Source organism: Lepidochelys kempii, chromosome 18, assembly GCF_965140285.1.
Source record: "Lepidochelys kempii isolate rLepKem1 chromosome 18, rLepKem1.hap1, whole genome shotgun sequence".
Taxonomy (NCBI): domain Eukaryota; kingdom Metazoa; phylum Chordata; order Testudines; family Cheloniidae; genus Lepidochelys; species Lepidochelys kempii.
Window position 1 is genome coordinate 7378291 of NC_136397.1, and position 570314 is coordinate 7948604.

General features: G+C 49.7%; 11 protein-coding genes and 1 long non-coding RNA gene across 30 annotated transcripts; 5 read left to right on the forward strand and 7 right to left on the reverse strand.

Annotated features, from left to right (window-relative positions):
• Nucleotides 1-1247: 1247 nt before the first annotated feature.
• Nucleotides 1248-32658, reverse strand: LOC140900101 (anoctamin-7). Its single transcript, XM_078849322.1, has 23 exons — nucleotides 31507-32658; nucleotides 28809-28908; nucleotides 26653-26801; nucleotides 23873-23980; nucleotides 23467-23603; nucleotides 20964-21021; nucleotides 20184-20294; nucleotides 19736-19901; nucleotides 18980-19070; nucleotides 18528-18624; nucleotides 17893-18036; nucleotides 16493-16630; nucleotides 15367-15465; nucleotides 14728-14830; nucleotides 13484-13595; nucleotides 11333-11387; nucleotides 10614-10711; nucleotides 9955-10091; nucleotides 9329-9534; nucleotides 7115-7260; nucleotides 6479-6569; nucleotides 4877-5010; nucleotides 1248-2654 (listed from the first exon to the last, which is right to left on the reverse strand). The coding sequence occupies exons 1-23, from the start codon at nucleotides 31636-31638 to the stop codon at nucleotides 2168-2170; spliced, it is 3099 nt and encodes a 1032-aa protein (XP_078705448.1). The 5' UTR covers nucleotides 31639-32658; the 3' UTR covers nucleotides 1248-2167.
• Nucleotides 32659-39182: 6524 nt separating this feature from the next.
• CPLANE2 (ciliogenesis and planar polarity effector complex subunit 2) lies at nucleotides 39183-54941 on the reverse strand. 4 transcript variants are annotated; one of them, XM_073317007.1, is made up of 7 exons: nucleotides 54857-54941; nucleotides 50495-50656; nucleotides 46382-46534; nucleotides 44508-44632; nucleotides 43621-43757; nucleotides 41223-41544; nucleotides 39183-39426 (listed from the first exon to the last, which is right to left on the reverse strand). In XM_073317007.1, exons 2-6 carry the CDS (start codon nucleotides 50598-50600, stop codon nucleotides 41283-41285), a joined length of 783 nt encoding a protein of 260 aa, XP_073173108.1. In that variant the 5' UTR covers nucleotides 50601-50656; nucleotides 54857-54941; the 3' UTR covers nucleotides 39183-39426; nucleotides 41223-41282. The 4 variants fall into 4 exon arrangements, with proteins under 4 accessions (XP_073173108.1, XP_073173109.1, XP_073173111.1 ...); XM_073317008.2 differs by lacking the exon at nucleotides 54857-54941 and adding an exon at nucleotides 54063-54778; XM_073317010.1 differs by lacking the exon at nucleotides 54857-54941 and adding an exon at nucleotides 49771-49819 and having other exon boundaries at nucleotides 50495-50573.
• Nucleotides 54942-58914: 3973 nt separating this feature from the next.
• On the reverse strand, nucleotides 58915-163883 carry FBXO42 (F-box protein 42). Of its 6 annotated transcripts, none has more exons than XM_078849352.1 (12): nucleotides 163691-163883; nucleotides 124835-124892; nucleotides 123820-124086; nucleotides 113556-113672; nucleotides 102864-102998; nucleotides 69647-69700; nucleotides 68924-69077; nucleotides 66790-66900; nucleotides 65634-65730; nucleotides 64353-64409; nucleotides 63711-63827; nucleotides 58915-63443 (listed from the first exon to the last, which is right to left on the reverse strand). In XM_078849352.1, exons 3-12 carry the CDS (start codon nucleotides 124067-124069, stop codon nucleotides 62328-62330), a joined length of 2208 nt encoding a protein of 735 aa, XP_078705478.1. In that variant the 5' UTR covers nucleotides 124070-124086; nucleotides 124835-124892; nucleotides 163691-163883; the 3' UTR covers nucleotides 58915-62327. The 6 variants fall into 6 exon arrangements, with proteins under 6 accessions (XP_078705478.1, XP_078705477.1, XP_078705479.1 ...); XM_078849351.1 differs by lacking the exon at nucleotides 124835-124892 and adding an exon at nucleotides 158528-158613; XM_078849353.1 differs by lacking the exon at nucleotides 124835-124892 and having other exon boundaries at nucleotides 69647-69697.
• Nucleotides 163884-175131: 11248 nt separating this feature from the next.
• On the forward strand, nucleotides 175132-197245 carry SZRD1 (SUZ RNA binding domain containing 1). The gene is made up of 4 exons (XM_073316299.2): nucleotides 175132-175245; nucleotides 190156-190205; nucleotides 192730-192984; nucleotides 194193-197245. The coding sequence occupies exons 1-4, from the start codon at nucleotides 175150-175152 to the stop codon at nucleotides 194293-194295; spliced, it is 504 nt and encodes a 167-aa protein (XP_073172400.1). The 5' UTR covers nucleotides 175132-175149; the 3' UTR covers nucleotides 194296-197245.
• An 8854-nt stretch (nucleotides 197246-206099) lies between these two features.
• On the forward strand, nucleotides 206100-222036 carry NECAP2 (NECAP endocytosis associated 2). Of its 2 annotated transcripts, none has more exons than XM_073316702.1 (8): nucleotides 206100-206243; nucleotides 209806-209906; nucleotides 211297-211401; nucleotides 213634-213715; nucleotides 216205-216313; nucleotides 217204-217381; nucleotides 220024-220135; nucleotides 221340-222036. In XM_073316702.1, exons 1-7 carry the CDS (start codon nucleotides 206152-206154, stop codon nucleotides 220110-220112), a joined length of 756 nt encoding a protein of 251 aa, XP_073172803.1. In that variant the 5' UTR covers nucleotides 206100-206151; the 3' UTR covers nucleotides 220113-220135; nucleotides 221340-222036. The 2 variants fall into 2 exon arrangements, with proteins under 2 accessions (XP_073172803.1, XP_073172802.1); XM_073316701.1 differs by having other exon boundaries at nucleotides 220024-220108.
• A 935-nt stretch (nucleotides 222037-222971) lies between these two features.
• CROCC (ciliary rootlet coiled-coil, rootletin) lies at nucleotides 222972-301635 on the forward strand. Of its 8 annotated transcripts, XM_073316697.1 has the most exons (39): nucleotides 236786-236858; nucleotides 238715-238917; nucleotides 239853-239994; nucleotides 241089-241240; nucleotides 253231-253416; nucleotides 254717-254800; nucleotides 255399-255496; nucleotides 256443-256608; nucleotides 257246-257352; nucleotides 257864-258091; nucleotides 259228-259324; nucleotides 259568-259672; nucleotides 260733-260981; nucleotides 261475-261674; nucleotides 261911-262093; nucleotides 263486-263630; nucleotides 264698-264844; nucleotides 265916-266146; nucleotides 266708-266901; nucleotides 268331-268458; nucleotides 268848-269017; nucleotides 274080-274259; nucleotides 274632-274766; nucleotides 277833-277976; nucleotides 278298-278536; nucleotides 278620-278779; nucleotides 279563-279730; nucleotides 280256-280640; nucleotides 281288-281499; nucleotides 281624-281744; nucleotides 285327-285490; nucleotides 289790-290005; nucleotides 290907-291131; nucleotides 291607-291756; nucleotides 292484-292684; nucleotides 293665-293796; nucleotides 295302-295391; nucleotides 297572-297751; nucleotides 298037-301635. In XM_073316697.1, exons 4-39 carry the CDS (start codon nucleotides 241106-241108, stop codon nucleotides 298109-298111), a joined length of 6030 nt encoding a protein of 2009 aa, XP_073172798.1. In that variant the 5' UTR covers nucleotides 236786-236858; nucleotides 238715-238917; nucleotides 239853-239994; nucleotides 241089-241105; the 3' UTR covers nucleotides 298112-301635. The 8 variants fall into 8 exon arrangements, with proteins under 8 accessions (XP_073172797.1, XP_073172800.1, XP_073172801.1 ...); XM_073316696.2 differs by lacking the exons at nucleotides 236786-236858; nucleotides 238715-238917 and adding an exon at nucleotides 222972-225459; XM_073316691.2 differs by lacking the exon at nucleotides 238715-238917 and having other exon boundaries at nucleotides 236503-236858.
• Nucleotides 301636-303281: 1646 nt separating this feature from the next.
• On the reverse strand, nucleotides 303282-334585 carry MFAP2 (microfibril associated protein 2). Of its 3 annotated transcripts, none has more exons than XM_073316706.1 (9): nucleotides 334478-334585; nucleotides 321441-321547; nucleotides 312253-312336; nucleotides 310370-310396; nucleotides 309846-309932; nucleotides 309278-309316; nucleotides 306042-306129; nucleotides 305339-305412; nucleotides 303282-304820 (listed from the first exon to the last, which is right to left on the reverse strand). In XM_073316706.1, the coding sequence occupies exons 2-9, from the start codon at nucleotides 321475-321477 to the stop codon at nucleotides 304717-304719; spliced, it is 540 nt and encodes a 179-aa protein (XP_073172807.1). In that variant the 5' UTR covers nucleotides 321478-321547; nucleotides 334478-334585; the 3' UTR covers nucleotides 303282-304716. The 3 variants fall into 3 exon arrangements, with proteins under 3 accessions (XP_073172807.1, XP_073172805.1, XP_073172806.1); XM_073316704.1 differs by having other exon boundaries at nucleotides 312253-312339; XM_073316705.1 differs by lacking the exon at nucleotides 334478-334585 and adding an exon at nucleotides 334357-334467 and having other exon boundaries at nucleotides 312253-312339.
• LOC140900093 (uncharacterized) lies at nucleotides 325308-343784 on the forward strand. Its single transcript, XR_012155555.2, has 4 exons — nucleotides 325308-325567; nucleotides 327644-327906; nucleotides 339867-340246; nucleotides 340786-343784. It is a non-coding gene; the product is annotated as an uncharacterized LOC140900093 (long non-coding RNA).
• A 4333-nt stretch (nucleotides 343785-348117) lies between these two features.
• ATP13A2 (ATPase cation transporting 13A2) lies at nucleotides 348118-418869 on the reverse strand. The gene is made up of 29 exons (XM_073316703.2): nucleotides 418767-418869; nucleotides 396962-397035; nucleotides 394064-394231; nucleotides 393525-393583; nucleotides 391798-391909; nucleotides 391616-391695; nucleotides 385027-385104; nucleotides 383301-383370; nucleotides 381947-382081; nucleotides 380769-380835; nucleotides 377798-377929; nucleotides 376555-376722; nucleotides 375162-375272; nucleotides 375012-375058; nucleotides 373804-373992; nucleotides 373504-373710; nucleotides 360609-360722; nucleotides 359191-359347; nucleotides 358523-358643; nucleotides 357734-357858; nucleotides 357147-357307; nucleotides 356268-356378; nucleotides 355307-355386; nucleotides 353686-353838; nucleotides 352797-352893; nucleotides 351473-351696; nucleotides 350917-351068; nucleotides 350618-350790; nucleotides 348118-349726 (listed from the first exon to the last, which is right to left on the reverse strand). The coding sequence occupies exons 1-29, from the start codon at nucleotides 418795-418797 to the stop codon at nucleotides 349556-349558; spliced, it is 3567 nt and encodes a 1188-aa protein (XP_073172804.1). The 5' UTR covers nucleotides 418798-418869; the 3' UTR covers nucleotides 348118-349555.
• A 4086-nt stretch (nucleotides 418870-422955) lies between these two features.
• Nucleotides 422956-446217, reverse strand: SDHB (succinate dehydrogenase complex iron sulfur subunit B). Its single transcript, XM_073316327.2, has 8 exons — nucleotides 446091-446217; nucleotides 445111-445259; nucleotides 443353-443438; nucleotides 439842-439978; nucleotides 439348-439464; nucleotides 435651-435752; nucleotides 433451-433573; nucleotides 422956-423173 (listed from the first exon to the last, which is right to left on the reverse strand). Exons 1-8 carry the CDS (start codon nucleotides 446163-446165, stop codon nucleotides 423096-423098), a joined length of 867 nt encoding a protein of 288 aa, XP_073172428.1. The 5' UTR covers nucleotides 446166-446217; the 3' UTR covers nucleotides 422956-423095.
• LOC144929536 (uncharacterized) lies at nucleotides 428220-430038 on the forward strand. The gene is made up of 2 exons (XM_078849303.1): nucleotides 428220-428860; nucleotides 429452-430038. The coding sequence occupies exons 1-2, from the start codon at nucleotides 428278-428280 to the stop codon at nucleotides 429970-429972; spliced, it is 1104 nt and encodes a 367-aa protein (XP_078705429.1). The 5' UTR covers nucleotides 428220-428277; the 3' UTR covers nucleotides 429973-430038.
• Nucleotides 446218-465729: 19512 nt separating the features above from the next.
• Nucleotides 465730-543099, reverse strand: PADI2 (peptidyl arginine deiminase 2). Its single transcript, XM_073316344.2, has 16 exons — nucleotides 542898-543099; nucleotides 517299-517482; nucleotides 516206-516278; nucleotides 505383-505444; nucleotides 502330-502447; nucleotides 499864-499989; nucleotides 494506-494684; nucleotides 491471-491574; nucleotides 489144-489255; nucleotides 487268-487375; nucleotides 476036-476187; nucleotides 475014-475158; nucleotides 472479-472572; nucleotides 469733-469818; nucleotides 467684-467812; nucleotides 465730-466358 (listed from the first exon to the last, which is right to left on the reverse strand). The coding sequence occupies exons 1-16, from the start codon at nucleotides 542987-542989 to the stop codon at nucleotides 466125-466127; spliced, it is 1998 nt and encodes a 665-aa protein (XP_073172445.2). The 5' UTR covers nucleotides 542990-543099; the 3' UTR covers nucleotides 465730-466124.
• Nucleotides 543100-570314: the final 27215 nt, after the last annotated feature.

The following is a 570314-nucleotide window of genomic DNA, read 5'->3' on the forward strand; positions in this document are numbered from 1 at the left end:
GGACTTGGAAAAGGCCACAAAGCTTGGCACACCAGGATCGCATCGTCTGACTTGACCCTGCAGCACCTCCCTTTGGTGCTTAGGGGGACTGCAGGTGAGCTGGGCAGGGAACGTCCTCATTCAGTGGCTCCCCTTGGGAATGAGCATGCACATGGAGGAAATTCAACCAATGGTGGAAGCTTTTGTATAGCCTTGAAATTATCCCCTCCCTGCCCCGCTTCGGTCTGGCCTGGAACAGCTGCACGTCATTGGTGGCTGCAGCTTTGCAGCTGCAATTGGCTTGACAGGCAGCAGAGTAAGTGGCCCTGGCTCCCACCAGCCCAGCCCTGCGTTGACCTATCGCCCTGTCCCATGCACAAACTTAACTTGCTATAAGTGTCAAGACCCGTGTGGTACAAGGGTGGTAGCTTTGTAAGGCTATTAGACTGAAACATGGTTGGTGACCACGAATAATTGGGGGCTCTAGGCTTTGCCTGTCTCCATGGAAAAGGCTACATTTTTGTCATGCAAAAGCCGGGATTTTAGCTAATGTGCTTCCAGCCTGAGAACATAACCCCAGGTCGCGAGTTCTGGTTTCTGCAAGACCTGCTTTTGCAATCAGGGGGTCTTGGAGTCTGGCAGTTTGGTAACCTGGTGGTACCGAGATAGTTTGACTGTACAGCTATATAGGGATTGTTAAGAAATGATCCGTGCAAATTATTAATGTTAACGACCGGCAGTTTGGTTGTGGACACCGGGAATGCCACGCATGGATAATGGACAGGGACAAACCTTAGCTGGTCACAGAGAGGGACTGAATATGGATATGTAGCCCAGCAGTTACAGAAAGGTGGGTCTAAAAAATCTACTTGAAGTCATGACATTTCAGAAAAAGAAAAGGAGGACTTGTGGCACCTTAGAGACTAACCAATTTATTTGAGCATGAGCTTTCGTGAGCTACAGCTCACTTCATCGGATGCATACTTTGGAAACTGCAGAAGACATTATATACACAGAGACCATGAAACAATACCTCCTCCCACCCCACTCTCCTGCTGGTAATAGCTTATCTAAAGTGATCACTCTCCTTACAATGTGACACTTTAGATAAGCTATTACCAGCAGGAGAGTGGGGTGGGAGGAGGTATTGTTTCATGGTCTCTGTGTATATAATGTCTGCTGCAGTTTCCACAGTATGCATCCGATGAAGTGAGCTGTAGCTCACGAAAGCTCATGCTCAAATAAATTGGTTAGTCTCTAAGGTGCCACGAGTCCTCCTTTTCTTTTTGCGAATACAGACTAACACGGCTGTTACTCTGAAACATGACATTTCAGGTTCTTTGGGCTCCTGATTCAGGGCTTCTGAGGTGCTTCCATTTCCCATTCATCTCGTTATTGCATCCGAGTTGTTAGGTGTAAGTGTGCTACCTTAGGGCTTGAAAGCCTTGGGTCTTTATGGAGCTTTGTGCTCTTTAGTTATAACAAGGTGCGTGCTCCTTGGGGGGGTCTAATTTATTGTGTCCTCTGTTGTGAACTGAGTCAGAACCCTAGCCCAGTTTGGTAAGGAACTGTGCTCATCACTACATCCCTGGCGCGGGGTCAATCCACAAACATTCTAAGTGTGAGAAATTGACAGCCCGGTTCTGACATGGGGACAGGACGTGACAGTCAGAGGCCTGGGTGTATCACTGGCTGCTGGCATCTATTGGCTGCCCCCAGCCTCTCCTGCCCTCCTCACAGCCCTTGCAGCCACGGCCCGGAGAAGGCCAGCCCAGCCCGCAGGAGCTGCTACCAAACTTCTCTGGACGATCTTGGCCCAGAAGGTAAGTGAGCTGGGGCTGGCAGACTAACTCCACCAAGAGCCTTGGGAGGAAGGGAAAAGTTGGCACAGTGTCTCTGTCTCTACTGGTACCTCCGTGCAGCCGTGAAAGGAGCCGTAAATTGCACCAGCAACTTGGGCTATGGGCCCACTAGGGCTCAGAGCCACTGTGTGCATTGGGGGGATGAACAACAGGGCAGAGCGGGGGGATGTCTCACTGCTCCTTCCTGGGGCATTTGCACTGAAGCATTTGCACCCTTCCAGCTGCTGCTCTGTGTCCCGGAGCGGCTCGCCTCTGAATGGGGTGACCTTGGCCTTACAGCCAGCCCCACTCACAGCGATTCGGAGGGTCCGCGGCATGGGTCAGAGTCAGCCGGACGCATGGGGCCCCTGCTGCTGATTGCCTTGCAGCGTGACCAGCTTTGGACCCATCACCACCCGTCTTGGAGGCAGCAAAGCGTTCGCAGGCTGGGGGCGAGCGAGCGGCCCACTGGGCCAACTCAGCCAGGAGCACACCGGCAGCCAGCTCCAGGTTCCTCCTCCGGACTTGGGATACTCCACACAGGCCAGCTGCCTCATTAGTGACACCCAGGCCAGGCACATGTCTCCGAGTTCGTCGAGCCTCGTCCTGGCACTCTGGAGGTCGAAGGTCATCCGTGGGGCATTGATGGGCCACTGCTGCTTTGCTGGCCCCTCTGCACAGCTCCGTGGACCCTGCCAGTGGCAAGTCACCTGATCAAGTGTGGAGGGTCCCTGGTCCAGGCCAGCTCTGCCTTCCCATCTGTCAAGCCCCCGGGAGCTGCTCCCCGCCGGCGCGGCTAGCTCATGCTGCTGGATGAAAGGCTGCTTGCTGCATTGGGTGGAGAGGGAACGGCATGGTTAGAATTCAACCAATGGTCTTGGCTCTGGGCCCGATCCTGCAAGCGAGGGGTGGGGAGGCCCCTTGCGTTGCAGGATTGGATCCACACAGTAGCACTGTAACTATAGGGGGTGGCTAGATTGGGGGTAAGGGGGCAATAAAATAAAAAGGGTAAAACGCGGTGCTGATGCCTCATTCCAGCTCTGGGGGGGACACAGACCAGGGAAGTCTGAAGGAGCTAACCGGGGCTGTGTCTGGGTGGGGGTGGCATTTCCCCCCTGCAGAACTGCACTCTTCCTCCAGCTGATGTAAACCCACGAGTGCTGCAGTGATACACCCAAGTGCCCGTTCCTCTCTGGCCTCCAGCTCCCCTGTGGCAATGAGTTCCACAGCTCACACATGAAGAACTCAGCTCTATGAAAGTGTCTCATACATCGCGGGGCCTTGCAGCTAAAACCCAGAGCCTGAGCCCCAGCACCTCCTGCAGGGCTGAAGCCAGGAGCTGCGGGGTTGAAGCTCTGATCCCCGGTGCCCCCTGAGGGGCTGAAGCCAGGTGCAGCAGGGCTGAATTCTGGAGCCCCGAGCCCCGGTGCTCCCCATGGGGCAGAAGCCCTGAGCCAATGGGCAGAGTTGAGGGGACACGGGGGTGTTGCCCCCCCAAAAAAACTACAGTGCAATGCGAAGCGTTCTGGAAACTCCCACCCCATGTATCTCAATCGGCCCCCCCAGGGTCGGACCCCGCTTCTCCGTGTTTCTCACGCACCATCCTGTTCATTCGGGGGCAGCAACACCACCCTAATAATCAGACCAAAATGGGAATGAAAAGAGAGGAGCAACCCCTGCGGGGGGGCCCTGGGAGCGGGGGGGGGGCAGTTCCCCACCCTGGCACACAGCCCCCTTTAACATTCAGATGGCAACATTGCCAAACCCACTCTGCCCACAGTGACCCAGCAGGTGAATGCTGCTGATGGGGCCCACCAGGAGGGTGTGGGGATGGGCCAGGGAACATTTGGGCTGTCAGGAGTGAGCCAGGGAAAGGTGAGCACCATGGGTGTGTATTGCACAAACACAAACACACACCACAGCAAGCAACAACAATCGAGAAACAGCAGCAGGAGCTGTTCCCAGAGTCTGTCTTATGGGGTGCTGGATCCTAGCCCAGACTGCCCCCAGAGCCCATTCCAGGTGAGCAGAGAGATCCAGTCCGGGTTAGTCACCTGGCCTGCCCTAACTGCAGATCCCACTGGCTAAGCCCCCCACCCCCGCGCCGTTACAGGTGCAGGGAAATCCAGGATCGGAGTCTGTGTTGCCCGAAGAGGATTCTGGAGTTGAGGGGAAGTGATGGAAATGAGCCAGCTGGCAGAACCAAATCTGCCTCCTAGTGGCAGAGTGGGGCAGACACACATCAGGAGGTGGTGTAACCCATGAATTGAAGTTCACTGGTAGGTATCTGGCCCACAGACCTTGAGGTACCAGCAGGCCTAGCGCACAGCCCCAGCAGATACCCGCTTTGCAGGATCTGGCACCGAGGCCAACTGTTCCTGACTGCCGAGTCCTGAAGCGACCAATCAGCTCCACCCGCTTTGTGACAGGAAGTGGCAAGCTCTATCCCAGGGATCAGCTGGTGCCCGGAGGGAGGAGCCCACTGCACTCAGAAATCTGGGGTCCCAAAGGTGATACGAGCTTGGCAGCTTCTGCTTGACCCTGGCAGACGTTTGTCCGTATCACAAAACCCCTGCAAGAGTGCGGAGCAGACCCTGGTGCTCACGAGGCCCGGGCTGGAAGAGCTGGGGAGCTGATGCAGATGAGGGTTCTGGGGTAACAGCGGAGTTGGGCGGGACCGGACTGGACAGATGGGCACTGAAGTGCACCGGCAGAGCTGTGCGTGCGGAATCTCACACTTGTCCATGCTGCGCCCGGCAGGAGCCAGAGCTCCGAGTTCCTCACTTCGCTAAGTTAGCGCAGAAGAAAACTCAGCCTCTCCTGATGCGCCATCGCAGAGAGCTGGTGGCAAAGAGCTGGCAGAGGGCAATGAGGTAGCGAGAAGCAGAGCGATTCCACGCGTGGGCCCAGACCTCAACTGTCCCCGCTCCCTCCCACTCCGCGGGTCTCCTGTTAGTCACTCGCTAGCCCGCGTCTGTTTCACAGAGGGACAAGGACAGACACGCGCCCGCCGGCTCCTCGCACACTGACCTGGCGAAGCTGACTCGCGACTCACCGTCAGCAGCACCTCCTGGTTATCGGCCAGCGCCTGCTTGGCTAAGTAGCGCTCTCGCTTGATCGTCAGCTCCAGCGACCCCGGGACGTCGGGCACCAGCCAGTCGATGAGGCGCAGGAAGAAAAAGACAACGTGCTGGTGGGGTGGGGGGAGGGGAGGGGAGGCGAGGCGAGGACAAACAGACAGAAAATGAGAAGCAGGGACAGATGGACAAAGAGAGAGGCAGGGAGGATAAAGCCACATGGAAAACAAGAAGAAAGGACAAGGTTCAGAGAGGCTCTATTCGCAATGGCCCTCTACTGTTAGTCCTGGCCAGAGGAGAAGGCTGGCCCAGTGGTTAGGGCCTGAACTTGGCACTTAGCCTTGTGGGGCATCAGGGAGTCATGAGGACAGACACATTGACAACCGTGTGGGGCTCAGGTACTAGAGTCCAGGGGCCCTGACAGCTATGCAGATCACAGCCCTACAGCAAAGGAGGGCCGTCCACCCAGCCCCACAGAGAGCAGCCGCTCGCCTCCAGCCCACAGGCTGCAAGCCACTGGCCTATTCACTGAGACTGTTTTATGGTAACACCCGTTGTTTCATGTTCTGTGTGTATATAAATCTCCCCACTGTATTTTCCACTGAATGCATCCGATGAAGTGAGCTGTAGCTCACGAAAGCTTATGCTCAAATAAATTTGTTAGTCTCTAAGGTGCCACAAGTCCTCCTGTTCTTTTTGTGAATACAGACTAACACGGCTGCTACTCTGAAACCTGTTTTAAGCAGCAGGCAGGGTGCTGAATGTGGCCTGGTCCCAGCCCTGCCTTTCAGGCCACACTGGGCACCGTCCAGCCTCTCCCTTTGATTCCCTAGCTCCTGGCCCAGCCCAGGTCAGAATCACCCCCAGTCGACGTCTGGGCACCTTCAACACCTCCAGGTTTACCCTCAAACCAAAACTCTGCATTCCCAGACCTGGGAGCTTCATACCAAACCGCCAGGGGCAGGGAGCGTCTGTCGGATCCTAATGCTATGGTCACACACATAACAATAACGAGGCCTCTCGCCAGAGTCCGAGAGCCTCTGCTCCAGCTGGCCTTGGATACGCAGCACCGATTCGTCGTCCAAGTGTGTCATGGACAGTCATGAAAGTCCTTCAGATGGGGGCGCTGTACAGCCGGCCTCACTGGCATGTTCCCGGCGCCTCTGGAGTGAGCCAGGGAGGGTAGAAAGTCAGGTGAAAATGCCAAATAGTTGGAATGGGGCAGGAAAGACCTTTTCTGGTCCTTGGAAAGGATCCACAGCTCAGGTCTGGTTCAAGCTGGGGTCTCGGGGTGAGGTTTGTGTGCCCAGACTGGTTCCTCTGCCCTTCAGTGCAACCCCCACCCTCGCCCCCCGGAGGTTTCTGATCCACTTGGAAAGAAATAAGCCAAGGTGATGGGCATGGTCCAGGACCCTAAAGCGACCCAGCAGAGAAGAAGGGGCAGCCCTGCCTCTCCCCGCCTTGCTCTCAGCTGCCCGGCCTGGCCTGGGTCCAGCAGGGCTGGCAGGGGCTCTGAGCAGCACAGGGGGCCGGTGGGAGGACCGCCGAGCCCACGCCTGCACGGTGCTGGCTGAGGCTCACCTCGAAAACGATGATGAAGCCCAGGCGGATGGCCAGCAGCTTCCAGTAGAAGAGGGTGTAGTTCCCATTGGCATCCCGGAAGGCTTTGTACCTGGACGGAGGGGCAGCAGCTTAGGGGGGGCTGGCTCAGTCCCCCGCTCGTGAGCCTCACCTTGGTGGGTGGGGCGAGGAAAGGTTACTTGACTGATAGCCCTGGCAGCTCCCACATTCCAACCCCCCCAAACTAGAGCCCCCCCAGGGAACAAGCTGGGAGGTCAGGCCCCACGGCCCAGTCAGCCCAGGGTCCCTGCTGACCTGCCAGTGAGTGGCCAGCCGGTGCCAAGGGCGGGCGGAGCCTTCCTGGCAGCTGCCCTTTGGCAACTGGACGGAGACCCACCAACCTCATCTACACAAGCCCCTGAACCACTGCCCCTGCTACCAGCCCCAGTTTCATTGCACCCAGTGACCCGGTGGTGAACGGCTCCAGGCCCAGCCCCAGGGAAGCCTCTGAAAATGGCCTTGGTTCTGCTCAGCTGGGGAGAGAAGGGTCTTAACTGCAGCTCCCCATCACCCTCCCCCCTCACCCACTCCCCAACCCCCTGTGCTGTCCCTCCCCTTTCCCCATTGCCCCTCCCACCACCTCCCCATGCCGGGCACCTGCACAGGGTGTGGTTGCCGGTGGCCACGTAGCACGGGGGGGAGTAGGCCAAGGTGAAGTTGACGTAGCCCTGCAACTGGCTCTCGTGCTCGTACTGGTAGAGGAGCCGGGGCAGGAAGTCCGAGGTGAAGGCGATGAGGAAGGCCTGAGTGCGCGAAGGACGGGGGTCAATGGCGAGTCATCCGGGACGTCCCCCGGTTCCCCCTCCCCAGGAGTGAGAACAGCTGAGCCAGGGTTCCCCACCGTGGGGCACATGGGGCTGCCACAGGGCGGGTTGAAGGCTCGGGCCACAGGCTGTCCTGCTGGGAGCAGTGAAGGAGAGGAACGGGGCTGGCAGGGGGAGGAGAGCAGCCAAGTCAGTGCAGGGTTTCAGGGACCATATAGAGATGGCGACCTGGAAGGGACCTCGAGAGACCATCTAGCCCAGTCTCCTGGCCTGAGGCAGGACTAAGTATCGTCTAGACCAGTCCTGGCAGGTTTTTGTCTAACCTGCTCTTTAAAACCACCACTGACCGAGATTCCACACCGTCCTGCGGTAACTCGTTCCAGTGCGTAACTGCCCTGACACTGCGGGAGTTTTTCCTAACGTCTGATCTGAACCTCCCTTGCTGCAATTTAAGCCCGTTGCCTCTTGTCCTGTCCTCAGAGGTTAACGAGAACAATTTATCACCCTCCTCATTGTAACAACCTTTTATGTGCTTGAAAACTGTTCTCATGTCCCCTCTCAGTCTTCTCTTCTCCAGACTAAACAAACCAAGTTTTTTCAATCTTCCCTCATTGGTCATGTTTTCTAGACCTTTAATCATTTATGTAGTTCTTCTCTGGACTTTCTCCAATCTGTCCACATCTTTTCTGAAATGTGGCACCCAGAATTGGACACAATACTCCAGTTGAGGCCATATAAACACGGAGTAGAGTGGAAGAATGACTTCTCGTATCTCACTTACAGTATTCCGGCTTATACATCCCAGAATGACATTTGCTTTTTTTGCAACAGCGTTACACTGTTGACTCATATTAAGCTTGTGATCCACTCTGACCCCCAGATCCCTTTCCGCAGCACTCCCTCCTAGGCCGTCATTTCCCATTGTGTGTGTGCAACTGATTGTTCCTTCCTAAGTGGAGTACTTTGCGTTTGTCCTCATTGAATTTCATCCTATTTACTTCAGACCATTTGTCCAGATCATTTTGAATTTTAATCCTATCCTCCAAAGCACTCGCAACTCCTCCCAGCTTGGTATTGTCCACAAACTTTGTAAGTGCACTCTCTGTGCCATTATCTAAATCATTGATGAAGATATTGAACAGAACGAGACCCAGAACCGATCCCTGAGGGATCCCACTCGTTATGCCCTTCCAGCATGATTGTGAACCACTGATAACTACTCTCTGGGAACAGTTTTGCAACCAGTTATGCGCCCACTTTATAGTAGCTTCACGTAGGCAATATTACTCTAGTTTGTTTATGAGACGGTCACATGAGACAGTATCAAAAGCCGAACTAAAGTCGACCTACACCACATCTACCGCTTCCCCCCACCAACAAAGCTTGTTACCCTGTCAAAGAACATTGTCTCTCAAGTCACCTAAGACCAGCTGGAGGGTGTCAGGTGGCAGAGATCAGAGAAGGGGATTGGGAGCCGCAGGGAGACATGTGGGAGCCTGGATGGGTGCCACAGGGCACACCTCCAACCCCAGGCCCCTAGAGAAGCACCAAGGGCAGGGAAAGCTGGGGCGCATGGTACCCTGCTCTGGTAGACTTCTGTCTTCAGATCCCATCCCCAAGGCAGACAAGGCACAATCCACCCTCACCTTCACCGGGGGCACCGCTCCTTTAGCAGCTGGGCTTTGTCCAGTGCTCTGGGGCCCCTGCAGAGTCCTTGTGCTGTGTCAGTAACACTTGCGGGTGATTAGTGTACGAAGGGCCCTGTGTGGGTGGCGCCCACCCCACACAGCTCCTGCCAGGGACAGGCCAGGGGCAGGCAGCCAGCAGAGGCAGCTGGGCAAGATGGAGGAAGGAGGGTGCCAGGGAAGCAGCAGGAGGCTGCTCCAAGCAGGGGGGCAGTGGGAATGTAGGCAGGGAGCCAGCAGGGCATGGAACGGGCAGGGTGAGTCGGGAGAGGACAGGGCATTGGATTGTTCCAGGCGTGCTCAGTGCCTGGCCTGGGGATGCTGTGGCTGGGAACGGCCTCCAAGGAGCCGACTGCACTCACGTTGACGACGACGGAGATCTGAGCCAGGACCTCCAGGATGAGGAACCAGACCCCGATGTCCTGGGTGCGGTAGGCCACCGGGCGCCGGTACTCGCACACAAACTTCTGGGCGTCCAGACGGATCTCCACCCAGTTATTAAGCAGGGCAAAGAGCGGGGCCAGCGGGAAGGCAGCCACGAAGATCGTGATGAACCCGAACTGCAGCACTGCAAGCCCAAGGGAGCAAGGAGTGAGGTGGCTGCTCAGCCAGGGTCTGCTCCCCCATCGCCAGAAGGATCCCATGAAGCGCCTCCTGCTGGGAGAGGCTGGGACTGGAGTACCTGGGCGCACCTCTCCACAGCCACCACTTCTGCCCCACTCCCTACAGCGCCCCCTGCTGCAAATGGCTGGGAGCTCCCCCAGCCAGCGCTCTCTATAGAATGAATAGCTTTTAGTTATAAATCAAACATCTTTCAGGCCTGACCCTGGCTCTCCCTCCAGCCGCGGGGCTGGGTATACAGCTCCCCGCATTAAGGCTGAAGCTCCAGCGACCTGCGGTCTGGGATTTCCACGCAGGCCGAGCCAGAGTCGCTGGGCACCAGCGGCCAGCGCGTCTCCTAACCCGGCCGGCTGCGCCCCTCGCTCACCCATCTCCAGGTACTCGTCAAAGAGCCCCTCGCACTCGATCAGCTCGTAGTCCTCTTCCCATCGCGGGGGCTCCTGGCTGATCTGCGTGCCCCGCACCCTGGCCAGCTTGCGCTTCTGCTGCCAGGCCTTCAGCTTGCTGTGGAGGGGGGAAGAGGGACAGGGGAGAATCCATGGGCTGGCTCTAGGCGTGTGTGTGTGGAGGGTGGAGGCTGCTTTTACACCAGCCAGAGGGGGTGAGGCACATGGCCACGTGCTGCGTCCTAATCTGTATCACACAGGTGTTGTCCAGGACTTCCCTGCAACCATCACAGGTGGAAACTGCCATCTGCTAGAGCCATGGGTCAGTGCCAAGAGCCCCCCAGCCTGGCCAGAGGAGAAACCCGCACTGGATTTCTGAGCCATCCAGACTAGGCCTCCTTTTCCAGTCACTGAACGGACAGATGCACGCAGGCTCCTGACTGTCACCGAATGCTCTGGCCACTTACAAGCATGCCCCCCCGCCCCCCGCCTTCTGGCTCCTGTCTGTGCTGCCCTGAAGGTTCCCAGCCCTATGGGATGGGGTGTAGACCAACACAACCCCAACAACTCCCGGCCGCCTAACACCAAGCCAGCTGGTTTCCTTCTGCTGCCCCATCACCAGGCTCCGCCGGGCACTCACGGGATGACGAACTCCTGGATGTTGCCGATGATCTGCTTCCCCACCATGATGATGAACAGCTGCTGCGCCAATTCGATCAGGCACCCCCCGGGGCCGCACTGCAGGAGCCAGGAGAGACACACAGTCACTCAGGCCATGAACAAAGGGCAAGCTCAGCTGGGCTGGGTTAGCTCAGCAGCTGGCTCGGCCTGCACGTCCCCAGTGCAGAACAACCCAGCCAGACCCAGCCCTGTGGGAGAGAGATCTGAGCCTCCAGAGGTCCAGCCCCCACATGCTCCCAGCACAGGCGAGAGCAGGTCCGCGCTGGGATTGCACGGCGTCTCCAAGGGCAGCCCCAGCAGACTCACAACACGGGAGCCCCCACGCCCTGGGGTCCGTCTTGGCCTGGATCCCATCTCAGAGAGCGGCCACTGCCAAGTGCAGTGATCTGCCCCGGGCAGAATTGTCTGCCTGGCAGCATCAGAGAAGCCCAGCAGGGTCCCTAAGGCCGTTGCGGTGGGACATAAAAGGGTCTCCTAAGAGCTGGGCATGCTGAGGACGGGGTGGAGGGACCCCAAGGGAGCAGGAAGTCTGGTTGGTAAAGGATAAACCATCAAAGCTCTTTGGAGCGGGGACAGGCTCTTTGTTCTGGGTTTGTACAGCACCTAGCGCCCTGGGGTCCTGGCCGTAGCTGGGGCTCCAAGAGGCTCCCTGTGGTGTCCCCCGCCCCCAAGACTCACCTCCTCGTTCCTCAGGCCGAGCAGCGTACCGTACTGCCCAGGGTACCCCACAAACCTGCAGGGACAGGAGAGGCCTGGTCGGTTGTTTCTCTGATCTATGGCAGGGCAGGCATTGACTGGCACATTTCTCACCATGCCTAACCACTGGGGCAGACTGCTGAGGGGTCGGGCTCTCCGTCTCCTCAGGGCTTCGGAGCCAGCCCGGCTGCCTTCCTGCCTTAGCCAAGCACAACTGCATGGGCCCAGCCCAGGGGGACCTCCTCTGGCCTGTGCCACGCAGGGTGGAGCAGGCGGCCCAACGGCCCTTTCTGGCTCCACATCGCCTTGCTCTCGCCCAGGCTGTCCCAGAGACAGAGCCCCCTCAGCACCAGCTGCCCCACCCAGGAAAGAAGAGGCAGGGGAGGGACAGGGGCTGGGTGTGCTGGGGGCAGGGATGCGACCCTGCAAGGCAGTGAGATAGCTGCAGGCAGGGATTCTTCGGGGAGTCTGCTGGACGTGAGCCAGACCCGGCGGTTCTCTCTGACCCTCAGGCTGGCCCCCACGGCCTGCGCTGACCCCTGTCGCCACAGGGGGCCTCCCTCAGCCCTAGCCTGGATCCACCCGGCAAGGAATGGGCCCGCCGGTGCTACAGCCCTGCAGGACCGAAGGGCTCGAGAAAGGGGTCATTCAGCAGCATGTCACTTCCAGCACAGACTCCCCCCGCCCCCCGTACACCAACAAGCGTCACAGAGGCTGTGGGTGCCCGTCCCCGTCTCCTCTCTGAAGCAGCAGCTGCAGCCCAGACTCAGCCCAACCCCTGCTCTGCAGGACAGTCCTGCCAGGGACTGGAGAAGGGACCTAACCCGCAGCCTCTGACATGCCACATGTGCTTTGGGGGGGGGGGGGGGTCATTCATGACTGGGGCTCTAAGGGCTCCCCCTGGTGGTAGATTTAATCCCTGCAATCCTCCTGCCAGCTGCCTAGATTTCGCATCAGTCCCTGTTTGGGGGGGCCAGGCTCAAGATCGGGGGTTTGAATTCGGGGTAGGTCAGATTTCTGGTTTGTCAGTTCCCAGCTCCAAAACCAATGTCACCTGCACTCCAGCGATGGGAGACGGAAATCAGAACATGTGGGAGGTTTGGGATTTTTTACACATAAATTCGGCATTAAGTCACCTGCTCCGAAGACTTTCATCTGCGGCTAGGAGAGCAGGGCAGCAGCGTCTCTGAGCCAGCCAGCCGGCTGGTTGTGCAAAGCCCCTCGGGGATCTGACCCTCTTTCAGATGGGGGGGAGGGGGCTTCCCATGAAATCTATGATGTGTTAATAATTATAGAGGATTCTGGCAACGCGGGCAAGGACCCACAGGAAGAGGGCAGAGCAGTTTCATGCAGGGCGAGAGGGGGTGATAAATTCAATGGCATATTCATAAACCTCGCCCGCATGTGGTTTTGGGGAGGAATCTCCAAGCCCACAGCTGAACAGTGCATCCATTGTGCAGGGGCATCGGCAGACACATGGCACGGGGATCCCGGGCATGACTGAAGCAGCCAGATGTTCCACAGATGAGTCACAGCTGCCGTTTTGGTCCTTCCAGAGTAACCACATCATTCCTCCCTGGCTGATCACTGCGCACCTTGGATCCAGCCCCTCCCTTCACAGGATGTGATTGAACTGGGGGTTGGCAGGCGGCTCCAAGGGAGGGGGTTCCCCTCCCTAGGAAGGGGTGTCAAGAGCCAGCCACCCCTCCCCAGAACTTATCTCCATGGCCAGGGTCAGAACGGTGTTTGGAAGACACAGAATTAGGGGTAGCGCAACATACCATACGGCCACCCAGCATGCTAACGTGTGCCACGCACAGCACACGCTGCCATATAGGTCAGGCATGCCGACATGCATGTGCCACCATGTAACACGCTTATGGCTCATGGGAGTGTGCCTGCACCGTTTACTGGCGTCATTCGTGTCACTGCAGTGGAACGTGGCGCGGCTCAGGGACAGAACATCTCTCAAGTGGCCGCAGCCTCCAGCTCTGCCCACGGAGCCCGGTTCCCCGCTTCACCGGTCCCCTCTCTCCCTGCCTCAGGGAGGCCCCGGACCAGCCTGCCTCACACGTGATCCCTGTCACCCGGGCCCCTTGCCCACAAAGCCGGGAGCAGCACACCGTCTCACACCTGCCTTTGAAGAAGGCCACGTAGAAGGGGGAGGAGTAGAAGTTGACGAACTGGAAGATGAAGACTTTGAAGGTGAAGGCGTCCTCATGCAGGGTCTGGGTCCGGTGCATCTCTGCGGAGGGGACACAAGGGGGCAGTGTCAGGAAGTCACACATGGGCACTGCCCAGCGGCCACGGTAGCCAGTCAGCTCCCCGGGCCAGCGGGCAGGAGACTACGGGAGGGAGCGTCACTTCCTCTGCCACTGAGGATGCCCCCTTCCCTGCACTCGACATCTGAGACAACCCCAGCTCACGCCGGCACCTCCTGCTGACAGACCAGGGCTCAGACCCTTACAGGATTCCTGCAACAGTTTCTAGTCACAGCTCTGCCATCAGGGCTGAGCCGGGCACAGGAGCAATACACGTCCACATGGAACCCACAGTACAGGAGTCAGGGTGTTTGTCCCGCTCTAGTGACTGGTCCATGTAAGAGGGTAAGAGTCTACTACTACTGCCAGCTTATGGAGTTGCTCCTTTAGCTCAAGTGGGAAAGGCGCTTTTGGCGCTGAATGTCTCCGTTTCAATCCCCCTTGACGACCGATGGTGGGAGGGCTGTTACACAAGTCGGTGGCTGCGGGACTCGAACGCCTATTGCATGAGGTTCTCTCTCCAGCAGGGCCCCTAATGATGCGGGCTCTCAGCTGGCCTGGCTGTAAAGAGGATACAGGCACTCACAGGACCTTCGGTCCCAAGCAACGCCCTGCACAGACCAGTGGAAAGGGCATCAGCCAATCAAAAATTCCATACGCCCACTGGTGACCTTGGTGCGGGGCTTATCCCGGTGGGAGTGACCAGCTGGGTCCCAAAGAGCCTGTCCCTTCCTCCCACACAGGGGACGGGCCGAGGTCTCTGTAGCTGAATTGGCCTGGCATGGAGGAACCATATTTATTTCAGCAGAGCTTGGATCTGCGATACAGCCTTTCCCCGAGCCCTGACGCTGCCCCCACCGCGTTCACACAGCACGGCTGGCACCCAGAAGGTGGCCAAGGCCAGGACGTGTCAGACCTTTGCAAAGGTGCAGGGTGCCCCCCAGAGCTCGCCTGAGGTGGCACCATCCAGCCCTTGAAGCCCCAGAAGCCAGAGTAGCCATGCTCCCCCGCACACAGCTCCGGGGCTGGGCCTAGGCTGAGGTCTCTGCAGGACAGTGGGAGCAGCCCGGGGGGAGCCCCAGCCGGGCAGCACTGCCAATGGCTTCTCCTACTCACCCCACCGGGTGAGCTTCTCCGCCAGGGAGGTGTAGACCTGGCTCATGAGGAGGATCAGCACCAGGTTCACCAGGGTGCTGCTGATGTTCGCTATGTTCCCAGCCTGTAAAACAGCGAGACAAGCAATGCGCTTCCCTCCCGGGAGCCTCGCCAGCCCTGGGAGCTTCCCACATCACGACTCACCCCTGGCTCCTAGCCAGCACCAGCTCCCAAGCTCTTCACAAAGGAGGTCAGTGTCACGAGCCCCATTTTACAGATGGGGAAACTGAAGTGCAGAGCAGGGCAGTGGCCTGCCCCAAGGCAGAGCTGGGAATAGAGCCAGGTCTCCTGAGTCCCAGTGCAGAGCACTCACCCCACAGCCCTGCCCCAGGTCCGGCTGAGCCCTGGCATAGACTTTCCGGGTGGGCTCCTCTCCAGCAGCTGCACAGTGCTGGCTGGGGCTCCGCTATTCGCGGCCTTAGGAGCTGCCGTCAGCCAACGTGCCCTCCACAGCTAGGTGGCCAGCAGCCGACTGACAGCGCTGGGTCCAAGCAGGGTCCGTCAGAGCTCCCTGGGAGCTCACAGCACCCCAAGCACAGCCGGACCACAGGGCTGTCCGGGAGGGGGTGGCTCCGAGTCCCCGCAAGGCACAGGACTCACCTGGGTCATGAGAATGGCGTTGCCCGTGTGATACATCATCACGCTGACGATGCCCCGGTACATGATCACGGAGACCAGGAAGATAATCACCACGCACAGCTGGGAGGGGGCAAGGGGAAGCCCAGGCGTAAGCAGCAGGAGGTGGGCGGCCCGGCGCTGGACTCGGGGAGTGGACGGCACGCGGAGCAGCGAGTGCCCCCTGCTGGACTGCTCCACTTTGCCAGCGAGGCGCAGGCTCTGAGCCTTCTGACCTGCCAACACCCGGCCCGGGCCTGCCCTGGGCTTGATTCTCTTGTGGGGGTGGGTGAAGTGAGGGGTCTCTGGGGCCCGGGGCTGGTGTCGAACACTCTGGGGGGGAGTGTTAGCACCCCCATGCAGGTCTCGGCGCAGCTTTGGGGGACACTCTGTCACTCTGCCAGGCCACTTCGACACGTTCCTGGTGGAAGGAGCCCACCCCAGGCGGCCGAAGGAGGACAGATGTCCCGTGGAGACGGGCAGTCCATCCTTCCCACCCGCGCCAGGGGCTCCTTTAACGGGGGGCTTCAGGAGAGTGACCCCTGCTGGGGGAAGCTGGAAGTGACACCCGATCCAGGCGCTGTCTGCTCTAATCGTCTCCATTCTCTTTGCCATGCCCGTTAACGATCAAAGCTGTCAGCACCCAGCCCAAGTCATGGGGCCTCTCTCGCAACCCGCCCATGCTTCCCAGCTCCGCCGGGGTCCCTGCATGCTGCGCTGGGGGGAATCTGGGGTGGGAGGATAGGGAGCCCTTTGGGCCTAAGCTTCCCCAGGTCAGCGGGGTTTAAATTCACTACGACCATGGCTGGCATGAGATGAGTTTTCCGGGTCTCAGTCCCGGGTGGAGAGGAAGGCTGGCTTGGGGACAGGGCCCGAGCTAGGAGGCAGCGGAGCGGTGTTCGGTGCCAGAAGCCTGTGCTCCTGCTAGCAGGAGAGGAGGGAAAAGGGCTGGAGACAGGAATCGCCGTCAGCACTCTCCTCGCCCTGCTCCGTGGCAGATGAGTTTGAGCCCCAGCCAGCCAGTTCAAAGAACAGGGCAGTGTCCCGCGCGGGCACGTCTCCACCTCACTGAGGCAGGGGATGTCAGTCCGGGCCCTGTCCTCCTCCTTACCATGATGACAATGGCCACGGAGCCCGTCAGGACACGGGAGAGACGGTCCCGCCTGGGGAAGTATGGCTCCTTCACCCCCGTGATGGGGTTCTGCTCCATCCATGGGGCCATGGCAGCGAACTCAGGCCTGGGCCGCTCCTGCAGGAGGGGAAACGGAGCCAGAGGGGGATTTAGCCCCCATTCACCTGGCATGACTGGTGTGGTTCCCCCTCCCAGGGCATCCCCGCTGGGGAGAGAACAGGCTCTGCTGGACTCTTCTGGACAGCTGGGCATCCGCAGGCATGCCCAGCCCCTGCAATCTCCTTGCTGAGTTAAATGGGAGTTCCCAGCGTTACAACCGCTGGTGTTTGTGCCCTATTGTGGGAGGGCAAGTGACTTCTTTTCGGGGGAAATGGGGCTGATGCAAACTCTGGGAAGGTTCCGTGCTTCAGAGGACACTGTTAAAACAAGGGGCCAGACACGCTGAAGTAGCTTCCCTAGGAAATCTCTAGGAGGAGGCTCCTACCCACAGATCTCCTTTTGGCGCATCACCCTGCGGGGGCCTTTTGTCCACTTAGGCCCTATTCAGGGGCTCTCCAGAGAGGCTAAAGGGGTGACTCTCACACTCACGGGGGTGCTAGTTCTGAGCATAAGCGGCGCAGAAATTGGGAGCCCAGAAGAACCTCCTAGGGGGGTTGAAGAACTAACCACCAGCCACAGCCCTGGTTCGAGTGGGGCGATCTCTGCTCAGCTGTTTAGCACGTGTGCAGGTTCCTTTATTGTTTAATCGATTTCCCCTGTAATGCTTTTACCATACGAAGCAATGTACTTGCTGAGGAAGAGCTGGGTGGTGCCGTATAACTTCAGGCAACGCACCATTTGCAGCCTCTGGAGAGAAAGCAAAGTGCCAACGCTGGCCACCTGCCAGCCTGCTTTGCTGGGCAATAGCACTGTGTAAGCAGGGGGCTGCACAGCCTGGAAATACCCCAGGCAGCAGCGAGAGAGACGCAGGTCTCCACCCAAGGGAGGGGACAGCTGGGGAGCAGAAGGGTGGGGGCTCCTGGTGGGCTATTGAGGGGGATACAGGAACGGTGCCACCCGCCAACTCAGTGCCACTGCTGGGGGAGTCGGTGCATCACCGTGCTCGGCCGTGCTCCCGTGTCTGGGACGGGTGCCAGTTAGTGGTTGGAGGCCTGAAGAGAGAGTCTCCTTAAACGTCACTGGTCTGTGCCTGAGCTTTGGGGCAGGAGGTCTCGTTCCCTGCAGGGGGAGGTGTGTATCCAGCCATAGCCCCCTCTGGCCTCAGGGAGGAGACAGAAGGATCCCCGATGCACACACTTGCACCCATCCTGGCCAGCAAGGTGGCCTGGCGGCAGACGGACAGAGCCAGCCGCGGTGGATGGATGGTCGTGGGAACCCACCTCCTCCTCTTGGAAGTCCATGCAGTCCCAGTGGTGAGCCAGCATGGCGCTTTTCCTCTTCCAGTACTCCAGGAAGGTCACGGCCCAGAAGGACATGAAGACGCTGAAGAAAACCGTCCCGGGGTGATCAAACAGGTACCCGACCTGCAGGGGCACAGAATAGAGGGGCCACACGGCCTCTTCACCAGACGCAAAAGCCCTTTCCCCCTGCACATGCATTTACATCTTCACCGCCTCCATCTCACACCTCTAGCCTTGCTCCCTATAGCGCCTCCTGCTGGTATGGGGGTAGCTGGATGCTCTCCTTGAGCCGGTGCCCCTAGACCTTTCCCACCTCGAGTGGGACAGGCCGGCGCTAGTTCCTGGGGCCGACACTACTGTGCCATTTCCTACAGCGCCTCCTGCTGGGAGATGCTGGGACTGGAGCAGCCAGGGGCTCCCCTGCAGTCAGAGCTCCAGTCCCCTCCCCACAGCTCCGAGCAGCGCCAGCGAAGGGAGCTCCAACACATGGCTTTGTGGGCGTCTGTGCAGGGAAAACCCCAAAGGTAGGGATTTCTCACTGCATCGAGCTGGGCCCCCTTGGGCAGCAGGGTCTGGGCCCTGTCTGCATTAACCCCCAAGCAGCCTTCCCTTACCTTAGCCATGGGGCAGATCTCCGAGATGTTCCAGGTCTCACACGTTTCGCAGAGCGGACACATGAGGAACTGGCCTCCGCTCTCACAGATCTCCTGCCTGGGGGGAGTGAGCACAGGGCTGGGTTAGCATCCATATCAAAGCACCTCGCTGTTTCGCCCCCACCCCCTTTCTTCTCACAGCAGTGACCCGATGGCTTTTGCTAGGCCTGGGAGCGGAGAGTGACGGGAGCTGCTGGAGTAGCCCCTATAGCCCCCCTCCCCCTCCCCCGCAACTGCCCTGCCCCACCACAGTAACGGAGGCTGGAGGCGGCCTGTGAATTCCTGGGTCTGAGGGCTGGATGGCAGGGGGGGGCGGCTGGGGGAGGGGGGAAGGGTAGCATGGCAGCTGTCTTCCTCACACACACCACGTCCCATTCCCCCCCCCGCTCCCCACCCCAGCCCCACAGACTCACGCTGGCGTGTTGGTTCCCATGGCAAACAGGCCTGCGAGGAAGATCATGGTGCCCACGGCCGCAGCAGGGAGCAGCCAGGCTGTGTAGAAGCCTGCAGAGGGGACGGGCACGTGAGACCAGCCCCTGGAGGAGGGCGACACCGGGCACAGGAGACCCCCTCCCTCCCCTCTCCATCAAGGGTGGGGCACCAAGACCCCTGGGGCTGATGCTCTGTGTGGCTTGGGGCAAGTCCCTCCCTCGTCTGTGCCTCGGTTTCCCCAGCTGTAAAATGCGGACAACAATCCCGCCCCACCTGGCAGGCTGGAGGCAGGACTAAGGCACTCACAGAGCTCCCCATGGCACCTCGCTCGCCCTCTTCCACCCCACGCCTGCCCACGCCCCTGTGGAGCAGGAGCACGGGGCACCAGGGCAGCATCCACATGGCACTGCTGGCACTTAGCAGCAGCACCAAGGGAAAGAACCAGGAGAACTGCCCATGTGGTCCTGCCCCACGGCCCCTTCCGTATCAGTCAGGGTGCTGGGAGTCTGCCTCTGCTGGCCAGGACCCCGAGAGCCCTGGGCGGTGCCACCAGGCAGCACAGCCTGGGTGAGCCCGGCTGGGGGCAGAGAGAAGCCCCAGGGCTCTGTGTGTCCAGCAGGCTCCAGGAAGAATCCCCGTGATCCCCATCCCAGCCCCAAGCTGGCCCCTGGGATGCTCTAGGGGGCGGGGGCGGTGGGGCAGAGGCGGACAGAAGGGAGGAGGAGGTGGGCTCTCACCTAGCCAGGCGAAGTAGATGGCAATCTTCTCCCCGAAGTACTCGCGGATGTGATCCAGTGGCTGGTACCGGTACCAGCAACCCCACTGGGCCCAGAAGCGGTAGAGGACTTGGCGAGGGTTCAGGGCGTCATCGGGGACCTCAGACTCAGGCGTCTCGAAGGGGCCCTGGGTCAAGGCAACAGAGAGGGAGGTGGGTCGGCCACCTGCACAGCAAGGATGGGACAGGGTCTCTGCGGTGCCCAGGACCCCCGCCTAGTGCCAGCTGAATGGCTGCAGTGACCAGCCAGGACCTGCGGAGCCAGCAGCTGCCCCCCCGGACCTCCGATCCCAGCTCCAGAGGGACGGCTCCCTCCCAGGCCCCCCCATCCCAGCTCCAGAGGGACGGCTCCCTCCCAGGCCCCCCCATCCCAGATCCGGAGGGAAGGCAGCCCACCCGGCAGCCCCTACCTCGTGCAGTGGGAAGGCAGCAGCGTACACCCGCTCGTTCAGCAGCCGGTTGATCCCGATCTCGGCGCGTTTCCGCTTCCCGTAGACGGTGCGAGCCAGGATCTCATAGACCTGCCGACCCGAGGTGCGCGGCACCATCAGCAATGCCTGCCCTCGCCAGGGCTCACACAGAGCAGGAACCCAGCAAGCCCCGGCTAGGCACAGCCTTGTGGAGCTCACAACCTGGGCCTTGGGACGCTAACGGGAGCCTTTGCATTGACCTTTCTGGCCCAGCCCCCAGGGCAGGAGCTGCCCGCGGCTCTGATGCCCCCACACTCCCCTTGGCCTGTGCTAGATGCAGGGCAGAGGGAGCCTTCCTGACCCTTCCCCAGGCAATCAGCCATGCCCTAGAGCCTGAGATTGGATTCGAACACACGTCGCTGGTTCTAGCATTTCCCACCAGCTGTGGGGCCCACAGAAGCTAAAGCACAGAGCTGGGCCTGAAGCCATGAAGGGGGAATCTGGGTGGGGGTTTCCACACAGAGCTGGTGGGCTGGATCTGAGGGGTGGTTAAATCAGCCCATTAGAGAGCGAGGGGATTTCGATCTGGCCTCCCACCACATGACGGGTCCGCGGAGCTGTCTCTAGTGCGATGGGCAAGAGGGTTAATTCTGGACCCAAGCCTGAACCTTCAGCAGAGCCGCCCCTAGCAGAGCAGCCGCAGAGCTCAGGCTGCCTGGCATGGCTGGCGCAGAGGGGGGCAGGCCCCTGAGGTCCCCAGGCTCCCCCCACCCCACTTACGATGCAATGTCGCTGGGTGTTGCTGAAGTAGGAGTCCCGGGAGTCGCTGCCCAGGAACCTGGGGGGATAAACAACAAACAGCCTCGCTGCAGTGGGGCCAGGGGAAGAGAGAGCCAGGACGGTGCTGCCTGGCGGGCTTGGTCCCTGGGCCTGGGGTCCCCTAGGGTTGCCAGGTGTCCGGTTTTCGACGGGACCGTCCAGCTGAAAAGGGAACCTGGCAGTGTCCGGTCAGCACAGCTGACTGGGCGCTAAAAGTCCAGTTACCTGCAGTAACCGGCCTCTGCCACTGGGGGGTGGGAAGAGCAGCAGCTGCTGCTGGAGCCTGGGGGCGCAGCTCTGCCTAGCAGCTGCTGCTCTTCCCACCCCCCAGCCCCATGGCGAGAACTGGGTGGCTCCTGGACCAGGCTCCAAAGTAGGTCCCAGCGCCATCCAGGGTGGGGTGGGGGTGTTACCTGTCTGCCCCCCACACCTCCCACTGTGCCCCGATTTCCCCAGCCCCTCACTCAGGGACCCCCCTCCCTTCTCCGCTGTGCCGCGATTTCCCCACCCCAGCCCCTTGCCCCGGGGGCTGACCCCTGCCGTGCCACGCTGTGCCCCGAATGGACAGACTCGGCCTCAGCTCCTCCCAGCCCGGTTCTGCTGGCACCAGCTGAGTCCCAGGGGAGGGGGAGTGAGCAACGGGGGCGGGGGGGAGAGCAAGCGACAGAGGGGGTAAGGGGAGCACACTACAGGTGGGGCCGGGGGGCCTCAAAGGAAGAGGTGGGGCAGAGGGCGGGGCCTCGGGGAAGGGGCAGAGCAGGGGTGTTCGGTTTTCAGGGATTAGAAAGTTAGCAACCCTACCGCTGCCTCCAGCCAAGCCTCAGGGGGACCCTGCGAGGTGTTGGCTTTGCTCCAGCGCCCTCGAGAGGGTCACGCGGGCAACACATGGTCTCCTCCGCCCAGGGATTTATTCCAGGCCCGTCACCGGGGTATCTGAGCGCCTTCCAGAGTGCAGGACGTGCCATGAGTAGCAGGAAGGGTGGCCCAGTGGTCAGGGAAGCAGCCTGGACTTGGGAGGCCTGGGTTTGAATCCCTGCTCTGCCACAGACTCCCTGTGTGACCCTGGGCATGTCACTCAGTGTCTCTGGGCTCTCGGCCCAGCAGGGCCCAACCCCGGCCAGACTCCCGGGAAGTGGGGGAGGATAAACCCAGTCAAGACAGGGAACTGCTCAGATACTGCGGTGATGGGCCGGGGGCCAAGAACCTGTGAGTCACCCAGCCCCCAAAGGGATGGGAGGGTCCATTCCTGACCCTCCCAGATATCCTGACACGCAGCAAGGGAAAGGGCCCGATCCAGCCCCGCTGCCTTGGTGGGAGCAGGCTGGGCATGAGCCTGCAAGACGCAGCACCGAGCCAGCACGTGCTGCATGGCGGGAAGTGGCTGCTCTCAAGCACCCAGGCAGCCGCTGCCTCTGAAAGCCCTTCCAGTCACCTGCCTTCACCGTCTGCTGGCCTCTCTGGGAACATCCCACTGGCAGGGTGTGACGAAGTGGGACTGTTCTTAATGTTTCCTCTGAATAGTCTGGGGGTGCCTCAGTTTCCCCTATGTAGTTCTTAAGTATCTAGGTGGTGGGGTAATGGTGTATGATCATTGCAGAGCCCTAGAGGGCAGGTGTGTGTAGGGGTCTGGACACAGGGAATGGCCGACACCCTGTTTCCTGGCACGGAGGGGCAGAGGATGCTGAATGCTCCGAGGTCAGACCCAGGAAGGTGGAAGCTGTGTGAGCTGTGTGCCCTGCAGACAGGCTGCTCACAGGAAGGCGACTGCCCCAGAGTCCTGCCTGGCTTCATGGGGAGCAGTTCCAGAGCATCGCCCGGGGACTCCGTGACACAGGGCCAGGCCCTCAGCAGGGGGCTTCCCTGCACAAACAGCCCAGGAGGTGAGGGCTGGGAGTTACTTTCCTGGCAATGCTTCCACTCGCCCCCCTGCCTTGAAATTCAGACTAGGATCTGCCCCCGGTTGCTTGACTACAAACTCATCTGTGTCAAGGGCTGGAAAATCTCTTCCCCTGAGATGGGCACCAGGGGCTCTGATCAATTGCTCTCACAGAGCCTGGCAAACCAGGTCCCACAACAGCCAGTGGTCAGTCAGGGCTCGGAGAAGGCCCGTGGGCTAGGGGTCGTGGCTCAGGAGCATTAGCAGAGCTGGGGGGGGGCAGCACAGGTGGGCATCAGGTGTGTTTGGCTGGCTCGGTACATAACTATACAAAGCCAAAGGGCTGGGATGTCAGGGGGGCTGCGGGTCAGGATTGAGGGGCACCGGCAGAGCTGGGCCAGGGAAGCTATCGATTTTATGAACATCACGTTCAGCCCCAAGCAGCTGCCTGGCGAGTTACCCACACGGCATCGCTGGACAGGAACTCGCGGGCACCAGGGGAGGGTTTCCCTCAGCCCCAGCCCACGGGGAGCGGCTGCCCCCTCCTCTCCCCTCCCCTCCCCGGCCCGCTCGCCCGCCCAGACTCACTTGTCCAGCTTGGACCGTCGGAAGGCGCAGGTGTAATAGTCCACGGGCTGGTTGGGAATGTGCCGGTGCAGCAGGTTGGGGATGCACAGACTCCCCAGGACCCCGGCAGAGCTGTTCCAGTCCGGGTTGGGCTGGGCCTGCGGTCAGGATTGAGCGTCAGGGCTGGGGGCGGCCAGGGGAACCTCCCCGACAGACAGTCGCCTCCGGGCGGAGACGGGGCCCGTCCCCCCACTACTTCCTACCCCCAGGGGGGCCGAGCGGAGCTGGGGACGTGGGGGCTGGGATAGTAGGGGGCTACGGGTCGGGATTGAGGGGTGCCGGCAGAGTTGGGTAGGAGGCACCCTCCCCCAGCAAAGGGCAATGGGGGGCCGGTGGGAGAGACCCCGCCCCGCCGGGGCGCACGGACCTGCAGGGGGGCTCGCATGCACAGCTCCTCGGCATAGTACACCAGCACGTCCCACGGGGCGCTCAGCTTCAGGTAGTGGATGGTCTTCCGCTCGCTCCGCATCTCCTCCTGGGGGGGAAGCAGGAGGGGGCTGAACACGGAGCCCCCAGAGGGGCAGAGCTGCCATGTGCCAGCGTCCAGGGGCAGCTCCAGGCCAGGGCCTATAGGGCAGGGATGGGACACACAGCCCTGGGGTCAGGCAGGAGACAGCCGCCTTCCCCCCCACTGCCTTCACCTGGGGCCAGCAAGGCCTCGAGATCCCCCCAATGCACAGTCACCCCAATCAGCAGCAGCCAGGCCTGGCTGGAGCAGGGAGGAACGTGGGACGGGGGCAAGGCCTTGGGAAGGAGGGACATGGTGAGGGCCTGGGGGGCATGGGATGCAGCAGGGGCCTGGACCCTGTGGGGAGCTGGGGCTCGGAGGAGGGGACACTGCAGGGGGTCAGGCCTGGAGCGGGGAGGGACATGCCAGGGGCCTTGGTTGCCAGGCATCCAGTTTTTGACCGAAACACCCAGTCAAAAAGGGACTCTGGGGGCTCCGGTCAGCGGGGCAGTGGGGGCTGGGGGCTAAGGCAGGCTCCCTGCCTGCCCAGAATTCACATGGCCGCCAGCTCCCTGTGGCTCCTAGGCGCGAGGGCGGCTCCGGGCGCTGCCCCCACCCCTAGTGCTGGCTCCGCAGCTCCCATTGGCCAGGAACTGCAACCAATGGAAGCTGGGGGGCAGCACCTGCGGGCACAAGGGCAGCACACGACACCTCCCTGGCCGCCCATGCGGCTCGGAGCCTCAGGGACCTGGCGGCCGCTTCCTGGGAGCTGCGGTGAGCCCCACCAGGACCCCACACCCCGAACCCCCTCCCACAGCCCGCAGTCCTCTCCTGCACTCAAACTCCCTCCTGGAGCCCGCACCCCGTCCACACCCTGCCCTAGCCCCCTACTGCGCCCCAAACCCTTCATCCCCGGCCCCACCCCGGAGCCCGCACCCCCAGCCAGAGCCCTCACCCCCCTCCCACACTCCAACCCTCTGCCCCAGCCCAGCTAAAGTGAATGAGGGTGGGAGAGAGCGAGCAGTGGAGGAAGGGAGGATGGAGCGAGTGGGAGCGGGGCCTCGGAGAAGGGGCAGGGCATGGGGGGGCCTCGGAGAAGGGGCTGGGATGTTCGGTTTTGTGCAATTAGAAAGTTGGCAACCCTACGGGGGCTTGGGGCCCAGGGGGAGAGGGACCGGGGGAGGGGTCTGGGGGGGGTGGGACACAGCAGGGGTTCAGGGCCCAGGAGAGAGGAAGGATGCGGCCGTGACCGAGGGGGGAGGCACATGGCAGGGGCCAGGGGGCCAGGTGGTGGAGGGACATGGTGGGGACTGGAGCGGGGAGGCACATGGCAGGGGCCCTAGGCCCAGAGGGGAGGAGAGACATGGCAGGGGCCCGGGAGCAGGGATGCGGCGGGTACCTGGGTGGGAGGGTCACACCAGGGGCCCAGAGGGGAGGAAGGAGGAACACGTTGGGGACCCAGGGTGGGGCAGGCACACGGCAGGGGCCTGGGGCCCAAGGGGGAGAAAGGAGGAACGCGATTGGGACCCAGGGGGGGTGAAGCACGTGGCAGGGGCCCGGGACCCAGGGGGAGAAGGGACGCGACAGGGACCTGGGGGAGGCACGTGGCAGGGGCCCGGGGCCCAGGGGGAGGAGGGACACGACAGGGACCTGGGGGGAGGCACGTGGCAGGGGCCCGGAGCCCAGGGGGAGGAGGGACGTGACAGGGCCTGGGGGGAGGCATGTGGCAGGGGCCCGGGGCCCAGGGGGAGGAGGGACGTGACAGGACCTGGGGGGAGGCACGTGGCAGGGGCCCGGAGCCCAGGGGGAGGAGGGACGCGACAGGGACCTGGGGGGAGGCATGTGGCAGGGGCCCAGAGCCCAGGGGGAGGAGGGACGCGACAGGTCCTGGGGGGAGGCACGTGGCAGGGGCCCGGGGCCCAGGGGGAGGAGGGACATGACAGGGACCTGGGGGAGGCACGTGGCAGGGGCCCGGGGCCCAGGGGGAGGAGGGACGTGACAGGACCTGGGGGGAGGCACATGGCAGGGGCCCGGGGGGAGGAGGGACGTGACAGGACCTGGGGGGAGGCACGTGGCAGGGGCCCGGGGCCCAGGGGGAGGAGGGACGCGACAGGGACCTGGGAGGAGGCACGTGGCAGGGGCCCGGGGCCCAGGGGGAGGAGGGACGCGACAGGGACCTGGGGGGAGGTACGTGGCAGGGGCCCGGAGCCCAGGGGGAGGAGGGACGCGACAGGGCCTGGGGGGAGGCACGTGGCAGGGGCCCGGGGCCCAGGGGGAGGAGGGACGTGACAGGGACCTGGGAGAGGCACGTGGCAGGGGCCCGGGGCCCAGGGGGAGGAGGGACATGACAGGGACCTGGGGGAGGCACGTGGCAGGGGCCCGGCGCCCAGGGGGAGGAGGGACGTGACAGGGACCTGGGAGAGGCACGTGGCAGGGGCCCGGGGCCCGGGGGGAGGAGGGACGCGACAGGGACCTGGGAGAGGCACGTGGCAGGGGCCCGGGGCCCAGGGGGAGGAGGGACGTGACAGGGACCTGGGAGAGGCACGTGGCAGGGGCCCGGGGCCCAGGGGGAGGAGGGACGTGACAGGGACCTGGGAGAGGCACGTGGCAGGGGCCCGGGGCCCAGGGGGAGGAGGGACGTGACAGGGACCTGGGGGAGGCACGTGGCAGGGGCCCACGGGATAAGTCTCTCCTCTCACCTTCTCCATCAGCAGCCCGGCATTTCTCAGGTTGTTGAGGAACTTCCTCTTCCAGTGCTCGCGGTGCCCGTCTGTCCGGTCGTCTCTGGCCAGCTTCCCCCTCCTTTTCTTCAGGGGGCGCACCTTCTCCTCCCAGACCAGCACAAAGTCTGCGGGGGCAAAGGGGAGGGGGCTGCAGTCCAGCCCTGCAGCGGGCCAGGGGGTGGGAGCCTCCCGCAGGGCTGGACTCACGGTGATAATAAAGTACCAAGACCAGGATGGGAGGGGGGGGGAGGGCAGCAGCCCTAGGGCCCCTAGGGTCGGGTGGGGGCCCACACATGCCACCACTGCCCCCTGCTGGAGGGAACATCAGCCTCCCTCTGGCACATGAAGCCCTCGTTCTCCACCAGCGGGGGCTCCTCACCGCTAGCCTTAGTGGAGATTCCCCTGGCACTGCAGCGGGCGTGGCCTCGGGCTCTGCGGCAGGACTGTCTAGCTGGCGAACAGGAAGCCCCTGCAGCCGCAGCCCACAGGTGTGAGCAGGGCACTGGGGAGGGAGGGAGCATAGAATCATAGAATATCAGGGTTGGAAGGAACCTCAGTAGGTCATCTAGTCCAACCCCCTGCTCAAAAGCAGGACCCATCCCCAATTAAATCATCCCAGCCAGGGCTTTGTCAAGCCTGACCTTAAAAACTTCTAAGGAAGGAGATTCTACCACCTCCCTAGGCAACGCATTCCAGTGTTTCACCACCCTCCTAGTGAAAAAGTTTTTCCTAATATCCAACCTAAACCTCCCCCCACTGCAACTTGAGACCATTACTCCTTGTCCTGTCCTCTTCCACCACTGAGAATAGTCTAGAACCATCCTCTCTGGAACCACCTCTCAGGTAGTTGAAAGCAGCTATCAAATCCCCCCTCATTCTTCTCTTCCGCAGACTCAACAATCCCAGCTCCCTCAGCCTCTCCTCATAAGTCATGTGTTCCAGTCCCCTAATCATTTTTGTTGCCCTTCGCTGGACTCTCTCCAATTTATACACATCCTTCTTGTAGTGTGGGGCCCAAAACTGGACACAGTACTCCAGATGAGGCCTCACCAATGTCGAATAGAGGGGAACGATCACGTCCCTCGATCTGCTCGCTATGCCCCTACTTATACATCCCAAAATGCCATTGGCCTTGGCAACAAGGGCACACTGCTGACTCATATCCAGCTTCTCGTCCACTGTCACCCCTAGGTCCTTTTCCGCAGAACTGCTGCCGAGCCATTCGGTCCCTAGTCTGTAGCTGTGCATTGGGTTCTTCCATCCTAAGTGCAGGACCCTGCACTTATCCTTATTGAACCTCATCAGATTTCTTTTGACCCAATCCTCGAATTTGTCTAGGGCCCTCTGTATCCTATCCCTGCCCTCCAGCGTATCTACCACTCCTCCCAGTTTAGTGTCATCCGCAAATTTGCTGAGAGTGCAATCCACACCATCCTCCAGATCATTTATGAAGATATTGAACAAAAGCGGCCCCAGGACCGACCCCTGGGGCACTCCACTTGACACCGGCTGCCAACTAGACATGGACCCATTGATCACTAATGTAGCCAAGCAAAGGGCTTTGGATCGTTTCGTTACTGCTCAGGACAATGTACGTTAGCCGGTAGAACCCTATGCCACATGATGTTGCCAAGGGAAAGAGATGTGGGGAGCACACGTTCGCAGAGCAAGCAGGGTCATGGGGCTGGGACGCAAGAGATGGAGGGTCACTTCTTGGCTCTGCTGCTGACCCCCTGGGTGTCCTTTAAAAAGTCACTTGCTCTTTGTGCCTCTGCCTGGGGCAACGAGCATCTCTGTGCCCAGCCCCCAGAACAGCCCGGGAGGCCCATTGGCAGTTGGCACAAGGCAAAAGATCTCCGGGGCTGCTCTACGGCAGATTGCAGAGGGCAGAGACATAGGGTGGCATAGAGACACCTGGGTCCCCCTCCTGGGCTGCACTGGACCCAGCTCACACAGCCAGAGAGGGCCCTGCGCGGGCACATGTCCCTCTCTGGGCTCCTCTGGCTGGAGCCCACTGGGCTCTTCGGAGAGCCTGGGCTGGCAGCCACCCACTCCCAGCTGGTTCCCCCGTGGCACGAGCACTGCTCCCAGACAGGGGGCCCAGGGGGCTGCCAGGGCAAAGGGGCGCTCACCAATCTGGGTTTGCCCATCTCGGAAGTAGTTGCCCCTGACGTTGGGGCTGTAGCCTTCGTCAGCGTGCACGTAGATGGGATCGTCCTTGTCCTCTTCCTCCTGTGGCCAGGAAACAAGAGGGGCAGGGGAGGCATGTTGGGGGCAGAGGAGGTGCGTTGGGGGCAGGGGAGGCATGTTGGGGGCAGGGGAGGTGTGATGGGATCAGAGAGAAACCGTGCAGCTCCCGCGCCCTGGGCCAGCCTCGTCCCCACGCCCAAGGTCGGATTCGTTGTTTCTGTGGGGGGGAGCAGGGAAATGTTTCCGTGCTCAAGAAACCTAGAGGAGGAACCTAGAGCCAGATGGGCTGCTTCACCCCACAGCCCTGCTGATGCCTCTCAGTCCAGACCCGCAGCCCCCCTGATATCCCAGCCCTCAGCTCACCCCACACCAGCTCTGCCAGTGCCCCTCACGCCCGACCCGCAGCCCCCTGCCAGACCAGCCCTGGGCTCACCCCCTCACACACACACACAACCCTGCCGGTGCCCCTCAGTCCTGACCTGCAGCCCCCGGCTATCCCAGCCCCAGGCTCCCTCCCCATGGTTCTGCAGATGCGCTACAGAACGCCAGCTATCCTGAAGGCCAAACCTTCACCTCGCTTACCGCCCTGGGTCTGTGCGGAGGCCCCCACCCCCTGGACACCGTCTCTGTTAGCTCAAGGAGAAGTCAGCACACGGAAGAGCGAGAAACCAGGCTCTACTGGGGATTCTCACACCGGGTCGGGCTCAAATCGGGCAGCCCCTGAACTGCAATGACCCCCCCCACCCAGTCTGCGTTCGGCATCCTCTGCTCTCTCCTCCTCTAACTCCCACTCCTCACCATTAAGCCAGGGCAGGGGCTGAAATGCCCCCCAGTAAGTGACCGAGGGAGCTTTGCAGAGGCCTAGCCGAGAGCAGTGGCGGTTCTCTGCCGGCTAACCATTGTGGGCTGCAGCCGCACGAGACGTATACTCCCTGTGTGGCCCTGAGCATGGGACACGGGCTGCAGCATGCTGACTGGGCTGCAAGCGGCCCGCGGGCTGAAAGCCGCTGGCCTAGGGAGAGGGCCCCGAGCTAGCTGGGACTATAAACCCACCTGAACCAGGGCAGGGGCTGGGCTGGGACTCTGGAATTACTGAGGGGAAGGGGAGGGTTGGATTATGGGGGGGGGGCTGGGCAGCTATGGCTCCCCTCCCCCAAACTCCTGCAGGGATTCTATCACAAAGGCAGTTCCCAGAGATCGGGGACATGGGAAGAGCTGCAGTTTGTGAAATTGACAAACTCCCCCCACCCCACCCCCCAGGACTCAGCACCACCAAGGGCATCGCCCCTGGAAAGAGGGGCTTGCTGGGGGGGGAGGGAACACGAGGGTTGGAATAGAAACCGCCGGGAAAGCAGCCTTTCCAGCTGTGGCAAAGCAGAGAGGATGGGGCCGATGCCAGGGTGGCAGATGCCCCTGGGGAAGCCCGTCTGGTTGCCTCAGGGCTGCCACCCACAGCTGGCTCAGCTGCTGCACTGCAGTGTGGGGGAGGCAGGCGGCGTGGGAGTACCGGCCGGTCTAGGGTGGATCACGGGCAGGGGCGTTTGCTGCCCTCCAGATGGGTGTTGCGTGGTGCGAGCTGTTTCTGTTGGAGCTCCCAGTCTTTAGCTGGAGCAGAGGCTCCTTGGGGCCAGGGGTGCCCTGAGCCAGGGAGGACAGAGGGATCCCTGCTCCAGCCCCACACATGCCTGTCTGTCTGTCCATCCGCTATGAAAAGAGTAGAATCTGCAAACTGAACGTGCACTGGGGAGCTCACCGCTCCCAGCTCAGACCCCGGGCCTACAGAGGCCTTTGGGGACGAGGGGGGAACTGGCAACGCCCCCCACAGCCTGCGCTGGGGGCACTCGTGGGAATCGGAGCTGCTGGCTCCCCAGCAGTGATCTAGGGGGTCTCTTGTCTATTGCCAGCATGCACGGCTCAGGGTGAACCACCAGCCCTAGTGACTGCAAGGCAGCAATTCTGCAAGGGCCACAAGCGAAACGAGTTTGTCGGTCTCAGCTTAGTCTTTCGCTGGCATTGGTCTCCGGCCCCAAAACGATACACGGTTTGGCCAGTGGCGCCGGGCCCTGGGAGAGCTGGGGCTGCAGACTGGGACTGCGGGGTGACGGCAGAGCGGTGGGTTGGGGGCACAGAGCCGGAGTAGCTGGGGATTTTCACAAAACCAATCCACCCAGTTTTCCACACACCTGTCCGTGTTCCGCCCGGGGGCGTGGGGGCTGGGCTGCGTGCGCGTTGGACACTATGGAAACCGCCAGGTGTTTTTCTCACCAGTGCAGGCAAGATTTATGAAAACAAGGATGAAACCAACTGCACCCCCCAACCCCCTGCCATGGAACACCTGAGAATACCCCCCCACACACACACACACACTCTATCACAACAGCCCCCTAGCCAGGTAGCACCGGCAAACACCCACAATCACCACCGCCAGCCGTGCCGCCAGGACAAGGCTGGGGTTGCTGAGCTCCAGGAACGCCTGGGCCCGATTCTGTTCTCCCTCCCTTGCAGTCTGCAGTGTTGCACTGGGCCTCAGGAAGAGCAGACCCCGGACCCCTCTCTGTGCAGCAGCCCTGCCGGCCCGGAGCAGCCGGCCACCTGAAGGGCTCTGTCAGCCGCTCTCCCCGCGTGCCCCCTCGTACTCACGAAGCCGCCGTAGGGCACCCCATTGTAGATGGTGCCAGAGGAGTCGCTGGACAGGCGGGAGCGGCTTTTGTCCAGGGCGATGAGCAGGCTGGCGTCCTGAGCGCCTGCCTCCGACCCCTTCTTCCGGATCATGGCGCTGGATCTGCGATGCCAACCTCAGGACCTTGCTGCCATGGCCCCCCGGGGGACCAGAGCGAGAGTACCCAGGAGCAATTGCTACCCCAAAAGGGGAGCCGTTGGGGGCCTGGGCTCCAGCCCCAGGGCTGCACTGAGCACCATGTGGGGGCGTGCGGTCTGTACTCCAGGAGCCCCCGTTCAAAGCATCCCTGCGCCTGGAGGTGGGTGAGAGGTGATGGCAGAGGGAGAAGGAAGCATCGTAATTCCTAGTGAACCAGCAGCTGCGATGGGACCCCCCTTCCTGCCCTCTGTGCACGCCCCCGCGACGGAGCTGCCAGGGGAACGGGGTCCAGCAGCAGCAGCAGCTGCCTGGCAGTGGCTGGTAATTATGGAGCTCCGATCAGTGCAGGATGTAGGCGCTGCTGGAGGAGGAGACTGGAGTCCTGAGGGGGGGTGTGCAGGAGGGGGGTAGATGGATGCAGCCTTTCCATGCCAGGCAGACAGCCGCAGATGCAGACCTGCTCCGGGGTGGGGCTGAGGTGTCTCTGGGCCCCACATGGCACAAGGGGTCAACAGCAGTGAATTGCACAGCAGGGCGGAACGGGCTGATGCAAGATAGAGTCACACAGCCAAAGGATTAAGGGCTTGTCCCCCTTCTACGTGTAGGAGGCAGCATCACCTAGTGGTTACAGCCACGCTCAGCTAACTGGTGCCAAAACAGCACCAGTTTGGAACAGCGTCCCCCCAGCCCACACAGGATCCCAAAGCGCTGCACACACTCGATGAATTAAGCTGCACAACCCCTCTCCTGCTTCACAGATGGGGAAACTGAGGCACAGAGCGGGCACCCACATTCATGGCAGGAATTGAACTCTGACCTTCTGATTCCCAGGCCAGCGCTCTAACTGCACATCTACCTGTCTCTCGCTCTAGCTAGGGGCTGGTTACTAGCCTAAAGAGCCACTAAGCTACAAGCTCAGGGGAAGCCAACAATAAGATCCCCCCTCCCCCGCAGAAAGGGAATGAATTTTAAAAGCCCAGTTCACTTTGCTGCGTTTCTGCCGTTTCTTTACGGTTTTGGCCATTTTGTGCAAGGAAAAGAGACACTTCGGTTTCGGTTTTGGCCATAGCCACGTCAATTGCGCTTCCAGGCTCTCCTGCAGCAGGTCAGAGCTGCAGTCTGTGAGCTGGTGTTTTAGAAAACAGCCTTGACTGGAATCCCGACCCATGTGCATCGGGTCTCAGCATCCATAATCCTCTGGCCCTTACAAAGCTTGGGCCCAGCCCGGTCTGATGGCAGCTTCCTCTGGGCTGCCTGAAATGGGGCTCTCTGCAGAGGATGCTATTAGAGGAATGACGTCAGTTACAGTTCTTGCAAGCATCTCTCTCAGTCTCTCCGCCTCTCAAGTTTGCGCAAAGTCCTGGTCCCCAGTGGAAAGAGACATTAAATATTAAAGATGCCTCCATGAAAAACGGAGAGAGAGAAGCCACTGAAAACAAGAGCCGAAGCAGCCACTTTAGACCCAGGGAGGGAGGAGCAGAGGAATTTTAGCCTCCCAATGGCGGATGAATTAATCTATTCCCCTTCCCGCCCTCCCTCTGCGCTCTTGCTCCCTTGTGCCAATGTACTGCTGCACCTTGAGGAGAAGACACTTGTTGCCTGTCATTTCCCATGAACCAGGGTTCTCTGCTGGGCCCTGGCACCATGCACGCGGCTTTGCACCCAGCCCGGGCTCTGCTTGACAGCAAATGACCTGACGTCTCCACGTGACGGGGAGGCAACGGAAGGCTCTGGTGTGGTGCATGGCTGGGAGACGCAGATATCTGGAGCGACCCGCTGGCTGCGAGCGGCCCATGCGATGATCTCAGTTTGATAGCCAGGCTGAGCTGGCTTTGGGCCCAACTGAAGAGTGAGCTGGCTGAGCTCAGGCCACACCCTGCTGTGTCTGTATAAAAGGCACCTCCCTATGTTCTGGCTTGGCCCCAGGAGCAGGTCAAGATTGAGGGGCACCGGCAGAGCTGTGCATGGGGATCCCAGCTTGGACCAGCTGCTGGAGCTATGGGTTATGATCCAGGTGCATTGGCACAGCTGCGAGGGGTCCAGGACTGGAATAGCAGGGGGGCTGCAGATCGGCAGAGCTGTGGGGGTGGGAGTCAGGACTGGCCCAGCAGTGGGGGCGGGCTGCAGGTTGGGTGCATTGACAGTCTGTGCTCTGTCATCCAAAGGCGATGGGCGAGTCTCTGATTTTGATCGCTGTGACTGTCTGGGAGGAGATGACAGCCAGAGCAAAAAGGTTCCATTAAAAGCAAAGCCACACCCCTGCCATGGCAGCTCCGAGCCAGCTGCTCCTCTGCACGTCGCGTCTCCAGGGCTGTGGGCCTCTGTGGGATCGCACACAGCGGGCTAACTGGCCACAGTGGGAACACGTCCTGCATCTCTCTGCAGGTGGCTCCAGCCACTTGCTGTCCAACACCCAGCAGATCTGTCACCCACATTCATTGCTGCTGCTTCCCTAGGGGCAGAGCCCCTTGGATAGGGGACCAGTGAACCACCTACCCCACGAGCTGCCACCTCCTGCTACTCTGCTCTCCGCCAGCAAGTGAATCATAGAATCATAGAATATCAGGGTTGGAAGGGACCCCAGAAGGTCATCTAGTCCAACCCCCTGCTCAAAGCAGGACCAATTCCCAGTTAAATCATCCCAGCCAGGGCTTTGTCAAGCCTGACCTTAAAAACCTCTAAGGAAGGAGATTCTACCACCTCCCTAGGTAACGCATTCCAGTGTTTCACCACCCTCTTAGTGAAAAAGTTTTTCCTAATATCCAATCTAAACCTCCCCCACTGCAACTTGATGAACCAGTGCCACTGATGCCACGCAGCAAGCAAAGCACCTATGATACATGCCCAGATCCTTCCCCTAGGAATGATCCCTGGGATGCCCCAGCAGCTGGGAAGGGTCAGCAGGAGTGGTGGGCAGGCCACGCTGGCAGGCAGGTAGGTGCCAGCACATGAGCAGGATCCAAGTTCAGCTCTGGAGCGTCCCAGCCTGGAAGAGGCCACCAAGGCTGGAGGAAAGGCTCCTGGGCTGGAGGGAGGGTGGAGGGGCACTTTGTATTGCCAGACCAGCTTCCCCTCTAATTGAGGCTGGGGGCAGAGGAAGCATGGCTGCAAGGACAAGTGCTGCAGAGCCAGGCTTGACTAGGGAGGGACAGAGTAATGGGGAGGGATGTAGGGGGTCCCAGATCCCCCCTCCCCATCATGGCGGATCTGGAGCGTGGGTTCAGTTCAGATCCTGCTGCCCATGGATCAGCCCTTCCATTGCTCAGAGAAAGCCCTTTACACACATGATCAGAAAGAGCTGCCTGCCCCCCATGGGAAACACAGAACATCAGTCCCCGTTTACAGATGGGGAAACTGAGGCACGGAGAGGGGATATGGCTTGCCCACATTCAGACAGCAAGTCAGCAGCAGAGCTGGGAACAGAACTAGGAGCCCCTAGCTCCCTGTCTCACTACAAAGCCAGCCCTGCCCCACATGACTTGTCCAAATCTCTCCAGTGTGCTCCGTGGGCTGGAAATCCTGCTCCAAGAGTCTCTCTTGAGGAATGGGGGCCCAGGGGGCTGCTATGACCAGCGCTGGCCACAAACTGGCAGGACAGAGGCGCCTGAGAAAACAGGAGTCTGGGGATGGAGGCTGTTGCTGCTTTTGCATTGAGCAGGTAGTGAACATCCAGGGCCTTGCTGTTTCCGTTAGCAGAAGAAATGGATGATATGGGTCAGGTATTGCTTTGGTGAAATCCTGTTTATTTACACAGAACGTCCAGCTGGTCCTTCTCCCTTGGACACAGGCAGGACATTTGCTCCGAAAGCCCCAAGTCTGCCCCCTCAATCAGTTCTGTGCTCAAGGAGCGCTGTCTCTCTGCTCCCTCTCCAGGGCACACTCAGGACTGCTTCTCTTACTGTCTGCCAGATTTCTCACCTTACTCATGCACACAGCTTGCCAAGCAATGCCCCAGCAACTGTGTTCACACCAGGCCCAGGGAAGCCCCTCAGACCCCATGGCTTAACCCTGCTCAGGCTTTGCCATGCAGTCCAGTGCCTTGGGCAGTAGCCTCCTATTACTTCTAACTATCACTCCATAACAGGGCATTTAATTGCTCCTCCTATTTTGCCTGAGAGAAGGGGTTATTTAGTGCACACAACAACTTTAACCAGGCCTGTGATGGTCTTTGGATCAAAGACCTGCTTGATGGTGGCCACTTACACCCCCCAGCATTTGAGCGTTCCCAACCTTTAGAGAGGTTGGCTTGAGCTTGGCTCCAACTCTCAGCAAAGACTCCGGGGTGGAAGAATCTTCCTTGTCTGCATCTCATCATGGTCCCAGAAAACCAGGACACAATGAAGGTCTCGGCCTCCATCCTCAGCTCTCCACACTGTGACAGGCCCCAGCCCGTCTCTGGTACAGGACAGCATAGATCTCCAGGCCGGTGGAGACATGCAGAGAAAGATGCTCATGTTTCTCTCACAGGAAGAGGCCCTGGGTCTGCACTGATTCTCTCCTGCCAGCTGCTGTGGGGAATGGAGGGTGTGGCGGAGATAGTGGCGGGATGGGGGCATTACTGCCAGTGCAGTTTCCATACAGTGCATCTGTCTCTGGATCCTAGTGCAGTGCTGCACGCCAAGGGGCGGTGGCTGCGACCCCAGAGTAGAAGTGGGGCTGAGGGGCAGACATCAGAGCAAAACCTCCCCAGCAAGGTCATTCTGGGGCTTTCCTCTCCCCTCAAACTGGCCTGTCTGACCTGCCTCCCCAACCCTCTGTTCTGCATCATCCCCCGTAGGTGGAGCTCCCCCTTCCCCCAACAGCCAAGCTGAAGGAACAAGAGGGGGAATCAAACCCGCTAGTCCAAGGAGAGGGAAGATGGCCTAGTGGTTAGTGCTCAATTCCCTGTGAGACGTAATCTCTCTGGGCCCATCTGTACAATAAGGACCTTTCTGTAGGTCCTTAGCAGCCCCTCAGCACCAGAGCATCCGCTCCCCCACAACCTTAACTGGATCTCAAACACACACACACCCATACGGCAGGGCAGGGCTGTTATCCCCACTGTACAGATGGGGAGCTGAGGCCCAGGGAAGCTAAGGGCAGAACACCAAAGGGATTCCAAAGGGAGTTAGGCACCTAAATGCCTTTGAGGGGCAGGGCAGAAGTGACTTGCCCGAAGTCCTACAGAACAGGGAATTGAACCCTTGGCCACATCACTTCACTGCTCCATGCCTCAGTTTCCCCTCCCACTCTTTGTCTGTCTTGTCTATTTAAACTGTAAGCTCCTTGGGGCACGGACTGTCTCGCCATGTGTCCGTGAAGCACCCAGCACACAGGAGACCTGATTTCAATGGGGCCCTCCAGGGGATATTAGAATAAAAATCCCAGGGAGCCATGCAGTAGATTCAGTAGATCTAAGCGAAGTGGCTTTCCCCCTCACTCCCTATAGACGAGACCATCTAGACATGACTCCGATGGGTTTGTTGTCAATCTCACTTCACTTCCTAAAATCTTTTTTGCTGAATAAGGCACCCCAGGAAGTGCACCCTGACTGTTGGAACCCTCTGCTGGTAGCTAGGAAGCCTGCACCCAGAAAAGGGACGTGATCAGAGGGGCGAGGTGGGGGCAGGCGCACCCGAGACACCGCCATAGGTGCTGGAACTAGGGGAGCTGCCGCACCCCCTGGCTTGAAGTGGTCTCCATCCTAGGCAGGGTTTACAGTTTGGTTCAGTGGCTCTCAGCCCCCCCACGATACACATGGTTCCAGTGCCCCTAGGCACTGCCGTTGGCCAGGAGCTGAAATGAGCCGTGCATGTTACCTGGCACGAGCCAGCCGCGGATCTGCGAGTTTGGGCGACAGTCAGCATAACGTGATCCCCAACACGTTCGGTGAAAGCCGCCCCTGCTTCTCGGGCCATCTGGTGTCTGTCTGTATATGGAGCAATCCTGGAAGGGAACTCTGGGTCCGACTCAAGTGATCATTTACACCCAATTCCACACCACGCTCATCCCCTCCCCCACAGGCAGCTCACACACACATTAGCAATTCCACAGGTAAAGTTGTAACTTGCTTTCCATTCCCAGCCCCTACAATAATTCTTCCCTGAAGAGCCACTTGCGTGATCGTTAGCCGCGGGGGTGGGTGAATATTTTGAGGTTAATCACATGAGGCTTCTAAGATCTGGGACTGGAAACCAGTGTGCATTTCCCTCTCTGAAAAGCCCTCTCTCTTCTGCTGGGAAGCTGTCTCTCTAAAGTAACTTGGGGTAGAGGCACCGTCTGTTTTATTCCCTCGCCTCAGGTGACGTTGAGGGCTTTGAACGATTTCTGATAACTTCCAAATGCTTCCCCCAGTCTCATCTGCTATTCCCGAGCCCTCGCTCAGAGCCTGGGGTCTTTACCACCTTTGCCCCAGGGCTCATGGTGTTGGTGAACTCTACAGCCAAACTGGGTGGTTGTAAGAGCAGCAGATGCCACCTTAACTCTGCCCCCTTAATGTCACCTCTCCTCCCTCACAGGCCTCTCCTCACCAATGGGAGGAACCCTTGGCTGGCCGTGGTGTGCACCGTCCGACTGCACAGCCACGTGAGATGTGTAGAAGGTGCCCTGTAAACTGAAGCGTGGGTGTTATGCTTATAAGAAGCGCACGGGATCTTTTTCAGGGGAAAAGGCAATACGCCGCGTTTACGGAAGATACAACAATTAGCATATGCATTCAATCACACACACACACACACACACACTCTCTCTCTCTGTCCTGCCATTCGATGTTACAGTTACCAGTCCAGATTGCGGATCAATCTAGTGGTCAGCTAGGTTGATCACGGATAGGGAGGAGCCGGGTTCTGTCAGTTGCGACACGATGCTCCAGGGAAGTCTTGGCAGGATGAACCCAAAGTTTCATGGCAAGGCCCCTGTTTATACAGTGATTTTTCTTCATTGGGACCCATGAGTTTTGCACTGTCATGCTGTAATCAGTTTTTGTTTGACAAGTGCTTGTTTTCTTAAATTGTCCTCCTCATCCTTTTTCTTGTTCTTTCATCAAGTCTCTCAGGGAGTTACCCCAGGCTGGTTTGATCACAGCTATCTTGCCCCCATTGATAGGTCCCACTTTAAAGTCGTCAATCTGCCTTCCTCTGACATTTCAATAGGGGCATGTTGCAACCTCTTCAGTTCCTCCCTAGAACATCTGGTCCAGCGATGGCCTTCACACTTACCTCTTAACACACACATTCCTCATTCACACACAACACCAAATTGATTTACACAGAGCATTTGAACAGGAACATCAAACTGCAATGAAAGAGAAAACAATCATTGCATTCTTATACTTATTTTAAAACTAAACCTACAACAAAGTGGTGACCCTAAAAGGTCTGTTACTGCTTTGAAATCATCTCAGATACAGATTCTGGCTGATGCATCTTTACCAATGGCCCAGCAGGCCATTCCTTTCTGCTTTCAGAAAGGGTGGCTGGCAGCATATGGTGAAATCATACATAATACATTTAATACATGCTACGTTATTACTCTTGATCCTTTATTTAAAATTATACAAAATACAAACATAAAATCCTATTACTACATCATCCCAGGGACGGGGGGTCGCAGGCCGGAGGGGTCAGTGCAACAAGGAAAGAGTCGATCTTGAGCGGCTACTCCTGAAGTGCCACCTTTAGGATACGATCGTTGATCCATAGAACCCAACCTGCGCTCCTTGTCGCAGGGCGGAGAGGTGCAGCTGGGGACAGGGTGAGAGATTCCTGCAAGACAACACAATGAGCACTGGCTTTGCTGGGAGCTGGGTTCCTGGCTAGCGCATGGGCCCATGTTGTCAAACCCAGCCACTAATTTTGTGAGCCTCAGGTTTCAGGGCCTGACAGTTACTCACAGGTCCACTGAGGGCAGGGCTCCATTTTGCCCCCTAAAGCAGAGTGTCTTGTGTTACAGCTGGCCCCCTCCAGGGCTGCCAGCCCAACTTCCCGCCTGGCCACGGCACCCGATGATGCCAGCTCTCCTGTGATCAGCACAAACAGGGGCAGAGTCTCACCTCAAGTCCCACACGGGACTGCAACCTGACACCTCCATGCCGCAGGCAGAGCCAGCGCAGGCTAACCCCCCCCCCGAGGATAAAATTCAATTCAATCCACAGACAGGCCCGGCTTAACAAAGCCCTGGCTGGGATGATTTAGTTGGGGTTGGTCCTGCTTTGAGCAGGGGTGGGAAGAGATGACCTCCTGAGGTCTCTTCCAACCCTGAGATTCTATGATTCTATGACAGGCGCTATCAATGTTTAATAACCTTGAAAGTGACCGTACGAGCTCCTCTGAGCCCTGAGACAGCCCAGATACTAAGGTGATGGGAGCTTCAGAAGTGTGTGTGCAGCCAAACGATACGTTTAGCAATGCCACGTCCAAATGCACAGTGGGCTACGATCCACCCAGCTCGTCTTGTTGCCTTAGAGACTAACCAATTTATTTGAGCATAAGCTTTCATGAGCTACAGCCCACTTCATCGGATGCATACTGTGGAAAGGGTAGAAGATCTTTTTATATACACACAAAGCATGAAAAAATACCTCCTCCCACCCCACTCTCCTGCTGGTAATAGCTTATCTAAAGTGACCACTCTCCTTACAATGTGTATGATAATCAACCTCGAGTATCATACACATTGTAAGGAGAGTGATCACTTTAGATAAGCTATTACCAGCAGGAGAGTGGGTTTGTGTGGGGGGGGGGGTGAGAAAACCTGGATTTGTGCTGGAAATGGCCCAACTTGCTTATCATACACATTGTAAGGAGAGTGGTCACTTTAGATAAGCTATTACTAGCAGGAGAGTGGGGTGGGAGGAGGTATTTTTTCATGCTTTGTGTGTATAAAAAGATCTTCTACACTTTCCACAGTACGCATCCGATGAAGTGAGCTGTAGCTCACGAAAGCTCATGCTCAAATAAATTGGTTAGTCTCTAAGGTGCCACAAGTCCTCCTTTTCTTTTTGTGAATACAGCCTAACACGGCTGTTACTCTGAAACTTGTTGCCTTGGCACTCCAGTGCTGGGGCACGCCCTACCCCAGAGCTGCAAAACTCCCCAGCCCCAAACAGCGCTGCAGAAAGTGCTTCCTCTAGTGCCAGCCTCCAGTGGCTCCTGTGGCCTGTCGCCCGGGATGCTGCTGCCATTCTGGTTAGCTACAGGGATGGAGGAAGGAGCATGCAGGCTGGAGCTCTTCTGGACTGGCTCAGATCAAAGCTAAAGCCGGGAGTGGTCAGTGATTTTGGGTACTCGCCGTGAGAGGCTTGGGGCTGCGGTGCTCTGATCCCAAGCCATGTCAGTGTCAGCTGGGGGCGTTTAGCTCCTCTGGAAATCGGGCCCGTCCTGTCTCAGGGCAGGGCTCCCAGAAACAAAGGTCCCCAGATCAAGTTGGCCACAGGTTTGCGTGATGGCAGTGCCGAGCAGGGCACCTCTGTGATGCCAGAGCCAGTGGGGGCCGGGGGCTCCCAGATCTGGAGGCTAGAGCTGGTCCTTACGAGGCTGCAGCAGAGTCCCACCAAACCAACCTTTGAAAGGCCTCTGGCTCCACCTGCCGGCTGCATCCTGAGTTTTTGGGGAGCTGATTTTCAGCACAGGGACGTCTCCTCTGTGCCAGGCTGCGGTGCTGGGACGATCCCAGCCATCACTTGGTCCTGGTACCAGAGGTGCTCCGCCAGCCCGTTCAGCACGTGCGCCACATGTGCCAGCCCAGCGCGGCCGTCCAGGGTCTGCCCGTCGGCCAGCCGGGGCCCGTTCACGCTCTTCATCCGCAGCACGGGCAGGCGCCAGGCTCGCCGGAACTCGGCCAGGTCCCGCTCTGTGACGTCGGTGTGCATGAACTGGTCGAACCTGGGCGGGCGCCGTCAAGGAGCCAGCACTCATCATGGCACAGGGCGCCCGCACGGTGCGCCACCGGGTCATCACACCACAACCACTGCATGGCTCCACCCAACATGATGGGCCACGTTCCGGCCTGGGGTCACCAGCAAGTCTAGACCGGGCCCAATAGCCCCCTTCCTGACGGGAGGAGGGGGCACACGAGTCCTTCCTCTCTCGCCATCCTCCCCGCTGGCTGCTTGGACAAGGGGAAGGGCTCCTGGCAGCACGGGCCCATTTGCCCAGCTCCCTGCTTGCCCCGAGTGCCACCCACACCCAGGCAGTGCACGAGAGCGGCATGTGGCTCTACAGGTCCGCGATTGGCGTGATGGGTGCTAGAGGAAACCTGAGACAGAACCAGGGACTCTGCCCCACGGGACCCCAGTCACACCCACCCCCGTCATCCTCCAACAGCCTGATTGCGGGGTCCCATCGAGGGGGGAAAAGATGGAGGTGCTCTTCCAAGCTCCGCCTACAAAATGAGTCTTGCCCATGTGAGTGGCTCTGATGAGACGCCACCCACAGAAGACGGGGCAGTTGCTCCACCCAGGATCGTGCGTGTTCCCCAGCGCCGCTGGGCTCCTGGAGCTTGGCTCCCGCTTGGGAGGTCTGACTACGCCCATGGGCTATGCATAGGGTTGCCAACTTTCTAATTGCAGAAAACTGAACATCCTTGTCCTGCCCCTGCCCAGAGGCCCTGCCCCTTCTTCAAGGCCCCGTCCCCCACTCATTCCATCCCCCCTCCCTCCATCGCTTACTCTCCCCCACCCTTGCTCACTTGCTCATTTTCACTGGGCTGGGGCAGGGGGTTGGAGTGCAGGAAGGGGTGAGGGCGCTGGCTGGGCGTGCAGGCTCTGGGCTTGGGCCAGAAATGGGGGGTTCAGAGTGTGGAAGGGGGCTTTGGGCTGGGGCAGGGGGATGGAGTACGGAGGGGTAAGTGCTCCAGCTGGGGGTGTGGGTTCTGGGGTGCAGCAGGGGGCTCCGGCCAAGGGGTATGGAGTGCGGAAGGGGGCTCAGGGCTTAGACAGGGGTGTGGGCTCCGGGTAACGCTTACCTCAGGCAGCTCCCGGGAAGGGGACGTGTTGAGCCCCAACCCCTGGAGAGCACAGGGAGAGGTATGGGCATGCAGCGCCGCAGGCCCCAGCCTCCCCGCTCCCACAGAAATGGCCAGCACCTGGGCTGCAGCCTCCTGCTCCCTACAGCTGCCCCACCCCCAGGCAGGCGCTGCAGTCAGAGCAGGCCTCCCAGTTCTTCCTTCCCTGGCTGCTGCCTCGCAAACCTGCCTTCCACGTATCAGCACTGCTGGACAATTCTCACCGGCAACCAAGGGGTTGCCAAGAAGCAGAATCGACCCCAGTTCGCACTGATGAGATGTACAGTTCACACCTCTTTAGAGCCACTCCCCAGGCGCTCTGCAGATTCAGACCTACATCGGTGACGCCCCGCTCATGTTTTCGAGGCTTTAATCACAACCTACTGATGTCACTTCCCCCCCCACCCTGCTTCTAATGGAAGTGGAGATTCTGCAGAACAAGACAGCAGCTTCAGAGAGGTGCAGGTACCCTCACGGTGTGGGTACGTACTGCCTGTTTCTGAGCCCTGGCCTGACTAGTGCAGTAAGAATGAAGGAGATACGTCAGTGAGTGCCCTCCGACCAATCTCTGATACAGAGGGAACCAGGAACTCCTGGGTTCTACTCCCAGATCTGCCACTGGCTCCCTGTGTAGCTTTGGGCCAGTCCCTGCCCTGCTCCAAGCCTCAGTTTTCCCATCTGTGAAGCAGAGCTAATGATACTGACCCTCCTGACAGGTGCCTGTTAAGACCAGTTCCTGCCTGCACAGGGATTTGAAGGCGTAACTACTGTGTACGTGCTAAAAATTCCCAGCTTCCTCTGCAGCATCACAGGAAGCAAACAGCCCTACCTGTGTCTCACTAACCCCCACCCCAAGCAGGCCAGAAGCTTCCACTGCTAGTGTGAGGCGCATCCCAGCGGTCACTAGAGCTAGGAGCAATCGACAGGGTGGAGTGGAGCCAGCGAGTCAAGGATACTTCGAGCCAATCACTATTTTGACGAAGTTTTCGGATCCCTCCGTGACGCGGGAGATCTGGCTGGGGAGGTCGTCGAAGGATGAGCGGTCGGTGAAAGAAAAGAGGAAGAGGATGCCATCTGCCTTCTCCTTGCAGGCCTAGAAGGGAGCGACACTGTGGATGTCAGCCAGGGTGCACACAGCTAGTCCCAGCCAGTGCAGGGAGGGACTGGTTAGCAGCCTTAACCCTGGATTGGCAGACGCATCTGTGCTCCATTCCTGACTGCCACTGACACCTGTGTGATCTGAAACAAATCATTTCCTCCTGCCGTGCCTCAGCTCCCCCAAGTGTGAAAGGCCAACCAGCATCAGTCCTGGCTAGCACTGGCCCAGCAAGGTGTGCCTGACATGAGCAGGCCTGACTCTCATTTGCACCAAGGCCAGAGGGGCATAAAATGTAAATGAGAATCAGGCCCAATGAGTTTCAGAGGCATTTCCTTCTGGAGCCAAGCTGGCAGGCTTTGTGCCATACAGGCCCACCCCTCCAGTGAGACAAAGGAGAGGGGAGGGGGTATCTGGTCCTGCTGTGAACCCTCAGCTTTACCCCTTACCATGCAGGCTGTGCCGACAGCCCATGCTCTCTCTCCTGACACGGGCTGTTTATTCCTTTAAGAGACCCATTCCTCCCCAGTGGTTTTGCTGCGATGTACATGGGGTGCAGTTTATAGGACCCAGAAGGGTGTTTAACACCTGCTGATAGAGACAGGCTTAACCCTCCAGCCCAGTTCTGAACATCCCCCGAGCTTTGGGAGGCTGAAATCCGGACCTAAGTTCTGTGCTTTGAAGCAGTCTCAGCTTCCAGGGAGACAGCAGGTCATGACAGCTTCCCCAACCCCGGGGCTGACTCACAGGTAGGATGTGATCAAATTTCTTTAGAGCTGCTTCTCCGCAGTCCCAGAAGTGGAATCTGAAGATGAGCGCCCTGCCGCTGTCCCTCAGCTTGGCCGGCCAATATACCGTCGTCGTCTGGATCCCTGAAATGAGATCGCCCCCGTTTAGCTTCCAAGTTCCCTAAGGGCACCCAGAGCCCTTTCTCGGGGCTTGGAGGGAATCACGTATTCAGTGGCCAGCGTACAAGAGACGTGGCATCTAATCCTGACTCTGCCAATGATCCCTTGTGACCTTGGGCTTCATAATCTCTGGGCCTGTCTCCCCATCTGTGAAACAGATTGACACATACCAACCTCACAGGGACATTTTGAGGTTTTATCAATTGATACCTGCTACACTCTTCAAATAGTGGGCATGGCAGCCATGCTAAGGCAGCAGCGAAGGCCATGGACAGTTCTCTGATCTGGGAGTCACAAGACCTGGGTTCTATTCCTCTCCGTGCCATTAGTTTGCTGCATGTCCTTGAGCAAGTCTCAGCCTCGTCCTGTGCCTCAATTTCCCCACTTGTAACACAGGGAACATCCCATCATTGGCCAAACTCACCAGCCTTTAAAAGATGTTTAAGAACAAACAGTTTTCAGGGAGAGAGTCTATGGCTGACCCAGGAGAATGACACAGTGCAACGAATAACGACACTGCTCCCATAGATGCCCAAAGAATAACAATGCTGCATGTACACACCCAGCAACCAGCTGCTGTTCTACTCACCTCATCACGGCCCTCACGTTCCCGCCAGGAAAGGGTTAGGATTTCTGTTTCACAGAAGGGGAAATGAAGGCCCAGGACAAATAAGGCGATTTGTCCAATGTCACATGGTGGCAGAGTCCTGAGCAGAAGCCAGAGTCTTGAGGCCCCAGGTCTCCTCTAGCCACAAAATACCATCCCACGGCTTTGGCTTGTTGTGTTATTCTACAGAAGTTGCCCTGTCCACAAAATACTTGTGTGCTGTGAGCCTCTGGGGGAAACCTCTGCACACAGGGCTGGATGCTTAACAGAAAGCATCGTGTCTGTATTGGGGAGTAGGAGGAAGAGGAAATGAGGCAAAGGGCATCTGGAATCCGGCTGACCCCTGAAGTTGGCCCTATTACCACCTGCAGCCAGTTCCAGGCTTCCTGCAGTGCGACTGCCCCGACTTCTCACTTGCAGTGGGTCTATCCCACGGGCCGGTCGCTTGCACTGGGAAGAACTCCTTCCTGCTCCCTTGCTTTAAGGTCTTCTTCCCTTAGCTCCAAGCCGCTGTTCTGTTCCAGCCGCCTGCTGAGATGGAGGGAGACCTGTCCTCCTCCCCCATCCCCGTTGTGCCTGTGCTCTCGACACAACAGCAGAAGCAGGAGGAAATGACCCAAACCCAGCTGGGTTTCAAATAACCATGTTAACGAGCTAGATACACACAAGGCCTAGCTCCATAGACACATCAGTGCTCTGTAAGGTTCTGGTGGCTTCTGCAAAAGAAGACGGAGGGCTCCCAAGCAAGTTAAAGGGACACCACCCAATTCCGATACACTGCAATCCAAACCAAGGAGCTGGAAAGCAGTAGATAGGCAGGTCACTGACAGCAGGGACATGGCCCATAGCAGAGACCAGCATGGGGCTGACCCAGGATGGGTAAGGAAATCCCTTCTGGCTCCCTATCCTCTATGGCTGCCTCTAAGTCGTCTCTTGGCTTAGAGCAAGATGTCCTGCTGCTAGTGATCTCACCAGCAGTTCCCAGGAAAGCGCTGCCTCCCAGAGAAACCATCCCCCATCCTGTCTTGCTTCTCCCCCGTGCTGGGAAGGTTGAGGGACAGTCTCACTCCCTGTCAGTGGCCCTTTGCCACCCTCCAATCAATCACCTGTTGTTTCATGATGTGCACTGGGCACCTCCAGGCCAGCCAGCTTGGCCACCATTGCGGTTTTACCCACGCCGCTTTTCCCAGAGACAAAAATCTTATAGCTGGCAGTGTCAGCGGCCATCTGCGGGGGGAGCACTGGCCTTTCAATCAGCCCTGGAATGAAACAACAGCACTTGTCAATGTCTCTCAACCCTACATTCCCCACCCAACTTCCACAAGAAGCAGTTTTGTTTTGAGATCACAGCTCTCCCAGCCCCCAGTTAAAGGATCAATCTCTCCACGCACCCCAAGTTGGCCGGGTTTTAATTTATCCCAGAATGACCCATTTTCTATCCTTTATAGATCCACAGAAGTAAAGTCCAGAAGGCCCCATTATGATCATCTCGTCTGAGCTCCTGTATGATGCAGGCCAGAGAATTGCAACCAGTGAGCCCTGCATCAAGCCCAGAACTTCTGCTTGAGCTGGAGCGTATCTTTCCGAAAGACATCCAGGTTGAATTTACAGGCCTACCAAGGATGGAGACTGCACCACATCCCTATGTACGTTCTGTCAATGGTTAGTGACCCTCCTCCCTGTTACAAAACTGCACTGTATTTCTAGTTTGCGATTGTCTGGCTTTAGCTTCCAGCCCCTGGATATACCATGTCCCGTCTCGTATCTAACTACGTAAAGCTTCGGGGGAACACAACATGCATGGAGGCAACAAGGTCTAGTAGCAGGAGCTGGAAACTGTGAGACCGAACAGTGGGCTCTATCCCTGGCTCTGCTATTGACCTACTGACTGGGCTTCAACACGTCACTTCCTCTCCCTGGGCCTCACTTTCGCTATCTGTTAAGTGGGGATAAGGATAATGACGTCCTCACACATAAGAACACAACATAAGAATGGCCAGACTCGGTCAGACCCAAGGTCCATCTAGCCCAGCACCCTGTCTTCCAACAGTGGCCAGTGCCAGATGCCCCAGAGGGAATGAACAGAACAGATAATCATCAAATGATCCACCTCCTGTTGCCCATTCCCAGCTTCTGGCAAACAGAGGCTAGGGACACCAGCCCAGCCCATCCTGGCTACTAGCCACCGATGGACCTGTCCTCCATGAACTTATCTAGTTCTTTTTTGAACCCTGTTATAGTTTTGGCCTTCACAACATCCCCAGGCAACGATTTCCAAAGGTTGACTGTGCATTATGTGAAGAAGTACTTTCTTTAGTTTCTTTTAAATGTGCTACCTACTAACTTCAATGAGTGATCTTTGGTTCTTGTGTTATGTGAAGGAGGAAATAACATTTCATAATTCAGTTTCTCCACACCAGTCAAGATTTTATAAAACTCTTATCATATCCTTCCTGAGTCGTCGCTCTTCCAAGCTGAAAAGTCCCAGTCTTATTCATCTCTCCTCATATGGAAGCTGTTCCATACCCCTAATCATTTTTGTTGCCTTTCTCTGTACCTTTTCCAATTCTAATATATTTTTCTGAGATGGGGTGACCAGTTATGCATGCAGCATTCAAGGTGTGGGTGTACCATGGATTTATATAGTGCATTATGATATTTACTGTTTTATTACCTATCCCAGGGATGGGTAAACTTTTTGGCCCGAGGGCCACATCTGGGAGGGGAAATTGCATGCAGGGCCATGAATGTAGGGCTGGGGCAGGGGTGCGGGTGTGGTGTGCAGGAAGGGGCAAAGTGCAAGGGCTTGGGGTGGAGGAGGGGTTGTGAGGTGTATGAGGGGGCTCAGGGCAGGGGGTTGGGGTGCAGGAGGGGGTGCGGAGTGTGGGGGGGGCTCAAGGGAGGGGTGCAGGGAGGAGTGCAGGAGGGGGCTCAGGGCAGGGGGTTGAGGTGCAGGAGGAGTGTGGGGTGCGGCAGGGGGCTCAGGGCAGAGGGTTGGGGTGCAGGGTCCAGGAGGGGTTCAGGGTGCGGGCTCTAGCCCGGCACCACTTACCTGGAGTGGCTCCGGGGGGGGCAGCAGCGCGCAGCGGGGCTCAGGCAGGCTGCCTACCTGCCCTGGTCTTGCTCCGCGCCACTCCCAGAAGTGGCTGGCTCCATGTCCTTGCAGCCCCTGGGAGAGGCAGGGGGGCAGAGGGCTCCGTGCGCTGCCCTCGCCTGCAGGTACCTCCCCCAAAGCTCCCACTGGTCGCAGTTCCCTGTTCCCAGCCAATGTGGGGGGTGGTGCCTGAAGGCAAGGGCAGCGTGCGGAGTCCTCTGCCTCCCTCTCCCCCAGGGGCTACAGTGACGTGGTGCCAGCTGCTTCCGGGAGTGACGCAGGGCCTGCAGCGCCACAGGGGTGGCAATCCCGCGGGCCGGATCCAAAGCCCTGACGGGCTGGATCCAGCCCATGGGCCGTAGTTTGCCCATCCCTGAGCAATCCCTTTCTTAATGATTCACAATATTCTGTTTGCTTTTCTAACTGCCGCTGCACATTGAGTGGACGTTTTCAGAGAACTATCCACGATGACTCCAAGATCTCTTTCTTGAGTGGGAACAGCTAATTTAGACCCCAGCATTCTGTATGTACAGTTGGGATGATGTTTTCCAATGTGCATTACGTTGCATTTATCAACATTGAATTTAATCTGCCATTTTGTTGCCCAGTCACCCAGTTTTGTGAGATCCCTTTGTAACTCTTCGCTGTCTGTAACTATCTTAAGTAATTTGTATCATCTGCAAATGTTGCTGCCTCACTGTTTACCCCTTTTCCCAGATCATTTGTGGATATGTTGAACATCAGTGGTCCCAGTACAGACCCCTGGGGGACCCCACTATTTACCTCTCTCCATTCTGAAAACTGACCATTTTTTCCTACCCTTTGTTTCCTATCTTCTAACCAGTTACTGATCCATGAGAGGACCTTCCCTCTTATCCCATGACGTCTTATGACACAGATGCCATGGGTCTGAATGGGCATGCGGCAAGTAACGCTTTGCCCTTCCATTTAAAGATCTCAAAGCACACTGCAAACAGTACTGAATTAACCCTTATTATCCCCTGTCAAGGTTCCTTCCCCACGCTGAACTCTAGGATACAGATGTGGGGACCTGCATGAAAAACTCCCTAAGCTTATTCTTACCAGCTTAGATTCAAAACTTCCCCAAGGTACAAACTTTGCCTTGTCCTTGAACAGTATGCTGCCACCACCAAGCGTGTTAAACAAAGAACAGGGAAAGAGCCCACTTGGAGACGTCTTCCCCCAAAATATCCCCCCAAGCCCTACACCCCCTTTCCTGGGGAAGGCTTGATAAGAATCCTCACCAATTGGTACAGGTAAACACAGACCCAAACCCTTGGATCTTAAGAACAGTGAAAAAGCAATCAGGTTCTGAAAAAAAGAATTTTAATTAAAGAAAAGGTAAAAGAATCACCTCTGTAAAATCAGGATGGTACATACCTTACAGGGTAATCAGATTCAAAACATAGAGAATCCCTCTAGGCAAAACCTTAAGTTACAAAAAGACACAAAAACAGGAATATACATTCCCTCCAGCACAACTTATTTTACCAGCCATTAAACAAAAGAAAATCTAATGCATTTTCTAGCTAGATTACTTACTAACTTAACAGGAGTTGGAAGGCTTGCATTTCTGATCTGTTCCCGGCAAAAGCATCACACAGACAGACAGACAGACAGAACCCTTTGTTCCCCACTCCCCCCCTCTAGATTTGAAAGTATCTTATCCCCTCATTTGTCATTTTGGGTCAGGTGCCAGTGAGGTTACCTAAGCTTCTTAACCCTTTACAGGTGAAAAAGTTTTGCCTCTGGCCAGGAGGGATTTTATAGCACTGTATACAGAAAGGTGGTTACCCTTCCCTTTATATTTATGACATCCTTAGTTAACCGAGGAGGAAACTGAAGGTCAGAGCCTAGAACTCTTGCTCCCCAGGCCCATTCAATAACATCTATAAATGATCCGTTGTTGAATTCACAGTTTATTTCCCCAGTGGTACCAAAAATAGGTGGCCAATAAAAGCCTCAATGGGGGGCAAAGGCACTTAGCAGCCTGATTCCCACCACTTTCCTCCTTTACTGTGGCTTAATCTTATCCCATAGAGTCGTCTCTTCTCACCAGCTGCCTCTAGGGCCTGCAGCGGTGATGGGTGCAGAGAGGACTCACCGAAGAATTTCCGCTTGTTTTTCCGCAGGATGGTGGCCAGGTACTCTTTGCCCTCTGGGGACTTGTGCCAGTCTGGAACAATCACAGATCCAGTGGAAACTGCCATCTCTGGACAGGTGGCTGCGAGAGTCAGTGTCTGCTACTGGACCATTGTCAAAAAATCTGTGTAAAGAGAGAGAAGGGAAGGGAATTAAATCTGTGGATAATAAATTTACTAAAAATCAAAAATACAATAGGTTTACTCTGATTTATGACTGCGGGCAAATTATTTCCTTCTATGTGCCTCAGTTTCCCCTCCCACCCTTTGTCTAGGCTGTAAGCTCTTTGGAGGCAGGGACTGTCTCTCACTATGTGTCTGTGCGGCAAAAAGGGACCCTGATCTCAATAGGGACCTTTAGAGGCTACTGGAATATCGACAATTAATAATAATAATGGGGTTAATTTAAGAGAGAACCAGCAGCTACCAGATACTCTAAGGGAGTTAGAGTAGCCTGGTGGACAGACCACTGGACTGGCACTCAGGAGAACTGGATTGTATTCCCATCTCTCCCACCAGACAACATTGGGTGAGTCCTTTGCCCTTCTGTGCCTCAGTTTCCCCTTCCATAAAATTGGGATAATGATCCTGATCTCCTTTGTGACATGCATTGACCTCTACTGATAACACATGCTATGTAAGAGCTTGGGATAATTATTATTACTCCAGACCCCAGGCTTCCAAAGCAGAGATGATACCTGGCTTTTGTTATAGATCTATGACTGATGGCAAGGCGGTCTAGGTCATTCTTTTGTTTGTGTTCATTTAAATATGGATACATAAAAACACGGGCTCTGTCATAAACAGGACTCACGGTCTGGGAAACCCTGGAATCACCCAGTTTTACAGATGCTATTTCTTTTGGGGCATTTAGCATTGGGTGTCGGGTGCTAGACTGACCGCTGGGAAGAGATGAGTTCTCTAGCTAGCCCCTGACTCTTTAGCAGCACTCAGCTCAGGAGAGCAGCTTCTGACAAGAAATGAAGACAAATGCCATGCCCATGTGAAAGCTGCGGGAGTTCAGATGAGCAGAACGTAGTTACTTTTAGCCTAGCTGGAATCTGGCCAGGACAATGGGCGTAACTCCTGGAAAGTGCCAGGGGACCCTTCCAGGTGGCAAGTGCTCAGGACAGCGCTGTGACACTGCTAGTCCAGGAGCAGAATGCTATGCCAAAGCCCTGATGCCATACCGATTCCGAGAGACTAATGCCACCAGTGAATCCCTAGCACCGCCGCCTACTGCTCCTGAGTGTTCCTGGAAGCTCTCCCATCCCGACACTGCCTTGGCCTGACGTGGAGAGGGAATTCCACAACACAAGGTGGTATTGCTGAAGGCCATAACAATGAATAGATGCGATTGTTAGTTGGGGGCCCTGCCTAGGGTTTTGCAAGCGCTCGCGGGACTAGCACAGGCTGTATATCCAACCTCACATGCACCTCTCAAAAGGAGGGAGATGTCTGAAGGCTTTGATCCCCTTTTTAGGGGAAAAGGCAACTGATCAAAGCAAAGAAACTAACAAGCTGGGAACAGATGTGTTAGCTGCATAAATTATTCCTCTGCCAGCTGCTGGACTGATTTTCTAGACATTCAACAGAGTCAATGGAAAACAGTCAGGCCTAGACCTGCTGATGTGTGGGGTGTATTCTTCTTCGTGCACAGACTGAATGCTGGCCTCCCGCTCACACCACACATTAGCGCCCCCCACCACCACCAACGGGTAATCTTTCCTTCATTTCCTAAAAATAGTTAGTACATTTTAATGATAGCTCAGTAGCTGAGATTACGTGTCAGTACTTAGCCAGTGCCCTACAAAGGTACTAGGGGAGGCCCTGTGTGGTTTTTCATTGAGCTACTGACCCTTTGGGTTTCAGAGTAACAGCTGTGTTAGTCTGTATTCGCAAAAAGAAAAGGAGTACTTGTGGCACCTTAGAGACTAACCAATTTATTTGAGCATAAGCTTTATTGAGCTACAGCTCATTTCATCAGATGCATTCCCTTTGGGGTTACTAAAGAACACTCTGCAATTCTCATTAGTAAGCATTGGACTGTTCTCATAGACTTTAATGCCAGAAGGGACCATCGTGACCATCTAGTCTGACCTCCTGCACATCACAGGCCACAGAAACTCACCCACCTACTCCTGTAATAGACCCAGAACCTCTGACTGAGTTACTGGAGTCCTCAAATCATGATTTAAAGATTTCAAATTACAGAAAATCCACCATTTACATTAGTTTAAACCTACAAGCGACCTGTGCCCCATGCTGCTGAGGAAGGCATAAACCCCCAGGGTTTCTGCCGATCTGAACTGGGGGGAAATTCCTTCCCGACCCCAAATATGATGATCAGTTAGACCCTGAGCACATGGGCAAGACCCACCAGCCAAAAACATGGGAAATTCTCTTTATAACTCCGAGCCCTCCCCATCTAGTGTCCCACCTCCAGCTGTTGGAGATATTTACTACTAGCAGTTGCAGATCGGCTACATGCCATCAAAGGCAGTCTCATCCTACCATCCCCTCCATAAACTTATCAAGCTCAGTCTTGAAGCCAGTTAGGTTTTTTTGCCCCCACTGCTCCCCTTAGAAGGTTATTCCAGAACTTCACTCCTCTGATGGTTAGAAACCTTCATTTAATTTCAAGCCTAAACTTGTTGATGGCCAGTTTATAGCCATTTGTTCTTGTGTCCATATTAGCACTTAATTTAAATAACAACTCTCCCTCCCTGGTATTTATCCCTCTGATGTATTTATAGACAGCAATCATAGCTCCCCTCAGCCTTTGTTCGGTTAGGCTAAACAAGCCAAGGTCTTTGAATCGCCCCTCATAAGGTAGGTTTCCATTCCTCGGATCATCCTAGCAGCCCTTCTCTGCACCTGTTCCGGTTTGAATTCATGGTTCTTAAACATGGGAGACCAGAATTGTACACAGTATTCCAGATGAGGTCTCATCAGTGACTTGTATGATGGTACTAACACTTCCCTTTCTCTACTGGAAATACCTCGCCTGATGCAACATAGGACTGCATTAGCCTTTTTCACAGCCGCATCACATTGGTGGCTCATAGTCATCCTGTGATCAACCAATACACCCAGGTCTTTCTCCTCCTTTGTTGCTTCTAACTGATACGTCCCCAGCTCATAGCAAAAATTCTGGTTAGTCCCTAAGCGCATGACCTTGCACTTTGCACTATTAAATTTCATCCCATTTCTATTACTCCAGTTTTCAAGGTTGTCCAGATCTTCTTGTATGATATTCCAGTCCTCCTCCATATTGGCAATACCTCTTAATTTGTGTCATATGCAAATTTTATTAGCACACTCCCACATTTTGTGCCAAGGTCATGAATGAAAAGGTTAAATAAGGTTGGTCCCAAGACTGATCCCTGAGGAACTCTACTAGTAACTTCTCTCCAGCTTGGGTGTTCCCCTTTCAGTACGACCCGCTGTAGTCTCTCCTTTAACCAGTTCCTTATCCACCTCTCAGTTCTCATATTAATCCCCATCTTCTCCAAGTTAACTAATAATTACCCATTAACTTGCGTCCTGGCCAAACTCCAGGTCAGGTAATTATAATCTGCCTCCTTAAATCCCTCCTGTAGGTTTGTCTCGATACAGGATTCCTCCTTACATTCCATCCTATACTACTGTGCAGCATTACTGTGCACTGTTAAACAGCTGCCATGTTGCACCCCAGAAGTGGATGCATTTCAGTGGTAGGGGAAGTGTTTCTCCGATTCATGTAAAGTGCCTTGGACACAGCAGGCTGAAACACAAGACCTGTTATTAACCCACTGATGTGATGATCAGTTTCCCGCAGGTAACGTCTCTGGCTCATGCTGTATAAAAGTTCTTACTACCCCAATGTTATTCATCCCTTCTCCCTCTGGGAGGAAACTCCACACAGCTGCTGTGGGTGCTTCTCGGGCTCTGTTCGCCTTCCCCGCCGGTCTCCGTCTCGGGGCAGAGGACAGCTCAGGGCCCCTTGTTAAGGTATCAGTGCCACCCCCGCACAATTACACAGCAGCCATCTGCTGGGGAGCGGGTGGCGGTTTGCAAAGGGGAGAGGGATGGTCGGCGTTGCCAGGCCCCATGGTGCAGATGGGGAAACTGAGTCACGGAGCAGGGAAAGGAGGGGCCCAGGGTCACACAGCAAGTCAGTGGCAGAGAACCCGGGGCAGGTCTTGGGGTGGGGGAGGGGAACAACTATGACGTGTGACAAGGGGCCCCGCCCCACCCGGCCATGGTGGCTCCTCGTTCCCCTCGCGAGCACCGCCGAGCGCGCGCACCCGGCGCCTGCCGCTTTGAGGGGACCCCGCTCTCACCTGCAGCCACTTCCGCCTCGCCGGCGTGTGACCTCAGCGCGCACGATCTCGCCCCGCCCCCTGAGCGCGCTCCCACGCCCTGCCCCAGCTCGGTAGCGGCGCATGCGCGAGGGCTGCGCCGGGTCTCGCTGTGGCTGGGTGCACGTGGGGTCGGACAGCGCGAGGAGCCCGCGTGTGCAGGGCAGCCCCGCCCCCGCCCCCGCCCCGGGCGCTGCCTGGGTCTGCACCGGCCTGCACCCCGCGGGCCCCGACGGCTCGCAGCTTGCCCCAGCGGGGGCCGTTTCTCCAGCGCCAGGGGCAGCTGACATCCCTGCAAAGAAACTCCCCCCCACCCCCCATGCACTGGCTGTGGGCCCTCCCGGGAGGCCAGAGCTTTGCACTTTCGCTGGTCTCAGACCCTGGGACGAGAAGGGTACACACGAGGGATCAATCACCCCATAGCCACGCAATGCAGCTGTCCCCTGCCTTGACACACTCAGCACGTTTTCCTGGCGGTTGTGTTACAGCAGGGCCTAGGGCCCCCACTCTGGCCTGGGAGCCCCCTGTGGAGGGTGCTGTACAAAAGAGAGTCCATCAGCCCAGAGCTGAGATTCAGGTCACCGCGGCTGCCCTCCTGCACACTGCAAGCCCCAGAACCTCCCCCCAGAGACAAACAAAAGCTCTGCAGGCACTAGCAGTGCTGATATGACAACATGCGTTTTAATCTCAGTTTTTGCATCTTTAAAAGTAGGGTTGCCAGGTGTTGTGTTTTCAATCAGCACTCCCCAGTCGAAAAGGGACCCTGGTGGCTCCCATCAGCACTGCTGACTGGGCCATTAAAAGCCCAGTCACTGGTGCAGCAGGGCTAAGGCAGGGGCCATGGCTCGGCGCAGCTCCGGGAAGCAGCAGCATAATCCCTGTCAGGGTCCTGTGGGAAAGGGCAGTCAGGGGCTCCACACACTGCCCCCGCCCCAGGCACCAGCTCCCATTGGCCGGGAACCTGCAGACAGGGCAGCGCAGCCTAGCTGCACCTCTTTGTAGGAGCTGCTGCTTCCGGGAACAGCTTGAGGTAAGCGCCCGCCACCCAGAGGGTGCACCTCAACCCCCCACCCTGATCCGAACCCCTCACCCCAAGCACCCTCCTGCACCCCGAATCCCTCATCCCCAGCCCCTATAGCCCCAGCCAGAGCCCACCCACACCCCCATGCCCCAACCCCCTGCTCCAGCCCTGATCCCCTTCCCACATTCCAAACCCCTCAGCCCCAGCCTGGAACCTCTCCTGTGCCCCAAACCCCGCACCCCTCAACCCTCCCACACATCAATCCCCTACCCCAGCCCAGAGCCCCCTCCCACACCCTGAACCCCTCATTTTTGGCCCCACCCCAGAGCCCCCACCCCATACTCCAAACCCCCACGGCCCCAGTCCAGAGCCCCCTCCTGCACCCCAAGTCTGTCTTCCCCGGCCCCACCCCAGAGCCTACACCTCCAGCCAGAGCCCTCATCCCCTCCCACACCCCAATCCCAAACCAGCCCTGTGAAAATGAGTGAGCGAGTGAGGGTGGGGGAAGCGAGTGACAGAGGGAGGAGGGGATACGGTGAGCAGGGCCTCAGATGTGGGCGGGGCTACAAGGGCCTCAGAGAGGGGTGGGGCAAAGGTGTTCGGTTTTGTGCGAGTACAGTAGAACATTGGCAATTCTGTTGAAAAGCCTGCATGCAGCCCCAGCCACTCCCCCCTGAACCCCTAGAGTGACACTCCAATAAGAACAAGGATCATTATAAAAGGTACACAAACAACGGGAGTTTCAAAGGCAGGGTTGTGATAACAATTCCTTTTTTTCCCCTCTTACGTAAAGGGGTTTCCATTACCAACTTCAAACAGTAACATTTCCCACGGGCACTCCATAGAAAAACAATGGCTCAACGCTTATACATCACAGCCAAGTTTCGTGAACATTTCCCTTACCCTAGAGCAGAAGAAAAGCCTGTACTAGTGACTATCATTCAGACAGTTGCTCCTCTTAGCACCACACATGACCCACATCAACATGGATCTTAGTTTAATTAAGCCCTTGCCCTTTAGATGGGTAAAAACCAAAGACCCATGGGGAAATTTTCAGAGGCAAAACCAAACCAAAAAGTAGACACCTGCCATCATCTATGCCTTTGAAAAATCTTCCCCCATTGTAGAGGAATGCGGTGCATGTTTTTGCCGCATCACTTTATTGTTGGACATTTAATTGTATATTGGGGGTATAATTCCCCTTTCCTTCAGATCCCAATCTTGGATGTACCACAAAATCTTCCATGGTGCCTTCTGAAAGGTCTGAATTGGTTAGTAAATGGTCCTGAAAAGGGAGAAAAAAATTGCACTCAAGCCCTGATTTAGAGACGCAGTGAAGGGGGCTCAGCGCATTACTGTGGAGGCTTAGGACCTCTGAAAGTTAGTCACCCAGCACCCCATGAGACAAAGGGTTGCCTGATAAACTAGATCAAGTTTTTACTGTATTTGGACACGGTGCCCCTGTGCAAGAATGTAGGTGAGATTTGAGAGAGGCTAAGCAAGTTGGGTCCTGATCTTGCACCAATGAAGTCAATGGGAGCTTCACCATAGAGTTCACTGGGTGGGGGATTAAGGTCTTGGGCCCCAACTCCCACTGAATTGCAATGGGAACTGAGTGCCCAAATCCCTTTGGCTCCTTTGAAAATAGCCAACCTCTGTCATTTTAGTTATTTCAAAGTTGTGTTAAGCCCTTTAAGGGGCAGCTGAGAAATTGGAAAAAGACAACTCATGATGTGAGGTCATAGCCCCTCCAGTGGCCTCACAAGGCATAGGATCAGAGATATCAAGGTACAGAGCCAACCAAAGGGCGCTGAGGATCTTATAGTAGGAATTGCCTGACTCCGGCCCACTTACTCAAAAGGAATCGTATAGTCCTCTTGTAAGGGAAGGCAGTGCAACGAAACAGATCCATTTAACTGAAACAATAAAACTCCTCCCCATCTCAATTTAAATCTCAAAACTTAACCCTTAAGGCTTGTCTGCTGTCTATCATAGCAACAAGCCCTTAGGACAAGGGGGGGAGGGGGTGGAGAAAAAACGGCACAGAGGGAGCGAGATGTGGGAAGAAAGCCAATAGATGCCACTGGAACAATATACAGAGTTTACATGAAGGCTAGATTTAAAACCCAGTCATTTAAAAACAACTGCCAGCCATCTTTTTATTATTATTTATTTGTTAAATTGCTAAAAATTCATTGGGGGAAAACATTAACAAAAATGAAATTTACACATTTAAATATCAATGAATCCACTTTTCATTCCTACACTTGGATGAGCCTAAAATGACGAGTAGGGCAAAGTCATCCTGTACACCTGAGTCACAGCACCAGCGACATTGGATCACACTTTGTGCGTATTACACAAAACCTGTTTGTCTGGGGACAGGATGGGGGAGGAAATAAAGACCCACATTTCTGTCATTCATAGAGACCACTTTGGGAGCCATGTTGAAACCATGCAGAACATGCCTTCTGCAACACACAGGGCAGAGGAGGGAAAGGCAAAGGGACTGTTTTTTGTGTTCCTGGGTCCTTCCACTCCAGTCTGCTGACCTAGCAGAACATGAATGTGTTGGTAAAGAGGCCACAAATGAAGCAAAGCAATGAAACATCATCATGCCAGGATCACCACACGGACTAGAACAGATGGAAATATGAATTGGGAAATGCCACAAGCAAGACCGGGAAGACTCCTTACAGTTTCCATGTGGCTTGCAACCTGGTATGAAGCTATTATAATTGCCCAGACCACTTCCTATGTCACTTTGTACAGTTTTATCTTCTGCAGTGAACTTCGAGCACTTGAGGGCTGGGGTATGATGTGTGTGTCTGTGGGGAAGGGTATAAATCCTATAGTGACAGATAGTGTAAATTCACTAGCAGTTGGCTTTTTAAAACTTTCAGTTTTTGCTTTCAAAAAACCCTGGGTGAAAGACAGACATGCAAATGAAGCATGTTAATGTCATCCTGTATAGAGAAATCACAATGGAGTTCTGATCAAGCTGGGGCAGATGAGGGAAAAAAAAAAACAAAAAAAAAAACCCCAAACACTGGCTACCCACCTCTGCTACGTTAAGCAACAGCAGTCAACCCAATGTCATCATCATGAAAAGCCCCTCTGCAGCCATGGAAGGGGTTAAAGCTTCGAGAAGAACATTTTAAATATTGATAAAGATACTGTAAGGCGGGATGTCTCATTTAATTGAGACAAAACTGGCTTACATGTTAAATATAATCAGAGCTGGACTTAATAAAGATTCTATATAACAGCATTAAACGTGCATTCAAATATAGCTCACACCCTCAAATCAATTTTTCAAGGCTCAAGTGACACTGGAGGATCTGGGAGATAGACCAGGTTTGCATTAAACCCAGTCCAGCATTAACAAACCAACAGTGACTGAATTTGTTTTGTCCCGTAAAAGGGTTTCAAACCACCCTACCACAACCTTTGCATTTTACAAAACTGATTCTTGCACTCAAGATGAACACAGAAATTGAAGCAGGCTTGTGTGCTGAAAATGCAGTTCACAAAGAGGTACCTTCAATGCCTTTCAGTCTAACAGAGACAGGTTTTACTGGAGGCCTGGAGATAAATATAAAGCCATGGTTGGGTTTCTTTCATTTTTAAACCATCAGGTTCAAAGAAACCATTTGGGGCTTGTTGAACAAACAAATACCTTCTCAGCGGGGGCAGAATGGGAAAGAACACTCGAGTTAGAGAAGGGTTTTTTTCCTTTAAAAAGGCTTGTGATTCTAGATTTAGAAAACTGTTTTGAGTGACCACCAAAGGTCCAGCAAAACTCAGTGGCCCAGTGGAGACAGTTAAAAGTCCAACCAAAATCATATTGGAAATCTTAAAGGAGCCACTTTGTGGTACATCCAATGCAATGACAACTATCACAGATCTGCCCAGTGTGCAGGTTTCACTGTGATTAGGAAAGGATTTCCTACTTTTATGCCACGTATGTATTAAGATTTATTTTGTGATTAGTCTGCTCAAGGAATACAGGCCGTTTCTGAACATTTTCTCAGCACTCAACCACCACTTCAGGACTACGCGTGCTCAGTAGTTAACTAAATGCTCCTCTCTCTGAACAGCCCTACAATGCACCTGGAACAGTTCTCAACATCTCTGGCCAAGGCAAAGCTGGAGACCATCGTGATATAATGAGATGAGGGAAAGTGAGCTTTGTGCTTCAGTATTAACACCACAATGTGGTGTACCGCAGGGGCAGATAACTTTCAGGCAGGTCTGAGTATTGGCTTCAAAGTGTATTTTCTAGTTCGTTATTGTCTAATGAGACATTGTGCAGCCTAGCTTGTCAGTCCCTCCCCCTGCTTTTTTTAAACCAGCATTGCCAACTTTCTGAACCTGCTGGTGTGAGCAACAAGTAGTTTTTGCTTTAGAAAGAGTCGTAAAAATAATAAACCTTGAATCCTGCAATGTGTGGAGCCCCAGCAACTACAACAGGGCCCTGTGTGGGTGGAGACTATTGTAGAACAGGGGCCAACAGATTTAACAATCCACAATGTCCGATGAAAACTGTAGGCTTCAGAAGTAGCCAGGATCACAGGCTAGTGAAAGAAACCTATGGCAAACTGGTGCCCCTCTGTGGATCAGCCGGTCTCTATTGCAATTCTTCCAAGCTGCAGAGGGAAGGAAAGAGAATTCATCCAAAAGTGTACATTAAAAGGAATCAGAATTGATTTGAACTAAAGTCTTTGTTGATTTAGGTAACTGAATTCTCAGCATCAGTGATTACCCCGGAGGCTGTTAATGCTGGGCCAGCATTCCACTTCAACCCTTACTTTGCAGGTATTTGTAACTTGGATGAAAAATCCCTTCCAGACTAAAATTTGCCAGTTCAATGATTGCCAAAATGTCTTGTACACTCAAAGAAAGCTATAAAAAGTTCCAAGTAATTGAAAAGAAAGCACTCTGGAGTAAGACTGAAGGAGTAGCAAACTGATAAAATGTAATCTATAGTAAAGGATGGAGCAGCAGCTTTACGTCTGAATTTCCCTTGCTTTGGTTGGTTGATATAATTGTAATGTTACTTTGGATTAATGTTATTTTCCGATGCATTATCCATCAGGATAACTTTAATGTAAGCATGAACCAGGGAATTTGAACTGTAGTAACCGCATAAATTACTAGCTCAAACAAGCTATGAAAAAGAATTGAATATGGTCTGTGTGGCTACAGTTTAGCAAAGCACTTAAGTACATGCTTAATGTCAACAGGACTTCAACATTTGCTTAAGTACTTTGAGCAATCTGAACCTGTACACACGTTCTGTTTGATAAGCAAAGATGACCTAAGACATCCCAGTGTCTGCAGGACAGTTGTCTGCACAGGTACAAGTATGGAGTGGAGCACTCTCAAGATAACAAAAGGATCCAGAACAAAATCTTATGGGGGAAAAAAAGTAGAAGTCAAGCTTTAAGGATGCACATAGCTACTGATTCTTATAAAACATCCTAACCACGCATGTACAAATCATTCTAAAATTTGTAATTTCCATTATTTACTGTTTTCAGACGTCAATGATGTATTTGTATGCACTATTTCGGCAGCTTGCAACTCAAGACCATCAGGGGTTCCAAAGTCATCAATCTAAGCTGTTGGTTTGATCTAGTGCAGGACTTTACCCGGTGGAATACTAAGGTGGGCTGTATAAATTTAATTCTGGATGATCCTGGCATTTCAATGTCAAACTGTCCTTTCTCCCTTCTAACTCTCTCATTGTATCGGACAAGAATAGTTCTATCAGGCCAAAGCATTTAGGAAAAAAGGCATCTGTGTCATTTTGCAGATTAAGGATTACAGTAATGGCTGCAATACTGGTAGATTTAAAAAAAGCGCTATTTTCATTATGCAGCCACATTCAACAGATAAGCATGAGTATTTGTCAGTGCATACAAGCACACAGCCTCCTGCCTGCAGCTATTCAGTATGTTCTTCAAAGACCATTCTTACCAGCATCCCTATAGGAACTGCAATTGTAGAGATAGAGAGGAGGGCCCGTCTATACTCCTGAAAAATTCTGAAGAAATTATTGGATCCTAGAAGTTTTTCCACCCACTCACCCCAAATTCTTGGTCTAGTTACCAGCAAAGGATAAGGCGCAGTGAAGCTCCTGCTAGAACACAGCAACAATTCATCCCACTGGAATGGAGATTTCTCCCCATTTGTAAACAGAATATTCTCTTTTTTTTTTTTTAAAAATAGGACTTTCTGAACCAAGCCCAGAGCCAGGATCATAGACTGGAAACTGGAGGGCAGCGCTGAAACTGTGTTTGGATTTTATTGGTTTGTCGTTCCCTAGTTCACAGTTTAAATGCCTGCGTGACAGAGAAAGGGTTAAAAAAGAAAGCCATGGTAAGGGGATGGGGCAGGAAGGGAAAGGGTTGAACAGCTTTTGCCACATTATCTTTTTGCTCGCACAAAGTACAAGGCATTTGTTTTGGGATAGTACTTCACGTTTTGTTTCTTGTCCATTAGGCCACCGAATATGATCAGTTCCCCCCTGCCTTGCACTACAGTGTGCAGGCTGGTCTCTGGTGGCCCCACCACAGAACTGCTATTAAACACTTTCCATTTGACTTGCCCTTTCTCCTTGGTGTCTTTAATGTCTAGCACATACATCTGCATGGGTTTGCAGTTCATGCTTTGATACAAAGGCTTGCCGACATTCAGAGACTGCGGTGGATGGTGGCCCAAGCGACGAGCGATCGGAGGTAAGGAATGGCCATCCCCTTGGGCGGAGCCCGGGCGTGGTGCTGGCACCATCTCGGCACTGCTCCCACTCTGGCCACCAGGGGATCCTGGTGAAGACACCAAAGGAGGACTTAATGCTGCTGAACCAGATGCACCTTTGGAAGACAGGGCCTTGACAGCCTCCAGGCTTCTTCGGAGTGCACCTGGTGACACCGCCCCTGGTAGGGAACTAGTGACATGAGGTGGGGTATGGATTCCATTTGTCTGCTCTGGGGGATTTCTCATGCTTCCACCAACTGTCCTATTGTCCACAGCATCCATTTGACAGCTAACAGAACCTGGTTTCTGATCCCAATTCAAATCTACAGACCCTAAGCGTAGATCTTTCTGATCTGGTAGCGATCCTCGTCGCGGCGCCAGGGAAAGTCCAACTTTCAGGTCATATCCTTCAGCAGCAGAAGGTGTGCTGGGCGATATGGCCTGTACAGGACTGTCCAATGAGGCACCCCCCACTGCTGCGGCTCCAGGGGATAAACTCCCACCGTTCAGTACAGGTGACCCATCCCCTCTGGATGGGGACAGGCTCCCTTCCCGGGAGCCTGATGGTGTCTGTCTTTGTGCTCTAGGTCTCAGGGTGCCCCAGCGGCCATTCACACAAGGAGCTTCGTCGGTGTTCCTGACTGGAGACTGAGAGCGGTATTCCCGTGTTTCAGGAACCAGGGCTGGCGGCGTGGCACTGATAGGAGACGGGCGAGAGTTCAAGCTGGGGCTAAGTGGAGCTCTCCCGCTGGGAGCCTGGCTGAAGACCACAACACACTGTCCCACCTAACAGACAAAAAATGAGTGCACTATTACAAACTGCTGCAGAGATGATCCTAAACCCCTATGGGTGTGTTAGTGCATTGGTGAAAAACGTATGCTGGAAACCAAACATCCAATGAACCAGCAGTCACAGGATATTCCACATGAGAACACCCTTGCAGAGACCATATCATGTTAACGAGCCAGGAGATCTGAATCAAATAAATAAGCTTTCCTTCATGACAAATTCCTCTTCGTAATACCACCCTGCCCCATTTCTGACCCCCTTACCCTGCATGCGGGATGACACCATAGTTCAGGGGCTCCATGGTCTTCATTTTCCACTTTCAATGGCTGCCATGTCCAGGGATTTGTGCGCATGTGCAGTAGCCAAGCATCCTTAAATAGCTGCAAAGAAAAGTGTGACAAAACCAGAAACTTAGGCTTAGTGCAGAGAGATCTTCCCAGAAACAAAGATTTCCAGAAGCCATCTTCCTACAGATGGCAAGGAATCCTGGCCTGGAAGTGAAAGCACAGGATGGGTATTCCGGGTTCTATCCCTGACTACCACTGTGGGATTTTAAGGGCAAGTTACCTCTTTGTGCCTTAAGTTTCTCATCCAATTTCTAATTCTGGCCTATCGCAGAGGGCATGTTTGTAAACTGCTCTGAGATGCCTGCATGGGTGCTAGAGACCTGCAATGCATTTTATTAGGAGTTATTTATGGGCAACTATAGCATGGGTGACAACTACATGAAGTCTACAATTCAGCTGCCACGCCCACCAGTCAAGATTGCTCTGCAGCACACCAAGAAGTTGACCTATGGAGCTGCTATTGTGATAACGTGCAACTATGGCCGTATACAGAAGCTTGTGTCATACAAGGAAGGGGCACACATTTGGTGTTCGTGCTTGCACACTTTATATACTTACTGCATTTGGACCGCCACAACCACCAAGGATTAAAATGGTTTCATCATCTATAATGATCTAAAGGGGCAAAGAAAAGTATTACAGATTTGGGAGAATACAACAATATTTTAAGCAAGACCATCACTGCTTTATCATGAAGCTGTGTGGTTTTGCAGGACCCTAGGCAAAGCAACATCCTCATCCAGCTCCCTCAATGTACCCATCACATCCTTCCTGCCCCAGCCTACTCACAGAACCTCCTTTAAGGGCTGGCGCAACCTTTCCTCTCTCACCAGCCTGTCTGAAACTCTGACACCTTTGTGACTCCACCTAATATACATGGACAATGAATCCAGGAGGTGGAGTCAAAATGCAACTTGCTAAGTGGAGGGAACTAGTTAGGGAACTTAACTCTGTTCATTTAGCACTCAAATGCCCATGGTCTGTATTTATATGGCCCCCATCACCATGCTATCTGAGTGGTATGGTGAGGAGAGCAGTATCAATGCCCTGCTGGTACCAAAGTCAGACAGAATCATAGAATATCAGGGTTGGAAGGGACGTCAGGAGGTCATCTAGTCCAACCCCCTGCTCAAAGCAGGACCAATCCCCAATTTTTGCCTCAGATCCCAAACAGCCCCCTCAAGGATTCAACTCACATCCCTGGGTTTAGCAGGCCAATGCTCAAAACCACTGAGCTATCCCTCCCCCTGTCATTCCCAGGACAGGAGATGGGGAATCTGGGGCAACGCTCTGGCATGCATGTTGTAGGGCTTATGCAGGGTGTCAAGATGGGCTCCAGAGAACTAATGATCTTACTGGGCACTGTCCATGTCAGCTGAAATCTGAAGGGTCTGGTAATCCATGGGGTCCCTCACAGGGCAAGCACAAATGGATCCTTTATATGTTGAGACAGACTGCAGTATTTTGCTTAAAATGTTAAAATGGGAAGGTTTGTTTTTTAGACATGTTAATCACAAGTCTTGGCACATGCACAAAACACGGAGATATTTACAAACTGGCTCAACATCAAGAAGTTTTAAAAATGCATCCTCTCAAAGCAGTGAAATAGGTGGAAAGGGGGCAAAGGCCTGGCATGCTGAGACTGCAAAGATGGCTTAGAAAGGGGGAATTACTTTTTAGAAGCCCCTCGGGTGAGGATTGGAAGCTGATCACAAAATGCGTGATGGGATTTTGCTTCTCTAATTTATCCTTGACACTTCGTGCAGGCAGCTAGAGCTCCTTGTAGAGCTCACCGCAAGGTACTGCAATGTTTGCTGAATAACTGCAGGAGACAGTCACCTGAGATTGGCCGCCACGTGGATGAGGGGTAGGCCCAGAGATGTTTGGCTTCGACCAAGCCCACTGCTCGAGATCCAGAACCCAGACGTCATTACTCCTGCAAGGACAAGATGACAAACGTGGAACCAGAGGTACAGAGACCCAGTCCCCTGGGATCTCAAATAAGCAACAGTTAGGAAGACTGCAGCACTGTTCTCATTAGACAGTAGTGCTCAAACCTCGGGACACATTAGTAGAGTTAAACTGATTCCTCCCACGAGCAGGGGATGTGTGTGTATTGGTGTGTCACACAGGTTACCACAGAGAAGGGAACCAGTAATGGGACAGCAGCCAATCAGGAGCATGCATCAAGTACTTATTAAGCTTTGTTCCAAGACAGGGCAGCAATGAATCATAGAATATCAGGGTTGGAAGGGACCTCAGGAGGTCATCTAGTCCAACCCCCCTGCTCAAAGCAGGACCAATCCCCAATTTTTGCCCCAGATCCCTAAATGGCCCCCTCAAGGATTGAACTCACAACCCTGGGTTTAGCAGGCCAATGCTCAAACCACTGAGCTATCCACCTCCCCCACAATGGGGAGGTGGGGAGCAGCAGGCCCAAGGCTTCACAGACACACCGCAATTTAGTATTTTCATAATACAAGCTTTCCCACCCAGAGCTGAAACCATGCGCCAGGAACCTGACTTCCCCTCCCTTATTCCAGTCCAGGGCACTTTCTTCAACGGAGCTTGCTGACGCAGCACACTGTGAAGTGGATAAACTGCCCTTAGCGGAGACCGCTAAATTCACTTTCATTTTAAGAGCCATTCTGACCTCGAATCCTCCCAGGTGGAAGTCTAGGCCTCAATGTGGGTGGACCATGGCACACAGCCTCACTGACTTCACTGGAGCTCCATGTGGGCTCAGTGGTTTCACTAAACAATGCTTATCAACTTCACAACGTGGTATGAATCAGCAAAATGAACCAGCTCAGCTCTAGAGACTGGCACAGCTGAGGGGGAGGGTAGGATCATGATGCACTGTCACAGCCCCGGGTGAAAAGCTTGCATCAATTCTGCCCCACACCGTACTTGACCCTACCCAATGTTTGTTCCTCATTTTTCATGTTCACAGGTTCCCAGTAATACCTCTGAGGGAAAAAAGTTATAAACTTACATTTGCCGAGATCCTAGGGAACCTCCAAAGACAATCATTTTGTCGTCTATTACACAAGAGGAGTGGCCTGCCATGGGAGGGGGTCCGTGTGTTGTCACTATGCAGTTCCACCTAAGGAAACAGGTGAGGATACATTAAAATCTGTGAATTATGTTACAAATTCCCCTCAGATTTCTCCTCCAGAGATGAAAAAGGCAAATGGCCAATTTTTTTTTTTAGAAACAAACAGTCTTACACCCTTAAATGGAAAACTGCCTCCTGAGAAAGTGCACTGGCTCATGACTTTCTGGTGTTGCAATTTCTAGCCCCCGAGATCTAAACGCTGCCTTATTGAAAAGGGGGGCACTGTATCATTTGTTATGTATCAAATACCACAGAGGCCACCAAGAGTGTGGAGAGCAGGGATTTATAAAATGTAAATGAACATGAAATAAAACAAGGTGATGACGCAAACAACGAAGAGACAGAAAAAGGATAAACCTGAGATAGAGCATTTTGACTAAATGCTCTGGTATGGTATCAGAACCAGCAACATTATTTGAATGGAGGGCAGACGAAGTTTAGTCTGGAACCAAAACAGGTCTGAAGTTAATGATAATACGTAGTACTGTTTTCAAACTAAAGTACAGCCAAGGCACTTCAGCTCATACTGGAGTGTAGTTGTGCTGGGAAAGTCAGTTGTCAGAGAACACGCTAGCAACATGGAAAAGAAAATACATTTACTTTGTTGGCTCTAGATCTGTACCAAATAAATCCCTTTGGGGACGAAACATGTTTCTAGCTCCTTAAGTGGGCATAGCACTTTACAGGCAAATACGAAGGAAAGGCCCTCTATGCAATCTGAAGAGCAGAGAGATCAGCAATTCAAAAGAATTAGCTCAAGTCTAAATAATGTCACAAGAAACAGCAGGTTCATAAAAGACATTTTATTACAGAGAAGAAAACCTCAAGGAAAAACGTCTACAAAGACCAAATATGACTAAAAGCTAGTATTTGAAAATGTTAGCTTGCTGTAAACTGTTTAACATGACAAGGAACGAGGATCTTAAATTGGTAGTACTGGTATTTTCAATGAAATTTGTCCTCAACTATTATCATTAACTATTTACCTACAGCACACTAAAGACACTGCCCACAACTGCAATAGATGACTGAGCCTTTTGGTGATTAAATGCCCATATGAAACAGACGTAGGATTCATCGCTACTTTAGTAAGGCATTAGCTCACATACATCAGTTCTGAAGGGAAGTATGTTGTAAGTGAGCACTTATTCTGGGAAGGGGGGGGGGGACACTAGAAAAAGAGTTTTGCTACCATCTTTAATATATTTTTCTGATGTTCCTAGCTAATCTTAAAGGCTGACAGAGCAGGCAGCAATTCAGAAATAGGAGGTCTGCCTGCCTGGACTGGCTACTGGAGAAAGCTTCGCCACCATCTCCTGTGACCCCAGACCTCCTCCATCCTAATCCTGAGATATGTCCTGACCAGACGGGGTCATACAAGGGAGATACAGATGACACTCCCACCTCCGCCAGCTAAATCCGAAATACCACCTGGGATGTGAGACTTCGTCTGTTCCTCCTCTTCCATTCCACGTGTCCCTTTTCTTCCTCATCTTATTCCTCTCAAATTTTTTACTTTAAGTAAAATCCCTAGGTGTTAAAAAAAAGCTAAATAGAGAGACTTTTTAACACATAATAAAGAATCAAAATGTATGACCAAATGAACTACGTGTTCCAAATACCTACTTCTACTCTCGAACTGTGCACCTATATAGCCTCAGCAGGAAGGAGTTAAGAAAAAAAATGGATTAGTTTCATTTTAGTTCCTACTCTAAGAAAATAAGGAAGCTATGGCCATCGGGGAGCTCAGACAGTAGGACTCTTGGCTCTTCACGTCTCGGGACGTTACTTCGCTAGATATTTTACCCAGGGTCACAACAGCTTCAGGACATTTAACCCAAGATCAGGGAATGTTCATTTCTCCTTCCTCCTAAGTCTCCACAAGCAAAGTCAGTCAGAGGGATTCAGCCAAGCTTTTAAGAGCAGCTCCGTATGTATACACAGAGTGTATGGATACATTTTCAAGGCAAAAGGCATATTTCCAATCCAGCCTCTCAGGATGTTCTCTTACCAATTTTTGGAAGGCGAGTAGGTATGTATTTCATCAAAGAACCTCTCCGGCTGGTGCAGAGGGTAGGGGCTTGGCCGCGTCCACCCACCAAACAGCACAAGCAAGTCCTTATACACCACTAAAGTGGCCCCAGCCTTAGGTGACGGATAAGAACCTGGAGGGGAGCAGAGAAAGGAAAAAAGTTAGCAAACGGCATTTCAAACCAGCAGCCAAGCTGTGCACAGATCTTATGTGACAAAATGGAACCTCCCCTCTAAAAGGCAGAGAGGAAAAGATGACAAAATTAGAGTAGGGAGCATGGAAAGAAAGCTACTGCCAATTTGTGTCATCGTAATTAGTACAAGCCTGAAAGCACATCTCACGTATGGCAAAACATCTGTCAGTCAGTGACAGGAAATTACTAGCTTTCTAACATATCACTTTAAATTATTGCTTTGGTGCTGAATAAAAGCAATAATTATCTCCAAATAACTAGTAACTTTTCCCCAAGGAAAATCTCCTGGTACTTACAAGCCACAGCATATTATGAATCTCATTTTACAGAGCTAGGAAGTTGCAAAATTAACCCTACATATTCCCAGCAGGGATTAACAGTCACATCTCAGAATCTGGAGCAACGGTAGACTGCAGGTTACAGATGGCAGGAGAGAATTCTTACAATACGAAGCACTTTAACAAGTAAGTTATCTTAGATTTACTCCATTTAAAATTCTAAACGCTTACTGGTCCCAGTCTTGGTTATGTAGCTCAGATGAGGCATTCTGGGCTGCACTGCTGCTGCATGTAAACAGAGGGAAAAGTGGCTGTATCCCAGGGCTTGAAATCTGTTGCAACATATTACCCAAGATCAGATGGCTTTTATTTTCTATTTTACTAAACCAGACAAAGAACATTGATCTCGCCTCACACTCCATGCCGCCAGTACATTACTGAACTGACTGGTTATCGTAGAATTATAGAATATCAGGGTTGGAAGGGACTTCAGGAGGTCATCTAGTCCAACCCCCTGCTCAAAGTAGGACCAATCCCCAATTTTTGCCCCAGATCCCTAAATGGCCCCTTCAAGGATTGAACTCACAACCCTGGGTTTAGCAGTACAATGCTCAAACCACTGAGCTATCCCGCCCCCCAATAAATTATAAAAGTTATAATCTTGACTTTTTTTTTCTTTTTTTTTTACATCTTGTCTTTGTAATTAGTCATACTACTCAGAATTGGTTCTTAACATGACTATTTTTGAACTGGCCAGAGATAGTCTTCTCCAAGGCAGAGAGAGTCCTCTCCCAAGAACAGTTAGAAAAGGATCACATCCCTTTGAACTATCAGGGAACCTGCCACAATTCACTGAGAAAATACAAACTTTCCTTGTGCTAACAGGCCAAGGTGCTGCACCATGCGTGACCTTGCTGAACAAACAATCTGAGGTATAAAACATTCTGTATTACTTCCCAGTCAAATATTAAAATTGTCCCAGGCAGAATAGACACAGTGACACTTCCCCCCAAATACTCCCATGTCAATCAGCAGATCTGAAGTGATTCCCTGTACTTTGCAGAGAAGCTTTCTAGCACCTTCTCACAACAGTACCCTGTAGCAAGGTCATAATAACATAATCTGTAAGGAGACACACCACACAAAGCAAGGATAAAAACCTAACTGTGCCCACAATTAGAAAGAGAAATTAGAAATGCACACTTAAGCAAGCCTGACTGCAGAAACTGATGTGCAATTCTAGGCAAGGCCCATGCATTTGGCCAAAAATGTTCTATTACCATCTAAAATGCTGAGCTAACGGACCCAAGCTAATTAGTTTACGGTCCTAATAGAGCAGTTTATACAGAGGCATATTTCAGTAGGTAATGAGACAGAACCAAGACACTCTTTTTGAGAAGTGAAAACAGCTATTTAAACATTCCTGCCTTACAGGGGACTTGTGAAACTTCTCTCAATGTTTGTAAAATGCTTTGAGAGCTTTGGATATAAGGTGCTACAGCTGTGCAAAGTCATTAGTCCAAGCCTGAATCTCAAGTGACAGGAAGTTCGAAGCCTACATGAAAGCATCCCCCACACAAAACAAGACGACAGACTGTCCCCTGCGCCCCAGGATCCCTTTTTTCCAGGCATGAGCACATTTTGCTGTTGCTGTCAGATGGAGGACAAAGGGGGAAAAACATGGAGCCCAAATGGTAATTCACACACTAAAATATATTGACAGTAGTTCCAAAAATATTTAGTTTCCTTAATGACTAAAATGAAGTGGTTCAAATCTGATTGCTCTATGCCACTGATCAAATTCTTAACAATATCCACTTTTCATCGCTAATTACTTGGCCATACAAAATTAAATTTTCCCAACGCAACTGTTTTGCGTTAAGAGCTCCGAGAACCCACCAGTCTTAAGGAACTAGCCAAGGAGATTGTCTTCTTACACCACCGGTCCCAGGTGAATGTACAATTAATGGATTCCTATCACAGAAAGATTTCATAGAATCATAGAATATCAGGGTTGGAAGGGACCCCTGAAGGTCATCTAGTCCAACCCCCTGCTCGAAGCAGGACCAATTCCCAGTTAAATCATCCCAGCCAGGGTTTTGTCAAGCCTGACCTTAAAAACCTCTAAGGAAGGAGATTCTACCACCTCCCTAGGTAACGCATTCCAGTGTTTCACAACCCTCTTAGTGAAAAAGTTTTTCCTAATATCCAATCTAAACCTCCCCCACTGCAACTTGATTTAAAATATAGTGTATGCTTAATCCCCTAGCTTGGTGATGACAATAGATATTTAGCAAAAGTTTATCTCCCACTAGAAAGGCAAATACATCTTTCTTTTCTATTGAAGAATAATATAAAAATAGAACATTACTCCGTATTAAATAAAGGCTGATCAGTTTCTAAGTATGCAATTAATATGCTGGTACCAACTCCAAAGCTAAAGATGCATTCTGATCAGTTCTTAAAATGGGTCAGAAATTAGTTTGAAACAAAAAAAAGCATGCTAAGAGCTGGGAACCTGGGAAGAAATCACTACAAAAATATAACAGACTGACTTGATTCCTCTATAATGTATAGTCAGGTAAAGTGACAAATCTTGTCACTGCTATGACCTGAAGATCAAATTCCTGACTTAGATACACACATAACCCCCAACCACGTCAACAGGAGTTGTCCACCTGTCCATGGGGGCAGAATCTGGCCCTGACTGAGACATTTGGTCTACTAACAGATGGTGAACAGGTGCATTACTGGAGTGGGGTTTTATTCTGACACGAAGGAGAAATCACAATTTGGTAAGCCAGGAAAGTACTTTCAGAAGAGTTAATCTAGAAATCAGATAAATGTGAGACAGTTCTACATGGTTTCATGTGAAGATGGAATCATCAACCAGAGAATAGCTGTGAAAAATAAAGTACATAAGAATACACATCCACCACACTGATCAAGCTGTGACCGAGCAAGGGAGTGACAGAAGGCTGTTTCTGCTCTGAGCAATAGAATAACCACATTGCACCTTGTCGTGGCAGCAGCAGATTCTTTATCTAAAAGTCCCCAGTAGAGAAAAGGCTAACAAATGCAACTGAGAAACCACCGTGATAGACGCTAATCTGAAAATGACTTCATCACAATATGCTAAACCCACCATAAACTAAGCACAGTCTCCTTGGCTGGCTGTCTACTGACTCCCCATGTCACTTTGCAAGTTCAGGCATTTGAAAAGATCAGGAGCTTCTTGGAGAAGAATATGAAACAAGAGTTCTGACTGTGCACTCCAAAGAAGGGAACTGACAGGCAGCCTTTCTGACTTCCCAAGTCTCAAGCGTGCAGAATGCAAAGATGAAGTATGCCATCAAAAACGTCACAGGGACAGGCTCAACTACTTGGAGCTGCAAAATGACTCCTTCAAACAACTTTATAAAATTTGCTTAACAGCATTTCAAAGGCAAAAATAAAGTTCTTCAACACAGGTGGGCTTATTTTTCTTTATGACTTTAATTGTCTGTTAGAAGCAGAGTGACACACAGCAGTTCTCAAACTTTAGCAACCCAAGGACCCCCATTTTGATTTCAAATCTTTCATGGACCCCAAACCCCCCACTCAGCCCCAGGCCCTGTCCCCACTCCACCCCTTCCCCCAAGGCCCTGCCCCTCCTCTTGCCGCCCCTGCTCCACCCCTGCCCCTCCTCTTTCCGCTCACTCCCCCGAACGCACCCCATCCCCACTCCTCTCCCTCTCTCCCAGCACCTCCTGCATGCTGGGGAACAGCTGTTCCGAGGTGTGCAGGAGGCACGGGGAGGAGTTGAGCAGTGGGGCCAGTGGCCCCAGACAGGATTCCTCCCCGACCCCCGAGTGCGCCCTGAATAGCTGTTCCCCAGAGTGCAGGAGGTGCTGGCAGAGAGGGGGAAGAGTTCATCTGTGGGGCTTGCAGACCCCCTGGAGTACCCTCATGGACCCCCAGGGATCCATGGACCCCAGTTTAAGAAATCCTGCACTATAAGGTGAGTTGTCAACCACAGACGGATCTAGTGGGCTCTGTTTTAGAATAAATTACTAGCTACATTCATCAGCTGACTGTGCTGACTTCTGGATACTTCCCGCTTCAACCCTGCTCACCACTGATACTGATGTAAAGAGTCTTTATGGGAAGCACAATTCTTGGATCCTTTTCCTTGAGGGTAAGGATTTCAGCATGCAGAGGACCTAGCAATGACTAAACATTTCAAGGACACACGGCATTGCACCTTTTTGCTTGGCGAGATGCTTCTGCCAGGTTTCTGGTTACTTAATTTTCAACTGATGAATCTGCCAACTCACGAAGCAGACATGAATCTTTCAAAGAGGCACTCTCCAGCCTCCAGGGATGCTTTGAAAAGTATTCCCGCCCCCGGCCAGGTCTAGCTGAAAATTTAGGTCGACCCAGTTACGTTGCTCAGGGATGTAACAAATCCTCACCCCATGGAGACAGTCAAACCAACCTAACCCCCAGTATAGACAGCGTTAGGTTGACGGAAGAATTCTTTTGCCAACCTAGCTACCACTTCTTGAGGTGGATTAACTACAGCGATGGGAGAACTGCTTCTGTGACTCTAGTGAGCAACTACACTCAACTGCTACAGCAGTACAGCTGTAGCGATTCTAGTCAAGACAGAGTCCCACCAGAAACTATCTAAGACAGAAGCTTATATTGTAAGTATTTTCAATGTTTAAAATACATGTATCATAGTACATTTGGGGTATGGACAGTCTAGTAGTCTCAGAGCTACATCGTGGTAGCATGTGATGTGCAAAGTTCAAAACCAGCTCTGTCCTTTTACCAGCATAACTCCAGAAGGACCAGCAGAGAAGCTCCTCAGGCCACAGAATAATCACCATGAAGTGAGGCCTTCATGATGACAAATTAAATAAGAGAAAATAAGAATGTTCTAAGGGGAAACTTCGTGGACTTTATCTAGGGAGGTTCCAAGTCTAGATTACGATTTCATATTCGGAAAGAGCTTTATTTAATGGTTGGAGGAGCATGCATGGCAACTGGGTCTCTAGCAACACCCCTCTCCAGCGCTATTGGTCATGTCACCTGTTTGAGAACAGCAACTTACAGCAGAGGGTGAGAATTTTCTGGAAAAACAGCAGGACCTCACAGGTTCCCACTTTCCCAAATCCCGACAGTTCATTTAACAGCTTTAGAGACATCCAGGCATGTCCCAATATGTCTACACAGTGTGTGGAAGTGAGCCTCTCAGCCTAGGTCACAGACTCACACTAGTGCGCTAAAAGTAACTGTGTAGATGTGGCTGTTTGGCTGGAGCGCAGGCTCTGAAGCCAGGCGGTGGTGGCCTTCCAAGCCCAAGCTGCAACATCAAAGCACTATCTATTCAGTTGTATTTAGTGTGCTGGTACATTACCACACGTCAGCGGACGCACACTGGCAGGCTTGCTCCCAAATGCAACATAGGCGCCCACTCTCTCCTTCCCGGAAAAGGAAAGTTCTTGGTGCCAACAGCCTTTAAAAAAGAACACTGAAAACAAAACTAGACAAGACACTAGAAAAGCAACAATCCTGCCTTGGCAGAGAAAGGGGCTTTATTTTACCTCTAACTTTTATTAAGCGAATTGTAAAGGGGGAGAAGCATTTGCAGAGAAGCCACCAACATGCTGCTGGGCTTTAGAAAGACAGCAAAATAACCCCCTAAAATTCAGGGATACTGGAAGTGTCAGAGATTGAAGGATCAGGGGAGTGGTGACTTTTCAACACATGCTGACACTACCATTTGGTAAAAGCAGAGCAGTACTGGTAAACCTTGGAGCATAAGATAAAGACAGTACAATCAGAGCAATGAAATTGCAGAAAATAAGACCAATTTCTTGTCCTGAAGCCAGATTTTCCATGGGAGAAACTCTGAACAGGCGTGGGTATCCACATGGATTTCACCCTTCAGGATAATCCTGCACTTAACCCTGCATGCACTTAATCTTATCAGACACAAAGTCATTGGAACAAATTTAACTAAAACTTCCTTGCCCTCTACCCCAAAGAAAGGATATAAACCAATGAGATCTGATGATGAAATCTGGATAATCAGATACATGAAGCAACATTCTGTGCCATTGTTAATCAGTGTAGATGTTTCCCAAGCTTTTTGGCCTTCCGCGAAATCAGCCAATGGCAATATATGAGCAACTGCAATGGAATGTAATTAATCAAAATTCTCCTGTGTTTTTACAGTAAGTTTGCTACAACTGTGCAACAATTCTGAAAAGCTCATGTCTTAAGACTGATTCTGTGCAATTCATCTCATAACTAACATCCACACCCGATAGCAACTCCTCCCAGGAAAACCTGCAAATTGAGTGGCTGTCAATCAATTTTATAACAGATATGAGATTTAACAAGCTGTGCACATTGATGGAGAGTGTTGTACTTGCATGGCTGAAATTACTGCCTTCAACCTCTTAAAACACCACCCCAAATAATTCCCCAAAGAAAGCATCAACTGTCAAGTTACTGCTTAAATAATGCACATACCCTAGAAAACAAAGAATTCAGAACTTCTGTTCTCCAGTACTACTTGTCAAACAATGAAATCCACTGCACTAATTCTGAATGATCTGTAACAGCTGGTCTGATGTTCAAGTCCATGTTTATTACACTGGCTGCTGGGTTCACAGTAACAATACTTAATAAGCCAGATCTTAGACCCTAGCACATGGAACTTCATTCATCTTTGCCATATGGGGCATAGCTTGGTCCCAAGGACAGGTGTGCTGCATTCAACATCATTCACTACATCATGAGGACTTCAGCACAGTTTGATATCCATAAGTCCTTGCCTTCATGATCCAGCCCACATTTTGCTCTTCAAAAGCCTTTCCCAAGCAGTTTGCTGAGTGGAGCTCTAACAACTGACAACATGAGGTGTCTGAGCCTGGGAGAGCAGCAGTTCAGAGGTCAGAAAGCAAAGTGACAGGCAGAGAATGACATTTCCTGGTGATCACAACATAAGCATCAGAATTAGGTAATACTACAGGGGAAGTGCTAGGAGAAGGAAAGTCAAGAGGAAATCTCCATAATGTTCCTTGAGAGTACTGATAAACTATAGTTCCAACTCAGCCTTAAACCACAAGGTCTGAGAAATACTGTAATTCAAAATATTCAGCTCCCTTGTACCAGTGCCTGATAATCACCCTTCCGATTTCTGTCCTGAGACATTAAAAACTAGGCAAACATTGAGATTCTGAGTGGTCCCAACAGACATGAATTTACTACTAGCCTAGATTGGGACTTCTCAACACAAAGACCCTAAAGGAAGAGTCAAGAAAGCATTGTTCAGTTTGCTCCTCCTGCTCCCAGGCTTCACGGTGTAGAGAAAAGGAGAGAGGTGTGCTCTCTGGAGCATCTCACATGGAATTTAGTTTAATATAGAAAGAATTAAACAAGTTCTGAATTGCAACTTCACAAATATAGTCAAAATCCATTTCAACCATAAGCTTTTCAGGGCAGGAACCCTGTCTAATGTGTCTAAGGCACCTGCACACAACTAGCAGTGTATGAAATCCCAAGTATCTTTATAATACACCTCTACCCCCATATAACGCTGTCCTCGGGAGCCAAAATTTTTTATTGCGTTACAGGTGAAACCGCATTATATTGAACTTGCTTTGATCCACCAGAGGGCGCAGCCCTGCCCCTCTGGAGCACTGCCCCTCTGGAGCACTGCTTTACCCCGTTATATCCGAATGCATGTTCTATCGGGTCGCGTTATATCGGGGTAGAGGTATATAAGAGCAAAGGATAAAACTTTTCCCAAACTCCTAACTGGTCATTTGCTATAGAGCAAACTGAGGCACCCAAGAAGATCTTACTAAATAAATATGCAGCACACCTCTCAACATTAAAACACAGCTACTTATTCAGAGAAAGGTTTCCCCTCTCTCTCTCACACACAAGTGTGGCACTCCCATCCCTCCCTGCAGAAAGAGTTATACTGGCCCAAGGCCAGGAATATTCAGACTTTCTTCAGTGAAGGATTTAAGGTCTGATATCTTGCCATCCTACGTGCAGAACTAGAAACATGGGTTCTATCCCACTGGAAAGGGGAGATTCCCAAGCTTTCCAATGAGAATGACAGCACTTGCTTCTATCCCAGAAGATCTCAAGAGTCACAATTTTACTGTCCCATGGGAACAGAAAACTACTGATAGTCATTACTAGAGGTTCTGACTCCCTCTCTGAGCCTTGTATAATTGGATTCATGAGGCTTGTTACACTAACATTTGTCAAGAATGTTCCCACTGCTGCAATATCATTTGGGGTAGTGACAGCAAGGCTAGTGTAAACAGGTCCCCAGATGTCCCCCCCTCCGCCCAATTTGTCATCTAAGGCAGTTGTAAACTAGTTGTTCTGTAACACACAGCATACACAGATGGTGTGGGGAAAAGGTTTTTTGGGCTGTAGTCTGGGATGAGCACTGTAATGTAACTTGCTCGTCTCTTTGCCCCTTGTCAGTAATATCATTCCAACAGAGCGCTGAATAAACCTTGGTAAGCGGTCAAAGTATTCCATATAAACACAATCAACTTGACAGCTAATAGCAAAGCATGAATTAAATTTCCTAAGATCAGTACTGTTTTAAGCTTTCTTTCAACTCACGTGTAGAAGCAGAAAGCCAGTCAGAAAAACACCCTTTACTGCAATGCTCTGCTTAATTGCCATGTTTTTTCTGCCTGATATTGTACTCTGCAGAATTCAAGTGATTTGAGTAATAGTGAAAATGCTACACAAAGCAATGCTGGGGCTAATTAAAGGCTTTCTGATCTGAAGTGGGGGTGGAGGGCTGATCAGCTCCTGCTGCTCATCTTCCCTTAAGGATGCACATGGAGAAAATGGAAATTACTTTATTAACTACAAAGTGCTAATACAAAAATAATTGGTGGGAAGGGGGTTGGGTGTGTGTGCGGCTGAGCAGATGGGTACACTCAATTGGTTCTCTGCTCCACAGCCATCCCACTGAACAGCACTGCTAGTTCGCGGCTCTGTTTTATTCACCATGTCAAAAGGAACATTTCCTCTTGGGAGGAAGAGAAATATTGCACACAAAATACCCATCAACAAGACAGTGTGGTTTACATTTTTACACCGTCAAAGTGAAGCTCCTTTCCACAGCACATGTAACTCTACCCCTTTGTACATATACTGAAACCAAACCCTGAGCAGGGGAGAGCAATGGCTCTGCATGCACAGCCCGACTACACAGGCTGCAGGAGCTACACAATCCCTGGCAGCATGCAGCACACTTCAATCCCTCTGTACAGGGATTGCTGACTTGAGCGCATTTACAGCAATGAGCGAAATCTCTTGGCTCTTTCAGTCCATGTCAATAAAATCAGAGAAGTTACAGGGAATCATTTATGTACAATGTTGCTGAGTTATAGCTGCAGTGGGAACCAATGAAATTAAATTTCATGGGTTTGTACCGAGTGGGCATCTCAACCATCACCTTGTATTTCCTTAAGAACATCCTGTTTGACTGCATATTCAAATAAGCTTGTTCACTAATTACCTATAGCATGATGCCAAAGAAGAAGAGGACACTATGGTTCTTTCCACTTCTTGTCACTGAAACAAACAGCTGTTTATTTGAACCTGGAGGACGCTAAATATACAGATGCTCACGTGCTTTTGGATCTGGTGCTCTGCACTTTCATTAGAATGGATGAAAATAAGTGTTGGGGGGAAGGATGCAAGAAAGTGGGAATCACAGCATGTACAGGTCAGATGTACCTGGAGACAGACCCTAGCAAAAAGCTCCAGAAACACACACTACATGCTGGAGTGTGGGAATTTCAGAATCCAAGCCTGGATACAATTTTTGCATTTGGTTCACATCTATAAATCTTACCATTAAAACCAATTACCGCGCCCCCTAAAAACACGTTGTGGGTGGCCACACATCTTTTAGCAAAAAAAAATTGCCTAAAGCTTTTTTTTTTTTTTTGCTTTCAGTTCTCTTAGATCATGAAATGCACTTTTTTCCCTATTCTGGTAAACTGCTGAAGATAAAGCTCTTTGAATTTTTCCATATGCAAAAATCACCTTTGGGCTGCAAACAGGCCTGATTTAGGCTAGTGCTTTTTCGTTCTGGATGCATGTATCAGATCTAATGAGGCTCTTTTTCTAAGATTGATGATGGACAAGTAAAAAACAAATGCTTTTAAAGTATCTAAAATAACTAAGGATGAAAAAATTCAAACAATTTAAACAGACCCCTTCTAATGACCAAAAGTACAGAAGAGTCTATTGTATTTCTTTAAAGATATAATACTGATCGGTAAATATATTTTTAGTTTGAAAACACTACTACATATTAGCATTTAATTTTTTGCACTGGTTAAAGGCATACTAGTATAATTAATCTTAATTATATAATTAATTATAATTAATCTTAATTAATCTTTATTGAAAAAGGGTATTTTTCTTTGCATGTGACCCATGAGCATTTGTTATTTTGCCAATTTCATCGTGATCATAATGTGACTTTTCTATTATATGCTGGGACAATAGTCTTTGGAATGAGAAATTTCATTCCAAAGGGCACTCCCCTCAAAAAAAAAAATTAATACACACATGAAAATAGAGTTAGAACAAATGTAAAAAGAAAAGGAGTACTTGTGGCACCTTAGAGACAACCAATTTATTTGAGCATAAGCTTTCGTGAGCTACAGCTCACTTCATCAGATGCATACTGTGGAAAATACAGAAGATGTTTGTTTTTATACACACAAATCATGAAAAAATGGGTGTTTATCACTACAAAAGGTTTTCTCTCCTCCCACAACGTATAATGTACATTGAACAAATGTATATATTCAACCAACATTAGGGAGCATCACTAATACAGAGACATAATAAGGGCTTTAACTTCATGGAGCAAAACCAGACAATACTAAAGCACATTTTAGCAGTATGATTATTTCAAATGATCTATTCTACTCCTACCAATAGGTGTCTCTGCAGTCCACAGTAAACATCATGCCATAGAATTTTAGAAGGGCCTCACTGTGTGGCATACAACATTAAACATTCTTTAATTCATTTCACCTGACGATCTCCATATGCTTTACAAATATTGGCAAATTAATTCTCAACAAAACATCTGTACTATAGGCATGATACATATTGGTACCACTTCATTCCACCACTGAAGCAGAGCCATCTCTGGGGTGGGATACAGGTATCTAAAAGTAACACTATGTAACAGTTTAGGAGAGGAAATGAACTCAGTATGCAAATAAAATTGCATGGGGAATTTAGTCAGTTTATCAGGGTGAGAATCTGGCCAAGAATCCAGGGATAAATGTTTCTACTCCAGTTAAAAGTGCCACACTGCTCACGGCCTGGGCTTCATTTTTCACCTGAAAGACAGCTTCCTTGAGTACACTGATCCTAACACCATGCTGGGACACTGGTCTGATCTGCCAGGCTGATCTGCTTTCTTCCCAGGGCAATCCATTATAGATATAATAAATAGTAGCACTATTAGTATAAATTTAAATATTTATGGGTTGTATGTAGGACTTTTTTGTACTTTATTTTTCTAAATCTAGGAGGATTAAGGCAACTGACTTTGAGACCAACTAAAAGCAAAGTGTTCCAAGTGGAGCCTCTTAGAAAGCTGCATAAGTAGCAGTTTAATAGAGACCTCGGCCATGATTTCCAAAAACAGGTGCCCAAAGGTATGCTCCCAAGTGGCTGATTTTCAGAAGCGCTAAGTACTCAGAAGCTCCCAGTGAAGTCAATGGCAGAGACTGGGTGCTCAGCACTGTTAAAAATAAGGCCATATCTTTAGGTGTCTAAATAAGGACTTAGGAACCTAACTTTAGGTACCTATTTTTGAAAAGCTTGGTCCCATTATTTACTAACATGAACACAAATAGTTTTCCCCAATTTTGGTATAAAATGCTTGTCGGCAATATATTCCATGTTTTCATGTAACCTGAGGTCATGTTTTAAATGAATGTGCATTACACAAAGCTCCCAAAACCCTGAATAGTCACCCTCCTTCCACTACATGCGTCCGATGAAGTGAGCTGTAGCTCATGAAAGCTTATGCTCAAATAAATGTGTTAGTCTCTAAGGTGCCCACGTACTTCTTTTCTTTTTCCTGTTCACAGCTATCTTTACATGCTAACTTGGAGAAAACTGGGGAGAAGAGTAGCAGCAAAAAATTCCTTACACCATTCTTTGACAAGAAGGCCTGTGAAGGGAATAGTGGGAAAAATCCTTATATTACTCTCTGGAGGGATTCATGCCCATGGACCTTGTCTGTCAGAATCTAAATATGAGAAGGTTAAAGTAACAAGTTATTTTTCATTCCTTCCTACTACAACCACATTGATAAAGTCTTATGGAGGGGCTGTCTGGTTGTTTGTATACGTTTCTAAGAAAATAAAAGCAAAAACTCTCAGAAATAAAGATAAGATGCTGAATATAAGAAGAGATTTCCAAAATTACTTTTGCTGCACTAAATGAATGCTGGGGAAGGGAATCAGCAGCTCTTCAGGGTCAGCTGTCTTGCAAATTCACACTGAGTGTTTCTGGTAATGTAAATGACCTCCCAGAAACATGAATAATTCTGGCAGTCAACGTAATAAAGGAGTTTGAGTGTTTCTTTGCATCTACAATTTCATTAGCTGAGAACATGCAGGTAGGTGAATGCAGTTTCTCATGACAATTGGCCTCTGCCCCGCACAGGATGAACTGAAAGGACTCTTACACAAAGGGCACAAGATTGCTAGTTTCCACAGGGATAAGCAGTGTAGGTGTATTTTGCTGAACACTTTTTGAAATAATTCTCATTAACAACACTTATCCATGCGATTGTAACCCAGAATCCTTCCCCTTATCAAAACTGCCTTTCCCCATGGAATGTGCATGCTTGTTTGATACTGAAGGGGTGCTGGCACTGATTTGAGCATTGAAGTATTTCTTTTGAAAAAAGTTAGTTTTTAATCAGTGTTTGTAATTTAACTGTTAAGTGTTGTCTCTAATCAGGAAAGTATTCTTTGGAATGTCAAAGCCACCCCAGTCCCATACATACACATTTGCTGGTCTTTACAATTGTTGCCATCAGGTAGGAAGCTTCTTCCAGCTTCTAACGTTTTCCTTTGTTAAAATCCAATCAGTTACAGGTACCTATGTGCACTCAGCACCCTTTCCGTAAGGGAAGAGATATGAGGGGAGAGCAGCTAAGAGTAAAGGGTGATCTGATGTGAGGGGCACAAGTGGAAAGACCCTATGGAAAAATACAGAATCTGTATGCTAACACAGGGACCGAGACTAATTACATAAAAGCACTAAGGTGTTCAGGTTGAAGTCTCCCAACATATATTATACAATGTTTACACAGGAATTTTCATCCTAAAGGAAAATCAGCACCTTACATTCTATGTATATACAGCCTCCTCTGGGGAGCAAAGTGCAAATCAGTGCAAACCACACTGTACAACAGAGGGAAGGAGAATTTCTCCCACCCACCTTAAGAGCACTGGGGCAAGTCCCTCTTCTTATAAAAAGTGTCCTGGAATCCAATGTCCACAGGGTAGACAGGTTCCCCATTTCTGAGATCTCATCTGAAAGACCTACCCACTACATTGCATGGAACTCAACGTATCTACTCTCAGATGAAGGGCTAAATCAACTCTCCCAGGAATTGAACCTGTTCCAATGCATCGACCACTTTGATTTCCTCTCTGAATCCTGGTGATTTGGAGAAAAGGCCTTGAGATCCCCCAACACAACCAGGAAAAACAGAAGACTGCTTAAAACCTTTGATTCCTTTTGAACAATTTCCCTCCTCGTTTCCTCTGGCTGCGGTTACATTTTCTTTTCATCTGGGCAAGTCGTGCTAAACAAAGCAACAAACATTCCTACCACATACGGCTATACTGCCAGTGGCAAGGAGCTCCAATAACTAGCACAAATCATAACTGTGAAGTGAACACTATTTCCCTAACACCACAGTCCACACTATATAAAGCACGTTTTGTTGCATGCCCTTACAGCGTGCTTGTTGGTAAAAACAGGTAGTGATCTGTATGAAGGTCTAAGCTGCTTAAAGCAGAGACAGTTGTATACTGTTGGAGTTCGCACATTATGGAATCGATGCACCATGTTGAGGAATAAAAGATGGAGTGCCCATTCCATTTGCCAACACCCCTTACTGGTGGTCACAGAAAAGCATACACTAAAGACACCATCTCCTCAAAAGCAGCACAGAGGCGCAATGAGAGCAGAAATGGATCTGTTTCTCTATGGATGCCATGCAGCCAGTGCAGAGCGGGAAGCTGATGGAGATGCACCAGATGAATGAAAATTTGGCACTGTGGCAAAACAGGAATGAGGGATCAGAGCTCATCCCAATCAGCTTCACCCTGTCTTCACCAGTAATGAGGGAGCTCAACTCCCAGCTAAAGAGCTGGATGAGGGAGCCCTCTGCATGCAGCAAGGTCACTCCAGCTGTAAAGACAGTTAGCCATTAACTGTTCTGTCCTGTTCTTATCTGCATAGACTAACCTATTCAGAGAAGGGATTTCTTCCTTCATCTTGCACTTCAGGCATGAAGTACCATGTGCACTTCAGCACAATGGATGGAGCAGTTGGTATCTCAACCTTCCTGTAGAAGAAAGTAGTGAGGACCAGAGGTGCATTTTCTTTTTTAAGGCTGACAGCATTATAAACACTCTCCCAACCTTGAAGTCATACTGGTTAAGGGGAGAACAAAATGAAAATCATAGGGTGACTTCATGTACTCTATGACAAGCTCACCCGGGGCCTACAAATGTCATTTCTGTTACTCCTGTAGCTGAAATGATTTGGAGTGCTCTGGAAACCTGCTCAGAGGCACTGATAAGGAGAATTCAAACAATGCCGGCTGGGTCAAAGGGCACACTGCAGCCAGGAACTGTGGCTCCCAGGCATGAGCAGAGTGGGAGGATTGGGTGGGTGGGGAGAAGCTGGCACTGTGACAGAAGCGGAGAAGTCATTTCTCTCTGAAAGATATCAGTGTTTTTAAGGTCCCCCAAAAGAGAGGAAGCAACTTCAAGAGCCACAGTCCTTTTCATATGGGAAAGTCATTTCAGGGCATGAAATAAAGCTTCTGTCAGGAAGAAACAATTATATCAGACTAAAAATTAACAGAGTTAAGATTATGTCTTCACTACAAAAGCAGCGGATTTTCACATCGAGATAGATCTCTGTATGTAAAGTCCCAGTACAGACAAGGCACAGATAGTTTTTACCTTAATGTAGCTTGTCAATGTCACCCCTATGTCCCCAGTATTGGGGATACCTTGACTAGCTCCACTGAGATAAAAACTATCCCCCATACTGGGGACATGGGGGTGACACTGACAAGCTACATTAAGGTAGAATCATAGAATCATAGAATATCAGGGTTGGAAGGGACCTCAGAAGGTCATCTAGTCCAACCCCCTGCTCAAAAGCAGGACCCATCCCCAATTAAATCATCCCAGCCAGGGCTTTGTCAAGCCTGACCTTAAAAACTTCTAAGGAAGGAGATTCCACCACCTCCCTAGGCAACGCATTCCAGTGTTTCACCACCCTCCTAGTGAAAAAGTTTTTCCTAATATCCAACCTAAACCTCCCACACTGCAACTTGAAAAGTACCTCTGCCTGGCTTGTCTCCATTAGGACATTACATTGAGATACACAGAGTGAGCATACACCTGGTTTTGAGTGAAGGTATAGTCATAACTGGCCGGACAGCTCAACAGCACAGGAAGCCTGAGAGCTGCCACAGGTCTCTGGATCCCTAAACAGATGGTTATAGAACTCATGCTGCGTTTATGCCTGCAAACTGTAAGCCTACGGGGGCAGGGAACACATTCCCTACTTTGGCACAACTTTTCCATCGTTCATCCCTTTATTACCATAACCATTCACACAAGAATATTCGGGACTGCAACACATTTGACCTCTGTTGGCCTCAGAGGAGCTGTTCACCTCCCAACATGGCCTTATGGAATGCCATATTCATTGCCTTCCAAAAGGGAATGGTATTCTATCATAATATAGGTATTCCCAGGAGCTTGTCTGGATAGGCACAATGGGGAATCCATCCTCAGAAGAAGTAGTTAGCTCTGCTTTCATCTGAGTTGAAAAGCAGCGCTAATTGCTCTCTTGTCATTCATGAGACAGAGGAAAACTAAATCTGCAAACAAAGAAAAGGCCAGAGTAGGGAAATGGAGAAGGATTTGCAAGTCAAGAGAGGACAGATCTGTGTTGTGAAACAAAACACACTGGTTACATCTACACTACCGTGGTAAGTCGACCTATGCTATGCAACACTAGGTACATGAATAACGTAGCTGGAATTGATGTACCTTAGGTCGAATTACCGTGGGGTCTACACCGCGGGAGGTCGATGGGAGAAAGTCTCCTGTCAATTTACCTTACTCTTCTTGTCGGTGGTAGAGTAAGGGGTCGACTGGAGAACAACCTGCAGTCGATTTGATGGGTCTTTACTAGACCCACCATCAGTCTATTTAGCGGATCGATCTCAGAGCATAGATCCCCGCTGTAGTGTAGACCTGCCCTTAGATTGTCTAATCTCCAATATGGCTCACCCCTTCTGAACACAAATAGCGATTGATTAACCTCCCAGGGGCTCTCCCTCTGCTCCTGCACACACAGGCACTGCATGGATGAATTCACTTGGAACATGAGAAGTAGTAGCTCTAGCAAACTTGAGAGTGCTGATTTCCCATCCCTCAGCCTTGAAATTTTCCATAATTTAATCAAAAAAATTCCACTAAAGACATTTTCCACAACTGCACAAATAGAGAGCAAACTAACATCCAGCCTTTCAAGGATGGACTAGTCAAGGGGCTCTATGTGCATCCGGTTCAGAATACCTGAATTTCATGGAACCACAGACCTGAGTCTTGCAGGGTCAATCCAGGCCTTTATTCAACTGAAGCACATCAATTAAGGGTTAACTTTTCAAAAGCAAAGTGGTTTAGGAATTCAAGTCAAATATAAAAGTGACTTAGGCTCCTATGTCCCAGTGACTTTCAATGAGATTTAGGCTCTTAAGTGCCTTTTGAAAATGGGACTCAGGGTACAATTTTCAAAAATGTCCAAGTACCCTGCAGTTTGCTACGTTTGGAGGCTATGATCAAGCTTTTGTCTGTTCTATGTGGACATCAAAGATCTCATTCCTTGACCAAACTCTTCATCCCCATTACTGCTGGACAGTCAGTTGCTGTCCTGTACCAGAGATGTGGCTGTATTTCAGTGATGCGGTTATTTATAAAATTGCTTTGGGATTCTCTCAGGATGAAATGCTATAATAAATGTAAAATTTAACCATATTTCTCTAGTCACCAGAAATCCTCTTCAGAGATGCTTTCGCTCATACCCATTCCCATGGTTTTCCCAATGCAGCCTATCATTTTTAAAGGTCTTTTTTCCTCCACAGCACACTATGGCACAGAAGAGGACCACTGCAGTGCCACTGAAGAGTTTTACAATCCCGTTTGAGTTTGTTGAAAGTGTAGACAATGAGACGTGTCCAATGCATTTAATTACAAGGGCAAAACTCATGTCAGAAATACTGTGTATTAAAGGCTATCATGTGGTGACGTGTCAGAAGGGAGGCATCATGAAAGATCAACCTTTCCAGACTACTGTATCCCTTTTCCGGAGTCTGATTGGTCTTACGTACCCCCACATTTCAGCTCACTTAAATATGCTTACAAAATCAGGCATAAAAATACAGAAGTGTCACAGCACACTATTACTGGAAAATGGCTGACACTCATTTTACCATATAATTCTAAAATAAATCAAATGGAATATAAATGTACTTACATTTCAGTGAACAGTCTATAGAGCATTATAAACAAGTCATTGTAGGACACTTAGTTTGTGCTGACTTCACAAGTGCTTTTTATGTAGCCTGTTGTAAAACTAGGCAAGTATCTAGAGGAGTTGATGTACCCCCTGGAAGATCTCTGTGTACCCTGGTTGAGAACCACTGAACTATAGCACTTGTACATACATATGCAGTAGCTGATTTTCCAAGACACTGGTACAAGCCTTTGTGCAGCCAATAGCAAAGAAGGATTGAGTCAATTTGTACTTCTACAGCATCCTTCATTTGAAGCTCTCTTTAGAAACATTTAATTAAGCCTCACAACAAATATGTGAAGGAGGTAGTATCCACATTTTGCAGAGGCAGTAGCTGAGACAGAAAGAAGCCAAGTGGCTGAGTCAAGGTAGAAACTCATTAACTACTATGGGAAGAAAAAGCCAGACCTAGACATGAGAAAGAATTATTCTAAAAGACTGGATTTGCCTCGGGCATACAATAATCAGATACATGTAGTAATTCAGCCATAGTGACACAGTTGGTAGTATATCAGTCTACTAAGAACAGATATGGGTTCAAATGAGATCTAGTAACCCAAAGTAACCTAGTAACTAGTAACCTGGTTGAGAACCACTGCCTTAGACAACTGAGTACTGGTGTGCTCAGATCAGGACCTATTCTGTTCAGTGCAGGTGCACATATTACAGTGTTCCCTGTTTTAGGGCATAAAAGTCTTTCATAATAGGAACACAGGAATTGCAATACAGGATCAGTCAAGTGTCTGTCTAGTTCAGTGTCTCCTCCACAGGAGTTCAGTGTCCATTAGTTTAGTGTCTCCTCCAAACGCTTCAGTGCAAGACACTTCAATAGATAATTATGGAACAACTTTATTTTATTTTTTTTAAACACTAACCTCAGGCAGATGGCATCTGGTTTATACTCTGAAACATGGGGGGGAGCAGGGGTTATTCCTAATGCAACTGTAAATATTTCCATTATCAATATACATTTTCTCTTTTTGTATCCTATTAAATTATTGGACTTCTGGTAACTAGTCCCACAAGGTTAGGGCTAGTCTACACTGCAAAGGCTTTGCTATATTGGCAAAAGGAACTCTTCTGCCAGTATAGTTAAACCACCTCCACAAATGACCGAAGACTTATTAGCAAAAGAACTCTTGCTAGTATAAGTTATGCCCACACAGGGAGCCATAGCTCGGTCAGAGATGTGATTTTTTTCCATACCGCTAACGAACATAGCTATGTCAGGAAAACTTTGTAGATTTGGCCTTACACATTGTGTAAAACAGAATCTCCTTTAATCTGTCATCTTTGTGAATGCCCCCTTGTTCTATATCAGGAGAAAGTAGATAGAGAGAAAGTAAACTGTGCCTAAGAAGCATTATTTTACATACTTCTATCATATCCCCTACCCTATCCTTACTAAATTAAACTCTGACGTTTTTAGTTTCTTCTCATACGGAAACTTTTCCATTCCTCCACTCACTTTCATTGTTCTTCTCTGGATCCCTTCTGTCTCTGATTTTTTTTTTTTTTGAGATAAGGTGACCAGAACTGAACACGGTAGTCCAAGCACAGGGTATACTAACAATTTAATGACAGTTTCAGTATTTTCTATTCCATTCTTTATGCATTCTAACACTGTTGGCTTTTTAAAAATGCTGTTGAGTATCTAGTAGATATTTTCATTGAGCTGTCCGCAATGATCTCCCCTGCTTTTTTCCTGTGTGATTATAGTTAATTTAGAACCCAACAATGTAAATCAAATAGCTTCTTGTATCAACTCCTCTGTGCTACTTACGAGTAGGGGAAGGGACAGTCCTGTTTTTTGGGACTTTTTCTTATATAGGCGCCTATTACCCCCACCCCCGTCCCGTTTATTCACAGTTACGATCTGGTAACCCTACTTACGAGGTTAAAGTAGCCTCTTACATACACTAGAACTAGCTACTCCAAGAAACAAACAAGTAACAAAAATTGCTTCTCTAAGTCCTTGACATGACAACATGACCAGTCTGAGGTACCTGGAGCCACATGAACACCAACAATGATTAGAGCCCCACAAATCTGTGGATATCCACTCTATATCCGTGGACATGTGCATTCATGGATAGCCGTGGACCATGTTTGTGGCTCAAATGTGGATACAAATTTTGTATCCACACAGGGCTCTAACAATGATTAAACTTCAGGCTTATATATGAGCAGTTACAGCACTTTATAGGCAGGCAAAGTCACTTGGCCTTGATGTATGCAATAATCACCTGGAAAATAAGTGTCTTGGAATATTTTCTAGCCACAGAAACACCAAGGATAGAGTAATTATTCAACTGGAGAGAGCACTAGAGCAACAGGAACGGAATTTAGATTAGAAATTAGACGAAGGTTTCTAACCATCAGAGGAGTGAAGTTTTGGAATAGCCTTCCGAGGGAAGTAGTGGGGGCAAAAGATCTATCTTGCTTTAAGATTAAACTCGATAAGTTTATGGAGGAGATGGTATGATGGGATAACATGGTTTTGGTAATTAAATATTCATGGTAAATAGGCCCAATGGCCTGTGATGGGTTTTTAGATGGGGTAAGATCCAAGTTACCCGGGAAAGAATTTTCTGTAGTATCTGGCTGATGAATCTTGCCCATATGCTCAGGGTTTAGCTGATCGCCATATTTGGGGTCGGGAAGGAATTTTCCTCCAGGGCAGATTGGAAGGCCCTGGAGGTTTTTCGCCTTCCTCTGTAGCATGGGGCACGGGTCACTTGCTGGAGGATTCTCTGCTCCTTGAGGTCTTCAAACTACAATTTGAGGACTTCAATAGCACAGATATAGGTGTGAGGTCTTTTTTAGGAGTGGTGGGTGAAATTCTGTGGCCTGCATTGTGCAGGAGGTCAGACTAGATGATCATAATGGTCCCTTCTGACCTAAATATCTATGAATCTATGAATCTATGAATCATTTCCTGAATACCAAATACACGTGTTGTTATAGATGTTGCATTAATGCCCACAAAGTGCTTGATGCTGTATGTAAACAGAGTTCCTCTCCCATAGGGCTCAGAAAGTGTGCTGAAGCTGTACGTTAAGGTGATCTGAAAATGAGGACTTATAATTATTTGACTGCCCCTTCCACCCTATCATCACATGTTAGGGTCTCAAATCAAACCAGCCAACTACCATCATCATTGTAACTGCCCAACACAGGCCATGCTATAACGTTACAGCTACCTCAGAGACCTTCTGAAGCCAAGAGTGGGCCCATAGCGGTCAGGTAAGTGGTGCTCATGTATATCATGATTTGAGGAAGGTATTGTTGTCCATTACTTTACATCCATAATTGGATACAAGTTAATAGATTCTAGGTGTCCACTTTGAATGCCTGCAGTCTCTAATGCAGCAGTTCAGGCCCATGACTGATTTTTGTTAGTACCCAAAGGTTTCAGGAATAAGGCCATTTCTTTCAATTGGATTATGCCTCATCCCCAGCTACAGAAGGCACAACCATCTGTGACAGAACTATGAACAAGGAAGCTCACGTTCGAATCTTGCCAGATTTAATCAGGTGTTGCTGCTACAAAAACTCACTACCATCTCTTAGCAACATCTCTCACTGTTTCATGAGAGCTACAAAAGCTCAGCCTCAGTCTTTTGGATTGCTTTGTCAAGGTTACACCACTGAATTCAAAGGCCAATGACAACACAAAAATGACCAAAGGCCAACTTTCTTGCTCTATCATGCCGCAGCCAATGCAGCCTTCCAACACCAGAAAGGGTGCATCTAACATCAGAATGATGGACAGACGACAAGAGCATCTATCCTAGCTCATTCAGAGAGTCTTTTAGCTTTACTGAATCAACATCAAGTGCATCTTCCCATTTCAGTTAAAGAGGGGAACTGTGATCCTAAAACTCCAGTGGCTAAGGTTTGGTGAACCTTGCGCTTGACACTGGGCGAGAATGCTCAGCATCCTACTGATCAGTGGAACATTCACCTAAATAAGGGCATTCAGCATTAATTGTGACAACATCTATGCTCTTATAACCACCCCCAGACACACACACACAGGACCAGACAATGTGTAGAGGCTGGGGAGGGGAAACATGCATCAAGTACTCCTGAGGGAATTCTGTGCCAAAAAATTAAACATTCTGAGCATAATATTTTAAAATTCTGCATATTTTATTTGTTAAAATAATGCAATATAATCACACTAGTTTTAATTATTTTGGTAATTTATTTAAACGGCAATATAATGGATGAAGAATGGGGGTGGGGAGCATTGAAGGAAATCCCCAACTCCCTCGGTCTGATAGTAACGTACCTGGTACTGACCCTTTACTTCTGGTTATTAGTCAAAAAATATATGCAGCCATATGCTCAGTGTTACATCATAGACAACTGAAGAGCAAGCGAGGGCTGGGGACTCAAACTCACAATTTATACTGGCTACTGAGCATCTCCAGGAAGGTCAGTAGCAAACAGTTCATAAAGCACATTTTGACAGGAAATTTTTTCAGTCCAAAAATTTAGACCAGTTCTAATCACTAGAGCACAATAAGCATTTATAAGGTCATAATGTCCTTTAAAATAAGACTCCTTTACACCATTCTGGCAATGTAAAGGAGCCTTAACATTTTTACACCTGTTTTATATTCCTGGAAGAATTCATTAAGAACAATGGGAATAATTCACTAAGCAAGCAAGCGGCTACATTCTGCTCTGCCTGAGGGGACAGAGCCTGCCCCACACTACCTCTCTAGAAACATCACAAAAAGCTGCCCCTCCCCACACAGCATGCCGCAATAGCAAGCGAGAGGGTCAGTGTGTGTCTCTCTCTCACGCATGAATGCCCAGCCTCCCGTCCCAGCGGTGATTTGTCTCTCTACTGGCTACTCCAGGTGCCCAAACTGACCTGCCTACACTGCCGGGGAGGGGCACATGACCGCTCTTGCAGCTTCCCTTTGCTTCCCCATCAGAAGTTATTTTCTGCGGGGAAGCAAAGAAATCTATGGTGGCCATGAATTCTGTGCATGCACAGTGACAAAATTCCCCCAAGAGTAATCAAAGGAAGGAGAGAGTCACAGACATAAGGAATAAGATTAATAAAGCCAGCTGCTGGAGCAACTATCCGATACAAGCACTGCGTTACTTAAGAAAAATATATACCACCAAGAATATTCTAGATAAAGCTTTAAGTGAAATTTTTCTTCTCATTTTTGGCTAAAGTATTACAACTGGGGTAGGAATGTTCTTTCCCAAAGGAGTTAGACCTATAAAAAGGGCCCTGTGACAAGACAAGCTGTCTCTGGAGAATAAGGAATGGGTCAGTGCTTTTAGACAGCTAGAATTAGTTTTCTCTGTTTATGTTTTGTTAGGGCCCCGAGAGTGAATCTGTGAGCCAAGGAAGAGAAGGCTCCCACTTCCCCAGTGACAGAAGGCTGGGATGGCCTGGTTTTAGGGACAGGAAAGCACCAGGAAGCAGGTTCTGGAAAGTTTTACCCTCTGCTCTGAATGGAAGGGGCTTAGTATGCATGTTCACAGCTAACAGGAAGACGTAAGCCATGAGTCTACTGACCCTTCTGATATCAGAGGGGGAAGGGAAGGCCATTGCCCGGTGGGCACTTTTCATGGCAAAGCATGCTGAGGAAAGGGAGAAGTTTGGGAGCTGTAAAATATAGACAGCTTTCCTCCCCAGGTAGCTGAAGGGAAGGCAGCACCAAGAAAGAAGGTGGTGGCTGCTTAGTTAATGATCTGATGAGGCAGAACCAATGGGGAATGCAGGCAGGCTCTGAAGAGGCTCATCTACTTGAACAGCATTTGGATTTCAACTACTCTTGTGTCATGGTTATTCCTGGGATTTTATCACTTTGGGAAACCAGTTATGTTGTCATGGTTGTGATGCTAAGATAAACACCCGGGTTCTAAAATCCCCTCCGTCAAACCCCCCTTTCTCTCACTAGGGAACAGGGGCATCCTGATAATCTACTGTGGTCTGTGCTGTAGGCCTTCCTCTACTCAGTCAGAAAGAGTATTTTCAGGTTTGACACAAGGCCTAAGCACACAGGAACCAAGTGCAGGGCTCCAGAGGAATATAAACATATGAACAACAGAATGGGAAAAGAGATTAGCGAAAAATGTAGATGATCAAGGAGTTCCTTTGGCAAAGACTAACCAGAATGACAACTCTTTGGGGATACACTCTTATACCTATTTATCCAACAATGATCTATTGCGACACCTGGGTGTACTGATTAATGTAAACCAGGGGTGCCCAACCGACAGCCCACCAGAGCATTTCACAAGGCCTGCAGCCTGCTTCAACCCAATGTACTAACAGACGATTCGTTAGCCTTCTGTCGTCATGTTTACATCATTTTAATTTATACAAGTGTGTAAATAGACACTATTATACATAGAAACAACCTATCTAAATACATACAAAACAAGCTGAACGTAAAATATATTAAAATATGCAGAATCTGTTTGGCCCACACAAGGTTGTGCTTAGGTGTATGTGGCCCTCCTATGTAATAAGGTTGGGCACCACTGATGTAAACTATTTCCACAACTCCCTTTCCCATGTCTTGATGGGACACAGTTCACTCTTCGGCTATGGTGGGCTCCCAGGACCTGTGTCCTGTCGTGGTTTCTAGGCACCCAGAAGGAAAGAATCCTATTTAGTGCATGTCACACTGGCCAGGCACATTCTACATATTCCAGAGATCCCACATACAACATTAATGCCTACAGCCTCAACTAGGGAACCCAGCCTGACCTCAGCCCTGAATACTGGTAAATCCTCCAAGCCTGGCTGACCTATTTTCCTCCTTAAACCAAACCTCCGGGTGTCCTTTCTGAACTCCCTTCCCCTGCAGCTGTTGCATGCCACCCCATATATTTGTCTCCCTCTCTGGCCCTGGCTCTCTCCCCTCCAGCTGGTGGTGAGCTTGCATGCAAGCTTCCCAGTGACCCTGCCCATTAATCACCTCTATACGCACACCCTTCTGCCCACCACAGATTTGCATGGAGTGGAAACTGCACATTGTTGGGATAGGGATGCGGCCAGAAGAGTGAAAGGGAGTAAAGGTTAGAGAGGTTCCCCTTTGCTCTGTCTCAAAACCTGCTACAGGGTATTAATATTTTAGCTCTATTAATGTTAACTACATTGTTAATATAAAAAGAAAGCCACTGCCTTGGTTACAGATATAAACAGAGTATTTTGAAATCTCAACAATGGGGGGGTTTCCTTTAAACCAGAAGGCATTATTTCACTCCTCCCTATGTCTTTGAGAGAAAGCAAGCGTTAGCCATTTTTTTTTTTGAAAGCTAAATATTTATTGCTAGCTTAAGCACAATATCTCCCTTGGGAGATGCTGTACCCAACCTCATTGTCCTTTAGTCTAATTCCCCCATAGGACAAAAACAAAATGAAGACAACAGATATGAACTGAAACAAAGTAAGCCCTTCACCTGCAGACAGTGTGATCCATTTATGGAACTCTGGCAGTAGGAATGTGACTGGCATTAAGACCTTTCTCAGCTCATTTTAAAATCATTAGACTGGGCAGATGCCAAAGCATGCAGCCTGGCCCTCAGTCAACACACTTCAGCTTGCTTTAAGGAGCAATAGCCAGGTCTTCCTCACTCTCTCAACAAAACAGCTGTCCAAGAGGCAGAGATAAGATGGAATATGGGAAGCATCAAAGAACTGATTCCTGAGCCTATGGAATGGAATCAAGATAGCTCCTTGTTCTTCCTCCAAATGGAAAAACAGATTCCATAGACCCTAAACTAAATATCTTTCATGCTTCTTCCTTAAGGATCAGCTGGATCTTAATATATGATCATAAAAGGTGTACTTTGAACTACCTCTGGAAGCAATTCCATTGTCCACTTAGCCATCAAGTACAGTACCAAAATTTCTTCAAGACTTAAGCAGTTTCTCACTACTTGAGAGACTCATTCTAAATAAGCACACGAATTTGTCATATCAGATCAAAGCCTTTGCCAAATCTAGTATCTGGCCTCCTGCAGAGGCCCTGCCTCTAGATTAAATCTCAACCCATAATGTGTTGTGAGTTAAATGTGTAATACTGGATCTGAAAGACAGGTAGTTGGGATTCCTCCCTATCCCCTACAGGCTGTTAGCTTACACTGAAGGGTAAGATTTAATTTAATTTCCCTGTGCAGCACCAAGTGTTAATAAAATTAGCTCTCCTTTTAAAGCCCACCTGCTTCATTTACCTCTGCCTCAAGATGCAGTGAATTCCACATGTGCCTTAAATGTCATTTCTTTTTACTTGTTCAAGGACTCATTTGAATTTAATGTCCTTACTCTGTTTTTCTGCTTTTGCCCCTCTAATTTCCTACTCTTTTTCCAGGCAGTAGAGAATAATGTGGCAAGGACACCAAAAGGCAGCTAGCTATGGGCAAGAAACCACCAGAAGCACTAGCATGGGTGAGTCATCTCATCTGAAGACAGATGGAGAAATGTGCTCTGTTCAGCTAGACTCCTTGTCTGAAGTTTCAGTTGCGATCTGATCTGGGCACGTGTGCTGATGACAGCATGCAGAAATATTTCCCCAGGGGATCTTCCCATAGGACTTAACTGACATATTCCCACAGGACTTGCTCTTTAAGAGCGCTATTTGTTAAGACAGTGGGAATTTTTCTGTACATATTATTGACAGAGGAATCTAGATGCAGATCAGGGTGGTAGTATCCGGATTCATTAAACACAGAACATTTTTTAAATAAAAACAACCTGCAGGCCATATACTACATTCAGCCTCAATGAAGAACCACTGCCAGTTACATCACCTTCCCCACTCCTCACCAGATTAAATGTATTCAGGGTGGGACAGCATTATAACAGGAGAGGAAGAAGAGAATAAGTCAAAGTTTGATCATACAGATGTTAAGTTATTGCATTGTAAGAAGATTTAAAAAATCCTGAGTTTTGATTAGGTTGTCCATCACCATCTGAGCGCCTGCAAGGTTAGTTATCAGAAACAGATCAGATCTCCCAGATCTTCAAATACAAGAACTACTTAAACCAACAATTCGAGCCTCAAACAATCTTGACATCTTCATCAGCTCCTCCTTTTTAATTGTGCAAATTGTCTTATAACAGAACTGCAAATCATTCCCATAAAAACCCTCATGACTCTGATCTTGGAACATCCATGTCTTCTCCTCACCAAGGCTATGTCTACTCTACAAATCTACGTTGCCAACTGTGCCCACATATCTATTCAGGGGACACCATCACAGGGCCTAATAACATCAGCCACACTATCAGAGGCTCGTTCATCTGCACATCCACCAATGTGTTATATGCCATCATGTGCCAGCAATGCCCCTCTGCTATGTACATTGGTCAAACTGGACAGTCTCTACGTAAAAGAGTAAATGGACACAAATCAGATGTCAAGAATTATAACATTCATAAACCAGTCAGAGAACACTTCAATCTCTCTGGTCACACGATTACAGACATGAAAGTCGCTATTTTACAACAAAAAAACTTCAAATCCAGACTCCAGCGAGAAACTGCTGAATTGGAATTCATTTGCAAATTGGATTCAATTAACTTAGGCTTGAATAGAGACTGGGAGTGGCTTAGTCATTATGCAAGGTAGCCTATTTCCCCTTGTTTTTTTCCTACCCCCCCCCCCCAGACGTTCTTGTTAAACCCTGGATTTGTGCTGGAAATGGCCCACCTTGATTATCATACACATTGTAAGGAGAGTGGTCACTTTGGATAAGCTATTACCAGCAGGAGAGTGAGGGGGGGGGGGGGGGGGGGGAAGAAAACCTGGATTTGTGCTGGAAATGGCCCAACTTGATTATCATACACATTGTAAGGAGAGTGATCACTTTAGATAAGCTATTACCAGCAGGAGAGTGGGGTGGGAGGAGGTATTTTTTTATGCTTTGTGTGTATATAATAAGATCTTCTACACTTTCCACAGTATGCATCCGATAAAGTGAGCTGTAGCTCACGAAAGCTTATGCTCAAATAAATTGGTTAGTCTCTAAGGTGCCACAAGAACTCCTTTTCTTTTTGCGAATACAGACTAACACGGCCCTTACTCTGAAATCTACAAACCTGTAGATTTCTCCTGTGTAGCTGCTCTTCTGTCGGCATAATTAAACCACCCCAAATGAATGGCGGTAGCTATGTTGGTGGGAGAGCATCTCCCGCCAACATAGTGCTACCCACACCAGTGCTTTCGTCAGTGAAACTTATGTTGATCAGGGTATGGTTGTTTTTCTCCCCCCCCCCCCCCCCCCGCACCCTGACTGACAAAAGCACCAGTATAGACACAGCCTAAGTCAAACCTTTATACACTTTGAGCTCAAGTCTAAGCACTCACTACCTGCTTATTTTTAACCCTTAGATACAAGACATTGGATTTTCTGATTAAAAACATTGTTAAGGTCATCGGCACCCAACTCTCTAGGATGAGCATGAAAGATACTAAGGGCAGGGGCCATCTTTCCTCAGTGTCTGTACAGAGCCTAGCAAAATGGAGTTCTGATCCATGACAAGGACAGTTCTAGGCACTAAGATAACACAAATAAGTAGTGATAACACTGTTTTCCCATTGGCTTCCTTTGTGACAGGAGGGCACCTCACATTGAAGTGAATTCTATTTCATGTGCTTGCCACCTCATTCCATTCCAAAGAGCTGCCTCTACTTCCGCAGTTGTTCAATTTAAGTTGCAAAAGCATGAGTTATATGGAAAAAAAACATGTTTAAACACAGATTTTTAATGTTTAAAACCACTGTGGGAAATAACTTTTAGCTCTAGCTCACAATATGGGGATTGCATGAATACCTGTTTCCCACGCTCCCTGGTTGCTGTGGGTAACCAGCTGAGACATGTTTTATCCACTCCTCCAAATACCTGAACTGGCAACCTCCAAAGTTATTCAAAGCTCTCAGCACTGGGACAATGACTTCTATCAACCCAGGCTCTCAACTTCACTTAAGTGTCACTAATTATACATAGCACAAAGTAGCATAAAACAGTTTGCTAGACCATAGAAAAGGCATTCTGTCTGAGAGGAGGTACGCTAAGGGCTGCATTGGGGGGCTGTGTTGGTGAGTATCTGAGTGTCTGTTGTGTGGACAGTTTGTCAGTTTGACCGTGTGCTTGATTGTTTGAAAAGTGTGAATTGGGAGTGCTTTGTTCCAGGTGAGCCTTGAGTGGGCCTGACTGTTATAAAAAGCCAGTCAGCTGCGAACCAGCTGAGCCACCAATGGAGAGGCTAACAGAAGGAGTTTGCCTGGAGAGAGCCCACTGAGGCTTACATCTTGCAGGTTCTCTGAGTAGTTACTACAACTCCTGAGGAAGCTTGTAGAAGGAAGGTAATATGGATGGGGAGCGTTCAGCTGTTACCTGCACAGGATGTGCCATGTTTGTCTTTCTTCCACAGGACAGAAGTGACTTTGTCTGTACAGAAGTGCAAGCTGGTCTCCACATTGGAAGAGAAGGTTCAAGGTCTGGAGAAACAAGTATCGACCCTGCGTTGCATAGGAGAAACTGAAGATTTCCTAGACAGACTTCAGGATATGCTTCTACGGACACAACATTCTGAAGTTTCAGAGCAGGCTGCACAGTGGGACAGAAGGACTGTGAAGAAATCTGGCAGCATGTGACCTCCAGAAGAAGAAAGGGGAATGTCCAAGTAAGCAACCGTTTTCAGGTTCTCTCCACAAGTACTACTGCGGAGAGTGGACTAGATGATACATCTGAGGGAAGGGAACAGAAGGAGACTCCGCCAACTGGAAGGCATGAGATGCCCTATCCTAGGGATGGGGGTTCCACGACCACCGCTCCCAAGAGAAGGAGGTGAGTGGTGATGGCTGGGGACTCCCTCCTCAGGGGGACTGAGTCATCTATCTGCCACCCCAACCGGGAAAACCAAGTAGTCTGCTGCTTGCCAGGAGAGACTGCAGAGATTCATCAAGCCCTTGGATCGCTACCCCTTTCTGCTTCTCCACGGGGGCACCAAAGATACTGCCAAGAATGACCTTGAGTGGATCACTGCAGACTAGGTGGCTCTGGGAAGAAAAATAAAGGAGTTTGAGGCGCAAGTGGTGTTCTCGTCCATCCTCCCTGTGGAAGGAAAAGGCCCGGGTAGAGACCGTCAAATCGTGGAAGTCAACGAATGGCTACGCAGGTGGTGTCTGAGAGAAGGCTTTGGATTCTTCGACCAAGGGATGGTGTTCCAAGAAGGAGGACTGCTAGGCAGAGACGGGCTCCACCTAACAGAGAGGGAAGAGCATCTTCGCAAACAGGCTGGCTAACCTAGTGAGGAGGGCTTTAAACTAGGTTCACCTGGGGAAGGAGACCAAAGCCCTGAGGTAAGTGTGGAAGTGGGATACCGGTAGGAAGCACCAGCAGGAGAGTGCGAGAGGGGAGGGCTCCTGCCTCACACTGAGAAAGAGGGACAATCAGCAAGTTATCTTAAGTACCTATACACAAATGCAAGAAGCCTGGGAAACAAGCAAAGAGAACTGGAAGTCCTGGCACAGTCAAGGAATTATGAGGTGATTGGAATAACAGAAACTTGGTGAGATAACTCACATGACTGGAACACTGTCATAGATGGATATAAACTGTTCAGGAAGGACAGGCAGGACAGAAAAGGTGGGGGAGTTGCACTGTATGTAAGAGAGCAATAGGATTGCTCAGAGCTCTGGTATGAAACGACAGAAAAACTTGAGAGTCTCTGGATTAAGTTTAGAAGTGTGAACAACAACAGTGATGTCATGGTGGGAGTCTGCTATAGATCACCGGACCAGGGGGATGAGGTGGACAAGGCTTTCTTCCGGCAACTCACGGAAGTTACTAGACCGCAGGCCCTGGTTCTCATGGGAGACTTCAATCACCCTGATATCTGCTGGGAGAGCAATACAGCAGTGCACAGACAATCCAGAAAGTTTTTGGAAAGTGTAGGGGGCAATATCCTAGTGCAAGTGCTGGAGGAACCAATTAGGGACAGAGCTCTTCTTGACCTGCTGCTCACAAACTGGGAAGAATTAGTAGGGGAAGCAAAAGTGGATGGGAACCTGGGAAGCAGTGACCATGGAGATGGTAGAGTTCAGGATCCTGACACAACGAAGAAAGGAGAGCAGCAGAATACGGACCTGGACTTCAGAAAAGCAGACTTTGACAACCTCAGGGAACTGATGAGCAGGATCCCCTGGGAGAATAACATGAGGGGGAAAGGAGTCTAGGAGAGCTGGCTATATTTTAAAGAATTCTTATTGAGGTTACAGGGACAAACCATCCCGATGTGCTGAAAGAATAGTAAATATGGCAGGCGACTGGCTTGGCTTAACAGTGAAATCCTTGCTGATCTTAAACAAAAAAGAAGCTTACAAGAAGTGGAAGATTGGACAAATGACCAGGGAAAAGTATAAAAATATTGCTTGGGCATGCAGGAGTGAAATCAGGAAGGCCAAATCACACTTAGAGTTGCAGCTACCAAGAGCTGTTAAGAGTAACAAGAAGGGTTTCTTCTGGTATGTTAGCAACAAGAAGTCAGTCAAGGAAAGTGTGGGCCCCTTACTGAATGAGGGAGGCAACCTAGTGACAGAGGATGTGGAAAAAGCTAATGTACTCAATGCTTTATTTGCCTCTGTCTTCACGAACAAGCTCAGCTCCCAGACTACTGCACTGGGCAGCACAGCATGGGGAGGAGGTGACCAGCCCTCTGTGGAGAAAGAAGTGGTTTGGGACTATTTAGAAAAGCTGAACGAGCACAAGTCCATGGGGCCGGATGCGCTGCATCCGAAAGTGCTAAAGGAGTTGGCGGATGTGATTGCAGAGCCATTGGCCATTATCTTTGAAAACTCATGGCTATCGGAGGAGGTCCCGGACGACTGGAAAAAGGCTAATGTAGAGCCCATGTTTAAAAAAGGGAAGGAGGAGGATCTGGGGAACTACAGGCCAGTCAGCCTCACCTCAGTCCCTGGAAAAATCATGGAGCAGGTCCTCAAGGAATCAATTCTGAAACACTTAGAGGAGAGGAAAGTGATCAGGAACAGTCAGCATGGATTCACCAAGGGCAAGTCATGCCTGCCTAATCCAACTGCCTTCTATGACGAGATAACTGGCTCTGTGGATGATGGAGAAAGCAGTGGACATGTTATTCCTTCACTTTAGCAAAGCTTTTGACACGGTCTCCCACAGTATTCTTGCCAGCAAGTTAAAGAAGTATGGGCTGGTGAATGGACTATAAGGTGGATAGAAAGCTGGCTAGATCGTCAGGCTCAACGGGTAGTGATCAATGGCTCCATATCTAGTTGGCAGCCGGTATCAAGCGGAGTGCCCCAAGGGTCGGTCCTGGGGCCGGTTTTGTTCAATATCTTCATTAATGATCTGGAGGATGGCATGGATTGCACCCTCAGCAAGTTTGCAGAGGACACGAAACTAGGAGGAGTTGTAGATACGCTGGAAAGTAGGGATAGGATACAGAAGGACCTAGACAAAATAAGAGGATTGCGCCAAAAGAAATCTGATGAGATTCAACAAGGACAAGTGCAGAGTCCTGCACTTAGGACGGAACAATCCCATGCACCACTACAGACTAGGGACCGAATGGCTAGGCAGCAGTTCTGCGGAAAAGGACTTAGGGGTTACAGTGGACGAGAAGTTGGATATGAGTCAACAGCGTGCTCTTGTTGTCAAGAAGGCTAACGGCATTTTGGACTGTATAAGTAGGGGCACTGCCAGCAGATGGAGGGATGTGATCGTTCCCCTCTATTCGACATTGGTGAGGCCTCATCTGGAGTAGTGTCTAGTTTTGGGCCCCACACTACAAGAAGGATGTGAAAAAAATGGAAAGCGTCCACCAGAGGGCAACAAAAATGATTAGGGGACTGGAACACATGACTTATGAGGAGAGGCTGAGGGAACTGGGATTGTTTAGTCTGTGGAAGAGAAGAATGAGGGGGAATTTGATAGCTGCCTTCAACTACCTGAAAGGGGGTTCCAAAGAGGATGGATCTAGACTGTTCTCAGCAGTAGCAGATGACAGAACAAGGAGTAATGGTCTCAAGTTGTAGTAGGGGACGTTTAGGTTGGATATTAGGAAAAACTTTTTCTCTAGGAGGGTGGTGAAGCACTGGAATGTGTTACCTAGGGAGGTGGTGGAATCTCCTTCCTTAGAAGTTTTTAAGGTCAGGCTTGACAAAGCCCTGGCTGGGATGATTTAGTTGGTGTTGGTCCTGCTTTGAGCAGGGGGTTGGACTAGATGATCTCCTGAGGCCCCTTCCAACCCTGATATTCTATGATTCAACTTGCCCCAGAGTACAGTTCTCTGGATGGAAGGACAACAAAAAACTCTGCATTTACCAACAGATACAACCTAAAAATCATTCAGCTAAAGAAGCTAACGATGATAGGAATGGGCAAGCTAAGTATCAAGCTGTGGGGCCCTATAAGGAAGACACTTAGGGTCAGCTTTGGGTAGTTTACTGTAAGGAATAAGAATAAGAGCAATCAAAGATCTTTAACATCTCACCTGATGCCAGAGGACGGATCCACTCTTTGCTATTGAGGTCAAGTCTCCAGAGGTCATTGAACGCAGCATTGCAACTGCTCTGGGTGCAGCCACCAAAAACATACATTGACTGATTAGCATCATAGTAACATGCACCTAAAAAAGGAGGAGACAAAAACAAAAACAATCAGTTAAAATTATCTCCCCCATATTTTTTATAAAATTAGGGAATTTGCTCACAACAGAGAAAATACATGTTAGAGTCCTTTAAATAAACACTGAATAGTCTAGAAGTGTCACAGACCAAAGTAAACCTACAGCAACTTTGCTGTAAAATGATTATCCAGTCAACTGGACCTGTTCCTGAAAGTATAAAAAAAACCTGTCACCTCAAAGCTCAGTTAGATTATCTGAGAATCGCACATTCAAAATGCTCACTTCTTCTAAGCTAGTCCATATGATTTGTATTGCTGTCAAACTTTAGTAAGAGACAAGGTGAATGAGGTAATAACTTTAATTGGACCAGGTGAGAGAGACATGCTTTCAAGGTACACAGAACCCTTCTTCAGGTCTGGGAAAGGTACTCAGTGTCACAGCTAAATACAAAGTGGAACAGATTGTTTAGAATAAGTAGTTAACACACATTTCAAAGCCCTCCAGTTATAGGGGGGAAAAGAAGGGAGTGGGGGTTGCTAGTAGGCTACAGATTGTGGTAATAAGCCAGGGGTAGCCAAATTTACTCACCCTCTGAGCTGCATACAACAAAATCTTCAGAAATTTGAGAGCCAGGGTGTGCCTGCCAGGGCTTCAGCCATGCGGGAGCCACCTGACAGGGCTTGGAGCGTCAGCCTCTCTCCAGCTGAAGTCCTGAGTCCCAGCAGGCATGGCTGAAGTCCAAAGAACCCCTCCACGCTGACGGAAATGGGCCACGTCCACCCTAACTGAATTGGTCTCGTTAGCACTGACTCGCCCACTTGGTAAGGCGACTCCCATCTTTTCACATGCTGTGTATTTATACCTGCCTACTGTATTTTCCACTCCAGGCATCTGATGAAGTGGGTTTTAGCCCATGAAAGCTTATGCCCAAATAAATTTGTTAGTGTCTAAGGTGCCACAAAGACTACAGGTGTACAGCACGTAGCCCAAGTATATGCAGATAGAGGGAGATATTAAGTAACATAATATTTTATATCTACAAAGAACTTTTTGCCCTGAAGAAGCACAGAACACTTCACAAGCAGCCAAAAGGCAGATCACTTTCAGGTGGAGCTAGCAGTAGCTGATGCACAGCAAGCTGCATAAAAGTGACAAGAGGGTAAAAAGGGGAAATCTTGGCTAAGACTGAAGAAAACCCAGATTCTTACACTAAGACATAGATCTATAATGCCTGCATTTACCCATCCAGGTTTTTATCCCATGGTACCATCACTATGGGATGGGAGCACCTTTCACAAGAGTAAACAAGAACATACTGAACAGAAACTATAAATAGGTCCTATCTGCCCTAAAAGAATGACAAAAAGAAAAGGAGTACTTGTGGCACCTTAGAGACTAACCAATTTATTTGAGCATAAGCTTTCGTGAGCTACAGCTCACTTGATCCTGCCAGGGTTTGCATGGGGCTACAGAAATTCCGGATATATGATCTCTGAACTTCAGACTACTAAACTATCCTGACTAGTGCAAGAGGCCAATATGATACCGATGAACTTCCTTCATAGAATATCAGGGTTGGAAGGGACCCCAGAAGGTCATCTAGTCCAACCCCCTGCTCAAAGCAGGACCAATTCCCAGTTAAATCATCCCAGCCAGGGCTTTGTCAAGCCTGACCTTAAAAACCTCTAAGGAAGGAGATTCTACCACCTCCCTAGGTAACGCATTCCAGTGTTTCACCACCCTCTTAGTGAAAAAGTTTTTCCTAATATCCAATCTAAACCTCCCCCACTGCAACTTGAGACCATTACTCCTCGTTCTGTCATCTGCTACCATTGAGAACAGTCTAGAGCCATCCTCTTTGGAACCCCCTTTCAGGTAGTTGAAGGCAGCTATCAAATCCCCCCTCATTCTTCTCTTCTGCAGGCTAAACAATCCCAGCTCCCTCAGCCTCTCCTCATAAGTCATGTGTTCTAGACCCCTAATCATTTTTGTTGCCCTTCGCTGGACTCTCTCCAATTTATCCACATCCTTCTTGTAGTGTGGGGCCCCAAACTGGACACAGTACTCCAGATGAGGCCTCACCAATGTCGAATAGAGGGGAACGATCACGTCCCTCGATCTGCTGGCTATGTCCCTACTTATACATCCCAAAATGCCATTGGCCTTCTTGGCAACAAGGGCACACTGCTGACTCATATCCAGCTTCTCGTCCACTGTCACCCCAGGTCCTTTTCCGCAGAACTGCTGCCTAGCCATTCGGTCCCTAGTCTGTAGCGATGCATTGGATTCTTCCATCCTAAGTGCAGGACCCTGCACTTATCCTTATTGAACCTCATCAGATTTCTTTTGGCCCAATCCTCCAATTTGTCTAGGTCCTTCTGTATCCTATCCCTCCCCTCCAGCGTATCTACCACTCCTCCCAGTTTACTCCTTATTTGAGTATTTCTCCTCAAAGTCTTGGGTTCTCTTGTTATCTCTTACTATAATGACCACTTTCCCTCTTATGTTCGTGAGTCCTGTACGGTTACTTCATCTTCAGTCCTGTATAGTTCAGTGTGGCAAGGATACCCTTTTTCATGTCTCTCATCTAACCCAGTGTCAGCAACAGGGACATGAATGACAGACAGCTAGCTGGCACAGGATCACCCAGACACGACAAAGGTCAGGAAGAGGCAGGCTGGGGAAAGCAACTGGAAGAATTAGCTAAACTTTAATAAGCTTCCTTGACTGAGGCTGAGCATTTGCTGTTTGTAACTTGAGCTTGCAAACTGGTGAAAGGAAAGAGTGGGGAGAGAGATTTTAAATTCACAACAGCTATTCCAGATGACCAGGTAACAAATTGCAAGACTGTTTCCAGTCTGCTTGGTGAGGTTTTTCTTCTCTGGGATGCAGACTTCGCTAATTATCCGTGCCTTTGTCTCCTAAAAATAAGTCTACTGTAATACACTCAACATGGGGCTATACCAAAAGACTGAATCTCACTCTGAACAATTCTGACAACTGCAATCAAGCTGTCAGTCTCCTGGTCTGAAAGGGAGGGATGTCCTCCATGAATGGTCCTCCACCCAGGAATTCAATTAATCCTTGATCTGAAATTGCTCCAAAATTTTAACCTTCAAGGCATGCTGCAAAGTTCATTTATTTTCTCAGAGCTTTGGCAAGAGGCACGTAGCATGGCTGGAGGTGAGGAAGAAGTTTATTTCCTGATATTTAATTTATATTGCTGTTGAGGGCCTGGCTAGACAGATTATTGCATTTGATTGTGTATTTTTAATATTGTACAAGTACTTGGAGTTCTGCAATAGGCATAATCTAAATTGCTGATAAATTGGAGAAGGTTCAGAGAAGAGCCACGAGAATTATTAAAGGATTAGTAAACATGCCACATCCCCTGGCTTGAAGTGGTTTCCATCATATACTGGGTTTACAGTTTGGTTCAATGGCTCTGAGCACCCGAACTATACAAATTGTTCCAGCACCCCTGAAAGATACCTTGTAGGGATAGACTCAAGGAGTGCCATCTGTTTAGCTTAACAATCAGAAGATTAAGGGGTGACTTGATTACAGTCTATATGTATCTACATTGGGAACAAATATTTAATGAAGGGGTCTTCAATCTAGCAGCGAAAGGCATAACACGATCCCATGGCCAAAAGTTGAAGTTAGATAATTCAGACTGGAAACAAGGTGTAAATTTTTAACAGTGAAGGTAATTACTTATTGATACAACTTACCAAGGGTCATGGTGGATTCTCCATCATTAGCAATTTTTAACTCAAGACTGGATGTTTTTTTAAGAGATCTGCTCTAGGACTTCATTTGTGGATGTTCTATGGCCTATGTTATACAGGTGGTCGGACTAGATGATCACAATGGTCCCTTCTGGCCCTGGAATCTTTGGCTCTGTTCTCTGCTGAAACAGCCCACGAAGATGGGCTGTAATGTCAGTAAAGACTTGGAGTGCCCACCTGCTGTTCCAAAGCTTGATTACATTTTGGACACACCACTTCAAAAAGCAAAACCACCCCTCTCCAAAACAGATGGCACCGAGAACTGGCACTTAAGTCTCAATGAGGATTCACGGATTGAATACATATCAGTAAGGATACTTCCAACCATTAAGAAAATCCAAAGTTCTACAGAACTGCATTGAACAAAGTGATAGCAATGCCAATACTAAAGCAAGATATAACCCTCCACCCCCCCCCCCCAAAAAAAAAAAGATGTCTGTACAGCAAGAGTGAAGTGTTCTAAGCTTTGGGAAAACTAAAGGGCGTCAGCTGGGGTTTGCAGAGAGCACTGATAGTTGTCCTTGCAAGGGACAGGGATAGGACAGGAGAAGAACAGATGAGAATGTCAAAGTTCAGCCAATGGTGTAGACCAGCATGTGGTTAATGATCTAACACAGAAGTGAAGGAGTAGCTCTAATTATGCAAACAAAACCACAGCAACAGATGCGGAAGTTCAAGACCAAGCACCATCATAAATAACCTACAAGACAAGTGAAGCAAAGCTATACGAGTAACAGCAGATAGGAAGGTGGTAATCCCACCAGGAAGGGACGAAGGCTGGAAAGGAAAGGAAATTCGAGGTTGTCAGAGTGCACTGGAGCTGCACCTTTTACAATATTAGAGCTCGGTTTTTGCAGCTTTGATGAACCCTGATATTTGCTGTCCTTTGATGTAAAACTCAAGGAGGACACAATGTATTTGGAAACTGCGCCAGCCCTTCCCTTCCTCTAAATCACAAGTTATGGAATTAACCAACATTTTGGTGGAGGTAACTGGAGTCAAAATATCCGTGACAGAAAACAAAGGGAAATGTGGAATAACAGGAGCAAGTGGAGTGATGCTCAAACTCTGGTGGCCAGGGGAAATATGTTAGGGTAGGTCGCTGTTACCAAAGGTCACTGTTCACAGGATTTATTCTGAACTCAGAGTCAGTTTATTCAGTACTAGTAAAAGGTCCCTGGATTTTACTGATCAAATGCCCCTGCCATAATTCTTTAACTCAGTAATATATTCATAGTGTCAATGACCCTTTTTTAAACACAGCCCACCCATAGGCACACCAGTCATATTCATCCCACCAAAGAGAGCCACTAGGTCTGAATGAATTAGATGTAATAAAACAGTACATTCAACCACTGACAACTCCACTCAGCAGGGGAAGCAATGAAACCCATCTCCTTTCAGAAATGGCTCATTGTCTGACCTGTGACTTGTCATTCAGATCACCTGCTTCCTCTATTCAAAGCCCACAGAAAGGCCAATAGCTCTAATGCCCTTGGCTTTTACAGAAAAGTCCAGTGCATGAGCTGACCACACAGCAGGAACTGGGGATTTGCAGATACAGAGCACGCAAGGACAATGGTCCCAGTCAACATCTTACGCAGAGCATGATCATTTGGCATATACATGCTTACAGCGTGTTCAAAGACAGGGAGTATTATCAAATATTTTTTCCTATTTCTCCTACTCAGAATACCATTGCCACATAATGGAAGGGCTTAACATCTACCACACCCACTCAAACCTAAATTACCAATAGCAGAACTAGTATTGGGATAGATTTTAGGGTGGATGATATGGTGCACCATCCTTGCATTATATTGTGTCTGTGTTATTTTCCAAGCTCTGGCAGCTCACCATGATGCTGACTTGCAGCACTGCTTGCTATCGTCCTGGGCCTCTCCCTAAGCAGAGACTGCCAGGTTTTGCAGTGGTTTTGTGATGTAGGCACATGTCTGATAAGGACTAGGCTAACACCACATTTCATTTTCACATAGTGACTCAATGTATATTCGAACCCCAGTCTCTACAGGTGAAAGGGCAGGGTATTAGTCCACTAGATCTATTTCTAGCCTCCCATATCTTGTGGAATTTAAATCAATAGACGCGAATACAAGTATAACTTCACCTTGTTCATATACAAAGAGATAATGGGAAAATACAAAAGCATTAGAGGCTGCCTGATGGATTCCCTGCCAAACTGCAAACCAATCATTTGCTAATAGTGGCAGGTTAAGAGTTATTGAAACTCTTTCCTCCACCCCAATCCAAACTCTTGGCAACTGCTACTTTCAAGCAGCATCATAATGCAGCCAATTTATTATTTTTTGAAGGGAGGTGGCAGCATTCTTCTCCTCTATTTGGTTTTAAAAACAAGCCAGCCAGACAGGCACCATGACGTCCACACAGTATGTATTTTAATCATAGACCAAAATAATTTAAACTGTGCTTTCCTGCCCCTCTTTAGCAAACCATTTAAAGCTTCTGGAAAAGGAAGGCAGCTCCATTTATGTAAAAATGACAGTACAACTGAAAATTCCAGTTGTACATATTTAAAGGGCCAGCATCAATCTACGAAGTAGGGTGGAAAATGTGGTCCACTAGAAGTAGTTGTACTTAGAGCTTTTTGCTGGGCGGATGGCATGAGAATTTGAGAACTAAGGGTAGATTTTTCAAAAGCAACTAAGATTTAGGAGCATAAGTCCCACTGAAAGTCAAGAGGATTTGTGCTCCTAAAATCCACCATCACCACTATCATCATAAATAAAACAAAAACATTGTAAAACACTCCTTTATATTTGAATACCTACCCTAGAGAGATGATCAACAGTACTGATTTCAAATTTATCTTATTTTAAACATTTGTGTTTTCTCTAAATTCTGTCTATTACTTCTATGCTATATCACAGCTTCTTATACAGTAGTTTAAGAGATCCAGCGTAAGATCAGCCAACTATTACAGAGAAGGCTGGATTCAGTACATAAAACCCTTCAGATCAAAGGAAGTGCTCAACTTGTTAACTTTACTAAATACAACAAAGAGCATCAAAACTGAGTATGCGTACAGCAATTACCTTAAAGGTCAGAAATAAAAGAAGTTTATCTGTCTCACCCTAAGAGGAAGGAAAAGAAATGTGCTCTATTTAGATCCAACTTGCATTTCCTCACCACCTTCCCAATGAAAATATTGTAAATTCTTTGTGAAGTCTCCTTAGTGGACCTGACTGTTGGAGTGTAAGGACAGCCCTTTATATACAATGGCTTCCTCAGTGAAGGGTCCCAAAGCACTATAACAAACTGGTACCGGTTCTCTATACAGATCCCTTCACGCACCCTCAAAGTGCTGCAATTGCTGAGGAGCAATACAGCAGCTATTTAATAGTACACAGACATGGCATTGCAGTTTAGGACAGGAAATGAATACCACCACCACCACTTTAGGGAAGCAAAACACAGTTACTAGAGTTAGAATTTAGTGAAGTCACCAAGCTAAACCCCTACTCTTATGAAAACCATCCCTGGGTTTTTCATGACCCTAAGTCATCAAAATCAGTTTCCATCTCTCATGAAAGGCTGCCTTCCCAATAGTACACTGAGCTCCTAACGCACTGCAGCAGTGGTTCAGTACTGACTCAGAGGAAATAATGCTATCCACTAAATAACCAGCACTACTCCCTCCAACACCTGGGGGTTTCTTAGAGCTCTCTTATCCATGCCTGACCTTGCTTAGCTTAAGAGAGTTGACAGCACCACAGCAATGGGTGGTAAGACTGCAAATTAACAGCACCACCGGCCCTACAATAACTGTTTACACTACCTACATCAAAAGCAGGAATAGATTTAAACTGATATGTCAGTGCCAGTATAGACTATTCCAGACCTCAAGAAACTAAATCCTGCATTCCTCTGCTTTGCCCCCCAACCCCAATGTTTTCAGTGAAAAAATTCCCATGGTTTTACTTTATATATTAAAATTGTATTTGCCTGCTACCTTCAGTCCAAGCTTTCAACCCAACTGAAAGCCAACAGGCAGAAACATATTTAACAATGTTACGTACAAAGAAAAAGACACAGCTGGTCTTGTTCCTATTATAGTAAGCCACCATATGGCTGAAAGCCAATTTGACCACTCTTGAAGCAACCACCACTATGGGTATGTTTTTCTGAGTTTTTCTCTCCCCATGCCCTGGTACAGGTGTGAACAAACCATCTGGACTGCTGACAGTTATTCAGAATTTTCCCAATTAAAATAACTTGATTAGCCAGTATTCTGGTAACATGCTTCACTACTGAGAAAAAAGATTCGGGATTTAGACGTCACTGCAGAACTAAATATTCCATTGAAGGATCAATTTTTCTGGCGTAACGTATTCCATTCCTTTGCTGTTTGCCACGACCTTTCGATGTAGCTATGAGACCGCATCAGTCACTTGTGTTTTACTAGATGAGTCACTGTTCTATTGTAATTGTATATTTTTAGATTGTACTACATTTGTATAATAGGTTCTTATTTATTCTGATCAAGACAAAAACAGTATGACTAAAGATTGCTTGAGTTTTATAATACACTTGGCAAAAATCAGACCTACACAATGCATTTTTTCCTTCCAGGCTTTAATGTAGGAATCTTCAAAAATATGGAACAATTGATTACATGGAAGTCAAGAACCAAAGGTCTCTTCACCCACACTGAGACATTGTCCAAAAATCTGACTAAGGACAGCACCAAACAACTTAATTCGAACCAGCTTTTCTGAATACAAAGCATCATTTAAAAAACTCTCTGAACTCGCTGAGGGTTAGACTGGTGTGTGGGATGTGAGTTTTAACAGATACTACTGTGACACTTCTCGGGGCACCCAGGGTTGAAAGTCACATTATTACTACCCGCCTCCAACATGAGGGACTCTTGCCTAATCAGCTAGGCACAACCAGCATGTCAGCCACCCACATTCTCCTCTGGGCTACACCAGCCATCTTTGCCTGTCACGTTGACAACAGATGCACCCCAGTCCCCAAGTCCCTTTCAGGTGTCCCCCTGGGGTATCCAGATCCTGATGACTGGATACACAGAGATCCTCTGCTCCCAAAGGAACAGTGTACCACAGTTTACCACTTCTACCTTAGACCATCACTCCTGTATTATGTACAGCACTTGAGCTCAGTTACAAAACAAAGGAATTTAAGAATAGAGATTCAAATAAAAAGCAGAGAGAGAGATGGGAACAAATGATTATGTATAAAATGGCACAACCATGCATTCTAAAGCCTAAACTTAACTACCAAGTTATCCTCCTAACAGCTTCTCTCACCCAAAGTTCTCTCCAGCATTTTCAACCAAGCCTGGCTGAGATCCCTTTTCATGAAGCAAACTTGCTATCCGTTTACTTCCTAGGTGAAGGATGCCACAGTGCGTGTCTACACCCCGAAATATACCAGAACAGACCCATCTACAATTTTCAACACTGAAAAAGAGGAAATTTAAGGGATTTTCCACAGCTTATTTTTAGTAAAGAGTCTCAAAATTTTGCTCTGGCAGGGGGTTTTATTAGGTTTGGCGAGTTTCACCCTAAACCTAGAAATCTGTATCCAATTCCCTGGCTGCCCCCTGAGCCTGGCTACTAAAGGCAATTAGTAAAAATAGTGCCAGACGGGTGAGGGAAAGACATAAGAACAATGTGCAAGTCATCTTCAGGTGGTTTTCTAGCACTGGTACTTAAACCTGAGGGGTGTAGGTGTGTGCAGGCGCTGTGCATCACTCACTGAATAAATTACTACTTGGGAATATGAAAATGTTATGACTGATGATGCTCAGAATCCTACCACTCACTTTATATTTGTTTACCTTTTTACAATGAAATCCTGCTCCCTCGAGAGCCATCTTCCAGCAGAGCCAGAGCCAGAGATGTATATAGACAGGGACTGAATTTGTGTTATAATTGCCTCGCACAATACGACTAGAACCTCTAGGAGCTACTGGAATACAAATGAATTGTCATTTGATTTATGTCCCCGCATGAGAACATTTTTCAATTTTGTTACAGAACTTCAGAAGCAGAAAGCAAAGATTCACTCCTAAATTAAGCAGCATCAGTTGAGTCATTGGCTTCTATGAACAGGTCAGATCCATATCAAAATGTGATTGCTTCAGTACCTCTAATCTGCAATCCTGCATGCTTTATATGAAGAAAAATATAGCTTAGCTCCTCCAAATAATGCAGAAATATGTAATTATCATCTACTACAGAAACCCGCATATGCCAATCCAGCAGCCATGTATAGGCTCCAATTCATTAGCTCTACCAATGTCACTGCACTCAAGTCATTAGAGTGAAGGTTCTGTCATTTTGACTGCAGAAAGCTAAGAGGGACTGAATATTAAAGAGGAAAATTAGTTAAGTCTAAGGGTGGGGTTTTCAAAAGTTCCCAAATGCCTTAGGAGCACATGTCCCACTGACTTTCAATAGGAGTTGTGCTCCTAAGTCACTCAGTCACTTTTCCTCTTAACATCAGAGTGTTAACAACAACAAATGGTTTATACATATCTATACTCGTATACTGTTTGTGTTGTCAGAACAGCATATTGCACACATACATTTAACTTTTACCCAATTACAGGGATGTGCACTACTGCTACATCTTGGCTCAAAGTACAAACACCTTGCATTATAAATGCTCTGCAAACATGACAGCAGCTGCTAGGGGTGGAACACGCTAAATTACTGGGTGAGCAGAGTTCATATTTCCTTTCTAAATGGGTACTTACTGTGTGAGAAGCGCTGTGTGATTGGGGTTCCAGGATAGGGATACGTGCGACTCTCCCATTGAATATTTCCCTCTTGGACTGCCTTGATAAAGCCATGATAACACTGATGTGCCACACCTAGAAAAGGGAGAAAACAATACTTGAGTATGCTTCTGGCATAAACTTATCGTCACAAGTCTAGGAAGGAGTTGTTCCTCCATGATCAGCATTGCACAATTTCCGGAGGAAAACAAACAACCCATAGTACGCCTAAATTAGGCCTGGGTTAAGTCACTGGTCTTGATGAACAAATAGTCCAACTCAGTATGGCAAATGCTAAGGCTACGGGAGCCACAGAAATAAATGACAGTATATCCATTTCTCCTAGAAGCCATGCAGACTTGACTGCTGTTCCTTTTTGCAATACCAGGTCGGAAAAGAAAATGATAAAAGGTTAATAATTACAGTTTAATTAATGGATGTCATAAGGCTAGTAATGGAGGAGCAGCCTGGAAGGTGTAAGAAGGTGGTTAGTGATCAGAAGGTAAGTCCTTGCAGTTTGACAAAAGGACTATAACTGCTCTAGTGCAGGCCCACAGAGGATTCAAGAGGGGAGAGGACAAAACTCAAAGCCAGTGAGTGTGCCCAAAGGTGGTAACTAATTATAAGTGATCTGCACAATATCTGTTTTTAAGCACTCTCAACTTCAACAGGTTGATGACAGAATAAACCCTTTGTGCAATCTAATCACGTACACATATTGTCTGCATCAGTTATCCTCTCCTGATCAAAACCTGCAGCTAGCTAGGGTAAATTACCAGCACTGTAAGATTACCATGTTCTAAATGAGTCTGATTCAGAGGCAAGTGCTTAAATTAGAGTCAGAAATAGGTCAGAGGGCTCAACAGCTGAAGACCGTGAGAATTTGGAAGTTTGGGGTCAGTGTGTTAAACGCCTAGACTACAGTTAAGGAGGGTGTCTGCAGAGGAAAAACATGGAGGATATACAGGCTGGTAAGAGACAAATGTATTGATAAAGAAGCAAAGTCTAACAGTGGCAGGTCCAATGAACCTCCCTCAAACCACAATGCAATACCATTTCATCTGCCAGCTGGAGCCAGACGCTGGAGAGACCAGGTGAGAGATGGATGCCAGAGATGTCTGATGTATATAAATATCTTTTTGCGTTAGTGGTGAATAGGAGCTTAGTACACTTTTGGGCATTAGAAAATAGGTGTTTTAAGATAAACAATGCCGGTGTTCTACGCTGCCATGCAAGCCTGTTGTGTCCTAATCACCACATATCATCTGTGCACAACTGCTTCTTTGCCAGATGAGCATCTGCCTGTTCGTTGAAATGAACCTTTGGAGGAGTCACAATACCTTATAAGGTCTCTGAGCATGTTGGCTGCTATTGGCAACATTAAAAATAAATTTACAATTAAACATTCCTATTAGAACATACCATAATTAAAATCTGTTCATTTCTCACATTACTAAGGGGGAGATTTAGCCTCTTTGCCTGTGGCCACAAAGGCCCCCATGCAGAGCAGGACCAGAACCAGAGCTGCAGGTTCTGTATGTGGGGTACGGATTTATGCTGAGGGATTTGGGATGGGGCTCTGGGGATCCACCAGACATTGCCCCCAATGGAAGGAGAAATGTCTACTGAAGCCACAGGGCTACAGTAGCTGTCACAGAGCATCCTGGCAGATATTCTAAGGCCTGGAAACATTCGCTCCTGCCAGCATTCACAAAACCTCCTGTACCAAGCCACGATACTTAAGCCAGATACAAGAGGAGAGGATACAGCTCTTAGAGAATCTTAACATTAGCAAACAAATACCAGATTTACCTACCAAGAGAATAGTTCATTGAGAGCTGGATTCTAGTTTCAGTTATGCACCACTGTCATGGAGTCTCTCTATGCCCCAGACTGTAGTCAGTCTTCTGGGAGTGACCCCTTCAGTGTGCCAGGCCTCAAGGACCCACACGGTTCAACAGGGGCAGGCCTTTGGCCTCCAAGACTGGGCTGGCAGCATCAGCATTCCCAGTCTCTCACCATGGCGCCATGCACCAAATCCAGCCAAGCCAGACTCCTGTTGGAGGCTTGTACTGTGACCTTTCATGGCACAATGTCTACACTGCAATCAGACACCCACTGAACATTCCCCCCATAAACTCCCCAACCCAGGTCCGATGTATCAGACACCAGCTCCAGCGACTGGGCCCTGTCCCTGAACGGGACCCCTTGGATCACGTTGCTCGGGGCAGACCACCACTGTAGGGAGGAGATAACCAAGTCTAGCATGATGAGGACCTTGTCCATCCTGTCCCTGGCCTGGGAGAACTCCAAGGTCAGCCAGAGCTGGAGGGGCCTCATTTGCAGTCTGGCGTGGCGGACCGCGTACGTGCACGCCGATATGTGACCCAAGAGCTGGGGGCACACTCTGGCTGTTGTCACTGGGAACCTTGTGACAGTGTTGATGAGCCCCTTCACGGTCTCGAACCTGTCCGGTGGGAGAAAAGCTGTGGCCGACAAGGCGTCCAGGATAAACTCCATGCATTGAACCGGGACAAACATATGATCCCTCACCCGCGACCAGGAGCTGCCCTTGACCAGCCAATCATCCAGATAGGGAAAAATCTGGACCCCCTGGCACCTGAGGTAGGCCACTACCACTGACATACATTTTGTAAATACCCTGGGGGCAGTGGATAGGCCACACGGAAGAACCGTAAATTGGTAGTGATTCTGCCCCACCACAAAACGGAGGAGGCGTCTGTGCCCCTCGAATATGTGAACGTGGAAGTACGTGTCCTGCAGATCGAAGGCAGCGTACCAGTCCCCGGGATCCAGGTAGGGGATGATGGAAGCCAGGGAGACCATGCGGAACTTGAGCTTCACCATGAACTGGTTCAGATCTCACAGGTCCAGGATAGGCCTGAGCCCCTCTTTGGCCTTCAGAGTAAGGAAATAGCGGGAGTAGAACCCCTTGTCTTTGAACTGGAGCTTTATTGAGGGTGGATCCCTGAGGAGGACTGGCAGGGCACCCCCAAGCGTCCCATCAAAATCGCCTTTTCCCCGCCTGTTTGCCCTTGGCGGACCTGGGTTGTGGGGCCAGCCTCGACTGCCTCTGAGGGAGCCTTTTATAGTCCCATGCCTTCTTATAGGCGGCCTTGTATTTTGGGTGGAGGCCTGAGCGGGAGTCTGCTGCGGCTTAAATTTAAATTTAGCCAGAGCCGGGACATAGAGACCCGGAGTCTGGAGGGTCATGAGGGAGTTCTTTATACCATGCAGCTTTGTATCCATTTGTTCCGCAAACAGAGCTTTGCCATCAAACGGTAGATCCTGCATGGCAGCCTGCGCCGCACTGGACAGCCCGGACAGCAGGGGCCACGACGCCCTTCTTATGGAAACCACGTGTCCGCCGCATCCAAAGCCACTTGCAGGATTGCCCTGGCAGCCACTGTACCTTCCTCCACCAGCGCCTTGAACTCCTTCCTATCATGCTCCTTGAGGGAGTCCTCGAACTTGAGAAGGGAGCCCCACAGATTCAATTCATACCAGCCCAGGAGAGCCTAGTGGTTTGCCACTTGTGACTGGGAGCTCGAAGATGAATAAACTTTTCTTCCGAAAGAGTCCAGCCTTCGTGAATCTTTATTTTTCGGGGTAGGGGTTGGCTGGCCCTGCTGTTCCCTGTGGTTGACCGACTCGACCACCAGGGAGTTGGGCGCCGGGTGTGTGTATAAGCACTCATGTCCCTTGGTGGGCACAAAGTACTTGTGTTCCGCCCTCCTGGAGGTGGGGGCCAAAGAGGCCGGCATTTGCCACAGAACATTTGAAATTTTTGCCACCCCTTCATGGAGAGGCAAGGCTACCCTGCCCAATGCCGAAGAGAACAGCACATTAAACAGGGAGTCCGAGGGCTCCTCCATCGCCTCTACCTGGAGGTGGAGGCTTGATGTCACCCTTTTTAGGAGTTCCTGATGGGCCCTTCCTGCGTGACTGAATGGAGCGAGGCCACAATCGCCTCATCCGGGGAGGCCGCGGAGACCAGTGCCGTTCCTTGGGTGTCCGCCGGCACCGGAGGGTCCACCACTTGGTTGGTCTCTGGGTATGGTACCGAAGGTGTACATCCCACCGACTCCTTCCTTGGAGGTCTGGAGATGGAGGCCGATGATGCCTCTGAAGCTCCAGCTACCGAGCGAACCCCCACCAGGGCTGTGTCAGGGGCCACGGTGCCCACTGGTACCACTGGGCCGGCCACAGGGCCCAGAGCCCTGCACTTGCTGCGGCACCAGTGGGCCCAGTTGCTCGGCCTGGCTGGCCTAGCCCATGGAGGGACGTCTATTAGTGGAGGCCAGGCTGATGAACGGCCTGCTGCTGTCCTGGGACCAGGAGGAGCAGTGGTGCTAGGAGCAACGCCGACCACGGGACCACGATCTCAACGTGGAGGACTGGTACCGTCGATAGCAGCTCCTCTGTGATCGGCTCCAACGGACGGACCCACGACAGCGAGATGCTGGTGATCGATGCCTTGGCAGAGTCTTGGAGTGGGATTCTGAGCGGGAACGGGGTTGACGTCCATGCCATGACCAGCTGCGGTAACCCCTCCAAGATAAGGGCCTCTGGCGACATCTGCCTCGGTCCCATCGGTACTCACTCCTTGAAGTGGAGCGGTGCCAAGAGTCTCGGTTGGATGGCACCCAACCAGACAGTCTGGTGGGAGTTGAGGGCGATCCACGTGGACTTTGCCCTGAACGGTCGCTGGGCAGCATTTCCTCGACCGAGATCGGTACTGAGCCAGGGGCGACTGCAGAGATCCCAGTGGTGGCTTGTCCCTGCAGTGTGGGACCGACATCAGTGATGCTCCTGGTACCGGCATGGACATGACGTCCCGGTCTGCCTGTAGGGCCTCTGGCATGGAGGGCACCCAGACATCTGGGGAGACCTGGTCCAAAGTGGCCGGGCTACTCCACTCTACGCGAGTCGGAGGCCTGGAAGCCTGAGGGGATCGAGGACTGCCTGACATGGGTCTAGCCTCTGCCCCAGGTTTTCCTCAATATTGCTGCGAAGAAGGAGTCTTTGCCTTCTTGTGCCCCGTGGATGGTGAGCGGTGCCGACCGGTCGAAGGCTCGCGGTGCCCGGTGCTGGCTCGGAGTGGCGCACTGGAGTCAGGATCAGTGCCAGCTCCATCAGAATGGTCCAGAGCCTAATGTCTCCTTCCCTCTTGGTCCGACGTTTGAACGACTTGAAAATCTTGCAACGATTGCTGATATGGGTTTCTCCCAAAAAGCGTAAACAGTCTGCATGTGAGTCACTCCTTGGCATAGATCGCCTACAAGTGTCACATGACTTAAAATCCAGGGCACGGGACATGCCCCGGTCTGGACGCTCTAACTAACTGAACTAACCGAGCAGCTAACTACAGGTACTAACACTGAACGAAAAGGCAGTTCTGGGGCCGAGCTACAGCAAAGCTGGAGCAGAGTAGTTCCGATGCACCTTCACTGGCGGCAAGAAGGAATGGGGGGGGGGGGGGGGGTTTGGGTTCAGATCCCCTTACACCGCACCATGGAGGCACCACTCCAGGGGTCGCTGGGGCACTCCCCCTACGGGTACTGCTAGGGGAAAAAACTTCCGGCACCAGCACACGTGGCGAGCATGCACATCTACTGGGGAATACACATGAGCAATCACTCGAAGAAGAAACAAAATCGCTGATACAGTTTGAGGATGACAAAAATTGGGGGAAAATGATAAATGATACAATGTGATCTGGATCATAAGCAAACCATTTAAGTATTAACACAGCTAAAAGTAAATGTATACATCTAGGAACAAAGAATGTAGGCCATATTTACAGGATGGGGGACTCTATTCTGGGAAGCAGTGAGTCTGAAAAAGATTTGATGGACATGGTGGATAATCAGCTGAACATCAGCTCCCAGTGCAATACTGTGGTCTAAAGGGTTAATGAGATCCTTGGATGCATAAACAGGGGAATTTTGAGTAGGAGGAGAGAGGTTATTTTAACCTCTGTATTTGACACTTGTGCAACCATTGCTGGAACACTGAGTCCTGCTCTGGTGTCCAGAAGGATATTGATAAATTGGAGAATTCAGAGAAGAGTCACAAGAATGATTAAAGGATAGGAAAACATGCCCTCTAATGATAGACAGACTCAAAGAGCTCAATCTATCTTGAAGAGAAGGTTAAGGGGTGGCTTACTTACAATTTACTATCCCCTAAATGGGGGAAACAATATTGGATAATGGGCTCTTCAATCCAGCAGAAAAATATATAACAACAATCCAATGGCTGGAAATTGAAGTTAGACAAATTCAGACTGGAAATAAGGTATAATTTTTTAACAGTGAGGGTAATTAACCACTGGAACAATTTACCAAGGGTTGCAGTGGATTCTCCATCACAGAATTTTTTAAATCAAGACTGGATATTCTTCTAAAAGATCTGCTCTAGACATTTTTGGAGGTCAGACTAGACAATGGTCCCTTCCAGCCTTGAAATCTATGACAGTGGAGATGCTAGAACTTGACAAGAGATTTTCCCAAAAATTCTTACTGAAAGCCCTGTGCTGGGAAAAAAACCCAAAAAACAAAAAAATCCTAAGTATCATACTTCATGACTTGTGGCAGGAAAATTTCAAACTAAAGCACTACATCCCTGGGCAGTTGGTCCCCAGGAGGCCACATTGGAAATGTAACCTGAATTATATGATTTCAAAGCAGAGAAAAATTAAGCATTAGAAAACAAACAGCATTTACCTCAAGTGACCCTCTCTGGACTGTAGGGTACAGGTGAGCAACTACGTTTGCTTTAGTCAATAGTAGCTGCTAAAATGACATACCTGCTAAACAACAACTCCCCCACCACACTCCCAGCATTAAAGACTAACTAGTCACGCATATGTATGCTGCCTAAAGCCACTCATCCCTGCTGTACACAGTGTGCCTCTCCCACATTCTTTTTTCGGGTGAATCACTCATTTCTACTTCATTTCAGTCTTCTCCTTTATACCTTGAAGCCATGGTAACTGCAAGAACAAGCAAGCAGGTGACTGCACATCACATAGCAGCAGAGGGTGAGTTTCAGATGAGGGGCTGAACGCTGTGCTGCTTTAGGAGTGCTGGAGAAGTGTTTGTTACCTCCCATAACTTGATGAGCTGAAAGAATTTTGCATTGCTCAATTTCAGAAGTGCTCCATCTGAACTATGACCTGTCAAACTCAGAGCAGGGGAGAGAATACTTAGACGTGATATAGAGCTTTACATGTTCAAAGAACTCAGCAAACATCCATTCTCGACCTTCCAATGAGGTAGACAAGTACCAATTCCATTTTACAAAAGAAGACTGCACAAAGTGACTTCCAGGCTCCCCACAGAGCCAAGACGAGAAACTCAGGTATTTCTGTCTCAACACCTACCTACTTCATTTTTCCAGCCAGCAAAGAGCCAGCAGTAAGTTTTGCACATTATTATTAAACTCCAATCTGCATACTACAGCGGCCAGCACACAGAGCTCCAGAGACCGAAAACCCCTGCCCCAAAGGGCTTAATCTTATGGTATGTCTACACTGCCCATGTGACAGCACACTGCCTTGACAACGCTGTGACGTGGGCAGTGTAGTCACGCTTTATCACCGGGGGAGAGCTCTCCGGATGATGAAAAATAACCACCCCAAGCGAGGGGTGGCAGCTTTAACACCGGGAGCATGTCTCAGCGATAAAGTGCTGTCTATACTGACTGACGCTTTTCAGCGCTAAAACTTTTGTCGCTCGTGGGGGGTGTTTTTTCACACCCCGAACAACTAAAGTGTTAGCGCTGAAAGCGGCAGTGTAGACAGCCTAAAAAAAATAAATTAAAAAAAAAAAAAGACACAGATGAAGAGTTTGGGACAGCAATAAAACAAACTAATGAGAATCGGGATGACCAGTGCAGTTATTTTTGTTGTGATTGTTTTAAAGGGGGTAAAAGTAAGCTGAGGGAGAATCGCAGCAATGTGTCCTCCCCATCCACTCAAAATCTTTTAAACTGAGATGGGGATTTGTGCTTTACCTGCAAGTTAGATATTTTCCAGAAATACCAGGTGGTGACACACAGCTTCCAGGCAGAGAGAGAGAGAAAACCTCTGCATTTCAATGGCCCTCACCTCCAGGAGACCAAGCAGGCAACATTCTCAAACTGCCAGATAACGTGGGAGAAGGTGCAGAACTCCCTGCTCAGAGAATACAGCACAGGTCATTTAACAAACGGACACTGATGGCAACTGCAGGCTTAAGACACATCCCACAAGTGTGACCAGGGAAAAAATGCAATGAAAGTAAAAATACCCTGTGTCCTATAAGACAAGTTTGCCTTTTATAATTCAGGCCTCTCTCCCCTGTCAGCATTCAGCCCTAATCAAATCCAATACCATCAATACAGTATTTACTGCTTGATATTAATTCCCATTTATCTTGCACTGCCCTCAACTTACTGTGCTGCATATTTTTGTTTTGAAAACATAACGGCATTGTAGGATTCTGTGCATGTATCCAGTCCAGCCTGGGGCAAATCAAGGCAATTTAAATATCAAGCAGGAAACCTTGATCGAAATCATTAATTTTCATCTTGTTTTGTACTTGTACTTTTTAGTTATTTTCTTAAAGAAAGGATGATTCTCATTAATGACAGGTTTCAGAGTAACAGCCATGTTAGTCTGTATTCGCAAAAAGAAAAGGAGTACTTGTGGCACCTTAGAGACTAACCAATTTATTTGAGCATAAGCTTTCGTGAGCTACAGCTCACTTCATTGGATGCGTACTGTGGAAAGTGTAGAAGATCTTTTTATACACATAAAGCATGAAAAAATACCTCCTCCCACCCCACTCCCACAGCAGGAGAGTGGGGTGGGAGGAGGTATTTTAAATTTGGGGGAGGGTCTACCTAATTCATTGTACTTTATAGGGCACCTATTGCTGCAGCATCTGAATGCCTCAGGGTTGGAAGGGACCTCAGGAGGTCATCTAGTCCAACCCCTTGCTCAAAGCAGGGCCAATCCCCAATTTTTGCCCCAGATCCCTAGATGGCCCCCTCAAGGATTGAACTCACAACCCTAGGTTTAGCAGGCCAATGCTCAAACCACTGAGCTATCCCTTCCCCGAAAGAAGCATTCATCAAAGTATTTCTCCTCCCAACACCCTTGTCAGCCAGGGCAGTGCTATTATCCACATTTTACAGAGTGGGAGCTAAGGCCCCGAGAGACTAAATGCCTTGCATAAGGTCACACACGAAGCATGTGGCAGAGCAGGGGACTTGTCCAGTATCTGCCTGTACGTCCAAGAATGATAAAGCACCTTTGATGAATGCTTCTTTCGGGGAAGGGATAGCTCAGTGGTTTGAGCATTGGCCTGCTAAACCTAGGGCTGTGAGTTCAATCCTTGAGGGGGCCATCTAGGGATCTGGGGCAAAAATTGGGGATTGGCCCTGCTTTGAGCAGGGGGTGGGACTAGATGACCTCCTGAGGTCCCTTCCAACCCTGAGATTCTATTCTGATTCTTCTACAATGAGCACCGCTGAAAGAATGCTGATATTTCAAACATCCCTATTATGCTTTGAAACTAGTATTACATTGAGGTAAATAGGAGTAGCTCATACCATAGGGCTAATGTTCCAGGCGATCTGCAGACACAGGCAGATATTACTACATCAGTTTACATGCAGTTCATATTATGAAGTTTATCTTCAAAACCACAAAAGCCAATGATTTAATTCTCTTTTCACGCAAAGGCTGAGATTCTGGACCACAGTTATGCAGCAATATGTGCAGCCACATTAGACAGGGAGCCCAGGAACGAATAAAGTGCTACAGTGAATGGAAGAGAGGGATCTGAATGCAAGGTGGGCAACAATGCATACACCAATACCTGCGAGTACTACAGAAGTAGTCAGCTGACTAGTTTTATCTTGACAGAGTCTGCCACATTGGTGTGGGGCCAATAAGCAAACACCCCACTTTTTTTAGTAGATGAGACTTCACTATGTGGTGCTTTCCTGCGAGCCCTATCTGCACAGAATGAAGCAAACAGCTTTAGTTATTCTTCTAGCATTAATTCTGTAAGCACAACAAGACGCTGCAGCATCCAGATTAACGTGTGGAGGGAAGGGCAAGCAACAGTGAGAGATGAATTTTAAAAACAAGGCAAAAAGACTAGACAGGAAAACTAATAGATCTTTCCTCAAATGAAAGGATAAAAGATCTCACTGCTGCTGTTTGTACCTTTGATGAGGCGATACCACTGTTTGCAGACAAGGGCAGCGGTTTTGTGCTCCTGGTATGGTGAAAGGAAGGACAGGATATATTCTAAAACCTCTTCTGGCAGCTCCAACATTGATCGGTTATGCCTGGTCTCCTCAACCTCCAGCTCAGCATGCGGCTCATCGTCTTGCTCCATTGTCCCTTCCACCACTGCTTCTTCTGGGTCCACAGCCATGAAACTGTCATCTTCGCTGTCCGAGGAACTGGCCATGGCATTCCACTCCACAGCTTCAAGAAGGAAAAAAAAAACCACATTAAAGTTATATAGAAATAGTGTGCTTAGAAAAGCCTCACATGTTGGATTTAGACATCAGATCTACACCAAGTTCTGCTTCAATAAACTGCGAGGCAAAATATTTTGATATTTCAGTCCTCTTGCTAAGTGTGGCAGTGATAATGCATGACAATGGCACAAACGACCTACTTTAAGTGAGCAAGATGCACAAAGTAATCAGTGGAACCAGCCTTAGCCACCACCACCAACAATGGTCACCAGCTACAGACTGATTGTTTAGGGGGTAGGGGGATTTTAATAAAACCAGGGTGAAAAACTGTTTCAGAGTTTCTTCTTATGGGTAATTTTAAGCGTATTTAATTTATGCACAACATTACAAAGTCTATTACCATGATCGTGGGATCAATTTCTAATGTGGATCTCATCCAATATGTCACTTGTAGTGACAATGTTCCATCTTATCTGGGGTTGTGACCCCAGGCTTAAGTTTTATTGATAAAGGGAAAAAACAGAAAATTGGTGATTTCAGACTATAGAGGCTCATTAATGTTTACAAGCCTTTAAATGAAATTTGCTGCTACTAAAAGTTAAGCTTTTAAGGCTGACAAGATGTTGCACGTTCATTTTAATGGTTCTTTCCAGGTATAGATCTAGAGGTTACCACAATGAAGAAATTCAGTCCCATATCATCTGTTAATGTAATCAAGAATGAGTTTGCAATTCGCCAAGCAAGAAACTCACCACAGGGCCCCAACAATGGCAGGGTCTTCTCCTCTAGGCCCCCCTGTGGGACAGGGGTCTAGGAGGAGAAAAAGGGGAAATTAAAACTTGAACTGGGAGTTGCCCTGCTGCTGAAAGCAAAGGAGGAGACTAGATCATGAAGCAATTGCCTCAACCTCCATTGCTTGTGTTTATGGCCAAGGGAAGGGTTTAATAAGCTGTGCATGTCAATGAGAGACAGTCAGTTAATCTAAAGGTTTCAGAGTAACAGCCGTCTTAGTCTGTATTCGCAAAAAGAAAAGGAGTACTTGTGGCACCTTAGAGACTAACCAATTTATTTGAGCATCCGATGAAGTGAGCTGTAGCTCACGAAAGCTTATGCTCAAATAAATTGGTTAGTCTCTAAGGTGCCACAAGTACTCCTTTTCTTTTAGTCAATCTAAAGTATTCAGAGGTCATGGCTGCTTAAAAATAATAGTTAAAATGACAAATGGTTACCTGTGCCACCACAGATTAGTGAAGTTGAAAGCACAAAAAGACTAGTTTACTGTCACCTACTCATTTTCTTCATTTCACTCAGTTTGAACAATAAAAACAGTAATAGTCGGAGTCACTTTTCTTATCCCTGCGCTCTAATGTTTGCGTTTCAAACTGGGAAATAATTAAACCCAAACAAATACATTATTTCTATTTATAAAAGTTTGAAAGCTTTTTATTAAATAAAAACAAGAAATAGAACCGAAATTTGGAGCCAAAACTCCAAACTTTTTAACGAAATAGTCCCCTTTACCTATATAATCAGACACACTCGCACATTGCGTCCTTATAAACTATTTGATTTTCATGACAGAAGATACCACTCAGCTTGCCCAAATAGTGCCAGAAATTAAAAGAAAAAGCTTTCTATTAGTGAAGGTCTTTCAGCCTGTCACTATTTCCATTATTGTCCATCATTATTTGTACAGTTCCTAACTCCCATCAAATACAATTCAAAAGCTTCATTTAGAGATCAGTTGTGTAAATAAAGATTGACTTTAAAATATGTTTAGAAGTAGGAGGCGTTTGCTCCTGATACAGTTAGAGCTATATTCAAATTAATGTTAATTCTACTGCAGGATAAGCTAATAAAATGTTTCAGAAATCTGTGTTAGCTTTAAAAATATTAAAGTTATGTTTAAAACCAAATTTACACAAGTTAAGAGGGAAGGTACTGTACACCTGGGGTCGGGCTTGGGTTATGGGGGATTGCAAGTATCGGTTACAAGGTTCCCAAGGTACATACATATCACAACCAGCACCGATCCAGATTGAGATGTGGGAGTTTTTAAAGCATCAGTGGATAAGTGGGCTCAGGTATGCCACCCATGGAATGTATTAAGAGTCCAAGTAAGTAGAGAATAAGTACATGGGTGGGGTGCATCCCTTGTTTCGTCAGGGAAGGAAGTGGGTTATTTCCCTGGTCGGCATTCTCAGTTACTCGACCTGGTACTGGCGGTGTCCCATGACACCAACAGCCTCTCACTTTTATCTCAGCCACACGAACAATTCTCTCTTGCGTACGCTAGAACAATGGAGTCTCATATTTGAAAAAATAGAGCTCCGGTTTGTAGAATACGAGGCAAGTCATCACTTAATCTACTTGTTACATTTACTGCAGAGCTTCAGATAGAAAAGTACTGACTTGATAATTTACTTAGATGGCTTACAAGTCACTAGAGTTTAAACAAATAAACAACTAAAAGGTTATTTCAATACCACCTGTGTCCAGCTGTCTATCCACAGCAGGTATGGAGAAGAAAACAGCAGGCAAAGTAGGGGTTTATGGCCCTTCAGGCCTCTTTGTCAGTATCTCCAGCTATTTAGATATGACTAAAAGTAATAGGATAATACAGTGACAATAATGCTAGACTAGGCAGCGCTCGAAGCCTTAAACCAATTGCTGCAGGCAATCTGCCAACCAATGTGGTACACAAGCTTCTGTCTTCATTAAGACCATCCTAGTCATTTTAAAAACATCAAACCCCATTTCCCAGGAGAATGACTAATCCCATTTTAGTGGAAGAGTTGTGGTAATTTGAGTTTACACATACACAGCTGCCAGGTTAAGGCATCAGTGGGATGGGTTGTGCTGCAGCTGCTCCATAATTACATGCTCATTGCTAGTTCAAACCAGCTTTTAAAGTTCATTCCAATCATACCATAATGAAGAGCAATATCTCTCCATGCTCCCAGGGTAGGGGTTTTTTATTTAAGTAACAAATTTCCCTTTATGTATAGATATATTTTAAACAATATGCTAAATTATAAACATTGACTTGCAAGTGATACAAAGTTCATCAATCTTTTTCAGCTCTTCCAACAAACTGATCAACCTAAGACAACTTTGCTGGATTATCAAGGAACATCTGAAGGCTCCTAGAGCCAGGAACTAGACACTCATTCAGAACACTGCTACCACGTTGCACAGATTCAAGAAAGATTGGGATGGGACGATAATCTGAAGGGAAACTAGCAGTTCATTTTCTCCCCAGACCTGACCTTTACATCAGACCTTAACATAGCAAGCAGTAAGTTAGGAGACTATTATCTCAAATAAATTTGTTAGTCTCTAAGGTGCCACAAGTACTCCTTTTCTTATTATCTTTATGTAGCCACTCGAGTGAGTAGTCTGCCAATAATATGACTAGAGCATGAAGGAGTCCAATTTACAACATGAGATGGACTTGGGAGCATCCCACTTGGTAGCTGGCTCCTAACAAGCCTCTCCAAGCCTCCTACTCCACCAATGAAGGAGAAACTCCAAAGTCAAGTGGTCTTGACTAGCTCAAGAAGCTAACAACCTAGAATAGCATTTAACAAAGGCACCCAATGAGAAGAGAAACTTTGAACAACTTTTTGTTCTGTTGAGGGCTAAGGAAACATTTTCCAGTTGCCAGAACATAGTTACTCTTCTCAAATAAAGACTCTTGATCTAATATCTGATTAATAGAGAATGTAATATGGAAGCGGAGAGATCACTGGCTGGAAGAGTAGCAGGTAAAATCTAGGTAAAATCAACAAGTAAAGAGTTTTCTAAACAATGAGCTTAAGGATTAAAACTTTAGCTGACAGGATATTTAACTCTGTGGGTAATATATACTTCAGAGGTATAATATTTAGTTAATTTAATGTGATTTATATTATAAACAAAGTTAACAACAAAATATCAAGAGACTCAGATCTCCCCTACTGAAGAGAGTTTGAAGTCAGAATTATCACAAACATTCCAACATTTATGTTAATTGGAGAAGGGTCATCTATGGTGGAAAATTTTAAGAATAAGTGAACTCAGCGATGGTATAAATAATCTCATGAGCCGCAATATTATAAAGATGTTTGATAAGATTACGTACAGATTAGTTCTCAAGAGAAACCCCCCTCCAGCAGGGAACTAAAATGCCAATAAAGGAAGTATAACCCAGACACTCACTACCAGAGGGGACCAGGCAACAATGGGAAATGCACAGATACAGAAACAGGATAAGAAACAAGCAGGTGTTAAATATTGTTATGTTTTAATAGAAAGATTAATAAAAATGTCGGCTCAATTAAAAAATTTACAGTAAATCAGACTCCAGATCAGGTACAGCAATATAGATGCTTAAAAAAGGAAAAGCAGTATTTGTTGGAGTTTTAAAATTGCTATATGATAGGAACTATCTAAAATGTCATGTTTAAAGAGGCACAAATGTAATGGAGGCCTGGCTAAGAGGGCTCACTGCTTTTAACCAATGGTAATATAATAGACAAGAACAGACCTGAATTCATGGGCGAGTTTATTAATGTCATGACTGTTACTGTTAAAGGGGTGAACAATCCAACAAAAAGGAAAAGGGTATTCTGCTCACTGAAAAAGGATTTCCCCAGTATCTTCAGGAAACACATTTGAAGAAAAATGATAATACCTAAATACTTCTTGGACGCAGTCATTGTCTCTCTCCAGGGTAATCTAACAGAAGAGAGGTGGCAATACTCTTCGCTAAACACTTCCCTTTTGTTGTTTCTGCACAACTCAGAGACAGAGGGCAGATATATTTTAATTAAGGGGTCCTTGAAAGGTAAACTTCTCACATTAGCCAATGTGTATATTCTCAATCAGGGAGAGCTTTGTTTTGGGTTTTTGTTTTTTTTTAGGGTTTTAAGAAGTTTTAGGGAAAGGGACTTTATTCTAGGGGAGATTTTAATGAGATGCTTAACCCCACTCTGGATCAATCAAATGGACACAGCAGGTGATCAGGAGGAGGAAGAGCAAATTTGTTGCATCACAAACAAAAAGAGGATCTCATGGGCATCTGGTGGTAAATGAATCCAGATGTCAGGGTCTACACATTCTTCTACTCATGGATCTTATTCCAGGATAGATGTGATTTTTATTTCTAGGACCTTGGCTAATTTGGTCAAAAAAGCTGATCTGGAAGTTATTACTTGGTCTGACAAGTCCCTGCATAATATATTAGATTAAAAGACTGAGACCTGCTCTGCACTACACAGTTAAATCAATGTAAGGCAGCTTACGTCGACCTAATTGTGGATGTGTCTACACTAAAATTTTGCTCCTACGGATATAACTGCCCTGCTAGGCTGACTTATAACTCCATCTCCACGAGCAGGAAAAAGTCAAGGTTGATGTAATTCGGTCTACAGTGTGTCAGTGTAGACGCTGTTGCTTATGTTGATGATTACTGGCTTTCAGGGGCTGTCCCACAATGCCCCCACACTGACAGTACAATTGATACAAGCACTCCTGGTGAGTACGCACACCTCTGACGCAAGCAGCAAAATGTAGACACATGTAAGTGGCTGTATGCTGATGAAAGTTAGGTCGACTTAATTTTGTAGTGTAGATATGGCCTGAGACAGTGAAAAAACAAAGGGCCTGGTGGTTGAATATAGCTTTGTGATAGGACTCCCTCAGAATTCAAAAGCTGAAGGAAATTTTTCAGATATATAGAACAAAATTATATGGAAGAGATCAAAAATGTTCTCTGGGGTGCTGAAAAGGCAGTAATGAGGAGGATCCTTATAATTGAAGCATTATATCTCAAAAGGATAAGAGCTCTTGAAAGAGTTTGGTTAAAGAACTTTCTGTTTTGCAAGGTAGACATGAATCTACAGGTACTAAAGGAGTGTATAGAAAAAAATATGATAAGAGGGAAGATTCACCTGTTACAAACATGTAAGACTAAGCAAACAGATATATCAAATTATGAAAAGGACAATAAAGATATGTTTTTAGCCAGAAAAATTAACAAATAATCAGCCATCCATCCTGGTTAGAAATAAAAAGGCATTAAACAGATCACTAAAACGTTTTCCAATCTTTGTACCCTTCAGAACATCCAAAGCCTAAATTTATAGACATTTGAGAAGAGTGAAACTACTTTCACTGCCAGAGGAAGGTCTTGATAGGTAAATTACTGCTAAGGAAGTTGAAGTTGTAATTGAGAATTTAAAATCCAATAAAGCACCAGGTCCTGATGGGTTTTCTGGGGAGTATTACAGAGCGCTAAAGCAAGTGCTGGTCCCTGTTATAACTGAATTGTTCAGTGGTCTATTGCAAGGAAACAAGATTCCAGATTCCTAAAAAGAGGCAAAAATTGTGGTCGCTCCTGAAGGAAGAGATCTTACCAACTGCACAACATACAGACCTATTCCTAATTAACATGGATGTTAAAACTTATGCCAAGAACTTAGCAAGCAAACTGAAAATCATATTGTCCAAATGTGTTCACCCTGACCAATCTGAGTTTGCTGCTGGCAGGCATTTATCTGGTAATAGCAGATGAACTCTGAATTTGATCTGTAATGTTAATTCTAGTAATCTTCTTGAGTGATGCTTCCTTTGGATGCTGAGAAAGCCTTTGAATGACTGGAATGGGAGTACCTCAGGCAGAATTTGGTATGGTTTGGTTTTGGAAATAAGTTTTATAGGGACATATCAGCTCTTTATACTCAACCCTGAGTTTCTGCTGTGGTTAGTGGTCATTAATCCCCTTTTAATTTATGTAACAGTAAGGGACAGGGTTGCCCATTATGCCCCCGTTTGTTTTGGCAATAGAGCCATTTGCAATAAATGTGAAAAACTGCCCCTTGGTAAAGGGTATCAAATCACTTTCTGAATTAGAACACAAAATAGCTCTGTATGCTGATGATGACTTCTTATATTTTCAGGATCCAGAAGACTCAATTAAAAATTACAGAACAATTGACTTTGAAATTTAGGCAGGTATCAGGTTTCAAAATAAATGATAAATCTGAAATTTTAGAAATTAATATTCCCAAAAAGATCAAAAACGGTGCTCAGCTCCATGAATTTAAATGGGAAAAGGAATCTTTAAAATATTTAGAAATACTCACTGTGGAGAAAACATTTTTAAGGCAAATTACCCTCCACTGTGGAATAAATAAAAAAAGACCTGGAGAAATTGACCAAATATAACATTTCTTGGTTAGGTAGAGTAGCCTTGGTTAAGGTTGAGTGTCCTCTCAAAGTTATTATTTTTGTTTCAGTGCACCCCCGACATGACATTAAGAACATGGCAGGATGTGCTATTAAAATTTGTCCTGAAACATAAAAGAAACAGGGTGAACCTGAAAGTTCTGTATAACCTAAAAAGTAAGCTTTCCCTAATTTGATTTATTATGCATCACGATTAAAATGTGATCAACGGGGTTAATGACAGACCACTCAAACAGAACAGGAGCCTAAATATAACTATTTTTAATAATTATTGGGTTAAAAAGAAATTTAGATCAAAAATAAAAAAAATCACCCACTCACACACCTGGCAGCTTTGGACAGTTTTTTTTTTTTTTTTAAATTCTTGTCGATCAAGGCCCTTTCACTGATATTGCCTAAAAATAAATTCCTGGTTATTAAAGTACCTATTTGTTACAGGTAAAAGCTGAAATTACACAATGCAGACGGCTGTTCGTGGGTCCTGATTTGAAATCATACCAAGAGATATGTAATATAAACTATATAAAGATCTTGTATTTTCAGTATTTACAAGTCAAACATTTTATTGTGAACTCTGGCTACAAGTCAGCTCTATCTAGACCTTTAACCACATTTGAGGAGTTGACCCAGGAACAAGTTGGAACAAAAGGTTTAATTTCTAAAATATATACAATTCTGATTGAAAAATGTTGAGAAGAAAAGCAGATGAAAAGATGAGAGAGGGATTTGGACAAATTATATGGAAAAGTGGGTCTCTATATGGGAAAGGAGATATACATCCTCAATTTGGGTAGCTCAAGGAAATGTATAAATTACTGCGTACGTGGCTTGAACTCCACTTAAGAGCCATAATATTTTTGCTACTATGGAGGCTCTCCACTGGAGGGTTTGCGGGGATATAGGAACATGTGGTGGTTGCATCCAGGAGTTAAGACAGTTTTTGGAGGAAATTATTAAAGAGAGACATCTTCTGACAAAATACTGGATTGCTAGCATTCCCCAGTTTGCTTACTTAATGCTCCAGTGAAGGATCTGCATTTTAAACAATGTGAGAAGGTTTATTTTATCTTTAACAATTAGACTTTATATTGCACATTATTGGAAATATGTGATTCCTCCTCCTATGGATTGTGGTATTATAAAATATGGACTGTCCTTGTCATGGAAAAGCTTTCACACCAAGTACGTACACAAGAAGAGTGCCAAAAGAGGATAGCTGTTTTGAAATTTGGTCATCCTTTTTAGTGCACTCAGAAGAGGAGAGCTCCCCCACCAGTAAGCAGGAATCCTTAGCCAAGTTCTTTGAGTATTCACCTGATCCTGAATAAGTTAGTTACATACCACGTATGATAACATTTCATTGTAATTTGTCACTTTAGATAAGCTATTACCAGCAGGAGAGTGGGTTTGTGGCGAGGGGGGGGAGGGGAGGTTGAGAAAACCTGGATTTGTGCTGGAAATGGCCCAACTTGATTATCATACACATTGTAAGGAGAGTGATCACTTTAGATAAAGTTTTTTCAGAGTAACAGCCGTGTTAGTCTGTATTCGCAAAAAGAAAAGGAGTACTTGTGGCACCTTAGAGACTAACCAATTTATTTGAGCATGAGCTTTCGTGAGCTACAGCTCACTTCATCGGATGCATACCGTGGAAACTGCAGCAGACTTTATATATACACAGAGAATATGAAACAATACCTCTTCCCACCCCACTGTCCTGCTGGTAATAGCTTATCTAAAGTGATCATCAGGTGGGCCATTTCCAGCACAAATCCAGGTTTTCTCACCCTCCACCCCCCCACACAAATTCACTCTCCTGCTGGTGATAGCCCATCCAAAGAGACAACTCTTTACACAATGTGCATGACAATCAAGTTGGGCTATTTCCTGCACAAATCCAGGTTCTCTCACATCCCCCCCACCCCCATACACACACAAACTCACTCTCCTGCTGGTAATAGCTCATCCAAACTGACCACTCTCCAAGTCCAGCAGGAGAGTGAGTTTGTGTGTGTATGGGGGTGGGGGGATGTGAGAAAACCTGGATTTGTGCAGGAAATAGCCCAACTTGTTTATCATGCACATTGTGTAAAGAGTTGTCACTTTGGATGGGCTATCACCAGGAGAGTGAATTTGTGTGGGGGGGTGGAGGGTGAGAAAACCTGGATTTGTGCTGGAAATGGCCCACCTGATGATCACTTTAGATAAGCTATTACCAGCAGGACAGTGGGGTGGGAAGAGGTATTGTTTCATATTCTCTGTGTATATATAAAGTCTGCTGCAGCTTCCACAGTATGCATGCGATGAAGTGAGCTGTAGCTCACGAAAGCTCATGCTCAAATAAATTGGTTAGTCTCTAAGGTGCCACAAGTACTCCTTTTCTTTTTGCGAATACAGACTAACACGGCTGTTGCTCTGAAATTGTAATTTAACTTACTGTAACTTAAGTGGGTTTTTTTTGTTTTTTTGTTTTTTTTAAAGATAGATAACTTTCCTACAGCTGGAAACTGGGGAATACATTAATCCTGTTATTTAGAACAAGTCCAGATTGAGAATTACAGGAGTATGGAAGGTATCTTTACTTAAAGACACAAATACATCAGCATAAGTGGAAATCATAATGTACACACACAAGAAGACTAAATTAAGAATGCATGGGCAACTTCAATTTGGGCGTTACCTGACCGCTCAGCTTTGCAACCTTTATGTTCTTTTCACATATATTTAGATTACATTAAAAACTAAGTTACAGCTATTTTGATGTCTGTTGTCTATATAAAATATTAATGTCATTTAGAGTTAGTGACTTGCAATAATACTGACTGATAATTTTGGATGAATATTGATGTTCCTGGATTTCACAGGAGGGAAAGTACAGCCATTTTGTAAGAGTGAGAGAAACGACTGGGGATGGGAATCAGAAATAGGGTATTTTTCACCTATTGAATTCAGCAAAAAGAAAAGGAGTACTTGTGGCACCTTAGAGACTAACCAAATTTATTTGAGCATGAGCTTTCGTGAGCTACAGCTCACTTCATCGGATGCATACTGTGGAAAGTATAGAAGATCTTTTTATACACACAAAGCATGAAAAAATGGGTGTTTACCACTACAAAAGGTTTTCTCTCCCCCCACCCCACTCTCCTGCTGGTAATAGCTTATCTAAAGTGATCACTCTCCTTACAACGTGTATGATAATCAAGTTGGGCCATTTCCAGCACAAATCCAGGGTTTAACAAGAACGTCGGGGGGGGGGGGGACGACAAGGGGAAATAGGTTACCTTGCATAATGACTTAGCCACTCCCAATCTCTATTCAAGCCTAAGTTAATTGTATCCAATTTGCAAATGAATTCCAATTCAGTCTCTCGCTGGAGTCTGGTTTTGAAGTTTTTTTGATGTAATATCGCAACTTTCATGTCTGTAATCGCATGACCAGAGAGATTGAAGTGTTCTCCGACTGGTTTATGTATGTTATAATTCTTGACATCTGATTTGTGTCCATTTATTCTTTTACGTAGAGACTGTCCAGTTTGACCCAATGTACATGGCAGAGGGGCATTGCTGGCACATGATGGCATATATCACATTGGTGGATGTGCAGGTGAACGAGCCTCATAGTGTGGCTGATGTTATTAGGCCCTGTGATGGTGTCCCCTGAATAGATATGTGGGCACAGTTGGCAACGGGCTTTGTTGCAAGGATAGGTTTCTGGGTTAGTGGTTCTGTTGTGTGGTATGTGGTTGCTGGGGAGTATTTGCTTCAGGTTGGGGGGCTGTCTGTAGGCAAGGACTGGCCTGTCTCCCAAGATTTGTGAGAGTGTTGGGTCATCCTTCAGGATAGGTTGTAGATCCTTGATAATGCGTTGGAGGGGTTTTAGTTGGAGGCTGAAGGTGACAGCTAGTGGCGTTCTGTTATTTTCTTTGTTAGGCCTGTCCTGTAGTAGGTGACTTCTGGGAACTCTTCTGGCTCTATCAATCTGTTTCTTCACTTCCGCAGGTGGGTATCGTAGTTGTAAGAATGCTTGATAGAGATCTTATAGTTGTTTGTCTCTGTCTGAGGGATTGGAGCAAATGCGGTTGTATCACAGAGCTTGGCTGTAGACAATGGATCGTGTGGTGTGGTCAGGGTGAAAGCTGGAGGCATGTAGGTAGGAATAGCGGTCAGTAGGTTTCCGGTATAGGGTGGTGTTTACGTGACCATCGTTTATTAGCACTGTAGTGTCCAGGAAGTGGATCTCTTGTGTGGACTGGACCAGGCTGAGGTTGATGGTGGGATGGAAATTGTTGAAATCATGGTGGAATTCCTCAAGGGCTTCTTTTCCATGGGTCCAGATGATGAAGAGGTCATCAATATAGCGCGAGTAGGGGCGTTAGGGGACGAGAGCTGAGGAAGCGTTGTTCTAAGTCAGATATAAAAATGTGGCATACTGTGGGGCCACGCGGGTACCCATAGGAGTGCCGCTGATTTGAAGGTATACATTGTCCCCAAATGTAAAATAGTTATGAGTAAGGACAAAGTCACAAAGTTCAGCCACCAGGTTAGCCATGACATTATCGGGGATAGTGTTCTTGACTGCTTGTAGTCCATCTTTGTGTGGAATGTTGGTGTAGAGGGCTTCTACATCCATAGTGGCCAGGATGGTGTTATCAGGAAGATCACCGATGGATTGTAGTTTCCTCAGGAAGGAGGAGAGTGATCACTTTAGATAAGCTATTACCAACAGGAGAGTAGGTTTGCGGGGGTGGGTGGGGGGGAAACCTGGATTTGTGCTGGAAATGGCCCAACTTGATCATCATACACATTGTAAGGAGAGTGATCACTTTAGATAAGCTATTACCAGCAGGAGAGTGGGGTGGGGGGAGAGAAAACCTTTTGTAGTGGTATACACCCATTTTTTCATGCTTTGTGTGTATAAAAAGATCTTCTATACTTTCATCGGATGCATACTGTGGAAGTGAGCTGTAGCTCACAAAAGCTTATGCTCAAATAAATCGGTTAGTCGCTAAGGTGCCACAAGTACTCCTTTTCTTTTTGCAAATACAGACTAACACGGCTGTTACTCTGAAACCTATTGAATTCAGATTGACTGTACTCAAGTAGATCAACATTTAAAAAACCACCCCCGTTGCTGAAACAAAGCATGGAAGAATTCAACCTCCACCGAATTCTCTCCTGGGATCAATTAAGTGAAAAATGGGATAGCTGGACCACTATGGAATTAACCAATACAATCCTTGCAGGTGACCAATGCGTGTGTCTAGTTTACATTATTTGTATATATGCATGTCATCTTTCAAAGGTCAGAAATTTCACACAGCACATTCTCCTACACATGCATGATGAGTGTTGCCAGGTGACCAAATAAGAGTAATTTTCACGATTAGTCCTGAAACACAGCAGCTTATTTTTACCAACAAACTGGTATAGAAACAGAATCAACAAACAAAGAAGCCATGGAACTTGCCGGGTGAATAGAAGTAGACAAGAAAAGTTCTGTATAGCTTTTAGGAACACGCATGGATTGTACATTTTAAACAGAACTGCTCTGCTTTTATTAGGCAGAGCCATGCAAAATTCTAGGAGAGCTAGTCTAAATTATATGGGCTGTCAAAATCTTTGAAATAAAGTTTAAAATATATAATCAAATTTACAGACTGCTAAAAGCTACAGTTATTATATCATCTGATGCTCTCAAATCTTCTAGCGTCTTTACTCCCTAATATAGCAAATGTTATGACAAAGAATGCCTGGAACCAGAATGATTTGACATAACTGCTGTTACTATCAGCAAACTGCATGCTACTTAGACAAGAACAGATAAAAACATACACCTGCCTCCAAAATTTAACAAATGCAAACCTAGAAATCAACAGTAATGGAGTACACAAGGGTATTCATGTCTCTCAGATATCTACCTTTGTCCTTCATGTCTATTTCTGGCTAGTAGATGTATGGTAAAACATTTTTAGTTGTTGAGAGGACCGTGCCAAATGAAGGTTCACTTCTCCTTCCAGGACCCACTGCAACAGTTACCCAGTGCACTATGGCTAACGGAACCCAAGTCTAAACGCAAGGGGAAGAGACTCAATAGCTAGACCAAGACTATGGAATAACCTGCCCAAGGGGATCAGGAAGAGTCCTTGCCATCTTCCCATCAAGCTGCATAATTTACCTCTTTCATAAAGCATTACCCCAAAATACAAAGATATAAAACATGCAACATTTTGTTCTAAAAAAGCAATCAATGATCCAGTGGGAGAGCAGAACAGAGAAATGCCTGTCCTGTTTGGAGGGATCCCTGTTTTCTATTATTTATATACAGTGCCTAGATACCATGAAGGGTGCTTCAGAAACAGATTAAAAGTGGTGTGTGTTTACACAAACTACTCCTAGGAGAAGTGGAAAAGGCCCTGGAGCCCATATACCATTAGCTAATACCAGTCTTCATGTTTTATCACAATATTTGTCGTAACAGATCAGATATCTGGTCCATTTAAAACCCTTCCATGCTAGTTTAAGTTATCCAAACTGCTGTTTTGTGACCAAGATCCCTAACACTGTTTGAAGCAAAACCCTATCAGAGAGAGTAGCAAAGTCGGAGCACTTCTGACACTCTAGTTAGGGACACTGCACCTCTGAGATGTAGTTTATCCTGCTCTCAGCTTCTTGCATTATCGTCCTAGCCAGGGGGTACAGAGCTCTTGGTGTCACATTTATAAAGTTCTACACAAATCTGCTTCTCTATTTAAGGATACCACCCACATTGCAATTAGTTCTTAAACTCTACCATACACATTTTCAGCACAGGTTCTATTCAGAGAATCTTTCTTTACATTGGGCATGGTTATAGAGTATCCATTTCAGATTACCAGGTTTCCAGCAATTAACCCAACGTATTCACAATTTTTATATGTATAATTTTAAAATTCTCCTGGCTTGCAAAAGGGGATAAAATTCATGAACCAAAAGTGACGTAATATATTTCACTATTTAGGTCTTCTCTACACTGCGAAGTTGTTGACAAAACTTTTGTCTTTCATGGGGACTTAAGAAAGCCGCCTGCCCTCCCCCAAAGACAAACCTTTTGCTGACGCAAGTGGCAGTGTGAAAGCAGCTTTGTCAGCAGGAGCGCTCTCCTGCCCACAAAGCTAAAACCGCTCGTGGGGCTGGAAGTATTTTTTTGGCTAAAGTGCAGAGAAAGTACTGAAAAAGAGCGTTTACACACGCTGACTTTTAGCGACAAGGCTGTGTCAACACAGCCTTGTCACTAAAACTGCGTGGTGTAGACAAGCCCTTAGTCCACTTTCAGTATGTATGTCACTTTATCCTTCTCTCTCCCTTTCAGCTGTTATATGAAACACACCTGATGCCCAATCTGACTTCCTGTGCACCCACAACCAGCTACTCTAGTCCTCTGTATAACAATGATGCTCTCCCCCACTCCATCTCATGTCTGCCTACAACATCTATCAGGCTGCAGTGAGGCACTCCATTTCCCCTAAACAGGTGTTCTGGTGCCCTCTCTATATAGGCTAAAAACTCAGGAAGTATAATCCTAGCAAATCTTTCCAAACAGGGAGCAAGCGCAGTCAGCAAGTTCAGTCTTTGGCACAGGCCAGAAAAATAGCTGCAAATAGCAGCGTGGAGAAACTAAAAGCAAGTTGTCCAGACACTTTAGAGCATGCAGCACTGCAGAGTTAGCCTGAGTGATCAGCATCTGGGTTAGCCTAGTTCAAGTGTCAACAGCTCCACTTGTTCCGTTCTCATTTCCTGCACCCTTTTTCCCCAAATGAACCAGTTAATCTGTTCTAATACTAAAATTTTCACAATTTAGTTTACACTTGACTACATAAAGAGTGTCCTCATACCATGTATGAAGAAAGTGTATATAAAGATGAACTGTATGATATTGACTAGCACAGGAGAAAGTGCTTCTAACTAGTCTGGCTACTAAGCACCAAGTTCCAGTGAATGCATTCCTTGAACATTTATATTTAACATTAATTGTCATCTGTGTAATCTTGAAATTCTCTATGGAAAAAATCACAGGAAGTGGACTAAAAGGAAGTTGAAACTGGTGGTGCGCTGGTATTACAGGATTCAACATGGAAACAATGGAAGTCCTATTTACTCTCCAAGCAGAAATCAAAGAAACCAACCTAACAACCCCAGCCAGGGATGTATTAGAGCCTGCTGTGTAAAATCATGTCACATTAGAAATAGTTGGATTCATTCCACTTTGCTAGTTTATGGTTTTCTAAACATTTTAGTTTCACAGATAATATTCCTCTAAGCCTTTCCACTGTTATTTTTCTCACACACATGCACACACACACCCCCAAATTAGTAATACACTCCTTCAACTCCACAAACACAAAAATCTGCGGACAAATAATTCTACACAACTTGATTTGTTACTATCAGAAAAATCTGTGTACCCGAGCAGTGTTTTACACTGGGTAGGGAGTGGCTACCATAAGACTGTTGTAGGATTACAGTCCATTCCACCTACCTTGGGGTGGGACGGGGGACGGAGAAACGCTTTTGCTATGATCCACTCCAGAAGATTTATTACAGAGAAACAAAACTGAAAATAAGAACCTGTTATTCAGGGAAAAAGGATTCTAGAAAACAGCACCAGCGTCCCAGGCCAGTGACTCTGCCACTAAATTGCTTGATGACTTTGTCCAAGTCAGATCACCTATCTGTGCATCAGCGTCCCCATCTCTAACATGCAACAGTGATGCCTACCTTCATAAAGCACTTGACATTTGCAGATGAGAGTACTATCTAGGTAAGGAAGTATTTATTTCTACTTCTGAGTTAAGAAAGAACAGATCATCTTCCCCTTATGAATTATTCCATATGATTCTTGTTTTATTTTGAACTTAAGTTTTCCAACAGTTCAAAGCAGGGCTTCCTGGATAATAGAGGACTTGCTCCCAGACATCACTGATCAGCAAATCTAGCACTTTGAGTGTCCACTATTTACATTATAAAGTAGGCTTCAGTTTAGCTAAGCTGTAAATATTAATTTGTGCAGCATTAATACTCAAGATCAAGAGCTCATCTATACTGAAGTCAAATGATGGCACCACATCAAAAATATACAGTCAAGTCTTCATTTACCCACAACATGTAGACAGACTGGAGCCCAGTTTTACTCTAACAACTTATCACATAATAGGACTGCTCTGAAGCATCCTTTAATTTTTCACCGGATGTATATTCTCCTATTTCATTTTCTGAGAGAAGTGTTTTTATTCCAAAGCAGCATGAACATTTCAAAACATTTACCAACTAGCTCCAAAACCCCACCAAAAAGAAAATCCAAACACTTAAAATAACAGATAAATAAATGAACAAATTCATGTAATAAAATTCAAGTCAGGCTAGTGATAATCAAATTTGTTTGATTGTCCCCAAAAGCTGTGTCACTGCAACTGTCAATATATTTTATAACTGCTTTTGGCATTTTATAGGGTTTCATTTTTTCCTGCCCTCCCTTCCCAGATACATTTGAAATAGAACTTGCTTGTTTTAGGAATCTGCTGAAGTGACCATTCACTGCTGTGTAACAAAAACAGTGGGGAAGCTAGATGTAAGCAAAAAAAATTACTGTTTTGATCTTAGACTTGTCTTGAAATCTGATGAGAACCACCACAGATTGTTAAATTGCTTATATATAAATATTAAAACATTCCTGACACAGTTGCCTGGTATCCCTAGCTAATCTCTCTGGCGAGCACCCACCTCCAGGTCTTCGGCCTCAAGCCTTTACCTCACTAGGGTGGCATCCTGCAATTCTTCCAATCAGACTGGATCCTGGGCTACAGCACCCATTTACTAACTCTGCTGCCTTAGCAGGCCCAGCTGGGTTTGGTACCTGCAGCAGACTTCCCTTCAGGAGCTGCGACCAGTGGGTGAATATACAGTGACTCAGTCCAGCAGTGTTTCTAAGCAGATCTTGCCCGCACCCCCCCGCACTCTCACATCCCCTGGGCAGCAGGCTAAGGGAGAGGGATCTGGGCAGCAGCAGCATGGAGGAACTGCCCAGGACTGGTGCAAGGATGTTTTGCGCCTTAGGCAAAACTTCCCCCTTGCACCCCCCCCCCGCAGCAGCTCCCCACCGCCCCCCTCCGCCCTGAAGCACACACCCCCCCCCCCCCCGCAGCAGCTCCCCGCCACCCTGAGGCACACACACACACACACACCCCCCTCGGCCCAGGAAGTCATGCAGCAACTCCCCACCCCAGCTCACCTCTGCTCCACCTCCTCTCCGAGCACGCGGCAGGCAGCACCAATCAGCCATTTGGCATGCAAGCCTGGGAGGGAGAAAAGCAGAGCGGGGCGGCACGCTCAGAGGAGGCAGCGAAGCAGAGGTGAGCTGGGGCTGGGAGTGGTTCCCCTGTGCGCCACCTCCCCGCGCCCCCCCCCCCCGTTACTTGCTGCTGGCGGCCCTCCCCGCGACCCCCTGCCCCAGCTCACCTCCACTCCACCACCTCCCTGGAGCGCACTTTTGGCTGCCCCCAACCACTTGGCACCCTAGGCGACCGCCTAGTTCGCCTAGTGGTTGCACTGGCCCTGGAAGTGCCTCCAAGCCACACACCGGCTGCTGACTGTCCACTCCCTGGCCCTTGCTGCTTCCTTCACACTGCTGCTGCCAGCTGGAGCACACTCCCCAAGCAATGGGAACTGAGAGCAGGAGACGGGTAGCTGTAGCAATGCAGAGGAAATGGCCAGAGCCAGCAAGCAGACAGTCAGCAGTCTTGTAGCAATCACAACCCATCCATGGGGAGAGAGGAGCCAGCTGGGGCTGCAGGAGGGGGTAGGGCTGAGAGAGCAAAAGCAATGGGGCTGGGAAGAGCGAAGCAGGGAGCTGGGGTGGGGGAGCGGATGGGTACCCAAAAAGGACAAAATGGAGTAGGTGGGTCACCTTAGCAAAAAGTTTGGGAACCACTACAGTACAGCTTCTTCAAAACAATGTATCTACAGGAATGCAGCATTCAGAGAGAGGATTAAGACAAAAGGCCTACATGTCTTACCTAAAGCTTAGCATTTCCCTCAAAGCGAAGGCAGGCCTAATGTATCCCCAGGTAAGTCTACACTAGAAAATTAAATCAACTTAATTATGCTGACATACAGCCACCACAGTCATTGAATCTTTTTTTTCATGTCCACACTATGCTCCCTCTGTGGGCAGTGCACGTCCTCACCAGGAGCATTTCCATCATGTAACTGACAGCGTGGAGCAGTGCGGGGCTCTGGGCTGTGAGCCCTGGGTGGCTCAATCTACACTGACACAGTGGATTTATTAGGTTGGTGTAGTGAGTGACTCATATCAGCGGGCGCAAAATTGTAGCATAGACACTTATAGAGTTAAGTTGACGTAAGCTCCCCCACCTCAACCTAACTCTGTAGTGTAGGCCAGGCTTTAGGCCTGGTCTACATTTAAAATTTACAAAAAGAAAAGGAGTACTTGTGGCACCTTAGAGACTAACCAATTTATTTGAGCATGAGCTTTCGTGAGCTACAGCTCACTTCATCGGATGCATACTGTGGAAACTGCAGCAGAAGTCACGGTATGCATCCGATGAAGTGAGCTGTAGCTCACGAAAGCTCATGCTCAAATAAATTGGTTAGTCTCTAAGGTGCCACAAGTACTCCTTTTCTTTTTGCGAATACAGACTAACACGGCTGTTACTCTGAAACCTGTCATTTAAAATTTAGGTCAGCATAGCTGTATCACTCAGGGATGTAAAACAAATCCACACCACAGAGCAACCCGTAGCTATGCCAACCTACTCACTAGCGACAAAGCTAGAGCCACAGAAGAATGTTTCCATCAACCTAGCCGCAACCACTCAGAGAGATGGTGTTCCTACAGCAGTGGTCACCAACCCGTCGATCCTAGAGGATCTCCCAGTCAATCACAATCTCCAGCAGCGCAGTGTGGCTGTGGCTAAGGCAGACTCCCTGCCTACCCTGGCCCCACACTCCTCCCGTGGCCAGTGCAGCCCTGTCGCCCCAGGGGTCTCCCTCTGCACACTGCTCCTGCCTGCGAGCACTGCCCACTGCAGCTCCCATTGGGCAGGAGAGCTGTAGCGGGCAGTGCTTGCAGAGAGGGGTAGCACGCAGAGCCACATGCCCCTTCTCTCCCCCCGGGGCTGCAGGGGCGCTATGGCCCCTTCTGGGAGTGGTGTGGGGCCGGGGTATGCAGGGAGCCTGCCTCAGCCTCGCTGCGCCCACCGGGAGCCGCTGGAGGTAAGTGCTGCCGGCAGGAGGCCGCATCCTAACCCCTATCCCTGAAGCCCCTCCTGAAGCCAGCACCCCACACCCCCTTCTGCACCCCAAGCCCCACCCTGAACCTCCTCCCAGAGTCAGCACCCCAAACCCCCTCCTGCATCCCAAACCCCAAGCCTGACCCCCCCCTTCCAGAGCCACTCTGTACCCCCTCCTGCACCCCAACACACTGCACCCCAACCCACCCTAAGGCCCCTCCCAGAGCTAGCACCACTTACCCCCTCCTACACCCCAACCCCTTGCCCCAGCCCTGACCCCCTCCCAGAGCCTGCACTCCCTCCCATACCCCAACACTCTGCCCCAGCCCAGAGCCCCCTCCTGCTCCCAAACTCCCTGCCCCAGGCTCAGCCCAGAGCCTCTTCCCACACTGCAGACCCCTTGGCCGCAGCCCAAACTCCTGCCCCAGCCTGATGAAAGTGAGTGAGGGTGGGGGAGAAGAGTGAGTGGGGCAGGGCTTTGGGGAAGGGGGCGGGGGTAGATCTTGGGTTGCCCTTCGATTCAAAAAGTGATCTTGGGCGTAAAAAGGTTGGAGACCACTGTCCTACAGTGAAGGGAAAAATGTCCATCACTTCAGACTGCATCAACACCATGGGGCTGTGGCTCCATAGCTGTACTGCTGCCGTCCCAGTAGTGTAGACATGGCCTTAGTCAGCATTTACTGAGACACTCCAGTAGTTTAGACAATTGTTAACCTACCTTAAAAACACTTATCCAACGGGAGGGGTTCTTCAGATTCTAAGTCTTGGGGGTTGATTTTGTTATTTTTTTCCCCCTTAAAGAAATCACCTCTAACAGAAAAGAAAATTCTCAAGTGACATTTTTTGTTGGATTTGCAGATTGTTTCATGCTCTCGCTAACAGCTAATGCTATCTGCCCACAGCTGCACTACCAAGGATACTGGTGGAAACAAGAACCACGGGAGTCATTTCAGTTCCAGTAAGAGACAAGAGTGGAAAATGAACGTTTGCCAAATGGAAAAAAACGCAATGGGTAGGTAAATAAAAATGGCTGGCTTCTATGCACTTAGCCATGTCCTTCCAAAGATCACCATGTCAGAGGGGGAACGTTCAAGCTGTGGTATTGGGGCAATGCATGTGCTGACGACCAGTCACCGGACAGGTCCCATATTCAGAGCTTCTGACCTGCGCTACAAGTACTGTTTTTTCTTTGAACCAGCCCCCTGGAAGATCACACCATCGTCTCATACAAAATAGGAAACAAAGTGTGGCAGCACGGAACTGAAGAAAAATGCTAAGGCATAAAACAAAGCAAGATAATCAAGCCTCGCCAAGCCTATCCCAGTGCCACTAGCACCACCAATACCCCAAAAACCAAAGGAGGTATCCAAGCTTCACTTGTTTTTCTTACTGCTAAAATGGGCAAATCCTATTTCCTCAGTAAAAATTATGGTAGAAAAGCTATTTACAAAAACAGATTGTACAGAATGTCAAGTCCATGCAGTCAGGTGAAGAGCACTGAACGTACATGACAGAACTCAAGGAATAAGTTAGCAATTCTAAGACACTACTTGTTTTAAGCACTAAGTGACAGGTGGAGAATAGCAGGGAGAGAACAGATATTTAAGAGTGTCAGGGATCTTGGGGTGGATGGAGAGGCAGGGAAGAGATCCTGTAATGTGTGTGTAAATATTTAAATCAATTCTTGAATTGCTGGTGCTCAATGATAAAGGAAAACCACTTCCCTTGGGGAGATTCTAGAATTCTTTTGCAAAATCCAGTTAATTCGCAAGGGAAGAGTAGCGCTAAAATTGTAATTAAAGTAAATGTCAGTAACAGGTTAAGAAACACCTGACATAACTTGTGCTGGAAACAAAATCCTACTCTTTTCCTGACCTTAGTCCAGCAGCAGAGTAGGAAAAAGGAAGAGGGATTTGGTCATTACACTGCTGTACCTAGCAAATCGGATGAATTATCTTTGCAGAAAAATGTTTCTATAAAGCACTGGAACATCCAGACTAAAAAAAAATGTGCATCTGGGCAATGAGCTTTGGGGACCAGAATGATGTGCAACATCCCTTGTCTGCAGAGACATAAAATGGCTGCATAGGATTGAGTCAGACTGAGGCACTGGAAGATGTTTTCAGTAAGCTTTTTCTCAACACCACTAGCTCTGAGAGGACAGTCAGGAGTCCTTGGAAGTGAGGTTTGAAGTTGAGCTTTTCCCCCTAACTGCTTTTCAAAAGGATACCCAAAGAAAGAAATCTAAAACCTTGAGAATGAAATAAACATTTGCATAGATTCCTGCTGTTTCACATGTGTAAAACTCAAATGTATGCAATAGCAATGATTTTCCATAAGTAGTTCTTTCCTGTTGAACATGTTAAAACCCGTACAGTATTACTATACATAAAGGACACCAGATACAAGCCTGTAAAAACCTATTTCAATTACACAGAGTCCAGTACTATGTGTTGTTATAAATGAAAGAATCATAGGACTGGAAGGGACCTCGAGAGGTCATCTAGTCCAGTCCCCTGCATCCACGGCAGGACTGAATATTATCAATTCTAGGCCATCCTTGACAGGTGTTTGTCTGACCTGCTATTAAAAATCTCCAATCATGGAGATTCCACAACCTTCCTAGGCAATTTATTCCCATGCTTAACCACCCTGAGAGTTAGGAAGTTTTTCCTAATGTCCAACCTAAACCACCCTTACTGCAATTAAACCCATTGCTACTTGTCCTGTCCTCAGAGGTTAACAAGAACAATTTTTCTCATGCCTTTTTGTAAAAATCTTTTATGTACTTGAAAACTGTTATATTACCCACTCAGTCTTCTCTTCTCCAGACTAAACAAACCCAATTTTTTCAAATCTTCCGTCATAGGTCATGTTTTCCAGACCTTTAATCATTTTTGCTGCTCTTCTCCAGACTTTATCCAGTTTGTCCACATCTTTCCTGAAATGTGGCATCCAGAACTGGATACAATACTCCAGTTGAGGCCTAATCATAGAATCATAGAATATCAGGGTTGGAAGGGACCCCTGAAGGTCATCTAGTCCAACCCCCTGCTCGAAGCAGGACCAATTCCCAGTTAAATCATCCCAGCCAGGGCTTTGTCAAGCCTGACCTTAAAAACCTCTAAGGAAGGAGATTCTACCACCTCCCTAGGTAACGCATTCCAGTGTTTCACCACCCTCTTAGTGAAAAAGTTTTTCCTAATATCCAATCTAAACCTCCCCCACTGCAACTTGAGAAGGTTACTCCTCGTTCTGTCATCTGCTACCATTGAGAACAGTCTAGAGCCATCCTCTCTGGAACCCCCTTTCAGGTAGTTGAAAGCAGCTATCAAATCCCCCCTCATTCTTCTCTTCTGCAGGCTAAACAATCCCAGCTCCCTCAGCCTCTCCTCATAACTCATGTGTTCCAGACCCCTAATCATTTTTGTTGCCCTTTGCTGGACTCTCTCCAATTTATCCACATCCTTCTTGTAGTGTGGGGCCCAAAACTGGACACAGTACTCCAGATGAGGCCTCACCAATGTCGAATAGAGGGGAACGATCACGTCCCTCGATCTGCTCGCTATGCCCCTACTTATACATCCCAAAATGCCATTGGCCTTCTTGGCAACAAGGGCACACTGCTGACTCATATCCAGCTTCTCGTCCACTGTCACCCCTAGGTCCTTTTCCGCAGAACTGCTGCCTAGCCATTCGGTCCCTAGTCTGTAGCTGTGCATTGGGTTCTTCCGTCCTAAGTGCAGGACCCTGCACTTATCCTTATTGAACCTCATCAGATTTCTTTTGGCCCAATCCTCCAATTTGTCTAGGTCCTTCTGTATCCTATCCCTCCCCTCCAGCGTATCTACCACTCCTCCCAGTTTAGTATCATCCACAAATTTGCTGAGAGTGCAATCCACACCATCCTCCAGATCATTTATGAAGATATTGAACAAAACCGGCCCCAGGACCGACCCTTGGGGCACTCCACTTGATACCGGCTGCCAACTAGACATGGAGCCATTGATCACTACCCGTTGAGTCCGACAATCTAGCCAGCTTTCTACCCACCTTATAGTGCATTCATCCAGCCCATAATTCCTTAACTTGCTGACAAGAATACTGTGGGAGACCGTGTCAAAAGCTTTGCTAAAGTCAAGAAACAATACATCTACTGCTTTCCCTTCATCCACAGAACCAGTAATCTCATCATAAAAGGCGATTAGATTAGTCAGGCATGACCTTTCCTTGGTGAATCCATGCTGGCTGTTCCTGATCACTTTCCTCTCATGCAAGTGCTTCAGGATTGATTCTTTGAGGACCTGCTCCATGATTTTTCCAGGGACTGAGGTGAGGCTGACTGGCCTGTAGTTCCCAGGATCCTCCTTCTTCCCTTTTTTAAAGATTGGCACTACATTAGCCTTTTTCCAGTCATCCGGGACATCCCCGGTTTGCCGCGAGTTTTCAAAGATAATGGCCAATGGCTCAGCAATCACAGCCGCCAATTCCTTCAGCACTCTCGGATGCAACTCGTCCGGCCCCATGGACTTGTGCTCGTCCAGCTTTTCTAAATAGTCCCTAACCACCTCTATCTCCACAGAGGGCTGGCCATCTCTTCCCCATTTTGTGATGCCCAGCACAGCAGTCTGGGAGCTGACCTTGTTAGTGAAAACAGAGGCAAAAAAAGCATTGAGTACATTAGCTTTTTCCACATCCTCTGTCACTAGGTTGCCTCCCTCATTCAGTAAGGGGCCCACACTTTCCTTGGCTTTCTTCTTGTTGCCAACATACCTGAAGAAACCCTTCTTGTTACTCTTAACATCTCTGGCTAGCTGCAGCTCCAGGTGCGATTTGGCCCTCCTGATTTCATTCCTACATGCCCGAGCAATATTTTTATACTCTTCCCTGGTCATATATCCAACCTTACACTTCTTGTAAGCTTCTTTTTTATGTTTAAGATCCGCTAGGATTTCACCATTAAGCCAAGCTGGTCGCCTGCCATATTTACTATTCTTTCGACTCATTGGGATGGTTTGTCCCTGCAACCTCAACAGGGATTCCTTGAAATACAGTCAGCTCTCCTGGACTCCTTTCCCCTTCAAGTTAGTCCCCCAGGGGATCCTGGCCATCCGTTCCCTGAGGGAGTCGAAGTCTGCTTTCCTGAAGTCCAGGGTCCGTATCCTGCTGCTTACTTTTCTTCCCTGCGTCAGGATCCTGAACTCAACCGACTCATGGTCACTGCCTCCCAGATTCCCATCCACTTTTGCTTCCCCCACTAATTCTACCCGGTTTGTGAGCAGCAGGTCAAGAAAAGCGCCCCCCCTAGTTGGCTCCTCTAGCACTTGCGCCAGGAAATTGTCCCCTACGCTCTCCAAAAACTTCCTGGATTGTCTATGTGCCGCTGTATTGCTCTCCCAGCAGATATCAGGAAAATTAAAGTCACCCATGAGAATCAGGGCATGCGATCTAGTAGCTTCCGTGAGCTGCCGGAAGAAAGCCTCATCTACCTCATCCCCCTGGTCTGGTGGTCTATAGCAGACTCCCACCACTACATCACTCTTGTTGCACACACTTCTAAACTTAATCCAGAGACACTCAGGTTTTTCTGCAGTTTCGTACCGGAGCTCTGAGCAGTCATACTGCTCCCTTACATACAGTGCTACTCCCCCACCTTTTCTGCCCTGCCTGTCCTTCCTGAACAGTTTATAACCATCCATGACAGTACTCCAGTCATGTGAGTTATCCCACCAAGTCTCTGTTATTCCGATCACGTCATAGTTCCTTGACATCACCAGGACCTCCAGTTCTCCCTGCTTGTTTCCAAGGCTTTGTGCATTTGTATATAAGCACTTGAGATAACCTGTTGATCGCCCCTCATTCCCAGTATGAGGCAGGAGCCCTCCCCTCACAGACATTCCTGCCTGTGCTTCCTCCCGGTATCCCGCTTTCCCACTTACCTCAGGGCTTTGGTCTCCTTCCCCCGGTGAACCTAGATATTCTATCCAGACTGACTGAGCCAAATATAAATTAAGCTTGGAATTGGCACAAACTGTGTAATCTGGATTAATTAAAAAAAGGACATTCAAGTAATTTAGACACAAATTTGACCCTATTTTGAAACGGTTCTAATCTAGTGGACTAATTCTCTGGAGTCTTGTGGGCACATGCTGCAGATTAACTCCATATGTGAACAATTTATTCTGGAATAAGTGCTCCTGTTTAACTTCAACACCTTGAAAGTTAATCAGGAACAACTCCATGTGCAGACAAGACTTAAGTATCTCAATTTGTTTTTTAAATGTGTTGCTCTTGATGAGACTGAGAAGACACTTTTCAGAGTAGCAGCCATGTTAGTCTGTATCTGCAAAAAGAAAAGGAGGACTTGTGGCACCTTAGAGACTAACCAATTTAATTGAGCATAAGCTTTCGTGAGCTACAGCTCACTTCATCGGATGCATGCACTGTACTGGCTACTCCACTGCACGCATCCGATGAAGTGAGCTGTAGCTCACAAAACCTTATGCTGAAATAAATTGGTTAGTCTCTATGGTGCCACAAGTACTCCTTTTCTTTTTGAGAAGAACACTGTTATTCTAGTGGAAAGTACACAGGAAACGTTTTTGCTCCTGTGCTCCCTCTGCTGGCTCTGAATCAGCTGTTAACTACTTTTAGAGCTGTGCTTTCCTAGGGGGAAAAGAAAATTGGTTGATTTCAGCTCCATCCGAAGTAAAAAGGCAAGTGCATGCTTGTCAAATGAAAAAAGGGGGAAAGGACACAAATTAACAAAGAGATGGCTTTCAGGCTTCAGAATGTATTGGAAGATTTAAGATAAGTAGACTTTTTTCCAATCCTAATGTAAGTTGAGCACAAAGTACAATGCTTTTATCTTGACGGTGGTACAGAGTCTGTACAGAACAAATTTTGGAATGTCAGCAAGAATTTGGGTGTCTTTCCAAAAGTGCCTAAAATGAATCATTACCAAGAACCCAGTTTGCATTTGATAAAGGCTACAAGACATGTCACAGTTAGATATTTCAAATAAATACAGCCCAACTCCTTTCTCAGGATATTGGATTGCAGAGCATGTGAAGTTGTACTAGTAAATTAAAATTAAATCCACTGTTTAGAGGACAACTCTCAAGGTTACTATGCAGGACTGTTCCTCTTTGTGGTGTCTGAAATTATTTTTTAACCTACAAAGACCACTAAACCTAATCAACTTGTTTATAGGTTTAGGTGCATAAAATCAAGCCTACAGTTATGTCATGAGGGAGACATGCTATACTTCTAGAACCAGTAGAGCTGTGTGTGTACTACTAATACGAGTCATAAAACAGAGGCCATGTTCGCAGATTTTTATTAGACTAAATGATTCAGTGTAGTCTTAAAAGACAATATCTCTATATTTGACCAATTAATATACTTTTTGCAGGGATAATTACATTGAAAATTTGTTTTTGCTGAAGAAAAACAAGAACTGTGGAGTTGATTTAAAGCAACCAAGGTATATTCGCTGGTAGATACGCTGGAGGGCAGGGATAGGATACAGAAGGACCTAGACAAATTGGAGGATTGGGCCAAAAGAAATCTGATGAGGTTCAATAAGGATAAGTGCAGGGTCCTGCACTTAGGACGGAAGAACCCAATGCACAGCTACAGACTAGGGACCGAATGGCTAGGCAGCAGTTCTGTGGAAAAGGACCTAGGGGTGACAGTGGACGAGAAGCTGGATATGAGTCAGCAGTGTGCCCTTGTTGCCAAGAAGGCCAATGGCATTTTGGGATGTATAAGTAGGGGCATAGCCAGCAGATCGAGGGACGTGATCGTTCCCCTCTATTCGACATTGGTGAGGCCTCATCTGGAGTACTGTGTCCAGTTTTGGGCCCCACACTACAAGAAGGATGTGGATAAATTGGAGAGAGTCCAGCGAAGGGCAACAAAAATGATTAGGGGTCTGGAACACATGAGTTATGAGGAGAGGCTGAGGGAGCTGGGATTGTTTAGTCTGCAGAAGAGAAGAATGAGGGGGGATTTGATAGCTGCTTTCAACTACCTGAAAGGGGGTACCAGAGAGGATGGCTCTAGACTGTTCTCAATGGTAGCAGATGACAGAACGAGGAGTAATGGTCTCAAGTTGCAGTGGGCGAGGTTTAGATTGGATATTAGGAAAAACTTTTTCACTAAGAGGGTGGTGAAACACTGGAATGCGTTACCTAGGGAGGTGGTAGAATCTCCTTCCTTAGAGGTTTTTAAGGTCAGGCTTGACAAAGCCCTGGCTGGGATGATTTAACTGGGAATTGGTCCTGCTTCGAGCAGGGGGTTGGACTAGATGACCTTCTGGGGTCCCTTCCAACCCTCATATTCTATGATTCTATTCAAGGCTGCTTTTTCCAGCTACGCTGCAGTAGACATCACTTGTAGCATATTAATCTTATTTTTTTACTATAATAAAGGATTATTTTCCTGTACTACTTCTACCACTTGATCAATATGAACCATTGGTTTCAGAGTAGCAGCCGTGTTAGTCTGTATTCGCAAAAAGAAAAGGAGTACTTGTGGCACCTTAGAGACTAACCAATTTGAGCATAAGCTTTCATAAGCTACAGCTCACTTCATCCGATTAAGTGAGCTAAGCTTATGCTCAAATAAATATGAACCATTGTTTCCAATACAAACTATGAAACAGGTACTCACATGACTGAGACCTAGGTTTGAGAGACTCCTCTGTCCTACCCCTTGTAGCCATTATATTACTCTTCAGTGACCCTCCCAGCCCCAGATGCACAAAGCCAAATTGTGCATCAGAGAGAGCATCGACTAAGTGACAATGATCAGCAGCAAGGGATGGGAGATGAAGGTGAAAATTCTCCACAATAAGCAAAGACATGCATTTTCAAAGTTTACTTTTTGGAATTCAGGTTTAACAATCAGGTGAACTAACGCATTTGGGGATTTTATGCAAAAGGTGCTAGTTTCTTCAAGGAGCTAAACACACACACACGCTAATTGAGAGATATCATGCAGGAGTAACAATACCTGAGCCATACTGTTAATTTAGGATCTTCCCTAATTTTTTAAACATGTGCAAATGCTGTCTGATCCTCAAATGGCCATCTGAAGACTATTTATATTTAAGCTAGCCAACAACTAACACATAGCACAGGTAAAATGGCAACTGACCACATGGGAATTTTTATTTATTTTGAGAAATGTTTTTGGATTTAATCCTAATTTTGAAAACTACATTAGTGTATAAATCAGATTTTTTTTTAAAGGACTGACTATAAATTTAATTCCTAACAAACTCACCAGCAAACACAGGAAATAAGTAGACCTGGAAAATGGAGGGCAAACACAATTTCTTCTTTTTTAAACTGCCAAAAGAATATTTATGAGTGGTGTAAAAATGAGCCTGTGTAGTCCAAATGGACAGGTGGTAAATCTGAGTGACTGTGTACTTGAATAGATCAAAGTGAAAAACCAGACTAACAATGAGCGTCAGATGGCATTAACCAAACAGAATTGATCGTGCACATGGGACAGATGAAAGGGAACCAAGAAAACAAGAGTCACAGGAATTGCCAATAATGGGGTCAAGTTAACCAAGCACTGCAATAATCATGAAGCATATAATGGGGCAGGACAAAAAGATTATTGAAGGTAAGATTTGAGAGCCACATGCAAGGACAAAATGTGGGCAGAAGCAAAGGAGAAGAATGGTCTGAGAAAATATACAACTGGTATAATATGTCCGGTCACAGCAGTAACACAAGAATTTCCAAGTTGAAAAAGACTAGTTATTTGCATGACAGCATTAATTCAGCAGCAGGACATCCATGTTTAAATTAATGACAATGAAAGAAAGGGGTTAATGCTGCAAAACACCAAGTGAAAAGAGTGCAAGAAGACTGCATTGTCACATAAGGTCAGCGAGATAACCATGTGTCAATTACACTTGTTCTGACAGTAAAGCAGCACCCCAACCCGAGTGACAATTCCATACAGTTTGCAGCATTCTTGGATTGGAAAGATCCTGCTAGATTGCACCTGCTTCATGAAATTTCAGCAGGCCACAAGGAAACAAAACAAACACAAAAGGAAAACACTGACCATCTGGGTACTGCACCCCTAACACCAAAAACAGCTTTTATAGTTGGGAACATTAAGTCAGGAAGCATACACAAGAAAAAGTTACAGGGATACTTTAAAAAAAAAATAACTGTTTCCTTTTGTATACTGGAGATTTGCCCCCAGTTGAAGGCCTGTGCCTCAAAACCTTAATTTCAGAAAGATAAATACCGGCCTAATGCTGAGTTCCAGGAGCAGCTGAGACAGCCTGAGTTGCACAAAGTAACCTTATGGACACTGTCATTCAATGAAAAATGAAATGAGAGAGAAATTAAGACAAACTGTCATCTGACTTTGTATATTAAATGGAGTACGGAGGCAGATATAGCTTTGTCTAGAAGGATGATGGAGGTTTGAGGGAAGAAAAGTAATTAGTAATTAATATTTGTACACTTTGTTTAATGCTTAAAGTCAAGCAATCAACTGCAGCTTCCAGTACGTGTACTGGTATGACTGAGACTTCAATAAAGTTCAGATTTCTGACAAGTATCCACCAGATTTATGCTTAGCCAGTTCAAATTCTCAATAAAAGTAGTTTTCAGCACAAACTCCAGGTCAAAGTTAGGATTACTGGCAGAGCAGTATATGCTGCTTCACTCTACACCCAAATCTTAAATGTCTAGTTCTACTAGTCTCTGAATAAGCATGCATACACTTAATGAAGTATCTTTGCAGAGAAGCAAATTCTGTATTTACAACAGAGCAAAATTATACTGCATCCTAATTTTAAGAACCATGATGCTCCATTCCCCACCATGTCATGTTGCTTAACAAATTCACATAACAAGCAGCCTTGAGATATTTAATTTGAAGGTAGGAAGAGTGCCTGGAATGCCATGTAATTTACGATCAAAAAGCAACAGATGCTGCAAAAGCAAAGGACAGGTTCAGCATTCAGGATTTAATCAATCTCTAAAACTGTCCGAATGCACTGCTTTGAAGAATTGGCTATTGCAATGATCTTTCTGCTTAGCAGCTATGGCATGAGAATCTAGGTAATGCTAGTTTGTCATGGACATTACCGTCTTAGCACCTGCACCAGAGAGTCTCCTCCGTATCAGATTCATATCCACTCAGATTAACGGTGTATTCTAGACTATATATCCCATGAAGAACTGTGACCCACTAACCAAGCCTGTCCTAAAAAGATGCTTCATGGCATCCACTTGGTTAATCATAACCACACAGATCCCATGAATCACATTCTATGAACTAGGGCAGTGGTTCTCAACCATGAGTACCTGCACGCCTGGGGGTTCGCAGAGGTCTTCCCAGGGGACATCAACTCATTTAGAGATTTGCCTAGTTTTACAACAGACTACATAAAAAGCACTAGAGAAGTCAGTACAAACTAAAACTTCATATGACTTGCTTACATTGTTCAATGTAAGTACAATATTTATATTCCAATTGATCTATAATTATATGGTAAAAATGAGACAGCCATTTTTCAGTAATAGTGTGCTGTGACACTTATGTCTGATTTTGTAAGCAAGTGGCTTTTAAGTGAGGTGAAACTTGGGGGTACGCAAGACAAATCAGACTTCTGAAAGGGGTACAGTGGGTCTGGAAAGGATGAGAGCCACATTCAGCTTTCATGCTACAAAGGAAAGGACAACAAAAATCAGTTAGTACAATGTTAACCACCTACAAACTTTTGATTTCATATTGACCAGGATAAAGGAGGAGGGAAACATCACCTATACACAAGGCTTTTTTTTTTTTTTTTCTTTAAAGCACTACTTTTTAGCTGACAAAACTAATGCAACAAACCACTAGCATGTATAATTTTCAGTTTCTAATTAGAAAAAAATTTACATGACACCAAAAGTGTGTTATTAAAAAAAACACACTTCAAAGACAGCACTTCATATGTATAAACCTGCTGTTCAATTACAAAAAAGTTAACCTAAATTCGTTCATAAATAATATTTTTATTATGAATTCCAACAGCATTCAGACAGTGGGTGCTTCACTGCCTAACTCTGTACATTACACTGCGGTAATTAACTCTATTTTATAGATAAGGAACTTGAGGAAGCAGAGTCTCACAGCAAGTTGCTGACAGAGTTGGGATTAGAATTTGAGATTTCTGGCTCCCTAACCCGCGCTTAATAAACTAGGACACTGCCTCTCTAGATATTAAAATGAATACTCGACTATTTGTGAGAGAGCTCATTTGATATTTGACAGTTAACTGAACAGTTAGGACTAAACTAAAAACACAATAAGCAAAAACTGAAAGGTTGTTGGATACCAATATGAGAAAGGTAAGTACAGAACTCTGCAGAAAACACAAATGCTTACCTTCACATTGAGCAAAGGGGTTTAACATGTAAATTCAAATGTGTCAGCATTTGTCACTGGCATTCTCACTCACGATATGACCAGGGAGAGCAAAGAAGCAATAAATACTTTGATCGCTATCTATACATAAAAAAATTACATATATTTCGTATACTGCAATTCAGAATGGAAGATATTTTGCATCTCTTCACTGGGTTCTATATGCACTAGGCAAGTACATTATTACAGGGACAATGGATGCATGTAATTATGACTGCACCATGTGTCCCTACAACAGTCAAACTACAATTTGACAAATATTAGACTGATTTGTAAGGCAACATTTCTACCTACATATCAAAATCCTGCCAAGCTACCACTAACTCTGTAGCTGGCAGTCTGGAATCCCTTATGCTAATCATCAATAAGCTCTGCACTACCAATAGAAGTTGGAAGAGCTAAAACTTCCAGTGCTAGAGGTTTAAGACTATTAAAAATGATGTTTCTTACATGACTAGCAATAGTATTTCTACACATGCATGCAAGAGGAAAAGCAGCTCTGTAACAGGATTCAGAAGGAACACTAATCTCATTTGGAGTGTTGATATATTTCAGGCAAGTCAGAAGTGATTCATTTGGATTCTTAAGGAGGTAATGCAGATGGGGAAGAGAAGGATAAGTACCTCCCCCGTTAGCCAGCCAAACATTATACAAAGATGAAGAGTACAACAAATTGGCTCTAAGGGTGGCAAGTTATTGGGGATACAATGGCTATTCTGCATTATGAGGTGGTAATTTTTTCTGGATTCCCCTGGTGATCAGCCACATGCATGGACAGATCTGACATTAAGGTTTATACTAAATCTTGACACACCTAAGAGAGAAGAGGACAGGACAGTGAGAAAACTACGAGCAGCCCAGTGACTAAGAAAGATCAAGAGATGACTGGCCCATGAATAGAAAAACACAATGCAAATCTACAAAAATGTGAAATTAAAGTTAAGTACAAACATCCAGCTTCACTACAATACTAGAGACAATTCACAGATTACATTTCTAGTTAGATTGTTGAGAAAGACAGGGGGCTGAGCTATCTTTTATTGGATCCACATCTGATGGTGGGAGAAAAACTTTTGAGCAACACAGAGCTATTCTTCAGGTCATTAGCTCATTAGTAATTTAAGGATTCTGAATTTTATAATAGCTCGTTTTCTCTCATTAGATTTGTCAGAAGAGGAAAGATGTAAAACACAAGTTGGACAAGTATATATTTGCTTTGCTCTCTCCTGTCTTTCAACTATTTTCAGAATTGGTTTTTGTTTAGATTTTTATAACATTTTACCAAAATGTCCTATAAAGGCAACACACCAAGAAACTTTTTTTTAAGGATACTACAAATAAATTATACAGGCCACTGGCAAATTCAATAATTAACTTTTGATCTTCTATTGCATTTATTTAGCACCTTTCATCCAAAGATCTTACAAGAGTTCACAAAGTATCCCCATTTTACAGAGTGGTCAACTGAAGCAAACCAGGGTGCACTGAGAACTAGATCTCTTGACTCCTAGCTCCCCATTGTCAGAAAGGCAGAGTGATCAGGTGGCTACAATCAAAATGAACTATATATGTGGGCTCATTTCATCAACTACTGGGACAAAACATGACGACATCTAATAGCACACAACAGCACATGATCTAAAAAGTTTGTAGTCCAAGAGTCAAAGATGTTCTCTGAAACAGTGACAGGAGACAGCATGCACACCTGCTACATAATTTATAGGTCTCAGAGTTACACTTTCTGGTACGCCTGGAACAGGCTAATGCTTGGCCCAGAATCATCATACTCAAGTGGGCTTCTGACATTAGAAATTCATAATGGTTTGTTACTCTTGTCAACGGCTGGAAATGACCCACCCTTATCATCACTACGAAAGGTTCCCCTCTACCCCCCTGCTGGTAATAGCTCACCTTATCTGATCACTCTTGTTACAGTGTGTATGGTAACACCCCTTGTTTCATGTTCTCTGTGTGTATAAAATCTCCCCACTATATTTTCCACAGCACTCATCCGATGAAGTGAGCTGTAGCTCATGAAAGCTTATGCTCAAATAAATTTGTTAGTCTCTAAGGTGCCACAAGTACTCCTTTTCTTTTTGCGGATACAGACTAACACGTCTGCTACTCTGAAACCTACAATCACCTAGCTACCCCAGAGTGAAGGAGACCTAGGAGTGGGAAAGGGGTACAGTACAAATTCAGCAAGACAGGAAAAGTTAACTTCCCACTTATCCCTTGAACTGCTACCTTTAATCTAAATAATTTTAGCTCATATACTTGATTCCATAGAATAGAATATGTAAAAAGGGTAAAAAAAGCCACTGACACTTGTCTGTAAATGTATTTACTCAAATGTAACACAGACACCTTCCTTTTCTAACAAAAGAAATTTAACTCACAAAGCAACCAAGAAACACTTAAAGACGAGTGATTTTCCAACCACTTGTGTCTAAAAAAAAAAAAAAAAAAATCTTACCACCATAATGCACACAAGCAAAAGCCTCGTTAGAACTGGAATCAGATCATGCATAACATCAGTCAGAGCAGTAAACCAATGGCCTTCTGAAAAATATAGATTTGTAAAGATTTCAGTCTTTCAGAAGGGTTCATCTCCCAAATACAAACAGCCCCCTTCTTTGTGACTGGGAGTTCACAGAGAAGTACAAGGAGATTCACAACAATTTATAAAAACGAATGAAGCCTCTATTATTATAGCTCCCCCTATACACTAGAAGTATGTCCGAATTTGTTATGATTTAAACAGAAGCAGTCTGGGGACTTTGGACACATTATAACACCTCTTTCATGGTTCCCAGTCTCAATTCCAGTGTGATAAAAGTTTATAAATGGACAGTACCAGGTTCCCCGTCAAACAAATGCCACAAGAAAATATCACTGTTTAAGCACTTACAAAATTTGGCACCTGAATCCAGTACATGGATGGATTTACTGCTTTTTCAGGTTCAGACATATTTCGTAAAGGGAGTCTACCTTTCAGAGAGAAACTTTATGCTTATGCAGTGGCTTTCATCCTGAAGGATCCTAAATCAGTTTGAATACTACATATATTCACTCACCTACTAATGAAATGCACCCACCTCTAGGACAGTATATCCCCTCTGTGCCAGCAAAATTAATATTTCATCAACCCACAGAAGGCATTTTAATTAGGCAGAATGTACACCTACCAAATTTGAATTCTGCCAAGACATCAGGGTTTATATCCTTACCACTGTGAAAAATGACACTCTCTTCCAGTACATAATCAGCATAGTACTTCCATACACTGGTTCAGTACTGACTCAGGGAGTAACAACTTCCTGAGTCCAACACCATTTCCTGGATAGCCCAGAGTTCTGCAATTAACACTACTGATCTTATTAGCTCTGACGAAATCATGGCCAGAGAGGGTACAGTTTCAGACATAGTGCAATGATGTTCATGTAACAAGCAAGCAAAAACTAAATTCAGGTAACACTAAGAACCTACCTAAAACCAATGAATGCCCGGTCCAGTATGGAACTCGGGAACTTCACAGGACAAAATAAACCAGACAAACATTTTAAAATGCATTCAAGTCAAAGGAAGCAATACAGACTATTGGAGTGTAAATGATGCTTCAATTCACATTAGATGGGAGGTAAATTCCCATTTTTATTTGTTTGTATTTCCAGGCATTTGGGTGGTGTCCATCTCCAGGCTAAAGGAGCACACATGTATCAATGGTTTCTAGTAAACTAGGGAAGAGGACAAACCACAGAACAATCTAATGGGAATGAACTAAAGCTCTAGGACATTCATGGCACTTGAGATTGTAAACTCCCATGGGTAACAACAATATTTTCTGCATCTTGCACAATACCAGGCCTAGTATTGCCACTTTAATAATGATACAGATGTCTCACTGGGCTATATGCAAGCATTCTGGAAAGGAAATTTTAATCCAGCTATTTGAGACTATATGCCAAACTTTGTTTTCTTACGCCCATGTCCAATATCAGAAAGATGTTGTCTTTTAAAAGCCAATGAGACTATGAAATTCATCAGTGTTTACCAGTGTCATAAATTTGTTAGAGACATGAATCAATATCTTTGACAACTTTCTCTGATAACCAAATACAGGGGGAAAAGCTTCACACTGTCACAAAGGTGTGTTTATATAAACTGGTAACCTTGTTAAGCAACCCTCAGCAGCATAAATTATGCTGTGGAAGCAACATAAATTGGCAACTACCTCAGCTGACTACAGTGCAATTTAAGTTTAGTGAAGTTTTGAACACACATTTAAAAAAACATTCATATTCTGGGAATGAGCTGATAATAATCCTCCTCTCTGCACACGAAATGTGTACCTTGTCCCCTGCCAACAGTTCACGTCACTCTTTCCACTAAACATATGAAAAGAAAATGTAAAACTAAATACAGTACAGAGCCAGACTGTTTTAATATTTTAATATTCTAACGAAAGGATTTCCAAATGCACCTCACCAGCAAAAAGCCAGAAACAAAAATAGCAGAAGTAGTATCCTCTAATACCGATTACCTAAAATCCTCCATCAAGTAAAATTTAATTCAGGCTCCTTCCTACCAATGAACAATTGAGATATTGTATTTTAACCACAGCTACAATGTTTGTGTCCACTTTGCGCATGAGCCTCATTCTTTAAAAAGGTTCTTTTACAACTTTCTTGAATTTTGAGAATAGAAAAATCCATTATTGGAGTTGACAATTTGTGGGCTAGCAAGAGAGTTTATTTATCGAGAGACAGTAAAGGCTGATGATAAAAAGCTCAGTTTTACTATTATACCTGCTGCCGTTAGAGTGTATGAGAGAGAAATGTCACACAGCACTGAAAACTGAATGCATCCGACGAAGTGAGCTATAGCTCACGAGAGCTTATGCTCAAATAAATTTGTTAGTCTCTAAGGTGCCACAAGTACTCCTTTTCTTTTTGCGTATACCTATTGTATGCAACAATGTAATCTCTTATTAAGAAAGAGGTCCCTACCCTTCCCCAAGCAAGGTCCAGGGACAAAACCCTACTAAGAATTCCAGCATCCCTTCCTCCCAAGAAGCTGGATTAGCATAACACTTCTCATCAAATACTGCCCCGAACCATGATGGTAAGCCTCCCCTAATATTTCAAGTCAGCATCTAGCTAACAGGTTTAATCTTCTGATTAGCACATCAAATAAGTTTTTCATTCCCTGATTATAACCATTGTATTGTGATGTTGCATCAATTTGTCATGACAATGTAATGTCATCATGTAGATGTGACTTCATAATGCACACAATACTGGGGCATCGTACACGGATTCTTTCCAGCTCTGCGGTGCCATTAGGTGGCAAGATGGCTCTTAAAGGCTGAATACTGCTACTCTTAAGTTTAGAATTTAGGTTAGTAGTGGTATCTCAAGTGCAATCAACCACTCCTCTAGAAAGGACCATGATTTCTGCCCAGATCAAATCTGTTTTTCTCTGCCCAAATAAACAGTGTTTCTTTTGCAAAGTTCCACCATTTATTAGCCTGCAGTGTAAACAGTTCTCACTATGATAACTGAAGCCATTTTAATGCAAACGATGTGCCCATCAATAGGCATTAAGCAAGCCTCACAACAGAAGTCCCACAACTGAGTTAGTTTATAAGCAGGAAATAGTTACAGGTAACAAACTGATGCCATACACTACAGACATACATTTCAATATACCTTCATATACCTTTCGTTCTTTCCCCAACACCTCCAACAGCAGAGTTTGGGTCACAAAATCAGGAATGCTATGTGCCAATGTTCCACCCTCGGCCTCAGAGGCCACGAAAAAATAAACACCTGTTCTCAGATGGAATATGTTAGGATTTCAAATTTGAATTCATCTATGCAAAATACTTCAGCCAGAGAGGCTTGGTTTCATCTTGCTTACAGCAATACAATGTAATCCTCGTAAGAGCTATGCATTTTGAGGCAATCCCACCGAAGTAATACTATTCAGTTCATAGTTTAACAAAAAGCCCTTTTTCACTCATACCACCAGTGAAACAGACTACCAGAAGAAAGCCAGAGAAGGTGGATAATGTAAAGTAATACCCATGCTACCATCTCTTGCTGTTTATGTTATGTTCACCACTAGCATGAATACAATGTAAGCTTCCTAAATCCAACATATCTCTCTCACAGACACCCAAGGCACAACATGCAGAGCCTCGTTTAGATTCTGAACTCACAACAAGTTCTCCATGGATCTGAAATATTTTCTTTGGACTCATCTTTATTTTTATACATATAAAATGCTATTTCTACTGGCAACTTCATTATAACACCAGCCTTGTTATGAAAAACACAAGTGAACGCAAGTTCTCTCAGTCCTGATTGTCTGGATCTGCGTTATCTGAAATTCACGCTTTGTGCTGCATTGCTGAAGTTTGTGTTTTTTAATGAAATCCCAATTTTATGACAGCTTTGGCTGTCCCAAGACATTAGTACAGAGTTTAATGCCCTTCACAAAACCAGAACATATTGAAAGAAATCCCTTTTCTCAGAATGTGCTCTTACTAACAATATCCCAGACAATGAAAATACTGAGAAGAGAAACAAGCTTTTTCCTTATTCCTAAAATGGTGAAGTTGTAACATCCTCTCAGAAGTTAGTATTTAGTGAGTAATAAAAAGAAAGCAAATGGGAATCTTAGTGCAACTGTTCCCCACACAAGCACTATGCACACACTATGCACTATGCTATGATGGAGCAGAACCATCCTCCCCTTCAGCATAGCAATCAGAATGGAAACTTAAAGAATCATGCCTTATATGTAGACTACTCTTGACTGACCAGAGTTTGGCAGGAGCTGTGGTGTGTAATCTGGAGCGTAACTCCCTCATCAGCATTATATCAAAGACAGCAAAAATACACAGCTTTCGTTAGACACAGAGAACTCAAGCGCTTCTCTAACGAACAGGATGGTCAGAGTCTCCAACTCTTGTCCCTGGATTTGCTGTTTAATCCCCCCTTCCAGACCTCCCTCCCTAAAAGCAGCCACCTTCACACCAGAACAGGTCTTTCCTGAGCACACTCCAGGGTTACTCACTCTTCCCTCCCAGGAAAGGGCAGAGAACGCTGCAGGTGCTCCCACAACCACCTCCTCTCTCGGAGTCCTGCTGAGAGGCTGCACGCCCCACTGCCCCCAAGTCTGGCGGCCGCGGGGGGGGGGGGCGGCACAGAAAGCCGTAGCCCCTCCTCACCTCCCAGACAGGGAGCGGACATGTCTGCTCGGGTTTCCACTTCCCTGAATCAGAGCCGGGGTCGCGGGCAGGGAGCTGAGGGGTTCTCCCCACACCCCAGCGCCCCCAAGCAGAGCTCCTCACCCTTCCCTTCCCCCCACCCCAAGCTGAGGAACTAGCTCCCTTCTCATGGCCCCAGAGGCAGCTTCCCAGGCCCCCGTTCACATGGGGCGTCCCCCACTACAGGGAGACCCGATCCCCTGGCCGACCCCACCGTCGTTCGTGGGGGATCCCACCCGCAGCCCCGGGGGCTCCTCCCGCACTGGCTGTCGGGCCCCGCCATGCCCCGGCTCGCCTCACGCTCCCGGCCGAGCCCCCTCCCCCACGTCCCGGGGCGCCGCTCCACCCCCCGGCGGGACTCACCTCCGCGCCGCCGCCTCGCTCTCTCCAGGGCCCGGGGTAAAGGCAGGAGCCGGGGCCCTTCCCCCTGCTCCGCGGCCGCGCTGCCCAACCCCCTCAGAGCAGCGGGCACCGGGAGCCCGAGCCGCCCTCGGCCGCCGCCATCTTCGCTCCGCTCGGCAGCATCGCAACCACCAGCGCTCCAGTCCAGCCAGGAGGGGGAGAGCAGCGCGCAGGCGCGCGCCGGCCCGGTCACGTGACCTGGGAGCGGCGGAAATCGTGTTCAGAAGGTCACGTGAGAAGAAGGACGGGAAATGCGCCATATTGAGAAGGTCACGCAAAGGGTAGCAGTCTGGGGGTCATACTGGGGAGGCTACACAGCTGCGAAACAGGCCAGTAGGAAGGTTTAACCAAACCGGGAGCCATATTGGGAAGGGAGAAAACGAATAACCATAAAGGACAGTCGCAGCACGGACACAAATGAGACAGGACAGACGCCATTATTGGAAGGTCAACGAAGAAGGACAGGCTGAGCGCCATATTTGGAAGGGCAGTTTTCGCACAGGAAGGGGAGTTGTTGTTATGTTGCAAAAGGCAAATGTAGGTAGTTAGAGTATGAGGGCAAGGAAAGGCGGCATATTGGAAAGGTCACTGAAGAGGGCGAATGCTGCCACCATATTGGGAAGGGCAATCTAAGCGGGGCGTGAAAGGGGTGGGCGCCATGTTGAGAAGGGCAGTCATGGAGGGAGAGTGCCGATGCTGGGCACCATGTTTAGGAGGTCATTTGCAGACTAGAGAACGTGCCATTGCAGGCCCTGTCGCCCAGCCCTTTGCACCCTACGCTGGGTGCATCCTTTAGCCAGGCCCTTGACCAGCTCAGCAACATCCTGCATACACTTCAGAAACCCCTTCGCCTCAGCCAGGCTGTTTCCCCCAAGTCTCCCCTTCCCAACCCTCCCGCGTGCAGAGCAGGTAAAAGGTGTGAGGCTTGCTCCAGCCACCTCTTAGCCACAAGCGCCCCAGGGACCATTGCTAACAAGGAGTCTGCTTCAGGCGGAGACCATGCCTGGGAAACCGCCCAAAGGGCCAGAGACTGGACAGGATCTTGAGCAAGTGAAAATAGGTGAGAACAGAAACATTCGGGCCACCTAAATTACAGCAGTCACTGCCATGGGAGGGAGGGAAAGTGTTAAGATTTTTCTTGAAAAGTTGAATGTGGATCTTCATACATTTTTTCCTCATGCCAATATATTTCCTGTAAGGTTAAAAACAGCATTTATCATTTCTATACTTTAACCCTTAGATTTTATTAATGGCAACTTTCATGGTACGTAGCATTTGTAATGTAGCATCCTTAACCTATTGTTCACAAAGTTTTTGGTGTGTGAATTTCTTTTTCTTTAAAATTAGAATTATTATACAGAATTATCAAGGGCCAAAACCACTCCACAGCACCCAGGCCAAGTGTCATGGATTCACAGGCTCTCGTCTATGCCCCAGTCGGTAACCAGTCCCTTACGAATGACCCCTTTAGTGTGTCGGATCTCAAGGACCCACATGTTTCTACAGGGACAGGCCCATGGCCACCAAGACTGGGCCTTCGGGCCCCAGCAATCCCTGTTTCTCCCCCTGGCTCCCTGCAGTGAATTCAGCTGAACCAGATGCCTGGAGCAGGCTTGTCCTGGGCCCCTTCAGGGCACAATGCTCTCAGTGAGTGTTGGCGGTGGCAGCCTTTCCAAAACAAGGTAACAATGTATTAGTGACCTGGCTACAGAAGCTTACAGTCCTTAGGTTATCACAGAGAGACAAAGGTTAAATACAGTTCATCCTGGCCAAGCCAGTGCAATGAAGGCTGTTATCAGCTCCATCTGACTCTGTGGCCTTAGTTCCAAATGTGAATGCTGGGTGCCTCCAAAGGACAGCCCTTACTCCAGCTGTTTGACACTTTTTCCATCTGTTCTCCAGCTGAGGTCACATGTCCCTTCTCCTAGGGTTTCTTGTGTTGATTGTTCAGTCATTGGGGGGTCTCGTTATCGCTGGATCCTCTATTGATCTGTGTTGTTCTCAACCAGCTCTGGAATGACCCAGTCATTCCACCTAGACAGCTAGGACGGACAGACGCACGCACGCACGCGCACACTCACACTCACTTCCAGCACTGGTGTTCATCCTTTCACATCCATTGGGTAGCAATGCACAGTACAGTGGGGAACTGAGGCATGCAAAGGATTCATACAAATATTACAGAAAATGTAACCACTCCTCAGCACCCAGGCCAAGTATCACAGCTGGGCAGTGACGAGATCCGTAGTGGGGAAAGAATTGTGCTCCCAAGCCCTTAACATAGCAGTGATACCCCTCCACTGAGACTGTTCCAGCCATTAGAGTGGTGGAAGGACTGAACAACATGTACAGCAGCAGATCACCTGAACCTGTCCGTGAGCCACCTAAATAGGCCTTATGGACGGTTGCTCAGAGAAACCCTGTGGACCTGGGCTCCGCAACACTGAAGCACAGAAGTAGCAGAATGGGACTGTGGGGAGTGTGAGCTAGTGCCCTGCAATGGAAATATAGTGGGGCTGATCTGTGTTTCCACCCCATGTGTCATTCCCTGTCAACTGTGTGCAAGTGGGGGGGGAGAGGCAGTGGTGGAAGCAGGACCCGGGAGGGGCTGGAGCATCCACCACGGCGCACAGGATCAGGCTGGAGCACAGGTAGGAACCCTCCCGCTCTGCCAAGTCTCAATAGTTCCCCTTGCTCCCCATGCAGAGCACCCATCCCACTCCTCCTCCTCTCTGTGATACCCCAACGCTCCTCTGCCCCAGACTCCCCATGCAGAGCACCACCACTCTGCCCCCTCATTCAAAGCAAGTTTCCACTCACTGCCTCTACTGAGGCACATGCCTGCAGAGGTGAGGGCCAGGACTTGCTTCAGGGCATAAATACACTTTATTCCCCAATATTGATGTGCATATACTTCAGCATATAAAGTACTATGGGGACGAGTCTTAGAGTAAAATATTTCAAAGCATCTAAGTGACTTGGGAGCCTGGGTCCCATTTTCCCAGTACCTAAGTCACTTAGGTGCTTTTGAACATTTTACCCTCGTCATTAGAATAAGTTTTACTGTATGTGCTGAACATAGGCATTACATAGGGACGCTCCCCTCCTCCATCACTCCTAAGGGATCAGGGGGGATGCAAGGGCAAAAAAGAGGGCTGGGGCCCCCTCCAAGATAACACTGGTGGAAGCCGCTGAGGTCCTAAATCTGAGCCTGTAAGCAAGCAAACAGAGCAGCTCCCAAGGACATTCTCAGCTGTTTTATTGCCCAGGACACACACATCTGTTCTGGATTCTTTTTTTAAAACATGCCTGAGGACATTTCAGTTCCTTCTGGAAAGGCACAGAAGCAGCCTAATGTTGCCCTTGGAGATCAGCACCTCCACCAATGCTGCATCCCTCCTCCCCCGCAACGGCATGCAATGCATTGCACATGCTTTCTGTCCGAGAGGCAACTGAGTCAGGCTGACCTTTATGCACAAATAGCCGTGTGGACAGCTGGAAGGTATTCACAGCCTCTCTCAGTCCTGCTGCGGCTTGCAGAAGCTTTTGCTTCAACGCATGGCATCATACTGCTGAATTAGGTTCTGCCCAAAAGATGCAGAGGCTTTGCACTGCAATATTTTTTCCTCCCACAGGCTGGATGTTTTGTTGGTATAACCTTCCAGAGGAGAGGATGACTGTACTGGCCACCCCTGAGAGCACGCAGAGAGAGAGAGAGACTGCAGATTCAGCTGCGTGGGGTGGGGGCTGCTGAAAGGGGGTGTCAGACAAGGGATCTAAGGAGGAGTGTAGAACCTAACCATGTTCAGGAGGCTTTTAGGTGGAGTTTGTAGGATGCTAGTCGCCATCTGCTAGTACATTGGCATAATTGCATTCAGCTGCCTTTCATCAGGTTTTGGGGAGAGTTGAGGAGATGGTCCCAGGATGATGGAGATGAAAAGGAGCTTTTTGTAGGTGGCCAGGTTGAGGTATTGTTCCAGTAAGAATGTTTGCTTTCTAATGCTGCTGGGGGCAGTATAATGTTGTACATTTAAGTGTTGGGGGCCCTAGGGTCCTTGCATAGGAGTCTTTTTATGATGTAAATCTAAATAAATAAAATAAACCTACTGAGTTGCTCTACAGTCACAAGCCACAGTAACAAATACAGCTTGAAAAGCGCCTGGCATTTACCTTTGGGAGCTCCTGCGAAAGGGAATGGGCCAAGTTCATCCCTAGTGTAACTTGACTGATTTAAGGGGAGTTGCACTAGAGAGTTTTTCAGCCCATTATGTCTAATCTGCATACCAGAAGTTCAGGTGAGTCCGGTGAAACAACAGCAGGAGGCACAGAAGTGCCTTCAAATTGGGTTCTATCCCCTGCACTTACAGCAGATGAACTCCACTCCCCCAGTTGTATGTAACACTACACCAGCCTTCCTAGAGCCCAGTGCTGGGAGGGGCTGAGTGACCAATTCCCTTTGGCTTCAGCTCCCAGTGAAGTCATTCAGCACCTTGGCACGATGAGGGCAGGCCCTAAACGCCTTCCCTCCCCACACCCCTAACCTGGATCCCAAGCGCTGGTAGAATTCAGGTTTGTTACCACTATTTGAATTAGTTAATTTTAAACCACTCTTCAAAGGGCTCATTTGAAACCTTGCCACCACTATACCATTGTCAGAGGGAAGTGGAGTAAATATAAGCTCCCTGGCTTTTATAGGTTATCTGTCCAGGAAACTGAAGGATTAGTGGTTTGTAGAATGTTACAGTGTGACAATTGCCCTCTTGGCTGACACAGTGGGACTGAACCACAGACCAACCTCTGGAGTTTAAATCCAGCTACTGTAGCTCGCGCTTCGCAGCTCTATAGCGGAGGACTGTGACAATTCATATTGTGTGTGTGGACCAGCACAGAGGAGGACCAAGAACATCAGACTAAAATGGACCTCCTGGGTCATCACAAGCAACTTCACCATATAATCCCTGTGGCACATACTCACCAGTGGCTTACACCACTATTTTCAAGATACTGCATAACTGTGTGGCACTGGGGTAATGTAATCTGTATTCTCCGACCAAAGGTGAGCAGTAGCTGCCACTGAAATCAATGAGAATTAAGCCTATCCTACAGCAGGGGGAGAGAATCAGGCCCTTTGTGACTTAAAAAGTGGTGTCTCAACAAGTGATATTGGCATCTTTCCCCCCATATTTTTGCTCCAAAATTTTGACTGTTGTTCAAACTCAAAGGAGAGTGGATCCTCAGAACTCCAGTCAAGTTGCACCTTCCAAGCAAAAGCCTCAAAGTATTGTACATACGTAATTAAGCTTCACAACACCCCTGCAAGGCAGATAAGCAGTAAAGAACCTGATCCAAAGCCTGTTTAAGTCCATGAGAGCTTTGGGAGTCTCTCAATTTGCTTCAATCATGCTCCTGTAGAGAGAGTACCATGTGCTTGATTATCACCAGATGTTTGAAGAGTGCGTACAGATATAGATGCAGCCTGGCAACACTAGGTCACCAGGTCTTTGATCTGTACTGACTGGCTATTTATCCCTGAGGATAGGGAACATATTGCCCTAGGAACACCATCTGGCCTGAGACCTGGCTATTTGAGATTAAAGGGGGTGACATCTCTCCCCATCTCATACTGCTGCAGTTGGGATCAGCAAAGGTGCAGCCTCTTGGATATAAGAGAGCAGGGCATTTTTCAAGAGGAGTCTTCACCCTTTGGCTACACTACAAAATTAAGTCAAATTTATAGAAGTTGATTTTTTAGAAATCAATTTTATACAGTCAATTGTGTGTGTCCCCACTTAAGACCATTAAGAAAGAAAGAAGTAGCCAGACTATGTTAACCTTCAGGGAAGGTTGCAAGGCCCTTCTTTATCCAGCCTTTTGGAGAAGGGATAGAAACTAGCAGTTTGTGGTAAGAGAGGTTTGGTAGTACTCACTCACCCTGGGTGACCCTCCCAGATGGGTCAGGGCAGGGTGTTGCAACTATCTTCAGCTCCAGCACTTCCCGCAGGCTACCAGCCTCCAGCCAGGTTCAGGCAAAACTGAATAATTCTTCTGCCCTGTCTTTTATCTGCTTACAAAGCATATCTCAGGGCTCCCTCCCACAGGGGCCTGCTCTGCCCCCTATGAGCCTCCCTCTATAGGAAAGTTATGCCCTCTCTGCAGTCTCCCCTAGATCTCACCCATTTTTGGAATAGCCAGTCCTGTCCCTATAGCTTTGCTTAGTCTACCTGGCCCAGACCTTCCTCAAAGGAGAGGAACAAACTCCCTCACCTGAGCTCCCTCAGGCTACTTATCAGGCCTAGCTCTGTCTCTTCTGGTTAGGAGGCCATTAGTTAATCAGGTACAGCACCTCACTAACTGGGGTTTTATCTCTTACCTTGCCCATGATGGGGGATAAGCTCCATCACGGCAGGACTGATTGGGTTGATTTAATCTACAGTTAATAATTTTTTGGGTTTGAGGTGAGGAGCAGCTGCCAATTCAATCTTTTTGATGTGGCTAATTAACTAATGACCAAGGCAGATAGGCCCAGATTTTTTATATGCCTAAAACTATTCAAATTCTGGGTTTTAGAGACTAGGGCAGGGTCCTTGTGTGGACACTAAAAGGAATTAGATAACTAGCAGGGATTACTGTTTTATGCAGTGTAGTTGAAGCGAGTCAGTCCCCAGGATATGAGAGAGATAAGGTGGGGGAGGTCACATCTTTTAACGCTGGTCCAATAAAAGACACGACCCCCCCACACCTTGTCTCTCTAAGGGTTACTACTAGCAAACAAATGCTAGGATTAGTAGAAGTCAAGGTTGCAGCAGGACACACTTCATCCACTCAAAACTTTCTGAATCAGAATCCTTTCCATGCCATCAATGTCACTTAGGCCACGAACAAGGCTCCACATGAGTACTGACCTTGCTGTGTTTCTATAAATTCCCTGTTTTCTGAGGATATGTTGTTAGCCCATCACTGAAATCCAATCTGGGCTGCTTTTCGTCTGTTTGCTGCCCTTTGACCTCTCTGGCATAGGGAGTCCTCCCAGGAATTCAAACGCCCGCTGGCATAGTCTGAGCGTCATTGGAACACAGAAGCCTGCCCATCGCATCAAGGGGTACTCCCCAGGGATTGGCCCAAAATCTTGAAAGAATGGAAGTGAGTGAAGAGGAAAGACTTGTGCCTTCGTGCCCACTTTCACTTTGGGTACAATGCTATCAATAGCATACTCCAGCACTCCATCAGGCTTTCCTGTCCGTCACCAACAGATACCCAAAAGCAACACATCCGCCAGCTCCCTTGTAACGATGCTGGTTCTGGTGGGACCCAACCGAGAGTGCCAATTCAGGACAAACAGCTAAAAGCAGGGTAGTTACAGCCCAAGGCTGGGGTTTTTCCACCCTAAGGCAAACCAAACCAGACAGACAGAGCAGACTTTGGTCTTACCCCACTGGCTAACCACAAGTCACACAAGCAATTCTCTTAGACATTCCAGTTTCTCAGTATCCCCACCAGTGCCACTCGTTATGGGGACAAATGGTTATGAAAACCGATACCCCAGTAAAAGAAAAAAAGGTTCTCTCGATCCCAAAGGACCAAGCACAGACCCAGGTCAATATACAAATCAGATCTTACCCACAAATCATGCTGTTGCCAATCCTTTAGAATCTAAAATCTAAAGGTTTATTCATACAAGGAAAAAGATACAGATGAGAGCTAAAATTGGTTAAATGGAATCAATTATATACAGGAATGGCAAAGTTCTTAGTTCAGGCTTGCAGAAGTGATGGAATAAACTGCAGGTTCAAATCCAGTCTCTGGAGAACACCCACAGCTGGGATGGGTCTTTCAGACCTTGGTTCAAAGCTTAGGTCCCTCCAGAGGTAAGAAGCAGGATTGAAGACCAGATGGAGGAGCTGCAGCAGCTTTTTATAGTCTCTTGCCATGTGGTCTCTCTTTCTTTGTCCCAAGGACAAGCTGCCCATCCCATGGCCTGGAAACACCTCAGAGTTCTGTCCATAGGCAGGTCTCTGCATGCCTTGCTGAGTCCCAAGGCCTGTCTGCCTTCTCTCAATGGGTCAGCTGTGTAGCTCATGGTCCTTCAAGCTAGCTAGGCTGAGCTGACACCAGCTTGTCTGGGGTGTCACCCAGAAGCATAGCACAAGTTTGAACTACAGACAGTATAGAGCCAATATTCATAACTTCAACTACAAAAATGATACACACATATAGACAGGATAATCAACAAACCATAACCTTGTCTTAGACACCTCATTTGGCCCCCTTTATATGATTTGGTGCCACTACAGGACGTTGGTTGCAACGATGATCTATACGGTCCCAGATTATGTCAATAACGTCACATCCCTGTAACACAAAACTTTAACAGTGACATCATATGCTTTTATATCCCTTCTATCAACCAATCAGCCCAGCTGATGCACTTAGGAAGCTATTGTGCTTTACCATTGCTGAAGTTTTGCCTGAGAGTGCAAACCAGGGAATTTAGGGAGGCAGATGGGAGTTTGGCCACCTCTGCTCCTACAAAATGCCTTGGCAACTTCAACAGCCCCAAGGAGCCAGAACTTTGGAGTTACATCTCACCAATCGCACCACCGCAACTCTTAGGACTATCCTGGGGCATTAGTTCAACATTAACATACAGGAAAGGCGCCCGCCATCTATTAAATTGTCAGTCCCATTTTGCAGCACCAAGGTGCTTCTTGGATGCCTCTTATGCAAGTATTGGCCGAGCCCAAACCTGCCTACGTTGTGAGAGCTGATGGGTACCACAGGATAGGGTGGTGCGACTACTGGCAAACCAAAGGTTTCTGTCATTCCCAGCGCTGGTAATACCTATATTAGAGAGTGAGACAAAGGAGGTCTTTGCAATATGTTGCTGTGCTCTCAAGAAAGCAGCAGCTGCTGGAGGCAGTATTCATATAAGAGCAATTTGTTGGCTAAGGTGTTAACCATCAACAGAGCTCTGGAGATAATCTGCTTCTGTGGACTTTACAATGGTCTCTGTGGGCTCCGTCCAAGTTTGTTCTTCTTGATTTCTACAGCAGGCAAGGTCACTGCACACTCCTTTGCCCCTTGAGCTAATGGCGTAACTGTTAGCAGAAGTAGGTTGTCATCCTCTATGGGGACCGGCACTAGAGGGAGATGGAACAATTTGCCAGTGAGTCTCACAGGAAGTTGCTGACAGCAGAGGAATGGTGAGACTCCAGCATCTTGGATTTCATTCTCGGCTCTAGAGAGGAGTGCACTCTGGTGGGCACAGACTCTTCTGCCCATTCCCCACAAGCTTGACCCCTTCTGCCACATCCCCTTCAACCTGTCCCTGTCCCAGTCCTGTCTCCTCCCGACCCCTAACTCCTGGTCCAGCCCCATTCTCTTCACCAAGCCAGTCCCAGTCTCCACTCCTCAGGCTTTTCATCCTATTCCCAGACCTCTTGCCTGGAAAGTCCTAGTCTTACACCCCATCCTCATCTCCCTCACACTGTTACGAATTACACCTGAGAGGACATGCACACAACTGCTGCGAACTATACCTTGTAGGACACGCACACAAATGCTACAAATTACACCTGGTAGGACACGCACACCAATGCTGCGAATTATACCTGATAGGTCAAGCACAGTTCAAATCTAGGCTGAGGCACAGAAACAAAGTCCACAACTGCAGAGTTCCCAAAAGACACTAAGTTTATTACTCTCGAGCGTGGTGCCCCCCTGCTAGCCAGGAGGGGACCCTGAATACAGATTATACAAAGGTTATATACTTTTTAGCAAAGCATGTTGCCCTCGTGCATCAGAAACCTTAGCCAATAAACAAACCCTTGTCTTATCTACCACCTATCCCTGCTTGGTGCATTCCTCCTGCTATACCAGTATGTTAATTACACAGCATGGTCCTAAAGCCATGCATCAGTAACCTTTTTTATCAGGATGGGAGGCCTCACATCAAGGCCAAGAGACAGGGAGTTAGAGACTGACAAAAACCAGATCCTGGGAGTCGAGGCAGGCTGGAGAAAAGGAGGAGGATTTTCAAAGGGATTCAGTATCTAAGGATCGCTCCTCCTGGTGTATGATGTGCTGGCATTTAAACTATGGTGGGCCCCAAACCAAAATGGAGTCACATGTGCTAACTTTTCCTTAACAACACCCAGCCCCCCACTATGCCCAGCTCCCAGCCCAGTCTCCTTCCCGAGCCATTACCAGTTGTTCACATCCTAAATTCCCTGTCTCCACTCTCCTTGCCCATCCTATCCCAGTTTCCCTGTGCCTGGCTCATTGTCCGATCTATCTCCCTCCCCTCACAGCCTGCTTTTCACCCACCACCCCCATCACCAAAGTCTCCATCCCCACTGGCTCCTTGGTCCATCTCTTTGCCCAGCCAGTCCCAGTTCTCCTCCTACTCCCCGGGTCCTTGTCAGATTTATCTCCCCTCCCGACATGGTGACAGGTGTGTTCATGGGGCTGGCTGCCTGTTGTTACTTTGGGGACAGGTGTGTTCAGGGGCCTGCTGCCTGTGGCTTGGGGGGGAAGGACAGGTGTGTTCAGGGGCTGGGGGGATGACGACAGGTGTGTTCATGGGCTGGGGGGATGACGACAGGTGTGTTCAGGGGCTGGGGGGATGACGACAGGTGTGTTCATGGGCCGGTTGCCTGTGGATGCGGGAGTTGGGGGGACAGGTGTGTTCATGGGCCAGGGGGTGTGTGACTGGGGACAGGTGTGTTCATGGGCCAAGGGGTGTGTGACTGGGGACAGGTGTGTTCATGGGCCAAGGGGTGTGTGACTGGGGACAGGTGTGTTCATGGGCCAGGGGGTGTGTGACTGGGGACAGGTGTGTTCATGGGCCAAGGGGTGTGTGACTGGGGACAGGTGTGTTCATGGGCCAAGGGGTGTGTGACTGGGGACAGGTGTGTTCATGGGCTGGGGGGATGACGACAGGTGTGTTCAGGGGCTGGGGGGATGACGACAGGTGTGTTCATGGGCCGGTTGCCTGTGGATGCGGGAGTTGGGGGGACAGGTGTGTTCATGGGCCGGGGGGTGTGTGACTGGGGACAGGTGTGTTCATGGGCCAGGGGGTGTGTGACTGGGGACAGGTGTGTTCATGGGCCAGGGGGTGTGTGACTGGGGACAGGTGTGTTCATGGGCTAGGGGGTGTGTGACTGGGGACAGGTGTGTTCATCGCCCGGCTGCCCGTGGATGGGGAGTCGGGGGGGGGGGGGGGGGCAGGTGTGTCCACGGGTTGGGGGCCGGGGGGACAGGTGTGTCCACGCCTCAACTCACTCAGCCAGGCGGCGGGCTGTGCAGTGCGCATGTCCGTGGGGCTGCAGGAGCGCGCACGTGCAGAAAGGGGGCCGAGGTCGGCTCACGGCGCGCATGTGCTGAGGCTGCGGCCGCGCCGATCGCTGGCGCGGGCAGGGCGCATGCGCGGGGGCGGGCTGGCCTGGCGGCGGCGGCGGAGACTTAAAATGGAAGATGAGGAGGTCGCTGAGAGCTGGGAGGAGGCGGCCGACAGCGGGGTGAGGAAGGGCCCCGGCTCGGGCCCAGCCGCGCGCGCGGGGGAGCGCGGGCGAGGCCGCGCGGCTTGGCCAGGGGGCCCCGCCTGGGTGGTCTCCGCCGGGCGGCAGCGAAGAGCCCGGGTCCCTGAGCGCCTGCTAGGCCTCTTAAAGGGACCGTGTCCCCATTCCTGCTGGGGCCTGTCTGCCCCGCCCTCATCGCCCCCGCCCGGCCCGGCGGGACAGGCAGCTGCTGGCCCGCGTGGGTCCACGGGGGCAGGATTGTGTCTCCGGCTGGCCGGGCCCCAGCTCTCCTTGGGGGGCTGGGTCGGGTCTGGGGCTTGGGGCTGGACTCGCACGTGCCTCTCACTGCGTTTAAACTCCATCGCTCCCCCCCAAGAAATGTGTCTGGATTATGTGGCGATGAATGGGGGCCTCTGGGCGAGATCTTCATCGCCGGCTGAATAATAGAGTTCTGGCTGTGGCTTAGAGTCAGGATTTCCTACCTCCAAAGGTAGCTTGAAACAAAGCAACCACAGGGAAGGTGCTGAAAGTTTTGCAGCTCACTCGCCCGCTCTCGTGAAAGATTCAAATGAAATCTCGCTTTAGAGAGACGCAGTGAGACTTGCAAAGTGTCGTGATGTTGGGTGGGCTCTGGCTCATCACCTGCTGCGGGTGATGTGGCTGGTAAGGTAATTGGTACTTGATTCTGTCAAACGTGCAACATTAAATTCACTAACTAAAGAGCTGGTATCTCTAACCAGAGGCTGACAAGAAGCATGATTCCTCTCTATACTTTTTTTTTTAAGACAAGAATGTGCCTGCTTTTAGTATTACCAAGTATTCCCTTTGTTTCACTTCAAATATCAATCACCCATTTTTGATCTTCAATAGCCAGATCAATAACTTACATATCTATTGTGTTTTTCATTCTGAAGAATCCCAAAGTTGTGTTACGTACAGCACCACTGAAATGCGGTCATCATTTGAGTGGTAGTGTAGGTGGGTAACCTGTATGGTGCACACAGCTGCATGGTGAGGGAAGGGGAATTAGTATTCTTGTGAGATGTGCCCTAGCATCTTCCCTTTTCAGAGAGTGGACAAGCTAAATAACAGTAAGCTTTTAAAGTGTGAGAAGATAGAATTTGGTCTTGGACAATGTCTCTCTACTTGTTTACACTTATTAATTCATTTCTCACTATCATTATTTGGGTAAAACTGTTTTTTTCTCTGTTAAAGGATGTTGGGTTACAATTTGTTTGAAAGCCATTAAGCTAAATAAGCCAGGAGTGGAGTGATAGTGTTTGCCAGTGAAACAATTATGCAGTCTGTCAATGCTGTGATCATCATTGCTATTAGAATTTGTCTAGAACATTGGTGTTAATTCCCCATCTCGTTAAAATGTTCCATGAAGGTACATAACTTGTCTGGAGGGCTGTTGATAATTCTGGCCAAGACCAATGACTTGAAGGAATGTAGGAATTCTAGGCTTCCACCCACTTTCCCTCTGTGTCGTCCCCCCCAGTCTATACCCTTAGTAGTTGTTTCTAAACTTCTTTTACAGGAAAATCTCATCTCAAGTGGTGGTCCTCCTTAAAGTGTTTTCCCAGTGGGCCCAACAGGGGGAAACTGCTGTAATCCTCAGTGCAGTAGTATTCATACTGCTCAATGGAGAGCAGACTGACCACATGGTGCTAACTCCTCCATACTTGCAGCTGCTTCTACAGTTGTCCAGTCTCTTGATGCCTGTAACAGCAGTTGGAAGAAGGAGCAAACCTAGCTACCTCCTATAGAGGCTGCTGCTACATAGGAGAGGAAACAGGAGCTACCCTCAGATTGGAGATGCCAGCCACCAGTTGGAGACTCTAGGAGCTGACAGTGAGACCAGGGCCACCAGTGGTGGAGAGAGATCCCACAGGAAAAGAGGAACAGGATACATACAGGGAGTGGTGGGGGAGATGAGATGAGATGGTAAAAGCAGACAGTGTGACTCTTCACAAAGGATAAAACACTTGCCATTCTAAAGGCAGCTATAGGTAGACATGCTTACTCTTCATGTAAACTGTTGTAACTGCTATAAGGCTGTAAAATTTGAGAGCTGCCTTAGTGGAATCACTCTGCTACTAGAACCATGAGGGAACAGCTATGTGCAAGAGCCCATGAACTGACCTGATCATCTGTTGCTGATAGGTCATTGTTTCTCCTCTCTCTCTCCTTCACCGAAACTTTGTTCGGCGTAGAGCAACCCCAATGACTATGATATGTAGAGCTTACCCAGTGGAGCACAACTGCTTGTCAATTTCCATCTGGAGAAGCACTATGGGCAGGTGAAGCAAAACAGGTTAAGTACTTAACTGTAGGTAGTTCATATTCTACCATGGCATGTAAGACAGGAGTGGGTTTGGAAAAATGTGTAAGCCATTCTGTATATGGTATTCCTTTAAAAATGTATGCGTAAATATTAAAATATCTCAGTTGTTTAAATAGGAACTCCTGAGTAGTGTAGGCCTGAAATTTGGGCGCTTTTTTTTAAAAAACAAACCCTCTTTTTTTATTTAAAAAAAAAAACAACAACCCTGAAAAATAATAGAAATCTTTCTTTGTGGGTTTTAAGACTTCATATGAAAAGTTTCACTTGAATTTATACATGCCTCTACAGTATACTTAGTGCAACATTGCAGCATTGCTCTTAGTGCAGGAGAGCTAGATAGTTACACTGATTATTCTAGTCATTTGTGAAGATGAATATGGTGCAAAAAATAAACTGTGAAAAGTAAATGTCTTTTTAAACATATGATCAGTGTAAGGTATTAGTAACCAGCAAAAAAAAAAAAAAAACAAACATGACTTTTAATAGTGTCCCTATGGACAATTTAATGAATACCTACCTGTTAATTATACCTTTACAAAAGATTGACTCATTAGTTGGTACTCTGTCAGTTGGGCAATATAGAACTTGTAGACTTATTTGCATATATATTTTATTTTTATCTCCAAAGTAATAATAAATGTGTGTGGGGAAAATGATGTATGAAGGATTTTTAAAGAATTGGGCTTTTGTATTCCCTTTTGCTGCAGCTTGTCCCGAAAGTTGTGTCTTGGCTGATACTCTTAAAATATCAGGAATATCTAGTCTGGTATTCCCTGGTTTTGCTGGAGGAATTCCTAGATGTCTGAAAACATGTACTGTGTGCTCTCACAGCTGAACTGAAAGAATGAGTTGGTGAAACTTCAAAAAGTTGTTTGTTGCCCAGGAGTCAGAGTTTCAAACACGCTGTCTGGAAATGGCCTTTCCCTCTCAATTCTTGTGACATCTTGTCATCAGAAGGTATGTCTGCACCGCAGTGTGTAGACCTACCCAAAGTAGCTTTAATCTTGGGCACCAACAGCAATGCAGCTGTAGCAGCGTCAGGCTAGCTGCCCTAATACAAGCCTGCCAGGGAGTCTGGGCACGTGCTCATGCTGCTATGGCTTCACTGGTATTGGTACCTTAGCTAGGTAGATTAAAGGTAGCTTGGGTGTGTCTACATGTGCTGCAATCATACTGCCAATGGCAGTGTAAATATACCCAGAGTTTTCCCGGGCAGACAAGACTTTAATTTCTTACGTCAAGGAAAACAGAAAAAAAACTTTTAGGCAAATCAGGCATAAATCCAACTCTTTTCTTTGCTGGTCACCTTTAAACTAATAAAAATCAAGAATTTGAAAATTAAAAGAGAGATCAATTTAAATCTCTATTCTGAATCTTGTTGCAAGTAACACCTAAGATGACTATAACAGAGCGACTAGAGTAAACACATGTTTTTCAGTTGGTTTACTTTGTGCATTTCTGTCTAAAGCCCCCATTCCTGTAGTATCTGAACAATCACAATGTTTAATGTAGTTATCCTCATAACACACCCAGGAGGTAGGGAAAATACTGCTTGTTCCCATCTTACAGATGAGGAAACTGAGCCATGGAAAGATGTAGTGACTTGTCCATGGTCTGTGGCAGAGCAGGGAATCAAATGCACATCTTCCCCCAAGTCCAAGCCTAGCATCCTAACCACTAACATAACTTAAGTGTCCTGTTTGTGAGAGTTCCTCTGTACAGCTATAGGGAGTAACATTTTTCAAAAGTAATTGTAAAATAACAAAAATTAGCTGAGGGCCTAAAGGTAGGTGTAGCACCTGGAACCATTTTAAATCTGTTTTTTGAATCTGAATAGACTTCAAGCTGGAGACTACTTCAAGGCTAGAATGTCCGCCTTATAAGTGTATGGGGAGTATGGAGAAAAGGGGTCATTTGGAGCCAATGGTATATCAGCCTGAGCTCTAATTTGCCTGCTTTATGTTGGTTTGATCAACTGTTCATCAATGGTATTTTGCAAATTATGCACTATATCAGTACCTCAAGACAGAAATAGGTTTGTATTGATACAGCGTTAGCTTGTTTTCACCCAGCCAGAAGTCTCCCAGAGTATACTGTTCGTTTACTAATCTGAGTGAAGGTAACTGCAGCTGTAAGTTGGGCCTGACTAATGGTTATTTATAAAATCCTGATGATCTCTTTGGCCGTCGTCTTTGAAGACCAGTACAGCAACAAATATGTTCCTCCAGCTTCAGAGTTCATGAGCCAAATACTCTGACAGATGCTGTATGGAATTTAACCTTTCATTTTTTACTCTTCAGTACAATGTTGGTGTTTAAAAGTACAGGGCAGAAGGAAAGCCTGCGTGTCTATAAAAATAATCCATGCATAACATTTAGTTAGGATACATGGTATACCAGACGTACAATTTAGCATCTTTTACTAGAACTCACCACTATTACTTGAACTTGGTAGGAAGGAAAAGCTGCCATTGCTTACAGGCTAGAAGGAGTTGGCGCGCCTGTGTTTCTGTTCATAAACAGAGATGTTAGTGACAATAGTATTCTTCACCACTTTCGCCGTTGATGTAATTCTGATCTTTATGTAAAACTGACTCTGTACTGAAAGCCAAATTCCAATTACTTGGTACAGACCTGCAGTGAAGCGACTGATTCCAATTTGTCCTTTTAAAAATAGCTGTTGAATCTTCATATAAAAGACAGAAACGTTGATGTAACCCTTTCGGTGCGTCTTACTACAGCCATTTCCAGTACGGCTGTGCTGCTCTTTCCCCAAGGTGTTACGTCACTGTTACCTGCAAAGAAACTGATAGTAACCTAAGGATAGTTTTTTGTTCTTTGGAAACTTGTTTCCATTCTCAAACTGTGGCTTCAAATTTAACAACTTAATAAGCCAACTTATTGGTAACATCTCTTATGGAAGCAGTGGGAGGGATAAATTCAGATTTGCTCAACCATCTCGTATCATAGTAGTACTGTTCAGCTGATGGTGCTGTGGCTTCTTCTTCCAAGGAGTAGTGCTAAAATATTAATTCTAATGGCTCTTTGTGGAAGCTTAAAACTGAGCCTGGTGTAGTTCAAAGTCTAAGTTTAAATTGACTTTGAACCCTGGCCACTTGGCTAGGATGCATCTTGCACCCTGGTGTGCTATGGGGAGCAGACAGTTTAGTTTTTCTAAATTCTTAGCAGCCAGGTGATATATAAGAGCGATTGAGCAGAGTAGTGATTGTACTTCTGATCTGCACTTTTATTGTCTGTGCATTTGCTGTGTATTCTACCTTTCACTCGTGGGTCTCATAGCACTGTGAAATGGGTTAGCAGAGGCATGTAAGTAGCAGTCAGAGCTCAAGTCTTCTGACTCCCAATTCCTTGCTTCAGCCACTAAATCACGCTGCCTCCCTATATTAATATGGAATTTACTTTAGGATCTTTCCCAGCCTGTTGCAGTAAACTCTAATTGACCTGAAATGTGATCAAAGCACAACAGCTAAGGGGAAATGTTATTTCAGAGTTATGGAGTCTGACCCTGTGACTGCTAATCAGCATTGTCCTCTTGTCATAAAAGAACTATCCATTGAATTCAGTGGAACACAATGGGATTTTAATGTGTGAACAAAGAATCATATAAATATGGCTTCAGGGTAAAGTTGAAGGCTGAGGATGTTGACGAGGTTTAAAATGTATGAGGTACAAGGATGAGTTTTGATTTCAAGGATTACAAAGGAATTTGTGAAATACTATTTAAAGGCTTTTATATCTCATCAAAATATTTAGCTGTTCTGAAGCCGCAGAACACAAGTTTGTAAGTCACTGCTTAGGATTTAATGTAGTCTTGCAGAACAACTGTGGTACTTGCTGTTTCCCAGTTGTCTAACTGCACAGGCTGCTGCTAAGAATTGGCTACCTTCAGAAAACCTAAGCCCCAGTGAAGCTGAAAATAGTCTTGACTGAGAACCTTGCACTGACTACAAACTACAGCCAGGATTTAATGGGAGTACCCTAGAAAATTGTTCCATTAATTAATGAAACATTTCTGAGAAGAGAAATTAATGGGGAAACAAACTAGACATATCTTAGAATTAGTTGTATCTAATGCCTTTTGTACTCAAGCATATCCCAAAGCACCTTATGAAGCAATGAGTTGGATATTAGTGGTTGAATGGCTGCATTATGCACTCGGCAATGGCTCATGCAACCTTGAACATTTTAAAACCTGTTCTCACTAAGTAAGGGAATTCTAGCCAGGTCCTCAGAGTTATCCCCCTACGCTTCATAAAATGCCGTAGGAGCTTTAACTGCATCCTTACAAATAAGTAGAAAGGACCTTGTTTAACATCACTGCTGAAGGATTCAACTCCTAAAGCCCAATCCCACTCAGTTTATTCACTCTCAAATGGGATTGCTCAAGTGAGTAAAGTGAGCAGGATTTAGGGGGGTTTTTTTGTGTTCAGTGGTAATTTGTACAAAGTACAGAAAGGGGCATGGCTGCTGTTCAGAATTATAACTTCCAAACATAACTTCTCTCCTTGGTGGCCATTACAGCCTGCTCCACCACACATTTTCTCTTGATTTTCCACAAAATAACTCCAATCTTGTGTTTTCAGTTCACTAGACTTCTTCCCTTACTGTTCCTTAAAGTGACAGAAAATGCTGTTCAAGCTTATTCTTAAAGAGCAACTTAAAAAAAAATTCTCTTTCAGAAAGTGAATCGTTTTATGAGAATATTGCCTGGATTTTTTCTGTTCCCTTGTTCATTCTCATCAAGGAAGAAATTGACTATGCAGGAGAAATAGTAGGACAGTAATACGCAATTCACAAAGTAAACTAACTGGAAAAAAAAAATAGATAACTGTTTACTTTCAGTTCCAGTAACCTTGGGCATTAACTTTGTTTTTTCAGACATAAATGAGACTCCTCTATTTGATGAAGCACTAATTTTAACATTAAAAAAAATTATAGCCTATGCAGGAGACATAGGAGAAATACCAGTACATCTGAAGTGTAAACATTGTCCATATATAGAAAAATCTTGAGAAATAAGGCAAATTATCACTATTTGCACATTTCCAGAAATTCTGCCACTGGGGAACTTCAGGGAATTTCCTTCACTCACTATTTTAGTCTCTTGGGAACAGGAGAACTAGGTGGGGACTCCACCTCAAATTTGGCTATTCGTGATACGCTAATTCTTGCTCTTCTCCCTTTCCACCACTTCCCCACAAATTGGAGAACCATGCCTACCTGGTGTGGCGTCTAGCTCTGTACTGAACTGTGGATGCAGACTCCAACCAAAAGATGTCTGGAATGTGCATCTCTGGGTTGCCTTGGAGATGGATGCCCTTCATCTACATGTTCTAATGCATGCTGCAGAACACTAGTCCTCTATTAATGGAATTCTCAATCAGGATAAGTGACTATAGACAGTGATTGTGGTAGGTTTGCCTTTTGTTCTTGGTGGATGCGACAGATTACTTTTCGTTAGGTCTTGATATTTATAGCATTTGTCTCTAATGCAGATGGATGGAGATTTTGATATTAAAGACCTACTTCATGATAAATATATAGCTTCTGTTAGCCCCCGTCCACAACAGGCTTTTAATATCAAAGGATAAGCAAAACACTGTGCTTTCTGTTGGATTCTCTTGAGTCTTAAAAAATGACTGAGATAAAAACAGCATATAGGAATTCTTTTACTAAATTTAGTAATCTATTCATAGATCCCTTTGCAGGGGAAAAAGGGGAATGTAAAATGGACTTTCTTAGCTATTGTTAATGTAAACCTGGTATATAGGGAATTGTGAAGAGGAGGTATCCTCCCATAACAGAATCCAATAATCTCAAAAGATAAACATAGCTCTCATGCAGTGTGACCAACCCAATTAATGAGTGTGTGCGCTGCATGATATTTTCTAATAGTAAGTCTGATTGTCTCTCCTGTAAGCTCGTGCCTTTCAGTTGCTGTAGTGCTTCTGGCACTCAAGAGTCATAAATCAGACCCTAATTTTAACATGTTATCTGCATAGCTCAGTGACACAGTGCAGCATGTGAGGATAGTAGCTGAAGTTGGTTGAGAATCAACTGACAAAAACAGGACTGCTGGGAGCCCCTAAAGTGATCTTGTTTCAGTTTCAAAGTGTTGAGACCAAAGTTTGTGAGGTGCATCAACTTTTCAAGCCCTAAATGCATGCAATGTTATGGACTGCTAGACGTGTGGAAGAGAGGTCACTAATATCCCACATTTTTTTGCTGACCCGTTAAGGGACACTGTCCAGTAAGGTGGCAACATAATTTGAATAGGTAACATTCTGCAAACTGTAACTTGACTTTTCTTACCATGAGTGCAAAATATAGCAACACCTAATAAAAAAACAATCTCAAATAGAGCTCAAGAGTGTGAGGTAACAATGTTTGTTTCAAGAGAAAATATATGATTAATACAGTATCTCTGCATAAATACACATGAATTACGAAATGTCTTGGTAAACCCCTTGGTGGGCGCTAGCCACGGGAGTTTTAAACATAATTGGAAGCTCTCAATTGTCTGTTGCTGTTCATAGTGGGTGTCTGACTGGCGTTAGAACCCCAACATGGGTGGCGGTCGGGATTATTTGGATCATGGGTGTAACAAGGAAACCTTCTTTGGGAGAGGGTGTGAGGGTGGTAACAGTAGGGAAAAGCTGATTCTGTGCTGCCATATCATGCTTTAGAAGTGGACCAGTGAGGAGTCCTGAAATTGACCAAGGAATTACACTGCAAGGAGTCATGAGAAGGAAAGAAATAGAACACAGTAATAGGAGGGATGGTGGGAGAGAGCAGCTCTATATAGGTTCTTCTACTGTGTTCAGTTCTGTTGTACTAAATCTTGATGTAATGAAAATATATGGTAGAACCACTTAAGCTGAGTACAACTGTATATAGTCCACTGACTATGACTTTTGGTAGGCTACAATGCCAGCTATTTGTGAGGACACTTTGGAATCTTATAGTCTATTTTGTTAAGACATTTGGCATATGATTTCTGTGACCAACCATTTCAAATCTGAGTTAGAGCAACTGCTATGCCTCCAAATCATAGGGGTTTGTTAAATGACTATACATGCCATGTTGACTAAACAAGACTAATCAGTTGCTGAAGATCCAGAGTACTCAGCTGGACCATAGATGTGTGTGCACCTTTCCTCCAATACACTCATTCCCTTTGCAGTGTCATCCTTCGTGGATTACCCCAGGCATTCTTAGTCTAAAAGGGCACCCTGACAAAACTGATAGATTATTTTGAAACGAAAAAATGGGGGTCTTGCCTGTCCAATGGGAAGATTGTTGAGATGTAGTATTGTTTCCTATTTCTCATGTGGTATCTTCCCCACACACAAAAATTGCTCCCACTTGGATTCATGTGACCAACTGACTGAGGACTTGGGTGGCACAAGAAGGATAAGATGGTGTGGGGTCGCTGCTGACATGGGCTATTAGGAAGAACTGCGTGGGCTGGATCTAGTATGTGACAGCAATATTGGATCATAGAATATCAGGGTTGGAAGGGACCCCAGGAGGTCATCTAGTCCAACCTCCTGCTCAAAGCAGGACCAATCCCCAATTTTTGCCCCCGATCCCTCAATGGCCCCCTCAGGGATTGAACTCTCAACCCTGGGTTTAGCATGCCAATGCTCAAACCACTGAGCTATCCCTCCCCCCATGTGTGATCACAAAGTGTTTGTGTAATTGGAATAGGGTGAAGATGGGAAGTATCTCCTCTTGGAAGAGTACCCAGTCGTTCTAATTACAATGATTTGTGGCATGACCAGGATATTCTTTCATCTCAACTCTGCTCTGATTGTGAGGCTGTTCTAGCCAAGGAAATGAGAGAAATTGTTAGGAGCAACTTACAGTTGTTAGTATGATTGTAATTAGGGGTTTGATCGGAAGAAAGTTAAGAGGGATTGTGATGTTAGGTTTGCCTACCTAGCAAGTTAGTATAGTGCAAGCCACATTGTGAACCTAGAGCACACTAGTTTAACATACGTTAATGTCCCATGCGGATGCTGCTACAGCTCACTAAAAGTTCCTTACTGAGCTTTGATGTACTCTGTTTCATAGCACACTAAGGAACTGCTAGTGCACTGTAGACGTGCACACAAGCAATGTTAGTGTGTGTGAAACTCATGTGCTCTAAGTTCACATTCTGGCTTGTGGTCCATTCACTCACCATGTAGACAAGCCCCTTGACTCTCATTCCAAGTGCATCCAAGGAAGCAAGGAAGTGATCTTTACATGTGCAGAAAAGAATCTGATGTGAAAACCATAATAATTTTACAAGAGAGGTGGCTTTTAACTCTTGAATTGACTTGACTGAAAGGGGAAGTTTCTGGCACTAGCTCTCTGAGGATGGTGATAGAGAAAGTAAAGGGTGGGGAGGGAGGGAATGAGAGTTTATGGAGGTGGGAGCCCTCCAGCATCACCAAAATGAGATTTCAGAATACTCTGAATGCTCTGCTATGAAAAATAAAATTTAATATGTGTGCCATGAAAACCGCCTGTGAGGTTCTAAAACGTGGCCCATAGCCCCCTCTTTGTGTGACTGCAGGGTACTGACAGCTGAACAGTCCCAGACTTTTATTACTGATTGATTTGGAAAAGCAATTTCTGCTCCATTATCTTTGGCCATTATCTTTGAAAACTCGTGGCGAACGGGGGAAGTCCCGGATGACTGGAAAAAGGCTAATGTAGTGCCAAACTTTAAAAAAGGGAAGAAGGAGGATCCTGGGAACTACAGGCCAATAAGCCTCACTTCAGTCCCCGGAAAAATCATGGAGCAGGTCCTCAAAGAATCAATCCTGAAGCACTTACATGAGAGGAAAGTGATCAGGAACAGTCAGCATGGATTCACCAAGGGAAGGTCATGCCTGACTAATCTAATCGCCTTCTATGATGAGATTACTGGTTCTGTGGATGAAGGGAAAGCAGTGGATGTATTGTTTCTTGACTTTAGCAAAGCTTTTGACACGGTCTCCCACAGTATTCTTGCCAGCAAGTTAAGGAAGTATGGGTTGGATGCATGCACTATAAGGTGGGTAGAAAGTTGGCTAGATTGTCGGACTCAGCGGGTAGTGATCAATGGCTCCATGTCTAGTTGGCAGCCGGTATCAAGTGGAGTGCCCCAAGGGTCGGTCCTGGGGCCGGTTTTGTTGAATATCTTCATAAATGATCTAGAGGATGGTGTGGATTGCACTCTCAGCAAATTTGCGGATGATACTAAACAGGGAGGAGTGGTAGATACGCTGGAGGGCAGGGATAGGATACAGAGGGACCTAGACAAATTGGAGGATTGGGCCAAAAGAAATCTGATGAGGTTCAATAAGGATAAGTGCAGGGTCCTGCACTTAGGACGGAAGAACCCAATGCACAGCTACAGACTAGGGACCGAATGGCTAGGCAGCAGTTCTGCGGAAAAGGACCTAGGGGTGACAGTGGACGAGAAGCTGGATATGAGCCAGCAGTGTGCCCTTGTTGCCAAGAAGGCCAATGGCATTTTGGGATGTATAAGTAGGGGCATAGCGAGCAGATCGAGGGATGTGATCGTCCCCCTCTATTCGACATTGGTGAGGCCTCATCTGGAGTACTGTGTCCAGTTTTGGGCCCCACACTACAAGAAGGATGTGTATAAATTGGAGAGAGTCCAGCGAAGGGCAACAAAAATGATTAGGGGTCTGGAACACATGAGTTATGAGGAGAGGCTGAGGGAACTGGGATTGTTTAGTCTGCAGAAGAGAAGAATGAGGGGGGATTTGATAGCTGCTTTCAACTACCTGAGAGGTAGTTCCAGAGAGGATGGTTCTAGACTATTCTCAGTGGTGGAAGAGGACAGGACAAGGAGTAATGGTCTCAAGTTGCCGTGGGAGAGGTTTAGGTTGGATATTAGGAAAAACTTTTTCACTAGGAGGGTGGTGAAACACTGGAATGTGTTACCTAGGGAGGTGGTAGAATCTCCTTCCTTGGAAGTTTTTAAGGTCAGGCTTGACAAAGCCCTGGCTGGGATGATTTAATTGGGGATGGGTCCTGCTTTTGAGCAGGGGGTTGGACTAGATGACCTCCTGAGGTCCCTTCCAACCCTGATATTCTATGATTCCTGTCAAGGAAGCAAAACCCTCAAGCAAATAGTATGGCTTTGTTGTATTTTTTTAATCTCTCCCTGGAACATGTGCAAATTGGTTGAAGCCTTTAGACACCTGGCAAAATGCCAATGAATCTCTGCTGGTGCAAAGCAAAGGTGCCTCTATCTTAAGTTTTTGATATCTAGAGAGTGATCTTATTGGAGAATGGGACTCGTTTCTAAGATGTGATGTGATGCAGCTTAAAGACAGTACTTGTGTGAGAAAACACGGGTTAGTTTTTCTCTTATTTAAGATTGTGAAATGGTACTGGCTACTGTAAGTTGCCACTAGGTATAAATGCATCAGGCAAATATTTGATGTGTCATTTGGCAAGTAGAGATTTAGGAGCTGTAATGAGTGATGTTCCCCAAAACACAGGTGTTTTTGCCCCCCTCCTCCCCCCCAAGAGTCAGTACTCTGTAAAGGGTTCAGCCCAGTCATGCTCTCATGTCAGACATGTAAGAGAAACCAAAGTAGGCTTTCCAGCTCGACTCCTTGTAAAGCTTCATGTGCTTACAGTAAGCCCTTCGCTTTTTTTGTAGCTTCCAATTGTATTTCCATAGGGCTACTTTGAAACCTGTAACACCCTTTCTCTATGCTATCCTGCCAGGTATCTGTTCCCTATTGCTGGCTGCATGTTGAGTGTAACAAGGAGTCTAGTCTTCCATGTTCCCCAGAAGGGGATTATCAAATTCAGCTCCTGTTTAAAGGAGTTGTGGGACACGATTGGCTTGGATGTTTTGGACACAAGACTGATTTTGAAGCTTGGTCACTGTGTAGTGTTCAAAGTAACTGAAATAGCACTGTAAATTAAAAGCATGGAACTCTTAAGCTGGTTGAGATGCTGCTCTTTCCCCATCCTACTCCCAAATAACAGAGTTGTTAATGAGATGTTTGAGGAAGCATCCTTCCAGTTGTCTACTACCTGGGGTGAGGGTAGTTAAGCACTTGGCTTTCACAACGCTTTTTTTTTTTTAAATGCGCTTTTCTATAGCAGGAAATTAACCTCTTTTGGGCTTGTGCAGACATATAAGGCAGCTCCTTCACCTTGATTTGATCCTCAGATTCAGCACCAGCCAGTACAGGAGACTTCTAGCTCCCAGCCAAGATGGCTGCATCTCCACTTCCAGTTCCCAGCCAGTCTTTCTGTTCTTGCAGGTGGTCAGAAGTAGGCAGCTTCTGATATGCTTTATTTATGCATACACCCTCAACCGTCTGTGTAGCATTGCAACTTGATGCTAACTTTTCTGACAATATTGGGAGTCTTTATGACGTCGAAAGAGGCTGTAGGTGCCTAGAACTATGTCATTGTCATAGTCAAATGGCTTAACTTTGGTTTGGTTTTGCAATTGAAAAACCTACCAAACCATTCATTGCCCTTTTCCAGTTAAAATCAAAGTTTGCTCCACCCAGACCGCTGTGGCTTCTTGAACACACAACTCAGTGGAACATTATGAAGCTGCCATCTGGTAGTACTTTTACCAATTTCAGCATAGTCACTTGAGCTTTTGGCTACAGGTTTCTCAGGCTGGTGGCCCTAGAACCACACAACCAATAGTAAAACCATACTTGTATAGAACCAAGTAGGGTTGTCAGTGACTTAGCATTTGCATCCCTTCCCTGTTCTTAGTATAGTGGGGAATTGCTACGCAAACCACATGTAGCTGAATGGATGGCTGTAGGCCACATAGCTTCCAACCTGATAATGGCTCGTGATGGCAATGCAGACAGCCTCTCTCCTTAGGAGCAAGCTTTCACTATGGTTCTGGTTATGAGTTGAGTTCATATAATAGCTTTGTAAGCTAGCAAATGGGCGGAGGACAGCAAGCTGAGCCAGCGGTATACACTTCCTTGAGCCCTGCTAGTTACCACCTGCATGACTGAATCAAGGAGCAGCAGCTACCCCAGTGGTCTGTTCCAGTGTAACTGTACCAGAGACACTCAGGTATATTTTCCTTTTCCTCAATGGAGTGTATAATATGTGAAACTGTTTAATGTTACTCTGATTGTTAAACAGTCACATTTCACCCCAGAGGAAGCTTCAGTGGTCGCTTAAGTGCTTGGGGAATCCTTGGGATCAAAGGTGCTGTTCCGATGAGATGAACTGCCACTCTATCACCATGAAACTTTTTAAAAAGCCATTAGTATGGGTCCCAAACTATCTTTAATGCTTTGCTGTTCTCCTACTGCTAATACCAACGAATACAGGAAAATGTACATGACCCTTTCATATAAGGGTTTGGATTTTTTTTTTCAGATTGGTATCTTTCTGTGTGTGATTTGCAAGCAAGTAAGAGTATTGTTGTAATGGAAAAAGTGAGACTAAAGAAATTACAAGTGTCCTCAAGTAGAATCTGTAAATTCTCTATAAAAGGGGAGAGGTTTCACACTGTGTTTCTCATATCCCTTACAGGAAATAGATAGACGGTTGGAAAAGAAACTGAAGATTACACAAAAGGAAAGGTAATGGTGATCTGTTGGTCTGAAACACCCTTGTTCTAGGCTCCCCTGCCTGGAGTTGGACACTTGCAGGTTCAGAGAGTTGGCAAAGGAGGGTAAATTGCATTAGATACCCACTAAATTTGATGTAACTAACCTCCAATTTGAGCTAAGAAATGGGGAGCTTGTATTAAGTAATATGTCACTTTGTGGCACCTCTAATCCATAGCAGTGTAGCTGAAAGATCATTGGGGATAATTTGATCCCTGAAGTAGCGTATTCAAGAGCAGATATAGCCACGCCTATAGGGAAGCCATTTAAAAAACAAACAAAAAACCAAAACTGAAATAGAATGAAGAAATTGGTGAAAGCCAAGTAACCCCTTCATGTACCAACTCTTTTTTGACCTGCTGTGCTCTGTCAGTGAGACTTTTGTGCCTGTATTCTGGCTTGGGTGGGTTACATCATCCTGTGCTGCCACAAACCTATCACTACTGGTTCTGTGGATGAAGGGAAAGCAGTGGACGTATTGTTTCTTGACTTTAGCAAAGCTTTTGACACTGTCTCCCACAGTATTCTTGCCAGCAAGTTAAGGAAGTATGGGCTGGATGAATGCACTATAAGGTGGGTAGAAAGTTGGCTAGATTGTCGAGTTCAACAGGTTGTGATCAATGGCTCCATGTCTAGATGGCAGCCGGTATCAAGTGGAGTGCCCCAAGGTTCAGTCCTGGGGCTGGTTTTGTTCAATATCTTCATAAATGATCTGGAGGGTGGTGTGGATTGCACTCTCAGCAAATTTGCGGATGATACTAAACTAGGAGGAGTGGTAGATACGCTGGAGGGCAGGATACAGAGGGACCTAGACAAATTGGAGGATTGGGCCAAAAGAAATCTGAGGTTCAACAAGGATAAGTGCAGGGTCCTGCACTTAGGACGGAAGAATCCAATGCACCGCTACAGACTAGGGACCGAATGGCTAGGCAGCAGTTCTGCGGAAAAGGACCTAGGGGTGACAGTGGACGAGAAGCTGGATATGAGTCAACATATTGTTGCCAAGAAGGCCAATGGCATTTTGGGATGTATAAGTAGGGGCATAGCGAGCAGATCGGGGGATATGATCGTTCCCCTCTATTTGACATTGGTGAGGCCTCATCTGGAGTACTGTGTCCAGTTTTGGGCCCCACACTACAAGAAGGATGTGGAAAAATTGGAGAGAGTCCAGCAAAGGGCAACAAAAATTATTAGAGGTCTGGAACACATGAGTTATGAGGAGAGGCTGAGGGAACTGGGATTGTTTAGTCTGCAGAAGAGAAGAATGAGGGGGGATTTGATAGCTGCTTTCAACTACCTGAGAGGTGGTTCCAAAGAGGATGGTTCTAGACTATTCTCAGTGGTAGAAGATGACAGGACAAGGAGTAATGGTCTCAAGTTGCAGTGGGAGAGGTTTAGGTTGGATATTAGGAAAAACTTTTTCACTAGGAGGGTGGTGAAACACTGGAATGTGTTACCTAGGGAGGTGGTAGAATCTCCTTCCTTGGAAGTTTTTAAGGTCAGGCTTGACAAAGCCCTGGCTGGGATGATTTAATTGGGGATTGGTCCTGCTTTGAGCAGGGGGTTGGACTAGATGGCCTCCTGAGGTCCCTTCCAACCCTGATATTCTGTGATTCTATGACTTGTCACTGTTCTCAGTGATGTGAATTGGGTTTCTATCTTCCTGCTTGCTCTACCTCCCCTTCCCACCTCTCTTTCTCCCCCACAAACCAAAAAAAAAAAAAAAATCTAAACTTCTGATGAGTGTCAGTCTTTCGTTCAGTTTTCTGGTGGCTCAATAAGGGCAAATGCCTAAGCTAACAGAATTGTTTTGTTGTGATTTTAGGTGGGAGAGGGACTGTACCAAAAATCTGAAGTGGGGTTGTGGGGACATAATTCCAGAAAGGAAGGTGGGTGGAGCTGGAGAGAGAATATCAAATGCTGATGCATGCTGTAGGAAATCCTGAGATAACTTAAGTATATTTTCCTTCCTACATGTTCAAATGTAGGTGCTATGGGTTTTTTAGCACTCAGGAATGGGCCAGATGCCTCACAAAACTATAGAATACTTCCTGCCTCAAAGAATTTACAAGCTAACTTGGGACACCCCAACTCAGAAACTTTGGGCTTTTAATTTTTAAGATTGAAACTGGTAACAAAAAACTCTAATTCATCATCCCACCCAGTTGAAAGTGAGATTCTCTGGTCTGTGTCCTAGCACCCCTCCTTTTCTTCTTCCCCCCATCCCCCCTTTTCTTTTTTTTAAAGGAGAGGAACCAAAGCACCAGGTCTATCTTCTGCCCTTCCACACGTTTGACTTGAGTGGGCAAATCTCAAATAAGGATGCTCTCTACTACAGTATCTGAGTTGCAATTATAACAAGGTCTTTAATTGTTGCAAGACACCTCCTAGTCATGAAGACGGTATCCGTCTGGCAGGGCTCCCGCTCCCAGCAGTTAACGCTTTCTGTCAGTGGGATATAGATACTAATTAAATGTTTGTGTCTTTTCTTCAACAGCAGAAAATCAAAATCTCCTCCTAAAGTGCCGATTGTCATTCAGGACGACAGCCTTCCCTCAGGTCCTCCTCCACAGATCAGGATCTTAAAGAGGCCCACAACTAACGGTGTGCTTAGTAACCCCAACTCTGTGAGCAGACCAGCTTTTCCAGTAAAGTCTCTGGCACAGAGAGAAGCAGAATACGCAGAAGCCAGAAAACGAATTCTGGGCAGCGCAAGCCCAGAAGAGGAACAGGAGAAACCCATTCTAGACAGGTGAGAATGGCTGGGGCTTAATGGCAATTCTAGCCGCATCCCTGAACTAACCCCTGTAGGAAGTCCTTCAGCAAATGCCATCCTACAGATGATAGTCCTCCAGAGGGAAGAGGAGCCAGGCTGATACCTAATATGTTACATACCTAAAGCCCACGGAGAGGTGGGGGCATGCTGTTAGCAAATGTGACACGGTATAGCTCAAATGCATAGAAATGAAAGCAAATGCTTATTGGAAGCAAAGGTGTTTAGATACAGATTGTGGGCTTTTAAACACCTTCATCGAGGACAAAACCTTCTCTGACATAACCAGGGGACTAGGCAGCAGGAGCAGGTTGACTCTGCAAGGAAGGACTTGCCATGTTTCATACAAATGTCTTTAATAGTAAAACAAAAGGATTAGAAATAATTCTGCACAGATCAGTGTCTGTCTGTCTACACAGGGAGCATAACCTTTCAACAAAATGTGACTGTTTCCCCAAGCAAGGGGGCTACCGAGTTGAGAGTCTTGTCTGTGACTATCAAGCTGAGCTGGCTAGCCTCACTCAAATGGTGTGGAACAAGCTGAATTTACACACACACCCCCCACAGCCATGCTGCTTTATCACTGATTGGAGATTAGAAAGAGACAGACCAGTTGCTCCAGAGGCACTTTCCCACCCCATATTGCATGTTCTGCCCTGCCTTCTGATTGACATCTAATTGGCTCTGTAGTCCTTTCCCAGTGTATTCTCCAACTAAACATAACCTTGGAGGGGGGGATCAACTTAAACTGGAGTCCTGTTTGAACAGACCAGCAGCCACTCTTTCCAAAGACCAAAGGACTTCAGTTTAAAAAAAGAAAAGGTGTGCGTGGGGTGGGAAAAGGTGCATCACTGGAATGGCTTTCTGACAAAAGACAGAAATGATAAATGTTCCTAAAGAACATCAGTGAACAAAGGGGTTGGTAATAAAACCAGAGCAGGATGATTCCGCTCGGGTAGGGTAGGAACTTGGACTTTGAAGTTACCTGAGTTTTGGCTGCCGAAGAGCAGGGCTTGGGGAAATGGAGCACTAGTCAATTCTCAATTGCCTGTGAGATCCTGCAGAGTACAGCAGCACTTTCACCATGGCGGTGACTTTCCACTGATGGACTCTTCCCCGTCTTAGTTGGAATTGCATGGGGGAGGTAGACGTATTTCTTCTTTTTAAGACTGATTTCTTTCCTGCAGGCCAACAAGGATCTCCCAGCCAGAAGATTCCAGGCAGCCCAATAATGTGATACGGCAACCACTGGGTCCTGATGGTTCACAAGGTTTCAAACAACGCAGATAGATATGGGCAAGAGATCACGCTGTCAAAAGCAGGGTCAGCTGCCACGGGTTGCACTGCCGTGGTGGACAAATGGACTTGAGCAGAGGGAACTACCTGGTTTACTTGCACTGTGATCCCTTTGCTCTGCCCACTGTGACCTTGAACCCCATGCACTGTGACCCCCTGCTCCACCCACTGTGATTGGCACACCGACGAGGGCTGTCCCAAGTCACTGTAAAAGGAAGGGGGGTACGTTAAGGACTCTGAACAGGTGCAGAGTCGTGTGTGCCACTTCAGTTGAAGCTAGCGCCAGCAATAATGTTTATCATACTCATTAGCCTGGGATTTAAAAGAGGAATGGGAAGCCTCCCCACATGTGCATGTTGTCTCTCTCACTTCTGAGCGAGTTCTGTTTCAAAGAATCTTTGTTTTTTGTTTGTAAATCAGATCAACTTTAAACCAAGTGCATGGGAAGGGTTTTAACTGTTTAGTTTGTTTTAATTGAGAGAGGTAGTTGATAGTGTTCTAAAAAAGGAGTTTCTAGGAATTTCCACAATATAATGGCTAGGATTTGGCAAGCTTAGCTTCTCGTTCTGTATCTCCACTGCTGCCAAGCAAATGGAAGGGGACTTCCAGGTACCTGGGCTTTCTAATTGCCTTGGCCCCAGAAGCCAGTGGAGTCCAGTGGCCTAGTTCGCTTACTGCACCTGTCATAAGCTTGGCTAGTTTTCTGCTGGCTTGAGGAAAAACTTAGTAATACATTTCTTGTATTTGGGGAGAAGGGAATGTCGACAGATCCCATGGAGACACCTGCTGCTTCCAGCAGAGAAAGCAGGGTGAAGGAACAGGGCTCTGTTGCATCTAGGTTTACAAGCTAGGAATAGACTAGTTCAATACTGTACTGGTCCACTCCGGTTAGTGCATGGTAACGAGCCTGGCTCTGTGCAGCATGTGCTTGTTGGAAGGCTGACGTATGGCAGGAGGCTGGGCAACCACTGCTCCAGAGGTTTGAACCCTAAGTGGCTTGTGATGGACCGATGGCTTATGGTACAATTCCAGTGCTGTACTTGATGCATTTACTTCTAGAAATCATAGACATCGGGAACAAACCATGTTCAATAAAGTTTGGAAAAAAAATCCCTGTTTTCATGCATTGGTGGTAACAAATGGCTTTCTGCTAAGCTCTGTCCTCCAGCCCCCAAAAAAGAAAGGGGTCTGAGGAAGGGGTCCTGGCCATGGAAGAGAATTTTAAGGTACCACCAAATCAGCTGTTGCAAGCTGTCAAATATAGCTACTCCATTGCTTCTCCTGTGCCCTATACTATTGTGTTGCATTGTCTAACTGTATATTAGACAACAAGGAAGCTGATCAACTCTTAATATTAATTGTCTCAAGGGATTAGATGAACACTAAAGCTTCCTTCTGCTGGGGCAACAAGAATGTATCTTGTATGCTGGAAAGACTCCAGTAGTAGAGATGTCTCAGCATGTTGATAGGACCTGTTACTGTAGACAGCATGTGTGGCATAGAAACAGACTATCTTTCTGTGACAGCAGCCAGAGGCCAAGAAGGATTTAGATCATCCCTTCACCTAAAAGGACCGTGGGCTAGTCTGCTTCACTGTGTTTCCAGAAGCTGCCTTTCCACACAGTTGGTTTTTTGGAGGATGTATTCTGTACAGGTGCAATATGACATGGGCCACTGTTTGTGCTTAATAGGTTGAATATTGGGCACCTGAACCCATCTTCTTTTGCCTGAAAGGAAGCAGCTGTACAGAACCTCTGCCTAAAGTGAGTTGTATGGGAGATTCCCATACAGTAAACCAAGATGTGTACAGAAATACAGCAAACAACTGGTAAAATAAACTACCTGTGTACAAAAGATGAAATCTACTAGAACGTTGATCTTTTAACTGAATTTCTTTTCTGTCCTGCCCTCCTGCGATTCCCTAAATCAAGTGAGCCCTTGGAATGCTTGTTAAAGGATTATAATTTTTTTTTTTACGCTGCTGTAATCAGAGAGGTGGGCACAGGTGTACAGATGTCCCATTAGGCCTGCAGTTGGGCTCAAGTCCTTGTGGTTTTATAAGACTGTAATCTGATGTTTACCTAACTTCCTCTCAGGTAGGGCTTGGAATGTGCTGCATGAGCACCTGTACAAGTCGCCAGCAGCTGCTTCACAGGAAACATCTTTCCCTCATGGCAGCAAGGAGAAACTGATGGGAAGAGTAGCTGGATGGGGGAGGGTAGAAGAGAAGAGGATGGGGAAAGACATTTGCGATAACTGTGTAGTCACCACGCCTTTCCTTAATCAATAATTAAAATAGCTATTACTTTGGCTGGCCAGCTGCTGGCAAAAGCCTCCTGATGTAGCTTCTGATATCTTGCCAATGTTAGGACAACAGTATCCCTTTTCTACCACCTGGTACCTGTATATCAGGGGTCTGACATCCTTGCTAGCTGCTCATAGGACAAAATCAGGTCCTCCAGCATCAACCTCACATAACTAATATAAGATTATGTGGGGGGAGCTAACCAGAGCACCCCTCTCCAGCTTATTCATCCTTATAGCGTGGTCAGTCAGGATGCTTCCAACCTGCGGGCGGGGGGGGGGCAACGTTCCTGGAGAAACCTGCCACTAGGCCCCCTCTTCCAGGTGGACAGTAGGTCAGTGATCCTGTCCAGAAATCAGTGTTGGGATAAGTCAAAGGCCCTGTTTACAGAGGGGCTAGAGCTCTTGTTCTAATACATGTTTATAGGGTTTTTTGTGTGTGTTCTTAGGGGCACTTTATGGTTATCTGTGTGTGTGTATGCGTGTGCACGCATGTGTGTGTATTCAGGTGGTAAGTGCAAAGCTGTGTGCATCTGCTACAGGACACACAGCTGTCTGTCTCCCCATGGAAGTGCTCCTAAGTATGCAGAAAAACATTTTATAAATTGTATTTTAAATAAATGTGTTAAACTTTTTAAAATGCCGTTTTATTTTTTCAAACTGTGTGTGCCCTCTTCCTGGAGCGCCCCAGGGCTAAATTGGGCTCTAGAAGCTGCCCCAGGAGTTTACAGTCTAAACTGGAGTGAGAACACATGCAAGAGGCACAACACCGGAAGGGGAGGACAAGGGGTTGTGAATAACTGTTGGCCAAGGGGAGTTTATTCCTGCTGAGAGTGGATTGAAACTACTTGACTCCTATATAGTCTCCTTGTTGGGGTTTCTATAATATGCTTTTAATGTACTGGGCAGGTCATTGAAACAGGGTCTCCTCCCATGTATGTGAAAACTACTTGAATTAAAAGGGGTGCTTTCTGAGGGCAGGGGTGGAGGGATGGTTCAGAGAGCTGTCTGCTCTAGGATGCTGGCTCTCCTACTAAGGAGGGGGAAGTAAGCAAGCACTAGAAACTAGCTACTGCTACCTTGCTTACCTAGACACTAATCCCAGCAAAGTAACTGGTAGCAATTGCCCCTGGGATGGTAAGTAACCATGGATGGTAGGCAGGATGGTTCATGCAGTTGTCATGGATCCTAGTCAGGCTCTCTTCCATAGTCTAGATCACATGAAAAGTCTGAGAGCCTTTGTAATGGGTTAAGCAGTCAAAAGTCCTAAGGCACCTTGTACTAAACAGAAACATATCTGTAGGATCCTGAACCCTCAAGTCACCTACACAACAAGCAGAGTGGCCTTCAATGGGTCCTTTACAATGTGTGATTTAGACAGCAGCATGGGTGGAAAGCTGCCTCTGTTCTGCAAAACACACTTCCCTTTTCTTTTGAGGTTCTCCTAAATCACAGAAACTAACAGTCTCTGTGTAAGTCCCAGGCTCTGGGGATGGTAGCGCAAACAGTCTTATGTGAGACTTAAGTGAACTGAACACTAGAAAGCATTATGTGCATATCCCTGAGTGGAGGGAGATGAGTTTTCCTCATATCACCGGACCTGGACCTCAGGCAGGAATGGTCAGTCACCATATATTCAGATATCCTACTACATCACATCCTCCAGCTTCACTGGTGCACTCAAGCTTAGGAACAGCATCAGCTCTTTTACAGCTTCGTGCCCTGTCTGTATACAGCGTGGCACAATTTAGATTTCTCCAGAGCCAAATTCACTTTACAATTCCATCTCGTTATCTTTGGAGAGAAGGCAAAAGATGTGATTTCTATAGAGAGCATTAAGGCTGGAACGACAAGGAAATTGGGCGCAGTTTGAGATTAGATTCAGGTTTATACCAGTTTCTTCAGTAGCTGGGGATTAGTTGGTTGGTGTCACAGCACCATAGGCTAGACTGTCTGCTAGGTACCGAACTCCTAGGAGCAACCATACAACAGAACTAAGCTCTCCTTTGTGGAGCTTTCAGTTTTCACTTCCTCTACTGCTTGTAGTGCTGTTTGGAGAACATAAAGGACATAACAGCCATACTGGGTCAGACTAAAGGTCCATCAAGCCCAGTATCTTGTCCTCTGACAGTGGCCAATGGCAGGTGCCCCAAAGGGAATGAACAGACAGGTTATCATCAAGTGATCTATGCCCTGTCACCCAATTCCAGCTTTAGGCAAACAGAGGCGAGGGACACCATCTCTGCCCATCCTGGCTATCTTCCATGAATCTATCTAGCTCCCATTTGAACCCCGTTATAGTATTGGCCACAATTGGGACATAATTGCTACCCCTCATCTGATACGCTGAAGTCGCGGTAACCCATGTTCTGTTCGCAGTCCAACTATTGATCTGGGGTCCAGGGGCAAGAGAAGTGCAGCAAGTAGGATATTTTATTTCCTGTTGTGAGAACTCTCAGTGGAAGCTTTAGAACAGGATTTCATGGGGCTCTCAGGAGTTCAGACTTGCCTTTCCTGCTGCAAACCTACTGTTCTTGCATCTGTCTATGAAGCCAAGGTGCCAGCCAGTGGCCTTCTGCATTGATCTTAGTTACAGGAACAGTAAATAGCTCATGAATAGACTACAGCTACACTATCTTATGCGACCTTGTATGTGGGCATCTCAAAGTACTTGAGACGTAACAGCAGGACATGGAATACTGTGTATTACAGTAATGCCTAGATGCAGAATGTAGGGGGGCAAATGTTCTGGAGTTGGGCAATGGGGTTACTGCGAAGTAGAGGGGAAATGGCTCTATCGTGGGATAAGGACAAACCATGCAGCTCAGGATGGCACAGGAGACATCCAAGAAATAATACACAACCGTGTTCATAGCCATTCATGTGAAGAACTATTAATGTTCCTCCATTATAAAGCTGGGAAATTCTCAGACAAAACTTTAACCTAATAAGATGCTTCCCTGCACCTCCCACCAATGCAAATCACATGCAGCTAGGAAAGAAGCAGTTGAGTCATTCAACATCACCCCGCATAAGCTCTAGTCAGTTCCCCTTTGCAATCTCAGCTCCTTTCCACAATCCACATCCCATGTAGCTTTACCTTCATCCTGAACAACCACCAGCCAGCCTTAAGTCTGACCTTAAATATTAAGGTCCCATATAAGGCTTCTTCTGATGCATGGATGAGGTGATCATAGCACAGTAACGCATGTTCTGTCATGTCCTATTTATTAAACATTCATCCAAGCAAACCTACCAGTTATCCCTGCTGGTCCCTTTGCCAGTTTAATTACTGGGCTTGCTTCTAGCATCACCGTCTTCTGATCTGCATGGTCCTTGGAATTGTTCACCATTGCTCATGATGTCCTCCCTTCCTTGATGACTCAGCGCTCGCAGGGACTTGGGAATGCTTTGATGGAGCCTTGGCAGCTTCCATTAGCTCACCACCTCTGCTTGCAACGGGGAGCTGGCTCCCTGCTCTGGGAATGTTTCACAGAGGGACTGAGTTCAGGGGAAAACTTGGATGACACAGCAACAACCCAAAAAAGAAAGTCCCTTGGAACTAGCTAGGTTGATCTCAAAGCCTGGGGAGGGCTGGTATACAGTGGTGGGGTGCCTGGCAAACTACATTGACCCCCTTGACTCCGCAGTGCAAGGATTCCTTGATGCTCTAATGGATTGAACTGCTGTTGGAGTAAATTAAGACCCTGATCCTGTTCCCAGGGAAATCAGTGTTAAAACTCCCACCGACTTCAACCTGAGTGGTTGTGAGGCCAGATCCTCGGAGCTGATGAACACTCGGCTCCTACTGATATCAACAGGAGTTGAGGGATTCAGCACCTTTCACTGCCTGGCCCTACAAATCACATCTCCTGTGGAGAGTGTATTAACAACTGATGATTGGGATGCACCTGAAAAAGAGAATTACTAATATTGGGCCTGCTCCCACTAAGGTCAGTGGAAGTTTGTTTTAAATGTTTTGTTTATTGCTTTAAAAAAAATCAGAAACAACAGAATAGTTTCCCCCAATATGGCCATCAACAACCAAAAGGGAAACTACACTACAAAATGTAGCCATTACAATGCCAGACAAGCAGGACCCAGGCATGGCGCTGCTGATAAAATACTTACTGTCTTAGGGACTTATCTGGCTCCCATTGCCACAGTACCTGAGCTCCTCACAAGCTTTAATGTATTTGCCCTGTGAGGCAGGGTAGGGCTATTAGACCCATTTACAGATCGGAACTGAGGCCCAGAGTGGGAAGTGCCTTGCCCAAGGTCATGCAGGAAGACTGTGGTGGAACAAGAAATTGAACATGGGTCTTCTAAGTGAGCACCCTAATACCTATGCCATCTTTCCTCTGCTTTAAGCACACCTGAACTGAAGGTGGGAGCTGGTGGCTGTTCACTTCTAGGTCACTGGTTCCAATCCAGCCAAGGGCCGTTTAGAGGTGGAGGGGGAAAATAGGGAACGAGAAGTAGACAGTGGGAGATGGAACCTCTTGGCAACTCCAGCTACTTCCTTTAGCTTTTCTTGAGCCTAAATGTACAATGTGTTTTCAAAACAATGAAGGGCCGTTCCACCACCACCCTGCCGACACAGGCTCACGTGAGATAAATGGGTAGTCTTTAGCAGGTTCTATGGGCTCAACTAACACCCAAAGTAAATTATACATCCATGGCTACCATTTCCCTCCACCACGTCTCCAGCAAATATAGCGTAAAGTTTTAAGGCCCTTTATTTGGACAACAGCTGAAGGCAACAACCAGAGAGAATATAGAGACAACCCTTTTGTAAAATGGACACATTTATTTGTGTGAAGGGAGGCAAGGAAAAGAAGAAAGTGTCTACATAATTTGTACAGCAAGAAGTGTGTCCAAAATGAATGGTGGGCACAAACCTTAATGCCAGGCCTAACTGCTTGATCTGTGTCATTGCATCCATCCTAGGTATTTGTGATGGAATGCACCCCTCTGTTCACACCCTGCACCTTACTGTAACAATCTTTGTACAAAATATGCCTTATGAGGTATCATCTGAAAACTAATAACTCACTGGTCAATAATATGATGAAAAGTGTGTAATACAGTTATGGACTTGAGCTGAAATCATGGCTGAAGTGCGTCTGCTAGACAATTCTGGGGAGGGAGTGAACCTGTTTCTTAAAGACAAAGGACAAGCTGATGCATCTAGCCAAGTGGTCATCAAAACTGATGGACAATCACCAGTCAAGTGGCCAATTCTTTGGCAAAGAGTGAGGGCAGGAACAAACAGATCAGCATCTTAGCAAACAATAGCATGGACCCTCTTTCACCACCAAATTGCTTGTCTCCATCCACACAAGAGGAATGAACTTTATCTAGGCACAGCCCTCAGGAAAATGCATTTCAAAGGGTGACTGAACTATAAAAGGGACAGACAAAAACATCCCAAGTTCTCTCTCCCTATCCATCTCTCGTTCTTTCACCTAGGACCTCAAAAGAAACAAGCCCATTTGACTTTGGGAGAGATCCTGACCTGAAATTTAGTCAGCCCTGTTGCTGGGAGCATGTGGTGAGAATTTTATCTTGACCCAAGTCTAGCTCGTTATGTTTTAGTCCTAGGAAGGATTTTATCTTTATTTCTCTTGTAACCATTTCTGACTTTAATGCCTTATGTTTGTAATGACTTAACATCTCCCTCTTTGCAGTTAAATAAACCTGTTTTATTCTTTAATTAAGAACAGACCAGTGTTGTCTTTAAACTGAACTATGTGGGTAACTCCATTTTTGGTAGCAAACTGTTTTATATTGATCCCCTTAGAGGGCAACGGACCTAATATATCTGGACTGTCCACGAGAAGGCTGGACAGTGCAGAACACACATTTTTGGGGGAAATCCAGAAGTGGGAATGTGTTGGAGTCACCCTGCAAGTGGTAACCAAGGCTTGATGGAAGCCAGAGTGTGACTGATGTGTGACTTGTGAGCTGCAGCTATATACAGACACTCAGGGTGTGACCTGCAGGATGTTTGACTGAGTTGCCCAGGTAGGAGCTACAGCAGCAAAGCATAGTGAGGGACCCACGTTTGCAGGGCAGGGGTGACACAGCCTCTCACTGGTCTGGATTGCATGCCAGAATGTCACAGTATTTCTAAGGTGTGAGCTGTAGCTCACGAAAGCTTATGCTCAAATAAATTGGTTAGTCTCTAAGGTGCCACAGGTACTCCTTTTCTTTTTTCTAAGGTGTACGTTATCTTGGTATCAGGTAGGAGATGCAGCTACTGATGGGAAAGATAGTCCAGTGGCTCAGTCCTTTGTTCAAGTTCCTGGTCTGCCACAGACTTCCTAGGTGACCTTGAGCAAGTTATGTAGTCTCTCTCTGCCTTGGTTTACCATCAGTACAACGGGAAAGATAGCTCTGAAATGCCTCACACACGGGGGAGTGGGGGGAAAGAGAGGAAAAATAAATTAAAGATAGTGAGATGCTCAGATACTACAGTGATGGGAAGCCATGCACGTGCCACAGATAGAGATTTATATCTGCAGACATGAACAACACGAGCATATTTTTGAGGGTACAAATTGATCCTGCAAAAAAGTGTCTGAGCTACTGAAACTCAGTGTGGTATTTATTGGATCTTAAAACAAATGACTCTGTACAACAATGGGAAGAATTTAGAAAGGGGAAATTGCAGCTTTTACCCTGGTCTAGCCCGTGTTTGCTTTATGTCTCCTTTAACTGTGAACACTTAAGAGCATGGAACGCTCTGTGTCTTTGGCTGGCACCCAGCATGATGTGGGCACTGTCACAATCAGTGCTGGTCTTTGCGCTATTTCAGGCTGTGGTGGCACTGGATGGTATGAACTTTCCTGGAGACTCCTTCCTGGAAAAGAGAACAGTTATTCCAAGACTCTGGTAGAAAACTATCACCTATGCCACTGAGCTCTTGCATCATCTGATGACTGATGGGCAACAGCAACGCTTCTAGCCTGCCATGGCCCTTCACATCAGCATGTCCTGGCCCTGAAGGGCCAGGATGAACTCCTCACAGAGCTCCTGGAATGTGGGTTTTCTCATGCAGAAGTTCTGAGCCCATTGCTGGTCATCTCAGATCTGCTCAGTGATGGTTTCCCACCACTCAGTGCTTGTGGTCATGGTCCAGAACTGCTGGTTAGCATAAGATGTATCAGCCATTACAAGCAGCATCAGCTGTCTCCACCTCTCCGTTTCTACATGTGCTGATCTACTTTCCCTTCTCATAGAATCACAGAACTGGAAGGGACCTCAAGAGGTCATCTAGTCCAGTCCCCTGCACTCAAGGCAGAACTAAGTATTATCTAGACCATCCGTGACAGGTGTTTGTCCAACCTTCTCTTAAAAATCCCCAATGATGGAGATTCCACAACCTCCCTAGGCAATTTATTCCAGTACTTAACCACTCTGACAGTTAGGAAGTTTTTCTTAATGTCCAACCTAAACCACCCTTGCTGCAATTTAAGCCCATTGCTTCTTGTCCTATCCTCAGAGGTTAAGAAGAACAATTTTTCTCCCTCCTCCTTGTACCAGCCTTTAATTTACTTTAAAACTGTTATCATGTCCTCTCAGCCTTCTCTTCTCCAGACTAAATAAACCCAATGTTTTCAATCTTCCCTCATAGGTCATATCTTCTAGACCTTTCATAATTTTTGTTGCTCTTCTCTGGACTTTCTCCAATTTGTCCACATCCTTCCTGAAATGTGGCACCCAGAATTGGACACAATACTCCACTTGAGGCCATATAAATGCAGAGTAGAGTGGAAGAATGACTTCTCATGTCTTACAGTATTCCTGCTAATACATCCTAGAATTATGTTTGCTTTTTTTGCACCCATGTTACACTGTTGACTCATATTTAGCTTGTGATCCACTATGACCCCCAGATCTCTTTCTGCAGTACTCCTTCCTAGGCAGTCATTTCCCATTTTGTGTGCGTGATTGTTCCTTCCTAAGTGGAGTACTTTGCATATTGAATTTCGTCCTGTTTACTTCAGACCATTTCTCCAGTTTGTCCAGATCATTTTGAATTTTAATCCTATCCTCCAAAGCACTTGCAACTCCTCTCAGCTTGGTATTGTCCACAAACTTTATAAGTGTACTGTCTATGCCATTACCTAAATCATTCATGAAGATACTGAACAGAACCTAACCCAGGACCAGTCCCCGTAGGACTTGACTCGATATGCACTTCCAGCTTGACTGTGAAGCACTGATAACTACTCTCTGGGAACGGTTTTCCAACCAGTTATGTACCCACCTTATAGTAGCTCCATCTGTATTTCCATAGTTTGTTTATGAGAAGGTCATGCGACACAGTATCAAAAGTCTTACTAAAGTCCAGATATACCACATCTACCGCTTCCCCCCATCCACAAGGTTTGTTACCCTGTCAAAGAAAGCTATTAGGTTGCTTTGACACAGTTTGTTCTTGACAAATCCATGCTGTTATTTATCACCTTATTATCATCTATGCGTCTCCAAACTGATTGCTTAATTATGTGCTACACGATCTGTCCGGGTACCGAAGCGAAGCTGACTGGTCTGTAATTCCCCGGCACCAAGCTGCGGCTGAAATGTTCTCCACCATGTCTCACGCCCTGCACCTGCCTCCCGTTCCCCAGTGGGAGCAGCACGGGTGCCCGCGTGTGGCGCAAGCCACTGTTCAGGGGAGGATCCAGGCCTTGCCCCCCACACACCACGAAGGCCACAGCTGCCAATCGGGGGGTGCCGGGCTGGAACTGGTTCACTTCGACCACCGCCCCTGCGGCCACACGGGACAGACAAGTTCTCCCACCATTCACTGGGAAAGAGCTGACTGAGCACCACGGGATACGCGCCCAGGGCCCCCAGGCCTCCCCCCATCACTGTGCGCCGCCCTCTCTGGAACCGCCCAAGTCTATGGGCCAAGGCCTGGCAGCACCCCCAGAGCTTCAGACCTCCAAGGGGGCGGGGCTTAGGGAGGGAGACACTCTAGCTTCAAGAAAAGGAGGACTTGTGGCACCTTAGAGACTAACCAATTTATTTGAGCATGAGCTTTCGTGAGCTACAGCTCACTTCATCAGATGTTTACCGTGGAAACTGCAGCAGACTTTATATACACACAGAAATCATGAAACAATACCTCCTCCCACCCCACTGTCCTTTTGCGAATACAGACTAACACGGCTGTTCCTCTGAAACTCTAGCTTCAATCCGTCCGCCACAGGAGGAGGGGGAGGAGAAGAAACCTTTTTTCTGGATAGGCTACACTAGCCCGCAGCTTCTGCCATAGAGTCCAAGTGGGAAGAGCCCCGCCCCCTGCGGGACGGTCTAGCCTGCAGCCTCTGCCATAGAGTCTATAGGGGGAAGAGCTCCCGTGAGGCGCTCTAGCCTGCAGGTTCTGCCATAGAGCCCAAGGGGGAAGAGCCCCCCCCCTGCGGGACACTCTAGCCTGCAGCCTCTGCCATAGAGTTCCCGCGCGCGCGCCCCCTCCCCCCGGGTGGGCGGGGCAGCGAAGGCCCCGGATGTCCGGGTCCCTTCCCGCCGAAGATGGCGGACAGCGATTACGAGTCGGTGCTGTGCGTGAAGCCGGAGGTGCACGTGTACCGGGTACCGCCGCGGGCCTCCAACCGCGGGTACAGGTGAGACGGGCCCCGGCCCGAGCCACTCCCCCCGCGGCCGGCCCGGCGCCTCTGGGCTCCCACCGGGGGCGACTGTCTGGGCCCCAGGCCGCGGTGGCAGCGGCGCGGGCGGGGCCGGGGATCCACGGAGCCTCGCGCGCCCGTGGGGCTCCAGCGCCGCCTCCGGGCAGCCCTGGGCTGGGCCTGACCCCCCCCCTCCCCCGGGGACTCTCCGTGGGGCCTGGCTGGCGCCTCCCCCCAGCCCCGTTTCCAGCCGCCCGCTCTCCGTGATCAGTGTCTGAGCCTGCCCCGTTTCTCCTGCCCCCCCCGGCCCCCCGCATTTCTCTCCCTGCTCGCGTCCGAAGTGTGGGGCTGCTGTTACAGCCGCACCTCGCGGCCTCCGTCGCGCTAGGCGCCGCCCGTAGCGGGACGGTCTCTGCCCCAGAGGGCTGGCGGTGTGAGTCGACAAAGGGGAGAGTGAAAACTGAGGCTCGAGGAGGGGAATGGCCGCCGCCCCCCCGCCCCGCCCCATCTTCACACCGGAGATGTGCGTTACACTGGCTCCCACGTAACGCCCCTGAACCTGGTGCTGTGACCAAGGGGGAAAGCTTGTGGCCTACCTTTCCTGGGAAAGCAGAGGCAGAGCTGAGCCCTGTGGTCGCTGAGACCCTGGCTGAGTGTGGGGGGATACAGGGAGGGGTAATAGCCAAACACGTTTGCCCTGGACTTGTCCAAGATTAGCCAGCAGGGCAGTGGCAGAATCAGGGGTACAAGCTGGATCTTGCTAGTCCTAGCCTAGTGGTTTATCCATTAGACACGCTGCCGCTCAGTTAGGCATTGAGTATTAAAGTCATTCTACAAACTAACTTAATTTTTCTAGGGATCTCCTTTTCCTCCATGTTGTAGGCTACATTTCCGCCATTAGTGTGGTGGTACTGCAGTGTTCTGCATCAGACACCTACAGCCGTCGTTACCCAAGACCGCATCTTAGCATTTTTTAATATGATTTTTTTTTTAAATAGGTAATGAGGTAGGGAGAAAATAGTAGATTCAAAGAGGAAACATGGAGAGTGCGGAAACCATAAGTTAATACGACTGACTGTCACACTATGTAGAACTGCATTTGAAATACAGATCAAAGAAAAGTGAAGTGAAAACTTGTTGCATTATAGCAGTGGCTCTCAACCTTTCCAGCCGACTGTACCCTTTTCTGGAGTCTGATTTGTCTTGTGTATCCCCAAGTTTCACCTCACTTAAAAATGATGTGCTTACAAAATCAGATGTAAAAATACGAAGTGTCATAGCACACTATGACTGAACAATTGCTGACTTTCTCATTTTTTACCATATAATTATCAAATAAATCAATTACGGTATAAATATTGTTTTTACAGTTCAGTGTATCCTGTATAGAGCAGTATAACCAAGTCATTGTCTATATGAAAATTTAGTTAGTATTGACTTCGCTAGAGCTTTTTATGTAGCCGGTTGTAAAACTAGACAAATGGCTAGAGGAATTGATGTACCCCTTGGAAGAACTCTATGTACCCCTGGTTGAGAACCACTGCATTATAAGATGTTGACCCCTCGGCCTGTTTCCTTGCAGCCTTTCTGGGATTCTTGGGACTGACTTGCTTTATAGAAGGTTATCACGTTCTCAGCTTGTGGCATGAGCGGTCTTTTAATCCAATGGTTAGAGATGGAAAAAGAGATAGTAATGAGTTCCTTAAAGTGATCATTTTAGATCCAGTCTCAACTTGGTTTATAGAATGCAACAGCAATTGCAAACCACAAAAATGAATTAAAAAACGTATGGGCTCTTTCGCTCTATTGTAGTATGTCAGTGTACTGTGTTTAACAGGGCACAACAATGGCACTTAAAATAGCATCAAACTGGCTGTGTTCACTCCCTGTATCAGGGATTCACCTACCACATGTGGTGGTCATGTAAAACCTGCATTGGGGTCATGAGATGTATTTCAGTAGCATCTTTTATACAATGCAACAATCTCAAACCTCCTTAGGGGCAAGCCTCACAACACTCCTGTGAAAAATGATCCCCATTTACAGATGGGGAAGTTGAGGTACAGCAAAGAAGGGAAATGCACCAACTTTCACAGTGTGTCAGGTAAAAAGCCAAGAGAAGAGCTCGAATCCTGCCTGCCAATCTTGGCTCTAACTGCAAAACAGAGCTTCCTTCCCCAAAACAGTCTCCTGATGTGCAGCTGCTTCTTTCAAAGGACTAAAAAGAAAAGGAGGACTTGTGGCACCTTAGAGACAAACAAATTTATTTGAGCATAAGCTTTCGTGAGCTACAGCTCGCTTCATCGGATGCATGCAGTGGAAAGTACAGTGGGGAGATTTCAAAGGACTGTGTTTTCAATTGTGTTAACACCTGCTTTGGAGGACAGGCCTGCAATTCTTTGCCATGGCACGCTGAGGGAACTGTCTGAGCTGAGGACGGCGGCATTAGGTGGCGATGAATACCGCCTCTGTCTTCCGAAGCAAAAATCGGTTCAAATGGGATTTCAGCTGATAGAGAGAGAATTGGGTGGAAAATCCAAGGAGGGAGGTTAAGCAAGCAGAAAGATCTTTCCAAAACAAACCTACATATTAACCTGTGCCTGGCCTGGATTATGTAATGTAATTTGCTTGAGTCATAGTTATATCCTGCTCCTCAGCTCTACTCCCCATTTGTTTGTCTCATTCGCCTGTTATGTCCTGCTATAACCATGTCACTGATCCTCCAAGCTGCTCCATTTAGGCAAAGCCCCATGGTCTTCTGGACTGGTGAAGGGGCCTGCCTAGGCAGAGCAGCTTGCAAGATCAGGGCCTTATATTATAAGCTTTTTTGGGCAGGGTCTTTTCTCTTCTTGTAGGTCTGTAGAGTACCTACTGCTCTAGGGCAGAGACTTTTTTTATTCTGTGTGTGTACAGCACCTAGCACAAGGGAACAGTGATCCCTGATTTAGGCTACTACGCAGTAGTACAGTACAATTAATAATAGCATAGTCAATTTCTTTATGGTGCCCTAGACACTACTGCAATACAAAGAGGGAAAATAGAGGGACTTTTGAAGCCTAAGATTTGAGTTTCAGAGTAACAGCCGTGTTAGTCTGTATTACCAGCAGGAGAGTGAGTTTGTGTGTGTGGTTTTTGGAGGGGGGTGAGGGAGTGAGAGAACCTAGATTTATGCAGGAAATGGCCCACCTTGATTATCATACACATTGTGAAGAGAGTGGTCACTTTGGATGGGCTATTACCAGCAGGAGAGTGAGTTTGTGGGGGGGGCGGCGGAGGGTGAGAAAACCTGGATTTGTGCTGGAAATGACCCAACTTGATGATCACTTTAGATAAGCTATTACCAGCAGGACAGTGGGGTGGGAGGAGGTATTGTTTCATGGTCTCGGTGTGTATATAATGTCTTCTGCAGTTTCCACGGTATGCATCTGATGAAGTGAGCTGTAGCTCACGAAAGCTCATGCTCAAATAAATTGGTTAGTCTCTAAGGTGCCACAAGTACTCCTTTTCTTTTTAAGATTTGAGTGGCTTTTCTGATGTTAACAGTAGTTTTCTTCCACAGAGCTGCAGAGTGGCAGCTGGATCAGCCCTCATGGAGTGGCAGGCTACGGATAACATCCAAGGGGAAGATGGCCTTCATTAAACTGGAGGATAAGAATTCAGGTAAAGAGAAAGCCATACAGCATTCATGTGCTTTAGACTTAGGGTTTCTCCCCTCCGTTTCCTTCAGGAAAGGGCTCCCACCTCAGGCAGGCCTGTCCAGCCTTGTTAGCTATTGTCAGGAATGATCTTAAAGAGAAATGCTCAGTGCTGGAACCTGAAAGATCCCGGATGTATAGTCATGTTCATTTGAAACTGTGTACTGGGGTGTTTTTACAAGCGGGAGTGGTGCTAAAGCCAAAGAGGCTGCCTGCTCAGTAGGCTTCTTCCTTTCTCTGTACTGTAATTCTTTGGAGAGGGTTGCCACTTGCCATGCGCTTTGCTGTGGGCTTTTATGCTCCTTAATCTTGTGCAGTGCTTGGATGCCCCGACAATAGGTGCCTTGGAGAAAAACTCACTTCAGTAACAGGATTGGAGCTGCCATCTTCCCCATGTGGCAGAGTGACTTCATGTGAGTGCTGAAAAGTGCCTTGGAAGCTAACCAAGAGGCTGGTGAGAAGGAAGCCATACAAGTATCTGCGGTGTGAAATGAGCCAGGTCTGTGCTCTTGGTAAAAAGCTGCAGGTCAACAACTGGGAAAACCCGTCTGGCTCCAGCCTGTGAAATCCACAGAAAAGCACTTTCCATCTATAGCCCATGCCCAATAATTCTCTTCCTCCTTCCCAGAGGGAGGCTGCTAGCCCTTCCAGGGTAGTGGATGTTACAGCAGAACTTTAGATGTAGCTACGGTGGCTTACGAGGTGGTGCTTTTGTGTTCATAAGCAGATGTACAGACAACTGCATGAGTGGTGCATTCTGGGAAACACTTCTGCTAGACTGGGGTGTTCATTATAATTCTCCCATCTCCCCATGCAGGGACCTTCATCACTGCAGTTCTCACTCTGGGTGATGGGAACTCCATGTGGCTGCCTCTAGAGCCCCATTATTCTCCCCACGCCAAGCTCAGGTCAGAAAGAGGTTGGTCACTGAAGAGAAACAGAGTTCTCTCTCTCCCCTCCCCACCCCCGATTGCCTGGGCTCTCTGTGACTGCAGTGTCCTTGGCCCCTCTTTCTCCCAGGCTTTCTTGTGTGGCAGTGCCTTGCTCTTACGTTCCTTGGGATCAGCCGAGTAGCCCAGTAAGTGCATTCGTTCTGGGTCGGTAGCTGTGCTAGAAGAGACTTATTATCTAAGGCTGGAAGAGTTAAGGGGTCTCAGTCTAGGAAATGTGGTCGAATTGTTAGAACCCAGAATGAGAATCCCTTAGATCCTGGGGCTAAAACCTATCCTCCAGGAGAACTGTCACGCTTAATTCATTGTGCGTAAAGTGCTGTTTTTGTATGTATTGTATCCCAATGAAGAATAGGAGAACACTGAGTTATTGAACTATTGTGTGTTTCCTACTCTTGTTTCTAGGAGAACTTTTTGCCCAGGCACCTGTGGACCAGTTTCCTAGCATCGCTGTAGAGGGTGTGACAGATTCCAGCAGATATTTTGTCATCCGGGTTGAAGATGAAAGTGGTATGGGCGGTGTTCAGATAGATCACTTTTCTTCTGCATACTGAGGCATACAAGTCTTGGGGAATAAGTTTCTTTAGCAGGTTTCCATTATTATTATTCTGATGATACAGGTTCTTGATTTGAAAGGGATAAATGTACATTACATCTAAAGTCCAGCCTAGAAGTGTAGGGCAATTGATTGCAAAGGAGATAGGTAATGGGATCAGGAGCCTTTCAGTCCAGATCCATCTTGAAGTCAATAATGATCAGAAATTGTTACCGCCAGACTATGGTTCAGCCTCCTGCATGAAACGAATTCTTTGTTACACTAGAGCTGATGGGAAAAACTTTCCCAGGACTGTGTTATGTCAGAAATTGCAGTTCCATCAAAATTGGAACACTTTGCGAAATCATGTCAATTTTTCCAAAATTTAGTTTTGGAGAAAAAACAAAATAAAAGTTCTGACTGTGTCAAAATGTCTCATTTCCACATTCAATTTTTTGTTAGAAATTACTTTTCATTTGGAATTTTTTAAAATTTTGTATTCTGTGTAATCTATAATACAAATCTAAATTGAAATAGTTTTGATCAATCCAAAACAATTTTTTCTCAGAACTTTCCTTTTCAAAGAATTTATGAATTTTGGGGTTTTGTTCCAATTCAAAACAAAGCCAGATTTCAAAATGCTTTGTGAAATGGGATTTCCATCCTCCACACAATTCTAGTCTACACACTGAATCAGTTTAAAAAAAAACAATTTTCTTAAACTGTGCAAGCACCTGTGTGGATACATTTATATTCGTTTAAAACTGGTTATGTCCATTTAGCTTATTCCTGTAAATTTACCAATAGAAGCTAAACTGATATAAGACCAATGTAAGAGAGTTCACACTCAGTTATGCTGGTTTAATGAAATCTGTTTAAAATTGCACCTTTAACTAAATTGGGACAACTTTGTGTGTGGACCAGGCAGTAGTCCAGTTTCTAGTAGGAAGTGACACCACGGTACAAAAAGCATTCTTGATTGGCAGTCTCAGCAGAGAGGCCAAGGCTAAAATAGGCTACAGGTCATGGGTGAGAAACAAGTGGGAGAATATAGGGGAACATGTACTGGTGCTGGCTATACTTGTCATTTCTGTGGATAAACAAAATCTGTCTCCAGTGCTGTCAACTTAACAACTTTCACCAGTATTAAATCCACTTCATTTGTTTTAAATGAGTTTCACGGAACCATCTCAAGGCTGGAAGATTCCAGGCCTAGATTTTTTTTATAACCTGAATAAAGGCTGGCTGTGGTGCAGGGTGGAGAGCTGGCTATTGCAGTGGGAGGAGAGCCTGCTTTCTCTTAAGTGTGCGAGTGAGAGAGAATATAGGGGAAAAGGGTGTCAAACAGGGGAAGGTTCTGAAAGGTAAATTTCAACTGCTGAACAATATTCTCAGGGCTGAGGGGATAGGCTTCACTTTAACCGTAAAGGAACCAAATTCTGATCCATACCTATTGGAGAGATTGTTCAAACCTGGAGTTAGGGTAAATGCCGCAGGGGCTGAGCAGCTCTTAAATGGGGCCACAAACTGCAGGTGGCTGTGGGTGCCACAGGGCACCCAAAGAAAATCAGAGGCCCTAGTAAATGCCTTATTTGTATTGCCAAAGCACCTAGAAACACTAGTTATAGACCACGGCCCCCATTGTGTGAGGGGCTGTACAAACACAAAACACATCCAATGGCAAAGGCCAGGGAGGATGCTGAGGTGCAGCTAGATGTCACTGAACAGTATCTTCTTCTGGTGGAGAGTGTTCATGTCAGATATCTAATACTGCCTCCACTTCCTTTCTCCAACCTCCTTAACCCTTGGAGGTTGGAGAAAGGAAAGGAAGGGGAAAGCTAGCCTTTAGCCCACGTGATCTTGGGACACTCCTGACACTGGAAAGGTCCATCCTGAAAGCCAGCTTTTGCATCTTCATTTAATGTAAATTGGAAATGTTGGTTAGCGTTGTTGGGTAGATGGGCCCTTTGATCCAACTACCCTGTAGAGGAGAAACAAACACCCCCAGCTGGTAGGCTGAGCAAAGGCAGAGGCTGGGATAAGAAATAGAATTCAGCTATTAAATATGCTTTCCTGAGTCCTAAGAGAATGGCAGGGCTATGAAATGTGTGAAAGCACAATGCAGGGAGAGCGAGTGTCTCCTTTTCACTTGTGGAGGGTTGTTAATTTGTTGTTGAATCCAGCATTCGCTCTCCGTTGTTTCCCAGGGCGCCGTGCATTTATTGGAGTTGGATTTGTAGACCGAGGGGATGCTTTTGACTTCAATGTAGCCATTCAAGACCACTTTAAGTGAGTTTTCTTCTCTTCCTTTGCTCTCTGGGCTGGGTTGTTTTTGTGGCATTCGCACAGTTTGGTAGGTGTTTGCCAAAATTGCTGCAGTTGGAAGCTGTTAGCTCTTGACTCACTAGGGAGGGGAAACATGGTCAGGGGAGTGTTTCAGGGCAGACAGGTCCTGTTTGTACAGAAAACAAATGTGGAACATTTTTGTCTTGCCAAAATTTCCCAAGCCCCCCACAGAGGGAGTAAGACTTATCTCTGCTGGGCCCTCACATGCCAGTCCACACGGGTTCCTCCCTGGCTGCTGTTTCCCCTTTATCTCCTTCCTCCAAGCCGCTGGTTGCCATTTTTGTTCTCGTCCCATGGCCAGACCGGGTGAGCGACCACCTCTGAGAGGCGTGGCTGTGGTTCTAACCGCTAGCAGAAAGCGAGGCTGTGCACTAGCCCAGGGAGGTTATTTGCTGCTTCCCGCACTGTGGGCCTGTCGGGATGAGCAGAGCAGTGAGACAGTGACTGAGCAACTGTTCCTTGCTGGCATCGCACATGCTGGGCTGCTGTCACTGTGAATAGCAGGAGTAGCTTTGTCTGCGCTGCTTCACTGCAGTTACTACAGCTGGCTGGTCCTCAGGAGACACATGCATATTGAAAGAGTCACTACTGCACCCAGGCAGGCTTTAAAAATAAACTTGGTACATTTCCTTAAAACAGCCTGCTGGTTTTTGCACACTTTCTTTACTGCCCGCTACCAGGGGTATCCACTGAGCTGCTTTCAGAAATCCACGCAAGTCAGATTTGTTTAAAGGGACAACTCAAAATGGCCCCATCACGCTGTCTGGAGTGGTTCATGGCTGAGAGTGCCAACCTCAGGGCAGACTGTCAAAACACAAGGCAGAGACCCCAAGCTGGTGGTATGTTCTGTCATTAGATTTCACCAAGCCAGTAACAAATGTGAACTCCTAACGCACAATAACAGTCTTCCCATGGAGTCACAGACAGTCCCCTTGGGCATTCCAGTCTATCTTGCCACCCAGGCAAGCTGGACTTAGTGATAGCTGATTGCCATACACCGAAGCTCACAAAAGATTCAGGTTGCTTCCAGTGCCAAGAGACAAGTCACTTACCCCAGGTCAGTTTGTACCTGAGATCTCTCACCCAAACCAACACCTGTAGCCAATCTTATAGTAAGCTAAGGATTTATTAACTAGGAAAAAGAAATGAGTTATGTACAAGATATTTTACACAAAGGAGTTAGTCTATGGTTCCGAAAGGTGACAGAGTTGTAATAATCTATTAGCACTGAATGTCTTTTAGGGCTCACCCAGGTTGATCCTGGGAATCTCTGCGTCTGGTTCCTAGCTCCAGCCCTGTGAGAGTCAGAATATTTTCTTGTGTCCCTGTTTTATCCCCTTCTTCCAACTTTCAAGCTGATGGGCTGGGTTTCTTGCAAGTAGCATCTTCATGGGCGTGAGAGGGGCCATTTACCGAGTCTTTGTATCATGATGTTCCACAGTGGCCCATTTAGTTTTGATAGCCCTTCTTGATGGGCGGTGGACCATTCCTCTGGGTTGGGTTCAGAGCAGTCATTTTTAGTTATAAAGCAAAACATACATAATCTTCTTATTGCATGGGATATAGACATGGCAAGTTAAATTAATGCATGCAGCAACTCACAAGCATTCCATAGAGACTAAACACATTCTTACAAGTCTAACACCTATCTTGAACAATATTAACATACAGGTGAGCTGGTCTGGTTTCCAGCTATGACCTACAGTTTTGGCAAGAGCTGACAGCTGGTTTGCCTGCATCACAGCCCCAACAGAGAATTTGTTATAAAACCTGGTGATTTAGCTGAAAAATACACAAGTAGGTTGGTTTTGAGCAAATAAGTTTTCCACTGTAGAGTGTGCTTTCCAACCAATGCGGTGTTAACAGCAGAGCTGACTGAATAATTGAATTTTTTTTTTCTTTGGTGACCAAACCAGGGGGTTGGAGTGAAGTTAATTTCAAACCGAAAATGATTTTTTGTGGTTTCTCACTGAAACAGAAAACTGGAGAAAGTTTCGGTCAAGCAGAAACAATCCTGTTCGAATGTCTATTCACAGCAACAATTTTGAAACCACCTGTTCTGATTTTTTTCAAAACAAACTGTTCTGACGTTTGTTGGCAGAAACTCTTTGCTGAATTTGATGAGGAGCTCTGGTGCCCCCAAAATGCGTTATTTGGCAAATAGTAAAAATTTTGCCCAGCTCTAATTGACGGCCCAAAAGTGAAACTGGTTTCATTGATTTTAACTGTCAGGGCCCAGAGACATGCAAAAAAACCCAAATTGGATTTTTAAAATTCATTGTTAAGACTGTGCTGGTAATGAAAGAAACGCAACTTGTTTCCAATGTGGATTTTAAATGGCCTACATTCCTTGTACCAGCACTGCACTTAGCCATGAGCAGCTCTCATATGTGCTCTGTCCTCATTTTACACCTTTCTTTTTCCCCGTACAGATGGGTTAAACAGCAGAGCGAGCTTGCAAAACAAGCCCAGAACCCAGATCAGGGACCCAAACTAGACCTGGGCTTCAAGGAGGGACAGACCATCAAACTGAACATTGCGGTGAGATGCTTTTCTTGGTTAGTCTGCTGCTTCCACCAAGTAAAACTTCCCCAGCACACTCCGTAGAGGCGCTCCCAGCGCTCCTCTTGCCACATGTAGTTTGACTGTAGAGTCTATTGTTTGAGACACATGGAAGCTCACCTTTACAGGTGCGTAAGGCTGACTTACCGGGTACCAGCCCTCTAAGAATGATCAGCCTGGCTCTGCCAAAGCCAGATAGTTATTGGTTGCAATAGTGATGAGGTCTTAGCAGTGTGGTGGGGCTTTGCTACAATTCCAATAACCCTGTCCCCGGTCACACCAACATGTTAGATGGGTTGAAAAAAGGAGCCATGTGGGGAATATTTCAGACCATCTCCCTGTTCTCTTTTGCTAAATTCAGTTTTTGTAATTGGCAAAATACGACCTGCTTTAGCTAGTGGAAGTAGCCAAAGCCTGCCACGCTCCCTCCCCACTCTCTGGCTGGGCTGCAGTGGGGAAGCCCTGGAAATCCCTTGCAGGAGGAATGGTTGTGTAATGCATCTGTCGGGGGGGGGGGGGGTTGTGTCCCCCTCTGCCCGATCCACAGGGGATGGGAGTCTGTGACCCCTCCCAACTACAGAACTGGGCTCTAGCTCAAGCTGTATATAGTCATGCATTTGGCACTGGAGGTCGCTGGTTCAGTCCCTGGTGAAGGCCAAGATGGCAGTGGAACTTCAAAGGGAAGCAGCCTCTCTTGCCCTGCCCCCAGACTCTCTGCTGTGCTCAGCCGCATAAAAGAATCAGCAGACATAAGAGGCTTCCCATGTGCAATAACCACTGGAGACAATTGTGCCAAAGCATTGACTGATGTTCGCAACAGCTGCATTTAAGCTGATGTTACGAGTTGTGTCTTTTTCATTTCCCTTTAGAACATGAAGAAAAAAGAAGGAGCAGCAGGGAACAGCAAACTGCGCCCAGCAGGGCCTGGGGGCCTCAGCCTGCTCCCACCCCCTCCTGCAGGGAGATCTCCTGCTCTGATCCCTCCTCCAGGGGAGCAGCTTCCATCATGCCCTGCGGACTCCCAGCCAACAAGCACTGCTAACATAGGTCTGTGTTCATGGGCAAGCTTAATTTTCTTTAGGTCTATTTATACCTGCCAGTGCCCATTGCCATGGTATCTGGGAGCTTCTGTAGGCATTTCTATGGCACTTCTCAGCACGGTGTGAGACATATCAAAATTACCTCTAGGAAAGACAGATCTTTTCCTTTTAAGGCAGTTCCCTTTCCTTGGTGGGCTGATTCCTTCTGATTTGGATATTGTTTCTACACTGTTTAGGAAGATGCTTGTTTAGCTATTGGGGAGGGATAGCTCTGTGGTTTGAGCATCGGCCTGCTAAACCCAGGGTTGTGAGTTCAATCCTTGAGGGGGCCATTTAGGGATCTGGGGCAAAAATTGGGGATTGGTCCTGCTTTGAGCAGGGGGTTGGACTAGATGACCTCCTGAGGTCCCTTCCAACCCTGAGATTCTATGATTTTAGACAGGTGCCTTGTGGTGTGCTGTGAACGTGGCAAGATTCAGGATCAGGCTGGCAAGTTTGTTCCATGATTGTAAAACTCACTGGATCCTACAGCTTTCCCCAGCCTCACAGGATTCAACCCGGCCTCTGTCAGCTGCAGCATCCCAACTGAGTGTAGCACGTGGTGGGGAACATAGGGAGAAGACTGCCCCTCGGGTAATTCAGCCCTGAGCCATCCAGGGCTTTGAAGATGAGAAGAAAGGTCTTGAACTAATCCTAGAATTCAACCCACAGCCAATGCAAGGGGCTGGTGTGGTGTGTTCACAAGTTTGTGATTCTGTTTAAATGGTGAGCTACTCACCTGCTGCAGCATCCAGATACCTCCCTGCACCAACCCCACGTCATGTGCATTGCAGTAGTATAGTGCTGATGTGACAAATGCCTTGATCACTTTAGTGTTGTAAGGAGCAGGGGGCTGAAAACCCTTTTGAGGAATCTTTAGTGGGGCTCAGCAGCACCTGAGAAGCTGGTCAGATGTGCAGCTAGATCTAAGCAGGCTCGAGAGGCTGCTTGAAGGGAGCTGACATGGCTAACTAGATCAGGTAGTAGATCTGATACGATCAGACTAGTTGAATCGTCATCACCCAGCAATCACACTGGTTAACTGTGGAATGGAAACCACATAGACTAGTCAGGCCCAGTCCCATCATGGCGGAAGTTAACATAAAACTTCCTCTTTCCCTCAGACGTTGCAGCCTTCATTTAGCACAGTGACAAAAGGGAGGCTAAAGCATCAGCATAGGAGCTAACAGAGGTTTCTATACTCGCCAGTCATAGTATAACAATGTGTGGCATTATCATGTGGTTTCTGATTGTTACCACCTCCTCCTGGCTTGCATCTGCATGGATTATAAACATCACTTCCCTCGGGAACTCCCGCACATACCTTGAGATGGCAGGTGTCTCTGGTCTCCTAAGAGACCACCTGTTTATGCCCACATGGTACCTTCTGCCGTCCAGCTAAGGAACCAGTTAAATCTTACTTCCAAGGGAATTGTTCAGGTAGGATCAATATGGTCACTTGGGTTTATGCAGCTGTGTTTCCAGAGCAGGCGTGTGAGACAAAGTTCAAGGAAGCTGAGCAACATGTGAATTTCACTTCCCCTGTATCTTCTGTGGAGCACTAAATCTGTGCTGGACCCTGGGATTATTTTTGTGCCTGTGCCAAGACCTTGTGATCACTTTTTTTAACGGTAGAAAACCTTTTATTAATAATCCCTAGCTCCTAACTGGTGCTTTTTTATCAGTAGATCTTTGTGAAGCACTTTGAGATCAGTATCATCCCCACTTTACAGAAGGGGAAACTGAGGCACAGAGCGGTAACTTGCCCAAGGTCTCCCAGCAGGCTAGTAGCAGAAATGGGAGTAGAACCCAGGTGTCTGTCTGGGTGCTCAGAATTCTGGTTCGTTCTGGCAGCACTTTGAGTCTGTGATTGTAAGAATTCAGCCTGGCAGATGCATTGTGTGAGGTCTCAGAGTAGCAGCCGTGTTAGTCTGTATTCGCAAAAAGAAAAGGAGGACTTGTGGCACCTTAGAGACTAACCAATTTATCTGAGCATAAGCTTTCGTGGGCTACAGCTCACTTCATCAGATGCATCCGATGAAGTGAGCTGTAGCTCACGAAAGCTTATGCTCAAATAAATTGGTTAGTCTCTAAGGTGCCACAAGTCCTCCTTTTCTTTTTGTGTGAGGTCTGTGAGGCTAGGAATGTCTATTATATCTCTAGACAGAGGCAAAAATTGTGGCCTCCTCTCCCTCATCGGTACCATTTGTAGAGTCACTTTTCAGCATGGAATCATGCTGTAAATATAACCTGTCATGTTATGTTTGGCTTTGTCTAATGCCATCAGTCTCCACCTTCCAAGGCCACCAGTGCTGCTGCTTGGTCTGCTGTAGAGATCTCAAAGAAGCAGCTCAAGGCATTCCTCTCTCAAGCCAGAAGCTGACCCGTTCAACTAATTGGCTTAAAAAACAATTTAGCTAAGCCCGTGAGAAGAGCTAGGTGGACATGGCTAGCCAGGTTTCCATCTGGCTTGTATTAGTTTTATTGGTAAAGATGTGGTGCCTTCCTGGGGCCATAAGGAACTCGGGTTGGTGGGAAATAACTGATGGGGGGTGAAATCTGATCTTTCTTTTTTCTTTTCCTTCCTTTGAATTTCCTGGTTTCCGGCAGATGCTGCTTGGTCTTGGCCACAGCCCGGTGGTACCGCCACAGCCTCCAGCGCCGATATCTGGGGAGAGTTTGCCAAAGCGTCAGGGTGAGGCCATTCCTGCTGTTCAGTGTGGTGTGTAGCTGAGTGAGCAGGGGTGGCTTTCTGGGTGGGAACAGTTACGTTGGGTTGGCAGCCCTGGAGAGCAAATCCCCGTCACCACTGGACAGTTCAGCTCAGCCAGTGGCAACGCAGGCATCCTCCAGGGTGCTCCCAATGCACGCCTCCCCTGAACTAGAAGAGCACCGTTCTCTGGGCGAGAAGGGATAGCTGTCCTTGACTCCTCTGTTTAAATTGCCAGCCAGGTGAGGGGTGAGTTAACGTGGACGTTCATCCATTAGAAAGAGGACTGAGTGCGACAGTATTTGTTGGCGCTCTGTATTGTCCCCTAACATCCCTGTTGTCTGTGACTGCAGCCTGTTTACTATGGGATAACTATCCCACACAGCCATCCTGCTGGGAGAATGGGGGGGAGACAGGGCACTGTAGGTCTACTACAAGGTAAGCTAGGTGAGGTCAACACTGGATGTGGGGTACAGTGCCGACCTTGCCTAGCTACCTCCGGGAAGCACAAAAAGTGCCTTGTCTCCATAATTACCGCATCTTTCTCTCACTGTAGAGCCCCCCTTCAAAGCAGTGAGGATAAAGCCCGAGTGTGAACTAAGGGTCTGTCATCACTGCAATTAGCCTGGCTGACTGGCAGCTGGGTTAGCAGAGCCTGGGTGTGAGCAGCCCGTCGAGTTACTGTGTCCTCACTGGTATTGTGCTCCCCTGTGTGTGTTGCTAAGACTTCTGGGGGAACATTCCATCATTTTTTGCTGAGCTTCTCTAGGATTCTTTCTCAGTGAATTGTGGGCAAATTTGTCTGTCCTTGTGGGCACCCAGGAGAATCATGGGAAGGCACTGGAGGACTATCCGCCTGATTTTGCCTGCATCCTTACTGTAAAGTGGGAGGGTTCCCAGCCCAAGAGAAAGCAGCACCCAAGCTCTAACTCTCTCCCGCAGCCAGGCCAGCCCGCCCAGGTTTAAAGCCCCAACAAACTTGGGTGAGAGGGTTTTGTGGGTGGGTGGGAGGCCGATAGGGGCAGCTCCTTAGGAAGAATCCAAGTTAACTCTGCATTGAAGACAGACTCTATGAGGGGTTTTGATCTCTGCAATATATGGCAGCTTGGCCAACACTCACAGTCCGGGTCAGCGCGACCAGCCCTTCAAGAGGCAACCTGCAGCCTTAGCCCAAACCACCTTCAGCATCTCAAAGCACGGTTTTGTTTTCTTCCAGGTCTGCATCTACCCAAAATCAGCAGAGCCCGGGCTGGGTTCAGTTCTAAACCAGACACCCTGTCTGCTTTCCTGTGTGGATGCTGGGGAAGGAACCTCTTCACTTCACTGTGGACCAAAGCCTGGGGGAAGCCCCCCTACATGCGGAGCTAACAGGCCATTTCAAGAGATCCCAGTCCGTGACTGGTTGTAGCCTTTTGTAGCTTTCTTGGGCATTACAAGAAAGGGGCGAGAGCTATGCAAAAACCAAAAAGTGCCCTGTGACTGCAGTGTGGAAATAAGTTCCCCAGTGCTGGGGAGAGTGATGCCTTAAACTCTGAACTCTCAACAGATACCAGCAGCCCCAGCAGCTGGGGCTCTTAATTCTGCTCTGAGATCACAGCAAACTGTAGAGGACTATAAACCTGGAGGGGGGGGGAACGATTGTTCCCCTCCCCCGCCTTCTCCAAACCAGCACACTGTGGTGTTTACATATTTCCAACAAAGATGCTTTGCGTATCGCTTCTTCCTCCCTCTCCTTATTTGCAGCCTGTGGACTAATGTAACTGAGGATAGCCAAAGACAGTAACTTGACCTGGTACCCTTCGACAGACAGATGCTTTATTAAAGAGCTTGCGGTGAGGGGGGAGTGAAGAGCAGTATTCGAAGACTCCAATTTGGATTAAATCTTGTTAGCGTTTGCTGTCTGATGTGCTAATGGGCTATGCAATAGATGTGGAATGACACCTGCAATGCAAGCATGTGCGGCAAGGGATCGGCAGGGTTAACAACTGGCTACCCCTTCCACGGCAGCTGAGTGCTGCCATGAGATGCCTCAGCTGTATGCCGGGGCACTTCTCACCTTGAATAGTTTGTTGTTGGGGTGGTGGCGGAAGAAATACTCCCCATCTGGCAGTAGGAAGGACAGTGGGATTGATATAGAGACAGCGTGACCTTTTAATGCTGCCAAGAACTGTTTGTGTCATCCTTGCCAAGACTTTTCTACAGCAAATTGGTGCATGTCTTCTGAAGTGCTGCCTTGTCACTGAGACGTGCCTTTTTGAAAGGTGCTAACAAATGGCCTGAGAGCTTCTGAGCACTTAGATTAACTACAATAGGTAACTGATGGGGAAAAGCTGTTAATTGGACTACTCTGGTTAATTAGCTGTAACTGAGCAAAACTCTGAAATTCCTTAAGTTTTCATGGTTTGATATTAAGTCTCTGACATAGTTAGATGCAATGAAGGACAGAGCTATGGTTGCCTTTTTTATGGAGCTGGGCTTAAGATTTCTCTTTTAAAAAAAAAATATTTTCTTATCTATTTATTTCGAGGTGAAGGCCTTTACCAGTATGAAGTCCTGCTATTTTTTTAAGTGTTCCAACTTTGTCTGTCTGTCTTTTTTTTTTTAATTTCAAACTGGATGATGAGGATTTGATTTTCTGGTATTTAAAAAAAAAAATCCCGAGAATGTGCTTAATTTTGCCTCTTTGAGCCACTGGAAGAGCACGTAGGAAAAACAGGTGGGAAATGTAACATTAAATTAACAATAAAATGTTTTGAGGGTAAGTATGATTCCTGTTTGTTTTTCAGAGTTATCCGACATGAATTAGACAGGCTCTGCTGTGATTGTAGGGAATTATTCCCTGATTTATCTTCTTTCTTCTTCCTGATATAGAGAGGGGCGCAGCTGGGTACCAGAAGTATATGCACTGAAATACCAAGGCAGCTGCCAATGGTCTGAGGGCATGTGGGGAAGGCACAGTAGAAATGTGCTGAATAACAATGACCTTAACATCTAGCACAACCACACAGGACCCAAGTGGAATGAAGGGTACGAATAACCTGACAAGGTGATGGGGTCTGTTGAACAGTTGGCGTTATGGCTGGCAAGGTGGTCTCCTGTGGTGGTGAGAAGAATGAATTAGGTGGAATGTTCAGAGTGTAGCGTTCATGAGGCAGCACATGACCACCAGTAGCGTTGATCTGGCATATACCCTACCCTGCTTCCATTGTCTTCAAGTATCAAACCCCCTCACCCCCCCAAGAGTGAGGGCAGTGCCATCTGTCTCTTGCCAAGGAGCTGAGAGCAGAAGTGAGAATCCTGCACAGATGGGAACTTCGGGGAAAAATGTGTCATTTGGCTGGCTGGCGCCTCCTGCTGGGGAGAGATCAGAGCCTCCTCAGGGCCTGAGCTGAAGCCGGTGGAAACTCTTCCTTTGTGTTCAGTGGGCTTTGAAAGAACTAGTGTGAGAGGAACACTGGTCTGGACTGATTGGACAAGCAAATCCTCTGCCCCATCTGCTAATGCTGAGCAAGGGAGAAGGGTTGGGAGAATCCTGGAGCCCTGGGATATCCTGCTGGATTATTTAGAGACCCGTGAGTCCTGCTGGATTATTTAGAGACCAGTGAGTCTCAGACCACATGCAGTGTCTCTAGGCTTGACCCTCTTTTGCACCAGAAGTGAAAGCAATTTTTTACTTAGTGCCCAAAACTGCTGAGGTCTCCGCAGTACAAATAGACACGGTCTCTGCCCTGAAGACCTTACAGTCCAAGGCCTTGATCCTGGAGACTCTTACCTGTGAACTGTGAGTGGGCCAGGTGACAGGGTAATCTGCCCTTTAAGGGCAGTACTTCCCACTGGTCATCCCTCCCCATCACATGGTGTGGCCCTTTAAGGGTTTGGGGCTCCACAAGCTGTCACCTCTCTTGGGCAGAGACCCGTCTCTCCCTCCTGACAGAGGTCCTTCTGGGCTCTGCAGTTCCCTGCCTATACTGTGATACCCAGCAGGACAGAGTGCTTAGAGCCCAGTGTCTCTGCTCTGCTTACTCTTTGAAGGTTATGAACAGGGTAATTGCCAATGTCTGTATGTTACAACACAGCTTTTTCTAAGCAAGCACCTTTATTAAGGTAAAAGCATGACAGAGAAAACATTAAAAACAATAAAAGAACCTACGTGCATGCTAATAAGCTTACCAGAGATCACCCCCTATCTCCAAAAAGATTCTGGTCCATGTCAGTCCTTCCACCTCTCCTCTGAGGAGTGGGGCCCTCCCCTCGGAGAGAAGGTCCTGTCTGTTGGCTGGATCAGAAAAAAGGCCCCGAGTCAGTTTAAACCCCGGCTATTTATCCCCAAGGCGCCTCTCTGTCTGCTGGACTTGGGAGAATCCAGTTTGCCTGAGTACAAGTGAGCCTCCCCAGGAGGTGGTGCCTCTCTGGAGGTGTTACAAACCTGACAATCGCCCCCCCAACCCCCACACTGTTCCTAGTCCCTGTGGAGCCATGGTTCCTGTCACCCATGGAATTCCTGACAACTCCTGGACCATAGTGATGCATAAACATTATACAGTGAGATCTCCCAAATATGTTGCAGGAAATTGCCATCTCTGTCACGGATCACTGGGAGGAGGGTGGAGAATTATCTTGTAGCCCTTGACCCTAAGCAGTCATACTTGGCAGATGTCATTTCCCTCCCCACCCCCAACTAGAAGTTTGGGATTTAAAGAATTGTCACTTGTGAGTCTTAAGGTTGGATTTGAATCCTTCCTCGGCACAGGGAAAGGGTCTGGGTGGGCCAGGGCCAAAGAACAGTGATTGAGGAATGGAGGTAGGGCAAGTGTCCTGAATTGAAATCCATGACGGCAGCTAGCATCCTGCACTGTTACTGACATGTTCACAATCACAGTTGTGATTAATCTATACCACTGGCCAGTTCACTGAAGCCATCTGGGGAGAGAGAACCCTTCGCGCCCAGTCAAAATTTATGAACAAAAACTGGCAAGTCCTGGAAAAACCTGACTGCTATAGCAATGTGTCACTGATTGGGCAGGCAGGTTTTGTTTACCAGCACCCTGTGGAGTCATAACCCCTACCAGCTAATGAGCTTAAGGAGGGCAGTACGTACGACAACAGGCTGAGTTATGATGTGGGCGGCTGGGCTCCTGGTACCTGGTTACCAGCAGGAATTCAAGGGGTTAGTGTGGCCATGCTGGAGCCGGCAGTGACCTTGTCCAACAAAAGAGACCTCACCTGAATGTCACGTAGTACTGGCAGCATGTGCCCAGCTCTATAGTAACCAGCCCTGGGAGAGTAACCAACACGCCAGCAAGCCCCAGAGCAACCTAACAGAGCGATCACTACAGGTGAGTACGGGCGTGAAGGTGGAAGGGGAGCGTGAGGTTTAACACTAATTGTGCTCCCTGGCTGTGGTGGGAGCAGGGGCCACCTGGTGCTTGGTGAACGAGGGGTTAAATCCAGCTCAGCTTCCCTCCACCTCCTGGGAAGGTGCTCAGGGAAAGGGCTCTGAAAGTGGTTGCTTTGCAGACAGTGGAGGGATTCTTAGGGTGTTTAACTTCCCATCGCCCTTCCTGCTGCAGCCGTTTGATGTCTTGTTATTAACGCTTCTCAGACCTTGCTAACTGCAACTGGCCTGTTGTCTGCTGGGTCACCCCACCAGCTAAACATAACGCTGGGAAGGAGAGTGGATCCAACCCCTCTCTGCAGAAGGAAACCTGGTCAGGGTGTCAATCTCCCTTTGTGAAATCCAAAGGCGACAATGTGTGAACGGTGCGTACAAACGTCCCGGAGTTGTACCACGTGACGGTTCGGACTCTTGGAAGGTCAGGTGTAGCCCGGGCATAGACGGAGGCCTTTTCAGCAAGAGCAAGGATTTTATCGGTGCATGATTTTTTGGCTGCTGCACAGAAATGTCTCCCTGGCCAAACACCTCCAGCAATTTCTAAAATAAAATCAAAATACAGTTTTATCCCGAGCCAAAATCCATCTTTGTTCGGTACACAGAGGGTGCGTTTACACTACAGCATTTCATGCGGCTGAACCTGTATTCCACCAGCAATGGTGTAAGCAGCAGTGGAGATGGGGATGAGTTTCATGCTATCAGGTTGAAGACCCCTGTGTGCGCTTGGTCTACGCACCCTCGTTTTCACAGTCACTAGCACTTGTTGGTCGCACTGCTGTTGGCCAACGGTCATGCCGTCTGCTAGCCAAGGCAAAGCAAGCTGAGGTTCTCCCTGGGTAGAGCTCTCCCAGTCTGAAGCCATACCACCTGGTGCTGGGGTACTGTGCGATCACTCAAACTAAGCAGAGCCAGGCTTGGGTCAGCAGTTGGCTGAGAGACCTTCAAGGCACAACCCTGGCGATTCTCTAGGTGGTGCTCTTCCCTTTGAGTTACTGCTGGCCCAGTCGTAGGGGGCTTTACACATGAGATGCTGCTATTAAAAAGCCCAAACAACGAGGAGTCCTTGTGGCACCTTAGAGACGAGCTTTTGTGGGCTAGAGCCCACTTCTCTTCTGCCCAAATAAATGTGTTCGTCTCTAAGGTGCCACAAGGGCTCCTCGTGGTTTTTGCTGATACAGGCTAACACGGCTGCCCCTCTGAAACCTGTCATTAAAAAGCCAGAGACGCTATTTTCTTTCTTTCTTTCTTTTTTTTGGCGGGAGTTATGCTCATTAGCGCTTGTGTCCTGGCCAAATTCTAACATGGTTAACCTGGGCCCCGTTTTGTCTGAGAATGGGTCGTGTATTGTTCTCAGGTATCACCTGATGGCTAGAAGTGAACAAGCTTCGAGCCAACGCTTCAAGATTTCTCTCTCTTTGGAGGCAGTGCTTCATGCCTAGCCGGTTTCACTGGTTGATTAATCGTTAATTTCGCTTCCTGTCTCATGCATGGAGCATTTTTATGTCACTTTTGGTTTCTGTTGCCACATCCTGGGATTGTGTCCACTAGCACAGGTCTGGGATTGTGGGATCAGGGCTTAAATTAGAACAAATTTATGTAGACTGTAAACTGTTTGGGGCAGGGAAACGGGGTCACCGGCATGCTCTTCCCCAGCTGGGTGTTGGCCAAGAAATATAGCACCAGAGCTGCTGCAGTTTGAGTTTGGGGGCAGGACAGTTCCTTCTCCATCGAGTCAGGGCAATGGCTAAGAGAAGCTCCTTCTTTACTTTCCAAGCTCCATGCAGGGGGCTAGGAACAGTGGCAGCGAGAACTTGTGGCGGAGCTAGGGGACTCTTTTGCAGATCCCATGTTAATGCTGGGCTCTGCATTTCTTCCATGCTGATGCTGAAGAGGCCACCAGACGGTTTTGGGGAAGTGGGGAGAGGATAGGAGTGGGGCCTGAGCATCTTTAATAGTGTTATTCTCAGGCCTTGGCGCTCTCCCTTCCTGGACAGAGAATCAGCTGAGGAGTAGAAAAAGGCACTGATGCACTTTTTGAAAACAGATTAAAACCTTCCAGTTTTTCTTTATAAGGATCCTGCTTAAAAAAAAAGCTAGTGAATTTCAAAGAAATTCAAGCGGGTGTCCCTTTAAGTACATTCCATCTCTTTAAATCTTCCAGGGAAGAAACCATTATAAATTTCCTTTCCTATACTGTTTTATAGTGTTAATGTGGACTGTCGAACATCTGCCACATTCCACCCCAAAGGTGGCTGCATTTTTGCCCCATGTAAAATGATTCCTGTATATCATTTAAGTTCTCTCAAATCCTTTAGGGCGAATACTGACCGTTTACATTTTTATAACAACCTTGCAACTGACTGGCTATATAACCATGGTCATGTTTCTACACCTCTCTGTGCTCTAGTTACCCCCTATGTATAATATAGATAACACTTACATTGACCCTGCTTTGTAAAGTGCTTTGAGATCTACAAATGAAAAGCATTGTTTGTATGCAAAATCTTAATACCTTGCTGGAGAGTTTTATTGCTGTAAAATGTTTCAGAGCTCTGAATTCAGGGCATGTCATTGAGATGCCTTTAATCAAGAAACTAAACTTGTTTGGAGTGGAAGGGAAATGTAGATGATAAATGAAAGCTGTTATCCAATCAGAGGGACAGAAATTACCATGTGCCTTTGCTGACCAATCATACAGCTCAAATAGCTGAATATCAAATGAGCAGCCGAACAGTTCCTCCAAAGCTTCTGTAGCTTCTAGGTGTTTGTAAAAGCTATTAGTTAAATAGCTTTCATGGCAAACACATTTGTAAAGCGATGCAAACAGAAAAGTAACAAGCAGAAAAAATGGTTGCATTCCTCAAACACATTGTTTGTAACGAACAGTTCCACGAGCTGTAGTGATCTCACCAAACGGGGGGAAATGCCCGGAAGTCTGGCAGGTCTCCTGGGCTCCTTCGAGGGGAAGGATACAGTTAAGTAGGAATGGCCCAGTGCTTTGTCAAACCCAGCTGCTAATATCTGCCTTGTGTGTGATGCTCGGAGCAGTTTGCCAAGCACGGGAGACAAGACTTACGTGGCGACACAAGCTCAGGAGGATTTAACAGCTTTAAAACGGCAAAGTAACGGGCACGGCCAACCTCCAGCCCTAGTGTAGTCCGGTTACTGAGGCCTTTCAAGCTATGGTGATCAAGTTATCTGGTGAGAAGGTATTGAATTTCATGGATACGTGTAAGCTTTGTTTAATGCTGAGGAAAGTAAGTACATAGAAAGTTCCATGGAGTACTAGATGGAGCTACTATAAGGTGGGTGCATAACTGGTTGGGAAACTGTTCCCGGAGAGTGGTTCACAGTCATGCTGGAAGGGCATATTGAGTGGCGTCCCATAAGGATCAGTTCTGGGTCTGGTTCTGTTCTAGATCGTCATCAATGATTTAGATCAGTGGTTCTCCACCAGAGGTCTGGGGCCCCCGGGGACTGCAAGTGGGTTTCAGGGGGGTCTGCCAAGCAGGGCTGGCATTAGACTTGCTGGGGCCCAGGGCAGAAAGCTGCCGCCCCACCGCCTGGGGCTGAAGCCCAGGGCTCCAAGCTCCACCATTCTGAGCTGAAGCCAAAGCCTGAGCAATTTAGCTTTGCAGGGCCCCCTGTGGCGTGGTTGTGTCCCCCCCCCCACAAGCAACTGCCCTGCTTCCTGCCCCCTAACGCTGGCCCTGACAGTAGTTGAGGCACAGGTGGGCCATGGAGTTTTTATAGCACCCTGGGGGGGCCTCGAAAAGAAAACGTTGAGAACCCCTGCTCTGAGTAACAGCTATCACACTGGTTCCTTGTACTTCCCCAGTCTGTCTGTATCCAGCTGTTTGTCTCTTGACTTATGCTTAGATTGTCAGCTCTCTGAGGCAGAAACTTTGTACAGATCCTCCACCCTGAGGTTCTGGTCTGTGACTTGGGTTCCTAGGCATTGGGATAATACAAATAATATATAATAATCTGAAGCATGTGCGGGCCAAACACAACAGAAGATATTGAGGGACTGGTAGCCAAATTAGTGAAACTGACTAGTGCAGATGGGGGGGGCTAAGCAGGCTACTAAAGGAAGCCAACAGTAGCCCTGGTGAAATCTATGCTAGATGGCAACAGTTTCATAATAGCATGTGCACTTCTGCTGTTCAACCCAGGCACGGATTGGGCTTTCGGTGCACTCTGGATGAGCCTGGAGCTGGTGCGGAACCAGGGTGCTGGTGGATGCAGGGTGGCCCCGATCCCTGTGCATGTAAATTGGACCCGGTTGAAGATTCCAGTACACAGCCTGGCCTCATTCTACTGTAGGTTTTTTTACGGGACATGCATCGCTGTGGTACCAAAGGGCCAAACTGGCTTAGAGGAGTCAAGTCCTCCATGCATGTGTAGGGGCCATTGGTGCACAGAGCCAGGAGGATGGGTATATGGGGCAGGACCCCATGAAAACAAGAGTGGCCTGGACTGGGAGCATTCTGGGGTGGTGGGGAGACCCTGAGGGCTTCACCCCCTTAGTTTTGGGAAGGGAGAATGTGGAGTGCATTCGGGGACAGATGCAGGGGTGGGATGGGGCCAAGGCATCCCAGTGAGGTGGGACATGGAAGGAGGGAGATCTCACTAATGGAGCATGTGTGGAGACCCTGCCCCAGGGGTATTGTGGGGGCAGCAGGGCAGAGCACCCCTATTTGTGTGGGGTGTCCAGGGGCAGGTCTCCCCCCTCTCTGGGGGTTGTGGTGGGAGGAGGCCCCCTGGCTCTATCTGTGAAGGGGGAAGGGCAGGACCAGACCCCTGCAGGGGGCAGCTGTGTTTGGCCCTGCCACTGGTAACCCTGTAACCCTCCTTCTTCTTCTCTGCTCTGCTGGCTCCTCCCTAGCTTGCTCCCCCCATGCCACGTAAATACAACACTCTGCAACTGCGGGGGGGCTCTGGTGCTGAACACAAGGTTCCTCGTGACCAACAGGGCGCTAATGGTCTTGCCGCCCGTCTCAGTGGCACGCCTGGCATCTCGCACATCCAGGCAGAAATGCTCCTCAAGAGCTCCGTGTGGCTCACACGCTTGTCTCTTTCACCAACAGAAGCTGGTCCAATAAAAGATATTGACTTCCCCGCCTCCCCCTCCCATCACAGCTAAGGCTCCCATCGCAGGGTCGGGAGAATCGATTTATTGATGGACTCTTGCAGCCGAAAGGTTAAATCATAGAATTAGCAACACGCACCTGGCATTGTTGTTATCTGTGACATCTTCTGGCAGCCTGGTGGGATCCCAAGCCACTGGGCTAGGTGCTGTTCCTCAGCAGATCTCTAAGCATTTTGCAAAGATTCAGTATCATTAGCCCCATGTCACAGAAGGGGAATCTGAGGCACAGAGCAGGGACATGACTTGCTCAAGATCACTCAGCGGACCAGTGGCAGAACTGGGACCAGAACCAAAGTCTCCTAGGCCCCATGCCACTGCTCTAGCCCCCAGGCTACACTGCTGGAGAGCACACATGCAGGACAAAAAAACAGTCCCCCAAAAGCTTGCTGCTATCCCAAATTACGGCCCTTTACACCTGAGGCCTGTGAGCATCCAGCTTAATGCTGCTTCTTCGGGCGCGTTACTGCAGTCGTGAACTATTCTGGTACCGGAAGGCGGGGAGGCCTGCACAGAGGGAGTATATTTGCACAGACTGAGCAGTAATCACCCGGCCAGAGCACGGCTGGGGTCTGGATCAAAACTACAAAGGGTCCAGATTTACCAAACCCAGTCTCCTTCCCCATCAATCTTTCAGCTCCCATGACCTTGCCCCCACCCTCCCCAGTTCCAGTCAGATACTCTTGGCTGCCTCGATCCCAAGCCTCCTGCCTTAATCCCCCTGCTCCCTCCTTTCATGATGTCTGTTCTGCGTAAACCCATCTCACTGCTGAGCCATCTGCTGCTGGTGCTTTTGTTTATTTGGGTGACGCTCAATTGTTGCACTGCTTCTTACCAGCAGAGGGGACTTGCAAAGAGTAACTCAGAGCAGGCAGGGATGGGGGGGGGCCTTGGGGGTTCCCTAACCTACCTTGGACAGCACGGGAAGGATCCAGATCCAGAATCACCCTGGTTCAGGCCTGCACGGCTGCCCTGCAGGGTCAGCTCACAATATCATGAGCATCCCCGCCTCAGGTCAGCAGGGCTGGTTTTACGTGGTCGAGAGTCAGCCGTGCTGCCTGTAAACCCAAGGGACGTCCGCAAAGCCCCCTGTGGGAAGAGGCGCTGAGGTCAAGCCAGCAGAAGGGTTGGGGTAGGGATAGGTCTGTGACACCTGTACTTGATCTATGTGGGGCTTTAAGTCGCTGGCTTCTGGTTTGGTTACCTTGAGAGCACAACCCTTGTTTGCAATGTGGGTCTCCTCTAAAAAGTGAATCTGGGCAAGTGGCCCCCATTCAATTGGCCCCAGGGGCATCTCAGCATCACTGCGCCACTTGTTAGACCCTCACATAAGTTTTTACTCCCGTTTCCCTGTAGGAGCCAACGCGGCTGGCAGAGGGGGGAGTTGGACTCTATTATTCCTTGTGTGTTGTTTGCTAAGTTCCGGTCAGTTACACTTGCACAACCCCACTGAAAGCAGTGGGCCTGGCACAGCTGTCGGGGAAGGCAGAACGTGACCTGGTGGAGCTCTATGCCTGGTGATGTCTGAGAAGGAGAGGCAAGCTTGACTGTGAGTCTGGGGTGATTCTGCAGGGGTGGCAGTTAGGGGAAAATATTGTTTTCCCTTTGTAAACTGAGCACCCCTCTCTCTGCCTTAGGCACTTACTGCATCTTGTCTGAAATTGAGCCCTGACCTTGCAATTTGCTCACCCGGGTGCCTCAGAGTGGTTCTGCGTGACCACCAGGGCTCACTTGCCTGATTTTTAGGGCAGGATCAGGGCATTACGCTGCAAGCTCATTGGTTTAGGGACTTGATGTTGTTTGTACAGTACACTGTACTATATGGCCCTGATCCTGATCTGGGCACCACTGTAATATAATAATAAGGGTGGTCGAGCTGAGGCCACATTTCATCGTCATGTCACACGGGTCATGTTACTGAGGCCTGGTCTACATCTTAAAACAGATCGACCAAGCTACGTTGCTCAGGGCTGGAAAAAATTTTGCGCCATAGTGAAGTCGACCTAACTCCCACTAAAGATGCAGGTAGGTCAATGGAAGGATTCCTCAGTCAGCTGAATTACCACCTCTTGGAGAGGTGGATTAACTGCATCCACAGAAACCCCCCTTCCACGGATGTGGGAAGCATCGAGGCTACAGTGGCCTGGCTCTGCCCAGTTTGTCTGGCTGGTTGTGTCTGCTCATGCAGAGTTCTAGCCCTGCTGCCCTTATTGACTTTCAGTGGGACTCAGCCGGAGGCTCACCTGAGCCTTTCATTGTGTAAGGATGGGACTCTGGGGGAGAAAATCCTGTGGCTTTGAAGAGCCCATCATCCACATCCCTCAAATGGCAGAAGTTTTGCTGGCTCGTGAGCTTTCCACCCTCTTGGACTGGGAGCCAATTGGACCTAGAAATCAGGGTTCTTCTGCCCTGAGATCTGATTTAGGATCAAAGTACCTGGCGGGACAGCCTTTGGGGGGTTTGAATCCAGTGTCTGCCATTTCTCCCATGAAATCTGGGGTGTTTGAGATCTGAGCAGTCAGCTCCAGAACCAGTCTGTCTGTCGTAGGAGTTTCTAAAGGAACACCTACGTATAGAGCATGGCAACATAGGTAGTGCTAACAACAGTGTCCGAAAAGGGTGTTTCTAGTGTAGACATGCTGACAAGCAGAGACAGCAGGATTTCTGGGCTTAGCTGCAGCTGTTAATTTCTACCTCATTCATTCTCAGTTTATTTGTATGAGATTCTCTTAGTTTACAGGCTGATTTTAAGATGAAAATACTTTTATGTTTGGGAAGGATTCTTACCAACCTAACCTCTCTACAGATGGCCTGGTGGGGAACACTGGGCTCTTCCAACCTTTGCTTCTACTTAGGGCCTTTCATTTTCAGTTACTCTTTTTTTATGGAAACATTTCCAGGTTTCACAAAAGCGGTTGTTCCATTTTTACTGATTTACAGCCAAATTTGGGACCACTTGGGTACATGAAAATACTGATTATGGTAAGGAAATCTAATCACTCCATTAGGTGGGAGCATTTATGTTAATAAGAAGTCAGTCGAAGTGTTAGAAACGAGGCTGTCTGTTAAAATAAGGCAATGTAGTGGAAGATGCACGCATGGGTGTGCATGTGTGTAAATACGGTTCATGTCCAATTTGTGAAGTAAACCACAATATTAAACTGCTTTGACTTTCAATACTTTTACTTTTTTCTATTAGTTGCTTTTTTACTGTCCTCCCCTCTCCTGATAGTAAATCTGATCTTTATCCTGAAAATTGTTAATTTTTTGCACTGATTTTCACCCGCTGTTTAATTTTTGTAATAGAATCATAGGAGGTCATCTAGTCCAACCCCCAAAGCAGGACCAAACCCCAATTTTTGCCCCAGATTCCTAAATGGCCCCCTCAAGGATTGAACTCACAACCCTGGGTTTAGCAGGCCAGTGCTCAAACGAATGAGCTATCCCTCCCCCCTACTAATAAATACTGATAAGTTACCAGGAAAGTTTAGCAAAGTAAAAACTGAAATCAAAGGGCCTCTCTTCTGCTTTAGCCGGATCAAGGTCTGAAAAGGCGGGATTCTTCAGCATTGGAGTTTGCCCACATTTGTATTACCACAGGAATGGAGGTTTGAAGTTGTCATAGTGATGGTTGCTTAGGGGTTGGGTGAAGCACCATCCCTCTCCCCCATTGGCTTGATCCCCCCCTTCCCCCCCTCCAAAGCCAGGCTACTCTTGGGTCCTAGTGCGCCCTGGTTTGCCTGCGGAGGATGATGCTGGTGACACCAGAGATGTCCCCTTGGAGGGCAGGTGAGCTGAGGCAGTGGTGGTAACACCAGTGACAGGCCCCTGCTGGGGTTTGCACGATCGCTAGCACCAGCAGAGCTGCCCCAGCACTAGTGCAGCAGTGGGAAATTCTTCTAAAAATGCTTGTGCCAGAGACAGCTGAGAAGTGTAAAATCGGGGTCCCAGCTGCGAGCCCAGAAAGACCGTGTGAATCCTGTGTCTTTGGGTACGCCTACCCTGCAGTCGGAGGTGGGAGTGCAGCTCGGGGAGGCATGCCCATTAGGAATACGGCTAAAGAAATCAGTGAAGATGTGGTGGCCCGGGCTTCAGCTCGGCCTGGGCAAGCCCAGCGGGAGCCCCAGGTACAGCGGGTCCGTGCTGCTGCGTCTCCCCTGCTATTCTCCGTTGTGCTAGCAGGATTAGCGCTGGCATGCCTGTCTGAGCTGCAGTTACACTGCCCGGTGCAGTGTAGACATACCCTTAGATGCACTGTGCCTCGGTAGGCAAGAGGACGCAGTCTAACCTGATTGGGTCAGGATAATGGCCTTTTTGGGCCAGTTGCTTCGGTTGTTGTAAATCCTGCTGCCCATCCCTCTGGCTTCTCAGGAGACCAGGTTGCTAGGTTGAAGCTGCCTTTATTCAAGACAGTGTTGCTTAGTGGGTAGAACAGGAGACAGGGAGATGGACTCACTGAGTTCCATTTCCAGCTTCTCCCACCAACCACGTTTGTTTTTCTGTGCCTCGGTTTCCCTATTTGTAAAATGGGTCTAATACAATCCACCTGCCAGGGGTGCTGTGCAGCTTTATTACCATCTGTAAAGCGCCTTGGGCTTTTCCTGGGCAAAAGGCTCCAGAGAAGGGCAAAGTATTCGTCTGATTCTCCCCACCCCTTAGTGGCAGGGGGCACAGAAAGGGGAGGAGTTAATGAACACATTTGAGAGTACTGTACTTTTTTAAGCATAGTGTGATTTACAGCAAAATTCTCAGGCCTGGGAGAGGAGCTGGGTTTTCTAGCAGGGTGATTTCTCTTCTGGACCCTTCTTGGGGGCTGAATCTGTCACATCAGCCTTTGACTAGTAAGAGTCTGATAATTTGAATCTGTGTTTCCTGCTAGCTACTGAAAGGAAGGTGCTTTCAGACCCAAGCTGTCTGTGAGATTCCAGGATGCTGAGGGATAGCAGGTGCTGGACTGGATCAGTCTGTCTGTCCCCATATCCTGCCTCTGATAGTGGACAGCATCAGATGCCTCAGAAGAAGGTTCAAGACCAGAGGCAGATTACAGTTTTGTGGGGCCCTGGGCCAGAGCAAGTGGGGGCCCCTTTCCACCCCTTCCACTTGCAGTCCCCCTGCCCCCTCCCCCATGCTCCTGCTGGGGAAACGGGGATGGGCTTCCCCCACACCCTGGCAGGAGTGCCGGGCGGGCGGAGTGGGGCAAGCCCCTGTGCCCTGACCCGGCTCCCTGGCAGAAGTGCCGGGTGGGTGTGCAGAGTGGGTTGGGATCCCATTTTTACGCCCCCCCCAGTTGTCTGGGGCCCCTGGGCATGGGCCCCGTTGGCCCAGTGGCTAATCCGCCACTGTTCAAGACCCCCCACTTCAGGGGGCAGATGTGGGGTAAACTGCCCTCCACACGGGGTCTTATCCTGCTCTTTAATAGTTAGAGATTGCCTTAAGCCCTGAAGCACGAGGCTGAATACCCCTTCCAAAGTTTTCCTTGTCAGTAATAGCAACTGCAGATTCTCCATCTGGATAGAAATGTCCACTCCCTGTTTGAATCTTGAATTCTTGGCCTCAGTATAACCCTTCACCCTATGCACACTCCGCTTTAAAACGTGTCGCTTAGCACGTTTTAACACCCTTTTATCCTCGTCTCCCCAAAGTTCTTGGGGGGCCACCAGTAAACGTCGACTCCACTTCCCCGCTCTCTCCCCCAGCGCTCGGGGCTCCTGCGGTGGCGACAGCCGGCCCGCTACGCCCCGGCCCCGGGCGCCGGCCGGCCCAGGAGCCCGCCCCGGTGTGCGCGGCGCGGGCCCCGCCTCGCCGCTCTCTGCCGGCAGGCGGCCGGGGAGCGTTAGGACCCCGAGCCGGGGGAGGACGTCCCGGAGCGAGAGCTGCAGGAAGGGGCGGGATTCCCAGGCCGCCTGCCCTCCGCCCGGGGGGCTCCCTGCCCGTGGGTCACATGCGGGAGCGGGACTTAATCCTAAGCCCCAATTCCCGGTTGTGGCGCCGTGGGCGCGGAGCAGCCGCTGTCCCCGGGGCAGAGCCCGCGGGTGGCCGCCGGCGATGGGACGCTCCTGAGCCGCTAGCAGCCGGGGAGAGGGGCTGGGCCGGCTGGTGGGGGGCTCGCGGATCTCTCGGGGGGACCCCCCCGCCCCATGAGCGCCCCCGAGCGCGCAGCGGACGCCGAGCTGAAGCTGGAGGCGGTGATCCAGGTTGGTGGGATGGTTTCGCTTTTACGAGGGACTGGTCCAGACGCGGAGCTGAAAGGATCCGGGGCAGTGACTAGCGGGGAGGGGGGAGCGCCCGGTTCTGGTCTCACTCCGGATCAGAAACTCGGCCTGCGGGACCCCAGGGCTGTCCTGGATTAACGCGGTTCCTCGTCTTGCAAGCGGAGCCTGTAAGTGAGGCGCCGACTCCCCCTCTCTGCCCAGGGCTCCGGCTCTCCCTGCTGTGGCTATTTAGCTGTTTTACACCTCCCAGTGCCAGTGAAAATTGCTGGGGGACCCAGTGCCTGATTCGGGTTTCACACCGGTTTCACACTGCTTGCAGTGGGGCTGCTCCCGATTTATACTAATACAGCTGTTATTCTGAAACCCGATTTATACTGGGGCCAACGAGAGGTGAATCAGGGCCCTGGTATATTCCAAATACTTGACTGTTTGGGTAGCAACAGTGTATGTGCCAGTCCTGAAGGGCCTCCTTGAAAATCCTGGTTGCTTTAAGGGTGACCTGCCAAGCTGATGCAGCTTTTAGGATGTATAGGTGAAGTTTGAAAGGTTGTTTTCTCCCCCCCTCCCTTTTTTTAACCATACAATATCTGGAATATTATATCTTGCCTTCCCACTTGTTGCTTGGACACCTAGAGACTCAGGGTGGGAGATGTATGAGCCAGCTATTAAAGGAGCGGTGGTGTATTTTGATCCATCCTGGAGTGTTTGTCTTCCAAACATGTGCCAAGCATTGGAGTTATATGAGTGTTTTTTTAAAAAAACATCCGTTGCTCCGGTTTCAAGCTTGTAATCGCATCATCCTCAAAGTTCTCCTGCTGGCTGCAGAGTCCTCCAGTGGGAACGGGGTGGACAAGAACTCCGACGTCTGTTACAAAAACAGCCGGGGAGGGCCCCCTTAGAGGCCTCTATCTATCTGTCTATCTATCGTAGAATGGGAAAGAAGCAGAAAAGGGCATGAGCCCAACTTTTCTACCCCCTGTGCAGGTCACCACAATGTATTAGGGCACTATTTTTATCCCCTGAAATGAAAGCTGCCAAGGAACCAGGTTCGGAGGCAGGGCTGGGTCCGACTCCAAGTGCAAGCCATTCCAGGCCAGGGGGAGAGTCTCTCTGGAAGATACCGTAGAGCTCTCAGGTGTGAGATGAGCCAACGGGTAAAGGATGCCTGTCCGTATTGCCCTGGCGGGGACGGGCGTGGTGGGGCAGGGAGAGATTAGGATCGTGTTTGTAAGGGATTCTTGGGGAGTTTGCACCTCAAAAGTGTTTGCAAAGTGCTTTGCCCATTCCTGGGTTCTGGGGGTGTCACAGCTCTGAGCTGCACCCCGAGTAGCTTGGGTCCAAATCCAGGCTCCTCATGGGGTAAGTGGAGGGGCTGGGGCTTGGTAATGGAACCGGGAGCCTTTTGCCTCCAAGCTCTCGGTTTGGGTTCTGAACTGCCAGGAGCGATGGAAGTTGCTTCCATCCTGGTGACTGTTCAGTGGCCTGTGTAAAGCGAGTGGGTTGGTCTCTGACCAGGTCCCTAGTGCTCAGATTTCCACGCCCCACGAAAACCTTTCTCACCTCCAGCCCCCTTTGCCTCTGTGGTGAGGCCGAGGATTGAATGGATGGTGTCCCGGTGGGAGCTTGCCCTGCCTGCGAAGGACCCACCATCAACCTCTGCGGGCTTTAGATCAGGCCCTACTTGAGGACTTCAGCCTCCTGGGTTGTCAGCCCAGCACTAGAGAGCGAGCGATGGGATGTGAGGATTGTTCTCCCCAGGGCCAGGAGCTGGAGGCTAGGATCTGGCGCCCACTTGATTGGGGCTGACTGTAAAAATCCTCTTGTCCTCTCATTCTCAGCCTGACCCCAGTGACTATCAGGTCTGGCCTGGCCCCGTGAATCTCCCTCAGGGAAGGGTGGGGTTGGTCCCGTTGCATCTGAAACAACCATCCATCGGCCTTGGTGGTGACAAGTGAAGGGGAAATGACCCAGGAGCCTGATGTGGACTTTCTCCCGTGTGATCTGAACCCAGGACAGGCAGGATGTGACCAGGACCCCAGAGGTGCTCTCATCCTCCCTGGGAAAAATGCTGCCACGTTTAAGCAAATGAGGATGAAATGAGGCAAATGAGGGTGTTGCCAGGGATTTTTGTGGGATGTCATAAAGTCCAGTGGATTCGGTTTATTTATTTGTCCCTGGCTGAGTCCCATCATGGGGGTGCTGGGGCACTGATCTCTTACACTAGCATCTGGGGGTTAGGGGCTGCTAAATCTCTCCCTCCCCCCAATATTTCCTTTTCCCAGCTCCTGCTGACATTTCTTTCCTCTCCTGTTTGGGGTGAATTTTGTTCTTAGCAAAGCAAAGGACGTGTAGAGTAGCCGGGGGCTGTGTAAACTCCCCCATGCCCACCACTGTTCTTGCTGCTCCTCCCTCATCTCTGCCCCAATCCTCCGTCCTGGGCCACTTGCAGGCTTGGCCCTCTCCTGAGCAGGTGCGTGCAGTGAGTTTGCAGCAGGGCTGGATATGGGATAGGGTGAAACCCGCCAGACTTGCAGGATTTGAACCCAGGTCAGCAGGGTGGATGCTAATCCCCTGGTTCCATGCTGGCTTTGCCTGTGACGTTTCTGTGGACCTCGGTCCAATCCAGCTAGACGAAGTCTTGAGCATCCCACGCTCCTGTCTTTGGCCTCTCCACAGTGAGTCACCTGTATCCCAGTCACAGCTGGTTAGGAGGGGTGGACGGCCGGGCATTGTGTCTTGATTGACTGACTGGTGTCTGAGCAGCGCAAGGCTGCCTTCCAGTATGACCATCTGGGGAGCAAGAGTTGCAGTCCCAGGAAGGTTCAGGGTGAGTTCAAGGGATTTGCCAAGGTGCACAGGGCCACGAAGGGCCAGGAGGAGGCTGTATGGGCTATGGAGGTCTCCTGGGGTAGCTCCTGTCCGTAGGGAGAACTAGCCTGGCTCCCGCGCTCAGCCTGCTGTGTTCACTCCCAACAGAAGCTGGAGAGCAGCGTGCTGACCTCAGGGGAGGGGAAGAGTTTTACCATTCGGAGCAGCTCTGAGGACAAGCCACCCACCCGCCTGCTCGCCCGGATCCGAGAGATCGTCGCTGAGAACCTGTCGGAGCAGGACAGCCCAGGTAGGGTTGTGGCAGTCCTGCCCCCCTGCCGCTCTCCGGGTCCATCAGGCTAACCTGCTCACCGCCATAGCCTACTGGGCTGAGCCTCGTGCTGCGGCAGCACGTGGGTTCTGCCCGGCCACACTAAACCACAGCCACCAAGGAGCAGCTTCTCGGTGGGTTCTCGGCTCCTGGCCCTTGCCGGGCTGTGCCCACCTGATGGCTGCACTGGTAGCTTGCCAGGAGCCTCAGGACCAAGGCTGGATGGTGTAGAATGTAGCCGCCTTTGCAGAGACTAGACCCGAGCCTGCAGTGATCCCTCTGGATCCAAGCAGGGCAGCTGCATTGCTAAATCCCCCATCCCCAATGCAGAGGTGAATGTCGCATGGGCAAAACTGGTGCTTTGTGGCCCCCCGCACAAAACCTCCCTTGCTGTGGGGCCCACCAAGCCAGGGGAGAGCTGGGCCACCCATGACAGCCAGATTAACCCTTTCAATGCCCGGGATTGTGCGCTGGTGGCCCACTGCCAAAGGTGGTCGCTGATTTAGGCAGCAAAGCGATGCAGCCCAGGGAGGGGCTAGGAGCTACGGCTGCCTTGTACCTCAGTTGATATCCGCCCCCCAATGCCCCCGACCCCACTTTCTTCTCCACCTCTTGGACCCTGCCTCTATCCATCAGCCTCTGTAAAGTATCTCCTCTGTATTCAGTCCTGCCTCTGTCTTACCACAAAGGCCTCTACATCTCGTGCCGCCACTGGCCACTGCCTTGGGAGTCTTGTGTTTGAGGGCTCCTTGGAACTCCCTGCTGCAACGCTGCCCTGGGCTCGGCAGGAAGGGGACAGGGCTGGGCTAGCCCCACCTCACTCTGTGGCACCGATGGGTGCGTCACATGGAATGTGCGTGATCACCCATGCGGCCGCGTCACTCGTATTGTTGATGTCATGCCTGTTACCAAGACCTTAAACCGGGGCGATCTGAACCCCTGCTAGGAGAACCACAGGGCCAGCTTCTTCTCCAGGCAGCTGCCTCCCTGTGGCTCTGGGGTGGGCCCCCCCAGCTGAGCGCTGATGCCCATCCTGCCCTGCTCTGCTACGGTTCTTGCTCTTCTCCCCACAGCAGCCTGCCCTGGGGAGATGTCGTCACTGCTCTCCCTCCAGGAGGAGAACCGCATCCTGCAGCAGGAGCTGTCCCGTGTTGAGGACCTGCTGGCGCAGAGCCGGGCTGAGCGCGATGAGTTGGCCATCAAATACAACGCCATCAGCGAGAGGGTAGGTGTGGGAAGCCATGCCTGTCCGGATGGGAGTGGATCCTCCCCCGCCCCCCAGGTCTGTGTTCAGGCAGGTGCTGTGTGCTCAGGGAGAAGTCCTTTGTGCCAGAAATGGGGCTTTGTAATGCGTGGGGAGGGGAGGTTGTCACTGGAGCTGGGCAAAACTTTTCATTTAAAACATTTTTTGCCCCCCAAAAGAGTTACGAGTGAGGTTGACTGAAACATTCCGCCGATTCCAGTCGATTTCACCAAAGTGTTTTGAAGTGTGGGCGGGGGAGGAACACACTGAAAAAAATTCTAAAAATGTCAGAACATTTCCTTTTGACGTTTTCCAAACAAAACATTTCAACTTTTCGCTTTGAAATGCCCTTGAATTTTATGACAAAAACATTAAAGGGAAAATAAGAACATAAGAACGGCCATACTGAGTCAGACCAACGGTCCATCTAGCCCAGTATCCTGTCTGCTGACAGTGGCCAATGCCAGGTGCCCCAGAGAGAATGAACAGAACAGGTCATCATCAAGGGATCCATCCCTTGTCTCTCATTCCCAGCTCGGGGCAAACAGAGGCTAGGGACACCATCCCTGCTCATCCTGGCTAATAGCCATTAATGGACCTATCCTCCAGGAACTTATCTAGTTCTTTTTTTTGAACCCTGTTATAGTCTTGGCCTTCACAACATCCTCTGGCAAGGAGTTCCACAGGTTGCCTGTGAGTCGTGTGAAGAAATACTTCCTTTTGTTTGTTTTAAACCTGCTGCCTAGTAATTTCATTTGGTGACCCCTAGTTCTTGTGTTATGAGAAAGAGTAAATAACACTTCCTTATCTACTTTCTCCACACCAGTCGTGATTTTATAGACCTCTATCATATCCCCCCTTAATGCTCAACGTTGAGCTGCCATGTTTCTTTGATCGACCCACAATCGTTTTTTCCCAACTTTTTGATTGGCTGAAAATTTAGAAAAATCTTGTTTTTTCAGGTGACTCGAAATAACTCAAATCCCCCCATTTTTTGGCATTACTTGCAGTGAACTGAACGATCAGTTAATTGCCCAGCTCTAGTCATTAGGCCTTAGTGAGATGCAGCAGGGCAGCTGAGTCTGAAGAAACATCCGCCCTTCCCACCTCCAGGGGTCTGCTTGGAGCCTCCTCCTCTGTGCTGGGAGGGTGTGTGTGGAGGAGGCCCATACACTGGGGATGGGGCCCTGTGTGTTCTGGCTTGGAAGCAAATCTTCCAGGTTCAATTTGGTTTGGCTCTGGTCTCTTGGGGTTGGCGACCTGGTGTGGGGACCCGCATCGCTTCGAGACTCTTCCCCAGCCGACGTGCTCAGAACAGCTCGCTTGGTGTTAAACCCAACTCTTCCCCTTCATAAACACATTGAAACCAGCTGAGAGCTGGTTAGGAACCAGGGAACTGCTGTCCTCAGGCAATGATGCTCCTTTGCCACCACATTAAGAACTGCAGCAGGGCTGGGAAGCATGTTCTGATAGTTGGATCGCAGGGCATACAGCAGCTGAGTTTCTAGCTTGTAGAGCGTCTGTGCAGCATTTCAACTCAGCCCTGGCCTGTAAGTGCTGGGGGGAGAGAGGGCTCCTGGTTGTTGCTTCTCTACCATTGTACATTGTTGCAGCGGCCTTGGCTGCTCCTGCCTCGCTAGGGGGGCCCGTGCAGTTGCATGCCTGGCTGATCTCGACCTCCTGCTGGGCGGAAAGTCCCAGCTCTCTTGCATTGATGTGCCAAGGTGGGAACATGCTTGCGGGGGCTGAGCGGTGACACGTCTCTCCTGGGCTTTAGCCCGGAATGTGTGTAGAGTTGCCACCCCTCCAGGATTGCCCTGGAGTCTCCAGGCATTAGAGATAATTCTTTCATTAAAGATTAATGTCATGTGATGAAACCTCCAGGAACATGTCCAACCAAAACTGGCAGCGCACAATGCAATGTGTTTCCCTGCCGGGGGACCCTGTGCACAGCGGCCCGTCTGGGGCAGTGACCTGGTGGGATACGCAGGTTGGCTGATCCCGAGGGAAGTTGTGTGTGTTCTTGTCCACGCCGGGATCACGGGCCTGTCTGGGCATGTTCTTGCAGGGAATGTGACCGGGGCTTGCTGGGACTTGTCCCAGAGGAAATAAACAGCCTGGTGGTTAATGATTGGGATAGCAGCCGGTCGGTGTCCTTGGCACTCACCTTGGGGATGGGATACTGACCTGCGCCCGACACAGCCAGGTGGGCTGCGGTGGTTAAACCACAGAAAAGGCCCTTCCAGTGACACCGAGCATCTGATTTGAAACCAGCAGCTATAACGGAGGCTCGGAGTCGCGTCCTTTGTGCGACTCCGGCTGCAGCGAAGGCCCCGCGGGGGAAGTTGGGCCAGAGGGACCCTCCCACTCCCAACTCCCACCCGTCGGGCTGCTTGAATGGAGGTTTTGTGCAGGGATTTCTCCAAGTGCAGTAACAAATCTCCGTGAAAAGCACTTAGGTCAGAGCCCCTTGGTGGGCTCTGGACCCCAGGGGTGGGAGGGTGGTGGGTGGTGGTTGCATCTGTTCTTGGGTGTGTAGATAGCATCTGTAGTGCTGTATGGCAGCTGAACTGCACCCAGCTAATAACATGCGGTGCAGAGGAGTTTGCATGAGTAGGTCACAGTATAGACCCCAACCCAGGGGCGGTTGCGGGAGCCGAAGGTTGGGAGTTGTTTGAAGGAGTGGACAGGGGTGGCATTAGGCTGTTCCCAAGTGTGGGGCAGTGGGAGAAGGGAGAAAGTTTGGAGTGGGGAAGGGGACTTAGGCTCACCGCCTCAAGAATGATCCTGTCTGCGGCCATCGGTATGGACTTGGGGCAGCTAGCCCCTCGTGCCGCTGAGGCTACATGTCTATATTTAGCATGCTAAATGGAAATAATAATAATTAATAAACCACAGCTCTGGGATAGTGCTTGTCATCAGTAGATCTCAAACCATGAAGTCAGGATCATTATCCCCTTTGTGCAGGTGGGGAAACTGAGGCACGGAGGGGGGACATGACTTGTCCAAGATTACCCAGCAGGCCGGTGGCTGAGCCGGGAACAGAATGCAGGTCTTCTGAGTCCCAGTCCTGTGCCTGATCTGCGAGGCAACCTTCCTCTTTGCTAGCCCAGCCCATCCCTGGAGGAACATGTTGCCTTTCTCAGTCACTGTTTCAAGTGTCGTCCTGGTTGGTGGTGACTGGCAGGTGCTCCCAGCTGGTGCTGCTGCCGTGGCCCGTGTTACAGCAGTTGCGGACGGTGATGGGTCTCTGTCCATTTCCTGGTGGATTAGTGTCCCCGTTGTGAAATCACCGGCACAGCTGGCACCAACTGGCCCCTGCTGTCAGCCCCGGGGCCAAGGGCAGAGTGGCGAGGGGGCACTGACTGGTAGAGCGGAGTGCCGCAGGGCCGGGGCAGCACGCCAGTTGGGAATTGTGCAGCCTAACCCGGCACCGTTATATTCCAGACCCCCAAATTATGGGGGCTGGCGGCATCTCCGCACTTGTAGCCCAGAAACTGGGGGAGCAGGGGCTGTGGCAGGGCGGCGCGAGCCCCCTCAGGGTTTCTCATCTTCTTTGGAGGGAGCATTTTGGGCTAGCGACATTCCTGGTGTCCGTGGCAACGGGGCAGAAGAATGGAAGGAATCCCTGGTTGCTAAGGCAGCAGTTGCTAGGGGAGATGGTAAACTTTGTTCATTCCAGGGCCTGAGCCTTTGGAAAAGGCCCCTTTTACAGAATACTTAATAATACTAATAATGAGATGAGCAGAGAGGTGGGGCGGGGTCACCCCTTGAGTTTATTCCAGGCTCCACCAAGCTGGGACGATATAAACACTGGAGAGACTTGAAAACAATTGAGAATAGCTTCGAAATACCAGCGGACCAGATCTTGGTGCCACTGACGGAAATCTCTTTGGGAGCAGGTTGGCCCCTGCAGTTGGGAATCTTTTTCCCCCCATGTGAATGGGAGGCACCCGAAAATGAAGGTTACATGTCTGAGGCTTGGTAACTCTGGCTTCTTGGTCTCGGGAACCTTGCTTGGCTTCTCTGGGGCCACAGAGGTGGTTTTGATGCATGTAACCGCCGTCGCAAATGCAGCAACAAAATCCAGGGGATGGGGCACCACACTGGGAGTCGGAAGTCCTGGTGGTAATTCCCAGCTGTGCTACTGACCTGCAGCCTCAGTTTCCCCAGCTGTAAAACAGGCACAAAGATATTGACTCTTCTTTGTAAAGTGCTTTGAGATGTAGGGATGGCAGACTGCCCAATAAGCATTACGTATTGTTGTTGGGTTTTTATTTTATTGCACAATTTAATTTTTTTTTTTAAGAGAAAAAATGATTTTCCTTCTAGCTCCCGTTTTGTAGCCGGAGGACCCAAGGTGATCTGGCTCATCTGTTCGCTTGCCTGATAATTTATTTTTTTCTTCTTTTCCCCATGATTCCTGCCCCTGTTCAAAATAATGGCTTAACTGGATTTTCAGCAACAGGTAGGACGTCTGTAAGCAAACAGGTGCAGAGTGCGGGAGCCGAGCAAACGGGACACCCAGCAAATCTGTATGTTTCAGGCTCGTATGTGGCTCGACGTAAGAGAGAGCGCGTGTGACTAGGAGAAGAGGGACAGATTAGAAACAAAAATATGAATCAGTTCTAATATTACCTCTTGTACTGTGCTCCTAACATGCCTTGCAAATATGGACCGATAATATTAACCCCGTTGTACTGATGGGGAAACTGAGGCCCAGAGAGGGGGAGGGACAACCCCTAGGTCACCACTGGGAGATCTGGGAATAGAACCCAGCTCTGCTTGATTCACCCGATCTGACTGGAGAAGAAGCGGACCTGATCTCCTGGGGCTGCTGCATGGCTAAAATCCGTTGCATTTTCTAAGCATAGAAACAAGTCTGTCTTTTAAAGAAGGTGAAGTCAGGGCGTTAAACTTCCAGACAGGCACAGCCGCTAATGGGCCCTTTTCTCTGTGGGGAGGCTCGGATTGGCCCTGCGGCCCCTTCACCGGGTATTGAGCGGCCTGTCTCTCAAACCTGTAGAGTTTCTGAAGTGCCAGTTACCATTGTCTCTTGGGGTCGTGTGCTGTAAGGGTCCAGAAGTGGACATGGGAAGAGCGGTGCCACCGGCTGTTGAGGTGTTGCCCCTTCTCTGCTGCGTTAGCAAGCTGCCCCCCGAGCGCCGTCGCTGGGGAAATGAGCCAGCGTCTCTTGGTTTGAAACACCTCCGCCTGGAGTAGACGTAAGAGCCCTTCCCCCTTCTCTACACATCAAGCACCTCGAAGCACGTCATTCACGAAAGCGCCGTATGGGGTGGGTGCATGTTGTCGTGCTCACTTTACAGATGGGGAAACCGAGGCACAGCTGATGAGCATGTCAGGGAGTGATGAGCCTTGATATGTTCCTTGTGTCCTGAGCCCTCCTGCAGAGGCAACATGCCCTGGGGCACGGTGTGTGTGGAGGGGGAGCACCCTGCTCATGAACCACCCCCTCAGGCTCACACTGATTAGTTTGGGGGCGGGGTGGGGAGGGGCAGTGTCCTAGATCAAGACCCTCGAGGATGGAGAACCGGGGGGGAATATCACTGGAGCTCTCCAATACCAAACGAAACTGAACTCCTCTGAATCTCCGTAGTGACGCTGCTTGGGGGAGTTCTGCACGGCGCTCTCTGGCTGCCTGGCGGGTCTGCCGACGTGCCGAGGACGGGGGCTAGCGTCTGTCTGTCCATGTCTGGTGCAGACACCTGGCCAGCAGTCTCCAGCTGAGCATGAACTGGCTGCTCCGCAGACCCCCCTGGCACCGGGTTGGTCACGCGACCCCCTCTGGGCCTGTGCAGGCAGGCTGGAGCGGTGGCCAGGCCACGGATTACAGTCGCTCTGTGTCTCGTTTCCGAGCTGCCCATTAGAATGTGAATGCGTCTCCAGGCGGCTTAGGGGAGACAATGCACAAACTGGGCCCCGCCGGCAGCTGGATTTCTTAGCCTGTGTCTCGAAGGCGCCGGGGCTTTGTGCCTCGCTGGAGCAGGGAGAGGGAGGGCTGTGCCAGGATCTGGGCACGCATATGTCTGGCGACGCTGCCTGCAGGATGGAGCCTGAGGATCCGGCCCCCTCCGTGCCCCCCGAGGACCCCCCCGGGCTTTACGTGAAGAAGCGAGTGGAGCGGGCAAGTGGCTACAGCCTGGGCTGAGCTGGGCTCGCTGGTGGATGCCTGGGGTGGGGGGTGCTGGGGAGGGAGTGGGGGCTGCCGTGTCCCCTTGCAGAGCGATGCCAGGAAGGAACCTGGGGGTGGGGGTGGGGGGCAGGGAGGTTATTGCCTGGGGAGCTGTATGCCATTGCCAGCCATGGCTGACCATCACTGGGTGCAAGAACTGACTTGCAGAGCCCCTCCCAGGGATTGTGGCACACAGGCTGGCTTCTTACATGCCTTGCCCTAGGGAGCAGAGCTGTGCCAGGCTGTGCCCTATGGGGGCAGGGGCAGTGAGGGAGCTCTTCCTTCGAAAACGGGAGTAGAAAAGAGAGAATTTGGGAGGTTCTTCAACCTGTGCATTTCCCTCCCTTCCTAGAGCCCGGCAGAGGGGGCCCTGCTCTGCCTTGATGCCCTCCAGGCTAGAGAGGGTCTGTGATCTCCCTGCTCTTCCTTCTGGCCTGGAAGAGCCCCCTACAGTAGCTGGATACACCAAGGGTCCAGATCCCTGGGCCCCCTACCTTATGGTGACCCATTGGGTCAGCCTGGGGGACAGGACTGGAGTGTGCTGGCCAGGAGAGCCAGTCCATTCCTCTCTCTGTGGGACAGGCTGGCCCCCACTGGCTATAGGCCTGTCCGGCTGGCATTTGCTGGGGAAGGCAGAGTGGGTAGTGGGACCCGGCTGAGCAGGTGGTGGGAGCTGGTTGCTGGGCAGTGGGGTGGGCTCTCCGGGGAGGATTTTGTTCTGTGCACAGTCGTCCGTCCGTCTGTCCCCCCCTCCGAAGGCAGCTGCTGGCTTGCTGATCTGGACGCCGACCACCACCGCGGGGGTTGCAATAAGCTTTGGCTTTTCGCCGCCGGGTCTCTGGCTTGAAACCTGCTTCCAGCCCCGGAGGGATGATTTTGGGAGCCCTCTTTGTGCTGGCTGAGTTGACACCTTAACCCTAGTGGGCAGTTTGGCTGCCACAATTGGCTGTTTTCGCTCTAGAAGCCCCAAGAATTCAGTAGGGGCTGGGGGGTGGGGTGGGGGGGATCCCAGGGCTGGGATACTTGGGGGGGTATCAGAGCATGGTTGCGGGGCACTGGCTGAGCTGTGTGTCGGGGGGATCCCAGGGCTGGGATAGCAGGCGGGGGAGGGCATCAGAGCAGGGTTGCGGGGCACCGGCTGAGCGGCGTTGGGGGGGATCCCAGGGCTGGGATAGCTGGGGGGGCATCAGAGCAGGGTTGTGGGGCACCGGCTGAGCTGTGTTGGGGGGGATCCCAGGGCTGGGATAGCGGGGTGGGGGCATCAGCAGGGTTGCGGGGCACCGGCTGAGCGGTGTTGGGGGGGGGGAATCCAGGGCTGGGATAGCGGGGGGGGGCATCAGAGCAGGGTGGCGGGGCACTGGCTGAGCTGTGCTGGGGGGGATCCCAGGGCTGGGATGCTGGGGGGGGCATCAGACCAGGGTGGCGGGGCACCGGCTGAGCTGTGTTGTGGGGATCCCAAGGCTGGGATAGCGGGCGGGGGGGGCATCAGAGCAGGGTTGCGGGGCACCGGCTGAGCGGTCTTGGGGGGGAATCCAGGGCTGGGATAGCGGGTGGGGGGACATCAGAGGAGGGTTGCGGGGCACCGGCTGAGCTGTGTTGGGGGGATCCCAAGGCTGGGATAGCGGGTGGGGGGGGGCATCAGAGCAGGGTTGCGGGGCACTGGCTGAGCGGTGTTGCGGGGGAATCCAGGGCTGGGATAGCGGGGGGGACACATCAGAGGAGGGTTGCGGGGCACTGGCTGAGCGGTGTTGGGGGGGAATCCAGGGCTGGGATGCTGGGGGGGGGCATCAGAGCAGGGTTGTGGGGCACCGGCTGAGCGGTGTGTGGAAAGGGTAGGACTGGAAATATCATCAGAAGATGGTGCAGGTGACGACTGAAGCATCTTGCCAAAGCTGTACGGGGGGGATCCCAGGACTGGTGTCTTGCAGATCAGGACGGAAACGCCCTGGCAGAGCTGCATGTGCGAAGCTTGTGCTGGCCCTGGCGAATCAGCTGTTGGTACCTGACTTAAATGAACCCTAAAAATGCACCAAATGAGTCGGCGGCCCATTTAAAAACAAATCCAGCTGGATTCCCCGGGTGACGAAAAGCCAGTGGACGAGCTCTTTGCGTCTGGCCTGATGCTCTGGTGGAGATGGCAGCTCTCTGCGCTTGGCTCACCCAGGGCTGCAGGGGATGGGCTGGGGATGATTAAATTCTGCTGCGCAAGCAAATAAGTCAAACTCCTTCCCCCGCTTTTCTTAAGGCCGCCCCCCATCTCTTCCTTCTCCCCCCCTCTTTCTTTGAGTTTTCCATCGCTCCTTCTCCCTGCAGCTCAGCTGTACCGTTCCTGGGGAGATCTGGTGCTTCCCCTCCCTGCTTTGTGTCCAGTTGTGGGCACGGGGCTGGTGTCTGTGCTCGGGGCGGGGCTGGTTCCTCCCGGGTGTCTGTGCTCATGCTGTCTGTTTTCTGTCTCTCCACCTGCTTCCCCGCCACAGCTAGAGGAGAGCTTGCGCCTGAAGGGGACGGACCCGGTGACCAATGCTGACGTGGGTATCCTGCAGCGGAAGGCTGTTGCTGACTGGAAAGGCATGAACCCCGTACAGCACATGGGTAGCGAGTACAGCCCTGTGACCCCGGGTGCCTCAAAATACTCAAGACCTCCGCACTGCCCCGGCTAGTTGGGTACATGGCTCACCACGCTGCCGAACCTGTCTCTGATTAGAATAGCTGATGAGGGGCTTGGACCAGCCCCCTCCTGGCTGAATGTCCCACTCAACATCCCCGCAAAGGTCCCTGCAGGATTCTCCTCCCCATGACGGAGCAGGAGCCAAACCCGTAACCCACAAAGTTCTACAGAACGGGATGACTTGTGCCAAGTTAACACCCACTCAGGCCCTGGGATGGGCCTGATCCAAACCCTGCTGAACTCGGTGGAAAGGCTTCCATTGATTTCAGCGTGGATCAGGCCCTGAGTTCCTACAGATGCTGCTCATAGATGGTCCGTCTTCTGACTGACTGGACAGGAGCTAGACCCCTCGCCCCCATCTCCCGGGCCCTTGTGTCCCTCGTGAGACACAGCTGAGCCTCGAGCATGGTAGCTCATAAATCACACGTTAGGGTTCCCAGTCCCTCTGCCTTGTCAGATCAGCCTGGCCCCGTTTTTACGTTCATGGAAGGAACCAAACCCCGACCTAGCATGTGCTTGTGTGTAACATTCCCAGGGAAAGCTCTGTGGCTTGTGTGTCCTGTCACCGTTGCTTTGTACTAGGAATCCCCATTGGAGGTTGGATGGCTCCTGGGTGGTTGTACAGGAGAGACTTTTATCTTGGTCAGCAAATAAATTAACAAATCCCGCCCCCCCCCCCCCCCCCAGTACATGATCTATTTTTTCTGCCCTTGTTAGAATATGTGCCAGGTATTTTTAATGCTTGTTAATGTGGCATAAAGTCCCCAGGAGTTACGTTTCCCCTCGGTCGGCCAGGCCCACGTCATCTTGTGCTTATGCAGCTCCCCAAGGGTCTGTGCCCAGCAGTGGGAACTGGTGTTACAGGTGTGTCCTCTCTCCGTTCGCTGGGTAACCTTCCCCCCCAGCCCAGTGCAGACAGGTGGAGTCCTGTTCACTCCAGCCTGGTTTCTGACTCTGGGGTCATGTGATAACGCAGATGATATTCGATCAGGAGTCTGCCTGCCCATATCATGCAAGATGTGATGTTGCCCTGATGTGAATTGCCCTGTGTCCCCCATGGCTCTTGGAAGGGGTCTCACTATTATGTATTCTGAGGCTAGCAACCCAGCAGTCTGCAGCCACTTGCTACAGATTCCAGACCCCTTTCCTAGCCTTTACAACGGCTGCCCCTGCAGGGCCACCCCCCCCAGCTAAGCAGTATGGTTGCTGTATATTCTTTCAGGCTTTGGTAGCCCAGGAGGCTAGCTATGTATATGTGATCTTTTTTGCAGTCGTCTTTGCAAGCAAAACATTTCATCGCCAAGTCCCTTGGGATCTTAACTTTGCATGCAGATGTCTGTCTACACAGAGTTGCTGTCTTTGCTCTCAGAACTCTGGGGAGCACCGTGCAGTGACGTTTTTCTCACCCAGGCAGGGGTTCGGTGCATGGTTTGGGTTGCTGTGTTCTGACGCATGGGAAGGTTTGCTTTGCATGCCGCGGGGCTCTCTTTCTGTTGACAGTCAGGGAAGAGCATGCACGGTTAGCAGCATGCAGCCCCTGTGTCACCCGGGCGCTATGCTGTGTATGTGGAGTGGTTCCAAGCACTGATCTCGCAATGTTTTTTGCTGTGGAAGCTGGAGCAAGCCATCAGCTGGAGTTGTCGGGGGTTGGGCACCAACCGCTTGGAAGAGATGGAGCTGAGGAGGAGGAACCAAATGGTAAGGAGCTCGGGATGGCCTCTGTTCTGTTGGCCGCAGTGGAGCAGAAGTGGACCCGGTCTGTAATACATTGAGTCTCTTCTCTTAGATAAGATGAATGGCATTCAAGGATTTAGAGAGGCTGTGTGGCCTAGTGGATAGGGCATTTGTCTGGGTGTCAGGAGACCTGGGTTCTGCCACTGATGCTGATCTGTCTGTGACACCTTTGGGCAAATCATTTTGCCTCTCTGTGCCTCTGTTTCCCCTCCCACCATTTCTGTCTGATGTATTGAGGCTCAAGAGGGCAGAGACTGTACTGAACGTGTGATTAGTGCTTAGCATGATGGGGCTCTGATCTTGGCTGGGTTCTCTGTTACAGTAGCATCTACAGATGAAAAGCCACTGGTATCTCTGACTCCGGCAAAAGGTGAATACCTAGCAGCATGGAGGGGACTGCTTTGCAGGCATGTGGGAGGCTGGAAGTGGTGGAGACCCGACAGTCAGGGTGGCTAATCAAAGCAGCAGCAACAAGCTGTTCAAAGTGTCTTTGCCCCTTGCTGAGGAGGGGGCAGGGTGGCGTGAGGTTCAGCTGGGTTCGGTGCAAAGAAACCAACCCCGACCAGGGAGGCTGGCACCAACGGTGCCATCAGAATGTGATGTGACTCAGAGAGGCCTCTGCTGCAGAGAAATAATATTTATACCTGACCCCAGTGGGAACCCCAAAGCTCTGGCCCGTGGCGGAGGATAAATACTCTGGTCCTATTAGCACTGTCAGCTGTTGAGTGGCTGCTTTGATCTTTTGCCCATAGCTGGGGAAGGTGAGGCTAGACTGGTCAGTTTCACTTTCCAGGCCTTCTGCTCTAGCTTGAAGGCTGTTGAGGGCGAGATTCCTTCCCGGGTGCGAACAGCTCAGTAACGCTCTGCTCCTTCAGCAGCAGGAGGATCTGCGGAGGCCACCGAAAAGGAAGGGTCCAGAGGCCTTTCTGTGCAAATGTAGCATGTTCTCACTGAAACATAGTGATGACCCTTTCTGTTCATATTAGTTTTTTGTAGCTCTGTCTTTCTCTGCCTCCGCTGCTGGATATTTACTTCGACTGCAAGCTCTTCAGGGCAGGGGCTGCGTGTGTGGTCTGGGTTTGTGCAGCGCCTGGCACAAGGGGGTGCTGATCCGTGACAGGCCCATAGGTGCTATTGCCATGTAAAAAGTACTAAGAATGTCCCTTTAACCCTGTCCTGGTAGCAGGTTTCTACAGAGCATGAATTCAAAGAAGCTGGGCACTGTGGCTCCCGGGGGAAGCCCTGGATTCTGCTGGGGGCTAATCCTCCGAAATGGGACAGGGGAAAGGGGTGGCTCAAGGGGCCAGATCGAGTGCGCAGGAGGCCGGTTGGCAGGCGCGTCTGCAGTGACCCTGTCCCCCATCTCTCCGGGCCCAGCTGGAGCAGGCCCTGCGTCTGGAGACCGGGGAGCGGGAGTCGCTGGAGAACAAGAGCCTGGCCCAGCAGAACGTCGAGCTGCGGCGCCACCTGGAGGAGGAGCAGGCCGCCTACAAACGCAAGCTCCAGGCCTACCAGGAGGGCCAGCAGCGGCAGGCGCAGCTCGTTCAGAAGCTGCAGGCAAAGGTGGGTATCCGGCACTGGACGGGCCGGGGTCTGCTCGGGGGGGGGGTCTGTCTGCGGGAGGTGCGGCTGCAGCTGGAGCAGGCCCACCTGAGCTGGCTTTGCTCTCCCTGGGACTAGCCTGGCTACCTGAGCTAGCGGCGATCTCGCGCACTGGTTCTCCGCCCGCCAGCCAGCGCACGGCTGCGGCCCCCTGTGACAGCCTCAGGGCCATACAGGGAGTATGTCGACCGAACCCACAGAGAGCTGCATATGCCACCTACAGTGGTAAATAGGTTGAGAGCCACTGATCTAGTGGAGTCCAAGCCAGCTTGGGCACGTCTACCCAGGCTGCCCTCACCCCTCCTGATGGCCGTGTAGGTGTGCCCAGGGCGGCACGGGCTCTGAGACGAGCGGCGAGGGGATGTAGCCTTGCAGTGACTTCTTAGAGTGGCTTGAAGGAAAGGAAGAAGCTGCCTGACCCAGGCAAGGAACCCTGAGGCTGCTGCAGAGAAGGCCCCATCTGCTTTCTCCAAGCTCGTCTGCCCACTCAGCTCTGGCTTGTTTCAGTCATTCTGATCATCGCGGTTTGGACACTCTGGGATCTGCATAGCTGGGGTTTGGAGGCTGCGGATTTAGCTGTGTATATACGGCACCCATGTGCAGCCACCTCTTGGGGGGAGTGTGGAGTGGCAGCCAACCCAGCACCCTGCACTGTACAGAATATTTTGGCTAAGGATGTCTGAGCAAAACTGGCAAAGTGCTCCGGGATCTGTAATGTCCATGCAGAGTGGGCAGGGCCTGGGCTGGAAGGAAAGGTGCCCCCGGCCCCCAAAATGGCCGGGGGCTCAGTGCAGCGGCCTCGAGGTGACAGTCCTCGTGGACTAGTCTCTCCTCAAAGAGCTGCTCCATCGCCGAGGGCTCTCCGTCAGCTGGAGGGTGGTGGGGCATTGCGGGAGGGGGAAGGGGTTAGCTGTGGGAGAGCTAGAGCCCTGCTGGAGATAGCTGAAGATTCTCAGCTTATGGGGTGTGGAGACCAGTCTGTCCCCCTCCCCTCACTTGGAGGGACTGTGCATAATGCCTTAGTGCTTAATTCTAGGTAGCTGAACCTACCGAACTAGTGACTTAGGTGGGGTGGAAGGGGCCTGCCATGGGGGTCGGCTGATGATGGTTAGGATTTCAGGAGTGAGTGGCCTTGCAGGGCACTGTGGGTGTGGCAGGGAGGGTGGGGGGCCGGCCAGCTCTGTGGCTGTTTTTTCCTTGTCCTGCCGAGCATCCGCGGAGCCAGGCTGGCAGCGGGCTCTGAGCTGCTGTGTTCCTGCAGGTTCTCCAGTACAAGAAGAAGTGTGGGGAGGTAGAACAGCAGCTGCTGGAGAAATCAACTGAGCTGGAGCAGCAGAGACTCACGGTGAGTGTCGCCCTCCTCCCAGTGCCAGCGAAAAGCCCGAAGGACCCCACGCCCACTAGTGAAACGATGTCCCTGGCTGGGTCCCTGTCAGTGGGATTGAACCAGCGACTTCTTGATCGAACAGTAAGAGCAGCGGCTGTTTGAGCGGAAAGGCCCAGCTCTGAGCCAAGTCTGTGACTAGCGGGGATGGCTCCAGGCGGCGTGGGGGTGGGTTACACCCGCCGTTGTTTTCTGCCCACGTGCCAGGGGCCGGCTGGCTCAGGGACTCGGTCACGGCAGGCAGCCCTCTTGTGTTCCTGCTTGATTGGACCTGCTGGAATGAGCCTGTCCCCCCCGGCCAGTTCCTGCTCAGGTAGATGGGAGCCCAGGCTGCACCAGCCAGCTCCGCAGCTGCTCTAACTGGCCCCCTTGCCCCAGCCTCGGCTGCCAGGCCAAGGCCTGACCGACTCGTGGTGGTGGGTCCAGGCAGGCCTGGGGTGGTGTTTGGGGGGCGCTTGCCCCACGCTGCTCTTCTCCATCCCATGGCCGAAAGGGACAGCCTGGTTATCCAGAGCCCCTAGCCCCCTGCTAACCAGCCGCTGCCCATGCCCTCCCCCAGAGCCGGCTGGACATGACGGACTCGCGCCTGCGCCAGGATGAAGAGCACAGCAATGACCTGGAGAATGCGCTCATCCGGCTGGAGGAGGAGCAGCAAAGGTGTGTCGGGGGAGGTGGTTGGAGGGGTCCTGTCCACGGGGCTCCACCTGGGGCTCAGGTGGGTCTGGGCTGCTGCATCCTTGGAGCCCCATTCTTCGGGGCCTCTATTGCACCTGCTGCCTGGCTGGGCTTCATGCTGGGCTGGGAGAGCAGCTTCCTTGGAGTCTGGGCTATGCCAGGAATCTACCATTGGAGTCCGTGCTCCTGGTATCGCCTGCACGTAGGCCCAACATTTCCCTGCAGCTGAGCCACCAGGGGTTGTGATTCTCCAGCTAAGCAGGGTCCGGCTGGGTTCATATTTGGACAGGTGACCTCCAAGGATGCCTGGTTACTGTAGGCAGTGGTGTTGCCGGGTTTTACCCGCCCCTCCCCAGGAGTACTGCAGTACTAATCCCTAGCACAGGCCTAGGGGTGCTGCGCGACTGGAAGTGACGTGTACTTTGCGGTGTGAAACTGTCCTGAGCACTTTTGCTCACTATTGGTCCCCTGGTGCTTTAGCTGAGTCAGGGTGTTAACTCCAGCCTCACGGCCAAATTCCCTCGCGGGTTATTACATTGGGTTTCCCCAAATCTCCTCTTCAAATTCAATTGGACAGGCTCTTTTCTTGCTTCTTGTTGTGTGCAGCTGCCACGCTGTGCCTCAGAGGTGGCTGCCTGGCAGTGGTGGGTGAACTGATCCCTGTAGCTCCCTTATTGACAATGGGCTCAGTTAATGCCTGGAAAGGGTCATGAGGCGCTCGGCTGGAAGGCGCTTGAATTGGGCAGTGATTGTCTTATTCTGAATGAAGTGTTTGGATCTGTGTTGTTCGGTGTCTCAGAGCTGCGATGTCAGGGCCCATCCTCCACGTTGGGCCCTTTGCCCCATGCCAGAGTCAGTCCCTTGCCGACTCTGCACGGGCCCCTCATTTCCTTCTCAGCCCTTGCTCTCGCTGTGTCCCTGTCTCCAGGAGCGCCAGCCTGGCCCAGGTCAATGCCATGCTGCGGGAGCAGCTGGACCAGGCCAACGCCGCCAACCAGGCCCTCAGCGAGGACATCCGGAAGCTGACGACCGACTGGACCAAAGCACGCAACGAGCTGGAGCAGCGGGAGGTGGAGTGGAGGCGAGAGGAGGAGGTTAGGGCCAGAGAGATTCAGTGCGGCCTTGGTTGGCATGTGTCATTCTCCCTTGTGCATGCCCAACGTGTGTGCACCGTCCTGCTGGGCAGAGACGGATCCGCACGCATGCTACCAGTCCCTGGAGAGGTGATTCGTCCCCTCCCCTGCAACTTCCTTTTACCATCAGTGGGAGCCAAGTCTCTCTGCTCCGGGCCTTTCTGTGCCAACGGTCACTGCGTTGCCCCAGAGGTGGCTGCATTTCAGTGGGGCTGTCTGTGCATAGCTGGTTCAAGCCCTTTGTGTGGGGGAAGGGGTCCTGCAGCATCAAAAACTCTGTATAAACTTAGCTCTTGCTAAGAGTCCTGCCTGGAGCTGCCACTGAGGTCAGCGGTGACTGCGCCTTCGGGATACCGAGAGCAATGCAGGGCGCCCCATGGAGCAGGGCTCACTCACTTGTGGGGCGTTATGGACAGTCAGGGCCAGGTGCTCTGTATCCAGCCAGGCAGCGAGTGCCTTGCTGTGCCCTGTGCTTCCCCCGGGGTGCGCTGGCCGTTCCCGTTAGCGCGTTGCTCTGAACGGGGGCGTGGAAGCGTGGGGGGGTGCCTGGGGAGGGGGATCTGGCTGTCACTGCTTCTCCTCTTCTCTCCCTTCCCAGTCATTCAACACCTACTTCAGCAACGAGCACAGCCGGCTGCTGACCCTCTGGAGACAGGTGGTGGGCTTCCGGCGCCACTTCAGTGAGATGAAGACCATGACCGAGAGGTCAGGAGGAGTGTGGGGGCAGGGTGTGTGCGTGGGGCGGGAGGTTGCTGGGCTCTTTTTCTTTGAAAAGCACAAGGAGCTTGGCTTGGGAAAGCTACCTGAGCGGCCCAGAACCCCGTGGCTTACAGTGCCTCCTCCAGGATCCCTGTGAGAACAACCTGAGTGCAGAACAGCCCTCCCGATCTCCCCCGCACCCCCCAGACAAACCCGTTAGCCCATTCTGGGAGCCATGTTTGGCTGCCCGGCCTGATTTCCGCTTCTCTGCGTGTCCTGCCTGGGGGCCTTTAATGACCTTCTCCCTGGCAGGGGCGGTTCTGTAAGTTCTGCAGGCAGGGGAGGCCGTGTCGGTTCTGAACACTCGGGCTCATGTGGGTTTAGATCCCAGCCAGGCCCCCTCGGAGGGAGATGCCCTGCAGGTCATGGGGCATGGGGTTCTGTAGATCCCGCAGCGTGGGCTCCTTGGGGTGCCCGGGCCTCCGGAAACGCCCCTCTCTTTGGGACTCGGGTGCAGGGACCTGTCGGAGCTGAGCAACGAGCTGTCCCGGTCCGGCCGCACCATCCACGCCGCCTGTCTGAACCTGAGCAGCAACTTGCGCCTGTCGGAGAGCAGCGCCAGCGTGGCCCTGGAGAAGCAGGCCCTGCTGCTGGCCCAGCTGGAGGAGCAGCTGAAGGACAAGGTGCGCGACATGATCCAGCTGCAGGTCAGGTGTGACATGGAGAAAGCGGAGCTCGGCACCAGGTACGGATGCCCCCGATCAGGGCCAGTGTCCCAGGCCCTGAAGCTTGGAGCTCGCCGGTCTGGGAGATGCACCGTGCATCCACGGGGAATCAGGGAGCGCTGCCCCTCCTTGGAGATCCTTGGCTTGGTGGATGGGGCTAGTGGGCTGAGCATATCCTGCTCACGGGAGAAGGAAGGGCAGAGGTGGGCCCGTCTGTCCCATGTTATAACCATCCTGGAGCCTTAACTTCCCACCGGCCCTGCAGAGCGGCGATACTCAGACCTCAGTGGTTCAAGAGGCCTGGGGCCTGGCTCTCTAGCTCAGGGGGTTAGCGCGGTGGTCTCAGAACGAGGAGGTTGCCTGTTCAAATCTCATGCGGGCCTGGGTAGCGGTGTTGGCCTCGGATTCTCCAGGAGCCAAATTAGCAATTGGCATTACCCAAAAGAGCCCCAGCCATGGGGGTTCAGTGTTTCATTTACTATTTATATATTCTTGGTTATTCTGACCCAGTGTTGTTATTTTATCAACTACAATTGGTTAATAACACTGGAAAAGCCTCCTGATTGGTTAATAACTTAGATCAGTAATTACATCCCGTGGTGTTTAATATCGTGTGCAGCAAAGAGCCGCAGGAGACACATTAACGAGCTGCTCGTGGCTCCGGAGCTGCAGTCTGAGCATCACTGCTGGAGAGTAACATGGTTCCTGGTTCCAGACGATCAGGGGCTCCCCGCAGAGCCATTCCTTTGGGTCCACAGGTGCCAGGCCCAGGACATGGGGTGTGGCCTGGTCTCCCCCCGCCTCTTACTAGACATCAGCTGGGCAAGCTCAGCGCTGTGGGGAAAGGGCTGGGGGAGGGGACATGGTGTACTTGGAGGATGTTACTGGGACATGGAGAGGAGAGGAAGCTGCCATGTGCTCCAGCCAGGGCTGAGATACTGGGGTGGGGGTTTTCCCAGGGCACTGTTGGCATGAAGCAGCTCGGTCCCTGGACCAAACGTGGAGTGGTAGACCTCTCTCTAGGATGGCTGGGGGTCCAGGGATCTCCAAATGCTTGACCTGGCCCATGGCCGTTGAGTTCTGGCCCTGTGCCGTGAAGTATGGGTCCCTGGCCATTCCTCTGCTCGCCCTGACCAGCCCCCCTCCCTTGCTCCAGAGTTGCTGAGATGACGGCCACTGTGGAACGCTTGAAAGCCCAGAACTCGGAGAAGGAGAAGACGGTCGAGACGCTGACCCAGAAGCTGGAAAATCTGGTGAGAGGCTCAGCATGACTTGGCTGGTTCCCGGAGGAGATGGGAGCATCTGAAACAGCAATCCATCTTGGTGTCTGTGCTCCAGCGAAAGGCCCACCAGCAGTCCGCCTGCCACTCCCTGGCTGATCACAGCACAGTGTTGGGCCTTCTGGGGAGAGCTGCGAGCTGGAGCCAGAAACGAGCCGTGGAGCGGACGTGGGGGTCTCGAGCGCCGCCTGGCTGATGCTGTGTCTCTGCTTGCAGGAGGCTGCACGGGCGCAGGAGCAGGCAGTGCTGGAGGCCGAGGAGATCGAGGCTTTGCGGACAGAGTCGGAGATGCTCCAGCAGACGCTGCGAGACCTTGCTCAGGTACAGGGCGCGCGGGTCCCGTGAGCGAGGCGGGGTACCCCAGAGAGCAGGGTTCTCCGACTTGTGAGCCGTTACCGAGGCGTAGAATTGACAGTCAGAAGGAACCACCCGATCATCTAGTCTGATCTCCTGTATAGCTCAGCCGCCAGCACCCATACAATAAACCCAAGAGCCGAAATGAGACCAACGTTTTACAGCCCACAGGAGACTAGACTGTTCTGTGCCACAGGCAGAGAACGGGAGGGACCCCGGGGCACCAGTGCCCGAGGCTCCTGCAATGGCAGGAAATTGATCAAGTGAGATGTACCCAGGTAATCCCAGCAAGTGACCTGCACCCACATGCTGCAGAGAAAAGTGAACCCCCCCAGCTCTCTGCCAGTCTGACCTGTGGGGAAAGATCAGGGAGAGGCGTGGGCCTGTCACCCAGCTGATGGGCAGGGCAGCAAATGGATCACCTGGAGGGAGGAGCTGCCCCTCTCAAGAGCAAGCTGTTTTCTCAGAGTCATCAGGGGCTGAACTGAAAAATCCAGAGGAAAAATCAGGTTCAAGTCAAACCAAAAGAAAAAGGTCTTCACGTTTTGTTTTGTCCACTCGAAAAACTAAAAAAAAAAAAAAAAAAGTTTTGAATGGACCCAGAACGTTTTGAGTCGACTCAAAATGATTTTTTTTTTAAATTCAGTTTTGGGGTGGGGGGTTCCCCTTTTTAACCTGGCAAAACTTTGAAGTTGAAACAAAAAAAAGTCGCAACCAAACTTTTCGAAATGGTCGGAATGAAACGTTTTGACTCTTACTACATTTTCTTTTTCCCCTAAAGCTAGTGGTTGAATTCACCCCGATGCCCGTGGGGAGTTCCGGGCCCCAAAAGCTGTTGATGAAAAAACTAATTTTCCGGGAAAACGTTGCCCTGCTCCAGTCGGGCTTTGAGCGGTGGCGGTGTCGCGCTCTGGAGGCTGGTGGCCTAGGCCCCCGGCTAGCGGCCTCTGTGGCGACAGGAGCCTAGAGACTGGTTTGGCATCTTGGTGCCTGTACCCAGTGGCTCGCCATTGTCTCTCCCGCTCAGGCTGTCCTGTCCGATGCCGACAGCGCCATCCACCTCACAGGCACGGAGCGAACGACGGACGTTTCGGACAGCGACGCCACGGGATTCAGCCTGCGGGGCCTCTCCTCCAGCCTCCGCACCCCGTCCCCGCTCCGGCGCTCCTCCCCCCGGCGCAGCTCCTCCCCCCGGCGCAGCCTCTCGCCGGCCTTCTCCGACTCCACGCTGGCCGTGGTGCACTCCGCCTTGCAGAAGAGGCAGCTGCAGGTGCAGGTGAGGGGACGGGACCTCCCAGAGCACGTGGCCATGGGATTCCTTCATGGCGGTGGGCCAGCCCTCGACTGGGCACCCAGACGTACTCCTGCTCCCCAGCTCTGCGAGACTGCGTGGAGTGGGGCCGCTGAGCCACGAGAGCCATCTGTGGGGTTATAGCTGTTCAGGCTGCATTTCTGTGGGGCTGTTTGGTGCCCACCAGGGGAGTGGGAAGCGAACAGGATTGCAAGCGTTGCTCTTTTGATAAAGCAGCCTGACAGGGTAGTTCCTGGCTGGAAACATCTGGGGGATTTTCGTGCCTTGCAGGGAATAGGATTCTGGGGAGGGGGGTTTGGAATGGGTGGGATTCCCATGGGAGATTGTCGTCCAAAGGGCATGGAGTGTGATCAGCCATGCAGGAAGCCCCGGTGGCAGGCGGTGCGGATGGCGGGGTGCACAGGGGGTGGGCAGTGCTTCAGAGGGAGAGGAGCTGACTTGCTGGGGTTTCTGCTAGGACATCCGCGGCAAGTACGAAGCCATCCAGGAGCTGGTGGGCTCCCTGAAGAAGCAGCTGGTGGAAAGAGATCACGAGCGACGCTCCCTGGAGCAGAAGATCCTGCAGCTGAAGGACGATGTCGACTGCTCCTTGCGGGCCAAGGATGATGCCGTGCGGGATGCCAGCCGCTTCCGCTCCTTGGCTGACCTGCTGGGCAGGTACTTCCATGGGCGCTCCCCCCTGCCCATCCCCCTGTGCTCCAGCATATCCCGGCTGATGGGACGGGTGTCACATGGGCATTTCTGCCCTGCTGACATCCTGGGAGCGGAGCCTGCTCTAGGGGCGACTTTCTGCACCACAGAACAAGGGCCCTGGAACGTGGGGAGGGTTGATTTTTGTTCCTTAAAGGGCTGTTCAGCCCCCAGAAATCTGTCTGTCTGTGCCCGTCTGTCAGTGAGAAGAGCAACCTGGAGCGAAGCCTGCAGGCCCTGCAGCAGCATGTGGAGGCCCTGCGGCAGGAGAGCGAGAGGCTGCAGCTGGCCAACAGCGACCTGCAGCGGCAGCGAGAATGCCTGGAGGACGAGAAGGAGGACATCGCCAAGGACAAGGAGCGGGCGCAGAAGGAGATTGAGCGCGGGTTGGTATGGGGAGAGTGGCCAGCGTGTGGGGGTGGAGGGGTGTGGAGGAAATACCAAGCCAGAGACAGAAGCTCCTCAGTAGCTACCCCGCTCCAGTGAGCAGCACCCTAGCTCGGTGCTCCAAAGTGCCAGGCCTTCCTCCCCTGAGCACCCCAAGGCAAGCCCCGCTGGTGCCCATGCCCAGCATCCCAGCCCTGATCCTGGGGCCCAACTCTCCCTGCCAGCTGAGGTCTTGCAGACCCAGGCTGCCTGGCTTCCAGGCGAGGTGAGATTTCTCCATGGGTCATTTGAGCTGAGCTGCTATAAAAACAACCCCTGTTAGTGGTGTTTTCCCTTCTCTTACTGCGGACACCTAGGCCAAACCCTCTGCCTGGCTTGTTTAAGCTTAATCTCCTGTTGGCGTGGTGGTTCAAAGGGAGGGCGCTGAGTGATGGGCAGGGCTGGTAAAAGCAGACGTTCTTGTATGAGGCACCACAAGAGGGCAAACCACTCCTCAATCATATCCAGAGAGAGACAAGGCGGGTGAGGTCATATCTCTTACTGGACCAACTTCTGGTGGCGAAAGAGACAAGCATGAGCCACACAGAGCTTTTCTTCAGTTCTGGGAAAGGGACTTGGTGTGTCCCAGGTAAATACAAGGTGAGACAGATTGTTTGGCATAAGGAGTGAAGAAGAGCTCTGTGGAGTTCGAAAGCTTGTCTCTCTCACCAACAGAAGTTGGTCCAATAAAAGATATCACCCACCTTGTCTTTTTCATATCCTGGGCTCAACACGGCTATAACGCTGCAAATAATCGCACATATATATAGTTTGTGTGTGTGTTCTGGCTATACCTAGAAAAATGATCGTTTTTTTCAGAGCCATAAAGATTCAGAAATGACCCTGTTGATTTCCTTCAGAATTTCCAAAAACCTCATTTCTGTCCTGAATGTTTTCAGGCAAAAAGGAAGCTTTTGGAGAAAGCGAAGGCAGGACTCCAGAAGAGGCTTGGGGAGGGAAAATTTGCAGTGGGGACAAAATAGAGCCATAGAGTCAGTGCTTAATTTGTAATGGAAGAGATGCCAGGGCTCAAGCAATTTTTTTTGTTTCATAACTGACATGCCAGGCCCCGAGGTGCCCGGGGCTCTGAACTGCCAGGCCCCGAGGTGCCCGGGGCTCTGAACTGCCAGGCCCCAGCACAAATTAAGCCCTGCATAGATTCCAAGGCTGGATCATGTAGTCTGACCTCGTGGATAACACAGGCTGGAGAGTTCCACCCTTTGGACTAATTAGCTCTTTGAAGTCCCTTTGCTGTGCTCCCTTGCAAGGATAGCCAGTGACAAAGGGTGTTAAAGGTCCCCTGCTGCCAGAGCACAGGGGGTTGTGTGTGAGTCCCTCTCTGTGCCCTGCAGCCACAAACAGCTGGAGCAGCTGGAAGTGAAGAAATCCAGTCTGAAAAAGGAGCTGATGCTTGTTAAGGAGGCTCTGAACAAAGCCACCCTGGAGAAGGAGGTGTCTGAGAATGAGAAGGTGGAGATGGCAGAGGCGCTTTCCAAGGTAGGGCTTTGCGCCCCGAGAGGCAGTCGGGGATTGGGAGGGAGGGGGCAGGTATTACAGTGGGGCTCGGGAGTAGCTGTTGGGCTGGCTGGTATGGGTGCGTCTGATGGATAATGCTATGGTAGCATCACTCGTTCTGCCACTTCCAAACTACAGGTCTGTTTTAAAGGCAGCTCCCTGAGGAGATCTTGACGAAGGATGCTCCCCTCTCTAGCACCTCTCCTCTTAGGCCTGCAAACAAAACTGCCCTTCACAACGCCCTGATCCGATGGGCAGATGCTGCCCCCATTCTAGAGGGGGCACACTTCCTAGTGGTTAGAGCACAAGACCAGGAGGCAGGATTCCTGCGTTCTGTTGCCTGTCACGCTGACCGCTGTTGGCTCATTGTTTCATGATACTCCTCTGTCTGTCTGTATCCACCTGTTCTCTCTTGTCTTGCACTTAGATTGTCAGCAATCTGGGGGAGGGACCATCTTGGTCTGGGTTTGCAAAGAGCCAAGCATGGTGGGGTCCCGGGCCATGGGGTTCCTAGAGCCAATGGTAATACAAATAATTAGCTAACAATGGATCTGCTGTGGGCTCTTGGGCAGGCCACTGGCCTTCTCTGCTTCCTCCATCAAAGCGGGAGAAGGATCGTCCCGGCCTCACGCAGGTGTCGTAGCCTTGATTAATATTTAGACAGTGTTCGGAGGTCCTTTGAGACGCAGAGGGGCAAAGAGAAGTTGCCTGAGGTCACCGAGCGAGTCAGTGTGAGAGCTGGGAATAGACCCCAGAACGCCGTCCCCAGCTGTAACCATGGGAGGGCGCTGCGTTTCTTGCAGCCGTTTGCTTTATTTTATGCATGCCACATTGGGACAGTAGGGGGGCTGCGCCAGGGCTGGGGGAGGGGTCCTAGCCCTCAGCTTGGCTAGTGGGATTCACACCGCTGGCTTATCCAGGCTTCGATCCGCGTCCTCCCCTGCTGGGCGGCTCTCCGCTCCCTGCCGTGCTCCGTGGGGACTCCTGTGCCCAAGTTGCTGCAGTGACCCCGGCTGTTTGATCTCTCTCCCCCTGCCCCATGTTCACAGGCGGAGGCGAGCCGGGCCGAGCTGGAGCTGACCGCCAGCAAGCTGAAGGCGGAGGAGGCCTCGCTGCGCGACTCGCTGTCCAAGATGAGCTCCCTGAACGAGGGGCTGGCCCAGGATAAAATTGAACTCAACAGGATCATAAGCCAGGTCGGTGCCGCCATGGGCTTGGCAGTGCGGCCCAGCGCCTCCTGGGGGCTCTGGTCTGGGGACATTGACCTTGGCAGGCAGCCTGCAGGGAGAAGGGGCATTGACTTGAATCTCTGCTTTTCCAGGGGAATCATAGAGTCTCAGGGTTGGAAAGGACCTCAGGAGGTCATCTAGTCCAACCCCCTGCTCAAAGCAGGACCAATCTCCAACTAAATCATCCCAGCCAGGGCTTTGTCAAGCCTGACCTTAAAAACCTCAAAAGAAGGAGATTCCACCACCTCCCTAGGTAACCCATTCCAGTGCTTCACCACCCTCCTAGTGAAAAAGTTTTTCCTAATGTCCAACCTAAACCTCCCCCGCTGCAACTTGAGACCATTACTCCTTGTTCTGTCATCTGCTACCACTGAGAACAGTCTAGAGCCATCCTCTCTGGAACCCCCTTTCAGGTAGTTGAAAGCAGCTATCAAATCCCCCCTCATTCTTCTCTTCTGCAGGCTAAACAATCCCAGTTCCCTCAGCCTCTCCTCATAACTCATGTGTTCCAGTCCCCTAATCATTTTTGTTGCCCTCCATTGGATGTTTTCCAATTTATCCACATCCTTTTTGTAGTGTGGGGCCCAAAACTGGACACAGTACTCCAGATGAGGCCTCACCAGTGTTGAATAGAGGGGAACGATCACGTCCCTCGATCTGCTGGCCGTGCCCCTACTTATACATCCCAAAATGCCATTGGCCTTCTTGGCAACAAGGGCACACTGCTGACTCATATCCAGCTTCTCGTCCACTGTCACCCCTAGGTCCTTTTCCGCAGAACTGCTGCCGAGCCATTCGGTCCCTAGTCAAATGGGGGAGCCTCAATGGGGGACGAGCACCCTAGCCCAGTCTGTCCTAGATCGATGGAGGGTTGGCCTGGCCCATGGCTCCTTCCCATGGGGAGGGATAGAGGGGTTATGGCTGAGGCCCCTGGAGGAAGCGATGGGCAGGGGGTGAACAAGGAGCTGCCCCAGGTACCTGGGGTGGGGGCTTTGTTTCCCAGGCAGGTGACGGTCTCTCCTGTCCTGCCCCTGACAGCTGGAGGAGGAGAGGGGGGCCGTGTTGGGGCAGAAGCGGGAGGTGGAGCAGGAGAAGGCCTCAATCCGCGATGAGCTGGTTCGGCTGGAGCAGGAGAAGCTGGAGCTGGACACGGAGAGGCAGGGACTGGAGCACTCCCTGCAGGATGTGGAGCGGAGCCGGGAGAGGCTGGAGAGGGAGCTGCTGGCCCTGCAGAAGGAGAGGGTGCAGCTGCAGGAGCAGCTGGGGCAGGTAGTGGGGTGGAGCGCAGGAGCCACATGGAGGGCATGCACTTGGGAGGTGCATGTGGGGGTCTGATTGCTAGATGCTGGGAGCTGCAGGGGTGCTGGGATTTGGGGGTCAAGTTGGGGGTGCTGGGGGAGCAGGCTGGGGGGTGGTGAGGGCCTGGGTGGGGAGCAGGCAGGGGGGTGTTGGGAGCTGGGGGAACAGGAGGGGGGTGGTGGGGGCCTGGGTGGGGAGCAGGCTGGGGGGCGCTGGGAGCTGGGGGAACAGGAGGGGGGTGGTGGGGGCCTGGGTGGGGAGCAGGCTGGGGGGCGCTGGGAGCTGGGGGAGCAGGCGGGGGGAGGGCCTGGGTGGGGAGCAGGCTGGGGCTGCTGGGAGACGGCCGGCACGGGGCAGAGGAGCAGGCTGGGGGTGCTGGGAGCCGGGGAGGCAGGCGGGTACCACAGATGAGATGGGTCCCTCCGAGAGTGGCTGGAGCCTGGCTCTCTCGCTGCTAGGGGCCTGGGTGCCCAGGGCATGGCCTCCCCTCCAGGCTCAGCTCTGCCTGTTGTCCCCTCCCCTCCCCGCCAGCTGTCCCGCCAGAGGAACGCAGCCAGCGAGGAGCTGGGGCAGGCCCGCCGGGAGCAGGAGCGGCTCAGCGAGGCCCTGCTGCGAGCCGCCAGGGAGAAGGAGGGGCTGATGAAGGAGAAGGCCAGCCTGCTGGTGCAGCTGGCGGCGTCGGAGCGGGAGAACAGGGGGTTGGCGGAGGAGATCGCTGGGCTCCGGTAAGGTTTGGGCAGGCCAGGAACAACGGGGTCCCTCCTGCGGCTGGACACATACAGCCCCGGCCTCTCCCTCCCCATGGGTGCTGTGAATGGGGATCCCTCGATGGGCACCCTGCCTTTGAGACCATCTACAGGGGTACTGCCATCCTGGAGCGACTTGGCGCTCGGGGGGGAGGAGGCTTCCCCGGCACCTCCCCTCCATGGTGGGGCCAGCCTGAGTTTCCCCTCCCCTTCCCATGGGGGCTCGTCCCCTTGCCATGGCCAGGCTGTCCCCACGGCCCGGGCCGCCCCTGCCTTCCCCCCTCACTGCTGGCTCGCCCGGGCCTCTGTTGCGTGGCCTGCGCTGGGAAGGTGCTGTTCGCCCACGAGTACGGCCGGGTGAGGCTTAGCGGCACGTGGAGACGAGGCCCGAGTGCTTGGCACCAGTCCAGAAACCCTGGCAACCCCCCTGGGATAGGTGGGCCCGGAACAAGGACGAGGGGCCTGAGCTGAGGTGCAGGGAGGCTGCACATGCCTCCTTGCTGCTCCAGCTGTGAGGTTCGAGAGAGGCTCCTGGGGCCGCTGGATCCAGGCGTGGCGAGCTATGGGCGCACGCTGCAGGGGCCAGGTGCCCAGCGAGCTCTCCCTGAAGTGTGTGTGTGTGTGTGTGATGGTTACCAGGGAGCAGTGTTTGCAAACAGGTGTGTCAGGTCAGGGAGCCCTGCCAAACGGCAGCCCTGGGTCTGTAGGAGCGGGTGGAATCTCTCATGTCGCAATCCCCAGGCAGGTCAGTGTCTCCCCCCGCCCAGCTCCGGCCTTTCCTGTCCCGTCTCCTTGTTGCCCTCTCTATGCCCCATGCACGTCCCAGCCCTGGGGTCAGATCTGTGCCGGGGCAGTCGCTCTGGCTGGGACGGAACTGGCCCTTCACCCGCCCCCCTGCGCTGTCAGGAGGTGTGAGATTGCGTGGGCACCTTCACCGCTGCCCTGCAGACGACCCCACACCTGTGCCTCTGCAGGGAGTGCCCAGTGGTGCGGTCCTCTCCAGGGGTCCCTGAGGCCCCGCTGCCGGGAGCTTCCTGACCTCGGGGCAGAGGTTTGCAGAGGGAGCGACTTCCTGGCACTCTGAAATGCACCACTGTGCCCGTGGCAGGAGGGTGCATTGGGGTGGCTTTCCACGCCTCCTTGGAGGGGCCCAATGGGGATTTTAAGGGCTGGTTGCCCCCCCACTCAGAGGCCAGGGCATGCCTGTTCAGTCGTCAAAGCAACGTGCTTCTCGTCGTGGATCGTCTGCTCAGGGGCTGTTTTGTTCCGGCTTTGTCCAGCGCCTAGCACACTGGGGGCCTGCTCATCACTTCCTCGGCGGTTTTCTCTCTCTCTCTCCGCTTGAGACCTGGGGCAGGTGGGCAGGGGCTGGTGATTGGGAGGACTCACTCTGCTCGCGCTTTCCCAGGTCGGAGAAGGATGCCTTGGAGACCACCCTCTTTGACATCCAGCAGCAGCGTGCTCAGCTGGACGCCCGGAAGGAGCAGCTGGAGGCCGACAGCCAGAACCTGCTCCTGGCCAAGGAGATGCTGCAGGGTAACCTGGGCCTGGCTGCCCTACCGTTTCCTTCAGTTTCCACCTTCACCCCTTTCCAGTGTCTGTCCCCCATTCGCCCAGCTGCTGCTGGCGTCCTGAGGCCCACCAGGCTCTGGTGGCTGGATTGAGAGGGAGGAGGAGGCTGGTTCAGTGGGTAGGAGACAGGACTGGGAGCCCTGAGTTCTAGTCCTGCTTCTGCTGGGGAGAATGATCCCCTCCCCTTTGTAATGAGCTGTGTGGCTGAAAGTCCCTAGTTAAGTGTTGTGAGAGAGTCAGGGTCCCTGTCTCCTCCATGCTGCCAAGACTCCCAGACCTCGGGAAGGGCTGTAGTTAGCAGATCTCCCTTCACGCTGTGGATGTTGATCGGATCCTCATTGCTCTATCCCCAGTGGAGCTGGCCAGCATCCGCAAGCAGAGGGAGCTGGACGTGACCCGGCTGGAGAGGGATAAGGAGCTGCTGGCTCAGAAATTGGCTCAGACGGAGCAGGAGGCCCAGGTCACGCTGAGAAACAAGGAGGTGGCTCATGAGGAGGACATGGATCGGCTCCAGAAGGAGAAGGTACGGCACAGGGCAGGCCCTGATTCTGACTCAGACCAGTGCCATGTTACGTACCCCAGCGGCTCAGCCGGGCTGGCTCAGGCAGTTGTGGGAAGGGATCCCAGTGAGTCAATGGCAACATCTCCTTGCCTTCTATGGTGCCGGCAGAGACCCTGCAGTGGGAGTGCACGAATCTTTCCTGTGGGTTTCAGGGGGAGAGGCAGTAAGCTGCACCCCCACCCCACTCACTGCATCCCTCCCTGTCCCACCCCTCGCACCCCATCATTGCATCCCTCCCCAACCCCCCCGCACCTCCATCCCCCAGTCATTGCATTCCTCCCCAGTCCCATCCCATCCTGCCCCCCACACCTACCCATCCCAGCCTTGTACCCCTTACAGCGCTCTCCCACCCATTCTCTCCACCTCCCAGAGCGGCCACCCCCCACAGCCCTGCACCCCATTCACGTCCATACACTGCTGCACTCCCATTATGTCCCCATACACCCCTGTGCCCCCCCACATCCTCATGCACCTGTAGCCTTCTGGGGAAGGAGACCAAAGCCCTGAGGTAAGTGGGAAAGCGGGATACCGGGAGGAAGCACAGGCAGGAATGTCTGTGAGGGGAGGGCTCCTGCCTCATACTGGGAATGAGGGGCGATCAACAGGTTATCTCAAGTGCTTATATACGAATGCACAAAGCCTTGGAAACAAGCAGGGAGAACTGGAGGTCCTGGTGATGTCAAGGAACTATGACGTGATCGGAATAACAGAGACTTGGTGGGATAACTCACATGACTGGAGTACTGTCATGGATGGTTATAAACTGTTCAGGAAGGACAGGCAGGGCAGAAAAGATGGGGGAGTAGCCCTGTATGTAAGGGAGCAGTATGACTGCTCAGAGCTCCGGTACGAAACTGCAGAAAAACCTGAGTGTCTCTGGATTAAGTTTAGAAGTGTGTGCAACAAGAGTGATGTAGTGGTGGGAGTCTGCTATAGACCACCGGACCAGGGGGATGAGGTAGATGAGGCTTTCTTCCGGCAACTCACGGAAGCTACTAGATCGCATGCCCTGATTCTCATGGGTGACTTTAATTTTCCTGATATCTGCTGGGAGAGCAATACAGCGGTGCATAGACAATCCAGGAAGTTTTTGGAGAGCGTAGAGGACAATTTCCTGGCGCAAGTGCTAGAGGAGCCAACTAGGGGGGGCGCTTTTCTTGACCTGCTGCTCACAAACCGGGTAGAATTAGTGGGGGAAGCAAAAGTGGATGGGAATCTGGGAGGCAGTGACCATGAGTCGGTTGAGTTCAGGATCCTGACGCAGGGAAGAAAGGTAAGCAGCAGGATACGGACCCTGGACTTCAGGAAAGCAGACTTCGACTCCCTCAGGGAACGGATGGCCAGGATCCCCTGGGGGACTAACTTGAAGGGGAAAGGAGTCCAGGAGAGCTGGCTGTATTTCAAGGAATCCCTGTTGAGGTTACAGGGACAAACCATCCCGATGAGTCGAAAGAATAGTAAATATGGCAGGCGACCAGCTTGGCTTAATAGTGAAATCCTCGCGGATCTTAAACATAAAAAAGAAGCTTACAAGAAGTGTAAGGTTGGACATATGACCAGGGAAGAGTATAAAAATATTGCTCGGGCATGTAGGAATGATATCAGGAGGGCCAGATCGCACCTGGAGCTGCAGCTAGCGAGAGATGTCAAGAGTAACAAGAAGAGTTTCTTCAGGTATGTTGGCAACAAGAAGAAAGCCAAGGAAAGTGTGGGCCCCTTACTGGATGAGGGAGGCAACCTAGTGACAGAGGATGTGGAAAAAGCTAATGTACTCAATGCTTTTTTTGCCTCTGTCTTCACTAACAAGGTCAGCTCCCAGACTGCTGCGCTGGGCATCACAAAATGGGGAAGAGATGGCCAGCCCTCTGTGGAGATAGAGGTGGTTAGGGACTATTTAGAAAAGCTGGACGTGCACAAGTCCATGGGGCCGGACGAGTTGCATCCGAGAGTGCTGAAGGAATTGGCGGCTGTGATTGCAGAGCCATTGGCCATTATCTTTGAAAACTCGTGGCGAACCGGGGAAGTCCCGGATGACTGGAAAAAGGCTAATGTAGTGCCAATCTTTAAAAAAGGGAAGAAGGAGGATCCTGGGAACTACAGGCCAGTCAGCCTCACCTCAGTCCCCGGAAAAATCATGGAGCAGGTCCTCAAAGAATCAATCCTGAAGCACTTGCATGAGAGGAAAGTGATCAGGAACAGCCAGCATGGATTCACCAAGGGAAGGTCATGCCTGACTAATCTAATCGCCTTTTATGATGAGATTACTGGTTCTGTGGATGAAGGGAAAGCAGTGGATGTATTGTTTCTTGACTTTAGCAAAGCTTTTGACACAGTCTCCCACAGTATTCTTGTCAGCAAGTTAAGGAAGTATGGGCTGGATGAATGCACTATAAGGTGGGTAGAAAGCTGGCTAGATTGTCGGGCTCAACGGGTAGTGATCAATGGCTCCATGTCTAGTTGGCAGCCGGTATCAAGTGGAGTGCCCCAAGGGTCGGTCCTGGGGCCGGTTTTGTTCAATATCTTCATAAATGATCTGGAGGATGGTGTGGATTGCACTCTCAGCAAATTTGCGGATGATACTAAACTGGGAGGAGTAGTAGATACGCTGGAGGGGAGGGATAGGATACAGAAGGACCTAGACAAATTGTAGGATTGGGCCAAAAGAAATCTGATGAGGATCAACAAGGACAAGTGCAGAGTCCTGCACTTAGGATGGAAGAATCCAATGCACCGTTACAGACTAGGGACCGAATGGCTAGGCAGCAGTTCTGCGGAAAAGGACCTAGGGGTGACAGTGGACGAGAAGCTGGATATGAGTCAGCAGTGTGCCCTTGTTGCCAAGAAGGCCAATGGCATTTTGGGATGTATAAGTAGGGGCATAGCGAGCAGATCGAGGGACGTGATCGTTCCCCTCTATTCGACATTGGTGAGGCCTCATCTGGAGTACTGTGTCCAGTTTGGGGCCCCACACTACAAGAAGGATGTGGATAAATTGGAGAGAGTCCAGCGAAGGGCAACAAAAATGATTAGGGGTCTAGAACACATGACTTATGAGGAGAGGCTGAGGGAGCTGGGATTGTTTAGCCTGCAGAAGAGAAGAATGAGGGGGGATTTGATAGCTGCCTTCAACTACCTGAAAGGGGGTTCCAAAGAGGATGGCTCTAGACTGTTCTCAATGGTAGCAGAGGACAGAACGAGGAGTAATGGTCTCAAGTTGCAGTGGGAGAGGTTTAGATTGGATATTAGGAAAAACTTTTTCACTAAGAGGGTGGTGAAACACTGGAATGCGTTACCTAGGGAGGTGGTAGAATCTCCTTCCTTAGAGGTTTTTAAGGTCAGGCTTGACAAAGCCCTGGCTGGGATGATTTAACTGGGAACTGGTCCTGCTTCGAGCAGGGGGTTGGACTAGATGACCTTCAGGGGTCCCTTCCAACCCTGATATTCTATGATTCTATGATTCCCCCTGCATCCCCATCCCCCCACATCCCCCCCACTCCTACCTCTCTCCTTCACTGCCCCCTCTCACCCCCACCCTGCTCTTGTCCTTGGCCTCTTTCTCTCGCCATCCTCTCTCCTCCACCCCGTTCCCACCCCATCTTTTCCCCTCCAGCCCACCCTCCTCCCTTCCCAGCTGGGTGACTTAGGCAGCCCCTGGAAAAGTGTATGAAAAAGTGACTCTGTGTAGGCAAGTGTGTGCGTGCATTGTATGTGCGTAAGAGACTGTGTGTCATTGTGTAGGGAGGTGCATGTATTGTCGCCTGTGTGTATACCTGTGTGAATACAATTTTCAGCCTAACTCTTTGACTTTTATTCCTTTTACTGGCTTGCCCACAAAAAGAGTGTATGGCCTAAAATGTGTGGGTATTCATTTCGTAACAAGTTTTTAAGAGGGAAGGGAACTCTAAAAGAAACGTATTCTTTCTTAAAGAGTGAATGTTGTAGACTAGGCATTGCAGAAGAGCCGATGTATCACACACATCTCCCCACCTTTGTCTTGCGACATTATAAACGCTTTGTTGCAGACTCTCTCTTTTTATGTGTATGTCCAGCACCGACCACCCTGGAGCCCTGATCTTAGATGGGGTCTCTAGGCACTAAACAACAATTGTAATAATAAATAATGTGGAAGTACATGTGTTAGTGCGTGCTAGACATGTACACATGAGTACACGTGTGGTTCTGCATGTGGGTGTGGGAGTCAGTTTCTACAGATTTATTTACATAGGTTTCTGGACAGGGGCATTTCTGCGGTTGTGCTCTCTGGATTTGTATTTGGGCTTCAGGAGTGGGCCTTTAATGGACCCAGAGCAGCTGTGATAATGTGTGTCCTAATTCCACACACAAAATTACAATAACTTTAGTGAACAAAAACCATGGAGCTGGTTACGACAAATGGGAAGAGGGGAGGGAAAGAATCAGAAAATCTTTTTTGTGAAATTTCATTTTTTTTAAAAAATGACCCTTTTTGACTATTTTGCTGCCAGTTGTAGTGTCCTGTAACAAGTAACAACTGAACTTAGCATAACACGTCGGTCAAAACAAGAAATACGCCTGACTGGGTCGTGCAGTGAAAATGAGCATGTGACAGAGAGTGGGGGAGAGCAAGCGACGGAGGGAGGGGGGATGGAGTGAGTGGGAGGCGGGGCCTTGGGGCAGGGGCGGGCCAAGGGTGTTCGGTTTTCTGGAATTAGAAAGTTGGCAACCCTGGTGGGGAAAGGGCCACGGAGCCTGCCAGGCCTATGGAGGAGTTAGCATGGGTTTGGGCAATTTGGTTTGCTGGTTACTTTCCTTGGGACCCACAGCTCTGAAAGCAAAGGCCTCCAGCCCTGGAACTCTCCATCAGCTGCGTCAGTATTAGGGCTCACGTGCACCTCCCTGGACTCCCGCCACCAGCGGGCCCTGTGAACCTTTAGCCCATGTGCAGCTCTGCTATCCCCTCCGGTAACGGGGAGGGGCTCGTGCCCGAGCCGTAGCTTTGGAGCCTTCACCTAGAGCTCTGGCGTCTGCTGCTTGGTCCGTGCAGGAGACGGTGCGCCTGGAGTTGGAGTCGGAGCGGGAGGAGCTGCTGCACCGGCTGAGCCACGAGCGGGAGGAGCTGCTGGCCCGCTGCGAGGCGGAGAAGGAGGAGCTGAGCGAGGAGATCACCGCGCTGCAGCAGGAGCGGGACGAGAGCCTCCTGCAGGCGGAGAATGAGAAGCAGCAGGTAGGGGAGGGTGCGCGGGGGATTGGCACTGCTGCCAGCCCCGGCCTGGGGGAGGCTCCCATTAACTCCAGCCGAGAGCTGGGGCCGGTCCTGGCAGGCGCTCAGCACTCTGAGCAGCAGCAGCAGACGGCGTGAGGTGGAACGGGGCAGAGAGCAGGGCCTGCCCGGCCCCACACCAGCCCCAGCATGTGCCGGCTCCCAGCTGGCAGAACAGCCGCTGCGGCTCCCACCCACACCCCAGAATCCCGGAGCTCCAGCCCCTCTGCTCCTTTATCGCCATCCCTGCCCCCCGGAGTTCACCCCCTGGATCTCACCCCTGTCGCACGCCCTCTGAATTTCTCTCCCTCGCTGGGATCTCTCCCGGCCACACAGGCCCTGTCCCTCAAGGAGTCGGAGAAGACCCTCCTGTCGGAGAAGCTGGCCTGCGCCCAGCACAGCCTCGCCGGCGTGACCTTGGAGATGGAGCGGCAGAAGCGAGAGGCCATCAGCCGGCAGGAGCAGGATCGGGTTGGTGTGGGTGCTATGCGGGCATCAGGAGGGTGGGAGATGGACACACGCACATGAGACGGTCGCTGCTGGTGGTGAGCACATTCACCGCAGTGTTTGTGGAGGGGGGGTGCTGATTGCTGCCGCCGAACCGAAGCAGAACTCGGGAAGCAAATACCACCACCAGCTCGCTCCTAGGTAGCGCTTTCCATCAGTTGATCTCCAAGCACTTTACAAACCAGCATTAGCTCCATTTTACACCTGGGGAAACTGAGGCACAGAGAGAGGTGACTTGCCCAAGGTCACCGGGCAGGCCAGTGGTAGAGCTGAGAATAGAACCCAGGTCTCCTGAGTCATAGAATCATAGAATATCAGGGTTGGAAGGGACCCCAGAAGGTCATCTAGTCCAACCCCCTGCTCAAAGCAGGACCAATTCCCAGTTAAATCATCCCAGCCAGGGCTTTGTCAAGCCTGACCTTAAAAACCTCTAAGGAAGGAGATTCTACCACCTCCCTAGGTAACGCATTCCAGTGTTTCACCACCCTCTTAGTGAAAAAGTTTTTCCTAATATCCAATCTAAACCTCCCCCACTGCAACTTGAGACCATTACTCCTCGTTCTGTCATCTGCTACCATTGAGAACAGTCTAGAGCCATCCTCTTTGGAACCCCCTTTCAGGTAGTTGAAAGCAGCTATCAAATCCCCCCTCATTCTTCTCTTCTGCAGGCTAAACAATCCCAGCTCCCTCAGCCTCTCCTCATAACTCATGTGTTCCAGTCCCCTAATCATTTTTGTTGCCCTTCGCTGGACTCTCTCCAATTTATCCACATCCTTCTTGAAGTGTGGGGCCCAAAACTGGACACAGTACTCCAGATGAGGCCTCACCAATGTCGAATAGAGGGGAACGATCACGTCCCTCGATCTGCTCGCTATGCCCCTACTTAAAGATCCCAAAATGCCATTGGCCTTCTTGGCAACAAGGGCACACTGCTGACTCATATCCAGCTTCTCGTCCACTGTCACCCCTAGGTCCTTTTCCGCAGAACTGCTGCCTAGCCATTCGGTCCCTAGTCTGTAGCTGTGCATTGGGTTCTTCCGTCCTAAGTGCAGGACCCTGCACTTATCCTTATTGAACCTCATCAGATTCCTTTTGGCCCAATCTTCCAATTGGTCTAGGTCCTTCTGTATCTTATCCCTCCCCTCCAGCGTATCTACCACTCCTCCCAGTTTAGTATCATCCGCAAATTTGCTGAGAGTGCAATCCACACCATCCTCCAGATCATTTATGAAGATATTGAATAAAACCGGCCCCAGGACCGACCCTTGGGGCACTCCACTTGATACCGGCTGCCAACTAGACATGGAGCCATTGATCATTACCCGTTGAGCCCGACAATTTAGCCAGCTTTCTACCCACCTTATAGTGCATTCATCCAGCCCATACTTCCTTAACTTGCTGACAAGAATACTATGGGAGACCGTGTCAAAAGCTTTGCTAAAGTCAAGAAACAATACATCCACTGCTTTCCCTTCATCCACAGAACCAGTAATCTCATCATAAAAGGCGATTAGATTAGTCAGGCATGACCTTCCCTTGGTGAATCCATGCTGGCTGTTCCTGATCACTTTCCTCTCATGCAAGTGCTTCAGGATTGATTCTTTGAGGACCTGCTCCATGATTTTTCCAGGGACTGAGGTGAGGCTGACTGGCCTGTAGTTCCCAGGATCTTCCTTCTTCCCTTTTTTAAAGATTGGCACTACATTAGCCTTTTTCCAGTCATCCGGGACTTCCCCGGTTCGCCACGAGTTTTCAAAGATAATGGCCAGTGGCTCTGCAATCACAGCCGCCAATTCCTTCAGCACTCTCGGATGCAACTCGTCCGGCCCCATGGACTTGTGCACGTCCAGCTTTTCTAAATAGTCCCTAACCGCCTCTATCTCCACAGAGGGCTGGCCATCTCTTCCCCATTTTGTGATGCCCAGCGCAGCAGTCTGGGAGCTGACCTTGTTAGTGAAAACAGAGGCAAAAAAAGCATTGAGTACATTAGCTTTTTCCACATCCTCTGTCACTAGGTTGCCTCCCTCATTCAGTAAGGGGCCCACACATTCCTTGGCTTTCTTCTTGTTGCCAACATACCTGAAGAAACACTTCTTGTTACTCTTGACATCTCTGGCTAGCTGCAGCTCCAGGTGCGATTTGGCCCTCCTGATAACATTCCTACATGCCCGAGCAATATTTTTATACTCTTCCCTGGTCATATGTCCAACCTTACACTTCTTGTAAGCTTCTTTTTTATGTTTAAGATCCGCTAGGATTTCACCATTAAGCCAAGCTGGTCGCCTGCCATATTTACTATTCTTTCGACTCATCGGGATGGTTTGTCCCTGTAACCTCAACAGGGATTCCTTGAAATACAGCCAGCTCTCCTGGACTCCTTTCCCCTTCAAGTTAGTCCCCCAGGGGATCCTGGCCATCCGTTCCCTGAGGGAGTCGAAGTCTGCTTTCCTGAAGTCCAGAGTCCCGGGACAGTGCCCTATCCACTAGGCCACACTGCCTCTTATTGCCCCACACACCTCCATAGATGCTTAATCTGTATCTGCAGAGCCAGTTTCAGGTCCTCTGCTGAGACATTTCAAACCTGAATTGCAGCAATGCCACTGCACCTAACTCCTGGCCCGCAGCCACCCCCCATGCAGCAGTGCCTGTGCACCTTGCTCCTGGCCTGCAGCCCCTTCTTTTGCTCCCCTCCTGTCTCCCCAGTGTCCCCTCCCACCTGGCTTCTGATCTGCAGGTCACTTCCCAGCCTAGCCCTGGGCGGAGACTGGCTGCTGCGCTGGGTCACGCCTCGCCTTGAGCTCCATGACGCAGGAGGGGGAGGAAGCCAGATGCCGTCTCCCCTCCTGGAGCACCAAGGAGAAGCTGATTCCTGTTCACGGCGAATGCCCCCTGCCTGTACCTGGTGGCTGTGCAGTGCATGTCGTGGGCAACTGCTGATTGGCAGCTGGCTGGGTGAACCTGGTAAATGTGACCCCAGCGAGGGGGGAGCCGGTGCAGGTCAGTAAGGGCTGGGCCGTTCTTTGTTCGCAGAGCACCATCAACGCCCTGACCTCGGAGCTGAAGAGCTTGCGGGTGCAGTTGGAAGAAACAGTCGCGGCCCGCGAGCGGGAGGCCCGGGGGCTGCAGGAGCAGGTCAAGGAGCTGGCCAGGCAGCGGGAATGCACCCTCCGCGAGGTGAGTGCGGGCATGGGGAGGGGGATAGTGGGCTGGGCCCCACTGCCAACCTCCCCCTTCCAGAAGGGGATGGAAGCGGGGGGCAGGAGAGAGTCACCAGGGGACAGAAGTGGAGCCATGAACCACGGTGGATCTCCTTCAGCAGGGCTTGACAGTGTTGCACTGGAGATGGCAGGTGGGACTCCTGAAGAGGAGGGTGCCGGGGGGGGGGGCAGGTGCTTGGAGATCATGCCAGGGCCGCCTCCTGCCGAGTACACGGTCCCCATGTGTGCTGGGGCAGCAGGGATCTGAGGGCGGCCGCACCCGTCTTCTGCCACGAAGGTGGAGGAGCTAAAGACCCAGCTGCGCATGGTGGAGGATGCCCGGGACAGCATCCGGCGGGACGTGATCGAGGCCCACCGGAAAGTACGGGAGAGCCAGGAGGGCCATGAGGTCCAGAGGAAGGACATCCTGGACCTGCGGCGCAGCCTGAGCGACGAGGCCAAGGAAAAGGAGGCACTGCAGAGCTCCAACCAGGAGCTGCGGGCTGCCATCAAGCGAGCTGAGAGCGACCGCATCAGGTGAGGGGGGGAGCCGCCGTGGGGGGTGGGAGCGGGGTACGTCGCTGCGTCCTGCTGGGATCTGACGCTGCCTTGGTCCCCAGCCTGAAGTGGGCCAACGAGGAGAAGGAGCAGAAGCTGGCCACCCTGGAGGAGGCGCGGGCAGCCGTGGGCAAGGAAGCTGCCGACCTGAGGAGCAGCCTGCAGGAGGTGGAGCGATCGCGGCTGGAGGCCCGCAGGGAGCTGCAGGAGCTGAGGCGACAGGTGTGTGAGTGTGTGTGTGCACGGGGTTGGGGGGGGCACAGGGGGAGGTGGCTGGAAGGAGCAGGCTCCCCCGCACTAGGAAACTGGGCCTGCACCTTCCCCAAGTGCTCAGGACCTGGCCTCTGTGCGGGCGAAGCTGCCTGGGGGCAGGGCCCTGCTCCTCGGATGAGCCTGTTTTCCCTGACGCGGTGCCCGAGTTACCCCCTGCGTGTGACCCCTGTCCGGACTGTGGGGCTGCTGCCCCCGCGTTTGGGGGCTCGACCTCCCATGGCTGGGAGCTTCGGGCAGGGAATCAAACCCCAGAGGAAATGTGCCCTGCAGGCCCCTCCTCGCCGGAGCTGATGGGAGGTGGATGCTCCTCTGTCCTCCTGGTGAGGGCTGGGACTGGGCAGGCCCATGGTGCCAGATCCCCAGGGTTGTCTGAGGTTGAACGGCTCCGAGGGACCGTGGGGGAAGGCGAAGCAGGGCTTTGAGTGAGGGGCTCGCGAGGCGTCGGGGAAGAGGAGGCTCTGCCCAGCTGCCCCCGAGCCCACGCTGACGACTCTCTGTCGGGAGGACAGGAAGGTGTGGGCACAGTTGGCATAGCAGAGTCTGGGCCACCGGGCCAAGCATCTGTAGTTCAGGAGGGGCCGTGAGTGTGTAGGATCCCGCCCTTCCGGCCCTGGGGCGAGCTACAGTTCCCCTCGCTGGCCTGGAACAGCTTTGGTGCCTCTCCGTTGCGCTGCGCCACTCCCGTCCGCGGGGCAGTCATGTACTTCCCTGCCCCCCTTCCGGTGCCCCCAGATCAAGATGCTGGACAGTGAGAACGCCAAGAAGAACAAGGAGGTGGCAGAGCTGCAGGCCCGGGTGGCACTGGATGAGCAGCGGGAGGAGGAGAGCCGGCGGGAATCCTTCGGCCTCAAGCAGAAGATTGTGGAGAGCGAAGCCAGCAGGGAGTTTGCCAGGAAGGAGGTGAGCATGGGGCTCCTTTGGTCTTGCATGCTCCTCCTGCCTCCGCCCAGGAATTCTCTCCTGGTCGTGCCTGTCGGCCACCCAGCTCTGGCTCATCGCGTTGCCGCTGCCAGGGACCGGTCATGCTGTGTACTGCCCATGTGGCCCGGGTGTGGGGAGCAGATGCGTCCCTCCAGGCAACTTGAAGGAGGCTCATGGAGGTTAAGGCCAGAAAGGACCATTACAGCGCTGTAGTCTGACGCCTGGTGTAACCCAGGCCAGAGAACCTCCTGAGTAATTCCTGCCTCCAGAACTTGCCGACCATGCTTCCTCCTTGGTCTTCTTTGCCTGTGCCACTTGGCATGATAAAATGGAGGAGAGTGGCCCAAAGTGGTGGAGACCACGTCCTTCTGGAGTAGCCATGTGGCCAGGAGGACATGTGGCTTTTGCGCGGAGGCGGCTGTGCCACGCTTGACCCCGTGTGCTCTCACTGGGCTGGCTCTCCCTACCCAGAATGCCTTTCAGCCCTCTCTCTTGCCTCCCCAGCTCCACAACCTGCAGCGGAAGCTGTCAGAACAGGAGGGCGAGTTCCGGGTGAGGGAGAAGGACCTCCTGGGCAGCCTGGAGGAGGCCCGCGGCAATGAGAAGAAGCTGCTGGACAACGCCCGCAACCTGGAGATCAAGCTGGAGAACGCGCAGGCTGAGGCGGCGGAGCTGAGCCTCCGGCTGAGCGCCGCCGAGGGCCGCGCCCTCGGCCTGGAGGCTGAGCTGGCTCGAGTGGAGGGGTTGAAGCGGGACGTGGAGTTCAAGCTGGGGAGCCTGCATTCCGCCCTGAGGCGCACCCTGGGCATCAGCCGGGGAGGCCGGGCCCCCAGCCCAGCCATCAGGGGGCGTAGCAGCTCCCCCAAAAGACTCTTCTCTCCTACCAAAGGTAACGGGTCAGGAGAGCCCTCGGACGCAGCCCTGAGGAGGCCCCTTTCTCTCCTCCCCAAACCTTGAGGGCTTGGTTGTCTTCAGTGCCCTGCTGTGTGGGAGTGGCATCTGGTGGAATGGAGCCAGGACTCCTGGGTCCTATTCCTGACCGTGCCACTGGCTTGCCATGGGGCCTTGGTCAAGTCACTTCCCTTGCCTGTACCCCATCTTTGCAATGGGGATAGTAAGACCCTGGCGTCCTGGCAGGGTTGGGAGGCTCAATCACTGACGCTTGCAAAGCACTTGGGGATGCCCAGGTGGAAGGGCCTGGAGGAGGGCGGGGTAGAACTATTGGCCTGAATGGCTGGCTGGGATTCACTCCAGACCCTGCACTGCTCTTCACGCCTGTCCAGTGGCTTCTCCCTCAGGTCCTCCCTGTTTGCTGCCTTGAGCCCTTCGGGGTGGGGTGAAGGGCCCTTTGCGGCCCTGCTGTACAGGAGAGGCTCTTCTCTGGCTGGGCTGCAGCTCCTCTTCCTGCCAGTAGGTGTCCCCCTTCTCCTTGTGGGATCAGAGCCAGGGGCTAGGAAAACCCTGACGGGTTTAGTGCTGGATTCCCGGAGCCCAGCCGGGGCCCACCATCTCTCCCCTGTGCCCGTCTCCCCCTAGGTGACAACGCGTACAGCACCACGGACGGGCGCGGCAGCCCCACCCCACAGGCGGGCAGCCCCGAGCGCAGCCCCAGCTCGCGCCCTCTGTCTCCGGAGCGCGCCCTCTCGCCCGGCCGCAGCGAGCAGCTGGTGGCAGATATCGACCCTGAAGTGGTGCGGGCCGCCCTCCGGGACTTCCTGCAGGAGCTGCGGGAGACGCAGCGCGAGCGGGTACCGGTGTGGGGAGGAAGGGGTCAACATCTGCCCACGCTGCTCTGCCCGAAGGGCGAGCAGCCTGGCGGGTCTCCCGACTGCTGATCGCCCCCTCCTGTCTCGCCCTCCTCTCCGAATCCAGGATGACCTGCGGGCCCAGCTGGGCAGCCTGACCCGCCAGCTGGCTGAGATGGAGTCGGAGCGGGACAGTGCCAGAACCCGAGTGCAGCAGCTGCAGAAGCTAGTGACCGAAAGCCAGGAAGGTAAGGGCTGTGGTGGGGGCGTGCAGAGGGGCCTGTGCCCATCGTAATAATGAGTGCTCTTGGCAATGCTTGGCCCATCTCTAGGGCCTTTCAAAGCACTCGGGGTGCAGATGGATGCATTTTGCCTCACGACCCCTTACCCTAGGTTAGTCTTAATAGCCCCGTATTCCAGAGGGGTAAACTGAGGCACAGAGAGGGGAAATGACTTGCCCCAGCCAGTGGCAGGGTCAGGGTCCCCACTCTTCTAAGCCCCTACTTGCACTGTCTCTTCATAGTAATTTGCATGCTGTTACCCATGGTGCTCCTGGATTTTTACTTTTTGCAGTGGTACCTTTTGTTTGTAAACTTGGTGCTTTAATGCCCTTATGCCGGTGGGCTGGGCTACCATGCAGAGGTTATACCTAGCTGGTAGGCACGCAGGCTTGGTCCATTGCAACATGCAGCAGGCCCTAGCTCATCTCTCTTGTTGGAAATGCAAGGACAGACCCAGAGAACAAGAGCAGGACCGTAGGAGGCAGTTAGTGAGTCTCCAGGCCAGGGCTTGTGAGATTTTCCAGAGTCCCCTCCCATTCAAGCCTGTGTGTGCCATCTCTCCCATGCACCTGCATCTTGTCCCTGTGGCATCTGCATCAAGCACTAGATAGTTGTGTATCGCTGCTCTGTGCTCTTTTAAACAGCTTGTTACCACCCACGCCCCAGAGGTGGCTGCATTTCGGTGGGTGAAAGGATCCCTGTATACAGTTTATGGGATCACTTGGAATGAGAGGAACACTAGGAAATACCAGCCCTCGTTTTGAACCACTAGCCCCCAGCAGAGCCTGGGCATCGCTTGGTATGGCTGCCGCCTGCCAACACTTGCAACTGGAGGTTTAATCCTGAACTGGGGATTTCCAGACACTTGGGGTTTTGTGTCTCGGCTCTGATGTTCTGTATTTGGCTGCCCTCTTGCTGGGCTGCTCCCCTCCCCGCTCAAGGAACAATCCATTTTCCTCCTTTCTCTAAGTTGCCACAGCTAGGAAAGCTCAGAAGACAGCGATATCTTCCCAGGCTCCCAGAGCCCTGTTCCTACATGCGGTGTTGGGAACTCAGCATTTCGGGGATGCTTGGTTATTCCCTGCCCTCTCTCCTTTTGTGGGTGTCAAGTTTTTCCCCTTGCCCGGGTCTGTGCCCCTTAAACGTTTCCTCTGAGGTTCACTGGGAAGGGGGCCATTTTGAAATCCAGCTGTATAGATGGATTCATTCTCAAGCATTATTTTAGCATCGAAATTAATTCCCTGGTTGAGGGGGAACCACAAGGAGAGGCTAAAACTTTTTTACCTGGGGCTTCAAAACCACTTGATCCTTCTTATTGTTACGTGTAGCGACCAGAGGCCTCGACTGAGATCAGGGCCCCATTGCGCTAGGAGCTGTGCAGAGGTAGTGAGCGTCGGCCCCTTCCCCAAAGGGCTTCCAGTCTAAATAACCAAGGCAAAGAGCAGGGGGCAGACGGTCAGTATTATTATCCCCCCAGGGATGAGAGGAGCAAGACACAGTGTGTCTTCTTGTCACAAATCTGCAGGATCTGTGCTACATCCCAGCTTTTGTCTCTTGGAAGAACCCCTTCAGTGTGCCAGAGCCCCGCACCGCTTCCTAGACTGAGCTACGGGGCTCCAGCCTTCCTGCTTCACGCCGTGAGCTGTGCTCAGCGAGTGGGACTGAGAGAGACTCCTGAGAGAGATGCGTGCATTCTTTGGGGACGAATGCACCCCAGCCAGTATTTGCAGTGATCCCCTGGGTGGATTAGTCGGCTGGAGCACAGCAGAGGAAGCCCTTAGCTTAGCACAGAGGATAAAGGTTAAAGCATCATCCATTCTGGTCAAGCCGCAGCTCACCAGCCAAGCTGTAGTGGGCTTCCATGTTCAGGCTCTGTCTCTCTCTGACTTTGTCGCTTCCCTGGTCCGAGAGCTCCAGCCTCTTCCAGAGGTCAACACTTTATTCTCTCCCGGTCACGGCTCGGTCCTTTACTCTCCAGGCAGGCCCCTGCTGGCTGGAGTGTCCAGCCCACTGAGTGTTGATCCATGAGTCATCGGCGCTTGCATTGTCTCTCTGGACCCATTGTTGATCTGGGTCAGTTTCAGGCAGTTCCTTAACAGCTGTATTCATCCCACCCAGACAGGGAGGTGAAACACACTGCTATGTCTGTCTCTTAGGGCTGGTTTACAAGTGGGAACTTAGACTGGCATAGCTACATCTCTCGGGGTGTGAAAAGTCCACACCCCTAAGAGACATAGCTAAGAACATAAGAACGGTCATACTGGGTCAGACCAAGGGTCCCTCTAGCCCAGTGTCCTGTCTTCCAGTGGCCCGTGCCAGGTGCCCCAGGGAATCATCAAGTGATCTGTCCCCTGTCGCCCACTCCTAGCCTTTGGCAAACAGAGGCTAGGGGCTCTATCCCTGCCCATCCTGGCTAATAGCCATTGATGGATCTATTCTCCATGAACTTATCTAATTCTTTTTTGAACCCTGTTAGAGTCTTGGCCTTCACAACATCCTGTGGCAAAGAGTTCCACTGGTTGACTGTGTGTTGTCAGCCTAAGCCTTGGTGTAGACAGTGGTAGGTGGACAGAAGAATTTTTCCGTCAACCTAGCTACTGTCTCTCAGGGCAGTGGATTACCTGTGCCAAAGGGAGAACCCCTCCCATCCATGTACATAGTGTCTAAGTGTCTACACTTAAAAGGCTGCATCGGTGCAGTTGCGCCAGTCGCACTTTAATGAAGACGCTCTACGCCCATGGGAGAGAGCTCTTCCGTCGGCTTCATTAATCCACCTCTGTGAGAGGCGGTGAAGCTCTCCCGCAGCTGCCTGCCCCAGCACACGGGTCGGAGTAACTACGTCACTCAAGGGTGTGGATTTTTCACTGCCCTGAGCAACATACCAAAGTAATTCTGCAGTGCAGGCCTGCCCAAAACGGAAGCGATACAGTGGTGCAGCGGCAGTGGTTTAAGTATAGACATACCCTTAGTCCGCCCTGAGAGCAGACATAGCCCTTCCCCCTCACTTGGTAACAATGCAAAGTATAGGGAGAAACTGAGGCACACGTCGGCTTCATAAAAACATTACCAAAAATTCCCACTTTGTCCCACGTCATGCAGCTGGGAACTGAACTCACTTCTCCTGGATCCCAGCCCAGTGCTGTGAAACGTGGCCCGTGCTGTGTGAAGAAGTTGGCTGTCACCGGGTTTATACGTTGAGACTCCAAAAGGCAGCCCCCACTCAGGTGCTGAAGATGTCCCCTTCAGGGACAAGTGTTTATTCAAGCTGCATAGTAAAACTTAGCTCTGAGAGTGAGTGCTTCACATCTTCATTGGTAATGGATTTTCTCTCCCTCGCCCTCTGGGGTAGGCAAGCATTAGCCTCATTTTACAGATGGGGAAACTGAGTCATGGAGGGTTTAAAGAACTCACCCCGAGGTCTCGCAGTGCATCAGTGTCAAAGCCAGGATTAGAACCCAAGTGCTCTGTGCCTCCTATTTGCCGCTGGCTTCTGGTGCAAAGTGCCCGCATGCCCCCTCACTGGCTCTGCGCCTGCATTCTCTGCTTCAGGGAGGCGCAGCGCGGACGGCAAACTGAGCAGCGCCCAGACCGCCCTCCTGCTGCAGGAGGAGACCCTCCGCCGCAACGACCGGGAGCGCAAGGCATTGATGGACAAGGTGACGGCGCTGGAGCGGAGCCTGCAGTCGGCAGACAGCGACCGGCGAACCACCCAGGTGCACAGGGCCGGGGGCAGGTTGCTGGCCGGGGAGGTTCTAATGGATCAGGGATAGGAGCAGAACCTGAAGGCAAATACATAAAGAGAGGGTGAATGAGGACACCAGGGGAACAAGGCATTTCAGATGGGTTGAAGTGAGCCCTGTGTGCGCTCGTTGGTCGGAATTGGGGTGGGGGGATCAAGGCCATTTGGGGCACCAGGGGGTTAAAATGAGTGTTTAGGGCCTCTCTTCTGGCTGCAGTGGGCACTGAATACCAGCTTGATGCACCCGCCTCTGGATTGGGTGCTTAGAGATTCACCATCGTTCACCCTGGGTGGGCAAGGATCTGGTTTTCCCAGCTCGATCTCCCTGGCTGGTGGTGAACGGCCTGGGCTGACTGCAGTGGGGATGCCCGATGCCTGCAGCTCCTGGCAGGGACTGAGATCATTACTGCAGATCTCCTTGCCTCCGGTGGGAGATCCAGGCGTGGAGTCCAGTCCACTGCCGTGCTCCCGGCGGGGAGCCAAGAGCTGGGGGGGTGGGGGCAGCAGGGTGTAGGGATTGGGGAGGCCGGGCAGCAGCCCAAGCTGGGAGTCTGGCAGCCTGGCTTGGAGCAGAGGCTGGGCAGCAGCCTGGCTGGGGAGCCGGGAGCTGGGCCAATAGCCGATGTAAGTCTACACAGACACTGCGTCGCCCTAACTACGCCTCTTGTGGAGGTGGATTTACGATGTCGGTGCAGTAGGGCACTTACATGGGCGGGAGCACAGCTGTAGTGTGGACACTGGCATAATTAGGTCGACGTAGGCTGCTTCATGTCGACCTAACTGTGGAGCGTAGACCAGGCCTTAGACTTGGGGGCGCCCCAGCCCCATCATCTCTGCGAGGTTTCTGTGGGATAGAATGTGGATCGAGGTCTAGATCCACTCGGAAGTGGCTTCATTTTGCATGCTAATGTGACCGGGATCTGCTTGCCTGACCTCTGATTTACTTACACCCATGGAGATCAGGGCCCCATTGCACTGTGCGTTGTGTGTGTATGTACATAGGCACTCACACACGTGGACATGGACACGGACACACACCTGTGTACACTCAGACATGGACACACTCACACATGTGGACACTCGCACACACACACATTCACACACACTCCTTGTCCCCAAATCACTTACAGGCTGAACAGACCAGACGGACATAGTGGGAGAAGGGAAGTGACTTGACCAAGATCCCCCGGCAGGCTTGTGGCAGAGCTGGGACCCATGTTTTCTGAGACTCAGTCCGGTACCCTGTCCCCTAGACAAAGCTGCCTGCCCCTGATCTGTCAGGCTATGGGGCTCTGTGCCATCGCAGGCCTCCCAGAGGCGTTGGGAAAGAGATCCAGCGGGGTATTGGATCTGCTGAGCTGCACTGGGCAACAGACAGGGCATGAGAGGTGAGACTCCTCCAGTAACTCCCTGCCCCCCAGGCTGGCACTGGGGCTAAATCCAGGGGGCTGGAGGGGGGTCTGCTCCATCCTCCGCCTGCAGCGGGCGTGCACCCTTGCTGTGCCTTGTGGGGCTGGCTTTTGGCAGCGAGGGGGCCTCTCTGCCTGGCGGAACTCTTTGCTCACGGTCCCAGGGGCGCCCCGTGTCTGGGCTGTGTGTGTTATGTCTGCCGGGCTTGGAGGCCAGCCATGCCTTTGGGTTAAGGAACAACGCTGGGAGGCTGCCAGTCTGGCAGGGCCTGGGTCTGTCGGCTCAGATGGAGGCCAAAGAAGGCGTTCTGCTGAGCGTGCAGCTTGGGAGCGGTCTGGGAAGGGGAGGAACTGTCTTTCTTGCAGGGGTCTCTGCCACTAGCCGCGCTCGAAGCCCCGGGAAGGGCCAGGTCCCGGGACGGGGGAGGGTGTAGCCGCATCGGCTCTCCCTGCATTCTGCCCTTGCAAAGCAGGAGGAAACTTGCTGCATCTTTGTCTCTTAGGAGAACTTCCTGGGGCTGTGGACTCAAAGGGGAGGGGGCTGTGGGCACCCCTCGAGGCGAAGGCCAGGCAGATGGGCGCCCCTGAGAGCCTGGCTGTCCAGGGTAGGGCTGGCAGGGCCCTGCTCAGCACAGACGGACGCTTAGGGCTACACCTTATAACAGAGCCAATTGCCGCCACACTGGCTCTCGGCTGGACGTGTGGCCTGGGGAGACTACAGTGCCCAGCATGCAATGTGGCTTGCTCTGGCCGGCCTTGTCGCAGTGCATGCTGGATCCTGTGTGGTCTACTACCCCCTCCTGCACCCTGCGCTGGAGCATGGAATTAACCCCTGCCCGACCAGCCTTTGTCCCGGATCCCAGGGATAATTCACCTCCCCCGTTCTCGCAAAGATCTTCCAGCTCCGGGGATCTCTGAGCTGACTCTGGGGAGGAGGCCGGCAGATTGGTGGCCAACACGCACGCTGGTCACTGATGCACTGCGCTCCTGGGGACAGAGAGGAGTCTGTCCCCCATCATGGTCGCTGGGTGCAACTGGGACTGTCACTTGGCGAGTAGGCTGGGCAGCAGAGCACAGGGTTCTCCCAGGGTTGGGGCTGCCTATTACTGTTTAATATTTGTATTGTGGTGGAACCTAGGAGCCCCAGTCCCGGACCAGGACCCCCTTGTGCAAGGTGCTGTACAAACACAGAACAACATGATAACATCCCTGCCCCAAAGAGCTTAGTTCATAGGGCCCCCCCATCTCTTGATAGCCCTTCGGCTCTAGGGGTGGTGCATCTTTCAGGCTTTTGGCTCACAAAGGCCAGGGCTGAGCCCTGGCCACTCTTTGCAGATTCCTGCTGGCACCTGCAATGCCGAGAGCTGACCTGCCAGGGCTGTGGCTGCCAGCCCCCCCTCAGCCCTGGCTTGTAGCACATGCTGTCTCCTATCCCCTCCACGATAGCAGGGGAAGCCAGCCCCACTGCTGTGTGTCAGCCCCTGCTCCCCACCATCCGTCGGGATGCGGGGTGACGGCTGGACGTGGGAGCCCACAGTCTCTCTGGCCGAGCGTTGAGCAGCAGCTGAGCCAAGCCATGGCTTCCTGTGTGGCGCTGGAGCTGTATTGAATTCCTGCCTTATTGTAACCAGCCTCCTGCATGCCTGGAATGGGAGCGAAGGGGGGAAGGGCCTGGAGGTGGAATGGGGCCCAGCTGGGCTCGCAATGGGGCCCTGTAGTCTCTGCAGATGGAGACTTAGGGCTGGGTGCTGCTCTCCCACTCGCCCCCCAGGCTGCTTCGCGCACCCTTGTGAGCGGCCGCACGGTTCAGTTTCACATTGGCCCCCCTGTCACGCTGCAGCGGACCTGCTCTTGCTATGCAATGCTCAGGGCTGATGTGCATGGGCAGAGTCGCAGGGGGAGAAGGGGTGTAGGGCTGGGATAACGGAGGAGGCTGCGGGTCAGGCTTGAGGGGCACCAGCAAACCTGGGGGCTGGGCCCAAGTGCCGGAAGGGGGAGGCGGGACACCATGGGTTGAGCATTGAGGCTCCTCAGCAGAGTTGTAGGGGGATGTAAGATTGGAATAGCAGCAGGGGGCTGCAGGGTGGGATTGAGGGGCATCAGCTGGGCTGGGGCAGGAGCCCAGGCTGGTATAGCAGGGGATGCTGCAGGGTGGCACTGAAGGGCATCAGGTGAGCTGGAGCTGGGGGGAGCCCAGGCTGGTATAGCAGGGGATGCTGCAGGGTGGCACTGAGGGTCATCAGCTGGGCTGGGGCAGGAGCCCAGGCTGGTATAGCAGGGGATGCTGCAGGGTGGCACTGAGGGGCATCAGGTGAGCTGGGGGGGAGCCCAGGCTGGTATAGCAGGGGATGCTGCAGGGTGGCACTGAGGGGCATCAGGTGAGCTGGGGGGGAGCCCAGGCTGGTATAGCAGGGGATGCTGCAGGGTGGCACTGAGGGGCATCAGGTGAGCTGGGGGGGAGCCCAGGCTGGTATAGCAGGGGATGCTGCAGGGTGGCACTGAGGGGCATCAGGTGAGCTGGGGGGGAGCCCAGGCTGGTATAGCAGGGGATGCTGCAGGGTGGCACCGAGCGACATCAGCCGAGCTGGGACTGGACTCACTGGGGTGGTGCAGGCGAGAATGCAGGCACGTCAGTATTGCTGTATAGGGACCCTAGGGCTGGACTAGCAAGGGGGCTGCAGATCTTTACAGCCGGACGTCAGCAGGGCTGGGTGTGGAAGTTGAGGCAGAGACTGCTCAGGACTGGCCATGCCATTCATCTTCCGTGAGCCCTGAGCTTACCCTGTAAGGCCCCAGAGCCAGATGAGCCCTTAGCCTGGGGAGAGGGGAGGCGGCTGGTGACTCTTCTCCCCGCTGTCCCCCAGGAGAAGATCAGCAAGATGAAAGCCAACGAGGCCAAGCTGGAGAACGACAAGCGGCGCCTGAAGGAGGTCCTGGACGCCTCGGAGAGCCGCTGCACCAAGCTGGAGCTGCTGCGGCGCTCGCTGGAGGGGGAGCTGCAGAGGGTGAAGCTGGTGCTGAGTGACCGCGAGGTGGAGATCCAGGTGCTGCAGGACCGCGGTGACACGCTGCAGAGACAGGTAGCGCTGCCGTGGCTTCTGGGCCGGGCCTGTGCCCCGTGGCAGACCGAGGCCGTGGCAGCCTCTTGGCACCGGCTGCGCCCTCTCCTCCTGCAGGCTCTCTCTGCGTTTGAGGGGAAGGAGCCGTGATGAGGCACAAAGGCCCACGCTGCTGACGGGCTGCCCCTGCGTGTCATAGAGCGGTGCTCTGGGCCAACTCTGCCTCAGCGTGGGGGGCAGGGAGTGACGTGGCTAGTGGGTCTGTGATTAGAATCATAGAATCATAGAATATCAGGGTTGGAAGGGACCCCAGAAGGTCATCTAGTCCAACCCCCTGCTCGAAGCAGGACCAATTCCCAGTTAAATCATCCCAGCCAGGGCTTTGTCAAGCCTGACCTTAAAAACCTCTAAGGAAGGAGATTCCACCACCTCCCTAGGTAACGCATTCCAGTGTTTCACCACCCTCCTAGAGAAAAAGTTTTTCCTTATATCCAACCTAAACCTCCCCCCACTGCAACTTGATTATGTTGCCTTGGGGTCATCATCCTGGTGCGGTGGGTGCGTGAGCACCATGGTCCAGCCCCTAGGCAGCAGCTCCCTACCCATGAGCTGGGGTGTGGATTTGATCTCCCCGGGAGTCCACTACATTGCTGTCCCGAGTGGGTGTGGCCTACTGGCTAGGGGGCGTGGCCTAGCACACTGGACTCGCCGGCTCCGCCCACTGCTCCTCTTTGAAGGATCCCTAACGGCAGCCGGTTTGGGTAACGCCAGCAGGGCTGGCAGCGCTCCAGCCATCCCAGTGCGGCCCCTGCCACTAAGGGCAGGGCTCTGACCGCAGAGCCTTCGTGGACATCGGATAGCGACTCGGGAGATGCAGCCGGGGGCCCTGGCTCATTGCCGGACTGTGCCGATTCCGCTGCAGGTCACCGACAGCGAGATGAAGGCCAACGCCCTGCAGCTGTCTGTGGAGCGACTGCACCTGACCCTGGCCAGGGCCGAGGAGGGCGAGAGCGCCCTGAAGGACAAGGTGCAGGGCCTGGCCCTGTCTCTGTCAGAGAGCAGTGCCAATGCCGGTGCCACCCAGGAGAAAGCGCTCCAGCTGCAGAAGGCGCTGACCGCCAGCGAGCATGACCGCCGAGTGCTGCAGGTGGGAGTCGCCCGGGGCTGCCAGGTGCAGAGAGGCGCTGTGTGTGTGTGTGTGGGGGTCTGGACAGAGATTTCCAACAGGATTGAGGGACACTGGCAAAGGTGGGCGGGGAATCGGGCCAGGACTGGAGTTCCCCAAGGCTTCCAGCAGGTCGGGGTTGGGCGCATTGGTAGATCTAACTTGGATGGGCCGGGACTGGCCGAGCCAGGAGGAGCTGCACGGGCATCAGGAGCTGTAGGGGAAACTGCTGGCGCTGAGCCTGACGGTAGACACCTCCTTCAGTCCCACACCATCCTCCCCGTGCCAGCCACCCCTCCATACAACATGGGGACCGGTTTCCCTCCCCATTGTCTTTGCTGCGAGCGGGTGGCTCCGTCCTGCTAGCGCTGGGTTAATCGGTCCAAGCTCGTGAAGCGGGGAGCTCTGCCGGGACCTCTGTGCCCTTGGGGTGTCACCGTCTCCCCTCCTGCCACAGGAGCGGCTGGACGCTGCCCGCCAGGCGGTCTCAGAAGCCAAGAAGCAGAACAGCGGGCTGGCCGACCGGGTCCAGGTGCTGAAAACTGAGCAGCTGGAACTGGAGGTGCAGAAGGAGGAGCTCGAAGGGCAGGTCCGGCAGCAGCAGGAGGTGAGGACACGGCACCAGGTCGGGATTGGGGGTGACTGTCCCATGAATGTAGTCCGAGCTGGCCAGAGCTCGGATCAGCTGGGCTGGTATCGGGGCAGGGAGGCAGTAGGGGAGCTGACTCCGTAGAGACGTAGGAGTGCTGCAGTGGGTCACTGGGTCATGTCTGGCTTTCCATGGTGATCCCAGCGAGAGCATCACTTGGGTGCCACCGGCACAGAGAACGGGACGCGTATGTGGGGCAGGGAGAGCGGTTTCCCCAGAGCACCCTGTGCCACTCATGTCCTGTGCTGGGATGGTGACCCCAGTGCTACATAGTCATGGGGGGCTGGAGGGAGGTTTTCCTTGGAGCATCCCCTGTGGGGTCACTTGTAGCTCCCCCCAGAGAGCATTTGTACACAGGGCTCCCTGTGGATCTGTGACCTCTGCCTGTCCAAGCCAGGGCATTGGGAGTTGAAGCTGCCTTTCCTCGGTGTTTGGGCCCTTCCTGCCCCGCAATCCAGCATTCCCAGGGGGCTGAGCCCCTCGGTTGTTAAACCCCTGCTGTCTCTCACGCTGCTCTGTGCCGACAGCCGCGTGCTGGGCACAGGCACTGACCTCGGGTCTCCCCCATGGAAGAGCTGATCTCTAACCACTAGGCTACCGGGCCGATCCCACGTGCCTATCACTGGAGTGGCTCCCTGCCCTGCGATGTTGCACTCAGCCACGTCTCTCTTCCCCTGCTGCCCAGCTGGTGCGCCAGTGCCAGGAGAGCGAGAGCGCGGCCCTGCGGAGCCTGCAGAAGCTGCAGGAGGACAAGCACCTGCTGCAGGAGCGGCTGGGCAGCCTGCAGCGGGCACTGGCCCAGCTGGAGAGTGAGAAGCGGGAGGCGGAGCGCTCCTCCCTGCGGCTGGAGAAGGACAAGATGGCCCTGAAGAAGACCCTGGACAAGGTGAGCGGCAGGAGCAGGGGTTGGGGCTTGTGCCTCTTTCCTTCTGCTCGTATGCATGGCTCCCGGTGCTCTCCCCCCGGCACACACAGCTGGAATGGTACAGGCCTGTTTGTAGGCTTCTTATCCAATGTCCCTCCACGAAATGGCACCAGGATTAGCCATGGGGAGATTGTTTTGGGAATTCGCTAGTTCCATGCCATCTTCCCTGCTGGCAGGGGGCTGCCTGATCTTGGACAGAGTATGGGGGTGACAAGCAGGGGTTGCAAAATTCCACAGGATCCTGGGTCTGGCACTAGGTTCGAATCCCGAGCTGGCATTTGTACTGAGAGCGAATGGGGGTGAATGCTCAGCTTGGCTTCCAATCAGCTGTGACTGCTGGGGCGTGAGGGAGATTATCCCTGGCATCGCAGGGCGTTACACTCGGGAACGGCCTGAAATCTTCTCTGTCCGTTCAGTGGCGCTTCGGTCATTGCATTTGTGCTCCTGTGCCTGCGATTTCAACTGGCAACCCGTGGAATTAGACTGGCCGTAGCTGACAGCCCCTTCCTGAGCGACCCCCCCACCCGTCTGCCATGGGGAAAACCCACCCAACAGTGATCCACGTTCAGTTACTTCCCCATAAAGCTGTGCCTGGCAATGTGCTCTGAGCCAGCACTCAGGGCAGAGAGAAACATAGCCAGACTCCCATGATCCTCAGCTGCTGCCTGCAATCCTCCGGAGAGCACGGCTTGGGGACCCAATCCTGTTGGAGGAGTCGTTTCCCCCTCCCGAGAGCTGTGGTGTAAGGGCTCTAGTGAAGAGTGGGGGCCTTATTGCTCCCCAGAAGTGAAGGTTTACAATGCAGTGTGGACGCTCAAGTGCAGGCTTGGAATCTCCAAGTCCACCAGCCCGACTGCCACGGGCCAGGGCGTAGTGTGGAGTGTAGCCATAACCAGTGTGGCCTGACCCACCCTCTCTCCCTGGGCTTGCGTGGCCGGTAGGTGGAGCGCGAGAAGCTGAAGACGCACGAGGATTCGGTGCGGCTGTCGGCAGAGAAGGGCCGGCTGGACCGCTCCCTCAACACGGTGGAGCAGGAGTTGGCGGAGGCTCAGCGGCAGATCCAGCTGCTCGAGGTCAGCCATCAAACCTTCCTCACTGAGTGCTTTGTCCTGAGCAGACAGGGTGGGGGGGCATCTTTCCAAAGCCCTAGACACAGTCCTGGTTCCTGCTGACCCCTGGGGGTGGAAACACCCCGCGGTTCTGCTCGCAGCTTCAATCACGCGCTGCCATGGCTGTTAGGACGTAGCCAAGATTCAGGGTGTGCCGCACCCTACCCAGATTATGCTGCAGGGTCAGGGCGCTGTCGACGGGGCCTCTTCATAGGCTCCCTTGCCTGACCTTAACCAGGATCTTTGTGGCCTCAGGCAGGACATATTTTCATGGTTCTGCACAAAAAACCACTGGGGGTGCGGGGAAGGAGGGGCCAGAATGGTGGGTGGGGACAGGTGAGGGATGAAAGGACAGGGTGGAAGTGGGGGGAAGGGACACAGATGGTGAAGACGTGGGTCTGAGAAGGGTCAAATACAGTTTAATCTACAAGGCAGGTGTGCTAGGAAGGGCTAGTGCTGCCTGTTTTCTTGGCCCTCTCCCTGCAAACAGACTAACGGCGGAAACCCCGAGCTCCCATTGCAGGCTGTTTCCTAGCTGCTCCGGCCCGGTGAATGAGCCCCAGAGCCGAGCGGGGTGGACATGACATCATCTCTGCCAGTGGGTATAACACGAGGGGGAAGGTGGTTTGGGAGTTAAAGCCCAGGCCGGAGTGTAGGTCAGGAGATCCGGGCTCGCTCTCTCCGCTTGGCCACTGGGATGCCATGTGAGCTGGGGCCTGGCGCTTCCCCGCTCTGTGCCTCCGCAGGGATGGGGACGGAGCCCTGGGGTGTGCGACGCTGAGCTGTGGAGGCAAGGTGCTGTGGAAGTGCGACTCGTCAGAAGTTTAGGGGGGACCCAGCCTCGACTTTGCCCTGGCATTGAAGGGTTAATACTTCCTCTAGGGAGACGGATAGCGGGGAGCAGAGGAGGGGGAAGAGCATTGGGTGAGCAGCACCCATAGCTGTGCTGATTAATAGCCAGTGACCTGCCCCTGCTGCCAAACTCCTCCCTAGCGCCTCCCAGCTACCCTCCTCCCCATTCCTTAAGCTCTAGCGAGGCGCGTCCCAAGGCCGCCCTCCCTTCCAGCTGCCCGAGCCGGGGCACAGCCTCTCCCTACACGGGCTGAGACCCATCACCTCGTTACACACCTGCACCCTCCTCCCAGCACCAGCCTGGGGTGCTGAATGTGTCCAGACTCCCAGAATGCCCTGCTGCCACCAGAGGCGAGGGGCACGGCTGCACTGAGCAGATACAGGAAGCGGCAAAGCCCCCAGGACTGAGGCAGGCAGGGGCCCTGCAGCTGTATCCCTGCCCAGGGCCTGATCCAAAGCTCATTGTGGTCGATTGAAAGACGCTCATTGATCAGACTCATGTGCAACTCCCTCACCCCCTTGTCACCTGGAATCCTTTGCTCTCCTGGGAGCGGGGAGCCTCGCTTACCTGGCCCCCTCCCCTAGCTCAGATAACCTTTGAACCCTGGCTCTCACAGGTGTGCTTACTGACTTCTCTCTTTTGGTTGGGCTGCTGGTCCCTGCAGGAGAACCTAAGCATGGTTAGAAGGACGATAACGTGTTCCTGGGTGAGTTACGCCACTGGCTCAGTGCTTATAGCTAGTCCTGTGTGCGGGAGCCTCTCACCCAGCCCCTCCCGTACGACGCTCCCCCTCTTAACAGAGAGCCAGTCTAAAGCAGACCAGGGCTTGCTGCGCATTATTGTTACTCATATTACAGCCAGCATAACTGCCATCAGGATCCTATCATGGGAGGCCCCATACAGGCCTGGAGTAGGAGAGCACCTTGCCAGGTTACCATCTGTATGGGCAGGGGGTGGGAGGGGAAACTGAGGCACAGAGCAGAGAAGTATCTCGCCCAAGGTTACACAGCATTTCAGTGGCAGAGCCGAGAATAGGGTAGAAGCTGCCACGGTTTGAATACGCTGCAGTTGAGTGCAAACAACTCACTGGGGATTGAACTGGGGCCCTTCATGAGCTGCTACGGCTTGTACGAAAGCCCCCAGACTCCTGAGCTGGGGCCTCCAACGGTTTCGTAGCCCCTGTGGCGTGAGGACATCCAGGGACCTGTAACACGCACTCTGAGTGTGTTACACAGGCAGTGACTGAGGTGAGAAGCTGCCGTGGGTGTTTCTGAGAAACCAGCAGCCAGGGTGCCGCGTGACATGCTGGGGACTTTGGCTCCTGAGCCTGCTCTGGGGCTCCCACTCTGGTCCGGCTGAGCCCTAAGGGAGTTTTGTCCCACGTTCTTGGGTGTGCAGGAGCAGGTGGTTATGAACCGGAGCCTGCGGGAGCCCCCTGCGGTCGCTGGCCTGTGTGAGCGCATAAAGTCCTGGGGCCTCGTCTACACTACATCACTTACTCCATCGCCACTCAGCTGTGTTGCAAACAAAACTGGTCAGCAAATGTCTTCCAGTTGGGAGCCAGTTAAGGGTTTTCCCTTCCCACAAACTCAGTTTTCTAACTTTTTTCCACTTGGGGAGGCGGGGGAGATCTTTTCAAAAAAAGGAGGGAAGGAGGCAAGAGGGCCTCAAAATCCCAACAGAAAATGGCACCGTCTTGGTTTCCAAAACCCGAAACGAAGTGACGCTGGGTCAGTTTTGAAACCATTAGTTTTATTGTCCTGCTTGGAGCATTGAATCAAGGCTGCCATTGTCCCCTGGAGAATTTTGTTCTCTGCCAGGAAAATTTGTTTGGTCAAAATATGTCCCCCAGCTTGCATTAAAACCTTCAGCAGGCTGGAAGGGGAACGATGCTTGTGCGTGGGCATGGGTAATCATGGTTGAACCCTGGGCGGGGCCTAGGGCCCTTAAAATAGCCGCCTTATCGCACAGCAGCCACGCAACCAGCTTTGAAGGTGGGGTTAAATTTGAAGCCAGTGCGGTGCTGAGGTCCACCAGACCTAGTGTGGTGACGAATGGTCACATCCAAGGCAGCAGAGAAGCCGAGGGACTGTGCAGCGGACTTCAGCCAGTACTTGGAAGAACCCAGGCTGCAGACAGAGACAAACCCAGCGCGGGTAACCGATCAGATGCTGCTGCAGTGGCAGGGCACTTAGAGCTGTAAACAGGGCGCTAGCCTATGAGGGCGTGTGGGAGGAGGTGACTCCTCGCCAAGGTGGATGGTGGCCCTTCCACATGAACCGAGGTCTGAGGCTGGCTCCTTCCTGTGTCAGACACAGTGGCATGGTAGGATGGCGCCTCTGTTTCCTTTTAAAGTCCCTGGTGTCTCCAAGCCAGGGAGGACGCATGTGGGGGGGCTGTTGCGGCCCTGGCTGTGAGACTGCGCGGGCTGTGTCAGTAGGGAGCGGGGAGGGGGGGCGGGAAACGAGGCCAGTGGTGGCTAATGAGGGCAGAGTGATGTGATCACAAGGGGGGTTGTTTGGGCCTGGACTAGAGCAGAAGCCAGAAGGGAGCAGGTGTGTCTCTGCAAGAGAGAGAAGAGCCGTTCCCCCCCCCCCCCCCCCCGCCAAGGGATACTTAACCAGCTTAAGCCGTGGAGCCAAGGCTCTCCCAGCCCCGAGAGAGCCGACTGGCTCAGAGCCTGGATTGCAGGCTGGTGGCCCTCAGCAGTAACTCACAGACAGAAGGGGTGCAGGGGACTTTTTTTTGCATGCGGGAGGGGGAGGGGGGAGAAATCCCAAGCTGGAATAAATCAACCCTCAGAGGAGGGCCTGTGTGGTCACTAGATCAGAGTGGCCCCTTGCCTGTGGAAGCCTGGATGTATGGCCCCTCCTCTCCCTTGTTCAGGCTCAGGTAGCGGAGATGGAGCAGACCCAGTCCCAGAGCCTGGTGGAGACGGCCATGCGCCACCGGCAGGAGCTGCAGCTGGAGATCGAGCGGCTGCGTGGCTCCCAGCTGCAGGCAGAGCGCACGCTGGAGGCCAGGGAGCGAGCACACAGGCAGCGTGTCAAGGGGCTGGAGGAGCAGGTGAGCGGCTGGAAATTGACTAGCCGGGAGCTCCCCAGCAGCCAGGGTCCCTACAGTGCCCGCTGCTGGGAGAGGCTGAGACTGGAGCAGTAAGTTCCCCCCCAGCCACTGCCCTCCCACCGCTCCCTTCCAGCTCCCATCCTCCCGGATTCCTTTGCCTATTCGGGGAAATAGCCCTGAAATCCTGCTGCACCGTCTGGCTCTGCCATGGCTTTGGGGGACCCCCATGCAGCCAAAGCGCTGACTGGATCCCCCCCCTTTTTTTTTAAACCCTCTCCTTCGCAGATCTCGACGCTGAAGGATCAGCTGCAGCGGTGCCAGTCCCATTACTCTCACTCCTCCCTCCTCTCAGGGAACTAGGCTCCCTGCCACTCACTAGCGACACTGTGACCAAGGAGCCTTCAGCGCTAAGCCCCCTCCAGCTTTATGCTCCAGCCCTGCGGTGGGGAAATTGGGTTTGTATAGAGGGGGGATGCCCCTGCCATGGGGACCACCCTCCCCATACAGCCCTGTGGATTCCTTGGGTGCTCAGCCCTATACAAAAGACAAGCACGCACACACGTTCCCCTGAGCGTGCAGCGAGTCAGGGCCCCAGTGGGTTGACGTGGAATCGGGGAGCGTCTCAGAGCTGCTAAGTTGCCTTCTCCATGAACGTATCGTTACTGATACGCTATGAATGAAAAGTAGCTTGGTAATCAGTGACAACCGTCAGCCTGGGTCTGATTTTCAGCAGCGCTGAGCACCCCCAGCTCAAAAGTACAGTCCATTGGAGCTAGGGATGCTCCGCGCCGGGAAATCAGGGCCCCGGTGGCCTTGCTTAGAAGCCACCTTCAATCCTTTTGTAGCATCTTTCCAATGGCGGGTGAATTGTTACACTGAATAGCAGCCCCCTTCCTTCTGAAGCGGGGATAGAAGGTAACGTTGGCTAGTATTCAGAGCAGGGGAGTGAGGACTCCTGGGTTCTTTTCCTGACGCTGACACATCGTATGATTGCCTCACTCTGTGCCTCAGTTTCCCCATCTCATGCAAGGCTAATAATACTGACCTCATAGAGGAATTCTGAGGCTTAACTAATTACCTGTGATGTGCTTTGAGATCCTCTGCTAGAAGGTGCTCTGCAATGGGTTTATTCGTAAGCAATATTATTAAGTTTAACAGAAACAGTGGCTTCTTTGTCCAGAGGGTCATGTTGGGGGCTAACATTTAAAATGCACCTCTGAAGAGGAGAGTGCATTTGCAGGCCGACGATTGAATGCCCCTGGGTGACTGGAGACCAAACATGGGCTCAGTCACCAGTGAAATGGGTTTGCTGATCTGTGTCGTCCCGCTATTTCATTAACCTAAAAGGCCCCTTTAAGCAAAAATATATTTTGGGGGTGGGTGGGGACCAAAAAAAAAAATCTACAACCAAGCTGAACTAGGTCTTGCAAAACCAGCATTTACCTTCTCAGCAAGGACATTTCTGCCATTCCATTTTTTAAAAAAACAGGACTTTCCTAAGGGTAATACGCTCATGGAGGAGAATGTATATTTGATACATGTCATTTTCTACTGCAGTTTTTACCAGAGGTTTGGAAACTTTTCAATACTTTGTCCTAACCTGCTTCTGCAGCTCTGGTTCATCCAATGTGGTGTTGCCCAGAAGCCCCATAACCCTTTCTATAAAATGGAAGGTGGAAGATTTTGTTGTATCAAGGATGTGAGTGTTTGAGTTGGGTGCTCTGCTCTATGCTGGCCTTCCCCGTTTTTTTCCCTTAGAGCAGAGAAGGGTCAGTTTCACAGAACCCAAGTCTAAACAGCTGTTGAATGTTTGCTCCTCCTTTCCAGATGTTTTCTCCTTTCCAGGAGCATCATGCTCTGCTTGAGCATGTTGTCTGAGAATGTACCCATAGCGTGACTGTGTGTCCATTACCATCTCAGGGCCCCGCTTCTCCCAGCACCCTTCTCACATCCAGCGCCTGCACTGGGACGGCTTATTGTAGTAAGCAATATGTGCTCTAAGTACACCCTGAGCTTGTAGCTGCTTCCTAAAACCAGTAGGTGAATAAACTCCACCATCAGAGCTATAGTGATTATTTGTGCCAGCCAAATCCTAGTTTACTGCAGTGCTAGTGATCAAGGCGTGGAAAGTTGAATGACCCTGAAACCCAGAAGAGCTGAGATAACTGGGTTAGGAGACAAATTGACCCTGAAGAAGTTCTTTTTCCACAATAGTAACAAGTTGATCATTAGTGTCCCTTAGAGTGAGTAGCCTTGTCCTCAGTGTCTATTTAAAGAGACCCTGCCAGCTTGGGTACTGATGTCTGAAAAGTTTTAACTTATTCCAGGTAACACCAAGATCATGAACATTTATTTTTCTCAAAGATTAGTTTGTGAAGTTGACAGCACTGTGTGTTTAGTCAGTTTCACTGTGTCCCTTGTTTTATGGGGGGGTGGGTTAAGATCGGAAAGTGTGATTGTTAACGCCACGCCTTTGAGCCAGCAGTGGCCCCGTCACTCAGTTTGATGAGCAGAGCTGTCTAGGCTAATTACAGGAGCATCTCTTCAGACTTTTCTCCTGCCATATTGGCTGCTCTGGTTGTGTGTCAAATGAAAGAATCCGCTGAAGCAGAGCAGCTGTTAAATTAGAGCAGGAGAAGGAACTGCACCTAGTGGAGGTGGCATTTGCAGGGAACTTTTCTCTAATAACCACTGTCCCGGCTTTCTTGGTAAGGTGACTAGAACAGCACCCAGAGGGCTCTGACCTTAGCCCCCAGCACTAGTGTAATGTAACCCCCACTAGCACAGAGTTCTGCCCCCCCGGCCCGTGCAGCTGGAAAGGAGGAAGTCAAATTAAGTCCATGGAGGCAGCCCAGGGCAGAAGTGAGCCTGGCTCACTCAGCCATAGCATAAGCTGTTTACTTAGAACACCTGGCCAAGCTCTAGCTTATCTGGGGCCCAGGCAAGCACCTTCTCAGCTTAGCTGTGCTCCATTCACAAGTCAGACGACCTAACTTTTGCTCTAGGCTCCGAGTCAACCTAGGCCCTTTCCCTCGCCTGCATCAGCACTAACGCTTCTGCAGGAACCGCCCTCGGTCTGTCCGTGCTCAGTGACGCAGGTGTAACTGATTGATTGGAATCCAGCAAACAGCTCTGAGGCTGCCCAAGGAAGCTAGAATGCATGTGTCCCTTTCAGACGGTATTAGCCCTGCAGAAGCCAAGACTTAATTACAAAAAAACAAAACAAACACTAAAAAACAGCACCCTTTCAGGCTGTAGTTTTTTTAGTCCTTTCACGCCTGGAAAAATTCCTCTCCCGGCCAGTCTGTGACACTAAATTGACAAGGCTCAGGCTGAGCACCCATGGCAGCAGCGTGCTAGGAGGGTGTTACTGAAATCCTGGTTCTCTAGCACAAAAGTTTTCTTACAGATGGGTGGATGGTTTTCTTTTTAAAGTGACCAAGTTTTCTACTAGAAATTCCTACTTTTTGTTGTTGTTTTTCACTTACGTAACAATCATGCCAGGAAGAGGTTTTTTTTTTATAGATTACATTGGTACTTTCTTGATGAATTTGGACATTGGGGGAGGAAAAAGGAGAGCTTGCCCCACACGGGGTTGGTGCTGTGGGGAATGTCAGACTGTCAACTAGCTCACCTGGCATTTGAAGTCCCTAGTGGTCAGTTCCCTGGAAGCTTAGGCAATGGAAAGACCAACCAGGGAACTCTGTGTCTCTGCGTCAGAGTTTTAAACATGTCCAAAGTTTGTATAAATGTTTTACAGGGGGATTTAAAAAAAAAAAAACACAACACACCACAGACAGGACAGTGCTCAGCCTGTCTCCCCGCTTTTGCTGTCAGGGAGCGGCACCCGGTCCAAAGTCACATTAAACAGGAAGAAAAATGTGTGCCAAGTGAGTGTGTGTGATTTCATTCTCTCCTGCAGTAAGTTGCTGCCATTGGACTAGAATTATAGGGCTGGAGGGTAACGCAAGAGCCAATCCTGGGCCTTACCCCGTAGCAGATTGCTATTTGATTCATGTTTATAGATTATAAAGCCAGGAAGGACCTCCTGACTTAATTCGTGTTTGAGTTAACATGAGTATATAGTTTTACCGCTGTCATACAGATCCCCTCAGGCTAGCGGGGAAACTGACAAGGATGGTCACTTTCAGGTTGTCACCAGGTGGAGCTGGACTATCTGACTCCTGGAGCCATACCTGCACTAGCTCCGATCAAGCTAGCATGCTAAAAATAGCAGCGTGCCCACAGTGGCGGGATGGGATAGCTGCCCTGAGTACAATTGAGTCGGGACCATCGATACATAGGTGGGCAGCTAGTCCAGCCCACTGCTCCACTTTCATTTTTAGCATGCTCCCATGTAGACCTAAATCATCCTGCTCCTGCTGGGGAAAGCTAGAGGCGAACTCGTGGAAGCTAATGCTTCATCCAGCGCTGTCTTGGTACGGATTGAGGTCCTCTAGGCTGGCAAGGAGGGAATGTGGTCTGAGCCCAGGGACAAGTTACTGCTGCTTAATCAGCTCCTGCTTGGCCGCCAAGGGGTTGAAGTGTACAGTAGAACCTCAGAGCTATGGCCACCTTGGGCCTGGGGGTGGTCCGTAACTCTGGAATGCTCAGAACGCTGAACAAAGCAGAGTTCAGGCTCCACATCCAGCAGCTGACAGGCCAGGCCAGGTTTCCACAGCAGCTGAGCCCCTCCCGGGGCTGCCCCCTGCGTGAGGGTGAAGGGGTGGAGACAGGCTGCCCCGATGTGCCGACCTTTGAGATGCAATACAGCCATAGTACAGTATTTGCTTTTCTTTTTTTGGTCTCTGCTGCCGCCGCCTGATTGGTTACTTCCAGTTTCACGTGGTGTCTGGTGGACTGGCCAGTCTGTAACTCTGGTGTTCATATCGTGGAGGTTCTACTGGAGTGAAAATGAGGGGCTGGAAGAGGAAAGGGGGGAGCTGCAGCAGAAAGCACTAGGCTACTCCCTTCAGCCTAACCAGGACTCTGGCATTTGGCTCTGTTACAATGTTTGCAGGATGCTCTTTGTTGTCGGGATTTTGCTGAAGCCGCAGTGGCGTAATGCAAACTATTTTCATAGTAGAGCGTGTGGCAAGTCACTGACCAGCCCTAGCTGTTCCTCCCCCAGCTGAAGCTGTGAGCAAGCTCAGTGCCGCCAGCCGTGACCTTTTCGGGTTGTTTATTTTTTTAAAACATTCATTTTGTACAAAAAAAAAAAAAAAAAGGAATTATCCGTACAACGCTACAGCGAAAGCAAGAAAACCAGAACAGTACAGGAGAATGCAACGCTGCGGGGCCCCTCTAAGCCCTGGGAGCAAGTGAGCCTGGGCCAGTTCACCGCCCGCAGTCAGGGCCACATCTGCATCAATGGCCCAGCTCCTTTTTTACAAAAGCTATTTTGCAGTTGCTGTACTCAGCATTGCCATTTAGGAGCCTAAATCTCATTGACTGCCAATGGGATTTAGGTTCCTAAATCATTTACGCACAGAAATGCTGAGCACGGTAACCCTAAATACCTGGCTGGAAGGGAAGGAGGGGAGGGGTCCCCCGGTTGGATCAGGTCTGGAGCTGCAAGAAAGACAGATTCCTGGCTCATTGAGGCAGAGACGGCCAATGATTTTTAAGTGAACAGTGGACCACAAGGCTCCCCTGCAGGTGGACACAGCCGGGAGTGGTATGGGGGGGCTGGAACCCGTCCGAGGAAGCAGATGAGATGAAGGAGCAAGAGCATGGGGAAAGAGTTAAAGTCCACACCTGAAAAGGGCTGACTTTGGTAAAGCACAGAGGGAGATGGTACGAGTGGCCTCCATCCACCCGTCTGTGCGGTGTCTACCTCAAAAGAGTCATTTTCTCTTCAAGTAAGGACCAAGTGGGAGCAGGCACCAGCATCATCCGAGCTCTGAGTTTCTGAAGGGCCGAGCTCCTACAGTTGCGGTTGGCTGCAATGGGCGTAAGTAATTTGCTCTAGCAGCTGACCTCTCTAGCCCGTCATCTCCCCCATGGGATCCAAAGTCCCTGCACGGAGAGAATGGGCTTCTCCCATCTCTGCAGCAGCACCCAACGATGAAACTGCCAGCTGTCAAAATACGCCCCGGGCTGCCTCTCGGGCAGTAAAATGTACCTGCTGCAGCCCAGCTCAGACATCTTCAGCTGAGCCACTGTTTCCCTCACGGCAGTCGCCGCGGGTCAGGTAACAATCGGTGCTATCCTGACACTTGAGCAGAGGCGAATGGGGGCATGTGCCAAGCTGCCACTCAGCCAGCTGGCGCGTTCACAAGGAGACCGGGGCGTGAGGCAGAGTGGGGGTGGGACGCAGCGGGCAGAGCCCAGCTACAGCAGCGTTGTGGCAGCTATAGAGTTGACCAAGCCCGGCACAATTTTGGGGCCAGATGGGCCCCAAACAATAGACCCTTGGGCCAGCATCCAGGATGAGCTTCAAACTGCACCCTGGTCCAAACCAATGAATAAAGCAGCAGCCATCAAATCCACTGGAAAGGAGGAGGAGGAGGAAGGAAAGACGGGGGCAACGGTCTAAGAAAGCAGCAAAAGGGTGGGGTGGGGTGGGGGGAACAGATCAGAAATTCAGACAACCCCTTACACTTGTTCTCTTGGATACTCTACGTATAAATTGAGCCAGCAGCCCGGCTGGGCTGGCGTGCGCCAGCTGAGTCCAATCAGACTGCACTGGCTCAGCCCAGCCCCTGCCGGTGACTCTTCCAATATCATAAAAAGTAATAAAAAAAACATAAAAATCCCTATATTATGTGCACAAAATGGACTTCTATGCTGTTTCATGCACCATGTTTCCTTAGCACCATTGATTTCATGAGCACAATGACAATGTTATTCTACCGGGGCAGACGGAAGGTAGCTCGGGGAGAGAGCTTTCCTCTGGGTCGGCTTGGCCTGGCCTTGAGCAGAGTTGTGGCCTGTGCGTCTGCTGGGGCATCCGCCGTCCAGCCTTAGCAGCCGCCGCAGCTTCTGGCGCAGGAGGTAGCCACGGTCTGGCAGAGGCCGCTGGTTGCCAGCACGCCGCATTTGGAGAACTTGTCACGGCACAGGTCAGCTGTGGAGGGGAGGTGAGGAACCATGAAGGAACAGAGCAGAGCTCAGGGGAACAGAACACGAAGTTTCAGGGTTTTGTCAAAACTGAAAACCAGAACTCCAGAAAGTTTCTACAGCTGAAGATTTGTTTTTATCCCTGTCTCCCCCGGGGGATAAAAGAAATCAGTTCCTGAGCAGCTGTGTCCTGGAGTTTAGCATCTTAGGGGCAGAGGGGCCAGCCTGTCCTAGGAGGGCAGAGCGAGGACTTAGTGGCTGGATCCTCTGCCAGCTTACACACCTGCCTCACCAGCCTCTCTGTACTGATTGAGGAGTGATTTGCACTCACTGCACAAGTTTAGGGTCCCCACAGGGTGTGAGCCAAGTCTCCCTGCTTTTTGGAGAGCTGCCATTCAGCCAGCCTCCAGCTGAAATGTCCCCGCCCGGGGTCCTCCAGAGACCAGGACCTGTCCCGTCTTATGGGCCAATTCACACTGCGGCAGCAGCTCAGCCCCGGGGGCTCCTGGTGCGTCACTTCCTTACCTCGGAGCAGCTCTTCGTGGGCGCAGACAGTGCGGACACAGATTTCCTTGTTAATAACGTACACCCGTCGAAGGCTGAAAGGGAGACCAGAACACACGGCCTGAGACACCAGGGTGGAGGGAGTCCTGGACGTTGAGAGTGGGGGAAGGGCTCTTTGGCACAAGCACGGGCAGAGAGCAAAGTGACCTGTATTTTCACGGCCAGCAGCTGAGTCAGCAGCAGAATGGGGGAGAACTCTTCCCCTCTAACACAAGCCACAGGGCAAAGGCTCTGGGGGCCCGTGAGAAGGTGCTGGAGCACCAGGGGCTCTCTGGTACCTATGTCCATACACTAGCTCGTGGCTGTCAAGGGAGGCTCACTCAAGGTCTGCCCTATCTCCCCCCCCCCCCCCCGCGTTACCACGAGTGGGTTGTGCACGTGGACACGGGGCGAGTGAACGGGGCCGCTCACGCTACAAGCTCCGGTTCACTGGCTAGTGAGGACAAGCGTTACAAGCCCCTGCCCGTGTGTAGCTCAGATTCACTCCGGGCAAAGGGGCAGCCCCAGCCACGGTTCGTCACACCGCGAACTCCGAGCAGCCCAGACGGAACTGTTTGTTTTCCTTTATTAAATGCAGAACTGGGCCATCTTGGGGGATGCTCCTGGGACGGCCTATGAAAACTCGGGGCCTGGCCATGCGGGTGCAGCCCTGCCTGCCGCTTACCTGTAGAAGCAGATCTCATTCAGGCACTGCTTGCAGGGCTTGTGGACGGAGTAGAGCCTGGTGCAGGGATACTGCTCCTCCCGGCAATCTGCCCAACGAGAGAACACAGGCACTGGGGACCGAGCACTAGCACCATATTGAACAGTCCGCTGACTTCCGCAAACTCAAGAGCAGCTGCTGTTGCTCTGACATGGGCGTGCATGGGCGGTGCTTGGCTCGGGGGGGAAGCTGAGAGGTGGGGATGAGTGTTTAACAGGGACCCACAATTTCATTTCAGATCCCTTGGTCAGCAAGCCACCCATCTCCCTTAACCCTTCCCTGAAGGGCAGCCTCTCCTGTTTCTTCTGCACTGGCTGCTGGTTCTGCAGCATGAGCCCAGCTGGAGTTCGGACCAGTCTGGGGCAGCGCAGGGCTGGGGGAGATCTTCAGTGGGCCCAGTCACCAACTCAATGGGAGTGCCATGCCAGGCATTGACTCGGATGTTCCTCAGCCTCAGCCTAGTCCTGCTTCCCTGAGTTAATGAAGTGCCACACAAGCAGAGTGGAGATGGAGTAGGAATGTCCTCTCTCTGTTATACTTTTCATCCCGTAGGATCCCAAACGACTGTACCCACGTGCACGGGAATTGCTTTCAGGAGCAGTGAAATGCGGCCACTTCTAGGGTGGAACAGCACAACTGGTTAAATAGCCCCACAGCTTAGGGCAGAAAGTGAAGAACTTTATCTCCAATGAAAACTGGATGGGGGGGCAGGGCGGAGGGACTTCAGGAAAGGAGATTTTAGTTACTGGAGCCGGACAGCCGAGTTAACGCCTTTCCTCTTGTGGCGAGGGCCACGGATCTTTAAAGAGCACAGTGGCCAGAACCTCAGCTTTCGAGGACATCTCCAAAGCACAATAGCGCCCCCTGCAGAATGCTGGGGCATTGACCCAGCTGCCAGAGGGGGACGCCCCTCAACTGCATGAACGCCGGAGCCTTGCTTAGCTTGCAAACCCTGCTACTGGCACAGCTGTAGGGACCAGGAGGCAAAGTGCCCCCCCCCCGGAGGGGGGCAGGAATGCCTACAGCTAGTATCTCAATGGGTGAAAGGGCAGGTGCTGATCTCGTGCTGCTACCGTGGGGGGGGGGGAGCTTCACAGATAAATACCCTGCTGCAAAGAATGAACAAGCTAAAAGCCACATCTTGCAAGGGCCTTGAATTGCATGGGGCTGGAGGGTAACCAGCACTTGGCAGAAGCCAGAGCCACAGTGGGGCCATCCAGCAGCTCCTGGAAAGCTGGCCTCCCTAGGCAGGGCTCAGGAGTTCTCCGCCTCCTTTAGTTTGGCCCGGTTCAATCTGGAAGGTGATCTCGATTTTCCCTTTTTTGGGGGCGGGAGAGAAAGCAGGAAAAATGTGATTTCGCGACACGTGCCAGAGTGGGACCATTGTGCTGCAAGCAGCCGATCTGTGTTTAGCTTGGAGCGGAGCGGAGCAGAGCACCCTGGCCTCTGTGCACGCTCGGCAGAATCACTCGCGCTGGCCTGGAGCATGGCTTCGGCTGGCCTGCGCTGTCCCTCCGCCCCCACCCTGCAACCACGGCCGGTCAGCCAGCTGCACGTGTAGCAGCCCTGCAACACGTCACCAGGAGACGGCCGACTTCTAACCCTCTCAACTGCTCTCAGCAACGTGTCCACCCCCGACATCGCAATGCTCCCAGTGGCGGAGCCAGATGGCACAACCCGAGTGATGGGTCATTGGTGGCGGGCCGCAGGGTGAGCCTGCCCCCGCACCCACCTAGCAGAGTGGGCTCCTGTCCTGTGCCCGGCTCCCCATTCTGGGCGGTACAAGCTGGCGCGTGGGATTGCAGTGCCATATGGGTGTCATGATGGACAGGCGGCTGGGCCAAATTGGAGCGAGTGGCGCTGCAATGTAGCACGTGAGGTCACAGCGCCATGGGCACCGTGTTGCAATGCTCGGAGTGAGGAACTGGGTACAGCCCTGCAGGACAGGAGTGGCCACTGCTGGGTGACTGCAGGGTCCCCAAAAGGCATCCCTCATACACCTGGAGGCCACTGGGGGGGCGGTTGCTCCCCACCCTTATTAGCTCTACCACTGAATGTTCCTCCTACACGCACAGGTCCGATTCCTAACCCAAAGGCAGAGCGGTAACCAGTGGGCAAGAGAAGGAAACTCCATGGGGCTTTCAGCTGGTTCGTGTCTAACTCTTGGGTAGTGATGGCAGATGGTGTTGCAGGCAGAGTTTAGGGAGAAGGCGGAGGAGACCACCCCCCACTGCTCCTGAAGCTGTGAGTGAGAGGGAGAGAGAGGAAGAGGGATTGAGGAACAAATAAAGTGAAAGTCAAACAAGTGCATTGGAGTGAAAGAGCCAGAGAAATGCTGCTAAATGTAACAAGGTTCATTCGTAGCCTCCAGGGCTCCACGGCTTGGAAATCTATCCACGCGGGAGGAAATCAAGGGGGACTTTGTGCTTTCTCTGGGGTTTGGACATTTTCTCCCCACAGAGGAGGGGCTGCGCAGTGCAGGGTCTTTAAGCTACTCTCCAACATCAGTTAAAAAACCAAGGGTCACCGAGAGCATCAGCTGGAAGGGCCCGATCCTGCAATACCGGGAGAAGCGCTGCTGGATTCAGCAGGGCTGCTCCCAGAAGGGAGGGCTGCAGGATCTGGTCCAAGGAGAGAACGCTCTGTCCCCATCTACTATCTTGCTTGTTAATCGCAGGTTCTCTCTCAGACTCAAGGCAGCCCCGGATCAAAGGCAGATTGGCTGACATGTGGGGCAGCCATGTCGGAGGAGATACAGGTTTCTTGCGCTTCTGGCAGACCTCAGATGATATGCTCACAATTGATCAATGGTGGTTTGAAGGATTAGAAGGTACAAGGGCGGCCTCATTAACTCCCTGCTCAATTTAAAGCGTTTCCTGTAAGCGAAACGTCATCAAAGCTAGAAATCCACCAGGTAGCCCCTGCCAGCTGGAGAGAGTCCCCAGCCCCACCTCCCAGCTGTGGTGTCTCCTGCACGTTCCACTCCAGGTTGTCCTGCCTGCATGCTTGGGGGCGGAGGAGGGAAACCAGTGCCCTGGCTCCTCTTTCAGAGCTTGAGTGAGCAGCTTTTTCCACCTCCTTTATACTTTCCAGCCTTGCCTCCTGCAGGCCCTTCCTCCCACTCAGAGCTGACTTCAGGCATCTGCAGCTCCCAGAGTCACCCTACGGTTCGGAGAACAACAGGCTGCGGGTCTTACCAAGAGGTCCAGGTTCTGTGGGTTCGGTCTCGGGAAGAGCTGGAGGGGAAAGACAATAGGTGGAGCTGAGAACACAGCACCAGGCTGGGAGTGGGCTGCAAACTGGTATAACTCATGCTCCTGTCTATCTACGGTACATACAGGGCCCCTGTTTTTCCCAGCATCTGAGCGCTTCACAATCTCGGATGTATTGATCCTCACCACGCCCTGCCAGGCAGGGCGGGCCATTATCCCCATTGTGCAGATAGGGAACCGAGGCCCTGAGAAACCAAGTGACTTGCCCAGGGATCACACAGGGAGGCTATGGCAGAGCACACAGGTCTGCACAGTCCCAGGCCAGTGCACTAACCACTGTGCCATCCTCCCTCTCTGGGATAAGTGCTACTGCCCAGGAAAGCTACACACACACTGGACACTGTTTATACTCTGCTCCACATTTAAACAGCGGATCTGCTCCTCGGCTAGTGTACGGCAGCGGACATACTGACTACAATAGGACTACACCGGCAGCAGACACGGCTGCCCACAGCCCCTCTCCGCCAGGAGTGGCGAAGGCTCCACAACGCACCGGGGGTTGGCGCTGGGATGATCTCCTGCTGGGTCTGTTGCTGGGACTGATACTGGAACTGCTCTTCGGGAGTGCGCTGGGTGACATCTGCCATGGAGAACGGACATGTTCAGTTCAGGTTAATCAGGCACCACACACACCCTCTGCCAAACGGGGCCAGAGACCCCAGCACTCTCCCTCCCCAGGAGCTTTGTTTTATTGGTCATTTTTCCAGTTTTCCCCGGGAGCCTCGTTTTGCAGTTTGGATCCTCCTCCATTTCTTCCTGGATCCAGCAGTGACATATCAATGCCACATAGTAACTGGGGCAACAGATTGCATCATAAAACCCCAGAGGACTAGACCTTCCCTGCAAGATCAAGGCAAAACAGAAGCCAGGCTGGGAACGGCAGAATTAATATTCCCAACAAAGCACAATTATGCCGACTCCACGGCACGTTAGTTACACTCCAGCCAGTGCTGGCCAGCTGGAGCAAACAGGGCAGCTCAGAAGAGCAGATGAGTGCTCAACAGAGAAAGTGCTTACCTTGATAGTCATAGTAATCTTGATTGTCTAAAAAACAAAACAAAAACAAAGCACAGAGAAAGGTCTCATTTTAGGAACAGCAAAGACCTAACACAGCATGTGGAAGAAGGAAACAAACTGCTCTTGTTCTCCCTGCACAAAACCTGTCTCGCCCAGCCCTGGAAGAGCCCAGTCATCTCGGTGGTGGCTGCATCTCGCCTGGGATACGGACAGATTTCCTAACCCCAAGGGCAATGGAATCCCAGGTGGTTGCATTGTACAGGGAATCCACTCTATGGTTTACAAGTCTGCTCTGAGTTGCTGATCGCCCAAGTCAACGGGAGGGAGAAGTGATCAGCATCTCTGGGGGAAAAATCAAGGCATAAACTTTCACCCACTGCAGTAGGGGAAGACATGGTTTGAGCGAGGACACAGTAGGTCAAAACTTTCTAAAGCGACTAGTGGAGTGATAAAGACACCGTACGGGGCCTAGTTTTCAGAGATCAGGTGTCCAGCACTTTCTGAAAGATGTTTCAAGTTGGGCCCCCCAAATTACTTGTCGCTTTTGAAAATCTTGGCCATTGGTCTCTTCAGCCCATTTCCAGCGACTCTCCAGGGGGAATGTAAAATCCCAATAATTGTTTTTTTTCCAGATCAGATTAAATGACAATCCCAGCAGCCTGGACAACACTCACTCACTGTAACGTCTGAAAGACCCTGGCTGAGAGAAAGAAGGTACTGAAGGCATAGCAGCTGCTACCTTTGCCTGGTACCACCCCCAACCAGTGTGTTGCAAAGAGCATTGGGCTATAAAGCACGTTCAGTTTAATTCAGTGACAGTTACCGTACTGGAACGCAACACGTCTGTATCTTTAACAAATCTTAGACTGATCAAGGTTCATGGGCAGTGAATACACTTCTTGGAAGCAGCCTAGCACAACAGAATACCAGGAACCATCGGAGTTTAGTTGCTATATTGCAATAATCATTTCCCTGAAATCTCATGAGCCACTCTGAACAGGGGAAGTAGAAACCTGAGTTAGCCAAACTTCTGTTAACGGACTAAATTAGCTTTGCCAGATGGGAAAAGGCATTTTACTTGGGAGGACCCTAAATTGCCCAACCTTCTCTATCAGCTAGGGATGATCGTGGGCAGCATATCAGTTGTGAGTTTGTTGGGCGATGTGACAGTGAGAAACATTTCATGCAGTTTAAAGGCAACAACATCCTGGAATGTAGAATTGGGAGTGCTTCTGTTTGTCTCCGGGCACCTTGTTACCAGGGAGATAGCAACAAATCCTGCCCAGTCCAGTCCCCTGCACTGAGATGACCCAGGGAGGTCCCTTCCAGTCCTACAATCCTATAAATCAGAAGAGTTCAGTGAAGCGCATCAGACATTTGGGGGGGGGGCGGGGAGCGATAGCTCAGTGGTTTGAGCATTGGCCTGCTAAACCCAGGGTTGTGAGTTCAATCCTTGAGGGGGCCATTTAGGGATCTGGGGTAAAAATTGGTCCTGCTTTGAGCAGGGGGTTGGACTAGATGACCTCCTGAGGTCCCGTCCAACCCGGAGATTCTTTGATTACCAGGGAATGGTTTAGGGGGAAGTTTAATGGAGCGACATCTGTGGACTGGGATTGGAGCATGGGTTGGGAGGAGATCTCGCCAAGGACCCGAAAGGTGTAAATACCAGGGAGGGAGAGGAAAGGGTTGGCGTGGGACAAACTGGAATGAAATTCAAAAAGGGGACATTCAGACTGAACATCAGGAAAAAACCCTCCTAGATGGCGAGATCTGTTACGCAATGAAGCTGTCTCACCGAGACACACAAAGAGCAGGTGTGTATGTTGAGGGATGGAGCAGGCGGAGGGGGGAGATATATACGTGAAGCCACCAGGACCACTCACCTAACTGAGGGTCGTACTGGGAATACTGCAGCTGGTCAAGATAAGGGGGTCCTTCGAGATCGTATTGTCCCTGGGCCAGGAGTGCTGCTGGGAACACGCACACACACACACAGGAGAGAGAAATCATTGTGGTTTACTGAGTGCTCAAAGTATTTGACCCTTTCAAAACGGCCCCCCACGCCCCTCCCGCTGCTTGTCCCTTGAGTGCGGGCAGACACCGTGTAAGAAAGCTGCCCCCACTGCCCGTGGGATGGACACGTAGAAGGGGAGTCAGCATCCTAGGCACAAGCCAACATCCAGGTGTCTGTGAGTTCAATCCCCCCTCCCACACCACACCCTCAGCAGCCCTGGAAGAGCCCCAATCTGCTGGCCTAGCAAAGCTCTTGGAAATCAACAACTGGACTCCACCGCCATGTTCACACGAGGGTGGTCGTGGTCTGAACTGGTTCACCAGCCCGCCCCCGCCCCCCCCCGGGACAGCCCATCGGGGGAATGCTAGACCAGTAGCAATGGCTCCTTTGAGTGGGTGAAGGGCTCAGTGCCTGGAAGTCGGCAGCCAGTGGCCTCTCTGTGCTGCTTTCACAACAGGCCCTTCACTGCCTCAGTTTCCCTGAGCGTTTCATCATCAGGGCTTGTCTGCATGAAGAGAGCTGACCTGACGCTCAGCCCCAGGATCGCCAGCGTGTCTCCATGCAGCGTGGCCAGCCACCGTTCCTGGCAGCTGGGAAGGTTGGCTCAGGCCCGCAGGGGCTCAGTCGCTGTGATTGCCCCTTGTCAGGGTTTGGACAGGGCCGCCTGCAGAGCAGGAATTCCCAGGAGAGGACTCCAGGTCGACCCGAACAGCACCAGCACCGTACAACCAGGAGGGACAGCGCAAGCCAGACGGGAGTCTGAGACAGTTACTTGTCCCACAATGGCTCTACCAAAGCAGCCTCAACTAGCGGGAGCTGAACTCACATAGCAGCGACCCCGAAGGCCGCACAGTGCATTGAACTGAGCTACATGGGCCAGTGCTCTCCGTCTCCGCTGATCAGATGCACAGACTGTGGATTGCCTCCCCCCCACCCCGGGCAGGGACTCGCAGGTGTCCTGGGAGAGTGTGCTTGGCATTGTCCTGCCTCAAACATCCTCCTCCTCACTGCAGGTGGGAACTTCATGAGGCCTCAAATTAGCCAAGCGCGTGAACATTTAGACCCAGCTGTGAGCCACCACCTCTCGGATGATGCGTCCAGCCGTGTACTCAAGCACTAGGATTAGGGTTGCCAGTTTTGGGTGTGTTCCTGGAGATTTCATCACATGACATAATCTTTAATTAAAGATTAATCTTTAATTCCAGGCCAATTGTAGGGTGAGTCATGCTACACAGAGACAGCACAAATGAGGGCCACAATCTCAGAGAGCACGAACAGTGCTAGGTCCCAAAATCAGCAAATGAATGATCTCAAGTGTGGGGCAGGCCTGCAAACTGAGGGAGTCCGTCTGCTCCTGATCCTTGTCCCTCATCCTTTCCTACACCGACAGCAAGGTCTGGTGCCTGGAACTGGCTGGCTGGCAGCTTGGTAAATCTGTCTTATCAAGCACAAGTTCAGGGAGTGTATTAAAAATGGGCGTCCCCGCCGAGGTGCACAGACAGACAATCACCTGACTGACAGCCCAACGGATTTACGTGTGGCTGGATCCAAGTTAAAACCACCCTGGGGTCCAATCTGGGCTGAGCTACCGACAATGCCGGACGCAGAGCAAAGTGGACATTTAAGGCCCTCTCCTCTGGATGTGCAGAGCACGTGTCACACCCACGGCCCCCTGAGTGCCGATGGGGTACCCACGTCCAGATGGAAACATACCCCCAACCCTGCTGTGCTTATGGGACGCGTGCACGCTAGCCTCTTCAGCCATTGCATTCAAATGCAGCTAGGAAAGCCGATGCACTGGAAGTCGAGGGCTTTGCAAATGACGCAGGAAACTGAGACAAGTCTCCCTCCGTCTGGAAGTCATTGAGTGAACAAGAGCTCCTCCACTCCTCCACAAAGCAGCAGATGGCAGAGGAGGAAGGGGAAGAGCTGGCTTAGGCCCAGAAAGAACAACAGCCTAACATGACTCAAGACCAGGTAAAAACCCCAACCCTTGCAAGAAGCTGTAAGAGCCGAATCACTGCTCAGTACCCATTGTTTTTCCCTGTCCATCTTCAGGCCCCTCAGTGGGGTTGGAAAACGCACTTCCCCTCGGGACGCACATGGAAGTCTGGAAATTCCCACAGGGTCTCTCCTCCCTGCCACACACACTTCATGTATAAAACAAACACAGGCCGAACGTCCAGTGGAGATCACTACCCACTGCCCCTTCCCTATCTGCACCGCTGAAAAAATACACCCAACTAGTCCCGCCCCTTCTGACTGAGGACCCGCCCCCTCGCCCACCAGAGCCCCGAGCCCACCCCTTCCCACCCGCCAAACCACCTCAACCCCCAGGCCGCCTTCCAGCCCCTGAGCGCCAGCCCGACTCCCGAAGCAACCGACTAGCTGAACCCCAGCCCAAGCTGAGCCCCTGCCGGCCTATGAAATCTGCCGCCGTACTCACCTGGCTGCCACCCTTCTGAACCCCAACCCTACGCTGCTAGCCACAGCTGCCACTGGTCATCTGAGTCAAACTTCAGCCTTCTCGAAATCAGCCATTTTGGGGAAGTCTCTCCCCCGCCAACCCTCGATCGTAGGCACAGCTCTGCCAGTGGAGCGAGAGCCCAAGTGTAGACAGGCCTCAGGGACCACAGGTATTTTATAGACCTGCCAAGTTCAGATGACACGATGGTGAAAATGCCCGAGCGCCGTCTACACTCGTGCTCCTGCTGGCACGGGGGAGATGTCCCAAGAAGCTTTGCCGGAAAAAGCACACACTAGAGCTGGTCAAAACAATTTTGTCGAAAGATTCCTAGGGCATGTACGGTTCTGACGAAACTTTCACGGAGATTTTGCCGGTCCAGGATGGAATTTCTGGTCTCAACCAGAGAGAGAAAGATGCAGCCGAGCCAATGGCGTGGAAGAGGACTCACCTGGGATATGACTCCCTCAAAAGTTGTCATGGGATGGTAAAACTGGTTGCTCTCTAGCTCCCATGTACACACAGTCTTAAAGTGACACCGCGTTAAAAAGCACGTTCTTTCACAAACGCGACTCTTCACATTTGGCGCATATTTCTCACTGTTAACGCCACTTTGCTTCTTTCAGTTCCACTCAAGGATCAGATAGGCTGGCTGGTTTCACTTGCTGGATCTCATGTAATAGCAGGAGGCTGCAACATTAGGGCTGCAAATGCTGCTAGGGACTGGGGTCCCTCCCAGCCCAAAACGTAATGACGCAATCAGAATATTTGAAGAAATTCAGAGAAATGTTTCTAGTGACCTTTGATTTTGCAGAAGGTTTGAACAGCAACTCTGTGCACTGAGAGCAATCCACAAGCATACAGGGGGACTCAGGGAATCTGCGTTCTATCCCTGACTCTACCAGGGCTGGGTGAGCACGTCATGTCCCCACTCTGTGCCTCTGTTTCCCCAGCTGTAAAGTGATGGTAACACTCCTGGCCTCCCTTGTAAAACACTTTGAGAGCTACTGATGGAAAGCGCCAGATATGCGCCAGGGTTCATTATTAACACATTTTAAAACCGTGGTGTAGGCAAGACGAGATGTGCAAGCTGGTTCATCGAATCATAGAAATGTACGGCTGGATGAGGTCACCAAGTTCAGCCCCCTGTGCTGAGGCAGGATCAAGTAAACCCAGATCATCCCTGGCAGGTGTTTGTCCAACCTGTTCTTAGAAACCTCCAGCAACTCTGCAGCCTCCCTAGGTAACCTCTTCCAGTGCCTATCTGTCCTTATAAGTTGGAAAGCTTTTCCACAGCAGGGGAGCCCTGACTACACTAGGGTTTAAAGCCATGTTTGCTAAAAGGTTTTAGTTCATATGTTTAAACCGCCTTTCCCCTCTCCAACACACCTCTATCCTAGTCTAGACATACTGTCTGTACATGACAGATTCTTCCTGAGAGCAGAGATTGTGCCTTTGTTGCTTGGACAGCACTTATGCATCGGATTTAACTGCTGAGACGTTTTGCACGTTTAATGATTCACAGCTGTTATTTGTTGTCAACAGCAAATTCAGGTCTACAGAAGCCTGAGGACACAGCTGTAGTGTTGCCAGCTCTTGTGATACTGGATTTAAAAGTCCCCAGCTCCTGGAGTCATGTGAATGTACGAGAATCTCAACTTTCATTTAAAAAAAAGTTTCTAGCATTCATGAGTATGGAGAAAAGCTTGCAAATACCAGCCAAGTGCATCCAAAAGGCTCACAAACCAGAAGGGAAGGGAAGGGAAAAAACACCCCCAACATATATTTTCTTAAATCTCACAATTTTAAAGCAAATCTCATGATTTTGGGGGCTGGACTCGTGATTTTTTTAACGCTTGGGATTGGGGATACTGAAGCTATGCTCTGCATTGTAGAAGCTGCTTCTAGCACAGAGCGGGGGCTGGCGTTGGTACCAGTATTCCCTTGCACAACAGACATGCTCATCACCACTGTCCTTGATCAATACTCTAAGAGATGAGCCATATTCATAGTAAATAGACCTAATGGCCTGTGATGGGATGTTAGATGGGGTGGCATCTGAGTTACCTAGGAAAGAATTTTCTGTAGTATCTGGCAGGTGAATCTTGCCCATATGCTCAGGGTTTAGCTGATCGCCATATTTGGGGTCGGGAAGGAATTTTCCTCCAGGGCAGATTGGAAGAGGCCCTGGAGGTTTTTCGCCTTCCTCTGTAGCATGGGGCACGGGTCACTTGCTGGAGGATTCTCTGCTCCTTGAAGTCTTTAAACCACGATTTGAGGACTTTAATAGCTCAGACATAGGTGAGAGGTTTTTCGCAGGAGTGGGTGGGTGAGTGAGATTCTGTGGCCTGCATTGTGCAGGAGGTCGGTCTAGCTGATCATAATGGTCCCTTCTGACCTTAGTATCTATGAATCTATGAATCAGACACTTCTGAAAGATGGGTCTTTGCAAGGGGTCGGACTCCATGAATGCCTAAGGCACCCCTGCCCTAGTCAGCCTAGGATTTATCTAAAACTCACAAAGGGAATCTGCTCTCTACTGGTTAAAACCTTACACGGAGAAGAGTCTAGACTCAGCTGTACCCAGAAACTCATTCTCACCCGAGAGGCCAGTTTTCCATCTTTCAGCTGTAGTAGCCCACAGACTATCACGTGAGCTCTGTCACCTCCTGGGACAAGGTGAGGAGGAGTATTAGAGGTTAACTATAGACTGTATTTGGGAATGACTCACGGTTAACAACAGGTGTGCAACACAAGAGCCCCCCCTCCCATTTCTCCCAGACTCCTTAACTGGGGTCAAGAGTGAGTTGGTCATTAGTGTAGACAGGAGCAAACTGGTTTCAACCCCATCTGGGGAGATGGGTAGGGGGCTTGTGCATGAAATCACCTGTCACCCCTGGCTAATGTAGCCAGGGTCTGACTATTTGATTCATCCCACGCAACTCCTCTCACCCCGGGACGGCGTTCCAGGATCAGTCCATGGAAATGTTGCCAGGAACACATCGTTTTATAAACAACAAAAATTAAATGAACGGGAAGAGCTTGTGGAAAATCATTAAGAAGTGGGGGCAAATTCAGCCCTGGTGGAAGCAGCTGTTGCTGCACTGAAGTCAATGGATTTGCACTGGGTCTAGTTTGGACTTTAGTCTCAAAGTTTTCCTCACATCCACATAAGCCATCAAAACCACGCGACCTGAAATGTGTTTTCAAGGCCCAATCTTGAGATTCATCACAGGGTCTGAGACCTTTCATAGTGGAGACAGGAGCCCACAGAAATCAGTGAACAAGCTAGTGAAAGGCACGTGCCCGAGGGTACGTCTACACTGTAAAGAAAAACCCAGGGCACCGAGTCTCGGAGCCTGGGTCAATTGATTCAAGTACATGGGGCTCAGAGGATGCGGGGCTAAAAATAGCAGTGTAGATATTCAGGCTCGGGCTGGAGCCTGGGCTCTGAAACTGGGCGAGGGGGGAGGGTCTCAAAGCTGGGGCTCCAGCCCGAATGAGAATGTCTACACGGCTAGTCTAGAGCTAGGCTATGAGACTTGCTGCCACGGGTTTTTCCTCTGCAGTGGAGACTTACCCTGAGAGAAAGGACGGCCCTGTGCTTATGGCACTGGATGGAGATGCAGGAGACTGGGGTTCATTTCCAAGCTCTGTCATAGGTCTTGTGTGCGACACTGAGCAAACCATGATCTTTCCATGCCTCAGTTTCCCCGATCTGTAGAATGAGGGTAGCAAAACTTCCTTTTTTCTGAGCTAGTTGGATTGCAAGCTCCAGAGGCATGAACTGCCTTACTGAGTGTCTGTGCAGCTCCTAATGCAACGGGGCCCTGATTTCAGGGCGCTCCTGTCATATAACCACCACCCACCTCCCCGCTCTTCAGTGGCTCTGGGACACCTGCTGTGTCTGCAAATTCTTCCCCTTCCCCATTTTCAAGGTGACACTGTCAACCCTCCCCCCTCTGGAGAGCACAGAGCATCTCGGTCCCAGAGGGGTCCCTCAGAGGAACGCCGGCCATGGAGCCACCCCCTGGCTGCCAGCTGGAGCCGACTGCAGAAACTCCAGCAGTGCAAGGCGGTTTGCAAGGAGGATCCCAAACAGGGCAGGCTGAAGAGAGACAGAGGGAAATCCCCAGCACAGTCCAATTACTCTGAACAAGGGCACAGAGGCGCCTCAGCTCAGTTAGCCCCCGACCCACCTCGGCGTTGGTGGTTATGTCCCACTCTCGGTTTCCTCAACAAAGTTCTCTCCTGGCTCCATCTCCTCCTAGATTGTCTGCCCACCCGCTCACACCCCTCCCACCTCTACCTGCCTGGCCCGGGTTCCTGCCACCAGTTCTGTATTGCGGGATGTGTGGCAGGATGGGCCAGCTCTGAGCAGCACCTTCTCCCTCCCTCCCCACCTGACAGTGGCCATCAGGCAGCCGGGCAAAGATGGGTTGGCTCCTTCTCCCCACCGGCGTTGCCTCTGCGTGGGCTGGTTGGGCCTGCCCTCAGGGGTACCAGCTGGGCGTGGCATGGCAGCAGGCAGCCTGATGACAATCTCAGGGGAGCGCCCGGAGTTGGAGGGGAAGACCCATCTCCGACTGCTTGACCAAGGCACAGCCCAAGCGCCCGGCTGCCGCATGGTTCTTATGCCACCTGCTACGGGCCTGCTCTGCACATCAGGTCTCCACCTGCTAGGTGCTGAGCACCCTCTCCCCTGTGGCTGTTGAATGGCGGGTGCGCGGGGTGCTCAGTGCCTTGTTGGATTGGGTCCTAATTGCACAATTGCTGCGTTGTGAGTAGCTGGGCCTGGGGCATCCTGCGGGTTCATCAGCCTTCCACTGAGATCTCTTGTTGCAACCCTTGTCACGTAAGGAAAGCTCTAACAGATGGAACCACATGGGTCACCAGCTGTTCTATGCACTGCCTGGTCCCTTCCCCTACCCCCCACACCCCTCACCTCTCCTCTAGTCTTTTGCTCCCCACTCCCTGTCCAGCGCCAATGCACATATGCTCTGGTCTCTCTCGGCCCCGTCTGGGAACGTTTCCCACGTTTGTTACCCTCTGTGCAGGCGCTGGTCGAAAAGGGACCCTGGTGGCTCTGGTAGCACCACTGACTGGGCCATTAAAAGTCCAGTTGGCTCTCGAGAAGCTGCCGGCATGTCCCTCTGGGTCCTAGCTGCATGGATGGCCATGGGGGCTCCGTGCACTGCCCCTGCCCCAAGCACCGGCTCTGCAGCTCTCATTGGCCAGGAATCACAGCCAATGGGAGCTGCGGGGGCAGCATCTGCGGGTGAGGGCAGTGTGCAGAGCCCCCGGGGCCACTTAGGAGGCAGAGGGACATGTCACCGCTTCCGGGAGCCACCTAAGGTAAGCGCTGCCCAGAGCCTGCACCTCAAACCCCCTCCTGGAGCCCACACCCCGTACCCCCTCCCACACCCCAACCCCTTGCTCCAGCCCAGAGCCCCCTCCTGCACTCCAAACCCCTTGGCCTCAGCCTGGTGAAAATAAATGAGTGAGCGAGACTGGGGGAGAGCAAGTGATGGAAGGAGGGGGGAAGGAGTTAGTGGGGGCGGGGCATTGGAGAAGGGGCGAGGCCTTAGGGAAGGGGTGGGGCACAGTTATTCGGTTTTCTGCAAATAGAAAGTTGGCAACCCTAACTAGGACCAGCAGCCTCTTCGCTGCCCAGGCTGGAGACATGCAGTCTAACCTCACAGAGCCACCGCCATCCTCCTGCCCTGCTCCGGGGACAGACACCCTACAGCCTCGTTAATTATCCACATAAACCAACAATCAACAGTGATGCCATCTCCCTGGCGCCCCCCCATTCCTCCACACGCCAACAGGGAGAAGTGCATAAAATGTCATTAATGATGCAATAATCTGCTGTTACATAGGCCCTTGTGTCCCTGGATCTCAAAGCAGCGGCCAGCCCCCCAGCACTGCCGGAGGGTAGGGAAGGGATGTCGTCACATTTCACAGGTGAGGAAACCGAGGCCCAGAGAGTCTAAGTGACAAACAGGGAATCTGCGACAGAGAAGGGAATTGAACCCAGGCCCATTAAGGCCAAACCACTGCTGTAGCCACTAGGCGGTCCTGTCCTCGGTTCCCTTTTTTTCTATTCACTCCTGAAGCCCTGTGGATGGAGACTGCTTCGCCCCTTCCTCTGGACCCTCCCCCTGCTCTTGACTTTCTACCTTCTGCCACATTGCCCCATAGAGTTCAAACTCCCTCTCCCCTTCAAATCGCTTCGGATCACTCCTCCCCCTCCATGCCCCTCTTCCGGGAGGCCGAGCAGTGACTGCCAGTCCCGGGAGAGGCATTTGAGTCCGAGCTTCAGGAGATGAAAACTCTGCCACACTTGGAGAGCCGGTCGGTCAGTGCATCGTACACCTGAATGGTGTGATTCTTCTGCTTAGATCAGAGGCTCTGTGGGAGAGGGACTGTGCCTCCCCCCACCCTCTGGGTTTGGTCCATCACTGACCAGGTGGGTGGATCTCTCACAGTGACTCTACCAGGTGCACCAGGTCACTTTTCTCCAAGGTACATGCATGCCATGCTGGCCTGCCCATGCCAGCGGGCTCGGGGCTGGGATGCCTTGCACTCACCTGGCAGACACAGCAGGATGAGACAGACTGCTCTCATGGTCACGGGGGGCAGCGGGGAGAAGCGGAGCAGTGCAGTGCAGGAGGTAGCTGGAGGAGCTTTGGGAAGTCTGGAAAAGAAGATGGGAGAAGGGATTAGCAGGAGGCTTTGGACGTCGTCCCAACCATGTCATTACAGGGACAATCCCTAGGTGTCTCCTAGGGATACTGCCGAGATACCAAAGGGGCATTCTACACCCTCCTCTTCTTGATGCTTCGTCGTCGTCTCCCAGGCCAATGGGGGTGGAATTACTGTGGGCCGCTGGCTGGACAAGTCTGACCCATTAACGGCTCCTGCACATCTAACTCTAAGCTCTCCTCCAAAGAAACACTGAGAATTAACACTTCCGAACTCCTGCCATTTCTGTGCCATCTCCCAGCCACGGGTTTCAAAGCTACTTGACAAAACATTAATGAAGCCTGAACTGCACCCCCCACTTTGAGGATCATCCTCCCATCACAGACAGAGGCACTGAGGCTTGGAGAATTTAAGTGACTTAACTAAGGCCCCACAGTATGTCAGTGGCAGAAAAGAGACTGGACCCCGTGCCCTGACTCCCCCGCCCCTTAACCACAAGACCATCCCTTCCTCCCCATCAGGAAACCATCTGCAGCCCCTCCATGTGCATGCTCCCTGCCAAGACCAGCCTGTTTTTTAAAGGCGTGTTCCATGCTGTCTACTATAATGGGCCCAAGCCCCCAGATGCTGGTGAATCGCTGGAACATGCAGCATTCCTTCCCTTCCTGATGGAAGCAGAGCGTGGCCTCTGTGCACATGGCAGAAAGCCTCGTTGGAAAGCTCTTCTCCAAGCTCTAACAAGAGAGGTCCAGCGCCGATAGAATTGCACTGACTACCGTTCTACCAGGAGCATGCCCAGTGCCTGTTGCTAGATCTATAGGGCACCGGGCTGGGAGCCGGAAGAGACAGGTTCGGCTTCCAGCTCTGATGCAGATGTATGACCTCGGACAACTGCCATGCCTCAGTTTCCCCATCAGCAAAGTGAGGATAATGTTACCGACCTTCCTTTGTAAAGCATTAAAGATCAGGTGCACCGTAAGAGCGAACTGACGATATTTCACCATTTCTTTTTCAGAAGGATTGTCGGGGAACATGACGAATTTCATTGCTCTGAGACAACACAGCAGACAGCATCTAACCCTGACCAGCCAGTGCACCTTAATTCTGGTTTCCGTCGCACCATCTGCTAGCAGGCTGGGACCCTGCCCCCGCACAAACGCACACTTCTACCACCGCACCTTTCCTCATCCCTCCCAACATTTCCAATGGCTAAAGCACCCCGCCCCGCCACTCAGGTTCGGCCTTTCTGCCCTGCTGCAGATGGAGACAGAGGGTTGGACGGGCCAAACCGGAGTGGCACTGCGATCCTCTGCACTAGGTCTGTATACCTCTCGGTTTGGGGGCCCTTCAACCAGGACAGGGGTTTTAGTGGGGGTCAAAGCAGGGCAGGCCCATGAAACCCAGGCCTAGGGTTGCCAACTGTCTAATCATACAAACCCAAACACCCTTGGCATGCCCCTGCCCCACCCCTCCCCCTCCTCTGAGGCCCCGCCCCTTCTCCTAGGCCCCGCCCCACTCACTCCATTCCCCCCTCCCTCCATCGCTTGCTCTCCCCCACCCTCACTGGGATGGAGCAGGGGGTTGGGGGGGGGCGCAGCCTCTGGGCTGGGCCGAGGGGTTTTCAGTGTGGGAGGGGGCTCTGGGCTGAGCCTGGGGCAGGGGGTTGGGGTGCAGGAAGGGGTGCAAACTCTGGGAGGGAGTTTGGGTGCAGGACGAGTTGAGGGCTGTGGGCTCCAGGTGACGCTTACCTCAGGCGGGTCCCAGGAAGCGGCCAGCATGTCCCTCCGGCTCCTAGAGGGAGGGGCGGCCATGGGTGCTCGGCACGCTGTCCCCGCCTGCAGGTGCCGCCCCCTGCAGCTCCTGGCCAATGGAGAGCTTCCGGGAGCTGCGTGGAGCCAGGGGGAGGGAGCCTGCAGTCGGGGGCAGCGTGCAGAGCCCCGCTGCACTGCCAGACTTTTAGCAGCCTCAAATCTCCCAGTTTGGCTTCAGTATCCTCTGCGAGATGGGCCTGATTCCGGGAGACTCCTGGTGAAACCGGGAGGGTTGGCAACTCTACCTTACCCAGTCCTGGGTCCTATGCGTATTTCTGCCACTGCCCCACACTCTTGTCTTGCAACATCCCATAGTAATCCAGTTCCAAGCTCCCCATCCAACAAAGCACTCAGCCCTGGCCTGCAAAACCCTTGCTTCTCCTACACTGAGCCTCAAGAACAGAGCAATGCTGTATCCAAAGGGTGCCAAGAAGTGATGCTGCCAAACTCCTTGCACAAGTGACCAGGGCTGGATTTGAACCCGAGCTCCCCAACAAGAAACAGGCAATGCCATCGGCCACTTTCCTTGGAGCTCTCAACAGCCTGTGCACACTGGTAACCCCAGTGCAGAAGGCAGGCTGTTCCCAATTAAAATCCACACAGTCCGCCTCTTTCCACTGGGGTGATGGAAGTTTCTGGAGGGCAAGCCCAGCCCGGCTAAGTGAGAACACATGCTGGGCTCATTTTCCAAAGGTCACTTGACATAAGCACGTACTCTCCTTGTTCTTACTGTATCCACACAGGGTGAACAGCTGGCTGACACCGAGCCAAGTGGCTGGCGGATCTTAACATCTCCCCAAGCATGTCCTGATGGTGGGAGGTGAGCGAGAGCATCCTTCTTCCCAAAACAAGATGCCTATCTGAGTCACAGCGCTCTGGGGGGAGCAGGCTAATCATCTCCTGGCAATAGCCCATCACAGATGCTGGATTGCAGAGAGGAGGATCTGTGATCTCTGATACCGTTTGTTGTGCGCAGCATCAGAGTCACCAGCTCATCCTCACCTCAGCGCAGGATTTGGGGGGGAATCTCAGTCCAGCTCCTAGCGGGACTGGTGTCTATATCCCAAAGCCACCACTGTGGAGACAGGCACTTACTTCTCCAGCAAGGTGAAGGACCATTTTTGACTGAATTCTCCTCCGGCCCCTAGGGAGGGTCCCTCTGGGGATGGATGGAGGCACGCTGGGAGAGCAGGGAGGGAAGGGCAGCAACCTGGAGAATGCCTGTACTGTCGCCAACGTGTGATCTCTATCCTGCGGCTAAACAGAGGCCTTCAGTGCTGTCAATCCAGCACCGTTCACTTCCTGCTACTCCTAACAGGCCCCAGCTAAGATCAGAGTCCCATTATGCTAGGGGTAGTACATACACCCTGCAAGAGCGAGTCCTTGCCTAGTGAACTTTGCATCCAAGCCAGAAAGGGTAGGAGAATTATGATCTCCATGGTGGAGACGGGGCGCTGAAGCACAGAGAGATGAGGTGACTTACCCAAGGCCACACAGGGAGGCACTGGACCCAGATCTCCCGAGTCCCAATCCAGTGCATTATCTTCCAGCCTTTCACACCGCCTCCCCCTCCCCCCACATTCACGTGAATCTGAAAGTCTTCCAATGTCTCAATAGAGAAATGGCTTTCAATCCAAGCCAACACAGGCGAACTTGCTCCATCTTCCTCCTCCGCATCCCTGGGGGACGCAAGGAGTGGGATGGCGACCTGATCTTGGAGTGGAACAGACTCATCTGCAAGGACCTCATCTCAGCCACTCTGGTTCAGGAGAACGTTGCACAAGTGGCGAGAATGTGATTTCTCTTGGTCTACATCAATCCCCATCCCATCCCATGGGGAAAACATGACCAGGGTTGTCAATGCTTAGCCTGACTTTACTCAGCTGTTTGTTTTTTCGCTGTTTTTAACACCAGGATCATCTGAAGCCAGGAGACATACAAAGGGGAATTAGTGGAGGCATCACGGATGGTGCCCTACGTGGAGGGCAGAGAAGTGACTCCAGGTAGCATCAGCCTCAAAGGAAGGCAGAACAAGGCAGTACCCCTGGGTGTGTCTTGGGTCACCTCCAAAGATGGCCTCTGACTCAATCCAAAACCTCAGTACTGACACACATCTATGCTGCATCGCTGCCCTGCCTTCCCGACCTTCACCTGAACCCCCTGTTCTCCTCTCTCAACACACAGGGTATTGCTTAAAGATGGTAACTATATCAGCATGGTCCTCACATGTTCATCAGTAGTCCTTGACTAATCACATGCTTCAGCATTCTCTTCTCCTCCCACTGAACTGCAGCCACCTCTGGGGTGGAATGTCATGGCTGTGCGATAGAGTGCAGCAACACAAGGCCCGGTGGAAACTGTTTATTTGATGGAAAATTGGAGCATAGACTAAAGAAGTTTTTTCGTGGAAAGTGTCCGAGTCCCACTGCAAATCTCAACTTTTAGTTGAAAAACGGAATACCTGAAAAAATTTGATTCAGGAATGCTGCTGCGGTGCCTTCTGGGAGCTGGTGTTTAGCTCGTGGTCCCATTCTCCTCTGCAGGCAGGTTCCGACTACATCTGCTGTGATACGCCATGGTGGCTCAACAAGAAGGGTGACAGTGGTGTATTGTGGGAGATGTAGTCTGACCAGGGAGCTGGCCCATAGAGGAAAATGGAGGCATGAGACCACCAAACTAAAATTCCCATTAAGCAGTGGGGCAGCATTTCAAATCAAAATTTTGAGGTTTTGGGGTGGAAGTTTTCTTTTTTTTCAGCAAAAATTCAATGTTTTCCATTAAAAAAAAAATTCAGGTCTAAGTATAAACACCGTAGCTTGGCACAAGAAGTGAAGAAAACCAACCCCACTGAAACTCAAGGGGAACATCATGGGGCAGAAAGCATGGTCATTGCTCCCAGAGGAGTTTGAGTGGCTAAGCAGTGCTTGCTATGGGGTCATTCCCAATGCCCAAGGGGGCGAGAGAAATATGCAAACCCTGATATAAGAAAAATAACGTAGTTGGATATTTCACTTTTGCCAGAAAGTTTTTTGGAAAAATTTCTTGAAGGGTCCCCAGTTCTGCAGCATGTTAAACTACCTACCAGTATTACAATATCTGTACAAAACGCTCTAGCAAGGAAGTAAACGCTTCCCACAACTAACAAGCTCTCCAGTAAAATCTGAGAAGCCAGGCCCAACTATGGATGCTCTGTATCCCTTGCAGAACTAACAAATACACCAAAACAACTTCAGATTTGGGCATGAAACCAAAGACGTAGCCTGGTTTTGCCCATGGAGAACTGAAAGCCAAGGTGCGTTAGGATACATCTGCACAGCAAAAGACGACATAGCAGTGAGTCTTAGATCCTCTGTCTACAGACTTGGGTTGGCAGCCATGTGGACATTCCGGCTTGGGATGGGGCTCTGAAACTGATCTCCCTTTCCAGGCTTCAGAGCCCGAGCACCAGCTGGAGCCAGAACGTCTACATGGCTATTTTTAGAATTGTAGTGCGAGTCTGCTGATCCAAAGTCTGTAGACCTGGGCTCTGAAACTGGAAGCCACTGTGTTGTTTTGCTGTGTAGACGTACCCTTAGTTACTAAGTAAGTGGATCCCAGGTTGGAAAAATCAGTTTTGGACATGAGATTCTATAAAGAAAGGATTGCTGGCATAATTCCCACCGATTCATTAAATACACTGTAGCGTAAGTGGGTTTCCTTTTGGAGTTCAGCTCAATTTAATGATGTGAATTGGGGGGAGAGTAGGAAAAAGAGGCCGGGGTTGTATTCCTGGGTCCTTGGGCAAGTCACTGCCCCACCCTGTGCCTCAGTTTCCCATTTATTAAAAAGGGATGATTCTTTCATACTTTTGTAAAGTGCCTTGAGATCTCTGGATGAAGAGTGCTAGATAATAACTAGTTTCAGAGTAGCAGCCATGTTAGTCTGTATTCGCAAAAAGAAAAGGAGTACGAGTGGCACCTTAGAGACTAACCAATTTATTTGAGCATAAGCTTTCGTGAGCTACAGCTCACTTCATCAGATGCATTCAGTGGAAAATACAGTGAGGAGATTTATAAACCCAGATAAACGTTTGGTGGTTGTAGCAGTGGAAGTCCAAGGGCAAAGGGTAAAATAGTTTGTACCTTGGGGAAGTTTTAATCTAAGCTGGGAAAAGTAAGCTTGCGGGATTTTCATGCAGGTCCCCACATCTGTACCCCAGAGTTCAGAGTGGGGAAGGAACCTTGACATGGTGGGAGCGGTGGGATAACTATAATAACTAGCCAATTTCTTGATTTTAGATTGATATGCAAATACTCATTTGAAAAGGTTACAAAGAAACAAACAGAAATAGTGCTGTGGAATCTTCAACTGCTACAAGCGGCAGGGAGCTCGCGTCGATGGGTCACCTGACAAAGCAACTCCAGCAGCGTAGCGCCCCCTGGCGTCCTGCTGGGGCAGTGGGTTCATGCAGACGGCAGGATGCTGCCTCGTTCTTGCAGCAGCTGGGGCTTCGTTGGAGAACTCTCACCTCAGTACTGATAGGAGCAGACGCTGCTTAAGCGTAAGTGTTGTGTAGCCATGTCGGTCCCAGGATATCAGAGACACAAGCTGGGGGAGGCCACATCTTTTATTGGACCAACTTCTGCTGGCGAAAGACAGAGCTCTTCCTCGACTCGAATACACCCTGCAGGTTGTACAGCTGACTTGCTGGTGCAGCTTGTAAAGGGAGGGGGGACAAGGGGGTGGTAACGTGCCAACAAAAACCGCGTCTTTTTCGCCCTTCGTCTTTCCCCTATATTTTGCCCATCTGTTTACCAGCTTCTCTGGCAAAGATGCCGTTGTGACGGCTTACCCACTGCCTGGACTGCTGCCGGTATCTCGTTAGTGCCAATGCAAGGTGGAACGTGTCCTTCCTCCTCTAGACAAGTCATCCCTGTTATCAGCGTAGGAAGCTTATTTCCCAAAACTCCTTTGTGACCAGCACCGCTAACCTGTGCTTAACGGACCTGTGCACAACCTTTGCTAAGCACATTTAAAAAAAAAGGGGGGGGGGATTCCCCTCTATCAAGTCCCCACCCTCAAAACAAAGGCCCGGCTCCCCCATGCACTTACTCACATGCTTAATTTAACCCCCAGGAGTAGCCACTGTATGAGTCAAGGGCAGCGTGGGGGTTTGCAGAACAGCAGCCAAAAACAGTCTGGCAGCTGCAGGAACAGCAAATCACATGGGGAGGGAGGGGGAAGGATATGTTTTAAAAGATTCTTTTCCAGACTGATGTGAACTGAAAAAATACACTGGCATAGATCGCCGCTTTAGTGCGTGTGCCCCTTTAAGAAATAGCAGAGGTACAGGGGTGGTGGGTGTGTATAGAGTAGGATCACATAGCCAAACTCTGCAATTAGCACAGGCTGTGGTCAAAAGCCTCCTATTTAAGGGGCCAGCGGACAGGTTGAAAGTCCCACTTCTAATGCATCCAGCAGCTCTTTCCAAGTGTCCTTTGATTTCTCCATGCATGAATAGAGACTTGCTCTCCTGAGCTACAGAGGGGAGAATTTCTTTCCTCTTTCTCCCCCCGCTGACCATGCCCGTTTTCCTTGGAATGCTTTCCCCATCCACCCATCCCTTACCCACCCCCAAGGTCCTTCACCGAAAAGGAAATACTTGCTCGATGCTCTGGGCAAAGTGTCCTTAAAACAGGCCTGGATGTAATACGCTTCGTTCTTTAGGAAAGTTTCCTGGTATTTCCCCCCCTTTGAAGAAATGCTGTGGAACTCTGCTTGCGTGCGCAGAGCATCGAAGGAGGCCATTTCTGCCCATGCTGATGCTCTTCTCCCCCCACCCCTGCCCCTCCCCAGCTTCCAATCAATTAATCCAGGGCCAAACGCCCCCTTGATGCAGTCAGCTGGAAAAGGAATGAGGTCAATGATCCAGAAAAGCACTTTTCAAGCAAGCAAGCTAGATTCCTCTTGGGCTGCCAGGAGTCCTAGTCTGAGCACAGGGGTGGCTGGGAGTGGGGCCTTTGCCCCAAGGCAGGATGGGATAGCTTAGCATTTGAGGACTGGACACCGGGCTAGACAAGACCATGCTGGGTTCTTTGCTATTTGCACGTGCTTGGCTTTCAGTGGTTTGCAGAGATTTGAGCCCATTTGGGAAGGATTCCTTGGAAGGCTCTGTGTGTCCCTTCCTAGGAGCAGTTTGCTTTGGAGAGTCACGCCAGGCTCCCATCAAAGCACAAGCAATGCCGGGATAGCTTTGGGAAGCGAGATTCGAGAATTGCATTTAAGAGACAAACAACTGATGGTTAATTGTAGGCAACCGTGGAAAGGCGGAAGGTGCTGCAAAGCTTCCATATGCAGTTCTGCCAATGCCCCTCAGTCCCCACACACAGTGCCTCCTGCTGGTCCACCCTTTCCTCTTCCCCCTCCTGCTTGCCCACGCTCCTCAATCCCGTCCTGCGACTTCCCACTTCCCCCGGCACTCCAGTCCTGCCCTCCACCACCCACCGCGTTGCCAATACACCTCAATCCAGATCTCCAGCACCTCCTGCTATTCCAGCCCTAGGCCTTCCACCACTTTGTCTCTACACCCCACCATCCTAACTTGCAGCCCCTGCGGCTGGCAGTGAAATACACAACATTACTGAAAGCTTATTGCAAGATTTCTCCAGCTCGGGGGTGAAACAGACAGAGTTCGACTGCTCCCCTAGATCATATGCTCCTTGTGTCAAGGGGTATTTTGCATCTTGTACAACACTGGTGAATGAATAGCAAGGACTACAAAATCCTCCAACATATTGTCACTGGGGATGGGGGTCAGAGTTTGAGAGCCCCGGCATTTGTTTTTGGCTTGACAAAGCCACTAGAGTTTTGCAAACCCTCTTGTGTCTCGTTCTGGAAGCCCAATCAGCACACAGCTGCAGCCCACGTGACCTCCTCGGGGGCACAGGTCATCTTGGATGCTGCCCACAATGGTAAATAGGTGGTAACCACTGGCCTAGCTCCAGGACAGGGAGCCTGTGTGTTGGCTAGGGACAAGCCCATCATCCTAAAGGTCTGTAGGCTCTGTTCTCACTCCTCCCAATTACACTCTCCCCTCTCCCTTTCTTGTCTCAGTCTTGCCTCTGAGAGGCATATGAAGCCAATAAATCCAAGTCAAAACTTCCAGGCCCACCATGTTCCAGTGCCTTTGAAATCAGGCCAAATGAGCTTGCCCGGCCCTAATAAAACACTTAACTCTTTTCCTGCCTCTTGTGTCTGAAGGAGTCCAATCACTTTACAGACACAAACTCTTACAAAGGCCCCTGTGAGATAGGCAAGGATAATGGTCCCCATTATACAGACGGGGAAACTGAGGCACAGTCCAGGGAAGAGAGTTGCCCAAGATCACACAGAGACCAGAGTGAATAAGAGGCAAATGAGCCTCAATGTGGGGTTCACACTGAAGATTCAGCTACCCAGCAGACAGCAGCCTGCCCAGTAGGCAGCAGCCTGCCCAGTAGGCAGCAGCCGCTGATGAGAGCACACAGCACCCCAGCCAGCAGTGGACTAGCTCCAAGGTTTTGGTGCTAGTCTTTGAAGCCCTCAGTTGGCCAGTCCTCGCTCCTTCAGGCCTTATCTCCACTCGGAAAGATTACTGCCCACGGTCCAGCAGTGGTGCAGCTGCATGGGTGCTGACACCTGCGGAGGTTGTTACCACCCGTCACAAAAGCACGGGCCAGTGGAGAAACTGCCCGTGCCCTGGCTATGCAGCAGGGGTACTGCAGCATCTCGAAGCTTTGCTTTGGTCTCCCGTTGACGTCTACGATAGATGAGGGTGCTGTGATTTGCACATGGTCTGTAGGCTCTGTTCTCACTCCTCCTAAGAGCCCAGAGTCAAGGCGCCAGGGCTGAGCCTTCCGCACCCAGGGTGCAACACATGTGTCTGCACATGCAAACCTGCCAGCTCGGACCCCACAGCTGGCAGCCCAGAGAACAGGCATGTGGGTGGCATCACAGGAAAGGGCAACTGCCTTGGGTCAAGGGGGTGGAAACGTCCACAGGAGGGGGGGACCAGTTGGAGCTGGGCACTATTTCAAAAAAACCCTTCCCCCACGGGCTGCATCTGGAGCTCTGAAGCTTGAGGAGTCTGGTTCCAAGCCAGTTCTCACCCCACCGGGGCTATAAAGGAGAGGGGAACAGATTCAGAGTCCCACAGGGGAAGGGAAAAGGCCAATCCCGCCTTTTCTAGTGAGTGAGGTGAGGAGGAGGAACACCCCCCGTCGTCAGCTCACGTGCACGGGACGTTGGAATTCAGCTGCCAGAACTGGGGGTGCTGAGAAGGAAAATGGGGCCACCTCCCTGCCCAGCTCCCCACCACTGCCAGATGGACCCAGGGCCCCTTCCTTTGGCATCCCTAGAGGCACTGGGTCTTCTGGAGCCCCATCCTTCAGCCTGACCTGCCACAACGAGAGAAGCACGTGGACTCATCCTTGTTTTTAACCACAGCTCAAGCCTGGCACTCGTCCAGCGCTGCACTTGTATCTCTTCTACCCCAGAATCCAACCGCTCGTGCGGCTGGATCCAGGAGGGTGCATCTAACTCCCACCTCTGACTTCTGCCTCCCTGGATTTCAAGCCTGCTTGCATTGTCCTGAGCGGCGCAGTGCTTCAATTCCACCGAGCCAGACTCGTAGTTCTCACAAAGAGATGGGAGAACTGGGCCCATTCACACAGGCACATCAGCCTGGAAGGGCCCCCCTGACTGATCGAATCCAGGCTTCGGCTATTGCTATTTGCCAGACTTTGGATGTCATGTTATTCTATTTTTTTCTTTAAGTTACAGGGTTGAAATATGTTAATTCGTTGGGTTGTTAGCATGTGCGAGTGTGGTGGGCATAGGGTACGGGGACAATGGCAACCCCACACACCAAGTCCTCTATCCACACAGTGGGTAGAGCACTACCAGGAGCGAGAGGGAAGTACAGGCTCCATGCCGGCCCATTCAGACCTTAGCCTCTCAGCCAGGACTGCGTGACAAAGGGATCAATCAGTCTCAGGTGGGGTGGCTGTGCGCGCGATGTAGACTGGGGACGTGGGCAGAGATCACGTCTTTCGTCTGAACATTCGTATCCCTAAACAGCGGGTGGCAACGCCCGGTCAGTTCATCTTTTTCTAATCAATTCTTTGAGATTCACTTACACCTCAAAAGCCAGCATTTATCTCAGGTTTCAGAGTAGCAGCCGTGTTAGTCTGTATTCGCAAAAAGAAAAGGAGTACTTGTGGCACCTTAGAGACTAACCAATTTATTTAAGCATAAGCTTTCCAATGCACTTCCCCGTGCAGCGAGCACAAATCAACTCCATTAGCTCTATTTTCATCACTGCCATCCAAGATTGGCGACGAACTGAAATGATGTCAAAATTCTGAGCTAACCTGCCTAGGGGAGGCAGCATGGGCCAGGGGATTCCATTCCCGGTTCCGCCACTGATCTGCTGTGTGACCTTGGGCAAGTCACTTGACCTCCCTGTGCCTGTTTCCTCTCCCACCCTTTGTCTTGCCCGTTTCTACTCTAAGCTCTTCAGGGCTGGGACTATTTCTTATCAGGGGTCTGGCCACCACATGGCACAACGGGGCCCTAATCTGATCAGTACCTCTGGGCACTGCCGTAATACCAAAACCAAACAATATTGCTCCGTAGAGTTGGTCCCTGGGCTGCACGGTCTGTTTACTGATACAAAGGGCCACGACCAAGGATGGCCCTTTGAGCCATTAGACTGGTCACGGTGGCCACTGCTGGTTAGTTAATGTCACAGCTTGTCCTCTTGTCTCCACAAGCTGCTGGAGCTGGTCTCCACTTGGCAATTTACTGAAATCCCTCTTAGTCCAGAAAACGTCCAAGTGTAGACAAGCTCTGACTCTCCACAAAGCCGCATTCGAGCCACCAGCTCCCTCTTCCCCCGCTCTGAGTCCTCAATTCATCCTTTCAGCTGTCAGCCCCTGCCCCTTCTTGGGAAGCTCACCCAGTGACATACTGCTACATTCACTCTGGGCATGCCCCCTGCTCCCCACTAAGAGTGAGTGGTCGAAGGGTCCCGATAGACGGGCACTAGCCACATGCATCCCAGTGTCTCATTTGGAGCAAATCAATGGAACAGCATCAGTCAACAGACACCAAGACACACATACACACTCCAGGCTCCAACTCACCGAACTGAAGAACCCCATTAAATGTACCCCCACACCCAGGCAGAGTTGGAAAGAGGATAGATTTTGCTATGAAAGATGTGGCTGTTGCTGGAAGCGGGAGGTGGGAGCTGGAAGTGGGAAAATCTGCCCAAGTTTACGGAGGAACTTTCCTTTCTGCTCTGTGCAGGGGTCTAGCGCTCCAAGAAACCAGATGTTTTTGTAATGCACATCTGGGAACAATCAATCTCAGAGAAAGAACAACACAGTCGCCCTCTTTCATTCAGTTAAACCCCACCTTCCAAAAGGCTGGCCCCCTCCCCCAACTTTTTACACAGCAATCCAGCTGCCAGAGAGTGAGAGAACAAAGAGAATGAGAGAGGTTTCAGGTTTTTTTGGCCACTGACCAAAGGTAAAACTCACTGAAGTGGGCTTAATTCCCCCCATCCCGCACACACTTTTTGGGGGGTGGGGGGAGATATTAAATTATCTTTTGTACAGTTAGTTTCTGGGGGGGAGTTAGAGCTTCCTTCAAAAGTTAGGATATTTTTAGATTTATTTCATGGCTAAACATCTGTAATTCTACAATTGTCTAGTTCTAGATTTAAAAAATGTCGTCGTCCCCCCAAACCTTTTTCCCCCCATCAAACTTTTTGGCTGCTCAGAACAATTGCTTTTTGCTTAAAGCCCAGAGTACAGCTTTCCAGAGCTGAGCTCCACCTTAGGCTGGAGAAACACAAAGACATTTGGCAAGAAGAAAAAATGCAATTGAGGGGATTTCCCTCCTCCCCCATTCAACCGAGAAATTCTGCATTTCCGCACTTTGAGCTAATTATACACAAAAATCATACCTCCCATCGTCCCTCCAAGCCGAACCCAAAGATGTCACCTCTCTAGCTGGGAAGCATTCCGCTCCCCAAATCAAAGGGACATTATCCCAACGTGTCCTCTCACCCCTTCTCATTCTCTTACCCGTTTGGGATCTATGTGCCGGTTTGTTCCTTTCCAGATGCCCTGATCCCTTCTGTCTGGTCTAAAAGCTCCAAAATGGGACAAGTAGCTCCTACCTCCAACATGATTGCACCACTGGGTCCTAATGCTACACCCAGTGCAATCTCAGTCCTGCTTCCTTTAAAGGGAAAATATAAATGGAAGTTACTGCCAGTCTCTGAGTTGCAGGATTATTTTTTAAACTCCTCAAACCCTAGCGGCTGAGAGATCAAGGAAAGAAGAGAGGGGCTGGAGGTTTCGTTTGTCCAGGGCCAAGCACAATGGGATCCTGATCCATGATTGGGCGCTCTCAGGCACTTTTGCAAGGCAGATAATTGAAATACTAAGAACAGAGGCTCCACAGATTGGGAATGGGATGCAGAGCACCCCCACACTGGCTCACTGGTGCCAGCACAGCCCAGGTGGTCACAGTGGTGGTCAGGAATCGTTCCCCTTCACCAGCTTTTCAGTGGGAACAACAAAAACACTGGTGGTTTTAGCTCAGGCCTCAGCAGACTAGTGTGCACCTAGCAAAGGCCCCATTATAATTCATCCAAAGTCCTTCTCAGGCCAATTAAGAGGTCTACACTGCACCATAAACCCTGGCTTTGGGCCCAAACTCCCCTTCCATCCACACAGACCTTGGTCCAAGAGCCCCTCCAGGCTCAGGTCCCCGGCCCCTGCTGCAGATGGGACGGTGAGTGTCCGAGCCCCATTGAGACTCAGGGCCAAGCCGTCACTTTGCAGTGTGGACGCAGGACAAGCCGCAGACCCAAATTAGTTGCGTGTAGCGCAGTAAGGACGTGTTCAGACGGCCGAGAGGCCTGGGTCCAGCCTGAGCTCAGGCCTGGAAACAGTGAGTCCACGAGTGTGGCTCCCACACAGCTGGGCTGGCAGTGCAGCGTGCATCTCGCCCCAGAGACGGCTACCCGAATACACTCTTACTGATGATTTGTATCGTGGTAGCACCTAGGAACCTGCACCACGGACCAGGCCCCCATTGTGCTAAGTGCTGGACAAACCCAACCAAACCACCATCCAACCCTGCCCCAGAGAATGGCTGGTCTAATTGGTTTTGGATCAGGCTCTGAGTGTTTGGCAGTGAGAGCAAAGAGGCCAAGGACAGAATGGAATTCCTCTTTCCATGCTAGAGCTCTCTTCAGTGCCTAGAGGCATCCCTCCCAGTCACTTCTCCTAGGCCCTGCTGGCAGAGCAGCCTGCGGGAGCTTGCACTATTGTGGCCTTGGCTGCTCCATTTTGTGGTTGAACAGAGGATGGCAGTCCACAGACTAGCAGCACTACATTGCAGTAAGAAAGTGAAGACCATTCCCAGATCTCCAAGCTCCTCTGCACTACAGCAGTGCAAAGTACTTCACAAAACTGGATACTATCCCCATTTTACAGAAGGGAGAACTGAGGCACAGAAAGGGGAGCGATTTGTCTGTGGTCCCACCGAAAGTCAGAGAAAAACTGGGAACAGAACCCCCCAGACTTCATTTCTCAAAGCACTTGGCCCCGCTGCTCCCCTAAAAATAGAACACAAGATTAAATTAAGCCCCCTGCAAAGGCAGGAATATTACTGGCTGAGACTTTTTTTTGACAAATCTTTTTTGTTGTTGTTGAAAAAAATGCCCATTTTTTTAAACCCCGACTTGTTCGCGAAACAATGCTGGGTTTGACACATTTCCTGCCTTGAAAACCAACAGGGAAAAAAAAATAAAAAAAAATTGTCAAGACGTTCTCCACCCAAAAAATGCCAGTTTTCTAGTTTGTAATGACTTTTCATTTAGAAATGTAAGCCATTAGACTGAAAAAAATGGAAAAGAAAAAAAGAAAAATTCAAATGTTTCAATGGACTTGACATGGGGAAAAAAAAATTGGATTTTCAGTTTGCAAAATATCTGAAATTTTGACTTTTGATCCTGATTTGAGATGGGGGGAAAAATGAACACCCGAAAATATTCACTGGACAGGAAAACCATTTCCTGCCCAGCTCTAGGCAGAATATAGTCCATATTGCCTCTCAGTAGAGGTTGCATGAGTGTTAAACTGATACTACATTTGTTGTACAAACAGGACCTATTCCAATAACACAGAAGCAGAGGATCTGTTTGTGTTACCTCTTCTTCCAGGCTTTACCTGGATAGGAAGCAGGGCTCTCAATCGCAGGTAACTCACTCAATTAACTCAAAAAAAATTAATCGCAATTAATTGTACTGTTAAGCCATAGAATATCAATTTATTTGAGCATAAGCTTTCATGAGCTACAGCTCACACGAAAGCTTACGCTCAAAGAAATTTGTTAGTCTCTAAGGTGCCACAAGTACTGCTTTTCTTTTTGCGAATACAGACTAACACGGCTGCTACTTTGAAAACTGACAGAATATCAATTGAAATTTATTAAATATTTTGTATGTTTTTCTATATTTTCAAATATATTGATTTCTATTACTATACAGAATACAAACTGTACAGTGCTCACTTTATATTGTTTTTATTACAAATGTTTGCACTATAAAAATGATAAAAAAATTTTTAATTAACCTCACACAAGTACCGTAGTGCAATCTCTTTATCCTGAAACTGTAACTTACAAATGCAGATTTTTTTGTTACATAACTGCTCTCAGAAACAAACAATGTAAAACTTTAGAGCCTACAAGTCCACTCAGTCCTACTTCTTGATCAGCCAATCACTAAGACAAACAAGTTTGTTTCATTTACAACAGATGCTGCTGCCTGCTTATTTACAATGTCACCTGAAAGTGAGAACAGGCATTCACATGGCACTTTTGTAGCTGGCGTTGCAAGGTATTTACGTGCCAGATATGCTAAACATTCATATGCACCTTCATGCTTCGGCCACCATTCCAGAGGACATGCTTCCATGCTGATGATGCTCCTTAAAAAATAATGTGTTAATTAAATTTGTGACTGAACTCCTTGGGGAAGAACTGTAGGTCTTCAGCTCTATTTTACCTGCATTCTGCCATATATTTCATGTTATAACAGTCTCAGATGATGATCCAACACATGTTCGTTTTAAGAACACTTTCACTGCAGATTTGACAAAACGTAAAGACGATACCAATGTGAGATTTCTAAAAATAGCTACAGCCCTCGACCCAAGGTTTAACAATCAAAAGTGCCTTCCAAAATCTGAGAGGGATGAAGCATGGAGCACGCTTTCAGAAGTCTTAAAAGAGCAACACTCAGATGCGGAAACTACAGAACCCAAACTACCAAAAAAGAAAATCAACCTTCTTATGGTGGCATCTGACTCACATGATGAAAACGAACATGTGTCGGTCCACTCTGCTTTGGATCGTTATCAAGCAGAACCCATCATCAGCATGGACGCATGTCCTCTGGAATGGTGGTTGAAGATGAATTTTTAGTGCATCAGGCATGTAAATATCTCGCGATGCCAGCTACAACAGTCCCATGCAACCACCTGTTCTCACTTTCAGGTGATGTAAACAAGACGCGGGCAGCATTATCTCCTGCAAATTGTAACCAAATGTGGTTGTCTGAGCGATTGGCTGAAGTAGGACTGAGTGGACTTGTAGGCTGTTAAGTTTTACATTGTTTTATTTTTGAATGCAGTTTTTTTTTGTACATAATTCTACATTTGTAAGTTGATCTTTCGCAATAAAGAGATTGCACCACAGTACCTGTCTGAGGTGAATTGAAAAATACTATTTGTTTTTTACAGGGCAAATATTTGTAATAAAAAATAAATATAAAGTGAGCACTGTACACCTTGTATTCTGTGTTGTAACTGAAATCAATATATTTGAAAATGTAGAAAACATCCAAAACATTTAAATAGATGGTATTCCATGATTGTTTAACGGCGCGATTAATTGTCCGATTAATTTTTTTAATTGCTTGACAGCCCTAATAGGAAGTATGAAAACTTTGATTTTGGAAGGTTATGTTTTCTGGACATACATGTATTCACACATGCACCCCGAGAGAGCATCCATTAGACGGTAATAAGGATGAAGAACCCAAGATGAGGGAGGAGAGCTTTATTCTCACTGGAAAAAATAAAAACTTCAAAGCAACTGACACAAAAGTTTTAAAACTTTGCACAGTGAAAGGTAAGTTGGGTGAAGCAATATTTTTTACTGGACCAACTTCTGTTGGTGAGATAGACAAGTTTTCAAGCTCTGTGTAAGCTCGTAAGCTTGTCTATCTCACCAACAGAAGTTGGTCCAATAAAAGACATCACTTCACCCACCTTGTATCTCTAGTATCTTGGGACCAACACAGCTACAACCACACTGCATACTAAAATGAAAGATGTGAGTTGCCAGAGAAAATTATTCATACAGCTGAAAGGTACATGAAAAACAGGGGACACCAGAGACATAAGCAAGTAAAGGCACTTGTTTAAATTAAAATTTAATGTCAACAATTTAAAGTCTAGTTAACCTCACATTTGCTCAAGAAGCCCTATGGAATTTCATAGCGTTTAAGGCCAGAAGGGGACCATTAGGTCATCTCCTGTATATCACACCCAACTAAATTTCGCTTGGTTACCCCTGCGTTAACTTGGGTTAGACTAAACCATTTCAGCCCTCAGGAGACTGACTGTTGTGTGCTACAGGCTGAGACCAAGAGAGACCGAAGTGCCACCGGTGCTGGAAGCTGGAAATGATTAGGTTGATGATCCTAGCAGGTGACCCATGCTTCACGCTGCAGAAGAAGGTGAAATCCCCCCAAAGTCCCTGCCAATCTGAGCTGGGGGAGAATTCTTTCCCAACCCCAAATTTGGACATGAGGAACAACCCAAAACATATGAGCAAGACATCAGCCACGCATCTAAGAAAGAAGGCTCTCTGTATCATCTCAGAACAGTGGTCCACCCTGTTCTGTTTCCTATCCCAGTTTAGCCACAGCTGGCGATGCTTTAGAGGAAGGTGAAAGGAAATCCCAGAATGCATCCAGGGGAAAGAAATTAACAGAGCATGGTAACTTTTCCACCCTGTAGAGCTCTGTAACAGGGATGGGGCTCTCTATCCAGGACTGTAAGTCGCTTTAAAAACGCTAGTGAGACGATACCATTCTCTAGGTTTCTAAAGTTACTTCTATAGAACCCTGTGGGTTTCATCCCTATTAAGTTCTGTAGGAATGTTCCATAAGGGCATTCCTTTGAGAGACATTCAGATGCCTGGAACTGTGAACCCAAAGAAACTTTAAACTAGCCCACATGTGGTTCTGTTGCTATCTGCTTGGATTGTCAGTTCTTTGGGGCAGGGATGGTCTTTTGTTCTGTGTTTGTATAGCGTCTAGCACAATGAGGGCCTGGGCCACGACCGTGGCTCCTTGGCAGTACTGCAACGACACTGATATTTCTCTTACAGACCTGCAGAAAGCAACGTCTGCACATGTACCTTGTTGCACCAGCATCCTCTGTATGTCACCAGTGATGCCTACTCTCCATCTGCTCCAAACCAGGCCTCCAAGCCACTACTCTGTCCTCTGATTCCCTCCTCAAGACTTTTGTGGAACAGCTATTTAAGGATGTGGCTGCACAGGTCAAAGGCAGGTTCCTGGACTACAGGGTGAGGGGATGAGCTTCTGCCCACTGCCATTTACAGGTGGCTCGTGGCAATGTCCTGCAATGTATGAATAATACAATCGTTGAATCGTTAAACACAAACGCTCTGTGCTGCAAGATCACCACCACAAAAACCATTTCTATCATGCCGCCTATGGAAAATTGCCAGCTGATCATGGCCAGGTAGGCGCAAGTAGGAGCTTCTGAAGTTTGTCATCTAATATTAACTGACTCAAAACCACCCAGCTTCCTCCACAACCTGGTTTTGATTCCTGTTTCCCTCCCAACCTCGTTATGATAGTTAACCCACTCATTGCGTTTTGTCTTGAGATTGCAAGCTTTTCAGGAAGAGGCCACCTTTCATTCTGTTTGCACGGCTCACGGTGTGATGGGGTCCCAGTCAAGATGACAGCTGGGTGGGAATTTTCTGACAAATTGGGGTGTTTTTTAATTTTCATTGAAAAAAACCCCAAGTTTTCAAAAACCAAAACCATTTGTGAAACAGGACGGGGTTCAATGAACTTCCTGACTTGAAATGATGTTGAGAAAACAAAAGTTTGACATTGTTGAAATGAAAAATTCCAGTTCTCCTGTCTGAAACTGCTTTTTGTTTGGAAATTTCAGCTAATTAGGATGTTAAAAAAAAAAAAAAAGGTGAAGAAAAGGGTCACAATCAAAATGAGAATGTTTCAATTGACCTGTACATTTTTTTTTTTTTTTAGGTTGTGAATATTTTCGAGGCTGGCTTTTCGTCTCCCAAAAGTTTTGAACTCTTGAAAATACGCATGGTGTGGGAAAAGCTCTAGGCGGGACGGGGGCCTCCAGATGGTACCTTAACACAAAGTAACCACCACCATCTCAACAGGAGGGGACAGGTGGTCTGTACAGGGGTAACATACAAACCATTCTGATGAGGCCCAGGTTAGAGGTGTGAGTCACCTGTTTGCATACACATACTCCATGCGAATTGACCTAGCGCGAGTATAAATAGCAGGGCAGCCGTAGTAGTGCAGCAGAAAATACAGACCCACCGTCTTCAGGGTAGGTTTCCGTTTGGCCCGGATCAGCTGGGCCACCACTGATGCTGCTGCAGCTATGCTGCTGTTGGTCCTGGTGCTGCCTCGATGGGGCAGAGGAGTCATACCCCTAGCTCGTTGTGTAGATGTAGTGGGGGACAGCAGACACCCACAGCTGGCTGGCAGGAAGCATGCCAGGCCCCTCCTCCTTGGATGAGGGAAGAATGCAGGTCTATCGGGAGACAGGGTGGGAGGGGCCAGAGAGAGATTTGGACCTGGCGGATAACGCAAGCCTTCAGCCTTTCTGCCTGGGCTCTGGTTCTAAACAAAGCAGTCCCTTGCCTGAAGACCACCACCACTAAACTTTGCCCTTATGCAGCATCTTCTGCCCAAGCCACTCAAAGCGCTTTACAGCTATTAATGAACCTCACAACCCCACCCTTAGTAGGAAGCTAAGGACTAACCTCATCTGTAAAAAAAAAAAAAAACGGGGTAACCGACCGAGAAAGACTAAACAATTTGCCCAAGGTCACCAAGCAAGTCAATGGCAGAGCTGGGAGTAGAACATAGGAGTCCCGTCTTTTAGGTTTTAAACCACAGGACCCTCCACTTCCCCTTCCCCGCACCTAGTATATCCAGATACTGAATCTCAGCTGAGCACTCAGACATGAATTACAAACAAAGAGCCCCACAGATCTCTGTGGGAGAGACAGACAAGCCCACCGGACTGGGAACATTCGCTGTTTATTTTGTCTGGCCTTGGTGTTGATGTTAGCAATGGTGGCTGCTGCCGCCTTTGTCTAGACGTTCCCTGTGTGATCGTCTGACAAAAGATGCGAGCAAGCACATTAAATTGCTGGGTGCACATCCAGAGTCGGAGCCTGGCTGGCTGGCTGCTGCCAGACCCACAAGCCCGACTTTGAACTCGGCAGCAGGATACGGCAAGCGGCCACTAACCCGCCAGACCTAAACCTCACGCGAGCTGCCCGCACCGAGGCTGGAGATGAGGGAAGCAGAAATGAGTGTCCCATCCCGATCTAACGTGGATCTGAACCATTGGGGTGGTTCCAACTCCAGAGCCAGACTTTATAAACGTGGGTCTTTTCAATTGGAACCCGAATGAGGCTTTGAACCCAGCGCTCCAAAGAGACAAGATGCTGGCTGAAACTCTAGCATGGAAGACTTTTGTTTGCCCTCTGCCCAGGATCTTGCACTGCCCAAAGGGTACCGGCAGCTTGCTCCAAACCTGACAGATCGAACGAGCAAAACAAGACATTTCCTCACAAAAGGAGCATAGATCGGCCGCTGAGTTTCAGGGTGAGTTGAGGGGTTAAGTCCCTTGGACCCTTTGAAAATCCTACCCATGGGCAATAAGTGAGCGAATGGGAAGACTCCCCTTCCTGGGCTTCCCCCGGCCACAGCCACAACCTGCCTCAAAACCATCACCCAAAGTAACACCCTCCTCCGCACCCACCACCCCAGCAACCCATACCCTCCTCCCCTATTCCCTCCTGCCTGTCAGCACTGGCTTCACCCACAGGTCACTTCGCCCCTCCCTACCCCCCCAAAGTCCCATCATGTTCCTGGCTCTGCCCTGCTGGCCTCCAGGTGGTGGTGGTCTTGTGCTGGAAAGGGCCACCTCCCCCACCCCAAGGGATGGCAGCAAGGCAAGCCACAGCGGAGACACACTCTCGACTCCCGCCCATCAACAGTTGTGCAGTGGCTGCCATTATTCTTGCCAGGAAGTTAAAGTAGTATGGGCTGGATGAATGGACGATAAGGTGGATAGAAAGCTGGCTAGACTGTCGGGCTCAACGGGTAGTGATCAATGGCTCCATGTCTCGTTGGCAGCCAGTATCAGGTGGAGTGCCCCAAGGGTTGGTTCTCAGACCCGTTTTGTTCAATATCTTCATTAATGATCTGGAGGATGGTGTGGATTGCACCCTCAGCAAGTTTGCAGATGACGCTAAACTGGGAGGAGAGGTAGATACGCTGGAGGTTAGGGATAGGATACAGAGGGACCTAGACAAATTCGAGGATTGGGCCAAAAGAAATCTGATGAGGTTCAACAAGGACAAGTGCAGAATCCTGCACTTAGGACAGAAGAATCCCATGCACTGCTACAGACCAAGGACTAAATGGCTAGGCAGCAGTTCTGCAGAAAAGGACCTAGGGTTACAGTGAACGAGAAGCTGGATATGAGTAAGTGTGCCCTTATTGCCAAGAAGGCTAACGGCATTTGGGGCTGTATAAGTAGGAGCATTGCCAGTAGATCGAGGTACGTGATTGTTCCCCTCTATTCGACATGGGTAAGGCCTCATTTGGAGTACTGTGTCCAGTTTTGGGCCCCACACTACAAGAAGGATGTGAAAAAATTGGAAAACATCCAGCAGAGGGCAACAAAAAATCATTAGGGGATTGGAACACATGACTTATGAGGAGAGGGTGAGGGAACTGGGATTGTTTAGTCTGTGGAGGAGAAGAATGAGGGGGGATTTGATAGCTGCTTTCAACTATCTGAAAGGGGGTTCCAAAGAAGATGGATGTAGACTGTTCTCAGTGGTAGTTGATGACAGAACGAGGAGTAATGGTCTCAAATTGCAGTGGGGGAGGTTTAGGTTGGATATTAGGAAAAACTTTCTCACTAGGAGGGTGGTGAAGCACTGGAATGGGTTACCTAGGGAGGTGGTGGAATCTCCTTCCTTTGAGGTTTTTAAGGTCAGGCTTGACAAAGGCCTGGTTGGGATGATTTAGTTGGGGATTGGTCCTGCTTTGAGCAGGGGTTTGGACTAGATGACCTCCTGAGGTCCCTTCCAACCCTGATATTCTATGAAATCTCTAGGAAAGCTCACCCCCTTTCGTGATCATTGAATTTATCCACCTTCCTGAGGGACTTAAGCAGGAGCCATGCTTCCAACCAGCCCCCTAGAAACAAGGCTATGCTCCTGAGCCGACCAGCCCCGGAGCTGCCCTGCTTGCAAGCTGCCCTGTCCCTCTCTTACTGCTGCCCTCTTCAGAGAGGCACACTCTGCTCCATGGGAGCTAATGAGACTCACCTGGGCTGGCTGAGGGGCAAATCGGCGCAGGAGCACTGCACCTCCCTACGGCTGTTAACACTTCTTAGGTCAGTGGAAGCTGGGAACATTACTGGCTTGAAAGTTTTCCACCTTGCAGGAGCCTGGCTGTTCTGCTACGAAGATAATTTGGTTGTGGGGAAGAAGAAGGAAGAGAAAAATCAGAAGAGGAAACACCCTAGGTCAGGAGGCCTTTGTGACAAGAGTACTTATGTCTGTATATATGTAAAGAGTTTATGGATAACAGGCCAGTAGATGGCACTCAAGGATGGGGATCATAATTCCTGGGCGGAGCCGGGTTGAAAAGTTTTAGATGGACCAGTTGTCCATTGAAAAATGCAACTGTCGAAATCAAAACGTTTCCCAGGAAAGTGTCGATTTTGACAAAATTTGGTGGAGACAAAGTCCGAATGATTCTCTCATTTCAGTGATGTTGAATGAATAATTCATTCCAATAACCAAAGCACAACATTGCTTCGATTCACTTTGGCTGTTGTGTGTGCTTATATTTAATATTTGTATTAGAACGACATAGAAGTATTTAGATCGAATGTGTTTAACAACACTGATTGCCATTGAGTGGATCAGGCTCTTAACACAGCCTCTTAACGCCGCTGTAATGGTTTGTGTTTGGACGCAGGCCGAGTTGGGTTGTCACAGTGTTTGGAGATGGTTTCCAAACAAGTTTTACAAGCCCTAGTGTGGACGAGGTCATATGGCCAATAAAAAGTGCAAACAAACTCTGGACCTGAAAAGGAGCTGTGTTTGGAGACAGGCTCCAGAAATCACTGAAGCTTCTTTACAGCTAAAAACCAGTTTCCTGCCCCAAAAGAATTTACAAACAGTACAGGCCTCAAAGCTTTGTCTTCTCTCTTCTAATCTTGCTCAGATCTGCAGAAGAGGCATCTTGTGTTACTGAAAGTAGATCCATAAGGAAATTGACTCAGAGGCTATGGCTTCTCCTCCATAGCCTCAAGCTCAAGTCTCACGTCGCCCTCTAGGGGATATTTGCAGTACCTTTCCCAGGCCTGAAGATGAGCTCTGTGTAAACTCAAAAGCTTGTCTCGGTCTCCAACTGAAGCTGGTCCAATAAAAGATATCACTTCGCCCACCCTGTCTCTCTAATTTGCAGATGGGTGGAAATACTGAATCAGTGCATGCAAATGCAGATCAAAGCCGATCCAAAAGACCAGTTAAGTCAATTGACAGACTCTCACTGACTACAGTAGGCTTTAGATGAAGCTCTTATAATCTGAGAAGGCCTCTGAATATTACAGTTGGATGGGTCTTTGTATACTCCTCCTTGGTGACATCTGTGTCAGATATTCAGTTCTGAAGTCACAAGTTATTAAGCAGGTGAGCAGAATCCAAAGTTGGAAAGAAAAAGAGAAGCAATAGATTTCTATCCAGGTTGTGCTCTCTGGGCTTCTTGCTGGGGCTGATGAAAGTCTCAGCAGTCCAAATGCAACTGAATGATTTCCTTGCTATGCACAATGCCAAAGGAAAATCGACTCTCCCTCCAATACCTCTGCTGGCTCAGCTCAGGAGCAAGCTTCATAGACTAGTCTGGGAAGCTCAGCCAGTGACTTCTGCATCAAGCCCATAACATCTGTTGGAGCTAGAGCACATCTTTTAGAAAGTCTTGATTTGAAGGCTTCACGTGATGGAGAATCAACCATGCCCATTGCTAAGTTGTTCTCACAGTGAATTACCCTCAGTTAAGAAATGGATTCCTCATTTCTTGTGTGAATTTGTCTAGCCTCAGTTGCCTGCCTTTGGACCTCTGCCGGTTTCAAGAACGGGTCTATTATCAGAAATCTCTTCCCCAAGTAGGCACATGTAGACCATGCTCAAGTCACCTTCTCTGGGATAAACTAAACAGACTGATCTTGGTTAGTCTCTTCCCAGCTTTCCAGACCTGAAATTGTGCTTGCAGCAGGTTTCTGAACTTTTTCCAATTTGTCAACATGCTTTCTGAAGAGTGGATGCTAGAACTGGACGGTTGTCCAGTGATAGGTTAACTGATGCTCCATACAGAAGTAATGCCACCTCCCTACTCCTGCTCAGTTACTCCCCTGCTTCTACATCCAAGGGTCGTATTTTCCCTCTTAGCTACAGCATTGCACTGGGCGCTCATGTAACATTGGTTATCCACCGAGACCCCAAAATCCTTCTCAGAGACATTTCTCTCCAGGATGCAGTCATTTGGAGAAAAGCATAAACAAGAACCAATGGCCAGAAGCCAAAGCCAGATAAAATTCAAATTAGACATTAATGTTTTAACAATGAGGGTGATTAACCATTGGGGGAGTGGTTGAGTCTCCATCAGTTGATGTCTTCAGATCAAGACTTTATGGAAGAGATGCTTTACTCAAACACAAGTCATTGGGCTCAATACAGGGATAACTGGGTGAAATACTGACTGTGAAATACAGGTCAGATGAGATGATCTAACTCTATGAATTCTGGCCTTAATCATAAGGGTGACTATGACAGTCTGTACCCCATCATAGTCCTGTAAAAGGGGTGAACATAAATTTTGTACAAAGTATGACTTGTGCGATATCATTTGCAAGCTCATAATTTGGTGATCATTATTATCCTGGTTACATGCAATGTTGCCACACAGATTTCAAGTTATAGGATTCCTCTATATGATATTACTAGACATGTTCCAAGTCTGGAGGGGAGAAGCCACAAACCAGCTCACCAGAGACAAAAATGTAGCCAACGCCCCAGCCAGATGTCAACAAAATCAAATGGACCATCGCCCAGTTAAGTGGCCTCTCTTTGGCAGGAAAGAGGATGTGGGTGAAGATTTACATCTTGACAAAAACAACTGGGGGTTCCCATCCACATAGACTTTCTGCCTCCTGAACCTCAGCTGGAGATGATTCTCCAAGAACAGAAAGAGCTAAAAACGGAGAGAGGAGATGCTCCTAATGGTTCCTCCTTTCTCTCTTCCCACAGCATCCACGACACCTGAAGAACAAAGGGAACAGCTTTGGACTGGGGGAGGGACCCTGATGGAAACATTCAGTCAGTAAGACTGATGAAACGTGTGGTGAGAGACACCTTGGCTTTGAATTCACTCTAACTTGTTCAGTTAGGCCTTAGTTGCGATTTACTTTTATTTTCTGGTAACCAGTTCTGACTTTTATGCCTCATTACTTGTAACCACTTAAAATCCATCTTTCTGTAGTTGTTAAACTAGTTTTATTGCTTTATCTAGACCAGTGTGCTTGGACTGAAGTGTTTGGGAAGCTCCATTTGAGATAACAGGATTTGTGCACATCATTTTCCAGTAATAAAATGACGGACTTTATATGAGCTTGTGTTGTCCAGGAGAGGGCTGGGCAGTACAAGACACATTTCTGGGGGAAAGTCTGGGACTGGAAATTTGCAGGTGTTACTCTGCAGTGTAATTCAAGGGTGGCTGGCTGTAGCACCCCTGCAGTATAACTGGGAGTGATTTACATGCTGGAGGCTGTGCGAGAGCACATCCAGAGTGGTAGCTCTCATGGTGAAGCAGTGTAAAAGGAACCCTAGCTTGGAGAACTGAGGGAACACAGCTGTTCATCAGTCCAGATTGTACCCTGGGTATGTCACAGTGACCTATTATTCTTTGTTCATAGATGTGTGACCTTACATTTGGCAGCTTTAAAATGGGTTTGTATCAGTAAAGCCATCAGACTAGGCAAGTGACAGAAGCAGCAGATATAAAAACAAAAATACCACAACCAACAACACTCAGTCAAAAAACATGAACAATACTGAATATTACTGTTAACTTGTTATTTGAAGAAAGGAATTTTTCCATGCAATCACAAATACATTTTCCTATTTCTTGGTAGACACGTGTTAGTCTCCGGGTAGCCCTGTTCGATCTCCGTACCTGTTCTCCATTACCTAGTTGTGATGCACTGGGGAATGTAGCCCCTCAGAATTAAATGGCACAAGCTAGTTTTCAAGAAAATAATGTTGATTTATTAGATACACTCAAAAAAGCAACACAGCAAAGTTGGAGATTGTACATGATTTACACACCACCTCCTCCCCACTCTCTATACTCTTTGACGAATAAAAATAAAGCTTACATCTTACACATCTTCCGTTTCAATTCCATCGCTTTGCCGAAGCGTCACCAGTAACGTTCTAGCAGAGGACCCATCAGCAGTGGAAGTGCACAAACCTGGCTTTCAAACTGGAATCTGGCACGCAGCTTCTCGGCTACAGTGGTGGCAAACGACCCAGCTTTTTGGAACAGTGGCAGCAATCCATGCGCTCCCCAAGAGCGGAGGCAAGGATCGGTTTGGATGGACACTACGGCCGACTGCTACAATTCTACCTGCTCTGATGAACAGGCGAGGGGGGGGGGCAGAATAAATACAGCTCTTAATTAAATATCTCTAATCCCATCCTTGGTCACGTTCCAGCAGCTAGTCATGCCTGGTCTCTCAATGAGCGCTGAGCATCACACGTGCCAGGTAACACTCTCCTTTGCTACAGCAGCTGGGTTGCAAACAGGTCCGGCAAGCTAACAGAGTCTGCGCCGAGTGGCCATTCGGAGGTCACTGCCTCGACTGCAGAGGGATGCTGGCGGCTTGTTCACAGCGAGAAGAGCCGCAAGACGAGGGCAGCACTGTGGCAACAGCGGCCATCTTTTATTAGTGGCTTTTAACACCAAGGACAACGGTGTGGGGTGGGAGGGGTTCCCCCTTTTCAAACATTGCCCCCCGCAGCCCTTCCTGACAAGGTGTAACGTATCTGTGAGGACTGCTCCCTGCCCAGTCCAGGGCAAATCACCCAGCTGTGGATCTGAGCCAGCCACCCACAGCGAGTGGAAGAGTGGGGTCCCAAGGGGGATGAAGGAATCAGCTGGGGCCCCATACGGGGAAGCTAACCATTCGACGGGGCACTGTGACTAAGACATAGCAGCAGTCCCTGACGGCTCCTCTTCCCGAGTCACAGGCGCAACTGGACCAGTCACTTGCCCGCGTCTAATCCTGACTGGCGCTTGACCCACGCACGCCAGAGATCTGGAAGTTTCCCGCGCGGAGGGCAGCTGCTAGTACTGCTGAGGGCTTCCCTGAGGTAACCGCACCTGTCCTGCTTTCCAGAGCGAGGGAGTACTTGCACCCCAGGGGCGATGGGCTCCCTGGCCTTCTTCTGCCTCCCACATCCTTCCCCTGAGACGAGCACCTTGGGGCGATCAGCGGGAGGTTTCTCATTGGGGCGGGGCGCTGAGAACCCTGCCGTAGCCAGAGCCCATGGGGAAGGCAGCGACGGACAGACGAACGTAAATAAACGGAGCTGTATCGGGGAAGGCCGGAAAGGTCTTCCAGGCTGTTGCTGGACTCACGGACGCTGTCCCTGGAGCGAGGGCTCTCCAGGAGCTGGGGCTAGCTCCCGGAGATGGACATTTTGGGGGTGGCAAAGAGCGGCTCGTTCAATGGTGGCCAGGATGGCTGCTGCTGACTGAGCTCCTGCTCCAGCCTCTTGAACAGCTTCTTGGAGGCCCTCTTCTGGCGCAGCTGCCGCAGGCAGGTGAGCATGCCGTGATCCAGGGCGGTCTGGAGGGGGGAGGACGAGAGGGACGTGGGTCAAGGCAGCCTCAGCAGGGAATGAGGGGAGCTCGTACCAGCGTCGAGCTCCCTTCCCATCACACCCACAGCACTGCAGTGGAAGGGAATGGCTCATTGGCCACCTGTCCCTGGCAGAAGGGGTGAATCTGGGCTGGGAGGATAGGCCTGGATCAGGATTGTGCTGGGACACACGTCAGAAGGGCCCAGGCAGGGAGCCCATACTCATGCCAATCCAGAGTGGTACCCTCTGGCTGATGCGCTCTGTAGCACTGATTGGCTCTAGAACAGTGGTCCCCAAACCTTTGAGGGTCACACCACCCTTACCCCTGACCGCGCCGCCCCCCAAAGCCAGGGCTGGGAGCGGGGTCGTGGCTGGTGGGGACGGGAAGGGAGAGATGCGGATAGGAGTAAGGAGAGTGAGGCTGGGAGTGGGTTTGGGGGCAGGAGCAGAGCTGCAGCCAGGCTGTGGTGGGGGCCGGCAGTCAGGCCCCTGGCCAGGTGTAGCTCCACTCCTGGCCTTGGGCTCTGGCTGAGGCTGGGACCTGGGCTGTGTGTGGCTGTGGCCGCGGTCGGGAGCCTAACCGGAGCAGAGCTAGGGCTGGGAAGAGGCTGGGTGGTGCTCCCCCCCACCTCCGTGGGGGCTAGCCTGGACCCCGCCGTGCCCCCCCAGACGGTCCTCCAAGCCCCTGCAGGGGGGTGTGCCCCACACTTTGGGGACCTCTGCTCTAGAAGGAGCAGTGCCCAGCACTCCCCAGCCCATCGGGCACATCAGCCCATGGGGGGCTTAGTGAGGGGTACTAATAAGAGGGGGATCCTGCAGGAACCCTGCCCCCGTAGCTGGGTGCTCCCTCTGAATTCAGCTCTCCCCGACCCTCCTACCTCCAGCATGAAGGCTGTGAAGAAGTTGAGCGTGGCCATGCCTAGCAGCAGCAGCTTGAAGTTCATGTCGCCTACGTCTTTCAGCTTCAGCATGGCTTTCACGAAACCCAGCGGGTAAAGAGTTATCCCGATTGTCAGGCCGAAGAGAGCGACGAGGACGAGCAGGAACGGCACTGGGGGGGCAAGAGGAGACATCACGGACCCAGGACACGCAGCTCCCGCCCCCAAAGGGCTGGTTACAGGAGCCAAGTGACCACGGGAACCACCCCCTGCAGAGAGGAGGCCGGCTTGGCTCTTACCGTTAGTGTACAGTGGCTGCCGGAAGGGGTACCCCTTGGACATGGTGACGGCGAGGATCAGGTACTGGAAGGCCGAGATGCAGAACACCACGGTGTTCTCGTAGTTGGGCAGGTTCTGGGGGGCACTCACCGTGCTGTTCAGCGGGACGTACCTGGGTGAGGAGGGGAGGGGCAGGGATCAGGCACGAGCCTCTGAACGCAGGGAGCGGCGCGATCCGGCGGGACCTGCCTGCAACGTGCAGCTGGCTTGGCCTGGAGTGAGTCACTGCCGAAAGCCGCATTTGGTTCCCAGTTGAGGATTAGTGGACAAGAAAGGACATGAGCCATCTGACGGGGGTTAGGAAGGAACTTCCTCTGGGGGCAGGTTGCTGTTCTGGTGCCTGATGCAGATGGTGCTGGCCAGGGAGGAGACAGGATGCTTCCAGCTCTGATTCAGTCTGGGGGATTCCCAACACGGTGCCTTTCACGAGGCCAAAATGAGCTTTTGGGCCTCCCCTTTTAGCTGCTGTAGCCAGTTGCAGACAAGGAACTAGCTGTGCCCCAGGCAGACACTTACCAGCTCTGCGAGACAGTGATGAAGTAACTCATGACTTGAACCGTGATCAGCAGAGCCGCTTGGAGGAAGAGGCTGCCGAGGACAACAATGCTGATCAGTGCCCCTTGGGGGCGCTTTGCGCCCAGCTCCTTGGCAGGTCCGGTCTTGCCCATCAGCACAGCCACGGTCATAGTGATGAGCAGGTCAAAGAAGAGGAACTGGAAGTCACTCAGGTTGGTGTTAATCTGGGTGTGGGCAGGAAAGAAGGAAAAATGGAATATTCCCTCAGGAGCAGACTGGGATGGCTCAGGGGACTGGGCAGTGGGGTACAGAGCCTCATCTCAAGGTCACTGGTTCAAATCCAACAGTGGCAGAAAGTCACTAAAGCAGAATCTTGTGAGGAAAGACCCGAATTCAAAATACTGCAACAAATCAGTGGCCGACTAGGACGTTACGGTGGCTGCTATGCTGCAGAGCCCAGCTGCTCAGACTGGCCTGTGTGCTGGAGAGAGAGCTCAGTTATGAAAAGCATAGGCCCTGACTAGATGAGCTAAAGGAGAATCCCAGTTTGCTCTTGGCAGTAAAGGGGGCTATGACACATGGTTGGGCGGTTCCAATTCCAGCGGGCAGTGGTGCATTATGGTCTCTATCATTCTGTCCTTCAAAGTTACAAAGACCAGTTTACAAAGAGGACCCCCCCAGAGCCACAAACTATCCCACGTCACAGGATGCTCCCCAGCCTCTGAGCCCTGCCCCCCCCCAGATGCACATGCTTCCCTCTGCCCATTCATCTCAACCACCCCCTACTTTTGCTGAGCCCTGACGCTGCAGCCGAGGCCTGGAGGAGATCGCCTCTGAAGCCCACCCCCTCTCACTGGAGGGGGGGCTCTTGGAGACACTGGCGAGCACGGGAGCTCTGTGTTTTGCCTCCCTTGGGACTCCCAGCTCTGGCAGTATGCTGGCGAAAGGAGCTTGACTAACAGCCTCAGTGATCCGGGGGTCTGGTTATACCCGGAACAGCAATGCTACCTCCCCTCCAGTCAACCAGCGCGCCTCACTCTGGCCCTGTCTGGACACGCCACATCTCTCAGGGCACCAGGAGAGTTCAGTCTCCAGGGCCCGTTTGACTCTTGGCCTCTCTGCCCACACTCCCAAAGCAGCCAGCTCCATCACCTCACTTGCCCTGGCCAGCCAGCTGAGAGACAGCAGCAAGCAAGAGGCCCTTGCAGGATTCAAACCAGGGGGTTTAGAGGTGGGAGGCTCCAGGGTCTCCTTACAGCTTCCCAGAACCATCCAGTCCCCCTTTCTCCTCCAACCCACAAATGATGGTCCCCGAAACACTCACTGTGTAGAGTAGAAGCACGGAGACGAATTGCACCAGGCTGTACAGGGCCATGTATTTAAAAACCCCAAAGGAGGTGACCAGAGAACATCGGCCTTCCCTGAAAGAGAGATCAGAAAGACTTGACGGACCCGCCATTCGTAGACAAGGGGGCCAGGCAGTTCTGTGCAGGAGGAGAGGTATGAATCGACAGGACTTCATTTTGGAGCAGGGAGGAAGACCAGGTTTGTGGGCCAAGCAGCTGCCTCCATGGCTAGTTCAAAAGCCCTATAAGTGACATTGCCCCTAGCTCAGGGGCTAGGAGGAGAGGACAGAGTGAGGGGTAGGGGAGACTCCCTTTGCTCATGAACACAGCTCGGCAGCCAGCCTCGTGGCTAGGACCTCGCGCAGGTCACGGACACTCCCGGCAGGGTGAAGAGGAGAGAGGGCAAGGGTGAAGATATCAGGAAACACTGTTTCGCTAGGAGGGTGGTGAAGCACTGGAGTGGGTTCCCTAGGGAGGTGGTGGAATCTCCATCCTTAGAGGCTTTTAAGGCCTGGCTTGACAAAGCCCCGGCTGGGATGATCTAGTTGGGGCTGATCCTACCTTGAGCAGGGGGTTGGACTAGATACCTCCTGAGGTCTCTTCCAACCCTGGTATTCTATGATTCTATGATCTGGGAATGGGGAGTCAGAGGCCATGGTCAGGTCACTAAAATACAAGCACTGAGATTCTCAGAATATTGTTAATTAACATTAATTAATCTCCGCGTTCCAGGCCGCACACTGGCAGCCACTACACGCCCTTCCAGCCAATTTGCCAGCCCCTTGCCGTGTTCACATCTCCACCCCACCCCCATATTCCATTCCCCCCCGGCTCCCCGCCATGCGGTTCCAGGCGGACGCAGCCCACCTTATGACCATGGGCACACACTCGATGTTGGCGATTCTGGAGGTGAACGGCGAAGCCACGGAGGCCTCTGCCTCTGAGAGAGAGATCCCCACGTCGGCCGCCTTCAGCGCTCCGCAGTCATTGGCGCCGTCCCCGCACATCCCCACGCAATAGCTGCGGCAAGAGACACGCACACACGAACAGGATAAGCCGAAGGATTCCCACCTCTTCCCTGCCAGGAAACGGAGCGTCCTGGATCCAGGTCGGAAAGCATGGGGTACGTAGCGTTAAAAGCACTGACGGTACATTGATAAAGGCGCCAAGCCCGTGCAAAGCTCTTCATAGCACCGAGCTTCACAAACCCACTGGGAGATGGGCTAGAATGATCATTGGTCCCATTTTAGAGACAGGAAAATGGAGTCACAGAGCTGGGGGGGACCAAGTTGCCCCAGAATCAGTGGCAGAGTCAGGAGTAGAACCCAGGAGTCCGACTCTCTGCCCTGCCCCCATTTAATTACGAAACATTGCTCCCCATAACAATCATTCCATAAAGATTAACTCAAATCCCCTTACAGGAGGGGAGACATTTGCAACCTGGTATAACGTTTAGATTGTAACCTCCTCGGGGCAGGGACCTAGTGCCTCTATTAATAAGGGCAACACACGCTTCCACCTGTCACATGCAGCAACTTCAGCCTGCACTGACTCTGGAAAAAGAGGAGGGCACTCAGCATTTCACAGAATCTACAGATTAAGGCCAGAAAAGACTTTAAGAATCACATAGGCTGACCTCCTACATAACCCAGGCCAGAGAATTTCTTGCTATGCACCGTTTTTTGCTAGATGAAAAAGCATCAGAAATGCCGACCACCACATACATACTAGTGGACTGTGATCAAGTCACTTCTTAAATTTCTTTGGACCTATGTAGGTACTAAAAACAAACCTGAAAGAGAAGTTGAAATGCTTATTTTATTTTAAAAAAATCTTCCATCCCCCCACAATAACTCTACTTAAAACTCTTTAGACTCAAGTCAATAAGAGAAGTCAATTCAGCTTTAAGGACAAATGCGCTAATTTCTCAATTACTTAGATTAACTAAATGTATGTCCCTCTGGCTAAAAAAAACCCAAGATCTCCACTTCCAAAACGGCCAAAGCACCATAGCATTTTGGTTCCGAGTCCTCTACGACTTTCCTAAGGGTTTCTTGAATCATGAGCTTCTTATCTCTCCCCCGCAATCTGTAGTTAGAAAAATCATTGTTTCCACCTGCCTAGAGAAACCAGAGATGGGTATGGATCAAAAGCCAGGCCCTCAACAAGCTCAGATCTTGGGGAAAACTCCGATTTGAACATCACAGCTCAGACCCCCTCCTCTATAAAAGGGCCAAACCCCTGTGAATTTGGGGAAAAAGATGGATCCAGGTTTTGCAGCATGAAAGTAGGGTAACCCCCAGTTTTTGGGTGGGGGAGGGAAAAGATGGAAATGGATCCGATGGTGTGGTCGGTCAGAAGGTGATTTCACAGTTGCCAATAGCCCATGAGAAAGGAAGTGTACCACTTTGCATTGACAAGACGTTGCTTTGGAAGGAAGTGTTGGGTCTTAAACCGTCCTGTCACCCTCCTCTTCCCCCCAACTTACTTGAGGTCTTGTAAACTGTAAACCAGCTGTGTTTTCTGGTCAGGCAACATGCGAGCGAAAATCGTGGCCTGAATCAGGATCTGAAAGGGAAAGGGCTTCATGGTCAGGTAAGTCATGACATCAGAAGCATGTAAGCAGAGCTACAACCAGTGTGGCTACTCAGTAGAGACTAATGGACCACTGCTTTAAGGCAATGGGACGATGGGAGTGGCTGTGGGACGATGGGCGTGGCTGCTGAGGGCCATTCTCCTCGCTGTTGTGACTCTGGTCCCTGGATTGTTTCCACAGTGGTTAGGTCGGGGCAAGCAATGTGGCCATGCAGTATCCACTGCTGGTTCCCATGGGGACTCGGGAGTGTTTGGTCCAGGAGACGCCTCATAAATGACCAGTTATGACAGGAACCCAAGGAGCTACCCGTGGGAGAGGTTCCTAGCCATGGGTGGTGGTATCCTAGGCTGGGGAAGGCTGTGCCTTCCAAAACAGCTAGGTGTGGCCCCACCCATGCTCCTGACTTGGGCTGCTGCTGTGCCCCCTGCCCTCCTGGTGCTCGGGGGCGCTAGCTGGGTGCAAGGGCTGGTGGCCGCGGTTGGGGGGGCTCTGGCGGGTGCAGGGTCTTGGGGGGAAGGGGTGGGGCCACGGGCTAGCCTCCCTCAGCCGGCAGCTCATGCATCACCCATGCTCCTAGCTGCAATGAAACAGGGCCCTGAAATCCCACAGGGCAGGGGTTGCCTCCTTACACGATCTGTAGGGAGACACACTTATGGCAGTGCGGGAACGCTGCAGCTTGTGCACCTCTGTTCCGCTACTGCCAGGCACGGGCAGAAAACAAGGAGGAGAAGCGTCAAGCACAGACTGGTGGTGGGCAGGAGACCTTCGCCATCCCCACTGCCCTGCAGCTGCAATGCAGGCTTCACCACCAGCAGGCTGTTTCCATGAGACGGCGGGAGAGGGAAGGACTCACCCTGGGTAGCAGGTGGGGGAAGTGTTCACAAACCACAGCGAAGGATTTCCCATTCAGTGCTAAGTGGCAGGGCTGCTGCTCGAGGAAACAGCCATCCTGCTGGTACAGGCCCTGCAGAGCAAACCACACCACCAGCCGCTTAGCTCTTCGTGGACTTCACTTCTTTCCACAGTCTAACCTAGCCCCAGCGTCTGTGATCAGCAGCCAGGGGAGAGATGGCCGAGGGAGATCACCCCTCTCCACACCCAAACAAGAGCTGGATTTTGATTGAGCTGAGCCACCCCCGTCGGCCCCAAATCAGGGTCACACCCTGATCCACTACCCAGTCCCCAGCTCGCTGAGCCCGAGCAGTGGCTCCTTTGATGTGCCCTGCCCTGGCTGAGGAAGTGCAGGGTAGATCGGATCCCACTGCCTAAAGCAGCCGGAAGTTTGGAGCAGCTGCGCCTGCCGTGCTCCGGCCTGGGCCTGCCTGTTCCGGCGTAAGGGGGTCAGCTACAACTAGGGGATGAGTATGTTCTTGGGGGTGGGGAACCAGCCTGCCTGCAGGAGCAAGATATAGGACACGTGTACAGCTCCCAGCACAATGGGGCCCAGCTCCAGACAGGGGCCTCGGGGCAACACGACACTGCAGATAATAAAGAAGAGGAACGGACGAGGGCAAGTTACTGAGCCCCACTGCAGGGTCCTGGAGTCCTGGTGCTATGGGGCATGTGGCATCCAGCTCTCTGCTCACCACTGAACCCGCTGGATGCCTCACAAGGGGGACGGAAGAGGGCTCTTGCATGGCCCTGTTTGTTCCATAACCCATAGTATTGCATGGGGGGAAGGGATTCACACACAAGGCTGTTGGGTTTTCCCACAGTCCCAGCCGAGACTCACCTGTGGCTGCTCCTGCCCCTGGGGGTCGTCGGAGAGGATGAATTTGAGGGTGGCGGGTTTGTCGTGGCTGGGTGGCGAGGCATTCACGAAAACCACCCGCTCCTTCAGCTCCACCATCCGGCAGCTCTTGGCCACGTTCACCGCGGTCAGCATGTTGTCCCCTGGCAAGGAGAGAGGAATGGGGGAGTTCACACCTCTCAGAACCGTGCTGCATTAGCTGATGGTTTCACAACCAGAATCAGACTTAACACTGCTGATCTTGCCAAGGTTGTTAATAAATAAGGGACTGTGGACACATAAGCCTCCAAGTCCCCCTCCCACTGTGAAGGGGTCTGTTTTGCTAGCTCCATTTTACAGACGACTAAACTAAGGAACAGAGCAACTTGCCCAAGGACAGAGAGTCAGTGGCAGAGCCAAAAATAGAACCAAGGACTCCTGGCTCCCAGTCCTCTGCTCTAACCATTAGACCCCACACTTATAAGAAAGGCTGTTTACTCCTTTGCAGTTGCAATAAGCTTTAAACCCGTGATCTCTTCCTCAGATCTGGCCTCTCCTGTCCCAACCCCAGAAGCAGCTCTGCTGGTTACCTGTCACCATGATGGTGCGGATGTTTGCATTTCTCAGCAGGTGGATCACGGGGGCCGTCTCCGCCTTGAGAACGTTTCTCATCACGAGGAAGCCAAGGAGAGTCATTCCACTCTCTACGGCATCCCTGTCAGGACACAAGATGGCACTTGGCATAAGTGTCGGATGCCAAAACAAGATTAGGGGAGTGAATTAGACTGGCCGTTACTTTAGTATCTGATCCTTTAAAAGCCGTTTAGATCTCCCAATATTCATAGATTCAGATCAGAAGGGACCATTGCGATCATCTAGCCTGACCTCCTATTACACAGGACAGAGACCTTCCAGGAACTGAGTTTTGTTTCAATGCTGACCCTGGAGTGATCCCAAGAAGTGATTTTTATGTTTGCTGACAATTCCAAACAGACAAAAAAATCATTTTGGGTTGAATGAAACATTTGACCATTTTTCAACAGTTTTGATCAGTTTAATAAAATTAAAGAACATTTCTAAATGAAGCCTTGGATAAAAAAAACAAAACAAAAAACCCCCAAACACATCCATTGTTTGATTATTATTTATGGGTTTTCCTCCCCACCCCAGCTGAAACAACTCAGTGAAACAGACACAAATTTGTGGAACGGTGCAGTGTCACTAAGCAACTTTTTTCTTCGCAGAAAAGAATTATGGTCAAAAACTTTTGCCCAGCTCTAGCTGACTCAGGGAACTTGAAGTGCCCCAAGGCTCGTACAAGGAACGAAAGGAGGAGAGGAAAGTGAGAAGGAAGGAAAACTTCATGCAGGCTCACACACCTAGTCAGCTGCTGAGCTTCTTCAAAGGTTTTGATGGTAGTTAGCGTTTTGTAGGCTAGCCCCAGGACCCGGAAACCATCTGTAGTGTAGTGTCGTAACAACTGGGAGAAATCCAGAGGGACTGCAAAAAAGGGCTGTATCAGTTCAGAAATGCAGACTATGTCCAAGGTCCCAGGGACCACATGCAGAGTGAGTCTGGGAACAATGGCTGATCTAGTGTATATCAGCACTTTCAGGGCTACTGGAAATTCAAGAGGCAACTCATTTCACCTACTGCCCACAGGGTGGCTTGATCTCCTCCCTTTTCCTCCCAAGATAAGGGGCCAGGAAGTTGAAATAGCTGGCAATCAAGGTACATGATCTAGAGAGATTTGGATGGCAGAGATTCTTAGCCTTGCTCAGTGAGTACCTGCTCCTCCCGCCCTCCAAGTCCTAACAGCTGATCTCCTTGCTTGGTCTGCTATAGACAATGGCCTCCAACATCAGGCTGCCATAAACAGAGGTGTCACTATTGTTGCTGCTCATGAAATTTGAACCATTTGCCTCCTCTCTAGGTTGTCTTTGGAGAGCAAAGGGAAATGCTAACGGGTGGTTTCCACTGCCGACTGCCAAGCCCAGCAGGCAGGTCAGACATCCCTAGCTGTGAGATGTGGGTCCCTGCCCTTTACCTGTTTCTTCCTTACAGAGACTGGCCACCATCTCTGGAGCCCCCTTCATGTATGCCTCCGAAGGGGCGTCGCCAGGCAGCTTCACCAGGACGCTCATCCTCTGCAGGGAAGAGGAGAACGGGAACCGACGGAGAATCCCAGCGGATACCTTGTGTTTCTGGGGAGGGAATGGAATCCAGTGACATGCCCTGACAGTGCCGAGCGACACTAAGATTACATGGCACATCAGCCGTGGGTGGCAGGGTTCCAGTCACAAGGTGGCACATACCCACCCGCCAGAAGCACTGCTTGCTCCCGGGGTGGTAGGAATGGCACATCTGAATGGGAGCCGTGGGAGATTTTGTTTTTTGGGGGTGTCAAAAATGCATGTTGGTGAGCTCTGAAACTATTCACGAATTCAGGTTGAATTTGGCTAAACAATTTCGACTGAAAAATGATTATTTTTTAGTGTTAAAATGTTTCATTTCAACTTTTCATTTGGGACCAGTGTTTCAAACTCATATTTGGCCAATTTAAAAAAGCAAAAAAAAAACAAAAAAAACCCCTCCTGAAAATGACCAAATCAAAATGGAAAACCTGAAAAAAAAAATTTATTTTCACAGAATATCAGGGTTGGAAGGGACCTCAGGAGGTCATCTAGTCCAACCCCCTGTTCAAAGCAGGACCAATCCCCAATTTTTACCCTAGATCTCTAAATGACCCCCTCAAGGATTGAATCACAACCCTGGGTTTAGCAGGCCAATGCTCAAACCACTGAGCTATCCGTCCCTGTCCTGTAACCTTTTGGTCCACTTGAAACAAAAAGGGAAAAATTTCATTCTGAATCGACCCGAGAGGTTTTGGTTGATCTGAAACAAAAGGGTTTTGGAGTTTTCAATTTGATGAAACGTTGAAAGAATTCAGTATGGTTCGAAGTGAGCTGATCCCCCCGGGATTTTTTGCTGAGGTCCCCGAACCAAAACAATACGCTCGGCTCTGGTGCCTCTTCTACGTGAGCTCTTTGGTGTGGCAGAGAAAGGCCTGGACATGAGCCTAGACAATTTCAGACTGCAAGTGGGGCGTCGATTTTTAGCAGCGAGGGGGTTAACCCTTGAAACAATTTACCCAGGGTCATGATGGATTCTCCATCACTGGCTATTTTGAAATCAGAAGTGGACGTGTTTTCTAGGAGGTACGTGCTGGGAATTGCTTTGGGGCAGTTCTCCGGCCTGTGTTAGCCAGGGCTCAGACCAGATGATCACAATGGTCCCCTGTGGCCATGAAATCTATGTCACCCCAGCAGCAGGTGCCAGCCTAGTAGTTAAGAGAAACTAAGCTGCTCCCCTCTGAAGTACAGTACAAAACATCCCCTCCCTCCCACTCCAGCCATGGCACTTCCATCCCTGTGCAATCAGGACACCAGCTAAGCAGGGGCTTACCATGCCGTGGGGCTGTTCTTCCAGAGGGGGCGGCCTCATCACCGCTAGGACCTTTGTCCCGAAGTGCTGGACTGCGCGCAGTTTGGCCTCCTCCCACGTGGACTCCTCCAGGGTCTGAAACCAACAAAGTCAGGCACTTTAGAAGATGCCCCTTCTCTGCAAGCCCAGCATCTATTCCCCACCCAACAGCTGAGCTCACAGCACCGAGCCACACAAAACCAATGGGCTCGCTAAACAAAGGCAGCGATTTGCGTTTCAGATGCGGCCTCTTAGGATATGTCTACACAGCATTTTGGAGTGAGCCTCCCAGCCAGGGTCGAGGGGCTCGTGCTAGCACTTGAAGCCTTGGTTAGGGGGTGGGCTTCAGAGTCCAAGTTGCGACTTCAAAGCAGTGTCTCTACGGCTGTTTTTCAAACACTAGCACAAGCCCCTTTAATCCGTCGACCCTGTCTGGGAGGCTTGCTCCAGAATGCTGTGTAGACATACCCTTAGCTTTGCTGATGGAGCTGGTGCTTCCCTGGCTTTAACGCACAGACACAGGAGCCAGGACAGTGCTGGATGGAAGAGAGTAACTCCAAAACATGTTGACCTTTTAGATCTACTGATATGATGTTTAAAAAAGAAAAAAAATCCAGCTCTCCCCAGCTGCAGGAGTCGCCTCTCCACAGCTCCTGCCTGCAGCGGAATGCCTGTTTCATTCATTCAGTCACACCTGATCCATGAGGCAGGCAAGTGGGGACAGACTATGTCTCATCTAACCTCTCTTTGAACATTTCCAGGAATTGTGCTCTGACCACCTCTCCAGGGGTTGGACTTGGGGCCCCGACTTTTTTCACGAATGGGGCCCCGTGAATCTTTGGAATCTTTCCCTAAACTGTAGCCTAAATAACTACATTTTTTAACCTACCAGTCTGTGTGTTGATACTGGACCCAGTGCAGACAAACAATCCTCTTCAGGGCTTTGCTATGGCCTCCCTGAAGTACTTACACAGCACTGTTATTTATACACTGCTGGAGAGGCTTTGAGTAGACTAAATGTGTTGTTGGAAAAACAAAGTGCTGCAATTTAAGTGGCTTTTTCTCGACTTTCCCAACTGAGGGCACCACCTTGCTCAACAATGACAGAGCCTGGCAACATTGTTGGGTGAGACACGAGACTTTAATCGGTGTTATCGGTTCTGTAGCTATTCTAGAGACTACAACTCCCACGATCAATGGTCATAGAATCATAGAATATCAGGGTCGGAAGGGACCTCAGGAGGTCGTCTAGTCCAACCCCCTGCTCAAAGCAAGACCGATCCCCGACTAAATCATCCCAGCCAGGGCTTTGTCAAGCTTTGAGGTTTTAAAAACCTCAAAAGAAGGAGATTCCACCACCTCCCTAGGTAACGCATTCCAGTGTTTCACCACCCTCCCAGAGAAAAAGTTTTTCCTAATATCCAACCTAAACCTCCCCCACTGCAATTTGAGACCATTACTCCTTGTTCTGTCATCTGCTACCACTGAGAACAGTCTAGAGTCATCCTCTTTGGAACCCCCTTTCAGGTAGTTGAAAGCAGCTATCAAATCCCCCCTCATTCTTCTCTTCTGAAGACTAAACATCCCCAGTTCCCTCAGCCTCTCCTCATAACTCATGTGTTCCAGTCCCTTAATCATTTTTGTTGCCCTCCGCTGGACTCTTTCCAATTTTTCCACATCCTTCTTGTAGTGTGGGGCCCAAACTGGACACAGTACGCCAGATGAGGCCTCACCAATGTCGAATAGAGGGGAACGATCACGTCCCTCTGAACTAAGTCACATGGGCTGGACACACTCCAGACCTTTCAATGCACAGACAATTCATGTGAGGCAAAGTGCTTTCAGCTACAAACCAAGCTGGTGGCAAACACTTCTTTGCCCCAATGTCTCCATCTCTCCCTTCAGGCCAGTGGATGCCCTGAACAGTTCCCAGGTGAGGTGGGCAGCAAACAAACATGGAGAGCGAGGCCATCCAAGGACCTCTCGCTTTGCTACACAGGAGGCCTGAGATTCAGTGCCAGAGTCCTGCACTTTGAGAGCAAAAGTGGGGGTGAGGGAAAATGCCCTGGAGCCAGTGCATACAGATTACACACAAACACACATCACATTAATAGGTATTATGCTCATGGTATTAATAGTGTGTCTGTGTTGGGTATGAATTATAAGAACATAAGAATGGCCCAACTGGGTCAGACCATCTAGCCCAGTGTCCTGTCCTCTGACAGTGACCAATGCCAGGTGCCCCAGAGGGAATGAACAGAACAGGTCATCATCAAGGGATCCATCCCCGCAACCCATTCCCAGCTTCTGGCAAACAGAGACGAGGGACCCCATCCCTGCCCATCCTGCCTAATAGCCATTGATGGACCTATCCTCCATGAATTTATCTAGTTCTTTTTTTAACCCTGTTATGGTCTTGGCCTTCACAACATCCTCTGGCAAGGAGTTCCACAGGTTGACTGCGTTGTGTGAAGAAATACTTCCTTTTGTTTGTTTTAAACCTGCTGCCTATTAATTTCATTTGGTGACCCCTAGTTCTTGTGCTATGAGAAGTAGCAAACACACTTCCTTACGAATTATGCTTATTCCTGCTCACTTGTGCTAAGGCGTATACCCCACAATGCCCTGGGACAAGTACAGCTTAGCACTTGGCATAGGCAAATACAGAAACCGTTAAGAGTTAGATGGACGAGCATCATGTACTAACATGCAATATCTGGAACAAAAGTACAATGCGGTGCAAGGAAATAGTGTAAGATGTAGGAACACTTTAGGGCAGAGGTGGGCAAACTACGGCCCGTGGGACCGTCCTGTCCGGCCCCTGAGCTCCTGGCCCAGGTTGCTCGCCCCCAGCCCCTCCCCTGCTGTTCCCCCTCCCACTGCAGCCTCAGCTCACTGCACTGCCGTCGCAACCCTCCGGGCGGGGGGGCTGCGAGCTCCCGGAGCAGCGTAGCTGCAGAGCCCGGCCTGACCCAGCGCTCTGCGCTGTACGGCTGGCTCCAGCCGGGCGGTTCAGCTGTAGCGCCGCCAGCCACTGGTGCTCCAGGCAGCGCAGTAAGGAGGCAAGGAGCTGGGGGGTTGGAGAGAGGGCAGGGGAGTTCGGGGGTGGTGGTCCAGGGGCGGGGATGTGGATAGGGGTTGGGGCGGTCAGAGGGCGGGGAGCAGGGTGGTTGAATGGGGGCAGGGATCCCGGGGGGACAATCAGGAAGGTGGGGGGTTGGATGGGGTGGCGGGGTCAGTCGAGGAGAAGGGGCGGTTGGATGGGGCAGGAGTCCTGGGGGGGCAGTCAGGAAGGAGAGGGGAGTTGGCTGGGGCGGCGGGGGGCAGTTGGGGCGGGCGGTCCGGGGGCGGTTGGATGGGGCGGCGGGGTTAGTCAAGGAGAAGGGGCGGTTGGATGGGGCAGGGGTCCTGGGGGGGCAGTCAGGAAGGAGAGGGGAGTTGGCTGGGGCGGCGGGGGGCAGTTGGGGCGGGCGGTCCGGGGGTGAGAAGCGGGGGGGGGGGGGAGGCGTTGGATAAGGGGCAGGGACCGAGCCATGCCTGGCTGTTTGGAAAGGCACAGCCTCCCCTAACTGGCCCTCCATACAATTTCAGAAACCAGATGCGGCCCTCAGGCCAAAAAGTTTGCCTGCCCCTGCTTTAGGGAGTATCTTTAAACCCTGTAATGCCTGGCATTTATTATTCAAAATGAGAGATGGGAAGATACAGGGAGGCACCAAACAAAGCTGGTACCAGCTGGCTAGTTCAACATGAAGTTTAAGTGATATGAACAGTGCTGTGTAACTTGTAAACACCCATGCTATAAACGATGGCTAGTTTAAGTGGGCATTTGGGAAGCACCTCTTCTGCATAAGGTGAACTGAACATGAAGCCAGAATTCACTTCCTGGGAAGAACTGGTGATGTATTAACTCTTTCTTTCCTGTACCATATTACTTTGTCTTTGGACAATAACCAAGCTCAGCCAGATTTATTGGGTCTCTTGAACATTATTAATATTGAACCACAAGTGTAGCCAATTAGTTGGTTACACCTTTCAGTGAATAGTTGGCGAGCCAGGCAGGAGCCGTTTGCTAAACCAATTTGGCATGGGGCAATGGGCCATTTGGATTCAGGATAGCAATCTCATAGTGGTTGGATTTTGGGGGCTAGCGGTCCTAACTACACGTGCAGCAGGCTAGCCCGTTTGGGGGGGGGGTAAGGAGGGTTTATAATAAGTGTTAAATTGGCACAACACCTTAAATAACCAGTTAAACTAATAAAAGCAAACTATTTTTCTGGGCATAAAGTCATACTTTAAGAATACAGAAAGACTAATTACAAGGCAATCTTTTTCTGGGCTGAATGCCCAGATACAACAAACGTTAAAACAGCAAAATGCCAAAATCCAAGAATTAGCAGTAATGATGGCCAAAAACCATCATAAAAGAGCTCTAGAATCTTTTGTATGAAAACATGTAACTAATTATGGGGCTGGTTCACCCACGCGGGTCACAACCCTGGGATTCTTTCTGTGAAATGAAAAGGAGTACTTGTGGCACCTTAGAGACTAACCAATTTATTTGAGCATAAGCTTTCGTGAGCTACAGCTCACTTCATCGGATGCATACTGTGGAAAGTGTAGAAGATCTTTTTATATACACACAAAGCATGAAAAAATACCTCCTCCCACCCCACTCTCCTGCTGCTAATAGCTTATCTAAAGTGATCGCTCTCCTTACAATGTGTATGATAATCAAGTTGGGCCATTTCCAGCACAAATCCAGGTTTTCTCCCCCCCCCCACAAACTGGTTTGGGAATACAGACTAACACGGCTGTTACTCTGAAACCTTTTTGTGAAATGAAAGTTAAACAAAGAAGGAAACAAGTCAAAGGACTAAAAGGAGGTTAAAGCTAGAATGAGATCAAAGGAAGAAATTAAAATAGCAAACGGACAATATCAGCAACTGTAATGCAGTTGTACCTTCTTACAGTTTACAAGAAGTGAAGGGAAGACCAGGAGATTGTCAGGTAAGGTACAGCCAACAAGGGGGATAGAAGTTAGGCTGGCAAAGACAGGTTAAAAAGCCTTAAAACTTGTACTAAGTGGCCCAGAAACAGTTAACTGCAGCAAGAAAGAGCATTAGGAGTGCAGGCACAAGCAACAGAGACTTGGGGAACAAATTCAGGTTATGTAGGGATAGTAGCAGTGCTCACTCTCCTCCCAGAGTGGGGATAAAATGCAGGTGTCCTGGCTCCCAGCCCCCTCTCCCCCTGCTCTAACCCACCAGACCCCACTCCCTTCTCAGAGCTGTAACTTTTTATTTGATTTAAAGTGAATGTAGTAAAGTGGTAAGACACCACTGCAGGTTCGGCTCTGGTCACTACAGTTTCAAGCTCAAAAGAACGAAGTCACCTCTGCGACTTGCTTCAGATTATAGTCTCTAGGATCACAAAGATCAAGGATAGTGACCACCACACAGACATTCACAAGTACAAGGTCTAGTCTGTTTTATCAACGTTATTAACGTTACAATTACGCTTATAATTATCCAAGCGTATAGAAATCCTATAAAGACCAATGCACGAGCTACAAATATAATTATACAGGACTCACATCCTTAATGATACTCTTAAACTCTGATGGCTGCCTTGCCCATTGAGCCTCAGTAGAGGGATGGTTCCTGCTGGAGTTTTCCCGTAGGGAACTCATTTTACCCAATCTGGGCACCCTCTTTTTATAACGTGATTCTAACTACACCTCATTAGCATTTACACACACAGTGCACCCTGCGGTGAGAGCAGGGGTTCTCAGACTTTTGTCCTGGTGACCCCTTTCACACAGAAAGCCTCTGAGTGCAACCCCCCTTATTAATGAAAAACACATTTTTATATATTTAACACCAATAAATGCGGGAGGCAAGGCGGGGTTTGGGGTGGAGGCTGCCGGCTTGCGACTCCCCAGGTAATAACCTCGCGACCCCCAGTCCGGGAACCCAATCCAGGGCGTGTGTTAGAAAAATATAACTACTGGGTATCTTGTAAGCAAAAAAAATTACTGATAATTTTTTGCAGTTCCACCCATTGGCACCTCGTTTCCCGTAATCTTGTGGCATCAGGGTCATTCTTTGGTCACTTACTTATGTCAAGCATTTCTTAAACCTATGACTTAGCACGGCGAAGCTGGCATTTTACAGGGCTCAGCCTGTAGGCCTTAAATTTCAGCCCTCCTTACTTAGATACCTAATGCAGACTTCTCCCTTTTAACTACTAATCAATCCTATAGTGCTCTAATCCAACAATTTAAATCTGTTTCACATACAGTGATTATATAGGACACGACGTGTTAGTTAATCCTAACATCGCACAATAAATGAATGATAAAGTGAAGTCACTGGCTACAGAGCTAACCTTCTTTCACTATCATTTTTACATTTGGGTCAGGTTTTTCCTTTATGTCCTTTCTCTGTCCCGCCCCCCCGCACCCTTTCTTTTCTTCTCTTGTACTATTCACTCAGCTCAGTTTGCTACGCTTGCTGGTGCTGCACTTTCAAATGCCCTCACAAAGTTAATCAATCTCCACTGGCTTATGCTTCCCTCCCTTCCTATGCTGCTTCTTCCATCTCGGTCCTCCCCCTTTGTTTTAAGGGTTATAGTTATTACAGAAACACCCACTGCACAAAGAGATGGGGGAAACGGAAAAAAAATATCAACAAAGAAATAATCAAAGTACTTCAAATAAAAACTTTACTTTAAATAAGTCCAGCAAGACTAATAGGTTTAACCCTTCAGGAATGCAACAACTAAAGGAACTCCAAACTTTCCCGAAGATATGGTTGCCAAGAAACAAAAATGCTAATTTTAAAAACTAGCCACTAATATATGAAACATGGTGGTTTTTTTTATTCCTATACAGTAGTATTCTTAAGGTAAAAGTAACGTAAAATGCCTTAAGTTAATTAAACTAATACAAAGACGTAAGCAAATAACTTCATAGGGATTTTTATCAATTCTTATAAGTAGTTTTAAATAAAAAGGTAACAAAACAAAGAACCTGCCATATTACGTATTTAATTCTTTTAATGTTTGTTTTCTAAAATACATTGCCTTAACGTTAAGTTCTTAACGACTTAGCTTGCAGAAGTATAAATACAATTTTGACACCACTCGTCTTTAATCGTAAGCTTGTCCTATCTTTTATGCACAGTGCGTGTGCCATACGACTTTTTGATTTTACTTTGTTACAACAAAAATCAAATTTGCACTCGTTATCAAATATATATTAGTGGTCCCACAGTATTTTAACCCAGTGGTTGGGTTATAACCATTTCCTCACAATACCAATTCAATTTTTTGCAAAGCTCTAAAAGGCGACAGTGATTAACATATGTACATATATTTCTGCCCCACTAAACAATTCAATTGCAGACAAAGGTTTCTTTTTTATTATTAATCAAAACTTTTTTGCTCAAAGAAAAAAAATAAAGAAAACTGAAGGGGAGAACCTCAATATTGAGGCAAAAATATTAATAAAACCATAACTTTTTAAAGGCTTTATAAACCTGTTTGTGCCTTTATCACTATTAAAATATAGTTATAGCTAGGTCATAGCTAATTTTTTTTTAAAAATATACACAGTATGTCTGGTTATACTGCAAAACATGATAGCTAATCAAATAAACCGCAACAGGGTTCCGTCGGTCTCTCTCAAGCATCAGCAAATGTCATAAAAGTTCATTACTCTCAATGTGTTCGAATAAATCTGCATTTAAACTTCACTTTGCTTTAGTTTTTACACTATTTTCTTTTGTGCTCTGTTAACAAAAGTGTTGATTATTAAAGTTTGTGCTTTCAAATATTGGCCGAAAGTTTAATTGCTACAACAAGCAAATTAACTCTCCAAAGCTTGGGTAAAAAGTCTATTGCTAACTCTCTTCTTAAAACAGAGTGCTTGGGGCAGGAGGAAGAGCAATACATCTTCTCACAGAAGATAGCGAGCATCAGACTGAGCTGTCAAGTACTATATTTATTACGGAAAACTAGTAATGCCCATGTTAAGGAAGTACAAATAAATTATATATAACAAAAGGAATAAAAAAAAAAGAACCAGGTCATGCTTCTGTCATATGCTGTAGCAAAGCATAACTTGTGTTATAAATGACTTGGTCCCTATTACATGGTAAATAAACTGAGCTCATCTGTGTATAAATTTGGGTTACTGGAAACAAAAGAAATGTGGAGAAATTTATCAAGTTAGCCAACTTAAGCAGTTGAAAGGTGAACCCCACAAACCAGAGACAAGAATATATCAGTGAACAGGGAAGAAACTCCCAGGCGTCCGAAGAAACAGAAAAGATAAAGTGCTTTATAAATTACAGATTGGCCAACTACACTTATAGATTCATAGATATTAAGGTCAGAAGGGACCATTATGATCATCTAGTCCGACCTCCTGCACGACGCAGGCCACAGAATCTCACCCACCCACTCCTGTGAAAAACCTCTCACCTATGTCTGAGCTATTGAAGTCCTCAAATCGTGGTTTAAAGACTTCAAGGAGCAGAGAATCCTCCAGCAAGTGACCCGTGCCCCATGCTACAGAGGAAGGCAAAAAACCTCCAGGGCCTCTTCCAATCTGCCCTGGAGGAAAATTCCTTCCCGACCCCAAATATGGCGATCAGCTAAACCCTGAGCATATGGGCAAGATTCACCAGCCAGATACCCAGGAAAGAATTTTCTGTAGTAACTCAGATCCCACCCCATCTAACATCCTATGACAGGCCATTGGGCCTATTTACCATGAATATTTAAAAATCAATTAATTGCCCAAGTCATGTTATCCCATCATACCATCTCCTCCATAAACTTATCGAGGATAACCTTAAAGCCAGATAGGTCTTTTGCCCTCACTGCTTCCCTTGGAAGGCTATTCCAAAACTTCACTCCTCTGATGGTTAGAATTGCCTTAATAATGTTAAGTTCTTAAACCACTTCAACCTACCATCTATGGACGACTGTGTAAGCAACGAACTATAGAACCATTAAAGAGACCACTAGTCCGGGCAGGGCTAACTGTTATTTAAACTGTATATTATTAAATACAGTGGGTTTATGCATACACCTGTGGTTTTGACTCTCTCTCATTAGAATATAGCTAAATTTGTTTTTTGTTTAAAAGCAAACGTATCATTGTGGGCGGTCTTTGTTAATTAGCATAATAGCGTCTTATCAAGATTGTGCATAAAACTCAATAGCTGGGCAAAAGACTGTTCTACAGTCTGGCATCTTTCAAATAGGAGACTCCAAAAACGAGATGGAATTATTGATTGTATTTCAGGACTATTTGGATCTAAAATGTCTGTTTGGAACAGGGCTGCTATAGAAAATAAAAAAAAGTCATGAACTCTTTTGAACATCGGGCAGCTGAAACGGTCTCTAAACCAATCGTTTGCGACACGGAGGACCGAGCTATTATAAACATGGGATGTGCTATATAAGAGGCATAACACTGCTAAACCGGTTAACCAAACAAGAAAAAAAATCTATGAATTAGTCACAAAGGATAGTAAGATAATCAGGAAAAATTGTGTAGGTAAAAAAACCCAAAAACTAAATGAGTTGCTTGTGGGAGTTATGCATTAACTACCATAAGATTCAAAAGGAAAACCTGCTTAATCTGCCTAAAATTCAGTCCATTTTGATCAATTTCGTGGCCATAGGATTTTAAAAAAATAAATCATAAATGTCATGATTTCAACTCTTTAAAGCTGAAAAGTCACGGTGTTGTGATTGTAGGGGTCCTGGCGCAAAAAGGAGTTGTGGGGGGAGAAGGGGGAGTTGCGGTACTTCTCCTCTTACTCCTGCGCTGCTGCTGGCGACGGCGCTGCCTTCAGAGCCGGGCGGGCCGAGGCGCCGTCAGGCCGAGCCACCGTCAGCAGCAGAGCTGGGCCCTCAGTCAGCAGCCGCCGCCGTCCGGCCACCCAGCTCTGAAGGCAGCAGCGCAGAAGTAAGGGTGGCACGGTCTGGTATTGCCACCCTTACTTCGGCGCTGCTGGCAGGGCGCTACCTTCAGAGCTGGGCACCTGGCCAACAGTGGCCACTCTCCAGCCGCCCAGCTCTGAAGGCGGCAGTGCAGAAGGCAGGGTGGCAATGCTGCGACCCCCTGCAACTCCCTTTTGGGTCAGGACCCCCAGTTTAAGAAAAGCTGGTCTCCCCTCCTGAAATCGATATACTATAGGGTAAAAGCACACAAAAGGACAGATTTCATGGTCTGTGATGCGTTTTTCATGGCCGTGAATTTGGTAGGGCCCTACTTATTAATGATAAGCAATTAGCAAGGTGGTATTGCTCTGTGTAGAACAAAAAACAATTATAAATTGGCAATGCACTAAATTGTGCAGACAAATTCTCTTTTGCACAATTTGTACTTTGGGGTCAGTGACACTGCATCCTAAAACCATATTGCTCAGTGTCTGGTTCTGTGTATATTTCTTTTACGGTATTGTTACAAATACTAGATACTGACACTGAAACATTCGATAACTTGGCTACTGTGCACTCAGTAGGTTACCAAAAAAAAAAAAAAAAAAAAGAGGAATCTACAAGGAACAAATGGATCTACCTCAGCTACCCGTTTCAATGCAAATCTGGAGGGGGGAAAAATCACTGTTTTTCTGTTAAGGAATATCAATACATATGTGATTCTTTTTCACTTTGCATCTTCAGTGTGTGCCCATGCAGGCCTGGACCAGTATAATGAGAAAGCAAAGCTAGCAAGCTTCCCATGGCATGAGACAGTAGTGGCTAAGAGGCAATCACCCGCAATAAGAGTAACCTAGAACAGGGGTGGGCAAACTTTTTGGCCCAAGGGCCACACTGGGGTTGCGCAACTGTATGGAGGGCCGGGTAGGGAAGGCTGTGCCTCCCCAAACAGCCTGGTCCCCGCCCCCTATCCGCCCCCTCCCACTTCCCGCCCCCTGACTGCCCCCCTCAGAACCCCTGACCCATCTAACCCCGCCGCTCCTTGTCCCCTAACCACTCCCTCCCAGGATTCCCCGCCCCTAACTGCCCCCCAGGACCCCACCCTCTATCCAACCCCCCCTACTCCCTGTCCTGAGTGCCCCAACCCCTATCCACACCCCTCCCCCTAACCGCCCCCCGGACCTCACCCTCATCCAACTCCCCCTGCTCCCTGTTCCCTGACTGCACCTCGGGACCCCCTGTCCCTTGTCCAACCGCCCTGCTCCCTTACCATGCCGGAGCCAGCCACGCCGCCATGCTGCCCGACAGGAGCGGCGGGCCAGAGCGCTGCCGGCGTGGCTGCAGGGGAGGGGCTGGGAGCTCAGGGGCTGGGCAGGATGATCCCGCCCGCCGGATGTGGCCCACAGGCCGTAGTTTGCCCACCTCCGACCTAGAATATGAATAGGCAGCACTGCGTAGTTACTAATTATAATTGTACTCAAAACTTCTGTTTTACTCCTCACATAGGTCGGTACGGTGTCATACAATACTAATGCCCATCCCAAGTTTACAAAATAAATACACAGTTCAAAGTAAGTCCCAGCACCAGGATGAAGTAAAAAATATGTGTGCGCCAGTTTTTAAGTGTATATAGGGATCCCCTAACTTTGCATTTTAAAACCTTATCGGAACACAAAGATACTCCACTTGGTTCAGATGAGCACTGGCATTCTTAAAGCAGCCCAAACCTTGGATAACCTTATCCATGCAGGTGACCCGGCGGGACTACTTTCCCGCACTTGGGCAGAAGTTGTGTTGAAGGTTCTGCGTCTACGACAAGGTGTATTCGTTTTAATTGTACTAATACTGCTGCTTATGCAGTTTGCTAAACAGTGTCAATCTGCCATGAAACCTCTTACCGTTGCCTCATATATTAATTTGGCTACGGTATAACCCTGATATAATTATTACGCTGTCAAGTGGGGGACGGTTAGCCAACGCATATGGGTTATACACACATCACATTACGAGGTATTATTTGCAAGGTATTAACATGAGATATATAAGTGTCGGACAATCATGTTAAGTTGGATTATGCTTATTCTTGCTCACTTATGCTAAGACATACATCCCAAGATGGCCTGGGACACGTATACCTAAGCACTTGGTATAGGCAAATACAGAAACGGTCAAGAGTTACACGTCATGTACCAAAAAGTAATATCTGGAACAAAGGAACAACGCGGCACAAGGAATCATGTAAGATGTAGGAACGCTGTAAGGAGTATCTTCAAGCCCCCTAATGCTTGGAATTCAATATTCAAAGCAAGAGATGAGAAGGCACAGGGAGGCATCAAAGACAAAGCTGGCACCAGCTGGTTAGTTAAACTTTAAGTAACTTGACCAGCACTGTGTAACTTGTAAACAGCCATGCTATGGTGGCAAGTTTAAGGGGAGCATACCTTCTGTGTAAGCTGAACTGACCACACTGTGAGAATTCTCTTTCTTTCCTGTACCACATTGCTTTGTCTTTAGACAATAGATCTGGCTGAGCTTGGTTATTTGGTCTCTTGAACATTCCCCAGTAGAGTCAACTAGTGGCTATCTCTTTCAGTCAATACCTCAACAGCAGCCTCTCTGCAGCAGAAATGGGCTTCCCAAGGTGTGTCTTCTGGTCTCTCTTGGCTAGAGGGATGAAGGCTGCGATGCAGAGCCTGTGAAGTTGGGTGAGGTGGAAAGAGGAAGCAAATTGGGGGAGGAGGGGGGGAGGGCCCTAAGGCTCGGCGGGATACAGAAGGCCAGCCGCTATCTCACCACTTCTGCAAACCACCCAAAGACGCAAGCCAATACACACTCCCCTGAAAGCTTCCAAACTTCCCCCTGCACTCCCAAAATCAGTCCAAAGCCTTTTGGCTCACACCCTGATTCCTCTCCCTCTTACCCAGCCGGTGGATTCCACCATCTTGAGGTCCATGGGGTCTCCTATGAGCTGCTCCATCAGCAGAGACACACCGTGGCAGGTGGCCAGCGAGTACAGCAAGGGGCCATCGGCCAAGCAGCGGGGCTCGTGGGTGATGGGCAGGAAGCAGTTATTCTCCACGGGAACGACGCCCCAGACATCCAGGCCTTCCTCTGTGAGGGTCCCTGTCTGCAGCAAGGGGGAGAAGACAATTTGATCAGCCCACAAGCTGGCAGGCTGTCAAGCCAGCTGCAGCCCCGGTGCACGAGCCCAGGGACTCACCTTATCAAAGCAGAGCAGGCGGATTTTCCCGCAGAGGTTGATCCGGGGAGGGCTGATGCAGAAGATGCCATGTTTCTTCAGCCTGTTCTGGGCGTAGATTGTGCCCACGGTCATCGCAGCAGGGAGAGCCGGGGGCACGATGACTGTGATGAGATCCAGCGCACGGATAATTATTTGCCGGAGAGGAACCTGTCCAGGAGCGACAGCCAGGAACGGGGGGTGGGAGAGGAGAGAGAACACGAGAGCTCAGCTTAAATTGGGTGTAGGATCTTCGGGAGTGGGGGTTCTGCAGGACACACTAGCCCACAGTGCAGCACCCAGATCCGTGGGTCACCTGAGCAGCATCGGGAGCAGATGCACCATGGAGCACAAATGCCCACAATACCCTGCACGGGTGTATTTAATAAAGCTAAACCAGCTTTTCACCAGCAGCCTTCACCTGGGTTTGAGAGCTCCTGGGATTTCCCAGATCTTTCCTTATCAGAGACACACACAAGCTTGCCATGCCCCTGACAACTCCAGACAGAGCAGAAAGGAAAAACAACTTAGAATGTGATCCAGGTTTTCAGACGCCACAGCTCCCTTTTTGGAGAGCATGATTTGCCCCAGCACTTTCGCAAGCATATGGATTGAGATCATAGAATGCAATGAGATCATAGAATAATCAGGGTTGGAAGGGATCTCAGGAGGTCATCTAGTCCAACCCCCTGCTCAAAGCAGGACCAACACCAGCTAAAACATTCCAGCCAGGGCTTTGTCAAGCCCCCTAATGATGATCAAATACCTGATGATTTGCACCTAGGCATTTCTGCAGGTCCCCCACCTGCAGTCTGTAAATTTAACATCTTGCCTCTGCTTCCTTCCTCAACAAAGACAAGCTGTGTCTGCCATTAGCCCTGCAGGGCCCAGGAAAGTTGAACTGGGGGGTTTATTCTGTGTCAGCCAACTCATCTGCAGGCTGTTTGTTACTAGGAAGGATGAGAGAGCCAGAAGGAACCCAGAGCAGATCCCGGGTGGAGTCTGCAGTGCTGGCTGTTAGAGAAAACTGGAGGTAGAGCAATGCCTAGGGTTTCTCCCATGCCAGCATCTGTAACAGAGCCAAACTTGTCTGGACCATTCCTGATCTAAGCCCTGGATCCAAATCAAAGGAGGGGCACAAAAGGGAGAGGGCTGGGAGGAGAGAAATTTCCCCATCACTGGCAACTTACCTGGTTTTTAATCAAAATCACAGTGCTGTATGTGGTGCCGATAAGAGCTGCAAGAGAGAGAAGGGACGGCTGTAAAGTGGATTCATCAGTTAATAAGACACTCAGCACCAGACGACTGCTGCTTGCAAGGCCGCCTGCTTTCAGACGTACCCAGAACTGCAAGGAAGAGGACAAACTTCACCGCATCCCTGTAGAACCTGAAGCTCACAGGCTTGGGGTAGAGGATAGAGCTGATCAGGTCCCCTTTGGCTGTACAGAACCCTGCGGGAGAGAGGAGGCAAGGAAAAGAGATGCTTATGGGACTTGGAAACTCACATTGTGAATTGTGGCCATTAAAAGCCATAGATCTTTGGGAGAACTGAAGAAGCCGCCCTGTGATTCCCTTTGACATAACAGCTCATCTCAGAGCAGAGAGGCTCTTCCAACACAGCTGAAACACTGAATTCAAAAGCAGGGTTTCTGTCCACACCCAACACGATCAGCTCAGAGCTCCTGACTGTGGGGATGTAGCATCTCTCAACCCTTGCTCACGAGCCTGGCTGCAACAACACTGACAGGCCGTAACCACGATTCTTCTGCTGTGCGAAGGGGATCCCCTAAGCGCCTGTGCGCATGGGGTGCATGCATGCCCGCCCGTCTGTCCAGGTTAGTTGGTTTTTCACTTGCCCTGAAAGAAAGGAGAGAAGACTTTCCTTCCCCTTTCTGCAGAGCTCAGTGTTCTCCAGCTGTACTCGCCCTGGGGGCAGGGAATCCCCAAAAGCACAGGTGGGAATCCGAGTCTCCAAGGCTGTAGGCGCGGGCCAGTGAAACATGTTGTGAAAATGCTGCCCGGTTGGTGCTCTGAGTCACGAGAGAGCAGGGTCAGTGTCCACGTTACACTCCACATGCTCTCCCTGCAGAGCGGGAGGGTCCCAAGGAGGGCACGGCAGAGAACGCTAGGGGGTAACAGGCTAACTACAGAGAACGAGAAGTAGCCAGCAGCCTAGGAATGTTACAGGTTTCAGCAGGAGAACGGCTCTGCCATGGTGCCAGGCTAGCCAAGGAGACAATACACTTTAATTTGGCTTCTAAGAACATTCTGTTCAATGGACCAGAGCTAAACCAACAGCGAAGTCGCTAGTACAAGTGTATCTGGACAGAAGGAGAATTGTTATCTGGCCAGAATAAAACAGAACCAGCCCCATGTGTCAAATCCAGGGAGCAATGATACTTGAACATAAGAACGGTCAAATTGGGTTAGACCAATGGTCCATCTACCCCTATACCCTGTCTTCCAACAGTGGCCAGTGCCAGGTGCCCCAGAGGGAATGAACAGAACAGAGAATCATCAAGGGATCCATCCCCCGTCATCCACTCCTAACTTCTGGCAAACAGAGGCTAGAGACACCATCCCTGCCCATCTTGGCTAATTGCCATTAATGGACCTAACCTCCAAGAACTTATCTAGTTCTTTTTTGAACCCTGTTGTAGTCTTGGCCTTGGGCACGGTACAGATGGGAACTAAGGACCGGGGGGATCTGGGTTTGCTCCCCAATGCAGCTACCTGTGCGTGTCACCACAGCCAGGACCTCCTTGCCCACATAGGATTTGGCTTGGAGAACCTGAGTCCCGCAGAATAGCGTGTGCCGTTTGTGCTCCTCGGGAGAATAGATCATGTTGGCAGCTTGGGGTCCGCTGGGTAAAGGTGTCTTCATCACTGGGACACTCTCCCCTACAGGAGAAAATCAGCTGGAGAGTGAGGTTATGGATAGACAGATTCGTACAAACATGCCTTCATATTCAGCCAGTGTTTGAGTTCTCGCTGCGCAGGAGTGGGGCTGGGGGAGAACAAGGGCAGGTTGGGAATCCTTCAGGATCCACCATCCATGCTCTTAGTTTCCCCAACACACTCTTCAAAAGCCCCCTTGCTGGACAGATCCACCCTTCAGCCACAGAGGGCTGCGTGTTCTGATCTGGGCTCCATTCCTGTAATATCTGAGCAGCTCACAATCTTTTACAAGTAGATTTATCCTCCCAGTGCCCCTGTGCGGCAGGGCAGGGCTGTCATCCTCATTGCACAGACCAGGAACTGAGACACTGATTTTTAGGTGCCGAAAGATGCCGACAGGTGCATAGTGGGATCTTCAAGAACACCTGGGTGTCAAACGCCCATTGAAATCAAGCACTGAAATCAATGGGAGCTGGGCACAAATGAGGCGCCTATCTGCATCTTTGTGTGCCTAAATACCTGTAAAATTCTGGCCTTAAGTGACTTGCTCAAGGTCATGCAGGAAGTCAGTAGCACAGCAAGGAATTGACCACAGATCTCCCCAGTCCCAGACTATTGCCCTAACCCCGGGACCAAGTCGCCTTGTGTTCCAATGGATGGCCAGAAGGGGTCACTGAAGAGCTTCCCCCTCTCATTCCAAAAGAGGCTTAGGGTACGTCTACACGGCACTCAGAGGTGTGAGCGTAGCCCGTGTAGACTTGCCTGAACTAGCTTTGCTCTAGCTGGCTCCAATAAGAATAGCAGCGAAGCCATGGCAGCATGGGCTGGACAAACCTGCCCAGGCCCCGGGTATACACTCGAGTCACTAGCCTGCCCTTCTGCTGCTTCACTGCTATTAGTTGAGTGGTGACGCTCACAGCCCATCCTGCTGGCGTCAGGGAACACAGGCTCGGGCAGACAGCTGAGCTCCGATTCCTTGTGTGCACTGCTAATGGCAGGAGGGGGACAGTCAGGTCTGGGTAAGCAGAGATCTCTGCATCCCACAACATACCTCTCTCGCGCTCCCGCCCCTGCTCACCTGTCAGCATGCTCTCGTTGACCATGCACTCGCCGGTTAGCAGCGCAGCGTCGCAAGGGATGACGAACCCGTCGGAGGGGAGACTGATGCAGTCGCCTGGCACCAGGTCCAGAGAGCTCACCACCGCCTCTTCTGCAAAGGCAGGCAAGCCACAGCGCACTCAGACTCCTCCCACTGTAACAAGCAGGCACGTGGTGCTTGGTACCGGCAGATCTCGCAGCGGCTTCCAAAAGGTGTTAAATAGCACTGCCCCCGGTTTACAGAGCGGGGACCCAGAAGCCCAGGGAAGGGGCTCCCCCAAGATCACGCAGCAGGTCAGCAGCAGAGCAGGGAACAGAACCCAGGGCCTTAGACTGGGACCAAGGAAACGCAACACAGGCCACGTATCATGAGCAAATATCGCCGCAGCAACAGTACACTTTGGGTGTATGTGGGTGGGTGTGTCTTGTACCTTCCTCCTCTGCTCATTGCGGGACAGCCTGGCAATACCACTCCCGGCACACACCACGGGGATAAGCCCTCCTAGATTCGGTCCTCCAACTCTTCCCTGCGGTGCTTTAAAGCAGTGACTCTCAACCTTTCCAGCGTACTGTACCCCTTGCAGGAGGCTGATTTGTCTTGCGTACCCCCAAGTTTCACCTCACTTAAAAAGAACTTGCTGACAAAATCAGACCTAATACTGAACAATTGCGGACTCTCTCATTTTTACCATATAATTATAAATTAAATCAGCTGGAATATAAATACTGTATACATACAGCAGTATAAACAAGTCACTGTCTGTAGGAAATTTTAGTCTATACTGACTTTGCTAATGCTTTTCATGCAGCCTATTGTAAAACTAGGCAAATATCTAGATGAGTTCACGTACCCCTGGAATACCTCTGCGTACCCCCAGGTTGAAAGCCACTGCCTTAAAGCAATGGATCAGCCTCCATTTAATCATTAAGGCATTAAAGTCCATATCCCCACTAAAGAACTTATGCAAATCGCTCTGCCTCGGATCAAGGCTGAAATTGGAGCTAACTGGTTCATAATCACCACTTTAAAGGCTTAAAAGGATGTGCCGTGGTGCATTTAATATCTGTGCTCTGAGTGGCTGCTCAATTATTTTATATCATGGTAGCCTTGCACTGATAGGCACACACAGCAGGAGATGCCATCCCGCGGTGGGTAGATAGCGAAACTAAATCCCCGCCAGCCACCGTAAGAGAGAGAACCTTCCAAAGATTAGATACAAAAAGACAAGTCAGCAGGGGCTGGCGGGAATCAGTTCTTTAAGTCTCATGTAATTTTTAACCTTTTAACTTTAATCTTGTGATCACAGGGCGCGAGACCCCAGGCAAACAGCTGCTTAGCAAAAGTTAAAAAAAGAAGCCAGCCTTTTATCTGCCGAGAAAATTTAATTTGAACTAATAAGGCGGCTTACTGGAGTTCAGTGGAGAGGCAGTTGTAAGAAATTCTGCCTAATGGAGCATGATTAAGCTGCTCAGCTGGGCTGGTTTACAAGAAAACTCATACGCAACATTTCTTAAACAGCAGGTACGTTTTTCATGTTAGAAAGGGACAGAGCAACGACCTGCCTAGGTTCCAAGTTTAGATGTTGTGTTAGAGGTTTTACAAAGCCGAGTGCAGCCTGCCTTAGTGGCTAGAGCACTGTACTGGGACTCAGGGGACCTGGCTTCCATTCCTGGCTTTGTCTCTAGCTTGCTGGGTGACCTTGGGCAACTCACTGCACTGCCCCATCCTCAGTTTCCCCATCTGTAAAACAGGAATCATGATCCTGGCCTCCTTTGTAGAGCATTTGAGATCTACTGATGGAAAAGCACTCGATACTACATAATAATAACCATCCCGAGTGCCTCACAACAGCACCTAGCTTGCTAGAATGAAAAGCATTTCAAAAGCTGGATTTTCCTTTCACTCGTTATATGGTGTTACTTTCTGCCATTCGCTTCCTTTTGGACAATGAAGATAAACGCGTATGTTCCCCTTCTCCTTGCCAAGGGCGTTTCCATGCGCACTACAGACATACAAGCCCTTATCTTGCAGACCTGTGCATGGCTTTCCTCACATGAATGGAGCTGCTCGGGTGGGTGGAGCCTCCTTACACGTTCACAATCTTGGGGCCATTGGAAGGAAAAGTTAAAATCCCAAATGCTGTTTTCATTGGAATGCTGAAGCTCTCTAATCAAAGTGCTTTACAAAATACCACCATCCCCATTTTACACATGGGGAAACTGAGGCACAAAACCAGCAGGTGAGTGGCAGAGCAGGGAATAGAGCCCAGGTCTCCTGAGTCCCAGTCCTGTACTCTAGCCACCAGACCACACTGCCTTCATAATCACAGGGGAGCAAATTGTGTGTTCTATCTGATTTAAATCTAACAGCGTCCTTACACACGGCACTCTTTCACAATGCCTTAACCCTCACCAAGCCTGGCAGTTTACACGCGAGATTTCATTACGTCAGCAGCTCAGGGGGAGTGCAAGGCCTGACGGGGGGGAGGGGGAGAGAGTTCACAGCCATGCAGCCAGCACAAGGCTGGTGCACCACTTGAATCCTATTTCAAAGGCTTCAGTGAGACTGGAGTGGCACATGGACCTTGTGCATGGGTGAATTTCATCTTATGAGCAAGGATCTTAATACTTCAACCATCCCCACTGAAGTTACTGGAAGTGCTCATAGGAGCAAGCATACATGCCCGATAGCATTTGCAGGATCAGGGCCTAAGAGCGTAGCCTTTTCGTTTTGCAACAAGCGAAGCATCCAGTCCAGGCTACCCTCACCATCTCAACCGACCCAGCTGCTCAGAGCGAGGAGGATGGCACCACAGACACGGTGTGATCTTCCCCCTTGTAGCTCTGCCAACAAAGGCCCATTTACCTCAGCGCTGATGGTGCAGAAGCTCATGGCATCTGCCTGCCTTTCATGCGGCAGTGGAGAATTACAACCTACTGCTGCTGCTCACCTCCAGCGGCTCGGTGGACTCTCACGCTGATGGCCATCTTCACCATGTTCCGCAGCGTTATGCTTTGCTGCAAGAAATCAAAGAGAACTATCCGCTAGCAGGGCAGGGAGGGCTTTACACCCGCACTTCGCAGGGGCTAGTCCAGAACGGAAATGGCACCACGTGACGGCGGCAGGAAACCCTCCCCCCCGGATTCATAGACGTTAAGGCCAGGAGGGACAATCTAGTCCTCCACCGGCCCCGTGATGCCTGCACCAAGCCCATAACTTCTGGTTGTACTAGAGCGAATCTTTCAGTGCTGATTTCCAGACTTCACTGCTGGAGAATCCACCAGATCTGGCTCTGTCCTGTACCATCTTCGTCTCGTTCCTTCATCTCTCCTCTTCCTTCTTCATCCCCCTGCCCCATCCCCTTTCCCTTTTATGCAATAAAGGCATCTCCAGTATAGAGCAGCGATGCACTGCGCCCAGGAGGATACAAACCCCAGAAGCGCCCTTGGGTTGCTAGGGCTGGTTGTTTCCAGGCAGTGCCGCAGGGACAAGAGCCAGGGGATGCAATAGGCCGTCACACGCTTTAAATGCACTTGTGTTATGACTGAAAAAGTGAGAGCTTGATTTGGCTGTGTGCTGATAATTGCTGCTCCATCCCACCCTTCGCCAGTCTTCCTGGCTAGGAAAAGACTATTGGAAAAAGGCTTGCAACTGTACAAGGAATGCAAACAAACCACCCCCTTGCAAGCAGCGCACATGCGGCAGAATGCCGGCCTGCAGGAAGAATGGGGACAAAATGGAAGGAATACTTCTCAAGAGCTCTTAGCCCCACATAAAATAAAATTGGCCCCAAGCCAGTAATTTTTGTAGCCACGGTGGTCAGGGATACAACCCTATGCTCTGGGTGTCCCTGGCCTCTAATTGCCAGAAGCTGGGAGTGGATGACATGGGATGGATCACTCGATTGTCTGTCCTGTTCATTCCCTCTGAAGCACCTGGCATTGTTTCACGGTTAGAAGACAGGATACTGGGCTAGATGGACCACTGGTCTGACCCAGTCTGGCTGCTCTTCTGTTCCATGGGTGCAGAGCGGGAGTTGCTCAGCATCCCCGGAGTAACCCTGCAATGCGAAGGGGACAGGAGAACGCAGCCATTTGTCCCTCCCCTCCCAAGAGGCCGGACACCCACCTTTCTAGTCTCGTAGAGAGACAGCCCTATGGATACTGCAGAGATGATGAATATGCAGGCAGCGTAGTAGTAGTAATTGTCACAGAGCCACAAAATGATGCTGAAAACCTGGAAGACGTAGAAGGGATTCAACACCTGGAAAAAGAGAAAAAGCAGGGGGCCTTTAGGGCAATCAGCATACAAAGAAACTCTCAGACTCAGTACGTGGCAGCTGGTTGAAAGACAGGGAGATTAGGGTGCTATTGGCCGTGCTGGGAAAGCTGGTGGACAGAGCACATCACGGCCCTGGGTTCTTCACCCGCTGGTGCAGAGCACAGGGCTCCACATCCTGAGGAGCGCAAGCAAACTCCCGCAAGCTACTGATGGGCGTGCCCCGTCTGAGCTAGGAGATGCTACAGCGCTTGTCCGCGGCAGGTACCGCAGCCTGCCCGCCATTAACCGTAACCTGCTGTGGCCTGGCTGCCCCGCCTCTCACGTCTCACCCACACCCATCAAGTCTGGCTGACTGGCATCTGCTAAAACGGTTGTCATCCTGCTGGTGGTGAGTCAATATCCCCACCCCTTCAGAGTTAGGAAAGGGACTTCCCCAGGCCTCCAAGAAAAACAGCAAAGACCTGACCTGGCAATGCATTACAAACCAAGAGGGGGATGCGAGGAGAGAGAAACCACCACGCAGTTCACCCCATCCACACCAGCCCAGCCACTGAGTGGAGATATGGGAAGAGCAGTGGGTGTTTTTCAAAGGTCTCTTCTGAAAATCCACATTATGGGTCACTGTATTAGAGATGGGGCAGGTGCTGAGCTGGGTTCGCAGACAGTGAAACGCAAACCACAGAACATCTGTTAGTCGGCCTGCTCCTGGAGGAACCATGGACCAAGGGAGATCTTGCCAGGGCTCCCGACTGGGTCATGTCCATGTGCCCAACACGGAAGGACATAGGAAGAAGAATGCATTACAGTAGCACCTAGAGGCCCCAACTGAGATCAGGACTCCATCGTGTAGGTGCTGGACAAACGCACAGCAAGGAAGTTTGTAAGCGCTTTGGGGCAGGGACTAACTAGACAAGACAGACACAGGAAGCAACTAGCCCAACGTCAACCCATAGATCAGTGGCACAGCTGGGAATAGAACCCAGGACTTGCAACCTCTGGTCCAGAGCCCTAGCCACTAGGCCCCTGCACTAGTACCTATTTAGCAGGGTTTTTCCCTAACAAGGGGCTTCACAGAGGGCCCCATCTTGTCCCGCCAGGCCTGGCTAACAAGGAGTCTATTTCTGCCAGGTCTGAGGAGGGGAAAGCTGCTCTTTCCCTTCTGCGAAAGGCAACCGCCACATTACACGTTGTAGCTTTGTACCTCATGCACCAGCAGCTGGAGGTAGGATTTGACCGGCACATCAATCAGGTTTGGCCCATAGACCTTTCTCCTGTGCAGAACAGAACAGAAGCCAGAGGTTTTAGGTGAAGACTCGGAATTTCAAACTTTCCTGTTAAGCGAGCTACACATTGCCCAGATCTCACCCCCGGCTCGCAGTGCCAATTTAAAGTGGAGCACAGGGTAGCCAGCCTACCGCCGTTAGGGAAGTCTCTACGCCAGCTAGCAGTGCACACAGATCCCGCCTGAGGTTTACTATAACCCCGGCCCCCCACCCCTTCCTACTGTTGTTAAACGCATGAGCGCATCTAGTTGGTTAAGTAGTCATAAGTTCTTTGGGCATGAGAAGAGAATCTGACCTCTCTGGGGAGCACCCAGCACAATGGGGCCCTGAACCATCATAATACATAGCGCCAGGAAATAAGTCAGGCAGCTGTAAAGATGGATGCCAAGTGGTGGCTGGGCAAAGGGGCACTCAGAGTGGTCATTAGCCCTTTGACCTCTAGGGGGAGGGCGCCACTCTCAAGGTAGGTTAGGATACAAATGAAATTAACACTGTGATCTCCACATAATAGCTAGGGAATCCTTATTTACATCACCCAAGTTATTGCATAATTTAAAAAAAACCCAACCCTGATGTTAAAGCTGACTGAACATTTTAGACGTCTACCCGCCCTGCTCCGGACACACGTCTGTATCTACAGTCGGTCATCAGGGCCTGTACTCTGCAGTCAAACAGCCACATCCCCTAATTCGTTATAACCGCCATGCTCCCCACCCAAGCTTTGTTGCTGCTCGTTAACAACAGGTACCGAGGTGGCAGGTAGCGAGCTCTTTGGGGCAAGAAGCGAGACTTTTCTATTGACAGCGGAAGTGCCTGGGCACATTCTGGGGGGGCCGTACAGGGAACAATAAAGCTGCTAATCAGAGCTGGATCCTGCGCTCATTTAAGTCAACGAGAAAGCCCCCGTTACCGTTAACGGTGCAGGATCAGGGTCTACCTGGGACCGTGTCCACAAAGCTGGGATAGCAGGAGCCGCAGCTCAGAACGGCGCCGCCTCGCCAGAAAACCACTGCCCAGAGCCCACCTGCTAGTTCTCGCAGGTGCCATCAGTCACCCGAAAGCCGATCTGCGGGGCAAGTAGCTGCGCCAGGCAGTGATCTCTTCAGTCACACAAGCTCATGGGGTCGTGCCTGGTTTGCTACTGGAGGGGAAGCCTCTGAAGCTAGCGCTGGTGATTCAGAAGGTGGTGGACAGAGGATAGAGTCAGGCCCCAGCAGGGCATTTGGGGACATTGTCCTGCTGGAGGTGAAATCTTTCGGAGAAGACCTGAGAGGGGCCGTGAACACTTGTCCACGGGACTTTGCATAAACCTGGGCCCTTGTGTGATCATATTCCGATTTCCCTTGCACTACACTGACACCTGAGTGGGCTTTCTGAGCTGATCAGCCAGGTTCCAAATTCACGTGCTTTGCATTTGACTATAGGAAGGCCAAAGCAAGCCAGAACGCACAAGGCACAGACTGTTGGCATGGAGGGATTAAAATCCTGCACTGATCTGAGACAGCTCTGCTCCCCCTCCCATAGGTTAACTACACACCAAGCTTTTTACGCTTCCATGCCCAAACCAGCTTTGCCACTCCCTGAAACAGCCCGATCTGCAGCCAGACCCATCCCCAATCATTAACAAAGCCACAGTCTACTTACCTGGTGCTGTGGTCTTGATGGTTGAGGCCTGACCGGGAGAGATGGATGTCTGCACAGGTCCAGCCGTCATCTAAGACGCTGAAAAATACATGCACCAAAAAGAAGAAACCTGGATTTACACACGTCCAATAATAGCCAAATCCAGGTGAGGGTACGTGGATAGAAGTGAAGGCGACCAGAACTCAGGGACACATGGATATTATCTCAAATATCCTGCATTATGAGGGGAAGTAAACCACGTAAACCTGACTCTTAGTTTTATTAACCATTCAAACAATACTATGCTGATGCCATCACATACCAATCAGTTATGCAGAGATGGCTGTCACGGTTAGCCTCCTACAATGAAATCTACAGTATTACACAAACTGGGGAGAGTCCAGAGGAGAGCAACAAAACTGATTGGAAGGTTCAGAAAACCCATCCTCTGAGAGAAGTCTAAAAACCTGGGCAGGTTTAGCTTTGGGAAAAGTTGACTGAGGGGGGACCTGAGAACAGTCTTCAAATACGTCCAGGGCTGTTACAAAGAAGATGGCGACCAATTGTTCTCCGTGTCCACTGAAGGTAGGACAAGAAGCAAAGGGCTTCATCGGCAGCCAAAGAGACTTAGGTTAGAAAGTGGGGAAAACTTGTCAACTCTAAGGGTAGTTAAGCTCTTGAAGAGGCTTTCAAGGGAGGCTGCAGAATCCCCATCAAGGGAGGTTTCCCATCAAGGGAGGTTTTAAAGAACAGGTTAGACAAACACTTGTCAGGGATGGTCTAAATATACTTGGTCCTGGCTTGGGGGGTGGGGCAGGACTAGACAGCCGCTCGGGGTCCCTTTCAACCCTACATTTCTACGTTATAGACCTATGCAGCACACGCACGTGCCAGGATTCCGACTGAGTTTCAACATTCGTCAGTACCTGCAGATCTCAACAGTACAATAACTGAAATAAAACATTTTCAGATCAATTGGTCTGACAGAGCAGACGGACAGGTAAATAAAGCTGAATTAAAGCTATAAATGCTAAACGCTAACACAAGTGCATCAGGGGCTTGGTCCTGCTTTGAGCAGGGGGTGGGACTAGATGACCTCCTGAGGTCCCTTCCAACCCTGAGATTCTATGATTAAGGTTACAAGGTCAAGCCATAGGAAACCAGGACATTGTTCACCGGTGGGAGTAGACAGCTCACACTCTGGCCTAAGGCAGCTCTGGCAACATTAATGCTGGCACTGGGCACTTGCTGCATATTTTATTGTACATATTTGCAGAGCGGAAAACATTCATTCAACACAGGAAAAAGGAGTTTTAAAAGAGGCCACCCAAACCAACACTACAGATGTGCCGTGTAACCAGATGAAAAGCTCTTCTGAAGAATCATTACCCTGAAGAAGTTGTGAACCCCCAACTCAATCTTTGTGTTGCATTAACGGAAGCTTTATGCATTTAATCTGCAAAGTGGTGGGTGTGTGGCTTTTTGTTTTTTAAACAGATATCGGAGGACTGCTACCAGAATTTCCAAGCTGTTGAATCAAGAGGCATATGCTCAGCTAGATGCACAAGAATGCATCTTTCTTAGTGCGCACCTACTAATTAAAAGGACTGGTCTACCTTGCATGCTCCACGGACATTTTCAAATGGCTGCAACTGTGCTAAATTGCAGACAGTCCGCTGTCCCTGCCCCCAAACCAAGCAAGGACACTAACCCAAAAAGAACTATGGCTATGCGATGTTCCAAATATTTTTGAAGTTCTGATCACTAAAGTTTGACTTTTGATCAAATTTAAGAATTTTTTTCTGAAACATTCACCTTTGGGGCTGATACTTTTCATGCTCAGATTCTGCTTGAAGATATTTATATGCTTTGCACAAAGGAGGTCAGAATCACTACCCCATTTTACATATGGGGCAACTGAGGCACAAATAAGTGATTTGCCCAAGGTTGCCCAGCAGGCCAGTGGCAGAGGAAGGAATAGAATCCAGGACTCCTTGGTCTCAGTCTAGTGATCTCTTTGCTGGGCTACGCTACCTTTCTCTGGACTATTTTCCATTCTTAACTACAGAAGGTGCAATCAAGAACCTATAACAATAAAACCTAAGTACAATCACAATCAATGACACCGAGATTCTATTATGGTAAGAAAATAAACCAGAACCCAGCATTCACACAGAAACACTGCTAACAGACCTGCTTGGCTGTTCACAAAAATCTGTCTAGCAAAACTAAATGGTTTAATTTTTCTCTGATCATTTTAGCCAGATTAAGAAATTTATTTTTTTAAAAACACCCCTTGGCTCCGGATTTTCATCTCATCGTCAGGAGGTATCACGAGAAACCTCAAATCACAAGGCCGAAGGGGTGATCGGTGTGTCGTCACAACCGATTTGTGGGCACAACAGCCTCTATAGAAGCCCTACCTATGTGAGCTTGGGAAAAATGTATTCTGAAAGTTCACACCATGAAAAGTTCCGATAGGGGATCAGTCAGAAAGCCTCCCAGGAGAGGTGGAGCAATGTGCTTTTCTGTGCCCAGATCCAGAGCTCTCACCCCCTGGCCTCAGGAGTAACACCAGAGACTTATTTCACAGTCCGATGGCTTCAAACTGTCATGGTTTGGACTTCAAACAAACCAAAGTACAGCTTAAAGATTTTTAAGGCCATAAGGAACTATTCGATCAGCTAGTCTGACCTCCTGCACAGCACAGGCCCGCCGAGTTTTTGGTGTCACTGTCCGGATCAGAACTCCACTTTGAGTTCAATATACATGACACAAAGGGGGAAAAAAAAGCTTTGAGTCAACAAGAATTATCCTTTCACGTGTATTTCCTCTCCACACTCCAGCTCGGAGCCTCAACATTTCAGATGGCAGCCTGAACGCTCTACAGATTTGCAGGCTAGTTCTGGGGGCTGGCCCAGGATGAATCCCCATCCTCCAGATCAGGGTTTCCTGTTTCATAAGCACACAGCATTGCAGAGCTGCATGCAAGAAGCCACTTCATTGTGCTGGCCTATTAAATCACTTTCTTTCTGCCTAGGCGTGGTTCTGGTAGGGTTGGCTTCTTCTTAGGCTTGGCTTCACCTATGCAGTAGCATAACCACTTTAGACCTCAATCCAGGATCAGGACCCCATGGAAACAGATAGGAGGGAAAATACCATCCTTTCTTCTCCAGGGAGATTACAATCTAGAGTCAAGGTGATTTCATGCAATCACCATTAGACAAAACCAAATCATCCCTCTCCTCTGAACCCTCTGCCACTAAACAGATGGACCTAGGTAAGGGCAGCGGCACCCACAAGCCATTTGCTAAGGGGGAATCTACACTAGGAAAAGTGTCTTCTGTTATTAAGAGTCACCAGCCTCCGTCGTCTTACAACTGGACTTGGTACCATCTGGCTGCCAGGGCAGACACGCGGGGTGGGGTGCACTAGCCATTTCTAGGTCTCTGGGACACTTTCTGCAATGGACAGTGAAGAAAACTTGATCCTAATGGTACTTGCTGCTAAACCATTTTCCACCTTGGTCCATGAGACCTGCTCTTAACGCCCACTGTCAACACCAGGTTATTTGCCCAGTGCAGGCCACACTTAAGGCATCACCAAACCAGGTGAGGAGATGGAGCAGATGCTCAATATGGGGATATGAACACAAGTTATTTTAGCCCCATCCAAAAGCACACAAACTGATGTGATCTCACCTCACACATGGCACTGAATCTGCTCCCATTAGCTGGCTTAGCCGGATGGAGACACAACAACATCTGAACCAGGTTTCCTCAAGCTGGGTCAAAACAGAGTTTGAATCCAGTCTGGCCAACCGGGTTCTCAGCCCAGGGTAGATGGGGGAAAGAGAGGCACCTCCAACTGGCTCATCTTTGTAAATTGTGAATATGTGGCTGCGACAAGGAGGGTCCAGGCACCCCCAAGAGAGAACAGGAGAACAGGACCCCCCAGCCCCGCCAAATAAGCAATTAAATCAACAGGGTTATTGTACCCTACATATGTGTTGAATAAGAGAACTGTGCTCAGAAACTTCAACTCCATCTCACAGCAGAGGTGAGTGGATCAGACAGCAAGAGGCACCACCCAAGTCAGGTGTTTACATGAAACCAGCTTCAAATAACCATCTGTCGCTCAGCCCAGATAAAGACAACGGTGGACCATTAAAGTTAATGGAAAACCATTGAGACAACAGAGACAAGGTGGGTGGGTTAATACCTTGGTTGGATCAACTTTCGCTGGTAAGAGACACAAGCTTTCCTCTCTTTCACCAACAGAAGCTGGTCCAATCAAAGATATTAACTCACCCACCTTGTCTCTCTAACATCCCGGAACCACAACAACACTGCATACATTGAGACACCTGAGAAATTTCCCCCACAACTGAAAAACCATGAGTCACCATGGGCGGGGGGAGGAAGGGGGGGAGAAGAACCCTTTTAAAGCAGGTTTGTGTCTGAGCTTTGGTATCCTGAAGCTGTCTATGAAACACTGGAAACCCCCTAAAGCTAGGGGGTACACTGGGAAACCATTCAAAAGCAACAGGTAACTTGTATTAGGCCTGGTCTACACTAAAATAAGGTCAGTTTAACTACGGCCGTCAGAGGTGTGAAAAATCCACCCCCCGAGCAGTGTTGTTAAACTGACCTAAAGTCGCCGTGTGGACACTACTTGGTCGAAGGAAGAATTCTTCCATTGACCTAGCAACTGCTTCTCAGGGAGGTGGATTAACCACAGCGATGGGATGGATTAGTGTCCACACTGACACACTACAGCAGTGCAGCTGGGCCACTACAGAGTTTTAAGCGTAGACAAGCCCTGAGAAAAGGGATTTTATCTCACGCAAAAGTGTAAAGCCTGAGGGTGTCTCTGTGTTTATTTACTGTGTCACTTGAATGGGTTGGGTCTCTCGCACAATTTCATCTCTGAATCGGTGGCTTTTGTTTATTTTCACCCCACGCAGGTCTCTAGTGGGCAAACCACACGGATGTGGGGCCCAAAGTCAACTGGTGTCTGGGGGCCTGGTTTCACACCTTTGAGGGTGACGCACCGGAGGGGAAAGTCAGCGTCTGTTGGTTAAGACCTCGGGGAGGACAGATTTGGGGAGACTCTGGACGGGAAGGACTGCTGGTGTCACCCTGCAAAGACTGGTGGATGCCAGGGTGAGACCTTGTGCTTATAGGCCAGCTACTGGCATCAGGGCTTTGAACCAAAGTTGCACAGCATAAAAGCCCCTGAAGTTACAGGGCAGGCGGTGACAGAACCCCTGACTGGTCCGGGCGATCACCAAAACGTCACAATGGAGGACAGTTTCTAGAGCAGGCAGCTCTCTGATTCGCCCAGCCAAGAGACAAGGAGGACAGGCTTGTGGTGAAGACATGTGCCTATCAGAAGATCCAGGTTCAGTTCCTGGCTCTGGCCTCAGGCAAGTCACTTAGTCACTGTGCTCAGCTCCCCAGCTCCCGTTTGTGCATCCCACTCTACCCTCCTGTATCTGCCTGTCTATTTGGGCTCCGATTCAGGACAACATTTGAGGCATGTGTTGAACTTTAGGCATGCGCTTAGATCAGTGGAGGGCAACTTGCGGCCCGCATGCGGCCCATCAGGGTAATCTGATTGCGGGCTGCGAGACATTTTGCTGATGTTGACCATCGGAGGCTCAGCCCCTCGCAGCTCCCAGTGGCCGCAGTTCTCTGTTCCTGGCCAATGGAGCTGCGGCCTGTACGTCTCTGCAGCCAGCCGCTTCCTGCAGCTCCCATTAGCTGGGAACGACGAACCGTGGCCAAGCCTCCAATGGTCAACATCAGCAAAATGTCTCGTGGCCTGCAATCAGATTAATCTGATGGGCCGCACGCGGCCCGCAGCTTGCCCACCACTAGCTTAGATGCTGTCCTGACTGGGGATGTTTTCCAGAATCAGGGCTTCAGCCTGTAAGTTCCTTGCGGGTGGGGCAGGTCGGTCTTCACTGCAGAGCTAACTTGGGCTTTTTTCAGTTGTTGCCCCCAACCTCTCTCCCGTGCACACACAAAACCCTCTCACCTGAGTTTGGTGGTGCTTTCATTCCAGGCTAGCTGGCCTGGCTTGGGGTGTAAGTTAGAAATCAAAAGCCATTTCCATGTGGGCAGGTAGCCTGCTCGCTTTGCAGTGACAATGTCGGCTGCATCCCTCGATCGCTGACAGTCCTCCAGTACCTTCCCACCATTCCCTGGGTGCCCACAAGGACAGACAAGTTCTCTCACAATTCATTGGGAAAGGATTGTAGAGAGGCTCAGCTCACTACAGCTAAAAGCACCATGGCCACAATGTGCCCCCAGTAAAACATGCATGAACGTAACACCTGTGAGGACGGGCAGGGCTTTGCCATCTGGCTGCTCACACCCAAGCGAGGCCAACCCGGGGTGCTCACCTGAGTTAACTCCGCAGTGAAGACAGACCTGGGGTGTCTCTACAGCACCAGCACAATGGGCCCCGATCTCTGCTGGGGTCTCTGGATACTACTATTGTGCAAATAAAGTTACTGAGGGTCACAGGCAAGAAGAGTGCAGAAGAACATTCAGTAGAGCACGGAGGGGGAAAGTTCTTCCAGCTGAGAGGATGGCTGCCATACCTGACCTTGCAGTACGCCTGCCGTCTTTCAATCCAGATGTAGCGCGACCCTTCAAAGAGATAGTAGCGCACGACGTTTTTCTAAACACACAGAGAAACACGTGACGGAGAGTCCCCAGCTCCCAGCATGGCTCAGCCCCCTCTAGGACAAGACCCAACAGGAAGCAGAAGGAAGGACGTTACCTCCTCCTTCCTTTGAAGCCGGACGGTGTCTCTGCTGTCGTCTTCGTCCAACACTCCAATGGCAACACTGGTTCTCCCATCGTCTGCTCTGGCCCCAGGATGATGCTCGAGGCTTCTCGGGAAGAAGAGTGCAATGTCAAAAAGCCCTGCTCCTGAATAAAGGCCCCATCTCTAGGTGCTACTCTGAGCACAGAGCTTCAATATGCAAGGGCTTTGGGAACCCTGGGGAACTCCAGGAGCCTGAATTGCAACTACACGCAAGCCCATCTTGCAGAGCCTCTTATACCAGCGATGCATGCAGGCAATCCATGAGATGGGGAGTTAATCTGGTTCTGACTCCACTAAGAAATAAACAGTTGAACAACAGTTGTAATCTAAAATAAAACCAAGGTCTTTTCTGGTTATCCATGATCTGTAGCCAGGGTAGGCAACCTATGGCCCGCGTGCTGAAGGCGGCATGCAAGCTGATTTTCAGTGGCACTCACGCTGCCCGGGTCCCGGTCACCGGTCCGGCAGGCTCTGCATTTTCATCTAATTTTAAATGAAGCTTCTTAAACATTTTAAAAACCATATTTACTTTACATACAACAATAGTTTAGTTATATATTATAGACTTCTAGAAAGAGATCTTCTAAAAACGTTAAAATGTGTCACTGGTACGCAAAACCTTAAATTAGAGTGAATAAATGAAGACTGGCACACCACTGCTGAAAGGGTGCTGACCCCTGGTCTATAGGGTTTCCCAGAGCAATTCCTGCACAGGTGAGACCTTGCTAGCTGTTATAAAGTGCTCTGGGGATGCAGAACCCTCTGCAGGTGTAAAGCGTGGTTCTTCTCTGAAAAATGACTATGAAGAAATGGCAGCGTCTCATGCAGCCAATCTGCGCCCTGTGCATATTCAGGATCACATCTGCCTGCTTTAGTAACTAGAAACATATTCTGGTGCTTTTCACTCCTGTTAGCCCTGCAGGATCCAACATTATGTCACCCAGGTAATCTAGTGATTAAAGTGGAACCATCAACTTAATCACACTTCTGTCTGAAAGGGTTTTGTTTTGTTTTTTAAAACCTACCATTGTTATTTATTACACCCAAGATCACTAGAACTGAAAGATCAGAGGGGAGAAAACACTATTTTACGAGTTTGTTTGCACAGTGTTACCCATTTCTTTTGTTTGTTTGGGTCTTTCACACAGCAACAAGGGAGAGAGAAGAAAAAAAGCAGGAAAATGTGATTGTAAAACACCACTTGTCAGATGGATTCAGGGGCTGCTATAATATCTGAAGCTATTTTTGTACAGCACCTTGCACAATGGAGTTCTGGTCCGTGACTGGGTGCTTGCTATGACAATAAAATAAAACAATCCAATTTTTCAGAGCTGGTTGGCTTTCAAAGAGATGGTGACTTTTGGACTCCACAGGTATCGGAGTAATAATCAATCGTATATTCAGTGGATTTAACTGCGTTTCAGTGGCATGGTGGGTTTGTTCATACCCCAAATGCAAATCAGCGCTCTGGGTGCATGAAATGGAACAAAAGCTGCATAGCTGCAAGGGGTTCAGTTTTGCACACCTCCATTCACGTCCATTTCATTGTGTTTCAGACCACAGTGGAACACACAGCAAGCCCCTCAGGGATCATTCACTCTCTTGGCAAAATCACAATGGGATCATTTGAGCACTGACCCAAACACTCAGGAAGGAGTGAATCCACAAGTCCCACTTACCTGCCCTCGCCGAGCTGTTCAGTTTGCACCTGGGTAACGAAGCACTGCCCAAACTGGTCCTGGAACATACAATTTCAAAACAAGTGCTTGAGGAAGGCTGGCCCCGGGTTTAGGGTGCTTGCAGGGGAACAATAAGTCCAGGGCTCAAGTCATTGCTCTGCCACGTAATCTCTGTGACACCTTTGGCAAGTCACTCAGTCGCTCTGTGCCTCAGTTTCCCCCCTACCTTTTCATGCTGTGGGAGCTCTGCTTCCACGCTTTGCACAGTCTCTGGTTACTGGCTGATAACATGTCTCACAGTGGCACCTGCAGCTCCCACGGAGATCAGGACCCTACCACACTAGGCCCTGGATGAGAGCTTCTGCCCTGAAGAATTTAGAAACTGAATTAGGCAAGGCAGAGGGTGGGAGGAAAGGCGCCAAATTACAGATGGTCACACAGGGAAACTGTGGCAGAGCCAGGAATTGAACCCAGGTGTCTCGACTCCCAATCCAGTGTCTTCACCACCAGATCCTCCCTCCCTCTCCACAGTTACTCACGGTGACTATGAGCCAATCGGCTTGCCGCAGACGACACGGCCTGCACTTTGCTCGGACCTCCAGGCTTGGTTTCCAGCGGAAGACGATCAACAGGATTCCTGCCGTCAGCACGGAGAACACGTAGCAAAGGATTATCCGCCATGTTCTGCTTTGGTAGCCGCTAGCCTCCTGGGAAGAGAGCACAGGCAGGAGAGGTCAGAGCTCAGTCCAGACCAAGTCACTGCTCTCCAGGGTAGAGAGCAAGAGGCGGTGGCAGCAGCAACGGGCAGCGGCCGACCTTAGAACCTGCCAGTCCAGGCGCGTCTGACTTGAAGATCTCACTGGGTTCCAAGAGCCACCTAAAGGAGTTGCTAATGGGCCCCGCCACCCAGGCCAAGTCCACACAACGGCCTCATTTGACATGGGTAACGTTGATCATAGAATCATAGAATATCAGGGTTGGAAGGGACCCCAGAAGGTCATCTAGTCCAACCCCCTGCTCGAAGCAGGACCAATTCCCAGTTAAATCATCCCAGTCAGGGCTTTGTCAAGCCTGACCTTAAAAACCTCTAAGGAAGGAGATTCTACCACCTCCCTAGGTAACGCATTCCAGTGTTTCACCACCCTCTTAGTGAAAAAGTTTTTCCTAATATCCAATCTAAACCTCCCCCACTGCAACTTGAGACCATTACTCCTCGTTCTGTCATCTGCTACCATTGAGAACAGTCTAGAGCCATCCTCTTTGGAACCCCCTTTCAGGTAGTTGAAAGTAGCTATCAAATCCCCCCTCATTCTTCTCTTCTGCAGGCTAAACAATCCCAGCTCCCTCAGACTCTCCTCATAACTCATGTGTTCCAGTCCCCTAATCATTTTTGTTGCCCTTCGCTGGACTCTCTCCAATTTATCCACATCCTTCTTGAAGTGTGGGGCCCAAAACTGGACACAGTACTCCAGATGAGGCCTCACCAATGTCGAATAGAGGGGGACGATCACGTCCCTCGATCTGCTCGCTATGCCCCTACTTATACATCCCAAAATGCCATTGGCCTTCTTGGCAACAAGGGCACACTGCTGACTCATATCCAGCTTCTCGTCCACTGTCACCCCTAGGTCCTTTTCCGCAGAACTGCTGCCTAGCCATTCGGTCCCTAGTCTGTAGCTGTGCATTGGGTTCTTCCGTCCTAAGTGCAGGACCCTTATAAGATCCCCGGGTCTTGCTGCTTAGAGTTTATGGTAAAAAACCCACATCCAATGTACTCTCAATTCTACCCATTTACCCTGTGATGGGGGATTTGCACAGGTTCCAAGGCCAGGAGGACCATTCTGATCCTCTAACCCAGTGGCTCTCAACCCGTGGCCCAATCAGCACATGGCTGTGGCCCAAGTGACGTCCTCAGGGCCATACAGGTCGTCTTGGATGTGGCCCACAATGGTAAATAGGTTGCGAACCACTGCTCTAGCCTGACCTCCAGTGCAACCCGGGCCAGAGAACTTCAGCCGGTGATTCCTGCATCAGCCCCATAACCAGCTGATCTAGAGCAGATCTTTTAGCAAGAGTCCACTTTTCATTTAAAGATTCGAAGTGATGGAGATCCACCATCAAATCTTCCTTCCTACCTTTTGCTCCAGTTATATATCTATAGGAGAGAGGTCAATTGCTCTAGCAATGGCAGGGTAGAGACGAGACACACTAGGCCAGTGGACTTTGAAATAGAAATATATTAATTATTATCTGATTGTCTTCCCTCATAGCACGTAGAAACCCCAGTCATGGACCAGAACCCCACTGTGCTCGGCACTGCACCAACACAGAGCAAACAGACTGCCCCTACTCCAAAGGGCTGACAGTTTAAGTAGAAGACAAGAGACAATAGCTAGATACAGCTCAACCAACAGGGGAGTAAAAGGAAAGAACGCGACAATATTGGTCAGCATGACAGACCGTGGGCTCTGCCCACCAGCCGCCTAACTGATGGCTTTTGCACAGGCATCACAGCAAAGGAGAGATTTACCGGTGGCCTGGGAGGAGGAGGTCACTTCGCCCATGTTTATGGGGAGCAGCTTCTGAGCCTGAGGGGCAGCCTAGGACAAACCACGTAGGTAACGGTCTGAAAAGTCAACCAGTGGGCGATGGAGGCTGGCACCGTGTGCGGCTCAGAGGTGTGCTCACGCCATCATTGGTGGGATATTGTTTCTCTTAAAAAACCATCATCATCATCATAAAAAAAAAAGGAATGCAAAGCATACAGCCCCTCCTGATAAAAGCCTTAAGTCACTAAACTTCCTGGCACTGGTGGATTGAAAACAGGGTTAACCAGAGCAAAGCTGCTTTGGTGGGAAACAAAGATATCCCAGAACCAAGTTTTGGAAACCATTGGCCAGATCCAGTATCCACTGAAGAGAAGCGGAGGCTTGCCATGGACGTCAATGAGCATGAGATCAGGCCTCACGTCCGCTCAGCTAATAGGCTGTTCAAGTGTCGCTGGTGAGGACCCAAGACAACAGTGGAGCGTGGCTGACCACGTGCCCCGACGGCACGGTTCCACAGGGCACGGCGGGAAGAGGTTGGATACATCAAGTCGATCGCGTTGATGATGCAGCGCCGGCAGAGTGGCCCGAGATAGAGGCACCAGCAGAACCGCCCACCAGCAATCAGGTGTCTCCTTTCACAACGTCACACGCAGTCCTTTACTGAACACCCTGCGTGGCATAACGCAGCGGAAAATATTAATGCCTCCATGCCTGAAACCAGCTCCCTCGAAGAGCTGTACCCCTAGCCCTACAGAGAACCCATGGCTGGCCATCTGCTTGCAAATACCCCGTCTCATTTTTGACCTTGCAAATAACCATTGACAGATATTTTCATGATCCGTTCTGAAAATTTCCTTGCATTTCCCCACCCAAAATCCTCCTACGTACCATGCAGGATTTACCAGGGCCCTGCAGGAGCGTCCCGTAGACAGGGGGCTGGTTTCCCAGCAACTTGCTGCTATCTGTGAATGCAAACAGAGGAACACCATGTTACTTGATGGGTTGGTGGTACTTCCCCATTTTCCCAGAATCGGAAAAGGCTCCAGCACACGGAGATGCACGGTGGGTCCCGACAGCTGCATTTGGGATCCTGCTAATGGCTCAGAGCAGCGATTCTCAGCCTGCGCCTCCAGAGCCAGCCACGTGAGTGGGCTTGGGAAGCACACAGGTCTGACGGAGGGGAATGGTGACCAAAGGGGGCTCCCAATGGAGGCTGGTAACATGCGAGGCAGACAGCAGTCACGGCAACCAGGGAACAGCTGTGCCAAATAGTTTACAGCCCACAAATGGGTAGAACTGTTCGCTTTGAAGACTGTTTTCACTATCCAATTGGTCGTCTTAGGGTATGTCTACACCACAACTGGAAAGGGGATTGTAGCACATGTCGATCTAGCTAGCATGAGTACCAACAGCAGCGAAGCCATGACAGCACGGGCTGAACAAGCTCAGCTGGGACCCTGGGTACGTATGCTGAAGTCAGTGCTAATGCTTTTGTTAATAGAGCCAGGAAGATTAAAGCTAGCTGGGTATGACCCTACATGCTGCAATCCCGACTGACTTACTGTAGACACACCCGGTACCGTTTCTGCAATTTGATTGGAGCACCCCAGCTCCAGCACCAGTGCATATATTAACAAACGTGGAACAAGGAAGAAACTTCAGATAAATCACAGACTTCTTAAAAAAAAAAAAGGAAATTAATAAAATCTTGTTTTAAAACCAACCCGAAACCCACCAAAAACCAAAAAAAACCAAAACCACCACCCTACTCCAAGCAGTTTTCACCCTGAAAAGGGAGAAGTGCCAGAGATTACCCAGTCCACTATTACTGTTGAATTTACATAAGAGGTGCTCAGATACTGCGGTGCTGGGCAGCACTACAAACTCCCAAGACAGAGACATGAAAATCGAACCCCCCGACGAATCATAAAGAATCAGCCCTGGGATGTAAGAGAACATCCAGGAATCCTTCGTCGTGCCTTTGGGTCAGCTCTCCTCATGAGCGATACCAACACCCGACCCTGACTAGCAACCCAGCATCGGGGCACCGGGGCTTTATTCACCAAGGCTGCAAGGCCATGTACCCCTGCGTCGGGCAGGAAGGTGATCTAATGTCTATGTGGAAAAGGTAGCAAGAGATGCTGGCCAGGCTCCTGGCCTTGCCGAGACCTGCCCAAAGGGGTGTTTCACTTCAAAGCCAGCTCTCGAGTCTCCACTCCCACGGCTGCCTCAGCTTTGCCATCAGCAAGTTTCCTTCATTGCAAAGCGTCCCATTCCCAGCCCCTCCCTTGTTTCGGTTGTTCACAGCAGCAGGTGGTATTAAACAAGGACTTTTCACAGAGACAAATACACGCAACGGCACTGAAAGCAAACACAATGACGACAAAGCTTTTAAAACATTTTAAATCAAGGATGGATGTTTTCCTAGTACAAACAGAAATTAAGCTCTCTGGCCCGAGTTCAACAGGAGGTAAGGCTATGATCACACAGATCTCGTCTGGCTTTAGAAACGACATATAAAACCAGCCATTAGCACGAGGCGGACAACGGCATTAAAACCTAGTGCAACAGCCAAGTAATCATTAATGTTTCCCTGGCACCTGCCAGGCAAGGATCTTCAAAGAGCTTCTCAGCTACCAGGGAATTAAACTCGGCCCTTGTGGGGCAGGGATGGTGATGATTATGGGGGCCGGCAGTGGGATTCATTCAGCAGAAGCGAGACTCCAGTCTCCGGCCACAAACCCAGCTACCAGAAAAAGTTTTTCATCCAAAACATTTTTTGACCAAAAAGGGGTGGAAATACCCCTTTCAAATTTTGGTTGAAGTTTTCAGTTTGCTTTTCAAACAAAAAAGAAAACTTTGTTCCCTGCTCCCTCCTGATTTTCTGAAATGCCTCAGTTTCTCCATCTGTAGAAACTTTCCTGCCTCAGGGTGCATCTGGGGAATGACTGTGTATGGGCACTAGAGGTTAATAGTGTTGTGTGTGAGAGAGACGGAACATTCATACACAATATGCAGCTGCATTTTATATAGTATCTTCCATGCAAACTGTATCACTAAACACTTTATACAGTTACACAGTCACAAAGAGGAGAGAGAGGGTGTCAAAAGATGTGGAGCGTAGCAGGGGAATGAAACGATTTGGAGCCTCGCTGGAGGCAGAGATGGCAGGAGATGCAGTGGAGAAAGCTCTTGCGATGAAAGCGCTGAGAACGTGAGAGTAAAGAGGTGGAGGATGGTTCATAGAGGCCTTTTTTTTTTTTTTAAAAGGCCATCTTGACTTGAACCCAGAAATGAATGGGGAGCCAGTGCTGTTTGCATGGAGTTGATGAGCCAACCCCAGCGCAGAAGAGCAGAGGTGTGGACATAACGAGCGAGCGACGGCAGGTCTGCACTACAAATTCACAGAGGTAGGGCATCCGGTGAAGACGCTCTAAGCCGACGGGAGAGAGCTCTCCTGTCTGCTTAATAACTCCACCTCGGCGAGAGGCGGTGAGTGTGTCCCCGAGAAACGCTCTCCTGTTGACGTAGCGCTGTCTGCACCAGAGGTGAGGTCGGTCTAATGACATTGCTCAGGTGTGTGGATTTTTCACACCCCGCAGTGACGTAGTGGAGACCAGCAGTTCTCAACCAGGGCTTTGCAGGCTGGTTTCAGGGGGCAGCAGGGCCCTGTGCCTGAAGTGTGGAGCCCCGAGCCCTGGTGCCTCCAGGAGCTGAAGCCAGGAGCAGAGCCATGGGGAGCCCCGACACCTCCCAAGGGGCTGAAGTCCCGAGCCCTGGCACTCCCCCCTAGTCTAAAGCCCTGAGCCCCAGTGGCCCCTGTGGGGCTGAAGCCAGGAGCGGAACTGCAGGGAGCTATGGGGCTCCCCCTGCGTCTAAAGTCCTGAGCCCTGATGCCTCTGTGGGGCTGAAGCTCCGAGCTCTCCAGCTGCCCTGAGCCCCCGTCACCTCATGGCTGAAGCCCCAGCCTCTTGCCTGGTGGCTGAAGCCCTGAGCCCTGCAGGGCTAAAGCCCCGTGGGCCCCCCCACCCCACACACTCGGTGGCTGAAACCAGGAGCCCCAACCCCCCCACTGAGCCCTGGAGTTTTTAATAGTATGTTGGGGGGGTTCTTGGAAAGAAAAAGAGTTGAGATCCCCTGGTGTAGACCAAGCTTGAGTGAGAATATTGCCTCCCCCTGTAGTTAGAGACAGCCCTGGGCAAGCAGAATAGCTGCAAAGCATACAGAGAAAGGGTGCAGCAGAAGAGAAACCCTGGCTTAGAAGTTGGTGGTTTCAGCTAACTAGAGCTGTTTGGAAAATGCTCTGTATTCATGCACGAATCTCCTTGGAAATTTTTCATGGAAGTTTTTCAGTTTCTCAACAAAACCAGACTTGCGTGAGCACGTGTGTATCTATGTGTGTTTCCCCTTTTCCTTTTCCTCTCCCCTTTCCTCCCATCACGGAAGGCCTAAGAGACTTGCCCAAGGTCCCCCAGGAAGTCAGTGGCACAGCGGGATTGGGAACTCAGGAGCTGGATCCCAGCTCTGATGAGAACAAGATGCCTCGCTAAGAGCATTTCCGCCTAACTACGTAACACTGTAAAGCAGTGTCTACAACGCTGTCGTGCTTTCCGGCTCCTGTGACTCAGTGACAGACGAGCATGGCATACAAGCCAACACTGTCAGACCACAAGGATTCAACAGCCGTATCCAGCCTCAAGACGGCACAGTAATGGATTCCATGTCCTCAGAATGGCATGAAATCTTTGCACTTGTTCTCTCCTTGTTTACAGCTGCACCAGATCTTCACAGCTCAGCCCAGACTTTCTGAACGAGGCCGACATGCATTCCGGACCCAAAGGCATGAAGACACAGCAGCCGTTAATAGACTGGTGTCCTCCTGATGCAATCATCCTATTCCTCCCACTCCTTCCCACTGCCTCTTTCACTTAAAAACGAGGAAATCCAGCATGCTATCTTTACAGCTCCTAGAGCAGGGGTGGGCAAACTTTTTGGCCCAAGGGCCACATCGGGGTTGCAAAACTGTATGGAGGGCCGGGTAGGGAAGGCTGTGCCTCCCCAAACAGCCTGGCCCCTGCCCCCGACTGCCCCCCTCAGAATCCCTGACCCATCCAACCCCCCAGCTCCTTGTCCCCCGATTGCCCCCTCCTGAGACCCCCACTCCTAACTGCCTCCGGGACCCCACCCTGCTCCCTGTCCCAACCCCATCCACACTCCTTTGTCCCCCCCCCCAAACCCCCGACTCATCCAAACCCCCTGCTCCTTGTTCTCTGACCGCACCCTCCCAGGACCCCCTGCTCTTAACCACCCCCTGCCCCGGAACCTAAACCCCATTCAACCTCCCCCATTCCCTGTCCCCTGACTGCCCCCTGGGACCGCCTGTCCAACACTCCCACCCCCTTACCATGCCGGAGCCAGCCACGCCGCTGCGCTGCCCGGCAGGAGCAGCGGGCCAGAGAGCTGGCAGTGCAGCGAGCGGAGGCCGCGGGGGAGGGGAGACAGCAGGGGAGGGGCCGGGGGCAAGCCTCCCTGGCCAGGAGCTCAGGGGCTGGGCACGACGGTCCCGCAGGCCGGATGTGGCCTGTGGGCCATAGTTTGCCCACCTCTGTCCTAGAGCAACAGCTTTCAGTGGGTAACTAGCATGAGAAAGAACGTAGAACCGTCCAGCTACCCTTTTCCAGCACGGCTGTGGGGCTTTTACAAGGCCCTTTGGGCCTGGAAAGCTGTGGATAGAGTTACCACCCAAGATCATGAATTTCAACACACGGAGCTAGCGCGAGGACAGTGCTGCGTAACGGCCAGTATGCAGGGACGCCAGGCTAAAGCCACGTCTACACTACAGAGCCCGTGCTGGCAGAGCCCCTAGTTTAGACGCAGCGTGTGCCAACAGGAGGAGTTTTTCTGTCCGTGTAGGCACATTACCTTCCCAGATGACATTAGCTAAACCGACCGAAGCACTCTTCTGTCAGCAGAGCTGTGTCTACACTGGGGTTTTGATGGCAGAGCTGTATTAGCTAGAAGAGTGTGAGCGTGTGGTTTTTTTGCTGCTTAGACCAGGCTTTAGGCAGCAGCTGTGTCAGAGCTGGTGCAGGCAAGCAAAGCTGCTACATATTCCAGCGCAGATTTCCCCTGCTTGAAATGGGACTAAACTAGGGCTCTACTCTGACTAGAGCAGGGGTTTGCATTGGTGCAGCTATAGTGGAGGCTGGCCGCTGCTGGCCATAACCTAGGCAAATCCCCAGGGTAACTAGGGCATGCTGGTTTGTCCCTTTAAGTGTGGGAATGTAGGACAGCTCCCAGGGAGGAGGCTAAGTAAAACAAGACGGGGTTTGATCGAGAGGGCTATGTACAAAGGGACAAGGAGCCCAGGTGATGGACAGACAGCACCAGATAGCTGGAATGGCAGCAGCCACTGATCGATCTCAGACAGAGGTTGGATTTGGTGTCCTCAGACTCCTGAAGTGTCAAGTGCAGTAACCCAATCCAGCTGCGAGCCACAGAGCGATGCTGGTCCAGTGGCTCCGTCAGGGAAGGGGCAGCCGTGACCTGTTCTCCACTGAACACGCTGATGGCTTTCAAACCCATCCCACCCATACCAGTGGACATTTGCAAAAAGCGAGCCATCAGCATGCTCCCTGAAGATACACCTGCTGCCGGCTGTTTGCTCATTGTGTTCACACAAACCCAGACAGCATCGGCAGCTGCGAGGGGAAAAGGGTGTTTCAAGGGAGAGGATGTCCCGTTGTATTTTTGAAGTGGAAACCATCTCCCAAATAGGTCCCATATTTATACTGTGTGCATGTCCGTGTGCCCCTCTCCCTTCTCTTTGCATGAACAGCGCAATGCAGCTCTTACTCTGTTCATTTGGTGTTTAGCAAGCTGAGCAGTTTGGGGGGGAGATTTCCCACCTCGCCTGGCTTTAAGACCCATCTTTTAATGAAGCAGGTGGGGGAGGCCGCGAGGCAGCAGCCTTGAACTCTAGCTTCCTTGTTTAGCTACACAGCATGGCCCTCAGAGTGGCACTTTCCCCTTTTGTATCCAGGACAGACGAATACACCTTGAAGATAGAATGAAAGTTGGGTGATGGCGACCTGGTCAATTTCACTCTTCAATATGAGGTTGCGGATTCTCAGCAGGCTCAGAAAGACAGAAGGGAAAGACAAAAGCATCCTTGAGCGTACACAGGTGCAAAATCTCATTTGTTGTATTGCACTTGGGTCTTTGGCGCATTAAAAGATTGAGACCCAGTTTGAGGGGAAGGCTGATAAAACTGAAAGGGAACTAAAGGGCCAGACTCTGATAGATAGAATCGTACCTTGCTCCGAAAGCAGCCCCCTTGATTTCAGGTGAACTATTCGGGGAGGATAGGGCTATTCAGCATGAGAAAGGAGATCAGAAAATGGCCCTAAGGGCATGTCTACCCTGCAGCTGGGCGCCAGCCTCCCAGCCCAGGTAGACAGACTCACACTGGCTCAGGTTTAGGGCTTAACATGGCAGCACCAAGATAAGGACAGTTCAGCATCTCAAAGATGACAAGGGGATCTGAGTCATGCAGCCCACATCCTTGTCAGTGGCGGCCATGCAGCTAAATCCACTGGTCAGCTTTGGTAACAGACACAGATCTTCCCAGGGAGAGGGTGTTCTGTTGAATAGTTGAAGTGGAACCATCTCACCAATAGGTCCCACATTTATACTGTGTGTGCGTCCCTGGGCCCTTCTCTCTGCATGAACAGCAAAGGGGTGTCACAGCCAATTGCCACCAGGCCTCACAGATCCCATTGCGAGAAAGTCTGTTCTAAGGGAGCTTACAACTGAAGGCTTGTCTACACTTACATTTTACAGCGCTCCAACTTGCTGGCTATGGGGTGTGACAAAAATCACCCCCCTGAGCCCAGCAAGTCTGAGCGCTTTAAAGTGCTATTGAGGACAGGCTCTGAGCACTTGGCGCTATTCCCCTCGTGAAGGTGGATTACCAGGATTGCCCTCTCCCAGCGCTTGTGCGCGACGACACTTGCACTTCAAAGCGCTGCCGTGGGAGCGCTTTGAAGATTTGAGTGTAGACGTAGTCTGGTTAAAATTCAGAGGGGCAGTTGCTATGAATCTGACAACAGAACTCAGCTCCCATTTACGCACCACAACAGGTGGCTAGATTTTCTGAAGAGCCCAGGGCGCTGGGTGCACATTAGGTGCTGGGCATGCTTGAAGATCCAGCCCCTCAGTTGTGGGTGCTGAGCACTTGGAAATCCGGCCCTGAGCTCTTTGATAAGATCTGGCCTCCCAAGGGGAAGCTAGCTGGTCGCTTTCTCCACTCACCCAACCTGGTTCGGTTTGTTCCGCATTCCTGTTTGACTACAAACATTTCCTACTGGCTATGTCACCAATTCACAGGGAACAAGTCTGAGCAACCATTTCATCAAAAAGTCAAACCTCACAGGCAGGACTCCAGAAAGTTTGTGAAAAGCACGGGAGAGAGCTGGGTTAACTGCATGCTCCAGATCTATTAGTTATCAACCAAACGCCATGGAACGAGCGGGTCTGCGATACGTACATTTTGGGCAGGTCAGCTATGCATATAAGTTGCGTGAACACAAGGTTGAAACCATCTGTCTTGGATGGTTTAGACAACAAATCCTGCATCTTGTCAGGGGCTTAGACTGGATGACCCTTGAGGTCCCTTCTAACCCTTTGGTCCTATGATTGTATTCTGAATCTATTTAAAATTTAAAAAGGAGGGGGGAGAAAAGAGAAAGGGATTGTTTTAAACACAAGCCTTCCCTAGCTGCCTTTGCAACCCAAATATTGCAGCTAAAGCATGTGAAATTGCAAATGAAATTAACTAGAAACTGACCACCCAAAGGAATGTGGAAGTGATAAATTTGCTTCTGTACCTCTCCACATAAACAGGAAGGAGAACATTAGCATTTTAAAACGTCTTTTCCTTTTAAAAAGACGGTGTTGGCAAGATAAGGAGCTTTGTTTCAGTATCCGACCGGGTCCCTTTTGGCCTTCCGTTTCAACAGACCTGAGAAATCCAGGCCTCAAAAGCCCACAGCGAGATGCTTTTTATGTGGCTGCATCTCTAGAGTAACAGTGCTTCAAGCCACGGCTATCTGCTAACCCTGCACACCTGCATTTTTATCTCCCCCTCACACCAGCTGCCTTCCAATAAGCGCATTCTAGAGAGGACTTCCTGGCTGCTTACCTGTTTCAAAGCAGGTGGTGATTCCCCCTTTCCCAAGGTATTTCCTGTTCTCTTGCAGAGAAATCACAGCCTTGCCTTACATGGACACTGCTGTAGGGCAGGTAACATTCGGGGCGGGGTGGGGAGGAGGAATGGGGGCAGGCAGTAACAATTCTCCGCCTCAGAGGCCTGCACTACCAGTATGAAACAAAGCAACCACACCTACTGCCCAAACACAGCCCAAGGGGGGAGGGAATTCTCACCCCCTTCCACGTCATCAATTTTTTCCCGCATCCTTGCAAGTCCTTTGTGTGTTCACAGAGCCACGTAACAGCGGCTGTGGATAATAATCTAATAACAAGGACTTCTTTGTTAGCCACAGCCAGGGGAGCACAGAACAATGGCGAGTGATTGATAGCCTGCCTAATGACAGCCTTGGCAAGGAGAAGGGGCAGGGAGGCCCAGGGCTCTTTGATTTCAAAGGTGTGAAGCCCGCAGGGAAGCTGCGAAGTGCCCCCTCCATTGCGCTGTCAGCTGTGGATGAGCAGCACCAATACCCTACCTAGGCACGGATTTCAGGATAGAAATCCAGGAGAGACGCTTGTTGGGTTTTCACTCTCGGAATCAGAGACTGAGCGCATCTCGCTGCCAAAGTGGGATCGTTCACTACAATGTGACTGCCTAGAAAGGAGCGCAGCAGAAAGTCAGAGTGGATTGCAAGCTACATATGAGTAAACAGCGAAACACTGTTGCAAAAAAGGAAACATTTGGGATGTATTAGCAGGAGCATAGACACTGATTTCCCCATTACCCAGGGGGGTGCTCGACCCCACCCCCGTCCCAGGCCCCACCCCCACTTCACCCCTTTCAAGCCCCCACCTCTTCCCATCCCTGCTCCACCCCCTCCCCGCCTCTTTCCACCCCCTCCCGCTCCTCCCTCGCAGGCTGTGAAACAGCTGTTTGCGGCAGACTGGAGGCGCTGGGAGGGAGGGGGAGGAGTGATCAGTAGGGCCACAGGGGGAGGAGAGGCACTGGTGGGGGTACAGAAGCGGGGAGCTTGGCTGCTGGTGGGTGCTAAGCACCCCCTAATTTTTCTTCCATGGGTGCTCTACCACCCACAGAGTCGGCACCTATGAGCAGGAGCGTTGTAAGCAAGGCTAGGACAAGATGCAACAGGCTTAAATTGCAGCAAGGGCGGTTTAGGTCGGACATTAGGAAAAACTTCCTACCTGTCAGGGTGGTGAAGCACTGGAATAAATTGCCTAGGGAGGTTGTGGAATCTCCATCATTGGAGATTTTTAAGAGCAGGTCAGACAAACACCTGCCAGGGATGGTAGAATACTTAGTCCTGTCATGAGTGCAGGGGACTGGACAAGAAGACCTCTCAAAGACCCTTCCAGTCCTACGATTCTATGAATACAGGGAAAATGCATTAAAAACCCTGTCTTTATTAAGTGACTAACTGCCCTAAGCATCAGATTCCCTCTTGAACTAGTTCTTCCTGATAGCGTGCAGGAGTGACCACGCCTTGTGACCTCTGTGTGGGCTTGCTTTTCTGCAGTTATAAGGATATTCTTTCTGCAAAACAGGTTTCCTGAGTAGAGCTGGTTTTGTCACCTGTAGAACCAATGCACAGACCTGAGCTGGTAGCAGAAGTAGGCTGTTATCCGCTATGTGGGCCCACTGCTAGGGAGAGATGGATCACACGCCATGCAAATTGTTACATGTGCAAGGTCGCCAGTGTCCAATCTGTGGGCCCTGCTTTGTGCACACTTCTAGGGATGAGTCAGTAGGGCAAATTCCCAGTGGCTGGCACCAAACCCAGGAAGCATTTGCAGGGGCTGGCCCCACGGTTTGTATCCACTGACACTTGATTTTGCACTTCCCTAGGAGAGGCGGCTGCTGCTGTAGCTGGGAACAAATCTGGGTGCACTCTGGTCACTTAGTACAGTGAAATGCAAGTATCCCAAGCGGTCAAATGACAGCATCGCTTTTACAAAGACTCCGCTGGAGAGAATAAATCCATTCAAGATCATGAGATGCTCAGATTCTATGGCAATGGAGGCTGCATGGGACCTAAAATAGATTTTACAGACAGGGACATTAAGACACAGAGAGGGAAGGGACGGTCACAGCTGGGAACAGAATCCAGATCTCCCCAGTCCCAGTACCAGGCTCTAAACACAAGATTAGCCTTTAGGCTCTGGCATCCCCTTCCTCCATATGTGGGTGTTCCAGATAAATGGGTTTTAAAGCACCCTAATTTAAAATAAGAGTCACCCCCCCCTTTTTTTTTAAGACATTAACTCTCAAGCTCCCTCTCCTCTCCCAATCCATGCCAGATGATCTTCGCTCAGCGGGAAGTCCTTCGGGCAGCACCAGTACCTGAGATTGCACCTGCTGCCATGTGACCACCTAGAGTTTTAAGTATCCCAAGGGGAACGACTCTGTTTCCATTTGTTGCTGGAGAAGATGGCGAGAGCCAGGGGTAGGCAGGAGATGCGAGATGCACCCAGCGCTTGCTTTTTGAGAGAGAATGTAAAGGGCTGGGCTTGCTATCAGCAGCCCTCGTTTGTGGGAGGCCACACAAAACGCAGCATTGTCGGGATGACTGAAGGACCAGCGGCACCCCAGCACAAAGGGAACACAGGGTACAAGAGCGACCGGGATGAATCAAGCGCAAATTTCAGCTGGAGGGTGTGCAGCCACCCCCGGAGGTTAGAAACGCTCGTTGTTCTAGAAGTTAGGCCTGGTCAGGTTGTTTATGAAGCAAGCATTCTCGGGTGTCCCCAGTTCGGTAGCCCCATGTCCTGTGTGCAGAGAGAGAGGTGGAAAATCAGGGTGCAGTGGGAATGGGGGGAGAAGGGGAGAGATCCATGAATGCATGAGAGAGATCAGGCTCTCCTCCAGGGGCACATTCACACGCAGAGGCCTTAGCATAGCTGGAAGGCCTCTGTTTCTGAGTCAAAGGAACAAGGAGGAAAGGGGGCTGTGGGATTACAGCACCAGACCTGGAGTGGGGAGGGATGCAAGATCCGGTTTCAGGTCCTGTCTCTGCCACTGAGTTCCCGTGTGACCTCCGGCAAGACACTGAGGGCCAAATTTTTGAAGATACGGAGGCACCTAATGCCCATGGAAATCAATGGGAATTAGGCACCTAAATACCTTTAAAAATCTGGCCCCTACGCTCCCCGTGAGTTGGCTTCACCTCTAAAATGGGATAATAAAACTCCCATCTCACACAGGGGGCGGTGAAAGAATAAACTTCATAGCTGGCGAGGCGCTCAGACACTCATGTGGGGCCTGTAATTTCCAGCAGTACTTCGGGGGGTGGTGGGGGGGGTTGGGGGAAGAGTTATTCCTCTACCAACAGGAGTGTCAATTTCAGCTTTGTTCCTAGCTCTTCCTAGCTACATTTGTACGCCTTGTCTGGAATCATAGTATGGGAACATCTGACAGACACGGCTGTTTACTTCCCAGGTGGGGCTAGTGAACAGATCTTTGCGCTAGCAGGAAGTTCATAAAACCCAAACACTCACTCGTTTTAAAGCCTAACCAAGGCAGGAGCAGAGATAAAAAGCAATTCAGTTATTTCAGCACATTCCCTTCTCCTTATCAGGTAAGCAACAGTCCAAAGAGGACAACTGGGGCTGATACAGGCCACCCAGCAAATGTTTAACTCTCCCTTTCTCTGTTTGTCTGACTTAACATGGAATTTAGTGTTCCTGTCCTCCGTGGGTGGAGGGATAAACTGACCGCCACTGACAATCGTTTGGGGATAGTAATGGTGCAATCTGCCCAGCGCAAGGGGCAGCATGCAGCTGGACGGACCCAGGAGCAAGGCCCAAATTGTGACTCTTGGTCACAGGACTGTCAGCTCTTTGGGGCAGGCAGCGTTTTGTTCTGTGCTCGTACAGTGCCTAGCACAACGGGGGCCTGCCCTATGGCTAGTGCTCCTAGGCCCCACTGCAATACAAATAATCATTTGGTGTCTGCTTTCCACTTGCTCTGGAGTGGGGGATACTAAGCCATGTCCCTCCTTTCCCCCCGCACTGCTCACGTCCCACTCCACAACAGCTCTGCTGCAGGGACTGCAATGTGGAGTAGGCGGAGCGAAGGCTTTACCCACTCATTGCTCCACTTTCCCTATCCACTTCGTAACCCCCAGCGTGGGCATCCTGCATGGAGAGCAAAGAGATTCTTTCGCCCCCCTCCCATTCCTTTTCGTGGGTCACATAGCACAAGCCCTCTGATTACAAACAAGTCCTTCCAACCTAGTTGTTGAGGTTCAGCAGAGAATTTAAACCAAGGTCTCTCCCTTCCCACAAGTGGAAGTTAAAGGGCCAGAGAAGCCAAAATTCCCCGTCTGTTTCAGCAGAAGGGTGCCCTCTACTGGGTAGCTTGGTCTATGAAGAAAGCCCACACCCTGTATTACTCAATGAGCTCCCTATGTTGCGGCCGCTCCTGAGATAATGACGGTGGGGAATTTCTGTAAGAATCCCCTAGTGCAGACAAGGCTTAAAACACCACCTTAGCCACGCTGGTTAGTTCCGCCTTACTGCGCAGACACGACTTTAAACCCTGTCCCTGAACGGCGCCAAAGCCTTGGGCAGAATAAGAAAGCAAAGGGACTTGGGTGCCTAATTCCCCTACATCCCTTTGGAAATCCCAGCTGTCCTGGCCCTGGTTCAGCCCCCAACTCTACCAATAAAATGACCACACTGTCTCACCCAATCGTCGTGCAGATCCTTACAATAAAGGACAGCATGTCGGTCTTGAGACTAGGCCCCGTGATGCCTCCAGACTTGGTGTAGTTGCACTGCCAGCCTCGTGCCACTGGATTAGAAAGGATCAGAGCATCACCCGCTACGCTGCTACTCGTTATAGCTGCAGGAGCTTAACTCTACTGAGCCAGGCTCATCCAGACTCACACCGGCTGGAGCACTTTTGGCTTTATTACTGCTTGCACTTGGATGGCTCTTTAGATAACCTCGTCACCAACCAGGGTCAGGCCTGGCGTGAGAGAAAAACTCCCCTCAAGTTAATTAGTGCATGAGACACGTGTGAAAGGTTTAACTCTGCAAGTTCTGGACTCCGGATTCCTGGGCAGGGGGCACTTCAAAGCAGACGGCCCAATGCTAGGCAAAGGGAAGTGTTGAATTAACACCACCAGAACCTAGAGCCCTCCACCTAGATCAACACGCCCAAACCTCTGGCTGTGGGCCTCAGTTAGGTACAGGCTAGACAAGGAGACTCGTGTCAGTTGATCACAGCAAAGGCTCATAGGCAACGATGGGAAGCAGCGGCGTGGCCAGGGTCCGATTCCACTTCGCCAAGGATTCCGAAGGCTCCAGAGGCACTTTGCGGGAAGCTCCCCGACAGATGTTTCACAAGCAAATGAGCCTCAGACAAGGATCACCGAGGATAATTAGATCCTTTGGAAGGAATAACCGGTTAGGCGTCACTTGGACCCGGACCCAAGGAAACGCACATCTACCAGCCCCAAGAATAACTGCGGATGGAGCTGGCAGTTTAACAGAAGCAGCTGCTGTTACTTAGGGATGTTTCACAAACATCCCACAGTATTGCGGGAAACCCTAGGCAGCTATGTACGCATGTGACCCTCTGCCTGTAACTTACTTCCCTTTTGCTCTCGCATTAAGGACTGAGCAGGAGAACGTATGGAGCGCGGCCGAGAAACCGTTCTGCCTTGGTCAATGCTGGAAACTCGGGACACTGCAAAGCTGGGCTTTTTTTTTTTTTTTTTTAAAAAAGCCTTCCTTAAAAATAAATCGGGGTCATTTTGTTTGCTGATCTCCCGGTTTCCACGTAGCACAGCCTGCAAAACAGCTGCCACAGAGGGGAGCGTGACTGCAGGGCCGCACAGGGTGCTGGGTCCGGAGAACCCACTTCTGGGCAGCTTAGTTCTCGGGCTTCTTTCTTGTTCTTCCACGACATGCCCAAAGGCGGGCTGGGGCTAAGACAGGCCGGGGCTAAGGCAGGCCGAGTCCCGCCTGAGGGCAGGGGCTCCGGTCATGCGCAGCCCACGTAGCGCACCTGGGCGCAGGGCAGCCGGATGGGTCAAGTGGCAGCTGGATGGGTCAGGCACAGGGGAGGTGTTTAGCGGGAAGGGGGGGGGGCGCGCGATTGCCCATTAGAGGAGGGGCAATAAGCAGGGCTGGCACGCAAGAGTGAGTTCGGGCCATGTTTAAGGTGGGACCTGCAGTGTCACTGGGGAAGGGAAGTCCCAACAGAGCATGCCCACGGCCCCGCTTCTCACACTCCTAGGGCTGGGCTCGGCCCTGGGGCTCTCCAAGGGCAATGGAGCACCGGCCTCGAGAAAGGGCTGCCTCTTCTCATAGGCAGAGCGGGGACAGAGAACGCCTGCGTGGTTAAAGCCCCAGGGCTGCAAATCAAGAGATCTGGGCTCTGTTCCCAGCTCTAAACACAAGCTTGCTGCCTGATCTTTCATGACACCGAGGCACAGAGAGATATCCCTATTTCACAGAAGTGGGGAGGGTAATAATTGCCTTGGGGGTGGGAGGCTTTAATTCTTGCATGTTTGCAAAGTGCTTGGAGATCCTCAGATGCAGGAAGGGCCATTCAAAACAGAAGTACTGGGTTAGGTGGCACAGCAAGACAGGGGGCTGGTGGCACGGCCTTAAAGACCATTTCTCTCCTGCTGGGCAAGTCAGATAATGTCGTCTATTTGCAAGATCCAAACCCCGAGATGCTGCTCTGTCATGTCAGCTCACAGCTGGAACATGGCCTGGTTTTAACCAGCTACATACACTGTGGGAGAAAGGGAGGAATATCTTAACCAGCTAAAAGTAAAGGGGAAGTTTAGGTACCACCCAGAATGCAGTAACCAGAGATGCAATTCAGCCAGTTCTTGAGAGGAGAGGGCTATGGGATCTCAGACAAACACAAGTGGTTGGGACCTTGTCTGTGCATTATCCCACAGATGGGTCCTACAGCAGAGTGCACCAGCCCTGCACTGAGCCACTGGCTCTGTACTGATTCAGAGGTAAGAGCGCCCCCTTCTGAATCAACACCACCGTTACCTGCAGGGCAGGCCTGAACGTTACCCTCCCACTCCGCAACAGATCTGGGGGCTACTGCACAGGCTCAAGGCCAGGACCCATGTGTATTTCATTCCTTTGTGCTCCAGAATCTCACCTCTCACCCTTATGGCGAGAAGAAAACCTGGAAAACACGAACCAAGCAGATCTGATGCAAGAATTTGCAGAGAGCCTGAAACAACAGCGGCAAGAGGCACGTCCTGCCCCGTGCGTCTCCACAATCGGCTTCATTGTTCCAGTGGAACGTGGCCGTCTTGGTTCCAGAGTGAGAGCATTGGCCAAACCCAAGCGAGGGCTTTGGCTATTAGGACAAAGACCCTGACTTGGGGTGGGGGAAAAGAATTCACAGCACCGTTAACCAGATGATCTGCTGAGCTTTGTAGCAGTTCAAGCTTTTCCCAGGCCATTAGGCTTCACTCTTAGATACAGAAAGCTACAGCACTTGAGCCGGAGGTCAAAATTAACCACACTGTTTATTTTGGAAAGAACACAAGGACAACGACGATACGTGAGCAGTTTCCTTTCATCCCCGTGGCCCAGCTACACCCATGCATCTGCTGCTGAAAGAAGACACCTGCCGGTCTTGTCGTACGTCACACAGCCATCTGCTCAAACAGAAGGACGTCAAGACCAGGACTGTGATCCTGCATCTGAGCCATGCAGGAACCAGTCACTTCCTCCCTCTAAAACAGACGACTCAATGGCCTTGTCTACACTAGGGAAAGTGAGGGGGTTTGCACCATGATTGGTCTCATGCTGTAGAATCTTAGTGTAAACAGGGCAAGTTGGAGTTATTCCTCAGTTTGGCTGGTTGAGCTGAAACCTAGGCTCCCCCTCGGTTTCACCAGCTAAAACAAGATCTTTCCCATTTCCATTAGAATGGTACAGTATGTTCTAGCTATGTAAGGGAGAAGGCACCCATCACCATAGGATATGGGTGCCTTGGTCTTTAATACATTTGTTCTCACACCAACCCAGTGAGGCAAGGCACAGTTATCCCCACTGCACAGATGGGGAACTGAGCCACAAAGAGACTAAGTGACTTGCCCAAGGTCACCGAGAGAGTTTGTGGCAGATCAGGGACTCAAATTGAGGTCTCCCAAATTCTACCCTAACCGCTGGACCAGGGGCTAGAGATTGTGCTGTAGAAACACATGATCCCTACTGCAGATGTTCTGAGTAACAAGCAGGCACACAAGAAGAGGACCAAGCTCTACTCCAGGCTACAGCCAAGATTTCCAAGACTAAGAATTCTGGATCGCAAGTTTAGACACTGTGAAGGAGGCCTGGATTTTCAGAACATGCTGATCCCTGCTTGCACCCCAAAGCACCCTGTATCCACACCCTACACACCATTGTGATAGTCTTCATACAAAACATACCTTGTGAGGTCTCATTTGAAAACTACCACCACCCTGGTCAATGAGATCACGGTGAAATACATAGGTAGCAACATTATATGTGAAGTTATAAATTCCCCCAGTAGGATGTTACTTGTCTAAAACCAGGCAGCCCTGTCTAGGCAAAGTTGTTAAACATGCCCAGCCTGAACAAAGGAATGAGTGTTTACGTCAGTTTATACCTATGTAGAGAACAGGGCCATTACCATCACGGCAGCAGGAGGGCGGGGGGGGGGGGGGCGGGGGAGATTGCTGAAATGCAAATTCTTTGGTTTCCTGCCAACACAGGTGGGGGAAGAGAGCAGGGAGCCTTCTTTCCTACCAGACTCCGTGTCGCCCCTCTCACGGCTTGAATGAATTTGACCATGGGGGCATCTTTCAGAAAAACCCATTTCAAAGAATCAACGGCCTATAAAAGAAAGAGGCAGAGAACGCCAAGTTCTCTCTTTTACCTAAGAAGCCAAAGGAACCAGCATCTTTGGGCCTTTGGAAGAGATCCCGACCAAGGAGGGATTCACACCATCTTGCAGGAAGACCGTGGGTGAGACAAGCCATCTTGGACAAAGCATTGAACCAAAGCTTGTTAGACTGAAGTTTTAGATGTGTGATTTCACTTTTATTTGCCGGTAACCATTTCTAACGTGCTCTCTTATCCGTGAACTCAAAGTCCGATCTTCTTTTGTTAATAATGTCATGTTAACAAGTGAATGTCAGCTCCAGCTGGTGTGACAATCTCCTTAAAGTTTTGTCTCCTTAAAGGAATAAATGGATGTTCTTAGCCCGCTGAACTAAAGCGGGGGGCTGGGGGTGTTGGGGTCACCGGCTAAGGCTGGTAAAGATAATATGTCTGTGATAAGTGCTGTCAGGCAGTTGGATTCAGCACAGAGGAGTCAGAGCTGTACCGCTTACAGAACATGAAGTGAACGCTGGCTGTTAGCTATTGGCCCCTCTTGAGTTAGAAATGGCACAAATTTAGATTTATCTAATGTGTCGTGGATTTTACCCACGTCATAAAAGCCATCACACCGTTTGGCATCACTAGCGCCCACAGGATGGGCCCGGCAGCTGAGCACTGAGATGCACTGGTCAAGCACCACCTGGGAAGTTTATACAGGACCTGTCATTAGTAACACCCTGTGAAATTAAGGGTGGCCCCTTTAAATCTGAATTTTCTTATGCTGATCACGGAGGCATTGATAATATATGGTAAATGACCTCTGGATCAGCGAGCCCTTTCGCTTCTGTTGCACTGGAAACATTCACTCCATTTTACATAAAAGTACATAAAACAGGGTTCCTGCCCAAAGCGGAGCTGCTCCCCAGGGTCAGACTGAATGCACCATTCTGCAAAAACTCCTACCTGGCGGTCATGAACCTCAGTCAGAATTTCCTCTTTGCAAGAGGAATCAAAACCAATAATGAATGTAAAGTTCCCTTTAGAGAAGTTCCATGTGCGGCATAGTAAACAGCTGGTCCCTACCAGTGCTATCAGCTCCTCTCATTCCCAGGAGCAGCAAATTCATCCCAATCACTTGCAAGGCACATTCATTTACTCACCAGAGTCTCGACTGGATTAATGTAATTGTGGGGAACTTTCAGGATCTCGCCAGTACGTAGCAGTTTATTCACTCAAAGTGCATTTGACTGGCTCATTTAGAACAACAGAAAGACAAATCCACGCTTACCGTGTCCCTTTCTTATAACAATATTAATGCACATAGTCTATTACCATACAGGCATCTATGCAAATCATTTACCTTCTCACATCACTGTTCTGATGTGCCCTGCGGAAACTAAGAACTGAAACCCATTATGAAGTCGAGAAGTAGTACGTTACAAGATTTCAGTTCTGCCAAAGTCAGTTGGTATAGGGAGTGGGGCGGCGGGCGGAACCCAAGAATAACCCTGACCAGCTGTTTACTATGCCGCACATGGAACTTCTCTAAAGGGAACTTTACATTCATTATTGGTTTTGATTCCTCTTGCGAAGAGGAAATTCTGACTGAGGTTCATGACCGCCAGGTAGGAGTTTTTGCAGAATGGTGCATTCAGTCTGACCCTGGGGAGCGGCTCCGCTTTGGGCAGGAACCCTGTTTTATGTACTTTTATGTAAAACGGAGTGAATGTTTCCAGTGCAACAGAAGCGAAAGGGCTCGCTGATCCAGAGGTCATTTACCATATATTATCAATGCCTCCGTGATCAGCATAAGAAAATTCAGATTTAAAGGGGGCACCCTTAATTTCACAGGGTAAATTCTCTGGCCTATGTTATGCAGGAAGTCAGACTAGAAGATCATAATGAACCGCTCAGGCCTGGGGGAGGCGGGGGAAATCTATGAAACTGACATGATTTGTTTCCAGGCTGTTACCTCAGTGCATTTGACAGAACTTTACCATCAGTTTCGCTGCTTCCTGTCTACTCAGGCCACCATCCCAAGAGCCTTATGCAGGTGCTTCACTTCGGGCAGTGAGAGGTCCGGTGTTCAAGTCTTTGCGGGATCAGGACCTTAGCTCTCTCTTTGGAGAGCATGTTTAAAAAGTTCCAGGACTCGCTATTTATAGGAGGGCTCTGTCAGATACTGGAATTTTTAAAAAACCCAGTGGGGGGAAAAAAAAAGAAAGTTGGCAGTGGCCCTTTAAAACAGAAAGCAGCAAACAAATCTGGTTTTCTTCAGCATTCCTAAAGCCCGCAGCTGCAGTGTATTCACCTGGGTAAGCCCTGTCCACACTAGGTAGGTTCTGCCCAGTATGATTCGATCAGGACAGTTGGTAGTTGAACCATCAAACCCCTCCGAGCAAGGATGCGGTTATATAGTTCTGAGCGCTGATACTGGTACAGCTTATGCCAGTTTGGGAGACTGGCATAAAACCAGGGCTATACTGGGAAGGCTTTGCCAGGACAGCTATACTGTATCGCCAGCAAAAGTGTGTTCAGTACACCTGGCACACTTAACTGTAGACTAAGCTGTACATGCATTAGAAGCCACCTTCCTGGATCATTTCTAGCTAGACTGCCCGCTGTCATGGGGGCTGGGGGGGGCGGGGGGGCAGCCTACCTATGACAGGCTCCACTAAGGAGAATGAGCCAACCCAGATCCCCCCGTGACTACTTGCCTACATAGCTGGGTGACAGTTAATTAGGTAACGAGCGTCTGGGCCTAATAAAGGCTTAGCAGGGCTCAGGCTGGAAGGCGGATGCTGCTCCCAGTGGCATCTCCCTGGAGAGCGAGTCTCACAGGCAGAGGAACAGGCCCAGAACACAGTGCAGCCAGGCAAGGCACTAGAGAGCCCAGGAGAATGAACTGGGTGTGGGATGTCCTGGCTCAGCAAAGAGTGGCGCACTGTCTGGGCAAGACTGGCATCCGGCCGAACGCACAGAGGCCCAAGCTCCAGGCAGGGAATTCGGCGTGAGAGGGCTCCAGGGCTAGTGAGGGGAGATCAGACTGATCAAACCACTGGCAGAGAACTCCTGATGGGGTAGCTGATGGAAGCTTCTGTTTGTTTTCCTGTTGCCCTTTTTGGTTAAATAAACAACACCTTCCAAAGAGGGTGCTCTTTACTACTCGAAAGGCCTGCTTGGACTTGTTTATACCCTGGGTGAGGGGAAACTGAGGTAGTGGCTCACCGGCAGTGCTGCGCCTGATCACAAACGGTGCGCTGGGGGTCACCTCCATGCTATTAGACCCCCTTTTTTTAAAGAGTAAGTGCTAAGCCGCCCAGCGAGGGTCCCCACACCTCTCAACTCCAGGACTCAGCTGCCACCTCCCCTTTTGCTCTCAGGAGCAATTTACAACTCGAGAAGAGAGACTCCAGAGTGGTAGATCCTTATCAACTGAAGACTAGCTGCAGAATGCTCTCTAGATCCCTGGCGGGCTCCTTTCCCTCCAGGGGCTGCGAACGCACAGTCAAACACAGCTAAAAATACATCAAGACTTCCCTAATGTCAGTCTGGTGCCTAAGCGACTTCGACAGCAGCCCCAAGGACAATGGGTGATTGTAAAGGGGATAGGGAGCCTCTAAGCCATAAGCTGGACAACCCCTGGTCTAAGACACGCAAGGGATGGGACAAGACAGTACCTGGGAAATAAGTTTGCTGATCAGAGGCGTGTTGGAGACTCAGTGCAGCCCAAGGGACCTGAATGTTCCCTGCTCCCCAGTTTGGCAAGGGAGGGCTGTTGAGTGGAACAGCCCCAGAAACACAAACCACCAAACAGGTGCGTGCCATCTCCGTGACCTGGGTAACGCTGTGGCGTGAGTCCTCCTGCTCCCACAAACGGCTACCCCCCAAAGCAGCCTGCTCCCCTGAGAGGGACCGTGTCATGGGGCAGGTCCAAACTGCCCATCTTAAGAAAGCTTTGGGGGTGGGAAGAGACAAATAGATCATTCAAAGAGCAGACTGCCAGAGCCCCAGGGGTGGAGGCAGGTGTGTGTGAATGAAACCGATTCTCCTCTTTGGCGGGGACAGATACAGCTTGTTCCCAACGGCTCACAACTGTTTGCACATCAAACAACCCCAAACCAAGCCAGCCAAGGCCCCAGTAAGTGGGGCAGGATGGGCTGGGAGGAGAGAATCAGAACGGACTCACATAGCTTGGAGGTTATTCATCTCCCCGCCCCCACGCTCACAGTAGGCGGTTACCCCACTTTCTCCACACTGCCTCCCACCGCTCCCCAGAAGCATCCCACCAGCTGCGCCCCAAGATCCGTCTGGCTCCAGCATCCCTGTCAATCCCAGCAGCAGCGTCCCCAGCTTTGCAGAGCCCAGGCTTTGGGGGCGTGCGATGCCCGTAGCGCCCTGCTCCGGAATAGCAGCGCGAGAGGGATGCACAGAACAGCCCCCCCCGGGGCGCCGGCTCTTACCCTAGCTGGGGCCAACGCAACTTCCTTCCCCTGCGGCTCAGCTCCCCCCCGCAGCAAGAGCAGGGCTGCAGCCCGCTCGGGAGAGCGCCCTGCCCGCAGCCGCCCCGCCTGGCCGCGGGGGCTCCTGTGCACGGCCCGGAGCTTGCAGCCACACCCGAGCCCCCGCTCACCTTCGCTCATGGCGGCCCCGGCTGCGCGCATCAGCAGCACCCGGCGCCCCCCGGGAGCCGAACCCGCGCGCGCCGCCCCGGCCCCTCTGCTTCGGAGACACAAAGGAGCCGCAGCTGGCGGGTCAGCGGGGCGGGGCTCGGCCGCGCAGGGGCGGCTGGGAGTTGTAGTTTCTCTCTGCCCGGGCGTCCTCTCGGGTCAGGGTCCTGTCTTTACCCAGGACGCCAGGTCAGCTGCCACGACGCCCCCAGATCATGACCCGCAGAGGGTCTCCCGGTCCCGGCACCGATTCTGAGCCCTGGTAAGAGCCCGCCTGCGGCAGGACTGAGCTGGGAGGGCGCCCCAGGGTATTAGACACACTCCAGCGCCCCCGGTTTACAGATGAGAAACTGAGGCACAAGCAGAGGACTGGGCTTGCCCACGGTTACGCAGGGGGTAACCCACTTCTGTGGCAGAGGCAAAGTCCACTCCTGACTTCCCCTCCTTTGCTTTAGCTGCCCAACTACTGACACACACTATCTAGAGCTCTGTGTGTCCATCCATCTATACTTCATATGTACAGTTATGGAACACACTCTCTCTCTCTCTTCTGTGATCCGCCCAATTAGTCCCCTTGACGCTGACCATGCCACTCTTGGGGGCCAGGTAGGTCATTATCTAGTACATTCTACTCAGCCAGTGCAGGATGGTTCTGTTCACTGTTTGCCTAGTGTGCCATGAAGCCTGGTTTTAAATGACTTACTGAGGCTTCCACCATCTCCCCTTGGAGACTATTCCTCATGTGAACTGACCTTCTCAGTGGGGCAATTAATCCTAATTATACTCTCACAGGCACTATAAACAATTCCTCTCCCTCCCTGGGATTTTATTTCTCATCTGCTAGTTATATCTGCTAGTAGGGGGTGGCTCATTGCTAGTGTTTACCATATTATCCTCAAAGCTCATGCTTCAGGGTTGAAACTGGCCACCTCCGGGGGTCAGGAAGGGCACTCCCCCCAAGTATTCTGTTATTTTTTAAAATCTCCTTCCTCTGAAGCATCAGTGATGGCCATGACTTTAAATGGGACATTGGATGGCATGGGGCAGGGCTATGAGGTGGCACCCAGCATTTTCTTCCTCCGGTGCTTGGCTGGTTCTTGCTCAGGCGTTCAGGATCTCATCAGTCATCATAGGTGGGGTCAGGAAGGAATTTCCCCCAGTGACCTTGGCAATTTTTCACCTTCCTCTGCAGCCTGTGGATCCAGGTCACTTGCTAGGATTACCTGGGTGTATCTTACATAATTCTTTCCCCATCATTACAGGGGACTTGGTGCACCTTGGTCCCCACTATTCTCAGCCTGTGGCACAAAACAGTCTAGTTTCAGTGTGGGGTGGGGTGGGTGGCCTGTGATACACAGGAGGTCAGCACAGATGATCTAGTGCTCCCTTTGGGCCTTAAACTTTATGACTCTACAGTTTCCCTTTGTTGTTTAAACCAAGCTATGCCTCGTTGACTTTTAAGCTTTCCAACTGAGCATCGGCTTGGCCAGGTAAGTTGAAACAAAGACTCAGCATTCACTTGTCTCTTTCCCATGCCTCCATAAATAGGGCCCTACCAAATTCACGGCCATAAAAAATGCATCACAGACTGTGAAATCTGGTCTTTTGTGTGCTTTTGCCCTAAACAGAGTTGACAGGGGAGACCAACATTTCTCAAATTGGAGATCCGGACCCAAAAGGGACTTGCGGGGGGCGTGTGTGTGTGTGGGGGGGGTGTTGCAAGGTTATTTTAGGGGGGTTGTGGTATTGCCACCCTTGCTTCTGTGCTGCCGCAGCCTGCGAAGCTGGGTGGCCGGACGGTGGCAGCTGCTGGCCGAGGGCCCAGCTGTGCAGGCAGCAGCATAGAAATAAGGGTGGCAACATCACACCAGGCCACCCTTCCTCTGCGCTGCTGCTAGCGGCAGCTCGGCCTTCAGAGCTGGGCTCCCGGCCAGCAGCCGCCGCTCTCCAGCTGCGAAGGCAGCACTGCCACCAGCAGCCGCGCAGAAGTAAGGGCAGCAGCACCGTAAACCCCCCCCCCCCCGGTACAATTACCTTGCACACCCCCAACCCCTTTTTGGGGTCAGGATCCCTACAATTACAACACTGTGAGATTTCAGATTTAAATAGCTGTAATGATGAAATTTAAAATTTTTTAAATCCTACAACTGTGAAATTGACCAAAATGGCCTATGAATTTTAGAGCCCGACCCATAAATAAGAAGATGAGATGAGTACCCTTATCATAAATGCTGGATTGTTGTAGCCATTTGGAACTGGAGCTAACCAGTAAGCAGCACCCTCCCTGATCTGAAAAGAAGCCATAGCAGCTGAAGAAGGATGTTAACCCACACTCCAGGCAAATTCCAGCTCTCGTAATTACATGGTAAAGACCTGAGGTTCCCTGCACTTTCAGCTACATACAGTGTTCTCCACAAGAGTTGAGGATGGAGAGTAAATTGTTGCTACCTTCTTTACTGCAGAGGTGGCTGCATTTCAGCAACAGGTAAAGCCACCCTAGTGATGGACACAGCAGCCAGCCCTTGTACTGTATTTGGGATGCTTTTGACATGAAGAGCTCAAAAAATGTAAATCTTTAATTTTGTATAGGCCATGGACTTCAATCCTCAACTAGTAGAAACTGATTAAAACAGACATTCCCCTAAAATATGCCAACCGGTACATTCCCTTTCCTTCCCATTAAAACAAAATTCTGCATGGCCGGGATTTATTTATTCTTAGGTGAAGAGACAGTCTTAAGAAATCATCAAAACTTTGTTTCACAGAGGAAACCTTCTACACGAATAATGCTGATGGTGCACCACAAACTTTATTCTCATTCTTTCCTTGTCTTCTACAGAGTTTCTTTCACTCAATATATGATTTTGCCTCTGGCATCATAAAGATAAGTAGCAAATTGATTTAAGCTGTCAGCAGATAAAATTCACCAGAATTCAAGAGGAGATTATTCATTTGACTCAGGAACAATATGAGATGAAGATATGAACATAGACTCAGACGCTCCTTTGCCTCTTAGCAATAGGGAGCATGGAGAGTACATTTTTTATAAGGTAACAAATTATTCATATGGAAACTAAATTCTTCCCATAGATGGAAGAGATTGTCAGATTTTGCAGAAGGGAAGATGTAATAGAATACAGACATATCAATAAGTTAAAGGGGACATGTGCCTGCAGTTAGCTGAAAGCCATTAAAATATTTGCACATGGAATCTTGTGGATCTGTATCCAATTAGGATGTTAACTGGTGCTGATGGCTTTCAGGAACTATTAACCACAGGTCAGCTGCAACTAAGTGAAATATGTAGCACACGGGGCACTCAATGAGACTGAAAAGAAAGCAAATTGAAAATTGATTTAACCACAATCCATAGCCAACCTATGGAACTCATTGCCACAAGTTCTGAGAGCACCCCAGAGTTCTAAGTACTCAAAAAAGGAGCAGATAGTTATATGAATAAGAACACGCAGGGTTCCATTAAATAGAAGTATGCTTCAGGAGGGATGTAACTCCTCGTGCTTCAGAGCAGACCAGTAACTAACAGGGGAATAAATAACATTCCACTATGGGTAGCTTATTCCACAGTTTTGCATTACAGGGTTTCTTGCACTCGGAAGCATCTGATGCGGACAACTTCTTAGCATGTACGCAATGTATGCAGTGCCTGACCAGGATTCATCCCTGAATTTGTTGTGCTGGTTGGATCATTAAGTTCTCGGGCTGGGAGACCACTGGTCTGAGGCAGCATAGCACTTGCCTAGGTAGTTACAGTTTCATTGACAGGCAAGGTTCTTCCCATAAAACCTCCCAAATTTTCAGGCTGATGATTCCCACATCACATGTAATTTCTACCCACACACCTTCCTTGAAAGCTTCTCCCATACCTTTAACCTCAGCGATGGCTATATTTGAATGAACGTTATTAGATGAATTATCGTCTTCGGGTTACTACTTTGCTGTGGTGCCAACGTGGAAACAGATGACCTCCCCATATCCAGAATCTTAGAGTGAAGCCTGAGGTGTAGCACTCCCATAACCTGCACACACCAGAGGTCAACCAATTTCAGACTTCAGCTGGACTTTACAAATTCATCCAGGAGGCACAGGGGAGAGAGAGAAGTTGGTTCAATTATATTAATATAGTAGGAGCTCTTATTTGTTCTTTACAGTATTTATTGTACATGCATATCTCTGGAAAACATGAGTCCCTGCTGGAACCCTCTTTCTAAATCATATATAAATTACCTTCAGCTACAGTATGTGCGTTTTACGTCTATGATTAAGAAACAGCATTATGCGCTGACTGCCTTCTCTTTGTAAGTTGACATCATTTTCTTGATTTCGGCAATTGCTTTTCCAGGGTTCAGTCCCTACAAAGACAAAGTGTAACAGTTAGCAGACAGAGAAATTAACACTACACTTAATAGAGTTTCCTTTACATCAACGTGGGTTAGTGTTGTAAGCTCACAGCCACGCCAGCCCCACTGAGGCAAGCTGGCAGAGTGTGGGCTGCAAAATCCACGCCTTCTCATTTTGAAAAATAAAAGTAGAGTCCACCTGCTCCCATGGCAAGCCCCAGTATGGTGTCTCCTTTTGGTTGTTCGCATGATATGGTGCACAGGGGAGCCACTCAGTTATGATCTACCCCAGACAAGACAGGCAATATCCTGGATGTCTCTGCATACCATAACGTGAGATGATGCAAAGTCACTGCACTCCCAATTCCAACTTTTCAGGGAAGGAGTGGAGCAATGTCTGGGGGTGGGGGGAGGAGAGGAGAGGAAGAGGCAAGCCAGGTGGGTTGAGTGGGGACATATCCAGCAGGTAGCTGCCTCTCTGCAACGGTGCCCAATTCTGACCGATAAAATCTCCAAAAAAGGCCCTCGTTCAAATGTTTGCAGCCCCTTCCTGGGCCACAATATATATTTGTTAGCACCAGCCCATGTCATTTTAAGAAACAAAATGATTTGTTATCTTTTGGTCTGAATACAGCAAGACCTAACAAGCACCCACTCAAGGGACTGACAACAAACCTAATGGCTCAGAGAGATAAGATCTCTTGATTAAGTTGGAGCAGCGTTGTACTCAATACATTTGGAGGTATTTTCACATGGGCTCCGAAGGCAGGAGCTTGCCTAATCAAGATGGTCTCCTGTGTAAGTTTCACTGGAGTCAAGATACAAAACCTAATGTTTTATTTAAAACTAGGAGAAAAGAAAGAACCGCATCTTAAATGGAACCTGAGGTATAGAAAGCAAAAGCACTTCAGGCTACAACACAAAAATGATTCTAGCACACCATCGTGCTTCTGGTTGTTCAGTTTTCCAAAGGATGTTGTTGTTGTTGTATTGTAGAGCCACCATTCATGCCGTGAAAGGACTTTATATAATCCTGTAGTGCTGCCTAACTAAATGAGTATGCTTAATCTCAACATAAAAGGGCAAAATCACAAGCACCCTGCCAGACCGCTAATCATGGAGAATTCAGATATGACCAAGGGAAGACCCAGGGTTACAGTGTCTAGGTTGAAACATGGTGATTATTAACTAATAAGTCAGATACCGGTAAGAAACGCAAAACCCATGATTAGCTGCTTCATTATAATGCTCACACAATTGTCTCTCTCTCACCTGTGCACACGCACACAGGATCTTCTGTTAGTATAGATGAACAGTGACTTCAAGGGAACTACATCAGTTCACATCAACTGATGATCTAGCTCCAAATGTAACTAGTTACCTACATTCTGTAGAAGTCAGCAATAAATGTAACCTGGAATCACAATTTAATACGCACAGAAGCACTGAGTTTTAGTGATCAGCACTTGTAGAGATGGATGATCCCTGAGAATCTTACTTCCAAGAGTTATGTAGTCCTGGAGCAGGCATTTGCCTCCTGCCTACTAGGTAGTGGGCTTTCAGTTGTAAATCTGATTAGAAGCAATTTCTTTGCTGTTTTCAAAAAGCTATAGGGAAGAATTTCACACCTTTCCAGATGCAACCCACGTAGAGTTAAAGACTACTACTATTTGCAGGAGAGCTAGACCCCTTCAAACTTGATTATCTGCCATGACAACTCACTAGGTCACTGCATGATGGAGATTTTACTTTCTGCACAGATTTGATTTGAAAAATTCATTCCCATGGTTCTGAATGTAGTGATCTGCACATTATTAACAAGCAAACTGGGAGCTACCTAAACTGGCCCTGGTAACAGGCTCCCACTGCATTACAATTCCCAGACATAGCTGAAGCCCACTTTAGCGTCTTCACACACTCACACACTATATAGCACTTCAATGATACCCTGAATGGCAGGAATATGAACAGATACTTATTTAGAGGATAAACGTACTGCTCTTGATGGTCTAACACCAATATTTAGAACCATGATAGACTTCCCTCGCCTACCACAACTCAGTGAAGGCACTGCAGTCATTACCTGCACCTCCCACTGCTATTATAGCCCTAATCTCTGAAGCAGAGATTACTAATTGTGCCTAATTGAGTTGAAGTGCATGGCAAATATCCCCTAAGAAGGCAGCTTTCAAGACTTTCTGGAGTCTTGCATCCGGTAGCTCACGAAAGCTCATGCTCAAATAAATTGGTTAGTCTCTTAGGTGCCACTAGTACTCCTTTTCTTGGAGCTCATAAGACTCTTTCCTGGATTTTTTTCTTAGGGTGGGTGGGAGATAATGAGGCCCCTTGCTAAGGGGGTGCATATGTTCCTAGGAAAAAATCCCAGCATTTCACAAACATGTTAGTCAAGAGACTTTCTTGCTCGCACCCCAGTCATTGGGCCCACAGACTGAGTGCAAGTACCCCTGCACCTATGACCCCCACTGGTGAGGGAGAAGAGATGTCACAATTGCTTGTAATACAAACAGTGAGCTTCAGTCACCGTTCCATTCCATGAAAGGTTTCACTTATTGCTATACAAGTGCAGCAGCTGATTGTTCACACACAAGAACATACAGCACATTTCAGAGGGCAAGTTTAAAGTTTTGTTCAGCCTGATGCGCTCTCATTCCTCAACCTGATCGTCTAACAACCTACATGGGACTCTACTCACCTGCTCCCACCGCACATCATCTTTGCAAACATCCTAGCAGTGAGATCAGGCAGGGAGGGTGTGACCTTACCCAGGGCACAATCTGACCCGGTGATCAGCTGTATCCCCTCAGTTCTCCAACCTGGGATGCTTTTTACACTGCTTTGTTGTGAGAGCTACCACTCCTGATTTGATCACACACAGCCTCCGGCATGTAAGTTACTCCCTGTTATACTGTGAAGGGTGCTATGGCCAGCCACCTTTGAATTACACAGCAGAGCAACACCAGCAAATTCCCAGTCCCGGACTTTCCCCCAAGAAATGAACACCTTGTACTGCCCAGCCCTCTACTGGGCAACACAAGCTCATATAAAGTCTGTCATGTTATTAATAGAAAATGAGATGCACAGATCTTGTTATCCTAAATGGAGCTTCCCAAACACTTCAATCCAAACACCCCGGTCTAGATCAGTGGTTTGTGACGCATGACCAGAAAGGGTTAAACATCCCGCAGGATAAATGATACAAATCCAACTCTTAAAGACACATTAGTAGATAACTTTTGTGTTTGTGTGTGTTTACATATATATTGGTAGAGGTTAACAATGTAATCAAACAGTCCCTGGCTATGCTGTATTGTGAATTCAGAGATCAAAAGGACATCTTAACATTTAAATGAACTGTAAACATAGGATATCCTATATTCATCTCTCCTTGAAATGTATAGCAAATCATCTGTGAATGGTGGAAAAACAGGCAATTGCCTTATGTTAATCTGTGTAGATAATTACCAGTGATGCTTAGGAAATGGATCTACTTCAAAAGTCTCCATAATTGCCTGTTGTTCACTGAAGGACTCCGAGCTGTTACAAGAAGGCCTGAAACTATATAGAGATGTTATGGGTCCCAATCCTTTTATTATATCTCAGATTCTGCTTGAGACTTCATGCAAGGGAAGCTTAAGCCACAAGGCTGAGATTCCTGACTGGACCACCCTGAATATATATCGGAATATAAGCTATGAACTAATTCTGAAAGAGCTCTTTGCAACTACAAAGCTCCCATCTCTGCTATGAATCTGAATCTCAAGAATTGTACTCATGTCTGTATGTATACTGATCTTTTAACCAATATACTCTTATTTTTTAATAAATTTTAGTTTAGTTAATAAGAACTGGCTGAAAGCATCTATTTGGGTAAGATCTGGAATATTCATTAACCTGGGAGGTAATGTGTCTGATCCTTTGGGATTGGTAGAATTTTTTATATGATGAATAAGATTTTCAGTAATCCTCATCATATTTGACTTGGGTGTCTGGGCGGAGGCCTGAGGCTGGGTTGCTTTAAGGGAACAGTGTTGTTGGCTTCTGGGTAACCAGTGAGGTATTGTAGAAGCTGTTGTGTGCTGGCTTGGTAAATCTAAGTATTGGAATATCCACCAGCTTCAGGGATTGTCTGCCCCATTCTTTACTGTTCACCCTAATCGAGCGACCTCAGCTGGCTCCCCTGGGACTCCAGTCACAGTGGTTCTCAACCAGGAGTATGTGTACTCCTGGGTGCATACAGAGGTCTTCCAGGGGGTATGTTGTTAGGATATAGATATTCAGGTCTGTCTGTAAAGGCCTACACTCTAAGAATTTAGGTGTATTCTTATCACTTGGCTAGTTATAGAGGTATAAAAGAAAGAATCAAAATCAGTCTGCCAGTGTAAGGGCCTTCTCTTACTGTGACAGTCTGAGGCCCTGTGCTTAGGCTAAGGCCTTTGGCTAAGCAACAGAGGCAGCCATAAGCTGGGAAGTGAACAGTCACGTCCTCACATTCCAAACTAGTCACATTGAAATAAAGTGCTATTGGGCTGTTAGGAATACAATCCTGTCCTGATAGTGCATATCACCTCCAGAGAAAGGGAAGTGCCTAGAAAATGTAAAAGGAAACTTAGTTTGATAGCATCCTGTCTGGCAAGAACTCACTTATCAATAGCTGGGATGTGAAATCCTCACTTCTGTATTGTTTTGTCATTATAGTTCCCACTTTGCTATTGTTTGTCTGTATAATCTGTCTGGTTCTGTGCCCTGGTCTACACTAGGACTTTAGGTCGAATTTAGCAGCGTTAAATCGATGTAAACCTGCACCCGTCCACACAATGAAGCCCTTTATTTGGACTTAAAGGGCTCTTAAAATCGATTTCCTTACTCCACCCCGACAAGTGGATTAGCGCTTAAATCGACGTTGCCGGCTCGAATTTGGGGTACTGTGGACACAATTCGATGGTATTGGCCTCCGGGAGCTATCCCAGAGTGCTCCATTATGACCGCTCTGGACAGCACTCTCAACTCAGATGCACTGGCCAGGTAGACAGGAAAAGAACCGCGAACTTTTGAATCTCATTTCCTGTTTGGCCAGCGTGGCAAGCTGCAGGTGACCATGCAGAGCTCATCAGCACAGGTGACCATGATGGAGTCCCAGAATCGCAAAAGAGCTCCAGCATGGACCGAACGGGAGGTACGGGATCTGATCACTGTTTGGGGAGAGGAATCCGTGCTATCAGAACTCCGTTCCAGTTTTCGAAATGCCAAAACCTTTGTGAAAATCTCCCAGGGCATGAAGGACAGAGGCCATAACAGGGACCCGAAGCAGTGCCGCGTGAAACTGAAGGAGCTGAGGCAAGCCTACCAGAAAACCAGAGAGGCGAACAGCCGCTCTGGGTCAGAGCCCCAAACATGCCGCTTCTATGATGAGCTGCATGCCATTTTAGGGGGTTCAGCCACCACTACCCCAGCCGTGTTGTTTGACTCCTTCAACGGAGATGGAGGCAATACGGAAGCAGGTTTTGGGGACGAAGAAGATGATGATGATGAGGAGGTTGTAGATAGCTCACAGCAAGCAAGCGGAGAAACCGGTTTTCCCGACAGCCAGGAACTGTTTCTCACCCTAGACCTGGAGCCAGTACCCCCCGAACCCACCCAAGGCTGCCTCCTGGACCCAGCAGGCGGAGAAGGGACCTCTGGTGAGTGTACTTTTTAAAATGCTATACATGGTTTAAAAGCAAGCATGTGAAAGGATTACTTTGCCCTGGCATTTGCGGTTCTCCTAGATGTAGTCCTAAAGCCTTTGCAAAAGGTTTCTGGGGAGGGCAGCCTTATTTCGTCCTTCATAGTAGGACGCTTTACCACTGCAGGCCAGTAACACGTACTCGGGAATCACTGTAGAACAAAGCATTGCAGTGTATCTTTGCTGGCATTCAACCAAAATCCGTTCTTTATCTCTCTGTGTTATCCTCAGGAGAGTGAGATATAATTCATGGTCACCTGGTTGAAATAGAGTGCTTTTCTTCAGGGGACACTCAGAGGAGCCCATTCCTGCTGGGCTGTTTGCCTGTGGCTAAACAGAAATGTTCCCCGCTGTTAGCCACAGGGAGGGGGGAAGGTTGAGGGGGCAGTCACGCGGTGGGAGGAGGCAAAATGCGACCTTGTAACGAAAGCACATGTGCTATGTATGTAATGTTAACAGCAAGGTTTACCCTGAAAGAGTGTAGCCACTGTTTTATAAAATGTGTCTTTTTAAATACCGCTGTCCCTTTTTTTTTTCTCTCCACCAGCTGCATGTGTTTCAATGATCACAGGATCTTCTCCTTCCCAGAGGCTAGTGAAGCTTAGAAAGAAAAAAAAACGCACTCGCGCTGAAATGTTCTCCGAGCTCATGCTGTCCTCCCACACTGACAGAGCACAGACGAATGCATGGAGGCAAATAATGTCAGAGTGCAGGAAAGCACAAAATGACCGGGAGGAGAGGTGGCGGGCTGAAGAGAGTAAGTGGCGGGCTGAAGAGAGGGCTGAAGCTCAAATGTGGCGGCAGCGTGATGAGAGGAGGCAGGATTCAATGCTGAGGCTGCTGCAGGACCAAACCAGTATGCTCCAGTGTATGGTTGAGCTGCAGCAAAGGCAGCTGGAGCACAGACTGCCACTGCTGCCCCTCTGTAACCAACCGCCCTCCTCCCCAAGTTCCATAGCCTCCACACCCAGACGCCCAAGAACGCGGTGGGGGGGCCTCCGGCCAACCAGCCACTCCACCACAGAGGATTGCCCAAAAAAAAGAAGGCTGTCATTCAATAAATTTTAAAGTTGTAAACTTTTAAAGTGCTGTGCTTAAAGTGCTGTGTGGCATTTTCCTTCCCTCCTCCACCACCCCTCCTGGGATACCTTGGTAGTCATCCCCCTATCTGTGTGATGAATAACGAATGCATGACTGTGAAGCAGCAATGACTTTATTGCCTCTGCAAGCAATGATTAAAGGGAGGAGGGGAGGGTGGTTAGCTTACAGGGAAGTAGAGTGAACCAAGGGGCGGGGGGTTTCATCAAGGAGAAACAAACAGAACTTTCACACCGTAGCCTGGCCAGTCATGAAACTGGTTTTCAAAGCTTCTCTGATGCGTACCACGCCCTCCTGTGCTCTTCTAACCGCCCTGGTGTCTGGCTGCGCGTAACCAGCAGCTAGGCGATTTGCCTCAACCTCCCACCCCGCCATAAACGTCTCCCCCTTACTCTCACAGATATTGTGGAGCACACAGCAAACAGTAATAACAGTGGGAATATTGGTTTTGCTGAGGTCTAAGCGAGTCAGTAAACTGCGCCAGCGCGCCTTTAAACGTCCAAATGCACATTCTACCACCATTCTGCACTTGCTCAGCCTGTAGTTGAACAGCTCCTGACTACTGTCCAGGCTGCCTGTGTACGGCTTCATGAGCCATGGCATTAAGGGGTAGGCTGGGTCCCCAAGGATACATATAGGCATTTCAACATCCCCAACAGTTATTTTCTGGTCTGGGAATAAAGTCCCTTCCTGCAGCTTTTGAAACAGACCAGAGTTCCTGAAGATGCGAGCATCATGCACCTTTCCCGGCCATCCCACGTTGATGTTGGTGAAACGTCCCTTGTGATCCACCAGAGCTTGCAGCACTATCGAAAAGTACCCCTTGCGGTTTATGTACTCGGCAGCTTGGTGCTCCGGTGCCAAGATAGGGATATGGGTTCCGTCTATAGCCCCACCACAGTTAGGGAATCCCATTGCAGCAAAGCCATCCACTATGACCTGCACATTTTCCTTGATATCAGCAGATCTTTGATTGCGTGAGCTACTTGCATCACAGCAGCCCCCACAGTAGATTTGCCCACTCCAAATTGATTCCCAACTGACCGGTAGCTGTCTGGCGTTGCAAGCTTCCACAGGGCTATCGCCACTCGCTTCTCAACTGTGAGGACTGCTCTCATCTTGGTATTCATGCGCCTCAGGGCAGGGGAAAGCAAGTCACAAAGTTCCATGAAAGTGCCCTTACGCATGCGAAAGTTTCGCAGCCACTGGGAATCGTCCCAGACCTGCAACACTATGCGGTCCCACCAGTCTGTGCTTGTTTCCCGAGCCCAGAATCGGCGTTCCACAGCATGAACCTGCCCCATTAGCACCATGATGCATGCATTGGCAGGGCCCATGCTTCCAGAGAAATCTGTGTCCATGTCCTGATCACTCACGGGACCGCGCTGACGTCGACTCCTCGCCCGGTATCGCGTTGCCATGTTCTGGTGCTGCATATACTGCTGGATAATGCGTGTGGTGGTTAATGTGCTCCTAATTGCCAAAATGAGCTGAGCGGCCTCCATGCTTGCCTTGGTATGGCGTCCGCACAGAAAAAAGGCGCGAAATGATTGTCTGCCCTTGCTTTCACGGGGGGAGGGAGGGAGGGAACGGGGGCCTGACGATATGTACCCAGAACCACCCGCGACAATGTTTTAGCCCCATCAGGCATTGGGATCTGAACCCAGAATTCCAATGGGCAGCGGAGACTGCGGGAACTGTGGGATAGCTACCCACAGTGCAACGCTCCGGAAGTCGACGCTTGCCTCGGTACTGTGGAAGCGCTCCGCCGAGTAAATGCACTTAGAGCATTTTCTGTGGGGACACACACTCGAATATATAAAACCGATTTCTAAAAAACCGACTTCTATAAATTCGACCTAATTTCGTAGTGTAGACATACCCTGTGATTGTTTCTGTCTGCTGTATAATTAATTTTGCTGGGTGTAAACTAATTAAGGTGGTGGGATATAATTGGTTACATAATCATGTTACAATATGTTAGGATTGGTTAGTTAAATTTCAGGAAAATGATTGGTTAAGGTATAGCTAAGCAGAACTCAAGTTTTACTATATAATCTGCAGTCAATCAGGAAGTGGGTGGTTGGGTGGGTGGAAGGGGGGAAAATTGGAATCATGTTTTGCTAAGGGCAGGAATGGGAACAGAGACACAGGTGGAAGGCTCTGTGGTGTCAGAACTGGGAAGGAGGATACTAAGGAAGGAAACAGAAATCATGCTTGCTGGAAGTTCAACCCAATAAACATTGAATTGTTTGCACCTTTGGACTTCGGGTATTGTTGCTCTCTGTTCATGTGAGAAGGACCAGGGAAGTAAGTGGGTGAAGGAATAAGCCCCCTAACATATGTCAATTAATTTAGATCAGTGTTTCTCAACCTGGAGGTCACAGGACAGGTTTTTTGGGGGGAGGGGGGAGGTGTCGCAAATGCAGGGCCTATATTAGGGGTGCCAAGCAGGGCTACTCCCTGGGGCTCCACAAAGCTAAGATACACGCTTGAGCCCCAAGGAGAGGGCTCGAGCTTGAGACTCCTGAAAGGAGGAACAGTAGTTTGGAAAGGTTGAGAACCACCGGTCTAGATAAAACAATAAGACAAGTTTATTAACAGTAGAAAGAAGGTAATGACTGAGGCTATATATACACTATGCAGTGTTTAGCGACACAGCTGTGCTGTTAAAAGACGTGCAGCCTAGCCACTGCTTGTCGGCAGCTCTCCTGCTGAGAGAAACTTCCACCTTAAACGAGTGGCATTAGCATTTTACAAAGCGCTGTTCACACCGGCACTTCTTGTCAACAAAACTTCTGTCTTTCGGGGGCGGGAGTGTTTTTTTTTTTTTTAAACATCTCTGAATGACAAAAGTGGTGTCTTTCACTTGCCTGTGTAGACAAAGCCTGAATCTTTCAGCCAAGATCCCTCCCCCAGTCCGAAGCTGTTTAATTTGTTCTTCAGGTGTTATGGAAACCGTGGGTAGAAAGGAGGAACAGATAATTTGGGGCATCTCCTATCTCTTTTTAGAACTCTTTCTCCTCTTTGAGGATCATCTCCAGCTGAGGTTCAGGAGACAAAGTCTGTGTGGACAGAACCCCCAGCTGTTTCTTTTTGTCAAGATGTAGATTTTTGCCCACATCCTCTTTCCTGCCAAAGGGTGGCCACTTAATCAGGTGATAGTCCATTTGATCTTGCTGACATCTGGCTGAGGTGTCGGCTAAACTTGTGTCTCTGGGGAACTGGTTTGACTCTTCCCCAGACTTGGAACATTGCTGTGTTAATATCATACAGCAGAATCCTATAACTTTATATACATCACCACCACATATTTTACCAGAACAATAATGATCAGTAAATTATGAGTTTTCAAATGATACCTCACAAGGCATACTTTGTACGAAATTTATCATAGTGTTGAAAAAGGGGTGAACATAGGGGTACATGCTGTCAGAGGGATACGTACCTTGGGGCAAGTCTGTGTGCAGTTCATGATGGTATGACAGCGGTAGAGGGAAAATGGGTCCTCAAGCTGTGCCAGACGTTCTTCTGTGTAGTCATCTCTGGAGTCAATCATCCAGCGATATGCCTGAAAAGCAGAGCGTTACTGGGCATGCTGTATCCTTCCATACTTGGAAAAAAGCATTTGATTAAAGATACATATCAAAAGCATGATTTAACTTAAGGCTTTCAGGGCGGAGTCTAAATCACTTCCTTTAATATGCTGCAAAAATCCAACTACTTCTTTAAAATCTTGGGTGCAATTGTTATTGGAAGTAATTAGTTAAAATATCTGGAAATTGTTGCAATAGCTAATGTGATCTTTCATCAATGGAACAGTGATTAATTTGCTTCCTCTGCCAGTGCAATATGCTCAGTGCATTAACATGACAGGTAAGATGAAGATGAAAACTACTAAGTAGTTTTCATCTTCAAGGCACTTTAGAAAGTGTTATTTGCTCAGAACACCCATGTGAGGTAAGCAAGTATTACTATCATTTTAACATCACAGGCAAGGAAACTGAGGGAGAAAAATTAGAGAAAATATCATAGTCACAGAGAGAGAGTCTCAGAGCTGGAATTTGAACTCAGGAATTCCTGGCTTTCTATCTTGCGCTCAGTCTCTCTCTCTCTACAATGTATTATATTCAGTACTGACCCACTGATCTTTTGGAACAAGCCAGGAAGTGGGTTTAATACCCTTCTTTGGAATGAGGAAAAAAAAAGGGGATCTCTAAAGGACAGTAAAGAACATGACCCAGTTAGTCTATGTGCATCATCCAGAAGAGCAAGCCAGCCTCTGGTAAGCAGTGGAAAAACAAGATACCTTCTATTTGTGCCTTACTGCTCTTCAGGCTGTTAGATAATGAAAAACGCTCATTACCTAACCCTTAAGTAGTATCACAAGGCCTTTCATAACATCTGTATCATGCCCCATCCACACTGTTCACAACAAGCAGGGCTTCGAGTGAATAACCAACACTAACTGGGGATGAATTACACAGGATTAGAGAGAGGTGCATCCCCGTGTGGGGCTACTGACTTTTCAAAATTTATTTTCATAAAATATCAAGGTTGGAAGGGTCATCTAGTCCAACCCCCTGATCAAAGCAGGACTGATCCCCGACTAAATCATCCCAGCCAGGGCTTTGTCAAGCCTGACCTTAAAAACTTCTAGGGAAGGAGATTCCACCACCTCCCTAGGTAACGCATTCCAGTGTTTCACCACCCTCCTAGTGAAAAAGTTTTTCCTAATATCCAACCTAAATCTCCCCCACTGCAACTTGAGACCATTACTCCTTGTTCTGTCATTTGCTACCACTGAGAACAGTCTAGAGCCATCCTCTTTTGAACCCCCTTTCAGGTAGTTGAAAGCAGCTATCAAATCCCCCCTCATTCTTCTCTTCCGTAGACTAAACATCCCCAGTTGCCTCAGCCTCTCCTCATAAGTCATGTGTTCCAGTTCCCTAATCATTTTTGTTGCCCTCTGCTGGACTCTTTCCAATGTTTCCACATCCTTCTTGTAGCACGGGGCCCAAAACTGGACACAGTACTCCAGATGAGGCCTCACCAGTGTCAAATAGAGGGGAACGATCACATCCCTCAATCTGCTGGCAATGCCCCTACTTATACTGCCCAAAATGCCATTGGCCTTCTTGGCAACAAGGGCACACTGCTGACTCATACCCAGCTTCTCGTCCACTGTCACCCCTAGGTCCTTTTCTGCAGAACTGCTGCCGAGCCATTCGGTCCCTAGTCTGTAGTGGTGCATTGGGTTCTTCCGTCCTAAGTGCAGGACTATGTACTTGTCCTTGTTGAACCTCATCAGATTTCTTTTGGCCCAATCCTCCAATTTGTCTAGGTCCCTCTGTATCCTATCCCTACCCTCCAGCGTATCCACCACTCCTCCCAGTTTAGTGTCAAATATATTTTATAGTGTTTTAATATATTTAAGGTTATTTACTAAATCCCCTTGCTCTTGAGCTCTGAGTAAACAAGACCCCCTTAAAAGGATTTACAGTGCCACATTGCACATTTCCACTGGCTTCAGAAAAAAGGGGAAGTGCCAGAAAGTAACTCAACAACCCTGTTTTATCAAACACCATCATGCCGCCCTGCCCCCGCCCCGCCCCTCCCCCACGACACAGCAGTTACCTTCTTCTTACCTGCATAAGCACTGCAGGGCCCAGGTATTTGTCTCCGTTCCACCAGTAACTGGGGCAGCTGGTACTGCAGCAGGCACACAGAATGCACTCATAGAGTCCGTCCTGAATACAAACGGGAGAAAGGAGAGCCAGCAATGCACGACATTATCTATGAAACAATTCTTCTGAAAGGTGATCTTCACAGACATGTGCTTCCCTGGCCACCCTCTTCCCCCTTGTGACTTCCTACTTCCATATGTTCCCATGCGAAGTGTGGCAAAGGACCAGTTTCTGCACTTGCAGAGAGATTACTGTCAGTTGGTGCTTCGAAACAGGAAGCCAGGGATCCTTTACTTCTGGCTGTATTGTAATAAGATTCTTTGTGGAGGGAGGGGGCAATGAAAATAGTGGGGGAGTAGGAGAAGTGGAAGAGAAAACAATGCTTACATTCCAACAGCTTGTTTCAAGCAGGCCACACTGGGCTTGTAAGGAAAAGCATGGAAGCATCAAGAGCTGATCATAGCTCAAGTCAACATTCCCAGGAGGAGAAGGAAATAGTGAAGGCTACCAAAAAAGGAGGGCAAAACCACTAAAGAACAGAAGTGGTATTTTACCATGTGTTTTGAACAGATCCACAAATACAACTTAGGGCAGTCATACCATCCCTGCTCTCCCAGCCACAGCATGAAGCCACTTCTATATACAAAACACTGGAGTTGTGTTTTTCCTTTAACTATTTGCTGGAGCATCACAGGATCCGGCACATTATATGAAAACAGACAATTATCGTATCCTGACTGTTCAGAGTTCCATTTATTAGGGACACTGAGAGAAAAAAAAAAGAAAAAAAGGAGATGTACTATACAGTATGGCACTGGACCTCTAGGCCAGTGTGGACACAACGCCTGTAGCTAGGAACACAATAGTCCATTATTTCATAGTAGAACTCCCAAGCGTAGACTATGGATGAACACAAGTCAGGAATAAGTAGTCCTCTGATAAGTAAGAAAAAATAAAAGTAATAGGGTCATTTTTGTAAGAGGGTCCTCTATGTCCTTCCCCCCACCTCAAGTTAAAGGTTGTTGCTTGATCTGATTTAAACTTAATTTCTGAGTATTGCTTCTTGGGGATACACTCTAACTGGGCTCCCCTTTTAAAGAATGAACCCTATTTGCACAGGACTGCAATTCTGAAGGTTTTGAATTAAAAATACAAGAATAAATTTATCAGCAAAGAGGAGCAATAAAATAAGTCTACAGGAGAAGAGATGGGTTGTACTGCAGTGAAATCCTTCCAAATGTAGGAAGTATCAAACTCATTTTCAATACTTCAACTATATTTTCCTAAAAAATTGAAGCTTAAGTTTCAAGAAGCTAATCAGAGTTTGTGGCAAAAGTGCTGTATGACTGGAGAAAAGGATTCAATGTATTTATGGAAGACTTAAAAGGACAAAGTCAAACTGAAATTAGCTTCTTTCTCAAAACTTTTAGCAGTTAGTAGTAATACCCGAGATTACAAGAAATAAAAGATTTGAGAAAAATGTTTTGTTTTTTCAGTTTACTTTGTGCATTTGACACCACATCGTGCCTGGTCAGTTTTGCTTTGTGTAGGTTTTCATAAAGCAAGATAAGAATTTTTTTTAGAAAAAACAGCAAAACCCGAAACATTGGTAGTATCAGACTCCAGCACTATATAGCAACTGAAAAGACTTTTAATTCATTTTTTTTAAACTGATGAGATTTCAAATGGATGTCACTTTATAAAAGGAAAGCTGACAGGACTTTTAATTTAATCATCCCATATACAGATGGCACCATGGCATCTTTTCCATACCCTAATCCAGACTTTCAGACCTTTGGATGGGAAATTCTGGGGTTTTTGTTAAACAACGTACAGTAAAAGCTTTTTTATCTGGCATGCTGGGGGAATGGGGGGTGCCGGTAAGTGAAAAATTCCAGTTAACTAAGAGGGAGGGAGTTTGGGGCGTGGGAGGGGATGCAGGACATGGGCTCCGGGAGGGAGTTTGGGTGGCGGCTCGGGACAAGTGCACAGTAGGGGCTTTGGGGTGCTGGATCTGGGGGCGCTTACCTTGGGTGGCTCTCCACAAGTGGCGAACTGTCCCTGCTGCTCTTAAGTGGAGGCGCGGCAGGCGGCTCTGCATGCTGCCCCTGCCCCGTGCTGAACGCTGGCTCTCCAGCTCCCATTGACCAGGAACTGCATCCCCTCCCACACACCAAACCCCTCGTGGCTGCTCCTTCGCCTAGGAGCAGCAGGAACATGTCACTGCTTCTGGGGAGCTCCAGGTAGGGAGGCTGCCAGCCCCGCGCCAACTGGACTATAAACTGGACTTTTTATGAAGATTAGAAACACCGGTTTAGAGAGCTTTCCAGTTGGTACAAGGCTGGATAAACACACCTTTTTCTGTACTGGTATTTTATGGTACCACTGACATTTTTAGCAGTCATATGATGGCTTCATATGTCAGAAACACTGGAAATTTTCAGATATTCCTTTAGAAATTATATCCTGTTATTTCTCACATGTTTTTAAACAATTTCTTAGGGTTGTTTTGTTTGTTTGTTTTTTAAAAAAGGAATATTTGCAGTTCAAACTAAGCCCTCTTTCACTTCTTTGGACAACCTAGCCCATCTGCTCCTCCTTGATACTGCAGTGATATTGCAAATGCAACACCATGGTACTGGCCATAGCAACAGACCAATGTCCCTAGCACAAAATTATAACTTGATAGCAGGATCTTTCCAGACAGGCTGGGGTGTGAAGAGAAAAAAACCTGTATTTTTCCACCAACTGTAGCAAAAGGGGAAACCTACAGAAAGTTACTGGCAATGTAAAATGTTTTCTCTCAAAATGTTTTCTTTTTTCCTTCAAGACTTTTCCAGTGGGCAAATCTCTTTAAAGGCCCTCCCATCTTCAATCCTAGCTGTCAACAGTGTAAAGCCCCCAAAGGGCTTACTTACCTGGGAAAACAACAGTGTGTTAAAACATGACCAACAAAGACTCATGGTACCTTATACAATATTAACTGTGGCTTAACACCATGGCTATGTCCACAATGCCAAAAACATGTGTTTTCACACTGAGCTAGCTAACGTGCATTAGCTATTTCCCTGTAAAATCCTAGTGGAAACAAGGCACTGTTGTTTTTACCATGATGTAGTCAGCTGAGGTCTAACTTGGATAGGGGGTATAGAGTTGACCACACCAAGCTACGTCAAGGTAATACCTACAAAGCCTAGTCTCACCTCGCTGTAAAATCACAGAGATCTAATGCATGTTATCTTGATATAAAAAAAGCAAAAACAAAAAACCACAAAAACATTTTTCTTTGGCAGCGAAGACAAAACCTCAGTGCAGACAGCTGATCTGATGTTTAAGTCCGTGTCTACACTGCTTGTTTTCCCATCACGTTAGACTACAACCCATAGGAGTTGTGGTAACTAACACTATGTAGTTAGTTTCCCCATGCAAACAAACCCACAGAATCCACATTCCAGCCAATCAATTCCCACCACATAAGGGAATCTCTGAAAGGATTCTAGCAGGGATGTGAAATGATTGCACCTTCCACTCTGCACCTACCTCTAAGGAACAGCCCTGACTTACGTACGACGACAGACTTGTTAAAATATCTAACCTAATTCTTATATGGATGAAATTAAAGCACCGGGGTGGGGGGGAATAAAACATGAGTATTAACCAGTTTCTGACGATCTTCTATAGACTGCAGATACTGTTCTTTGCCCTGATTCGATTCATCCCTCTTCTTCAGGTAAGGCTCAATGGTTTTGTACTGAGCATAGAAGTTACTCATGTCCTGAGTTTAAACAAAAAGACAAAAATTATTTTATTAACTATTTACTATGATTTGTACTAGCAAGAGATCAGACATTCTGTACGCACATTCAGGCAAAATAAGTGTTGCATTTGCCCCTTTAACTTCCCACTTCCTATTTAACAGTAACAGGTGTAACCACTGGCTATGAAGCTACAGGAATAAGGAATCAGTTACTCAGCTCTCTCTGCCCCAGCTCTCATTGTTCTGTCACAAAATTTTTTAGAAAGACATTATATAAAGGTACGAATTTTGGAATGATCTCTCAGCAGCGTGCTGCTCTATCCCTGAAAACCACGGTATAGCCTGAAACACTGTCATCCGTGGTCCCACAAATCACAACAGAGGCAGAAACTCACCGGAACGAGATCCTTTACCACATACATATGGGGGAGAGGGTAGATTTTGGAGACCTTGCTAAGGTTGGTGTCAATTCTTTTGGTACAGGCCAGGGTGTTCCCACCATTGATGTTCATAGCGCAGGAGCCACAAATGCCTGAGAAGGAGAGAAGAGACAATGGAGCATCGGACTTGTATCCTTTCACCCTCTTGGTGGGGCCTTCTTGCCCCAAACTACCCCTTTCCCCCAGCCATTATGCCATCTTAAAAGCTAGTGTAGTTGTCACTCTTCTACCAGAAGAAAGATCAGAATTCTCTTGGGATCTCATTCAAAGCCACTCTTGTGCCAGCCAGAAGTGTCACTGTTTAACAATGAAACAGGCTCCATCAGACTTCCATCAAGAGATGACTACGTTGCGTCTGTAGCAGAAGCTGGCAAATTCAGGGTTGACAAAGGTAAGGTAATGCACATTGGAACGAGTAATATGAACTACACCTACACATTACCAAGCTGTAGCCATGCAGGAAATAGATTTGGGTGTAACTGTGGACAGCTCCCTGGAAGTTTCTGTGCAATCTGGAGCAGTGTTCAAAAAACACACGCAAGCAAAACATATTTGAGGCTCTACAAAGAATGGAATGGAAACTATTAAGATTATAGTATCTTTATATAAAATCCATCACACCCCCGCAGCTGGAATACTGTGTTCAGATCTGGTCACTCCATCCCTAAAGGGATGTAGCAAAAACAGAAGGGGGCCTAACACAGGTGACCCAAAAACCAAAGAAGACTGAAGGCACAGTGAACTTCGATACAGGGGAAGATTGAAACAAATTGGGATGGCATAGCTTAGAAAAGAGACATGACAGAAGATTATAAAATAATGAATGGTATACAGAAGGTATATTGGACGCTGCTATTTATCTTTCCACAATTGAAGAACAACGGGAAAGCCAGCGAAACTGAAAAGCAACCATTTTAAGCCTAACAAAAGGAAACACTTTTTTGCACTGGTAATAGATTCTGTGGAACCTGTCCCAAATATCACCGAGACGAAGAGATTTAGTGTTCCAAAGAGGGATTCACTTTTTATACGGACACAAAAATTTTAAGGGGCATAAAGCCCAGGTTTAGGGGATAAGCCAAACAGTAACTAACAGGTTAAGGAGCTTCCTTTGTTTATTCTATTATGCGGATTCTTGAACTGTTCTCAGAAGCATGTGATACTGGCCACTTTTAGACAGGGTACTGGACTAGCTGGACCACTAGTTGGATCTGGTGTGGAATTCCTGCACCCTCACCCTGACAGCCCAGCAAGCTATCAATAGGGACTGGAGAGCAAAACAATGTCTGTGGCAGAAGAGGACATATATTAGGTCAGCCCAACACGATATGGGACTGTTAAACTTTTAAAGAACAATATTCAAAGCAACTACTTCCAAATGCATAGGGAACTGAACTGAGAGTAAGCACCACCTCTTAGGTATTTGTTTCCTCAACACCAGATTCTGAAAGCAACTGCAGTGTGAAATTCCTCGTTGTGATATCCAGAGTCAATACTGGGCAACAACATTTAAAACCAGATGTCTTTTAGACAGTTCTGGGGAAAAGATTGTAGTACTTGAGACTAAACAGAAATCTATTCCCCTTCCATTTGTTTCTGGTTTTTATTTCCAACCTTGTATAATTAGTTAAAAATGAGGACTCTGCCCCCTTTCAACCCATCTTTCTGTCCCATGCCAGCACAGCACAACTGTTCCCAGGTCAGCACACTGACGTTACCAACAGAATTATGGTCTCACCCTGGGACTGAGCAAGAGAAGCTAGGCTGGATAACAGAGAAGCTACAAAATCAACATGGTACTCATTAAATGGATAAAAAATTGGCTAGCTGATAGATCTCAAAAAGTAATTGTGAATGGGAAATTGCCATCAACTGGGAGTGTTTCTAGAGGGTCCCACAGGAGACTGGCTCTTGGCCCAACACTATTCAATATTTTTATCAAAGCCCAGGAAGAAAAAGAGAACTGATAAAGTTTGTAGACTACACAAAGATTGGTGGAATGGTAAATAATGACAAGATAGGTAAATGATACCGAGCGATCTGCATCACTTAGTAAGCTCGGCGCAAGAGAACAGCATGTGTGTTTCAAGACAGTCAAATCAAAGACCTAAGAACGAAGAGCCTAGGCCACATTTAAAGGATAAAGGGCTACTCTGGGAAGCAGGGACTTTGAAAAAGACTAGGGGTCATGATGTATAATCAGCTGCACATGATACTTACATAGAATCATAGGGTTAGAAGGGACCTCATCTCCTAGTGCGACACTGTGACTAAAAGGGCTAACGTAATCCTTGGATGTATAAACAGGAGAATATTAACTACAAGTAGAGAGGTTATATTACCCCTGTATTTTACACTCAGGTGACTGCTACCGGAATACTCTGTCCAGTGCTGGTGTCCACATTTCAAGAAGAACATTGGAAAAATTGGAGAGGGTTCAGAGAAGAGCTGAAAAAATGACTGAAAGATTGGGAAAAAAGCCTTACAGTGAGACTCAAAGACTTCTACCTACTTAATTTATCAAAGAGAATAGACTAAGGGATGACTTGATTAAGGTGTATAATTACTTACATGGGGAACAGAAATTTGATATTAGAGGGATGGCTCTTCAATCTAGCAGACAAAGGTAATGGATGGAAGTTGAAGCTAGACAATTCGGACTAGAAATAATCTGCAAATATGGAACAGCGAGGGCAACTAGCCACTGGAACCATTTACCAAGGATTATGGTGGATTTTCCATCACTGGACATTTTAAAATCAGGATTGGATGTTTTTCTAAAAGATCTGCTCTAATTCTAACAGGAATTAATTCAGGGAAGCGTGTGTTCTATTAGAGGTCAGGCTAGATGAACACAGTGGTCCCTTCTGGACTTATAGTATATGAAATATTTGCAAAACCAGAAACAATTCTTGGCCAATTACCCTCCTGCATTCTAGCACACACAAAGGAACACAACAGAAGTGGCTTTTAAAATCATCAAGGTTGATTTTCCCCCGACGCTAATTATTTAACCTGGTCAAGAGTGAAAAATCCTTCAAACATTCGCAGCAAACAAAACAAAACTCAGGAGCAATAATTTTGACTGATGTACTGAGATTGAAACAAAGTTATTTGATAACTTTCCTCTATGAATGAGCCTAGCACTTGAACCTGACAGATGTCAAGTGCCCTGTACTTAATAGCAACAGAGGCAGTATAGTATATGAAGGTAGGGTGACCAGATGTCCCGATTTTTGGGTATTTTTCTTATATAGGCTCCTATTACCCCCACCTTCGTCCCGATTTTTCACACTTGCTGTCTGGTCACCCTATACTAAGGTCTATCCTGAGTTGTTCTTCTGGACATAGGATATCCACTCTCATCATCCACTTTTGTTTAGATGAGTATCTTCTCAGAACCCAGTGTGTCAAATGATCCACAACATAACTGATTTTATAATTAATTATAAAAAGAGCACCTCACCTTCCCTACATGATCTGCGGAAGGTCAGAGTGGAGTCCATCTCATTTTTTATCTTGATCAGCGCATCAAGTACCATAGGCCCACACCTATAATGGAAACCAGTCACTTTAATAAACCTGCATATTCCCCACAGCCCAGCTATTTCCTTTCCACTCTTTTCACACATTAGATTCTGGAAACAAAGTTACTTGTCTGACCTTGTTTGCAACAACTCCCTCTTTGCTCCTGATGAAATTCTGAAGAGATTCATTTCCTTATTTGAGGAGCAGTATCTGCACCCCCCAGTTATCAGCCTATATGTCTGTTGTTACAGAACACAGATCCTACAAAAACTGGATTTTTTATTCTTCGCATTTCTATTAGGAAGTGCCTATCAAATATACTAAGGATAAAAATTCTAAATACAATAGCTTGCCCATTTAAACCAATCCCAAGTGACAAAATATATATCACCCAATCAAATAAAACACAGATACTACCCCATGTGCTTTAATACACCCCCTCACCAAAATTCCTGGGGGGGTACGAAGCCACCAAAAAACCAGATGAGCTTCGCACTGTGCCCCAAAGATCAATAACTCTGGCTGGGTTGGACAGTGGGGAGGCTTTCATTGTAAATGACCTTGCTACAGGCTCCTCCCCTTTAAATCAATTATGAGTTTATTATTATGAGTTTCAGTGTCCTCATTAAGCATAAATGAGGCGATAATACATAAGGAAAGCTAGGTCTCAAAATCATTCAAGTATGTAATAAATAGGTTTATGTAATAGGTAAGAAACAAAATTCCACCCAGAAACTAGTCAGAAACCAATGCTGGCTACAGAGTAGCAACAGAGTCAGCTCTCTCCGCAAGATTTTTTTTTAATAAGCATGTGGCTACGTTCTGCATTAGTTTAGAATTTCAGAATAGACTTAAATGGACCCCAAGTAGTGTGCAATGGATCCTGAGGAAACAGAGGCACAGGTGTTTGTACGAAGGTTCCTTCCTACATCCCAGAGAAAAGGCTGCACACTTCTTGCTAACTGCAGAGGGAAAAACTGTTCTTGGCCACAGCTACCACTTGAGCATCTCTAATACAACCCCAAGCTGCAAACCCAAGTGATAAATGGCAGGCACACATGCTCACTTTGAGAGGAGCTGATGTAACCTCCATAATTTCTGCTGGATCCTTCTCTTGATATACCAGCATGAGCTGTACATGCAGCATGGTTCCACTTTGGAATATACATGGAAACTTTATCATGTATTCCAAAACATGTTAAAACCTTGGATGTGTTTGCGTTTCTAGTATGGCTTGGGGACATTTGAGGGTCTCATGTACATTCTGAAATTGAACTATCCTTTTAATCATCTTGAGAGACACCTGTGTTGGACTCCTCTGGACACAGTTCTACTTATCACGTTCTGGCCCTGTGTTACCATCAGGCTAAAGGAATTGTACTACATGGTTGTACCTTTACTTCCTTTACCTGGTGACAACATTATCTGGTCCCATCTACACTGGCAAAATCAAGCTTGTTATAACATGATTGAGACACGTCTGTGCGGTAAGTGATCATCCTAACATAGCTTGAATGATCATGTAAAACTAATACAGCTGCTATGACCTTTAATTAACAGCTACAGAGTGACTAAATTAAACCCACGTCTAGAGTCTCAAAGGATTTACACCACTCCAAAGCTAACAGAGGAAAAGGCATCTCTGTGGAGCAGCACTCTGGGGTCAGCATCCATATAATTTGACATGCATACTCACTTATTCAGATCAATTTCATAGGTCTGCATGTGCGGCTTGTCCCCAGGCTTGTCTGGATCCCATCTGTAGATGGCAAACGTCTTGATACGTGGGGCTACGGCCTGAACAGCGGGTGCTGCTGCAGCTGCTGTCTGTGCTCCACGGCAGGCCTATGCTCAAACAATGACAACACAGCCCCTTAGATTTCCTTTGAGTATTTTTCTAGACAACACATGTTGGGTTGGGAAGAGATTTATTTTGCTGCCTAGCGATTAAAGCAAGATTTCTGTAGTCAGGAGCCCAGGATCGACCACTGACTTACTGTGTTGCCTTCAACAGGCGTCCACCTCAGCATTTTCATTTTCTAATTAAACAGACAGAGATAATACTTACCCCTTACCCACATACCTGCTACAGTTTCCAACACTGCTAACATCAGAGGAGAATTACAGATCCAATTTTGGGTAGCGTAACCACCACATATAACGTCTACAGGGCGTAGCCTATCTAGATGTCCATTACTTACTCATATATTTTTGGCATAAATCGGTAGAGAGCACCATGACCAACCTAGAGGACTTTAAAAATGATTCACGTGCCTCTCAAAAACCTCATGTTTAGCCAAACAGAACAGCTGTCACCAAAGTCACCGACGTGTCCCTGGTGGCCCCAAATCTACCCAGCCTCGCAGCGCCCGCCCCTATTTCACAGAGAGAGAAACTGAGGCACTGAAAGGGGAAATGATTTGCCCAAGATCAGACGTTAAGTCAGTGACGATGACGGGGGAGCCCCCAACCCACTCCCAGGGGGCGATGAGGGGGGGCCTGGCAGAGGCGCGATGGGGGCAGGAGACCCAGGCAGGGCACCCAGGAGACTCTTCACTCCTGGATTCCCTCCGCCCCCTTTCCCCTCACAGCCCCCTGGCAGCTCCCCACCTCCCCCCCTCTGGGCCCAGCCCCCGACCCGCTCCCTGACGTATCCGCCCGCCGGGCCCCCCTCACCTGCCGCGCGGCCGCCCACAGGGTCACCGCGGGCACGCGGCGCTTCAAGGAGACGCCGACTACGGCCGCCGCCATCTTGGGCGTGGACACCCACCGCGAAACGGGCCGCCACAATCCCACAGGCCACCGCGACGGAACAGGAAAGGACGCTGCTTTCCCTAAAGACCACAGAGCCGAGACTAGGCGGCCATACTGGGAGTGGCTAAGTAGGGAGACAATGGAAGGGCCTATGGGGAGGGGCTGAACCGCTGAGGAGCGATGGAGCCAATGGGAAGCCACATTGGGAGCGCGAGAGGGCAGAGAGAGCCAATGGGAGGCCACATTGGGAGAGGCCGCCGGCAGATGGAGCCAATGGGAAGCCAGATTGGGAGTGGCCCCGTGCAGATAGAGCCACTGGGAGGCCATATTGGGAGAGGCTCAGGAGATAGCGCCAACAGGCGGCCATATTGGGAGTGGCGGGTGACTGGTTGATGATTATGCGGTTGGCTGATTCAGAAGAAGGTCTGATGAAGTTGGTGGAGAAGACTATGAATGGCAGAATAGGGTCTAGAATTGAATGTGGCCCAGGCAAAAACTCCGGTGGTTTGCAAGGATCCTGGGAAAACACGAAAGATCACAGTGATCAACATGGCGGTTCAGCAATGAGAAATTATTGCTGCTTAGGGCACATCACGGTGGACGATGGAAGATCGGGATCCTGAAGCCAGCATCGGACTAGCAAGAGCGAAAGAGACATTCTGGAAGCATAAACGTCTGATGAGATGGTACATAAATCTGAATCAGACTCTTAAAAATGTACATTTGGTCTGTGTTAAATTACAGCTGTGAAACAAGGACTTTCAAACAGTCGATAATACAGACGGCACAAGCGGTCGTGCTATAGAAGAATTCTGAAAATACCCTGGGTAGACCAAGTAATCAACTAAAAAGTATTGGACATGACTGGAAAACTGCAAATGCTAGTCAGAGATTTGATGAAAAGAAAAATTTGATTTGCAGGGCACATTTTAAGAGGTTCAGTGCATAATACATGTCTACGGGCACAAGAAGGGAAAGTTGATGGCAGAAGAACACAAGGCAGAAGAAGATCTTGGAGGAGCAATGTGCTATCCTGGGTGGATTAAAAAGGATTGTTCATCCACAAAGATTAGCAGAGGATCATTCAGAATGGTCTGTCATGGTTGCAAACCACCAGTAATGGAGATGCCACATAACAAGAAGAAGACTGGGAGTGGCTGAGGAGAGATGGAGCCATTGAGAAGCCAACTTGGGAGTGGCTCTGGAGAGTGCTGGAGGCAGACCCTGGAGCATCCATGCCTCACAATATAAGGACACATTGGTGACTTGCTAGGAGCCCACCAACTGCTCCTACTTGGCGTAAAATGAAGGAGATTCCACCTGCCTTTAGTACAGTGGTATGGCACCAAGGGCATGGGGCTGTGACAGGATCCTTTGAGTCTCATCTTCAGACACTGTTAACACACTGGGAAAATGATGGCATCTTTAATCAGTGATGGCAGCAGGGACTGTGCAGTTATCACCAGGGACAGATCTCAGTTTCGGGATGTCACCTTTGAGATACAAATAACCACGACATCCGGGACAATCCTGAGGCCATAAAATCAGATAGCTGGTCTGACAATGTGCACTGAGCACCCATACAGATTTCTGGGGACAGATACTTCAAAAAGGGGGTGATCTAGGGAAAGCGTGGACAGGTAGCAACCCTATCTCAGGCCCTACTCTTCCCAAAGTGCAGTCCTTCTACCAGGAGGTAAAGCAGAACCTCCTTTTACTACAGTAGCATTGGGGCTTCTAGGCCTCCCACCGCTAGAGCGTAAAAGGTCACAAGTACATGAGAAAGTCTGACATTCCGTCCCTTGGAGGTCAGCGGTGACATGTGGTGGCGATTGGACATCTAACATAGTGAATGCCAGTGAAAATGAGGTAGGATCAGAGTCTAAAACAGGGAAAGAACAACTCAAATATTACTTAGACAAGTTAGATGTCTTCAGATCACCAGGGCCTGATGAAATGCATCCTAGACTACTCAAGGAGCTGATTGAGGAGATACCTGAGCCATTAGCAATTATCTTTGAAAAGTCATGGAAGATGGGAGATATTCCAGAAGACTGGGAAAGGGCTCCAGGATGAAGACTGTGGGTGAGAACTTCACTTCTCTGGCACAATGGAACTATCTACAATAAGGGTAAAGCCCATCTGTGTGGGAGACAGAACTTTCTTCGGGGCTGGTCCAAGATTAGAATAAAATCCCCCCAGGAACTAAAAACCATCACCTTCCCCACTCCATGTGCCAGAGGCATGTCTTTGACCTGCCTTCTCTAACTTAAATATTTAGCAACATTAAAAAATAATCCAAAACAAGACACTCCTCTGTACACACATCTCCCCCTGGGGAGAGAAAGAGAGAACAAACGTGACAGATGTCAGACAGATTACTTAATGCCCTGCTGGAAGGTGCTCAAATGCCACGGTGTTGAGTGTGGTATAAGAACCTATATAGAATATAACAGAAAAGATAAGATTAGGACACTATGGGGTTGTTTTAATACTTTAAAGGAGATTTGCACTGGAAAAAACTTTCAACAACGTCAGATTTAAACTTCGATGTGTTTTGTGTTTTGGATGTTTTCTATAATTTTGCTTGGCACCTGTTGCTGAGGCTAAATTCTGTTCACATGCTCATAAGGGCATGTTCTCCCCCCCATTGCATCTAGTCCACATAGTGGAGCAGCAACATCATAGTACTGAATTTAAGAACGTAAGAACATAAGAATGGCCCTACTGGGTCAGACCAAAGGTCCATCTAGCCCAGTATCCTGTCTTCAGAGAGGGCCAATGCCAGGTGCCCCCGAGGGAATGAACAGAACAGGGAATCATCAAGTGACCCATCCCCTGTCATCCATTCCCAGTTTCTGGCAAACAGAGGCTAGGGACACCTTTCCTGCCCATCAGTCATTTCTGCAGCCATCAAGCTGAGATGTGCTAAATACTGATGGATTCTGACTCTGCTGCATGATCAAGCAGAGGGAGACGCTGGGATGAGATGGAGAAAGTTGCCATTGATACACACCTGCTGTGTCAGGGTGCTGTTAGCATCTATAAAATGAGCCTTACTACAACAGCTACCATCTAATAGTCAAAAGAGAGAGGTAGAACTCACTCAGCCCGTAGTTGCTAAAAAGCTGGCGTAGACCCCAAAGTGGGTTTTTCTCATGTGTTTCTTTGCTTATAACTCGGCACACTGCAGGCTTGCCTGCACTGTAGAAAGAATCATTGCTAACAACAGGTGTCAGCACAGAGGACGCTGCTGAACCTGTGCATGACAGTAGAACCTCAGAGGTATGAGACCAGGATTACGAACTGACCAGTCAAACACACACCTCATTTGGAACCGGAAGTATGCAATCAGGCAGCAGCAGAGACCAAAAAACAAAACAAAACAAAACAAAAGGCAAATACAGTAAGGTACTGCATTAAACATAAACTACTAAAATAATAACAGGGAATATTTTAAAAAAGATTTGACAAGGTAAGGAAACTGTTTCTGTGCTTGTTTCATTTGAATTAAGCTGATTAAAAGCAGCATTCTTCTTCTGCATAGTAAAGTTTCAAAACTGTATTAAGTCAATGTTCAGTTGTAAACTTTAGAAAGAACACCCATAACGTTTTGAACAGAGTTACGAACATTTCAGCACAACCTCCATTCCTGAGGTGTTTGTAACTCTGAGGTTCTACTGTACATGGTTTTAACAATGCTGAATATCTGCCTACACTGAGCAGTCTGATCAGCTGCACTCTTTGCTGACACCTGTTGGTAGCACAGGGTATTTTTGGTAGGATAGATGGTATTTAAGGGTATGTCTGCACTACGGAATAAGGTCGAATTTATAGAAGTCGTTTTTTTAGAAATCGGTTTTATATATTTGAGTGTGTGTGTCCCCACAGAAAATGCTCTAAGTGCATTAACTCGGTGGAGCGCTTCCACAGTACCGAGGCTAGAGTCGACTTCCGGACCGTTGCACTGTGGGTAGCTATCCCACAGTTCCCGCAGTCTCCGCTGCCCATTGGAATTCTGGGTTGAGATCCCAATGCCTGATGGGGCTAAAACATTGTCGCGGGTGGTTCTCGGTGCATATCGTCAGGCCCCCGTTCCCTCCCTCCCTCCGTGAAAGCAAGGGCAGACAATCATTTCGCGCCTTTTTTCCTGAGTTACCTGTGCAGACGCCATACCACGGCAAGCATGGAGCCCGCTCAGGTAACCGTCACCCTATGTCTCCTGGATGCTGGCAGACGCGGTACGGCTTTGCTGCACAGTAGCAGCAACCCATTGCCTTCTGGCAGCAGATGGTGCAATACGACTGGTAGTCGTCCTTGTCGTGTCCGAGGTGCTCCTGGCCACGTCGGCTGGGAGCGCCTGGGCAGACATGGGTGCAGGGACTAAATTTGGAGTGACTTGACCAGGTCATTCTCTTTAGTCCTGCAGTCAGTCCTATTGAACCGTCTTATGGTGAGTGGGCAGGCGATACGGACTGCTAGCAGTCGTACTGTACCATCTTCTGCCAGGCAGGCAAGAGATGAGGATTGCTAGCAGTCGTATTGTACCATCTTCTGCCAGGCAGGCAAGAGATGAAGATGGCTAGCAGTCGTACTGTACCATCTTCTGCCGAGCAGCCATGAGATGTGGATGGCATGCAGTCCTTCTGCACCGTCTGCTGCCAGCCAAAGATGTAAAAGATAGATGGAGTGGGTCAGAACAAGAAATAGACCAGATTTGTTTTGTACTCATTTGCCTCCTCCCCTGTCTAGGGGACTCATTCCTCTAGATCACACTGCAGTCACTCACAGAGAAGGTGCAGCGAGGTAAATCTAGCCATGTATCAATCAGAGGCCAGGCTAACCTCCTTGTTCCAATAAGAACGATAACTTAGGTGCACCATTTCTTATTGGAACCCTCCGTGCAGTCCTGCCTGAAATACTCCTTGATGTACAGGCACCCCCTTTGTTGATTTTAGCTCCCTGAAACCAACCCTGTAAGCCATGTCGTCAGTCGCCCCTCCCTCCGTCAGAGCAACGGCAGACAATCGTTCCGCGCCTTTTTTCTCTGCGGACGCCATACCAAGGCAAGCATGGAGGCCGCTCAGCTCATTTTGGCAATTAGGAGCACATTAAACACCACACGCATTATCCAGCAGTATATGCAGCACCAGAACCTGGCAAAGCGATACCGGGCGAGGAGGCGACGTCAGCGCGGTCATGTGAGTGATCAGGACATGGACACAGATTTCTCTGGAAGCATGGGCCCTGCCAATGCATGCATCCTGGTGCTAATGGGGCAGGTTCATGCTGTGGAACGCCGATTCTGGGCTCGGGAAACAAGCACAGACTGGTGGGACCGCATAGTGTTGCAGGTCTGGGACGATTCCCAGTGGCTGCGAAACTTTCGCATGCATAAGGGCACTTTCATGGAACTTTGTGACTTGCTTTCCCCTGCCCTGAGGCGCATGAATACCAAGATGAGAGCAGTCCTCACAGTTGAGAAGCGAGTGGCGATAGCCCTGTGGAAGCTTGCAACGCCAGACAGCTACCGGTCAGTTGGGAATCAATTTGGAGTGGGCAAATCTACTGTGGGGGCTGCTGTGATGCAAGTAGCCCACGCAATCAAAGATCTGCTGATATCAAGGGTAGTGACCCTGGGAAATGTGCAGGTCATAGTGGATGGCTTTGCTGCAATGGGATTCCCTAACTGTGGTGGGGCTATAGACGGAACCCATATCCCTATCTTGGCACCGGAGCACCAAGCTGCCGAGTACATAAACCGCAAGGGGTACTTTTCGATCGTGCTGCAAGCTCTGGTGGATCACAAGGGACGTTTCACCAACATCAACGTGGGATGGCCGGGAAAGGTGCATGATGCTCGCATCTTCAGGAACTCTGGTCTGTTTCAAAAGCTGCAGGAAGGGACTTTATTCCCAGACCAGAAAATAACTGTTGGGGATGTTGAAATGCCTATATGTATCCTTGGGGACCCAGCCTACCCCTTAATGCCATGGCTCATGAAGCTGTACACAGGCAGCCTGGACAGTAGTCAGGAGCTGTTCAACTACAGGCTGAGCAAGTGCAGAATGGTGGTAGAATGTGCATTTGGACGTTTAAAGGCGCGCTGGCGCAGTTTACTGACTCGCTTAGACCTCAGCAAAACCAATATTCCCACTGTTATTACTGCTTGCTGTGTGCTCCACAATATCTGTGAGAGTAAGGGGGAGACGTTTATGGCGGGGTGGGAGGTTGAGGCAAATCGCCTGGCTGCTGGTTACGCGCAGCCAGACACCAGGGCGGTTAGAAGAGCACAGGAGGGCGCGGTACGCATCAGAGAAGCTTTGAAAACCAGTTTCATGACTGGCCAGGCTACGGTGTGAAAGTTCTGTTTGTTTCTCCTTGATGAAACCCCCTGCCCCTTGGTTCACTCTACTTCCCTGTAAGCTAACCACCCGCCCCTCCTCCCTTCAATCACCGCTTGCAGAGGCAATAAAGTCATTGTTGCTTCACATTCATGCATTCTTTATTCATTCATAACACAAATAGGGGGATGACTACCAAGGTAGCCCAGGAGGGGTGGTGGAGGAGGGAAGGAAAATGCCACACAGCACTTTAAGCACAGCACTTTAAAAGTTTACAACTTTAAAATTTATTGAATGACAGCCTTCTTTTTTTTGGGCAATCCTCTGTGGTGGAGTGGCTGGTTGGCCGGAGGCCCCCCCCCCACCGCGTTCTTGGGCGTCTGGGTGTGGAGGCTATGGAACTTGGGGAGGAGGGCGGTTGGTTACAGAGGGGCAGCAGTGGCAGTCTGTGCTCCAGCTGCCTTTGCTGCAGCTCAACCATACACTGGAGCATACTGGTTTGGTCCTGCAGCAGCCTCAGCATTGAATCCTGCCTCCTCTCATCACGCTGCCGCCACATTTGAGCTTCAGCCCTCTCTTCAGCCCGCCACTTACTCTCTTCAGCCCGCCACCTCTCCTCCCGGTCATTTTGTGCTTTCCTGCACTCTGACATTATTTGCCTCCACACATTCGTCTGTGCTCTGTCAGTGTGGGAGGACAGCATGAGCTCGGAGAACATTTCATCGCGAGTGTGTTTTTTTTTCTTTCTAAGCTTCACTAGCCTCTGGGAAGGAGAAGATCCTGTGATCATTGAAACACATGCAGCTGGTGGAGAAAAAAAAAGGGACAGCGGTATTTAAAAAGACACATTTTATAAAACAGTGGCTACACTCTTTCAGGGTAAACCTTGCTGTTAACATTACACACATAGCACATGTGCTTTCGTTACAAGGTCGCATTTTGCCTCCTCCCACCGCGTGACTACCCCCTCAACCTTCCCCCCTCCCTGTGGCTAACAGCGGGGAACATTTCTGTTTAGCCACAGGCAAATAGCCCAGCAGGAATGGGCTCCTCTGAGTGTCCCCTGAAGAAAAGCACTCTATTTCAACCAGGTGACCATGAATTATATCTCACTCTCCTGAGGATAACACAGAGAGATAAAGAACGGATGTTGTTTGAATGCCAGCAAACATACACTGCAATGCTTTGTTCTACAGTGATTCCCGAGTACGTGTTACTGGCCTGCAGTGGTAAAGTGTCCTACCATGAAGGACGCAATAAGGCTGCCCTCCCCGGAAACCTTTTGCAAAGGCTTTAGGACTACATCTAGGAGAACCGCAAATGCCAGGGCAAAGTAATCCTTTCACATGCTTGCTTTTAAACCATGTATAGTATTTTAAAAGGTACACTCACCAGAGGTCCCTTCTCTGCCTGCTGGGTCCAGGAGGCAGCCTTGGGTGGGTTCGGGGGGTACTGGCTCTAGATCTAGGGTGAGAAACAGTTCCTGGCTGCCGGGAAAACCGGTTTCTCTGCTTGCTTGCTGTGAGCTATCTACAACCTCATCATCATCATCTTCTTCGTCCCCAAAACCTGCTTCCGTATTGCCTCCATCTCCATTGAAGGAGTCAAACAACACGGCTGGGGTAGTGGTGGCTGAACCCCCTAAAATGGCATGCAGCTCATCATAGAAGCGGCATGTTTGGGGCTCTGACCCAGAGCGGCTGTTCGCCTCTCTGGTTTTCTGGTAGGCTTGCCTCAGCTCCTTCAGTTTCACGCGGCACTGCTTCGGGTCCCTGTTATGGCCTCTGTCCTTCATGCCCTGGGAGATTTTCACAAAGGTTTTGGCATTTCGAAAACTGGAACGGAGTTCTGATAGCACGGATTCCTCTCCCCAAACAGCAATCAGATCCCGTACCTCCCGTTCGGTCCATGCTGGAGCTCTTTTGCGATTCTGGGACTCCATCATGGTCACCTGTGCTGATGAGCTCTGCATGGTCACCTGCAGCTTGCCACGCTGGCCAAACAGGAAATGAGATTCAAAAGTTCGCAGTTCTTTTCCTGTCTACCTGGCCAGTGCATCTGAGTTGAGAGTGCTGTCCAGAGCGGTCATAATGGAGCACTCTGGGATAGCTCCCGGAGGCCAATACCATCGAATTGTGTCCACAGTACCCCAAATTCGAGCCGGCAACGTCGATTTAAGCGCTAATCCACTTGTCAGGGGTGGAGTAAGGAAATCGATTTTAAGAGCCCTTTAAGTCGAAATAAAGGGCTTCATTGTGTGGACGGGTGCAGGTTTACATCGATTTAACGCTGCTAAATTCGACCTAAAGTCCTAGTGTAGACCAGGGCTAAGACTACCAGATTAAAACCTCAATGGGTGAATTACTTTGTTGTTTGGCTGCTGAGCAAGCTGACCCTCTCCTGCAGCTTGCAAGTCAGTCTTTGTCAGCGATTGTCCTCCCGTCACTTCAAACACATACCTACAGGAGCAGATTCCTGCCCTCCGTGTTGGGAGGTGTAGCGGGGAGGGGAATGGCCTTTTAAACCCTTATGACATCTTCAAGCAATTAATTTCTATCCTGACCTGTAGCAACCCTTGCTATTCTTGTCCTGGGCCCCTCACAGTGCTGCAGCTGCAGCTCACTCCTGACCTGAGCACCCCTTGCTATTTCAGCCTGGGCCTCTCATCATGCTCAATCATTGCCAAATCATGCTCAATTGTGCCAAAATGTGTGGTTGTGTTAGGAGCTGGGCAGATGTCCACTGCAGACTCAGATGAAACCACGTGACTCATTTTCACTGATGAGCTGATCTAAAACGGAACTGAAGTCACTGGAGCTGAATGCCTCTGCTTTAACCATTGAGCAACCTAATGACCAGACAAAGGGCTCTTAGATGTTGAAAAGAACTTTCTCTGTTCTGCAGTTATCTTTAAAACCAGTTGTTACATTCGGTAAAAGTCACCTTTTCTCTAGAGATTAGAATAGCTTTGTCAAGTATTAAAGATCTTATCCTGCATTATTAAAGGCAATGGGAGTTATGTCATTGATTTCAATGGGAGAAGAATTGGGCCATTAGCTTGCTTTTGGTCTGGGTCCCTTTCAGTGCCTGGACTCCCCTAGGCTGGGCAAGGCCAGTTTTTATAGCATCGTTCCTCCCTGATCCCTTCACTGTCAGATCAGCAACTATGCAAGAAATACCTTTTTCTTTTCTATTGACCATTTGCAGAATTGAAGACTAGTAATGGCAGGCCCGGATCACCTGGTACCATTTTCTGCTGTTACCTGGGTGCAATTGCATCAGCGTAACTGAAAGCAGCGTTTGGCCCTATGGGCCCAATCCAAAGCCCATGAAATCAAGGTGGGGGGAACATTCAATGGGTTTCAGTGGGCACTGGCTCAGGTCCTATATTCCCAACTGTGACCCGGGTGGCAATTGCCATTACAGCTTTGCAAAGGCATCAGGGAGAATTGCTCGGGCACAAAATCTTCTGGTCTGCTTTTCACAGTGATCTTAATGAAAACTGATGCTCTTTAAAAATAATAAACCCAAATGGCTGGAATGCTGACAGTTGAGTTAATATCTGTAACATCAAAGCAATGTTCATTGTAAAGATTACGGGCGAGAAAACAGCAAATTAAATATTCTGTTAAATTTTACATGCCTGAATTGGTTAGTATGGAAATTCCTGCAAGAGGTTTCTTACTTTAGTTACAGGAAAGAAACACTGTTTAAGGCATTCAGTATCTTCAGCTATGTTAGCCAGGTTATAATTCTTGGTTACTTCTGACCCACTCTCTTGCACATCAGGTTTTCCTTAAGACCATTTCCATATTAGAATTTTAGATCTGTTTATTAAAGCATCAGCAAACTCCTGTCTTTTTAAGCTATGCTGACTGACACCAGCTGAGGATCTAGCCCTATGTTGATTTACACCAAGCAAAGACCTGGCCCCACGACTTTGCCTAGCTTCTTAATATTTCACTTTCCAACTTGGAGAAGCTGTGGCTACATTAACACTTAAACGGTGCATCTTCTGGGGGTGACAGAATTTCCCCATCCTTAGAGGTGCTGAATTTGAGCGTTCTCCCTTTTAAGTGGCAGACAGAATTCAGGGCATTATTGCAGGCCCAGTGGACAGGTGTGTTAGAAGCTGTCCCACTGGTAAAAGGATATGGTGGGAGAGGTCACAAGACAGCAGATGAGGGAGACCTGCTGCTCTGTGCTGTGCATAGCTCTGGCATTTCAGGCACTTTTCCCTTTTCAAGCAGGATCCTGTTTCCCTCGTCCCAAAGACGCATCCCATTCCACAGCTGTGCCCCAACTCCAGCCCTCGACTTCAAACCCTTTGACCTGCCTGCAGATTACAGAACTCCATTCCCCCTGCTAACATACCCACTCCCAAGCCAGGGTCGCTGGTAACCCAAGGTGCCCTTTGCATAACAGAGAGGTGACCAGGAGCTGGCATGCCCTGTTTCCTTCAGGGCAGAGAAAGCAATGCCAAGGGGCCATGGGGCTCTGTCCTGTGTGTTGACAGCCGTTACTTTTAGAACCTCTTCCACAATATTTGTCCTTAATACATCACCACCACCCCCCCCCCCCGCCCCGGGGTTGCTAAAAGTCTGCTAGGCTAATTGATCTAGGTCATGATAGGCATCAGGGCTGCCTCATCTCTTGCCTTCTTCATCTTGGCCTTGTTGAAATGATCAGTTATTGATCCCATGTGAGTCACAGGAAACAGAGAAGAGGAGGCAGTCCCTGCCCTGAGGAGCCTACAATCTAAACTGCAGAGACCATGCAGCTCAGATGCAGAATGAGCACTAGGAAGCAACCGGAAGGTCTAACTAAATTGATCTCAAAGCAGTACAGGCACTTATGGCCTGGTGTTCAAAGATGCAGAGCATTTGTAGTCACATTGACTTACCTTGGAGCTAGGGTTGCTCATTAGCTGTGAGAATTAGGCCAGTATTGTCACTAGTTATCATGCTACGGAACACGCCTCGTCTGGCAGGAGAACAGATGGGGCAGGATAGGTCTCACAAGGCCAGAGTAGAGACTGCAGATCCACTGTTGGATATTCAATGGACCTTTCGTTATGACAGATGTGAGCTGGTCCCCTGCAATGCTGCCTTCACTCCAGCGCTGGCTTACGGAGGGTCACCAGCGTGAGGATCGTTTGAGGGGAGTCACTGATTTTGTTCATGCTAACGAAACTCCTGGTTTTCCCTCCCACCATGATCTTCTGTTGCTCTGGTTGCTCATCAGCTGTGGCTCACCTCCATTCTCACCCCTCCCATCTCCTGATTTAGGGCCTGACGCTGAGACAGGCAGGTGATTCACAATGCCCATTGACTTCAGGGGGACGGGCAGGTGGCTTAGCACTTCTTCCACCATTTTCTTTCTTGCCACTGCTCCCTACCCTCAGACTTTTGCTGCCAAGGGAGCCTCTGGGGCAGGGCACCATGTGGGATGGCACAGTTCACATGGCCCTAGCTCTGCTCCCCTCATGACTGGCTACATCGGAATTCCCATGGGCTCATCAGACCCTATAAAGCTCTGGTGGGGACACATTAAATCACTGTCCCTCTGCTATAATCCTGGGCAGTCTTATCTAATTCATTCCCATTGGATCAGTAACCTGATTGAGTGTCACACAGTCCATTGTCTTTTCTGATTCATTCATCTCTAGGCACCTGGGGTAACAATGACGTGGATGAAGCTGGAGGTGCCGGGGTGCATACAGGCGCTGGTTCTGAGTAAGGGTGGCTTTGTGGCCACGGCCTGAGACGGGGATGCCGTAGAGCTGACTTCGGTTCCTGACTCCACCACTCTTCCTTGGGCAAGTCATTTAATCTCCGAGATTCACTTCCCATCTGTAAAATGAGGAGAATAAGCCCTTGGTTAGGGGTGAGTTAAATCTTGTTGCAACTGGTGGGAGTAACAGCCGCCCTTCATTTGGGATAAACGTAAGAGACAATTAAGCGCCTTGTAGAACAATAGGAACCTCCACCCAAAACACAGAAACAATGAAAGCCTCTTGGGAACCTCGGCTTTGTGGGTGAAGGAGTTTCGGGAGAGCTTTGTGCCTTTGTGTGTGCGAGAGAAGCAGGAGACACAGCTAGAACAAGCCCTGGGAACATGCCACTGAGGACAGCCTAGAAAGAGAGCTTTTGGGTTAAATGCTGGCTATAAAGTGGCTTAGTATTGTGAGCAAAGAAACTGTCACCTACTGTTTGAGTCCTCCTGTGTTCAGGGAAACAGGGCTTTGGATGTTCTTTGTAAATAAACAGGAACGCATCAAAGAAATACCTGACTCCCTCATCCATTTTTCCCTCCTAAGCAAAACACCACACTAGCCCTTGAATTTTGGCTAACCTCTTGGGTAAAAGAGAGGTAACATGTCCTTTCTTCCATCTTCTGTCTGTCTTTCAGGGCAGGGACTGTCTTTTACTATGGGCACAAACAGTGCCTAGCATATTGAGGCCCCCCAATTTTGGATGGGGGCCCCTAGGTGCTGCTGTGATACAAATAAATAATCATTCCTCACACTGGTGCAACACCGCAGAAGAAAATGGACTTACTCCTGCTTTACACCGCTGAGGAAAGGAGGAGAGAATCAGGGCTGGGGTGTCATATGCCCACTGTAGCTTACAAGCAGAACGGAGAAGTCCTTTGGCATGCTCAGTGCAAACTCCGCGTTGGAGAACAATGCCAAGACTTGAACTTATAGAAAGAATCCTTTTGATTTCTCTGCTCAGAGATGACACTGAAGAGCGTCAAAAGACTCAGGAGTTTATTTGGCTGAGAGAAGTCTTAGCAGCTGATCTTCCTCTGCATTCATTGCTGGTGGAAAATCTAATAATCGGGGTGTTAAAAATGTCGATGTATATGTTACTGCCGCTTGTTACTAAACACAGTGGAAATTTGACCTGGGCTCATTAAGTGGATGTCCTCATCTAATCAGCATGGCCACTGCCTCACAAGTCAGCTATTTCTCCTGTTTGCTTTGGCCGAAGACCTCCGAAAACATTCCACACAAATTGAGGAGCATAATTAGACCCTTCATTTGGGAGAGAAAGAATGTCTGACTAAAGCTTCCTTCAGCTGTGGATTCCATCTTCCAGGACAGGTGGACGAGGGTCAACAGGCATGCCTGACCTGGACCTCCCGCTAGCGGGGTGACGGCACAGCCCCATTTGGAGCAAGAGGGCATGCACCCCCTTGCTTGGGTTGCATTTCACATAGTTGGAGGCACTTCAGCTGCTGCAAGTTCTGAACACTTTAGCAGGATGGTAACCCTATCTGGCATCACAACAAAGACAGGCAGGTTTGGAGCTCACCAGTTATGTGGTCTATCTTTCTCTAGCCTCCACTCTCCATTCCTCCAGCGGGCAGATTCCCAGAACAGACAGCGATGTCATCCGTTGGCCCTCCCTGGCAGCCGGCTGACTGGCCTGTCCTTACTGGGAGTCTCACCCCCTACAAGCCATTTAGTATCTTTTGAGCCACTTGAGACTAAATTTAATCTTGGGCCAGGGTGGCGGTGGTATTAGCATCAGCGGTGACACTGTCTTAGTGAATGCTCCGGCTTTATGGGGGCTGCAGCCGTCTCCTGTCACACAGCACCTTGTTCCGGCTCTTTTTCTAACCTGATCTCCTTGCTGGAGGGTTTGGGCTCAGTCCAGACGGCTGAGAATGCTTTGCACATGCAAATAGTGCCCTTCACTTGAGCCTCTCAAGGCACTTCTCCACGTTGGTGAGTGCTAGCCTCCTGGCTGGGGAAACTGAGGCCCAGCTTGCTTTGCTCAAAGTTACAGAGGGAATCAATGGCAGAATAGGGCATAGAACTGGGCCAGCAGTAACTTAGGCACCCTCTGCTTTCATGATTTGGGCCCCTTGCCTGGGGATTCTGGCGTCAGAGGGAGCTGGATGCCAACGTGAAAGCAAAGGACTTTAGTGAAGCTGTTGGTCTACCGGAGATCAAATTCCCTTCTAGTTCCACAGGGGGGCAGCTTCTTTCTATGATGCCAGGGAACCTCACAGCATCTCCAGCCCCAACTCAGATTATTTCTGCGTAGGGAACGATCTGCCCCCAACAAATTAATGCTGTAAAAATCTTCCATAGGAACACAGCTAAAAGCCATCAATTTAACTTCCTCCAATCAAGCAAGCAACTCAAGGATCACCAGTTTGATTGGTTGGAGGCCTAGTCCAATTCCAGTTGCTGTCTCTGGCGGGTAAGCCATGTGTCATTGTAACTGCCCCCTTGCATTGCCTCCAGCAATTGTGCTAAAAAGAGGACTGGTTCCTGGTTTCCGTGGCTAGTAGGAGAATCTCCTGCTCAGGGTTAGTATGTAATTGGCAATACTGGGGCTTGTTCCTGAAATATGTCAAGCCACTAAAAACATGGGGAGTTGGGGGCACTCAGCCCTTCACAGGATTAGGTCCATTCTGCCTTCTATCCATGGATCTCAAAGCACATCACAACCACTGGCGAGGCAAGCCTCACTACACCCCCTAGGTGTGCCTTATTTCCAAATGGGGAAACTGAGGCACAGAGCAGGGAAGGCACTTGTCTGGGGTCTCATGGTGTGTAAGAAATGGTATACAACTAGCTGCTTGGGTCTGACTGAGGCATCAGCTTGCATGTTGCTGATGGGAGGGGGCCCTACCTACACTGGACGATCAAATGCATGCCAAAGACATTGTGGCTACAGCAGCTAATTTACACTCCATATAATAGATGGGAAGGATTTGGTTCTGTGTGGTTGGCTTTCACAATATCCCCACAGGCAGACCTATAACGCTGTCTCCTGTCTACATTCTAATCCCCAAACAATCTCCCAATGACTGGGATTTCAGCGGGGAGGGGAGCAGGGAGTAGCTGTCTGACTCTTTTCATGGCGCTTCTACCCTTTCATCCTTTGCTGTCCTCTTGTTCTGGCTCTCCAGAGCACTAGCCTGGAACGGGGTGAGCAGCCTCTTGTTAAAAAAGAGGTCTTTTCTGGGCCTTTGCCCCCGTTGAAGGAACCCTGCGTCATCTAATAGTCTGTGTTGCTTTCTATAGTATTGTGTGTGGTCATTGCTTGTCTCGCTCTTCCACTGGCCATTCTGCTGCCTTGACTGGCATGTAACTGAAGCCTGCCCATAGACTGGAGGAGGGCGTGCGCTCATCTCCAGCTTTATTTTTTGTGCTGCAGGTTGCTGAACTCACAATAAAATATTAGAAGTGATAATGTTTGCCTTTGGACACTGGGATCCTCAGAGGACGTAGGTCTGATTTTGGGCACTGTGCCAGAGAAATCAGTCGATAAGTCAATTTGCATGTGTTATGCATCCTCTCTTATAGAGTCCAGATTCTTCACGACGCATCATTTACTCCAGTGAGAAGTGCTGCCAGATCAGAAAGGTAGAGTTTTCTACCCACTTTGGATCAACGTGGATGACTGCCCGAGATGCAAGGCAGTGGAAAATAAATCTGCATTTTAGACACGTTAGAATGGACTCAAACCTACAGAAATGCTGGTTGAAGAGATGGACGGAGCAGGGAGAGAAAATGAAGAGCTTTCACAGTGAAATCTAACCTCATAGAAAAGTAACATTTCAAGCACGAAAAGGCGTTATTTAACGTACAATAGAAGATACTCTCAGAATATCCCAGGGCTGCATTTCGCACTCCCCCGCCCAATACACAGTGAAACTTGCACACAGGAGCATCACCATTAGGCACTCCTCTCTTTTAAGCAACAATGTAAAGTGTCATCAAGGTTTCCAGAGCAGTTTTATTTCTCCTTCATTTATATGCCCATCTCTACTAAGCAACCAATTTTTGACGGTCTATTGTATGGTCACATGAGGCTAGGTTCAGAGCTGGGCAAAAAAAGCCCAGTAAACTGTAATTGACTAGCACAGAACCAGCCAGGGATACATTAGAACTGCCATGAAGAGTGGTAATTGCTGTCTCTGGACACCTAGTATTTAGGTATCTAACTCCCTTGGAGGATCTGGGTCCTGGTTACTATGTAGGATTCTCAGGGAAGAGGGATTTGGTTCAAAATCAATCTGCGCCTTCTCTTACTAAGTACAAATAATACAAAGAGATTCAGTGGAAATCAAAGGCTGGACAGACTAGGCTCTGGTTCATCATATTTGGGACCATTTCTTTACTGTCCAGAGTGTCTCCTTTAAAAAGGACCAGTTTCCTTCCACTTGGGGCAGAATGCCATCCAGCCAAGAGGATGGACCCCTCTCTACAGTTCTGGAGAGATCATACCTCTAATATTGTGTCCCTTTCTGTACCTCAGGTCCAACAGATACAGATGTGCTGGGGATAGTATAAAAAAGAGCAAAACGATGAAGAATGGTTGAGGGATTGATTGATTTACGAGGAAAGATGTGCAGAGACTGGGTAATGCATGAACGTAACGATCTCAGCTAACCGAGGTATGTAAATACCTGAAAGAGAAAATATTTAAGGTGTGCAAAGAGGCATAACTGGAAATGAGGGGATGAAGTTAAGAAAGGGAAAATTTAGGCTGACAATAGGGGAAAATCTTCCTGGCAGCGAGTGTGACACCCTGGCACCACAATATTCACCACTATCATGTAATTAGGATATATTTTGCATAACGTATGTCTTGTAAGGTATCATGTCTTGATCTGCTAGACAGTAATATCTCATTGGATTGTATGTGCTATCATTGTATGTGAAGTTTTGAAATTTGGCTCTGTGTGTGTTACTGAAACATATTGTGAGATTGAAAACAGGCACAAGCAGCCTTTCAGGTGCAACAGTAAAAAGGCCAAACAATGTGAATGGTTTATTCAGGAAATGCACACAAGCACAGGAATTACCCCAGGAACTGTGTACAATAGAAACTTCTCAGAGATAGCACTGCACAATGGGAACTGTTTGACCCGGGTCATAGCAAAAGAGCTTTCCAGCAAGTGGGTAGAAAATATAAAAGGGGAAAAATGACATCATGGGCGGTCCTCACTCTCCCTACAACAACACACCTGGAAACATCTGAGGAATAAAGACTGAACGGGGGTGAAGTGATGATCCCAGGCTAAGGGATTGCTAACCCATGTATGAAAACCTGGGAAACCCAAGCTGCAAAGCCAAGACAGCCTGTGCCTTAAGAATCTGCCAGCCTGTTTATCACTCCGGGTGGGAATTTGCTAATTCATACCTATCTAGTATGTTAAACTCAGTTTGCAGTTTTGTTTATTTACTAGGTAATCTGCTTTGAGCTGTTTGTTATCACTTATAATCACTTAAAATCTATCTTTTTGTAGTTAATAAACTTATTTTATCTTTTAATCCACACCAGTGTGCATTTGACTAACGTGTCTGGGGAAAAACTCAGCTTGGTTACCACAAGTGTGCATGGTCCTCGTCACATTGAGGGAGAGGCGGTCTGGGTATTAAACTCATATACTGGCCAGATTTGACTAGGGCAGGATGGTACTGCTCTGGGGTCCTAGGCTGGTGGTTAGAGAGCCTGCATGTGACTGCAGCTGGGTGTGACCCTACCTGTGTGAATGCTGGTGGAAGTGCAAGCTTGGAGGGCTTTGCAACTTGTCACAGCAGCACAGTGTGAGAGGGAGCCCAGGCTGGTGGGTCAGAGGGCTCAGTGATACCCCAGTTCCAGATGGCACCCTGGGGGGAACCCATCACAGCGAGATCTATGGAATAATCTCCCAAGGAAAATTATGGAAACCACGTCTCATGGAATTTAAACGTAGACTCGACAAAAATACTACCAAACATAATGCTGAAAACATTAAATGGATGATCTGTTAAATGGATGATCTGTTAGGCTTTTCTAACTCTAATTTCTATGAATTCATGGAACAAAAGGTGTGAGACTCAAGAGCTTTTGGGCTGATGTCCAGTCTAAGTCTGGCAGCTTGATAGCCTTATACATGGACAAGACATTCCTCTTAATCTAGGGGTCACTTCACATGGGTTGAACTCTGATTCCAGAGAGTAAACAAAGCTTGTCTTCCATATCTACTTGAAATGCAGGAATGTCCTGTTTGTTTGGATGATGGAAGCAATCCCTAAATTGTCCACTTACACATAAAGCCATAGAATTTAAGTCCAGAAAGGACCATCAGATCATCTACTCACCTCCTGTAGATCACAGGCCACCAATACCCCGCAGCATCCACACACTGAACCCAACAATCAAAATCAGACCAAAGTATCACAGCCCACAGGAGACTAAACTATTATGTGCCACAGACAAGGGGGACCGAGGTGGCCTTGAGGGAGGTGGTTCCATAGAGGAAAGCTTATAAACAAAATTTTGCTTTTGAACAAAACCAGACCATATTCTCCCCTGCTGTGATTCCAATGACTTCCGTGAATAAGTTTGGCCACTGATGCTTAATGTTCAGCAGCAGATTTGAGACTTTCAAACCCAGTAAAACAATGTCTTGGATTACATGGAACAAGAAAGGGAAAAAATTAGACTTTTGAAATAAATGGTGATTGGTTAACTGCTGTGCAGGGACTTCTTATAGCCTAAATTGGAAACAGTTCAGCTCATTTGCCCTACACATCCTTCATAGCATAAGAATACTGCTGAATGCCAGAAGCAACCATGTTTTCAGCGGATTAGTGTGTTCCCTGGCAGTTTAAAGTTTAAAAAAAAAAGTTACATTCCATTGCCAGATTATAAAAGAATTTATGTTCCTTTCATCCTTTAATTACTCTTCCCTTTACACCTTGCTTTCCAAATTTCCAGAAGTGATGATTAGTGTGGTGTATTGTGGACTGTGTTGGAATTGCAAGGTATCACTTTAAGAGTGGAGGGAGGGGTTCCTGGTCCTCCTTGCTAGGGCGTTTTGTAGGGAAGTATGTGAGCTGGGTCTAGCAGCAGACATTCTGCAGCTAGCCAGCCTCCAGTAAGGTGGGATGAGTTGTGTCTCACTGCCGTAGGCAGCAGCCTGCTTTGTCTTTCTCTGTTTTTTGCATTCTTGTGTGTTATCATGCTGAATTCTCAGAAGTAAAGTCGTGTTACATTGCAACCTCACAGCAAAAGCATTTTATGTTTTTATCTCACTTCTCTGTTTGTGTGCTGTGAAATATACCTGGTAGATCAGCACTCACACCTTTTGGTAGCTGAAATCTTGGTTTCTGCCTCTAATGAAGAGACTACACCTTGAACTATGCAGTGCAGAGAACTAGTGCAGCCAGGATGTGCGTATTTAAAGACAAGACCAAGAGATTTCCACACTTTTTCCATTTAATTATCATGATTACAAATTATTGCCATCAGAACTCAGCAGAAGATGGCTTTTGCTACCATAGTTTCTATCAATCTTTTTTTGGTAGAATGCCCCTGATCAGTTCAACCTCCAGCTGCCATAATCTCCAAGGGCTTGAAAAAACCCAGAATGGAATGGGCTGGGACCTGCAGCATGCAAACCAGAATGGCGTGTGGCTGGAGGACCTTCCCATCTAATGGGTGAAACACACAGAGGCGCCAAAGCACAGCACCGAGACTCCATACCAAAGTTCTAGCGATTAACTCGACCAAGCTCAAGCAAGCAAGCAAGCAACCGACAAAAAAAGTAGTGCCCACGTGAGCTTCGACTGCAGGAATCTCCACCTGCTCGGCAGCTAGGGAATCACATGCCACCACTTGAAGGAGAAGGGCTTGCGATGGACATTGGTACCGCAGTGGACCTCTCCCAGCATCTTATGGTAGGAGGAAATGTCATCGATGAAGCTGCACATCAGCCCGAGTGGCTCCAGCAGAGAGCGGACATGTGCTTCCAAGCAGCAATCTCCCTCGATGATTGGCCCGAATGGCTTTGGGATTCCCAGGTCTTGAGATAGGACAATCATGTTCACCTGTGTAATAAGGGAGGAGATCAAGGGTTGCATTTCAGGGGAGCCAATGCCAAGGCATGTATGGGGTTTTGAATATGTTTTGATTGAAATGTCAGCTTAACATATAGAATAAAAAAGGCTAGTAACCAAGGTAGGAAGCAAAGGTAAAACTGACGTCTTGCTGTCCCTCCATGACTTCCCTGAGGAACTTACAGGTCAAAACAAACATCCATGGAGCACAGTGCTCATGTGCTTTGGAGACTGCATTGCTTTCCATTGGCCTCTGGGTGCAATGCAAGGTGCTGATGATAGATGGGTGGGAAACGGTTTTCCTGTCCTGCGAAAATTTTTATGATTTAAATTTTTTTCCTGTTCAGGGTCAGGATGAAACTGTGACCTTTTGAAGTGGTTTGCAAAAAAACAGAAGAGACCAGAATAGCCTGGTGGCTACAGCACTCACCTGGATGTGGGAAAAGTTCCTGTTCTAACCAGTTGGTAATTTGGCTGTCTCTCTGGTTTTGACCAGAAATTCCATTCTGGACATGAGAAACATTTCCCAATGAAAGTTGAGTAGAAACTGTTACATTCCTACAAACAGTTTTGGTTTCAACAAATTGATGGACCATTTTTTAATTCTGATTTTAAAAAAATTCCATCGGAAAATTCCCAACCAGCCGCAGTATTGATCTAGCACTATAAATCTAGCACTTTATGGTTCAGGTCACAGATATGGTATCTTTTGCTCTGTCCCTTCCTTTGCGCTTTACCCTGACAGTGGATCAGCTGGGCTACTCAAGTTGGGTTTGAACATCTGAGAGTTCAAGGCTAAAGTGTTCTGAACAGAGGGCTCTTAACTATGAGATTTGCTTCCCTTTCCTTGGTCTGCAAGACCCTATGTTTGCTGAGCTTGTGGGCAAGGGGCCAGGTCAGTCTATTTATTTAAGCCTAAATTAAAAAAAAGAAAAATCACTAAATGATGGGTGCCCAACAGGAGACACCTCGGGGCCCCATTTTCAGAACGGCTGAGCACCAGTGACGTCTAATGAAGTCAGTGGGAGCTACAGGTACTTAGCAGCTCTGAAAATCAGACCCACAGAGTCCCAAATTGGCCCCCCAGAAACCAGGGAGTCTCTTAGGAAACGTTGGCCCTAGGCTTTGTTCTCAGGAGAAGGGTCATTTGGGCTTGGTAGTTCATTTCAGCGTCGGCTGTGGACACTTGGCACATATCGTGGAATTTATATTGCCTGTGTACCTGCAGCGATCATGACAGGCACCCTATTGAAACACTGAAACAGAATAGGTGGGGCCCTGAGCCAACCAGTCTCAGGGGAGGGGGCCTCTCTCACCATGTTGGGGAAGTATGCCATGGCTTTGCCCATCTTGTCTATCTTGAAGAGCGCCGGGAGGTCTATGATGTCTTTTTCAGTCAGCCCAAGCTCTTTCTTGAGGATGTCTCTGTTCCAATCGATGCAGCGCTGGGGGTGGGTGGGGGGTGAAGAGAAGGAGGATAATCAGAGGGTTAATATGGGCAAGCACAAGTTGGTCCAACAAGTGGAACAGCAGTATGGGATGGTCTAGGTGTTCTTGGTCCTGCCTCAGTGCGGAGGGATGGACTAGATGTCCTCTTGAGGTCCCTGCCAGCTTTACAATTTTATGATTATCTGATGACAGGGTAATCTCAGCTCCCACTGAAATTGGCTTGGTTCTCTAGCATGATTAAGGTGCAGTTGCATTAGCAGTGCAAGATCCCCACAGGAAATTCAAGGAATGAGGCTAACGTGAAAACTTCCAGGCAGCTGGCACGCAGGATCACCACATTTATCTTCATCCTCGACTCTCGAAGCAGGTCAGGAGACCCCAAAAGAGCCTGGAGATTTATTGCCCAGGTCCCTCTTAGAGACCTGAAGATTTGCTTATTTCACTCCCTTGTCCCAGTGTTGATTCATGGCGTTGAAGGCCAGAAGGAATCAATACATCAGAGAAGACCCATGAGAATGCTTAAAGGATTAGAAAACATGTCTTACAATGATAGACTAAAGGAACTCAATTAATTTAGCTTATCAAAGAGAAGGTTAAGGGGTGACTTGACCTGCCAGGGTACTTAAATGGGGAACAAATATTTAATAACGGGCTCTTCAATCTAGTAGAAAAAGATAAAACCTGATCGAATGGCTGGAAGTTGAAGCTAGACAAATTCAGACTGGAAATAAGGTGTACATTTTTAATGGTGTGAGTAATTAACCATTAGAACAAGTTTTCAAGAGTCATGGTGGGTCCTCCATCACTTGCAATTATAAAATCAGGATTGAATGTTCTTCTAAAAGATCTGCTCTAGGAATTATGTTGGGGCAGTTCTCTGGCCTGTGTTATACACAGGTCAGACTAGATGATCATAATGGACCCTTCCAGCTTTAGAATCTATGAGTCAACAGTGTGCCCTTGTTGCCAAGAAGGCTAATGGCATATTGGGCTGCATTAGTAGGAGCATTGCCAGCAGATCGAGGGAAGTGATTATTCCCCTCTGTTCGGCACTGGTAAGGCCACATCTGGAGTATTGCATCCAGTTTTGGCCCCCCACTACAGAAAGGATGTGGACAAATTGGAGAGAGTCCAGCGGAGGGCAATGAAAATGATTAGGGGGTTGGGGCACATGATTTATGAGGAGAGGCTGAGGGAACTGAGCTTATTTAGTCTGCAGAAGAGACGAGTGAGGGGGGATTTGATAGCAGTCTTCAACTATCTGAAGGGGGGTTCTAAAGAGGATGGATCTAGGCTGTTCTCAGTGGTGGCAGATGACAGAACAAGGAGCAATGGTCTCAAGCTGCAGTGAGGGAGGTGTAGGTTGAATATTAGGAAAAACTATTTCACTAGGAGGGTGGTGAAGCACGGGAATGGGTTCCCTAGGGAGGTGGTAGAATCTCCATCCTTAAAAACCTCTAACAAAGGTTCGACAAAGCCCTGGCTAGGATGATTTAGTTGGGGTTGGTCCTGCTTTGAGCAGGGGGTTGGACTAGATGACCTCCTGAGGTCTCTTCCAACCCTAATGTATGATTCTATGAATCATCCATTCTGATCTCCTGTCTTTTGCAGGACATTCAGTTTCACCCCATTGCAGTGACTGCCCGCCAGCCACGAGAGTAGGAAGGTTTCCTTTCATCAGTCCTCCCACTAGGGAATGAAAATGCTGCCTTTGCAAACTCTTACCTCCTGCAATGACCCCCCCCGTGCTTCCACTAGCTTAACCTTGCCAGCTATGTTTCTTGTGCCACATATTTACTCAATGGGACAATACCATCTTCCTTTTTCCCCCTTGCCCTCCCCAGCAGCAGTGAAGCACCTTTTGGGATGTCCTCCGCATGCCACAGCCCCACAGTCAGCCCTCGGTAGCTATTTACCTGTACGTATTGGTTCTCCTGCACCAGGACCTCATTGGACAGGACCTTGTTAATGGTGACCCGTTTTGTGTCTGCCCCAGAATAACCTATACAGAGAAAACAAAATCAGCCATCTGATTAATGAAATGACAGCCAAAGCAAGCACCCAATACTAGAACATTCCAGTTCATGCTGGAGTTTCAGGGGCCTTGATCAAGGTACTTAAAATTATGAATAAAGTCGAGTCAAACCAACGCCCTGGATCAGAACACCCTGAACTTTGAATTTACATCAGGTCCATCAATAATTATAAAGGACACAGGGCCTGATCTTGAAGTCAACAGAACAACTCCCCCCTTCCCAACTTCTGTGGGTTTGGAGCAGGTCCATAGTGACACGTGAGCCAGACCTTCTGTTTTACAATAGTTGATATAAGCCGAGGTTTCTGGAATCCGGATGGAAAGTCCCGTGGTCTAGGCACTGCACAGCAGCTCAGGAGATTGGGAGTCAGTTCTAGCTTTCAGAATAGCAGCCGTGTTAGTCTGTATCCTCAAAAAGAACAGGAGGACTTGTAGCACTTTAAAGACTAACAAATTTATTTGAGCATAAGCTTAAGTGAGCTACAGCTCACTTCATCGGATGCATGCAGTGGAAAATACAGTGGGGAGATTTATATACACAGAGAACATGAAACAACGGGTGTTACCATACACACTGTAACGAGAGTTCTAGCTTTGTCACTGTCGCACTATGTTACGTTGGGCAAGTCATCAAGGGCTTGTCTACACAGGGAAGTTAGTGTGGAGTCAGATAGGGTGTGACTTTAAAGTGCATTAACTACTCTAAATTAACTCCCTGTGTGGACACTCTTGCTCCGCACTAAGAGTGTCTTTGTGCACTTTAACTTAATATACTTCCAAAGTGTTCACGTGGGAGTTAGCACATGCCGGCAGCTCTGGCTTTCCCCCGCATGTAGATAACCAACTAGGACAAAGTTCCCAACCACGGCCAGTGATTTTGGGTGCCCGACTGAAGATGCTCATTTGCAGGGGTGCTGAGCACCCAGGGTTCTTGCGGACTTCATCTGGGGCTGATGGGGCTCAACGATTGTGGAAAATCAGGCGAGCAGGGTCTAAAGCTGTGTCCTCAAAACCAGAGGCACCTATAAGCTGTGCTCATCCTGAGAATGTTGCCCTTAATTCCTCTGGGCCTCACATGGCTAATGATACTTCTCTACCTCGTATGGGGGTTGTGAGGACGAAGCTCTCAGTAACTCTGGTGATGGGAGATGTGTCAGTACCTAGGCCTGCACCAGAGATGGGCTGAAGAGTTTAAGTGGTGCACTTGTCCCTGGCACTAGGGGGAATTTCATCCTAAGGGAAGAACTCATAATTAGAAGGTGTCCAAGCCAACTGCTCAGTCCAAAGAATCTGAAATGTCAGTGCTGCTTTGTGTGCTATGAGCCATCTAACGCCTTTACTGCTCATGAACGCTATTCAACAGCTGCACTATCTCGGTAATCTTCCTCTTTCTAAATGAGAGATTAAGTCCCTGGCAGAGCCGGCACAAAATAAATCATGGTACGTCAGGCCCTATATGGGAGAAAAGCTGCTGGAAAAAAAAATCTGCAGTTTGCAAACTATGGACCAAGTTTCAAGAGCTGTCAGCAGAAGCATTAAAATATCTACTGTTGGTGGGTCCATATATCATTGTCTCACGGCCTCCATGTTACACAGTAATCCAGAGATTTAATGGCATTTCACCCCGGGGAAAATTCACCCCTATGCAGAGGGCCAACTCAAACCATATGCATCGCTGAAGTCCCACGCAACTTCTCAAAATAGAGCTTGAGTGGGACATTTATGAATTGCACCCTCAGCAGGTGGTTATCTTGTGGGATTGGCTACTGCAGGGGTTAGAGACAGTCAAACACCGGGGGCTGGATTACTTATGATAATTAACAACCAGCATGCTTGCTGACAACGAAAATACATCAGCTTCATTCTTCCGAGTGTAAGACAATCACTTCCGGGATTAGGGAAGAAATCCTTTCTTACTCCCCCTTGGAAATCATTGATGAATTGGCCAGGTGCATTGTGGGCATTTCCCACTGATGCATCTTGAGGAAGGACGTCTGACTTGATGGACCAAATGACCTCATCCAGTTTGGCAAATCTTCTTTTCTCTTTGGGAAAAAACCCCCAGCATTTTAGATGCCCCTTTCGGAGACCAAATCAATTTCTCCCGTCAGATGAAAATGACAGTACTTTGGATACATTTCAAACAAAAACACAAGTACATTCTATGTGCCAGCTCAACATTTTGTAGATCCCCTTCTTTGTAAAGGGGCGCTAATTCCTTTGGCTTGTCCTGAAGCACAAAGAAAATAAAGACATGAAATCAGATGCATCTGTAGAGAAAAAAAATACTTTGGAACACTTCAGATAGAATGTCCAGTTCAAAGTAATTATTCCACAGACAGGACACGATGTTTCAGTTTTGGGTTACAGTCAGAGTTGCCTGAGTCTGGGGGTGTGCAGTAATATATGGCTCTGCACCATTCACTGAGGGTCAATACCTGAAGCCACATTTTATAGCTGGGGAAACTGAGGCAGGGAGCTGCTAAGTGACTTGGGATGAGTCAGTAGCAGGGTGGGGAATGGAACTCAGGTCTTCTATCACCCTTAGTTGCTCTCACCACTAAGCCATACTGTCTCCCCTTACTGACTGCCTCTTTTTGCCGGGAAGCAGGTATGTAGTAACTTACCTTTGAACATGGTGGCTTCTCCATGGCCCTCCTTCTGCTTCTCTCGGAAGAGCTTGTAGCAGGCCGACGTGCTGGCCATGAGCATCCGGAATTGCTGGGAGAAAGAGGGGGAGGAAGGGAGTAAGGGACTCGCGAAGAGGAAAGCACCAAATAACTATAATCAAGAGCAGCCATAATAATTTACAACTCAGTAACAAACGCACAGTTGGTCCACCACACTGAACACAAACTCCTTCTGGTCAGGGACCGCCCCTAAGAGCCAAGGGAGCTAATGGGAAAGAGCCATGTTACTATAACTCCCTCTTACTCCACTGGGCACGGCCTCCCTATTGACCTCATCAAGATTTGGAAACCCACAGCTCGCTGGTGCAGTTTCTCGGATCCTCCCAACCTAAGAAGCACCCGGCGCCTTTCACCCTGCGTTGAACCCTATATATTTACTCCCATGTCCTGCAATCACTAACACTGGTTACAAAGCTCTCAAGAGTCATCGGTAAAGACCAGCTGTGCTAGATCTTCTTAAGGCCAACGAGCCGCTTCTGTCAAAACAAGGACTAAGAAGGTGTTTGCTTAGCAGCTGTGGCAAAGGGGACTGAACTGTCCATTATAATGGCTGTGCAATGAGCAAGGGAAATTCAGTGAACCCGCTCCACTAGGGCACACACTTCACAGGCAGAAGAATTTAATACATGTCTAGATGCAAACATTTCTGGCCATTTGTTTTTGGCCGGGCTTGTTTTTGTTTCGGTCGGTCAACGATCTAGTTCTTGGGATGGTGCGGCAGTCAAACTATTCTCTTCCGGGGCTGCATCCTGAGGGGTAAGGAGCAGCTGCAGCACCCACTGAACCCGTCTTGCCCGCAGGAAATGCTAAATTAACCCTATGCCACTTTAGTTACTCGCTGCTGCCACTTTAGTTACTCGCTGCTTTTAGTCACCCACATTTTAGACCTTTCTCGTTCATTCAGAAATGAGCAGGCTGAGTTTTCTTTTGCACCTGTCTCACATCATTGAGGCCTCGAAGCGCCTCACAGGCAGAACAAGGCCTGGGATGATCAAAGGAATCTAGCGGACAAAGGCCTGGTCTCTACTACAAAGTTTTGCAAGGATAGCTGTGTCAGCTAGGAATATGTAACGGGTGTGGGGGGGAAATCACACCTCCTAGCCGACACAGCTATGCTGGCAACCCCCCCCAGCGTAGATGTGCCGATGATGAGAGAGCAGTGCTTCTGTTGGCAACACTAATGTCATCAGGGGCGGCAGGGTTGTATCATTTTTGGTGGTGCCCAGAACGGGTCCAAGTCCTGGAAACCCCCCCGCCCCCCGCCTGCCTTGTAAGCCAATATATATTTTTTTAAATAACGTAAAAATGTGAGGGCTCTGGGGTGGGGCTGGTGATGAGGGGTTTGGGGTGTAGGAGGGGGCGTAGGGCTGGGGCAGAGGGTTGGGGTGCGGGGGGGGTGAGGGCTCTGGCTGCAGGTGCAGGCTCTGGGATGGGGTGGGGCTGGGGATGACGAGTTTGGGGTGCAGACAGGCTGCCCCGGGGCTGGGGCCAGAGAGGAGGACTCCCACCAGCCCTCTCCCCGCTGGCAGCAGCGAGCTCCAGAGGAGGAGCCCCTCTACCCCCTCGGCAGCACACTCACCCTGCACCACTGTCCCTCAGGTGCAGGAAGCTCCCTCGCCTCCCCTATGGTGGGTGCTGGGTGCGGGGGTGGGGAGAGGAGGGCTGCTATCACATGTGCACCTCCTCCCCTGCTGCTGCCCCTCACTGTAGCCTCACTGGGGGTGGGGGATGGGGCTGCCCCATGCCCAGCATGTGGCAGGAGCGGTGACTGCGGGCAGGGGGGCCCTCTCTGCTGCTGGAGGGTCCTGCCAGAAAAGGGAAGGGTCCGTCTGTCCATCCGAGGCAGAAGGGCAGGGTCAGGGTCAGGTTGCCCTGGCACTTGTGGTTGGGGGGTGCTAGGACCCAACGGTGGCAGTTGATGCCGGGGCACAGAGCAGAGCATGGAGCTGCAGGGGGCAGCCCCCCAGGGCGCAGGGAGGGATGCCCGGGGGCGGCAGGCTGGGCCGGAGCAGAGACCCGGCCCCGAACATTATTGGAGCCGGGCCCCCCGGGCCCTGAATATTGCTGGAGCATGGGCACCACGGGCCCATATAACTCGCTACCCCTGAACGTCATACAGGAGGTGGTGTAGTTACGCGGGCAGGACGCCTACTGGTGGTGTCTGCCAGCCTAGCAGTACCAACGTGGGCCCTGTAGAGTAGGCCTGGCCTTAGACACTCAACTCTGACTGAACTCCCATTGGTGCTTTTGAAAATATCAGCCCATGCCACTAACACCAAACAGATCAACGAATGGCCTCCTTCCCTGCCCTGAGACAATAGGGGCAGGTTTCCATTTCAGTTTCATTTTTTCAGAGATGGGGCAAACATTATGCCCAAAGAGCTTGATAAATTTCCAACAAAAACCTAGCAGGGGCTTGAAGCTTGTTCCTTTCCCTTGTAACCTTTGGAAAATTGCCACCTGGTAGGTCACCTTTTTGTCAGGAAGGGGCACAAAAGTCACAAACTCATCCACATGACCCACGGTCAGCCAATCAGAGTAGAGCTCCACAGGCGACTGGATTTGCTGAGCATAGAGGAACTCTCTCACCACCTTGGTCATCCTCCTCCCAGCAGATCTAGTGGTTGATTGTCCAAAGGGCAAAAAAAAAAAAAAGAAGAAAATAACATTTTAGAAGGGAGACAAAGTGACAATGACGATGGTTTGAAGAACAAAGCGATGCAACCAAAACCGTGACTGCCCCGTCAATCCCCATCCAGCTCGGCAGAGACAGAGATTGTGGTGATGCTAACAATTCCTTTTCTACTGGCGTTTCCTAAAGACACCAACAAGTACGTTCATGAAGGTCACTCCACTCCTGTGCGGACAGACAGCTCAAGTGCATGACCCACTTAACATCCATCCCAAGGTGATGCTGATAAAATTTTATAGCAAATTGTTGGTGATGAACGATTGCCATGGCCAAAACAGCTAAGAAAAGTCAGCCCGTGACCTTGCTAAACCACAGTCACTCACAACTGGAGAGGAGTCCAGACGCTGCTGATCTTTGGAGGGGATTGTGAGGGACGATTGGAACCCAAATTGCAAATTGGATTTTGCACACACCCCTCCGTAGATTTATAGATTACAAGGCCAGAATGGACCATTGTAATAATCTACTATGGCCTGTGTAAAACAGGCTGTAGGACTTCCCTGACTTAATTTGTGTTTGAACCTAGAGCAGATTTTTTAGAAAAAACATCCATTCTTGATTTAAAAAATGCCAGTGATGGAAAATTATAACGGGCCAAACAAATCCCCCGAATCTGTTGACGAGGTGTCAACAACCACAGTTCACCCTACAGGAGGGATCGAGAACTGCTCGGGCTAGAAATACACACAGACACACCATATACCCAGCTGTGTGGAGACAGATGGGCAGTTAACAGAGACCAGTGGTATCCTTACGACCCCCGATTGCTGTGAAACACGCCATCTTCCTAACTCTCTCTTACGTGGGGAAGCTGCTTCCAATGAGGATCCTCCCTAGGGGATATGCCTTCCCGTTGACGGTCACCGGAGGGCTGACTTCCAGGTTGCCGAAGGAGTCGAGACTGGTGACAGCCTCGAATAGAGGCTCCCTAGTCACGTAGCCGAAGTCTGGGCCCTGGAAACACAGCAATCAGCACAAGTGTTTATAGTGAATTCTCCTTCCTTGTCCCAACCCCATGTGGTCTTTACCAGACACACCCATTATGCCTAAAGTTCCTGAACTCAGCATAGATGAATAAAATTAGTTTACCAAGATTGCTATGTAACTAGAGCAGTAGGCATAGATTGGGCTAGTGCGGCACTAGGGATTAATGGTGGAGCAGCACCCTTGGACCTGCTCTGTCTTTGGCATTTGACACACATAGTGCTCATAGATACAATGGCTTAACTGCATCCCTTACAGCCTGAAGGTTTGATTGTGTCCGACAGTCCATGGATACATGAAAAGAAAAGGAGTACTTGTGTCACCTAGTCTCTAAGGTGCCACAAGTACTCCTTTTCGTTTTGTGAATACAGACTAACACGGCTGTTACTCTGAAACCTGTCATGGATACATGATGAGGGTTCAGGAGGAGGGGGTTACATGGCAAGGGACCCCCTTCTCTCCATGTGATGCCCTCACTCTTCTCCGCACAATTGAGCAGATCTGTTTAGGCATGGAAGGAAGTGCAAGCGGCCCACCGTCCTAGGGTGATGGAGTTGCCTCTGGAGCATATCTTCCCTGGGAGCTGCGCTGCCAGGTGGAAATCTGGCTGAGTCTTCAGAGACTCACGCTGCAGCATGTCCTCTTAGTGTCCCTTCCAGGGCAGGCCGTGACCCTGAGTTTCTGTAAGTGTTGGTGATACTCTCAGATGAACTAGAAAGCTCAGGAACTCATCTGCATTTATCTCTTTTTTGGTCAAACTTTCATGCGGTGGTGTGCAACCAGACTGGCTCTCCATATTGTACATGTGGCTGTGATTTCCTTTACTGACTACCCAAATCAGCTGTCGCTCACAGAAAAATGAAGGGACCATTTGGGATGCACTACGTCCCATTAGAACCCCTTCCTCCCCGTCCCACCCGGTTCCACCCTGGTTGTTTGACAGGTGTTTTGATGTTTGCAGGCTCACATATCCCCCACCCACAATGCAATTATCAGAAGATCACTGTCTGACTTACACAAACCCTTTGCTGGCCAAACGAGTAGGTAGGAGGGTAAAGTGGCAGCTGGAATGGTTTACAGTAAACAGTCAGACATGCAGAGGGGAAAATGTCATCCTCCTCAACTCAACACTGCTCCAACTTCCAGAGGGTCAAAATATCAAGAGCATTAGCAGAGGGAAACCTGTGAATGAGCAGTTCTTCATGAAAGCTGGCAAATGTTCATGGTACAATGGGGTTGCGAAGGATGAAATTCACCCCTGTGCAGAGTCATGCCAAGGACTATGCCCCACTTAAGTCTTATTTTCAGGGGCCTAGTGGAAGTGGCACTTACGCGGTCTTGGGGTGATGCTCTGCAGGGGTTGAATTTCACACGATCTGCATTGCCCGCAATAATTTGCTGACATTTTGGGTCAACTGCACCAGGGAAACATGGCAATATTGAAAAGGGAAATAAATGCTAACAGTGCAGCAAAACCATTCACTGCCGTTCCAGAGGTATGGTAAGACTGTCTGGCAAGTGGTTTACAAAAGACAACACAAGAAGCCATTGATGTGCATACACATTGCTTTCACACTGTGATGTGTGAGTAACAATCTGATCTGCAACGTTATGGTTTAAATTCTAGGGGAAAGGGAAAAGCTGACAATGGAAGAGGCTGCTCGCGCTTGGGTATAAAGAAGTTGCATTAGCAAGGGAAAATGTATTGCAATGTTGCAGAACTGGCAGGCAGAACTGGCAGGCCGCTGTGCAACTTCATTGACATCAGCCTAGTTGTGCCAGGGATAAATTTGGGCCACTTAGTTTAGTGCAGCTGGGGGTGGGGACGGGGCGGGGACTGATTCTCCACTACCTTGCATCTTGTGTTCTCATTTACACCCTTGCAAAATGCTGCCAATCCAGAATTCTACACTCACATTAAACCAGGAGGCGATCCCAAAAGGGATCCCTTCACGCGCACAGTAGGCCCCATTTCTGCGGGGGCCATTAGAATGATTTATATGAGAATGCGGACGTGTCGGTTTAACAGGTTGGTTTCTGCTTACTCCTCCGAATGTTCTGGGCTCATTTAGCTCTAGAGGCACGAGAAGGGAGCCTGCTTTTATTCGACGGGGAAGAAGATCTCACTTTCTCTTTCCATCCTCTCGCCAGCTTCCGGAGATTAGTTGTTTGGACTTTTTTTTCTGAAAGGGCCTGAAATCCTTCCCTTGCCAGGATTTCCCTGGGGGAGCTCAGGCTTTATTTTTGCTTAAGCAGTTCAGGTTCGAAAGCACTGTCTGAACCAGTGATACTCAGATGGCTCGTGAGCCGCAAGTGGCTCTTTAATGCCTCTCCTGTGGCTCTGCAGCATATGGTATTAAAACACGGTGTAATATCACTGTTAACCAATCTAAGTTATGAACCAATCAGGATGCTTTCCCTGTGTTATTAACCAGTGAAGTTATCAACTTGCACTCAGTTATTAACTTATTTGCTGTGAGAATAATATATAAACTAAATATTTCCCAGTCACACTGTTTAAATATGAATGATAAGTGATCACTCGTTACCCAGTATGATTGTCTTCCATGGGAGTTATGGGTCCTCAGGTGGCTAATAAGGCCAATCCTTGAACCACAAGTTCTATTACAATGAGGGCAGATGTTTTCAGGCTCAGCGGGAGGCTGTTCACCATGACTGGAAGCCAGTCTCTCCTTTCTCCTGCACCTCTTGTCCTCTTCAGCTTGTCGGCGAGCAAGTTCAATATGCAAGGGACCATCACGTAGGACTTCACCCCATTTTAAGCGATCCTGGGCAAGTGTCTCCCAAGTGTCAATATTACACTTTTTTAGGTTGTCCTTCAGCAAGTCCTTATAATGCTTGTGTTGTCCACCCACATTATGGTGCCCTTCTTTCAGCTGAGAGAACAGGACCTGTTCTGGGAGGCGATGGTCTGGCATCTGGACAATGTGACCAGTCCAGCGGAATTGCTGACGAACGATCATTGCCTCGATACTGGTGGTCTTTGCCTCTTCCAGAACATTAATACTGGTGCGCCTGTCTTCCCATTTGATCTTCAGAATCTTACAAAGGCAGCGTTGATGGTGCCTCTCAAGGACTTTCAAGTGGTGTCTATAGGTTGTCCAAGTTTCAGACCCATATAACAGTGTTGGGAGAATAACGGCTTGATAAACAAGAAGCTTGGTATCTGTTCGAATGTCGTGATCTTCAAAAACCCTGTGCCGCAAATGAGAAAAAGCTACACTGGCACAGCTCAGGCGGTGTTGGATTCCTGCATCAACATCTGCCTTGGATGAGAGATGACTTCCAAGGCAGAGGAAATGATCGACATTCTCCAGTGCCACTCCATTGATTTTGATAGACGGGGCATGAAATACCGCATTTGGAGAGGGCTGATAGAGCACTTTAGTCTTCTTGATATTAAGAGTGAGACCAAAGACATGCATAAGCATTGGCAAACACGTTCAAGACAGTTTGAAGATCTTTCTCAGGGTGGGCAAGGATTGCGTTGTCATCAGCATACTGGAGTTCCACAAGAGATGGTGTGGAGATCTTACTCTTGGCTTTCAGCCTGCTAACCCTGAACAGCTTTCCGTCCATTCTGTAAATGATTTCAATGCCAGCTGTAAACTTCCCAGCAATCAGGTAAAGAATGACAGCAATAAAAACTGCAAACATGGTTGGAGTTATGATACAGCCCTGTTTGAAACGTTCACTCTGGGAGCCAGTGCTGCTCAGAACAGTAGCTTTCATGTTATCATGAAGGAATTTTAGGACATTGATGTATTTATCAGGACATCCAATCTTAGAAAGTACAGTCCAGAGGGCATGGCGATTCACTGAATCAAAGGCTTTAGTTAGATCAATAAAAGCTATGTACAGTGGTCAGTTTTGCTGACACTTTTCTTGCAGCTGCCGTGCTGTGAAGATCCTATCCGCAGTTCTATGACATGGTCGGAAACCACTCTGTGACTCCGGTAAAATTTCTTCTGAGAGGGGCAGAAAGCGGGTTGCAAGGATCCACGCCAGAACTTTGCCTGCAATGGCTAGGAGGGAGATACTACAATAATTTCCACAATCCACTTTATCTCCTTTCTTGAAGAGGGTAACAATCAGGGCATCCCGCATTTCACTGGGTATCTCCTCCTTTATCCAGATTTTAAGGATAAGCAGGTAAAGCTGCCAAATTAGCTCTGGTCCACCATCTTTAAAGATTTCAGTGGGGATCCCATCTAGACCTGCTGCCTTGTTGTTCTTCATCTGCTTGGTGGCATTGTGTACCTCATACAAATTGGGAGGGTCTCCGAGCTCATCCCTAAATTGTTGGTGTGGGATTTGCTCAAGGACTTCATCTGCAACTACAGAATTACAGTTAAGGAGCTCTTCAAAATGTTCTTTCCAGCAAGAATTGATGGCTTCATTGTCCTTCAAAAGTGTGGTTCCATCCTTAGAGTGAAGAGGATTCGTACCATGGCAAATTGGCCCATAAATAGCCTTGGTGGCACTAAAGAAACCACATGTATTGTGGATATCCGTGAGATGTTGGAGTTGTTGCACTTTCTCAGTCCACCATTTGTTCTTGAGTTCTCTGGTTTTAGGTTGGACTTCCGCCCTTGCTTTGGCATGGGCTTCTCTCTTTATATTACAGTTTATGTTGTTCTGCCAAGCAGAAAATGCCATTCTCTTCTCATTGATGAGTTGCTCAATTTCAGCATCGTTCTCGTCAAACCAGTCCTGATGTTTTCTGGTTTGGTAGCCTATGGTTTCCTCACAGACATTGATGATTACTGCTTTCAACTGGCTCCAATGTTCCTCAATTTCTTCCAGAAACTCTGATGAGAGCTTTTCTTCTAAGACTGCTTGGAAGTGGTCACGCTTAATAGGGTCCTGCAAATCTTGAACCTTCAACTTGCGCCTGATCTACTTCTTTTGCAGCCTCCATTTGGGAGCGATCTTAATTTTCACTGTGGATCGAATAAGGTGATGATCAGTCCAACAGTCGTCAGCACTTGTTATTGCTCTTGTGAGAAGTACGTCACTATGAACGCGGGCACGAACTATGACATAGTCGAGGAGATGTCAGTGCTTTGACCGTGGGTGTCTCCAAGGTGTTCTGAACTTTTCCTTTTGTCGGAAGAGAGTATTCATAATAATAAGTTCATGTTCAGCACAGTTGGTCAGGAGCAGAATTCCATTTGAATTGCTTTTGCCAACTCCTTCTTTCCCGATTGTTCCTTTCCACAGGTCTGGGTCTCGCCCAACATGTGCATTGAAATCCCCCAGAAGGCTGATCTTGTCTTCTGTAAGGGTCTCTGATAAAATGGTTTCCAACTGAGAATAAAAATCTTCCTTTACATTCTCACCAGCATCCAGTGTTGGTGCATAGGTGCTCACAATAGTTGCCTGTTGATTTTTGGTGAGCCTCCATCGGAGTGTTATAAACCGCTCATTGATGCCAACTGGTACCTCAGAGAGGCACCGTACGAGCTTGCTCTTTATAGCAAAGCCCACTCCATGCAATTGGGCTTCATCCATAGATTTTCCCTTCCAGAATTAGGTGTATTTTCTTTTCTCCTCCCTCACCTGCCCTTCATCAGCTCTTCTAGTTTTGGACAAAGCAGCAATATCGATGTTAAACCAACTCTATTCACAAGCAATAATGGCTGTATGTCGCTTTGGTTGGTCGCTGTTTGAGTTGTCTATCAGGGTACGTACATTCCAAGTTCCAAAGTTGAAAAGTTTATTACATTTTCGACTGCTGAGGTGGTGATCTTGCTAGATGAGCCTATCCAGCCAGGAAAAACAGAGGCAAGACTATTTTTGGGGTACCTTTTCTAACCCCTCCCCATGTGGGGTGAGCAGAGTGGATCCTAAATAGGACTGCTCAGTTGTGGGTGCAGCTGCTGAGATGCTCGACCCACTTCGATCCTCGAGCAAGATGATTGTATCAACACCCACTGCCTGTGTGTCGTTCTGTAACTAGGAACTTCCGGATTTCGCTGTCCTGTTCCTGTTGCCACTTGCCGATTGCCATCAGACTTTTGATTTGTGCAAATGTTATTTTCTCCAAAATTGGAAGGCGCCTGTGCGGGTCTTCTTTTAAAGTGGGGAGATGGTGCACAATAGTCACTACGCTATCCTTGACAGATAGAGGACTTGAAACCAATGGCCTGGGCACTGTGACGATTGGAGATCCTCTATCTGCTGCAGCCTACGTCCACCTTCACAGCCGTTGTAACAGAACACAACAGTTATCCTCCGTCTGTTCTGCCATTAGGGACTTCTTGGATCACACTTTGTCTGGAACCTCGCCCTTGACCTTTCTGCCATGGGTAGCCCTAAGGGAGTACATCACTCCAGGCAGCATCGCTCTCGGGGTCATTGAGACAAGCAAGCCTCTCCACCACTACATGGAGAGGAAATATGAACAGTACTATAGTAAATGAAACCATTAATTCACATGACTGGAACTCTTTTGGGTCATGTCGGTTGCTAATTTGGCTCCTGAACCACTGAGATCACTGGTCTGAACCATGGTCTCATAACCTGCTCAGCTACTAGCCTTTCCACTGCTTTGTATAACACTTGGCACCAACCATTCCTTTCATTTGAGAATCTCAAGGATATTTACCAAGGTTGGGAAATAATGTATTTTATGCGTGGGGAAACAGACAGAGAAGTTAAGACCAACATTTGCCAAAGGGGCTATTGGTTTGGGATGCCACAAGGTTTTGGTTCCACAACCTGAGACGCCTTGAGCCAGATTTCCAAAAGAGCTCAGTTCCCATTAAGGTGCTTTACGTAAGCAGCCCGATTTTCATAAGTGCCTGGCACCTGGTACCCCCTGTTGTTCTCCAATGGAGCTGCAGGGAGCTGAGTGTTTCTGAAAATCTCACCCCTTTATTTAGGCCCCTGAATGGGAGCTAAGTTCTTTGGACTATCTGGTCCCCAGTGCTTGATTTTCAAAGCTTATGAGCGCACCTAGCTCCAAATGGAATCAATGGGAACTGCTGGGGATCAGTGTCTCTGAAAATCAGACCCTGGATGTCTCAAGTTGGGCAGACAAATAACAAGGCAGCCAAAATCAGCAGCCATTTGAATGTTTTATCCCAAATGAGTAAGTGGCAGAACTAGGAACAGAACCCCGAAGTCCCTGCTCCCAGTCCTGTGCTCTAAGCACTGGTCATTGCCAGATCCTTATTTACAACCTCACTTAGATTTGCATTTTTGAGGGGGAGAAGAAGGCCCATTGATGGCTCCAAGTAATGGATATTGCTTGACTGAGGCTAGTGGATCAAGAGGTCTCTCATGGTGTCTATAAAAGGGAGCTGAAATGCGGAGAGAAGCTTTGCTGAAATCTCAGCTATGCTATTGAAACTTCCCGAGACTGAACGGTCTTGAAATCCCATCAGTGGTTTATCCCAGCAGCTGGAACACTGCAGAGATGCCGCATGGTGTTGCTGTCTCTGGTCAAAGCTGATCCTATGGGCGCAGCTTGCAAAGAGCCCACAGGCATATGGCTCTAGCCTGTTGGCAATGACTGTACATGGCAGGTTATAAGATTGCCGAGTGAAAATCTAATTCTAAAATATAAACAGTGGAGAAAAAAACATGCCCTGGATGAGTCTCCTTGGAAAAAAACCCTTGTGTGGGGCACAGTCACTGTGCTCAATCACCTGCACATCTGTTTTGTTTCACAACGGATCCAGTCAAAGGAGTCAGCAGCTGATTTTGGCAGGGGAAGGAAGTGGGTTTTCAACGAACGAAAGGCAAGACTAATAAGGCCATTTGTTGTTCAGCTGTGCTCTGGGTATTTCCCCCCCACCCAGTGCTGCAAGATCTGCAGCTCCCGACTCTTGTGTGAGTCTCAGCTGTGGGTTAAAATGGCACAAGAGAATCAGGAGCTAATACAGCGGGTTCAGAGGGCCCCACCTGCAGCAGAACCAGCACAGATCTGCTTTGTGGGGGTGGTGGGATGGGACAGGGTTTGCGGCTGCCTGTACACTGTTTGTTTGGAGATGGCCAGGGCAGATGATCCACCACCAGGTAGCTCATTCAGTTCTTCCGTCCCTGCCAAAGGGAGGCACACTAGTGCTGGGGGTGGGGGGATCTTCCCCCAGGTCCTAGATTGGAGTAGTGACCATGGGGTGGCTCAACTCCTGCTCTGTGGCTTTGGGCAGAGGGGAAGGGAACGCCATCCTCTCTCACCCTGATGAAATTGCTCAAGGCCTTGCCTAGTTATTGCGGGAAGGGACTGGGTCTGTAAGACATGCTAACCATCTTTGTTTTAATGCACAATGGGGAGGGAGGCTGCCCGCAAGGCTCCAATCTCCGATACACCCTCGTTCTCCTCCCCACGGCCATTTCATCCCCGCTGCCCTGGGAGCATTCAAGCCCTATCAGCTCCAGCAAAGCTCAGTTTCACTCCAAGAGGCTAATTCCCTCGCATCTCTTTTTCATGCTGTGGGGGGAAATAGTGTGTGGGGCTAAATTGTGCCAGCTGGAAAATGAGATTGGTGAGATAGAAGGGGGATTAGGTGAGGCTTCAAAGCACAAGATTGGAATATAATATGTTAGCACTCCCAAGGCTGAAATTGCTTCTCTAAATACTACGGAAAGAATTTATCAAGGGGGGCAGAGATAAGTAGTTGCCTCGCTTATTTGTAAAGAAGACGGTCAATGTGCTATTCCCATCCTGCATGATGACTCCAGGACTGCTTGTACTCATTTGAGGCATGGTAAATTATATATTTCAACGCATTTGAAAGCGATTAACCTTCTCAGAGTGGACACATAGCAAAGGGAGCCGCTTGTGTTAGTTCTGTGGCACCTTGCTCTCTTCTCCAGTTACCAGCTGCGCCGAGAGATGGGCCTGCCGCCATTGGCTTGGGATCCAAACTGCCCCCCATGAACTCAGATCTGGGCACCTTCTGTAGAACAAATAGGTATCCAACCACTGAGCAAGAAGTAATGGCTGTGGAAAGCTCCCTGCTTGACCCCTCCCTATGCCATAGCATTGCTAGATACCGACAAGGATTTTGCCTGCCCTCAGCTGGAGCTGTCTGTGGCAATCTCTGGATGGATCTGGCTGAGGGAGGTGGGTCACAGGGGTCAGAGCTCCACAGAAGGACACTGAGAGGCAGGGGGATACCATTTTTATAACAGAACCAGAATACCTATATGAATAATAAAAAAAAAAAGACACCGGCCTCCAGCATGTAAAGCCTGGGGATGGCTCTCAACCAGATGCCTTGCATTCAAGCCCTTCTCTGCACACACAGCTGCCTGTTCTCTACTCTAGCTCCCCAGAGTAGACTCCTCTAGAGTCCCTGCTTTGATGGGAACCTTTCCCAGCCTAACTTCTGGAGAGCTGGCCCTTTACATTCAACAGCGATAAGCTCTGAAAACAACCTCGTGGCAGCTGGCTGCATCCTCCGTCCTGCTCCAGGTCCAGTGGGTAAGTGACTCCTAGTAGGTTGTCCTTTCCTCTCCTTATGAAAGGGATGCCGCACATTTGCAGGGGCACAAAAAAGCCCTTGGCCTCAAATAAGCAGGATCAAGGAATCCCTGGAATGGTGGCAAGAAAACATGACTGTGGCCTCTCAATTTAAATAGATATTAGGGCTATCCCATGACCCCCTCGATCTGGGATGCCTCGGCAGGAGAGCTGGGGATGTTCCCTCCCCTTCTAGCTTAAAGGTCAGCTGGAGAAATCAGAATGTTTCTGTGAAGCAGAAGAGGAGCTGGTCCTGGACCAGGAAGGATTTAGCAGAAAGGATGATTCATGGGACATGGGACATCTCCCTTGATGGCTTGATCCTGCCATAAGTGCAGGAGATTGGATTAGAGGACCTCTCAAGGTCCTTTCCAGTCCTACAATTCTGATTCTTTACTAAACTGTGACCTATAACTTAAAAGCCTCAGCAAGCTGGAAGTGGACACAGGGGCATAGTTACCTCTCTCGGTCACCTGCACAGCAAATAAATGGTATTAAAAACTCATCTTGTAGCAATTTGTTCCAGAGTCTCCCTGCCAGCCTCCGCGGTTTCTCTTCTACGCATTTCCTCTACTTCTTTGAAATAGAAAATACTGGGGCCACATTCTCTGTTGTGCTTTTGGGAGTCCAGTGAAATCCATACAGCTTCACGGTCACAGTGCAGAGGAGAATTTGGCTCTTGGTTCTTAGCAAAACTGTTTGAAAAATTTTAGACGGAAACAGTTTTCCATCAGGAAAAGCGGTTTCAGCAAAATCAAAATGTTTCATGGGAACGTGTCGATTTCAATGAATTTTCCAAATTGAAACAATTCAAAATTGAAATGGAGTGTTTCATTTGGCCTTTCTTGTTTCAGTTCACTTTGACTTTTATATTATAAAACATTGATTATGATATGTTATATTTAAAAGATTATATTTAATATCACATATATTTAAGATTGTATACATTTAATATTATAATAGGTTTTGTCATTATCAAAACAAAATAAATTAAAATCCGAGAATCTAACTACCAATACAGATTTAGCATAAAGAGCTATTTGAGATTGAGGCTTGGAAACAATCAGACAGGTTTTCTGGTCACAGGGAAAGCAGGAAATGTTGACACCATGTGAACTACCCTTACAGAATTATGTTCTTTCACACTGGGAAGTTGAGCTGGGAGCAGCCTTTGGAGAAAGGTCTAAACAGATCTTAAACTCAGAATTGGGTTAAGCATCAGATTCCTCTTTGTAGAGATAAAGCACAATACAACACCAGACTATGGGGGAAATAACCAAGTGCTTTCACAGGGCCCAGTCCTGTTTCAGGATCCATGACACAGACCCCTGAAGTCCATGGGACTCTAGGCTAGGCAGATCCCAGCCCTCACTCAAGCAAATTCCTGTAGTCTTCAAAGGGAGTTTGCATGTACAGGGGGCCTCAAGATTTGGCTCCTATTCTTTTGTCACCTGGCCTAGAAGATGCTCATTGATAACCACAAGCCTCTCCCTCTGCCAGGAGACAATACAAGAGAAACCAAACATGTCTGCAAAACAGATAGGCTGCTCTTACCAGAATCTCTTTGATGGGAAAATCTTTCAGGCCCCCATCTCTGGGAGAGTCCAGAACCACAGGGAAGCATTTGTGAGGAGCATGTACGTAGCCAAACTCAATTTCATCCTGTCCAAGTGAGAAAAGCCATCTATTACATACAGGCAGATGGAGAAGAATTATCCCTCTCTAGTAACACGCTCATACTCAGCTAGGATGGCCACCTTTTCAAAAGGCAAAAGCAGGACGCAAGCAGGAGCCCCGCCCCCATCCATGGCCCCACCCTCACTCCTCCTCTTCCCCTGAAACCCCACCCCCTGGCCAGGCAGAAGGTGGAGCTGGGTCGGGAACGAGTTTCCCAGGGAGCACGGGCTGCTGTGAGGAGCCCTGAAGTCCCAGACTCTCCACCTGTCCTGGGCAGGGGGCCGGGGTGCTTGACAGCAGCCCCCAGCCTGTGTCCCCACCCCGCCTGGGCATGCCACCCAAGGCAGGTGGAGGGTCTGGGACTCCAGGGCCGCCCACAGTGGCCTGGCTTCCGTGGGCAGCTCTTACTACTGCCTGGCCCCCGCTTCTGGCCTGGCCAGGGGCAGGGCCTTGGGGGAGGAGCGGGGGGGGGGGGGGGCTAAGGCCCACCTCAGTTCCCCACCCCACCAGGAAGAGGCTGGCACTACCCCTGAGCCTTGGGCAGGCGTGGAGCGGCGCCGCAGGGAATCCGGGACAAATGCCGTCCTGGAGTCATTCAACCCAGGACCGGGACTAGAGCTCAGCATTTTGGGACTGTCCCACCCAATTCGGGATGGGTGGGCACCCTATACTCAGCACTGACTGAGGCCCAGATCCTCAGAGGTATTTAGGCACCGAACTTCCACGGATGTCAATAGGAATTAGGCAGCTAGTTACTGTGGAGGATGTGGGCCTGAGGGCCTTTCACCCAAGCTCCTGTTGGCAACTATCGGCCCCATTTTACAGATGGGGAGAGGGGTGCAGAGAAGGGAAGAGTTACGTTTTCACAAGCATCCGCTCATTTGGGGGGCCTCAATGTGTGGAGACAACTAGTGTCTGATTTGTAGAAGCGGCGCACCCCCAGTTCCAGCCAGCTGGTTTGTGCAAGCCTTCCTCCCCACTTGGACAGTGCCCCTCAATCCAGCCCTGCAGCACCCTGAACAGATCTGCCAGCAAGCCTCTGTTAGGATTCAGAGCCCCCTCCCCTATCCCCAGAGTGCCCCACCCAAAGCAGAGATGATCCCAGTAAGCTCCCTGGGGCAGGGACCATCTTTGTGTTCAGTTTTGTGTTATGCTAGGACCACTAGCATAACGGGGCCCTGTCCACCAGTGGGGCGCCAAGAAGCTACAGTAATGCCAAAAGGAACTGACCATCATCAAGCGAAGCTTTGTACTTTATACGATTCAGTCTCTGGTCAGCTGGCCCTTTAAGGGATTGGGGATCAGCTGCATCCGTGCCAGGCTTTGCCCAGCTTCCCAGGTGATGGGCACGAGTTTAGGGGATCACATGACAAGGATGTCATGTGATTGAACTAGGTCTGCTGGGAGGTATTAGGAAGGGGAGCGAGGCCAAGAAGACGGTGAGGCTGCTGGGAAGAGAGCAGATGAGAACTCGCTGGAGCTCCCATGGGAGAGAGAGACCTGCAAGGAGCAGAAGGTGAGAAGCCCCAGCTAGGAGGGCTGCAAAGGAATGAGTCTGGAGGGAGAGCGCTAAGGAAGGGGAAACGGAGGCAGTGTCTGAAGCCAGACTGGGCAAGTCTTGCCATGGAGACTAACACAAACCAACTTCATTTAACAACGGCTTTTGCCTGGCAGGTTCTAACACTGGAATTGTTTAATGTACTAAAGGAAGGAAGAGTCTTTGTATCGTCCGCCATCTCCCACGCCACCTCACCTGCATCCAGCGGTCTCCACGATTCACATACCCAAAGCAGACCTTCAGGTCGCAACTGGCTTTGCTCACTAAGCTCTTCACCGCCTTCAGGAAAAGATAATTATCCTTCACACTGTGAAAACAAAGGGAAAGGGGAAGACATTGGAAGAGGAGGCGGGGGTGGGGGGGGGAAGCTCACAGAAAGGAGAGGGGGCCGAAAATTACATTCCTCGTCCCAGGCCTCAGAAGTGAATTGTCCCTGGCAAATATACCCTTCCAAACTCTTACTGGGATGGGCACGGAAGCTGGGAGTTAAATACTGTCAGTGGTGACATGTATGGATCTGGCCACAGCTATGATGGTGGATGGTGGATGGTGGATCCACAGCTGGAGGATGGTGTGGATTGCACTCTCAGCAAATTTGCGGATGATACTAAACTGGGAGGAGTGGTAGATACGCTGGAGGGGAGGGATAGGATACAGAAGGACCTAGACCAATTGGAAGACTGGGCCAAAAGGAATCTGATGAGGTTCAATAAGGATAAGTGCAGGGTCCTGCACTTAGGACGGAAGAACCCAATGCACAGCTACAGACTAGGGACCGAATGGCTAGGCAGCAGTTCTGCAGAAAAGGACCTAGGGGTGACAGTGGAAGAGAAGCTGGATATGAGTCAGCAGTGTGCCCTTGTTGCCAAGAAGGCCAATGGCATTTTGGGATGTATAAGTAGGGGCATAGCGAGCAGATCGAGGGACGTGATCGTTCCCCTCTATTCGACATTGGTGAGGCCTCATCTGGAGTACTGTGTCCAGTTTTGGGCCCCACAGTTCAAGAAGGATGTGGATAAATTGGAGAGAGTCCAGCGAAGGGCAACAAAAATGATTAGGGGTCTGGAACACATGACTTATGAGGAGAGGCTGAGGGAACTGGGATTGTTTAGTCTGCGGAAGAGAAGAATGAGGGGGGATTTGATAGCTGCTCTCAACTACCTGAAAGGGGGTTCCAAAGAGGATGGCTCTAGACTGTTCTCAATGGTAGCAGATGACAGAACGAGGAGTAATGGTCTCAAGTTGCAGTGGGGGAGGTTTAGGTTGGATATTAGGAAAAACTTTTTCACTAAGAGGGTGGTGAAACACTGGAATGCGTTACCTAGGGAGGTGGTAGAATCTCCTTCCTTAGAGGTTTTTAAGGTCAGGCTTGACAAAGCCCTGGCTGGGATGATTTAACTGGGAATTGGTCCTGCTTCGAGCAGGGGGTTGGACTAGATGACCTTCTGGGGTCCCTTCCAACCCTGAGATTCTATGATTCTATGATTCTATGAGGCTAGGCTGCTGTTGGCAGCATATTGCTGAGCTGGGTTCCAACGGATGGGTTTAGATTTTGGGCTGGGAACTCTGCCATACTGGGACAATCTATGGGATGAGAAAACCTGCCTTGCAGTGATGGATTCAAAGAGCTCTATCTGTTTAGCCTAAAAAAGAGAAGATTAAGGGGATGACTTTTTGATCTACTAGTATTACTAGCTGATCACGAGTCAGATTTCAGCCACTGGATCGTGTTATACCTTTTCTGGTCTAGATTTCACTCCTACATAGACCTGTTCTTGAGAGAGGACACATCAAGATTTTCAATATTTCAAGTTGCTTTCAGGTGAAAACTCATTTCCTACTGAAAACATGTGACGTTTGAAATCTCACACATTTTTGAATGGGACCACGGTTATTGTCACCAAAAATGCCACGCACAAAGAGTTCTGGGCTGGGAATGGCCCTGGAACATTTCAGAACATTTCAGATATTTGCACAGCTCCAGTCATAACCACACCCAGATTCCTTACCAGGTGGACACGACAGTAGGTTTATGGACCAACCATGCCAGTATTTCTAACCTCCTTTTGACTTTATATAGTCAATTGAGTGGATCATCCCTGGTGTAACTCAACTTCAGTGGAATTGCAGCAGGAAATGTTGGAAAAAGCAGGAAAGCATGAGGTCCAGTAGCTTTGCCTTAGTGGATAGATCCTCAGAATAAGAAATTGCTGTGCAATACTTTGTACTCGAGCTCCCATCATGAGTGTTCCTTAACTGTGGACTGGAGCTCCCATCATCCTTCACTTTTAATCAGCTGGTTGAGCCTGGCCATCCTGACTCTCAATACTTAATCGATTAACAATCAATGGGACTGCTCTCAGCTCAAGTCTTTAGAAGGTTGGGTTTCTAATAGGTATATAGACAGGCACAGGTCAACAAAATCTGTTGGCCTGCACCATGCCCTGCAATCATTCGTGTCCCAAGAGATGCCAGCAACAAGCTGGCACGTGTACAGGGAGGCATCTTTACTGGCTCTTTACCTGCATACAAAAACGTTCACTGGTGCCAAGGTGTTTGGAGTCATTATCCAGGGAGCAACTCGGAAAACTACCGTGTCTGTGAAAATCGGAGCCCGTGGAATCCCCTGGAGGGGAAGCAGAACATTGCACACAATCAGCACATTCATAGGGCTGCAAAGCTCAATAGTAACAACGCATGGGTGGGTGAACAGAAAGGGTAGACAATGGATGTATAGGCCGGCGTCCCTTCAGCCGCAGTTAAAACCGGCAGCTGAACAGTTCAACCAAGATTTGCTGAGCGCTGAACTCTTACTCCCAGAGTTGAGAGACATCTGCTAGGGATAGGTTCAGAGTAATTCACTCAACCCCACCTCGGCACAGTGAGATGAGACACCCTTCCAACCCTGAGGAGTCAATGGGCCAGATCCGCAGCTGGTGTAAATTGGCACAGCTCTATTGGCTTCCACAGGGCTACACTGATTTACACGAGGTGCAGATCTGGCCTTTGGACTATCTCAGACCGTTCTCCATTGCTCCTTTGGACTCCAGGAACCATGGAGTAACTGTGGAAATTGTCCTAACATAACCTGGAAGTTGGAAGGGTCAGTGTAGCCATAAAGCAAAAGCAGTGGAGAGCTGAATGACTGAGATGAGGACACGAGATGTGCTGTGAGGCGAAGAGATGCAGGGATGTCATGGGTACCCTTTTAATTTGGGATCTTATGTTGCATTGTAGGAATTCCTTACTCCATAGGTGGCTGCTTAATTGTGTTATGGAGCTACAGTACGCTCTGCACGGATATTGTCTGGGTACTGAGATTCCAGGGAAGCGCACATTTCTCGGGATATATTTCCCAGGTCCAGCTGGCTTGCAGCACCTCAGATTTGCCCAAATTGGAATGTAGGCAGTGGAATTTAGGATGTAGATATGGTTTAAAACAATGGAATTTAGGGATGTAAATATCGTTTAAAAAGTTAACTGTTTAAATGACTACAAATATTTTGTTTAAATGGTTAACCGATTAAAGAGCTGGCTGGCGCAGCTCGGGCCAGGGCCGATCCAGCCGGCTGGTGCTGCTCCAGCTGGTGCAGCTGGGGCTGGCAAGGCTGGGGCTGCTCCAGCTGACGCAGGGCTGCTGGGGTTGGCAGGCTGGCCAGCCCAGGGGTTAACAGTTAAGGCAGGTTAACCGGTAAAACTAATGCTTACCTGTTAACAGGTTAACCAGTTAACATTTTACATCCCTAGTGGAATTAACCTCACGCTTCTCTACTAACTTCCTGACAGAAAGACACCCATGATTGCTGTGTTCTGTAAACCCAATTCTGTGAGCAGTGAGGTCATAGAATCATAGAAGATTAGGGTTGGAAGGGACCTCAGGAGACCATCTAGTCCACTCCCCTGCTCAAAGCACAACCAACCCCAACTAAATCATCCCAGACAGGTCCTAGCAGGGAGATCACAGAGCCAACCCCCTATGCATGTCATATTACATGCAGCGGCACACTCTGGTCTCAGAGAAAGGCTGAGCCTCTCAGCGGTAGGTCGGTGGTCTGTGTCTCCATAAAATTCAGCTCACTCTAATCCACCAGAAACCAGGTGCAGCATGCTCCAAAAAGACACTGACAACTTAAAACACGAAAAGGACTTTGAAATAAATATCTCAGGCCCGGGCCAATTTAACGCTGGCACGTTAGATGTGCTAAGTGACGTGTTGAGCTTTAACATCACCAGCTCCTTCTTCTGTTACATAACAGCTCTAATGGGGAAGACGATGGCTCGCACCAGCTTCTAGCTGGACCCCGTTGGGGAAGACCCCAAATTAACCTGAATGCCTGTAATTCTCAAAGGGAGAGGTGGGAGGAGTTTACTACTAGGGTGCAGCCCCAGGAGAGAGAGGTTATATATCTCCCTCCACGCCTGTTGCAACCCCACTGAGACATGGAACATTAAATCCCTTGTGGGCTTGGCATGGATCATCATTCCCTCTAAAACAGAAACACTCACACAGCAGAGCATTAAGAACCGGTGCAGGCTCCGCTTCCCACCACAGATTTCATTATGTTACATTTACACATTTAGCCCTTTGCTTTGCGGAGACATTTTTTGCTTTGCCCAGGTGAGAATTTAGTGCTGAAGGACACAGCAGCCATGGAGACTGAAAACCTGATTCGTGCCCACCTTGTGTCGTCACTTACCCTCGTGCAAAGTGTCTGCAGAACTCTGCCACTGGTGTGAGGATGCAGAGAATTCTTGGGGGCTGATTCTGAACTCACTCACGCCAGTTTTGCACTGGCAAGACTCCAGTGGAAGTGCTCCTGATTTACCCGGGGGGACAGTGGTCAGAATCAAACCCTGATTTGGTAGCATTTTGCATCTGCTTTATCTGGGGGATAAATGATGATACACGGTGCAAGGCCGTGGTCTAAAGTGATAAACACAAGCTGTCCACCCCATGTGCTTTAACGCTCAGTTGGAATGATCACTTCAAGGCTGGGATACCAGCGACTTCATGTCTATGGCTCATTCATGCCTTGGCCTCTCTGGTGAGTCTGCCAGTGAGGGAGCCAACCGGTGCCAACTATGGTGACATATGTGATATGGAGTCTATTCATGAAAAACTGAACTGAGACCCACCAAACTCACTTCATATGAGACTGAAAAGTCTGCGTAACACCTTTCAGGCCCTACCGACCTGGACTGGATTTGAAGGAGCAACCTACATGCTAAAGACTCCATATCGCCTTACTGATTCCTTGAGACATCCAGTCCCCATGCAATGATTATTGTAAGACAAGAGTGGCACAAAAGCACATCTGGAAGGAAATGTAATTCACAAACATCCCTGGGTTTAGCACATTTGACCTATTCTTGGGCTTCCAATAGTTACTGAAATAAATTAATCTCCCAGATGTCAGCTGAGTTACCTAAGGATGCATCATGCCAGTCGACTGATATTTCACAGCTTGCTATGTCCGTAGTGTTGCTAAACCCATGCAATTAAACATCCTGTTCCCAGGTGACATCATGCCCTCCCCTCCCTACCATGCCCAACAACCTCAGTTAATGACTCTAGAAGGCTGATGTTGATGGAGACCAGCCCAGAGAAGGTGTCATCTGGGAAGTGGAGACCCTCCACGAAGAACTCCAGCTCTGCAGATCCACCTGTGTATTTCACCATATGATACAGCTTTCTCCTACCCAGAACATGGATGTAACGCTGACCAAAGAAGGGATCTAGAAGAAAAAAGGGTGTTGGGGAGAAGGAATGTTTAGAAAAATGGGACTTTCCTGTAGCACATTCTCTCTAGCTATGTAATTTTGTGGGGCTCCCTTCCCCTCTCACCCTTAAGGGGTCCATGCTTGCATCTTTAGTTCTATGGCCCACATGACAAAACTCTGGGGATCACTGGTGGCTCCAGGCCATAATTTGAGACCAGTTGTTACTCCTGAAGGAATTCTGCACCACTGCAGACACAAAGAATTCATGTCCCCACAGATTTTTTTTTCTCTGCAGAATATAGATTCTACTGGAGAGATGCTGCAGTTACACTTTTTGTCCAGCAGAGGCCGCTGTGGTGCCAGAGGCGAGGGCAGCCAGCCAGCAGAGAGGCTGCAGTCCTCACAGTGGGGCCAGGTGAGGAGGCACGGGACAGATAGAGTGGGGCACACAGGGCTGCTGGGGGATCATGCAATGGGGTTCAGAAGGGCTAGTGGGGAGACACACTGGGGCGTGGGCTCGAGCTATTGAGGTGACAGCATTGAGCCAGGGACTGAATGGAAGGGGGGCTGCAGAGCCACATGGGGACAGGGAGGTGGGGATGCAGGACCACGTGAGGACAGGGGTAGATGTGCCATACTGAATGGGAGAGGCTAGGGGTCTGCCAGGGTCTGCATGGGGGAGGCTCCTCACCTCCCTAACAATTCCCCCGCCCCCGCCAAAAAAAAACACCCTGTTCCATACTTCTCCCACCCACACCCAACAACCCTCTAGGTTCACTCTCAGGCTTCTTTCCAGCAATTACTTCCTTCTCCCTCAGCTCCTCCATTACCCTGACTCCCCCAAGCCTTTGCACTGCTTCTGAGGGGTGCAGGAAATACGTTTCTGTATTGTAGTTTAAATGAATTCAAAGTTCTGTATTAATATGCCTAGTAAGAAATCTATTTGTCAAAAAAACATTTCCTGAATCTTTCTTTTTGTCTGTATTGTTACAGACATACTGGCTGACAGGTATTTTGAAATAATTGAAACTGGCGTGATTATACTGTGTTATTTTGACAAATAAAATATGCAGAATTTTAAAATACTGTGCGCAGAATTTTTAATTTTATGGAGCAGAATTCCCACAGGAGTAAATCACTGTGCTCCACAGATACAAGCGGAGACTGTCGCTAGTCTTTTAAATAGCCAGTTAATAAGTCAATTAAGTGGAGGGGTTATGAGCCCAAGTATCCAGCACTCCAGACCAGTGCACTGTCATTTGAGCTAAGGGAATGGCTCCACTCAATCTTGCCAAGCCAGGTTCTTAGATTTCAGTCCCAGAAAGGCAGGACTCTCTGCACACTGGAGAGCTGTGGCGTGATCATGTGCTGACAAGCTGCAGCCCATACAGAGGTTTTCCTATAAGCTTCAGAGAACGATTTTTGTTTAAACCCGCGTCTCTGTTTTAGCTGTTCTTTCAGCATTGCGGCTGCCAGGTTTTAGAGGCACTTTGTGTTCTAGGGTTTTGATTGTGCTCTGTGGCCTCTTGAAGGCAGGATCAAAGCCGCATCCCAGCGAGGTTTCAGGCTTGGTCCCAGATGACACCACAAAATTCAGCTTTAGAGCCTCCTCTTGCCCAAGAGAAGCCGCTGTGGCTACTCCTTAATTCACTGCCACCAGGGCGTGCATTTTGTCCTTTCAGGTATTTAGGAGAATACTCTTATAGCGTCACTGAGTTTGAGGCCAGAAGGGACTGCCAGATCAGCTGGTCTGTTCTGTCTATCACAGGCCATCAGCCCCACCCAGCATCCGGACACTGAACCAAACCATGGTGAGCCAGTTAAGGAATCTTGGACTGAGCTGTAGAGAGTGGAAAAATGGCCCTGTGGTTAAGGCACTGCCCCTAGAGTTGGGTGAATTTTTTTCGGGGAATACATTATTCACCAAAAAATGCACCTTCAGGCCACCTTGAAACATTTTGTTTTCAAAACGATACATTTCAACACAACATTGCATTTAGAAATGCAGCTAGATTTAATGAACAAACACAGAAAAGGAGTACAAACGCCCTCGGCTGAAACAAAATGTTTCGTTCAACCCAAAACAATTTTGGGGGAGAGGGGTTGGGTTCGGCCACCGAATCAGAAAAAAATCAGTGATTTGCCCAGCTCTACTCAGGTGCTCTGGGATCAAATCCCAGTTCTGCCACAGCTTCACTGTGTGTCCTGGGAAGAATCACTTCACCTCTCGGTTTGCCATCATTAAAACAGGAATAATAATCCTCTCTTTTGGGCAAGCGGCTAACTCATTACATGTGTACCCCAGCACAGTGGCCTTACCTTAAAGCAAATAAAAATGATAATAAAGATTGGGTAAATCCCATGTCCCAAAAAGGGTGCTTAAAAAATGCGAGTTTAAGAGCAACGAGCCAGCCTTGAAAACACTGTAGCTTTCCTTTCATGTATTATATTATTACATTGTTTTGAAAGGATTCCAATGCACATGGAAGAAACTCAACACCCTGCGAAACACCTGTACCAGCTTCACTCCCTGTCTGAATGACTCAGAAGCATCAGAGAATTTGAGGTCAGGCAGGACGAGCATTTCAAACACAATGCATGTGTCCTGGCTTAACGGACGGGCACTGGCTTCCTAGCAAGGTCCCAATGAACGAAAGCTGTGAGAAGGAAGCAGCCTGGCCTTGTGGCTAGAGCCCTAGCCTAGCACTCGGGAGACCTGAGCTCTCATCCTGGCTTTTTCACAGACTTGTATGTTGTGTCCCCTCTCTGTGCCTCAGTTTCTCCATCTGTAAAAGAGCGATATTCATCCTGACCTTCTTTGTAAAGCACTTTAAAATCTGCGCATGAAAACGTGCTGCCTAAAAGCTAGGGATTATCCTGGCAAGACTTTTTCCCGGCAATGATTTTCTAAAAGCCTCTTTGCTTTGATTATTTCTCCCAATCTAATAAAATTTCATCTGGGTGATACAGCTTGTGGCAGGTAAAGATCTGGTAGCTAAGTCTCTCTTTGGCTGTTAATTGGAACCCAACCATAGGCAGGCACTGATTTTTTTTTTTTTTTAAATCAGCCCAAAGCCCAAGTCAAATATGCTCTGGCATCTGCAACTGACTGCACTGCCCTGGTATGAACGGCCAGCTCTGGGAGAAACATTAGGCCAAAGGCACTTGCCAGAGATGCTAACGGCCCTGCTCTCTGTAACATGAGGTATTTAATTAATGTCCAGAGAGAGAACACAGTGCTCACATCAATGGGAGCTCGCAGGGGAATCAGAGTGGAATTTTGGCAAGGGAGTGGGATCAACTCATCACTCATTCATTCGTTCCCTGGCAGCTCTCAATGGGGGGCAGGTAGTTGGCCTGGTGGATGCTGGCTTTGCATTGCACTGAGCTAAGGCAGAACACATCCCTGGGGGGAAAGGCCTTACCATTTCACAGCTCCAATAGGAAGTGAAGGTCGTTGGCAGCTTTAAGCATAGCACGCCCGGTGGGCATTGCCCCGTCTGTGTGACTATGGGAGATACATTCATGTCACCACAGGATTGCTCATCGAATGATAAGGTACTAGCACAGGTAAAGCTGTGTGGGTGGTGCCTTGTGCTAAGATCCACTCAATTCTCCTAAGCTAAGCGGCACAGGGCCTGGTTGTTCAAGTAGGTGGGAGACTGCCCAGCAACACCCAAAGGCTATAGCAGGGGTGGCCAAACTTTCTGAGCTGCATATGATAATCTTCAGAAGTTCAAGTGCTGGGAGTGCCTACTGGGGCTTCAGACCTGTGGGGTGTGCCTGCCTGGGTTCTCACCCTGCAGCAGGATGGTAGGGCAAGGGATTCTGCCCCGAGCCTCAGCAGGTAACTCCTGTGGGGCAGAAGTGCCAAGACCCCTCTCTCCATTGGGCAGAAGATCCTAGCCCCACCACCGTACGGCAGAAGCCCCGAGCTCCCCACCGACACTGGTAGTTGGAGGAGTGGGGGGCTCCGCGAGCTGCACTTTACCTGTAAAAGAGCCGCATGTGGCTTGTGAGCTGCAGTTTGGCCACCCTGGGCTATAGCAAAGCATGCTGGGTATTCAGCGGGAATCAACAGCGCACACACGCTTCCCTTAGAAGACAAACAAAACCATCCAAGAATAAACCTAATACAAACCTGGTCACCTCAAGGACCCCATAACCTGATTCTGAGTCCATTCCTCCGTCCGTCTATCCCCATTGCCTGTTACTACCCCCAATGGTTTGTCTTGTGATCACCTGAGGCTGGGACACGGTCAGTGCGTCTCCTTGCTGTGTAAAGCACCATGCAGATGTGTAAAGCACCATTCACAAGTGTGAAATAACAAGATCAACTTGGCGTGGTGAGGATTCCGGCACAGCCGTGCTATGGTTTGAGATTACAGGGTACGAGCAGTGGGGTGGGGGGGAATCCTACACAGACCTTCACCATGTCTGTTCTCAGCAGTATTATCCCTAGGCCCTCACTTTCATTGAGGGTGAACTCCACCCTCAGGGAAAGCAGACATGAGATCCCAGGAAACAAAACATCTTGTGCTAGTTTTGCTCCCAATATGTCAGATGGAGACCGAGAGAGGAAGGGTCTGTTCCCAAACTCCACCCACAAACGGAGAGAAGTCAGATAGCTTTGCTACATTAACGAGCGGGGAAACTCGTAAACGTCAGCACTGCTTGGGTCATCATAACGCTTCAGAGTCAACACCCCATTGGGAGGGAGGAGGCAGTTCGCACTTCCCAGAACGGTTGTTTCTGTCACATCTCTTTGAGACAGGCACATCTCTAGTATCGGACAGACAGCATCGCTTCAGGGTCCATATTGGGAAAGCTATCTTTGCAACTATAAAGCTAGAAGCCTAGGGCCGCAGCCTAGTCTGTCCAAGGACTCCAAGGACTCCTAATTGATACCAGCCCGAGCAAGATCAGGTATTCTTTTACATGACAGTAAACTTTAAATTCTGGGGGAAATGCTGGAGCCAACAGAGAAGTGCTGGAACAGTGAACTACTGCCCGCCGGGTGAGTGATTCCCAAAGGGTCAATTGTTTTAGTGGGAGGGATGTGCATGGAAACCTTCAACAAAGCACATACAGGAAACAAGAGAAAAGGAAAAGAAGAGTTTGCAGCACCAGAGAGGGATAAAAAGCATCATGAAACAGGGGGGAGGGGAAGAGAAAGAAAAGAGGAACCACTTACTCTCCACATAAAAGACTCCTACTTTGTCAGAGTCAGACATAGGAATGTAGAGAACCATTTCATACCCAGCAGGCAGCCTTTGGGGGCCTTCGGTTCTCAAGATCATCCGAGACATGTCCCGCAAATCTAAAAAACAACAACAAAGGCAAATGAAGGCAGGACATCGGATACAGCATTGTCACCGCTTCCGTGGTTATTAAAGTTATCAGCTAACAACTGTGTGTGGCAAATTAATGAACAAGAAACATATGGAGGTGGGTGCCTGGGTCAGACTGGGAAAACCAGAGCACCTTCCCTAGGTGATCCATGAAAAGACCAATGGCAAAGGGCAGTTGCAGACACCCAAAGTTTCAGAGAATTCACAAACCGATTGCTTCTGCGCAGAGGACTCTGGAGAGGAAGACGGTGATCACGCTGCTGTGTGCATCCCATCCCTAGTTTAGAGACGCATGGTCACACAGGCGACCATCCTGCTGCCAAGCCCCAGAATGAAGGATGAGAACCACACAGGGGCAGACCAATCTCTTTAGCCTGGGCAACAGCTCCATTGCCTTAGTGTCATAATTCAGCATTTCTGATGCAAACAGCTGCCAGTAATAAGAGAGAGATTGCCAGTAGCTCGCTCACAGAGAAGCCTGCTGTACAGTTAAATAAAAACAGTAACATCTGTCCAGTGTAACGAGGCACAAGTGAGTGGTAGGTCAACATGTGCGCTACAGCGGCTGATAGGCAACCTGGGGACTTCCCCTTGATTACACCATCCAGTTATTACTGGAGGAAGTGGAACCAGCATGTTGCATCTGCTCTTCACAAGTTCTCTGGTTGCTGTGCAGGGAGATGCTGCCCCTCCCCGTTGTTACTGGCCTGTGAATCTTCACATATGTTGGAGAAACAATTTCCACTCCAGCAGAGGTTTAGAACTGGGGAGCAAGCACTTTGTACTCAGACTCCCCCTGGGCTCTGAAAGTCTGGCCAGGTTCTTCCCTTTTCTCACATTGGCACCTGTCATAAAGACTCTGCAGGCCAAATTCTGCCCACAGTGGTATCAGCGTAACTTCCACTGTCTTCAGGATCTGTCCTTTTACCCCTATGTAACCTCACCGAGGCAACTGGCTCACACGGATGTAACAAACCGAGAAGGGAATTTGGTCCTGCCATTGGAACTTAGTTAAGGATTCTGTTTGTGATGCAGGAGCCAGAAGAGAAGCCAGCTCACTCACAGATGGGTTGCTAAGTGTAGCACGGCAGGCACTCACCACCACGGCGCCTCCTGCTGGTCATCTGGGAATTAGCTCAGTTCCAGCCTCGGAGCGCCTCCTGCTAGCCGGTGTCTTCCTACCGGTGGTGCCTGCTTCCTCCTGATCTCCACCACTTCAGGCTCTGCATCCCTCCCACACCCCAGTGCCTCCTACCTTGGGGTGCTGCCCCACAGCAGTGCTCCCACAGTCCGGATCTCCCCTCCCCGGGGAACCCCAATCCCCTAAGCCCACCTTGCCTCAGTGACCCCCTGCCAGTCCTCATCTAGCCCCTTCCCTCAGGGGCAAACTGTAGTCTGAAGTGGCCACTCATCATTGGCACGGGGGTTTGGACCTGCTGCCTTTCCAGCCCCAGCTGCCTCCCTGCAGCCCTACTACTTCCCCTGGCCTTTAGTAAGGCCTCAGCCTGGGGACGCACCAGGCCAGAGCTCCCCAGCTCAGCCTGCCTTTCCCCAGCCCTGTTCTGCCTCAGGTACCCTGCTTGCTTTTCCAGGCAGCCTGGTCCCCTCTGCTCCTCAGCTGGAGCAAGTCTTCTCTCACTCCCTCCGCCTGCCCTTTCATCAGGGTCAGCTGGACCCTAATTGGGTGTGGCCACAACGGTGGCTGTTTACCCAGCCAGCCTCCCCTGGCTGCTTTTAACCCCTTCCGAATCGGAGCGTGGTGACCAACCCACTACACTAAGCAAAGTAAAACTTAACTCATCCCTAAACTGATCTGCCTCTGACCTGCCTCAAACACATGGGATGCAGATCTGCTGAGTCCAGAGTCAATGCTTATGTAGTTGCTTTCCAGGAGAGAACCTCACTTTAAAAGGACACTGAAGGGTCAAATGTGGCCCCAAATGCAAGTTTAGTGAAAAGAAACTTTTTAAAAAAGATAAATGATACCATATCAGAAACAGTGGGGGGGGCTTAATGAGTAACCCATTCCTTTGCAGATTTTGCAGCTTAAACACCGAAGCGCGGTGGTAGCACATGAGAACCTTAACCGTGAAAGCGACGAGAACGTGAAATGGACTTTTTTCAACATCTGTGCAAATGCGACAGCAAACCGGAAAAGTGAAAGGTAAATTCACTTTTAAAAATTCTCCCTGCTTTGATAACCTGCGTTGTTATTAGCAACATAGAAAAGGAAATTTTAAAACAAACCAACACTTCCCAAAGAGTTTTAACCCAACTGTGAGTTATAAAGGACAGGGGTCTGCTTATACCTTCTTTGCTGAATACTTTTTCATCGTCGCAATCCAGTCCAGAGATAAAAGGGTTGTCCTTGTCGCAGTTCACCAGCAGGATGGCTCCTTGCCCGTCTGGGCCCCAGGTCCATGTTCCCTGAAAATATAACACTCTGGCTTAGTGTGTGGGCTCTCACGTCTCCCGCTAGTGGCCAACCCCAGTGACTATAGGCCTGTTACTCAAAGAAAAGAATAATTCTTTTAGCTCCCAGGGTTGGAGGCCTGTGGTTTCAGTGCATTCACTCCTCACTGATAAGAATGGTGTCTGCACACATGCGACCCCAGTTTGTGCCAAACAAATTGAAGGCCACTTTTAGGAAGAGCATCTCCAAAAACCCATTGCAGCCTAGGTGAGCAGAGAAACTCTCTCCTCCACCCCTTCCCAGCACTTGCTACAATCATCAGACACCACAGTAATCTATCTTTACCATCCCTTCCGGTCCTAAACTGCTCTGCAGTGTTGGGAAATGGCATGTGCGGGGGAAAGGGAATCTCTAGCTAATGAAAGGATGCGCCCTCTGAACAAGTTGGAGAACTACACATGCGTTGCGTGGAGACCGCAAGAGGAAGTTGCCTCGGAAGGATAGGATGCTTTTTAAATCCAAGAACGAGTGGCTTGATAGCGCCATGTGGAGGCCTTCTCGCAATGGAGAGAAGGCAGCTCTGATGAGGGCGATAAGGAAATGCATTTGCCTTGCTGACTTGGTTGCATTCTACTTGTTCTGTCGTGACATGTACATTGTGATGGTGACTTGTGTGTGAGCAAAGCTTCATGTGAGATGGAGGGGGGCACAAGGACAGAGACACCCCCCTACCTGTTTGCATTATTCCTCTGCTCTAGCATTTGTTTTAATAGATAGCTCTGGAAACATTTCCAGGGGGACTGTGACATCTACTCAAGTGTCTGTCACTCACGATGCAATGACTTCGAGACAAGGGCTGGAAACAACCTGCCGTGAAGGGATCTGTGCTTACATAATATGGTGATGGATCCTCCCCCCTGGTCCCCTATTGCTTCATTCTTGGGACCACCGCCTCGTCTTCTGCAGGCCACAGATTTTTTTTTTTTAAAAAGCAAGCACCCATCAGCGCCAGGAGAAGTTGGCACCTGTGACTGAGATACCTAAGCCAGGGATTTAGGTGCTGAGCTTCTTTCAGGCATTCAGGACCTCAGCCAGATCCTCAATGTATGCAAATCAGCATACCTCTATGGAAATCAGTGGCACTGTGCTGATTTATGTGGGTGAGGATCCAGGCCTCGGACTGCACCTCTCTCCACTCAGGCTATGCCATTGACATGTATCTCGCGCAGCATCAACTGGTCATAGATGAAAAATTGTAATGAGCAAGCAGGCTTCTGAGTGAAAAGATCGTGTGCAGATCACATCTTTACCTTGAGATAACCGATTGAGAAAGGGCCAGCGTGCCAGAGAACCTCTTGAACGTCATAGATTTCACCAGAGCTTTCGACTGCATTCATAGAAAGTTGCTATGGAAGATCTTATGACAATATGGGCTTCCAAGAAAGATACTGTCACTGGGTCAAGATGAGTACGAAGGTTCAAAATGGAGAGAAAGTGACGAGACCAATCATTTTGATATCATTACTGGAGTATGGCAGGGCTGAATCCTATCATCCTTTCTTTTCTGCATTATGATCGATTACCTGATGTGAAGAGCAACATCAAAGGAAGATACAGGAGTTATATGGAATAGAGGAACACTTCAAGTTCTTGACTTTGCAGGTGACATTGCTCTGTTGGACACAGATGATGATGCCATGAAAAAGACTCCTGTCAATTGCAAGTGTGAGACTGCCAAAGCAGGATTAACAATCAGCCCAAAGAAAATTAAAGTCAGGACTGTTGAAAGAGGAATTAGCAGTGATGGTATATATGTGATTGACAGTGTAGAATATGGCATGGTTAATGAGATTGTATACCTTGGGATCACAATCTGCGCTGATGGCCAACTCCATAAAGAGATGGAAGCAAGAATTGCAAAGACAAATGGAGCTTTTTTTGAGACAGGCTAATATTTGAAAAAATGAGGAGATTCACACAAGAAGCAAGATAAAGTTATACAACGTCATGGTGATACCTACACTGTGATATGTGACTGAAACTTGGCAAATACTAGAAGCCCACAACAGGAAACTCAACGCATTCCATCAGAGATACTTGCAGAGAATACATGGTGTCCACTGGTGGCATAAAAGTAACTAACGCTGATGTGCTTCGAAGGACTGGCCACCAGCCTGTAGAGACAATGATTCGAGAAAGAAGGCGGAAGTGGTTTGGGCATGGTGCAGATTCCTAGACAAGTCCCTGACTGGATACCACCTGGTGGAAGATGGAAAAGCGGAGCACAACAGATGACATATAAAAAAAACCATTGAGAAAGATATCACTGTCATGGAAACAGAGTATAATGGAGCAAGAAATGTGCCACCAGACAGATGGAGGTGGAAACTCGGGATTGCCTCATGTGTCACAATGCGTGAGAGCATCTAATCTACCCTGATCTATCCCTCGTGGAGGCATCCAAGTGTATTACCACACAGGATGGATCTCCCCCTCAGCCACATGATTTGCAGCTCCTGGAAGCAAGACCTGTGTAGGGGTGCAGCCACCAGTGGCTATGTCAGATGCGTTGTGTTCTATGTCAGATGTTGTTACTCTGTGGGAAACAACATAACTTCTCTCTAACTCTGCCGCCCCCAGCTTCCTGTGGGGAAGAACAATCAGCCTAAAGTGCAATTTAAACCCTGCATCGGATGACTGTGATTGACTAAGGCTGTACGTAGGCACCAGGGGTCAAACACATATCCTAAGGGAAGGAAAGTCACAAGTTTATTGAACAGCGATTTCATTCCAGGCTCCACACCCGGGCCAAGGAGTCACATTTCACAAAGTGTCCTAAGAGGCCAGGAACAAGTGGATCCTATAAAAAACAAAATGTGGAAAGGCCTGTCGGAGTCTGCAGTGCCCTGCTGGCACATGCTAGCATGGTGGAATCAAAGGCAAAGTTACCTTCCTTGGGTTGTTCTTTTCGACCACTCCATCGCGATCTGCGTCAACGTCCAGAGAGATCCCTAGGAATACAACACTGCTATTACAGATCACTGCTAACCTTAGGGCAAGTGGGGGAGGGACATCTCAGTGGTTTGAGCATTGGCCCCCTAAACCCAGGGTTGTGAGTTCAATCCTTGAGGGGGCCATTTAGGGATCTGGGGCAAAAATTGGGGATTGGTCCTGCTTTGAGCAGGGGATTGGACTAGATGACTTCCAACCCTGAGATTTTATGAAGCCCTGAGCCATGCAGTGCAAACAAGAATTGAGGCAGAAGAGGCAATTAAAAAAAATCTGCATGGAACATAATATTCAGTGAATGTAACAAATCCATTTTATAGATTCACAGATGGTAAGGCCAGAAGGGACCACGGTGATCATCTAGTCTGATCTCCTGTATGGCACAGGCCAGAGAACGTCCCTAAAATAATTCCCAGCACAGATCTTTTCAAAAACTATCCAATCTCCACCTACAAATCGTGAGGGATGGCGAATCCACCATGACCCTTGGCAAATTGTTCAGCTGAGCTCCTTGGGCTCAGCCTATGGTGTGCTTTCCAATCCTTCCGTTGTTCTCATGACTCTCCTCTGATCCCTCCCCAAAGTATCAACAGCCTTCATGAACTGTGGGCGTCCCTTCTGAATCACCTGGGAAGCAAGTGAGTTAAGCCCTGCGAATTGGATGGGTGCAAACATCTGCAGGGAGACCAAGTCTGCATCGGCAGCAGGCAGGGGGGAGACCCCCCTGTGCATTCCTTCAGGTGAACAATCTCACCCGGGTTTCGGAGCACTCCAGGGATGGGCGCTAGGGCCTGTTCATTAAGAGCAGCCACGCTAGGCGCAGCTGGGCCCAGTATTGGCATCACATCATCAGGCAAGAGACACTGATGAGTTCCCTGGCCGCTCCTTGTCTCAGTAGCACAGAGGGGAGAGGGAGAAATTGTGGAGGTGGATGCCCAGTGCTGATGTATCAGCATTCCCTCTTGACAGGACAGTTTGCAGAGCCCTATGCAAAGTGATGCAGACAGGGCCCCATCCAGCCCCCTCCCAGAGTCCCGCTGCTTCCTCATGCACGCAGCCCCCTCTCTCCTCTCCCGTTGAAGACGCCCCAGTGACCGCGGCATTCGGTGAGCTGGGAAGCCAGAGGGGGAGCTGCAGTGCACCTGCCTGAGTAGGGAGAGGGCAGGATGGGCATTCAGGGGCCGCTGTGTCACTGATGTTGCTCCTCACGGAAGCATTTACGCCCGTGCCCATGGAGTGCACTTTGCACGGGTCAAGTGCCACCCTGACATGCAAGGGCAACGGAGACTCAGGACGTCAGAGCCAGTAGTGGCCCAGTAGTACCAGAGCTGCGGACGAAGATGGAGACAGTGATTTGCTGGCACTGGGCGGGGTGAAGGGCGGGTGGGTGTGTATGGTGTAGGGGTCCTAGAATCACACAGACATTAATGATGCTTTATACTTCTCCAATTTATCCATTCAGGGGGCTCAAAGTGCTTCATAATGAAATTAGCCTCACAGACCCCTTCTGAGATGGGTATCACTATACCAGGGGTTCTCAAACTGGGGGTCGAGACCCTTCAGGGGGTCACGAGGTTATTACATGGGGGGAGGAGGGGTCGTGAGCTGTTAACCTCTACCTCCAACCTCACTTTGCCTCTGGCATTTATAATGGTGTTACAGAAGTTTGAGAACCACTGCACTATACTAATTGGCCAAATGGAGAAACTGAGGCATAGGAAGATTAAAGTGACATGTCTAAGGTCATGCTGGAATACTATGCAGGGCTTCTGACTCCCATGTCTGTGCCTTAACAACAAACCTAGCTGTCTGCCACTTATCTTAGCAGCTAGCTCTTACCTAGCACTAGATCTCAAAGCACTTGAGAAAGTAGGTCAGTCTCATTATCCCCATTTTACAGATGGGGAAACTGAGGCACAGAGAGGGGACGTGACTTGCCAAGGTCACCCAGCAGGCTAAGAGCAGAGCTGGAACTAGAACCCAGATCTCCTGAGTCCCAGTCCAGTGCTCTATCTGTTAGGCTACCCTGCCCCCTGCAAACTGCCCCTTGGAACCATCGCTCACTGGAGCCCAGTGTAGGCATCTTCCTTTGTGGCTGCCCTGCTGAACAGCACATTTGCAAAAGGAACTTGCTTACAGCTCAGCGCACAAGCATAAAACCAGCGCTGTCATGTGCTCTGCCAGGGTGCTAGGCAGATTAAGGGGAAATATCACAAGGACTGTGTTCACCGGGCACAGGGAACTTCCGAGAAGCAGAAGGGAAAGAAACTAAGGAGCAGCTGGCTCTTCTCTTCCCCTTGTCTCTTTTCAGTACCGGCTCTCCCGGAGCTCTCCCTCTGGTGCTGTCTGGTGGCCAGATTCCATCTAGGCTGTCATGGTTTCTGGTAGGGCATGGCCCAAAGGCTAGAGCACAGGACAAGGAGCCAGTATAACCCACACACCTCCTGGGTGTGGTGGTCTGGCCCAGCTAGTGGCCCGGAGACCAGTTAGAGATTAATGAGTCTGTTACAGCCTTAGCTAGTAGCCATGTGCCTTTTAGCACACGCAGTAGTGGTTCATGCACTAAGCTTCAGAGGTCCAGGTTCAATCCGAATGACTGGAGTCTGCCGGTGTTACACCAGAACTCGTGGGTTCCACTCTGAGATCAAGGAGTATGGGTGGTTCAGTGGCTACAGCAAGCGAGTGGGTGTCAGGATGTCTGAGTTCTGCTGTGTGACATGAGGTAAGCTCCGCCCTGCTGTGCCTCAGTTTCCCCATCTGTAAAAATGAAAATAATACTCACCTTTGTAAAGAGCCCTGCCCTGGCACAAGGTCTGTAAGTGCAGCTAGTAAGCGTGAGAGCTCGCTGAGGTAGGAAGGACTTCAGCCATCATATTAGAAAGGCCTAATCTCCTCCTTTTGTGCCCCCTCCCCCCCAGATATTATTTCACTCCTCCAGACTGCATGCATGCCTTGGTTTACTACAACAGACCCCTGGAAAGCGGCTGCCTCTAGTCAGCCTGCAGGTCCGAGCGAATAATTGATTTCTCAGTTTGGTGGCTGAATTGAAAAAAAAAAATTAAGCTCGTTTCAAACCAAAAATGATTTTCTCCCTGTTCTTTCTCACGAAAGGGGGAAATTGAACCCCTGACTGAAATGTTTCAAATATCATTTTGAATGGCTATTTTCTAAACAAAATAGCCAAAAGGTTCGTTTTGAAAATGTCAAAATGAAACATTGCTTGCAGTGTCGGTCCCAGGGTATTAGAGAGACAAGGTGGGGGAGTAGGGTTGCCAGGCATCCAGTTTTTGACCGGAACACCCGCTCGAAAAGGGACCCTGGCGGCTCCGGTCAGTCCAGTCGGTGACACAGCAGGGGTTTGGGGCTAAAGCAGGCTCCCTACTTGCTCTAGCGCCGTGTGGCTCCCAGAAGCGGCCTCCAGGTCCTTGCAGCCCCATGGCGCATGGGCAGCCAGGGAGGCTCTGTGCGCTGCCCTCCTGCCAGAGTGTCGGCTCCGCAGCTCCCATTGGCTGGAACCGTGACCAATGGGAGCTGCAGGGACGACACCTGCAGGCACGAGGGTGGCGTGTGGAGCCTCTCTGGCCAAACATGTGTCTAGCGGCTGCACGGACCTGGTGGCCACTTCCTGGGAGCCGTGGTAAGTGCTGCCAGGACCCGGCCCACCCAACCCCCTGTCCCGATCATGGGCCCCCCCCAACACCCCAACACTCTGCCCCAGCCCGGAGCCCCCTCCTGCACCCCAAACCCCTCATCCCAGCCCCACCCCAGCCGGAGCCCTCACCCCAACCCCCTGCCTGGAGTTTCCTCATTCACCCCAAACCCCTCATCCCTGGCCCCACCCCAGAGCCCGCACCCCCAGCCAGAGCCCTCAACCCCCCACCCCCACACATTCCAACCCCCTGCCCCAGCCCAGTGAAAGTGAGTGAGGGGCAGAGCAAACAACGGAGAGAGGGGGGATGGAGCATGCGGGGGCAGGGCCTTGAAGAAGAAGCGTGGCAGGGGTGGGGCCTTGGGATGGGGCGGGGCAGGGGTGTTCGATTTTGTGCAGTTAGAAAGTTGGCAACACTATAGGGGAGGTCATATCTTTTATGGACCAACTTCTGTTGGTGAGAGAGACAAGCTCCTGCTTACAAAGAGCTCTCTTCTTCAGCTCTGGAAAACGCTGACCTGTCTGACCAAGAAAATTGAGGGTTTTGTTTGGCCAAAACTATTTGCCAAATTCGACCTAACTTCATGAACAGTTTTGGTGCCCCGAAAGATGCATTTTTCGGACCAATTTCCTATTTGCCAAAAAGATTTCGCTCAGCTCTAGGCCCAGCTCAAGCTCTCAGCTACAAGGCAAGTGGTACAGACCCCAGACAGACAGAATGACGAGAGGTGAAATTCTGGCCCAGGAGTGCGGCTTCCCCTTTCCATAGTGCCGTCTTCTGTGCCAGCTTGTGCTGGAGAACCCAGATCTCTGGCTTTGTACTGTGCAGTGCTGGCCCTAAACCAAACCAGCTGGGGCGAGAGGGTGGCTTTGCTCTTCCAACGTGCCACAAGAAACTGAAGCCGGGAGAAAATATTGAAAGGCATGTACTGTTGACCCCAACAGAGGCGTGAAACTTCTCCAAGCTGCATGCCGGGTGTTTAGCATTCTAACAGACACATGGTCAGTTAAAGCCAGAGCCTAATCTCATGTCCAGTTATCTCCCATGAGGACATGCTTGTTTTCAGATATGGGCGGGTGGGTACATAGTGGTGTGCATGTTTAAAAATGAACATCCGATCCTCAATAAAGAAATGTCTGAGGCAGCATTTCGGCTCACGCTCAAAGGCTTTAGCAAGCTGTCAGGGTTTGAAATCACTGCTCCCAACGTGATTATTAGTTTTCACTCATATAGCACTATAGGATTGCCAGGCGTCTGGTGGAGCGCCGGAGCAGGGCCGAGGCGCATGGTGAGGCCCCCCGACCCGGCGCTCTTGCCCGGGCACCGGATCGGGATTCATACCATGCGGCTCGGCACTGTTCTGGGGCACAGGGTCGGGGGTCCTCCACACTGGTATAAAGCAGGAGTAACTCCATAGAAATCAGGGGAGTTACTCTGGATTTCTACTGGTATAAACGAGAGCAGAATCTGGTTCTTATGGCAGGATCCAAAATGTATTGAAATGGGCAGAAAGACTCTCACTGACTTCAATGGGCTTTGGATCACGTCCCAAGTCCCTGATTCAAGCCACTTGCTCCCAGAACCTGCAGCTATCCATTATTATTACTGTAACACCTAGGAGCTCTAGCTGTGGACTGGGACCCCCGTGTGCTAGGCCCTGTATAGACACCAAACAGAACGACAGTCCTTGCTCCTCCGGTGACAGCAAAACAGTGTCTTTTACAGAGGTGTGGGTCCGAATGGCACCCACTGAGTCCGGTGGTGCTTCCCAAGCAGTTTCACGGTAGCAAGCCAAGTGGTTTGTTGGTGCGCAGTGTTGGATTTCAGCACCTAGTTTTGCCACTAGCTATCTATTTCAACACTTGGTGTGTCATCAGTATTTGCACCGAGGGCGTTTCTTTTTAAAGGCGGCTTGCGGTGTTATAAACAGCACCTTTTGAGTCAGGGCAAAACCAACCCCCACATTAGGAGAGGAATTTTCGAGTGCGAGTCACTCAACCTTTAAGTCATCTCCCTGCTTGGGAAGATAAAAATCTCACCCTCACACTCCTCTCTGGTGCTTCCTTACTATTGGCATCACCTGCAAGACTCCCATTACTCAGGGCTGATTCTGCAAACTTTACATGTAGGCCTTGCACTAACAGTCCCACTGAGACCCCTCGCCCCACTAAGGGTTAGAGAATGGGGCGGTGGAAGCTTCCTGGGGGTGGGGAGAAAGAGAGGGGATGGTACCTGAACCATCCCCACACCCCCCCTTCCCCGAGCCTCCACCCTCATGCTGCCCCTTCCCTCGAGACCCCACCACGCACCACCCCTTCCTCTACAGCCCCTCCCCCTGCTGCTCATCCTTACTGCCAGTAAAAAGTGGGAGGGCTCTTTTAAAAGTGAGGTTCCAAAGGCCCCTTTGCCCCCCCCCCCATTGGAGAATCAGGCCCTTAGGTGCCACTCCTGCAATTGGGTGTGTGCGGGTGGACGCTTGCAGCTGTGCGGAGCCCTGCTGAAGTCAAGAAAGACCCTTCTATGGGATCAAGGCCCTATGCGGTCGCTACGGGCCTGGCACAAAATCTCAGCTCTAAACGTGCCATCATTTTGCAGTGTCCTTTGGGGAAGAGACTGCCGTTCATCATGTGTTTTTGGACAACACAGACAGCAATAGGGCCTCAATCCTGACGGCATTACATTACAAATAAGAGAGCCCATGTCTATTAGTCGATCAAACTGCAGATCATGAGTGTAGATCATGCTCACTGTACATGGCATTAGTTGATTTAGTCACATTGATCATACTCTAGATTTTATTCAGTATTAGCAGCAGTATTCAATACGTTTTTTCTTTATTCAGGCGAATGGATTTGGGCCGATTACCATATTCTTCTCCTAAGAAGTCACAGCTCCAAAGCGTTTAATGAAGGCCCCAGTGCCTCCCACAACCTTTCCGTTTGCTCTCCGCCTTGCCGTTCAAACTCACAGCTTCTTTGCCACCAGTCCCCTTTTGCATGCATGCTTCGATGGAGTCATTTTTCCATGGCTGCATAGTACCAGGGAGAAGGCTCCAGTATATCGGGTTTCCAGACACATTTCGAGACATGTGAAACAATTCTGTCCCTGCTGGTTTGCTGCTAAGCTGGTTTGCTGCTAAGGTGACAACAGAAACAGCTCGGGCAACTCCGGTTACTTTCGAGTGAATTTTACAAGAGAAAAAGAGATTCAAGGCCCAGCGCCAAAAGCAGCAGAAGCTCAGCGAAAGACGGTGAAGACAAACTACCAACATTTCCTCTGCACAAGCCCTGCGCAAACCAGATGCTACGGGCTAGGTTCTAATTTCCATTTTACAGATGTGACTCGGAAGAAAATCAATCGACAATGCTGCTAAATGGATGTATTGGTGTAACAACGCAGAATTCGCCTCGCTCTTGTGTGTCTGCGGGGACAGCATCCAGGACACACAGAAAAAGTCAGGCATTTGTATTTCAGACGTGTCTAAAAGTTTCAGCTGAGATCAGCGCCCCATCGTGGTAGGTGTTGTATAGATACATCTCAGAGATGCTCTCTGCCCGGAGGAGCTTGGACCCAGATCCTTGATTTCAATGGAAGTTAGACATCCCAATACCTTTGGGGATCTGGGCCCTGCAGTATAAAGAGCCAAAACAGACAAAGGACCAGTAGAGAAAAGGATCCCTATTTTACAGGGGGGGAACTGAGGCACAGAAAGTTTTATGCCTGTATTTTTGGAAGTTTTTGGCACACACAGGCAGGGCCAGATTTTGAAGCATTCAACTTCCATTTAGACACCAAAGCGAGAGGCTGGATCTTCCAAAGAGCACCATGCTTTAGGCGCATGCGGTTTATGGAGCCCTTTTAAAAAACCTCCATCCAATTGCATCCCCAAGGAAGCTGCTGGCTCCTTTGAAACGACGATGCCTGTAGTGGGTGCTGAGCCCTGGAAATTCTCAGCGTGGGCTCTTCTGAAAACCTGGCTGGAAGCAACTTGCTCAGGCCACCCAGAGCGTCTATGGCCAAGCCAGGAATTGCACCTAGCTCTCTTGAGTCTCAGACAAGCGGCTCATTCACAGATGTATCCGTGTTTGCAAAACTGGACAGGCTCGCTCAGAATACTTGCTCTTAAAAAAAGAAAGAGCCCCAGCCCTGTTTATTTTTTCCATCATCACGGGAAATCCGAGGGAGTAGATCGTGCATCTGGGCTTGCGTGTTTTCATAACAATGTTGCAGCATTGGACTCTGACCCCCCAATTCTGTTAGGATTACAGATGAGTCCAGAGAGTAACCCCAGATCAGAACACAGAATCAGGGAAATGTAGGATAGATCATCTAGTCCACTCCCCTGCACCGAAGCAGGATGAAGTATTATCTGTAGACCATCCCGAACAGGTGTTTGTCTAACCTGTTCTTACAAGCCTCCAGGGACAGAGATTCCATAGCCTTCTTAGGTAATTTGTTCTGGTAATTTGTGCTTAACTACCCAAACATCCTTCAGCTGTGTGTGCATGAGAGTGAGAGGAAGAGGGAGAGAAAATGACACAAATACATAATGGGGAATAACTGGCTTGGCAGCAGCACTGCTGAGAAAGAGCTGGGCGTTGTGGTGGATCACAGCCTCAACGATGCGATTCTGTTGCAAAGGAAGTAAATTAAATTTAGGTTGCACTGACAGAGGCAGAGCATGCAAGTCACGGGAGGTGACAGTACCACTCTGCTCGGTGCTGGTTAGGCCTCAGCTGGAGTATTGTGTCCAATTTTGGTCACTGCTGTATAGAACGGATGTAGAGAAACTGGAAAGGATCCAGAAGTGAGCAACAAAGATGATCAAAGGGCTGGAATTCAGGCCGTACAAGGAAAGGCTGAAGGAACTGGGTATGGTTAGTTTGGAAAAGAGGTGATTAAGGGGGGCATGACAGTGGTTTTCAAATACGTGAAAGGCTGCCATAAAAAGGATGGAGAAAAATTGTTCTCTCTTGCCACAGAGGGCAGGACAAGCGGCCATGGGTTCAAACTACAGCCCAGCAGATTTAAATTAAATCTCGGGAAACACTTCCTAACTGTAAGAGCAGGAGACCAATGGCACAGACGGCCTAGGGAAGTCATGGAAGCTCCTTCACTGGAGGTTTTCAAAAAGAGGCTGGAGAGCCACCTGCCTTGGATGGTTTACACACAACAAATCCTGCCTCTTGGCAGGGGGTTAGACTCAATGACCCTTGAAGTCCCTTCTAACCCTGTGGTTCCATGATTCTATGATCCAATCCTGGACCCATATCCATATCTCTTACCTATGTAACCCACACAGCTCCTGGGTGCGGTGCTCTGTCCCCTCTAGTGGCACTGAGACCACTTGGAGATGAATGAGTCTGCTACAGCCTTAGCTAAGGGCCCTGTGGCTTTTAGCTCATGCAACAGAGGCTCATGCATTTCGCTCCAGAAGTCCCAGGTTCGATTCCGCCCACTGATGACTGGGGTCTGTCGGCATTACACCTATATACCAAGGTGAGCAAAGTCCCCAGCAATCCCACTGCACTTCGGGATTTTGGAACTGTGACTGAAATTTGGCAGGTTTAACCTGTCTCCAGTTAGTATCAGGCAGGTAGCAAAGCATTAGCTCAGTACTTCAGGGCTTCCCAATGTCCAGACCGCTCCTAGCATGGAGAATGACTATATGTCAATGTAGAGACAAACCCTGATGTAAGATCCAGCTTCTGACGAAGATAAAAATGGGTTTAAATGGGCTAGCGTTTGAAATCTCTTCCTGCCCTTGCTAAGCCCAACACCAGCGGTAATGGTCTCCACAGCTGTTTCTGTGGGTTGAGTGAGCCTTGGTGTATTTCTCAGACACAATAGAGGGGTGGGGGACAATTGCACCCACATAAGTGCCTCTGTTGCTAAGAATTCTCCATCTCAGATGCTTCTTTGACTGGGAAGGCAGGTACCAAGCAAAGACACAGCAGTGGGTCAGAACAAAATTCCCAGTGGGCCCTGGCCACATTACTGCATGCAGCCAACTAGCAAGACAGCTGACTTCCCAATTTCATCTCAAAGACGCATCAAAACCGCTGACTAAAATCAAGAGGCCCCATTTCTGAAAGAGTTGTGCCTCTCAGACAGTACCTCAGCCACAAACTTTCTAAGGCTTATGTGTACCCTGGCAATTGAAGGACAAAACTTATGTCTTTCAGAGGTGTTCCCCTCCCCCAATGAAAGACAAACGTTTTGCCACGACAAGTGCCTGTGTGAACAGCGCACTGTCGGCAGGAGCACCCACCAAAAACCAGCATCCCCTCCTCCCCCCACAACACCTCCCGCCCACTGGTGGCCCTGATGATCACCTCTTCCCACGCCCTCCACGATCAGCTGGTCCGTGGCATGCAGAAGGTGCTGGGAGGAGGGGGCGGAGTGGGGCTAGGGCGCACTTGGGGGTGGAGTGGAGGCAGGAAGAGGTGGGGCGGGTTGGGGCGGAGTGGGGGCAGGGCCTGGGGCTGAGCAGAGCTTGAGCACTTGTGGGGAAAGGAGAAAGCTTGTGGGGCTCAAGAACAAACCACGGGCCCTCTGGTTACGGACTGCGCTCGTAATCTACACAGCGGCTGGATGGGCTTGACGTCTCCGGATGCTGCTGCTGCGGGAGGGTGGCTACATCACTTCCCCAGCCGCTAATTCGGTGCTTGTGTTGTCACAAGCCACGTGCCGGAAGACGACCCAACGGCAGAGGTGGGAATAGAACTACGGTCTCCTGGCTCCCAGGCCACCCTCTTTCTCCGCAGCACAGCCACTGGACCCAAAGGGAAACTGGAACTGTTTCTGCTAAGCCCAGCAGCCTAAAGAGGCCAGAACCCCCGTCACTCTTACATGGGTCCAGAGCAGCATGGTAACTCCTTGCAGGCGAAGCATGGGCCATCGCTTTGACTACAAGCTCAGCATTGCTGGATTTGCTTGGTCTTTGGAATGAAATGAACTGCTGGTCCTGCTTCTGGCAAGCACGGGGGCAGAGTTCCCAGGTCTAAGCTGATTTCTTTAAGTAGCTCACAAAAGCTCTATTCATTTGCAACATAAAACCCAAGTGACACGAGATCATAGGCTTTGGTCTGCCCCGAAAGCACTTGCACTTACCAATGCCTGTCAGGAAGACGCCAGCTTGGTCTATGGGAGGCCCTCCATTCTCGCCGTAATAGTTCACCGTTACCTGGAAACACACAACGCAGGCTAGTGAGTGAGAGGGGTGGGCAGGACAGGGCCTGGCAATTTACACCCGGTAGCCGGAGAGCGACACGGTGCCAGATCCTTTGTGCCACTCTCCCAGTGCCGCTTTCTGCCCCAGCTCTAGCGCTCCAACCCCTGCCTGGGGCTTGGTTCTGTCCCTGCCGTGACTCCTGCCCCTGCTCCTCTCTGGCCAACTTTGCTCCCTTCTCATCCATCCAAATTGCTGCTGTGACAATTAGCTGCCACCAGGTCGCTGCCTTCCCGGAAGCTCTCCCCTCCGATAGGGAGCCATGAGAACAACAGGTGTTTAAGCACAAGGATTTTACAGTTAAAAACCTTTTAGTTTCATGATCCCAACAGCCAGATTGTGCATCTATTTCACAGCCCAGTCCAAACTCTCCAAGTTTGCTAGCTAGCTTGCAGAGTTGGACGGAGGATCCCATGCAATGAACTGATCTGATCGACTGGGCCCGTTCACCCCCTCATTTGCAAGTTGTTCATGAACAGACCAACAAAACAAATTTCAGCCGAGGAGTTGTCAGCAAACAACCGGTCCTGGTGTGCAACCATCTCCGTAGGTCACAGGATATTTTAACTGCTTCCTCATTGGGTGAGTGAAACACTTAAAACATGAGAACAGCACCAACTCCTAACAAGATTGTGGCCATCCAATGCTTGCCAGCTCTCTTGGATGCCAACGAACGTGGCAGTGTCTCGGGAATGCTCAACTCTGGTAGTTTTTCATGCTGGTCTCTGTCCCTGGCCACTGAATGACCTGAGTGAAAAGTACAGAGAGTGGAGCATTACGGTCGGATGTCCTCAGACTGACCCTTCATCAAGGGACAGAGAGGTATTACCCTGTTGGCTTTGGACCCATCCTAGTACAGCAAGATCCTGTGTCAGGTGCCCCTCACGTGGTTACCTACTGTTACCTCATCCCTGCTCCTGTCTCAAGCCAAGTGAGTGCCCAGGATACAAGAACTCTCACTGGGCTTTCCTTTACCTTGTTGTCATTGGCTTCGGTGCTGGCTTTGTTCATGCTGAGTTTCAGGATTGTCCCGTGGTCGAGAGGCCACTGCTTCCCTCCATTTGCAGGGGCCACCTGCGATTGGTCATCGGTAACTATTTCAACTTGAACCCCGGCTGTGTGCTTCACGCTGAATGACACAGCACCTGCGGGAGCCGCTCTGCAACAGAGAAAGGGAAGGGGATCAGTCAGAGGGCTGTGGAGAGAAGAATCGGAGATGCCTCACTGTCCCCTACCCGGCAGCCCTGACCCCGACCTTAGGCAAGAGGAAAAAGTGGCTCAGTGATCACTGCAGACGTGCATCCCGGCAGCATTTTCATACGTAGTGACCTGATTTTCAGAGAGGCAGAGCGCCCGCAGCTCCCATCAACAGAGGTGGCGGGTGCCACAGCTAAGCACTTAAATCCCTATGAAGGCACCTACAGAAGTGGCACCCGGAAGAGATGCTGGGCACTCCTGAGTTTACATTGAAGTCAATAGAGAAGCACCTGCTCAGCACCACCAAAGATCAGACCACTCAAGCGCCAAAACATGGATTTAGCTGCCCAGTTTCAGGCACCCGAGTTTGAAAATACTGACCAGCCCACGTAACACAATTGATGCCAGCATGGTGCAGCCCTTCACTTCCCTGGCTGCCCACAGATCTGGCTAAGCAGGGTGCCTTCTTTGCAGTTAAAATGAACTCTCGACTCTTGCTGCCCCTGATAAGAAAAGATCAGACCTTCCATTGGGTGCATGATGGGAGCAGCCTACCCCAACAGTTGGAGCAAGGGACTAGGAGCCAGGAGCCCTGGGTCCTATTCCCCCACTCTGCCACTGGCTAGGTTAGTTTGAAGAAGTCACTTAACCTCTTGGGGCCAGATTTGTAAAGGTACCTGTGTACCAAAATCCCACTGATTTCAAAGAGTACTAAGCAACTAAATTCCTTTACAATCTGGTCCTCTGTGCCTCAGTTTCCCCATCTGCACAATGAAGAGAGTCATATTTTCCCACCTTTGCAAGAGTTCTCAGATCCCTGGCTAAAACTAGGGATTTCCTAGATGGGAACTAGCTGTGAGAGCTCTTCGAAAACATTAACCAACCTGATCCTTAATATCCAGGCCTTTTAATGCTATGCACGTGAACTGGATCATGACCGCTCTTCCAGCCAGCCCCAGTTATAACAAGCCATGAGGCTCAAATGCTGAAATCTTAGACAAATGCCAGGCGTCTTTTTGGAATGACTCGTGGACATTTTGTACATACTACAGAAGGCAAAGATTGCATGAATAGCTGGAGACCCCCAAAGACCCTTAGGATGCGGGAAATCTAAAGAGACATCGAGCCAGTTTCTCACAATTAAAGACTTCTGTCTAGAAAAGGATTAACACTGGAATGTCAGCTAGTTGTAACTGATGGCTAGTTTTAATATTATAGGACAGCTTACAGACCCCAGTCTTTGTGCCAGGCGCTGTACAAACACTTATGAGACAGTCCCTGTCCTCAAGGACGCACAATCTAAACAGACAAAAGAGGGGGTGGGGAAAAGGCAGACAACATTCTAGTAGAGTGATCAGAGTGATGGTTGACAAAAACATGTTTATTTCACATTTTTTCACCCCTTCAAGCAATTGACAAAAATCAACCAATCAACACTGCCCCCCCCCAAAAAAAACCACCCCTCCCAAACCACAACAAAACTGAGCGCTGGAGAACATTCCCTCCAGTTTTAGGACCCAGTCAATCCCTTTTTAACTTCTCTGATCACAATGAATGGATCACAGATCTATTCCATAAGCCGACATGGGCATGTCAAGTGCCAGTTAAAATTGCTACGTGACAGTAATGTCTTGGCCTACCCACCACTTATAAACGCAAGCGGTTTAAACCCAGTGGAATGAATCCCTGAGGAAACACACAGCTTTCCCACTGCACCCAAAGAAACACACACATTGGGTGAGATTTTCAACTCAGAGGATTTAGCCATATGATTCCCACTCACTTCAATGATCTTGCAAGGGGCTGAAGGCCCTCAACTTCCACTGGAGTCCGAGTCTCTTCTAAAAAAAGTTTAGATATGTTTAAGAACATAACGGCCAGACTGGGTCAGACCAAAGGTCCATCTAGCCCAGTGTCCTGTCTTCCGACAGTGGCCAGTGCCAGGTTCCCCTGAGGAAATGAACAGAACAGGTCATCATCAAGGGATCCATCCCTTGTCGCCCACTCCCAGCTTCTGGCAAACAGAGCCTAGGGACCCCATCCCTGCCCATCCTGGCTAATAACTTCATGGAGGATAGGTCCATCAGTGGCTGTCTAGTTCTTTTTGAACCCTGTTTCTGTTCTGATTGGCTGAACACAGTAGATCTCCACTGCAGAAAAAGGGGTGGTCTTAACTCGGGTGAAAATAGCAGCCAAGACTCAGCCGTGTACTCCAGTGAGCAGTTCAAGTTCGAGTCACCAGGGCAGCCTGGGATTGAACTTGATTTGCCAGTCCACGTTAAAACCCAGGTTGCCATGTCTTCACTGCTATTTTAACCTGGCTTAGGAACATACCTTCATTTCCTTTATATTTTTTTTTTTGCAGTGTAGACTCACCTTTAGGATCAGCGTGAATACTCATGATTATACCTCGGAAACGGCCTCTCTGCAAACACTCCTCACCGTCTGTCTAACGATGTGCTGCTCCTGCGCTCGCTAGGATAGGAGTGGCAAGGGAATGCTAACAGGATGCGGCTGAAACTGGAGCGAGTTCACTGAAAAACCTCCCAGAGGAGGTTCAGTGCATTCACCCATTTCTATGTACAAGGCATTCTGTGGCTCCCCCATGCCCAGCCTCGCAGCCCCATGCTAATGTGAATACAACAATACAGCTGGCACAAGCCCCAGGCCTGTGAAAGTCACATTTTTTAAAATGGGGATGGGGGGAGGAGATCAGAGCAGGAAATCTTTCCAGGAACCCATTTGCCGTAGTGCGGCCAGAGCCTGCTGGCACCTGTCTGCTGTGTGAGCAAACAGGATCCAGGCTGTCCTCACTCCTTTTCCCTCCTCCCCCTGGGATCTTTGGCTTTGCAGCTACCTGTGGAGGAAACTAAAGGGAAAACATATATACCAAGGAGGGAACCAGCTGCAGGAAGAGCCGAGGTTGCAGCCCGGGAGCTGGTCTGACTCTGGAGCGAAGTGAAGTTCTCTTTACAGTAGTTACCTGGGCCCAATCGTGTTACCCTTGAAGTCAAAGGCAATACGCCACTTACGTGGGAGTTGGCCCCACTGACCCACACAGGCTTCACTGTGTGTTTTCAGGGCCCATCCTGCGCCCTTTGATAGCAATGAGACCGGGGCCGTTCATTGTGGTGGAGTCGTTTTGGGCTCTGAGCAAGTCTGGGGTGGTCCGGGGGGACAGGCGTCCCGTAAACATGCTGACAAATCTGGGGAGGCCACCTCTCAATGCTAAGCCCTGGTCTACACTAGGACTTTAGGTCAAATTTAGCAGCGTTAAATCGATGTAAACCTGCACCCGTCCACACAATGAAGCCCTTTATTTCGACTTAAAGGGCTCTTAAAATCGATTTCCTTACTCCACCCCTGACAAGTGGATTAGCGCTTAAATCGACGTTGCCGGCTCGAATTTGGGGTACTGTGGACACAATTCGATGGTATTGGCCTCTGGGAGCTATCCCAGAGTGCTCCATTATGACCGCTCTGGACAGCACTCTCAACTCAGATGCACTGGCCAGGTAGACAGGAAAAGAACTGCAAACTTTTGAATCTCATTTCCTGTTTGGCCAGCGTGGCAAGCTGCAGGTGACCATGCAGAGCTCATCAGCACAGGTGACCATGATGGAGTCCCAGAATCGCAAAAGAGCTCCAGCATGGACCGAACGGGAGGTACGGGATCTGATCGCTGTTTGGGGAGAGGAATCCGTGCTATCAGAACTCCGTTCCAGTTTTCGAAATGCCAAAACCTTTGTGAAAATCTCCCAGGGCATGAAAGACAGAGGCCATAACAGGGACCTGAAGCAGTGCCGCGTGAAACTGAAGGAGCTGAGGCAAGCCTACCAGAAAACCAGAGAGGCGAACAGCCGCTCTGGGTCAGAGCCCCAAACATGCCGCTTCTATGATGAGCTGCATGCCATTTTAGGGGGTTCAGCCACCACTACCCCAGCTGTGTTGTTTGACTCCTTCAATGGAGATGGAGGCAATACGGAAGCAGGTTTTGGGGACGAAGAAGATGATGATGATGAGGAGGTTGTAGATAGCTCACAGCAAGCAAGCGGAGAAACCGGTTTTCCCGACAGCCAGGAACTGTTTCTCACCCTAGACCTGGAGCCAGTACCCCCCGAACCCACCCAAGGCTGCCTCCTGGACCCAGCAGGCGGAGAAGGGACCTCTGGTGAGTGTACCTTTTAAAATACTATACATGGTTTAAAAGCAAGCATGTGAAAGGATTACTTTGCCCTGGCATTTGCGGTTCTCCTAGATGTAGTCCTAAAGCCTTTGCAAAAGGTTTCTGGGGAGGGCAGCCTTATCTCGTCCTTCATGGTAGGACACTTTACCACTCCAGGCCAGTAACACGTACTCGGGAATCATTGTAGAACAAAGCATTGCAGTGTATGTTTGCTGGCATTCAAACACCACATCCGTTCTTTATCTCTCTGTGTTATCCTCAGGAGAGTGAGATATAATTCATGGTCACCTGGTTGAAATAGAGTGCTTTTCTTCAGGGGACACTCAGAGGAGCCTATTCCTGCTGGGCTGTTTGCCTGTGGCTAAACAGAAATGTTCCCCGCTGTTAGCCACAGGGAGGGGGGAAGGTTGAGGGGGTAGTCACGCGGTGGGAGGAGGCAAAATGCGACCTTGTAACGAAAGCACATGTGCTATGTATGTAATGTTAACAGCAAGGTTTACCCTGAAAGAGTGTAGCCACTGTTTTATAAAATGTGTCTTTTTAAATACCGCTGTCCCTTTTTTTTTCTCCACCAGCTGCATGTGTTTCAATGATCACAGGATCTTCTCCTTCCCAGAGGCTAGTGAAGCTTAGAAAGAAAAAAAAACGCACTCGCGATGAAATGTTCTCCGAGCTCATGCTGTCCTCCCACACTGACAGAGCACAGACGAATGCGTGGAGGCAAATAATGTCAGAGTGCAGGAAAGCACAAAATGACCGGGAGGAGAGGTGGCGGGCTGAAGAGAGTAAGTGGCGGGCTGAAGAGAGGGCTGAAGCTCAAATGTGGCGGCAGCGTGATGAGAGGAGGCAGGATTCAATGCTGAGGCTGCTGCAGGACCAAACCAGTATGCTCCAGTGTATGGTTGAGCTGCAGCAAAGGCAGCTGGAGCACAGACTGCCACTGCTGCCCCTCTGTAACCAACCGCCCTCCTCCCCAAGTTCCATAGCCTCCACACCCAGACGCCCAAGAACGCGGTGGGGGGGGGGGCCTCCGGCCAACCAGCCACTCCACCACAGAGGATTGCCCAAAAAAAAGAAGGCTATCATTCAATAAATTTTAAAGTTGTAAACTTTTAAAGTGCTGTGCTTAAAGTGCTGTGTGGCATTTTCCTTCCCTCCTCCACCACCCCTCCTGGGCTACCTTGGTAGTCATCCCCCTGTTTGTGTGATGAATGAATAAAGAATGCATGAATGTGAAGCAACAATGACTTTATTGCCTCTGCAAGCGGTGATTGAAGGAAGGAGGGGAGGGTGGTTAGCTTACAGGGAAGTAGAGTGAACCAAGGGGCGGGGGGTTTCATCAAGGAGAAACAAACAGAACTTTCACACCGTAGCCTGGCCAGTCATGAAACTGGTTTTCAAAGCTTCTCTGATGCGTACCGTGCCCTCCTGTGCTCTTCTAACCGCCCTGGTGTCTGGCTGCGCGTAACCAGCAGCCAGGCGATTTGCCTCAACCTCCCACCCCGCCATAAACGTCTCCCCCTTACTCTCACAGATATTACTACTTGCTGTGTGCTCCACAATAACAGTGGGAATATTGGTTTCGCTGAAGTCTAAGCGAGTCAGTAAACTGCGCCAGCGCGCCTTTAAACGTCCAAATGCACATTCTACCACCATTCTGCACTTGCTCAGCCTGTAGTTGAACAGCTCCTGACTACTGTCCAGGCTGCCTGTGTACGGCTTCATGAGCCATGGCATTAAGGGGTAGGCTGGGTCCCCAAGGATACATATAGGCATTTCAACATCCCCAACAGTTATTGTCTGGTCTGGGAATAAAGTCCCTTCCTGCAGCTTTTGAAACAGACCAGAGTTCCTGAAGATGCGAGCATCATGCACCTTTCCCGGCCATCCCACGTTGATGTTGGTGAAACGTCCCTTGTGATCCACCAGAGCTTGCAGCACTATCGAAAAGTACCCCTTGCGGTTTATGTACTCACCGGCTTGGTGCTCCGGTGCCAAGATAGGGATATGCGTTCCGTCTATAGCCCCACCACAGTTAGGGAATCCCATTGCAGCAAAGCCATCCACTATGACCTGCACATTTCCCAGGGTCACTACCCTTGATATCAGCAGATCTTTGATTGCGTGGGCTACTTGCATCACAGCAGCCCCCACAGTAGATTTGCCCACTCCAAATTGATTCCCGACTGACCGGTAGCTGTCTGGCGTTGCAAGCTTCCACAGGGCTATCGCCACTCGCTTCTCAACTGTGAGGGCTGCTCTCATCTTGGTATTCATGCGCCTCAGGGCAGGGGAAAGCAAGTCACAAAGTTCCATGAAAGTGCCCTTACGCATGCGAAAGTTTCGCAGCCACCGGGAATCGTCCCAGACCTGCAACACTATGCGGTCCCACCAGTCTGTGCTTGTTTCCCGAGCCCAGAATCGGCGTTCCACAGCATGAACCTGCCCCATTAGCACCATGATGCATGCATTGGCAGGGCCCATGCTTCCAGAGAAATCTGTGTCCATGTCCTGATCACTCACGGGACCGCGCTGACGTCGCCTCCTCGCCCGGTATCGCTTTGCCAGGTTCTGGTGCTGCATATACTGCTGGATAATGCGTGTGGTGTTTAATGTGCTCCTAATTGCCAAAGTGAGCTGAGCGGCCTCCATGCTTGCCTTGGTATGGCGTCCGCACAGAAAAAAGGCACGGAACGATTGTCTGCCGTTGCTCTGACGGAGGGAGGGGCGACTGACACAGCTTACAGGGTTGGCTTCAGGGAGCTAAAATCAACAAAGGGGGTGCCTGTACATCAAGGAGTATTTCAGGCAGGACTTCACGGAGGGTTCCAATAAGAAATGGTGCACCTAAGTTATCGTTCTTATTGGAACAAGGAGGTTAGCCTGGCCTCTGATTGATACATGGCTAGATTTACCTCGCTGCACCTTCTCTGTGAGTGACTGCAGTGTGATCTAGAGGAATGAGTCCCCTAGACAGGGGAGGAGGCAAATGAGTACAAAACAAATCTGGTCTATTTCTTGTTCTGACCCACTCCATCTATCTTTTACATCTTTGGCTGGCAGCAGACGGTGCAGAAGGACTGCATGCCATCCACATCTCATGGCTGCTCGGCACAAGATGGTACAGTACGACTGCTAGCCATCCTCATCTCTTGCCTGCCTGGCAGAAGATGGTACAGTACGACTGCTAGCAATCCTCATCTCTTGCCTGCCTGGCAGAAGATGGTACAGTACGACTGCTAGCAGTCCGTATCGCCTGCCCGCTCACCATAAGACGGTTCAATAGGACTGACTGCAGGACTAAAGAGAATGACCTGGTCAAGTCACTCCAAATTTAGTCCCTGCGCCCATGTCTGCCCAGGCGCTCCCAGCCGACGTGGCCAGGAGCACCTCGGACACGACGAGGACGACTACCAGTCGTATTGCACCGTCTGCTGCCAGAAGGCAATGGGTTGCTGCTACTGTGCAGCAATGCCGTACCGCGTCTGCCAGCACCCAGGAGACATAGGGTGACGGTTACCTGAGCGGGCTCCATGCTTGCCGTGGTATGGCGTCTGCACAGGTAACTCAGGAAAAAAGGCGCGAAATGATTGTCTGCCCTTGCTTTCACGGAGGGAAGGAGGGAACGGGGGCCTGACGATATGTACCCAGAACCACCCGCGACAATGTTTTAGCCCCATCAGAGTGCTCCATTGTGACTGCTCTGGACAGCACTCTCAGATGCCCGATTGTTTGCTGTTGCTCTGACGCCGGGAGGGGCGACTGAGGACACGGCTTACAGGGTTGGCTTCAGGGAGCTAAAATCAACAAAGGGGGTGGCTTTACATCAAGGAATATTTCAGGCAGGACTTCACGGAGGGTTCCAATAAGAAATGGTGCACCTAAGTTATTGTCCTTATTGGAACAAGAAGGTTAGCCTGGCCTCTGATTGATACATGGCTAGATTTACCTCGCTGCACCTTCTCTGTGAGTGACTGCAGTGTGATCTAGAAGAATGAGTCCCCTAGACAGGGGGGGGGGGGAAGCAAATGAGTACAAAACAAATCTGGTCTATTTCTTGTTTTGATCCACTCCATCTATCTTTTACATCTTTGGCTGGCAGCAGACGGTGCAGAAGGACTGCATGCCATCCACATCTCATGGCTGCTCGGCAGAAGATGGTACAGTACGACTGCTAGCAGTCTGTATCGCCTGCCCGCTCACCATAAGACGGTTCAATAGGACTGACTGCAGGACTGAAGAGAATGACCTGGTCAAGTCACTCCAAATTTAGTCCCTGCGCCCATGTCTGCCCAGGCGCTCCCAGCCGACGTGGCCAGGAGCACCTCGGACACGACGAGGACGGCTACCAGTCGTACTGTACCGTCTGCCGCCACAAGGCAAGGGGTTGCTGCTACTGTGTAGCAATGCCGTACCGCGTCTGCCAGCACCCAGGAGACATAGGGTGACGGTTACCTGAGCGGGCTCCATGCTTGCCGTGGTATGGCGTCTGCACAGGTAACTCAGGAAAAAAGGCGCGAAACGATTGTCTGCCCTTGCTTTCATGGAGGGAGGGAGGGAACGGGGGCCTGACGATATGTACCCAGAACCACCCGCGACAATGTTTTAGCCCCATCAGGCATTGGGATCTCAACCCAGAATTCGAATGGGCAGCGGAGACTGCGGGAACTGTGGGATAGCTACCCACAGTGCAACGCTCCGGAAGTCGACTCTAGCCTCAGAACTGTGGAAGCGCTCCGCCGAGTTAATGCACTTAATGCACTTAGAGCATTTTCTGTGGGGACACACACACTCGAATATATAAAACCGATTTCTAAAAAACCGACTTCTATAAATTCGACCTTATTCCGTAGTGTAGACATACCCTAAGACAACGAGACCTCTCGGCTGTTTTCAACACAGCGTGCGGCTGGCCTGCCTCTGTGACGTAGCAGGAGTAGAAGGCGCTCTGCCTGGCGCCAGCCATCCCTCCCCACAGGACTCTGGAAGTAGTGATGGGCCAGCTGACTTAGCGATTGGCCACATTCTGTTGATGTCCCCCTGCTGTATCGCTCGTTCTCAGCCAATGCAATCCCTGCCTCTTCTAAGATGACTCTGTCCTTACAGGAGATCAGCTCCTGGATGTAGAGCAGCTGGCGCGAACTCAGCTTTGGCAAGGCTGAAATGATGCGGATCAGGAAATGCTTGGAGAACTAGCCAGGTGGTTGTCCTGCCCTTCCATCGAGGGCATCTGCTCCCTGTTTAAGAGGCAATGTGGCCTAATGGCAAGAGGAACAGATTGGGACTCAGGTAACCTGGATTCCATTTCCAGCTCTGCTACTGACCTGCTGAGTGACCTTGGGCAAGTCCCTTCTCACCCTGTGCCTCAGTTTCCCCACCTGTAAAATGGGGATAATGAGACTGACCTCCTTTGTAAAGCGCTTTGAGATCAGCTGATGGAAAGCACTAGATAAGGACGTGTGCATTATTTTAAGCCTTGGGAACCTACTCAATTCCGCATTTAGTCTGGATAGCAACGTAATGCCCCCTTCCACCTCTGCCTTTGCTAGGAAACTTCAACTCTTCCTGCCTGACAAGGATCAGCCCAGCACGACCCATATGTTCCTTGCTTCTAGTGTGGTTAACTGCAACTCGCTGCATCTGGGTGTGAAGGGGCCAGCAACGTGGTGGCCCCAGCATATGCAGAAAGCAGCAGCCTGCTCGTCAGTGAGATGCAAGCTCATCGCCCCTCTATCCCTCCACTGGCTGCCTGGCTGCTTCCATTGCCAGGTCAGGGCCCATGTCCTGATCTCGGAGACCATCAGAGGGTCAGCGCTTAGCTCCCAGCAGCGGTCGCATTTCAGTCTGCGTTCCACCAAGACCTCTGCAGTCCTCTGGACAAAGCAGGCTCACAAAGCCCAGGACAAAACGAAAGCCCCAGACGCGAACTGTTCTCTGTTGCGGGGCACAGCTGGCTGCGGAACGAGCTCCAGAAGACGTCGGACCATCCCAAGCTGAGCCCTCTCCGCTGGGGAACAGAGAAAACTCGTGATGGCCACCAGGGTCCTCACCAAGCAGATCTAGTTTACTGGGATGCCACGCTGACAGACACTATAGCAAACCCTGGAGAAACTTTGCGTGTCAGGGGCCTGATCCTGCAGGAGGTCCTGGGGTGGAGGACTTGCACTATCAGATCCAGGACACCAACATTGGGTTTGACCTTATCACTTGGAAGCAGGAACCCCCAGAACCTGTTGAGCTGTCTGTTATTTCAGATAGGGCCCGATCTTGTCACTGACTCCCGTGGGAGTGCAGATCTCAGCCCCCTGCACCTTCAGGCATGTAATGAGTGGGCTCGTGTGTCAAGCAGCTGGCTCATAACTGCACAGAGCCTCCCTGCTCCCCAACACCTCATGCAACCAGTCCTGGGTAGGCGGCGGTGAACCTGTGAGACGCCCAGCTTGAGCCGCAAAACGCTCTGTGTGTCAATGTCGTGGGCGGGTTTATCGCAGCAGACACATGTCAACCCAGCTTATGCCGGTGAATCCTGACATGTAGGAACTCTTCACATGCCCAGCATAGCTGCCTCATCCTCGCTATTGCTAAAATAACCCAAGGGCAACAATCTAAGAGCTGGGCGATACCAGTGGAGACAGATTCAATTTCCTTTCAGTCTAATAAATACAGGATCAAACGTAGCATGTTTGCATTGGGCTATTTGCTAAGGGGAGGCATCTTCTCTTGGCAGGAGACGTTTCCGAACAGCAGAGGGTTTGCTGGACGGGGTGGCCACAATAAATGGAAAAATAGCTTACCCTTCTTTGCAAATAGCTTCATGGTTATTTTTCCTGCGAGTTTGACTTAAGACCCGGTGGCTAGCTAGCCTAAGAACTTGCGGGTACGTGAGAATGACAGTGTAAACCCGGGTCTTTGGGACCTGGGCTTGCGGACTCACTTCCAAGCCTGCACTTGCGCATCTGCACTACATTGTAGACTTGGGCTAACAAGTGCTGGACCTGGGTCTCCCAGCTGTGCTAAGCGTCCACACTGCACTACGCAGCTCTTCTGACTCCACACGGCGAAATGACAGGGCTTGCACCCGAGTCACAGTGGGACTTTGGCTCTGACCCACTCTCCTTGCTGGGTCTGCACACCCGGGTCCTCAACCTTTTACAGCAAAACCCCTTCCTTTGTCTCTCAGTCACTGGAAAACCCAGTTTTAACCAGTCTACACAAAGCATGGCCTGGGGTGGAATTTCTCTGGAGCTGTTTACAGTCCCAGGGCAATCCTCCCTCTCCCCCCATTTTAGCTCCTGGAGGAGCTGCAGGACCCCTCCCCCCCCAGAGTAGAACATGGTCACACATAAACCGTTCATTAAATTCACACGATGGTCCCCAAAGATGGGGTCGCAGCACCTGTCACACCAGCTTCCAGGTGGAAACTCTGGCAGGTTTTAAAGTATTTCACATCCTCTCCCGGGGCCCGTCTCTGGTCACAGAGTCATGTCAGTTCTCGGAGTGAGCGTGTGAAGGTTCGTCTACGCCACAAAGAAATACCCGGAGCACCAAGTCTCAGGGCCCAGGTCAACTGACTCGGGCTTGTGGGGCTTGGACTGTGAGCTGAAAATAGCAGTGTAGACATTCCCACTCAGGCTGAAGTCCGGGCTCTGAAACCCGGCAATGGGGGAGAGTCATTTCGGGTGTGTCTAGACTACACTGCAGTTAAAAACCAGCGGCTGGCCAGTGCCAGCTTCCTCGGGCTAACGGGGCTGTTCAGTTGCAGTGTAGACGTCTGGGCTCCGGTTGCAGCTGAGCTCTGTGACCCTCCCACATTGCAGGGTCCTGAGCCCCGCGAGCCTGAGTCAGCAGGCATGGGCCAGCTGCGGGTTTTTAACTGCAGTGTAAACATACCCTGGAGACCGGCCCTAGGTCAGGGCTGTTGCTTTAGACAGTTCTAGTTCCTTTGTCTGTTGGCCATCTTGAACCAGCTCAAACCAGTCTACACTATTTCCCCAGGGGCCAACACTTCAAAAATACCATTCCCTGCATTAGAAAGACAAGGCGGGTGAGGTAATATCTGTTATTGGCCCAAAAGAAATAAGCTTTGAGTTTACACAGGGCTCTTCTTCAGGTCTGGGAAACTGGCCATGTCCACACTACCAGTTATAAGAAAAGGAGGACTTGTGGCATCTTAGAGACTAACAAATTTATTTGAGCATAAGCTTTCGTGAGCTACAGCTCACTTCACGAAAGCTAATGTTCAAATAAATTGGTTAGTCTCTAAGGTGCCACAAGTCCTCCTTTTCTTTTTGCGGATACAGACTAACACGGCTGCTACTCTGAAAACTACCAGTTATGTCAGCAAAACTTATGTTGGTCGGGTGGAATATTCTGACCCCGCCTCAGCGACATCAATTACGCCATCGTAAGTGGTAGTCAATATACACAGGTGTGGCGGAGGTGTTTCTGCAAGATGCTACCTGCCGCCCTGCTCAGTGGGACCTGGAATCTGTTATAACGAGATGTGTCAGGGCTACAAAATTCACAAAAGAACATGTAAACTCTGAACACCTGTTCCTAAACGCATGGGGGCTGGGGTGTAGGTCAGCCTCTTGGAGAAATAAGGGCCAGCTGCAAAATTTGGATCAGACTTGGGTCAGACTGTAAACCTCTCCCAGGTGTTAGGTGTGCAGGCGCTGGGTTTTGGTCAAGCCCATTACAAAGACACAGGGCAGCTAGGATACCTGGATATGGGTTATGAATTCCTATGTCTGGGGGGGTGCATGTTTGAATCAGGGCTTTTGGTTTCACCTCTACTAGAATAAGTCTTGTTTGCTGACCGCACTGTGGCTTCCCATCCCCTTAGCAAGTGAATGGGCCAGATTTCATAATACCAAAGAGCTGATTGCTTTGGCAACATAAGCTTCCAGGTGCAGTTATTATGGGCTCTTTCCAAAAACTAGCTCCGAACATTAATACAGAGACCGTTATGTTCAGAAAGCCAACCTGGGGGGGATGTGCTGATTAGATTTTGCACCACGCATCCTGTTGCTGCAGGAGAGCATGAAGCTTGACCACAGCTGTACTGGGTCTTGTTGTAATCCCTCGCCTGCTGCGGGTCACTGCGAAATAATCCTATCATCAGCCCACGGTGGTACAACAAGTAACCAGAAACTCACAGTTACCAAAGCAACTAATCCTGTGGCTCATGTCTAGTAACTGGAGCCTCTCTGCTTTCAGACACATTCAGCCCTGTGCATTGCAAGCAGCAATGGTAGCTTGTCTCCCCAATGACACGGACCCTCCCCTCCTCCACCCCCTTGTGAGGCCTTACAACAGAGCAGACATTGCCAAGAAAGAGGCAACACCATAAAACCCAAGCAGATGCCCTGCACATCTCTAGGAGGCCTGGGTGATCGGCAAGAACTGGGGCTAAGCATCTTGACACCATTTCTTTTGAGTCGCGATACCCTATAAGGAACATTTTTTGGTTCGTCCAGGAGAGGAGCAGGGGATTGGTTCATGAAGTTGTCCGTCAATCCTCAGCACGTCCTTCTGACCTTCTCAGCAAGCTCTGCTGTTGGAAAGGTCTCAGCTTGGGACCATCCCTTTGAGGACATCTCTTTTCCATTTACAATTTACTGGGGAAATTCAGTCAGTCTCGGTAAGAGAGACCAACCAGGTCAGGTGCAGATTTCTAGATCCTTGGGCAGAGTCGGAGGCCAGCTGAGTTCAGCACAACAGGAAGGGCAGGTGCTCACAAAGGTGGAACTGCAGAGGGAAGGGGTCTTTAGCAGCTTAGGCCTCGTTAACCATGGGATTTTGCCCCAGTTCCAGCCATCAGTATAGGAATACTAGTGCTAACTCTTGTGCAGCGCAGGCCAAGTTAACAGTAACACCAGTTTCTAGCAGAGTTTGGTGCCACCAGTGCAAAGGGAAGCTTTCCATTTCTGCGCTCGGAGTTGATCCGAGTGTCCCGTCACCAAAGACTAGAATCAAGGCAAGCGAGGACATGAAAATTCCTGGAAAACACTCCAAGGAAAAATAGCATTTTAAGGGTTCCTCCCAACGTCAGTACCGTCTTCCCAACCCCCCCCCCCCCCCCCCGTATTACTTCCAGCATCTGAATCTTCACTCCTGAGAACCTGGTCCTTGTAGCAAGGACCTGGAGTCGCCATAAAAATCAATGTCATTTGCCCAAACTCCTATACACTGAAAAGCCCCCCCGCACTAACTCTTCACCTACCCTCACTCTTCTTCCCCACTCCGTCTTCCCTCTGCAATGGCCTTTTTGCTATTTTGCTTGATTTTTTAAAAAAAATATTAAAAAAACCAAACAACCCACCAAACAACCTAATATTATAACTACAGGGCTGTGACAATTGACAAAACATCACCTGGTGCCCGAGCTGTATCATAAACAGGTAGCACAGGTGAGTGATCCTTTATGCCCTTGAAAGTCACAAGCAAATGCAGGCCCGCGCACTGAAAGCTGGCTCACTGTGATTTGGCAATTACAGAAGCCCTGGGGCGATGCTTTCTTGAGCAGCGTGAGAGTTTGGAGAGGAAGCTCCAGCTGCTAGCTACTGGCGGTGCCAACTCCTCAACAAATGAGTTTTCATTATCTTGAGAGTCGCCGGAGGCCAGAATCCCTCTGTAATGCTCACCAAGAAAGCCCTCTCGCTGGCTCGCCAAGGGACAGGCAGAGACTCGGGACACCCAGGTTGTGGCCTCCAGGAAGGCTGTGTATGGAAATTCCAAGTAAATAGGCTACAGGGCCTTCAGCAAGCTTAGAGGTGCATGATGCCTTTCAGAAACATTCAGGGCAGAGACTGTTCTGCCCATACACTGGCCCCTCTACAGGTTTTAAGAACCTGCCGGATCCTTAACCTCCATCCTGGGCCAAATCCAGCTCACTGGACTAGTCCCCTCGAACTCTGTGGAGAAACCCTGTCTGCCTAGCCTCCTATCCACCTGTTGTCTCCTGTTTGACACAGAGATTGTCCGTTTTTCAGGCAAAGACCATCTTTCTGTTCTGTGTGTGCTAGGTGCTGGGCAAAATGGGGTCCTGGTCTGTGGTGATGTAAATATTTACATTCAGGGATTTTAGGGGAAAATCCCCACCCCAGGCTCTCACTAGAGGGAGTGGTATTGTCAACAAAGCTTTTGTTTTTTCTCTTTTTAAACCACAACGTCAGTTATGTGTCTGGGTCGTGAAATAGACACATACTACACAACCCATGGCAGTTTCACCTGACGGCCGATACCATGTGGAGGGGCAGACAGAGATGCAAAAGAGAAGCGAGAAAAGGCAAGGAGAAGAGTATCCTTTTTAGAAAGGTGCTTGCATTGATGGTTTCTTTGGGCTGCCAACCCCAGTCAAATCCTAAAATTCACCATGCGCATTTGACCATGGGTTTGTAAAAATCCCAATAGACAAAAGTGCTATAGAAACTCCCTCCTCTGACAAACAGATTATTTTCTCCCCACTGACTCAGGATGTCCAATGGAGCAGAAATAGAGCGGCAGCGAGTCCATTGTGCCCCGTGGTGCAAAAAAAAAAAAAAAAAAAAAAAATTCTCTCTTTGCAGCATTGCCAAGAGAAGTGGTGCAAGTGAGCCCTGCGAGCGGCTGGGCGCATGCTGCAGACTGCAGGGGGAGTGAAAACCAGCAGCCTGGATTCTGCTACACGCTGGGGTGACGCCCTCGATTTCCAAGGTGTGGACATGGCCTAGGAGCGGGCTGGGGCGGTTGTAAATGAGAGCAAAGTTCCGCTCATCAGCTTTCATGGGAGCTACTGTGTGAAAAGCTTTTAGAAACCAAAGGGCCCAGCCTTCTGCAGCGGATGAGAAAACGTCCGCTGACTTCATTCAGACCAGAATCTGGATCATATGTGCCAACATTCTACTTTCCCTATGGGTGCTCGACCCCCCGCTCCGCCCCAGGCCCCATCCCTGCCCCACCTCTTCCCATCTCCGTTCTGCCCCGTCCCCTGAGCATGCCCCGCCCTCACTCCTCCCCACCCCCAGCACCTCCTGCATGCCGCTAAACACTTGATCTGAGGCAGGCAGGAGGTGCTGGGAGGAAGGGGGAGGTGGTGATCTGGGGGGGGCGCCAGCAGGTGGGAGGGCTGGGGGGGAGCTGATCAGCAGGGCTGGTGGTAGGTGCTGAGCACCCACTATTTTTTCCCCCGTGGGTGCTGCAGCCCCGGAGCACCCACGGAGTCAGCGCCTGTGATCTGGACAGTAAAGTGCTGGTATTTCTTTTTTTAATTCTCAACAGCGTAGTGATGGACTGAATTCAAACCAACCCCTTAGTATCCTCTCAGTATCTAGGATCCCAAGCCCATTCTTTAGCATCTTTTAAAGAGCCTCAGACCCCAGTGAACACACACACAGCTCCTGCCAACTTTACTCGATGGGGTAGTGTGGTCTAGCAGACAGGGATGTAGGAGACTTGGGCTCATATCCCAGCTCAGCCTTAGACTTCCTGTGTGATGCTGGGCAAGTCACTCAGTCTCACCTGATAGTTTTCCCCCACCTCATGGAGTGTTGCAAAGGGGAAAACAAATCCATTAATCGTTAGGATGCACTCGTATACCTAGACCAGCCCTGGCAGGGCCGGATTATGACATTCTGAAGCCCTAAACTATGTCAAGTGTAAAAATAATGTATTATTTTCACAGAAAGGACATTGAATATATAAACACGAAAGCTTTATATTTGCATATATACAAAGGCGAACTTGTAAAAATAGAATAATCATTTAACTAAAACACATCTTGCAAGATGCCTGTTTGCATTATAAAATAGTTTCAAAGTAACATATTTTCATCTATGATTTTTTAGTTAGTAGATATGAAAACTTTATATCTACAGGAACACAAAAGCAATTACAGTTACACAGATCAGCTTACTTAATGGAAGCAACCTGCAGTATGTCTGTTTACACATCACATTAATATTAACACTGAAATTGAAAACATTTTCTGTCAGGATTTTTGGAGAGCAAAATCACTGATGATGTCCTCGAATGATAAGCTATGGAGTTTGTCACTTTTGATGCACAGAATGCTTAGGGCAGGTAGCTTTTCTCACAGCACTTTCTAGGCAGAGATCTCTCTTCGCATTCACTTCTCTATCCTCTGTCTCCCCCAGGACCACTAATTAATCTCGAGTAAACACCTCAGGCACACAGAGTGACAACAAGCTATATGTGCGAAAGAAAAAGAATTTACCAGAAAAGAAACTGGTAATCTCTAGACAGGCACTGAAAAAGTGAGAAAAACTAGCCTATATTCAAGCAAATATAATGAATATTATAGACTTTAACAGCCTATAAATCATAGATGCACATAGTTTGAAATAACTTGCTCACCAAGTACTCAGAATATATATCTTCCTTCACTTCTCTCAAACCTTTTATTTATTCTTTCGTCAGCACTCTGATATTTACTGTGAAGGTTCCTGAAACTGACGGAGGGAAACCAACACAAATTTATCCTCCTCAAAATCCACTCGACCCAAGTCCATAAGACGATCACCTGCGAACTCAATCCCGTGAAGCACAGACAGCGCATGGAGCAGAAAGCGGCGTGCGCACTAAGACACACAATTGTCCGTAGGAACAGATCAGAAGAGGAAAGATCACACGGACCCTTAAAAAACGAAGAAAAACAGGAGGGAAGGCACTATACGACTGAGTGTGCTGGACCGTAAACAAAAGACGGCGCCCCTCTGGCTATTACCCGCCACGAGGGATGCGATACGTGACGTCACTCCTCGGACAAGTCCCGTACGAGCACGAGCTTGGCAGGATTGTTTCACGACATTGCCGTTGCCAAGTCCTGGGTTTATCAGCAGTGAGATTATTTATTTGTTGAAATAAGATCTGAAGGCACAGTCCGAACTTTACCAGCAGCAGCTGGCCAACAAAATGCTGCCTTAGGAGACCGATAGCAGACTTATTCGTAGAAATACTGATTTTACGAGAGCAATTATCATTTTTTCTCAGCCCTGACCTCCCGCCTGTCAATAATGAACAATTAGTGACAGGTAAGGGTATTGATGTGTATATTTTTGTCATATTTGAATGAAAATGTCTATATTTAGAGAGAATCTTCCCCCCCCACCCATATCTCCTTTATTTATCAACTGATTTTGATAACATTTGAAATAGAGTCAGTTTTTCTTTTTTAGAGGCCCCGCATATTGTGAGGCCCTAAACTGTAGCTTAGTTAGTTTATGCCTTAATTCGGCCCTGCCTGACAGGGGTTTGTCCAACCTGTTTTTGAAAACCTCCAATGATGGCTATTCCACAACCTCTCTAGGTAACCTGTTCCAGGGCTTAAGTATCCTTAAAGTTTGAATGCTTTTCCCAATATCTAACCTAAATCTCTTGATGTAGATTAAGCCCATTAACTTCTTGGCCTACCTTCAGTGGCCACGGGGAACAACTGATCACCATCCTCTTTGGAACAGCCATACCTGAAGGCTTATCAGTCTTCTTTTCTTAAGACTACATGTGCCCAGGGTTTTCACCTTTCCTCATAGATCTAAACCTGTTATCATTCTTGTCGCTCTCCTCTCGACTCTCTCCAGTTTGCCCACAGCTTTCCTAAAGGGCAGTGCCCAGAATCGGACACAGTTCTCCAGCTGAGGCCTCACCAGTGCTGAACAGAGTGGAACAGTTACCTCCTGTGCCTTACATACAACACTCCTGTTAATACATCCCCCTTATTAGCCTTTTTGCAACGGCATCGCCTTGCTGGCTCATATTCCCGTTATGATCTACTAGAACCCCCAGGTCCTTTGCAGTAGTGTTACTGCCTCGGCAGTTATTCCCCATTTTGTAGCTGTGCGTTTGGTTTTTTCCCTTTCCAGTACAGTACTTTGCACTGGTCTTCATTGAATTTCACCTTGTTGATTTCTGACCAATTCTACTATTTATCAAGGTTTTTTTGATTTTGGATCCTGTCCTCCAAAGTGCGAGTAGCCCCTCCGAGTTCAGGGTCATCCGTACATTTCAGAAGCATACTCTCCCCTCTATTATCCAAGTCGTAAGGAAAAATATTGACCAGTACTAGATCCAGGACAGACCTCTGGGCGGGAGGGAGAGCTCAGTGGTTTGAGCATTAGCCTGCTAAACTCAGGGTTGTGAGATCAATCCTTGAGGGGGCCATTTAGGGATCTGGGGCAAAAATTAGGGACTGGTTCTGCTTTGAGCAGAGGGTTGCACTAGATGACCTCCTGAGGTTCCTTCCAATGCTGATATTCTATGACCCCATTAGATATGTTCTCCCCGTTTGGCAGCAAACCATTGACAACTCCTCTTTGAGTAGAGTTTTTCAACCAGCTGTCCACGCACTTTATAGTAGTTTCATCTAGACTGTATTTCCCTAGTGTGCTTATAAGAACATCACACGGGACTGTGAGAGACAAGGTGGGGGAGGTAACATCTTTATTGGACCAACCCCTGTTGGAGAGAGCTATCCCGGAACCAACATGGCTACAACAACACTGCACACGGGACTGAGCCAAAAGCCTTATTAAAGTGGAGATAAATCATGTTTACTGCTTCCTCCCATTCCTCTAGGCCAGTATCCCTACCAGAAAAGGAAAGTCTGGCATAATTTATTCTTGGCAAATCCGTGCTGGCTATTATTTATCACCCTATTATCCTCTAGCTGCTTACAATGTGATGTAGAGCGTTACTGTAGGACCACATTTTCCCCTGATCATTTCAGGACACAATGGGTCCATTTCTGACAGAGAATATCGCATTTCCACTGTCCACACAAAGGGTCTGTAAATCTAACCCATTCACAGATGGTGCCCAGCACAGATGCTTTGCTTCATGCAAAAAGGTCTCAAGTCTTTAAAGCTCTGCTTCCCCTGGGTTCACACGGGCCCAGTTTTTAAAGCCTAAGGGACTATTTGCCAGCACCAAGGCAGAGGGCCAGGAAAAGTGCTGTGTTTGAAAGAGCAACGGAGCACCATCAGCTGTAAATAAGAGTTTACAATGACAACAGTGGTTTATATTGGATTAAGAGAGCTCATAGCTGATGGCTGGCTGTTAAAAATATAGACAATATATCTCACGGACTAGAAAGTGACAGCTAAATGTTTATTCCCTTCCCAGATTACCATCTGCTGACCAGGAGTTTTGCAGAGCAGCTCTACCAGCTGCATGACATCTTCCTAGAAATAATATGTAACTCATAAATAAAGTCATCAGAATTCCAGAAGGATCACAGATGTTATGGATGGAGGACCATTCAGATCACTGAGTCTATCCACCTGTAAAGGCAGGGCACAATCCTCAGACAGGGGATGCATCAGAGAGGACACATGAGAATGGCCATACGGGGTCTGACCAATGGTCCAGCTAGCCCAGTGTCGTGTCTTCCAACAGTGGCCAGTACCAGAAGCTTCAGAGGCAATGAACAGAACCTGGACCCCCCAGATCTGAATTTTGTGGCGTTGCCTATACGCTGAAGAGCTGAACCCAAAATCCCATATTGAACCACCCCCAATCACTGGGGTGTCAGTGATTGCTGGATCTGAATTTTGTTGCCATAATTACAAATTTGAGGCTGGCTGAGTGCACACCTTTAAAGCATCTACAAGTCTTTTTAGCCTGCTCCTGCACAGTGTGGTGTATTGCCCGCACCCAGGTAAATGAAAGCACTGGACAGCCTGAGAGGTCTCCCCTCAGCGTAACCATTGGCAAATGAGGATTAACGCTGGCCTCAGGGAGGCAGTGTGACCTAGCGGACAGAACACTGGACTGGGAATCAGGAGACCTGGGTTCTATTCTCAGGTCTGCGGTTAGCTTTCTGTGTGACCTTGGACAAGTCACTTCCCCTCCCTGTACCTCAATTTCATCATCTGTGAAACGGGGATAATGATACCGAACTCCTTTATAAAGTGTGTTGAGATCCACTGATGAAGAGCACTAGATTAGAGCTAAAAGAAAAGGAGGACTTGGGGCACCTTAGAGACTAACAAATTTAATTAATTCATTCATTAATACCCTAGGAGCTAGGAGCTGCTGTGAGGGGGGGTATTAATGAATACTTGAAGGGCTTTGAGATTCCCCCGACAGGACAATACGGCTGTCCCTAGGTTAAGGCAATGCCCATCAGTGCAAGTCACTGCTGTGATGCAACCCTCTCGTAGAGACGTCCTGCATTGGCACAAAGAGGGCGTTTATGCCAGCGCTGTTTGCTTTGGTGACTGCAGCGTGTTTGTGTTAAAGACTTTGCCTTGGGGTAACTGCATCAATCTGTTTGCATAGGTGCAAATTTCCTTAATGTTGCCAAGGTCAAAGTCTTGTGTTTCCTTAAGCCACATTCAACCTAAGGAGTGGCTGGTGTCAGTGTCCTGGAAAGGGAAGCAGAGATTGCGTTCCCTGCACACAGCTCCGTTTAACAATGGGGAACAAGCACAACCAGCCAGTGACACCCGTGGGAACAGAGCGCTCCATGGAGAGGGGTGTGTGTGTGATCTTTGGATGCCTTGCTACTTACTTTCTACCAGAAAGAACCCCAGCCACCACCCTGTTGACATAGATCTCACCCCCCAAGGCATCTCCGATGGCCATTAAGATACAAGTGAAGAGACTTGTACAACACCGAAAGTCCCAGGGACCTGGCAAGGTTGGGTTGGGCCTGCTCCGGAGCCGGCAAACCACTCCACCACCTCCTGCCCCACACAAGCAGCCATAAAATCAGAAGTGCAGGAATCCAGGGCTCAGGACTGAATCTGACTCCTGCACCCGCTGCTCCTGGGGCCGTGACTGACACCCACATGCCCCTCTCCCTGGGAGTTGAATGCTGGATTTTGATCCCCCAGGCACTGTTTAAGTGAGCACACTCATTAAATAAGAGCTTCCTAGGGGAGGGGAGATGGGTGCAAAGGGGCAGGGTGGGGAAACCCGTAAGAGGGCAGGTGAGCTGCAGAAGGGGGCGGGGGGCTGCATTACAGACCAGGCACCTACAAAGGAAACATAATGCCTGGCTGCAGAGGAGCAGGAAGTGCTGGCTGAGTTCAGGAGGGAAGGAGGTGAAAGGTGCCAGGGTGCAGACGGAGCAGTGAGAGGGTGCCAAGTGAAGGCTGCAGCGGCAGTGTGTGGGTGGGTGCTTCAGTGTCGGGGTGCAGTATGGGGGGGGATAGGTGCAGCAGTGGCAGGGTGCCCGGGTGCCGGGGGCACAGTGGGGGGTGCGGCAGGGGCAGGGTGCCCGGGTGCCGGGGGCACAGTGGGGTGTGTGTGGCAGGGGCAGGGTGCCCGGGGCACAGTGGGGGGGGGGGTGCGGCAGGGGCAGGGTGCCCGGGGCACAGTGGGGGGGGGGGTGCGGCAGGGGCAGGGTGCCCGGGTGCCGGGGGCACAGTGGGGGGGGGGTGCGGCAGGGGCAGGGTGCCCGGGTGCCGGGGGCACAGTGGGGGGGGGTGCGGCAGGGGCAGGGTGCCCGGGGGCACAGTGGGGGGGGGGTGCGGCAGGGGCAGGGTGCCCGGGGGCACAGTGGGGGGAGGGTGCGGCAGGGGCAGGGTGCCCGGGGCACACTGGGGGGGGGGCGGCAGGGGCAGGGTGCCCGGGGCACAGTGGGGGGGGGGGGCGGCAGGGGCAGGGTGCCCGGGGCACAGTGAGGGGGGGGGCGGCAGGGGCAGGGTGCCCGGGGCACAGTGGGGGGGGGGGCGGCAGGGGCAGGGTGCCCGGGGCACAGTGGGGGGGGGGGCGGCAGGGGCAGGGTGCCCGGGGCACAGTGGGGGGGGGCGGCAGGGGCAGGGTGCCCGGGGCACAGTGGGGGGGGGGGGCGGCAGGGGCAGGGTGCCCGGGGCACAGTGGGGGGGGGGTGCGGCAGGGGCAGGGTGCCCGGGGCACAGTGGGGGGGGGGTGCGGCAGGGGCAGGGTGCCCGGGTGCCGGGGGCACAGTGGGGGGGGGGGTGCGGCAGGGGCAGGGTGCCCGGGTGCCGGGGGCACAGTGGGGGGGGGTGCGGCAGGGGCAGGGTGCCCGGGGGCACAGTGGGGGGGGGGTGCGGCAGGGGCAGGGTGCCCGGGGGCACAGTGGGGGGAGGGTGCGGCAGGGGCAGGGTGCCCGGGGCACACTGGGGGGGGGGGCGGCAGGGGCAGGGTGCCCGGGGCACAGTGGGGGGGGGGGGCGGCAGGGGCAGGGTGCCCGGGGCACAGTGAGGGGGGGGGCGGCAGGGGCAGGGTGCCCGGGGCACAGTGGGGGGGGGGGCGGCAGGGGCAGGGTGCCCGGGGCACAGTGGGGGGGGGGGGCGGCAGGGGCAGGGTGCCCGGGGCACAGTGGGGGGGGGCGGCAGGGGCAGGGTGCCCGGGGCACAGTGGGGGGGGGGGCGGCAGGGGCAGGGTGCCCGGGGCACAGTGGGGGGGGGGTGCGGCAGGGGCAGGGTGCCCGGGGCACAGTGGGGGGGGGGTGCGGCAGGGGCAGGGTGCCCGGGGCACAGTGGGGGGGGGGTGCGGCAGGGGCAGGGTGCCCGGGGCACAGTGGGGGGGGGTGCGGCAGGGGCAGGGTGCCCGGGTGCCGGGGGCACAGTGGGGGGGGGTGCGGCAGGGGCAGGGTGCCCGGGTGCCCGGGGCACAGTGGGGGGGGGGTGCGGCAGGGGCAGGGTGCCCGGGGCACAGTGGGGGGGGGGGTGCGGCAGGGGCAGGGTGCCCGGGGCACAGTGGGGGGGGGGGTGCGGCAGGGGCAGGGTGCCCGGGTGCCGGGGGCACAGTGGGGGGGGGTGCGGCAGGGGCAGGGTGCCCGGGTGCCGGGGGCACAGTGGGGGGGGGGGTGCGGCAGGGGCAGGGTGCCCGGGTGCCGGGGGCACAGTGGGGGGGGGTGCGGCAGGGGCAGGGTGCCCGGGTGCCGGGGGCACAGTGGGGGGGGGTGCGGCAGGGGCAGGGTGCCCGGGTGCCGGGGGCACAGTGGGGGGGGGGTGCGGCAGGGGCAGGGTGCCCGGGTGCCGGGGGCACAGTGGGGGGGGGGTGCGGCAGGGGCAGGGTGCCCGGGTGCCGGGGGCACAGTGGGGGGGGGGTGCGGCAGGGGCAGGGTGCCCGGGTGCCGGGGGCACAGTGGGGGGGGGGTGCGGCAGGGGCAGGGTGCCCGGGTGCCGGGGGCACAGTGGGGGGGGGGTGCGGCAGGGGCAGGGTGCCCGGGTGCCGGGGGCACAGTGGGGGGGGGGTGCGGCAGGGGCAGGGTGCCCGGGTGCCGGGGGCACAGTGGGGGGGGGTGCGGCAGGGGCAGGGTGCCCGGGTGCCGGGGGCACAGTGGGGGGGGGTGCGGCAGGGGCAGGGTGCCCGGGGTGCCGGGGGCACAGTGGGGGGGGGTGCGGCAGGGGCAGGGTGCCCGGGTGCCGGGGGCACAGTGGGGGGGGGTGCGGCAGGGGCAGGGTGCCCGGGTGCCGGGGGCACAGTGGGGGGGGGTGCGGCAGGGGCAGGGTGCCCGGGTGCCGGGGGCACAGTGGGGGGGGGGTGCGGCAGGGGCAGGGTGCCCGGGTGCCGGGGGCACAGTGGGGGGGGGTGCGGCAGGGGCAGGGTGCCCGGGTGCCGGGGGGCACAGTGGGGGGGGGTGCGGCAGGGGCAGGGTGCCCGGGTGCCGGGGGCACAGTGGGGGGGGGGTGCGGCAGGGGCAGGGTGCCCGGGTGCCGGGGGCACAGTGGGGGGGGGTGCGGCAGGGGCAGGGTGCCCGGGTGCCGGGGGCACAGTGGGGGGGGTGCGGCAGGGGCAGGGTGCCCGGGTGCCGGGGGCACAGTGGGGGGGGGGTGCGGCAGGGGCAGGGTGCCCGGGTGCCGGGGGCACAGTGGGGGGGGGGTGCGGCAGGGGCAGGGTGCCCGGGTGCCGGGGGCACAGTGGGGGGGGGGTGCGGCAGGGTGCCCAGGGCACAGTGGGGGGGGGTGCGGCAGGGGCAGGGTGCCCGGGGCACAGTGGGGGGGGGGGTGCGGCAGGGGCAGGGTGCCCGGGGCACAGTGGGGGGGGGGTGCGGCAGGGTGCCCAGGGCACAGTGTGGGGGGGTGCAGCAGGGGCAGGGTGCCCAGGTGCCGGGGGCACAGTGGCGGGGGGGGGGGTGCGGCAGGGGCAGGGTGCCCGGGGCACAGTGGCGGGGGGGGGTGCGGCAGGGGCAGGTGCCCGGGTGCCGGGGGCACAGTGGCGGGGGGGAGTGCGGCAGGGGCAGGTGCCCGGGGGCTGCCCAGGGGGCCGACACTCACCCGTACACGTCGGCGGAGATCCGGGTGCCCAGCACACACACCGCCTCCATGCGGCTCCCATACTGCAGCCGGAGAGTCCGATCCCGCAGCATCTCCCCGGTGAGCGGCGCCCGGCGCTGTCCAGCCCTCGGCCGCCCGCCCGCTCGCTCCCTCCCTCCTCCTGCTGCCAGGTGAGTCCGAGCGAGCAGCGGCTCCAGCGGCAGCGAGTCCCGGCTTATCCCCCTGGCCCCAGACACGCCCCTCCGCCCCAGCGGGCCCACAGAGAGCCAATCAGCGGCAGCCAACTGCCCAGGGTGGGGCCTCGCCTTTGTGTTTAGAAAGGGGGAAGTTTTGGACAATTTCCCCCTAGTGCAACCCCCCCTAGTCCCCTCCCCCATCGCCCGGGGGGCTGCATCCGCAGTACAGCGGACATGAACATGAGCTGGGGGGCAGACCCCAGACAGCTCCAAGCCCCCAGACAAGGGGCTCCCCCCGCTGTCCCAAACTCAGACCCGGCCGAGCTGTAAACCGATCCCAATGCAATCAGCCCCCCCTCCCGGCCCCACACTCTGCCCCAGGCCGCCCAGGGAGACACCCGGGGCCACGAGAGCCCTTTAATCCTGCCCAAGATCTTCCTCAGTGGTGACATTGCGGCACAAGTATCACCGAGGAAACCTGAACCTGGCACAGTCCCTGGCGGCAGGGCAAGCCCCACTGCACGAGGGTGCAAGTGTTAGGGGGTATGGCCTGGTGAGCCACTCAGAGTCCTTAGCCGGGGGCAGGTTATGGGGCTTTCAAATCAGCTGCCATCTCTTTCCTTCCTCCTCCAGTGTGCTGCTGGTCTTACGAAGCAGAGACAGTTGTCTGATGATTTGAAGAAGTCTCTCTCTCACAACTGTCACCTTTTTTAACACTAAAGTTAAACGGACAGTGCCATAGCTAAAAGTTGTGTGTAGGGGGAGAAAGCAGCAAGATGAATCTCTCTGCTGTGTGGGGCAGTCGTAATTCATCCACCATTGAATCCTTTAACATGCACTATGTTTATAGATGTATATAGATTTTTCTTTCGTTATAGTGTCTCATTTGATGAGTTTATTAATGCTCAAGTTAAATATGGTTTCAGAGTAACAGCCGTGTTAGTCTGGATTCGCAAAAAGAAAAGGAGTACTTGTGGCACCTTAGAGACTAACCAATTTATTTGAGCATGAGCTTTCGTGAGCTACAGCTCACTTCATCGGATGCATACTGTGGAAACTGCAGCAGACTTTATTTATACACAGAGAATATGAAACAATACCTCCTCCCACCCCACTGTCCTGCTGGTAATAGCTTATCTAAAGTGATCATCAGGTGGGCCATTTCCAGCACAAATCCAGGTTTTCTCACCCTCCACCCCCCCCCCCCACAAATTCACTCTCCTGCTGGTGATAGCCCATTCAAAGTGACAACTCTTTACACAATGTGCATGATAATAAAGTTGGGCCATTTCCTGCACAAATCCAGGTTCTCTCACCCCCTCTCCCCCCTCCCAAAAACCACACACACAAACTCACTATCCTGCTGGTAATAGCTCATCCAAAGTGACCATTCTCCCTACAATGTGCATAATTAAGGTGGGCCATTTCCAGCACAAAGCCAGGTTTTCTCACATCCCCCCCACCCCCATACACACACAAACTCACTCTCCTGCTGGTAATAGCTCATCCAAACTGACCACTCTCCAAGTTTAAATCCAAGTTAAACCAGAACATCGGGGGGGGGGGGGGGGTTAGGAAAAAACAAGAGGAAATAGGCTACCTTGCATAATGACTTAGCCACTCCCAGTCTCTATTTAAGCCTAAATTAATAGTATCCAATTTGCAAATGAATTCCAATTCAGCAGTTTCTCGCTGGAGTCTGGATTTGAAGTTTTTTTGTTTTAAGATAGCGACCTTCATGTCTGTGATTGCGTGACCAGAGAGATTGAAGTGTTCTCCGACTGGTTTATGAATGTTATAATTCTTGACATCTATATGTCTTTTTGAAACATGCTTTAACAAGAAGATGTCTTGCCTGGGTTACAAGACAACCAGCGTTAAATGATTAAACCTGAAAGAATTTTAGAAACATCCAAAGATCCCAGTCAGAACGGAGACCCCTTTTGGTCCTAGATGCTGTGTAAACATATAGCAAAGCACAGTCCCTGTCCTGAAGAGCTTACAGTTTGGGTCCCTGGGTGACATTTTAGTCAATTTAATTTCTGGATACCCATGCCCTGGCCCCAATGATCTAATGCAGTGGCTCTCAATCTTTCCAGACTACTGTATCCCTTTCAGGAGTCTGATTTGTCTTGCATGCCCCCCAGTTTCACCTCACTTAAAAACTGCTTGCTTACAAAATCAGTCATAAAAATACAAAAACGTGTCACGGCTACACTATTACTGACAAATTGCCATAATAGAGGCTCTACTTAAATGTACACCCCAAATTAAAAAAAACATAGTAAAAGAACCAAAAAAGTGCCACCGTGGCTAAACAACAAAGTAGAAGAAGCAGTGAGAGACAAAAAGGCATCCTTTAAAAAGTGAAGTTAAATTCTAGTGAGGAAACTAGAAAGGAGCATAAACTCTGGCAAATGAAGTGTAAAAATATAATTAGGAAGGCCAAAAAAAGAATATGAAGAACAGCTAGCCAAAGACTCAAAAAGTAATGGCAAATTTTTTTAAGTGCATCAGAAGCAGGAAGCCTACTAAACAACCAGTGGGGCCATTGGACAATCGAGATGCTAAAGGAGCACACAAGAACGATAAGGCCATTGCAGAGAAATGAAATGAATTCTTTGCATCAGTCTTCACAGCTAAGGATATGAGGGAGATTCCCAAATCTGAGCCTTCTTTTTAGGTGACAAATCTGAGGAACTGCCCCAGGTTGAGGTGTCATTAGAGGAGGTTTGGGAACAAATTGATAAACTAAACAGTAATAAATCACCAGGCCCAGATGGTATCACCCAAAAGTTCTGAAGGAACTCAAATGTGAAATTGCAGAACTAACAACTGTAGTCTGTAAGCCATCATTTAAATCAGCTTCTGTACCAAATGATTGAAGGGTAGCTAATGTGACTCCAATTTTTAAAAAGGGCTCCAGAGATGATCCTGGCAATATCAGGCCAGTATGCCTGACTTCAGTACCGGGCAAACTGGTTGAAACTATAAGAAAGAAATTCTCAGAAACATGGATTAACATAATTTGTTGGGGAAAAGTCAACCTGTTTTTTGTAAAGGGAAATCATGCCTCACCAATCTACTAGAGGGGGTCAACAAGCATGTAGACAAGGGGGATCCAGTGGATATAGTGTACTTATCACTATCGTGATTTTCAGAAAGCCTTTGACAAGGTTCCTCACCAAAGGCCCTTAAGCAAAGTAAACAGGAGTTTGGAGGGAATAGGAGGGAAGGTCCTCTCATGGATTGGTAGCTGGTTAAAAGATAGGAAACAAAGGGTAGGAATAAATGGTCAGTTTTCAGACTGCAGAGAAGTAAATAGTGGTGTCCCCCAGGGGTCTGTACTGGGACCAGTCCTATTCAACATATTTATAAATGATCTGGAAAAAGGGGTAATCAGTGAGGTGGCAAAATTTGAAGATGATACAAAACTACTCAAGATAGTTAAGACCCAGGCAGACTGCGAAGACCTACAAAAGGATCTCTCAAAATTGGGTGACTGGGCAACAAAGTGGCAGATGAAATTCAATGTTGATAAATGCAAAGCAATGCACATCCATGCGACAGGGACGGTTCTTGGTTGATAGCAATGAAATGCAGAGCCAGAGCCAGAGCATTTATGGAAAAGGAATGCCCAAGCATAGCTGGATCATTGCTCTTTTGACAACATTCTGTTACAATGAGGCCAACAATGGAGGGAGATGTCATTGTTCATTGTGCTTGGCGGATGTCGCTTCTGGGGAGTGACATGCACAGTGCACTGTTTAGGAATAACTACATTCTGATTGGCTTCGGGCACAAGATTAGTGCGATTCAGCCAATCAGGGAGCAGCTTAGCCATAAAAGTATGGAATACACTGATGGCCAGCCGACATTTACTTTTTTTGTTTTCCATTTAACCCTTCTCAGCCAAGAGGTGATGCCAGCAGAGACTTGCTGACCAGCCCCTGCTTCATCAGCTGTAACAAGGACATTTGTCTCTTCCGAGGAGATTAAATACTCAGCATTGCTAAAGAGAGGCTATTCATATCGGGAATATCCTCCTCGGTGCTGTAGCTATGGGTTCCAATTCCACTGGTGGTTTTCATGGAAACCAAAAAGTCTTCAAGTGACCCTGAAAGGTCCTGGAGCTTTTGGAAGGCCCTGGAGCTTTTGGGGTTTGGGGAGGCCCTAGAGCTTTGGGATTTTGGGGGATTTCAGAGGCCCTGGAGTTTTGGGAATTTTGATGGGATTTTCATTAGAAATTGGATCATCTGCTCTTGTTAACTAATACAGAGGTCCCCAGGAAGAGGACCTGGCGGGTGTGGGGAGGAAAGATGGTTTTGCAATTAAGGTACTGGACTGGGACTTGGGAGGGATGGGTGTGGGCAAGTCACAAAGCCAGTTTTCAAAACAGCAGCCTTGATTTCATCACTTCATTAAGAATGGTTGGGTGCTGAGCACGTCTACAGATGCAGTCACTTCCCTTTGGCTCTCTGGGAGATAGCACTAGGGTCAATATCCCTGTAAATAGTCCGAGACCGTCTCGTGGTGCTCACTCTGTGCTGTGTCTTAGAAACCACCCGAAGGCAGCCTGAGCAGCCGTGTATATCGAGCTGCTATGCGCAGTTAGCAAACACAGTTGTTTGGGACCCCACGGTGCCTCTGTGATTTCCTGACGTGATTTTTGTTGTGTCAGAAGCGCAAGACACAATAGGTGCCTGACTGCTAGGAGTTCATTCAGAGATCTAGCCTGACACTGCTTTGGCGATGTCTACATTATAAACTAGGGGTGTGAGTCCATTTGCACATACCAGCGCTAGCTCTTATTGGGCGAACAGGAGGATAAATAGCTGCATAGCCTCAGTAGCATGGGGAGTGGCAGCTGAGGCGTGGCTTAGCCATGCCAAGCACCAACCTGCCCGAAACCGGTGGGTCCATGCTCAGCATGGCTAAGCTGAGCCTCCATGGCTACACTGCTATTTATAGTCAAGCTAGCCCGATGAGAGCTAGCCTGAGTATGTGTCTGCGAGCAGGGGAGCCATGCCCCTAGCTTGCAATGTAAACGCAGCCTTTGTGTCTCCGTTCCCCTTTTGGAAAATGGAGGTGCTAATGATATTTCCCCACCTCACAGAGCTGTTGCAAGGATAAATTCAGGAATGAATGTGATAAGTACTGCCACGAGGAGGCCCAGATAAACACCTAAACAGAACGGCTAAAGCTATTTTTACGTGTGATCACCATAATTTTGCAAGAACAATTTTTTAAGCAAACCTAACAGTTATAAAAGGGATTCATTTTAGTGGGGCTCGCTCACTGCCCACTTTTAGCTCTTTGATTATAAGCAGGCAGGTGTAAAGGGAAATCATGCCTCACTAATCTATTAGAATTCTTGGAGGGTGTCAACAAGCATGTGGCTAAGGGTGATCCAGTGGATATAGTGTACTTGGACTTTTAGAAAGCCTTTGACAAAGGTCCCTCACCAAAGGCACTTTAGCAAAGTAAGCTATCATGGGATAAGAGGGGAGGTCCTCTCATGGATCAGTAACTGGTTAAAAGACAGGAAACAAAGGGGAGGAATAAATGGTCAGTTTTCACAATGGATAGAGGTAACTAGCGGTGTCCCCCAAGGATCTGTACTGGGACCAGTGCTGTTCAACGTATTAATAAATGATCTGGAAAAGGGGGTGAACAGTCAGGTGGCAACATTTGCAGATGGTGCAAAGTTACTCACCATAGTTAAGTCCAAAGTTGACTGCAAAGAGTTACAAAGGGATCTCCTAAAACTGAATGACTGGCAACATTGATAAATGCAAAAAAATGCACATTGGAAAACATAATCCCAACTATACATACAAAGTGATGGGATCTAAATTAGTTGTTATCACTCAAAAAAGAAATCTTGGAGTCATCATGGGTAGTTCTCTGAAAACATCTGCTCAATCTTCAGTGGCAGTCAAAAAAACCAACAGAATGTTAGAAACCAATAGGAAAGGGTGAGATAGGATGAAAAATATCATAATGCCACTGTATAAATCTATGTTCATCCATGTACAGTTTTGGTCTCCCTATCTCAAAAAAAAATATATTGGAATTGGAAAAGGCACAGAGAAGGGCAATAAAATTATTAGAGGTATGGAACAACTTCTGTATGAGGAGATATTAAAAAGATTGGGACCTGAGAGGTTTTTAAGGCCCGGCTTGACAAAGCCCTGTCTGGGATGATTTAGTTGGGGTTGGTCCTGCTTTGAGCAGGGGGTGGGACTAGATGACCCCCTGAGGTCCCTTCCAACCCTGAGATTCTATGTTTCTATGTTCAGCTTAGAAAAGAGATGATTAAAGGGGAATATGATATAAGTCTATAAAATCATGAACAGCGTGGAGAAAATGAATACAGGAAGTGTTATTTACTTCTTCACATAACACAAGAACCGGGCACACCCAATGAAATGAATAGGCAGAAGGTTCAAAACAAACATAAGGAAGTACTTCACACAATTGCCAACCTGTGGACCTAGGGTGACCAGATGTCCCGATAAAATTGGGACTGTCCCAATATTTAACCCTTTGTCCTGCATCCCAATTGATGTACGATCGGGATCCCATTTGTCCTGATATTCAGGTAAGGAGGCGAAAGGGAGGGAGGTGCCGACTCTGTGGGTGCTCTGGGGCTGGAGCACCCATGGGAAAAAATTAGCGGGTGCTCTGCACCCACCGGCAGCCAAGCTCCCCACTCCTTACCTCCTTTTCCCACCCCGAGCGTGCTGCGTCCCCACTCCTCCCCCTCCCTCCCAGTGCTTCCGCCACCTAACAGGTGTTTGGCAGCACTTAGGACTTTCTGGGAGGGAACGGGAGGAGTGGGGACATGGCATGCTCAGGGGAGGAGGCGGAGAAGAGGCAGGGCAGGGGCGGGGACTTGGGGGACAGGGGTGGAATGGGGGAGGGATGAGGGCAGTGCAGGGGCGGGAAGAGGCGGGGGGTGGGCGAGCACCCACCGGGCAGAGGAGAAGTTGGCGCCTTAGGGCGAGTGGCGGGCAGGGGGGTGAAGAGGCGAGCGGTGGGGGTGAAGAGGCGAGCGCGGGGGTGAAGAGGCGAGCGGCGGGCCAGCAACGGGCGGGGGGGTGTGAGGAGGCGAGCAGTGGGTGGGGGAATGAGGAGGGACTCAGCAAGCCAGGGCGGGCAGGGGGATAAGGAAGGGTGCGGTGGGGGGAAGGGTGCAGGACCTGGGGCAGAGTGGGGGCGGAGCCTGGGAGGATCAGGGGTGGACTGTAGGCGGGGCTGACGGTGTCCCGATATTTTGTTGTGATCTGGTCACCCTATGTGGAACTCATTGCCAGGGGATGTTGTGAAGGCCAAAAGTATAATTGGGTTTTTAAAAAAAATTAGATAAGTTCATGGAGGACAGGTCCATCAATGGCTTTTAGCCAACCCCACATTCTGAGTGACCCTAAACCTCTGACTGCCGAAAGCTGGGACTGGAGGACAGGGAACGGACCACTTGATAATTGCCCTGTTCTGTTCATTCCCTCTGGGGCATCTGGAACTGGCCATTGTCAGAAGACTGGATACTGGGCTAGACACACCGTTGGTCTGACCCAGTGTGGCCATTCTTATGTTCCGTAGGTGGATTTCAGTTCTAGGGAGGAAGTGAGGTGGTATTCTTTTATATTCTAAAATGGTTGTAAAATCCATTGACACGAGCCTGTGGAGGAGGAAACCCCACAGCTTCTCACACTAAATCCTCCCACTGTTAGGTATTCAGGAACTGTTGTCAGGTGTGGTGCTCTGCTCTATTCAATGTTGATAACAGTCGGCTGCATGCGTGTGTTCCCTCTGTGTGCTGTCCCGGCTCTACAGATTGCTGACACATCAGACCCCGAGAGAACCCCCAATGACCACAGACTCCGATAAGGTACGAAGGCACTCTGCCAGGTTTATTGCCAAACAAAACACAGTCTCTAGCTCCCCGGATCAGATGTCTGCAGTTCTGCTAATACATATGTGCTCCCTGACAATGGACCAGCTCAGTCAGTGGTGGGCCCCTTAGGCCAGACAAAGACAACTCTTTTATACACAGGTACAACCAAGTTACACATCACTCGCAACGTATAGAGGTGCATCCCCTCTATGTATTAAGGTGCCGCCTCTCACCTTGTACATGTTGGTTTGAACAAAACAACTCTATCCTATTACTCTCCTGCCCCTGTCTTTAGGATGGGTCAGCCTGTTCCTTGTTATCTATGTGAAATGTGCTTGTAATGGAATGTTCTGGTACCATCCTGGCACATGTTTATATTACTTGTGCTTAGTACCTTTTAGGTATGTGTATATTTGCAATATCAGCCTTCTTCTTGCCAGCTTCTGTGGGGAGGGCCTGCCTCTGGCTAACAGCTTAACTTTGCTTTATGTTAGCAAAGTCTTGACCATTACTTTAGTTCAGGCTTTAGGCTTCATACCATGCCTCTGATACGAGGACTTATGTTTCAGGACCTCATCTTACTACAGGAATATTATGAAATATGAAATTAGTGAGTCTTAAACAAGAGGCATTTGCTAAATAAAAGTACAAACTCTAGACACAAACAAATAGGTTTCCACACAGCTTGCGTCCCAGCTTTGTCTCCCTTGTGTACCAGGGATGCCACCCTGCTGGAAATTCTATAAAGCTCACAGAGACATAGAATGGTTGAACAGCATAGTCAAAGTATACATATATTTATAGGGGAGACACATGTCTTACAAATTCAACCCTGAGACATTTGTTCTCTACCAACAGGCAGAATTCAAGATTTCACAGTGAGAGACTGATAGCCCTGGCTAGAAACAGGCGTGACATACTGGATCCACTTTACAATCCATGGCTGCATATGTGTGCAGGGAACTCTGGCCAATTAATAGCCTAGAGGTCAACAGAGCAGGAGCTGAATGTGATCTTCCACTCTGAAAACACAGTTCCACTTGAGCGATAGAAGAGATTCTTCTAGATTGCAGCCATAGCTTGACATGCTCTACTCAGGCCAGTCTCTCCAGGGCTAACAGTATTCCCACAGTATTCTTGTCAGCAAGTTAAAGAAGTATGGGCTGGATGATTGCACTATAAGGTGGACAGAAAGCTGGCTAGATTGTCGGGCTCAACAGGTAGTGATCAATGGCTCCATGTCTAGTTGGCAGCTGGTATCAAGTGGAGTGCCCCAAGGGTCGGTCCTGGGGCCGGTTTTGTTCAATATCTTCATAAATGATCTGGAGGATGGTGTGGATTGCACCCTCAGCAAGTTTGCAGATGACACTAAATTGGGAGGAGTAGTAGATATGCTGGAGGGTAGGGACCTAGACAAATTGTAGGATTGGGCCAAAAGAAATCTGATGAGGTTCAACAAGGACAAGTGCAGAGTCCTGCATTTAGGATGGAAGAATCCAATGCACCGCTACAGACTAGGGACCGAGCGGCTAGGCAGCAGTTCTGCAGAAAAGGACCTAGGGGTTACAGTGGACGAGAAGCTGGATATGAGCCAACAGTGTGCCCTTGTTGCCAAGAAGGCCAATGGCATTTTGGGGTGTATAAGTAGGGGCATTGCCAGCAGATCGAGGGACGTGATCGTTCCCCTCTATTCAACACTGGTGAGGCCTCATCTGGAGTACTGTGTCCAGTTTTGGGCCCCACACTACAAGAAGGATGTGGAAACATTGGAAAGATCTAGTGGAGGGCAACAAAAATGATTAGGGGACTGGAACACATGACTTATGAGGAGAGGCTGAGGGAACTGGGGATGTTTAGTCTACGGAAGAGAAGAATGAGGGGGGATTTGATAGCTGCTTTCAACTACCTGAAAGGGGGTTCCAAAGAGGATGGCTCTAGACTGTTCTCAGTGGTAGCAGATGACAGAACAAGGAGTAATGGTCTCAAGTTGCAGTGGGGGAGGTTTAGGTTGGATATTAGGAAAAACTTTTTCACTAGGAGGGTGGTGAAACACTGGAATGCGTTACCTAGGGAGGTGGTGGAATCTCCTTCCCTAGAAGTTTTTAAGGTCAGGCTTGACAAAGCCCTGCCTGGGATGATTTAATTGGGGATTGGTCCTGCTTTGAGCAGGGGGTGGGACTAGATGACCTCCTGAGGTCCCTTCCAACCCTGAGATTCTATGATTCTGTGATTCTAACAGCCCCACCCTTCTGAAGAGGGCCATAGGATCTTTCATTACCCCATTTCGAAAGCTCAGACTTGCGGTGCATAGCGCATGCGCATAACTCTCAGTGGAATACAAGAGGGACCGTCGCTTGAAGGAGAAGAAGAAGAAGAGCGCCATCTACTGAATCACCACCCTCTGCCCTTGTAGCAGCTGGGTTTTTCTGGGCAGTGTCCCAACTAACTACTGGCTAGACTCTTCCCTTCTTAACTTTCAAGCTGTGGTCTTTGTAAGTGTCTGGGGAGCAGCCTCAGGAACCCCTAATCCAGGGGACGACTCTAACAGAATGCCCCTGCAGCAGGGTAAGTTTTTCTAGCTGCGTAACTGACAGGTGCCCATCTGTGGGAATGAGGCCTGATGAGTTATTTCCTCTTCAGATGCAGCAAAAGCAGAAGTGGCTAAAGAAGCCTCCCGGTTGAACAGCTGGTGATTCATGTGACCAGCGCTGAGCTGTGGAGCCTTTCAGTTTGAAGGGGCTGGTTTACATCCAGCCTAGTTCGGGAAGGACCAAACGTTAATTACGAGCAGAGGGGAAAGTAAGCCGCTACGCCTCGGTACAGCACACCAGTAAGAGCTGCTGCGCCGTACTGGTACTGGCTTTCCCAGAAGGCAATTTACAACCTTGGAGTAGCAGTGACAGGGCTGCCACCGGGATTTAAAGGGCCCCGGAGCTCCAGGCAGTGCTACCGCCCCGGCCCTTTAAATCTCCATCTGAGTCCTGCTGCCGAAGCCCTGGGGTAGCGGCGGCTGGGCTCTGGCGGGGATTTAAAGGGCCCCAGAGCTCCAGCCCCCACTACCGCCCCGGCCCTTTAAATCCCCGCCGCTGCTACCCCAGGGCTCGGGCAGCAGGGCTAAAGCGGGGATTTAAAGGGCCCCAGGCTCCAGCCCCCACTATCGCCCCGGAGCCCTTTAAATCCCTGCCTGAGCCCTGCTGCCCGAGCCCTGGGGTAGCAACGGCAGCGGGGCTCCGGCGGGGATTTAAAGGGCCGGGGCTGTAGCGGCGGCTGGAGCCCCGGGGCCCTTTAAATTCCCGATGGAGCCCGGCCGCCGCTACCCCAGGGCTTCAGCAGCAGGGCTCAGGCGGGGATTTAAAGGGCTTGGGGCTCTGGCAGCCGCTACCACAGCGGAGCCCCAGACCCTTAGCTGGAGCCCTGGCCCTTTAAAACAAGATTTAAAGGGCCCAGGGATTTAAGGCCCCGCCTCTTCCGGCTAAGGCCATGCCTCTTCCGGTTGAGGCCATGCCCCCTGCTCAGGACTCCGGCGTACTGGTAAGTCCTCTAACTTACTTTCATCCCTGATTACCAGGCTGAATGGCTGGAGAGTGGCCAGTGGGTCCTGTTGCTAGTTGAACAGGTATCAGGTCAGCACCCCATTCAGTGGCAGTCCCAGCAGCCAGGTTAAGAACTGAAGGGCTGTACAGACCAAGCCGCCCCCTCTTGCACTGGTGGACACGGCTGAGGTTCATTGGTGCGGAGATGTGACTGCTACTGTCCAGCCTGTACCTGTTTTATGGCTACAAGGAGGCTGCCGTTCCCCAGGGCTCTCAAGCCAGCCCCCCGAATGGAGCCATGAGCATGGGCATGGTTATGGAGCACAGGCTCCAGGCACCTGGCCCTCCTGCAGCAAGGAGATCCTAGTGCCCTACCCTCGGTGCACCAGGTCACAGCCCCTCTTCCAGGTCCTCCAGAACCTGATGCTGAGGTTCTCGCTCTGCTTTTCCTGAACACGCCCCACATCTGGAACTCCACAGAGCCCACAGGCCTCTTCGCCAGCCTCTTCCTGGTACCAGCCAGGATGCCATCTACCAATCCAGGAAGCAGAAGTTCTCCAGAGACGTTCCGTGCTACGGTCAGGTCTACTTCTGTTCCCTCACTGGCTCTGGACAGCATCCATTGACTCCTTGGACACTTTCATGGAGCAGCAGGTGCTGTCTGGGGTTCTCCGCTTGGTGTCCCCATCCAGTTCCCTTGTGTTTGCCTGCCCCCTTCTCACAGGGTGGGCCTGGTACTTGGTGGGCCAACCTCTTCACCACCACATTCAGTTCCAGTACAATGAACCGAGAGATTGTGTCCCTCTAATGAACTTTTACAGCCAGGAATGATTCTCTGACTGAGGGGAGGAATTTCACTGCTGGAAAATCCAGGGAGGCCTGAATTGTGGGGCCAAGGTGTTTTAATTGGCTGTGTTACCCAAGGGATAAATCTGGCCCAACATAGTTCCTATTGTCCCCTCTTCTGGGCTTGAAGGACCGCCCTGGGGCTCTCTCATTGGTAGTATTGGATCTAGTAATGCTGAAACAGTCTGAATGGGTTTAAACATCCTCTCAACAATCTTAAAATCGAACGGGCGGCTCAGAGTCTTCACAGCTGTCAACACTGTGACTCCTTTGTCTGGAAAGAGGTTATTTGTCTGTCTTAATTCCATCCGACCCCCTGCGCCTCGGACCACATCTGAGGACAACCCTGCGAGGGGGTGTAGGGACCCCAGACTGAGCTAGAGCTGCTCCGTGTGTGTGTGTGTGCTCCAGGAAGAAACTGGGATTATAAAAGAGAAAATGGTAACCCAGAATATGGGGGAGGATAAAACGGTCTCCTAGCCGCTCAACACACAGAGTTCCTGCATCCGGAGCGAAGAGCCCCCCCATAGCGTGTGCTCCTGGCTGAGATGGAGCACATATTTCTGGGGTCAGCAGACTGGGGGGAGAGGGGCACCTGACAATAGCCTTTCCCAGGTTGGGAAATACCCTGACCTGTGCATGCTGGGAAACATGCTGCAAGCAATGCCACCAGCCCCCCAGTGGCCACTAGGTGTCGCCTAGGCACCACATCACGGCTCTCAGCACCGGCTGGGATGTGACACAATTCAGATGGGAGAACTGAATTCTCTATTTGCTGCCCAGCCCGTCAGGAAGGTGTCCCCAGGCCCTTTGCTGTAGGGTGAAGGAGGGGAGCGGGGAGAGCTTTAGGGTCTGAGCGCTGCTGGGGATCAGGAGGACATGGCTAGGGGGTCCTTGGAGGAGGGGGTTACCAGGCCTGGTGGGGAAGGAAGAGGATTATTTATAGTTCAGTTGTGGGATTCCTATTGTTTGTCCACTGTCCAGACCCCACCCTCCGCCGAGAGTGCATCACCATATATTATATGATAAAATGAACCATAACCCCCCGCCCCCAAACTAGCTATCTTAGACCCCCCCAGTTCAGCTGCCAATAGGATGCTGACACCACACAGCTGTACATTTTATTCCCAGCTGATACAGCCATGGTCACTGCTAGAATGTCCACAGGAAGTCAGTTCTTGGGTGAAGAGCCCCTGGCTGCAGCTGAGCCCTGGCAAGACCAAAGTGATGCTGGGCACAAAGGGGAGACCCTTCAAAGAGGTGGCCAAGACATTGTCTCCACCTGCCGTCGAAGGCTTCAGCCTCAGGGTCCCGTCTGTCTCCTTGCTAAGCTAGCTCCAGGCATCGAGGGCTCTCAGCACCCATATGACTGGGTGCTGTACTCACATTGGCTCAGGCATGCATTTTATCCTGGGAGATGCACGGTTTGAGAAGCTAGTCTGTCATAAATATAAAGGGAGGGTAACCACCTCTCTGTATACAGTGCTATAAAATCCCTCCTGGCCAGAGGCAACATCCTATTACCTGTAAAGGGTTAAGAAGCTCAACTAACCTGGCTGGCACATGATCCAAAGGACCAATAAGGGAACAAGATACTTTCAAATATTGGGGCGGGAGGGGGGCGGTGGCTTTTGTTTGTGCTCTTTGTTTACCTGTTTGTTCTCTCTTGGGACTGAGAGAGGCCAGAAAGAAATCCATCTTCTCCAACCCATCCTAATCCAAGTCCCCAATATTGCAACCCGTATAGGTAAGCCAGGCAGGGCGGATTAGTTTATCTTTTGTTTTATGTGAATTTTCCCTGTGTTAAGAGGGAGGTTTATTCCTGTTTTCTGTAACTTTAAGGTTTTGCCCAAAGGGGGATCCTCAGAGTTTTGAATCTGAATACCCTGTAAAGTATTTTCCATCCTGATTTTACAGAGATGATTTTTACCTTTCTTTTCTTTTTAATAAAATCCTTCTTTTAAGAACCTGACTGGTTTTTCCATTGTTCCAAGATCCAGGGGTTTGGATCTTTGATGCTTTTGTAACAGATTGGTCAGGATATTATTCTCAAGCCTCCCCAGGAAAGGGGGTGTAGGGCTTGGGGGGATATTTTGGGGGAAGACGTCTCCAAGTGGGCTCTTTTCCTGTTCAAGGGTTCAAGGACAAGGCAAAGTTTGTACCTTGGGGAAGTTTTGAACCTAAGCTGGTAAGAATAAGCTTAGGGGGTCTTTCATGCAGGTCCCCACATCTGTACCCTAGAGTTCAGAGTGGGGAAGGAACCCTGACATCACCAAAACTTCACTCACCTCTGGCATTGTTCAATCCACTGTTCCCAGCCTCTGGTGCTGGGTGAAAGCTCCCACAGCACAGCTCCTGCAGTGGACTAATCCGGGGAGAACTCCTAGTGTTCAAACCGGTTTCATCGCTGATCTTGTGAGTGACGCCGAACCTGCCACTATGTGTCCCAGACGGCACCTCTCGGGCATCCCTTTTGTTCAAGTTGGTGCCATCTTTAGGAGGGGCTGATTCCTGGGGCTGGAGCTGGGCACAGGTTTTGAACTTTCAAAACTAAACTGGGAGGAAGGGGGGAGGAATTTGGGAAAAAAATGTGAAATTTCCCCACAAACCAGCTCTGCTTGGGCTCTGGCTGCCTTGAGGCTTCTCCTGAAATCCCCCCACCACCGAGAAGATGGTTGATCTTGTCATTAGGCACAGGTTGGAATAAAGACCTGTAGAACTGATAAATGAAATTATTTTTAATTGTTCACTTTATTAATATAACTTCATAAGTAAAGTGTGATGAATGAAACTACATTCATTCATAAAACCAGGTACCCCAATAACTGGCTAATTGAGTTTCACTTTCAATCTAATTGCTGCTGAAATTGCTGATATTTGCACTGTTTCAACATTGTAACTTCTGCTCACTGTTTGCTGTTCCTTACCCTTGTCCATCTTGTAACTCAGACTCCATTTTAACTTGTCCCAAACTCCATTTTAAAATGCTCACTTCATTTTTCAAAAAGAAAAGGAGTACTTGTGGCACCTTAGAGACTAACCAATTTATTAGAGCATAAGCTTTCGTGAGCTACAGCTCACTTCCTCAGATGCATATCGTGGAAACTTCATTTTTAAAACCCTGCTGTAATCTGATTAGTGTAGCTTAGATGTGGGAATGAGGTATGTATGGATGATGGAATCAACCTCCAGCCCCAGGCTGTCCTGATGAAATAAAGTGTAAACACCAACCACTGAAGATGCAGACAGCAGCCCTGACAAAGCAAGAAGAGTCCACCCTCAAAAGAAAAGAGCAAAAGTACAATTGAAGAAACATCAAAGCCAGGTCCCAGGCTGAAAGTCATTATCTGCAATTGACGGGTGATCAATCACACCGAACCCAGAGGCCGCGTGACACAGCAAGACCTGTAAACTCTGGATTCAAACTAGAGCCTACAAAAAGAATGAGTGAGATGGAAGACTTTGGAGGGTAACATTCTGCTGCCAACATGGAAGGGCATCGGTGCATGCCTAACAGAGACCCAGTTCTTCCTTGTGCCTGGCTTTCCTGGCCAGTTAGCCGCCACAAGCTACGAACCCAAGCCACGAACTCAAGCTGCATTCAGGACTGGTAACTATCTAGCAGCTGCAGAACATTTGGGGTGTGTGTGGGTGTGTGTTTGTGTATAGATATTAGATATTGGTCTTAACTCAAATTGTGTTGCTATTATAATAAACGTGACATCTTGTCTTGTCCCCTGGAACAATCCTGTGCAGTTTTGTCCGTATAACAGACCCGCTGCACGACTTTGGGCAAATTACTCTCTCAGTGCCACTGTGGTCCCCATGAGTCACACAGATAAACCCCTCCCGTATAGAGAGATGGGCCCTACACGTGATTTGTCTGTCATCTCCATTCAGACTGCAAGCTCTTTGAGGCAGGGACTTCTCCGTCTCCATGTGCAGCACCTAACGAAATATGGCTCTGATCTCAGAGCCTCTAGGCACTACCGCAACACACCCAAAATGGCAGGAGCTCTGGTGTAGACTGGCCAGCAGGGTTTTATCACCATGGTTTATCATGGTTTTATCACCATGCCATCTAGAGCTGTTCTAAGCAGGGTTAGACAACCCGGGAGTTGGAAACACCAGCAGTTACTATACATGGGCATCCCTGCTGTTGCCACCATCTGGGAATTTGGACTTCTGCTAGACCAACGGTGGGAGAATATTCAGAAATGTCTCCGTGTAGATGCAACCAGGGAGGATTAATTTTCCTCCCCACCTTGCACCTTGTGAAGATGTTATCCAGGTCAGGTCTGAGCCAGGATTCTTTCCGAATGTTTAGTACCAGTCACAGATGGTAGCAAGGATTTTGCTGCTTGCCAGACCAAGCCATTCCACTGCCATGCCCTGATTCTCCACCACGCTGCACCAGCTTTGTGTTAGTAGAACTCCATCAACTCCAATGGGGGCTACGCTGCAGTAAGTCTGGAGTCATTCATCGCAGGGTCTGGTGCCCGGCCTCCACTGAGGTTATATTCTCCACCAAGGTCTCCTTGCTTCCTCCATCCCTAACGGAGTCTCTCGGAACACATCCTTTGGCTACATTTTTCAAAGGCAAAATGATGACAAGTTCTAAGCAGTCTCTGATGTGCAGTGCCTGCATTTTGGGACAGGTGAGGCCTGGCTTTCCGAGGAGCCGAGCACTGGAGTTAGTTGAAAGAAAATTCAGTGAAAAATAGCTTTTTGACCAAATGGATGTTTTCCTCAAAAAATCCCATTCCCCTCAAAAATTTTCAGGTTATTGTTGAAAAAAACAGAAACCTCAAAACAGAAAGGGGTGGGGGGAGGGGAAGGGGGTGTTGTTTTGGTTTTGGTTTTGGTTTCCTGCAGCTGGAAAACAAATATTTTTCTGTTTTTGGATGAAAACCTAAGGGTTTTGTTGGTTTTCAGTCACGTATTTCATGGGGAGTTAAAAAGACTGGCCAGTTCAAACCACAGCGGATGTCAGTGTGAGCTGTGGGTGCTCAGCACCTTTGAAAAACTAAGGTCCAAAGAGTCTCAGGATATACCACCAGGAACGAGACGCAGCTTTTCAAAATGTCGGCTTCGGCTGGTGGGCAAAGCACAAATGCACAACAATTCTCATCGTGGCCTTGGTCTGGGCGCCAGCCCATTCCAGTTTGGTCTGTTATGGGAGTGGCCCTTTACTCTGGAAGAGGAATAATCGTAATGACTTTGTTTCTGCAAAACCGTCTGAGTCACGTTTGGTGGGTGCAAGACTCCACGCCAGTGCAGAGACGGTCTGAAGCAGGGACACATTTTTACTAAGGGGGGACTTGCAAAATTTTGAGGTGTAAAGTGATTCATAGATTTCAGAGCCCCAAAGGACCATCCTGATAGTCTTACCTGAGCTCCTGCATAACCCTGGCCAACTAATTTCAGCCATTAGCAAATGGTTCTGGTGTAGGGCCCATCTCTTGATACAGGAGAGCTATTTAGGATGTTCCCAGGCATTCTGGAAGCCAGGTCCAGACAGAAAAGCAGCTCACATTTGCACTAGTGCTGGATAACAATCAATCAACTGTGCAGATGGGAAAACGACTTGATCAAAGTCAGCCAGTGTAGCGGGGCAGGAAACAATGTTATGTCCCACAACAATGCGTAAGAATTGTTTTCCCATCCAAATTGGGATGAAAAGTGGAAATCTCAAAAAAATGTTGCAAACTGAAAATTGAAACTTTTTTGGATCGGTGCGATCAAAAAGTTTTGTTTCAAGTTTGACTTTTTATTTTTTTCAAACACTATAAATTTACTTAATCCCAAAAGAAAAAGTTGTTTTTAACCAAAAAAAGAACACTTTTGTTTTGAAAATATGTCAAAATGGGACGTTTCAACAATTTCAAAACTTTTTTCCAAAATTTTTTGCAAAACAGGAAATTCATTGAAACTGGTCCTTTCCCCTGTAAAGCTTCCGGTTTAACAAATTTGCATTTACCAATGAAAAAAAATTGAGTAGAAAAATTCCCAGCCAGCTCTAGTCAGTAAGCAAGAGCTGGGAAGAGAACTCAGGAGTTCCTCACACCCACCCCTAGGCTCAGTCACTTACATCGCACCATGTCAGAACACGCCTCTGTTGTCAGCATCCCCGTTTTACACAGAGGCCACAAAGGCTTGGTGAAGTTAAATGACCTGCCCATGGTCGGACCATGGAGAAGTGGCAGAGACGGGAAGGAAAGCCCAGGCTAAAAGGACCCACCAGGCTTTGCTTTAGGGCCACCAACTCCCCCATTTGGGTCATTTACGTAAAGTGCTTTAATTAATGATTATGTAATTCTGGGAAATACTCTTCTTACTGATCATTAGCACTTAACTGCACACTTAATGGCTTTATCTTAGGTAAGGCATCACTCTTCAAAGCCATCTTCAGTCACGCTCTGCCGCTCCTTGCTGACCTCAGCAGGAATGCTGCAACTTACACGCAGTAATGGGTCCTCCCTTGATATTTTTGGAATCATCCCTGTATTTCTGGTGAAGGTGAAGAGGCCTGGCCTGATTTTTCCCAGAGATGCTGAGTCCCCGCAGCTGCTAGTGACTTCAGCAGCAGTTGGGGGTGTCAGCAGCTTGGACCCCAACCCATTGTGTCCAACCATGTAGGAGCGAACCCGGACAACACAAGGGTCTTTACTTCTCTCTTATAACTGGGTTATTACGGTGGGTCACAGAGTAAGGCTCCTTCAGCCAGGAGTCAGAGAGTATTTAAACCCCTCTGAAAGCCAAGGTGTCCATACGGACACCAAGTTCCAGGAAGACCTGGTCAGCTGACACCTAGTAACCTGGAGACCCCACACCACCAATGGCACTTAAAGAGTACCGGATCTCTGGTTCACCCATCTGAGTACAACATTTACAGTTTTGCCCAAGGACCCTCAGACACCTTCGTGCCCACGGGCCCCGTTCTCCTGTAGGCAGCAACAGCCCACAGAAGAGCTGAGAAACACGTCTCATTCTGCCGCGAGGTGTTGCCACTGAAGCAATCTCATTGGCTGTGGGGAGGTGAGACACAACTCCCCCTCCCCACCACACACCTTCCTTCATGGAATAGGGGATAGGACGGGGGTCACGCTGCTTCGTCTGTTGCTCTTGGGACCCGTTGGGAAAGGGAGGCCATCAGCACACAGGCCCTGTGTCTCCCCCCAGCCCTAACTAGGGTTGTCAACCCTCCAGGATTGTCCTGGAGGCTTTAATTAAAGATCATGTCATGTGATGAAACCTCCAGGAATACGTCCAACCAAAATCGACAACCCTAGGCATAAAACAGCCGTGTGGCTCACCAGAAAGTGAGCTCCCGGGCAGTCATGGGTAGCTCGTAAAACGGTGGCTTCTCTCAGAGAAAGGAGCGCCTATACAAGAACCCCAAAGAATCATCAAGATCTTTGATCCTTGCCCAGACAAGCCCTGGCAGGGCCAGTGGGGAGCAGCTATCCTCCCAGACCTACCCCTTTCCCAGCTCAGAGCCCAGTCCCCACAGGGCACCAGGGGAGGGACTTGGGGGAGAGAGGGGGAATCAGAAGGAAAGGGGGAGCACATCACAGAGCCAGCTGTCGTGCTTTTCTGTGCCCCTCCTCGCCCCGATCTGCCCAACTTGGGGATCGCCAGGAAACCAGGGGGACAATCAACCCCCTAAATCAAGAAGTTCGGCCCCGCCCGCCGCAGAACCTCCGAGCAGGTGCCATGTAAAACCAAACCAACCAGTTGCTAAACAAACCAGCTCTGCACCCTGAGCTCAACCCCTCCTTTAAATGAGAAAATCCGAGAAGTTACCAAGTGGGATTGTTATTCCTGGCATTGAACGTACAAGCGCTTATTTCGTTGGCTGCTGCCAGACCTGCCAAGCATGTACAGACAGGACGCGGCCAGCATGGTCTTGCGGCTGGTCTCCATGGCACCTCAACGGACTTTCTCAGCAGCGCAAGGGGTCGAGCCACGGTGCCGCTGAGTTTCACGGGTGCGACCCTGGGGCCAGACTCACCCCAGGCAGGGGGTCAACACAAGCTCAAAACGGGGTTTAGTTGTTGACTTCAATGAAGCAAAGGCCCCTGTGCTGGCCCATCTATACTGGGACGGGTCCACCCTGAATGATCAGTCGAAAAATCGGGACACACAATGCCATCAAAGGAATCAGAGGGAGAGGAGAGGAATGACAAAACTTCCCTCTATGCAGATGTCTGGATTTACCGATGTTGGTTCCTCTACCATGGTTCCTCTCACAAGCATGGAAACACGGGGGAGGGAGGGATTTTTCACAATTTAAAATAACTTCGCCAGGTCTGAACCTTTCTCCTGCTGACCCCTCTCATGGAGATCTCTCTCAAATGGCCCCGTAGCAAGTGGACGGGACTGGGGACTCAGAAAGCCTTGCAAGGTCATCACATGCGTATACGGGAACAAAACTTACTCTCCCACCAGAGACGCCACTTCAGATTTTGGAGGGGGCTACTTAGGCACCTGAAAACTCTCTTTATTTTATTTTATTTTATTTTAACTTTTTTTTGGCAGATAACTTAGCAATTAGCTGCCAGGAGAACTGTATCTAATTCCTATATAAAAGAAAGAAAATTAAATAAATATTAGACCCACTCAACTCTAATACTAACATGTTCTGACATCTTATGGCAAGTCACTTAAGGGACCCTGGTTACGTTTAAAATTGGAATGTATATTCTTACTTTGTTACTAACTCTGCAGAGAGAGAGATCCTGTCAGGACTACTGGGTTCTAGCTCGGCTCTGGTAGGGGAGTGGGGTAGGGGGCACATAAAACTGGGTTATATATAAGAACATAAGAACAGCCATACTGGGTCAGACCAATGGTCCATCTAGCCCAGTATCCTGTCTACCGACAGTGGCCAATGCCAGGTGCCCCAGAGGGAATGAACAGAACAGGCAATCATGAAGTGATCCATCCCCTGTTGCCCACTCCCAGCTTCTGGCAAACAGAGGCTAGGAACATGCAGAATATGGCATTGCATCCCTGCCCATCCTGGCTACTAGCCATTGTTGGAACTATCCTCTATTAATTTATCTAGTTCTTTTTTGAACCCTGTTATAGTTTTGGCCTTCACAACATCCCCTGGCAAGAAGTTCCACAGGTTGACTGTGAAGAAGTAATTTCTTCTGTTTGTTTTAAATCTGCTCCTTATTAATTTCATTGGGTGACCCCTAATTCTTGTGTTATGTGAAGGGGTAAATAACACTTCCTTGTTTACTGCCTCCGCACCAGTCATGATTTCATAGACCTCCGTCACATCCTCTCTTAGTCGCCTCTTTTCCAAGATGAAAAGTCCCAGTCCTTTTAATCTCTCTTCACACAGAAGCTGTTCCACACCCCTAATAATTTCTGTTGCCCTTCTCTGTACCTTTTCCAATTCTAATATCTCTGTTTTGAGATGGGGTGACCAGAACTGCACGCAGTATTCAAGACGTGGGCGTACTATGGATTCATACAGGGGCAACATGATATTTTCTGTCCTATTATTGATCCCTTTCCTAATGATCCCCAACATTCTGTTGGCTTTTTTGGCTGCCACTGCCCATTGAGCAGATGTTTTCAGAGAACTCTCCACAATCTCTTCAAGATCTCTTTCTTGAGTGCTAACAGCTAATTTAGACCCCATCATTTTGTATGTATAGTTGGCATTATATTTTGCCATCTGCATTATTTTGCATTTATCAACACTGAATTTCATCTGCCATTTTAAAAACAACAGGAGGACTTGTGGCACCTTAGAGACTAACTAATTCATTAGAGCATAAGCTTTCGTGGGCTACAGCTCACTTCATCGGATGCATACAATGGAACATACAGTAAGATATATATATATATACATACAGATAAGTTGGAAGTTACCATACAAACTTTGAGAGGCTAATTAGTTAAGATGAGCTATAATCAGCAGGAGAAAAAAACTTTTGTAGTGATAATCAGGATGGCCCATTTAGACAGTTGACAAGAAGGTGTGAGGATACTTAACATGAGGACATAGATTCAATATGTGTAATGACCCAGCCACTCCCAGTCTCTATTCAAACCCAAGTTAATGGTATCTAGTTTGCATATTAATTCAAGCTCAGCAGCATCTCGTTGGAGTCTGTTTTTGAAGCTACGCTACCAGCACTCCCAGCTATCTTCAAGACACCACTGACTTCCTGAGGAAACTACAGTCCATTGGTGATCTTCCAGAAAACACCCTCCTGGCCACTATGGATGTAGAAGCCCTCTACACCAACATTCCACACAAAGATGGACTACAGGCCGTCAGGACCGCTATCCCCGATAATGTCACAGCAAACCTGGAGGCTGACCTTTGTGACTTTGTCCTTACCCATAACTATTTCACATTTGGGGACAATATATACCTTCAAGTCAGCGGCACTGCTATGGGTACTGCAGGGCCCCACAGTATGCCAACATTTTTATGGCTGACTTAGAACAACGCTTCCTTAGCTCTTGTCCCCTAAAGCCCCTACTCTACTTGTGCTACATTGATGACATCTTCATCATCTGGACCCAGGGAAAAGAAGCCCTTGAGGAATTCCACCATGATTTCAACAATTTCCATCCCACCATCAACCTCAGCCTGGACTAGTCCACACAAGAGATCCATTTCCTGGACACTACTCTGCTAATAAGCGATGGTGACATAAACACCACCCTATACCAGAAACCTACTGACCGCTATACTTACCTACACGCCTCCAGCTTCCATCCAGGACACACCACAGGATCCATCGTCTATAGCCAAGCTCTAAGATACAACTGCATTTGCTCCAATCCCTCAGACAGAGACAAACACCTATAAGATCTCTATCAAGCATTCTTAAAACTACAATACCCACCTGCTGAAGTGAAAAAACAGATTGACAGAGCCAGAAGAGTACCCAGAAGTCACCTACTACAGGACAGGCCCAACAAAGAAAATAACAGAACGTCACTAGCCATCACCTTCAGCCCCCAGCTAAAACCTCTCCAGCGCATCATCAAAGATTTACAACCTATCCTGAAAAGTGATCCCTCACTCTCACAGATTTTGGGAGACAGACCAGTCCTCACTTACAGACACCCCCTCAACCTGAAGCAAATCCTCACCAGCAACCACACACCACACAACAAAAACACTAACCCAGGAACCTATCCTTGCAACACAGCCCGATACCAACTCTGTCCACATATTTATTCAAGTGACAGCATCATAGGACTTAATCACATTAGCCATGCCATCAGGGGCTTGTTCACCTGCACATCTACCAATGTGATATATGCCATCATGTGCCAGCAATGCCCCTCTGCCATGTACATTGGCCAAACTGGACAGTCTCTACGTAAAAGAATAAATGGACACAAATCTGACATCAGGAATCATAACAATCAAAAACCGGTAGGAGAACACTTCAATCTCTCTGGCCACTAAGTAAAAGATTTAAGGGTGGCAATTTTGTAACAGAAAAGCTTCAAAAAGAGACTCCAACGAGAAACTGCTGAGCTTGAATTAATATGCAAACTAGATACCATTAACTTGGGTTTGAATAGAGACTGGGAGTGGCTGGGTCATTATACATATTGAATCTATGTCCTCATGTTAAGTATCCTCACACCTTCTTGTCAACTGTCTAAATGGGCCATCCTGATTATCACTACAAAAGTTTTTTTCTCCTGCTGATTATAGCTCATCTTAACTAATTAGCCTCTCAAAGTTTGTATGGTAACTTCCAACTTATCTGTATGTATATATATATATCTTACTGTATGTTCCATTGTATGCATCCGATGAAGTGGGCTGTAGCCCACGAAAGCTTATGCTCTAATGAATTAGTTAGTCTCTAAGGTGCCACAAGTCCTCCTGTTCTTTTTGTGGATACAGACTAACACGGCTGCTACTCTGAAATCTGTCATTTTGTTGCCCAGTCACCCAGTTTGGGGAGATCCCTTTCTAACTCTTTGCAGTCAGCTTTGGAATAATTTTCTATCATCTGCAAATTTTGCCACCTCACTGTTTACACCATAAATGAATTTATGAATATGTTGAATAGGACTGGTCCCATTAAGACCACTGGAGGACACCACTACTTACCTCTCTCCATTGTGAAAACTGACCATTTATTCCTATCCTTTGTTTCCTATCTTTTAACTGGAGTGCCTAGCAATGCTTTCAGGATCATCTAAAGATCCTTAATTTATTTTATTTAATTTAATTTAATGACAAGCCTTTTGTTATCTTAATCACCGTGCCTCTGTTTATAAACAAACTCCCTGCCCTAAGGACGGAAGCTGGGAGCAGCATAGAACTCATCACATTCCATCTGGGGCTAGGGCGTGCGCTATGAGAAGACCTCTGGTAGGAAACTTGGGGGTGCGGGGGGAGGGCAGGAGGCCCCTCTGCCCCTCCAAATGGCACCCCATCTCCCACTCAGATGGCAATGAAAAGAACCAATGATGTTATACTGAACCATCAAAGGTTTCAGAGTAACAGCCGTGTTAGTCTGTATTCGCAAAAAGAAAAGGAGTACTTGTGGCAGACCAGTCCTTGCTTACAGACAGCCCCTCAACCTGAAGCAAATCCTCACCAGCAACCACACACCACACAACAGAACCACTAACCCAGGAACCTATCCTTGCAACAAAGCCCATTGCCAACTGTGTCCACATATCTATTCAGGGGACACCATCATAGGGCCTAATCACATCAGCCACACTATCAGAGGCTCGTTCACCTGCACATCCACCAATGTGATATATGCCATCATGTGCCAGCAATGCCCCTCTGCCATGTACATTGGTCAAACTGGACAGTCTCTACGTAAAAGAATAAATGGACACAAATCAGACGTCAAGAATTATAATATTCAAAAACCAGTTGGAGAACACTTCAATCTTTTTGGTCACTTGATTACAGACTTAAAAATTGCAATTCTTCAACAAAAAAACTTGAAAAACAGACTCCAACGAGAGACTGCTGAACTGGATTTAATTTGCAAACTGGATACAATTAACTTAGGCTTGAATAGAGACTGGGAGTGGATGGGTCATTACACAAAGTAAAACTATTTCCCCATGTTTATTCCCCACCTCCACACCCCACTGTTCCTCAGACGTTCTTGTCAACTGCTGGAAATGGCCCACCTTGATTATCACTACAAAAGGTTCCCCCCCTCCCGGCTCTCCTGCTGGTAATAGCTCACCTTACCTCATCACTCTCCTTACAGTGTGTATGGTAACACCCATTGTTTCATGTTCTCTGTGTATATACATCTCCCCACTGTATTTTCCACTGAATGCATCTGATGAAGTGAGCTGTAGCTCACGAAAGCTTATGCTCAAATAAATTTGTTAGTCTCTAAAGTGCCACAAGTCCTCCTTTTCTTTTTGCGAATACAGACTAACACGGCTGCTACTCTGAAACCTGTTAGCTGTACAGATCGGGAAGTGAAACAGACACATACCACGTTTCCATTAGCTGACCTTGGTACTCAGAATGGGAAAATGGGCGTACGTGCACAGCCAACCAAGGTGTAGCCATTGGTATAAGGTGTCAGGAAAGTGACACCCACAGGATGAGAAAAGCAACTGGATTTACCTGAATTTCAAATGGCAATAGGTTTTTGTCCAAATTTTAGCTGAACAACAACTGAAATCCCAAAGCATGTCACAGCTGGAGACTGCCAGCAAGGAAGAGAACATAACATGCTTTGATCAGAGACATGCTCCAAAGACACACAAAGGCCAACACTTCTGGTTGGAAACCTCCTTAGGTGAGCCAAGCAAGCACCACAGAGAGAGAAAGAGAATTATGAAACATCAGGCTAAACCAAAAGGAGCCACGGAGATATCATTGCCTTTATAACTTGTCTCCCTGAGGTTTGGGGTCCAACACATCTAGTTCTTAAACCTTGATCCTGCAGGTCCTTGTGCTATGCTCAAAGCTGTTTTCTTGCCATAGAGGTGTGAGTGGAGGTGTCATGGGGTGGTTTGATATCTGGTTACTGTGTGACTTAAAGAGTCCCAGCTTTTGCTCTCATGGGCAGCAGCACCAGGCATTTGGTTGCCCTCTCTTAGAACAGGCAAGAAGTTGATAGTTGGGAAGGATGGTTGCAAGAATCTAAGCAGAATAGTTTAAACGCAGAGGAGCTGGACAAGTCCATTGAGGAGCCAGATCTTCCAGTCTACTTGAGGCTCATGGAAAGACCTAGACATAGAGGAATGGGTGTGATTCCATGCCAGGGAGGAGCCAGATCCTGCACTGAGGTTCAGTCATCTCCAGATACCACAGACAGTCTGCTCCTCACGGATTCTATCCGTTGTAGACACTGGCACCAACCTTCACCAGGAGAGAAGCTTTAATAGCCCTTCTGAGCTCTGCCAGCAGGGGGCAGCTGATGAATCAGGCCAGGATGACGATCAGTGGTTTGTATCGTGGTAGCCTCCGTCAGGATCGGGGCCCCATTCTGTCAGGCGCGTTACCAACATATAGGAAGGCAGGTTCGCAGGACCACCTCAGCGTTAACACTCCCAGCCCATTAAGCACAAGCACATAGCACAATCTTGCTAAACTTGGCTGGAGGTTCTGTGCTCATTAGATAGGCTTTCCATATGGTACAGTCGCCCCTCTCATTAAATAAATCCTTATGCAAACAAGAAGGGCAAGCGACGACTGGTTCAATGCCTCTCTTTATTGCAGGTAGTTAGCCAACAAGGATATTGAAATTACTTCCTTCAGTTACGCACATGGAGGAATAAATAATGTGTAATTATCAGCTTGGGGAGATTATCAAACTTTTCCTGCTATGAGACCGCTTAAAACATATGCCCAGCAAAGGGTCAGGTCAGCTCTGACTCCCTTCTCCATAAGGGAGGGATTTGTTTACTTAGGGGTCACGACCCAATAGGGGGCATGTATAGGTATCAAGGGATTGTAACCAACCTG

Bases quoted from the DNA above. Each gene is read 5' to 3' on its own strand.
- LOC140900101 (XM_078849322.1), bottom strand. From the start codon at position 31,638: ATGATCCGGAAGAAGGGGTCGGAGGCAGGCGCTCAGGACGCCAGCCTG. The intron at 20,295-20,963 runs GTAAGTGGGGTG...TCGGGTCGGCAG, and splicing joins ACACCCAGCGACATTGCATC to GTCTATGAGATCCTGGCTCG. The intron at 10,092-10,613 runs GTGAGTGCCCGG...CCCCCTCCACAG, and splicing joins ATCCAGGAGTTCGTCATCCC to CAAGCTGAAGGCCTGGCAGC.
- CPLANE2 (XM_073317007.1), bottom strand. From the start codon at position 50,600: ATGGCAGTTTCCACTGGATCTGTGATTGTTCCAGACTGGCACAAGTCC. The intron at 44,633-46,381 runs GTGATTGATTGG...ATCTCATTTCAG, and splicing joins TGCACATCATGAAACAACAG to GGATCCAGACGACGACGGTA. The intron at 43,758-44,507 runs GTGAGTCAGCCC...GCTCCCTTCTAG, and splicing joins AATTTGATCACATCCTACCT to GCCTGCAAGGAGAAGGCAGA.
- FBXO42 (XM_078849350.1), bottom strand. From the start codon at position 124,069: ATGGCCAGTTCCTCGGACAGCGAAGATGACAGTTTCATGGCTGTGGAC. The intron at 63,828-64,352 runs GTAAGTATATAA...TTTTCTTTGCAG, and splicing joins GTTGTGGCGGTCCAAATGCA to CTATTTAAGGATGCTTGGCT. The intron at 63,444-63,710 runs GTAAGGGGGTCA...TTTGTCTGTTAG, and splicing joins GGTGTCATCCCGCATGCAGG to GTGGGACAGTGTGTTGTGGT.
- SZRD1 (XM_073316299.2), top strand. From the start codon at position 175,150: ATGCGCGGGGGCGGGCTGGCCTGGCGGCGGCGGCGGAGACTTAAAATG. The intron at 175,246-190,155 runs GTGAGGAAGGGC...TATCCCTTACAG, and splicing joins AGGAGGCGGCCGACAGCGGG to GAAATAGATAGACGGTTGGA. The intron at 190,206-192,729 runs GTAATGGTGATC...TTTCTTCAACAG, and splicing joins AAGATTACACAAAAGGAAAG to CAGAAAATCAAAATCTCCTC.
- NECAP2 (XM_073316701.1), top strand. From the start codon at position 206,152: ATGGCGGACAGCGATTACGAGTCGGTGCTGTGCGTGAAGCCGGAGGTG. The intron at 209,907-211,296 runs GTAAAGAGAAAG...TCTTGTTTCTAG, and splicing joins ACTGGAGGATAAGAATTCAG to GAGAACTTTTTGCCCAGGCA. The intron at 213,716-216,204 runs GTGAGTTTTCTT...TTCCCCGTACAG, and splicing joins GCCATTCAAGACCACTTTAA to ATGGGTTAAACAGCAGAGCG.
- CROCC (XM_073316691.2), top strand. From the start codon at position 236,802: ATGAGCGCCCCCGAGCGCGCAGCGGACGCCGAGCTGAAGCTGGAGGCG. The intron at 266,902-268,330 runs GTAAGGTTTGGG...GCGCTTTCCCAG, and splicing joins GAGGAGATCGCTGGGCTCCG to GTCGGAGAAGGATGCCTTGG. The intron at 277,977-278,297 runs GTGAGTGCGGGC...TCTGCCACGAAG, and splicing joins GGGAATGCACCCTCCGCGAG to GTGGAGGAGCTAAAGACCCA.
- MFAP2 (XM_073316704.1), bottom strand. From the start codon at position 321,477: ATGAGAGCAGTCTGTCTCATCCTGCTGTGTCTGCCAG. The intron at 310,397-312,252 runs GTGAGTGGTCCT...TTTGTTTTTTAG, and splicing joins CCAGTACGACCCTCAGTTAG to ACAATCAAGATTACTATGAC. The intron at 304,821-305,338 runs GTAAGGAAGTGA...TCCCCTCCACAG, and splicing joins CCACGAAGAGCTGCTCCGAG to CTGACCTGTGCCGTGACAAG.
- ATP13A2 (XM_073316703.2), bottom strand. From the start codon at position 418,797: ATGCGCGCAGCCGGGGCCGCCATGAGCGAAG. The intron at 375,273-376,554 runs GTAGCTGCATTG...TCTCTCCCGCAG, and splicing joins GGCTGTGGTGACACGCACAG to GGTTCTGTACAGCCAAAGGG. The intron at 353,839-355,306 runs GTAAGTTGGGGG...CTCTTGCCGCAG, and splicing joins TACAGTTTACAAGACCTCAA to CTATTGCGTGGGGATGTGCG.
- LOC144929536 (XM_078849303.1), top strand. From the start codon at position 428,278: ATGCAGAGCTCATCAGCACAGGTGACCATGATGGAGTCCCAGAATCGC. The intron at 428,861-429,451 runs GTGAGTGTACTT...TCTCTCCACCAG, and splicing joins AGGCGGAGAAGGGACCTCTG to CTGCATGTGTTTCAATGATC.
- SDHB (XM_073316327.2), bottom strand. From the start codon at position 446,165: ATGGCGGCGGCCGTAGTCGGCGTCTCCTTGAAGCGCCGCGTGCCCGCG. The intron at 445,260-446,090 runs GTGAGGGGGGCC...GTTTGAGCATAG, and splicing joins TGTGGGCGGCCGCGCGGCAG to GCCTGCCGTGGAGCACAGAC. The intron at 435,753-439,347 runs GTTAATACTCAT...GTTTGTATTCAG, and splicing joins TAGAAGATCGTCAGAAACTG to GACGGACTCTATGAGTGCAT.
- PADI2 (XM_073316344.2), bottom strand. From the start codon at position 542,989: ATGCTGCGGGATCGGACTCTCCGGCTGCAGTATGGGAGCCGCATGGAG. The intron at 494,685-499,863 runs GTAAGTGGTTCC...TTTTTCTTCTAG, and splicing joins AGGAGTCTTTTATGTGGAGA to ATCCCTTCTTTGGTCAGCGT. The intron at 489,256-491,470 runs GTAAAGAGCCAG...TTGTTTTCACAG, and splicing joins GTGAACGTTTTTGTATGCAG to TGTGAAGGATAATTATCTTT.